General features: G+C 43.0%; 24 protein-coding genes and 1 non-coding gene across 75 annotated transcripts in view; 13 read left to right on the top strand and 12 right to left on the bottom strand.

Annotated features, from left to right (window-relative positions):
- Window positions 1-16,173: 16,173 nt before the first annotated feature.
- pfkpa (phosphofructokinase, platelet a) lies at window positions 16,174-37,092 on the bottom strand. Of its 11 annotated transcripts, none has more exons than XM_035619106.2 (24): window positions 36,995-37,092; window positions 36,281-36,403; window positions 33,407-33,480; window positions 32,345-32,422; window positions 31,951-32,140; window positions 31,462-31,627; window positions 30,843-30,887; window positions 30,620-30,728; window positions 29,764-29,859; window positions 28,904-28,996; window positions 28,115-28,240; window positions 27,256-27,320; window positions 26,869-26,938; window positions 25,924-26,070; window positions 24,731-24,801; window positions 24,504-24,591; window positions 22,175-22,327; window positions 20,861-21,025; window positions 20,591-20,652; window positions 20,043-20,154; window positions 19,024-19,123; window positions 18,639-18,644; window positions 17,747-17,852; window positions 16,174-17,005 (listed from the first exon to the last, which is right to left on the bottom strand). In XM_035619106.2, exons 2-24 carry the CDS (start codon window positions 36,372-36,374, stop codon window positions 16,849-16,851), a joined length of 2,373 nt encoding a protein of 790 aa, XP_035474999.1. In that variant the 5' UTR covers window positions 36,375-36,403; window positions 36,995-37,092; the 3' UTR covers window positions 16,174-16,848. The 11 variants fall into 11 exon arrangements, with proteins under 11 accessions (XP_035474999.1, XP_035475000.1, XP_035474994.1 ...); XM_035619107.2 differs by having other exon boundaries at window positions 36,925-37,037; XM_035619101.2 differs by lacking the exons at window positions 22,175-22,327; window positions 29,764-29,859; window positions 36,995-37,092 and adding exons at window positions 23,558-23,710; window positions 30,273-30,368; window positions 36,912-36,930.
- Window positions 37,093-72,842: 35,750 nt separating this feature from the next.
- Window positions 72,843-247,863, top strand: adarb2 (adenosine deaminase RNA specific B2 (inactive)). 4 transcript variants are annotated; one of them, XM_047329914.1, is made up of 10 exons: window positions 72,843-74,194; window positions 201,254-201,340; window positions 202,272-203,224; window positions 226,130-226,244; window positions 232,281-232,452; window positions 234,362-234,513; window positions 236,018-236,186; window positions 239,100-239,281; window positions 243,829-244,010; window positions 245,726-247,863. In XM_047329914.1, exons 2-10 carry the CDS (start codon window positions 201,265-201,267, stop codon window positions 245,900-245,902), a joined length of 2,178 nt encoding a protein of 725 aa, XP_047185870.1. In that variant the 5' UTR covers window positions 72,843-74,194; window positions 201,254-201,264; the 3' UTR covers window positions 245,903-247,863. The 4 variants fall into 4 exon arrangements, 3 of the variants coding, with proteins under 3 accessions (XP_047185870.1, XP_035475384.2, XP_047185869.1); XR_007030285.1 differs by lacking the exons at window positions 72,843-74,194; window positions 245,726-247,863 and adding exons at window positions 112,374-112,977; window positions 240,910-242,657 and having other exon boundaries at window positions 243,829-243,950; XM_035619491.2 differs by lacking the exon at window positions 72,843-74,194 and adding an exon at window positions 112,374-112,977 and having other exon boundaries at window positions 232,284-232,452.
- A 2,219-nt stretch (window positions 247,864-250,082) lies between these two features.
- LOC118291318 (WD repeat-containing protein 37) lies at window positions 250,083-265,939 on the bottom strand. 5 transcript variants are annotated; one of them, XM_035619504.2, is made up of 15 exons: window positions 265,870-265,939; window positions 264,341-264,608; window positions 262,466-262,562; window positions 262,234-262,329; window positions 261,519-261,583; window positions 261,249-261,326; window positions 258,381-258,519; window positions 257,652-257,723; window positions 257,458-257,502; window positions 257,252-257,328; window positions 256,869-257,103; window positions 256,535-256,676; window positions 252,860-252,994; window positions 252,465-252,579; window positions 250,083-252,242 (listed from the first exon to the last, which is right to left on the bottom strand). In XM_035619504.2, the coding sequence occupies exons 2-15, from the start codon at window positions 264,491-264,493 to the stop codon at window positions 252,111-252,113; spliced, it is 1,581 nt and encodes a 526-aa protein (XP_035475397.1). In that variant the 5' UTR covers window positions 264,494-264,608; window positions 265,870-265,939; the 3' UTR covers window positions 250,083-252,110. The 5 variants fall into 5 exon arrangements, with proteins under 5 accessions (XP_035475397.1, XP_035475395.1, XP_035475399.1 ...); XM_035619502.2 differs by lacking the exon at window positions 265,870-265,939 and adding an exon at window positions 265,256-265,562; XM_035619506.2 differs by lacking the exon at window positions 265,870-265,939 and adding an exon at window positions 265,256-265,562 and having other exon boundaries at window positions 264,341-264,604.
- Window positions 265,670-269,966, top strand: idi1 (isopentenyl-diphosphate delta isomerase 1). 4 transcript variants are annotated; one of them, XM_035619510.2, is made up of 7 exons: window positions 265,670-265,805; window positions 266,917-267,071; window positions 267,851-268,023; window positions 268,136-268,228; window positions 268,344-268,474; window positions 268,587-268,691; window positions 269,280-269,966. In XM_035619510.2, the coding sequence occupies exons 2-7, from the start codon at window positions 266,920-266,922 to the stop codon at window positions 269,490-269,492; spliced, it is 867 nt and encodes a 288-aa protein (XP_035475403.1). In that variant the 5' UTR covers window positions 265,670-265,805; window positions 266,917-266,919; the 3' UTR covers window positions 269,493-269,966. The 4 variants fall into 4 exon arrangements, with proteins under 4 accessions (XP_035475403.1, XP_035475405.1, XP_035475402.1 ...); XM_035619509.2 differs by having other exon boundaries at window positions 265,673-265,809; XM_035619512.2 differs by lacking the exon at window positions 266,917-267,071 and having other exon boundaries at window positions 265,671-265,805.
- Window positions 269,967-270,524: 558 nt separating this feature from the next.
- On the bottom strand, window positions 270,525-279,304 carry LOC118291317 (copine-3). Of its 3 annotated transcripts, XM_035619501.2 has the most exons (17): window positions 279,140-279,304; window positions 278,560-278,693; window positions 278,023-278,202; window positions 277,621-277,695; window positions 277,457-277,528; window positions 277,271-277,351; window positions 276,563-276,652; window positions 275,647-275,745; window positions 275,350-275,436; window positions 275,164-275,223; window positions 274,924-275,057; window positions 274,738-274,792; window positions 274,582-274,633; window positions 274,185-274,318; window positions 273,210-273,446; window positions 272,466-272,578; window positions 271,849-271,987 (listed from the first exon to the last, which is right to left on the bottom strand). In XM_035619501.2, exons 2-16 carry the CDS (start codon window positions 278,689-278,691, stop codon window positions 272,468-272,470), a joined length of 1,599 nt encoding a protein of 532 aa, XP_035475394.1. In that variant the 5' UTR covers window positions 278,692-278,693; window positions 279,140-279,304; the 3' UTR covers window positions 271,849-271,987; window positions 272,466-272,467. The 3 variants fall into 3 exon arrangements, with proteins under 3 accessions (XP_035475392.1, XP_035475393.1, XP_035475394.1); XM_035619499.2 differs by lacking the exon at window positions 272,466-272,578 and having other exon boundaries at window positions 270,525-271,987; window positions 279,140-279,301; XM_035619500.2 differs by lacking the exons at window positions 272,466-272,578; window positions 279,140-279,304 and adding an exon at window positions 278,869-279,094 and having other exon boundaries at window positions 270,525-271,987.
- A 747-nt stretch (window positions 279,305-280,051) lies between these two features.
- LOC118291314 (copine-3) lies at window positions 280,052-289,913 on the bottom strand. Of its 4 annotated transcripts, XM_035619493.2 has the most exons (17): window positions 289,758-289,913; window positions 288,156-288,351; window positions 287,812-287,991; window positions 287,608-287,682; window positions 287,415-287,486; window positions 287,168-287,248; window positions 286,760-286,849; window positions 285,050-285,148; window positions 284,800-284,886; window positions 284,511-284,570; window positions 284,179-284,312; window positions 283,907-283,961; window positions 283,689-283,740; window positions 283,259-283,392; window positions 282,839-283,075; window positions 282,638-282,752; window positions 281,133-281,271 (listed from the first exon to the last, which is right to left on the bottom strand). In XM_035619493.2, the coding sequence occupies exons 2-16, from the start codon at window positions 288,315-288,317 to the stop codon at window positions 282,642-282,644; spliced, it is 1,629 nt and encodes a 542-aa protein (XP_035475386.1). In that variant the 5' UTR covers window positions 288,318-288,351; window positions 289,758-289,913; the 3' UTR covers window positions 281,133-281,271; window positions 282,638-282,641. The 4 variants fall into 4 exon arrangements, 3 of the variants coding, with proteins under 3 accessions (XP_035475385.1, XP_035475387.1, XP_035475386.1); XM_035619492.2 differs by lacking the exon at window positions 282,638-282,752 and having other exon boundaries at window positions 280,052-281,271; XR_004786613.2 differs by lacking the exons at window positions 283,689-283,740; window positions 283,907-283,961.
- A 662-nt stretch (window positions 289,914-290,575) lies between these two features.
- On the bottom strand, window positions 290,576-296,555 carry LOC118291316 (copine-3). Of its 3 annotated transcripts, XM_035619495.2 has the most exons (16): window positions 296,416-296,555; window positions 295,928-296,100; window positions 295,481-295,660; window positions 295,322-295,396; window positions 295,047-295,118; window positions 294,886-294,963; window positions 294,710-294,799; window positions 294,104-294,202; window positions 293,912-293,995; window positions 293,748-293,807; window positions 293,505-293,638; window positions 292,737-292,791; window positions 292,358-292,409; window positions 292,131-292,264; window positions 291,405-291,638; window positions 290,576-291,045 (listed from the first exon to the last, which is right to left on the bottom strand). In XM_035619495.2, exons 2-16 carry the CDS (start codon window positions 296,084-296,086, stop codon window positions 290,926-290,928), a joined length of 1,626 nt encoding a protein of 541 aa, XP_035475388.1. In that variant the 5' UTR covers window positions 296,087-296,100; window positions 296,416-296,555; the 3' UTR covers window positions 290,576-290,925. The 3 variants fall into 3 exon arrangements, with proteins under 3 accessions (XP_035475388.1, XP_035475390.1, XP_035475389.1); XM_035619497.1 differs by lacking the exon at window positions 296,416-296,555 and having other exon boundaries at window positions 295,935-296,069; XM_035619496.1 differs by lacking the exon at window positions 296,416-296,555 and having other exon boundaries at window positions 295,481-295,752; window positions 295,928-296,066.
- Window positions 296,556-297,030: 475 nt separating this feature from the next.
- rmdn1 (regulator of microtubule dynamics 1) lies at window positions 297,031-299,943 on the top strand. The gene is made up of 10 exons (XM_035619508.2): window positions 297,031-297,167; window positions 297,303-297,408; window positions 297,531-297,615; window positions 297,819-297,978; window positions 298,099-298,188; window positions 298,274-298,329; window positions 299,026-299,113; window positions 299,227-299,257; window positions 299,444-299,577; window positions 299,698-299,943. Exons 1-10 carry the CDS (start codon window positions 297,036-297,038, stop codon window positions 299,737-299,739), a joined length of 924 nt encoding a protein of 307 aa, XP_035475401.1. The 5' UTR covers window positions 297,031-297,035; the 3' UTR covers window positions 299,740-299,943.
- Window positions 299,944-300,222: 279 nt separating this feature from the next.
- Window positions 300,223-323,468, bottom strand: LOC118291171 (NEDD4-like E3 ubiquitin-protein ligase WWP1). Of its 2 annotated transcripts, none has more exons than XM_035619183.2 (25): window positions 323,192-323,468; window positions 318,428-318,484; window positions 317,265-317,356; window positions 316,934-317,072; window positions 314,800-314,924; window positions 314,133-314,285; window positions 313,828-313,897; window positions 312,003-312,184; window positions 310,829-311,252; window positions 310,521-310,616; window positions 309,555-309,729; window positions 308,287-308,341; window positions 307,810-307,894; window positions 307,243-307,371; window positions 306,683-306,755; window positions 306,514-306,585; window positions 306,254-306,342; window positions 305,885-306,044; window positions 305,587-305,720; window positions 304,373-304,513; window positions 304,144-304,264; window positions 303,781-303,885; window positions 303,500-303,596; window positions 303,043-303,115; window positions 300,223-302,896 (listed from the first exon to the last, which is right to left on the bottom strand). In XM_035619183.2, exons 3-25 carry the CDS (start codon window positions 317,332-317,334, stop codon window positions 302,797-302,799), a joined length of 2,868 nt encoding a protein of 955 aa, XP_035475076.2. In that variant the 5' UTR covers window positions 317,335-317,356; window positions 318,428-318,484; window positions 323,192-323,468; the 3' UTR covers window positions 300,223-302,796. The 2 variants fall into 2 exon arrangements, with proteins under 2 accessions (XP_035475076.2, XP_035475075.2); XM_035619182.2 differs by having other exon boundaries at window positions 313,828-313,900; window positions 323,192-323,466.
- A 5,873-nt stretch (window positions 323,469-329,341) lies between these two features.
- Window positions 329,342-340,178, bottom strand: LOC118291541 (agouti-signaling protein-like). 2 transcript variants are annotated; one of them, XM_035619848.2, is made up of 3 exons: window positions 339,874-340,178; window positions 331,972-332,045; window positions 329,342-331,833 (listed from the first exon to the last, which is right to left on the bottom strand). In XM_035619848.2, exons 1-3 carry the CDS (start codon window positions 340,004-340,006, stop codon window positions 331,624-331,626), a joined length of 417 nt encoding a protein of 138 aa, XP_035475741.1. In that variant the 5' UTR covers window positions 340,007-340,178; the 3' UTR covers window positions 329,342-331,623. The 2 variants fall into 2 exon arrangements, with proteins under 2 accessions (XP_035475741.1, XP_035475742.1); XM_035619849.2 differs by having other exon boundaries at window positions 331,972-332,042.
- Window positions 340,179-349,950: 9,772 nt separating this feature from the next.
- Window positions 349,951-364,999, bottom strand: snx16 (sorting nexin 16). Of its 8 annotated transcripts, none has more exons than XM_047329829.1 (9): window positions 364,823-364,999; window positions 362,898-363,378; window positions 362,489-362,575; window positions 358,742-358,890; window positions 358,051-358,120; window positions 357,084-357,220; window positions 356,820-356,942; window positions 354,913-354,956; window positions 349,951-352,631 (listed from the first exon to the last, which is right to left on the bottom strand). In XM_047329829.1, the coding sequence occupies exons 1-8, from the start codon at window positions 364,876-364,878 to the stop codon at window positions 354,941-354,943; spliced, it is 1,119 nt and encodes a 372-aa protein (XP_047185785.1). In that variant the 5' UTR covers window positions 364,879-364,999; the 3' UTR covers window positions 349,951-352,631; window positions 354,913-354,940. The 8 variants fall into 8 exon arrangements, with proteins under 8 accessions (XP_047185785.1, XP_047185786.1, XP_047185783.1 ...); XM_047329830.1 differs by having other exon boundaries at window positions 354,918-354,956; XM_047329827.1 differs by having other exon boundaries at window positions 354,913-354,959; window positions 364,823-364,998.
- A 1,283-nt stretch (window positions 365,000-366,282) lies between these two features.
- Window positions 366,283-373,293, top strand: LOC118291382 (leukocyte elastase inhibitor). 3 transcript variants are annotated; one of them, XM_035619621.2, is made up of 10 exons: window positions 366,283-366,437; window positions 367,115-367,296; window positions 368,061-368,213; window positions 368,912-369,052; window positions 369,911-370,028; window positions 370,723-370,865; window positions 371,598-371,675; window positions 371,997-372,086; window positions 372,164-372,344; window positions 372,440-373,293. In XM_035619621.2, the coding sequence occupies exons 2-10, from the start codon at window positions 367,120-367,122 to the stop codon at window positions 372,664-372,666; spliced, it is 1,308 nt and encodes a 435-aa protein (XP_035475514.1). In that variant the 5' UTR covers window positions 366,283-366,437; window positions 367,115-367,119; the 3' UTR covers window positions 372,667-373,293. The 3 variants fall into 3 exon arrangements, with proteins under 3 accessions (XP_035475514.1, XP_035475511.1, XP_035475513.1); XM_035619618.2 differs by having other exon boundaries at window positions 368,891-369,052; XM_035619620.2 differs by having other exon boundaries at window positions 366,290-366,433; window positions 368,891-369,052.
- Window positions 373,294-374,557: 1,264 nt separating this feature from the next.
- LOC118291160 lies at window positions 374,558-387,716 on the top strand. The gene is made up of 22 exons (XM_047329980.1): window positions 374,558-374,588; window positions 374,909-375,090; window positions 375,660-375,974; window positions 376,511-376,606; window positions 376,833-376,976; window positions 377,097-377,214; window positions 377,761-377,903; window positions 378,315-378,392; window positions 378,683-378,772; window positions 378,861-379,041; window positions 379,174-379,399; window positions 379,973-379,982; window positions 381,008-381,071; window positions 381,701-381,882; window positions 383,237-383,350; window positions 384,507-384,647; window positions 384,915-385,032; window positions 385,420-385,562; window positions 386,060-386,137; window positions 386,287-386,376; window positions 386,466-386,646; window positions 386,825-387,716. Exons 1-22 carry the CDS (start codon window positions 374,573-374,575, stop codon window positions 387,052-387,054), a joined length of 2,940 nt encoding a protein of 979 aa, XP_047185936.1. The 5' UTR covers window positions 374,558-374,572; the 3' UTR covers window positions 387,055-387,716.
- A 402-nt stretch (window positions 387,717-388,118) lies between these two features.
- Window positions 388,119-391,824, top strand: pigm (phosphatidylinositol glycan anchor biosynthesis, class M). The gene is made up of 8 exons (XM_035619164.2): window positions 388,119-388,460; window positions 389,024-389,197; window positions 389,363-389,483; window positions 389,591-389,834; window positions 390,009-390,112; window positions 390,305-390,459; window positions 390,782-390,883; window positions 391,026-391,824. Exons 1-8 carry the CDS (start codon window positions 388,290-388,292, stop codon window positions 391,191-391,193), a joined length of 1,239 nt encoding a protein of 412 aa, XP_035475057.2. The 5' UTR covers window positions 388,119-388,289; the 3' UTR covers window positions 391,194-391,824.
- Window positions 391,825-398,605: 6,781 nt separating this feature from the next.
- ahrra (aryl-hydrocarbon receptor repressor a) lies at window positions 398,606-451,366 on the bottom strand. Of its 2 annotated transcripts, XM_047329780.1 has the most exons (10): window positions 451,057-451,366; window positions 450,589-450,681; window positions 448,587-448,768; window positions 410,359-410,477; window positions 406,074-406,163; window positions 403,211-403,352; window positions 402,717-402,850; window positions 401,509-401,717; window positions 399,570-399,898; window positions 398,606-399,467 (listed from the first exon to the last, which is right to left on the bottom strand). In XM_047329780.1, exons 2-10 carry the CDS (start codon window positions 450,654-450,656, stop codon window positions 398,752-398,754), a joined length of 1,989 nt encoding a protein of 662 aa, XP_047185736.1. In that variant the 5' UTR covers window positions 450,657-450,681; window positions 451,057-451,366; the 3' UTR covers window positions 398,606-398,751. The 2 variants fall into 2 exon arrangements, with proteins under 2 accessions (XP_047185736.1, XP_035474833.2); XM_035618940.2 differs by having other exon boundaries at window positions 398,606-399,898; window positions 451,057-451,365.
- Window positions 451,367-458,702: 7,336 nt separating this feature from the next.
- On the bottom strand, window positions 458,703-467,293 carry LOC118291054 (ankyrin repeat and SAM domain-containing protein 6). 2 transcript variants are annotated; one of them, XM_035618933.2, is made up of 17 exons: window positions 466,640-467,293; window positions 465,826-466,237; window positions 465,483-465,633; window positions 464,795-464,839; window positions 464,446-464,650; window positions 464,231-464,337; window positions 463,799-463,950; window positions 463,418-463,655; window positions 463,211-463,260; window positions 462,615-462,809; window positions 462,342-462,504; window positions 461,999-462,219; window positions 461,684-461,876; window positions 460,997-461,064; window positions 460,613-460,729; window positions 460,268-460,364; window positions 458,703-460,135 (listed from the first exon to the last, which is right to left on the bottom strand). In XM_035618933.2, exons 1-17 carry the CDS (start codon window positions 466,969-466,971, stop codon window positions 460,086-460,088), a joined length of 2,796 nt encoding a protein of 931 aa, XP_035474826.1. In that variant the 5' UTR covers window positions 466,972-467,293; the 3' UTR covers window positions 458,703-460,085. The 2 variants fall into 2 exon arrangements, with proteins under 2 accessions (XP_035474826.1, XP_035474827.1); XM_035618934.2 differs by having other exon boundaries at window positions 460,280-460,364.
- Window positions 467,294-467,624: 331 nt separating this feature from the next.
- rps20 (ribosomal protein S20) lies at window positions 467,625-469,455 on the top strand. The gene is made up of 4 exons (XM_035618941.2): window positions 467,625-467,781; window positions 468,645-468,744; window positions 468,932-469,005; window positions 469,239-469,455. Exons 1-4 carry the CDS (start codon window positions 467,779-467,781, stop codon window positions 469,419-469,421), a joined length of 360 nt encoding a protein of 119 aa, XP_035474834.1. The 5' UTR covers window positions 467,625-467,778; the 3' UTR covers window positions 469,422-469,455.
- LOC118291569 lies at window positions 468,792-468,858 on the top strand. The gene has a single exon (XR_004786711.1). It is a non-coding gene; the product is annotated as a small nucleolar RNA U54 (small nucleolar RNA).
- A 149-nt stretch (window positions 469,456-469,604) lies between the features above and the next one.
- zgc:56231 (uncharacterized protein LOC406257 homolog) lies at window positions 469,605-476,239 on the top strand. 3 transcript variants are annotated; one of them, XM_035618938.2, is made up of 18 exons: window positions 469,605-470,878; window positions 471,016-471,111; window positions 471,514-471,633; window positions 471,969-472,107; window positions 472,190-472,374; window positions 472,486-472,564; window positions 472,748-472,903; window positions 472,992-473,103; window positions 473,192-473,254; window positions 473,422-473,568; window positions 473,719-473,884; window positions 473,983-474,162; window positions 474,312-474,451; window positions 474,628-474,793; window positions 475,042-475,147; window positions 475,397-475,491; window positions 475,576-475,695; window positions 475,885-476,239. In XM_035618938.2, exons 1-18 carry the CDS (start codon window positions 470,774-470,776, stop codon window positions 476,101-476,103), a joined length of 2,394 nt encoding a protein of 797 aa, XP_035474831.1. In that variant the 5' UTR covers window positions 469,605-470,773; the 3' UTR covers window positions 476,104-476,239. The 3 variants fall into 3 exon arrangements, with proteins under 3 accessions (XP_035474831.1, XP_035474829.1, XP_035474828.1); XM_035618936.2 differs by having other exon boundaries at window positions 473,983-474,174; window positions 475,400-475,491; XM_035618935.2 differs by having other exon boundaries at window positions 473,983-474,174.
- Window positions 476,240-476,769: 530 nt separating this feature from the next.
- LOC118291243 (regulator of G protein signaling 9 binding protein) lies at window positions 476,770-480,254 on the top strand. The gene is made up of 3 exons (XM_035619343.2): window positions 476,770-477,265; window positions 478,515-478,821; window positions 479,316-480,254. Exons 1-3 carry the CDS (start codon window positions 477,170-477,172, stop codon window positions 479,690-479,692), a joined length of 780 nt encoding a protein of 259 aa, XP_035475236.2. The 5' UTR covers window positions 476,770-477,169; the 3' UTR covers window positions 479,693-480,254.
- Window positions 480,255-480,796: 542 nt separating this feature from the next.
- On the top strand, window positions 480,797-484,647 carry mcur1 (mitochondrial calcium uniporter regulator 1). Of its 2 annotated transcripts, none has more exons than XM_035619660.2 (9): window positions 480,797-481,157; window positions 482,077-482,193; window positions 482,284-482,387; window positions 482,673-482,774; window positions 483,097-483,138; window positions 483,267-483,338; window positions 483,442-483,495; window positions 483,676-483,790; window positions 483,868-484,647. In XM_035619660.2, the coding sequence occupies exons 1-9, from the start codon at window positions 480,899-480,901 to the stop codon at window positions 483,921-483,923; spliced, it is 921 nt and encodes a 306-aa protein (XP_035475553.2). In that variant the 5' UTR covers window positions 480,797-480,898; the 3' UTR covers window positions 483,924-484,647. The 2 variants fall into 2 exon arrangements, with proteins under 2 accessions (XP_035475553.2, XP_035475554.2); XM_035619661.2 differs by having other exon boundaries at window positions 480,799-481,148.
- Window positions 484,648-484,912: 265 nt separating this feature from the next.
- On the top strand, window positions 484,913-488,727 carry dph2 (diphthamide biosynthesis 2). 4 transcript variants are annotated; one of them, XM_035618586.2, is made up of 7 exons: window positions 484,913-485,158; window positions 485,823-486,003; window positions 486,218-486,330; window positions 486,470-486,690; window positions 486,794-487,483; window positions 488,110-488,292; window positions 488,471-488,727. In XM_035618586.2, the coding sequence occupies exons 2-7, from the start codon at window positions 485,851-485,853 to the stop codon at window positions 488,596-488,598; spliced, it is 1,488 nt and encodes a 495-aa protein (XP_035474479.1). In that variant the 5' UTR covers window positions 484,913-485,158; window positions 485,823-485,850; the 3' UTR covers window positions 488,599-488,727. The 4 variants fall into 4 exon arrangements, with proteins under 4 accessions (XP_035474479.1, XP_035474481.1, XP_035474483.1 ...); XM_035618588.2 differs by lacking the exon at window positions 484,913-485,158 and adding an exon at window positions 485,411-485,558; XM_035618590.2 differs by lacking the exon at window positions 484,913-485,158 and adding an exon at window positions 485,433-485,543.
- Window positions 488,027-493,431, bottom strand: ncf2 (neutrophil cytosolic factor 2). Of its 3 annotated transcripts, none has more exons than XM_035618584.2 (16): window positions 493,186-493,431; window positions 492,907-492,989; window positions 492,614-492,722; window positions 492,204-492,338; window positions 492,000-492,107; window positions 491,715-491,774; window positions 491,480-491,523; window positions 490,986-491,127; window positions 490,765-490,830; window positions 490,382-490,436; window positions 490,220-490,263; window positions 489,932-490,080; window positions 489,733-489,844; window positions 489,151-489,268; window positions 488,961-489,057; window positions 488,027-488,289 (listed from the first exon to the last, which is right to left on the bottom strand). In XM_035618584.2, exons 1-15 carry the CDS (start codon window positions 493,357-493,359, stop codon window positions 488,966-488,968), a joined length of 1,491 nt encoding a protein of 496 aa, XP_035474477.1. In that variant the 5' UTR covers window positions 493,360-493,431; the 3' UTR covers window positions 488,027-488,289; window positions 488,961-488,965. The 3 variants fall into 3 exon arrangements, with proteins under 3 accessions (XP_035474477.1, XP_035474478.1, XP_035474476.1); XM_035618585.1 differs by lacking the exon at window positions 488,027-488,289 and adding an exon at window positions 488,318-488,570; XM_035618583.1 differs by lacking the exon at window positions 488,027-488,289 and having other exon boundaries at window positions 488,318-489,057; window positions 493,186-493,430.
- Window positions 493,432-493,704: 273 nt separating this feature from the next.
- On the top strand, window positions 493,705-501,544 carry garem (GRB2 associated, regulator of MAPK1). The gene is made up of 6 exons (XM_035618582.2): window positions 493,705-494,359; window positions 495,658-495,798; window positions 496,123-496,253; window positions 496,370-497,563; window positions 497,665-497,819; window positions 498,012-501,544. Exons 1-6 carry the CDS (start codon window positions 494,239-494,241, stop codon window positions 498,853-498,855), a joined length of 2,586 nt encoding a protein of 861 aa, XP_035474475.1. The 5' UTR covers window positions 493,705-494,238; the 3' UTR covers window positions 498,856-501,544.
- Window positions 501,545-503,310: 1,766 nt separating this feature from the next.
- The window catches only part of prkdc (protein kinase, DNA-activated, catalytic subunit), a 32,448-nt gene continuing 5,758 nt past the window's right edge, over window positions 503,311-530,000 (bottom strand). Inside the window, exons 16-86 of one of the 3 annotated variants that reach the window (XM_035618577.2) lie at window positions 529,874-530,000; window positions 529,627-529,736; window positions 529,268-529,427; window positions 528,777-528,863; window positions 528,549-528,668; window positions 528,247-528,406; window positions 528,025-528,134; window positions 527,584-527,671; window positions 527,296-527,459; window positions 527,022-527,174; window positions 526,583-526,690; window positions 525,960-526,186; window positions 525,697-525,791; window positions 525,457-525,559; window positions 525,222-525,355; window positions 524,836-525,066; window positions 524,301-524,527; window positions 524,016-524,224; window positions 523,727-523,859; window positions 523,363-523,521; window positions 522,882-523,085; window positions 522,548-522,736; window positions 522,266-522,370; window positions 522,002-522,169; window positions 521,629-521,756; window positions 521,310-521,517; window positions 520,912-521,090; window positions 520,651-520,819; window positions 520,471-520,536; window positions 520,318-520,381; window positions 520,077-520,225; window positions 519,676-519,816; window positions 519,383-519,502; window positions 519,117-519,260; window positions 518,689-518,840; window positions 518,231-518,362; window positions 517,855-517,966; window positions 517,556-517,680; window positions 517,288-517,437; window positions 516,932-517,105; window positions 516,558-516,656; window positions 516,204-516,414; window positions 515,911-516,085; window positions 515,335-515,538; window positions 514,868-514,983; window positions 514,603-514,734; window positions 514,326-514,502; window positions 513,631-513,836; window positions 513,377-513,515; window positions 512,993-513,181; window positions 512,641-512,865; window positions 512,431-512,539; window positions 512,122-512,224; window positions 511,857-512,019; window positions 511,589-511,763; window positions 511,219-511,412; window positions 510,774-510,957; window positions 510,212-510,372; window positions 509,590-509,801; window positions 509,377-509,464; window positions 509,158-509,301; window positions 508,317-508,533; window positions 508,164-508,231; window positions 507,817-508,037; window positions 507,611-507,703; window positions 507,248-507,334; window positions 506,816-506,887; window positions 506,530-506,731; window positions 506,060-506,248; window positions 505,602-505,741; window positions 503,311-505,000 (exon numbers count right to left, since the gene is read on the bottom strand). The exon at window positions 529,874-530,000 is cut by the window's right edge and continues 23 nt beyond it. In XM_035618577.2, the coding sequence (XP_035474470.2) occupies window positions 504,796-505,000; window positions 505,602-505,741; window positions 506,060-506,248; window positions 506,530-506,731; window positions 506,816-506,887; window positions 507,248-507,334; window positions 507,611-507,703; window positions 507,817-508,037; window positions 508,164-508,231; window positions 508,317-508,533; window positions 509,158-509,301; window positions 509,377-509,464; window positions 509,590-509,801; window positions 510,212-510,372; window positions 510,774-510,957; window positions 511,219-511,412; window positions 511,589-511,763; window positions 511,857-512,019; window positions 512,122-512,224; window positions 512,431-512,539; window positions 512,641-512,865; window positions 512,993-513,181; window positions 513,377-513,515; window positions 513,631-513,836; window positions 514,326-514,502; window positions 514,603-514,734; window positions 514,868-514,983; window positions 515,335-515,538; window positions 515,911-516,085; window positions 516,204-516,414; window positions 516,558-516,656; window positions 516,932-517,105; window positions 517,288-517,437; window positions 517,556-517,680; window positions 517,855-517,966; window positions 518,231-518,362; window positions 518,689-518,840; window positions 519,117-519,260; window positions 519,383-519,502; window positions 519,676-519,816; window positions 520,077-520,225; window positions 520,318-520,381; window positions 520,471-520,536; window positions 520,651-520,819; window positions 520,912-521,090; window positions 521,310-521,517; window positions 521,629-521,756; window positions 522,002-522,169; window positions 522,266-522,370; window positions 522,548-522,736; window positions 522,882-523,085; window positions 523,363-523,521; window positions 523,727-523,859; window positions 524,016-524,224; window positions 524,301-524,527; window positions 524,836-525,066; window positions 525,222-525,355; window positions 525,457-525,559; window positions 525,697-525,791; window positions 525,960-526,186; window positions 526,583-526,690; window positions 527,022-527,174; window positions 527,296-527,459; window positions 527,584-527,671; window positions 528,025-528,134; window positions 528,247-528,406; window positions 528,549-528,668; window positions 528,777-528,863; window positions 529,268-529,427; window positions 529,627-529,736; window positions 529,874-530,000 (10,684 nt within the window). In that variant the 3' untranslated portion in view covers window positions 503,311-504,795. Of the gene's footprint in view, window positions 505,001-505,601; window positions 505,742-506,059; window positions 506,249-506,529; window positions 506,732-506,815; window positions 506,888-507,247; window positions 507,335-507,610; window positions 507,704-507,816; window positions 508,038-508,163; window positions 508,232-508,316; window positions 508,534-509,157; window positions 509,302-509,376; window positions 509,465-509,589; window positions 509,822-510,211; window positions 510,373-510,773; window positions 510,958-511,218; window positions 511,413-511,588; window positions 511,764-511,856; window positions 512,020-512,121; window positions 512,225-512,430; window positions 512,540-512,640; window positions 512,866-512,992; window positions 513,182-513,376; window positions 513,516-513,630; window positions 513,837-514,325; window positions 514,503-514,602; window positions 514,735-514,867; window positions 514,984-515,334; window positions 515,539-515,910; window positions 516,086-516,203; window positions 516,415-516,557; window positions 516,657-516,931; window positions 517,106-517,287; window positions 517,438-517,555; window positions 517,681-517,854; window positions 517,967-518,230; window positions 518,363-518,688; window positions 518,841-519,116; window positions 519,261-519,382; window positions 519,503-519,675; window positions 519,817-520,076; window positions 520,226-520,317; window positions 520,382-520,470; window positions 520,537-520,650; window positions 520,820-520,911; window positions 521,091-521,309; window positions 521,518-521,628; window positions 521,757-522,001; window positions 522,170-522,265; window positions 522,371-522,547; window positions 522,737-522,881; window positions 523,086-523,362; window positions 523,522-523,726; window positions 523,860-524,015; window positions 524,225-524,300; window positions 524,528-524,835; window positions 525,067-525,221; window positions 525,356-525,456; window positions 525,560-525,696; window positions 525,792-525,959; window positions 526,187-526,582; window positions 526,691-527,021; window positions 527,175-527,295; window positions 527,460-527,583; window positions 527,672-528,024; window positions 528,135-528,246; window positions 528,407-528,548; window positions 528,669-528,776; window positions 528,864-529,267; window positions 529,428-529,626; window positions 529,737-529,873 lie in introns of those variants that run through there. The other 2 variants (XM_035618578.2, XM_035618581.2) reach the window with 2 other exon arrangements.

Genomic DNA, 530,000 nt, shown 5'->3' with positions numbered 1-530,000 from the left:
CCACACCAGCGGGCTGGTGGACCGTCTAATCACCCGGCGCTGGCTCTCTTGACCGGACCGCTCTGTGCAAATGATGTGTTGCGTACAGCCAATTGTATCTAGAATGACTTTGATGAGCGATTTGGTGTTCAGAGCAGAGCCTTGTCTCACCCCGTCATATTTTACTGACAGTTTGTTAACTGACATCAATCAGATTCTACAGTGTATGTGCAAATGGCAACCCGAAGAACCAACAGAGCCCATCTGCGGTGGTTAGGCTGTGCCTTCACCTCATCCTCTTTGTTCTCCCTCCGTAGTATTCCACTTCCTAGTGTTTCGTGTGTGTGTGTGTGTGTGTGTGTGTGTTAGGGGGCGTGGTGATTTGGCCCTCCTCCTGTTCCCAATCACGCCGCACACCTGAAGCTCATGCAGTAAACAGCTCTGCAGTACAAAGGCCTCGGGCTCGTCGCTCCACTCTTGTTCCAGATTTGTTCCGTCCTCCTTGTTTCCTCGCGTTCGCCCCCGTGCAGCTGTCTGAACCTGTACTCTGCCTGACAGATCGATTTGCTTCTTGTTTGCCCGTGTTTCCACATCCAGTCCGCCTTTGCCTGTACTCGGGGTTGGCAGCACCGTGTCTGAACTGGAACCCTACCACACTACCAACTAACCTGCAACCCTCTTCAGTCCTAACCTCGTGTTCGGAAGTTTGCACTCATGCATCCAGTAAATTCTGTGAAAAATTCCTAGCGCCTCGTCCACACGTCCCGGTTCTGCCTCTTCCTGTGTGCCTGCCTGCCTGCCCTGCTCCATTGTACATTCTGGCTCAAACCCTAAATATTTCACCTTGTCGAGTTTGCAATAAATCTGCTTTTTTTACTTCTTTGTCATCACATCTCGGGTCATGCTTTGAGTCCAGATTTAATGTTACACCACTCACATAACGAATCCAGATTTAACGCCTGGGCGTGGATGCGGGTTTAGCTCACAGTTGACTCTTTGCTTTGCCCATTCTGCAACGGTCAAAGCACAGCATGATCTTGCCTTTGGCTGCCTGAGCTCTCGAGCACCCCACAGAATCCGCACCGAAGTCAGTCAAACAATTTAAGATTTGCTGGAAGAGAGGGTTTGTTTGGCAAGAAGGGAAATCAGCTTGTGTCTTAAGTGACTCATGACTTTCTTCTCTGTGCACGCTGCAAATCTGCTCAATATTGTGTCTTGGAAGAAAAAATGCGAGACTCTCCTTCCATGCGAATATGAAAAGGCAACCCCGTCCGTCTTGCGTGACTTGACTCATGCTACGTCTGTGTTGTGCCAGTTGCAATTTAGCAGGTCTTTGCGGGGACGGCTCGCACTGATACTGTCAGTCACCATGTTTTCCAATTACCATAGCCTGCACACCAGCGTGATTGCCTGATTGGCAGTGTTATTTCCGTGGCAATTATTACGATTCTGATTATGTCAATCATTTCACTCTCTGCTCCATGTGGCATCAAATAGCAGCAGCTCAAGCCGCTCACTTTTTTTTTTACCCCCCCCCCCTCATGTGTCTGATGGTTGTTTGAGGTATATTCTCTCCTTTTTACAGTAGGAAAAACTTTTAAAAAATTCATGCTCTGCCCGCCTCTAGCGCTATTACCTTTTGAGCTCGGTAGCTCATTCTAAATTACTAACGGCCTGTATATGGTCCCCATAATGATCATTTTCACTCTGTGTCAGTAATAATTGCGAGGTTAGTTCTATTTTAGTGCAAGCTCAGGGCTTCTGGTTTTATCTTGCTACTTCTTGTATTATTCATGTCATTCTCGTGTCTCTGACTTTTCCTACAGCACCCTCCATTTAAACCGCAATTACTCCTATTACCTCTCCTACACTCCTGCGGTGAAATAAAAAAGAAAAGAAAATAACCATTTCCTTCATTATCGTCATCATCGCCGCCGCCGCCACCATCATCATCTATTTACTACACGATTCAATTAGTGGGCCATCAGATAAAAGGTCACGGTTGTAATCACTCCTTTCTAGACTCTTTTTTTTCCCTCCTCTCCCTTTTTTTCTGCTTTGCACTTTCCCACTGTTGCTGGTTTACATCTAAGGGTGGCTAATGACCTTGCTTTCCCAATTTGTGACCTAGACAACTTATGCGCCTGCAACATTTGAACTAATACCAATATCCCCAGCAAACAACTTTGTTGGGCACAGAGGCCTTCAGACATCGTGCGGTTCATCTGGAATCAGCGGAAATGCAGAGACGAGGTTTCGTCTGCACGCGCTTCAGGTGATGCTTTATCAGAGGCATGTTTGCTGATTTCATTTTTGTCAAATGCCCTGGAGAGACTCCAGACTGCAGTCAATTTAGGTGCACATGCTAATCTGCTCAGTGAGGGCTGCTTTATCTTGTGCACCACATCTGCTGAATCGCACAGCAGTGACTGAAACACCGGCAATACCATCTGTAGCTGTGGACCGATTGGTTTTAATCCATAAGTAATCTAAACATGGGCCCTTGCTTCACTACAGTCAATTAGTCCAGTGCATCGGCTCCTGCACAGTTATTGCCATGATTTGCATTTCACATATTGATTTTGGTAAATCTGAGGCAAAAGAAACCTGCATCGACACTCGAAACTCAACGCTTATGTTGTTGACTTCGAGCAGTTCATGGTCCCCACAGGGTGAATTGTAATCCCATTTGGTGCTTGCATGGCTGCTGACTCTTGTTAGGGTGGGCACACGCTTTGCTCACATCAACCGCACGGTCCCTGTCAGTTCTGGGCTTTAAACAGGCATTTGATGGCATTATGAGCCTAGTTCTACAAACTTCAGTAAATGGATGGCAAACATAATTAGCTATTAATACAATGCATGAGACAGCAAGACTATTTCACACATCAGCTGGTAAAGACAGAACCTTTTTTTCTTTTTGTTATACTATGGGGCTGAGGATAATAAACATATTTGAAGTACAATGAAACCAACACACTCACTCACAATGACCTTCATGTGAATGAAAGCTGACAGACCGCGCCGTCTCACACTCGCACGGGTACACACACTTGTAATCACCTTAAACATCGACGTCTTATCTTCCCTGAACTCGCATACCATACGCCTGCCTGATCAAAGAGCAAAAAAGCAGACTTCAGTGTGTGTGCGTGCGTGCGTGTGTGTGCGTGCGTGCGTGTGTGTGTGTGTGTGTGTGTGCGTGTGCGTGTGTGTGTGTGTGTCCATCGCAGCAGTTGCTCCGTCAGCATACTCTCAGTCCAAGAGGGGGGTCCACACAGCATGGTTAAAGAACTCATCAACAACCCCAGGCGCTGTGCTTGGTGTGTGGGATGATGTGCTGCAGACTCAGCCTCTCAGCCCAGAATACCACTCACCCAAATATACACACACACACACACACACACACACACACACCATCATAAACCCGACTATACACACATTAACATGCTTACTGTCTGCAATCATCCAGCAAATTTGCTTGTTACCAACGAGGAATTTTTTGAGAGGGGGGTTAAGATTCAGGAGTGTGGGAGCTTGTTATGAGAAAGTAGAATTTGATTTGTTGTGAATGCAAAGTACACAGCTGAAAAAGCTCTCGGGGTATTTAGTCTCTGGCTATAGACTTAATGAGTCTATGTGTGCATATGTATGTGTGTGTGCACGCAGTCGGTGCTGCATTAATATATGTGATGCACGCGTGTGTGTGTGTGTGTGTGTGTGTCAGCATTTCGCGCCGAGTGCATGTGTGTTCGTATTGCACTTGTCAAAGAGCAGAGCTCCGAAGCCGTCAAAGTGTGATACACTCGTGTGATGGCTAGTGGCTGGAGGTGGTTGGTCTAATTCACTCTCCGCGGCTAATTCCATGCTAACAAGTCAGCGATGCCACATGCTTGTCCTTGCCCACGGCCCAGTGGGCCAGTCTCAAAGCAAACCAATTAGCCGGGCTGTCTCTGGGTATGTCAATCCCCCCCCCCCCCCCCCCCCCCCCCCCCCGAAAAGTAATTCCAAACTTTTTTCCCCTGCTCTTCCCCTGGAGGCTTTTGAATGAAGGAGGTCCGAGAGGAGTGTAAAGGGGCCGTGCGTTAATAAGCCTGTATCGCTGACATGAAAGGCGTCAGGCAAGAGACATCAAATACACAAGGCTAAGCTGCCTTCCCAATTAACTAAAATAGCTATTTAGTGACAAATCTTCCGACTCACAAATGAAACCGCATCTAATGTACAAGTGAGGAGATGAATGCAGTTACTAATGGACGCATTAGCACGCCGAGGGATTCTTTTGTGGAAAACTTTCTCGGCTCCGTCGCTGCGAGTTCGGAGAAAGCCGCGCAGACGTGAAGGTGTCAGGCCTCGCCAAGTGAACCGACTTGACACATGTGCAGTATTGCAGCAGTTCCACTGTGGGAGTAGCTAATTGGATGGTAATTAATGGAATGGAGGCCGATAAATACCTTTGTGAGCAGGCTTGTCAAGGACACAGAGGTGATGGGAGGGAGTCTGAAAAGCAGAGAGAGAGAGAGAGAGACGGATGAAGAGAACGCTGTGGACAGACACCTTTTCTTCAGCGTGACAGCTAATCCTCATCCCTTCATCCCCTTCCCTCAATTCCTAAATGAAACTCCCCCTCCTCCATCACGCCCCCCTCCCTTACACTCCTCTCTATTCCTCCCCTTATCAGGCCCCCTGCCTATTCTCCCCTGCCCCAACTTCACTTGTTTCCATGGTAACAGGATAAAAAGAGTCACTTCGAGATTAAATCAAAGATTTTTGAAGTGCAGAAAATATTACGAGCGCTTTTGAGTCGCGTTCCTCGAGGTTCGGGATGATACTCTATTTTTTCCGCTACCAGAGAGCACACGTGTGCCCCCTTTCTTCACATTAAGAAAAAAAAAGTCTATTCACTAACTGACGTGAACTGCTGGACCTGTCTGTCTCTATGGAACCATTAAAAAGCTCCTGAGTTGACAGTTGTTTTTTCCTTTCTCCCTGTTTTTCCCCTGTATTTCAAGGCTTTGTTGGTGTCCCACAAATCTGCTTAACCAGTCTGCCAGACGCCATTGAGGAGATTTTTCTTTTTTTCTTCTTCCCATGATTGAATATCCAGGGTTGAAAAACCGACAATAACCTGAAAAAGATTCCCGCGGTGCTGCTGCAGGATACTGTCGTCAACAGTGATAAGGTCTGTCTGCAAACATACGGCGGGTTGCTGGAGCAGAGTAAACTGTGCTGTCTCTTTGATCCCGATCACCACCTCGGCGCAAAAAGCAGTGCACAATGTGTAGCTGCGAGGGAAGCGGCTCACTTAGCCTGAATAAACAGGGGCTTTCCGCTTACAGAGCTGAGCTCACTCGCCGGCAGTCAAATGACAACAGCAAATGACTCCAGTCACTGCTCGTCACCAACCCCAGTGTCGGAGGAGGTGTTCGCTTGCGTGTCCGACAGACACCACGACAATCGCATAACGATCGTACACCGAATGCACAGGGGAAATATGTACCGTACTTGTGTGTGTTGCTGGTCATGTTTGTCCATCCGCAATGTTCAACATTTGTACTCCTCTCGAGGCCGGTTAGCCTGGCTTGCCCAGTTAGGGGTTGTGTCGCATCGTGACCAGATAAGGATGGGTGAAATTCGGGACAGGGGTTGAGGTTGGGGTTGGGGGTGGGCGTGGTCACATGGTCACAGTGGCAATGACAAGTAAAATACACACAGTCAAAACTTAAAGTTAACTTTTTTTTGAATTTTTTATTCATGCATTAATCTGTCTGCCATTAGGGAACAAAACAGATGACGGTGTTGTATGTAGGCCAGCGTATAAATTATTATCACAACCCCAACATAAAATACTAAAAAATATGGTGTCTTTGTATTGTCTGTCGTGAAAGCAAACAAACTAGCACAATGACTGTGCTTTAACCGTCTCAGTTTCTAAATCATTCATAACAATTCATATCCATAACATCCAACATAAAATCCTCAGCACTGTTACCTTGTGATTTGAATGGAGTAATGTATGGAGGAACGTTTGTCACATGCTCATCATCAAAGGCTAACAATGTCGTAACTGATAATACTGTTTGTTGTTATGTTTTTTTACTGTTTTTTTGCAATCTCAAGCATATATCTGACAATCTTAACTGTCAGTCTAAACCCCTGGAACACTTTTGTAATGTGATAAAATGTAATATTCGCAACTTTTGACCCAGCAACTGTCCATCACTGTCTTTACAATGATTCATCCATGTCGACCTGCTGTTCCCTTCAATCTTGAATCAGACCGGCTGCGTGGCTTTAACCTTAACACAAAAAGTTATGCTAAAATCAGCAGATACATAAGACATGGTGCTATTCAATGCAGAGGAGTATTTGCAGAGAACGTTGACGCCTTTCTTGAAGCAAAAGCAGAAATGGTGGTGTCTCAGTTTTTAATAGAGGGAATTGTTTGGAGTATTTCTGCAGTATGTTGAGCTGTGTGTGATGCTCAAAATGCACATAATTTATTTTAGATTAGTCCCAAAAAAAATCACCATTATTGATGCAAATCAATTTGTCCTTGCATTTCATTTTCTCTTTAATGTTTTTTAACGGGGCGGCTGGGCCCCACATTAGCCGCTATTATGCGGCGCTGACCTCCAATGTGTCTGCGCGAGCGTGCTGCAGGACGTCACCTCGAAACCTCTCCATGGAAACGACTGTCAGTTGTCCATTTCCCTCAGCGCAGAGTGAGTGACAAGAGATCCATAGTGACACCGGTGGCATGTAAAGCTTTTACCAGCGGCCGTCTGAGTGCGTCCCTCCTTCACACATGGCCGAGTCCTGAAGGAGACGAAAGTGCAAGCTACCTGACTGGGGGCAGGCATGTCCCTATGTACAAGGACACACGTGTGTGTCACACACACACACACACACACACACACATGGTCAGGAACGATGGCTTCGTCCCAGGAGAGAAGCTGGGAGTCTGGACATCAGTCTTTTACAACAAAAAGCACGCTCCATCAGACCACAAGGGGACCATTTGAGTAAAAGCAGTCTACCTTACTCTTCCTCAGACTTGTCACACTGCTCCGGAGGAATTTCTCTTCCCTGAACAATAAGATTAATGGACATTGAATTTTCTTCTTCAGACTGTATTCCCGTCCAAGTGAAGAAATCATAGCGGTGTGAAAAATCTTCAATAGGGGGGTGATTAAATGCGGCAGGACTTTTTTTTATGCATGTTAACAGGGTTGTATAACTTGCGTCCTCCTTCCTCGTGGCTCTATTGGTCTCTAACAGCGATAGCATGCTTCAGGGAGGAATGATTTTGCACATTGGGTTACATTATTCTGCCTTGGCCACCCCTGCCCTGTACAGTGGTGCAGTGCTACCACCCCGCACAGTATGATTTATGGGGTACACACTCAACAAATTACATCTAATGAATTGCATTGCTTCTCACCGAATTAAACACCCCCTTCGCTTTTACTGCCTTTGTTAAACATGGGTTAACTGCCACAGGAATAGCAATCAATGCTGAAATGGTTAATGAGTAAAGAGTGTGAGATAGAGAATATGAAAGATTGATTTGCTTTTGTCCTAAGTGGGATTTATAGTGTGTGTTCTCACGCCGGGCCCAAAGATTAACTCCATCCTCCACACTTTGCGGCGGTTCAGGTTCGCGTTACTGTATCCACATGTTGGGTCTTTGGCGCGGGAGAGGATGGTGTATTTAAACAGACCTCGCACATCTGTTTGCATGTCCACGTTCAGCCTTTGACGTCATCCTCATGTTAACCGGGGGGGGGGGGGGATAAATTTACATTTAGCACACACCTGCATCAAACTGCCGAATTTAGCCGAGCCAGAGGTCAGCGTTCCGCAAATATCCCCCTCACTCTTGTTAACCTGTCACGGCTCTTAAATGGGTTGACAAACAGCCCACCTGGGACTCGTGGGGGGGGGAAGAGAAAAGTAGGGGAGATAGAGGGGGAGTAAAAGGAGGGGGAGTAAAAAACGGTACGCATCACGTCGGCCCCAGTCTGCTCCCGTCATTATTTTTACAAGTCTTTACGACTCAATTTAGCGGGTGGGAAATAAAACAAGCAGGGTGTCTGAGCTCCGGGGGCTGAGATGAGTTAGTGGTGTTCCCTGAGCTGTCAGGGAGCTTGCCGGGGCGGCATGGGGGTTGGGGATCAGGGGGAGGAGAGGGATGAAGGGGTGGTGGGATGATGGGGTTTGGGGGGGTTGGGCAGAGCCGCCCTAATCAAGCAAGTTTTCTCAGATCAGCGTCAGTCTTTAGCTTTGCTTTCACATCGCAGCAACTGGAGGTCTGAGCGGTTAGGCCGAGGGAGAAACATAGGCCGCACACCACTTCAGTGTTGTCGAGCATGTGTTTGTACGTGCATTAGCACATATGGTGGATTTTTCATCAAATTCTGCGTGCTTTTAATTCTCCAGCAGAAAAAAAGAAAAGAGACTGACATCTTGTCCCTTTTCTCATTTCTTTCAGGTGTGGAATTGCTCCACATGCTGTTAATGCTGCGCTCTGATATTGGCTTTTTTTCCTGCGCGCTCTGATAGCGCTGCGTGCCGTCTGCCCCTCAGAGCGGCCTCCTCTTCTCTCATTGCATCTCTTCTTCTTCTTCTTCTTCTTCTTCTTCTTCTTCTTCTCCTTTTTTTCTTTCTTCCTTCCACTGTTATTTCAGACCAATTGGGAGCGCACACGCCGGGAAGGGAGGAGTGGGTCGGTAATTAAAATTCTGTTCAGCATGACAACGCTGTTTCATGCCTCATTTTTTCCCCCCCGCACGTGGAGTGAATGTGGGATTAAGCGCACAGACTTTGATAGGTAAACAGACGCCCGCTCCTGTGTGCTCACTGCTCTTTACCTTCGAGCGCACAGGTGGAAAAAACGGACGCAAAAAACATCGGCAAGCTTATCAGCAACACCGGCGCCAATGTTAGATTCACTAATGGCGAAAGCTTTAATGTTTAATGTGCACGTTAAAAAGAAAAAAAAGGGATGGAGCCTTGCATGCAGTCGGCTACTCACTCGACAACCCGAAAAACTTGTTTGTTTGCGAGAGCATGTCTTCAAGGATTCGTGCGTGTGCAGACGTGTGCACGTAGGAGACGAGCGTGCACACTGGCGCTACATGCTTGCATGTGCTGATTCTGTGATGTGTTTACTCATTGAAGGGGGGGGGCAACAAGGTTCCTCCTGGGATGCCATCCACAGGGCTTGTCAACTACTGTCACTCAGTCATCAGCCGCCCCCTCACCATCCCTGTATCCCACACTCCCTTGCTGCCCCCCCCCCCCCCCCCCCCCCCCCCCCCCCCCCCCCCCCCCCCCCCCCCCCCCCCCCCCCGCAAAACAAAGACAGCAGCAGCCACGGCAGCTGCATCCAAGGGGACCATCACTCCACCAGTATTTAACCTCTGCTACAGCTTCTTTCTGTCTCACTCACTTTCCTTTGCTTCCCTACGTCTCTCTCTTTCTCTTTCTCTTTCTCTCCCCTCTCCTCCTCCTCTTCCTCCTCCTCCTCCTCCTCTCCTCCATCAAAGCATTTCTGGCTGTTTTGTTTCGCAGCTCTACAGAGAGTTATTGCTCATGACAACGATCACGGTCGTTTATTTTCTCTCCGCAGACCCAGCCTCTGTATGCATGCCGGGCTTGTATTACCCTATGATATTCAAGCGCTCTCTATTAAATATGCATGAACCCTGGAGATGAAAATTAATTTTGGGAATGTTCTCTCTCCCTTTCTCCCCTCTCTCTCTGTCTCTCTCTCTCTCTCCCTCTCTCTTTGACTGTTCAAATATGCCGTCATCCGCCTTTGTGTCAAGCCGTGAATTCATTATTTCATATGCCGGTGATGGTGTAACATAACACTGTATGTAAGGGGGGGTTGGTACAGCGATGTCGCGATATAGATCTTGTTAAAGCAAAGGGCGATTAAAAACAACTCCAGCCAAGACACATGTAGCAGGAAGCAAGTTTTCACAGATGCACCAAGTTTTGAACAAGTTTGCCCTGAGCTCTTATCATTCATGAATATTTAGAGCCACAAAATGGGAAAATATTAAATTGAATTATGCATGTATGAAGCGATGGAAATCTGCAGCAAGACGCCGCAGTTTTTTCCCTCTGTCTGTTCCTGCAACATGATCTCCTCAGCAACCCGTTCCCTCTTTTCCTCTCCTGATCCGTGGCCCAACAGCCTCCAGACTGGAGCATCCGTGTGGGTGCCGACACACTGCAGTCCATTCGGCCACGCGGCAAATTACAGTATTCCTCGGCGAAGACTGTGGAAGAGCGGAAACATCAAAAGCAGCGCAGACACAAACCGCCTGGTGGAGTGGGTTGTGTAGGTGGTGTAGCCAGCACAAGTTGAGGGATAAAACAAGATCTGCTCTCAGAGATTGCACATGAAGGTGAAAAGATTTTCCTCGAGTTCCCATTCGAAGATGTTGTCGACGTACAGTTGCACTGCCATAACGATCTTGTACTATTTTATTTTTATCACAGTTAAAATTTTTGTTACATTTTTTGTTTACTTAAATTTGCTCAGAGCCTTTTACGCCCTAGGCAAAGAAAACTGTAAATACTTCAGTTTTGGTCAACAAAATCACATTTGAGTCTTATTTAGATAAAATAAAGTAGCTGACAAAAAGCAGTTTTGAGTAAAAAACAGATAAAAGAGTGTTTTAGTCAAACTCTACCAAAATGCCTCTGGGTTAGAATATGTCCATCCGATTTTAGACTAAACATTGCCAAACTGAAACGAGAAAGAAGACAGTTTGGTGACGTTGTGATGTAGTGTGGGATCGTGGATGTTCTTGTCTCCACCACCGTTGCAGCGTTAATTTTGATTTGTGTTACCAGGCTACCTGGTTAAATATGTTCACCATAATACTGTTTTTGGTCTCCACCAACTCTGCTTTCATCACAATAACTCTAAATAGAGATTCTCACAAATGCCACTGTATGAAAATGAAGCCATTTGTTCTGCTGACATCATTTGGAGAGCGCCGGTATCAAAGTCTCGCCGAGTTTTTATTCTAATCATCTCTAATCAGACAAATGAACACTTGAACATACATCAGTGTGACAAGAACTACCCAGAATTGTAGAAAAACATATTTGGGGGCAAATGTATTTGAGTGTAGTTGGTGACGTTTTGGCTTCTCTTTGGGAGCTATAATATCATCCATGATTATACACAGAAATTGGTTCGTCACTATATGAGCAACCCCTTCAGCATACAAATAATCGTGATCTATTGCTAATATGAAAAAGATCGATCTTGGCAGCTGTCAAGTTTTTATCCTCAAATTCATCCCCTCTTTGTCAAGGAAATCACCCGAATCAAGCGTTTGATCAGGTCAGTTTTGTGTCGTCAGGGTTTCGTCTTCCTAGTGGTGGGAAAAAAATGCAAATATGTTCCTTCCCAATTTTTGCTGATGAAACGAACACTACGCACTATTGTATTTCAGTGACTCAGTGTGACACCAGAAGGTTTCTGTCACCTGGAGGAGGTGGCCCCCTGTGGCCTGCATGCACTGACACAGTGCATCTGCATAACTGCATCTTTCATGAGGTTTGGTCAATGTCCAATCCATCCTCCACCGACGTGTGTGTGTGTGTGTGTGTGTGTGTGTGTGTGTGTGTGTGTGTGTGTGTGTGTGTGTGTGTGTGTGTGTGTGTGTGTGTGTGTGTGTGTGTGTGTGTGTGTGTGTGTGTGTGTGTGTGTGTGTGTGTGTGTGTGTGTGTGTGTGTGTGTGTGTGTGTTCTGTTCTGTTCTGGCACTTTTCAGAGTGTCCTGCATTAATGTGTTTGCGTCTATCCACGTCGGGCATGTTCTATATACAGTAAATTGTGTTCTTACCCGTTTAGTGTGCGACAGACTGCGCTCCAATCGTCCAGGTCAGCAGCTGAGTGGTCGCTCTTTTCGCTCCGCCAAGAATTAGAGCGCTCTGGCCCTTATCTCTTCATCACTTCCATGGTTCCTACTAGTGGCACCTTGTTCACGCCAGGTCAATACTAGCAAAGAGGGATGTGGGTGCCGTTAGTTGGTAGACAATCTCTGCAGTTCTTATCAGGTAAAGTGGTTTTTGATTAGTGTTAATGGCCGGGGACTAAATAGCCCTCAGCTTTTCCACTCGCTACACCTGTTGTGTGTGTGTGTGTGTGTGTGTGTGTGTGTGTGTGTGTGTGTGTGTGTGTGTGTGTGTGTGTGTGTGTGTGTGTGTGTGTGTGTGTGTGTGTGTGTGTGTGTGTGTGTGTGTGTGTGTGTGTGTGTGTGTGTGTGTGTGTGTGTGTGTGTGTGTGTGTGTGTGTGTGTGTGTGTGTGTGTGTGCGTGCGCGCGCGCGCGCCTTGCTCTGCTCAAAGGCATGTTAGCAATTCATCAAGTTGAAAAAGCCATATCCGCTGAGAAGGTTTTGTCTACGCCGGCTCCCCAAACCGCAACCTTCACACCGTCCGGTTGCCTCTAGCTATTCCGAGAATGCTGGTGGACGGCGGCTGTGGCTGCAGAGCAGACACCTTGAAGCCACAGCCGCCGCAGCCGACGAGTCTCAGTGTGTCAGCACCGCCGCAGACTGTAAGAATGAGGCTTTTCCTGTTGTGCACACTCGAGCCATCATCCGCTCGTGGCCCAGAAAGACAGGCTGCTGCTGCTGCAGCGCCCGCTCTCCATAACGCTCGGCATCTGGTAGGACAGACAGCCTCGCATGTTAATGCCGAGTTAATATTATTCTTATGAACTGAGTGACTTTGCATGTTAGTGAGCGCTCAGTCAAATTAATGTCAGTTCCATTAATGCTGCCGTCTATTTCCTGTCACAAGTACGCTCGCGCCACACTCTCGCTCGCTCTGAGGTACTTGGGCTAGATATATACACACACACACGCACACACACACGCACGCACACACACGCACACTCACACACATGCACACACACACCCGAAACCTCAGGCAAAGATTCACACCCCAGCATCTCAACAGCAGATACATATTTACACCTATACACACGCACGCACGCACGCACGCACACACGCACACACGCACACACACACACACACACACACACACACACACTTTCTCCACAGAACCTAGAGATGAGCGGAGGAAAATGAATGTCCTGACTCATTTATCACACAGCACCAAAAGTACAGATGAATCCAGTGATGAAAATCTGTCCTGAGAAATGTCGGGAAGATATTAACTCCAATACATCAAGAGTGGAGCTGCAGTCTCCGAGCCGACTGCCAGCACGGTTCCCCCTGTCTGCCGCTGGAGGAACAGGGGGCGCAGCGCGAGCGTCGATGAGATTTCAGTCAACTCTGACCGTTTGTCACACACAAACGAGTAAATAAAGACTTGAGTCACTTCCACGCAAGAGATTACCATCGGAAATGATGCGGAGCGAATTTCATTAGCGCGCAAATGCCATTCTTTAGATCTGTCTGATCCCAATGAAGTGTGTGTGTGTGTGTGTGTGTGTGAGAGAGAGAGAGAGAGGGCGAAGGGAAAGAGAAGAAAGAAGGGAAATTGCCTTTTTATGTGGATTTCACTAATCGCTTCCCTTAACAAAATACGGCAGACTTGTACTAATAAGTAAGTTAAGGCTCAGTGGATAGATAGAGGGAAACAGCACAGAGGATAATGGAATTGAGATCTTTTCCGCGCCTCCATGGGCGTCTTAATTGTCACAAGGAGATTCTCAGATGAGTATTTCAGCAGCCGCCTGCTGGATTGTGGGGGTCGCCTAAATTGGAGTGCGGCTCACTGGACTTGTTTTCAAACCAGAGCCTCTCTTGTGTGTGCGCGAGCTGGATCAAATCCCTTGTTTACTTGGCAACCAGCACCAGCAAAGGATACAATTTCAATGCAGACAACGGGGACCGCTGTAGACTTGTGTCTAAAATCTATAACTTCGGCTGTTCTTCGGCTTTTTCATCTCGCGCTCTCTCCCGGAATGTATTATGTGCTCATTTATTTTTTGCATGGATTTATTTGTTCATAAATATTAATTCGGAACGTCATGTGTGTGATTCATTTGAAAAACAGAAAAGGGGATATTGCTTTCTCAATCTCAGCCGGCGAGGGTGTTTTGGCTCTCATCGCCATTGTTATCACAACAACACCTTTTTTGTAGCCGTCTTGTTTTAGCATCGCTGCCTCTCCGTGACTTATTGCAGCACAAGGATCTGACCGCCGTCGCTCATTAGAAGTGAAATTGGACCGCGCGGGACTCGAGGAGAGCGATGGAGAGTGTGCTTTTAATCTGAAAAAAGGTCAAAGTGCGGGAGCCATTTTGGAGATTCACTGCGAGCTTGTAATCGGGGCTTTGGCGATGTAAAAGTAAATGGAGGCAAAGTTGCAGAGCGTGCGGCGTGGCCTTTGATGAGAATCAGGACTCTTCATTTGCAGCCTTCAGTTTAATCAGTCCAATGAGATCACATTCACATGTGATTCTAGAAGTGTGTGTGTGTGTGTGTGGGGGATGAAATGGTAATTAGTATTGATTACCTATGTGCATATGACCCTGCAGTCTGCCCCTGCATTCTTAAATCAACCCAAATTATTGGATTTACTAATTTCATGCTCAGAGAGAAGTAGCCAGCCAAACATGAAAATGCCTCCACAATGATCCACGTTCCCACCGGGGGTCCCGGGGGGGGGGGGGGGGGATTGCAGCGACGGGAAAACGAGGAGTTCTTTTTTGTGTGCAGATGTGTGGTTGTGCGGCTGAAATTAACCACACTGGTCAAGGACGATAATTATTCCAGGAGGGTCTGTGGGGAGCGAACGGTGATTCAGGTAGGTTCTTCCTTCAAATTACGTTTCACGTCACTGCTCTGTCGCTAAGCGATGGCCTCAGCCCGGCCATATATGCATGTAATTACTCGCGGTTAAGAAAGAAAAGAGGTCTATTTAGGCGGAGGAAAAAAACAGTCCAATTACATGTATACACAATTAATATGCCCACGGGAAATTGAAAATTTTCCTTCAAATGATAAGATTAATTCCTAATTATGGCTACACACACAGTCGTGTTCACATAAGGCCTCACACAGTTAATCTACTTTAGTCATAAACCCCGATACATAAAAATGTGTGAAAGGCAGACTTGGGCAGCGAGTGATGGAGGGAATCCGTGTCATGGTGGACCCAGTGAACCCGGACAGCTGAGATGTGACGGTGCTCTGCCGCCATCTGCTGGCTCTCGTGTAGAATATTAAAAGACACGCCAACAGATTCAGTGAGTCAACAGACAGTTATTGTTTCTCTATGAAGATGCTTTGATTCCTAGGATTGAATTGCGAAAAAAAATAACCAAAATGGAAATGATATCCCTTTCATTATTCCAGGCCTCTTTGGTCCAGGAGCTGATACTCTTAAAATATACCGATTTGAGGAAGTTAGTTTATCATTTGCACAGTTGCTACAGTAGACCACAATGAAGAAGGCGCGTCGTTCCTAAAACCTTCCTTACATGGACAGATTTCGAGACAATGGGCCCATGGGCAAAGACAAAATAAAACTGGTGCACCCGTTTCATGTCCCTTTGAGGCCTTTTGATCGACTTTTTAACACGATCACAGTTAATACAAACAAAGGCTCCGGCTCAGCGGCCTCCGGACCCCTCGGGCCCCTGGGCCCCGTGCTGCGCAGGCCAGTAATCGTTCAGTAATCCCTCCATGGCGTCTAACCAGCTGGGGGGGTCAATGGTTAACTATTTCTGTTCGCCCGACCTTCGGTAAAAGCCACAGAAGTGGATATTAAATTCTAGTGCAGATGCTGTTTTTGAGATGTGTATCAAATGATGCACAAGATACCTAAACTATGATATATATCCATTAGATGAAATGGTGGAGAAGAACATGTTTAATCCTGAGTTTGTATATTTGACTCTTCCATGAAGTGCTTGAATAATGAAGCAGTAATGTCAATGACATCATCACTAAAGCTGCTTTCATACATGCCCCTAAGTCCGGACATTTTGCACTCTACCAAGCGAATGTTCCGGAAACATTTCCTGCTGTTGTGAACGTGTGTCTGACTCGGACATTCTACTGCTGCGGCGGAGTCTGAAAACAGCTATATTGTGGAATAAGAGGAGTCGTACAACGTTACCGACACTTCAGTGGGATGATCCGCAGGTGAATAGATGAATAAATAAATCCAGGGACACTGATAAGCAGGGTACACTTCTCAAGTTTGGTTTTAATCTGTGGGAAACAATACAGTCTCTTACACATCTAACTTGTTGGTGCAGTTTGACAGACCGCTACTCAGTGCAGCAGTGCCGACAGTTAATATATCTATGTTTACAAGCAAAATAATAAATCATGTTAAAAAGATAAATATTAGTTTCCGTGTGAAGCACAGCATGCAGTTCTCTGGACTTGCGGCAGTAGAACTGTACCGCGTCAGTCCGACTTAAATATGCTGAACCTCACACTGGTTCTAGGCAGAAACACACACACACACTGTTTTTTACAGCAGATAGTGTATTTTCTGTCCTCCTGCGACTGGAGACAGGGAAAGTGCAATTTGAAAACAAGGGTGACACTAAACATCCGGGGCCACATGGGACACACGGGTGCATGGCAGGACGTGTGTGTGTGTGTGTGTACTGTGTGTGCAAGCGTACACGTGTGTGCCTGGTATTGGGAGCGCTGCAGAGGCTAGAGTTTACACTTCATGAGTCCGTCAAGACAAAAACAGAGAGCGGTGACAGAAAGGGTAAGGACACAGACGGGGGAATGAACACGGCTGGTTGACGTTGTTACAGAAGCTCTTTTGCAACACGCAAACTGACGCCGCACACACAACGTCCACTCTCAACACAAAGACGGCCCTTTGCAGGCCTCTCACATGGCTACCGAAGCGTCCGACTCTCTGGGTCGGTTGCGTACGACGTGCTCCAACTGTCCGGAGTCTGAGACATCGTAGCTCGTCTTGTACTTAGCCAGGATCTTCATGAGGGGACGCAGCTTCAGCCACCACTGCTCCTTGGGGATCCTGTGACTGCAGACAGACGAGGGGCAACATCAGCACTGTGGTTATGGCTATTTTAATGTTCATATCTGATGCAAAGATTTTCTACTGATCTCGGGGAGGGGGGGGGGGCAGTGGAGAGATCTATTCTGAACTGGACCATGTGGACACGAGACTGACTAAACTGACTTTGACTAATCAAACATACATTTGAATAACTGACACAAATTGGGTCCAGCAAATATTTCCATCACATAATCTGCTTATTATTTTCTCAATTGATTTGGTCTACTAAGTGTCAGGGCGTTGTATTTAATTATTTGTTGATTGACTTTTGTTAACTGATAAGACTAATCGCTTAAGCTGAAACATAAATAATTAATTTGCATCATTCATTTTTTCACGCAGTCGTTTTGGTTCCACAGCAAATAAAAAGGCCAAGATTTTTCTTTGCAGGATCATATAATCATATAATCTGCTGGTGTAAAAACCCAGTTTCGACACAAATATCATGATCAATTTCAAACAATCATGATGAAATGTGTGAGTTTGGCACAAACTGACTCTGCACTTCAGAGAGCCAGTGTTCAGCTGTTGGCTTTTGTTTCACTTAAGCTGTTTTCAGACAATTTGGTCTGGACATTTTGCCAGATTTTGTCGTTCACATATGAAGAAAAATGTCTGAAAGCAGCTTAAGACTTGTATCGCATGGTGGATGCTGGAAAACATGCGTTCCACAGTGACTTTAGGTTCAGTGAGTGTGAAACGTACACAAAGTCAGTGTCCCCCTTGAGTTGTACGACCGGCTGGAAGACCAGAGCCCTGCGACGCATCCCCAACAGACAGCACGTGTCCTCGGTGTTGGCGAACACTCGGCCTGCAGGGAGACACAGCAGCGCTCAGATGGGGGAGACACAGGAAACGGACTTTGGCTGCCCTCTTTTCTCCTTGCAAACACTTTACAGACACAGACTTGACATTTTGCAGTGTGTGTGAAGGGTTGTACAGCGTGACGATGACTTGTTCTTTTAGCTAGTGGCTACATTGAAGCCTGTACACGTAACTGTTTTCTATGGACCTAGAGGAGGACTACAATCGGGAGGTGCAAATGAAACAAACATAAGTTTAAGTCGAAAGGGTGATGACACCGGCCCTGTTCAGACCTTGTGTTAACATCTGTCCTGATTGATCCGATCACAAGGGCGCGGCGCTAAGCACAGGAGGGAACCCACCCAAGACGCACTGAGGACGAGTTTGAGATCTGATCACTCAGGACACAGGAGACACATTCAGATGAGAAACTGATGTACTCAGAGGTGTCCACTTTTGATCAGATCACCTGAGACCAGGTCGGAACAGGGCCACAAAAACTGTCACTACACAAAAGCAACTAAAGCTACATCAGTCGCCACAGACACATGAACAAATGTGGGGCAAAGCAGAAAAAAAAAGCTGTGCTTTAGTCATACAGCGCAAGTTTGTATATTTACAATCAAACTAGACAGTGTCTCATGGTGGCTGCTGATAAATTCTGCATCCTAGCTGCGGCGCACGTGTGTCCGGACATGTTGCAGGGAGGTGGTGGAAACGACAGACACGGACATGGAGCTAAATATATAGGATGCAGATGGTCATGGAGCCAGCATGAAAAAGCAAAAATTACCTTCATCTTATGTCATCCATGTGATTGGGAAATAGAAAAAAAAAACAAGCGGATTTTTAACTTTAATAATAATCCTTGTTACACATGCAGTGTGGTTTTAAGACAAACTGTTGATCTGAAGTATCACATCACTTAAATTGTTAGTATAATCCATCAAAAAAAAGGAAGTACAGATTTCTTGTTAAACTGTTACATTGATGGATGTAAATTATCAATAATAAATTTCCTCTATGAGAACAAAAATACATTAACTTAAGAGACAGAGTGACTCCATGACAGATCTGGGTAACGCTCACAATGGCCACGTCTCTGTAGGGAGGGGGGGTTGGGGGAGGGGGGTCAGCTACCAGCAGTCTTGTAACCTGAGCGGAAAAGTTAACTTTACCTTTTCTGAATGACTCAACCAGCTTCTTTGTAATCCACTGCATCGCCTTGGCAGAGATCTTAGTCCCAAAGTTGCGGTCGAATGGAGACGGCGCTCCTCCCTTTCAAAGAAATGAAGAGGTATCACTCTGATACACCAACAACTCATGATGTACTGTGTGGTGCAAAAAAAGTTTTGCATTCATTTCTGTCACATGCAGTAACTTGAGATGTGACTATTCATAGAAGAAAAAATGGAAAGAAGATGAAAATGCACAAAAATTACCAAAATCCTAGCTAATAGATATTTTACTGTTGTGCAGAAGAGATGATTGGCGCACACAGGGAGAGAATGGTCGGTGACATCATCGTCCACATGACTTGAGAACTGGACAGTGTCGCATGATGGCTGCAGATAAATTCTGCATCTTAGCTGCGCCACACGTGTCCGGCCATGTGGCAGGGAGGTGGGGGAAACGACCGATTGTCGAAAAGTTTGTTCTTATGGTAGGGGGGTGTTACGTCCACTGACTTGTGGCCTTTTACAAGAAAGCTCTCACACTCACTCCGTCTGCCACAGGTCTGCCACGCCCTATGGCCGCGCTCCTTCTAAGAGCCGGGATCAACAACTCCTGGCTGCTTTCAGCTCGTCAGTGGAGCAGTATATGAACCTCTCGCTGTGTGGAGCAGCTGTTTGGTCGAGTGGTGCTGTTGTTGAGCCTGATATTTCTTTGTTTGTTGGAAGGAAACCTGGTATAGGTTCTCTGCCATTTATGTTGCCGCCATTTTTCTGCTGTTTTGTGGTCAGACAGGGTTTTAAGTATTTGTTTCCTTTCAGTAGACTAGTTGAGATTTATTTTTAGTTTGTGGCCTTGGAGACACTGACGCTTCCATTTTAGCACATTTAGTTTGTATATATTTGCTAAACATTTTACTGTGAATAAATTGCCTTTGATTGTAAGATTTAAAGTGTCTGCATCCAGAGTGATGTACTATATGATTGACTCAGTATGAGATGGTGACTGGTGTGGCGAGGCCTACCTGCTGCATGTGTCCCAGCACGTTCTTCCTGCTGTCAAACACTCCCCTCCCTTCTTCAGAGTACAGCTGGTAGATGAAGTCTGTTGTGTAGTTTTCACTACAGTTCTCATTCCTACAAACGCACAATTTAACACAACAGCCTGAGTCTACATTCACCAGTGTTTCCCATTAATTATTTGGCCTGTGGCAGCCTGCTATATTCTAATTTCTACTGCTACACACATTTCATAATGAACCCCAAGAAAATGTACACTTCTCATAACGGAAGAGATCTCTGAGATAGCGTTTTGTTGCGTTGTGCTATTTGCCCTGTACTTGCTCCCGAGCTATCGTACATAAAGTATTTATCATCCACGCAGACAGTCAGACATTTCAGCTGCAGCTGTGAGCTGTTTACAACTGAATACGAGCTGCTCTTCTTTAAATCATGTGGGCTGGAAATATACTGTATCTTCTTCAATGATCTGCAGCAGCAGATCTTGACTGACAATTCTATTCACTTACTATTTCAACCATCCATCTATTTAATCAGTCAGTCATTTTCTTACCTGAGGACCAGTCCTCTTTGAATGCTCGTCTTCATTTTCTCTGTCAGATGTTCAACATTGGCCTGTGGGAAGAATAAAGTTTGTGTGTGCAATGCTGACCAGCAGATGGCACTGTGAGGGCAGTCTCAGGGCCTGAGTGCCCTCTAGTGGATGAAGCAAGACATGGCCTGTCAGGGCCTGACGCATCAAGTGATGCATGAACTCTCAAACTGCGTCAGTGTAAGCGCTCATTTGTGTGTGTATGTTTCAAAAGAGAAGAGTGCGTGTCACCTGCAGGTCTCTGATGTCGAATGGCTCCTCATAGATGTAAGCAGCATCCGCTCCAGCAGCCAGGCCCCCGACACTGGCCAGGTAGCCACAGTAGCCTCCCATGGTCTCGATGATGAACACGCGTCTCTTGGTCCCACTGGCCGACTGCTTGATGCGGTCACAAGTCTGACACATGCATATGAGCTCAAAATGTTAGTATATGATAAGTAATTACAGCAAATAAGCATTATTAAACTATGTAAGTGTCTTGAGCTTCCTCCAGTTAAGTGTTTGACCTAAAGTTTCCAAATCAAATCAAGCAGGCACGACTAGAGATCATACTCAGTTAACGTGACAAATTCCACATGTCAGAGCGACAGCAGGGCACTCGGTTCAAGGCCAACATGCTTATTTATCAGTCGGCACGAAAATCAACTCGCTACAGTTAAACGGTTTTCAGGCAGATTCAGGCTAAAATGCCGCTGTCACCAGTTAGACTGGAGTCCTGCATAAGGATGAGAGAGAACATCAAATGGTAAACTTGATGTCATTTACTGTTATAATGTAAAACACTTAAAATCACGTGCAGAAGGAAACGGGCGCAATGCTGATAATCAGTTTGATATCAAGTAACTGTGATGTCAGTTAAATGTCCACAGCTTCAGAATGCTACAGCAGTGTTGAATCAAAACTACTAGCTACTAAGTATTCTACTTCCATTAGGCCTGTCACTTTGAGTACGTTAGCGACTTGTCGTACGATACATGAACATGAACTTGATGATTTTGATTGACTTCGATAACAGCCATTGTGTTTACATGTGTTTGTTGGTTAGATTGTTCAATAGCTCTAAACTGCAAGCTCATATGATTCAGTGGCAAAAATGGTCTTTGATTAAATTAATATAATTAAATATAAACAAAATCATTTCTGGGACAATATATCTTCCAACAAAAAGTATTTATAGTGACAGGCCTAATTTTCCATGGAGGTTAGTCTTAAGCATGAGTCCAGCTCCAAAAGCACTGGATTCTTCATTTCCCAAAATGCAGCTTGATAGCAGCCTTTATTAGACTCTATTTGCCTTGTAAGTAGCCATATCTCTAAAAAAAAAAAAAAAACTCACCTCCAGTTCGTAGTGAGGGCTTTGGTTAAGGTTGTGAGAATTGTCACACTCTATTTCACTTCTGCTTTAATAACCTGACAGTCTGTTGATTGTAAGCACTGCACCTTTTTATCTCCACTGATACTTCACATCATTTTCATTCTCTTTGCACAAGCATCGTGAACAAAGCACTCAAAGCTGTGTGCCAGCGGCGGTTTGGGCTGCCTTACCTCCACGATGGCATTGAGGGCCGTGTCTGCCCCGATACTTAGATCTGTGCCCGGCACATTGTTACTTATGGTGGCAGGCAGCATACACATCGGGATGCAAAACTCCTCATAGGCAGCGCGAGCCTCACACAGCTGCAGCAGACTCTCAAACGCCTGAAGCGGCAGTATATGAAAACGTGTTAGAGCCACTCAGAAGGCCAGCTACTGAGAGAGAGGGAGAAACCTCTCTCTGTCTGCTAGAGCGTATCCTGCCATTCCGGCTCTTTCCGTGTGATAGCAGCTATGGCTTCCCTTTGGCAGAAAGGACAGAAATGCGAATACAGAGATGGAGAAGAAGAGAGGAAACATGGGACGAAAGAAAGACACAAGTGACGGAGGAGGATTAAAAAAGGAGCATAAGGAGCGTAATGGTGCAGAGACTAGAAGAGAGGGAGGAAGGATGGGAAAAGACAAAAAAGATGGAAGGAGATGAGACGGATGTGAGAAGTTGTTTGTGACACTGCAGAGGGGCAACCACGTGACGGCCATATCTGCTGTGTCAGTGTGTTGTATGTACGAGCACTGATCAAGTCTGCATACACAGGAGGAGGAGGATGGGATGAAGAAGATGGTGGCCAAGCCAAGTCTGAGGGTCAGAGGATTTTCTGTTTGTATTTAGGCTGGTCCCTTAGTTTTTGAATGATCATAACAATTTAAACAAAACAGCAAAAGCAATGATGCTTTTTTTTCTATATATATATTCTTGGGACAAAGAAATGTAGTTGATGTTAATTGATGAAATCAGTGTCAGAGCTTCATCATTAATTAAAGAAGCTACACACAGTGTGAATGCTAGTACATATTAACTGTACTGAAGGCTGTTAGTTTGTGTTAGGCAGCTGTGCAGCATGTGTGATGTAAGTAGACGACGTCACACCTGCATGCTGTTCACCGCTCATCTCGACCTTACCGATGTGGCGGGACGGGAGAAGGGCAGGCAGAGCAAACATGGCGGCCATGACACTTTTGCACCTCACAGCATGCCTCCATGTTGTCACTCACGTACTTACCTGACTGGGAAGGGAGAGACGCTACTCTGCAACTTGGCCTTCACCTTTACCAGTACAGACGTGAGTCCAAATTGTCTCTGTTCCGAATTTTTTTCTGTGGTTGACAAATGCCACATTTTACAAGAATTTCTTCGGAATAATCCGTTAACAGTGTGACTGGTAAATGACAGAGTGAGCGATTTCTCCCTTCTCAAAATGTGAATGGTTGGCTGGCTACGTGAGCGTGTTGTTGGATTTCGGGGTTCGTCTGCTTACGTGCATGTGTGTGTACGTGCGTGTGTTTTATATGCGTCCGTTGAGATCAACTATTCTTGTTGCCAGCCACATCACTTACAGTAGTGATGGCGTTCAGAGCCGTGTCAGCGCCAATGCTGAGGTCTGAGCCCGGCACATTGTTGGAGACAGTGGCTGGGACCATGACCATGGGCACACAGAACTCGTCATATTTCCCGCGCGCCGTTAACAATTCCAGCAGTGACAGGAAGGCCTGCAGGGCAGAGCCAAGGGCTTTAGTGTCTGCAGGGGGTGGAGCCTCAGCAGGTTGGGTTTGGTTTTGAGAAGTGCTACTGGCAAGCACAAGGAAGGAGGGGGAGACAAAAGTGGAGCGTGCCAAGGGGAGGAGCCAAGTCTATCACAACGGGCAGCAGCGAAACAGACAGGTACCACTCCACACACACACCCACATCTGTACATACACATGAAACTCATTTACTTGCATACATTACAGGAAAATTAAAGCTGGTGGGCATCTAAATGGGAGAGCGTGAAATGGCTGGAAAAAAGCAGGTAATCTGTTTCCAAATACAATCAATTACTATTATTAATAATAATAAAAATTTATAGTTCAGTTAAAGTGTGGGTTCACTTTTCATTTAAATAATACAAATGCCTCACATTAAGGATCCTGCTATCTCTCCACACATATTTATTTCAAGCACTGAAAACCAACAGTGAACCAACTTTATGATGCAGCTACTCTCATTAGCTCTACTGAAGCATGGTTATAAACAGGGCTATGCATGGAACCACATGTGCTGACACAACATGGAGAGGATCTACATTACACTGTTAACTTTAACATACATATACATAAATCAGACATCACTATTTGTAATACTTCAGCAGAGACTTTTTTTATGTATAAGCAAAAAACTAACTTTCATTGTTTCTAAATCGTTTATATAACATTTGCACCACTGACATGAATTCCATCAATGAAAATGTAACTTCCTGAAAAAAGTTAGAAAAAGTTGATCAGGGGTAACGTGGTTTAAACATACCTCAAATCCACCGATAATTAGCAGTGCATTTATGTTGTTCTCTCGCATCTGCTCAGCAATTTTGTCGACATACTTTGCAGGAAGAGTTCTGAAGATAGGAGACAGCAAGGGAGGCAACAAGATCATTATCATCATTCATTTAATCATTAGATTTGATTCGATTTTATTTGTGTATAGCACGTTCTTTAAAATCAATTCAATTCGAGATACAGGCTGGAAAACGTTACCTTTTGGTTCCCAGTAGAGATCCACCCTGTCCTGTCCATCCTCCAACATCAGCCCATTTAATCTCCTTAATCTTTGGGGAAAGACAACGGCAACGTGCAATCTTAGATTGTGTGAGTGGAGCACTCCCATACAATTTTAAATCTGTTAGGATTCACATTCATGAATCCTGCGGGTGGTTTGTATGTTGTGGGTCTGTTTAACACAAAACATTTGTTAAGCTACAGTTTTTTATTCTGACTCGTCATCCTGGGCTGTCAGTGCAGAGATCGTTGGGATGCGAGTTCATTTTCTGGACACACTCTCGTCCATGACACAGAGGAACTGGAGCAGTGATATCACAGACGTGTGCAGCAGAGAGTCCCAAAGCACTGAAGTTTAGAAATGCATTACTTCCGCTGGTCTAACCTTCGTATGGTCAGTTGGCTTTGTCTGATTTCAGCTGGCAGGGGTGCACACACACACACGGGATGTTAAACTAGCCGGTGACATATTTTGATGAAAATAAATGGTCCAATTGTTTATTAGGCGCTTTGAATGAGCACAATCAGGACTGGTGGGGTGTTTAATGTGACTCACTGTGAGAGGGTCACAAGAGGATAGGAGAGAGGACTGTTAAACCTGTTTTGCCAGTCACAGAGCGACGAAATGGTCAGGACTCAGATGACAGCCCACATTACAGCCTAAAACAGTAGTTACCTTAAAGATACACACACACACACACACTACCTTCTGTTTTTACCATTTGTTCAAAACTAATAACTCCATCCACATTTTAGTGTTGGATCAGGTGGAAATCATCCCACTTAGTTATTCCTCAAAGTGTGAGCTTCTGTCAAAACACTCTGCTGCCCTCTGTCTATTCATTGAGGTACTGAATTCACTTTGGCTGAGCAGGGCCGAGGAGGGAGTCAGTGCGGGAAATTGGCTTACATCAATCTGAAGAGATTATCCTCTGGGTTTCCCTCATTATTCTTCAGTTAGGGAGCTAACAGTGATTGTGTGGTGCCTCCCCCTCATCAAGCTAAGCCAATTCTCTTTGAGCTACTGATTAAAATATGACAGCAATGCACATAACAGTTTCATCAGGCTGCTATGTTGAAGATCGTATTAATGCCATGACTCCACTGGAAGATTCCAATGGCATGCAATAGTAAGAGTGCATGCGCCAGTGTATCAATGCTGGAGCACTCACCTGTCCCTTGTAGAATCCCTCAAACCCATCACTGACAGCGAACATCTTGTGCCCCTCAGAGATGCCCACCCTGACGGCTGAGCGGACGGCAGCGTTCATTCCCGCTGCAGGGGCGCCGACATTCAGCACTGCCACATTGAAGTTGCTCTGGGGGCGTAAAACAAGTGGAAATGTGACTCAAATAGTTTTATCATCACAATAAATAAGAATGTACTTCAGTTTGTTGTTGGACATGTGGTTCAAGCTCTGCAGAGAGGATCAATAAATGCCTCCTGCTCTGCACTCAGCTGCATGCTGGGCCTACAGTGGTCATTATCGCAGAGGCAGCGGGAGCCAATGCCTGAGGCGAGCTCCACAGCGTGGAGTCTGCCATGCTGCCCCCACACCTCACTGATCCTCAGTGTGAGCTGCCTCCTTTGGAGCCACAGCAGCCCGGCTGAAGCGGCTCCTGGCAGGGTTGAACAAGTCAACCCTCAGCGGGGGGGGCAGGTGTCATCTGATACTACTGAGCAACCTGCAGCTCACATGAAGAGATCAGTGACTACAGTTATAGTCTTCATGGCAAATACACACTGAATAACAGGTGAAAAAACTTCTTATTTTCAACTAATTAAAGGTCACTTTATTTTTCCACTGAGCAAAAGGAAACAACTGACGCAGTGTCTGATGGATGCTAGTATAACTAGCATGCTATAATCCACTTCCAGCAGTGGTTGATCGCGGCTGCTGTGACCGAGTCATTATTTATAGGCAGATCCTGAGGACAGCGTGATAAAAAATTAAACGTCTCATTGTCTCAGGGAGGATAATTTGACTCTCTGGAAACAACCTGCTATAGCTGCTACAGCTGCTCCTGGTGTGTGTGCGCGCGTGCGTGTGTGTTTGCGAGCGTGCGTGCACGAGCTGACAACTCGGTTTCTGTCTAACGTACTAAAGGTGACTTACAGTTGGCAGTTCGGATTCTGGTTTACGATGAGCCAGGAGTTTGTATGTCTTCAGGTTGTTTTCAAAACTCCTGCAATGAAACACAGGATTCTCCATTTGATCACACAAAATACACGGTTGGTTTTCCAATGTCAAGGGACATGAAAACAAAAAACAAACAGTACAAACAAAGCAATGCTTTTAGAATGATCTGCATTCCAATCGTTGATTTCCTGTGTATTTTTGACTGTGTCCAGAGTAAAAAAACAACTGGTCTGGTGATGTTCCAAAATAGCACCCGTCGACAGCTTAATGTCTACAGGGAGCAACATCAAACTGAGGTCTTGACCTCGAGTGAAGTGATGGCTTTGGGATATCGGATTGGTCCCAGCTGGACGTCAGTCATACCTGCCCCGAAGCTTAACAGCCTCCTCGAACCGCTTCTCATCCATGGCCTTCTGGACCTCCTGAGTCTGAGAGGAAACAAGAGAGTGTTTGAATTCAGTTTCAATTTATTGACTGTATATCCTGCATTGTTTCCTACTAATTATGTCGAGTTATAAAATTGTAGAGCTGGTGAAGTGCTCTTTGCAAACCTGCCGTGCCGTGTCATTGCATGCTTGCTCTCTCTCTCTTTCGTTAAGACGATGGCCCATTAAGACGTGTCAAGTTTTTTACCGTCTGGCAGATGGTAAAGGATCTGTGCCAGTAGCACAGAATCTAGACTGTGATTTTTGAAGTGTTTATCACAAGCGAAACGATCAGTGTGTGAAGGAAATGCCTTCATAGTGTGTTCAAGTGTTCCAGCCCAATAACTAATACGTGACCTTGTTTAGACCAGTGATGAAACTACCTGCTGTCCTTCAGTCTGAAAATATCAGAAAACAGTGGCAAGATTTTCCTCTGAGTTCTTTCTGTCACACTAATGTCGAGCGAGGACGACAACAGAGCTCCTTTGTGCATTTCTGTGGCGATGGCTATTACATCATCATCATTATGCTGGCAGTCATTGCCAACCCCGCCAAATGCTTTGGGATAATAATTAACCAGACACAACTGCCTCTTGAACAAGACAACTCTCTTGTGAACATCAGGGGCACTCCAGGCCCAATTGGCTGTGCTGTTTGTAATCATTACTTAAGCTCCTCCAACCCCCGCCCCCACTGACTCAGTCGTTTCTGAGTGTGTGTGTGTGTGTGTGTGTGTGTGTGTGTGTGTGTGTGTGTGTGTGTGTCTTGCCCCGTCTCCAGCCCAGTCCAGTACTTACCATCTGTACACACTCCATCAGAGGCAGGCGCACCGATTGGTTACCGCACAGAGAGACGACGCAGGCTGGCGTGTTGGCTGTGGTCTCTAGAAGGGCAAGAACAGCCTCCACACCCATACGACTGGCCTGTGTGAGCAAACACACACACGCAGACAGATGCAAAATGCATCATCCTCACTTTCTTACACATATGCCAAATGTACCCTAAGTTAGTTTTTTCTTCATCACTTTCTGTGCTTCAAATTTCAGCTGGTTTGTGGTTAACATGAAGAGATGTGCTCATTGTGCTGCTTCACTGTCGGGGATGCAGTGCTTCACATGCTGAGCCATAAATCTGTTAATGTGCTTAGCCTGAAACCTGGAGCCATTTCTCCTCCGACACACAGGATTAGGTGGCAAATGCTCTGGACAACTGGACTTTTCTTGCCAAACTCATACTCTGAATGCTACAGTGAGTACAAGATGGACATTGAAGGCAAAGAGAGACAGAAAAATCGATTTGATTTTCTTGATTAATCTATAAAATGGTGAAAAACATCCCACAGTCCAAGGTGATATAGTTAAATGAACCTTTCAGTTGAAAAGCAATCAAAAACATACATCGATATTCATTTTATTATCATATATGACAGATAAAAGCAAATCCTGTTATTTCAGAAGCTGCAGTCAGCATATTTGTTTTTTTTAGTCAATCGTTTGTTAATTTATCGAATATCTGTTGCAACTCTATTAATATCACTGATCTACAATTTGAACTGTTGTGTTATTCATATGCAGTGGTGCACGTACCAGGATGCGGTCAAAAGCAGACGGGGTCCCTCCTCTCTGCACATGGCCCAGAATCGTCACCCGCGTGTCGAAACCCAAACATTTGACAACAAGCTGGGAGGACGAGACGCACAGGTCTTAGCAGTGATTACGGAAACATACTTCATTATTCCTTTAAATGGGAAATACTACTGTAAATCTACAGTAACTACTTGAAACTTAATATGAAAAATTCATCTGAAGCATATTAGTAGAACTAAAGTACTAAATGTGCATGCAAAGATCCGTACGAACATAAACGGACACATCACACGCTGAAACACAGACATACAAAACAGAAATGCTGAAGACAGGGGGAAAGGGCAAAGCACAGGCAAGTCTTTCTAATTTTTCAGTCATGTTAATGGGGATGGGGTGGGGGTGGGGGGGCTCTCAGCTTGTGGTTCCGGGCTGGAAGTGTTTAATTTAACAGAAATATTCAGAAACTGGAAAAAGAAAACAAAATGCTTTACAAATAAAGAACTGTTAGTGGAGTGTCATAACAGATAACTGCTGTAAGCACATTTACAGTGGATATGTCCATACATATTTAATAAGCTGTGTGTGAAGCAGTCGTAAAGAAAAGGACATTTGAGTGAACAAATGTCCTGGGGGTGATGTCCAGTGAGGGTTTCTAATCGGGGGGGTCTTACAGCAGTAGCAGTAGTATCGTGAAAGCCGCCTTACCAACCTAGCAAGTGTGTCTGACAGAGCATTCCAGAAACAACAGCAACAGAGTGAAAGCCACACCAGGGCAGCAGTACAGTAGTAGAGTTCATACAGTACAGGAGGCAATCCGAGTTCGGACTGGCCACACTCTTCAAACAAAGCTCCGTACTTACATCCTTAACATAGTCAGTGGTAATGGGCTTGTTCTTATGATCAATCGCACCTTCGGCTACAATTATGATATTCAGCCTTTTCATCCCTGCTCGGTTCTACAAGGGGGAGGGAGGGGGGGAGAAACAACATGACAGAAAAACTGAGACTGTGGCTGTTACGTGGGCTTTCAGAAGCACGGGGGCCCCCCCGGACGATGCCAACAGCCGTGGGAGCTGCGATCAGATTCTCTCACGATATAAAAGCCTAGATGTCATCGCAGCTTGTGGTTGCACTTTGTTATCAGCAATAGCCTCAGGCCTTATTGCCTGTCATTACTGCATTATTATGGGCTTAGAACACAACATCTTATTTGAGGAAAGATTTGTCTTTTTTTTCTTACCATCCTGATTAAAACATAGATGACAAGAATACGGTATTTTTGGTTGTAATTGTGGCACACTGAGCCGTTTTTCCATCAGTCCGGTCTCCGTGCTTCTGGCTTCCCCTTTCTTTACACTCAGGTACTCACATCCTTGACAAAACTAGAGGTTATAGGCTTCCCGTGCCTGTCTAGGGCTCCTTCTGCAACTATGATTATGTTCAGCCTTGTGCCCCTGGAGCGGGTCTGAATCATGGAGCAGTAACATGGTTCCAAAGCAGAAAAAAATACAATTAAAACACAGTAAGACTAAGACACCAGACTACAAACTAAACACTTTCCATCACATCAGTCTTCTCTGATAGAAGAAAAAAAGTCTGGATTTACTCCTTTGACAAAGGCAGAAAAAGCAAACAAGTAACATTATCCAGCATGGAGGCTGAAAAAAAAAGTGGTTCATCGGGTTTAGTGCGGGAAGATCAATGAGATGATGTTACCGCAGACAGTTTTTGACACATCTTATCCTCCCATCCGTCCTCTGGGGGCATCTCTGGGATCAACACCCAGTCTGCCCCACAAGCCAGGGCGCTCACCAGGGCCAGGTAGCTGGGGGGGAGAAAAGAAACACAGACAGGGCAATGTGTATATAAACAGGACTGATAATCTCTGTTCTCAGTCTCTGGAATTATGTTTTTGGATCTCATGAGAACGCACTCTTACCCACAGTGTCTGCCCATGACCTCCAACACAAAGGTCCTCTGGTGACTGAAAGATGAGAACAGGAAAGCTGACTTTTTTATGCTCAGGAACTGGTATTTTGTATGACGAAGACAAATAGAGTACAAAAATCCATCTGAATGTTGAAATATGTTTGGTGTGGGATTTAAAGTGACTACATTCCACTGCAAAACTTGTCAGTACCATGATAGAAAATCAACATTTTCTATTTATTTATCTGAACGTAAAACTACATTGCTAGACAAGTGGAAAAAGTCAGAAGTAATTTCAAATACCTAGATCCTGATATAGCTGGAAGGAAACATGCCTGACATGCCAAGAATGGAGCTAATGTTTTATTTTCCTCTGGAGGCATTGACATTATATTCTCAGCAGTGCTTGGCCTTAAATTTGATCAACAGTGGTAAACGGCTAAACATTTTGCATGTTTATCTTCAGCCATTTTCATGCTATGACAATGAGAGGCTCTGTCACAGTCGTGGACTTTGCTGCAGATGAACTCACCAAATAGAATTTCCTGAATCTCCTGAATTTCCTTCGGGATAAATAAAGTATCTACTAAACTAGAAGAGTATAGCCGCTCTATCCCAACCACCTTCACCTCTGTGCGGTCGTCATGATCGCGTCCACCACCTCGATGATTCTGTGCAAAGCCGAGTCTGTGCCGATTGTCATGTCAGTCCCACAGAAGTCGTTATCAATGGAGCCAACCATCCCCACGATGTGCAGGGCCGAGTACTTCTGAACAGCATCGGCCTCGATCGAACCTGAAAGCATCGGCAGGTTACACAGGCCTCTTGGTTTCCGAATGTGTTTCTGAGACCATTTACACAGTTTGTTGACATAATATTGCAGGACATCACACTATTTGACTGGACGTTTTTTCTCGACTGTCTGGGCATCTAATAATCAGAAAGAGTGTGAAAGGAATAAAGGTCCTAGTTAAACATGGATGCAGGCTTTCATATAGAAAGCTGACAGACAGAAAACACGGGTCACGTATCAAACAGTGGCACCTACAAATTGAATTAGTATTAATGTGATTAATGCTGTCAGATTGTGTAGAGGTGGGTTCATCCTTTCTCCGTACCTTGCTCCACCAGCTCCGTCAGCAGTCCACTCCATTCCTCCCTGAAGAGGTTGGCTCCCGTCAGGCTGCCGTCTCCGCCGATCACGCAAAGGTTGGTGATGCCGTGCTGCACCAGGTTGTGAGCGGCCTTCAGACGTCCCTCGTGACTGCGAAACTCTTTGCAGCGGGCACTGCCGATAACCGTCCCGCCCTGATGGCAACAAGGAATGCAAAGTGGGTGAAACACTCAATTGTTTCCTTAGGACTCTCTAACCACAAAAACCGCCTTCTCATTGAGCTACGTGACTTGTAGCTCAATTCTAAAACAGAAATTGACAGCAGGGAGCAACTGCTTCAGGAGCCCCGATTGTAATTGCATTCGATGTGTGAAATGCTGCCCATGATAATTACTCACCACTTGTAGCATGCTGGAGACACTTTCCCATGTGGCTTCCTTTATGTTCTCCCCGCCGTCCACCATACCCTGATATCCCTGATTACAAGAAAGAAAGAAAAACATGATAAGCTTCTTGGTGAATAGATAAATACGAAAGATTTCCAAATCAACACCGGAGCCAGCGTGAGGAAAGCAGCTGGAGTCATGTGCGCTCCGAGCTGCATCAGTGGGGTCATTATCGAGAATTTCAACGTCATGCAAACTCAAATAATTTCATATGGTTGCCTTAAAATCTGCCCTCACACAGAAGCGTGCAGGAGAACACCCAGAGTACTGTGTTGCCCGAGTGGGAGGGGGGTTCCATACGAGGCCTCGAGTCGACTTATGTAACCACACAGCGAGTGAGCAGGACCACCACCACGTACACACAGATGTGCTGGGATCACAGGATGAGCAGGATATGCAGCCATCCCCAAAGCTCCTCGTACATCTGCTACATCCCCATATACATACATTTAGACACGTAGACTGTGAAAACTACTGGTTACAATATGCAAACAAAGGGACTGATGTACTTGTACATTGAAATGCAATCATTTAAGACACTTGTCACAATAACAATAGCAATCAATATGTAAATCGATGTATTGCATATGCATTGTGCAAGCATAGTGAGGAGGTATAACACATAATTGATCTACCTCAGATATATAAATTAGTAATTATTGGTAATTCTCTGCCCATAAAGACGAGTTTAAAACCACAACCTTCATCTGGGAGATTGAAATAAATCAGTCTTTAAAGGGGCAAAGTGACTTTGTAAAAGACTGCGTTGTTTTGAGTGCTCTGGTCGTGGCTCGAACCAGCAGCCTTCGGGTATGGGAGACAAACCCGCTAATAATAAACAACGATGACATTTTTTTATCTTGATGACATTTTGAGCCATATTGCTGAGCCCCTCTTGTCACTACTACACCTTTTACAGCTCTGCTAACATTTTTTTTTTTTTTAAATGGTCGAGTAGAGTGTACACAGATGTGCAGAGGTAAAGTGGAAGTAAATCATTTAATATGGGCTCACCTCATGAATGAAGTACACTTTTGCACCCACATATAACCCCATTCGAACCACGGCACGTACAGCAGCATTCATCCCTGTAAGAAAAAGAAGTTAAACAAAAATAAATCTTAATCATAAAACAAACAACAGTGCTGTGATGAGCAGGGTAAGTAGCTGAAGATGATTGTGTGGCCCTGATCTGTGAGGCTGTTCCACAGTTTACACTGCAAGGATTTTTATTTAGTCTAGTCACAAAGTCTTTTGCTGCAGTTGTAAAACTTTTTCTGCCTCTCTTTGAGTATTTAGGTCTTGAATGTTTGGGAAAGTGTGTGTGTGTGTGTGTGTGTGTGTGTGTGTGTGTGTGTGTGTGTGTGTGTGTGTGTGTGTGTGTGTGTGTGTGTGTGTGTGTGTGTGTGTGTGTGTGTGTGTGTGTGTGTGTGTGTGTGTGTGTGTGTGTGTGTGTGTGTGTGTGTGTGTGTGTGTGTGTGTGTGTGTGTGTAGAAGCACAGGCTGTGTGTGTTAATTTTATCTATCTGTGGCTTGGACCAACCCCCCCCTTCCCACCTCAGCACACAGCCATTTTTGGTCAAAAGGTTTCCTTGCTGCTCCTGCAGCCTCTCAGTTACTCTGTGGTTAGTCCAAGTGAACCCACTAAACCAGTGAGATGCTGGTCTGTGACTTGAATGTCAATGGCAGGTTAGCTTAAACACTGACATTTAGAATAATAGATAATGCTTCACCCACAACAGGCAGCCAGCAGGAACTTGGCTGAGTGAATAAGCAATGGGAGAAAGGTCTGAGTTTCCTTTCTCTTGAGTTGGGATGGCAGCCAAGTGGAGCTTTTACCAAGCAACAGGTTTTTCAAACCGACGAGGCAGTGGGAAAGAAGATATCTGAATAAGACAGGGAACATAAGTTCTCTGCATGGAAAGTTACAGAACCAGCAGAAAACTCACAACAACCGACTATTCACCAGACTGCCCGGTGCAACAGCCCGTGACCTACTGTCTCGTTCATAACTGTGTTCAACTGAGCAGCGCGGATTAACAGCATTCAGGAGAGAAAGAGGAAACTGGATCTGAACAAAAGTGAAACATCATTAAGGACGGCTAAAAATCCTTGTCAAAGCAGAAAAACACAACGCTTGGCCCTCTCATTCTGCATGACTGACACTTCTCCTGCACAGACAGTGGAGGGACTAAAGCCAAGGCCGCATAAAGCCAACGTGACACCGACGCTCAGCTCCTGTCATGCGTGCCCTGTCACAGCCTCACCGGCTTCCCATGAGGCCAGCTCCATGTGTCATTACTTTTTTATCTTCTGTGCGTGCATGTGTTAACGTGTGAATCCTCATCCTAAAACCGGCCACTAGAGATGGATTAATTTCTTCTGAGACATGCAAACCTATGACTCTGATGCCAATTCAGTGCAAATAGTAAAGAACATGAACTAAGAAAACAACATTTGCAGGTTTAATTCAATGGGCCTTTTTCCACGGAGGACATTTTGACATGCAAACGCATAATTTTACCGGTGTGAATACTGAAATCTGTTGTTTCCAAATTCAATTTGGCTGCATTGCTTTGGACTGTGCATGCTGACTCATTGTAACACTATAATGACTCACTGGGGCAGTTGAACAGGACAGAGGCAGTGGTAACGTTATCAGTTGCTCTTGTGCTTTTCCTGCTGGGACAAAGTCAAAATATCCACAGACATCTACACACTATAGGAGGTTGGTGCACATGTGGCTCTGCATCAATAATGGAAAAGCCATATTGGTTAGGGCTGTTTATAAAGCACACTTAAACATATGTCTGATTTATAGGCTAAATGAATGACTAAGTAGGTGTGTAGGTACTCATTATTTATGCTGATGTAATACCAAGTAATAACATGACAGACATAAAATACAGCCAGAAATTTGAGTACTAGTATAGGGGTAAGAATTAATAATAAGAACAAAGTAACTGAAATACAAAACTATTGAGAAATTTGTCTGAACTTGTGGTGTCTGATCAGGAGTCCTGTGAAAGAAGCCCTGACCCAGAACCATGACGAAGTTGTTAGAATATGAACTCCTCTGTGTTGCTGTCACGTGTCCAAATGGTTTGATTAACATCTCAGCATGATTAAGCATGACACATCAAAATCTCAAAGATGGGCCGAGAAACAAAACAACGCCGCACAGATTGTCCAGCTATAGAAACTGAGTCATCTGTAGTTGCTGTGCTTTTGTGTGAACGACACTTGTGGAAGTAGGCGTGGCCTTGCGTGTGTTCCTGTCGACACGTGACCAGGGTTCCTCCCCTGACGCACGGCCGTCTGGGGGAGATGCTGTATGCAGCTCATCACGTACACAGGATGCAGGCATCCCGCTGCGGTGACTGCCTCTCACCCCCCCGGCCTCGGGCCCCATCGTCGGCCCCCGTCACTGTCCTCATTCGCTGTACCTATCTGCTCGTCACTGACCCGCGCCGCAATGCAGCGGACCGCGAGTTCATTTCAACTCGTCCGCCGCCATGCAGTGATCCATACTGGCCCGCGAATTAGACAGCGCCGCGCGGCTCGGCTCGACCTTGGCAGCTCTGTTTAGATGCAGTCACGATGCGCAGCAACAATAAAAAAAAAAATTAAAAAAACACGTCCTCCGATCCGGTGACAGGGGCATGATGCTGTTCGCGGGCTAGCGCGACGCTAGCATGCTAACCGGCGGACTTCCGTTCCTGGGGCGACGCTTCGAGCCGGCGCCGTTGGCTCTGCATTTGGCTCGGTTCTCCGCGGACAGGCCCGGCAGCAGTCGTGTGTGTTCTGTCCGAGCGGACTAACTTAACTCGTCCCGTGTGGATGTGTGTGTGTGTGTGTGTGTTCGTGTGTGTGTGCAGTTTCTTTTACCTTGAGCATCTCCTCCGCTCGTCAGCACCGCGATGGCTTTCCCCGCTCCCGACAGGTTCTCGAAGAAGATCTTCTTGCTGTCCGGCTGCGCCATTTTCACGGTTTCCTGAGCCAGTCCTGTGTCTATAATAAAAAAGAAACACACAGCGGTACCACGAGAGTATAAACCTGCGTCTTAATGATGAAGGGCACCGGTCGTACGCCCCCTCTCTCTCTCTCTCTGTGTGCCGCTATGCTCTCTCTCCCCCTGTTCCGCGTCTACTCGTCTATTTGCAGAGTGACCGTGGAGAGAGTGAGTGGCGTCGCCGCGGACCAATCAGAGCTCGGTTAATGTGGCCCCTGGCTTAAATTTTAAACTAATGGGAAGAGTTTGGGGAAGATATGTGGGCGGGGCGTCAATGGCAGTATCCGAGATGTATTTGAAGGGTAAATCACAAACCAAAACAAAGTCTGTCTGAGTTAATGTGTGCAGCGGCTCTAATAGCTCGTTACTACGAGCTGAATGGTCCAGCTCCACACGGAAACAGCGAGACAGTGCTACAACGTTGGAATAACAGTGTTGCAATGCAGCAATAAAAACAGAGAAGAGGAGCAGTCCAGAGTGTGCAGACACTATGTCAACCAAATGCACCTGGGGCCTGTACCATGAAGCAGGATATGCAGATTTCGAGGATTTTAAAGAGATCAAAACCAGTCACCAATCCAACTACTGACCAATCAGATCACTGGAAAACCAGCGTCATTGTTCTACAGGATCCGAGTTATGCATTTTACTTGTCAGATTTAGGTGTTTATGAGCGTTCACTCCTGTTCTCTATAGTCGTTAAGTAGCAATTCCGTTGATGTAACCATCAAAGGATCACAGACGTTCACGCTCCTGTGATCTAGAACAGGCGTGTATAAATAGGCGGTGAACCCTCTTCAGACTCAGTTGGGACGTCAAGACTCCCTTCCTTCGGATTGTACCTGGAAATGTGATGACTTTGTATTTGGCATGCTGGACTGCATAGATAAATAGTCTGAACTCTACAACTGCTTCCGCCTCCACCTTTCGTCTGCACCCTCACCTGAACACAACTCTGGTGTCCTGACCCGACACCCTGGAGCGATTGTTGCTACACCTTAGGATCCACAACACACACTTTCACACAATGACAAATAATAAGCACAGCAGATATTGAGCTCAACAGTGACCCTGTTCACTTTTAGAACAGTTCCGGAGGCCTGTAATACGAAAGCCCGATTTGCGGTTATATATCAAGAGAAAAGGCAAAGGTACACGACCGTGTACATAATTATTTTAAGAGTGAAGGAGCAACTCATCCCCGAAAACCATTGCATATGCATTTCCAGTAGAATCCAATGTCACTTTCAAATGTCGCTTGAACGTAATTGACCTGCAGGGGTCAGCGTTTCTTTCATATCATAATAAAAACCATATTCATGGTTCTGGCGATGTCGCTTGTAATTAACGACTCTGCCTCTTCCACATGAAAAGTGAGGCCTAAAACACCTAAAACACACTTTCATTTTTCTTAAAAGCTGAGATACTCTGAGAACCCAGCGCTGCCTCTTGACCCTCAGGCCTTACTGTGGGCCTTCCTGACAAACATGGAACATGCAACTTGCAAAGATGTCAGCGTCAATTTAGATTTTGTCTCACTGTCTCCATCCAGTGGCAGCAAGAACAAATGAAAAGTACAAGGACACTAAAGACATTTGGCTGCGTTAACCAAAGGCAAAATGTGCTGTTGTCTAGAGCTATAATGAAATAGTACGTTCAAGAACTTTTTATTCACACATGATATGGGTAATTATAAGCAGATGTGGATACCTGATAAAAGCAGTAGAATCTCTCGCTAAATATAATATAATATAAATCCACTTTTTTTATTTAATTGGTACATGAAATACTTGTATGTATGTCACCAACAAAAAATGTGGGTGTTCTATATGTTGTTTAATTTAGTAAATATAGTTTTAATATATTAACTGCATTGTGTGTCCATTTGTGAAGACAAAAAAAACACAGTGAGTTTTCTCACTTCATGGAAATCCAGTAAGGCTACAGTCTCCTCATCGCTCCGCACAGATCTGTTGTTTCTTTTCTTTCTTCTTTCTTCTTTTCAGTGGAGCTGAAGCTTCAGTGGCGTTTCAGTCACATGTTTCATGCACGCCATGATATATTCTCAGATCTGTTTCCATGGCACTTACTCTGATTTTGCTATAACGTCCCCTTTTCCACCTGAGCCAAGTGTGCGTTATGATCATTGTAAAATCACCAATATATGGCCAATATATTTGTGTCATAGTAAAAATAATCACAAATGATAACTTTGCGATCATGCTATCACCAAATGCCGCTCCTCTCAACTCTTACTTGTGACTCTTTTTCATCTCCTTCTTCTGGGAAATTCTGAGGATTGCTTCCTCTACATCAGCGACTCTTCTTCCCCTCTGGCATTTTCAGCAATCGTATGGTTTCCCTCCACGGGGCTGCTCGGGAGACAGCTTTGCTGGAAACCGCAGAAACGAAGCCGCCAGCTGGATACTCGAGTAGAGTTCTGTATTTCATCTGCACTCATCAATTTTTGCCTTCAGCATTTTGTGTTTTTGCTTCCCGCAACATGAAAACTCTGTATTTGTCCAATTATGTCATCTCGGTACAGAAAGCAAGGGGCTGTATTCAAATGACAGAGGAAGTTTTGTTCATGTGACAAATGATCCTAAACACAAAGAGAATTATATACAATACAGGGATATAGTCTTGATTCAAGCAACAACAGCATATTGCACGTTTAAATCATAACATTAAGTGACAGATCGAATTTCCAAGCTTCCAATCAAAGTTACCACTCAGAACAGCACGACTAAGTATTATCTATCATGTACAGAGGTGTAAACAGCCCAGAGAGAGATCTGCTGGCAGGCAGGTTGTCATCAGTGTTGTTTAATCATGGTACCTGTACAGTAAATAGACTTGTGTGTTTAAAGAGCTGGTGCCCACAGGAAACAGCCTTTGATTCTACCTGTCACACTCTGTTTATGTCAGCAGCATACTGAATGTGAAGCGAACTGCTTTTGAAATAATATAAATCGGAAAGTTTGATGATTTAGAAACATTTAGAGACACACATTGTCATGTCGAGTGAAGAAGAAATATCAAAGACTGACCAACTTAAACACAAAAGATTTCAGATTTCCTTGAGTTGTTCCCCTTCCATTGAGGCAGGAGTTTCAGCTGGTGTTCACCTGTTTTAAAGAAGGTTTCCTGCAGATCACTGCTCACAAAGTGGCATTGTGACAGTGTGAGAAATATCACCAGAACTAAGGCAAAGTGTCAGAAGTCACATCGTTATTCCGAGCTTAGAGGATCTTTCTCAGCATCAGATCATGGCCAGACTTAAAGTTTCTAAGTGGACGGTGCAGGGACCCTTAAACCATGTTGCACAAACTGGATCAGTTGTATCAGAACGTGCACGCAAAAGACAAACTGTAACAAATACTAAACATAGTCTGTGATTCACGTACACTATTTTTTTCACTCAGATTGTTAAACTGAGATAATGAAAAATAAATCTGATACATATTTCAAAGCAAACGCAAACTAGGAGTGTCTTGACCAGTGAGTAATGAGATGAGATGGTGTAAGTGATATTTATGGAAAGCTTATATATGCACGATATACCAGCAACTGAAATACCAATGCACAATCTCCTAATACGTTTTGGGGTATAAATGAAACCTGCGAGGCGGACTGTAACCGCTCCCTCCCAACAGAGGTCACTCATGACTCCATTTCATATCCCAGCACCTCGCTCTCTGTCAAATTACATTTCCTGCTTGTAATTTTACACCACAAACCTTATCCGTTATTGCATTGCTCTGTTGCTACTCGCGTCCCAGGGGAAATCATCCCAGTTTGAGCTGGTTTGTGCAATAGGCTCACATTGATTGTTTGTTTATTGGCTGGAGGTTGTCATTCAGATTGCTGCTTTTTGTTGGGATAAGGTTTTAGCGGTCGGTCGTGTCCTTAAGGGACGGAGCTCAATCTTTATCCATCCCGGGAGTAAGAACTGCTGCCTCACAGAGGTTCTGCATCGAGCAAGTTAATGTCTGTGGAAAAAAACAAACAACTGACACGTTAATGGGTATAGATGAGAAATTATTGCAGTATATGGTTCCCTATATACAGTAGCCATATTGAGAACATTTTTGATTACAGCCTGCAACTTTCAGTGTATGTTTATATTGTCAATTTAACTACAATACAGTTTGTTTGCAAGTGAAGGGGATCGAGTTAAAAAAGTCGAATCATCTATATTGCTATATCATTCATCTTGATGTTGGATACATATATTATATATTTCAAATTTTTTTAATACTGATATTTATTCAAGTTTGGTTGCATTTATTTTTGCATTGTTCAAATTGGCTGATATTAATGGAATTGAAAATGGGTTTGTGAACATCATTACTCATCATTCATAAATCCTAAAACCCTTACGTCTCTCCACACCGCTTCACCTTTAATTTCAGATTTGTCCCAACAGATACCTAAGTAGTCCGTCGCTAATGACCCATATGTAGTAAATAAGTACATTTTATTGCCGCAATCTTAAATATAACCTTTAACAATTATAGTGATAATAAAGCATATTCATTCATCTTATTCAAAGCCCTAGAAGCAGATTTTGCCTTTGTGTTGCTGCATTTAAGACTGTAAAGTTTGCTGCCATCTTTAACATTAATGTGGGGTCATGTAAAGTAAAACAATGGAGATTTCAATCTAGAGTGAAAAGTGAGGAGATGCCAACAATATCCGCCGGATTATTATTGTGCTGGTCATGCATGTCTGCTGACACGCTGCTTAGTCTGGGCTGATGTATGAGACTCGATATAAGATTATACATGTGTCTAACAATGCTCATTGCTAATACACATTACTTATGTTTTAAATTGAGAGGTACCAGGTAAAAAAAACCTGCCTCGTTTAAAGGGTTAATAGAGGTCAGAGTTGGCATCAGGAACACATATCTTCAGCAAGAAAATCACAGACAAGAAAAGAAAACACGATGAGAAGAGTAACAAAACGAATACAAAGAAGTGGTTTATAATGTCAGGTAATGGCATGAAGGTTGTGAACTGATCTCTCCCTCCCTGATTGCCACACGGGAACAAATCAGCAAATCTGCTGAGCTGATTTCGGGGGTCTACAGGTGGCTGATTAATGAAATGTGGGAGGACAAAAAGACAACTGTGAGCGGTGCCACAGCCTACCCACAATCCCCCACTGCTTATTCTGATTGGGCTAATCACCCCATTGTCCCTTAGCACTTTGAGTCTGGGATTTCTTTTTTTTCTTTCTTTCTTTTTTACGGCGAGAAGAAAAGAGGAAACTGCATTTACTTCTTCCCCCCCCCCCCCATCCATGCCATTTCCCCCCTTTCTCGCATATCAAATCTTGCACCATTACCTCCAGTTTTTTCCCGTAACGCCTCATGTGTCATCCATCTAGCTCACTTTAATGGCAGCCTCATAATTATTTAGATGATTATGTGTTGCAACCCATTTGGCATGCTCAATGGCACATGTTTAATTTATTTGCCGCTGCAGCTTCTCGTAGAGGAGCAGAGAGGAGAGTCGGAGATGGTCGCCGGTGGTGCTGATGCTGCTGCTGCTGCTGCTGCTGCTGCTGCTGGTAGTGAAGCAAATCAAAGCCAAAATTGTGTGATAAATTGCAGCTGTTGATATGATATGCTATGCCACATCAAAGAGCTAATGTGATACAAATAAGGTATATGCTTTGTGTAGCACTGCGAGGCGACGTTTGCTCGGGCTAATGGCGCGTGTCTTTGGCTGACCGCTGAACCCACATAGCACACTGCGCCATTGAGCAGGCTATTAGGACACGATAATGGGCAGAGCCGCCTGACGCCGAAAGTATCCTAGCTTCCTTCAAGGCTTTGGCGGCGTCAGCTGGAGGAAAAACAGGGAAACGCAGAAATATCGTCGACGGATTCCAGATTGGATGTATGTGGAATTCTTAAGGCAAGAAAAATGCTATTTAGAGCTCAAATAATGTTTGAAAATCTGAATTTCTGGCAGCAGACAGTTGTAATTTTTCGGTGAATCTGCAGAGGAAAAATGTGACATACGAAAAAGGCGTAAAGGCTCTGAGTTCATTTCATACCTGCTCGTCTGTATCGCTGCAATGGTGTGAGGTAACCACTAGAGAGTAGTACAGCATCAGTGAAACCTAACAGACGGCACTGATTCCTCTTGATCCCACGAGGCTTCTTAGGTTTTAAATGTCTTACACGGACAAGAGAGCTTTTCTCTTCATTCTTTATTTTTTAATTCTAGTCAGGTTATTACCTTTTTTTGTTTTAGTGTAAAAGGGGGGGGGGGGGAGACCAAACATTGAAGATAAATGAGAATTAATAAGATAGAGTAAAACCCCAGTGTAATGTTTTGCTTTATGTTTTTTTTTTATCTCTACAAGTTAAAAAAAAAACAACAACAACATACAAACAAAATTATTTCATTCAAGATCTATGAAAATTAATTTTAGCAGTGGATTTAATTCATTTATTTTTAAATTAGGCCCCTATAGACGCAGAGCATTTGTATATGTCTTAAATCATTTCTGAGGGGGGATCTTTAAGTACAGGAGGTTCTCCCTGGGGGCCGCCGCTGGGCCGATCAGTACAGATCTGGGCCCCCGTGGTGCTGAACAGCACGGCTCGCAGGCACCACGTCGGGCGCAGTGTGCTGCAGCTGGGCCCTGACGTGCGGCGAAGCCTTGTCACGACGCTCCCACACCGCTCTGTCATCTCCAGCATCTGCCCCGACTTCTTGTTGGTGAAGCTTCTGGAACAATCACAGTTCCCTGGTTGTCAGCACCTGGTGTTCCTGTCTGCTCTCCCTGCAGCGTGTCACTCACACACACACACACACGCACACACACACGCACGCACACACACACACACACACGCACACACACACACACACACACACATACACACTCACACACGCACACACACACACACACACACACGCACACACGCACACACGCACACACACACACTTAACCACTTAGATCCCAGAAACTGGTCAGCATCTTCTCATCACCTCCATTTCTAATGATAATACCATGATAACACACATACGTCGTCCTACATACATGACTGAAATATAATATTAGGGTTTTTCAAAGCTGGTATGCGGACATTAATAAACACAACTGGGTTCACATTTCAAAGCTCTCAGCAGTTTCTGTTTGAATAAAGGCTACATATAATAAAGGATTCCATACCGTTGCCTAAAATGCAAACGCAACACAGAAAATATTAAAAACAGCAGAAACGGCCAACTGCTCCGCACGCTGACCTGAAAAATGCTGAGGACATTCATCAGTACCGCAGGGAGCCCGTTGTGTTTGTGTGGGTGATTGTGTAAAAAATGTATATATTTGTGAACTAAGCTGATTTTTCTTGCGCTTACACGGACTTTCATGCTGACGCTGCGAGTCCAGAGCTTCGGATCTAATGAAGAAAACGCTTAAATGTTTTCATTGTGTTTGTAATGTGGAGGATGCTGCATTTTTTTTTTTTCAAATGGCGCAAGAACCAACTCGATCACCGTACAATCTCATAGTCTGTTCTGTTGGTTTTCTGCTGCCCGACTGGTGAAACCATCTCATGATGACGTGTGTCCCTAGAAGAAACACATAGGCATGGAAGGCAGCCCTCTTAAATATTATTAATCATACCTGCACCCGCACCAGGCCTCCAGACCACCTCTTGATTGGAAATCAAACGTTTTGGTTAGTAATTATTGATGATTTTTCACTGTCCAGGAGGACACATTAACAGTGGGTTGTGTCACCTCCAAGAGACTTTCCCTTCGAAACCGCCCAGACCCGCTTTTGAAACCCTGATGGAGAAGAAAAGACGATAAATAAGAAACAGATCTGAGTTAAGAGGCGAGGAGGTGAACTCAGAGTTCGTTCTGTGCACGGCAGCTTCAGGCTCCCACGTCTTCCCTTCAGAGTGAATTTGCGCTGTTAAGCAAGTGCGTCCCCCTTGTTCTTATTTTTAGGGCCAAAAGAAGAAAGAGGCTGCATTATTCCACTCAACTTTCTTCTTCAGCTTCTCTGAATTACAGATTCTGAACTCCGTGGATATCTTAAGCCTCCTCACTATTCGCACTGTTTCACTTGTTTCGTTTTTTCCTCATCTAACGTGGGATACTGTAGAGTCGCATCTCTTCCTCATCAATCATTCATTAATGAATAAAAGATGATTGAAAGTCCCCTCAACTGACTGGTTATGGAGATGTATTTAGTGTTGATGAATGAAGTCTCTCAATCAGTTTCTAATCAACACCTGATTATAACTTCCAAACATACAGTGCCCCCCCCCCCCCCCCCCCCCCCAAAACCGAAAAATAATCTCTCCATTTATTTCAATTAATCTGTTAATGGTGTTGGGGTGAGTAAATGTGCTCCCTATCATATCCTCCTTTGGTTAAGACTCACATCTTTCGCTCTTCATCCTCAACCAACCGAGCGACACGCCATCAGCCAGCGAATTAAAGCAAGTTTGAGACCAATCATCTTGAGGGACACGTTTCCGCCCACATAAACTGACACCACAGCAAACACTCTGTCCCAATTATTCTCCGTTTCATTTGACACACATACAAGGTTTCCCCGTTGCTGTGAAAAGCAGCAAAAAGAGACATTTTTAACTCCTGAACAAAACGCATATGTGATACTACATCAGATTTTGGGGACATGCGAATGAGCGACGCCGGGTTCGTGTTTTCTGAAGAACTTGAGTGGTACTTGGGGGAAGTTGCCGAAAGTCAGTCAAACACTGAGCGCAAAGGGTGATTGAAAAGTCCTCAAACGAGCAGGAGGGGTGTACTGTAGGTACATGAAACAAATGTGACACCTTTTGTTCCTGGCTCTGTACACATTCAGGCATCGGTGTCTGTTCATATCGGAAACAAAGTTTGTGTCATATCTCGTACTGTTGTCTGAAGTTATTCGGGGGAAAAAACTACAGAACTGAGCTCAGTTTGATCCTGTCAAATAACACAGAGTAAAGGAATAGTTCAACATTTTAAGGAACTATGTTTGCATGATGAACATAAAGCTATAGAGTCAGGATTAGTCTAGTTCAGCATCAAGACTAAAATGAGAGGGAGACATCCAGCCTGGCGCTGTCCACCTACCAACGCCTCCTAACCCTCAAATTAACGTGGAATATCTCGGTGTGCTGAAACAATACACCGAAATGCTCATTAGTCAAATTTAGAGGTCCAGGCAGATTTTCTTGGGCTGGCTGTTCCACCACGCTTCCAGTCTTTGTGTTATACAAAGCTAATTGCCTGCATTCTCCAGGAAAAACAAACTGTAACTGGAGAATTAGAGTCATTTCTTTTTTATATAGTTAAACCAATTTTGTACTCTTCACATTCACTTAACATACACAGATACAATTATTAGGCGAACAGTTCATACCACAAGGCAAAGAAACACGATGCAAAAGACAAATAAGCTTCAGCTTAATGAAATAGTCGCACTTGCACATATTTGACTTCATAGTTTTTTAGTACCTGTATTGACAGCAAAATTAGACAGCGTCAGGGAAACAGCAGATCGGACTGAACAACATGAACATCGCCGCCCCTCTCTGTGCAGGCCTCTCACTGTGGACGGTGTCTGCTGGTCGAGGACGCTCATCCCACCTGGTGCAGCGTCAAGACCACATGCTTAATCTGACACCATGTTGAGTTGCATACAGGAAGAGTGATTTGTCACTGGTTGATATCTGTTAAATCAGCATCGAAAAAAAATTCCCCCAGGCTTTTCCTGGGTTTTTGCAAAAACCTGGCAGGCACTGCCAAATCCCTATCCAGGGATCGGTCGTCGCAATTTCATTCCTGGAAAAGGGATTATAGTGAGTTACTGATTACCTGACAGAGGAAACTGCGACTACGGCCAATGTTGGTGGGTCCTTTCCAAATCTGAATTGACAGGGCGGAGGTGGCTGGTTAAGTTCAATCCACTACTGCTGATGAGCAGGCTGATTTCTATTAACCTGCAGCTCGCAGATCAGACAGAGCGCGCCATGCCGCTGCTGAGAAAAGAGGGGGTGGGGGGAGAGGGAGCGAGCCGCTGCCACCAAACTTTTACGACACAGAAAGTCTGCTTAATGGGCTGGAAGATTCTTTCCATTTAGCCCTGCACGGAAATAAAAGGGAAGCCGGTCGGCGCTCAGGAGAAAATGGCTACTTCCAGTTAAGTCCCCCAGTGGATTGGAAATTAGGGAAATTATAAGCAGAGTCATAAATCATGGCGGTGCATGTGCTCCGACATGAAACGCCCCGGCATTCACTGAGATGGGAGAATGTGGAGTGATGTAAAAACTTCCTCTGCCCAATTACGGTGGGTGCATCGCTGCCTCTCCCATTAGCCCAAGCTCGCCTGGCAGAGCCCCATGTGCTCGACTCGGTCACCATGTCCGTGCTCAGACAGACACAATGGAGACTTGCATGAGCCGCCCTCGTGGTTATTTTTAAGCCCTGTAACACAATATGTCATATACCCAAACTAATGCCAGTGATATCTGTCACAGTTTGTCCCAAACGTCCCCCAAAAAAACAGCAACATTTGTGTCCAGCCAGACATGAAGCGCCACTGGCCGCGAACGATCGAACAAGCCAACACATCCGGTGTCAACACAAGATTGGCGTTTGTCTCCCAGCGTCCCCCTTCTTTTGACAGCCGGAGCCCCAACACATGAGCAGACAGAGCCGTGGGAGGGGGGTGGGGGGGGGGGGGGGGGGGGGGGGGGGGGCGCGGTGCGAGATCAGGAAGTGCCCGAAAGGAAAAGCAGAACTGGGGGCTGATGGAGGAACATGGCAGCCACAGTGCTCTGGGAGGGTTGGAGGGTAGAGTGTTGATGCAAAGCAATCATGACAAACAAGATGCAAATTGTCATCCTAAAGAATCAAAAGAGCTCTCAGGGCTGACAGTCTGAGGTGTTTGGTTTAAAGTAAAAGTGTGTCACAATTGTCATTTTATTTTAAAGCTGCGACGGGGAACATTAATAACAGCAACATGTGAGGAAGGGAGGTGGAAAGCAAATAGACAAAAGTGCAGTGAAGCTAAATCAAAGAGTGACAAAGATTACACAAGCTCTGCTATTTGGATTTTTTGTTTTGTTTGTGATGGCTGTAACGCATGCTGGAAAACAAGCAAGTCAGGCACATGGAATAATAATTGACAAGGTTAGACTGTACAAACATCTACGTATTCAGTGTTCTGTTGTGTCACGCATCGTCTTCTGAGCGGAGGTTTTGAAGCCTGGAGATGGCACTTGCGACTCTGTTGTTAGTGGAGCAGAGATGTGGCAGCAACTGTGCTGCGGTGTGACAGGCAGAAAAAAACAGCTGTCAAACAATCGCTCGCAACACATAACCCATCTTTAAGCCTCAATAACTTCTTGGCTGAACAGTAACTTCCGAAACATCAAGACGCACATATTAGAAGAAGGAGAAGAAATATTAGATCTGGGAAAATGTCTTAATGAAACAGGAATAACATCAGATGGGGAAGCTGCTGGGAAGTGAGGCAGGTCGCCTCCACACTGCGCCGAGTGGTGACGTGGGACATACATCGGGCCTCTGCTGAGACTCCGTGCTCTGCTTCTTCACCGCCCGCGCACACCGCTCCGCTAATGACGAGCAAGGCCGGGACACAGGTCCTGGCGGACATTTCCGCTCACATGGATTATTTCCGCCTTGCGGGCTCCGAAGTTTTCCCGTGACTCGTGCCGTTCTTCACGTGACAGGATCTGAAGCCTTTTGAGTAAATAATGGTCAGTTTTTCAACTGGCGCTGAAGAGCTTGAGCAGCTTGGGTCAGTGTCATCTCGCAGCCGCACCACCCTGTCTTCATGTTTGTGCAGTCGGGACCTGATAAATTGCGCCCCAGAAATAGCTCGTGAATTAATGTTTTGGTGCTTTTTGGTCGGAGAGAGAGTATTAATGTTGGGAAATGGGCCCTGTGATGAAAATAGGACCTGTGATGAAAGGTGTGGGCAGGAAAATCTTTTATATAAATTGTCTGTATGGGCTGGAGATGAGAGGTGAGGAAGACACAGAGGGAGTAATGGCCAGAGAGCTGAGGGATGGTCTTGGATGGCTACGGGATCAGAGAGAGAGGGAAAATGTGTGTGTGTGTGTGTGTGTGTGTGTGTGTGTTTGTGTGTGTGTGTGCGTGCGTGCGTGCGTGCGTGCGTGCGTAGCAGGGAGCTGCAGTGGCGGCTGTGCACTGATCATTCATGATGGCACCTTAGAGGCCATCCTGTAAGGAAGAAAAATGAAAACTATTAAAGGCTCACTGGGCTATGTTGGCTTTGGTGTGTCAGCAATTATTAGCCAGGGACAGCAGTCTTTAGGTCCTCAGATATAGAAGAGTGGGAGACTGTGGCAGAGGAGGGAAGGACACCATGATCCCATTATATATATACTCCTGTCGGGTCGACGCAACAGAACGTTGGGCTCCGTGTGGGCGCAGTGTGTGCGGAGAGATTTCAGTTGTGTCAATGGATTTTTCGAGTGAGAATGCAGAAGTGGAATCGTAGTAATCCGCAAAGTCTGTTGTGTGTTTCTCAATTTCTCTGGCTCCATCCTTGGAGCTAGGCGGCCGAAAACGTTGGGGCTGCATCCGCGCCAACACGCCAGGGATCACCTGGGTTTCCACCGGACAGTGTGATAGTGTGACAGTGTGTGGAGCGAGCAAGTTGTTATCTCGATCCGCGCTGCCCCATAGTTTTAGAGCCTCACATCACCTGGCAACTTTGACCCCGTCCAATGGTGGAGGAGAAGTTATTTCTCATTTCTCCGGAGTTGTGTTCTGTAAGTTTGTGGATATTAGGAACTGATATTGCGATGGCAGTGGTGTGTGTGTGTGCCGCGGTCATCTGTCCGGTCATTTACACATCCACAAAGTTGCAAAGTTGGCTAGAAAAACTGATTTATATGAAAATGCCTCCGATTGTTACTATAATATTAGATGTCCACCGTCAATAAGGCGAGGAAACGAGTATCGGGACATGCATTAAAAAAATTACATCAATGAAGGTCAGCGTGTCCGTTAGTGCGGAGCCTGCTGGTCTTACTCACGCGTTTTACTGTCGGCCTGCTGGTGAATTTGGTGTCCTTGCATTTGCAGCTGCCCCTGCTGGAAGACAGGCACTCAGCGGACCAACTCTCATTACTCATTACAGTGTTTGAAGACGCGGGGGACCACCTGCGACACTTATAAATGGCTTGCCTGCACAGTTTGCCTCGGGCAGAGCTGTTACCGGGTCTGACCAGATGGCCTGTGATCGACGCTCATGTGGTGCAGTACACATGCAGCGTGTCCATCGCCCCAAGGGGCCCAGTTTCCTTTTTTTCCAGGCTTTGTAAGAGGAATGCAGCATCAGGTGACTCGTTCTGGAACATGCGAAGATGTCATTCCAATTGTGAATCCAAAGCTGGAGACCTACAGGAACTTTTGGAGGAGGTTGTCTGTAAAATTTGTCCTCCTTAATTCACATTCTTTGGACGGCGCACTCTCTCTCAATCTCCCTCAACTTCAGAGGAGAAAAAAACACAGTGTTTTTGGGAATAGAAAAAATTGCAAAAGGAGCACAAACGGCCACGTTTGTAACAGTAATCCGATGCCGGCGTGGGAAGGTGATGCAAAGAGGTCACTGAATGTAAACGCTGCTGTTATGCGGATAGTGTTAATCCCTCCGGCATGGCGACTGAGCATGCATCAATCACAGCCGTGTGTGTCCAGAGGTGAGCCTACAGGCATTAACCTTGAACCAGAAGTCAAAGTCTGACTGCTAAACCCCCACGGCCGCAAGATAGACCGCCTTTGTGTCCACTCGCAGAAATACAAGCTGGAACTTTAGTCACAGTTAAGGTGAAGACCGGTGCTGGTAAAATCAGGGCTGTAAAGCAAAGGTGTCGAACAGTGAGTAGTAACAGATCATTGGTAAATTTAAGTTGGTAAATAATGTCCTTTTTGTTGCAACGTACTAATTATTCATTTCGATTTTTTTTTTTGTGGCCACCTAAGGAATAAAATTCCAATAGTCACTCTCCGCTGTTAGTCTCAACCAGCTTTGTGGCTCTGGAGCTGCTCAATGTTTCACAGAAGCCAACTCAGCATGGGGCTGGACAGGTGTAGTGTACACAGTGTTTGATAGACGCCTGTTTCAAAGATGCCAGCTAATGGGGGGAAAAAAATGGGCTGGTGAAAACAATGACAAATCAACCAAACCGTAAAATTTTGCGGCCTGGAAAGCGACAACAATGAGTTGAAAGCCGCGCAGGGAAACTGCCGAGTAAGGGCGATAATTCTCCGAGGGGTTCGTCGGCGCGAGCGACACGTTTCACAAACCACCTCTCTCGGTGTGTTTAATGTCACACTGCACACAGGTGGCAGGAATCAATAGCCACTGGATTTATAGACAATGAGATGCACTGGCACATTTAACAACAAGCTTAAGAGGAAAAAAAGATTAGGAGAATAAACTTTGAGTCCCTCAGTGAAAAAGCCTAAACGTTAAAGGAGCAGCGTGTAGGATTTAGGAGGCTATATCAGCAGAAATGTAATGTAATATTTCATAGTTTTTATGTTACTTGAGGGCCACCTTAGACGCTGGGAAGGGGAGTTTTTTTTTTAATGGCTGCCATCTGCAACTTCACCACTAGATGCCACTAAATAGCCTACTGCACTCTGATCCTTTAAGAGGTGGCAAGCAGTATTAGGGGAAAGGACGCCCTGTTAACATTTTTGCAATAAACCGTGAAAAGTAATTATAGGTGTCAAGGATTGTGTTGACGCCTACTTAAGATTTTGAACCCAATTTGAGCCAGTTAGATCGGAATACATTCTGATCACAATACTTTTGACAACTGGCATTAACATGTTGTTGTTTCTTCCTCAAACGGATGAGCCGTGCGGATATCATCGTTGTAGGAGTGTTCCAAGAAAGTAGTTAGCATGAACATGGACACTAACTGGGGATTTTTGAGGGCACTTTATGGTGGATACATTTCACTCATAATTCAGGCCTTTCAACAAAGTACATGAGGGTAAATATAGTGCACTTCCTAGTGAATATGCACTCTTAAATAACATGAGGAGAAACATAGTATAGGAAGAGTCAAAACTGTATTTGTCTGCAATAGAAAAAAAGGTTTCTGTAATTCTATTCTTATATTTCATTATATGACAGTGTATCGACTCTATAGTTTGTCTTTCTGATGTATTTTTATTTTTAACTGGTCCTTTTCATGTAACAAAAAGTCACATTGCTTGAAAAACACCACGGTATTTCAGAGATCACGGAACACGCAACAATGTAAAGATGATTGTTTGACCGTTTTGTCCTGCAGATTACATTTTTCCCGTGGTGAGAACTTTTTGCCTCGTGGCTATTTTAGAAAAGACTGAAGTGACTTTATAGCTCAGATCTAATCGTGCTTCCTCAGCAAGCGGCATCAGATAGGCTCCCACACCTTATCAGCGGAGAAAGGCAGAGGAATCACTCCGGCATCTACGGCCAGGAGGGAGGAAAAGGGAGTCATTCGTGGCTGTAATAACAGCGGTTCAACAATTAGAGGAAAAAGTCTAAGAAACAGGGCCAAAAAAACCCATAACAATAGTTTGCCTTGGAGGGTTTTGTGATTGGAAACCAGGAGGAGGAGAAAAATGAAGAAACAACCCCAGACTTTTATAAAAAATTTCAAGAGCAGATGTGGACGATAAGCCCGCGTTGCATTGTTTGATTCCCCGGGGTGTCGCTCGGCTTTTGATTCACTGCTAAGTTATATAAATGGCGCTCATAGGGAGAACATGAAAATTCAATAACTCCCCTTTAGATGAAGTTATTAGATTTTCATGTGAGTGGAGGTTCACTTCACTTTTATATGGCAACAAGAGCATTTTGGCCAGAGGTATGTCATTTGTTGGTGTTTTTTTAATAATATATTCTATCCTTGTCTTTATTGACGCTGTGGAGGCGAATACTGCGTCAGGACTTGGAGATGTTTAATAAGGTGCTGAGGATGATTTGCCACTTTGAAATGCTAAACGGGACGCAGGTACAAATTAGCCTGGAAAAGCCTGGTGCATGTAATTAAAGACCCCGATGAATTCCAATAATCAAATAGGCCATCTCCTGAGAAAACTATTACAGGAGGATTATTAGTTTAGCAGGTTTCACTAATCACTCACTGACAGACAGGCTCCCTGCCAGCAGTCCTGTCTCGCTGTAACACACACACACACACACACACACACACACACACACACACACACATATACAGTACACACAGTATATGTCATGTATATACAGACAAAACCACTTGCCTACTCGAGCCCTCGTGTGCAATCACAGTCACACACACCCTCAAACATGCATGTATGCATGTGGACAGACTGGTAGCACACACACACACACACACACACACACACGGGCAGACAGTCAGTCAGTCCTATTGATGTCAACCTTTTGCTCTCAGTTATCATCTGCACACAGGCAGGCTTCATATTGAATCAGAGGGACAGGGTTAAATAGAACTGGAAGGCTTTCACTTTCAATCTCATCCAGCCCCAAACTCACATGCCTCGACCGAGAGATTCGGGAGATAAAGGGGCTTTGGATGTCAGCACGCAGAGACAACATGTATGGGAATTTATTCTGTGCATCTGGAAGAAAAAAAAACGAGTCTGGAAAAACACTGAACCAGTACATTTGTCTCGTGCGCTGTCCGCGCGGCCTGAATTCTTATTACCCTACCATGTATTTCATTATGAGAAATAGGATCTAAACACTGGTAATGTGACGCCCATTCTGTTCCTTTACAGCAGTGAGGTATTTACTACATCAGATTCACCAGCGCAGGCGTGCACACACACTTTGTTAGCTGTCAGGCCTCCGCGGCTCCGAAGGACCCCCGGTAAAATTAATCAGTGACATTAAAGTGTAGACCAAAATGCGTCACGCTTTGATGCAACCCAATGTGTTTATTGATTAATAAACGGTCAGAGGATTCCATTTCCCAGATATACTGTCTCTGCCCGCCGCTGTTCTCTTTTGCTGCCGAAGAGGCTCTTTCCCCCCAGGACAAATGCGTTTCAGCTGAGCTGATCCAATCCCTTCTCCACTGTTTTTATGTACTTCTGTTTAGCGCTCCCCGAGCTCCACTGACTACCTGTCTGTTTAGAAGCCTATAAACATAAATCAGACTTGTTAGGGAGTTTTTCATAAATTCCTCACTGAAGAAGAAAGCCCGCTACAACAGATGGATGAAACGGCATCGGACGCTTTTTTTTTCTTCTTTTTTTTCCTGCTCCTCTTTCTCTGAAATGAATTTCGGCCCTGGCAGCGTTCGGAGCATTATTGGTGTCATTAAAGCCCTGATGAGAGTCTGTGGTAGTCAGCCAAGAGTCATAGCACCAGGCTGCTGTTTTACGTCCACGTCGCAATACAGTAGATTTAAATTACTGGATCCGATCGGGGCCGTAACTTTTCCAAACAGTTTATATTGACATTCTGGTGCGAGTCTCGTCCCTGAAAGACATTGATTCATAATTTATACAACAAAGCCCAGAGGGCCTCTATCCTCTTTCTTCTGCTTATAGCAAACAATACATAGCTGTTCTGTCATGCATTGAAAATCTTCATATGCAATGTTAACTCCTGTCACTGGAACTGTAAAGGCCACTCGGGGAGATAGAGCTCTAAAGTAAACCAAAAAGTCCTAAAATGTATTTGTTAGCCCTCGTCATTCTTTATTGTTTTCCCGCACTAGTGTTTTAGTTGGGAGGTTTGACCTTTGTAGTCCACCAGTAGAGAATCTATGTCACCTCTGGCGCTCCCATTTGTCCCCTCACTGCACTTGAGTGGGAAAGATAATTACACCTCAAATGAAGCTCCGTTCCTTGTGTCGGCCAATGTTCAGAGCTCACTCTCTCTCTCTCTCTCTCGCTCTGCCTCCCACTGTCTCTCTCAGAGCACAATGGTGAGGGTCAATGGATCCGCGCTCACCTCTCATTTACAAGATTCATGTTTACCTAATGCAAAATCAATAGCTCAGCACCGGGGAGAAGTTAGGGCCCGACTAACAACCGCTGAGAGCTACTTAGCGGCACACCTGCCAGAGCTCTGGTGGGCCATAAAGGAGAGGGATCGGAGCGGACTGGCCCCTCAACGCCGCCGCGAGTCACCTGTCCAGAAGAGGGTCAGCGGCACATTCACTCTGTCCATCTCCGTGTCCCTGAATATTTTATAGCTCCTAAATCGGCAATGATGTTCTGGCCACATGGGGGCAAGAGAAACACAACTCTGACCCGTCACTGCCTTCACATTCATTCGTTAGTTGTGTTTCTCAGTATTCAGTATTTACCCTCCATTTGATCCAGTTTGGTCGTCACCATCTCAGAGCTTCGCTGTGTTCAGCAGCTAGTTGCTAACTTTTTCTTTGCACCATTTGGTGGTGCAGCAGCAAAATAATGCTCACTGATGCTGAAATAACTATGAGAGCCGAGAGACTGAACCAGAACAGTAAAGTTTGGGCTTTTAAAACCAAAACACTGAGCTGAAAGATAATAAAAACCCTCTGGAAAAAAAACTCTACTGTATGACCAAGTAGGAAAAGTCACATGTACAATATAAATTTGAAATATTAAAAATAAAAATAAACAAATATTTAAAATAAATACAGTAAAAGATATTTATATATTATACTAATTTTGATGTCAAAATAAAAAAATATGCACAGTTTTGACTTTCTGAAGATTTGACCAAGAGCTTTATTCTGTACAAAAAATGTAAATGTAAAAGACTAATTGACTAACCATGATGATACTTAAATTATGTCTCTTCATCGTGCAAAACTCCCCCCTGACATAGCGGTATAATATCCCGCAGACCTACAGAGACACCTCCACCTTATTTCCTGGTTCCCTGCACTTTGAATAGATCAGCACTTAAAAATCTGCCTCAGTGGCTCTGCTCGGGGGCGTGTATCATTTGGCCCCAAAATTCACTTTTCCCCACCACTAAGCACTATGTGCCTCGCACCCCTGTGAACCCCGACAAAGACCTTGCCATCTGTCAGTGTCGTTTGCTGCAAAGTGGCTGCGATTAATTGAAAAACAATGGCCGGGCCTGGTGGGAGGGTCAAAGCAATGTGCATCGCAGCCTTCGCCGGGTCACCTCCTCATTTCCTCACTGTTGAAATGCCTTAGCCACTGATGTCGGAACACGTTGTGCCTGTGTGGTTTGTCGTCCTCCCTCTTTTGGCAGCGGGTATTATCGGGCGGGCAGATCCAGGAGAGTCCGTCTCTGTCCGTGTCAGTGTAACACAGTGCTTATCAATGCTGAGGGGGATAACGCCAGGTTGAAGTCGGAACAGGAGGTGTCTTGTGTGACAAAACTCTGCATGAGTTATGACCGCCCAGAAGACCCGCTGAGAGTGATGGACACCGAAGCGCAGCGGCGAGAATCAAAGACACACGGGAGGTTAACGGCGAATGTGAGCGCTCAGCATGACATGATACCTCAGTGCTGCAGCAGCTTGCAGTGTTATTTTTAATCCTGAATGCGTTTGGAGCGCCTCAATCTCGCAAGTTTCAACAATCCTGCCTCTCGACTGAATTCTTCCTGCATGTGATGGGTTTTCCTCCGCCGTGCAGCCTCAGCAGATCGAATCATCCTGCGCACATGCTTTCAGGGTTGACTGAACAGCTTCTCGCCCTCAGTAACCGGGCGAAGTGACCCTGTCTATATGCAGACTTACAGCTTGACACTGCCGTTTTACAGCCAACCAGTCCATTTTGCTGACACCTCGATGCGAGCCGACGCATCAAAGCGACGGAGCGTCTCGATCACTGCCAAGCCCTGGTTGGTCATCTTCCCGTCAGCCACCAGACTTTGGCATCCATTGTTCACTGATAGATGACTGATGCTGCTGGGCCAGGGCGAGGGAAACCGACTCAAATCTTGGCAAACGCAGAAAACGTGTGATCTTATAACATTTCAGAACATGTACTACTCTAAAGCTGCTCTGCTCAGTGTGCTACCCACTGTTTCTGACTACAGATACAACAGACAGGCTCTCCATTTTACTCGCCGGGTTCTGGATGTTCAAGCAAAAGGTCGCAGTTTTCCCCGTGCCTACAAAGTCCTGACTGAGGTATATCTGAATGTTGTTTTTGTGAGGCAGTGCCCAAAGTCCCAACATGCAACCATTTACTATGGGTTTGTGATGGTTGGATGGAAATGTCAGCGTGTACTAGTCACAGACTGGGGCTTTTCAGTATACTATATATAGATCATGATTTGTTAGATTCAAATGAGAGATGCCCACTCCGCGCAGCATTCGGCCTTCAGGTCTTAAAGCATCATTGCCAAGAGAGGTTACTTAAGATTAAGAGGGTTAGCATTTTGGAAATATAAGGCACATCAGGCTTAATTTAAAGCAACGTTTAATCCAACAGACATTCAACACTATACATGTGTTATGTATCACCTTGCTGGCGTTGCCGTGTTTCATCATATCCCCAAAATCAATCTTCCATTTCATTTTGAGAATTCAGCAGGTCACAGTGCTTGAAAATGAGATCATCAGCTGTTATGTGGACGTTCAGAGGAGATCACAGCAGGAAGATTAGCCAATCAATAACTTATATTCTGGAAATTAAGTGTAAATCATGTCCATGAAAAGACAATATCGCTCTCAGCATCCTTGCTGCCATTAGACGAGATTACATTTCTGCTCCTCAGGAAACAGTGAGAACTAAGTGACTCTATCTCTCTATCTCATCTATATATAATCTTTAAAAAGCTTTATCTTCCTCCTCATTTGACCTTTGTCTTGTATCATTTTACTGTGATACGTTTTGCTTTTAAGAAGCAGCACTGATGTACTGTACATTTTGTTCAATGATTTCAACAACAAAAAAAAGACAGCAAGGAACCGACAGGCTTTGCTTGTTTACACTGAAGCAACCAAAGTCGGCATATTGCCACGCCAGTGTGATGTTAGCTGCTCTTCCGACTCTACCTTTTATACAGATCTTGATCTGCCTTCATGATTACCAAGTGTTCGGTGTTCTATCAATGCCCACATTCACACCTACCGCCTTTCACCTAACCTGTGTGTCTCAGGACTGTGGGAGGAAACTGAAGGAGCTCCACGGAGAAAGTTTCCTTGGAAACTAACCAAACCCGATGAGCAGAAAGTTTAGTTCGAGAACACGTGTCTGTAACATGTATAAATATAACACATAACCCGCTCGCTCTCCCGTGTCCTCGCTTTTTAAAAATATCCCAGGGTGCCGCATTTAACACCATCTTCAACTTCTTTCATTGCCCGTCACGGAAAGGATTTTCCACTGTATCTCACCTTCTATATAATTAACATTAATATTATTCATCTGATACTCGTCAGGTTGCCGACAACCAGTGGTTATGTCAGCCGCGGTTCTAAAAGGGATGGCAGAGGGGCTCATTTACCTCCGACTGAACAAAACCACTGTCTCCGGTGCTCGACGCGCGGCCCAATGCCGCATGATTTGATTATTCCGCACAAGCAAACACCTGCAAATTGTACTCCAGTTTGAAGTTGTTCATTTCTAAGCGTGTTGATTGAATGTAAGAATATGTCAGAGATGTCCTGTCAGGTGTATTCATGAGGATTTCAAACTAGATGAAACTAAAGAAGGCTACCTGAGGTTAACCTTGGAGGGGTTTTTTCTTTACAAAGTGAAGGGGGATAAAACATGGGCCGACCTGGTTGTTCACTCTCCACCCGAGCCTCGGTTTTTCTCACAGTGTGGACGGCCATCTGTCAACTTTACCTAGACAGAGGCAATGATTTTCGCTCGCCTGAGTGAACAGCCAGCAAGGCAATATTTCACATGTTGGCGCCGCAAAAAAAAAAAAAGACCCGTCCCCGGGGATTTTTCTTACTGGAGTGATGTGGCGATGCACATCAGGAGCGAGAGCGGTGCCCTCGGAGATGGAGTCGCAGCGGGACTCGGGTTAACTAAGAACACAAAAACAAAACACAACCCCCCCCCCCCCCCCCCCCCCCCCCCCTCCTGAAGCTCCGTCTGTTCTCTGGATTGTGCGTTTCTTAAAGCCGCCGCCTCGCCTCAGCTGCACTTTGCGTTCAGAGTTCGTCAGGCGTCGTGCACACGTTAGCATGCCCGACGTCGCTTCACAGGCCGTTAGCTTGGCTGTAGCTCAGGTCACGTTGGAAAGGCGTATGAGAGGAGCAGACTTAGTGTCACGCAGGCTTTTTGGCTTTGCACAGAGTTGCGCTGCGGTGCTAATGGCGCCATCCGCGCTAGCGTGCTGCTAGCTAGCCGCGGTGCAGCAACACCAGCTCGTGAGATGAGATGCAAGGGGTCCATTTTGAGCAGTCTGCGCAGCAGCTCGCTCGTTGTTGTTGTTGTTGTTGTCGTCTTGTTGTTGTTTCACCTGAACACACTGTTACTTTGTTCGGTTGAGCTTCTGGTTGCTTTCACTGGGTTTTCACACAGACCGTATAGGTAACACCCTACTGAGAAGAGCAGTATCCTCAGTATTTGGCAACACAGTTCGAAGCATTCTGGAGAGCTTTAATCATAATTGTTCTCGTCAATTTAGTCTGTGCGGAAATCGGCTCCGAATCATTCTGTTCGACGTGGAGAATCGCTGCAAAAGTGAGAGGCGAGACGTCCCACCCTTTTCTGCCCGAAGTCTACATGAGCCTTGTCCCCTCCGTCGTCGGTTTCCGCTTCTCCCTTCATGACTCGCGAGGAGACTGATCCTGTCACGGTTCGGACGTTCAGAGGCGGAAATCGCAGGTGTAGCGTTGTTCCCCGTCGCCCACGGGGCTGGACTGGGATTCTGTGCCGCGGGTTTCCAGCTTCCTCAAAGTGACCAGTGCGCGGCAAACACCTACAAAAGACAACGAGTCACTGCGCCTCGGCCATTAGCCTTCGAGTCTGGGGCATCATTCGTCAGATTCTCGACGTCTTTTCAAGGTCGCGGTCTACAGTGGGGTCGTAATTCAACCGTCATCTAATTAAGGAGGCCAATGATCATTTGAAAGGAGTAATGAAGTATAGAAAATGCCGACGTCAGACCTTATTAGTGCCAAGCAGGACACTTCTAGAAGATATGAGCCATTAACCAACGGGATACAACCAAATGAACAACTAATTAGCATCTCAAAACTTAAATTGGTTCATAATTATCGTAATATCTCCAAAAATAAATATTGTCACATAGTTTGTCATGCACCAAACCAATTGGTGGAATCTGTAACATTTTGCTATGGCATTAATCAGGTTGATAATGAATCTCGCTCGTGCATGTAGATGCGCTACAATTAGGATGGATTTTGTAAATGTATGTTAATGAACCAAATTTTAATTGATTCATATTTTCGGCACCCAAAAGGAAAAACTTATGTTTATTGATGTACGGGCTTGGGCACAAGTAAACATGCTTCTGTAAAGTTGATGGAAATCCTAACTTTCGGTTGTTCAGGCTTGTCAAATTGCCTCCATTTAGCAACCATTCCTTCCACAGGCATGTAATTGTGTTGCTGTCATACAGTCCCTCTACCCCCAGTATGAAGCTTTGGATTCTGGGTCTTTATCTAATTTATGCATCTCGTGTAAGTAGAAGTCTGAATTTACTGGCGCTGGGCTAATGGCATTCATTAACCTTCGCAACATTGAAATGTTTGATTGGAATATGGTATTTCCTCCTTCAAAGGGAAGTTTCATTCCCTTTGCAATTCAAATACTTCAAATAAGTCATTAAATGCTATTTTACTTCAATCGTCCAGTTTATGTATGGTAATAACTATACCTCATCACACTTAACGCGCACGCGCACACCCCCACTGAGCCCGACGTGCGTTGTGCACACAGGCAGACAGGGCGAAATGTATTTAAAACTCAGGAAGTTACTTCATGATGACAGACAGTTTACATCCTACCCTCGCTGGGCTGTGTTTGAATATTAGGGCTTGATTAGAAACAATGCATCTGGAGAAATGATTGTGTCCTATCATTAGGCTGATCTCTCGCTAATTATAGCTTATAATTAACGAGCCGTGTTATGAGACTAATTATGAATTCCAAGTGAAAGTTTGCCCGATGTAAAAATATTAAGGAAATAAACCAAAGCCGTTGACGTCGGTGACTTTTCAAGTGATCTGTTTTCTGTCTGTCGCAGATAGATAGAAACACCAGCGTGACTCATTCTTCAGAGAGCCGATACAATGTGATGTTATCTAACTCCATGTTTTTGGCTCCCGTTTGACATTCTGGATTCTTCTTTTTAATATTTAAAATGAACCAATAATGGCATCAGCACAAGTTAGTGTGAGGCACAGTAGTAAATTGTAAAAAAGAAAAATACATAAATGAATGAGGAACATTGGGTTTACTGCATTTTGAATCAGTCGTGATCGTTTTGTGTTGTTCATGGTGATAAAAATACAAAGAATTAACACCCATGTCTCAGTTTCTCTCACCTCTGTGGAGTATTTTTTACCATCTTTCACCTCATTGTTTCGGTTTTGGGGTCTGCAGCTATGCACTGATCAGCCTGACCGCTCTCATCATTCAGGATTTTGCGAACAGCAGACAACAACGTTTCTAAAATATGTATGTTGCCCTCCCAGCACCCAAAAAAAGTTACCAGCTGGTGGACATAGACGAACATTTTGCAGCTAAATATCCATATATTTCCTAAAGGAGGTGGTGCAGAATATAACTACATTTGAAATAATAATCTTTCTCTTCGTTGACAGGATGTTTAAATGAAAAGGACTGATTGCTAGTTAGTCAGCCCTATTTGGTGGTAATATGTCAGTGTTGTTTGCGCTGCCCCCAAGTGGCTAAAAAATTCTCTGAAAAAAGCTTTGATTCCCCTTTATGTAGGATTTGAAAATGTCGTAAGGTTGCACACTTCATACCATAACTCACATGAATTTTCACTAGGATTGTCACAGATGCAAATCTGAATTATTGCGCTGAATGTTTCAGAATGTATCAGCAAAAAAAAAAAAAAAAGCTATGAACTACCTGCTTAAGTCTCACCATGTACTGTACACGCGCTACAGTCGACGGGCTTAAGGTGCAGTGTGTTTTACTGAAAGTCACAAGCTCTCCTAAGCCTGTTCTCCTAAGAATAGTCCACTCTCGATTAGGCTTCTGACCAGTGTGACAAGGAAGTGTTTCATTCAAGGGCGTTTTGGTCACGGAGTGATCCATGCAGCATCCCAAGCGTCCGATTGCCTCCAAAGTTATCCAAAAAATGTCCGCCTCCGTGTAATGATTTTTCCAGACAGCTGACTGGCCCCGGTTCACTCGTGTCACTCCACAGATTTCGCCCGATAATACGCTTAGACACAGTGGCTGATCACATTCACCTGACCTTGCTGCACCGGCCAACTCGGGAGAAGAGGGAGAGAAAACGTTTGCGCTTATCTGTTCCGTTTGCTGAAAGAGGGGAGATTCTCCACCACTCACTCCCAGCGTGGCTCCTATTGACTTTGAGCCTTTTGTTATGCTCGGGCCATGGATAGCATCTCAGGGGTCGCTGGAATCGCGCACGCAGACTCTCCAAATGCAATTAGCCTTTATGAATTGAATAAACATGAGAAATCTCTGAAGGGTGTGACGGATTTATCTGCCTTGTTTGGCACAATGTTGTCACATTTTTGTTGTTTTGTTGCACTAATTGCGTTTGTCATTGACGGCTGCCTGAATCAGGCAGTTGCAGCACTTAATGAGATGCTGATTAGAGATTCAGAAATTCACTCACCACTGATTTGGTGTTTTTTTTAGTAGAAAAATTTGGATAATTTTCTCTAATGCCACTTGTTAAGGTAATTACTCTATAATTGCCTTATCAAGGTGTCATAGAAGAGCCGATGCAAAAAATATCACTACCCCTCAGGGGCACTTTGTCACTCTCCATTTGGCTTTTATTCTGTTAAACACACTACTGTGACAGACTGAATGAGTAAAATAGGTTGTGTGGCATCTGTGAATATTACTTTGCCTGTATGTCCACGGGCAACACACATGGTGGCACAGAAACGAGACCTGCTGAATATAAATAGAAGAACAACTCTAAAAAAAAAAGAAAGAAAAGAAAAACAGTGATGGTTAAAAAGGATCACATTTTAGCGTCAGACACTTTCAACTGAACCGTTGGGAGACGTCTTACATGGAAACCCTGTGTGATTCAATTAAATGGGGACATATTATGCTCATAATTAGGTTCATCATTTTCTTTTTGGTTATTACTTGAAAAGGTTTACATGCTCTAATGTTCAGAAAACGCATCAGCATCATTTATCTGGCCCACTCTGTTGTGATTGGTCAACCGCCTCCAGCTCATGTAGGAAGTGTCGGCCTCCGCTCTCACTTTATCTGGCTTGGTTAGTTTTCTGTTGGGGAGAGGAGCTTTGGGCTTTTTAACTTTGCAGACCGTTTACATGCACAAAAAAAAACAACTATAGCACACTAGAGGAAAAACAAAAACCCCCCAGAATATATCATCAAAGTCAAGTTATAAAAAGTAAAAATTCAGGGAATGATCTGATAAGTGTGTCTCCTGAGGATGTTATATTGAACCACTGTTCTCACTGCGGAGCTAGCTATTGATTTATCTTGTACCATGTGACTTCCCCGAACTACTTTGAATCAGTTCGAATGCAGCCTCATCAGCGATCACTTCAGTTAACAGGTTTTAAACGCGGCCATGATGCAGAAATATTTCAGCAGGTGCAAAATAAAAGCAACGAAACCCGCAATGTCGTCATTCAAGATGACGGCTCAGACAATAACCTGCTGATTGTGGCCATATAACTGCTCACTCAGCGGTGTGAACAAGACATCTCGAGGAAGATTATTTGTGTCTGTAATGCTACATTGTGTATGACAGTATTTCAGCTGCATATTATTCCATGCACAGCTACAGGATTTTTTTTTTGGAATTGTTTCCATGATTGATAATAACTTTGCACTGTGCACAACAAGAACGCACAATCGCCCACTCCATAAATTGATAACTCTATATGTTTACAATTATCTAATGATGCTGCATTATTCAGCTGTCTCCGCTCCAGAAGAAGCTTTATTGTTGGTCTTGGCATGGCACAGGTCACATGTACTGGGTCCCAGTAAGTGCCTGATTGCTCTTTGTTCTCGTGTGGACTGATTGAATGAAGCAGTGGAAATGAAAGACGAAGAAGCACGGCCGTACGAGGGAATCTGTTCGTACACAGAGGAACCCCCTTCTGCACCAGGACATGTGGATCCAGCTTCATTCTCACCTCACGCAGAGTCAGTTTATGTGATGTAGACTTAATCAAACCATACCTGAGACCTGGCTTTGATCAAATTTTCATTCAGATCCGTCCAAAACTTTTTGGGTAATCCTGCTAACACAAGCTGTTCTCAGACATGAACTCTGGATATTGTCTGGGAAAAATTGGATCCAAACATTGCCTCTCTCGTATGAAGAAACGCAGCAGGAGATCGTCTGAGTCAGACGGACATCCTGTGACATCTGGTTATAGAGCATGGGGGAGCCAGGACATGACCATAACTCCGCTGCAGTCTCCCTTCTGTATTCCCACTCTGACATTTTCTGGAAATTTTTCTAGGTGGCTGGCAGGAAAAGTTCCGGAAAAACGACCGGAGCAGCATTTGTGGGCATTTGCTCGTATACAGGCCCTCCAGAAAATCGTGGGAAGATGTCCAGTATTCCGTGCATGTCTGAAAGCAGCTATACAAACAGACAAACCAAAGCAATACAATTACATAACCTCCTTGGCAGAGATAAAACTCCCACTCACAGGGGTTTTAATTTAATGTGGTAAACGGATTCTGTCCTCCGATGCCATGTGCCATGATCTGATTCAGTGACTGATGATCAGCAGGCGATGACAGTCTGCTCTTGAACGGCACGCCGCTGGAAGTTGAAGCGCCGACTGAAGAGAGCTCTGACCTGTTTGTGTCCGGATCCGTTCCCAAACTAAACTTTTCCTTCCATCTCTCTTTTGCTCGCGTTCGACAAAAGACAGCATCTTCTCCAACGTGTCGCGACGTCACAGGACTGTTTTGACCGACCCGTCCAACTGGCGTGGACACTAACAATAATCACAACAGAACTGCTTGTCACAGTTTCCGCCGGGGTTTGGACGTTGCCCTCGGACCTGTCCAGCCTGCTTTCGCCGGAGCTAAGTCCGTCTGTCATAATGTGTTACGGTGAATGATGCCTTTACTTTTTTTCACGCTGCAATATTGGAGGATTTTTTCCCCTCCAACTTAAAGGACTTCTTCATGTGACAGGACTAAACCAGGGGTGTGTTTGACTTGCAGTGTGCAATCCATGCCCATTTATGCAGCCTAACCTCTATCTCTCTCTCTCTCAACTATAAATAACCAAAAATGCTCCCTAATGGAGTAATTTACACACACCCTGCCAGGCCCATTGACAGGACTCTCTCCTATGGCAAATGTCTGGCATTTAGCAAATCGATGGCATGAGTTATGAGGAGGAGCCGGGGCCTCACTGCCTCTCCATTCTTCTCAATAACAAAAGAGGAAGTGCATTAAAAACTAGCATTGATGGGTTGTTGGGAGTTTCAGTCAATGAGCACTCAGAGTTTAAAATTAAAAGGCTCTTAGAGTGAAAATTGTTTTCTCGGGTCATCCGTCATGTTGTGAAGGGTCTTTTTCATGGTGATTAATTAGAAACTAAAAGGGTAAAAGGAGGAGGAGGGGGTTAGAAATCCAGTTGTTATATACAATCCTGGTGTACTTATCCTTCCCCAGTTGTGAGTTAATGACACCCGCTTTTGCCTTGACTAAGTGTTATTGCTGCAGTCCATAATTTCATCTCGAAAATGGGCAAGGGAGTGGATCTTCCTTATAGTAATTGAGTATTGATTTGAAAATAAACAGCAGCGAAACTCCCACCCGACTGACAGACCCATCTTTCGGATGGAACTGACAATAAATGGGCCCCCGGTTGGGAGGGGAAAGTTATGGATCAGGATGATACAGTCAAGCGTGCCTTTCCCCCTGCGATCTCTCTTCCAATATATATTGGATTTTAGATAACCCATTTACAAGCCCTGTCATCTAAAACCTATAGTTTTCAGCAGGAAGATGATAAGTTAGGGGCCGGGTCTCTGCCCGCACCTCTGCCGCTTACACTTCTGTGCAAATCCCAGCTGCATTTTCTAACGTGTGTATCAAACAGGAAACGGTATCAGGCACAAAACTCGGGGATGAAACCGCGACCTGACTGAAATGAAATGAGATTCCCCTGCAGTGTTCAGCAAATGTTTGATGTCTAACATAATGTATGCTCTCATAAATGCAAAGTACATCTGTCTCGCCGTGGGCAAATACCTTTATCTGAGTGTGAGGGGGAGAGAGTGGTAATGGTTCAACAGCTCAGTGAATCGACATAATACGAGGACTCTAACACTTATGTCAGGCCGGCCGTTAACCTCGGCGTAATCACTGTTGAACTATATGTTCACACGCCCCCAACACTTCCCCCCCGGGAGCCCGCGCTCGGCGCTAACGATATACAAATGTGCCATTCGTTTTCATTAGCCGCCACTTCACTTTTGATTCGGGGGAAGCGGCGGAGCTGCGTCCGGGGCGGGGGGGGGGGGGGGGGGGGGGGGGGGTTAGCCGAATGACCTCTAGGTTCCGATCGGGCTGACGAACAGGGAGATGCGGGGCTCAGTTCATTTCACCGGCTGCCCTCGGAGTGCGAGAGGTCATGTCAGAGCGCGGTTGCCACCACGCTATTGTATTGTTATTCACACCTGCCTAATGACTCCTGATTATCATTCACATGCTAATGCTCCATTCGTTATCGGCGTGACCCGCGTCGGGAGCATTATGAACCCCTTATCTATATTTATCTCGTCAATTATTGATTGCCTTTTTCCCGCCACACGTCATTATTAATTTGACTTGCTGTGTCAAGCTCACTGTTAATCATATTATTAAACAGATATGGGGGAGATAAAAATCAATTTTCCATTATCCTTGAGGTTTGTTTTTTTCCCCACATCCATCCGGCTCTGCGGAGGGGACTCAAGAGATCGGCTATGCATGACTGAGCAGATCCAGAGCCCTGCAGAGTAAATAATCATCTAATATGGGTTTAATGGGAAAGCAGTGAAAAGATGGAAGTGGTGTCTACAGTTCTTCTCGAGGTAAGATGATATAATATAATGTAATTTTCAGATGTTTCACCGAGCTGCTGTTATATTTACCCTGGTCTTACCACAGTATGAGAGCTGAGAGATTTCATCCCTAGCATCAACGCTCACTCTATCAGGCTTCATAATATGGAATATATAGCAAAGTATGACTCAGACGCAGGTCAGAAAGACAAGAAACCTGAAGAGCAGTTAGCCAGTGGAAGGTAATGGCGCGAGGTGCGAGAGGGTACAAATGGCCAAGGAAGGACACTTCACCCAGATGATGGGGTTGACGGATTCTGGCACAAGGCTCCTTTGATGCATTGACATTGGAGGGCCTGTAAAAGCCATAGTATAAAATACAGAGGCGATCCCAGGCTTTTTGAAGGCGGAAAAGTCGTAGCCGTGACGAGGGAGACACAGAAACACTAATTGGATTCATCTACCTGGGTTCAATAAATGAACACAAGGGGGATCCATCAGGGGGGACAGGGGTCACAGCGGGGTGGGTCACTTTCAACTTGAGAAAAGTACCTGCGCTGATATAACATTGATGCAACTTTTTTTGTTTTTTTAAAAGCACCCACTGAATCCATGTTACCTTTTTTGATTTATGGATTCCTTATGATGATTTCAATGGACACAACCCATCTATACCAGAGCCAAGCGTGCATTACTGACCAATCAAATGTCATCAAATACTTTTGTACTCTTACTTCTGGGCAGCGCAGCGAAGCTTTAATTAGCCATTTGATTAATTGCTCATATAGAAATATTGATTTGAGTTGCTTCAAGGACTTAAGTCAAGTCTCAAGACGTAACTTTTCTGATTTATGTCTCATTTGAGTCCATGGCTCTAGTCGCCAGACTCTAATTTCCAGAACTGATCACAACTTGGATCCTATTTGTCGAACTTAAAGGGATTGTGTAACAGCACCTGAACATGACATTTTTCGTAAGGAGCAATTCAAAAATTGAACTCGTAAAGGATATTTCCAAATCACTCAACTGCTTCTCACAACACAAATGCGAGAGCACTGAGAACTTAGGCGGCTGTCAGTGCAAAGTCCTGATGACAGACTGATGAACCCTAGTGCAGGTAAAAGCCCATCCCACGACTTCCCTATGCGTTTGGGGGGGAAAAAATGACACGTACGGTTGGTGATTCATTTCACGCACAGCGGGACTGAGGTTTGATTCTCATAGTCTGCATCCAGCCAGACACTATTTAGGGATGCTGTAAGAAAAGCTCTTTAGACGGGCTAATCTTTGGCCCGCTGACAGCTCTGTCCTCTTCCAAAATGAACACAAATTCCCCGAGACCAGCTTCTCCTCCGGCTCAGATCAATATGGCTCTGATAAGGAAGGACATCTTCCAGGAGCCGCGGGGCATGAGGAAGGGCTCTGACATATCATGATTTGGGCTTTAATTACGTGGCACATGCAGCTGACTCTCGGCGCATGTATAAACGTGGGTGTTGCTTGTGTTTGTACTTGCAAGGATGTGTGTGCCTGCGAGGCCCTTCTCAATGTGATTGATTACAGGACACACACACACACACACTTGGTGTTGTATAAGCAAGGCTGGCGCACTGAAGTATATGAGCAGCCATGGATTTATTTTTAATGAAAAAGTGCACATGATCTCTTGTGCAAACATTGACGCTATTGTGATTTAGGATTCCCGAAAATCCGTCTGGGTTCTGATTATTGTGCAATGCGGTCATCTGATATTTGAAACTGAATTAGTGCCGACCACACACGGAGCGTTCAAACACAAACTCTGCAAAAACACTGCTTATATTCTGTGTACTTTTTTACGGAAACAACAGGAAAATTGCCCGTGACGGGTACATTATTTTATATGACGTTATTTTATTGTGACTAAAACATATAGGCTCCAACAATGTTAAAGGTGAAGATACTCCAAGTAAGAGTAAGCAAACAAATGTTTATATGAGATAAAAAAAAACTACCAAATTACCAAATCCTGTCTGCATAATCATAGTGTATGTAAGTATGATTGCCTTTTCTAAAAGTTTGGTCTAATTAAACTTATCTTGCGTTAATAAAACACAGAAAATAAACATCAACCCATATATTGTATTGCCTGCTGGCGAATCCATACACTTACTATATGACATATTTTAGTTTGTTCGCATTTTTGATGTCAACCTGTGCTCAAATTGACACACATGGAAAACTACACACTGTTATGATGTTGATAGATTGCACATATATATGTGATCCTTTAGTTTAACTCCCCATCATGCTGCAGGACGCTGGCTCGCATGGTGAAATTTGAAATAAATGACAGAGGGGAGTGAGCCAGTCGCCCTCCCAGCCCACAGGGCCCTCACATTAATAGCTTTCTACGTGGGGATCAATATTGTTAAGTTGTGTTTAAATAGATTATAACATTCAAAATTAGCCTGCCCCAGGGTCCAGCACGTGCTCGTGGAATAACCAAAGCAGAGCCGCTCCGCTCTGTATGTCTTTTAAAGAAGAGGTCGCCGTGTGTTTGCAGATGTATGGATTTTATAAAGGCTGAATCATACGACTCTTGGCCAATATTGTGCAATAAAGTGGAGAGGAGGACCAGTCGATCCAAGGATCCCAATTCCTGGCTTAAACCAAGCATATCTCAAGAAACCAACAAGGTAGGTGTGGTAATTATTCTTTTTGTTTTTCTTGACATCAAGAGATGGGTTGGCTTACCCTATACCCAAACCTGTTCAAGTCTTATTTGCACTATCAAACCTCTTCTGTTGCCCCAGGTGATACAGGTAATGAAAACAGCTTAATTTGGATTGCACAATCCTGCTTTCTCCAGGTAAGGAATGCTTCCAGAGCTGATTTTAACTTTATTGCCAGTTTATAGAGCCATTCATGGACTTCCTCCATTTTAAATTAGAGACCTCTTGACCCCATGAGGAGTCATTGTGTCTGTCCAGTCAAGGCTCAACGACCTAGAAGGTCTATAGATAATTTTACTCTTTATAAAAACATGTTTAATCACATGATTTTTCATGATGATGATCTAATGCGGATGGTTCACTTGAAGGTGTGATTGCACAGGTGTTTGTTTCACACAAACAGACTTCACTTATCACATCACACAGGTTGTTTTCATTGGAGCCCTTAGTGCTTTGTTTTGCCAATAGACCCTGAGTAGAACATGGCTCATTCATTGTCTCAAACCTGAAACTAAATATGTTTTACAAGGCTAATCCATTTCTGACGGCTCTGCTTGTTCTTCCAGCATAATAGGACCCTGAGTCTCTTTTCTTTTCTAGCTGCGAGCGAGAATGTGTCTGTGTGTGTGTGTGTGTGTGTGTGTGTGTATGTGTGTGTGTGTGTGTGTGTGTGTGTGTGTGTGTGTGTGTGTGTGTGTGTGTGTGTGTGTGTGTGTGTGTGTGTGTGTGTGCGCGCGCGCGCGCGTGTGTGCGGGTGTGTGTGTGTGTGTGTGTGTGTGTGTGTGTGTGTGTGTGTGTTAGTGCGAGAGCTTCTATCCCGCAGCCTTCGCCAAATCCATTTGACTTCACACAGAAGTTCATTTATTACATCTTTAATAAGCCCTTTTATTATGTATGCTTATGAAGATCCTAACAGAGATGTAAGGTAATGTAATTCTGCTTTCTTAGAAAGCCAATGAATCTCCAGAACTTTTATATTTCAAAGAAAAACCTGTTCCAGCTGAGTCTGGTGTTTCATTATCATGAAACTGTTCATTTGGTTTAATAAACTAAATTGGATTCATCTTACTTACCCCATATACTCACCATGAAGATAGTTGAGCGTTGTCTGGCAATATTATGAATAAAAGCTATTAATGAGTCGCTGGAGGGTTTTTTTGTTTCCTCGTATGTCAAATAAAGCATTTTGATTATATAATGATGCTTTCTCCGGATGATACTTCCGCAATCAGATCAAACTTCCTCTCAGAGCCTGAAATGGGCCTAACATGGATTTCATGTGTGCTGGAGGTGGAGGCATAATGGGAAATTTTTGTAGTGGAGAGCTGGTGTGCTGATAAGTGGCAGATAGAGGTTTTACACTTGGCCGGAGCATATCGGTAATAGCTCCTGGAGCAGCAGCGTATTGACTCCAGTGGAGGAGATGTAGGAGTGGAACGAGGAAACGCGTGTGTGTGCGTTTGAGGAGGGCGACGCCCAGCTGTGGAAGAGTGCAGGTCTACGGGGAAGAGTATCTGCCACAGAACAGATGTCCCGGTCACAGAGGCTGAGGGTGCACTCACACTGCCCATTTTTCTTTCTTTTTTTTTTTTTATGGAGGGTAAGAGGATGGACTGGGTGGAGAATATATTCTGGTGCTTAACTAGATTTATTCAAGTTGACAGTGTGTAAGTTGCGCAGGCCACAGTTAATAGTAGTTAAAGGGATGTGCAGTGTTTATGTGTGTAATCGTTTTAGAAGGGCACAGTAGAGCCACAGGACAACAAGAAAGCATTTAAAGGGGCAGTACGTGATTTTGGAGAATGATTGTTTGCTGGTGACTCTTTGACCACACTGGTCGGGGCTCGAACCCGCGGCCTCGGCTATGGAAGTTCACGTCTGTAACAAATCAACCATTTGCTGAAAAAAAGGTAACAGACATTGACATGGTATACATTTTTTATGTGGTATATTATATGAATGCAACATCGAAAGCATTCGAAAATGGCAGAAATAGCCCAAGACTCCTACGGTTAACCGTGTGCTCATTAGTCTCCGTTTTTGAGCGCCTCAGTCTCCCTCTTGAGTGGACTGACCTTTTTCAAGTAGGTAGACAATACAGACACAATACAGTTAATGAGTTTTGTAACCATCTTGGTGGGAAACCGTGTCTTTGTGATGTCTTGTTTTTCACACTTGGCTACTTTCTTTTGACCCTTACATATTTTTTTATTTGTGCTTTTTATGTTGCTGAGAATTAATCAGTGGTTCTTCAGTGGGATCAGAACCCTGAACTCAGAAAGTCATGTTTGCAATTACTAAGACATTTTAACAGTAAAACTTTATATATTTTTTTAAATTTTAACTGTAGTTGTTGGTTTTTGGATCATGTCTTTATTCCTCGAGCTCTGCTCTGTAGTTTATTTGTACATGCTTTGGGTGCGGCCGTCATTGAATCAATATTACTATTGAAAGCTTCGCAGAGTTGATTATTCCCATTGATCCAGCATATTGAAAAAATTAATTTCTGTCCCTCGTAACTGGATCACAGTGTTGCACAGTCAAAGGTTGTGAAGGTTCCTGTAATCCCTCTTCAAGTTTCTTGAGGTTTGAAATGTCTAAATTAGTTCATTAAAACTTTTTTTTCACCCCTTCCGATGAAACTGCAAACACATTAGAGTCAGCACTTCATCCCGGGGCCCTTAAGCACACACTGTCCAGAAGTGCAGCCATTTGCACTTTTTATAAGCTTTATCCCCACCTAGTTATTCTAAGATCTGCCGCTAAATTTGTCTCTCATTCCCTCTCCCTAAGCTTAAGCCGTCAGCCCAGTAATACAGCTTCAAGAGCACATCTCCTGCCGACTTATTTATTTATATATGTGTCTGCCTTTTGGTTAGGGCCGCCATACTGCCAGGGCGCCGCACAGTGTGTGAGACGAGCAGGCAGAATGTTTTGCGTTACTTCACACTGCTTAAGTCGCTGTGGTATAGCTTATCTGTAAAGCACCCTGTTTGATGCCAGCCAAGGTCATTTTGATAAGTTGAAAATGCATCCACTGACGGGTTCACTGTATCTATCTGCACATGGTTAAGGACGGGCATATGTATATCTGTCTGAGAAGAGAAATACATCTTTATTTATGCAGAACAAAACCGGAAACACTGTGGCGTCGACAAGTGTGTCGTCTCTTTATGAACACACAATTCCATTCTACCTAGTGAAACTGTCTTTTTAAAAAATTATATTTCACTGTTTTCTCAGAGTAAAACATTCTGAATAGTTCACACAGAGTTGAAATGTCCAAACTGTGCTTCACTCACATCTGTCATGCTGTTAGTTATTTCTGATGAGTGAACGATGCAACTTGACACAGAAATCCATTTGTTCCTGCGAGAGCCAATCTGTGTGTGTGTGTGTGTGTGTGTGTGTGTGTGAGTGGGCACGCACGCGTATGACACCCTGTAACATTTTATTCTCACTTTCTGCACATTTCAAGGTTTATCTTCCTCTAACATGCAGAGGTGGAGTTCTTCCAGCCGGCAGACAATTGTGTTTCTGTGTTTCACATCTCATGCTGTTTCCAGCCCACTGTCATAAACCAGTAAGGTGATATTTGGGTAACTACAGGCTGTGAGGTGGAGCACCAGATTCCACCAGAGCGCCCGGAGTCAGCAAAGGGGAGGGACGTCATGATGTGTCAGCTGGCATCACATCATGTTTGGCTCGCAGCGAGGCAAGGGTCTCCGGCCAAATCAGTTCATATAATAGACAGGATGAAACACAGCAACCTCAGTCAGATGCAGTCGTCTCTACGCTTGGACACAATGGGGGCTGCATGTTGGCCTGATGTTTTCATGTTTGTCTGCGTGAGCACGCCAAAAATGTCCCCCAGATTGTACTAAAGTACGGGAAAAAAAACTAAATGCTCGCAGGATCAAGCTATGAAAATCAACTTGGAGTGATTTTTAGACGTTCTGCAGATATGTGATCTTTTGCTGTCCCGGCTCAGAAACAGAGTCCAGTCGGAGGTGAAACTTGTCCCTTGGGACCAACGGTCAACTGAAATGGGGTTTAACAGGAAGAGAAAAAGAGTGGCGACCAATGAAATGCAAAGGTGCATTGTTCCCCCCATGTGAGAGAATATAAGCACAACCTAGAGAGTCTTTTAGGGGCCGAAATAAGGGAAACACCGAAAAACAAAGTAAGGATTACACTTAAACTGTATTCCAGAAAAAAAATCGAATAAAACTTCACTGTAACCACATTTTATTTGCAGAATTATTTAGTATCCAACTATAGCCCAGCCTGTCGCTATGTGATGTGATAATAAAAGTTTAAAAGATACAATCCATAAAATAAATAAGTAGCCTGACTATTAAAACTGAACCTTGCTTTCACGTTCAGACTCAAATCGATATTGGTCACTCACTGCTAATGTAGCCCCACATATTCATCCATCTATCTATTCATCACGTCATCTACAGTCGAGCAAGCGATGTCAGTGCAGTGCGTGCGCATTCATTGACTCCGGCCAGCAGGGGGCGCTGTTTTCTGCCTGACCTGTTGAGGCTCGGTGGAGTGGTCTGGCAATTAATGTCCAAAACTCCAACAACCTGTTGGATGCGTCGATAGACAGCTGACAAGTTGAACACAACGTTGTTTTTTTCATCCCCTCATCACAGACGAGCTGGTGTTATGTGACCGCATTGTTGTTGTTTTTTTTTAAGCACGTTTCCGCTGCCAACAACCAACCAGCTACGGAATATGGCGGGGCACCCGGCGGCACCCGGGGGCACCCGGGGGCACGGACACGGACACGACACCGTGCGGCTGCGGACTGTTCCAGGATGTTTTTCGGCGCGGAGACGCACCGGAGGGCGGTGTCTCATGAGCAGGTAGGCTCTCGGACTCTGCTGCTGCTGTACCTGTGTGTAACCGTGTGGGTTTGATTGGTGTCGTGCGCAGAACATGGCTCCTGCTGCGCACTGGCCGTTACAACGACGTCACCGTGGTCGCTTAGCTCGGGCGGGGACTGATGCTGCTGGTTTGTTGAAGTGGTGACAATATTAGTATTCTGGCTTCAGTGGTTGTGTCGTGTGTTCCTCAGTGTTGTTGTGTTGTTGTCTTATTCACGCTGCAAACTTTTCATACTTGTCCAACATGATGGAGAACTTCCTGTCTCTCGACTTCCGGGTAGTGCATGGCGCGCTCGCGCGGCGTAACGGGTGCAAATGAATGGACTATATTTACACTTTAACAATTTGCACTTTTCTAGTCTTATTGACCACTCAATTTTTTTCTCCCAGTAACAGGTTTTAATAAAAAGAGGAACAATATATTTTTATTGCGTATTTTCTGAGTGAATAAAAGAACGACAGTGGACAAAATGTTTGGCACAGCTGAGATTCATGTAACACAACAGGCTAAACAAAAAACAATAATGAGCTGAACACTTTCAAACAAAAGTGACCTTTACACTAATTTGTTTGTAAATGTTACCTTTCATTTTATATTTAATTATTTATTTATTTATAATTAAACGGTTTATTCATCAGGCGCTTTTCTCCTCTTTTTGATCGCGCCGCACTGTGCTTTTGTTTTCCCATTTGTCCTCTGCACAAAAGCCACTAATTAAAGATCTTCCGATATGGTAATCATCAATAGAGAGTGGCCCATAAACAGAAACCAACACAAATGAATGATGATAGACCTCTTTGAGCATCTTGCTCTGACATGACATGAATCCGTCAGCAGATTAAAACGGGCTCGCAGGCCTCAACAACAACAACAACAGCAACAACAACGACAACGAGTCAGACTGAGCCGAACCGTGATTAGGATCCAAAAAATAGTGATGTGAAGCCCAAAGGAAAGTGAGCAAGCTTTTCTTCTGATGGAGTTTCCTGCCTCCAGGGCCCCGGAATCAGCCAGTTGTATCACTGATGATGTTAGATGAGCCACTCAGAGTGATAACTTTCAAGTGATTGGTGGGGGGGTCAGGGGGGCGGTGGGGGGCCAATGAGATGTTTGTTTATTGAGGAGCCAGGTGCAGATAACGGGGGCCATTAATGATTGGAAGTTGATTACAAGTCAGTTCTGCAGCGTGACGCTTCACAGTTTAATCAAGAACAAAAAAGTTAATGGGTGCAGTTTCACATTTGTTTCGGCATTAATATCTAGGTTAGCGTTTGTCATTGGCTTGTGCGGTACAATATCTTTTGTATGGATCACCTTCTCGTTTCTGTCGCGGATGGTGGCGCGTTTCGGACAAAGCAGGCAGACACGGATTGGGGGGGGAAAGGAGGAACAGGTTTTAATTGAGGTAGTGCTGAGCAGAGGCAGGCTGGGGAGTGATGGCGGTGAAGATGATTCTGACGGTGAGACGAAGGTAGTGTGGAGGGAGGCAGCACTGGAGGGGGAGCCAGCTGATGAGCGCTGCGTGGCCTGTGGAATGAGTCTGTTTCGGCGGGATCCGATCCCGGATCTCTGCAGGCAGGAGAGAAGGACGCCGAGTTAGTTCTTAGCTCAACGAGACACAGGAAGAAACTAAACCTGTAGTTTAGTGGCCGGTGATTCAACACCATAGTGTTACTGGTATGATAATCTGGCGATGCCGCGTCTCTGCGAGGTCCACGTCTTAATGCTGCCAGAGTCTGATGAGGATGAGTGGAACCTGTGGCTGCCTCCACAGGCGACGGCGATGAGCTGCTGATTACGAGGAAGAATACACAAACACCCACACACATCACAAAACAGATACACACAGAAACATGGAATCTCCCGGCGTCACAGCCCAGCCCTGGCAATTTCACTGCAGTGCCGAGGCAAAAAGGACCACAGAGATTTGAACTTCTATGGAACTGGATATCTTATCTATCTGGATATATAGTCATTTCTGATTTAGTTCATGGTTTATAGTTTATGGCTAATTTGTGTAAGTCTGCTATCTACGGTAGTACGTCCTTGATCACTATGAAGAACATCACATGTTATTTGTAAGGGTGATGTTTCAAATAGCCACGTTGAGCAAGTGAGCATCTGCTGAGGGAGGAGCCTATTTGGATGACACTGCTTCAGAAATTTTGTTAATAAAGTCAAATTTAGACACATTTACACTCCAGAAGCTCCAGCTTACGTTCCCAATGGTAATGTTCCTTTTATCAAAACTCATCAGCCAGTCCCCGTCTTCACAACCTTTACTCTTCTGGATGTCCAAGTTTGAATTGTGTCTGGATTTGACATTGGAATAGTAAAGTTAATGAACCCTTAAAATGTTAATACTGGAAATCAACCTTTAGAAATTGTTGTTTAAAAATGACAAAGAAGGAATTCAGACCACAAGAGATCAGATAGATGGTTTTTAAAGTGAAATGTTTCAGTGATATTTATATTTCATCATTGATTATTCAGGTGTGATTCAATATCACAATTAAGGGTCCAGTTCCCTTTAAAAATGCAAATCTGGTTGGTGTTTGTGCACCTCCACAGGCAGAATTCACACTATGCAGTGTGTCATGTTACCGAGTTTGGATGGTGTCTTTAATGAGCACTTTTCTTTTTGCTGAAACTGTCAAGCTCTGTGCTCTAAGGGTTGAATATAATCATTCTCCACCAATTTGAAATAATGAAATATGAATGCTAAATGTTAAACAAGTGGCCTCCTGGGAATCCCTACAAGATTGTACCTGACATATGTGATGTGTACACACACACACACACACACACACACACACACACACACACACACACACACATGCACACTGTGCAGATTAAACCCTATTAATGCAAACTCAAAAGCCCAAGTGACATCTCCAGCAGCGTAATGAGAAATTCAGAAGGAATCTGATTATCAACTGCAAATCTGTTGTAATGCCAGTAATCAGAGAAGGTGGTGCAGTGGAGAGAGAACAGAGAAGAGAAGCCAGCAGCGAGCCTGAGCACTAATTAAAATACCTGCAACATGTATCCTGCCATCTTTTTTACATGTTGACAAAGATGCCAAGGCCCCAAGGAGAATCCATTCCTCTGCCACAGAAAGAGATTCTGACTTAATGCTGCTTATTGTCGAGTCCACCTGCTTATTTGGCGTAAATGACTGATGAATAAACATTACATCCTTTTTGCTTTTTAAAAATTCCAGTGTTTTTAATTGTGGCAGCTTGAAATCTGTGACATCACTCACCTCAAATAAGTGTCCCAATGTCAGAGAGTGTGAGTGCAAACAAAAATGATAATCGCGCTCATGATAGTCTTGTCTACTCAGGTTTGCAGGGTTAGTCACACAATTAACTTATCTTCCTTGATGAAGTAATTAAGCAGTGCGGGACTGTTCACTATTCACATAATTGAGGGTGAATAATGAGGAAGAGGAACACAGTCTCTTGGGAAGGAGAAAGATGGAGGAAAGATCACAGATTGGTAATTACGACACAGGACACTTGATGGATCCTGTAGGAGAAATGTTGTTGTGCCACTTACGGCACAGTTCCATCTCGGTGATATAAGAGTGCGGCAGTAATGGGATGACCTGTACTCATACTCTATTCTTAATAAACTACCTATGTGTGACTAAACCAGGCCAGAGTAGATTTATTTAATACACAGAAATAGATCTGATGATACACAAGCCGCCCATTAGTCCTTGTGTATTTACATAAAGTTCCATAAGTTTCTGAGTAGGCGCCTGGCTAAAGGTCAGATGTCACCTGGTTGAGATCTCACAGTATTTTTCTTGTTGAAATAGAAAGTTATTTTTGCTGCATTACAATGAGAACGTTTGCATCCTTCACACTGTCTCCTCTAGACTAAATTAAAGAGAAAGAAAGTTGGAACTCTTGCAAGCTTAAGGAAATGAATAAGGGCAAACAGATGAAATGGCATGTGACCTCATTACACTGTCAGGAGATTTTGGAATAACTTCCCAGGTTGTTTTTTACTTCTTTTTTTTTATCCCAAAAGAAATAATACTGACAACAATCACATGATTGTTTTCCCACATTTATTTTTTCAATTTTGTTGATATTAACAGTTAGGGAGTAAAACATTTCTGATACCAATATATTAACATAAACATATGTGTGTGTGTGTGTGTATATATGTGTACAGGCTCATATTAACCAAAATTATTATTATCGACCAGCCAATATATCGATATTTAATTTAACCAGGAAGGATTTGGCTCTGGAGGACGTATTTTTTGTTGATAGTTTTCTCAAAGTGCATGAATCCCATTACAAACAACACAGAGAGACCGCGTACGGTCAAGTGCAATCAAAGTTATAATACTGATGCACATCTCGTGAATTTCTCATTATGATTTTAGTCCTCTGTTTACCTTTTATCCGAGTGTAACGATGGACTAATGAAGCAGCATTTACATAATGTCATGCGATGGTCTTAAGTTGAATTATTTAAATGAGGCAGATACAAGGCCTGGTTTTATGTCAATATGAGACCTTGAGAGCTCAGTGTGGATCTATAAATGTGTGCAGAACAGGAATTCGATGTCTGCTCCAGCCCTTCTGCGCTAATGTTGGTTTAATGTGCAGGACTGTGGCACCGTAGGTGTTATCAGGACCATTATGTCTCCCAAAAAGACTGCATCTATCTCCTCTACATTTTCTGCACGGTGAGCACATGAATGCAGCAAATCAATACAGAGAATGGCTATCATGAGAAGCCGCTCGAGCGATGGTGAAAAGTGCGACACGGCAAGCGGCGCTCGCTATTTAACGGAACATACACGGCCTGCTTATGCCTTGCTCAATTTATTGACTGCTGAGAGAAATCAACAGTGGCAAGCAGCTTAGCCGCTCTCTCATCCCATAATAGACTCCATTCATAGAGGCTTTTTATTCTGCGCGCGGTGCAAGGTGACAAATGGACATAATGTCTGCCAGCCTGCCTCTGAATTTATTTGATTTTTTCCCCTTCCTCTTTCCTCCTCCTTGTCTTCCCTTCACTTGTGATGCTCACTGATGTATCCTGTCTCTCTCAGCTACCCAGTGTAAATTCACCCTGCCTGTATTGCTGTTTGTAACCTTCACACTGCCAGGAATGGTCTGTGTATGCAAACCCCAAAGAGCTGTCTTTGAGTCATCCTTGAATAACTTGAACACAGAAAACGGGAAGGAAAGGTTTAAAATAAGGGTTGACATGTGATAAAACAATGAATAACACATTGTGCAAGTTGAGAGAGTAGAACGGAATAAAGTAATAGAGTAGAAGTTTGTGGGTAATAACATATAGTCCATGCACTGCATCATCGTTTTCAAAACCAAACATGTTAAGCGGAAAAGATAATAATGTTGATAATATACTGTACATCAGATTGTAATGTGTTTATAGCTACAACAGTAAAATCATCTGACACAATTTTATTATATATAAACAAATACTGTATATTAACTGCTTTTCAGAAGTTAAGCAAAACACCATCAAGCAACCAGTTCTTGTTTACTCATTAAATAAAAAAGTGGAATAAAGTCAGAATGATCATAATTCTATATGAAGATGCAGGGCATTAATGATAAGAGCATTTTACTACGGGTGTAAATAAATATTTCAGCATTAGCTGCTGCGTGTCGATAATCTATCACCAAAGATGGGATGCTCCCGGCGGGAAGATAATTCACCAGTTGTGGCTCCTGAGCAGCAGATGATCTATACAGTCCTGGAAAAGGTTATTTATCGCTTTCATAATTAAATTTGGTATCTTGGTGGAGAGGCTGTCGAGCCATGATTAATCAAAGTCCCACTGGCCAGAGCTGGAGAGGGCCAAGTAGCAGGTGCTGCTCACTCCAGACTGGAAACGCTGCTGCTCTCTGCGGCGGGTGCACGCAAGCATGTCGCTCAGGTTTCTGCCGGTTTGAACAAAGGACCAGCCTTAAAAAATACCGGATGTGCGCCCTGAGCTAGATGCATGAAACTCTTGTCTCCACAAATGAAAAGAAATATGCACCGGCATTAATTCTGTCACATTTAAAAAAAACTGTGTGCGCCGCGGCTAAAACCATTAAGTCGGTGAATCAATCAATTGTCAATCATCAGAAAATTAATCGTCAGCTATTTTAAAGTCAGTTAATCATTTGAGTCAGTTGTTGCAAAGCAAATTAATTGATGATGAAAATGATCATTAGTTGCAACACTGTTCTTTTTCCCTTGCTCTTATTAATTGTAATGTCCTCCCAGAGTTGGACAAAATGTAATTTAGTCATGCTCTTAATCAGCTGTTTGAATATCAGCGTCACTGTCGGATCCATCACTCCGAAAAAATAAAATAAATAACAGCAAAGAAGCAGCCATCATAAGCTCTCATACCACCATTAACTCAATGCACCTATAGGCCATCAAACAAATGTGGTCTAGTTGAAGGCACTTTTATTTAAACATACATTATTTATTTCATATATTGTGCCAGGCTGGCTCCATCAAATCCATACGTGACCCAAAGTTTCCAGTTCTCTGTGCATTGCCACCACCTGTCGATCACTGGGAAACAGTAATGTGTGTTGCCTCACCTACAACACGGGAAGTGCACTCATAAAAACTGCTTTGGAGCAGCAGATCCTTTAAACCTTTAAGTATTAGACTCCCTCTTAACAAAACAACAACGTTGTAAAACCTAAGCACTGTTTGAAAACAGGCTCCTAAAACCAGAGTTTTAGGATATATCTTGAAATGTTTGCAATGATATAAAATGTAGGGAAATCAGCACTTCCTGACATGAGGAAACTGGAACCACAGGATGTTTAATCTTAAAACAATTATTGATTTGATAATTACAATATCAATATATTTTTATTAGGTTATGAAATAAAATATAAAAGTTTAAAACGGAACAAAAAAAGACCGGAACCAGTAAATCAGTTGATTTATCGACTACTTGAGGAGTCGTTTCAGCGGCAGCAAATATGAGATTGTAAAACCATTATTATTGCGGCAGTCCCTCGTTCGAAGAGAACTGTATTGCCCTGTTGGACGAGCTCGTGTTTTTTTCACTTTAGATGGATGAGTGTGTGAATAATAAACATTTCCATTCATTGATTAAATGTTACCCGTCCAACAATACGAGACACAAAGCGAAGGATGGCGGTGTGCTTGTTATCATCAAGGAGCCTTTTAACCACAATAATGCATCTAATGAATATGAATGGGAGCGTCAGACTTTGAAAGGTGACGGAGATCCAGCGCTGGCTCGCCACCACATTAGTGTCACTGTAATGCGTAAAGCGGCGAGTCACCATGTCAACAGTGTGGAGAGGGGATGAACCGACTGTAGGACAACACAAAGTCAATATCCGTGTTAAGCACAAAATGAACAAGGTGTTTAATCCTATGTCCACAACAATAGTCTGCTCCATCACATTGCTTCACCCGAGCCGCTGTTCAATTTACCTCCTTCTGCCGCCAGCCCCGAGGCACAGGCAGAGGGTGTCTGGGTTTCATTAGACCCAGCTTTGTGTGTGAGAGAACATGTGATCCGAAGCTATATGGATTACTCTGCGCGAAAGCCGTTCCCGGACTTGTTTTGAAAGGGCTCAAATTGGCAGAGGTAGTGGGAAATGTGACAGCTCCAGTGACGAGTTGGTCTGATGATCATCGGCTCACTTCCCTGACAAATGCGATTAAAACGCAGCCGTTATGTAAAGTTGGGATTAGCGAGGTTTTCACAATCTCCGGTAAAAAATAGGACAAATTGAGTCCTGGAGCTATATCCTGAGTGTTTATGTTAATCTACAGTGGTACAGTACGGGACCTGAGCTAAGCAGGGTACCCGCGGGTCTTTCATCTTCACCTCGATGCTGCAGTCAGCATCTCGACTTGGATATTCAAAGTGAACAGGTACAGTGCAGATGAGGAATTTTTGTATGGTTCATCAGCATCGTGTACGATGGCTGACAGTCATCACGTCATCGTTGAGCCCCGAATCGTGATCCCGCTCCTCAGTGTCATCGTCCATCATGATGTTTCATGTCATCATATGCAAATTCAGTAGACATTGCCCAACCCCAATAGAGAACAACAGGTTGACATTTGCTGGAAACGCGGTTTCTGAGTAGTTGCTCGCTTTTACTTTGTTTGTAGATGGAATAAAATAAATATCTCACTTTGACAAGCAGCTGCAGTAGAAACCTCTTCAGCCACTAGTGGTGTAACAGGAAGTTGGTTGGTTCATTAAATTGTGTTTGGCTCCAAGCCCGAGCAGTTAAGGACATTTGATACGAAAAACTGTGGAAAATTGATGTTGTATGATTAGTTGTGTGGATGGAGGCCATCTGCCTGGTGGTATGGGAAGCTTTTGAAAGCCTGAGCAATTTACTGTATATGCGCTAACATTTTTCTCTTACATGAACTAATCTGTTTTCTTTAATTGTGCAGTTTTCCAATTCAATGAAACAAATGCATTTTTTTTGTTCTTGGAATATCCAAATTAAAAAGTAAAATTATGACAAGGTGATGATCAGTTATAAATTCCTGGTTTTCTTTCCATGGATTATTTGACTTTCAGCTCAATTTTTTACATGGCACTTTTATTTTTATATTTACAGTTATTACATGTTCCAAATAATTTCATGAAGTAATATATATGTCTGTATATTCTGGTGCTGAATTTCCTTATGGTTTTATTCATACTTTAGTTCCAAAACGACACTGGCAGCTGCCTGTACTGAACGTACAGTATATAACTTATATCGCTTCAACGTTTAATACATTGTTGCTGTAACAGCTCACTTTCCCCACAGGCCTCATTACAGTGTCATCCGATATTATCTCGTCAGATTCCTATAGAGTCTGTATTGTGGCTTGACGTCCGTTAGCTGCCTGCATGTTGGTACACCAGAGGGTTACCTTCCTCCCTGTGTTGTCCTGTGGTTTTATCCCTCTCACCTCCTCACCTGGCTGCTGGCCTGTGGGCTGCCAGCCTCAGATGGTTAATTATGTCTTGTCTGAGCCGTGATCACCTCCCCCGGGGCCCAGCAGCATCACGCCGTATCAGAGGCAGCCTATTGAACTTCCTCCCAGCCCACCGGGGTGTGCAACTGCCTGGCTAATAACGATTCATGCAGCTGCCAATCCAGCTGAGCTGCGCCATCAATATTCCTGTCTGCAGAATAACATCAATTAAGAGACAGGGATCTGAACATTAAGACGCAGGACAAATATCACCCGCTGGGGTTGATGTTTTAAATGGCCAGAGCAGACAACTGATTGTGGAGGTGATATTTTCAGTGAAAACTGAGAGGCTTGTGATCCCGCTCAGTCAGGTACCAACACAGAGGAGTTTAGGAATAGATCAACATTTTGGGAAATATTCTGCCTGGCTGAGAGTTAGATGAGTAGACTGATGCCGCTGTCATACACTGCATGTTCATTGCCATCTGTCCGAAAGCAAATAAATCTATTTCCAAGTATGTCAAACCTTAATGGTTGTCCACGAAGAAAGAGATGTGTTATTTGTACCAGAACAATGGATACTTTGAGAAAAAAAACTTACAGTATCGGGCGTTTACAGTTGGATATCCTATACTAGAGTGATTCCTACCTACTTTTGCCCCAGGTTGTTGGTTTACATGGAAAGATTGTAGAGTTGCTCAAATGATTTGACAAACACTACGTGTGAAAAGTAGGAAAGTTAGGAATAAACAGGTCAATTAAATGTATAAATGGTCAAAATAGAGAATATAATGTGTCAGATGACTGACTTTCCTTACCATGACTGCTTGGCTCAAGACGTCCTGGGGAATAAAGAAAATGTGTTCATGGCAAACAAATAAATCTTTGTCTCTGGGACAAAAAGAGGTTTTATATTTATTATTTTTTTAATTATCGTTTAGTAAATGACAAAGTTAATTGAGGAGTCTTCTAATGCTGCTACTAGCATTTCACAATTAACAATAAAATCTCTTTCACTTTCAATCACCCTTTTTATTTATTGACAACTATTTTCAAAAACATACCATGAATTTGGAGAATTGCTACACCCCAACACATTTTCCACTTTTTGTGAAGTGGTACTCTAGATCAGGACTGTGGGGATGCATGAAACAGAAAAAGAAAAAAAGGTTTAGGATCGTCTTAATACAAGCCATGATGAACCTTTACGGTTTCTGAAATAACTTCAAATATCATTTACATCTTTTGTTACTTTTGAAAAAAACAACAACACATTCATCTTGCAGACTGATGCTATTAAAATTCATGGCACAGATTCTTAATGTGCCACCCAGGGAGCCATGTTAAGAGTCAGAGGCTGCTTTAATCATGCTGAACAGTGGGGAATGCCTCCGAGCCCCCTCTCTGTTCGTGGCAACAGCAGTGCGATCAGGGGGATGTGAGGGGAGGGGCTGGCTGCAAACCCCAGGCCCTACAGTGCAGGCCGGGGTTATTATCTGCAATTACCCTGATTACTGAGCCCTTCATTTGAATGACTAAGGTGAAATTCATTTATCCCCGGTATTACCACCAAACTGAGCTGGAGATGTTCATTAAACAAGCCTCAATTTAATCTGTCTGATAAACACAGGACACTATGAATATGATCATAGACACTAAAGTGAATGTTTATTGGCCCATTCCTTTTACTGTATTTGATGGGTGAGCATTAAAGCCTTCGTGCTCTGTTTTTCCTTCAGTCTTCAGAACTATTTTACTTAAACACAGAGAAGCCTCGTTGCATTTAATAAAAGCGCTTTCATCACCCTAGTTATGCCGTCTGTGAAAGTCAAAATCCCAAATACATGGTTGTTGCTAATTCTCCCTGCGTCTTCAGACAAATATTGCTGCTAGGGAGCACCACATCTAGTCATCAATCATATCACCTCTTTGAACCTGCTTTGCAATTTATGAAGTGCTGAACAAATGGGCCGGAGCAGGCGAGAGGCTGTTCCCATGGCCGGGGAATGTAAATCTAAGCAGAGTAACAAATTAGTCGGACCTTGCTCCTTTTTTCCTGCTTGCATACTAAAATTGCTGGTGGCGATGCAAAGCAACCCCAGGTAGACATTAAACTTGCAAAAGGTTACAGGAGAAATTTGTATTTGTAGGCAGACATCCAGAAGTTGCCGCAATTAGGAAAACTGTACTCTGTATTAATTGCTCTCCAGTTTTAGCTGGATGATTGTTTTCATTTTCTCTTCTAATATAATTTTGTAATTTCTTGTTCGAGTGGTCAAAGGAGGCCAATTAGAAGCAGCACTAGTTCCGTGTGAAATTACAGCATGAAAATATTTTATTCTTACATTGCGCGATAGACAAGTCGAGCACCTTCTACCCACAAACACAGACTGACTTTCTTGTATATATATATAAGTGTATAACAAGTGGCTACAGCACATACATGTACCATTTACAACAGTGAAGACTCATATCCATATCCACTATATACACACACACACACACACACAATAAATATTCTCATAAAACCATGAAGGAACTTTGTGGTGATACTGGGCTGAAACAAACATACATTGCCGTTCTGGAATTTTTGTTCATGTACAGTTGAGTCAAAGTTAGTGGCTGACAGCCATTCAGGCTTTCAAGGAAGTCTGTTCACTCAAAATCTTTGAGTGAAAGTGATTTAGTCATGCAGTCACTTTCTTACATTTTCTTGGATTTTTTTTTGATTTAAAGGGACATTCATGTGTTGGACTTGATTAAAAAAAGTATCTCAAGATTGATCTTCAGCAACACTCCTTCCAAGATTGAAGTTGAATGGATCAGCAGTTGTCGAAAATATCTAAATACATGCAAATAGACAAACGGAGATTTCTCCATTTATTGTTTGATTAAAAATTAATGAACTGCAATATTCATGCCACAGTTCCAAATATCCACTCATTACTTTACCAGTTTGGGTTAAAGCAAATAATTTGAGTTGACTTTATCAATCCCGGCACACCAACACCAACACCAATTGCTGATATTATTTTCTTGGGCTCCAATTTGAGATATAATTCAGGAACAAAGACAGCAGCATAAATTGTGGGCAGCCTGAGTTGGCGTGTGTTGCAAATCGGGAAAGCGGGCGGCTCATCTGTATTTTTCCCCCCCGCAGTACTTGTCATGGATGGAAATGGCATCACAAGTCTCTTTCAACATGAATACCAGCCTCATACCGATGCTCCGACCTGGTCGTGAACTTCCCGGTATCTTTGGCAAACAGACGTCCCCCTGAAAATGGCAAAATGTTTGAAATACCTCCGCTAGATTTCCTCTGTGCCATATGAGAGGAGCAGATTTTTTTTTTCGTCCCCTCAGCGTTAACACTCCCCAAACCTCACCTTTTATCTGGCAATTTAAAATTCATAAAGAGTGACTCGATGATTACTTTTACACATACTGCCTTTGACCTCCTGTCGCCTCATTATCATGACGCTGTGCAGAGGAGAACGAGCCACCGCCTCCTCTTTTGTGCTTCCGTAATTGCATTCTTAATTTTGGGAGGTGAGGAAAACTGATACTGCAGCTCAGGGCTGATATCACAGGAGGTACATTGTTTTGTTGGGCGGGGGAGGGAGGGGCCTCTACTGAGAAACAAAGCAGAGCGCCAGTCCAGCAGTGAAAGTCAACCCCTAACCAGAGATGGCACACATCACTTAATAATTTGTCATGAGAAGGCAAAACTGCAGCCAAAGAAAATTGAATCTTTACAGCAGCAATGGAATATGCATGTTGGCATTGATGTCTCGGTACAAGCTGCTGCCATCGGGAAAGCTCATGGGGTCTGTGAACCGCTACGTTTCCTTGAAACCAACCAAAGAATGTGGCTGGACGGTGTTCAGGAGTTAGATTTTTTAATTTGTAATTTTCCTAAACTGAGTTTTCCATGAGCCATTCTGCTGTGATTTACCGGCGTCAATCCAAAAGACAAAAGCTGTCATAGTTGAAGTCATTTTGCGCTCACTTTTTTCCTCCCAGATTTCCCCAGCACCTCCTAGCCCTCAAACTGGTCCCTCTCAAACTGTGCATCAACCATCAGTAAATCCCACATAACCTTGTCAAGGTCGAGCTTTTGAAGATAACAAGATTCTGTTGCGATAGTCACAACATAGATAAGAAATATACATTTTATAATCAAATATTGATTTTTTTTTTCTCTATCTTGTTCTCAAGTGTGTGACATCAAATTGACTTTGCAGGAGACTCATATTTTTCCGAGACTGGGTTTAGTCGTAAATACTAAGATAAATGAACACAGGCCTATTTGATGGATAATAATGAATACCAATAATTTTCACTCATGTTCATCGAATTTGAACTTTGTCACCCAGCAGGCAGCGATTGTTTTGTTTACTCACTAAATCAATGTGTGGTTTAATCTGTGAAATGCATATTGATCAGCCAGGACATAATCTTAATGTCAAGATGTATTGGGTAAAGGTTTTCCGGGAGATATTAATGAATATATGCTGGTATTTCACTTTAAAGGGTGTACCACGATGACTGACTACTTACTTTACGGTCTTTATTTATCCAGTCAAATACATATTTTTGGTATTTTGGCACTTGGCTGCTGGATGTTGGGTCAATGAAGCTTTGGATTAGTATATTTACTGCTCAGCTGCTCTCACATAGGGGCAGCCATCTTTAACTATAGCTGCGTCCGCCCCTGTCTGTTAGCATATCCTACCTGACATTACTATTATCTCCAAAAACAATAACTGAAAAAAAATATTTGCCAGATTAGATGACCTGAAATCTTATACCTTTGTTTAAACATGTTATTAATGATGTTCCAGATACTGTACAAATCCATCTAGGCTCTCTCATCTGTCCAGCCTTAGAATCTGCAGGTTCAGCGTTTTGTTTTAAATCTACTTTACTCCACCACAAGAGGACACTGAGGTTCAGTCTCAGCAAAACCAGAAAAAAGTGGATTCACATGAGAAAAAGCCAACTGGCAGTTTCAAATCAAGTGTAAATGTGCAGATAAGCTGCAGCCTCACTCAAAAAGTGACTTTAAATTTCCGTTATCAGTCAAGTTTTTCTGCTTTCTTTTGTATTGAAAACAAAAGTAATAATGGTAACACGCGGTGCACATGGGCCAGTGAGCACGGTCACTGTATCTGTCCTCTGTGACTGGTCTGACGCTTATTCTAGCTTCTTTTTACAGAGAGGATTGGTGAAATTAGTAAATCATTGCTTAAGAAAACATGTAGCTGATGTATGCTAAATTCCCAGTATGAAAAAACAGCCAGTAAAGATGAACAGTGCTTTGCTGTAATAAGAATTTATGCAATGAAGACGGTCAGTCTACCGAAGTTGTAAATTTGGTTCTCCTAATAAAACAGCAGGTGAACTGATTGCAGACAACTAAATCACAGTTTACAGTTTGACAGTAACGGGTCATTCAGCAATATTTCAAGCAAAGTCTGAATAACAATGAGGGAAAACATGTCAGCTTAAACTTCCATCAAGTATGAAACAGGATTTCTATTTCAGTTTCAGTGTTGTGATCAGCTCCTACATTAATCGGATGAGAACGGTGATGAGGAGGAACGTGTGAAGATTGAATAGGTTCACATGTGATCATTACAGTACTTTACCTGTCAAAAGAGCGCAGGGAGTGGGGGGCGGGTGGTGGTAACTGCTGCTGCCAACGCTCCTAGCACTGACATAACTAGGCAGCACTGGGGAACTGGTAACGAGGCCTCCCTGGGTAGATGTGGTTTATGTAGAGACAAGACTGTAATCAAGCACAAGGACAGGGTCTAATTACTCATCTCCTCCCTGTCTCTCAGAGATCACATCACTGCTCATGAATTACAGGCTTCATGGTGACCTGTCTCAGTCAGGGGCAGTCCTCACCCTGACAGCACCTGGGCCACACACACACACACACACACACACACACACACACACACACACACACACACACACACACACACTTTTATATGAATACACACACACACACACACACACACACACACACACACAGTGCATAAAATAACACTCTTCAGTTGTATGAACTGTATTTGGATTGGCAAAGGCTAATTCCCTCCTCCTTTTCTAATATGTTTCCAATAGAACTGACATGGGATGGGCACATCTGGATGTGTTATGAGGGTTTAGCAGGTTAAGTTTCATCAATCGAGCAGGTATCTTCCAAAGTCTTTTAGTACAACATTCCTTCCGTTGTGTTGCAGTATTTCTGCTGGATAGAGAGAAATTTTGAATTTTATATTTTTATTGTGGATTATGGCCCCTAACACTTTCTCTGGAAGCTTGCGAGGAAGGGATCTCCAAATGGCAACCAGACTTCTGTATATCAGACTAGAATTATCTGTTCAATTATTGTGGATTGACTACTTGGTAAACCCCTCCCCTAAACAGCAGTTCTCACATCATTGCTCAAAAATCATGTTGCTTGGCAAGTTAGAAGGATGTCTTATTTCACTCTCACAAAACCAAAAACACAACTGTGAATAATTGGTAAAACACTGTCTCTATCTGCTGTAATGTGCGCTGCAAATAGCATTAGGCTCATGACAATATTAAGGTACACTATGGTATTTAGAAATCCCAAAGCTATGGTTTCATAACAGCAAAAAACACACACTCCTTTTCTATCAAACTGACACAGAGCCGCTGTTAACGTGATGTATTGTTGCACTACACGCTCCACCAGTTTCAAGGATGGGGATACAGGACTCCCCGTTTGCTATTATTGTGGGTTCTGATCTGATGATACAAGTGATGTAGCCAATAGGGAAGTAGCTATTTGCTTCAAGACAAAGTGAATATGCTTTTTGTCTTAACAAAATCCTGAATTGTTGCATCCATTACACCTGTAAGTACCAAATCATATAGACCTATTTGTATAGGCTAACTTTTAGATCCTGTTCAGCTCCCTACAATTGGATTTGGATTTGTTGTCTAGCACAGAAAAATAAATGTAACCTTTCCACAAGTTGCACAATATTTTTTTCAAAGCGTTGTTCGTTAGCTAGCTAAATAGCTAACATGACTAATTGATGCTGATACAGTTTCTATTCATTGAACGATCTGTTTAAGTCTTGAAGAACATTGTGATGTACATTTTACAGACATATGGTAATAATAATAAAACATTTCATTTATAGAGCACTTTTCATTGCTAAAAGCAATCTCAAAGTGCTACAGAGTAGAAACAAAATAAAAGGTTTAAAAAGAAAAACATCGGTGGAAGAAAAAGTACAAACATTTAGAGGAGCTTTTTTAAAAAGAAAGGTTTTCAGGCCTTTCTTAATGGTAGATACTCCTGGGTTGTGTATTAGTATCTACAGTACGCAAATGTAAAAATTTGTGCTGACACGTGTAGTACACTCACACACACACACACACACACACACACACACACACACACACATACACACACACTCACACAAACAGTAAGTCCTTCCCCTGCTTCCTTTGCTGAGATTGATTTACCTTTGTGTCCCAGGCCTGTCGTTATCATGGGCCTCTCAGACAGGCCTGCTATGATAGCTCAGGGAAAGTGGGACGGAGGTGGCAGCAGACGCATGATGGAGAAGAGCTTCTTATCACCGATGGAGAGATCAATCATTCTTACACTGAGAGAGGGAGTGGGAGGAAGAGAGTAGGGAGCTGCTTTGCTCTGTTTCTTTGGTAAACAGTTCTACTAATGTAAGATGTTTTATAGCTTCATGTGATTTAGCAAAAACTGACTTGTGTTTAAACTGGCGTGTTTAAATTGTCCTAGGGAGATCTGCTCAAATACTTATTATTATTATACTCTTCCCTAAGGACTGCAGCGCTCTTAAAATGTCCAAGTAATTTTGTAGGACTGTTCCTATGAAAGATCTATTTAATTTAATTACAATTTAATGTGGAACTCAACATGGGAAGTTATGAGAGTGGTCTGAGACTTTTGGACACAATTAGACGGCCTTTATTAACATTTGGTGAAGTTGGCAGATACTTTAATTAAAACATTTACCAAAAAGATTATGAATAGCACAACAATCTCTTGAAACTTATTTTATTGTTGCAAAATTAATAAACATGCATTTTTCAAAGACAGGGCTTGTGATATCTCTACAGATATATCACCAGCCAGAGAAATGAAGTGATACAACTTTCTGTAAAGTTTTGACAGACTTTCAACCTTTCATTTCATATTTATACACCATGTATATATTCATACAGGTACTGAAGTGTACGACACATGTATCCGTGCTGCTCCTCTGTAATCCATATTGTTTTGTTTATTCATTCACCATTCATGAACTTAATCTATTAAGTCTCTTAATACAACCAGCATTAGCCCCATGTAGTAAATATATTATTTTCTGTATGTTAGTCTATGATTAAGATGAGACTGTCATAGACGTGTTTGAAAAATTGCTGTCAGATAAAAGTGTAATAGTGATAGAGACTGGCCATTAGTTATATCACAAACCATTTCTTTCTGAAATAACTGTGATCTGAGAGCTCTTAGACCCTTTAATTTTGGTGTTGTGGTGACACAGTGACCATGTAATCTACAGTGTGTATGATATAATGCCACATGAAATCCAAGCTTTGTCGCAATTATTCAAGTCCAAAGCAAAAGTGTTATTGATCCTGTAATTTCTGGACATTGGATATTGTAGATGGCTCTGTATGTGATTATATTTAAGGCTGGGACAGGACCTCATCATTTTCATCTGCAATATATGGAAACAGTGCTCACCGAGATTGCCATTTGTTGCTTATAGCGGTAGTTGGTTTCCAACCGGAAAATACAATTGTCAGCCATTCCTGAAATCCTCCTTGAATGTTAAAAGTCCACAGTGCTTTGTTATTTGCTGCCAATACACTCTGTTGGTTTGCTGCAGTTGACTCACTTCCACCTACCTAGTGCTGGCAAAGTGTGAAAGCCCACTAGTGACACATTTTAGGTACATAATGAAGAGGCAGATGGCCTTTGCTGATGACCATGAAGTTTGTATGATGTCTCATCAGCAGCCTCCAAATATTATAATACTTGGATTCACCTATATTTTCCTAATAGCTGTTAAGACACGTAAGACACAACTTTGTCTTTGTTGACTTCTATGTGCTTTAGGTAAATCAAAATATTACAGTCAAATTAACAGTGGCGCAATTATCTTAAAACAGGTTTAATATAAATGTCCAGGTTTTTTTGACATCATCCATCAATAACAATGAGCACATTTAGCTCACCAGTGTTGTTTACTATTTAGATTTAACTTAATTTCTCTCACTGCCTCTTCAGTTTTTCACTCCGGCAGAACAAGACCAGCTCATTGTTCAACATTGTTTCTCACTTTCTGTGCTGCCCAGCTTTTTATGCAGTCTACAAACATTACCGTGCTCTGAGAGTTGGAGCCAAATGTGGAAGGACACAACGCCCAAGGGTGATTTGTTTAACTTTGAAAGGTTCTTTGGTTTGTGTTAGATTTGCTGGAAGCTACGCAGCAGCGGATCATCTAGCCCGTTCTCCCAAGTGGGTAGCAGCCAACAGAGCCTGGGCGATGCGCGTGGGTAGAGAGGAAAAAGATAGCCCCACCAGGGACTAAACGACAGAACTCATTTAGACAGCGCCAGGCAGGCCAGCCATTTAACGACACAGAAACAAAAAAAAAACCTCCATTCGATAATCTTTTTTTTTCCTTTTCTCCAAGTCACTTGCATCAAATCTCTGGGGAGTGTAATGTTGTTCTCTAACCAGCAGAGAGTGAGTTAGAAGTATCTCATGAATCATATGAAAGCGCCTTTAATCCTCTAAAGTGAGGGTCTCGGGAGGGTGAGGTTGCCGATGAGGAAGTATAAACTAAAGAGGTAGATGGCAGAGGAACCAGATGGGGGAGGGGGCACACTGAACCAGGTAGAAGACAAGATAAATCTGCAGTGTTGGGGTGCTGTGCTGCGAGCCGTCAATCTGCAAAGCTGGATGTCGCCTCTTCCCTACAGGGGTTATGGGCAAAGTAGAACATAGATAGGGCTGCTTCCTTCGTTTGCTCATCCATCCCTCCTAATCCAGCCTAAGCACTTAACCAAAGAGGTGCGGTGGAGATCACCTGGGCCTGTGGGGGATCAAAGCCGCTTCAGCAAAAATAAGAGAAGCCTTGAGGAGGGAAAAGCTGATGTAACAAGAAGAGGTGGATTAGCATTAAAAAGTTGACGAATGCAAAAAAAAAAAAAATCCTGGGCGTTGGCAGTAATCTGTACTTTGAATCAAAGCGTCTCTGGATTGCCGCTCATGACAGGCATACCTGCCTAAGTACACATTAAAGAAACAATAGTTTCACCAAATAAAATGCGTTGTTATTTAGTTTACCTCTCTGAAAAGCAAGATGCAGCAATGATGGATCTGGATGAAAATGTTTATTGTAACCCTAAAAGAAAGCATGCTAAATGGACTGTCACAATTTAAAATATAGCCTACTATCCATAATTTAGCAGACGGCTCCTGCCGATCCCTCCTCGCAACAGGCCTGAGGCCCCCCCCCCAATAGTCATATATCAAACTACACATAGCAATGTATTTTGACAAGTAAATTGGTTGCCTATTTCCTGATAGCTACTCACTTAAATAATGAATTCTTAGCAGTAGCAACAGAAATGATGCATACCACAGAGTGACATGGATGAAAGAGTTATTGCTGATAGAGGACATGCATTAGGGATCTTTCCTGAGACATCTCCCTCAAGTCAGTCGGTTTGGAAAGCATAATGGCTGTGGCCGTCGCAAGACTTGTCTGCAGCCACACTGGATGCTCGATGGAGTTAGATGAAAAATCGGGGATTACCAAAATGGCTACCTTTCATTCTAAATTGACACATATTTGTGAACCAAATTTTACGGCAATCAAAACAATAAAAGTCAAAATTCCTGCATCACATGCAAGGCTGTCATCGTTTTAATTATTCAAAAAAGTACATGTTATTTTATACGGCTCTGGCGAACCAGATACTTCAGTTAAATAAACCATTGACATTGACATCAATAACCAGTTTCAGCAGCAACATCTGCTGCTGCAGTTAATGCTTCCTGACAAGTCACAAGCCTGATTCCTGCAGACAGCTGGCTAGTTAGCATTAGCTACCTGGCAGATAGCCTGCTCTGTCAACTCGAATGGCTTTGCCTCTGGTGATCACAGTGCTTCATCCACAGACACAAACCGAGAGTGTGTGTCAGTCTGTACTTCAGTCTGTCCCTCTCACCACGACATAGCCAGAGCTAACTCGTCACCTGGAGTCACGACCCTCGTGTGAACTGTGGCAGGTGTGCATCACATGTGACTCAAGACAGCCGATGTAGCCAGCAGTTGTCTACATTACGATTTACATTCACGATAAAGACATTATACACATTGTTCAAACGACATAACCATTAGGACCCTGAATATGTAAGATTTCATAGCAAAATGTTGGTGGGATATTTCAGTCAACACCGAAGTGGACTAACTGACGGACCTAGCAACCGTCAATCATCAATTAAGTTGAAGAAGAAAAAGAAATTAGAAAAACACAAACTAGACAGTAAAGGACAGTTATTCACAAGTGTTTGGCACATCAAAGCAAGGTCAATTATCTTCCATTCAGTTGTGCACCATCATCAGCATCATTTGACTGGACACCCTCAAGTGTTGGCAGTTCTAATAGGGAAGGACATACTGATAGTGCAGCTGATTAGACTCTGATCATTATCTGCAGTTCAGTTTATGATGGTCAAAGTCAATGGCAGGAGAGAGAAGAGCTAGCCCTGTGAAAAGATTAAATGTCTCACTGTATGATAAAGTCTAACTCATCAGATGCTGGTTTTGGACTTTTGAGGGTTGCTTATGTGTACCATTCACAGAGTGCAGTACGAAACAAACTTTTCTTTTCTTTTTCTAAAAATCGAGCCCTGCGCGCCTTGTTTTTTTAGAGCTGACAAATGTACAACCTTGCATCAGCATACTGCTCCATCAATGTCCTCCCTATTTGGCAGGTTCATAACAGGCCTGCGGAGTATGGACGCAGCCAATTTGGTACAGGGATCCATATCCGTGAACACTTTGAAGAGGGAGACATTTGACAGAACATCAAAGACTTCCCTGTAAGAAAGAAAAAGTAAGAGACTGAGGAGGGAGGTGGCAAATTGCTGGATATTAGCCAACATGAAACAAGAGGGCAAGTCCTGCATCATCATCATCATCAGCTGCCCAAGAGCCTCCTGGACTCAGAATGAATGGGTTAATTATGATGATATGTGGATGATGGTGCTTTTTTGTTTCACCTCAAAACTTTTTAAGGAGGCACCCCAAACTTCAAGATTACACTTGAATACCTTTTCCTCCATTACTTTGATGTCCTTTTTGTTGTGGCATGTGGTGAAGCGCACGCATCCAGTAGCTCTGTACTTAATGTGGCTTCCAGGTCCTTTGATAGGAAATCTCTTTTGAGCCACAGATGCAACATTTGTGCATACCAAACCTGGCGTGGTTCATCCCTGTCGTGGTATAAACCCCGCCCATTATCAGATAATCGGTTGTGATTGGACCGGCAAGTATTCTGCCGGAGAAAATCACTTCCCAATGGAGGGGATGCAGACCGTATTATGGCAGAGCAAATTTAAATGAGCTCCCAGAATTCGTATGGGTCACAGACTAGTACATAACTACCTTTTAGAGCCAAATTTGTTGTATGACGTTGTTATTTTTAAGACGTGACCATGAAGGTGAAAGGGGAAGGTGAAATGCATTATGGAGAATGTATTTAGTTTGTTTGTTTTTGGTGGTCCCACAAAAAAGGTTTGAAGCTGCGGTACAGTCGATAGCTGACAACCAGAGCGAGGGGGGAGACACTGCGCAGTGTAGCAGCAGTTATTTAGATGAAAAGAACAATGAAAATGACTTGGAAAATTCACATGCAGACTACGGCGTCTCTGCTGAGCTGCTAGCCAAGGAACAAGGTGACAAACATGTTTGAGGACGAGGGGGAGCAGGGTAAGGAGGCAGGGGAGAATTAATGGGTTAATGAGGCCACTGTATTTTAAGGCTTTAAGATAATGAAATTTCTGCTCTACGGTATATGTAGTGTGTGTTAGTCCGCTTGTTCAATTTCTGTGTGTAAGCATCACAGAAGAGGCTAAAAGGCTGGAAAATTTGGAGCATGCTGACGCCGTATATTCTGTGAGTAAGATTCTTAGTGGGAGAGCGGAAATAGGAATAAACCAGGGCACAGTTGTTGGCGGGGCACATTTATCTCCTTAAACTGACAACACAAAACATTTACTATGAGGAGCTGTTGGGTAACATACATGCGGGGAAAAGCAAAACCTGAAGGATCCCTGAATAGCCAAACAAAATAGTGCATTCACTGCTAAAAATGTGTGCAACTGGATTTCTTGATATAAAACTTCTAGATATTTAATTAATATGAATTAATTTTGGATGCCTTGGGATTAGCTGTGGGCCTCCTGAATTAGTTCATAATTTGATTGTGCGCAGGTTCGGGGTATAGTAACACACTGGTGACGGCATACGATTGAAGTCAAATGATGACAGTTAAGGGAGAAGGAATATATGTTATATAGCTGACATGCCTCATTGTCACATTACTTGGAAAAAAAACCATTTAAAATATTCACTTATCTTCCCATTGTATATTTACTGTATAGCTTTTTACCCCATACACAGGCATTTATGACTATTCAATATCCTTACTAAAAGCTAAATCCTCTATGTGTAATGATTGTGTGTAACCAATCAGATATTGCTGTGGGCGGGACATTACTTGAGACCACAGAGCAGATCGAATTGGAAAATCAATTAAAATGTTCAGCCATTTTTTTTGTTATAATTTGCCATGTTCTTCTTCTTTTATACAAGAAAATATTTTATTCCTTAAACACCTGCTACGGGATGATTAAACACATAATCATGTTCACACCAAGGACCAACGAGGGTGTTGGTGGCAATGACCTGCAAAAAGGCTGTGCAGGTGAATCTATGAGTACATTCTGTACAATATTGAGAAAAATCCACTGAGAGTCTCTGCTGGACCCAGTTCCGGGAGAAAGTTGGAGCGAACCACAGCTGCTCCTGTTCATCCCACCAGACCGGACATCAGCCTCGGTCCCAGCGGACAGAGAGGCTTCAGGTGGTGCTGCCTGGTTTGTGGGAACAGAGGAGAGACTCATTAAACGTGATCCTCTTGTCCAGTGCAGCCTGATCACTTTCAGTCTCGCTATCCACCAGAGTTCCCTTTGGAAGAGGCCGTTCTAATCTCAGGCCTGTAACATGGTCATGGTCAACCTCGGTTACTCTGCTAATGAGTCGGAGGCCATGAGGAAGTTCAAGCGCAGCTGGTAGAGTGAAGCCAACACTGACTTCATTCATCACTGAATGTTGGATGTTCACTGAGTGAGACCAACTCTGCACTTATTGAAAACGTGGCAGTCGTAGAGAGTTGGAGCCAAAATGTGTTTTTTGTGGCCTCGGTCATTGAAAGTCACCAGAGCTGCTCGTCAATGTTCAAATTAAAAATCCTATATTGTGTAAGAATATAGGAGAGTGGTCTAACAGGTCTTTTGTTAACCTTGTTAGGCTTTTCAAAATTAAAGAAAGAAATTGCAGTCTGGTGATGAACTTTAGAATTAGCCATTTGAAACAACAAATCATTACACCAAAAAAAGCTCAATCAGTCAACTAAACACTTTAGTCGGCACTATTGGTTAAACTAATTATGCCGGCCATCACAGCTTCCAAATTTTGTGACAACATAGGGAGGCAAATGATCGAGTTTTTGCAAGTATTTTGTTTCTGTTGCTAATTATCAAATTAAGTTTCTTCAATGTGAAAGTCTTAACTTCAGTTTAGGACTTCAGAACTAGTTTTGAATCTTTCTAACACCACTTTTATTCAATTTCTTTTGTAGTGGACAGTAGAACTACTAACTCAAACATTTTGAACAAATCTTTCCACACCTATTCATTTTCACATCATGTTTATTTTATGTTATTCCTGTACCCGGGGCCAACACGCACACACGCACTCATGGCGTGCACTAATCCATATTTACCATTTCCTCTAGCTCTCCTGCTGTTTTTTTTTTTTTGTCTGTATCTGAGAGACAGCTTCAGGGCTTCCCTTTGTCTTTCCCCACTCCCTGAAGAACCAAGACAGGCACTTCCTTCTATCTTCAGTGTTACCTGCTCTCTGTGTACAAAGAGACGCTGTAGCACAAGTCACATCCCCATGAGGAAACTCTGGGTGGGGAGAGGCGGAGAGGAGGGGAGGGATTAAAGCACAGTGTAATGATGAGGGAGTAAGGAGGAGTGGAGTCTGATACGAAGTGAAAACACACGCGAGAACAGACATATGCATGAAAACACTGCGTTTCATCGTTTCGTAGAGAACAAGCCGGCACGCAGCCACTGCTATATGGAGATCAAACACATGCGCGGCGCTCCGGGACAACAAGGCAACGTCAAGAACACTTTATACAACCAACAACAATCCACGCAAAACATGAGCTTGGAAAAGTGAGGGTGGAGCTGATCAGATGAGAGCGTTCCTGCCTGCCCTCATTTCAAATTAAAAAGATGCTCAAAGGAGACAAACGGTAAAGGTGAACATTTTCAGAGAAAAAAATTGGAGTAGAGTGAGGGAAAATATATCTTACGGAGAGATGTTTCCTTTGCTGAAGCAAAAGTGTGCAAGCAATCACTCACGAGCCTGATTAACTTAAGTGTTACAGCGTTGCTTTAACCCGGCTCCTTGATCGCATAGATGTCTAACAAGGACAAACCTCGGCTGCACAGCTTTGCACTTTGATTAAAGCTAAGTGAGCGCTCGCTGTAATCCTTGAATCCTTTTTAGTCTCGGTGGGATTTAGGTGAGAATGATTTGCTCGCAGCAGTAAGATTTGTGGCTCGCTCGCTCTTTGTTTGGAACGACGTCTCAGTGTGTTTGCTCCGTCATTCCTCACACGCTTTTGTGGCTGGCATTCCGGGTGCATCAACGCGAAAAGCTGAAAATATGCCCAATCCCCCCCAGAACGTAAAGTGAAGTGAATCTCCATGGCATGATACAGTTGTCTTAACACATGTAGGGAAAGAGTTGTTTTGTCTGGCGTAACCCATGACTCAGTCTCCAGATATGAGTGTCGCCATGGTGATGCTCTAACACTTCATCTCCAGTGAAATGTGTATTAGTGGCTCTTTTGTTTTCACCTCGCGGAAACATGTTGTTAATTACTCTGTAGCTGTGACATGACAGGGAGGCTAACAGTGCCTGTGGAGGGTTCAGACATGGCCAAGCAGAGCGCTTTATTGGTGCAGAAGCATGATTTATGATGCCACGTTGGGAGGACTAAATCATCTGTGTGCGCGTGCACCTTTTTCTCCACGGGAGAGCAGCTGATGGGACAGTTGACTGAAGTCTTTAAGTGTTTGGCAGGAATAAATAAGCTCGACTCCTTGACATTATTGTAAACTCCTGCCGTTTAGCGGCGCGATGAGCGGCCCTTGATTAATTGGAACAAACAAGAGATTAATTTCCCAACAGATTTAACAGCGCGAGCGGATACACAGCGCTGTCATGTCTGCCCTCCCCCGACCCGAAACCCTGCAGTGTCCCACTGCGGTGCCTCGAAGGAACAGGTCAGCGATGAGAGATCTGCACCAGTGGAAACGTCAATCGTGGAGTGTGAGTTAGTTGGCTAAAAATAATCCCTCATGGTGTCTTTCTTTCTTCGCTTGAAATGAAAAGAAAAGTAAAAAAATGAGCCGTATGACCTGTGTGTTGCATAGTAGCGTGCATTCAGGCCTCTGTCATCCAGTAATAAGAAATGCAATGGAGGCAAGTGAATTGGTTTAATAGTAAATAACTGTTACATGCAAAACAACCCCCCCAAACATAAGCCACCAAATCACATTGAGCTGCCAGAGACGGTCTGCGACAGTCAGCTGCCAGTCCAGCGTCCACCTCTCCGCTCTCTTTTCTCTGCCACGACGTCGTTGCATGCTGGATCTTTTGTTTGCTGGAACAGCTTGCGAAACTTTGTATTTAAATTTTTTTTTAATCTAGTAAGTTGTTTTTTTTTATGTATCATCCCCAAAGTCTGTGATCAGCAGAGGGGATGCTTCCTGTTCAGTGACTGTAGCTTATTATGGAGATCTGAAAGAACAGTAAAACACAAAAGAGACGACATGTACTGTGTCCCTGTTATGTTTACAGATCTGATTTTTATTTCACAATTAACAATATAACACAGGTTCACCACAAAGTAGTTGAGCCAAGCTGTATATTTTGTAAATATGACCTATTCTATTGTCTGTTAAACCTGCATTTGTCACATGACTATATTGGTCCAATCATGATCCAGTGGTCACTACTTTAATACACTCATGTAGCCTCAGCTTCGAGAGGATTCTTTTTGAAAGTATGATAAAAAATACTTAAAGCGACTAATTGATTATCAAAATCGTTGGCGATTACTTTAGTAGTTGATTACTAATAGATTAATTATTGCAGCTCTAATGGGAAACCATAAATATTTTTGTTAAAAATGTCATACCACTCCATGAAGAGCTTTGTTTGTCATGTGTAAAACCCCCCTCCCCTCTTTTACGGCGGGGTTCAGGCAGAAGTTGCCTCTTTGAATCAATCCTTTTGGTTTTAATTCAACCAGTGAGATTATTTCTGCTTCAAACACCTGGGTTGGTCTTTGTGTGCATATGACTCACAGTAAGTACTTACACTGTGGCTTGCATATGTTAACCTTGTATTAACTTGTGTATTTTTGGATAATAAAGTAATCCTGCCAGAGGGCTGGGAGGAGCTGCTGCACAGATACTGAGGTGAGTTGGTAGACCTTTGCCAGGACACTAAAGGCAGCATCACAACAGGCCATTCTTCTTGGGGAAAATTATGGACTAATTCAGAGCTTGGGACAGTTGGTCAAGATTGGATGAGGTATGAATAATTTAAGGCCTGGTGATTAATCCAGTGGCAAAATGCCCTGCTGAAATACAGCCCATCTGAAGGTAACTTTAGCCCTCAAGAAAGACGGATGTGAAGGTTTGTCATGCGATTTTCTAAAGGAATAGAACATTTCATCATCAGAATTTCTTCTCGTGAATGACATAAATCTCACTGGCAGGGAAAAAGTTCATCAGGAATATGTCTCCATCACGTACAACTATGGCTCAACTGTCCATGCTCCCAAAAGAAGCAACATGTAAACCAAAGTGCACATCACTTCCTGAGGTTCAAATTGGTCCAATGAGTAATCCTGTTGTTGATACAGACTTCCAAGCTACTTTGACGATGAGCTTACTGGGTTTGCTGTGAGTTTTGCTGTCTGTTATACGTATAGCTTACTGAGAAACTTTCAAAACATTTTGAAGAGTTGTGGGATTACAGCATTAAACGGTCTAAATTCTGTGTGTGTCTGTGTGTGTGTGTGTGTGTGTGTGTGTGTGTGTGTGTGTGTGTGTGTGTGTGTGTGTGTGTGTGTGTGTGTGTGTGTGTGTGTGTGTGTGTGTGTGTGTGTGTGTGTGTGTGTGTGTGTGTGTGTGTGTGTGTGTGTGTGTGTGTGTGTGTGTGTGTGTGTGTATTCCTGTATATGTGTGTGGCTCAGGAATCAGAAAGAGCAAGACAGGCTGAGAGTGCAAGCTGCTTTTCTTCCACTGATAAATATACAGACGGGTGCCAAATTAAAGGAGAAACCTGAATAATGAGTGGAGAGAGATAACAAATGTAGATGCTTCCACACCGGTGCACTGAATGGCAAAGTTGAATGGGGCTTTGCTTATTTCCTGCTCTATACTATTCTGTTTATTCGAATGGCTGTACATTCAGCCACATTTCAAGGAAAGTTCTAACTTATCTCAAAGTTCAGCCTCTGACTGAAACAACCAATTTGACCTCAGGCTTCCTCAAAAAAAAATTTCTCCGGATTGCCCCGAACATCCAGAGGCCTTCCGAGGAACAACGCAGGTCCTCAAAGGAAACTGTAAAACTCCGTAACTAGTGACTCAAATTCATGTCATTGATTGTAAATGGAAACTTCTAAGATCCATTTTTGTTCATGTTGGAGCCTGAATCTGATCCAGAACACGAGAGTGGACAGAGTGGACATCCACAGCAACAATGATTGCAACAGAATGCCTCTGTTCGGTAAATGTTACACCCATGAACTGCTTTATAGTGTGACACATCCGCTGATTTAATCTTTCAATAACAAGCCGTATATAGAAACATCTCTATGTACGCTCCTGTAGTTGTATGAGGACTGAAGTGGAAAACATCTCCTGTCAGGAAATACAAAAGCAACGGTTTCCAGTAAAAATGTCATCCTGCACTGTCAGTTATTTAAATACTGGAGCACATGAAGTAACTATAATACAACTCAAGGTGACAGTTTTGGGTGAATGAGCTGTATGTGATTATAGTCGTTGGATTCAAGGCCGTCGACCAATAGCCTCAGTGAAACAGCAAAGCCAAAGGGTAAAGTAGCAGGAAGAGGACTTTTCCTTGATTCGTACGGGGGGTCATTGATTAGAATGATAAGGATTTTGGACTAGACATCAAATGAGGGAAAGGGTTAGAAGAATGATGTGTGTCCCTCCAGTCCTGTAGAATCAAAGCAAAGGTGCCATGAAGCTGTTCTGGTGGCGAGTGGTGGCCCAGCACCTTAGTAAGACACCTTATGTTGGGTTTTCCTTTAATTTGTCACCTGCCAGCAGATAAAAACGAGGGCAACAGTATATTGCTTTACACAGTGAAAAACACAACCTGAATCAATTTCACAATTAGCCAGTTCAGTGTTTTAATTAAAAAACAACAGTCGCCTTTGAAGAAATCAATTCCAACTAAAGAGGGAAAAAGAGAGAATTCCCCTGCCAGTTTGCCATCCCTCAGCACTGTCAATTCAAAGACATGCACAACGACGCTCTCGGGCCTTTCTTTTGTATACATACATTACAGCATTAAACAACATTAGGCAAAAATGGAGCGGTCTGAGCAGTGTTCGTGGGTAGCAGTTTTGATATTTTCTCTCTTGAGGCTTGAAAGGAAAGCCCAATTTAGATTTTTACACGACAAGTAGTCGGCCTGAGCAGTACTGATGTTGTTGAACTCTTATTTGTGTGTGTTTGCAAGTGAGTCTTATTCATTTAATAAGTGCCATCAGTGAAGTGTGTTGATGGAACAGTTCCTCTTCAGTCCAAGAACAACTAAGGGAACAATCAAAACATCCTTGATGCTAAAATTTTACATCATTTGTCTCCCTTTACAACGTTTTCTTGATGAAAGTAGCCATGTTGCTAAAATATTTTGGAGGAAACATAATGCTAGCCAGATTAGATTTTTTCTGTCAAATCAAGATATTGGATAAACGTTCATGTGAAATTGGTGTGCCAACATTTTTGTGATGTAAAATCTTTGAGACATTTGCTGACTGATATTTACTCGTTGACAAGGAGACGATGGCGAGGGCGATGGGAGACGACGTGGAACAAAAGCACCTGTCCAGACGCAAAGCGCTCATCCTCTTATCTCGTTGACGCGTAAACATCGTGCATTCATCCCATTTCTCTCAGCGTAGTTCCTCTTATGCTCTTAGCGTCTCAGAATTGCAAAAATCTGGTTCAATTCTCAGCCCTTCATCTCGTGTTGGTGGATCTGCCTTGTACCACCTCTTTGTCGTGGCCTTTTTACGAGCTGCCAACATATTTTTCATCAAAGATATGAATAGCTGAGGTTTATCATGGCCCAGAATTTTGTTTATAATACAGTTTCCAGGACGAAGCCAAAATTCATGAAACTTGCCTCCAACATAGACGTAAACAATCTAATGATATTTTTTACTACAGCATTTTTATTTCCAAGTAGAAACGCTGCTGATAGATTTCAGCACTAGATTAATTTTTTTTCAGTCCAGATTACATAGACAATCTGGTATTTGCTCTGTATTGTCTTTGACAGGGCTTTGGTTCCCACAGTTATTGATCTCCCGGCTTTAATTTCCATCGACGGTGCCTTTATCCCCCGCACTTGAGAAACCACATACACTCGCTCCATCGCTGTATGCCCGTGCATTTTGTCGGGTCTCTTTGCCCTGACAGAGAAACAAACTCCACCCACGTTCACGCATGTCTGGCATGTCAAGTGAATTCTCACCCTGTTCCCATCCTGCGCGTTCGTTCGTTCGTCCATTTTTGGAACGGGGGATCTAGCCTCGACTGCTCACCTCGATGTGTGGTTTAGTGAGGGGAGAATCTGGAAACTTCAAACACGGCCGGTCTCTGACGCAGTGATAAACCCTGCCTGATGAAAGACTAGAGCTTCAGAGGAGAGGGAGGAGGTGCTGAGCTTAACTTGGGGGGGATTTAGCAGCTCTGTCTCTGCCTTCCTGCGTTTTGTCAAACTCCATGTAGCCCCCCTGCCTGATTGTTATTCTGAGAAACGGGAAAAGTCAGGACGCTCGTCTTTAAATCCAAGGAAATGTTAACATTGGCGTGATTAAAGGTGTTCTAATAGACTGAAACAAAAAACTACACACGCTGTACCTGAAGTAGAATGTGGCATGTGGTTAAAGAGTTATGGTGTATTTCTCATAACCCTTTTTTAGATTCATTAATCATAACTTTAAAAAAATAACACTAAGGGGAAGGTCCATTCTGTAGTGTTTAAGAGAGGTGTTCTGTCTCGACAGTTTGCTGTCCCAGTCCCAGCTGCATGTAAAATGTTTACTACCACCATCTGCTGTTCACTGGGAGGAGTTTACTTTTCAAACCAGAAAACAGTTTATTCTTATGGCTCCATAAGATTTTGATTTCATGCAAAGAGTGGGATACACTCGAATAAGATCCAAGACAGATAGCTCCCACAAAGCATTGTTGTCATTTTTCTAAAGATGTAAATGCTGACACTGTTTGAAGAACTCGTAGACATATTTCTCCCAAGGATACACACCATCTCTGACTTCAGCGTTTGCACCATTAATAAAGAATCCCCTTCTTTCAAAGGAGGCAGATTACAATACTACTCTCAGCAAAGAACTCCTGGCTTTGTGCTGTGTGCCTGCACTGCCAGTCTCCGAGCTATCATCAGAGAATAAATGCCATTTTTTTGTTATGAGGGACCTCAGGTTTGCAGGTGCATTCATTCACAACAGTTGAAGGTCTCCTGTCATTTGAACAGCATATTGTCCAAGTAAATCATCACTCCATTGTAGACATTTTTTTCATGCAGAAGTTATTTACCTGTGCTATTTGTAGCATTTCTAACAGGAATAAATCACTTTTTTTGCAGCCTCTAAAGTTGCTGTATGTCTCATTGTGTACCTGCACTGAAGGTTAAATTTGTAAAGCTGCTGGGTTGCACAAAGGAAAGCAAACAGAACTTGCAGCATCTTTGCAGAAGAAGGAAACAGCGTTTGTGAGAAATGTTTTAATGTTGATTAGTAATGTCTCTCACATATCGACTCATTGGTTTATAAAATTTCTTTTATAAAAAGTTTGGGAAAAAGTTGTGCATTTAACACAGTGTCCAAGCCAATTGCAATTTTCATGAGCCAGTTTATGGCTAATGTTTCATGGAAAAAAACCCCAAAAAACTCACCTGTGAAGGGTGAATGAACCGGTCCCATTGACCTGACGCAGTGATGGACAGGAGGCAGTGTTCACTAAATTCATCTCAGTGAGTCACTGCTGTTCAGAGAGTGTCTCTGTCATAGCTTCTGGTCTCCTGGGAGCCCTTTAACTCTGGCCTCATCAGAGCCCCACAGAGACCTCTCTGTCAGTCACCCAGACACGGACCCCTGATTGGATCAAAGATTGATTACACCCCATTCACAATGGCGCCATCATTGGAGGACAGACACGCATGCACCGTCGGTCAATGGGGCCTTGTAATCAGTGCCAATGCAAGCGCTGACATGACACCGTGGTGTTAGGAAAATCACTGGGCTGATTTCTGCGCAGTCACGCAGCGAGCGGCATCATTTCAGTCCAAATCAAAAAATCTGCCATGTCCTCGGCACATACATAAGTTAATTGCTCAGCAAGGATTGAGTTTGTAAAAGCTTTGAGTGATTTCCACTCGGCCACGATTCGTCTCTGGCGAATGCAGTGGGAAACATCCTGTAACCCTAATCCTCATTAATCTTGGGTCATATATATTATGTTTCATGCGCAAAACCGCAAGCTTGACGCTCATTTAGTCAACAACTCAATAATAGCATTTGACTACTTTCCATGCTGTTAGAAAATTCAAATTGACAGTGTGGTTATTAATGTCACCCATGACAGGACTATGTCAACTTGATTTAAAAAAAAATAATAATATTGAAGAGATACAGCAGAAGGATATTTTAATAATAAAATCCCTGCAGCCATCTGTTGGTGTAATGAAATGGCCGGGCCCCGGCAGAAGATCTGGATGACCTATCGCTATCCACGGCAGCATATGCCGTGTTGCTGAGTCGAAGGCACAACCTTTTCCTGTGCCACCGACCATCAGCCACCTCATAATCATCAAAACCTCATCTGTTACATTCATAAACCCCTCGCTGGTCTGGATTCTTGAGGATTTGCAAAACGGAGCACGCCATATGCTGCCATTGTGCGTGCACATGGTCTCGTCAAACAAAGACAAGGAAATTAATTAAAAACTGGAGCTTGCTGGTTTGATTTTTAAATTTTTTTTTTAAGACCTGCAAATATCACAGCGAAGCAACAACAGCTCCCATTCTCATCTATTTTGTTCCGCGAGGTATTAGGAGTTGGAGATGAAGCAGAAATCCACAAGTGCTAAGACTCACCGTGCCCAAGCCACCAATTCCGCCTGCATTGTGGGATTAAGAAACTCAACTCTGGGACACGAGCGAAGCGTCATTGTTGCTTCCCTGCCACTCACACAACTGTGACTCTGCGATACTTCAAAAGCCTGCGAGACTTAAAGTAATTCTGGATGCCGGCTTTTAAGTGCTAATGGGCTGAATATTTGTGATGTAGTAAAGTGTGTGTTTGTGTGCGTGCGCGGTGGGGGGAAGGCCTGTTTGACTTTACGGGGGAGTATCATCAGTGTGTGTGTCTGTCTGTCTGTGTGAGGGAGAGAGGGAGGAGGCTGGCTGAGATACTGTTGCACCAAGCAGAGGCAGTTTCAAGGATTACTGTCGGGGTGGAAAAGAGGCAATTAATCTCCGTCTTCAAAATGGGATACAGCCGAGCTTCAAGGCCTTTTAGATTTTCTCAGGAAATGATAAGCTTCGATTTACTCATTTTGCCATTTAGTCATGATGACGGTCACGTGTGTGTGTGTGTGTGTGTGTGTGTGTGTGTGTGTGTGTGTGTGTGATGTATGGCGTATTCAAACCACGCAAGCGCGAGCATACAATTGTTCAGTTAGGGCAGTTTTGGTGACGAAACAAGGGAGAGACGTGTGAGAGCACCGGTGTTTGTTTGATTTGGTTTTGCTTATTTTCAATTACAGCCAGTTCCCGAGCGGCCGCGGTGTCCGTGGTGCTATCAGTTTGAACAGGGTGTTTGATCAGAACTAAGCTCTGCTGACATTTTTTTTTTAAAACTGGTGTCTTTTTTAAACTTGTATTTCTGTCTCTCTCTGTTGTCAGGTTTGAACCAGAACAGCTCATAATGTGTGCATGAGGTGCACAGCAAACATCGTGCCAGGAAACATGTGGTTTACTCACAACTGAGCTTTAGCGAAGCTATTTTTAACTTAACTAGAAATATATGAAAAGTGCCGTCAGGGAGGTCGGGGGAGTTTCCAGCACTGTACATGTCTGACACCAATGAGCAAAACAAAACCCAAACGTAGCTGAACTTCAGCTGTTGCTGTCCCCCTCCTCCCCCGGCTGCAGTATTCAGCCTGATCAGACCTGGCATAACAAGCATCTTCACCTTCAGGAGCTCCACAATGGTTTTCTCCGTCTGTCTGTGCAGATATAACTCTCCCTCCGCCTGAAAACACAAACTACACGCGGATCAAACTGAAAAATGAAAAGCTTGAGCTCTGGTCGAACTTGGTATTTTGGGTTGATGTATTGTTTAATCCGTGTACAGTTGAGGTAATTCATGGGTCATGCTGAAATTTGAATTATTCTTAAGTTTTTGTGTGACAAACTGATTGACCGTTGGCAGCACCAGGAGAAATCCCATCGATGGCCAATTCAAAGTTTCAGAGAGAGCGAGACAGCGACAGAGTGAGAGTGAGGCAAAGAGCGCTGCACACAGTTCTCCTATGAAGCAATGGCACAGAACACAAAGTTAGAGATCGTACATGTTATTATTAAGGTTTGGATTGTGAAACTGAGGCAGGACAAATTAGATTATGGCGTGCCACCATATTTAAGTAATCAATGGGAAACGCTGAATGGTTTGTTAACTGTTAACTGATTCCAGCAGTTGTTGGTGATGTCATGTTGTTACCCGATGCTGCGAATTGTGACGCAGAGTATTTACCGTGTGAAGTGACCTCTTGTAGGAGGCACTTTCCTGCAGATCCTTTTGTAAGTGAAGTAGAAGTACACAAGTCAAAAGCAAACGCCATGATGCATGTTCACTTATTCCTTGGCAGAAATGAAAAGTGATTTAAGCTGAACAAGGTGTCTGAATCCACATTGTGAAGAATTAACTATTTTGAGAAATTTCTCCTTTGCTTAACAGATTGATTGTTTTTATTCTATTCATTTTCTCCTTTCCTTTCTCCTTTCCTGTCTTTTACTGATAAGCCCCCCTTCACCACACAACACAATGGCTCCATTGTACTAAACCACACAGCTGATAATGTTACGTGACATTAAGGCCAATGATGTTAGTTCCTATTCAGGGAGACATTTTGATTGGAAATGTAGACTCACAAAGAGCGCCATAATATTCAATGCTTTCAGACATCAAGGAATCCAATATTAAACACAATCAACATTGATCTGCACAATTATGTGCTCTCAGGAGTATTTTATTAGTCTGTATGTCAGGAGATATTTGTGTCCAGATATGGAAAAGTGAAGACTAACTAATACAGCCATGATATTATGCAGATGGACTTTAATGAGGGTCTTATTCACGCACACATTTGCATTAGCACATATCAAGTCAAAACGCCTTTAGTTACCAGTAATATATCTACAGCCGCAGAAACAGGAAGAATTCCCAATGTCATTCAAGTCCTCTCAAGTAAGAACTCAATTGTTTTTCTCCTCTTTTTATGTATAATAATATTCATATCCGCCTGAACGCTGACCTGTGAAAAAAGGGGCTCTTTCAGAGCTGTCAGTGCAATGTCTTTATCTCCACTCTCCAAATGTTGGGGTCAGCCAAGACCTGACGCTCAGCAGACAATTCTCCCCAAGACCTAATGTGATTAATGGGTGTCACTTAAGCGGGGCGGGGTGAGGTCGAAAAAAAAAGCCACCCAAAGAAGATTGTTGCTGAAGAAAAGGTACAATGGCAGTTCATCAGCTAGAATTTAGCCCCCATGGCTGTTGCTACGTGCCGTAAAATGAAATGTTCAATGTCACTTTCAAAGTTTAAATACTCCTGAGGAATGCAACCTTGGAACGAGGCGTGGGTCAAGAGTTTACAGTGAGCAATTAGTGCGCTTTGTGTTGGTAATGTTTGCAAGGTGCATTAAGGCATAGTTGGCTGTAATTCATGACATTGCTCAAAAAAACAAAAAAACAACCAAAAACATTTCCTGGCTTAATTCCAACTTTGCAATATTGCCTCAATTTGCTGGTCTCTTTGCCACAGTTGGGAAGTTTCCGTTTCCTGTACAGATGTTGTCCTTCTTTGCATTTACAAGGCAGTAAGCGATTTTGGAGAAAGCTTGTCTCTTTCTTTGTTGTTGTTGTTGATGATCTTACTGCATTGTCCCGGGCCGCGCATTAGGTATGGGAGACCGACACGCTAACAACTAGGCCAACGTGTAGGGGAGTGATGTTTACCAACGGAACACATCACAAAAGCCCACTGTACACCTTTGTACGACACAGCAGGATTTTTTGGGTTTTTTGATCTGGCGACAGCGACACATCGTCGTATTAATTCCAATAATGGAAACTGTGAGATCAACGTTGGCAACTGTTAAAAAGCATTTTGAGAGGCGTGTAATGTGAGTAACACATAAACATAATATCAAAAATCAGAAGTGCAGAAAATGAATGTGTCTCAGCAGTGGGCTGATTGGCCTCCTTATCTGTAGATTGCAGGTGTCTGATTTGATGATGGAAGAAAGACTTGTTGCCATGTCTTTGCCGTAATCTCAATTCAAATCTGACTCTTTAATCCAGAGACATGACATCAAAAATAACGCTGGGTTTGGCTAAATAGTAAACAGAGTAACGGAGAACACCGTCCGTAGTCTGTTGTGCATTTTGTTTCATAGGATTTGTTGTTTGCAATTGTTTTTTTGTTTTTTCCGTGCCCTTATTTTGCTATGGCATTAAATTTACAATCTTTGAGACACAGGAAGTATTTCCTGAGCATTGTAGAAAAAAAATAAAAAGCTTGAAGATGCATCAGTTTGTAATGTTGATTTTGACTAATTTTCAGCCCTGTCATTGATTTTGGTGACTAATAGCGGCAGCTAGAGATACATGTAACAGAGATATAGTATATTAGTGGCGATAGTAGAAATATTCCATGCTAGTTTGAAGCATTTTTCATCCGTCCAACCACCACTGACCTTGCTGTGTGTCCGTCTGTACCTATAAACCTGTACCCCCGCCCCAACCCAGACTGTTTGCTGTTATCTATGTGCGCCCTGGCCCCCAGAACAACCAGCACACCTTCATTACTGCCCCAGATAGGGGCATTGGCAACTTGTCACTTGTATTGATTTCTCTTAAACTGCAATTTACATGGATATTTGTGGGCGTCCTGGGGGCAGGCTGCAGCCTGGCGGACGGCCCCGGCCTCCTCGCTCTCCTCGCTCTCCTTCGCTCTCTCACTGCCCCTCAGGCCGCGGGAGGAAATGTTTCCGCCCAACAACAGAGCCTCAAAGTGACTTTTCAGTCTGACATCAGCAAACATGTTGTGCTGCTTTTTCTGCAAAGAGACTGTTTTTGTTATTTTCCAAAACCAGAATGGGTGGGAGCTGCTGATGGCATAGGAGTTATTTTTAGGGGAAACTAACAGCTTTTAAAGACAATAGAAAACACATTTTTTTTCTTTTATTTTGACAGATTTTTCATTCATCATTTCATTGAGTAACTTCACATCCAGAAACGCAAACTAACACGATAACCCTAGCCAGAGTAAGCCACCTTGAGCTTGTTCAATCCTCAATAAATCTGCATGCTTTCCCCCCCTCCTCTGCGCTGACTGCCGCTGTGTCCGGCAGTCCCATAGCGCCTCCTCCCAACACACACCTGAACTTCCGCTGCAGAGGCCGGGGAATAAAACAATAACCCGCAGCTAGGAAAGCCACAAATGCTTTGTGAAAGCTTTTCACACAAAAATGCCAAAATGTCACAATGCTCTAACGTATATATAGCAACGGCAACAAACTGCCATGTGAAGTTTGTGCCTCCTGTGCTGAAGGTCACCTGCAACCTCCAAACAGTAGTTTCCAAATAAAAGTAGCCACATTTGGTCCCTTTAAAATAAGGAAAATGAGACTAGAGTAGATAAATAAACAGATCATCAAATCATATATCAAAGATGCGTTTGATGTTGTTAATTGTAAGTCGTAGCATCTTAGTAATCTTCCTTAGAACAGAGAAGCGGGGGATGAGGGGAGAATTTACTTCTCGTCCATAATCGTGCAAGAAAATGAATAATCCCAAATCTCATTTGACCCAAAAGTAGTGCTCAAGGAGAGGAAGGAGATGATTCTTCTAACGCACACTTTTCTTTTCTCTTGTCTGTTTTTCCTCCACAGTGTCTAAAATAACACAACATCCTCCTGCTCTGAGCCTGAAGTTGGTGTCGGCTTTACAGAAGGACCACGCTGTTAAATAGCAGACCTGCTGAAGTGCCCTTGAGCAAGCATCCTTATACCAGGCTGACCTCTGACCCCTGAAGAGAACAGACTTCCCCTGCAGTGCATGGGGGCGGGTGAGGAATAAGTGGAGAAATGGGGTGGGTGGGGGGGGGTCGCTGGTGATGTCACACCTCCCAGACAAGCCGGGATTGGACCCTAATTAGAAAGGCTCGGCAGCTAATAGATAGGAGCCGCGCTTGATTGAATTCAAAGTGGCTGATGCCCAAAAAATTCTGCAGAGGCGCGGGAAAACTGTCGGGAGAGAAGAGAAGAGAGGAGGAGAAGAGGAGAGAGGAGGAGAGAGGAGGAGAGGAGGAGAGAGCCGGTGTCAGTGTGCTGAGAGCTGCCACGCTGCGCTGCAAACAGTCTCTCCGCGAGCTGGAGTTACAGAGGGGACACACGAACAGCAAGACGCGCACACCCACACTCACACACACACACACACACACCCCTCCACCCGGGTCTGGAGGGGGAGAGCCGAACATATAGTCCCGAGTCTACGTCAGACCCGAGGACGCTGCTGCGCTATCACAGCAGCGGAGGCTGGAGCGACACAAGTGCGGAGCAGAGTCGAGCCGCCGAGTCCAAGTTGTCCGCGCGCTCCGCTCCAGAGGCTGCGCTGATGGCGTCCGTACTTGGGAACAGCGGCAGCCGCGCGTCCGGGGCTCAGGGCGGCCAGGCGAAATGCAAGCTGAAGAGGAGGCGGAGGCGACGATCCAAGAAAAAAGGTACAACTTTTACAACACTTTGTTTTTACCCCCCTCCTCCTCCTCCTCTTCTCCCCTTCCCCGTGTCTGCCCCCCACCTCCAGTGTGAGCAGAGGTCGTGCGCACCTTGGCGGGGCATCGGAGCGCGCGGCGCGCTCGAGCTCCGCGGCGGCTCTGACTCATACGCCGCAATATACTGGAAACTATGTGGACATGAAGGAATGTCACCCGCCGTGTGAGTCGACCACGACAACGCGCCACATCGCCGTTAATGACGCATTGTCTTCCCCCCGCGACGTGGCCGAAGTTGCCGCTGCGTCTACTGTCCTTAAAAAGCCTCCGTCGTTCAACTATGACACAAATAAAACTACTATATATTTGCTTTACTAGTTTGACTAATAATCGTGAGCATGTGAAAAAAGCGCCTCATTTTCTTTTTACCATTTGATTTTGATGCAACGGGAAAGGAAGAATCCTCTAACTTCCTCGTAAATAAGAAGCAGTTTTCTCTCATAATTTCTAGTAAAGCCTTCAAAGGATTAAACTTGTGTGTTAACAAGTTTAACGTTCACTGTCCCACAACTGCCTGATTTTAAAGAAAAGACTCACATTTACTCGTCACATCACTGATACCTAAAGACCCTGACACATGCTGATATTCCTCATTATTTCTCAGAGCCTATTTCTTTTTTCTTTGCCTTTATATGAAATGATTTGCTTCTCATTCGAGACGTCGGGCCTCAGTTGCCGTGCTGCTCTTAATTCATCTGCACTCAAAGTCTGAAGATTGAGAAGCAGTTCTGGACCTGAAACAGAGAGAGGAGGGAAGAGGAAGATGAAAAATGTCATCAGTTTGCCTGACAATTAAGAAAAAAATACTTAAATTACAGCCACAATTTTTTTTCCTTTGTGTATGTTTTTTTTTTTTAAAATGATAATCTGAAGTGTAAAGAGGAGATTTGCTCCTAATGAAAAGGTGAGGATCAAGTCAGTGTGTCAACACTCTGAGTCACGCTGGAAAACGCTCAATTATATACGTGTAATTAAAAAAAGGAAGAGCTGCTGATTTTCACAGTATGAAAAATAATAACGGTGACAGTTTTTGCTATTGAGCGTTTCTCTGTGGCCGAGCTGAAATAGATGCTGACCGGTGTTCATGGGGAACAAATCCCCATGTGTGGTTTTTAATATCTCTGTAAACTACAGCATCTCTGCCAACGTCGTCCATATATTTGTGTCACTTATGCCACAAATTCACAGAGGGAAGAAAAAAAAGCAACAACCAAGAAGCTTATGATCACACATTTCCATCTCACCACCTCTCACTTTCTGAGATTCTCCAGTTTGGAATGGCCACAATTTACCACCGAGTTCTGTTCGCTGTTAAAATTCATCCGCAGTTGCCGAGTAATTTGTCGTCCTGCGGTCCAAAGTGAAAAATGAGGGGTGGGAAATGACATTTTGGAAAGATTAAGAATAACTTATTTTAGATATGCCAGGGAAAACCCCTTTCATTCTTAAAAGCTAAGCTGCCTCTGAAGAGATGCTCCCTGATTTAGTCTTCTTTATTATTTCCTGAGGTATTTTTCTTGAGTAATTAACAATATGTTCCCAAAACTGAAGCATCAAACACTTTTTTCTTTTTTTTGCTCTGGAAAAGACACAAACACTCCCAGAAATACTATCTCACATTTTCTGGCACCTCTGTGAGAAGAGGTGGTGGGACTAAATAAAATAGCGATGACACATTTATTTTTATATATTTAATAGATGACACAGCGAATGTTTGTGTTGTTTATGCTTGAAGATACCGACGTGCCACCTTATTCCATTACATTGTGGAATATGGATGAACGCTCGGAGCGTGTTGACGTGTCCGACCGCAATTGAATGCATAACGAGCTTTCACAAACACTTTGCACTTGTCACCAAACTACAAACAGACAACTGCGCCTCATTTCCATAACCTCTTGATTTTTAATAGCCCAAGTAATTGAGACAAGGCAGACAATACATAAAATATAGTGCTGAGGCAAATGTATTTACATAATGGAAACGACAGAATTGGTTCCACAACATTAAGCATTGCATATGAGTATCACACAAACGCGCGCACATTAGCTGACGGGCCTTCCCTGCGTGATTTCCGAACGGCTAATTTATCAGCGCTGCTGATTCATTCTGATAACATGGGACATTAGGGGCCAGTTCAGGGGACCGGTTGTAAATGAACTGTGTCTTCAGGAAGTGCTGATGGTGGCTGACTCCCCCGGGGCTGCAGGAGGTGGACTGACTGTGTGTGTCAGATGTGTCCTTCCTGTGCTGTGTCCGATTGTTTTTCCCTCTGTGCAGAATCCCTAAACGTTTCTCATACTGTCTTTTTTTTATTCCTACTCCTCTGCAAATTACACAAAGCTGAACTGATCTTTTTTTATTTATTCATCATTACATTCCTTCATCTTGAGATTTCACACAATTCTTTTTTATAGACTTTAAGGCCAAAAAATCACAGAGGGATTACTGCTTGGTATTTGGTGCTTAATCCCCAGAGAAGGCTGCAGATTATTTGTAGATGGACTCTCTAAAACCTGTGTTCAAAAAGGTTGTAAGCAGATTCCTTTCGCAACTTCAATTTCATCCCCTTCGCTCCAAACTCTTATTTGCAGTTGTTCATTTTTGGGATGGACAATACAAATAATTACAGGATGCAGATTATAGGCCGGAGACTTGTTTGTTCACATCTTTTGGCATCTGGACCCTTTTCTGCACAGACTTCCTAGAAATCCAAACACTTTACTAAATCCACTGGCTGAGTGTTTCGCTCCGTCTGCTGCCGTTTGCCAACCGCTGCTTCCTCTCCTTATTGTTCAGGTGACAATACTCCTGTCAGCGCGGCACAGTGCAGATGTGCACCTCGCTCTCTTGTGTGTTTGCTCTCCCTCAAGCTCAGTGTTTGACCAGTGTCACCGCTCCCTAGAAGGATTCATGGACATACTGTGCGTTTGCCTCTTAATTAATCACAACCTTGTGATTTAGTATGTCTGTTATGTCCCCAAAGGGACAAATAAAATCCTTTTGGACGGGTGTGCGAATCCAGGAGTGTGTGTGTGTGTGTGTGTGTGTGTGTGTGTGTGTGTGTGTGTGTGTGTGTGTGTGTGTGTGTGTGTGTGTGTGTGTGTGTGTGTGTGTGTGTGTGTGTGTGTGTGTGTGTGTGTGTGTGTGTGTGTGTGTGTGTGTGTGTGTGTGTGTGTGTGTGTGTGTGTGAGATCGTACCTGTCAATCAGCAGCACAACCTTTTTTTCCCTCCCATCTGCCTTAAACTGTGACATATGTACAACATATTCCTTGTCTTTTATCCACTGAGTTTTTTTTTTTCAATACAAAAATAAGCACTGCAGAGATTTATAGACCAACATTATTTTTTTTTTTACAACCGTGCTTATCACCCTGGTCTCTCAGCGCACTGTACAGTATATCAACGAACCATCGAGAGCGCCAAGGGGCAAATGTGAAAAACACAGTGGAACATAATTTATGTGGCAATTACTGTTTACGCTGGTGTGCGAGGGTGGCGGCAGAGGGGTCGAGTGTGGGCTGCTGGGGCCGGGGAGTAAGTTGAGGCACAATGGAGGGGGGGTAGGTTGGGGGGTAGGTTGCATGGCAGGGCAGAGGGGTAAGGGTCATCACCCTCTCGCTCCCCTGGCTCCTATTTTAGAGAAGGCAAAGAGCCACCAGCGGAGACTTCGAGCGTGGTGGACACGACGGTCGGCGTCAGGCCCACCGATGCTTCTCTCCGGGGGTTTTCTCCGTCTGACACGCAGCCGAGCGTCGGGGGGAAGCGTGAGAGGACTGATGACAGTAATAAAGGAAGTATTGAGTATTGAGCTGAGGGCAGAGGTCAGGCCGAGGAACACAGGACCTCCATTTGGATTTGACTGTTTTTAATCCTTTTCCTGCATTGGTTTATCTGCCAGGTTCGTATTTTTCAACCTTTTTTTTTAAACGTCAGTGTCTGATATGAAGAAAAGTTTTCAGCTTGGAACAGAGCTTGAAATCAAAAGTTATGTTTCACTGTTTTATTGGAAAACTAACTCACAGAAAATACCATCATATCTCCGTTAAGTTAGTTTCACCTCGTCACCGCTGGCTGTCGGATGGCAGTTAGTAAGTTAGTTAGTTAGTTAGTTGTGTTTTGCAGATGTCTTTCTTTTCATGACATTGAACATTCTTCATAGTTTGAAAATATATAAGATGTGTAAAAAAAAGTATAAATATTCAATGAGCCATTTTGAATTTATTACACTGTGGGACAAGAGAGGGAGGTTAATGACGTGACAACGGTTCCCAGCTGGAATATAATAGGGGACATTGTGGTTACATGGTGTCTGTCATAGATTACTGCTCCACACGATGGCCAAAAAAAAATGATGTGATTGTTTTGACCAATAATTTGGTATTTCACCGGTTCTTTTGTTGGGATGTACTGATTTAAGACCCTTAATATTCCACAAAAACTGGTAATTGGCGTTCAACCTTATGAGATACGCCTTAGTAACTGGGTTAGTAATTATGATATAGTTGTCACCACCCTCAAAAAAAAACATCTTAAAAAAAGCAGCTTTTTGATTTTTTAAAGCAACAGCAGAATTGCAAAAGAAAATAAAGAAAAACAAAAACGGTCTCAGGTCAATTTCTTGCCTGGCAGACTGCATCAGTAAAAAGCTGGTCAGGGTTCAGTTAAAATATCGATTATTGTTGCACCAAGAATTCATGATATAGTCATGAAATCTTAAGAAAGTATGAATTTAATAATTTGCCTTTATTGTATTAAATCATTATTATTATTTGTAGTAGAAGCATTAAATTGAAATTCAATTTAATTTGCCCAACTACAGATGGCATCTCACACACACGCATACACACACACACACACGCATACAGACAGACAGACACACACACACACACACACACACACACAGACACACACACACACACACACCACTCTGACTGTGCTGTTTGTGTTTCTGATACAGAAACAGATGACAAACAGAACATGTGAGTTTCTGTCACGGGGTGGAAACAATAATTATAACCAATAACTACAGTAACACCTACTAGATGTTAGTTACTGCATCATGATGGAAAGAGGCACTGGTTTATTTACACGGTATTATCATACATGTATTATTATTAACACGGTATCGATAATACATTTTTAATTTTAAATAATACGATTATCTTCAGTGACATCGCGACACCCCCTATCAGTGACAGATAACACTGCGAGGAGATCTTATTAAATAAATGCTTTCTCCCAAGTCACACTGTCATAAACCAAATCTCAGGGGCAGTACAGATGAAATGAGTAGGAGGTGGTTCAGTGTCCTTCTGTCATTTCATTTTCCCCCTAAAGATAATTTTTTAATCCAACCTGCTTAGTATCGTCAGTGTGCCCGTTGCTTTCCGCTTCATGGTGCAGAACCATCAAAACAGTCCATATGCACAGTTATGGTACAGCACGTTTTCTGCAGTGGCCTGAGTTCACATTCAGAATTATTCATAAATAAAATCATAGCGCAGCCGGAGCCACACAGACAGACTTGAATGAACACAAATCACGCTGATTGTTGCAAATGATCCATTCCACCAGTTTCCCTGAGTAGGTTTGTTTACAGCGAGGGGACGTCGGGGTCTCTGGTTACTGGGACACAGAAGTGACTGGTGCTGGTTTCCATGTCGGGACAAGCTCAATGTCACACAGCCCACCGTGTGCTGTGGGAGAGAAGACGTGATGTTATTCCACAGATGTAAAGCTCCAGTCTCAGCCCCCCGGAAAACACTTCCGTCACGTTTGTTTGTGTTTGTGCTGATAACCATATTAAGAGCTGCGACAGAAACACCGCTGGCATTTATGAGGTTAATGAAGGTCAGCGCCGGTGGAAAGCGGCGCGGCGCTCCTCCCTGTGCACACGCATGGCTCTGTGAATTTTACAGGCACTTCCTGATTAAGGGCACGGCGGCGAAGGAGTCTGCGGTTTAGGACGCGGCGTCCTCTAACCGACTTGCGACGTTTAGCTGAGGGAAGGAAGGTTATTACGACTGACTGTGGTCTCTCGAGGAAAGCCGATAAAATGACCAGGGAACAGGAAATGCACAACTTTAGCACATTAGCATAATTAGTAATTATCTCGTAATAGTCCCTCTTGGCTTTTCGGAGCTCGGCACTGAGAAATTGTATTTAAAGTTCAGGCGCTGAAAACAAAATGTATGCCAAAATGTCTAAATAACACACACACACACACACACACACACACACACACACACAGACAGTCCTCAGTCCTCAGTCAGGTTGTGGCACAGAATCAGATTAAAAAAACAAAACAATTCATAGGTGACACCTTTAGTTAGTCTGTTGTTTGATGACTCCCACAGTTGGACAGATAAGAATTTTACTCACATCGCAAGGAACGTGTTGCACTTGTTGCTATGACAACAAAAAACAACAACACAGAAGTTTAATTGAGTTATTCATGTGTTACGCTCCGTCAATCTGCTCATAGCCGCTTTCCAAACAATAACTACTTTAAGGGAGACGTTTGAGAACTGTTACTCTACAATATAGTCAAACGGCGCTAATGTATGTGTGGCCGCGGTGGAGATTACGCATCTGTGTGTTCAATTGTTCGCACGCACGCACGCACGCACGTGTGAGTGTGTATAGATTTGCCTCTGTGTGTGTGTGTGTGTGTGTGTGTGTGTGTGTGTGTGTGTGTGTGTGTGTGTGTGTGTGTGTGTGTGTGTGTGTGTGTGTGTGTGTGTGTGTGTGTGTGTGTGTGTGTGTGTGTGTGTGTGTGTGTGTGTGTGTGTGTGGTACGTGGTGGTGTGCCGGCGAGCTGTCAGTCCCCATGAACAGAGATGTAGCAAAGCAAGTCAGCAGCATTATTGCTTCCTGTCAGTGTTTGTGCGTCTGCAGTCCACCAGGCAACACAACAGGAAGAGAGTTCATGTTTGGGGAAGAAGGCGAGAGAGGGAAGCTGCCTCGTAGCCACTGTCAGGAGATTTTTCATTTTTTCCCATTTTTTGAGCTGGCGTGGTACTTGAGGAACAAATTTGAGTCAAGGTTTTGCCCTTTCGGTGCTCTTTGAGTGTTGAAATGTGAAAATGTCTCCAAACGGAGAGGATATAATCTTCGCATTTCATGACGGTGCGTTTGTTTAATCCGTGCGGATGTGATTCAGTTGTTGTACAATTCTAGAGCTGAACCAATTAATTGATTAAACAGTTCGTCAAAAATGCCAAATACGCTCCGGTCGCAGTTACTCAGATTTGAGGTTTTGCCGCTTCGTGAACTGAACATCTTTGAGGTTTGGATTAAACAAATAGCACATGGGCAACAACTTGGACATTTTTGTTGCTGTTATCTAACATTTGATTTACCACGAATGATAATTAATAAATCAGAGCTTCAAATTGTTGTGCAGTGTGGGCTTTATCTACACACCTCACTTATTCAAGTCTATTAAGTCCATGCAAGACGTGATTCGGTCAAATCAGTGTGTCGATTTTTTCATTATTATCATTATTATTATCATTATTGTTGTTGATTTTGTAATTTTTTTAGCACTCTCCAGACACACATTGAATGTGAAGTCCTGCCAACGGGGTGGAAGCAGCCGACACATCGAAGTGGCAAAACATTTCTCCGGTTTATGATCCTAATTAGCTCTAACTGTGCCACCATCCCTGAGTCATCACGCCTGGAGAGAGGCCAGATCATTTGACGGTCTGCGGTTTCACACTTTCTCCGTCGCTCTCCTCTCTACGTCTTTTGTTGCATTTTCTGTCTCCTCCTCTCTCTCTCTTCCTGTTTTCAGCTCACACAGAGTTATTGTCATCCTCTGGTTTGCTCGTGCAGCGCGGTAGCTGCCACTGTGACGTAATTCGTATCCAGAATGTAGCAATAGAAGGTGTTGGACTTTGTGCACAAAAAGTCAGCCATGAAATGTGCTTGGCTACCCTTTGAAAATTAAAAATCACAAACGCAGGAATGCTCTGACAGTATCTGATCAGCCGGCAGGCCGCTTGACTCTGGGTGACTTAAACCTCTGCACTGATGTGGTGCTTCAGCACAACTACCCCCGTCTGCTGTGCTGACACAGCAAAGTCACCACTGATACCCCGCCTCGTACGGAATAAATGAAATTGGATGAAGCGGCTTAACCCATGCCTCTTCTCGCCATCAGACTGGGTGCCTATTTGAGATAACGCTAATGAAGGGGACTTTAGTCGAGAATAGATGCGTCTTATTGCTGGCGGGTGTGGGAGCTAACTGCGTTTATATTTCCATTAATAAGGTGGAGCGTTTTACAGGAGGGCCTGTCCTGGGTTGGGGGGGTCGGGGACAGTCCTACATCTCACCAACCCTCCAGTTCATTTCACGTCTCTTCTCCAAACCGGTCTTAACCTTGACGTGGCTCCACACGACTTGGGCCGAGGTGGACACTCAATCACCGTAATCGCTGCTGTCCATCCTTGATAGGTCTGTTTTAGGTCATTAATATGAATCTGAGCAGCTTGAGAAGACTGTACTATTTTTCTGTCAACACTGTAGTATATGTTTTCTCTTCCATGCTGGATAGCACTGTGTTAGTGAGTCCTTTACTGCCATCGCTTTTGATTTTCCAGCTGAAATTGGTGGATGGAATTAGGTGCAGCTAGCTGGCTCCCGAAGCTAACACAGGCTCCATGAGTTGGCTATAAACAGTGTATCTGTTGGACTTTTGACTGTTGACTTGTATTTAAATCAGACAATGTTGTGCTGAAGTTCAGCTTTGCACAGAGGCTAAAGTTAACAGGTTGAAAGGTAAAGACGATTCTCTCACTGCAGCTCCGTGCATTCTTAAAAATACTAAGCCCGACAGGTCGACCGCTTCTTCTCACGGTTGCTCTGATTGGCCGATCACTTTTGGAGGGAGTGAGATCAGTTGTGCCTTTCTCTACTTTGTAGAAGGAGTAAGGCAGTAAATGATTTCACAGTTAATTTTTTAAAGTTGATGTTTTAACTGCACTGAATGGGGGTCGAACCCGCAGCCTCGGGTATGCGAGACCAACGTGCTAACCACGAGGCCAAAACCCCTGAGTCTCTTAAGGTGTCTGGGAGTGATGTTCAAAAACCGCACACGCAGTGTTGGGTGGTTGCGGCACACAACACCTGCAGCGTTATGACATTTTCTCCTCCATCCTCTACCACTTCTTCCTTTGTGTGCGTATGTTGGCGGTTGTTTCCCAGGATTTAATGCACATTTTGTCCGATGCACATCAGATTCATGTGGCTGTTGGAATTGCTTAATGGCAGATTAGCGCATTGATCATGATGAGCGCACACACGTGGGCTTCCTGCCTGCTTCATTATTCCATTCACATGCAAGCCTTAAATAACAGTTTTTCCCCCCTCTTCGCCTTACAGTAAATCCTCTCTCATCCATCGATTCTAGCATCCTTTAGGGGCTACTTCTAGGAGAGACCGACAGGCTTATCTTGCAAATCCTTTAAAAGGTATTTAGAAAAACTCTTTGCCTGCATTAACTCTGCCTGATGTCGTGCGCATCATGGCAGAGTCGGCCAGCGACGAGAGTTTTATATACCTCTGGGCCGATCCGCCGCGATAATGCGAGGTCCTGTTTTCCGGAGTTTCTTAACAGTCACACGGCGTGGTGTTTATTTTTCCTCCTTGCTGCGCTGATTTTGATTTGTACAGCTTGAAGCGGCGGAGCGTAATAGATGTGTTTGCATTTGCCGAAAAACTGAGAGTCCCAATCACTCATCCATTGCCTTCGATAGCTCAGAGTGTATTTGGCTTCGTCCAGATAAGGCCTGAGTATACACTGAGTCGGATTCAGTTGAGTTGTTTGTACACACATGGTGCTTTGGCATTGGTCTGCGTGGATGGGCTTTGGCATGATGGCGGATTTCATCCCCATCCCGCCCCCTCCCTCTCTTCTACCTCCACCTCCCTGACGATCCCACAGTGGTGCTCAGGGGCTGGAGCTGTCGATGAAGGGTGAAGGGTGTGTGGGACCCGGGGCAGTGAATGTTGCCTTGCGTAAAGGACAAAAGAGAGAGAGTACGTCTCTGGGCTTAAAGAGCCCCTGCACATGCTGGCACAGATGAACCTGCAAACCCACGCTTCCACATTTAGATACAAGGTGTATTGTTTCCCCATAAGAGGCACAACTCCGGTATAGCTAATGCCATCTCTCTAAATCGTGTCAGAAGATATAACAACGCAACTTTGTTTTTGAACAGCTGCAGAGCATACACTGTATGTCTGTCAGTGAGTTAAACGTACAATTAAGTTCAAATTAGAGTCAGTGTTTTCCAAAATACTAATTATTACCTAAAATATTCATAAACAATAACTGAAATCAAACAAATCCTCATTGGAACTGCTCGTTGCTCACCAGGGCTCTGCCACTAAAGCCACGTTCAAACATGTGCTGCAGTAAAGTCACTGTGGCCCGTTGGTTTGCCGAGGAGGGGTAGAGTGGCAACTGGGTTTAATGATAATAGCCCTGACGATAGCAGCGATAATCCTCCTCCTATTCCTGCTGACTGCAGAGAGCCTGCGCTTTGTTCTCCGCTCCCCCTATTAGTGTGATGGAGGTTCATTTTCATTTGAATGGACCATCAGTTGGATAAGGAGAGAAATTCTCACTCGCAGACGTGTGCAGACTTGTGGAGAAGAGAAATCGAGCACGGGGGAGGAATATGTGCACACGAGAGGATGCAGGCACGTGACTGTACACACACACACTGACACACACAGTCTGTGCTCTCAGGCAAAGACATGACAATAGACAGGTCACCGCAGGTCAATGTGCTGACCTTTTTGGGCTGCAGGTGCTATTATTACGAAAGTGTCAGCAGCAGCTGAGTCTTCAATCACAGAGATGGCAGCCAAAGAAGAATTAATATAACACAAACACACAGGGATTTATAATTTTAAATTAATACCTTGGTGTTGATGGTGGATTGTGATCCTACCTGAAAAGACTCTGGGATGATGTTTTCGTCGAGATCGCCCATGCCTACTGTGTTGCTGCTAAGATTCTTCACTCTTGTTTTGTTTTGTTTTGTGGTGATCATGCGTTAATCATGGTGGCTTCATTCAGCGTGCATGCTCACAGCCGCTGTAGGAATACTGACTGTACAGTATACACTGTATGCGTCAGTCTGTGCAGCCTGTTCTGAGTTGACCCCGGAGTTTGCACTTGCTCCCTGTGGCACCGTTAAAGTTTGCACAGTCCTAGCGTGGTGCTGAATGGGCAAACAGCATAAACAAGGCTCAGGCCCGGCTCTCTGTGTGGGTAGTTTGTCATGGCTGTGACTTCAGGGCTATCTAAATAGCAGCAAGTGGACGCGTTCATCATCACATTCATCCTTACCAGGGTGAGAGATGGATGCCCTTCCAGTCCACCAGGTCATGATTTATCATCCACCAGGGCCTGCTAGTTCATACAAAGGTCAATGGACTATTTGTCTTCAGGCAAGTATGCCTTTCAGTTTGAGCCCTTTACTGCTTGCACACACACACACACACACACACACACACACACACACACACACACACACACACACACACACACACACACACACACACACACACACACACACACACACACTCCCACTCATAGCCACAGTCGCATACCTGAGGACCTTGCACCGTGCCTGAATGTATTATTTTACTATAATTTTCATTCTGCCATGTTTTATTTTCTCTGTCCTCTCAAGCCAAGTTTAACCACCCTGTGGTTGTTTGATCATTTCTCAGCAGTGCTATACCCGACAACCTCCATGTTTGGTGACATTTTAACTATGTTATCATAGTCCAAAACTTTTTGTCTTTTTCCCCCTCTGTGATGGTGACAGTCATAGCAGGAATGGATTATTTTCAAAATCATTATTTTTCAATAGTCCTTGTTGCTGAGAGTTAGATGACAAGATCAATACCACTCTAATATATAAAGCTACAGCCAGCCGGCGGTTGCATTAGCTTAGCATTAAAACTAGAAACACTTTATATTATAGTGTGTTTGACTCCAATCATTAATTGTTTGTGGACTACTCACAAAGTTAAAATGTCAAATTGATTAGTATGTGTTATTTATGAGACTACTTTCACATTGAAGGCTTCACCTGTAGCACACATACCTACAAGGAGAAGATGGGAAGGACACATCGTAGTGTGCACCTCTCTCCATCTAGGTGCTGTGGAGTCGTCACTGTGACAGCTCTGCTGCACACACATTGTTGCCTTGGGAATGGCACACTCGTGAGAGGTGGAAGAGGTGGAGAGTTGTGACAGTTAGTCAGTCCGAGCATACACAACAATCAACAGTTAAATTACAGGTTTGCCTTATAATTAAAAAAGGCTTTTCAATTAACGTTAGTCTATATAGTATAATTGAAATATCACTGTTGCACTAACGCCACTCATTCACAGAGAGCATAATTGTGGAAACGTCATAGCACATAGTTTTATTATTTCAACGTGATTTTTTTTTAAAATGCAGTCACAGTGACTTACACTAGTGCTATAATGACAAAGAATAAAAAATGAGCATAATGCGAACACACAAACAGATTCGCTTTTACCATTACCCACAGACCCGCTGTCTGGGAGCTGTGTCATGTAATGAGTCGGGAGGCATATGGATTAGCTCTTTGTTCGAACTTGAGGACACATTATCATTAGTCTGGTTACAGTGAAGAGCCAGGCAACCTTGAATGCTGAATAGATCCACTGTCTTTCATTTCCTCTCATTAGGCTCCGATAATGACGACTGGTCTGCTCCTAGCAAGAATTTACCCTTTTAAACTGGAGACACTTTACTGAGCCCGCAAACATCACCTGCCTGGATAAGATAAAACAACATGGACCTTTAATGGCCTCTGTGCGGACATGTCTTGCAGTTGCCTTTGGTGATAATGGATACAGTTAAAAAAAAATTGGATTATCATGAATATACAGTAGCAGAGTGAGGAATATTAAATTTGTAGAGATCCAACAATCTCAATCATAAACGTGAGTAAATTTACAAATCACAAATTAATGTGTTGCCATGGGTAGCAAAAAAAGACAGAAAAAAAACGGAATACAAACTAGACGACAAGTGAATAATTCACAAAAACATTCAGTAACACCCTAACCTTGTTTACCAAAATTTTTACGCTGAGGTCTGCCTGCTACTATTTACAATTCTATGCATGTTGAATGAACTTCCTGAGAAAAAGTGATATCTACTGAGTTTATGCTCAATTTTGCTCGCCTGCTGAGGACAATAAAAACTGCTGCTCATCAACCAGCCCGAAGTCTTCCGCACACCTGCCCGTCATAGACCGTATCTCTTGCCAAATTGGTAATCTGATCCTTATTGGCTGCGCACTTGGCCAAACTGCAGCTATGCCTATTATCGTGCACTAAGCAGGTGCTGAGACGCATCGCTCCTTGACCACAATGCAGATTTACGTCGTGCGGACATCAGGCAATCCATTCTTCAATTTGGTCTCTTGCCTGAGATAAATTAACAGATGTCGATTGATTTTCCTTCCCGTGCAACTGTGAGCCTTGTTTACACTTGACAGCCAGGGTTGTTATACCTGAGTGGCTGTATGAGACAAACACACATTATAATTAGCGTGTTTTTAATTAGACTGACAATTGGCAGGAGACATAGTCAGAAGTTACTTTGACATGCTTTACTTTTCTTACCTGTTTGTTCAGCTTATCAACTTGTGAACAACAAAGTGTTGCAGCGAGATAAAAGTCAGACACACACACACACACTGCCATATGACATCACTCTTCCATGTGTTTTTTCTTCCATCATATGCCTTAATCACACTAACAGTCACACAGCAAAGACTTCGTTGTCACTTCTCATCCCCTGGAGTCTCAGTCTCAACCTGACATGATCGCGGGGCCCCCCAGCGCTTTCACAGCCATCTCTGTTCACCAGCTGGTTATTATTGCTAAAAATACGCTTATAAAACTGGTGTAGCCTGGCACCATCACACCCTAATGACGGAAGTCAAGTGGCGCGCAGCAGATATGCCCTCACATGCGCGCTGTCACAAGCCATTTAATTGAACTTGAGAAACTGGGAGTCAGTGTTGTTTTTACTGTGAGCCCGCCACCACGTCACCACACACACACACACACACACACACACACACACACAACTTTTCTCCCACGAGGCGTTATGCCCTAATATGTCATCTTTATTATCATCCTCTCAGGGATCGTGATGGTTTTCCCATAGTCATGATCTGATATCATCTCCATGATGTTCCCTCTTCATTCTTGTCGAGCCCATATCACTGTTATGAACGAAGGAAAACACCAGTCTATAACGGTCTCCTAGAATATTTAACAAACACTTCCATGCACGGACCAAAGTTAGCCTTCGGTCAAAAACACCATCTTCTATTAAGAATGTATCACTCAAAAATCCCTAACTATCACTAATTACAATATGTGTCAGTCGATTTTGGGTACCTTGATAGACTTTAGATAGTGTTTATCCACCAGTGGCATTACTCCGGCAACATTGTGCAACTATTTTACCGTAAACCGACTCAAAATTATGGTGCACCGACTAATATTGGAGAATACTTCAAAATTGCTCTTGCCTTACTTAAGACTATTTGAAGGCAGAGAAATTCTGAGGTCTTGTCAAAGCTGCACCCGCTGGGCCAGACTGCAACCTCTTCTTTCCTCAACCTCAACTCTTCCTTTTCCTCTCCACCTAAGGGAGGTCAGAGGTCAGCGCCAGCTACAGAACAACAGCTCCAGACCTTGTAAGGATTCTGTATCTTGTTCAAAGACGCTTGCCAACACAGCGGTGTGGTCCTGGATCTCTCTGCTCTCAATCAGTCTGGTCACAAAGCCAGCAAATGCCCCATAAAACCAAGTCATTGTCTTGAGAGTCCCTCCTGCCGATCACGTGGTTAGCCATCCATGTCTTTAAGCATGTACCTTGCACCACCTCTTGGTACCTGGGTGTGCTGCCTCCATTTTGAGGAATACTGCAAAGAGAGCACGAAAAGAGTCCAAAGAGGGTCTACTGGGAGGCAGCCAGAAAGTGGAGCAGTTTTGGGTCGCACATAGCGATGTCTTGTTGGGGAGTGGGACTGGATGATAGATGGAAAATGAGGGTGAGTCCCAGAGAACTGTGTGGGTCTGTTCATGTGTCGAAGACAGGGAGACAGAGTAGATAAAATGAGCACACACCCATTTGTGTGTCTATGAGTGTCTGAGTGTTGGGACAGCTGCCAGGGCATGTGTGCCCGGCTCAGAGATTAGCAGCAGGTATCACACCTGAGCAACCTGGGGGTAAATGAAGCAGATACATGCAAATGATCCAGGGCAGGCAAGTAATGGAAGACATGGTGGAATGCGGTTGGAGGATGGATGAGCAGAGGAAGAGAACAGGGTTTTAGCACCATGATGACGAGCTCCCCTAGTTTAGAGGACAGCAGTTTGATGGATGAAGAAGAAGGCAGGAGGAGAGGAACTGAAGAAAAGGAGTCTCATAACTTTGCACTAAACAAAGTACACAAGAGTCTGTAAGACCAACAAACTGTTTTATTTTGTTCTTTCGGCGTAGGTGTGGTTTGCATTCGTGTCACTTACCTTTTCAGCATCCAAGAAAACAGCAGTCATAAGAGAGGAAGACCGGCTGCAGCCTGTGTACTTCTCAAGGTCCATTGAGTGCAATTACACAGAACAATAGAGACAGCATGGTGCTTGCTGACTGTGCTAAATACTGCTCCTCTCTGACACAAGAGGAGGCCTAGTGACTGAACCGGATCGTGATGCGAAGACTCTATCAGCTCCTTTGTTCTTCCCTCGTTCAAGTTGGCGCTGTGGCCAGGAAACAAGGAGGATGGCGGGATTATGTTTGGCTGATTTGAGGCCAATTGCTGGTTTTGCCGGTGTGTCAGATGAGAGAGGAGGAGGGAATGTCAAGGAGATGTGAGTGTCTGTGATTATTAGTGGGTTGAGAGGGCGATGGAGGGAGAAGTCTACATCGTCTCCTTGCTGGGTCTCAGCTTGAACATGACAGACACAATCTTCCCGACACGCGCTCTGCCTGGCTGGTGGTAGGGCTTCAGAGTGGGTGTTCTGGGTCTTTAATGATGCCTGCGGTCCCATTGTGCGAGTCTGCTGTGGCTGCTGTTGTTGTGACAGCATGTCACAATTAACACTCAGCCAGAACTCTATCTGCAGAACCTGTAGGAAACACAAAACACTGAACTCTGTGACGTTTGCTGGTGTCTTACCTCTGCTATCCATGTTATTTATGGGTGACCCAGCTTGTCGGGGTGTCCAAAGTTCAGGGTATGCTGATCTTATTCTTGCAGAAGAGCAAAATCAAGATTGCTAGTGTTTTTAAGTGTTTGTTGCCAAGCATCCTTCCTACCTGACCAAACTTGAAGTACTTCCAAATTTGAGCCCTGAGTCTGAGCAGAGTCTGGTGGGTCTTCTTCAAATACTAGGTTATATGCTTGCCGTGGTAACATTTGTCACAAATAAGAATTGACTCCATGTTTAAGCCTGACCAATAAAAGTTTGCAATATTTTACCATCTGCGTGAAATGCAAAGGACTTCCTCAATAAGGGGTGTGAGTGACCATGGCTTCTACAGGCTTACAGAGGATGTTGCTGACATTTTCAAATCAGGTAAGAGAAGCTGTCTGGGTGTCAAGCAGCATTCCAGCCACAGAACTGGTTGTCTTCTCTTATGGCATACGGAACTGGATAAAAGGCCAAATTCTCTGGACGTTAGTAATTGTTTGTTATTGTACGGCTATTGTGTAGCTATCTGTGTATCGTGTTGACTACTTAATCCCTGCTCAAAGGATGTTGTTCTGTGGTTGATGCCAACCTCTAACCTCCCTGGTGCAATTTCCCTTCAGGCTTCACAACGGAATCACTGTGGTCATTATAATTTGAAGCAGAATACTGTCATGCCCCCCATGTACATGCTTGACACTGCCTTGCCCTTCTGCAGTTATCTAAGTAAGCTGTTATATCAGTAAACAGCTTGCCGTCCATGCCAGGTGTGTGCTCCTCTTCCTAAAGAGAGGCTATGTCTGCTCATTGTATCATCGCAGAGTGCTGTCTGCAGCATATGCTGTATTTTTAATTCAACAAGGGTGTTTTGGAAGTCTTGTAGCATGTCACACAGTAGCTCGCAGTGGCATTCCCCTGACGCTCACAGAGAACTCAAACGTAAAATGGAGCACCAGAGCGAGTGAGCAGCGATATAGAACAGATGTTCGCAGAAATGTTGACTTTTTGTTTGGCCCTTATCTTTGTCGCTGCCATCTTCCGATACAGTGAGTGATGGAAGGGGAAAGGATAAAGGGTGAGGGAGGAGAAGATGAGTGGAAGGAAAAAGGGGGAGAAAAAGGAAAAGCAGTGCTGTTGGTAGAAGTGAGTGGAGGATGTGTTGGCAGGCGGGGTGTTCGATGCCAGAAAAGTGGGACAGCCACACAGCTGTGTTTTGGCGTCGAGGGACCCTCAAGATTGGTGTCACTGTCTTTCATTGTCAGGAAGAAGAAAGGGACAACACTAGAGACATTGTGATGTACTGAGAGAGACAGAAAAGATTTGGGGTGAGGCGGAAAAAAATGAAAGTAAAAAGAGATACAGACCCTGGAGCAGATGCTCTTATATTACCTGCTGATGTGGAATAGAGAAAGGGGGGAGGGGGAGACCTCGCAATCGAATGCTGTTTAACAGACGTGGCTCACTATTCACACCGACGTCTGGTTCAGACCGTCTGGCATGGTGACCTGGCAAGTGCGCCCGGTCATTCTAACTGGGAGAGAGGAAAACATCATTCCCTGCGAATCAGCTGCTACTGCGTAAAAGGCAGTGCTGGCATCTTAAAGATCAGCTTGACACCTGTAAGAGTGGTCTGTGATCTGTAAGAATTTACACTCAGCCATTATTTCTTCCTTACTGTGTGATAAATAGGGTGATAAATTCCTGTGGCTGAAGTCGCTGTGGGGTCGGGCCCTTTTCATGTTGGCTATTTCATGTTTATTTTGCACAGCGTTATCTGTCAAGGTGAAGTGTTTGAGTAATGCACCATCTGAAGTGACTTCAGGCAAGGAAATGAAGGGAGAGTGCAACGACTCATGTCACCAGTTCAACAGAACAGATTCTCCTTGCAGACACTGCAAAAAAATCTCACCTCTGCCGTCCTTGTCGAGTCATCTTCTCCAGGTGTAAAGAAAACTGGTGTCTTATCACGGGTTGAGGGAGTAAATGCGGAGCCTTAGTGGCCGTGATTGCTTACCCCACAGCACTTGTGTCGCTAGTCGCATGCAGCTCCATAAGACTCACGGAGTGAGTGATGGCTGGCCTGATTCACACCACCAGTCTCTCTGCGCAGATATATGGGACAGCTGAGGTGAGGACAGATAAACTAGACCGAAGAGAGAGAGAGAGTGCGAGGGCCTCTTCACATCTCATCCCTTGATGTTTCATCTTAAATTATCGCCCTCGTTCAGGACCCGACTGTGGGATCACCTGCAAGACGCCGTTAGAGCTGAGGCCAAGTTTTTTTTATTCGATGGCGAATATCCATAGAATAAAAACGAAAAGTGGGCGACAAAGAAAAAATAACAACAGATGAATGTGGAAAAACAGCCCACCCTTTCTTTTTTTCCCGTTTGCTTCCGAGCACACTGCTGCTAAACAGCGCGTGAACAAGCGTTCTGCAATTTTGAACGCAGCTTTATTTTCCACCATTTATTTAAGCCCAAAATGGGTCCTGATGGAGTCATCAGCCCCCACTCGCCAGCTAATGGTTTAATTATGTCCATCTGGAGGAGGCTGGGAAGGGGAGCTCGTCTTACTCTCCAGTCATTCCTCTGGTAATTTGTCTTCCCCCGCGCCCACTGACTGGCGTGCTGATGGTGCCGAGAAGCGGCGAAGCATTCTGGTGGTGGATCAGCCTCCTGCCTCCTCCAGTGGCAGGATGCTAACACTTCTGCTTCCTCTGCCGCTCACAGTGAGATGACACAAGCTGTGTCATGCTATGTGATCCCTGACCTTATTAATACCAAGCCGGGTTTTCCTAGAAGCAAGTTAGCGCTATGATCATCTCTAATGTGAATGGAGATAAGAATCCTCTATGGCTGAGCCATGGAGAGTCCACATAAGGCTTGAATGTGATCATTGCTGTTAATCGCCAACATTCCCACATAATAGCTGTGACCAGCTATTACAACACAAGAGTGATCCGTCCTTTTGTAGTTAGGGAAGATTTGCCGTCAGTGGCACAATATTAGGTTGGGACTCAAAAAAACAACAACCCCAAACTGGTTTCCAGTAGCTGTAGCTGAGATAGGTTAAACCTACCTCATCTCAGCTATTCAGGTAAGCAAGATGGAAAAGTTCAGCATTTTCGAAAAATATGCATCAAATATGTGTTACTTACAAAGATATCTAAGCATTAAGATGTTATTTTTTATTTGTTCAAACTATGCAAAAACCAAACATACAAAAACCAATGGGCGACAGCCCTTTCAAGCCATCAGTGTGTGAATGGCATATGTGAGTGATAGAGAAGTGCTATATAATTTGAATGGTGTGGCAGCACTATAGACGCCTTAGTGAATGAGTGAAATGTGACTCGAAGTGTAAAGCGCTAATAGCGGTCTCAAAGGCTAGAAAAGCGGTCCATTCACCGTTTACTACAGCCCGGTTGTGAATCAGAAGTGGGCAGGTAGTAGTAACAGCAAACAATAGCCACCATGTCTGAGTTGGAGAAAATGTATTTATTTCATTTACACCTTAAATTAGCGAAAAAAAACAAAGACCGCACAAATAAAGCATCATTACAGCTCACCTCTCAAACATGTTGTAAAATGTTGAATCTCTTCCATCAATATGGCTTCTCCTTCTCACTGTGAGCTTCACCACCGACCCTGACCTCGCATCCTCGTATCTCTGGCTGATTGGTACATAATGGTGTTGTCTTATCTAAGAAGTTTGTTAAGCCTGAATGGCTTTGTTGGTGTGCGGGGCGAACATCATTACTTAGTCTGGGCATTGTCATGAGCAGACTAAGCTGTATTCCCCTGCCAGGAAGATGACATTGAGTTACTTGTTGAGGAATTGGGTCAATAATGAACGTCAGACGCAACTGTGTGCGCATGTGTGTATGTGTTGTGAGTCTGTCTGGATGTCCATTGGTACCAACTTATTCGATTTACATGACAGTGTGTGTGTGAGTCTTTGCATGCAGCTTATATGTTATATAAAAGCAGAAATTCAGTGGTGCCGTCATGCAATGCGGCAGTGGTTCTGGTCTTGTCTGTCTTTTTTGATGCCTCATCTCGGAAGCGCATTCTGGGTCAGATGGTTCATTAAACTGCCAGGTATTATCCCTGCCATTGTTTCAGCAATTCACGCAGAAGTGGCTCATTCTTTTTGCAAGGTGATTTAACATATGAATTGGGGTCTGTTCTGCACCGGTGGCCTAGTTACCTTTTCACTCCTGAGAGCACACAGGTTTGAATGTGAAGGTCGCAATGACGCATGGCCATGATATGCTGTGAGGGCATAAAGTAGAATGCTATGCTATTGGCTCATGTGTTTTATCATCTCCTCTTTGAATGAAAGAAAGGGGAATGCTTTTATTTTAACAGTCCTTATCTGTTCTGCATGAAAAACTATTTTACCTCAGAGCTTCTTCTCTGTTTGTTAACTCCACGGAGGTCGCTTGGTGCCAAAGCCCGAAGCAGTTTCCCTCTCGTCTCGCCTGTGTGCATAAATGCGGGGGATTTATCGTTCGCCGATTGGTTTTCGTTAATAGACGAGAGCAAGGACGTTGTTCCAGCTCGTCAGCTGTTCTCATCTTCACTGGCACCTCAAAGAGCGAGTCTTCTGCCTGACATCCGCCGCCGATCAAAGGAGGGAAAACACTGTCAACCCGCAGTCTGAGCCTTTGAAAGTTCAAATCACTTCCTTCCTGAAGGTGACTGATTTCTGGTAACGGGGGGACAAGCATTTTTGCAATGCCTTGACAAAAAAGTCTCATGACTTTGATAACACTGGCAAACGTATGTACTGTACTGGGTGTGTAAAAATAATCTGTCATCATGTCTTTAGTTGAACAGGTTTCAGGGAAGAGGTCTTTTGTATCTTGTGGTAGTGTCTGAATGCAAGTGATTTAAGTCAAACAGTAATAATAGTAAACGTGGTGTTGACCTTCAAAACCTTCCATGCTCAATAAATGAGTGAGTAGGCTGTAGGTCAAAAAAAGTGACTACAATGTGTCCCCTGCACACAAGTGCTTTGTCCTAGCCCGACCCAGGGAGAGGGGGTTTGAGTGAGTGATAAGGCACACAGAGGACAACACGGGGAGGGGAGGAGGGAAAGGGGGAGGCGGTTGGAGGGTAGAGGCACTGTAAGTTGGCAGCCATGGGGGAATGGTATCGGCCTCAATTATGACGGGCAGTGGAGCGCTGCTCAGGAGCAGATGAGCTGAGAGCCGGCCCCGGCGGAAAAGTCAGCAGTTGATAGCTGATAATCCCCGGGAAGAACCGGGACAAACCGGTCACAGATGGAGCCGTCCTGTGGTCAGGTGTGGCGCTGATTGCTGGCAGTGCTGCACAGTAACGTGGCGCATGGAAATGTGGCAAATGGAGGAGGAGATATCTGTGGGATAAAGTCGAAGGTGGGTGGAAGTAGGCAATATGAGGTGAGTTTGTCTCTGGAGCTTCTAATATTATGCCCAAGTGACATCGGAATGTAAACCAAATAAATGTTTTGGGCAGCCATTGTTGAGGACTGCGAAACCTATTTAATTTAATTGACCCCAGTGTTTTCAGCGTCTGCTGTGGTCACCGGTGTTGTACTGTATCACCACCTTCCGTCAGTCAAGATGGAGGATATCTAGGTCATTGCTGCCCCAAGGGGCTGCATAAAGAATCTGGTGGACTGGCCTTGTTTGGGCACCTTTGTTGCCATGTGCACAAGAGAGCCTGTCCTCCCACTCATACGACGAACCATGTAGACTTGTTGGCAAAAGAACAGTAGACTCCACGTTTCCATTTCTGCAGAAGCAGACTTCATTTTGAATCTTGTCATTGCCATTGAACAGAGCACGGGTCCCAGCATTGTTGCCCCACGTACGCATGTGATAAATCAGCTGTGAAAACCTGATGTTTCCTGAGCAAAAGAAGCAACAGAACAAATCCTGTGTCATGTGCCTGCAGCAACAAAATGAAAGATGCTTTCATTTATGCTTTTTTTTAAAAATATTATGAATCACAAAGCTGTACTCAAGAGAAAAGTCAAGTTCCAAGCCTCAATAGAAATTGTCATATGGGAGAGGTACTTGTGGTAAAAAAAAAAAAGGTTTCAACACCACTTCAAACAGTTTTAACCCCACTGAAGTGGAAAAAAAAGTCTTGTTTGAGTTGCTCGTGAATGTCCTTAACTCTGATCTGATGTTTGGAGGTCAGAGTATTTAAATGATCCCTACATCTGTGTACTCATTTTTTTGACTTATGTAAATCCAGTTGTTGCAGGACCAGTGTCCTTTTTTTCAGGGTCTGTTCCTCGTTCACTTCTTCAACAACGGTTTATTTACTAGCACTTTGTTCAAAAACAGAAAAACTTGTGAATGAAATCTATCTTTAATTATGGCTACCATAATTTTGGGGGTGAGCAATTTCATTCACTGTATAATGCATGAAATTAGGATGGAAGGTATAGTGCGTTATTCCAAATGAAGGGAAGGGTCCAGATTGAAAATTCTTTGCTCTAAGTAGAGTCTAGCTTGAATTTGGTGCAGCCCTGATAATTTCCTTAGTTTGACACATTAATAGAAGCCATGGAAATATTTGCGAGCTGAAAAAAAGGACTGTTCAGCAAATAGACCGACACAAATCATATTTCCGCAACCTACACTATTGTTTACTTTTTCAATTCAATTCAATTCAATTTTATTTGTATAGCGCCATATCACAACATACATTGTCTCAAGGCACTTTACATAGTGAGGTCAATATTACAATATTACAGGGAAAACCCAACAAATCCCACAATGAGCAAAGCACTTGGCGACGGTGGAGAGAAAAAACTCCCTTTTAACAGGAAGAAATCTCTGACAGAACCAGACTCAGTTGTGGGCGGTCATCTGTCTCGACCGGTTGGGGTGAGGAGAGAAATGAGGAAGAGAGGAGAGGTGGGCAGAAAGAGGGTGGGAGGAGAGACAGTAGGAGAGAAGAGAGAGAGAGGACAGTTGTACAACCGCCGCTGTAATCTCTACCAGACTGATACTTATAATTAAAAAATACAATTATGTTGTTGTCATTATTAGTGATGATATTAATATTAATATTAATAATAGCAATAATAATAATGACGGGTTTGGGTCCTGCAGCTCTGGGGTCAGAGATACACTAGGAGAGATAGAAAACACAAACAGGGTTAGTGACATGTACTGTAAACATATCGGGGGATGGGGGGGTAGTATAACAGTTGCTCTAATTTCTACCAGACTGATACTTATAATTAGTGAAAACTGATACTTATAAATACAATGATGTTATTAATAATAATGATAGTAATAATAATAATGACGGGTTTGGATCCTGCAGATCTGGGGTCAGATCTACTAGGGGAGAGAGAAAACAGAGTTAGTGACATGTAATGTAGATACATGGGGGCAGAGAGAGAGAGAGAGAGAGAGATTGAAAAGGTGGGAGAAGGAGAGAGATATAAAGGGAGAGAAAGAGGGAGAAGGAGAGAACGGGAGAGGGAGAAAGATGCTCATGATATAAGTTCCCCCAGCAGTCTAGGCCTATAACAGCATAATAAAGAAATGGTTAATTAAACACCTGAGCAGTTCTAACTATAAGCTTTATCAAAAAGGAAGGTTTTAAGTTTAACTTTAAATGTAGACAGGGTATCTGCATCCCTGACACAAACTGGGAGCTGGTTCCAGAGGAGAGGAGCCTGGTGGCTGAAGGCTCTGCCTCCCATTCTACTTTTACAGACTCTGGGAACCACAAGTAATCCTGCATTTACAGAGCGAAGTGATCTATTGGATAATATGAAACTATGAGCTCTGTAAGATATGATGGAGCTTGATTATTAAGGGCTTTGTAGGTTAGGAGCAGTATTTTGAATTCTATTCTGAATTTTACAGGAAGCCAATGCAGAGATTCTAACACTGGAGAAATATGATCTCTTTTTCTAGTTCCTGTCAGAACTCGAGCTGCGGCATTTTGGATTAGCTGGAGGCTTTTCACAGACTTATTGGGGCATCCTAGCAGTAATGAATTACAGTAGTCCAGTCTAGAAGTAACAAAAGCATGGACTAGTTTTTCAGCATCCTTTTGAGAGAGGATGTTTCTAATGTTCTTGATATTGCGCAGGTGAAAGAAGGCTGTCCTAGAGACTTGTTTTATGTGTGAGTCAAAGGACATGTCCTGGTCAAAGGTAACTCCAAGGTTTCTCACAGTAGAGCTGGAGGCCAAGGTAATGCCATCCAAAGTAACTATATGATCAGATAATGTTTCTCTGAGGTGTTTAGGGCCGAGTATAATGACCTCAGTTTTTTTATCATAACACTGTTTTCAGACAGTTTAAGTAAGACAAGGAGACACGAGATATACTGTTGCTGCTCATAGTCAGTCTTCACCCTGTCACCTGTAAACTATCTACTGTATCCTTTTTGTACACCCTGAATATCACAGGCCTCCTGCCAGCACGCAGTCCTCAGATCCAGCTGTGACTGTCCATTAAAGGACGTGGAGAATCTAAAACCTGCATGACGACAACGTCAATCAGTTGCCTGGGTCACTTAAAACACAGCAGCAATGCAAACATTGGGTTTCTGGGGACTTCCTCTGTCCATGTCATGTGTATATTTATGTACGTGTGTGTGTGTGTGTGTGTGTGTGTGTGTGTGTGTGAGTGTGAGTGAGTGTGTGTGTGTGTGTGTGTGTTATCATCATAGAGAGCTGAGGCGCCGCATCAGAACACAGATGCGCCCTGATTAAGGGCGAGCGCAGCAATGACAGAACTGCATTAGTGTGATGTATGTGTTGTTAGCCAGCAAGCAGCTAATTCCAAATTTAACACCTGATTCGCACAATGCAGTCACACCTGAGTGCAAAGCCAAGATTTACTACCCTTGTCAGGCCACTGATGGCTTTTATAAGTAATTTTCGAGTCCCCGATTCATTCTTTCATGGCGTCGCTGATAATGAATTATGATTCTGGGTCAGGAATCAGCTTAAAAGCAAAATGACAGTCATTTGGAAACTGGGTTGGCGTCAGAGAGTCACTTTGCTGGAGGGATTGCCCCGTCCCCACCCCCGCCTGCGAGGGTTCTTGAAAGGCAGAAACCACTGTGTTAAAAGACTCGGCAAGTGTAGAATGAAGTGGGCCTGGTTTTTGCACATGTTTTTGTACACGGTGCAGCAGTTCTACTTTTGGTCAGTTTTTCTCACATAATCAGTGCAGACAGAACATCTGATGTTGTGCCAGCAGGCGTCACGGAGACCTCCCTGTTCAACCCTCATTTCCAGTGATTCATAATGACAGTGTGAGGTCCTCATGATGGAAAACAGGGTCAGCATGTCAGGCATCGCAGGCTTTTGTCTGCCGACAGGTTGTGTTATCTTGAACAGACGTAGGTGCTGCCTTGTTCCATCTGGCCTTTGGTATATTTTCCAACCTGTTATTTCTCCCGTTTAAATCTCTCGCAGTGAAACAGCCATGTGTTGTGTGTGTGTGTGTGTGTGTTTGAGACTGTGGCTGTGTCTCTTGCAGTTAGCGGTGCTGTTCCAGGTCAAGCTGGCCCTGTATAATCATGGTTGTGTCAGCAGCCCGCCCTCGCATCATTGCACAGGGATAGCAGCCTCTGACATTGACCCCGGTCCTCTACTGCCTTCTCAACACACACACGTACACAAGCACTTAACGCAGCCAGGATTATTATACTGTGTGTGTGTGTGTGTGTGTGTGTGTGTGTGTGTGTGTGCGTGTGTGTACTTTTACGGACCTGGAATTAAAGCAGTGGCCTTATTACCACAAATGTCTCTTGGGTGAACAAAGGTGACCTGGTTCAAGGTTCACGGAGGCTCGTGCGGCCTCAGAGAAGCATCGCTCTTGTGATTGCTCTTCTGTTTGCTGAACTTGGCAGATTCTGTCTCCTCGCATGTTCTGGGCTTCACACAGAAGAATTGATTTGTGTGGGTCAGTGTCCGACCCGCGGCCACATTAGTTGGGTTTTTCTCACAGAATAACATGAGGATTCCGCATAGTGCACATCGGTGATTCAGCTGTGATGAGGCACGGCTCCTTGCAGGGTCTATGAAAAAAGGTCATGGATAAAATCAACTAAGTTAAAGAAATTAAGATTTTTTTTCAGGTGGAAAAAAAAAGATCATACATCCAGCTCAGATTACAGATCAATGAACAAAATGCAGCACTTTCTTTAAGTTAATGACACAATAATCAATAATAGATAGACTGACGGCATGGTCAGTGAGTATTACATGTAATGAAAATGCATGAACACTAGTTTTGTTTGTGTGTGATTATGGTAATTTAATGGGACACAGACACGGGCAGGATTTCTCCCGGTGCTGGTATTTGTGTAAGAGAGAGAGAGTGAGAGTAACAGCGAGGCAAAGAGCGCTGCACACAGCTGTGAAGCGGCAACGCAAAACACTAAGTTAGAAACTTTTTACATTGTATAAAATGTTTTTCTTGTAATTATGAAACATATATACTGTATATACGGTATAGTAGCCTAAAAACTGCACATGGTAGGAGCAGGGAATTCATAGCCCCTCCAATGCTTTTCATTTTGTCCCTGTTTTTGTGAGCGATTTTGCTTTTGTGTGGGTGCGTTTGTGTAAAGTGAAAGTGTGTGTGTGTGTGTGGGAGAGGATTTGCCTGAGGACAGCAGTCATGCTCCATTAATTAGCACTGCAACCTGCTGACTTTCAAGTGGCAGTGGCAAAATTAACCCTGCATCCCTGAAAGCCCCTTGAAAACGCTCTGTTATTCCAGCCTTGATTACTACTGTTATTGCCATCGCTGGTCAACGTGGGAACACGTCTACATGCATAGTACTGTACGCGTGTGTGGGAACATGTTTGTCCGTGGATGCGTGCATCTGAGTGTGCGCTGTGCTATCACATACCATCTCTCAGCTGGAGCTCCCCTGATGAGTGCTCGAGGATATGGGGGGGGGGGGACACCAAAAAAATCCCAGTCCCTTTGTTAAGAATCCCATCAGATTGAAAAATGCAATCATAACAAAGTGGCAGCTAAATTGTTTTCTTTTTTTTTCTTGTGAGGAGTGTCGGGGGTGGGACTGGTTGAGCATTGCATATGGAGCAAACAGATTTTTGTTGCATGCAGACACATGAGACTGTTAGGTGCTTGCAACATTAGCATATTTGCTCATATTCAGTGGAATATGAAATGTTAAATGTTAATGTGCCTGGGATATGAGATTGGGTGTAATGCCTACTGTTTGCTACATTATCTCACGGATCCTCCTGATGATTGAAGTGGAAACATAAGCGTCAGTTCTGGGGTCACTGGTTTTTACATCTGTCAATGGTTTTTTGAAGTGAAGCTCTCTGCTGGCCTCTTTCCCCCCCTGCCGGCATCCAACTGCCTAAAAGTCTTGCGGGATGTCACCCTGCATTATGGCGCCCTCCCACACCTCCCTCTGGTACAATTACTGACTGTCAGGATGTGTATTGACCTCACAGTACAGAGCTGGACCCATACCACGCACGCACGCACGCACGCACACACACAAGCACACACACAAACAAACTCACTCATAGACAGATACAGTGCTGCATGGGGGAGACTAATGCTCCCCCCTCTCTCCCGCCTCCAGTGAAGGAGGAAGGGAAGCCGAATGCCAGCAAAGGTAGAAATGCAAAGAGAATATGAAATAGCTTCTGTCAGAAGGCTGTGACTGGTTTTATTGTTTGTCCTCCAAGGGTGAGAGCCGCGCTGTGGGTGAACCGAGTGGATTAATGCTGATTTTTAGCTCGGTAACCAGAGACGATCTTTTTGTTGTTGTTGCTGTCTTCTTTTTAAAGCCGCACTGTTTCATTTTTTAAATTGTTCCTCTTCCAAGTGAAACATTGATTTGAAAAGAAAAATTGAAATGAAACTCATCCTTGTTTAGTTCACTGCACTCTGTGGTTGGTCTTTTTGGTACAGCCACACTTGGTCTGGTAGCTACTTGCAGCTGAAGATAAAGTGAGCGAACCTGCTTTACACGGACCTGACTTACACTAGTCACTTTGCTGACTGTATGACTCCTCTGTATTTGAGCTACTGTCACTTTGCTTTAGCATTTGCCATTGGCCCATAACGTCAGCTGTGTGCACTGCTCAGCAAAAGTAACATCAGCTTGTGTTAAGTTTTTATTCTGTAGGAAATAATGCCAGAGCCACATATTTTTTGGTTTTTCGTACTATTTCATTATTTAACTGCCCATTGAATTATATTGAATTATTTTGACTGTTGTTATGAATTATATTTTCTATAGATAAAAACAAAATGGTGACAAACCCATTACAATTTCTAATAGCTCACCGTGTCATCTCGGGGGCTTTCGGCAACCTAACCAGGTAGTGTTGTCGCTTGAACTTAACCAAACCGCAAGTGAAGAAATAGAAAATATTTAGTTAACAAATTCAAGAAATATAATCAAATTTCAACTTCACTCTCCTCTTTTATGGCCCATGTTTGACCCAGTTATCCAGACTTAAAAAGCCTCTGTGGCAGGAATCTTTCTATAGCACGTGACCTCCATTCCTCTTATGTTCTTGGGCACCGTGTTCTTGGCGGCAGACGTACCTTGTCTTTTTCTAAACGAGGCACATTTCTGCTGCAGGGACTGTTAAACGCATCACTGCCTGTCTGTCAGAGGACGTTTCTCAGGATGGTGCTACCTGGGCAACAGCAGACTGAGGAGCTGTAAGACTCTTGCCTGCGCTCGAAACACTGTGCTGCATTACGGCAACCAGGAAGTCGGGCAGTTTGTCTTTATAAATAACCGATTATCTCTTAAAGTGTTCCGATGGGAGGCTGTAAATATAAAATAAAATAAATAAGAGCGTGTGTATGTGTGTGTCTTTAGTGTTCCTATGAGAGGTGGTGTTTGGCCGCTGTCTGTTGTCATCAGTGTGGCTCTTCAGTGAGTGGTGCTGACAGTTGAACTGGCCTGTATGCTGTCACATGTCCTTGTCAGTCCTCTCAGAGTTGGGGGACGCACCTCGCTATTGTCAGCTTCTATTACCTCTTCACACACACACAGACATGCATGCACGCGCACACACACACACACACACACACACACACACACACACACACACACACACACACCTCTCTACACACCACGTACAACACAGTATTTGCTTCGGTATGCCAACAAACACAGAGTTTCCTAACTCTCTCCTCTGGCCACGTGCCGGTGGTGCTAGCGCTTTGCAGCTTTTGTACAAACACACACACACACACACACACACACACACACTTCCAGGGGGACCTTGTGACCTTCCCTGTCTGCCCCATCCTGCCCCCGTCCATGTTAAGTGTCAGCTTTCCCATGCCATCCCGCCTTCAGCTGCCGCTCCCTCAGGGCCAGATCAGAACCGCCGCACCGGGCCAGCAGGAAAACCCCCTGCCAGCGCTCCCAGCACCACGGTCGCACATTTACCACCTTCCTTCAGCAAGCAGCAGCAGGAGCCGTCACGTAAATCGCCTTTATTTTCAAACACGGATGAAGAAGAGGCCCTGGGAGAGAGGAGACTGTGCCTGGAACGGTGATTGAAACAACGAGGGGTGTGCTCGCTTGTCGCCTGAGCTCATATCAGGACATTTTTCCATCCAGCGTTAGCACAGATCAGACTCGCCTCTGGTGTAATGTAAAATGTTGCGTTGTCTCGTGCTGACAGTGGCGTTGTCACACGCAGACTCAGGAGAAGTCAATAAGGCTGTCGAGTGTTTCACGGGTCCTGCCAGTCATACGATTCGAGCACTGAGATTTTGCAGCTTTGAAATCAAATAAAAAAAGGACGATTTTTTTGTCTCAGTTAGAGTTCATTTTTTTCTCATTCTGAACTGTCACAACCTGTGAGCGCATGTGTTTGTGACATGTGGATGGAGTGTGCGTTATCGCCGTAGAGGGATCTGCAAAGCCTGGCATCCAATTTCCACACACTTATACCTAACACACACACACACACACACACGCACATTTCTGTCTGTGTTTTCCCTTTGCCGGTTCAGTAGCTGTTCTGGTGTGTCTGCTTATCTGAGCACTGATCCATGACTTTTGTATGAATGACATTACACTCTCAGTGCTCAGTGAAACAAATGTGGATTTCTATGATCTGATTTACTGATTGTTAATCAATCAGCTGTATGTTTTCATAAGACATGCTGAAATGAAAAGTGATTTTAGTCTTGTCGTTTAGTTAAAGTGACTCTCTGCACATTCATTTTGAGTATGGTGGATTATTATAATTTTTTAAAATTCTTAAAGTAAATTGCAAGAACGAGAAGAAAAGTGTTCGTAGTTCTGGTCTACTGAAAGCTGCAGACGTAAGCATGAACCCATATCGGTGTTACTTCAGTGCAGTAACATTTTATACCTATATTTTGTGAGGTAAAAAATCAAATTTAAGAAAACAGGTAACGTTTGCACATCAACAGTACAGTATTTCCTGTCTGTGTGAAAGCTGCTAGATGCTACTCTATTAGTGCGTTGACTAAAGTTGGCAGCTCTTCCTGTGCTGTTTATTGGATCAGGGGTGGCGGAAACCACGTTACCAAACATATTGTTTAATTATGTTTCATAAAAATTACAAATACTAAAAATCAATATCATTGGAAAGTGAATGTGTGCTGTACGAGGAGTCTTAGCTTTGCTTAATTTATCATAACATAGCGCTACACGCTTAGGGTTAGGGTTTCCTTAAAGTATTTTAATAGGGAAAATAACAAATATATTTCAAATTGCCTCAGGTAGGTGGAGGAAAATGTATTTGTAATGCATAAATAAAGGTTTTGCAATGTTTGTCTGTAAAGCATCTCTCCATCACAGCTTCATGGAGACGTCCTTCAAGCCGTTGCTGCAGGTGTAATCGACCTGTCACGGTTCTGTTGCCATTAGTTGTGGCGACACATTTCTGTGCATCACTCCGGCATGACGACCAAAAAATAGGAACATTAGCTGCCGCAGTAGATGCAATAACCTCTGTGATTAGCTCTCAGCAGGTTATTTAACACAAATGTCTAAGAAAGAACAATTATATTTGCCGCTCACATAGAGAGAGATCAGTGCGAAGAAAAATATGTTTGAGGGACACATCTTAACAAAGATTTATGATTAATATGTTCATCTGGTTGTATCTAGTCAGTCATCAGCCGCCGTTTCACTTAATCATCAGTGATTCGGCCGATAAAAGGGAGTTTGGATGATTTGATAACAATTGATATCAGATGCAGGCAGAGAGAGACGCTCGTGTCAAAGAGAGATGTTAGGGAAAAAAAGAGTACCCCTCAGAGCGACACCACAATAATTAGCATAGCGGGAGAGAGAGGCACAGCCCGGGAGAGATAATCATAGCGCCTTAATGTCTGCTGAATGCTATTAATCAGCAGCATTACCCATAGTGCCCTGGCTTTTCTTCACAGTTATCTCACAGTGCGGGGTGATGATGAGCCTCCCCTCTTGATCCAGAGCCGTGTCAGCACGGTGTGTGTGTGTGAGGGTGCTATGTGTGTAGTTATTATATGTTATTATATTTAACAATTTTCATTTTTCTTTCTCCATTTCATCCTCTTTATCTGCTTTCACTTTTTGTCTGTCATACAAACAACCGCATACATCTGTTCCCACGTCTGTTCTCCCGCAATGCGCGTCTCCGGATGGGTTCGATGGTTCGGTGGTCGCCTGGATGTCTGAGTCGCACGGGAGGTTTGGGGCCGGAAGGGGATCTGAACCCTAAACAATTTCAAATCGGGACATATTGTTTTCCTATTTGTGTATTCCTACATTTCCCAGAGTGCTTTTCAGCAACATCAGAGGACTTGTTTGAATGACGATTTTGCGAAAGTACAGAGATGTCTAGTTTCTTTTGAAACTGACACATATCCCCCCCCCGAAAAAAAAATCAAAATCCTTGTCAGCCTTCTTAGTCAAATCACAACCTGTCACCTAGCTGCAATGAATTCTGGTCTATCGAGGCCCATGTCGCTGGAAAACTTGACATCCTCTTCTATAATAGATTTCTCCCACTGTCATTGTCTGTCAGCGCTAAACTTCAGAGTAGAAACGAGCATGTGTTCTTTGATTTCAAGTGACTGACACCAAAACTTGGAATTCCCCGCCTAACTGACTAAAATACCTTTTTCATGGCAAATACTGTTGTGGCTGAGTGGCTGAACTATCTCCACATGATTTCCTGTCCAAATATCCACAAAGAAACGTGCCCTTAAATGAAAAATAAAAAAACAGAACAGCTGCTACTGTTGAATGTAGTACTTTAGTGAGGTGTGAATCCACCTTGGCCTAAGTCTGGTCTGTAATGGCAGAGGAGAGTGAAATACGACAAAAGTGAAAAAGGTTTCTGTGATTGTGGTACACTGCTGTTTGGACACTCCCTAATCCCTATGTCGTGGATATTGTGATGTACCTGTACTGTGCATTTTCACATATGAACATCTGAGTGGAATTGTCAGTCAAAGGAAGGACAAAAAAGACAAAATATCACAAAAAGCTTTTTACAGCTGGAGTGGAAAAGTTGGCTATCAGTGAAGAGAGGATGGGACAGAGGCTGATGGAAACAGATTTTTCTGAATGCGCGGTTACATCGCTGTGTCTGCTTCTGACTCTCCTACTCTAGATAAAGCTTTCACTTCATCCCCCCACTCACACCCGAAAAACCAAAAGTTCCATCTTTGGTTTGAAGCAGTATATTAAAAGATTACAACATAGCAGAGTTAATGCAAGCCACCATCAAGTTTTGTCAAAATCCCCTTTAATATATTCGTATAAATTCATAGAAGGTGGAAACAGGTTTGCGCCGTTGACATGGTATAGAGATGTCGGTGTTAGGCCATGAGCTGAGATGATCGGTTGTGCAGACATTCACGGTCTCCAGAGGATGGATCCTAATGAGTTTGGTGATTGACTCCTGACTTTTCCTCTATCGACACCATGAGGTCGCCTTCTTCTTTTGTTGCTGTTTTGGTCTGACTGAAATATCTTGACAACTATTAGATGGACTGTATAGCTATAGATATTCTAAGTCCTTCGAGGTTAATTTCAAACGTATAAGTGTATGCAAATTTGGTGCGGATCCAAAGTAAAAATCCGGATTCAGCAGATGTAAATGTGGTTACATATTTTTATTTTTTTTTCAGATGTTGAACGGCAACAAATAGGCCTAGAAACCTGTAACTTCCACCAATGTGTAGCTGAGATAATGAAGATTCTGTCAGGGAACAACAGTTTATATTTATCTTCAGTGTGAACAATTGTGAAAGATTTGGTTTGGGTCCAGAACCGTCAGACAGGGCATTGTTTTTCATTGATAAATAATGGATCTTTCTGAAAAATATATTTAGTAAATATTAAATATCTTAATATTTAGCTTGTTTTTTTTTCCTGCAAAGGATAAAAATATTTCTTGATCTGCATTGTTTTGTTTCCTTAGCTATGAACTGTAAGGGTTGATTGAATTTAAAGGGGCTATTAGGCCTTGGCAAAAGAATGCAGTTCTAGTTTTGAATGGAACATAAGCATCGCTCCTCCGTACCAAGAATCTTTTTTCTTTTACATTACATTTTACCTCTCTTTCTCCCTCTCTCTCTCACACACACACACACACACACACACACACACACACACACACACACACACACACACACACACACACACACAATCCTTCTTTTCTGCAGTAGGGAATTCCTTCGGTGCATCTTGGCCGACCCACCTTTACACATCATTTATCACTATAAACATTTCTCATTGCTCCCAGCGCAAATATGTTGATTGTTGTCATTCACTCATAGGCCATTTATTTAATGTGTTTCCCCGCTCCCCCCCTCACTCTCTACATCTCTGTTCATTGTGAGGACTGAGTGCATTGTGAGGAAATCAAACGTGTATTTAATGATAATGGACTGATGTGCGGGTGAATGGTGGGGAATTGGAACAGAACAGTGCTTGGAAAAAAAAAATCGAATCCCAACATCTCCAAGGTACAAACATAATAGGAAGTCAAAAAGAATGCCTTCGCGCCTCAGCTGTTGTGAATTCTTCCTTTGTCAGTCAGGGCACGACCAACTCTGCCATTGTTCCGCTTTTTAGAGAAGGAATTGGATTTTCTTTCTTTCTTGGTGGGTTTTCTCCCCGTGTCAGCGGCCGACTTCCCTCACTCACCAGTGGGCATACTTAATTTCTGAGTGATTTATTCACAAAAGGACGCTGGCTGTACCTCTGACCAATTCATTTTGAATAGAGGGGGACAATGGCTTCCAGAGATTGCTAATGGCATGCCGGGGACAAATAAGCAATCAAGCTGCTGGGTAGTGATTTATCAAAATAAGTTCAGGCTTTAGATGAACAACCTGTTGGTTTTCCATTATGCTTTGATCACTCTAATGAAGCTGAGAGTTTGTGGAAAACTAAAATTACTGGGCTGGTAGTGAGGACCAAGAAAAGGTTGTTGTGATTTCCATGTGTTTTCCTTTTCTACTGTAAGGATCATGTAATAACACAATGTGCACATCAGCTGTTGCGTTAGACTTTGTCATTGTACCTGAGCGTAGTAAAACACATCAAGGCCGATTGCTGCAGATTAATTGTAAGTGCGATTTGCCTTGGACAGATAACTACTCATGGCTGTTTGAATTTTTGATCCATAGCAAGAAACCGCACTCTGCTGCAACACTGGACACCCACTGCAGGACGGGGGGGGGTCCACTGACGGACGACCTCAGGTGCTCGTGCAACTGAGTGCGGGCATGTGCATACATTTGTTCTCTAAAATGACATATTGCCCTTTACCTCGCCATACTGCAAATACTGACTCATAATAAACAAGTTAATGCAAGATGTGATGGCATTTCGCCGGCACACAAACACACGCTGCTATTCTTATCAGGACATTGCATTGACTTCAGTCTAACCTGAACCAGGACCTCAGAAATTACTTTTTACCTTATTAGGACCAGGCTTAGGTCCCCATGAGGACTGGAAAAGGTACCAATGAGGTAACAAAAAAGTCTATACACACACATACACAAACTCCCACTCCCGCTCACACGCAGCTATCCTCGCACAAGGGAAAAGGTCAGCATTTTAATGGCTTTGCTCCCTGTGGTAATCGCCTTTTTGGTTAGCCGTGCAAACTAAATGAAAAGATGTCGGCCCACGTGTGGGGTTAACCTATGCTGCTCCATTTCAATAAGTGACGTGCCATTAGCCTCGCCCTCCACTGTGAGCCCTGTGAAATCGGGTAATCCACTGACTCACTTTGCTGCCCATCATCGAGCGCTGGGGGAGGGGTTTTCCCTATTAAACTCTCATTTCATCACCATTGTCACAACACGACTCTTTTTTCCGCCATATGGCTGAAGAGCTCGGAATATTTGGGGAGGTTTGAGTTTAGACCTAAACCTATAGGGATTTTTTTTGGGGGGGGGGGCATATGCAGATACCAATATTGGGAAGTAAAAACATGTTTTTGTCAATATATTGGCCGATATATGTATATATATTAGGAAAAAAAACATCATGACAAATAAATGTAATTAATGCTTGATATTTTACAGTTGTATACATATAACGTGTGTGTGGGAAAAGGGGTTAATGTCAAGTCACTGTGTAAATCATTGTTGTTAAACTGTTGTCAAGCGGCTAATCTGTGCTTCCGCTTGGGGAAGGAACAAAAACAAACAACAGTGTTTATTTAGTATTAAACATTTAAGTTCCCGTTTCAAATTGCATCAAATAATCACGTCTTGGGGGTATCGGGGTTTGAAAACAAACTGATCCATAATCCAAAGGAATACTGGCTCTGATCAGAAGCAAGTCCATCCACCTGATCACTTCACTCAGTCAAATGTTTGACCGGATGAGGTCACGATATCAGCAGCTCTGTCCAGTGTCTATTATCATAGAAGATCTCTCTTCGACTGAGCTCCCAACTCATCCGTGCAGTCTTCTAAATAAAGACTAGTGACATTTCATGCTGCCGATAAATGGAAAAGTATAATTGCAGTTTGGATTCATTCCTTCATTGGAGAGTCTGGGTGTTGCCAGACAAACAAGGCACGATTAATTCCTCAAATCTGCATTCAAGTCTCTAGGCATGGGAGAGAAAAAAAAAAGCCTAACTAATAGGAGTAAATAGAGTACGACGAGTCCTCTGAATGTAGTAGAGTGCAGCGCTGCTCCCCTCCCGCTGCCGCTCAAACCCTCCTGATTGGTTTAAGAATGCACGCTTGTACTGATAATCAGCATAAATCCATGCGGAGAATTTCTCAGTCCACAAGTGTGCCCTTCAGTGAGGGGAGGGGGAATGACAGAGGGCTCCGTAGTCAATGTTGTTTCCACACTAGCCGCTGCGCGTCACATCCTAATCCTTCCCCCTGGAACCCATGGCGGCGTTAAACTAACTGGAATGAGTGCCGTGCGGGGAGTAAATGGAGGGAGACGGCCGTCCACAATGGCCCGGGAAAGTGACTTCTCTTGTAAACGGGAGGATTAGAGGGAAAGAAATCGTCCTCTCCTTGTGCAGGCATACCCACAGAGACAAAGCCCTGTGTTTACACTCTCTCTGTACCTGCGGTCCTGCAGCCCCGGGAGAAATGTGAGTTAGGGGCTGAGAGATAAACTGCTCGCACCATCTCATTGTGGATGGAATGTACTGTAGCCTTGATGTTTTTTGCCTGGTTATCAGTGCGGCCCTGTTGTTCTGTCGGTCCACCACTGAAATATCTCAACTGTTGTTGGATAAACCATAGTGACTAGTCACATTCACCAATAAATGTACTTTTTTTGTGAAATCGCTATAGGATGACGTGCCATGGAACCTTGGTACGGATAGCCCTGGTCCCCAGAGGATCAATCATAACGACTTTGGAGAAACCTGTCCAATGAAATATCTCTACAAGTATTTAATGTACCAACTACTCATTTTGAGGATGGATCCTCAGGACTTTGGGGATCCTGTGATCTTTTTTCCTATATCACCACCATGAGGTTTGCATTTTGGCAAAATATTTGGTGGATTATCTTGAAATTTGGCTTCTTCTATCCTTTGTTTCAAAGGAAAAACTAAATCACATATTTTTATTTCTATTAATTCATTAATTTATTGGTAAATAAATCATTCAAAACCGTTGCTAGCGTCTTATATTTCACTCTCTCGCTCCTCCTTCTCACTGGCCAACACAAATCGAGCCACGTTTGTGGCTAATCGCGCGGCCGTCGTCTTTCATTTTCACATTCGTGCTTTTAAGTGAGCTCATTACGGCGTGGCCCCCGAGGTCTCTCACATGTTCCTGGTGGTACATGGCAGGAAGTGGCGAACGGGCGCCATTTGCATTCCACACCTGACCTCCTGACAAATGGGATACAGGCTTTCCAGGGAACACGGACAGGCATGACTGGAGAAAAGGTAGCAGTCCACCACCTCCACTACCCACAGTCCACTTTATTTACTGACGCTCCGCTCCGCTCCTTTTTCTGCTCTCTGCCCTGCTGCACTTTGCTCCTTATCACCTCCTTTGCTGCCCTCTCTTCCCCACTCCCATCCCTCCTTTTCCTGTCACTCTCATTCTCGTCAGGAGCTTTTTATGTGTCCTGCACCTGCTCTCTTCTGTGGCTCTCCAATATACGCAAATGCCAATCATACACAACAATCCCATGCATGCTTATTGTACATGCACGCTGCGAATAGTCATTCTTTTTTTCAAATCTGTGGCATTTAAGTGAGCTAAGGAAAGAAGGCTTGAGTGCGCCATTGTTGTGTGTCTGTCACATGACTGTTTATAAAATTGGATGTGGAGTCACCGGGTCGGGAAGACTAAAACCTGTATTCCTAGACTGATCAGCAGAGGGCGACTTCACTGGTTGAGACAATAAGTCTGTTTCTATTGAGGTCTATGAGAAGACGACTCTACTTCTCACTTGATTTTTGATGTCAGTAAACAATTTCCTGAGGAGTTTATGGTCCCAATCTCCTTCAATTCAACATGGTGTTCAATCTATAAATTGTGGTCTTATTTAGAGTAAAAATAGAAAACAAAGCATGGTATGAAGTGATGCGTGGGTATCGTGTGATTGGCAGCTAGTACTGTCCAATGGGTGCTGGTCACAGGTGTAGGTGGAAGTGCTGTGGACAAACTCAGGCCCACCATCTGCTCCTCCAAATATGGTAACTTCTGTTAACTTCTCAAAGCTTCAAAAGAGCAGTTGGTCTGTTCCTATATTAGGCACCTGGTCATCTATTTATGGATCCATTCAGCTTATGAGCAATTCATTTTAAGGCCCTGCAGCATCCGATGAAACAAGAATAACAGTGCATTTCATTATGCTAATATTTGGCAGACAGGGGGCTGTGTGTGTGTGTGTGTGTGTGTGTGTGTGTGTGTGTGTGTGTGTGTGTGTGTGTGTGTGTGTGTGTGTGTGTGTGTGTGTGTGTGTGTGTGTGTGTGTGTGTGTGTGTGTGTGTGTGTGTGTGTGTGTGTGTGTGTGTGTGTGTGCGTGTGCGCGCGTGTGCGCGCGCGCGCGTTGGGGGTCAGACAGCAGACTGCGTTCGGTTGATGGAGCCATTCAGTCTCGGAGACATGGCCCCCAGAAATGTCTGTGCTCTTCCGAGGTGTCTGTGGTGGGATGCCAGACGCCCTCTTTTCTCCGTCCTCTTCTTTTTCCATTTCCTGGCACATTAAACAGCCATGAAGTCTCATTCTCAAATTGAAGACTATACACAAGCTGAAAACAGTTTTTCCAATCACAACAGACCTTGTTTTTTTGTTTTTTTTCCTCGATGTGGCGTCTAATCAGTGATGCTCCTCGACATTGTGAAAGATTGCCTTCCGAATGTTCCAAGAGTTAAAAAGTATGCTGGAGCGAAACGTCAAACACATGTTCATTGATAACAAGTCTTTGGTTTAAATATGGAAGCTAATCAGACAAACCTCGCCTTATGAGGTAATCAGGATATATGTGTGTGTGTGTGTGTGTATGGGTGCGTCTGTGTGATCGCGCTCCCAGGTAATTATAGCAGACAGCTGCCATGGCATCCTGGATCAGTCCCATGTCAACAAGCCGCAAACACACACACACACACACACACACACACACAGACACACACACACAGGTCCCACGTCAACATAGCATCATTATTAGCGGGCTGATGCCCAGATCATTTTGCGCAGCGTCTCACATAAGACCGAGCAAATTGTGTCTGCGATGCATCCAGAGTGGCTCGTACGACGATGCGATGCACCTGCCACGGAGCAAAGCCGAGGGAGCTGTCGATATAGCGGGGAGACAATGATTTCAAAGCCCTCCGTAAAGGTGTGCACGATGCTGTTATACAAGACAATGGCTGCCTCGAGTACAATAACAGGTACGGCCTCACCCGGCCAGCAGAAGCTAAAAAAAACGTGATGTGGGGGTCTCCAGTTTTAGCCCCTCTTCTTCACAAACCTTCCCCTTGATGCAGCCTGATCTGTCCAAACACTCCCCTGTCCTCCCTCCCCCTTCCTCTGCACTGTCTGTCTGTCTCTCTCGTCTGTGCCGTGTTCTCCAGGATTGGTGTGGTATCATGGCTGCATGCATCATGGACCCGCTAACAAATTACATAGAGTAGCCACTCCGCTTCCCCTCTCACTCAGCTGTCAAGTGGAGCCACTGAAGCATTCTCCTTCCTCTCCTCTCCACTTCCATCCATCCATCCATCTATCTCACCACCCAGCCTTCCTTGTCCTGGCACACTCACCCGCTCATGCTTGTGATCCCCCCCCCCCCCCCCCCCGCACCTCCATTTCCTATACCTTTGCACCCATCAGGGCTGCAGAAATATTCTCCCTTCTCTTCGCCATTCCCCTTCATCTATCTATCCATCCCTCTCTCATTAATCCATCTTCTCCTCCCCTTGTCAGCACTCTATCCTTCCACAGAGACGTATTGAAGACCAGCGAGAAACCATTTCTACACTCACTCAGCAGGACGCCATCTGTTATTGTGTTTGTTAAAGACACTTTGCTGTTTGCTGAATAAATTTCTGGTTATCATCATCATCGGTTTACGAATCCTCAGCGTGTTTACAGCAGCGTCTTCCCAAAGGCTGCTTAACAGATACCGCTTCTGACGAGGGCTGGAAGTCGAAGACACAGTCTCTGTGATTTCACTTTGTTTTGCCCACGCTATATAGGCAGATATTAGCCTGGCCTAGCCAGACTGATACTCAAATGCGTATTAGTCTAGGACCTCTCAGTTAATTTTGTATTTCCAAGAGGCGTTACCAACGGACGAGCTACAGAAATAAGTTCAAGCCTTGCTTTCGCCTCCTCGCAGGCCAATCACAGACTGAAACGGTTGTGAACGTCAGACTCCTGGTTTTGGAAAGTTACAAAGCCAAACCCCATCTGAATCCTGAAGACACACGGCATGTGAATGGGATACAGCACAAATGTATCTCTCCAACAATAAAATCCAGAATTTTCGCTCGCCTATTGGATTTCTGCCTCCGGTTTGACACAAATTTTCGGCTAAACGTAACCTACTCAGCGGCTCAATTTGAGCTTGTTTTGATTAGCTGTGAGGGAGCGGACATGTGGACAGTGAGCCTGAGTGCCGGGTGTCTAATCTGACACTCAGGCATCAGTGCTAAACACAGTGAGCTCAGCCAGTCTGTCTTCATGGCAGCAGAGCAGCGAGACATCACTGCCGTGATTAATAGGCTGGCGGTGGAGCCCTGACCTCTGAAGGTCGCCAGGTTGTTTCCTGTTTGACGAGCCACATGAGCACACACACACACACACACACACACACACACACACACACACACACACACACACACACGTACTGCACACGTACTGCTCATAACCATATACAAGAGCGCGCGCACACACAAGCAGTCAAACGCACCAGTGGCTCCAGACAATATTCAGTGTATTTACTGGCCACTGAAGAGCTTTGAATGTCTGTGAGTCTCTGGTTTAGGGCTGTGATAAGACGCCTCGGCTTTCATTAGCATGTCACAGCGTCAAAACACTTCCCCTGCCAAATGACACGTGACCGAGTCAAGATCATAACTAGCCCCCGTGGTGCACTTGTACTACTGTATTTAAGGCCAGTCCAGACGAGCCATCTGCTCTGAGTCATCATACCCGATGCCCTCCTCAACCTCCCCGACCTTGGTGGCAGTCAAATGGAGGCCATCCTTGCCCCCATCCACCTTTTGGTATTGAAGGTGAACCTCACTCCTTCCACCTCCTTACTAGAGCTGCCACATTGATATGCATTGCTCTCGACCAGAGAGCACAGTGTTCATCTTTTGGTGCATGGTCGGTGGAGTGGTGTGGGGTCATGATCCCCTGAAACCAGGGACAGAATTGGAAAGCAGCCAATGGTTCCTCCCTCAGAGATGTGATTTTTGTTCATGGTCTTGGTAATGTCCTGGTGTGAAGCTGATGTTTTCCAGTGGTGCGAATATCTTGATTTTTGGACAATTTAAGTTTATTCTACCAAGGGCAAATGTTGCCTTTTAGTTGATGGTTAGTTCAGTTGATGCTCAGTTGACTCACTGTGATTTTTCTGGAGATTTTCCTGCTGTATTCTCACATGGGCGTACATTTTTCAACGAGGCTGGCAGGAAAAGTTCCAGAGAATGTAGTTGCTATTGGAATTTTTGTCGTAATGCATATTTCATACATTTAAAAAAAAAACAAAAAAAACTGCAGCATTCAAACAATATTTGGGACGTTGATTACCACAGAGAGAATCGAAGCTTCAAAGAGTTCGGCTCAGTGTCGGTGCTACCAGTCCTTTTGGAAGCATCTTAGAAGCATCTTAGTGTCAAGTGCACAACAGTAGTGATCAAAACGTTGCACACAGCACTGCAACAGGAAGCTGGTGGAGGTGTGAACGTGACAACTGACTGCGATGGCTCGCGGGGAACTCGGCAGACTCCCAGAGGACCTGATTCCTCCAGCCACACGCTCCTACTGCGTGAACTATGTACGGCGCTGACAGACGAATCTCTCAAATTGCCCAGTGTTCCCTATTGTCCCAAGATGGCCGAGGCCTTCTCCGTGCTGAGCTGCAGCTGCAGGTAGTAATTACTGATTAGACCGGGGAAAGTGGGGACAAATGCACTGTATAATCAGAGAGCCCGTCGACAGTGGGAGCCTTCCACAATGGCTTGTAATTAACAAGATAATTGGTGAGAGATGGCGAAGATTTCTGGAGTTCTTCCTTATTTGCATGTCATTTTGCGCCGAGCACTTTATGACTTATTTTCTCATCTGTGAAGGTTGAGTCGCTAATGATACCGTGTCCCACGGTGCGACCTGCTCGTGATGAGGATTCAAACTGAGAGCAACGCAGCCGACCCGAGGAGCAGAGCGGAGCCGCGAGTGTGGCGCGCACCTGTAAACTCGCAAGATTCAATATTTGTTTTTGCGGAACAATCCTCCAAGTCATTTTCTGCAGAAGTGCTATTAACGCCGCTGCTCATCACATTTGTATGCGACGCGGGAAGGCGCAGCGAGGCCTTTTTAAGCACGACTTTATCCGGCGAGTAAGCCCTCGATGGCTGTTTCCACATCAGAGTTCCTTCTTTTAGCCCCCGAGGACGTCTTTCTCTATGTATTCATTAGTGTTATTCTTACAATAGCTCCAGTAATGAGTGCTCAGGCGGCTTCCTTTCGAATACCGTTCAGTACATCACACGCTCAGATAGTAAGATATTTATCGCCCCTTTTCCAATTATATTTCTCCAGATTAAGGTGTCGCTGTGGCACTTGTTTCCTTGACAACGCCATCGTTACTTCACCCACCTCCCAAGTACCCTTAATCTGAGCGGATATGAAAACTCTTCATGTGTACGTCTTCTTTAGACACACTCGCGCTGTCTGTCCAACCTCTTAAGCCCCCATCACGGGGTTCTCTATTGAGTGACTTAAATGGGAACCGTGGTTGATGCTTGATTCTCCTTTTGCTCACTCCTCCTCGTCTCGTTCTGATTCTCTCCCTCCACCCACCCATTGTGTGTTTGAAGGGGGCTCCCTGCGGAATTTCATATGTGGCATCAGCTCTTAATATGTGGGATTAAAAAGAGCATAGGTGCCAAGAACAAACACTGTGTTTATTAGATTTTGTTTCATAGAAACCGAGAGTAAGAAGTATAAAAAAAAGACGAAGAAAAAAAGGATCTACCTCGGTAAACTGATGAAGCATGAACGGTGTTAATAATGTATAAGGTTTTCAAAATTCAATCTAAAAAATGTGCGCCAGTGGAAGGGGGGAAAAAACGACATAAAACAGAGTGTATATTTGACAGGTGACATGATTCTTTTTTGTGTAATTGATTTGCTTTGCCATTTGTTTCCCCATTTTTTTCCCACCTTTTGTGGAGCACAGGAGGCAGCTAGTGTGAAAGATGAACCGGTGGAGTTCATTTTTTCCCCCTCCACACTGCCGGATGGCCCCTGGTGCAATGAACAGTGGTGCTTTTCCCGTGCAGGTTATGGCACAATAGTAATGTTTCTCACTTACTAAGCATGTGTCTCCCACTACATGTGGATTTCCAGTTTGCGTTATACTTGGATGTTTTTTTTTCCTCCTAAAGAGGAAGGAAACCAGGGTGTATAGGAAAAATAGAACATCCTTTTTTTATTTTTAGATGCTTTAAATGCTCTTTTGCAATGGTTCATCAATGATATGATGTATTATTACTTGATGTTTATTTCTAGTTATGCCGGAAATACTAATTACTTCCCTTTTCTCTTCCTTTTTTTCATGTTGTTCTCGATGTTGTCTCGATCAGGTAAGAATCCTCTTCCCATAAATTTGTTTTGGTGTGTGTGTGTGTGTGTGTGTGTGTGTGTGTGTGTATGTGTGTGCGCGTGTGATTGTGCGCTGTACACATTTCAGTTCATGGGTTTCATCATGTGTGACACCCTGTCACTGACCAGGCCACGGGACCAGTGTGCACATAAACCTCCTTGCAGCGAGGAACCACAGGTCAGCCGCGTGCCGTCATACATCATAAGCATACTGATGTGTTAAGTCAGCTGCTGAGCATTATACACACGTAACGTATACAGTAGTATACAGTGTGAGAGGGATGTGTCACCGTCTGCAAGAGGTGTATAGCTTAAAGTTATAGCTCGTGCTTTCTGGTGCTTGTTATTTCCGAGTTGTGTTATAATCACATCACTTGCTGAGCAAAAGTTTGTGCCGACTGCTGCCACAGCTGCGGCGCACACCCGGAGCGCTGCACAGATCCAGGGCTTCGACAATTAAGGCTGAAATAGCACAATGGCAATTGTTCACGCCCATTGTAATTCTGTTTTGTGGAAACGCGCGCCCGTGGGTGATAGCCTTGCTGTCTTTGATTTCTCTCTTTCACTCAATGTTTTTTTTTTCTTCCCTCTCTTCCTTTCGTGCGCCTTTCTTTTTTTTCTTTTTTCTCCAGAATACTCATTCAATTTTTTACTGCGGTATGAGACTGTGAACAGCTTGCGGGGCGGGAGTGCAGTAATTACCAGGTTATGTCAGGCGGAGCTGAGGAACGTAGCCTGGGGAGGAAAAAGGCCACTGTGTGGTGATGCCCCCACCACCCACCTCCCCCCCAAAAATTTATGGAGAATTGGAAATGAATCAATAGCTAATGAAAATGTGTGTTCACTCTATTACTGCTTTTATGACGGCTGTAGCCTCGGGCAGGGCACCTCGTCACCCCGCTACACAGAGAGTGGTGGCGCCCGTCTATGTCTCTCCCGCTCGCTCTCATCACGTTCGTGTCATTTTTATCCGTTTCTCTGTGATGCTTCCATTTGCCGCCTCCTGCTCTTGGTCGGTTTCTCTTTGGTCACAAATTAATTGAGGCAATGAAAAAAAAGGCTTCATTTCATATTCAGAGGGAGCAAATGATTGTGTGCTGGATGTTAAATGTTAAAGATATCTGGCATCGTATTGAGAGAGGCCATGCCTCTGTCTCCACAGAATTCTTTTTTTTGTGCAGTAACTGTAATCGACTGCTCACTAAGCCTTGCCTCCCATCACTGTTTTTACGCCTGTCAGTGGTAATGGTGTCAAATTTACTGCTTTCCTGAAATTCTTAGACATTTTTGTTCCAGGCAAGATGTCGACATTTGTTGATGATCCATGCAGAAGGCGTGATGATAAAGTAGCAGCATCGTCATTATTTTGTACTTCAGGGTGAATTAGCTGTAGTATTTACTAGGGTTGGGCGATAAAATGATATGTATCGCGATAGACACGTAATCAATATCAATAGAAAATGCGTTCGATAGAACTCGTTGGAAGAAACCGGAGCAAGAGTCTAGCTACGCCGGCCGCTAGCTACGTCGGCACTCGTCCTCTGGTACCTAGCAACGCGCCTAATAGCCAATCATGTAACAGTATCACGTTTGGTTGCGCCATCTCGTCGGCTCGTGTTTGTGTTTCTTGGTCATAAAAATGATCAATAATTATCGATATCGACCGATATGAAACACTTATATGGTGATACAGTTTTCAGCCAGTTTTCTGTCATATCGCCCAGCCCAGGTTTGACAGGCCTGCCGTGACGCTCACTACCTAAGCCGCTCTAAGCCATGCACTGAAACTGACTGTTCCTGAAATTTTGGGGCCGTTTATGAGAATGTAAATATTCGCAAATGTTGAATCAAACATTTTCCAGAATTTTCCCACTAGCACTCTAGTAAACATTTCCAGAAAATGTCGTTGAGCCCCCATGTGAGATTTAGTGAAAAGTAATTTATCTAAATATTTTTCAGAAAGTGTGAGGGTTTTAAATCCTCATCAGCTTTTTTTTTTTTTAATGCAGCTGTCATTTTAGCATGCCAACCATTTGATCATCTGAAACAAATTAAAAAGAAATAACATGACATCTCTGACTTCATTTGACAATGTCCTGGAAGGAAGAAAAAAAAAATTGATTCGTGAAAAGAGGAGGGAACCTTCAGCGTCACTCATCCAGGTTGTGCAGGGAAACAGAACTCGGTGCACATTAGTCGACTACTCCCCCAGGATTCACAGATCATTTCTGCTCCCTGACATTGTACATGCAGCAGTGGCCTGGGGTGCCTGACAGTGCGTGACATCGCCTCTGTCTGTGTGTGTGTGTGTGTGTGTGTGTGTGTTTTCCCGAATGTGAACCCGTCAGCACCTCCTGCAGACTGCGAACCCTCAGGGGACCCTGCCATTTAAGTTTGCTGCCTCTCTTTGTTAACACGCTGTGTGATGCTGTGGATAAACACAAACTACATCTTCACAAGTTCACTCTGGACACCGTCGAGTGCATCACCGCCATGAACTCTGCCTCAGGAGTCACTTTATTTTATCTTTGCAGGCTGCGGCTGTATAGCTTGTAAGTCAGTGTTTTTTCTGTTCACCCGGATAATTAAATGTGTTTTATTGTTTTGGGGGAGGTTTGAGTTCTTTGAAACGCACTGGTAATTCATCACAGTGGAAGTCAGCTAACTTGTCTGGCATTCATTTAAATTCATTTAAACGTGTTCAATCTATTGACAAATAGCTGGGAATCAATTTCTCTCTTTCCGGCAGTTCTAGTCTCTCCATTGCTGCCGCCGCCTGCTGAAAAATCTCTCTTTTAGAAAAAAAAATACACTAACTGTCAGCCACGCAATGGTGTTCCATTATGTGCTTTGAGTGAGTTTCTTTATTGGGCTTACAGTCTGACCCCGATGTGTAATAAATAGCTGCTTTGCTCTGCTCTATCTCTGACTGATATGAAACAACAGTGATTCATGAAAGCCTTAGTGTGGGATGTTCACTAACAGCTTGTGGCTTGTTTTATGTTTTATGAAGGGAAAACAAGCCGATGCACAGAAAATAATCCAGTTTCATTTTCAGTTTTTTTTTTGGTAATAATAGAAGTGCCACCTACACAGGACTCCCAGACCATAATTCTTATAAAATGATGTTTAATTGAATCACCACAAACTTTGAATTATTCTAGTATGGATGCACTGGTTACACTGGTATCTGAATGTGGAATCAGCACCTATACAGCTGTATACTCAATTTAACTTAGTAGTAATAGTAAGGTCAAGACCTTACATGATAATAGAAAAAACTAAAAACAGCAGTACATCTACAAATCTCTCAAACTTCTTCAACTGAAATGTCAAGAATGTCAAGTGAAATTTTTTTTTGTTGGAATAAAATAGATGTCTTCGCTTGTCACAAGCTCAAAGTGCATGACCTGATAAAACCAATGAAAAGTATCTGAGGGGCGATGCGGGTTCATGACCTGCTCTACTCCCAGGTTACACTAACATCTATAGTAAAAACTGTATCTTCTGGTCACGTCTGCCATAGAATACTTTGTTATACAGTATATGGTGTGGAATTGAATATTTATAGTCCAGTATATAGTTTAGAGAAGAGATAAATGCCACATGAGTGAGCCTCTAACACGCAGTGACAAACGGGAGCAGGTCAGAGCAGAGGAAGTCCACAAACTCGTCCACAACAGTACTGATGCTGCAACTAGCACCGTGTTCCTCATGAATGCAGCCTCTTCGTTTTGACTGGTGGTGACATCTAAACACAAATTATCCTTACTCTATTGTCCAGGATTCCACTTAGGTACGTATCCAGGGTAACCTATGGATTCTCGGTACATGGTGTAATATAATAAAATGTTTACGCTGTACGGACAGAGGAGTCACTGCTGACACATCTGTTCCATTAGCATGCTGGTCGGCCTGCTAGACCAGAGGTGTCAAGGCACCTCAGGGGTCAAGATTCCCTCGTGTGATGAAATCAACCATTCACTGATGTTCCTGGAGAGAGAGAGACAGGGAGAGGGGGGCTAGCTGCCTTATCATGCCACAGAAACCTGCAATCATCCTTGGAGGCAGATTAGTGAACGGACCGGTGAGCCTGTGAATACCCTTCACTGCCTGAGCAGGTGGCCTCCCATACCAAGTACAGCACATTAATCCAGTCTGTTAACAAATAAGCAGCCTGGCTAATAGAGCACTGCCATAGCCTTTTGTTTCCCCATTACGGGGGGACTCGTTTAATTTGTCTCCACTTTGGACACAGAGACAGGTGACGGGGAAAATAAGGAAGTTGGAAGAGAAGAGGGATCAAATGAGGTCGGGCGGCAGGGATTGAGGGGTGAAAGGAGGGTGGAGGAGGAGGAGGAGGGGGCGAGTGCAGGAGAGCTGAAAGGACAAAAGTAGCTGGAAAAAGTGCCCAGCTCGGAGAGCGAGAGCGGGACTTAAATGGCGGGTTTGAGTCGTCAGCAGTATCACGCACAGCCTGCTGTTCCCTTTGCACGTTCTTCGGGCTCGTTGTCAGTCAAAAGTGATGTTAAGTGAACTGCACATAATGTGTTTGGAAAGAGCCCGAGAGACATGTCAGCATTAACTTTCAACTTGTGCTCTGAATGTTACAAATGGTCCCGTGGCGTTCGTATTTGGGAAGAAAGATGATCACTTTTTTATCTTGTTCTTTGAGTTTGCTTTTAGCAATGAAAAGTGCTCTATAAATGTATTATTGTTATTATTATTATGAAGAAACTAGGGACTGTATGAAAATTAGTGGTGTGGGGAGGAGATTGAAATGTGACTTTGAGGGTTCATCATAAGCCTCCTTCTTTACTCCCTCATCCTCCCTCTTCTGATTGTCCTACGGTCCCTTAGTGAACTGGACTGTATCTGGTCTGCGTCATGTAAGTGGTCAATGTGCTGCATTGTTGCCCCCGTGAGGATTAGTGACAACTGTAGTCCACGAGCAGCCGTGCTCCTTAATGGACCCGCTGACATGCGTTCAGTGGTAATGATCACCTCCAGGGGTTTCCCCCCCTCTGCCTGTCTCCATGACGGAAGCCCGCAAGGACAAATCGATAACCGGCCCACCGCCGCCCACCCGCGGTGACCATTTTCATCTCAAATTTCCCCTTTTGATTTGGATGAACAATTCCAACCCGCCGCCTGGGGCCACTCAACCTCTCGTCTGGATCCTCTCTCCTGCTCCTGCCTTTCCCCCCCGACGCGGTCGGAACAAACCGCAGTTTGCTCAAAGTTGGTTTTCCACCTGCTGCATTTGAAGTACAGTGAATCTGGAAAGTGTTCAGACCCCTTAACTTTGTTCACATGGTTATGTTGCAGCCTCAAACAGTTGAAATCAACTGTGACCATCAGTCAATCAACTCTCAACACCCCACAATGACGAAGCAAAAAATTCAGAACTTTTGTCGAAAAAACTGAAAACTGAAGTAATCATTTCACACGATCGTGTTTGAGGTGTTCCTGCACCTCGACTGGAGTCCACCTCTGGACTCTCCTTTGTTAGCAAGAGGCTGCAACAACAAAGTGGAGGAGTCTGAATTCACCGTATGAAAGGAAGCTGGCGACTGTCTGAATGAGCAGCTCAGTGTTGGACTGAATAGATCCAAACATACTGCAGAAAACGTGCATATTACCATTCATGCCCTGAGGTTGTTTTGGTTCATGAGGGTGCAATATTCCTCCCTTAATCATTTAAGCTCACTGGTAATATTGTTTTAATTCCTCTTACAGTTTCCAAAGGCAGTTCAAACTCAAATTTGCTTGAACTTCTGTTGTATTCTATTACAGTAAAGACTGAAGCTGAAAATTTATAAAAAAAAAACCTGAATGCATTATTTGACTACAAGAATAGTTCAACATAAGCATGGCATTGTTAGAAACGATTCTAGGCACTGCGTTGTGGCAAGTCGATTTTTTTCCCTCAGTGGAACGGAGCACAGTGACAGCAGTATTCCCCTAATCTTTCCGGAGAATGTCTGCCCAGGCTATTTTAGCAATTAGTTGTGGACTGGTCGCTGATTAGCTATTTCTTTCAGGGCCAAAGCAGGACGGTAAGCGTGCCTCTCGTAAATCCCCTCGTCTTCATCAAGCCTTATTTCCTGCTAATGAGGTTTATTAGATTACAACTTTACCTCACACGTTTAACAAAAGATGAAATTGGCGGTGGTCTGCGGGGAATATGTTTTTTGTAATACACTCGTAATGAGTGAAAGTTAGGGAAATGTGTAGTGCTAAGCGGGAATAAGTCATTGGACATGCTGATCTAGGCCGGGAGGGTCTCCGCGCTCAAAGAGGCACGTAATGCTGTCGGATGGGTCCTAAATGAAAGTGACGTGACAGCACTAATGAGACGGCTTCACATTACGTGTGACTCCTGCCTGAGGGACACATTATAGCTGACTTAATGAGAGGAGATATTGTACACAGGCACTTTTTGTAGCTGAGCGATGGGACCGCCGGCCCTGCTGCCGGGGTACAAGCCTCCACAACAGGCAAGCGGTTTGTTAAAGTGTCTGTCAGGCTGAGCAACAGGGAGTGCGAGGGCTAAATGCTCATCGCTGTGACTGAGGTGTCGGGGTGAGATTCTCACATAGTACGGACGGACACGAATAATGAAAACATTGGGTTTAAAAATAGAAAAGCTAGTATGTCTGTCAGGAGAGGAATCTAGGTTGTTAAGTTTGTGACGTCAGTGGTTCACAGGACATAATGGCTGCTGTCTTTACGCTCTTAAATAATTCATGTGCTTGTAAAGGTCATGTATTATGTTTTGGGAATAATTACGTGGAATTGATACAGAGCATGTGCATAATATATCACAAAATCCATTGTGGCTCTGAATTAGTTTTGCATGAATTAGTGTAGTTGAATTAGACAATAGGCTTGAATGTACAGTGAACAGCTAACGTTGTTCATGCATCATACAACAGCATACTGTGTTTACATTAAAAATGAGCAATATTTGCCGCAACACAAAAGAAAAAAACGCCTCACCGCACTTAATTAGGACTCTATGGACAAAAGTGTAAACTACTAAAAAACTTTAGATTTGCCCTGTTAGGCGACTGTTAGGAACAAAGTGTGCTTTAGGAGGATGGCGTGGACGGATGGGTCAACAAAAAACAGGAATCTGCTCCTGAAAAGCCTCGTCAGTTAACTAGCATTCTTTTCTACCATCGTGATGTTATGTGACACAAGAATGGCAAGGATGTGTGGCAACTAGGCACGCCCCCAAAACAGCCGGGTACAGACAGTTCAAACTAAATATTTCCGCCTGGTTATGATTTATTGTAGAGAATCCAATTTCCAGCTAAAATAAAGCGTTCAATTGAATTAGAACTAACCCCCCCCCCCCCCCCCCCCCCCCCCCCCCCTGTGAAATTACAAAATTACAAATAAATTAACTGTCAACACAAATGAACCATGATATAGACAATTTTAGCATTTATTACTGTCTTACTTTATCTTCATTGTTTGTTGCTGTTGCATTTGTATGAATTCATCCATGGTTAGAAGTCTAATTAGAGGTAAGAGGTATGATGGGAGTAACACCACTGCACAAATTCAGTGAGCGGCATGTGCCCAGAAGTAAACTTGAAACCAGAAAAAAAAAAATTGCATATCAGCCAGGTGAGCAATTCACATGGGGCTGAATAGGCACACTTTTTTCAGTTCAGTATCCTGGACTTATGTTAGCATCGATTGAGGAGAAACGGGAGGGGTGTGTGTCTGTGTGTGTGTGTGTGTGTGTGTGTGTGTGTGTGTGTGTGTGTGTGTGTGTGTGTGTGTGTGTGTGTGTGTGTGTGTGTGTGTGTGTGTGTGTGTGTGTGTGTGTGTGTGTGTGTGTGTGTTAGGGGTGGGGCGGTATGATCATCTGTCCAACTCTCCACAAGACACAAGTCACACCTCATTAGTAGGTTGTGAAAGATACAGCGGTTATGTCTGCTGTGGAAGCACCCACACACACACACACTTCTACCTCAATTACCCCATCCTGTCCCTTGAGCTGCCGGTCTGAGTTATGCTGACAGGCACCCCTCTAGAAAGTAGGGTGAGAAAGTCAAAAGCGAGGGGACGTGGAGAAAAGTGATGGAAGGATGAGAGCTGGGGGAGTTCAGACAGGGGAGGTGAACAGAGGAGGGAGAATAGACCCCGAGATGGGAAAAAGGGGAACAACATCACGCGGCACGAGGCAGAATGAAACATGTCTCCTTGTCACCTGCCACACACTGTAAATGGATGCCCCCGTCCCCACACCCCCATCTCGCCATCAGCGACTTATCCCCGCAGACCGGACGTGAAGGAAAAGGGCGAGCAGAAAGGAGAGAACGGAGCGGGAAAATGGCAGAAAAGAGTTGCTCTTGGCTGCAAACTCTAAAACTGTAATTTGTTACCATTTCTGGAGACAAATATGACAGGATGGAATTACTCCGCCGCTACGGAGACAGTCATTTGCAAATGCCGTAAAGTGCAGATATTTCTCCCATTCCAGGTCCACTTAATCTCAGGCATCTGGGATCTTTGGTGTCAAACAGTGAATACCTTGCCACTTCTCTGTAAAAAGGTATTCTACAGTATAATGATGGATGTGGCTGATGCATGGCGACTGATGCTCTCTGTTGATACCAATAAAGGCAGAAGGTTTTGGAAGATGAATTTGACAGATGTCCTGCAATCACAGGGATTATACGTCGTCAGCTAATACAAGGAACAAGCTTTTATTCATGACAAAATGTCAAATCTCAGTGATTTCCCAGAAGATATACGAGAAAATTACTGGAAGAACATATTTTATTGGACTTGACACTTGACTGCTCTTGAGGCTGCGTCAGCTCAAAACAAAAGAATGCATGCAACAGACCACGTCTGAAGTGTTTACAACTGTTCCAAACAGCCAAACTGGAAGTTGGGGCGAAAGCCTGCAAGCCAACAGAAAAAAACAGACATATTAATTGTTCAAATTGACAGTTTCTCCTGGAAGGCATTCCCGGTGTTCCACTTGTTTGTGAAACACACACCAAAGGCAACGTATAAGTTGTGTGATGAAGGAAAACATAGAGCTGAAGAGAGGACATCTGAATGAATAACTTTTGCTACATTCACATCTGGAGTTTTCGAGCCCCTAAAATGGAGTCTTCTGGGAATGCTGCTGGACCGGTTTTAGAATGAAAACTCCAGTGGTGAGAGTTAGTCTTGTCTGGAAGGAGATGAGTTAGTTTTATAAAGCATTTTTTTTAAATTAAAACATATCAGTGTGGACAAAGCTTGTGTCACCACAACCGTGGCCAGTCAGTAAGAATGAGACGAAGATGGGATTTAATGCACAATACTGACATCTTACATCTTTGAGCACATGAGGTTCAAATTCCATCCGTGGCCTTGGAAACCGTTTGTCATCAACAGTTTGTGAGGCAATTTCCCCTTATGATCCATTTTGAAGCTGTTACAGAGCTGTTCGTAATGTCACATGATTGTCATCAGCAGTCAAGCATAAGCTCAGTGTCATGCAAGGAGAGACGTTGAAACTCAAATGGACATGGACTTATCATCGATGTTTGCTGAAAACGTGAGTTTTAAAGTTCATTCTTGACCTTACAAAGCAGCTGACGAATCGCTATCTCCTCGAGGCCCATAGGTGTCCTGGAGCTTTTGATCATTTTCTTTCAATGTCAATTGCTTCCCACTAGGACAGCAGTAAACTTTGAGGCAGAACGTTTAATGTCGTAGTTAACATTTCCGGCGCGCTGCTGCAAGACAAAACACAACAGTTGCACGTGTTTGCTTGCATTAGCAGCAGTGATGAGATGACCACACAGTAGTATCAGCGCATCAGGCAGTGATGGACGAGTACAGTCACTGCCTTAATTTATGCATTGCTACTTCGTCTTGTCACCTCGGGACGGAGAGAGAGTGAGGGAGCTGGGGAGGAGAAAAATAACAGTGGAAATGTGACTGTAATGCAGCTCGCGAGTGCAAGCGTGGATTTTCTACTTCCTCTCCGACCAAATCCCACCATTTCAGGAGATTAACCTCGGCATGCGATAAATGTTCGACTTCTTCTTCCCCTCCAATTTCCTTGGAGCAAGAAACTCCAGAAGCCAGCGCGGCATGTAAGATAAAAAATGATCACCTAATTCACTCAAGCAAAAAATACAATTCTGGAGAGAGAGGAGGAAAAGTGGGCAGAAGGACAGGAAAGGAGAGAGGGAGCGTGTCACCAGTGCACCAACTCACGTCCACTGTTCAAAAATTCTCCTCGATCAATTATTATTAAATGAAGGACTTATTCAAACGGACCTGTGCATGGCAAATAGGTTGTGGCACTGTGATTGTGAAGTTTCTTCTTTTTCTCCTATGCTGCGGGATTAATCGCATTGTTCAGCTCTCCCCGCTACCCATAGTGCACCTCACATGGCAGCTGTGCTCAAAAGCTGTTGATTGCTGAAGGTGCCCTCTGCAGATTGCTGCTGTCACTAAGCCATTTAAATGGAGTTGTTAATAAAAATGTAGTGATGATTGCCTTCCGCTTTCTCCTCATCTCTGGTTTTGCAGATGGTTGTTTCAAGAATTTTGTAGGATTTTCGGGGGGAACTGTCAAAGTAGACGTCAAACATTGAAGTTGAACTGAATCGAAATTCTCCCTAAGAAGTTGGTCTATATATACCCTGGTTCTACTGATACTAATGTTGATGTAATTGATGTGATCACTGTGTGGAATGGATTACTGATTACCTAGTTTTTGGACCAACTTCAGCACCTGAGAGTTCTGCTTCAGTTGCCTGAAGGGGATGCAAAATGACAACAAAGAAACAAAAAAAAAACTGACAAAGGACTACTAAGGTATTCAAAAGAACCACAAAGCAACACGAAAATGGCTACAAATACGTACAAAACGAGGACCATGAGTAACAAAAACACTGCAAAGAGATGCAAAATAACTGTAAAGAGACACAACTACAACAAAGGGATGCACAAGAAATACTACTACTACAACTACTACTATAAAACTAAACTACAATTACATATAGAACAACTACAAAAAGAAACAAAACAACTACAAAGAGATACAAAACGACTCCACGTAGGAGTACGTTACTCCTAAATAGCTGCTTCCTATTTCTAATGTTGGAATCAGTGCCACATGCCTATTCATGTATTTTGAACTGGACTTTATAATTTTTTTCTTGCTCGAATATGCCAGCGTTCTATTACTGCTGGCAGTCTGCCTCGGAGCATCATGTAAAACCCCTCTGGGCTGGTTTATCACGTCGAGATGTCATCCAACACATCTCTTCATCAGCCAAAAGTTCCCTCTAATGATCTATTAAAGCACGGATGTGTTTCTTCACCAGCCCTCGACTTTTTTAGTCTCTATTGTGTTGATCATCTTCTGACTCATCTTGGCAAAGCAAGTGTTATTTACCTCAATGATGCCACAATTAAAAGAAACCAAACGGGCTGCTAATACAGTAACTGCAGGGAGAATCGCACAAAAGAAAGTCGAATCACTTCATACGGAGGCGGCGGGAGAAGCAATCACATTTTTTTCTTTTTGGCTTTCCTCGGCCAAAATACCTCCTACACAACTGAATAATGCATATGGAGGAGAGTTGGACTAATTAACAGCTACCAGCCTACCTCCGCCATAAGATAAGCTTCCCGTGACACAACAGGTTTATGAGCCCGTTGGTGACGCAGCCGCCAGTGGTCTGTTATGGAGGTGGCGAGTGATACTGAGTGGGTGGATTATAATGGTGATTAGAACCAGTGGATCAGGAGGGCCCCATACATTGTCATCAATACCCAAGAGATAGGATATCATGCTAAAGCAGTGCTACCATAGGCACACACACACACACACACACACACACACACACACACACACAGTGCCAGTGGGCAGAGGTATTTGAGTATTAGCAGAGCGGTGGGGAATACATAAACACTCCATCTTGTTGGCAAAGCGTGTTTGTCTGTCCCGGCAGACTGTTGAACGTATGCCATGGTTGTGTCGGCCTGCATCCTCGTGATAAAAGGAGGGAGAAATGACGCGGGGCTCTCCTTGGCCAGGCACTAACATATTCATTAGTGAGGAATGACTGACTGGGCTGGTTGAAATGTCACCGGGCCAAACCGCCTCGCTGGACTAATGACCTTCATGTGTGCGTTGTGGGAGTCATCGTAATGTTGTTAATGTTTGCTTTTTACATACCGGATGACCAGTGAAATATGAGGTGCAGGCAGTCGACTGACAATATCAACCCTCACACGAGTGTGGTTGGTTGTGTAAGTGTTAATGAAACATTCATATTCCACTGTACTAGTTGTATTCATCGATTAATTGATCGGTGTTTTCGCAGAAAATACTTTATTCAGGAAGCTACAGCCAGAGAAATAAAATATGCTGATTTTCAGGAGGTGTTATCTTCTCACTATGTGAACGTTCCTGTTTAACAGGTGAAGGGGTCGGTCCATTTGCTCTGGTCCGAGAAATTGGTCAGACAGTCGCTGGCGTTGCATTCATGAGGAGAAAAGATTTCTGGGATTCGGCCATTATCTTCCTTGGCAGGAGGGACCGACTACCTGTTAAAGGCGGAGCTGGATGACTGCTCGAAATGATTTAATGTTTTCTGAACATTTACTCTGAAAACGAATTTCCATAATGTTGAACGCAGGTAAATTTACCAAACATCAGTTTTCATATCACAGCTCAACAACCAATATAGTACCTCGATAGGATGCTCCGTCAACTTTGAGTGTGAACAACAATTGGCAACAATTCAGCATATTTCATATGCTGAACATATCAGTTTGTTTTTGACTTATATGCCTATTTGAATAATGGAAAAACTCTCATGAGATCAATTGCTGACGAAAATCAATCATCAGCAGCAGTGTTACTGCCTCGAAATGATTTAATAAAATTTGGATATATTTTACACACACGTCCCACTTTTGATGACAACACGGTTGACCCGAACAGTAGCAGCTGGTCTTTATATTAAATAACAAAGACATCATTTGCTGCCCGCTAAGTGTACAAAACGGACATTTTATGAATTGGCGATGATATGAATATGAGTTAAATGTTGCAATGCAAAGTTGCATCTTTTGAGAGAAGTGTGGAGAACTGCTGTCTTAGGTGGTTCTCCTTGAATCCGGCATGGAAACAGCTTTGGAGCCATGATGAATTACTCGAGCGATAAGTGTGTGTGTGTGTGTGTGTGTGGGTGTGTGTGTGTTCTGGGTCAAAGCAGTTAAAAGCAGTCAATGTAGAACTGAATGCAACATGGCGACAACTTGTCCTTGTCGACACCAGTGCAGCGAGTTAAAAACCGCACAGGGCCTGCGTGTTAATACACCTGACAAAACGCTCCGGCGCTGATGGAACGCTAAAAGCCCTTCTGAGCGAAGCCGGTGGGGCCTTTTCCACCCGCACAGGTGGCTGTCGACTCCAATCACGTTCCTCTCTGTTCCACGCTGTTCCTCAAAGTCTCCGACCGAGCAAGGCTTTTCTCCCGCCCCGTTGTTTTATTCATGGGGCTCGGGGCTCATTTGCCGAGTCGTCTGTTGTAGATTTAAGAAGACAAACAGCACCGCAAATCCACCTGAACAGAACTAAATGACGTTTTGCTCTGCCGCCTGGCTAATCGTGGAGAAAACGGCGGCGGATCAGCGCTTAAACCTCGTGTCTTCAGGCACGTATCATGCGCAGTATCGCGGAGGGATCCTTTGAAGTGTTTGTTGTCTTCCAGAGGGGCCCCGGAGGAAATTCTTCCCTCGTACAGACACACACACACACACACACACACACACACACACACACACACACACACACACACACACACACACACACACAGACGCTGACACAATTCCTGAGAGTTAGTTAGTGGTGGGGAAGGCATTAAACAGAGCGCTCCAGTTTGTATTACCGGTCACAAATATGGTGGCACTGATGGTGATGATCCCTCCGATGCTTTACCACTACGAGGCTTATGTCTCAGCAGCAGGATTACCTGAGAGAGCCAGTGAAAGCACATTAGGCAAATGCTCACACACACAAACACACACACACTGTTTTGCACGTGCAGGCGCACACCATTGCACTATTTTTGACAGCTTAATGCTCATAGTATGCACATATAAAAAAAAAAAGCATGTGGTGTTCGGACAGAAGGAAACACACACGCAGACGCACATACTTGTTGTGTAGCTTGAGTCGAGAGGCTATAAAACCATGATGGAAAGGAAGACGGTTGTCAAGAAGAACGCTAACAATAGTGGGGGGAAGAGAGAACTGTGGGATCGCCCGCTTATCTTTGGGCGAGAGTCAACTCTGGCGATTTGGAGCGAGGTGTCGCTCCAAGAAGCATTATTTAAAATTGTTTTTTAGTCATGGTCGGCCAATTACTTGTTACTTCTTGAGTCACATCTGAATGGCTGCCATGCGCCTACACTTGGTTGCATATTTAGCCTTAAAGACAGATTGTGCACAAAAGAAAGAGAAGTCTAAAAAAAATTCAGTGAAAGCCCACCTGTTCCAACATTGTGCGACTGCTGGCGGACTCTGGCAGCCACACTCGACGCTGTCATACTCTAATAAACCGAGTAGGAGCTCAGCAGTATGCACTAAGTCAGTATGCTCTATTACTTTCTCAAAAATCGAATGAAATCCAAGTTCAGAAGTGTTCTTTAGAAGGACGGGTTGTTGTTTAGGTTTTGTCAGTGGCCGTCTCAGCCCTGTCTCTGTCTCTGCCTGCCTCCGACTCACTGACAGGAACAACTTTCCTCCCCCTGCTGTTTGTCTGCGGGTGCTCCAAAACTTAGCGGCATCACAACGGTCATGCATGAGGCGTCCAATGAAGAGGTACAACGGCGGGCGGGTTGACACGTCTGTCAGTGCCCAGCTGTTTGCCGGTTTGTCTCAGGGTTGATTTGACGGAAACATTTAACGCTTGCCTGTCTCCAAACTCTTTGTGTCCATCCATCCACCCAAGAACTCCTCCATCCATCCATCCATCCGTCCATGCATCTATTTCCCCACTGTTCTTTAATGAGATGGCATCGCACATCAAGGTTCATCAGCTGTGTGCAGACAACCACAATTGAATTAGTCATGTCACTAAAACGCACGCCCTCACTTCACAAAATAATGACACATTTACATTTAACCATGCAACCTATTTCTAATTAGTCACTTGTTTTTTATTATGGCAGAAAGTTCAGCAACATGACAGAGATGTATTGCCAATAATCATGCATCATGAACTGCTCATTATTTCTTCATTTGTTTTCACCGTCATCTACAAAGTTTTTTTGGGGTTCATTTTGTTGGGGGGGGGGGGGGGGGGGGGGGGGGTGCGCTCTCTAATTTGTACAATTTGTGAGCTCATGGACCAGAGCTGAGAGTCGGAGCTGGCAGGACCTGAATGCTCCTCCTTGTGTTTTCGACTGCCTCTGCAGTTGCACCTCCAGCCAGTTGAAATCAATGGGGGCGACGGGCAACAGTGGCTCTGTGTGGAGCAGATGGCGGAAGAATGGCCCTTCCTCCTACTGTGGCACACTCGGCCACATACAAATGGGTCAGCGCTCACTGGCCTCACAGTATTGTGCAGCCAGGGCGCTGGTGTAGTGCGGTTGTGCAACAAAGGCAGATGACTTCTCCTCAAACATATCTTGAGTTTGATGACGGTAAATACTTGAATTACGAACAGTGGCAGCTGGTGTCCAGTCCATGTCCTGTGTCAGGGGCCAAACATGACCAGCAAAAAAAGATAATTGATATTTTGATAATCAGATGTCCCACAGAGTCTGTTTTATTTAAACCAGCACAACGACAACGTCACTTGATTTACCTTGTAGCAGCAGTAGTCGAGCGGCAGTAGTCGAGCAGCAGTAGTCGAGCAGCAGTAGTCGAGCAGCAGTAGTCGAGCTCAGGCATTTAGCTCGGTGAGCCTGAAAACTAACTGTAGCCAATATCCAAAAGAAGCCTGTTACCTGGAAAGGCTGAGTTCAGTGGTGGGTCACTGGTATTATTCAGCAGACACACATATATTCTGGTTAGCTCGCCCAGCTAACAGTCAAAGCTTTCCAAACAAAAAAGGTCTATCTGAAACAGACTGATCATTATCAGAGCCCGTAGTAGATGGAAGCTGAAATTATTGTTTATGCCATAACATATTTTACATTAGGGCTGTGTAGCTTCAGACGTGTTTGATTTTAGATTTTTCCACCCGAGATGTGGTCTGCAGTGTAAAACCACATCAATATTTACAAATACATAATGAAGTGGAGGAGGGTTTCATACGTCTGCCGATGATTTACGGCTCTTCCATCGCAGCTGCTACTTAATTGTTTGACACGCGTGTTAGTGTCTGCCTCACTGTGGCGGATGGATGAGCGCACAACTCTGTCACACGTTCGCCCTCGTGTGTGTTTGCTCTCATGTATAGTATTCCTTCACCCGTCCTCGTCTTCCTCCTCGTCCTCCTGCAGTCTCACTCCCAGTGCCTCTGCCTTAAATCATCCCACTGTCTGTGCATCTGTCTGTGCCTTCTCAGAGTTTCTCTTTAGTCCCTCTCGTCGCTTTCTTCCTCTCGTCTGTGCAGTCGCTCGTCTTCAGGAGCAACACGTGGCAGGTGCTGAGAAGGAAAAAAAAGCAACAGTGAGGAGGGGAGAAAAAAAAGCACACTGACAAAAAAGCTCCTTCCCCCGGAGCTTGCATGTAGTTTCTTATTGAAAAAAGAAAGAAAAAACATCAATAACCACCGTGATACACAACTCCGAGGATGTTGCCTCCGTTGAGATGAACTGCGCCGCTCGGCTCAATGTCGATTTCTGTGTCCGCTGGTGTTTGTTTTGCGCATACGGCCTTCAGTAATTATAGCCCCCTGCCGCTGTCTGGCTTGTCCTGCCAATCAAATCACGAGTGATGCATCACAATGCCGTAATGTTTCAGTGTGTCTGATTCTCAGAGCAGACTCCAGCAGCTCCAGTTTCACCAGAGGTGAGCTGACAGCTACGCCAGTGGAACGAGGACAGCGGCGCTGTTAGGGGCAACAACTCGCTACTGATATGAACCCTGCACCTGAACTCATCCTGTGTAGACACAGACGGAGGTCATTGTTTCTGATGACCAGCGTGGATACTGGTAGAACTGTTGGTAGAAGTGTCCCTGGGTTCCAATCACAAGATTGCGGGAGACCCAGAAATCAATTCATAATTGTTGTGACTCATGGTAAAGAATGAGGAAGAACAGGTAGAGAGAGGCACAGTTGCGAAATTACCTACATTTTCAGCCCAAGGTTGAAATTGAAAATATGTCCCGACAAGATAAACCTCATATTTCAAAGTGGACTGCATTGTTTGTCGGAGACACGGAGGCCTGCCTTTAGCCAGAGAACGACATTTTGCTGTTCTCAAACGTTATCAATGTGCTAAAAGTCGATAAGGGAAACATGCATTAGGATGCCGACACACAAGGTAATGATAACCTATGCCAATCCTAATAGACTGTCAGAAATCTTGATTGAAATCTCTCAGTTTTGCCTGCTCTGAAAAGCCAATCAGCATGCCTCGGTTCTCCCAACGTCTGCCCTGGCTCTTCCCCTGTTCCTAATGTTTGCTTTTTCAGGGGTACAAATATTTGTTTTTCAGTGTGTGTGTGTGTGTGTGTGTGTGTGTGTGCGTGTGCGTGTGTGCGTGTGTGCGTGCGTGCGTGCATGCGTGTGTTGCGTTGTGTTTTTTACCATAATGGCTGAAGGGAGAGATGGAGCGCTCGCTAGGTCGCGTGTCCTGAGCGAGAAACTGTGATCAGTTGTTATGACGATTGCGCCAGCGCCAAGCTTTAGGCATGTTTTTTTGGGAGAGAAAAGATGAATATGTTAAGGCTACATATGCCACGGTGTATACACCTCAATGTAATTTTTCCTCATGGTGATATTTGTTTATCCTTGTCATGGACTTCTAACCCGTTCATATGTTCATAATCTATGACAATACTGTCTCTTTTTTCATGCTGCCCTTCATATCCACTTTTTTGTTTCCCTCCTCTGTTTCGCTGTCTTTGCTGTTGCTGACTCGGTGAAGCAGGTAAGACTGTTATTAGCTCCCTCCTTTCAGCTTTTTTTTTACTGTGTGTGTGTGTGTGTGTGTGTGTGTGTGTGTGTGTGTGTGTGTGTGTGTGTGTGTGTGTGTGTGTGTGTGTGTGTGTGTGTGTGTGTGTGTGTGTGTGTGTGTGTGTGTGTGTGTGTGTGTGTGTGTGTGTGTGTGTGTGTGTGTGTGTGTGTGTGTGTGTGTGTGTTTAGCCGAGATGAGTAAAGCTGGGTCACAGGCTGTCTCTGGTGCTGCTGATATTGCTCTGGCTGTGGGGGGTGGGTCTTACAGGAGGGCACTGCTTAAAGTGGAAGAATTATGACACACACACACACACACACACACACACACATGCACAGAGACACAAACCCAATAACAAAATAACAGACTGGCCAGCATACCACACCCGCTATAGAGTGTAACGGCCTCCTTATTGTTACTGTTCCAGGGTTGAGCCCCATTGACTTCTTTTAAAACATGCAAAATGTCTTGTCCCTTCCTCAAAGGCAGAGGTTTTACTTTACGCTACCTCATCGGTGAGTGTGCAAGGAAGAATATGATTAAAAGTGACTGAGACCTTATGAAGAGATCTACATAAAAAGGTGCATTTGTGCTTAAAACTGTACAAATCACAAGAGGTAATACGTGTAAAATGTTCATTGTCTCAAGAAGTAAAACCTGCCCCTTCAGCCCCGAGAGCAGGATTCGCTGTCGGCTCCAGTGAACTGCTCAGAGCTCTGGATTTTATGAAGCTCTGGGTGGTTTCACACTGAAAATGCAGGAATAAACTCCAGTTATAAGGTCAGACGGTTCACACTGTTACTGCGCGGTTAAGGCCATTTATGTAACATTGCCTAGGCAGAGTGTCACTTAGGGAACTGGTAACAGCAATCGCTCAGTTATGCCTTCAAGTAGCATAAAACACTTAATGCACTTTTGTTCTTTTAAAAAGACAACACCTTGAACAGTGAACATAGAAGATGAACACCGGGCCCAGACACAACACCTGCTCTGTTATGTAGCAGATACTGTATGTGTTCATGTGTCGGCTGGTTGGATGAGTCAGGTGAAGAGAAAACAGCTTTGGATTGCAACCGTAGTCCTTTCACGTTAAAAGCAGAGAAAGAGGAAAAAATGAGTGATAGATTCTGCTGGTGAATATGTAACACAGTGTTCCCGTTCCGTTCATTCTCACATTACTGCGTGGTAGAGATGTCAAATTTCAATTTATAAACATTATAACAGTATTTCCCACCATAATAGAAAAGTCAACCTGAGGTAACAATCAAATTCCAAATGCAGCAAAGGTTTGAGGAGTTTTCTGTTTATTGTGGCTGTTATTTTCTAATGGTAAAGAATAATAAGAAAAAAAGTTTCTTTTTCAATTATTTTCCCCCCTTTGTTTCTGCAACGTCGTCTGAAGGTTGCACATTGGGAAGGACCTTAATTAAGATTTTTGTGCCTGGGGCTCTGTTTGCGAGCTGTATTACATCAGGAACGAGCGAGAGGCAGATACAGATCATTGGCTACCTGGGTCAAGTCATGTGATCAGGAAAAAATATTAACATTTTCCCTACAGCGACCCTCAGCAATCAAATGTGTTGGGTCTTTTTTTGTTTCCACGACAGATGGAGGCGTGAAAACTCATTCACCACCTGCCATGGTGTCACCGGTGTTTTAAGTAAAAGTGACCTTTAATTTGAAAAATGTGAGGAGTGTTTTCGGTGACGTGAATGTTGCTTTTCTCTAAAAGGTCGGGGCTTGCGAGTGCAGAGCGAGGGTGTCGAGCATTGCTGGCCGATCTATGGATCCGAACAACGTATCGTTGAAATATTTGTTCTTGCTCTGATCAGATCTCGATCACAGATTTTTGCGTCACTTCCGTGCCGTAATGCAGTCGCACTGGATGCTGATGTGTCCAGGACATATACACTGAAAAAAAACATTCACACACCCACCAAACTGCAAGTTAATATAGCTGATGATTGACAGCTGGATCACAGTATTGATTGAATCCAGAGCCTTTGTTTTGCAGGGCCTCTCTCTCTCTCTCTCTCTCTCTCTCTCTCTCTCTCTCTCTCTCTCCCCCTCTCTCTCCCTCTCTCTCTCTCTCTCTCTCTCTCTCTCTCTCTCTCCCTCCACTGCCTCCCCCACCTCCCTCACACCCCTTCCTGTTTGTTTGGTTTTGAAATTCAGGTTGGTTATTACACGGAGAAGAGAGAAGGTTATTGCCTGGCTGCGAGGGGGGCATGGACTTATAGTGGCCACCTTCTGAGCAGCTCATCTGTCTCTCTCAGCTTCTCGCATCCCCTCCATCGTCTGTTCGCAGCCTGGCCTCCCTGCACGTGCGTGGCGGTGGGCTTGTTTAATGCGGGACCCCGACTGTGGAGAACGCCCGGGCTGATCAACCCCTTCTCGCGGAGAAGACTGAGCGCCTTCATGCGTTTGACGGCTCGAATCTAGCTAGTGGATCTTTCAAAATGAGCAGCTTTTTCATTATAAAACCCTTTTTTAAGTCATTCTTTGTCAATGCTTTGACAAACAGTCAATACAATGAGAAATATCCACTGTAGATGTTAACAATGCTGTTAGATTCAATTAGCGAGGGCCAAGTGGGAGAATTAGACATCACCACGTGGCCTTCTTGGGTGTGAATGTAATTTACTCCTGTGTAATTTTTGCTTTATTGTCTAAAGCTTTTACAAATACAGGCATAATGGGATGTGAGGTTGGAGAAAAAGTAGTGAGTGAGTACACGGGGGTGGGGGTAGCTAGAGCCTGGAAGAGACCGCTATTAGCTGTTAATTCTGAAACAAATTATGCAATTAGGTCTGGCATCAGGATGTAGGCCATGAGAGAGGACAGCGTAACCTTCATTTGATCTGTTCTGTGCCGAGCCAGAGAGAGAGAGAGAGAGAGAGAGAGAGAGAGTCCTTTAATAAGAGAATGTCTTTTACCCGAGCAAAATGCTAACAGTATCCATAAGTGCCACTTTAGCTTCCCTTTGAGTGCTTTCTTTTTCCAATTTATGGAGGGATTTTCATAATGTGTGTTTTTTTTCTTCTTTTTGAGAAATACTCATGTCCTTAAAACAAAGAGGTAATTTGTCTGTGCATATGAGATAATATTGTCTGGGGAGCCGTGCGATTTGCTGCCCCTGCTTGACTGTGAAACAGAGGGAAGGTGTTGATTTCAAGGTGTGTGTGTGTGTGTGTGTGTGTACGTATGCATGCATGTGTGTGTGCACCCTTATGTGAGTGCTTCTCTTTGTGTGTGTGTGTGTGTGTGTGTGTGTGTGTGTGTGTGTGTGTGTGTGTGATGGTGTGTGTGTGTGTGTGTGTGTGTGTGTGTGTGTGTGTGTGTGTGTGCGCGCACCACCAATAAAGGTCTTAAGCAGCGTCAGAACCAAGCGTAGCTCGACTTAAATGTTGACCTGGTGCTCACCGGCTACTGTAGCCCAACACAGTCCGATTGGTTCACATTGAGGAAGTTATTATTTCTTAGTTCATTTAATGTTTGATTGGAAGCAGCGCGGCCGGAGTCCCTCTGCGTCATCGACGTGGGCAACTCCAATGAAGCTTCACCATGACAAAAACCCTCAGTTTTTTGATCGCCTCGGTTGCCGTGGTGACTTGTAGTATCTTCGCTCCATTGATGGTGGCTTTTTATAGTCGGCGGCGACGCGACTCGATTGAGTTACTCACTCAGGTCATTTGACTAACACCGAACAGCTGTTCTGGAACTGAAAACTCAGAGTTCAGGTTTAGGTTCAGAGTTTGTTAAACCTGCTTTTCTGGAATACACCCCAGGTGTAGAAATCTCTGAAAACACTTAATGTACAATCACGTGTCTGGGCAGCTTAGATGCCAAAACAATTCAGGGCAGTCAAATTAAACATCGGCTGACGCATCCTAAACACATACCCACATTGAGAACACAACATATATATATATATATATGTGTGTGTGTGTGTGGAAATGCTTCAGTGGTATTTTGGTGTAAAATCTTCAAGTGACCAACATTTTTTTCCAAAAATGCTCCATCAACCTAAAAAAAACGTTGTCTTTATCAAATCCTGATGTGATGCAGAGGCTTAATTTGTTTCCCCTAACGACCAACCAGAGAGATACAAATGACTGACTGCTGTACGTACCAGGTTATCGTGGCTGTGTCCGTGTGACTCAGGTTTTGGGTAATGATTGGGGATGTTATCAGTGCAGAGCAGGGAAGTAAACAGGAGCACTTATCTCCAAAAGGGTTAGCCATATGTTAAATCAGTGGCAGGGGATAGGAAGGAGACAACTGACAGCTCACACACACACACACACACACACACGCAAACTCGGAGCTCAATGCTGCCAGAATCATATTGATCATCCTGCATGCGTAGGAAATCAAACAACACCCTGGAAAAAGTTCTACATGTTCAGATGAACTTTGCAGCTCTTGCAGACTGACAGTCGCAGTAGATTCATCTGGAACGTGAAGTGCGGCGGAGGCTCGTCTGGTGACCGCCGTCTCCGCATTCAAATATGGCAGACTCACATGTGGGCGAGACATCTGGAAGGCGGAGCAGACCAGTGATCAAAATCAAGCCAATGTGTAAACAAAACAAGGCGTCTATGCATTATTATCCGGCCAGCTGTCAGTATGGAACTTGTGTAAATTAGTCTCTTTCTTACTGTTTCCAATTTTTTGGGGTTTGTTTGTTCATTGTAATGCAGGCAAAGACATGTTAGCAATACAGCAAACAGAAGGCAGATTGAATGTCCGTCTTTAGATTTTCTGTTTGTGTCGGGACGCGCTGCGAGGGGAGGGTGTTTTTATGCAATAACAATATGGTAACCAAACATATATGAAAAAATGAAGGACATGCACATTTATTGTAATGCTGCATTTGTGTATACTCATACCGTTTTCATGAAATGTGTCTCATGTCAGACATTTTCACAGATGATAATCTAATTGGCATACAATTTCACACAGCGGAAAGCCCAAAGACTCCCATTATGCACCACTGCTTAATTAAAGTCGCTTTTCGCGCTCATGGAATCCTGTCACAAAAAACCCGTTTCACAATTCCTACATGAAGTCCTCTCACGCATAATTGTATTATGGACGGCGTCGCATTGTTCCCGCTTTAATTCACAGCCCGCGGCTTACAAATCGTGAAACAAAGACTCCAGCATATGTGAGATTCACTGGTTTGTGGCAGCTCACAGTCGGCGATTATTCCCTCGATAGGCTGGAACACACCAGATCACCTTGTGTAACCAAAGTCAGGAGACTTTAAACCATAAAATCTGAAGGTCGTGTCGGAGTATTCAGCCTCTTCAGAGGACAAAGGCATTTTTACAAAATTCAAAGTGTGCTGTAGATGAGAATACATTTAAAATCTATTTACATCTTAAGGAAATTGAAAGACAATATTTCTATTCATAGTGGTAAAAATCAGAAGTCCTTAAAGTGTACTGGAGACATACAGTAACATTTATTGAAACGGCAGTATGAGTCTGCATTTAACACCACTCTTGATGTATCTCTTGTAACATTTAGGCAGTTTTTGGATGTAGACAAAAGAGGAACAAAAAAAAAAGTCCCTCCAGGAAACAGACTTCACCTGTTTGCCAATTACCAGATCCTGTCTCCGGCACTCCAGCGAGCAGCAGATAATGTAACAGCTTTGCCTGTGCACGGCTGCTCCATCACTGCCGCCGACACCGTCCACTGCAAAACGCACATCTGGCACCTCCACACTCACCACTTAGCTAAATTACATTACTTCTAGCCTAGCGCCTCTAACAAGGTGCTCTGTGTATTCCGATAGTTGGGGGAAAATAGAGGGAGAACATGGCAAGAGAGACAAAGAAGTGGAGTAGCTAACATGGTGTTAACAATTGCTCAGTGAGTTCCTCTGCTTCCCATTACACACACTTTGCACCTTTTAACCTTGTTAGCGGGCCAAGGCAGCGCGCAGCCCCAGAATGCTTGTTCCATAATTAAGGACGGCTCAGGTGCTCGATTTATGGAGATTTGCGGGCCTGTGATTAAAATTGAAATTTAATTCTGGTAATCTGGAGGAGGTGAGGGTGGTGGAATATTGAATGTGAAAAACGGGGAGGGAAGCGAAGGACGGTTTGGGTGGTTGGCTCGCCACGTATCAGGGGGAGATACTTCACACAGGCTGTTCAAACATGGACTTAAAACAGGCTTATCTCCCAAAAGGTTAATGAGGAGCGGCTGGCTGCGCCTGTTACAAACGCACAACAGAGGTCTCATCTTCTACTGCACAGTGGCGTGTCAGTCACAGAAACACACACACACACACACACACAAGCGCACACACACACACACACGGGCTGGATAAGCTGCAGGCATCACAAGCCCACAGCCTCACTGATAGAATTCTCGTTTCCAATAACATCCTCAGACGACTTAATTACTTTTCCTTTTGATGCGTCTCACAAGAATAAGCGGACTCGAGATGGAATCTGTCCGCGCGCCGTCTGTGTCTCTCCCTTCCTCGGTGATGGCCGATAATTCAGCTGTGGCATTTCAAATGCGCAGGGCGCGACTCCGAAGTCCTTTTGCCTGAACTGCCGTGCAGCTTACCGAGTGCACAGTTCACAGTGCAGAGAACAAATGACGCGCGGACGGCTTTGTTGCCCCGTGTGTGCGCGCCGGTGGCCTGTTGTCGACGTGGGGCTAAATGAAGTTAGAGGAAAGCGCTTTTGTGTGCGGAGGCATACGCACTTTCATTCCTCTGGCTCGACTCCTTCGCCTTTTGTTCTGTTTTATTTGTGTTTCTACAACTCCAGACCAACGTAAAAGTGTGCCACTGTGAGACGGAGAAATGTTCCGCCCCATTTACCATTTTGAACTCACCCTATATCCCCCCCTGTGCATATGCGTTTCATTCTATTGTTGCCCCTGAAATGAATGGAGGCCCTGACATCCATTAAATCACGCGTATCCTGGACGAGCACATACTGCAGATTTATGTTGATGTCACCGAGGTGTATTGTAAACGTGCAGCACGCTGTGTGAGGCTCACTGTGTGCACGTCCTCCTTGTTTTTCACCTGCAGTGTAGTCAGAAGCCGCTCTGTGTTATCAGCACACGGTGGTGTTTTGTTCCATTCAGACGCACGTGTGTGTGTTTTTGACAAAAGCACGATGTGGTGTATATTTTCCTGCACTTATACAGTACATATGTCCAATTTTTTTTATTTATTAAATTTTTCCCCCCCTTCAGGCCTTAAAGCAATAGTTCCACATTTTGGAAAATGTGCTTTTTTTCACTGTTCGGTGGATAGAGTGAGATTAGAAGACCGATATCACTCAGCCGGATCGCTTAGTTTAGCATAAAGACTGGAAGCTAAAAGAAAAAGCTACCCTAGCTCTGTCCAAAGCTACCCAATATATATCATCAGTTGAATCTATTAAATGAATAAATAAACTGTTTACAGTTTAGTGGAATTGTAGTTGGTACACTGGAAACAGGATATAACGAGTGTGTTTTGGAATAACACAACATGAAATAACAATTTCATGTGAAAATTTGTGACTTGAGAATCAGAAAATGGAAAAAAAAAAGTATTCTATATTTCGTTAATAATTTGTGAATTATACACAAAAAACAAAAACTAAATTAATGAAGAAAAACACCATGAACTGAATTTGATTTAGCTGCTGTCTGATTTGTGTAACCTGGAACTCACTGACTTTTTTTATGTTTTGCATTTGATAAACTTTGCGGCAAATACACTTGGGCGACCTGATGTAATGTAATGAGTGTGAGCTTGAACATCAAAATACTGAAGGTGTTACCAACAAAGTTCGCTCTTCATTTCCCAATATTCGAGTACAAAAAAAAGCTCATATTTTTTGTTTTGGTGTTGGAGTAATAAATAATGAAACATCAAATTTTCTTTTTTTAACTTTCTCAATCTGACTTCCTTAATAAATACGACAAGAATGATGAGACACAGACTGGGCAAATATGCAGATTATTTTATGTTAGCTTTCAGTCGCATTTTACTCAGTAGCAAATAATCAAACTTCTAATATAAAAATGTTGAAAACTATACGGAGCAGTGCAACATTTGACCCCACTGGGAGGAAAAAAAAGGGTGTAAGATATCATCTCAATTTAATGTTAACCGTGATAACTCTGCACCCAGGTGACAATGCACATTTCCTCACTCACCTGTGACCGAGTGTGTTCGCACGTGAGTGTTTCGTCGAGGACTTTGTTTTGTGCGGTGGTCGCGCTGGCAGCGAGGCGTCTCTCTGGCCGGGGCCTGTGTCAGCTACAGAGATGAATAGCCTTCTGCTCTCGGCCCACTAAGTATTCCAGCCAATGATGAATCGCTGCTCTCACTGACACCCAAATTGGGTCTGGGAGCGCAAACTGAAAAAAAAAAGAAGAAAAAACACAAAAAACTGAGGGCCTCTGGCGGTGGCGTCTCGTCATCTGTTACTGTGTCGCAGCCCAAGGCCGCACATGGTCCCCCCCTACCCCCTACCCCCACCCCCTGTGTGCTCAAGGCCTCCGATAAATAGAAAAGACAAAGGGCCTCTCAGAAATGTGACACATTCGTATCATTTCCCTTAAAAATGGGGCTGCCATGATCTGTTCCCCCTCGGATTTGGAGTTTTTGTTGTTATTATTTTATATGTAATTTAATTTTCCTTATCATCCGAGAGTCTCTAACTAATTTTTCCAACGCTGAGTTGCTTCCCGTGCTGGATTTCATTCACTGAAAGCCGCTGCAGTTAGCCCACATTCTCCTCCGCAGTCTGTTGGCGGCGCATGTAAAACAAATCCCCCAACACAAGGAATGACTTAATGAACTTAATGAGGTTTTCTAATTACAGAGGGAAGTTAGCCCATGTCAAATGGGCCTTTTTCTGCCTTCCTTGACACGGATTAACAGCCAGGCTATTAAATCCAGCCCCACATTACAAGAGAGGACAGAGTGAAACACAATCAGTCATATCTGCTGTAATTCTGGCCTACATTCACAGGCACGTCGCCTCATTTGAAGTGAATGAAGCTTGTGTTTTTTTTTTTGGTTTTTTTAGAGTAGACGGAGCGACCCCAAGGCAGAATGTGAACCTCCACTTGAAACCTGCTCAGGGATGGTGAGCAGGGAATAAGAACAGGAAAAGAAATGTCTTAGTGTCTGAACCATGAAGGCCATAACCTTCATATTAATGGACGTGTTATAAAATAGACATTATTTCACGAGTTTGCACTGTTACTTTCTACCATTCATCCTCTTTCTCTTCTCCTTAGTCTTTTACTCATTCATGATTACTGCTCCTTTTCCTCTTTTCTCTTCCCCTTCCTGTCTCTTCCCTTGTCTTTCTAGCTCCTCCGTGGCGGGGAGGATCATTTGCTCTGTCGTCATTAACACATCAAAAGAGTGAAAGTGTGTATTTCAAGTCATCTGATAACTGATACTCTTTAATGGTGCACTGGAACAGTGATTAATTTCAAAACCACCCCATTTATTTGTTCTGGAAGTAAATGCTCCCGCCAAAGCGGCATAAATCCTGTCTGTTGCTGCAGCTCAAATTAATTTACGTGTTGCGTCTCCTCGCATCCTTTGAGAATTTAATTATCTCAGCAAACAGGCTCTGGGTGTGTTGAATATGCGTTCTATCAGCACAGTGGAGCCGAAATAGTGCGGAGACACGTTGCGTTCTCCTGCCTCCTTCCTTGTCAATCCAGGCTGCAGCTTATCATGAACACAAGGACACAACTTTTTAAAGCGAAAGCAGCAAATGACCGAGGGATAAAGCCACTGGGTTCATCTGTACCTTGGCTCGAGTCCTCTCTTCACCTCCCAGTCAGCACACTTGATCTGAGTCAATCCAGAAGCCTTAGCGCTCGGGATTTCCGAGAGTAGCTTCTGATGAATGGGGGCAGACCCCCTGAAACGACGGACACCCTGTGATAATCAGAGGTGGATACACAGCAGGTACAGACCCAGGATACTTCCCCTCGACCCAAATATGATCTATCTCGCAGTTTGATTCGAGTCAGTTTTATTCATAGAGCCTAAAATCTCATCCCGAATTTACCTCAAAATGCTTCGCAAATCCAAGCAGCAAAAATTATTCTCCGTCCTCAGCCCCTTGGTGCAGATAAAGAAAACTCCCCCCCCCAAAAAAACTTTAATGGGAAAAAGCTCTGTAGTGCTCAGGTCTGACGTTCCTATCTACAGAAACCTGCTGAAGTTCAACAGCCTTGTACGCAAGAGAGACAACAACAAAAAATAACAAAGGTACTGGAGCAGAGTGCTGTCGAGGACGATGCAAGCACAAATCAAAAGACTTAATGATAAGGATATGATAACATTTCTACATTGTCATGTAAGCTTGGCTAGCTACTTTCTTTTTTATCACAAAAAGCTTCAGTCAATCCTCGAACAGTGTAAAACATGGATGATGATGATGGTGATGAAAATTTGGCCTTTATCTTTGTTTCATGTTTTCCTTTAGGAAAGGTGATGGGCTGGTTTTGGGATCTAATGTTTTGGTCTTTGATTATGGTATCAAGGTAAAGTGAAAGCTTCAGTTGACATTGAAGCATTTAATTTTATCCATACAATGATATTACACTATAGCGGATAGTATTGTTGTGGTAAATATCAGACCATCTAATTAATAGAGGTCAGGGTGGTGTCATTATTACTGTTTGTGTGTTTAAAGTTAGTTGCCTTTGAAAGGTTTTTAATTTGTAGGAAATGAGAAAAGAACCATCTCAAAGTGGAAGATACACCCTACCACACACTGAGAAACAAAGAGACAAAGTCATCAACTTTTAAGTCGACTTAGCAAAACACTGTGCTTTCACTCATTTAGTTTTCATTGCCAATAGATTTCACCCGTGCGGTGGGTGGAAGAGACTCGGATTTGTTACTGCGAATAAGAGAAAAAAAATGTTTCTGTTATGTCGTTTATAAAAGGGCAATTCAAATATTAAATCAGGTCTGAGTGATGTAGAGGAATTGAAATATGGCAATAAAAGAGTTACAGCGGCCTGTCATCTTTGTTTTGACAGACGATCCTGTGCGCAGTGCATACACACACAGACACACACACGCACATGCAAACGGCCAGACAAACAGATACACACTTGTACACACAAAGTCAGCATGAGTCGTTGGGGATTTTCTCACAAATCGCACCCCTAAAGGGAAAGGGGCTGGCATAAATCAGCTGGTGTCAGGGCTACAGACACCCACGGCTCCTTATCACCACACGCAGGCGGACACACTCACAGATTGATAGGTAGATAGTGGGTCTGACAGGCAGGGCGACAGGCAGCCAGGTACAGAGGCTTACAAAAGCGTGTGCACAGGGCGGAGGCAGGCGGAGGGGGCCACTGATGGACAGGAAGAGGCAATAACACCGGCCAGAGGCAGCCATTACAAGGACACTGTTCATGACTGTCACGCTTGATACCAGCGTAGTGGTCGTCATTATTAAAACTCTAATCCACAGAGACCCGAAGTCATGACGTCTGGCTTTTATAACCCAATATGACCTCTCCTTCAGCGCTTCTATTATCAATCAATTTGGGGGGGAAAAAATGAAGCGTTTTCCTGGAGTTTGCTTTGCCTTTCCTAAGACCAGTCACCATCCACCACAGAAGCTGACATAATGAATTAAAACTTACAGCTCACACAAAGAAACTACGATCGATTATTTCACTGTAACTTGGTTTCATCCATAAACATAAATCTTGTTCCCATCAAGGGCCATTTTTTTTGGTGATGTTTTTCAGGAACTTGTACCATATCAATAATCAACTGCTCTTTTGGACAAACGGATTCTTTGGAACAATGTCCCTTCACAAATTCTCCCTCTGAACAAGGTTTCAGGGTCCTGGGCCATTACCTTATTCAAATTACGGATTTCATAGGTGTGAAAATGACTGCGATCATTTGGGATCATGTTAGAACAACTCAACAACGAATGTGATGAGTCAACTGTTAAACAGGGAAACATATGCAGTTTAGTCTTACTGCAGTTGTATTTGTGCTTTACGTCCAAAGCTCGTCAGGCCTGCGGTGCCTAGTTATAGCTGGGCGACGAGTTAGCCCCGATTGGACAATTGCTGTTCAGTGGAAATCTGTGACGCCAAATAAGGGCTAATACCTGGGATGTAGATGAGATTTGAACAGCAGCATTGTATGCATTTAAAAAAAAGAGGAAAAAAACAAGAAACAACATTCATAGCATTGTCTGCGGCTCCAACCCCCACCACTGTATGGATGTAAACAGAAAAGGCCTGTGTTTCTGTCATACAGCATTTAGGACACACTGTATCATACACAGCTATGCCAAACTCCATTTGTTTCCACCCATCAGAGTCTACTAGAGCAATACTAAGCTGGTGTTCCATTTCATGGGCTTGTCTGTTTGGGTCATGCACCAGAAGCAAGAATTCTTTGCCTTCACAGTCAGAGGATAGTAACTCGCATCCCATTATTTACTCTATGGAAGAGGCACACAGAGGATGTTTTTTTTTCTATCTCCCTTTTCTTTTGGGAAGTTTCCCTTTTTCGAGAATCCGTTTTTACCTGGTTACACTAGGGAAGGTACCACGCCACTCTCTTTCTTGTAGTTCACAAACAAGCGCAACCTTAGAATGTGACTAAATGTGTGTTATCACCCTAGCAATAGCAGCCATCCAACCGAGATCAAGGAAAATGAAACCGTAGAGTGTATCAGAGTAGAAATACACACAGCGCTGCGGAGTGAGTTTTTTTTTGTCTCCTCACAAACAAAAAACATCGCTGTCGGAAATTATATTAATAATATATATATATATTTTTTTTTAAGTATTTTTATAGACTTGGGAGGTGCGTCACAAGTCTCCTAGCAACCAATACTTGGTATCACCGACAATTCCACTGTGCGCAAATAATGAGAAATAACCGGATAAGAAAAAGAAAGTGTCATGGAGGACGTGGGCGTAGGTCAACTGAGAATACACTGGGAATTGAAGCTAAACCTCTAAAATAAACTTTAGCTGTAGTCTCTACTCAAAATATTCAAAGGTGTAGCTCACTTTATAAAGTAGACCCATTAAGAGAAGCAGTGGCTATTAACAAGTACTGAAATACCACCACTAGCTACTACTGACGGCATTATCCATTCAAATTATGATTCTTCAACCCTGAATTGAATGAATCACAATGATGTTGTCTTCCAGCATGGTCAGAACTTCAACCTCACATTTCACAAGCTTGAGTATATGTACATTTGTATATGAAGTTGCACTGTACTTACGACATGTAGGTAGGTAATACTGGTTATCATCAAACATTTAAACAATAAAAAAGAAATCTTGAAATGTTACAGCTACTTGAAATATTAAAAGATACTCTTCTCTTTCGCATCGAACCAATACACTCCCCAACACACATGTAGTGCATACAGACTGCACACAAAACACAATTCTTGCAAAAGATCTGCGCGCGCACACACACACACACACACACACACACACACACACACACACACACACACACACACTCTACTGCAGATTCCCACACTGCTCCAATCATTTCAGAAAAGAGTTGCTGAGGCCCTTCTCAAAATAAATCAGCCTGCTTTGGCTTCAAAAAGTCGAAAGCGGAAATGAACAGGAGCACCAGCCTCCCCCCGCCACGAGTCAGGTGTGCCGCACACTTCAAAGTGAAAAGGAGCGGTGAATGTGGCGCAGATGAAGCCTCCGGCGTGCCAATTCAAACCTCCACGTGTCGATAATGACCTCACTCTCCCGCACGATTACTCATCGTTCATTCAGCGCTCGCTGAGGTGGGAAGATACAGTCCTGGCTCGTGGATCTGAGGCCCCGCTGAAGGCGCTGGGGGGGGCAGGAGGATTCAGCGAATGAAAGGGTTGTGGAGTGGTTTTGGAGACTTCGCGATGCCCTCTCAGAAGAATAGTCAAACTTATTTTCATGTGACGTTTGGCTTCATTAGCTCTTCTTTATCTGTAGTTTAAATATGCTGTGATTGCTGCTCAGCACTCTTCTGCCTGTGGCTTATACTTCAGTTACAGATTCTCAGTACCTGTGCTTTATTTCAGCCTGAAATGGTGATAAACTCGGTTTATGCAGCTGAATGTCGATCTGTTCAACCTTCACTTCCTTGCTGCGAGATATTGATTCATCAGGTTTTCATATTAGGGCTCTGACTTTTGATTAGTGTTGGCTTGACACGCGCAGAAGGTGAAGCCAAAGATCTTGACCTTTTGTTCCAGGTCAAAAGAGATGATTGCTAATGTGTAAGAGAGAGCTCAATCTTTTAAACATGGTGATAGTGACTTCACTGGGCTTTAGTTCGTGGGGGGACCGGCACCATTAGAAACTGTGTTTCATGATAACACACAACACAGACCGTCATCTCCGTGACACCAAATCAAAGAAATACAGCAAAAACCTTTTACCGTGCCTGGATGCCCACATTCCGCTGCTCCATTATTCAGCGACTGGTGACAGTCTGAGGACTATTCCTTCGCTCCTCCTCTGTGGACTGCACACTCCTTTCATTCGAAGGCGACTTGAATGCAACACGCAAGTTATTTGGTGTGAAGAGGCCACAGGTTTCTCTGTAGGTATAACAAGTATTCAGTGGATCTAAAACAGTGGCTGCTGTGCTCCATGAGAGAGTTCTATATTTTCCTTTTACTTTTTACATTTAGATTTTTCAACTTCTGAGTCCAGTAAACGTCCTTCCTGTACAGAGCATACTGTCTCTCCTGTGCCGCTTTGAAAAAAAGAAAAGAAAAAAGAAAATCCATTTCAGACTTCACTCTATTGATTTACAGGAAATTACATTTCCCATCTCTGCCCACTCATGTAGTTTTCAACTTTTGCCGCATAGATTCAGGCAAATTGGAAAATATCTTTAAGTTGCTTAGAATAAGACTGTGCGAACACAAGCCTTAAGCTCGACGCAGAAGCTTTTGCCCCCTTTTTTTGCCATTTAAATAAATGTAAAAACTGATATTTCTAAGATATTGAGTGCTCTGGAATTTCCCAGGTCCCTTTTCAGCCAGTATTACCACAGCGTCATCCTCCCCTGCAACATTAATGTCATTTTTAAGTAGCCAAGGAAAGTGCTTGTCGTCAGATAAAAGTGTTTCCTTTTCTCCCTCTGAAAAATAGATTTCTGCGCGAGCACCGAGCCATTTACATTTCACTCAAAAAGCCCCACTCTTCCAGACCTATTTCCCCCGTTATTTTTTTTTTTATTGTATTTTGGATAAAAAATGAATACACCAGAAGTGTGCACGTCATGCGGTGCAACAGGGATGTGTGACCTATAGGAGTCTACCGGTGTAAATAGGGACATGAAGACCAATTAAGTGCCGACCAGACTGAGGCTTAATTTCCAAGTCTGGATGCATCAACATCAAACAGTTCTTTAATTGACTCAGAATCACACCAAATGTAGAGCATAGAATGGGAAAGGGGATATTATGAGCTGTCAGATTGCATTCATCACGTTCTTCTTTCATTCCCCCCCCCCCCCCCACACTCTGTGGTTGTATGGAAATCTGAGGCCCGGAAAGAAACAGACTGAGAAACCTGTGAGGAATCTGAAGTATGGGCGTGATTAACACTGGGGGGGCATGAAATATAACCTATGGCCCCCTTGAGATGTAACTCTCAAGGCAGTGTCATGTCACCATTCACGCTTGTCGTTTCCGGTTCACAACCACTTCTTTACTTTTCTTTTTTCTTTTTTTTACTTTGTACACAATTGTATGACGAGTTTGATTATGCATTAATGATAATCATCCAATACTACATGCATCAACTCTAGCAGTGAATTCTACAATTTGATTTTAGAGCTACTTGTCTTTTAGCAGTTTATCTTTTATTTTTTTACTAAATTGTACTTTTTCTCTTAATCTGTCCTACAATACGGGGTCAAGTGTACTGATATGTTGTTAACATGTTGCCGGCGGGCAAAACCATTTTGGACTTCCACCCTTTTCACACAAACGACACACAACTTTTCAACGTTAGCAGTTCTGCAACCGACCAACAAGTAACCTCCTTGGCATGTCGAGGATATTACAATTTTTGTATGCATGCAAGCAGATGTTGTTTCAAGCTGATTTGAAGTGAAAACAGATCGTCTCTCCACGTCGTCCGAGAAGCTTTAAAGTGAATTTCACAGACTCCCTGCACCCTTTCGGTTTTGCCTCTCCTCTCCTGCCCCCCCCCCCGCCCCATCTCCTCCCTCCCTTTTCCCCCACCAACAGTCAGATGGCTCGTGCGAGCGAGTCCCAAGTTGGCCAGCCAGCCAGGCCGCCTGAAACTTATGACTAGCCATGTTCTTCAAACATCATGCCGCAACCAAAGCATGGCAGGATGACAGATAGTCCCTTCAATATATAGTGACAAACAAATTAGTGCAAAGATGCTTCTCGCTGCATACCAGATGTGTTGGGCTCTGTGGTACGGAACAGCCGATGAAAAACTGTCCACGTCCCATCTGTGCTTTGCCGCGACCATCGGTGCAGCAATTTGTGTTGAACAAAGTAGTGCAAACAGCCAGGCTGATTATGTGCGTCATAATGTGAGGCATAAAACACTGCCGGAGAAGATCGCACAGAAGCTCGCAGGTTTATTTGACGAGAGAAGAGAGAGAGGCCATTTAGCATCAAATGACTGGGGTCTAGGTGAAGTAATGAGTGGGGGAAGGGAGAGGTGAATAAACAGGATATGGGAGGAATAGGTGAGTCGGCTTATTAAAATTAAAAGAGTGAAAAATTGGAGGGGGTAAAAATGTGAAACACAAATTTCTTTCAGGCCTTTAAAACACAAACTGTTTCATATTAGCTCGAGCAGAAACAATCTGCACACTCCTCTCAGCCTTTTTGTCTCCCTCACACCTTCCCTCTGCTCAGAGTGTTGCTTCTCCGTCAGAGCCGCCGTCCGGGCCTGAGCTGGTGACTGTAGGACTGTGACAAACACGTACCAATTTGTCTCTAATGTCACACCTCCCCATTGACTCCCACACAATCGGAGATTGGAGACCGCACCCCGGGTCACCGTCGCCGGCCGAGCGCCACGTCAGTGTGCTTTTGCACTTACTCCTGAGGTAGGCAGTGTCGCAGCACAATGTGTCCTCCGTTCAGAGCGCACCGGCACGACAGGATTTCAGCTCCAAAGCGCACAAATGCAATGGAAGTGGAGAGAGAGAGAGAGAGAGCGGTAAAAAGGGCTTCACGAGTCAAACTGGAGAATGGTACCTTTTCATGCCTCGGCGCAGATGACGGTGGCGTGCTGCGTCAGGCAGCGCAACGATGCGCAGCTCGCTGTCAGAAAGGGGGAGAACTGTGGGAGGGAGATGAGCAACAACACAGTGAGACGCAGAGAGACATCCCTGACCCGCTCAGTGTCATTACACCGCGCACTTATCTCGCTCGCTCTGCCTTGTAAATACACTCAAGTGCTTGTTATCAAATGAGCGAGGCGACAAACCTCATCCAGGTTTGAGTCCTCGGCTTCCTCTGCATGCTTGTAAATGAGTCATTCTCATGGATGACAGCCTGCATTAATATTCTGCTAAGGAGGGAAGAGGGTGCGCATTAAATCCGCCACTTATCAGGTAGCGATCGTGATCTGTGTAGAACTTTGGAGGGGTGGTGGGAAGGGGGGCGGGGGGGGGGGGGGGGGGGGGGGGGGGGTGGGGGGGTGGTCATGCCTGTTTGCTTTTAATTGCCAAAAGGTATTCGGGTGAAGGATGGAATTAACGCACGGGATTCATTCTGCGTATTTCTATTCCTTCTCCATCTCCAGGCTGCACCGACACTTCGACTGGGGCTACGTTCATTTTTAGGCTCATGTGTTTCTCCTCATGAAGGCCTTTTCAGCACTCTGATGCACTATTGTTCAGAAACTGCAATTTTGGCGCTAAAAGCTTTCACAGTCAATCCCAAAGACTGCGGTGAAAAAATGTGTCAAATATATATATATATATATATATATATATATATATATATATATTTATTTTTTTTTAAATGAAAAGAACATACTTTTATACAGTTCAGGCATGAGATGTGACTTTAAAAAGCTTTTATCATGACACTATTCTGTGAAAGCAAGTGTGTCTCTGAAGAGGCGAGTGCTCGAGGAGATGTGAGCGTCGTACGGCGGCGGCGTGGACGACAGAGCAGAGCTGCGGAGTGATCATGAGGGCCGCTGTGCCGCCTCACTGTCTGCCGGGCCTCCTTGACAATCCGCAGCCGTTACACACTCTGAGCAAGTTCCTCAGTGACACTCAACCATGGCGAGTCGGCCTCTCAGCAGCAGGAGGGTGTACTCACCGACAAAGATGGAAAAGCAAGAGTAGAAAGAGAGAGGGAGGGATGAAAAAAAAGTGGCATCCTAAATATGATTAAGCAATTCACTGTCCGCCGAGGTTCCTCTGCTTACACTCCACCGTGGAATACATTGTTGTATCTGTGGCCACTTCATTTTCAGTGATTGAAGTTGCCCTCGCTGCCGATGAATTCAGAGAGGCTCTGCTGAATCTTATCTTTCATTGTGTTACATGGTGTTCGAGACGGTGTGTAGTGGAAACGGAGAGATGGAATTTGTGCAAATTGACAGTAGTTTTAACGCCTTTGGCCGTTCGTCCTCCATCAGCTCTTGTGATGCTGTCGTAACCCAGGTTTCTTTTGCCTTGATCAAGCAAACTACAAAAACTGACGACAAAACCTGGTCATGTCTCTGTCTAGATTTGTATAATTATGTAATTATAAAGGACCAGCTTCACATAAGCTACTGATTACAACCAGGCTTCGTGCATCTTCTGTGCTGCCGGGTTTTAAATCTGTGAAGGATCAGAGTTTTTAGAATGTGTCGCCACTTTTGCAGCTACATCCATATTTAAAATGCGTTGTCTACTCTCATGGCCACAACTTTGTGTTCCATCAGAATCGACATTTTACACATGCAAGGAATTTGACTCTTTTTTTTTGTCTTTGAATTAATTTGCACATTGAGACAGGAGACACACAGCAGACAATTTTTATTTGTAAACTCTGTAAAACTGCAATTTGAATTGTTGATGGAGACGTACAACCACAAACCGACCAGTGAAAATAAGATATTTACCGACAAACGGAGAAAACCAGTGTTTGAATTTCGTAGAAGTTTAATCTCCTTCTCTCTCACTCACACACACACACGCACACACACAAACAGAGAGCTTTTAACACGATTAAACAAAAAGCAATACCTGCCAACACGATTCCCCAAAAGAGAGCGATAAATTAGAGTGAATAAGCAGAAAGTGAGACATTTGCCTGAAGGCGTCAACATGAATAACACGTCAATGATGTAATGATGTGCATTTGCAGTCCAAGCTGCATTTTATTGCATTTTCATAAACCTGAAAAAACCAAGCAATGGCCACATCTCTATGAAAAGAAATGTATGTGTGTGACAGAGCCTCATATCACACTAAACAGCAAAACATCTGCTCCAAAAGACATCGACTGTACATACACACAACGTGCGTAGGGTCAGTGTCCACAGTCAGTGACTCTCCGTCCTTGGCGTTCATGGCCAGGAGTGCAAATGCAAAGCAGATGGCCTGGCCACTTTGTCCTCTCTGCCGCTAATCAGGTGCTGAATATCCATCAGTCTGTGCAAATGCGTCCAAACTCTCTTTTACTCCCTCTGTCCTCTATTAAAGGGTAATTCTAGTTGTTTTGTAACGTACACACTGTAGCCTCAGTGTGTCTGTAACGGCACACGCAACTTTAAGTCTCAGCCAAAGAGTGATTAAAACGTAAAAAAATAAGAATAAAAAAAATTTGAAAAAAAAAATTGACAGAGCCTGGGGAAGAAGAAAAAAAATATATCGTGTTGGTCATCATCACTTCTGAAGGTGGTCAAGGTGAACAGCTGTCCCCACGCTTTTACACAGCAGTCAGTATTTATCGAGCCCGGCATCTGAGAATCGGAGAGATCGACACTTCAGCTTAATGTGTGACACATCTAATTACATTATAGATATAAAATCCGCTGTGGGTGGTTAGTGTTCGAGCTTTGCAGTCAAAAGCTCCGCAGTGACGTAGGAGATGGAATTTAAAAGCAAAATACTTTTTTTTCCCCCCTTTCTTTTACAGTGCAGTTACAGTCCTGCACAGCTAAGTGGCTTGAAATTGGGTGCTTCTCAATTCCTTTTATTACCAGCCGCGACAGCGGGGCTGGTATTGTTTTCACATTGTGTGTGTGGGTCTAATGGGAACCACACACAGGGTTGGTGTCCGTCTGTCCGACTTTCAGTATCAACTTGTCACAACTCTGCAAGATAGTCACATAAACTTACAGGTGTAAAGTTGAGGTCAGAATTTGGATTAGCGTGGGCCGTCCGCTTATGTGCGCTACTGCATCCTGCGCACGCCTATCAGTAATTTGTGAGGACGTGCACAACAGCTCCTCCAAACGGACTCGAGGTACACGAGGCATCCATCGTGGACACACGGACGTGTGGCTAAAAGCATGTTTGTCTCCAGCCGTAGATTTTCTGCAGTCACATGTAAACAGACGACAGGTGGATGGGGCTGTTTAACATGGGGTCTATTTCCATGTGACACTTTGCTCAGAGATTACTCAAGAGGAGTGACGGGAATCAGGTTTTAAGTGCTGTAGAGAAACAATGCAGCCTTTCATTTTGTGGCTCAGTGGTTTTCGATCTGAGGCTTGCAGGAAGACACTGACAGAAAGATGAAGACAGAAGAGAGAGAGAGAGAGAGAGAGAGAGAGAGGCAGGTGGTGAGCAGAGAACGAGAGTGCGAGTCAATGATTTCCCCCAGCGCTGGTTTCAATAGTGTCTCCAGTCTCTCATCTGACCCATTCGTTAGGCTGAACCACGCAGAAATCTGATTGGGCTCATTACTCTCTCCTCAGAACTGATACAGGAAGCACGGAGAAGAGGGCGAGCGAGCCCCCCTCTCCAGCTCATTGTGAGTGGACCACCATCAGCAGCCTTGTCACTATCAGGAGTGCATGGCCATCTGACCAAGGCCTCTCCCTATCTGACCTGCCTCTCCTCTACCGAGCCTTTGTGTGGTGGAAACCGATGAGCGGCGTCTCGTCTCTCCGTGTCCCGGTGCAGTATAGGGGACGGGTGTAGTGAGCTGAGGCTATTGGCAGTTATTGTCTCATTCATCCCATCCGCTGGTGAATGAGAGGGGATGGACTGGCAGGTACCGTGAAGGGCATGTAAGGTAACGGTGTCCACACCAGTGGTGGTGCATCGGATGAACAAGTGGAGGATTGTTGAAGTGAGGATTGTAGATTCTCGGTTTTCTGCCCAAATGAAACGCTGATGTCATGTAAAGTCACTTGGGGGAGATGACTGGGGCACAGGAGGCAGCAAACATGGCAAAAACACGCCACATGACTTCTGTGTAAAAGAGCTTTCAGGTGGTATAACAGTCTGGTCGCCATATGGCACACACACAGAACCGACAGCTAGTGGAGGAAATTGTCACTGAATCTTACAAAAACGTGTATTGGATTAAAATCCTTTACTGTCCCTTTAACATTGTAAGGTTGGGACAGGAGGGCAATTCGATGGAGCTTGGTCTTTAAGGGCTATGTGCGTAAAGAGAGGGAATTTCAATTATGTTGGATTTTACAGAGGGACATGGCAGCAGAGATAATATGGGATGAATATCTCTTTTTCTTGTTCTTGTCAGATGGAGTTTTTTTCCGAGACTTAATGGGACGTCCCGATTAAAAAGAATTACGGCAGACCAGTCTAAAACTAAACGATGCACACACTTGTTTACTGCATCCTTCCTGAGACAGGATGTTTCTAATCTACATAATACTGCACAGCACTCGGGGCCAAGCACAATAACATCCTTTTTTTTCTGTATTGATAGTTGAAGAAAATCTAGGTCATCCAGGCCTTCGTGTCTTTCAGACATTCCTGACATTTGACTTCCTGATTTACCTGTCGGCTTCGTATTAGCCGTTGTGTGAGCTGTGGCACTTGTGGCTGAGTCATTCGCACCCTGAGTTTGTCCTTGGGGCAGATTTGACAGGGTACGAGTGTCGCCTGTGGAGGCGCCGCCCCAAAGATTTATGGGGAAAAAGTCTGTTTGCAGTAAATGCCACAGATTACATGAAAGACTGACGGTTGATGTTGACACAGAGAAAGCAAGCTGTTGTCTTGAGTTTTCCTCGCACATCCACCACTGATGGCTGTTGACTGCAACAATTCCCTCCATTGCTTCGTGTTTTTATTTGACACATAAATATGCGGACGAAGAACAATTTGACATCTGTGTTACAGTGTTGGTAGGTAAGAAAATACATTTTAATATTCGATTGATGTTGGAGGGTACAGTACGTTAAAGTTAAAGTTTCTCGAACACATCTGACAACAAGAATAATCCAACTCCACATAATGTCACAGCCCCATATTTTTTGAACGTTGTCTGCAGGGTTAACTGCGACATCATCATCTTAATCTTGAAATACTATCAACTCTCCTTAATTCTTGATTCCAGTAGTGTATTTTGCATTTTACAAAATGTACATCAAGATTAGATTTAGGCAACATTCTGTAATTCTTAACAATTAACTATCTTTTTCCAAGTCCGATTAGTTTCTTTCAGTCTGAACACATTGAAAGTGTGTATTAGATGTCTTAAGCTTCATGTTCAGTAAATCTGCGCAGGAAATATACATATAACTGTTTCTATCCTTTCAGTCTTTCATGTTAGATGAACTTAGTAGCAAGGATCGTTCCACAAAGCTGTATACTGTTGTTACAATAAAGCATTTATTATGAAATAAATCAGGCTGAGGGTATTTTAATTTACAAGGCTAAAAATATGCAGTATCTCTTTGGGAAAATCAATCACACTACACATGGCAAAACAGACAAAAACTGCCTCTGATGTTACACACAGCGCCCTCATCAATCAGAGCCAAGTGTGTGCTTGTGCGGGCGCTTCATAAACCTGTCAAAGAACGATCAAGGGTGGCATTTGGAGGATGACCTCTAAACTGCACCGCTTACCACTGCACAGTTGATTCGGCATCAGTGTTATTGAAAACATGATATTTCCTGCTCAATGATTACTTCCTGAGACATTCAACATGAACCGTGGTCCTTTGAAAGTGAGAAGAATCGTTTTGGAATGATACAGAACTGGAGATCTCTATAGTCAGCTGTCCGTCGGTCAGTTAGGCGGCCTTTTCGTGCTTCCCAGGGGAATGGCTGGTGACTTTTCATCCACCCTCACTGTTAGGGAAAGAATCTACACAATTTAGTATTTCTGTCTTGTTTTCATCGTGGAAAACAGTTTGTCAGCAAATATTTCTCATCATATTTTTCACTAACGCAATTAATTCTCTGAACATCATAAACATTATAGACTACCTGCCTAAATCAGCATGTTAGGATTGTCATTGTGAGCATGTTAGCATGCTATGACTAGTATTTCATTCATATAACTCATAGTGGCACTGTACAGGATGTACAGCATTAGAGAGCTGTATGTGTATGAGAATGGCGTCGGTCAAAATGTGAAACCTCGAGGCATCAAAGCGGCGGCAGTTCAGAAACCACCGGGTGACGTCACGGTGGGTTGCCACTTGATGTAGATACAGGTTACTTGACAAAATCATTTGAAAGTGGTTGCTTAGTCTTAGTCTTAACCTCCCGCAAGTCTTTTGAGAGAATTATCATTTTTCTCTGGCAGCTGTAGCATTAGGAACACATAAAACACATTTTTAACAAATTACCAAACCACCTGAGGGCTATTGTAAATGTGGCCATAATCTGGATGTCTATAATATATTCATAAAAAGAACAACTTTAGGAGATCAATTAGATCCACCAGCCTGCTGGCTTCTGCTTCTTTGTTACAACGTGTAGATCTGAGTGTTTACAGCTTCGGTTTATTCTCAAAGGATAATATATTAGTTTTTGCTCTCGCAGCTAGTTTTAAAACTCATGACATGTCCACATGAACGCACTGTATGCATCTGTTTACACCAAGCCCTGATATCTCTTGGCCCCGTGGGCCTTTTGACTTGGCAGAAGCCGGCGAGTGGGTGGTTTACACCCCTTTGGAAAAACGGGATTATCAAATATACATTACAGGCATTACATCCCGGGCCCCAGTGTGAAAGCTTAGGCTCCTGTGTGTTAATTACTGACCTCACTGTTATTTCATCCCTGATGTGTGCCTTTGTCTTTCACTCGACAAAGGAACTGGATGCATTTTGTGTACAAATGCAAGAGCGACCTCATATATGCTCTACCAACCAACGGACATTTAACAGCTCCTAATTTTGCCACTTTTGTAAACACACCATACAGCACCATGTTTTTACTATAAATAGGCTTTAAAAAAACAATACAGGCTGATTTGAAAATGGCCTGGATAATGACCCTGTTGGCCGAGGGAGTCATGTTGGGCCAAATTGCTGCTGGTGATGGGCTTTTAGCCCCTAATTAGGTCAGAATGCAAATGCTTGAATTGTGATGTTGGCCCACGAGGACTAGCATGGCTCCAGCCTCAGTGTTAAGAGTGTATCCATGTGTGTCAGAGTGACTCATTGAGCCCCCCGACTGAGCTGGGCCGAGCGTGGAGTGAGAGAGCACCGGGGACCGAGCTCATACACAACCCTGCGCCATTATCAAAAAGTGTTTATCGCACTGTAATGTGGCACCACGTTCAAGCAGGCCTGGGATACTGCTGCTGGTGCTGATGGAGCTGCTGCCGCAGGCCGGTGGAGACACGGAGGTCGGAGGGAGTCTTGACCTCAGGCTCACCTTCTTACCTTCCACACTCCTACATAAACTCATTCTACCTCTATTTTCTCCTCTTGCCTTTCCCCCACTCCATCACCTCCCCTCACTTCTGTCCACCTCTGTTTCTTCCCCCTTACCCTTCTCCTTTATTGATCATCAGCTGATGTTGGGGAAACGAGATGGGGCTGTAATTAAGGAGGCCGACCGGTCTGTCAATTCTGCTCGGCGCCGCATGGAGAGCACCAGATCAAGCGATGGCCCTAATAGGGCTTTACACTGTAAACAACACGCACACCTGGACAGCAGCAGGCCCCAGGGAGAGACGGGAGAGAGCTGCTGTCGACAAGTTAGCGCTGATGAAGAGAGGAAGTTTCCCACCACAGATGTAGTGGTGTGTGCATGGAAGATTCAAAAAGGCTGAATAAAGAGGAACCAGACAAACGAATACAGTGACATACAGGATATATTGTCTGTTCAAGTCACAGTGTTATAATTAAATGGAAAATATATAGTTTAATATCTGCTGTTTGACCTTTTGTATTTCATTGAATCAGTTGTGTTTCATTGTTGACGAGGATAATGTCACATTAAAATGATACAGAAATTAACTATATTTATATTTTTAACAAATTTACGGCACATTTTCGTCGGTGGTAGAAAGATGCTTTCCCTGCTCCTGCTGCCTCAGAGTCTTTATGCAGGTCTCTGTCCATTATCATCATCTGTCATAACACCTGACGGTGTAGCATCACCAGCTGGAGTCTGTAATATACTCCAGTCTCGCATCGCCTCACATGTATTCATCACAAACCACTTTACGGTAGTTGTATTTCACATTTTATTTAGTTTTTCATATTTTGGTATTTTAAATTGTCCAAAAGTCTGAGACCGCTTTCCCATTCACTTGAACAACAAAGTAATGTCAGACTTTTGGAGCCCACTGTATGTCTTTGTGCGGGTGTGTGTTTGCTTCCTTGTGTGGCCATGTGTGATTAGTTGTCGGTGTACCGGTGACAGAGAAGCCGGCTTGTGTGCATACTTCTGCTCGCTTAAGCTCCGTCTCCGTCTCTGACGTGTTGGGCCGACTGTGATCCACGGCTTTAATCGATGAAACTATCAGAACATCTCCACCGCTGCCCTCTTGTTGACTCTCCGTGTGTCTCTTGTCTCCCCTCCAGAGAAAGTCAGTATGCTGTCAGCATTGATCGCTCCCTTCAAGTACATAAGCCCCGGGACCAGCAGCACAGAGGACGAGGACAGTTTAAGTAAGTGGCTGCCTCTCTTTTCTTTCTCTCTGTCAGCATGCTGCGCTAACTCTCTCTCTGTCAGTGGCAGGCCTAATATGCAAATGATCTTTCTGTCACCCACATAATTTATTATTTGGGAAATGGGCTATTTGATTGGGCACGGGTGCCAGCTTGCGTGCTAAAATCTGTATTATCTTATAAAAGAGAGCCATTAAATATTAATCTTGAGTGTTTGTGATAAATTAGAAATAGATACGTTTTTGCACGCCTGCATACACATCATCTAGAGCTACCATCTACTTCAGCCCACCAGTGGATGCCACAACTTGATCCCAGCCTCCCTTTTCCCTTTCCACTATTAACAGTCTGGTGATCTGAACAACCCATTTCATCCCATCTGAAATGCAACACGCCACCACCTCCTTGTAACTAGGTTTGAAGAGCGTATCACAGCTGTTGAGACTTTGCCCCCGCGAAGGATAGGAGTGTGAAATAAAGCGAGCCCCAGACATTTCTCCCATCCTTTCTCAGTTTGGCTGCCACGCGATCCCCACCCCCCATTGCAAATAGGATTGACGCTCTGCTGTTGGCCACGGGGACCAATGTTTCCCACTTACGGAACAGATTCAGAACCAATTTGGAGGCAGATTACAGAATAATTTGGCGGATAACATCGCCATTTTTAGGGGATTTGATTTGGATTTTAAAACACTTATATGTGACACAGCCCCGGGATATGAAGTGGGCTCGAATCAGGATTGTAGATTTGTTCATTACCATTTCATTGTGTCAAGTGGCTCAATCTGCCCCGAGAGATTTTCTTTGATTCATTTGATTCAGCCAGGATAAATGTCGTGTGACATAGTAATGAATGTTTCTTTTCCTCATTGTGTTTTGAGTTTTTTTTTTTTTAAATGAATTTTGTTTTGTTTTGCTGTTTTCGTTGCAGGTACCAGCAGTGCAGAGGTAAAGGAAAACCGCAACATTGGTAACTTAGAGGATCGCACCATCGGATCTGCGGAGTGCCAGTCGCTCTTCTGTTCCGACTCTGCAAGAGGCGGAAACTCTGGTCTAAAGAGGAAACGACCGCTGGAGGAAGACAACAACGGGCACTTGTGTCACCTCCGCCTGATCTATAAGAAACTGTCCTGGTCTGAGGCTCCAAAAAATGCGTTGGTGCAGCTGAACGAGCTCCGGCCGGGCCTCCAATACAGCATGGTGTCCCAGACGGGCCCGGTGCACGCTCCCGTCTTCTCCATCGCTGTGGAGGTGAACGGGCTGACGTTCGAGGGCACAGGGCCCACAAAGAAGAAAGCTAAGATGAGAGCTGCTGAGTTGGCTCTCAAGTCCTTTGTCCAGTTCCCCAACGCTCCTCAGGCCCATCTAGCCATGGGAAACATCTCCAACCCTTCGGCCGATTTCACCTCAGACCAGGCGGACTTTCCTGACACGCTCTTCAAGGAATTCGAGTCTTCGTCGTGCGCTAACGGCCTCTCACTCTGCAACTCAGCAGCTGAGAGCGAGCTACTATCGAGCGAGCTGCTGAGACATGGACGTTTGCTTTGCCACACCTTGGACCTGATGGTGCAGGCACAGCAGAGACTGGGTGGTATTGTTCCAGAGGCCGAGGCCCCCAAGAGCCCCGTGGCGTTGTTAAATGAGCTCCGGCCGGGCCTTCGATACGCCTGCCTTTCGGAGCGAGCTGAGGGCCGACGGCTGCATAGCTTTGTGATGGCGGTGCGCGTGGACGGGCGCGTGTTTGAGGGCTGCGGTCGCAGCAAGAAGCTGGCCAAGACCCAGGCGGCCCAGTGTGCTCTTCAGGCCCTCTTCAACATCAGGACGGCCCCTGAGGGGAGCACAGGACTCAAAGCCAGCAGGAAGAGTTGTGCTCATTTACCCCAGGTGAGTACAGACACTTCACCAGCGCCTGTCCTTTGCAAAGCTTCTTTGGCAGCCACTTCACTTCCTACAGGGGCCTGTAATGACCAAAACAGCAGGCGTGTCGGGAGAAGCCAAACACCTTCCAACAAGTAATTAAGGAGGAAAGGAGATAATAGATAAACAGAGTGGGGATGGAAGGAGAGATGGTGGCGGTGCTGATAAAGAGATGTGAAAGCCAGCTGACAGTCACCCTGTCAAAAAAAGTGAAAATACAAATCACAGATTAGTGTGTGGTTGCAGTTGTGTTCTGTGCTCTGCAAATCCTGCATGTTGGGTGAACAATATCTGTCTGTTGATCTATTTTAATTGAAAAGCATGTAAATGGAGCTAATTATTGTCCTTGTTGTTTCTAACATGAGGGAAATTTGCCTCACCACCCAGATGAGTTGCTTTTTTCCCAGTCTTATGTGTTTGCAGAGCTATAATTGGCAGAGTTTTGTAGTTTTGCAAAAGCTCTTGTTTCCTCATGTGTGGCACCACAGTGTCTACCAACATTAATTCAATCTGTTGCCCAAAGGAGATAGGAAAGCAAAGAGCGTATTGGCAAACAAACTGCCCAATCCCATGCTCATTTACCCAAATATGTAAATGAAAATCAGAGCGAGGAAACTCATTTTTTTGAGGAATCTTGAGGAAATTGGAGAGCCTAAAGACACAGTGGCTGGATTGGCTGGCACTTGTTGACAGCCATTTAAATTTTCATTTCAGCTGCAGAAGTTCATCTAATGCAAAAACTGTCCTGAGTAGATAGTCACGCTGATTTTAGTTGTTTACTAAAGTTTGCGTTTAGACAGTCCTAATATTCCAGCTGTCCACGTCACGTGACATAACGGGCAGCTGAAAGTGACACTAAAACATTTTCCCTCTTCTGTCCTAACAGAACATGAAATAATGTGTAAAGCACTGCACTCTTGAAGTCTTAACTCTGAAAAATTAAGCCGTTCACATCCTTTCCCAAAAGTCTTTCCTTGAAGCCCCCCGTCACCATCTTGTGCCTCTGTGCATCCTGTAGGGTTTTGTGTCATATTAATATTCTTTTCCAGCCTTGACAGTGTCCTTCCCCAGAGCACGGCATCAACCCAACAAACCTGCACATGTTTGCCTGGGAGAAACTTTTTTTTTTCTCTTTTTCTCTTTTTCTCCCTGCTGCCACGGTGTCTAAGAGGATTTTAAGAGGATTTGCGCACCCGTTTAGTTCCAGAGAGCACTTGCTTGTGGAATTTCTTGAAAGTCAGCCGCGCTGTCTGCCAGGGCTCGAGAGGCATTTCATTTTCATTGGTAAAGGACAAAAGCTCGTACACAATATGTATACCTGCGTGAGCAAAAGAACCACGTACCTGGCGTGCGTTTTGCGGGTGTGATGTGATACATGTCTCAGCTGCTGCGTCGTGTCAATGAGAAACCCTCCAGCTCACATATGCTCGCTCCATGTTCAGTCTTCTTGCCATGGACTAATTGCTTGGGCAGTGGTTGACGCTGCAGATGTGACACGTAAACATCGTGGACGTGAGCCAACGCACTGTGCGTGTGGCAGCCTCGATTTCTCTTTTCCTAGAATTCAAATTTTCGCTGGCTCTATACCTGTGGCAGGATTAAGGTTCATTGAGGAGATGTAAGTGGGACCATGCAGCATTTAGCAAAAACCCTTTCCTGAACTTAACAGTATTCACATGACATTATACCTTGACCAGTTTTTATAGGTTTATTTTGAATTGGAGTGATATGATTTGAAAAAACAGAAAAGGAAATGAAAAGGGTTCTATTTATAAGAGGTTCTTCAACTTGGTTCTACAAATCCAATATCAATGGTATTGTTAATTAAGAATTACTGTTGTTATTCGTAACTCAAAGTAACTGTGATGACCTCAGATGTGACAGAACATAAGGCCAGAATTAAGAAATTCCCAGCCTCTGGATTCTGTAGCTGAATGTTCTACTGATCTGATTTTGCGCTCTGACTCAGTGGGTTCATCGTTGCTGTTCTCTGACAACAGGAGAATCACAACCCATGAAGGAGTAGTAGTGTCGGTGTGTGACCCCTCAGTGAGCGAGTGATCCTCCCAGCAGAACTTCTCTGAAAATTTAATTTGAATAAGATGCAAGACAAGTTAGAGAAAAATCAATTTAAAAAGAAAAAATTCAAACTGCATGTGCGTTGAAAACTTTTTTTCTGAAATAACTGTAGAACTCTCATGCGCAACTCAGTGATTGATAGGTTTACTTTGATAGAGACCCACAAAGGAAAACAACGACTGATGTGTAACTCGGGGTCAGAGGTAAAGCACAGGGTTAAGACAAAGTGAATGCAATGCTAATTGATATTTTTTAGTATCTGAAAAGAAAATCCACACATTTCCTCATTTTATTCCCCCCAACACTCACGGGGCGCTGTCTTACAAATAGCGCAAGGCGCCGCCAAGCACGATGCAAGTGGCAGAGTTTTCATTTCCCTGCGCACCTACTAGTGCACAGGAACCTCTATTTTCACCGTTAAACTAACAAAGTGGATTTCGACCGGACCTAAATTCACTTCACACCATGAGCTTAGATTGTTAAAGTACAGCCCTTAGTCTCTGTTATTAATCAGTCAGTAGGACGCCGTTGTTAAAATCCAATCCACAGCTCTCTAGTCACCTGAAAACATCCTTGCCCTATTAAAGCCTGCACAGTGATGTGAGAAAGTGCTGGAGTAATCCTGACACCCATTTTACCAAGTGGAATGATTACCCCACGGCTCAGGCCTTGATTGGCCACTTAATCTCCTGTTGCCAACACAACACACTGCGATGTTGCCAAGTCAACTGAGCCTGAGACTTGTGCGCAGCAGTGTGCGGGCGTCAGCAGGTCCGCGAGGAAGGACAGTGCAGGGGTCAGTGGTGAGGACGCCGCGCTCTGCCACCTCGGATTAAGCTCCATTTGAATAGGGAAATGTGATTGATGGCAGAGCTGAATGAAAATGTGGATTCATTGGAGGAGGGAACTTTTGAAAACTGAAGCGCATTTGCCTTTTTGCTCACATAAAAGCACGACAGAATATTTTAGTTTTTCCGTCAAGTCAGCTGACATCACACGTCGCGTTGTAGTCGTCTGTGGCTCAGTGTGAATTGAGTTATCTCTAAAAATGAAGCATCGCAGATAGAGACGGATACAGACTGGTCAAGTGGAGTAATTTTCCCATGCCTCCGCCACTGCAAATTGAATATGATTTCAGACACGTGAAGGTGACCCCTGTCAGCCGCCGCGCCGCGCGCAGATTGTTTTCTTTGTCTAATCTCCCCCACTTCTAATCTGTCTCCCTATAAACAGCTGTGACAGGCTGATCATTAATTAATAATGCCACAACAAATTAGCGACAACCGTCGCCCGGCCGAGCACCCGGTCTAAGATAGAAATCCACAAGTCAGCGAGAGAGGCAGAGAGAGAGCGAGAGAGGGAGGGTGTGAACAGCACATTAGAGAGGAGTTGATTAACAGCTCCAGAGACCTCGACGATCGTGTTACAGCGTCAGCATGTCGACAGTGATGGCGACAGATTCACACACAGTGGCAGCTACTGCAGCAGGATCAACTGTGACTATCATCATACAGCTGGAGGTGGCGTGTAAACTGCCTGATAAAACATCTGCATTTGTCACTTTCTAAACCTGTTGAGTCTTTATCCAGGCAGGATGAAATATATGTAGCTGTATAGATATTTTAAAAAAAAGAAAAGGAACTGGCTTGTTAGCAGCCTGTCTGCTAATGTGTTTTCACCCCGTCAAGTAATCTGGAAATTCATCAACAGACAATTTATTATCAAACGCATCATCATTTAAGTCATTTCTCGTGGAAATAGAAGAAAAAAAAACAGGCCCCAGTTTAGGATTAGAGGACATATTTTACAAAAGCTCTATCTGTTGATGGTAAAAAGTTCAGAGATCTATAAACCTATAACAAGCACTAGGGGTGGGCGATATAGCCTCAAAAATGATATCACGGTATTTCAAGGAATTTGTGATAACAATACAAACGATCAGTATCTGTTGTTACCTTACTAATCAATATATTGTGCAATTCCCAGTAAAAGAGGACCATAAAGAGACGAAACATCCAGTTTCAACAGCAAGTGGTAAAATGCCATGTCTCAGCACAGGCGCACAGAGAGCCTTGTTGATGAATGCTATACGGCATTATTCTCAGTACCTTATTTTATCATCCTGAGTGGAGGCAGTTTTGGTTTGGTCCACAACATCCTCAGCCCACTGCTCTTCACTCTGAGCACACGCAGATTTTCTGAGCGGACAAATGTTCGACTTTTCCTTATCAACAAACCCAGAGCTGTAGAACGATGTGCACACGTCTTCTGACCAAGAGCCAGCAACATCATTTATTTATTAAGTAAATATCTGTCTTTGTCAGATGCGTATCACGTACACAGAACTCAGACAAGCATGGAATAAGGTGTTTGAAATGAACATCCTCCAGGTTTTGTTTTGACTTTTTAGCTGCTGAATCAGCAAGAGCCTGAAAGTCATCTCATGAAATTCATATATTTCTTCAACATAGATACATAGATATTTACATCAGTCTGCACGTTTCAGCTTACTTGATCCAATGTTAACCTTGTAAGTACTATGGGTAGAAGAAGAGTCCCTGACAACTTTAACATATAGAATATACAGTAAAAACCCAAAGCAACAGATGGGCTGATGTCTCTTAATCATCAGATGGATATGAGACGAAAAATATGTCCTCATAAAAACACTTAGTATTATCAATTCAATTAAGTAGATGAATGTACAATAATATTATGTCACCATGTTCTTAAGTTACTTTGGTGAGAACAATAATATTGTAGCCAAAATAATGAACAAAACTAATCAAATAAGACCCAAGCTGTAATAATTAGTTATAATGTTTTTTGAAACATCTCTGTGTCTTGTTGTGCTTTAAAACGCTCCTGATCTCTGACCTCTGGAATTCCGAGTGTGCATCCGTTAAGAATCTCGTTACAATTTGTCTCTCAGTATGAGTCAGAAGCCACTGCTTGCGTGCAGATTGTCTGACTGCCCTTTTTAGCAGCCACTTATATCACCGCGTGGTATTTAAAGACACGGCGTCGCGGAGAAGTGGAGATTTGTGTGTGAAATTACCGAACAATAATGTTGCCCCATCTGAAATGGGAGCATCCTGTACAAGGAAAGGTTAGAATCCTCCTCGACTGTCTAATATGTATGCAAAATGTGACCTATGAGGCTGCAGTCTGTTGAATCTAATGTACCGCGTCAGCACGCAGCTTTGAGGGAAAATCCCTTAACAGGGGAGGAAGTGAAATGGGGTCGGTCGGGTCAAGTCACCTCGCATATACAGTAAAAACGCCGCTGTAATCTATTCCGAAGAAGCGTGGCGCTCCCTGCTCGCCCTGTACAGTATCCCGACTCGCTGCCGCTAAGTCCTCATTGTTCGTGATAGTCCTCCATTCCTTCTTCCTCCCTCCACCCCCCCCCTCCACAGCCCTTAGCTGTGAGCCGGAGCATGGCTGTAATCATTTCTGAAGAACCTCTCACACTTCATTAAAAGCATAATCAAGTTCATAACAATTTCATAGGCGTTCAGGTACCAAATGGCTTCCGATAAATCATGACTATTGGTCCTGTGTGGCTGGCATGTGTAGGTTTATCTCTGGTTCTCAGGCAGGGGAGCGGGGGGGAGGAGAGGGGAGGAGAGGTCTGGATGTCTGGCCTTTAAATGACCTTCCCGCTGCTGAGCCGTGGACCGGTCTGTCATACACACCGAATGGAGACGTAAGCACATCAACAGATGCAGCTGATTAAAACGCACACATGCAGTGGCCATCATAACGACGCATTTAGTTATTTGCAGCTATATTCAATGTATTATCTTTAGAATATTTTAGATAAATTATATTTTATACTAATACGTTAAACACTACTTAGAGCAAACTGAACTTTCTGTACTTGTTAGTACAATACTGTGCAGTTTTATTTTACTGTACTATAAATATGAACTTTTATCAACCGACAGATCATTGGCCTGACACCAAGAAACAACTGGTTCAATTTGAAGTGATCAGAAATACTTTGTTTAGGTGAGAGGACTTTCTGTGTTATGGTGAAAGTTGTGTAAGCAATCACATGTTGCCAGAACAATCGGAATTATGAGTTCCCAACTGAGAAAATTCACGTAAACTACAGCGTCCTGTAGTGTTTCGTGGTTCTGTTGTTCATGGTCCTGGCTAGTAGTGATGCGGTTTGATAACATCTGAATCATATCTGAATGTATTAATCTACTTATCAGATCTGATCTGGCCTGGTAGCTGAGCAAAATGTTATTATTTTCATGTAAGGTCACAAATCATTCTATAATTGTATTCACAACTGTTTCTTGATATTTGGCAGTTTGTCTTTTTAATCCTGAATTAGTTCTAGCTATCGCAATTAGTTTACAAATGTGGTGTTAATGTTTCAACGCTTCCTAAATTCATTGCAGATGCCTGAGCTGCCGAGTGTTGATTTGGGTTTTTCACTGAATAATAATCGATCACGAGACCATATTATATCCTCAAAACAAATGGTCTGCTACACAAACACACAAACACGCTTCCCCTGGCACTGATTGTCCCCCTCCACCTCCACTCGCATGCCTGGCTGATCACATGGGCCCACTGGGCCCCCCCCCCCCAAACCTCAGTAGATGTTTCCCTGAGAGGCTTTGCCCCATCAGTTAGAGCCGAGGCGACACGTCTCATGTTGTTGATATCCTCTGGAATATGACGAGGGGTGTTTTTCCACGCCTGATATGTTGAAATGCTCACGTGTCTCGCCATAGTCTAACCACATACATTGCATTGTATCTTCTGTGGACGCAGATTTTGTGATGATAAAAATGATTAGAATGTTTTTCATATCAAACTTTGTATCGGTGTTTTCACTGTTGAGCTCCATCTGGAAGGAGCAGTTCATGTCTGTATAGTAAATACGCAGCTACTGCCTGGAGACCGTTATCATAGTCAGGTGAGATGTTTCCCCCCTGTTCCCAGTCTGTATGCTACGCTAAGCAAACCAGCTGCTGGTCGCAGCCTCATATTTAGTGTACACAGACACAAGATTGGTATTAATCTTCTTATCCGTCTCCTCGCAAGGGAGCGAATAAGTGCACTACCCCCAATGTTGAATTGCTCATGATGCAGACGTGAGCCCTTCGGGGTCACTCGTGAAAAGATACACATTAGTCTGCTGCTAAATGTCATTTTGCTCCTTATCACTGTCTCCACATTGCTGCACATCTGCATAAATAAAACCCCACGGAAGTTTCTCACATGAGCATAATTAGGAGAATACTGGGAAAAGATGTAACAACAGTCATTCATTTTTCTCTTGAGTAAATTACCCCACAAATAAAAAAAAAAGAAAGAAAAAAAAGGAAGCCAAAACATCTGTTAGCTCTGTCCTGCTCCCTGGGACTGCACCTCGCCTCCCTTGGGGGAGACAAAATGGGAGTGTGTGTGTGTGTGTGTGTGTGTGTGTGTGTGTGTGTGTGTGTGTGTGTGTGTGTGTGTGTGTGTGTGTGTGTGTGTGTGTGTGTGTGTGTGTGTGTGTGTGTGTGTGTGTGTGTGTGTGTGTGTGTGTGTGTGTGTGTGTGTGAGCCGTTAGGGGGAAAGGATGAGAGGCAGGCTGTGGGGGGAGCGAGGGAGGTGAGGATGGATGGAGTGCAGTGGCGGGAAAGAGAGGAAAACCTCAGCGGAACAAAAGACCTTCAGGATTAATTAGGCGTCAGATTGGTTGCAGGGCACAGTGGGGAGAGAGTGAGAGAGAGATATGGGGAAGGGGTGAGTTTAGCATTCTGGGAAGACCTCATGTCCTTAGCCCTCATATTTCAGCCTGCCTGCCCATGAGTATACAACAGCCAGCTAGTTAAGGCCGGTGCTGTGCCTGGAACCACTGTCCACTGGGTTATGGATGGAGCTCCTTCTCCATCTTCATGTATTTTTATATGTTACCCCACTGGGCCACGAGCTGAAACGCTGAGGTCATATACAGTATGTACCACACAATGTTTACATGATGGTCTCCGCATGCCTCGTAAGGGGTTCTCCGCACATTTTGTAAAATGTGATCAGGCGTCCATGCGTATGTGTGTGTGTGCACATGTAAATGGGAAATAGGTGAAATATTTCATGGTAGGTTTCATAGTATGGCAGCATTTCTCCGAGCCTCCTCCTCCTTCCTGTAGCTCAGCTCAGCTCAGAAATAAATGCAGCTACACCGCTCCTGAACTTTCTTCACTTTCTCTGCTTTTATCAGCCGATTTTTTTGTTGTTGTTATGATTCCTTCCAGAACAGCTGAATTGCTGATTCAGGTCACAGGCGTCATTTCGAAAATTTGAGAGGCAGACCCAAAGCTGCCTGTTAATACCGTCCCCATTGTCATTGTCACAGAGGGATGTTTCTGGGGCGACCTTTGATGGCACTCCCCCCCCTCCTCCGACACAGGAAATGCTGAACTCTGCATACAGATGACAGGCATGGTTGCCATGAGTCATAATATCTTCGCCCCGACGCCGTCTCCCCGCAAACCACTTAGCAGTTCAAATGAGAGCCATTCTGGAGGCTGGAGCAAATCGTGCCCTCGGAACATTTGTACGAATCATTCACACTATCACAGAGGTGGCTCATACGTGCAGCTTTAAGATATCTCAGCAGTGTGAACTTTAGAACAAAGTCTTCTGGGTAGATGGACTGATTAGCCATTCGATCGGCTACACAGAGCAGTGATAAAGCTTTGACAGATTGTGTTATATGGAGGAGGCGAAAAAAAATCACAGCTCACAGCATGAATAGTTATCATATGCTTTAGTCAGAGGCTGAATGGAAAAGTTTTCACACCGTGTGACATTTAAGCTTTTAAACTAAGAAAAGTTTGACCCATCTCGTTGCACTTATCCAACACCTTGGAAAAGGTAAAAAGATGATGAATTACTAATAGCGGTCACAGAGTTTTCCTCACAGTGGCATATAAATTTAGCCACCAGTGCAGAATCCACACACTGTGACTTTAATACATTTTTATGCATTTGTTGCTTGAGCACCTGGTTGTACGTCAGTAGGTACATAACAAATCCATTCCCACTGTTTCCTGCCCCTGCGTCCCGGCTGAGAGTCGGGGCCTGCGTTGCCTCTTCTGTGCCGGGTGATGGACTAGCAGCGTTCCTGCTGATGGAGAAATGAAACACCGCGGTCGCAGACAGATGCGCGAAGGTTGACAAGAGGCTGTTTTCTCCTCCCGACGCAAAAACAAAAAGTGGCTTAAAACATGGCCAGTGGTGCGTGATATAGCACATCCTTCTGCGTGAGGATGTTGTTATTTTTCACTACCGCAGGACAGGCTCACATGCGTTATAATAATTATAAAATATACACAACAAAGGATGTGACAATGAAGGTAAAAACTCTTATGCAAAATAAACAGAACACCCCCCACCCCCCGCCGACAGCTCACCGTGTCTTGTTTTATACCTTTCTGCAATATTTAAAACACATTTACAGTCAGAAAATCATCATATTTGGTAGATGGCAGTTCAATGTTATTAATGTAAAATAGCAGCAGTGGGAAATGTTGGGTTTTGCATTACTGTAGCAGCAGCCAGGGATTAAAGTTCTCCGTCGCTATGGCAGATTTCCGTCAAGGAGAAAGGCCATGTATAAGATAAATGAAAGATTAATTTGAAAGCACAAAACCTCAAACGGGCTGCCTGGTGCATATTCTATCTCTTCATTAATACGTCACTCCGGTTGTTCGTGTCACGTCGTTGTTATGCATTTGCAAGCCGTTCCGAAAACTGTCATCTAAGTCAGTTTGGCTATACATGGTTTCTTTAAAAAGAGAGCTGCATATGTGCTACATAATATATAATCTACCTGGGAAACATGCTCTTATTACTTAATGAAGCCGCTTTTCTTCCTTACAGCGCATGAATAATGAAACACATGTACGGTTGTTTGTGAAGCATCATTTCACTTCTGTTTTTCTAATGGCAGCGTGAAATGTCCGTGTTGAGCATTGCAACATCGTGTGCCGAGTACTAGCCTCATGTCAGAGAGTCTCCTCAAACTCTGATCGGGTGTAGAATACACAGTCATCCACAGACAGATTATGCTCCACCTGTTGTCCTCTCTCTCCTCTTTGTTAGTTTGTTAGATTGGAGCAGGCACAATCTCACGTTCAGTGCTTTCTCTCAGTGCTGATCTGAGAGTGGCTGAGGCAGATGCCTCCACAGTTTGTGGAGGTGGAGAGGCGATGTCTTGAGGTGAACCTCTCATTTGTCCCTGTCTTTTTCTTCTTCTTCTCTGATTGTTCCTCGACTCGGCTCTCAAACACAGGCTCACATCACCAGCCGCAGGGGAGGACAACATTACATGAAAGAGGAATAAAGAAAATAGCTAGTTAAATCTCCTGTTTGGCGCTTAGTCGCTGACACGCATTCATTAGAGGAACTGTCTGACACATCAGACGGCAGCCAGCAGCGGTGTGTAATTTTCAAAAGGAGGCGTAGACTTAAAAGTGAAAACATGCACTCACATACACACACAATAGGTTTAGACCTTCAGTGTTCCTTTCTCCTCACTGCGATATTGACTCTCCTTTCAGTCTATTGTCATGGCTCTCCCTGCTGCAGGAGCCTATGAAGTGTGTGTGTGTGTGTGTGTGTGTGTGTGTGTGTGTGTGTGTGTGTGTGTGTGTGTGTGTGTGTGTGTGTGTGTGTGTGTGTGTGTGTGTGTGTGTGTGTGTGTGTGTGTGCGCGTGTGCGCGTGCACTTCAAAGGTCTGGTGTACAGGAAAGAAAAGGTGACAAAAGAGAGCATGTGCATTTGTTACAGTCTGCCTGGCTTTCTGCTTACTCTGCAAACGCCACGTGATGGATATTTAGCAAATGTTAAAAGAGCAGGGGGCCACAGACTGATTTTTTCTGGCACACTCAAAAGGCGTTCTCATGCGGTTATTTGCATTAATTTCATCTGCGGGCTGTGAAGTGCATATCATGTGCGTGTGTGAGCAGTTGCCGGTGAGAGGGATCATGCACTGTTTAAGCCTCTTCTGTCAGGGGATGTTTGTTAGACGACACATTCATCAGTGTAGAAAAGAGCAGTGCTATTTTCTCCAAAGGGCAGGTGTGACCTTAATAGCAACCGTCTGCACGATAAACATATCACTGTTGGCGAGTAAACACCTCGCATCTCCAAAAATGTCGCGTGAACAGCAGTGTTTGGAGTTTGAAATGCATTTGTACAGGTTTCATCAGATCAGACTGAACAGTGCAGGACAACGCTCAAACTGATGTTCGACAGACATTTTCTTTGTTGTTGTCTCGATTTGGTAGTGAAGCCCAGGAGCTTGCACGACTCGATCATCTGACCGAGAGGAAATGTTTTACTGCCCACTGCGGTCGGAGGTTTCGAGCCTTCTCCATCTGCGACCTCTGACCTCTCCGTGCAGTGATGTCCCAGAGTCCCGGATCCACCTGGAGCTTTTACTACGAGGTTCAACTTAACACGGGATAACACGTGATGACTACCATCTTCTTATATTCTTCTTCTTCCTCTGTCTTTCTTCCTCTTTGTTTCCTGGACCTGCGCAAACAAGACGTGGATGTGACATGAGCCGGACAGAGTGAACAGATCTGAGTCCGATCTCAGTGTGCACACTGGAGACACAGTAATACCTGATGGACATGTAATCAGTTCAAAAATCATATCAATATACAATCTGAAAACAACGACTCGTAAGTCCAACTCGGGTAAAAACAATTGTCGGGAGTGAAGTTTTTACAAATATTAGCACTGGATTCAATCTAGAATCTGCAGAATTGTCTAAGTCTGCAAAAAAATATTTTATATTTTTTAATATTTTATCCTAATTATTTATGGCTCAAATCCAAAGTAATATTTGCCTTAAACCAAAACTTAGGAAAAGAAGAAATATATCCACGTCGGCCTCCACAAACACAGTCGAACACCGAAGGCCCATTAGCTCAAGACAAAGTTAGCTACGCGTCCCGGCCGCCTCCATTATTTTCACCAATCTCCCTCGTGTCAGCGAGGCACCCCGTACCAACACAACATTGACATTTCCTCGTTGACTGTTAGGAATTCAAAAAGAGCACCCCGAGCTACGACTCAAATGTCAGCCATGGTGCTGTGGTGGAACCACAGTATCAGTATCGGATGATGTATGGCTGGCTGCAGGGCTTTTTGGCCTCAGCAACACCCACAGACATGACACAGAGTCTGGTCCACATTTAGTCACCAGCAGAGGGAAGGCCGCTGGATAAATGACTCCTTCAGAAGCCAATGGACTCGCCACACACACAAAAAAAGAAAAAATGCCTCAGAAAAAGTCAGTCTTATTCTATACTCAGTCATAAAAACTTATTTTTCGTAAAACAGAAAGTCAACCAGAAGAAGTAGAGTCGAAGCTGTGATTCATATTATTTCCAGTGTGTTGGTGTACATTATGAATACCCTATAGTATGACAATACTGGCATCTGTGTGTGTGTGTAATTTCATGATGTACAGATGTACATACAGACTGAACATTATATTACATAGATAGCTGGATGGGGAGACATCTGAAAGCACAATCTGCGTCTCTAATCGTGGCGCTGCTCGGCAATAGACGTTCAGGGGCGGCGTTCAAAAGGTTGGCGCCAGAGTTTGAAGTCTCGCTGATTGCCGGGGGTCGAGCCCGGCAAAAGAGCCACAGCGGTATCTTCAAGAGCAGCAGAGATGGAGGTGGTGTCTGGGCGGAGGGCGACACAATCGGCCACCTCATTGGAGGGAGCCATGACAACACCTCAGAGGAGACATGAAAGACGAAGCTCGATCCTGCCGATCATCCCTACAGATGTTTTTTTAAAGGCGTCGCCGCAACCTCACCACGTATCACAACAGCACTTTGCTCACCTCGCTTGGGATTTATCACCATCAATGAAATTTGAATTTAACCACAGAACTGCAGCTGATTAATTAAACAAAGGATTTTTTTCTTTCTAGTTCATAAGTTTATGTTTCTAATAGAAAATAAATTGCTTTCAAAATACAGTATCATACACTGCCAATCATCTGCTAAAAAATAAAATAAGGACAATACGCAGACAGCTGTGATTGGGCCTCATCCTGAAATCAGCCGCTCCGTGACAGATGATAGATTTCACTGTGTGAACAGCATCAGTGTGACGGCTCACTGGACTAATGTCTAGAAAAACACTGAACATTAATTACCTTCCTGATTGATCCTGTCGAGATTCAGATAATAAAGACGGTCACTTCTGCTGCCTGTAAGGTGCCCACGGTCCTGCTGTTGTGTGGTGCCTGCAGGTGTTTAATGAACAAACATGAGGACCGTACTGACATTTCCTCCTGGATCACATTCAGTAATGCTTGTATCGGTAAGACTCTCACCTGTCACAGATTTAGTTGTAATCATATTAAAAGCTTATTTACATTTCAAGCTGTTGCAGTAGTAGTTGTGAAATTGTAGAAAAGTCATTTTGTGATTTTATAGACTGCACGTGAAAGTGCCTCCATCACCACATAAACATCATACAGTTGAAAGCATTAAGCACAAACTGCATCAGCTGTATATGCAGTGTGACATCTGGTGTGAGACATGAGCCAGGAAGTGTGTCTCAGGTTGTTTTCACCACACCGCCTGTCTGTAGGCTGCCAGCTGTGGATGTACGGCTGTGAAAGGATACGACAACACCCAGGTGATGGCATTACTGATATCTGGAGAAGGCGTCTACGTTTCAGTCTTGAGCGTGAACAAAAAGGCACACGCAGGTTCCTGCAGGCAATTTTTGTCCCAGAAAACTGGAGCAGCATGTTGGACAAGAAATACTAAGAGCTTCTATAGAAATCTTCAGCGTTGACATGTGTCATCAGTGGCGGCACTGAATCACGCCAGGGATCAGTCTCCAAATCCTCCAGCATCCATCGGTGGTGACCGTTTAGTGCCGATCGCGAGGGCTCGCCCGGTGAGTTCAAAGTGGCTCATGAACGTCATAGGCAGCTGCGCGATCGCGCGACTGTCTGGAATTATTTCCCACCACCGTGTGTGATATCAGTATAAATATTTCCCCCCTGGATGACACCACACACTGGATGATTTCTACGTCGGTTGTTTGAACAGCCTTCAGGGGCTTTTGGAGTGCCCCCCCCCCCCCCCCCCCCCCCCGTCTTGCTCTCTTAGTCAGCTACGTACTGTAGATGATAGACTCTCTTTAAATCCTCATTGCTGACCCTCTCATTTTGTCCTCTGCCTCTTTCCTCGTGGCCTCTTCTCATCTCTGAGTGCCTGCCCCCCCCTTCCTCGTCTTCCCCTCTCTCTCAATGGTAGGTCAAATTATCTTTTCGCAGGAGTCCCTCTTCTGGCCTTTGGTGCATAATGTATAAAGCCGCCGGTGTGTGTTTTACACTGAGCCTGACATTATGAAGTCGTTTCAGGCATATCGCTGCTTTTATCTCCGCCATGGAGGTTAATCAGAGGGGATTTATACTGAAACGACTTAGACGCACTCCAGCCGCTGTTACCCTGAACCTTTTCCCCCCCCCTCCACTGTAACTCTGTCATCTCCTCTGCCCGGTGCATATTTTAAAGACAGATTCGGAAGAAGGCTGTTAGTCTAGTTACTATACTGTATGTCACAGAATAGTCTTGCAAATGAATGAACTCCACAAATGAAAAAAAAAAAAAAAATGCTGCCCTGTGAATCATCGTCATTCAAATCTAAAAAAAAACAACTTAAAAAACAACAACAAGAAAAAAAACACGACACTGCATGTAAAATGTTTTCTAATTACAGAAACGATTGGGTGGTTTAATCCAATCAGAGCATTAATGAGCGATAATGTCTTTGTTAAGCAAAAACTGAAGAGAAAACAGCTTCATGCTAAATACAATTCTTAGGACCAGACTCATTGCGGATTTCTCACCTGTTTTTTTCCGGTGCAGATGAGACGCATTCTGCCCCCAAACCACTTGTGCTGTGTTTCATCAGACACACTCACTTTGTGTCTCAGCTCGCACGCCCCTTGTGAAAGTGTTGCATTGTGGGCCTCTCGCCACACTGCATATCCACTAGTAGGAGGAAACGTGTTTGCAGAGGGTGATTATGTATTCCCCTGGGTTTCCTGAGGTGAGTTTTTGCAGGTGAAAATTGTCCGACTCTGAAAACCAGGGGTGAACAGTGGAGACGGGATTCACAATGGCAGCAGAAGCATGCAGTAAATAATGACTAATGAATTTGCAACAAAACTTTCTAGTGCAATTATCTTCAAATTCCAATGATCTTTCATTAAGTCAGTCCCGTCAATTCATTGGATATACGATGGTTGATATTTAAACTAAGCCTAATCGTACGATCTGTTAACTGTGAAAACAAAATCAGTAAATGGAGGGAGCTGGGCTGCAGATGGCCTTTAGATAAGTTATTTGCTCCTTTTAGCTTGTAGTATCTGAGGTATTACGGTATTCTTATATATTATAATTTTCCATACTATAATTTGAACTTCATCATAATAATTGTGTGCAGTTTTGTTCACACATCATTGCTCCACTGCTTATTTTTAGCCAACGCAGTTCACCACTAAACCCTTGCAGGCCGCCAGACACTGCAATCTTTTACAATAAACGTAGAACCCATATTCACGTTCAACTGCTATGTTAAATGTGAAGAAACATTTTGTGTATTCTCCGCGGAAGTGATGTAGGCAGTTGAAGCAAAGTGCCAATTAACACCTGGAAACCATTTGCTCTTCTACATGTTGACACTTTCATCCCAGATCTCACCTGTGGGTTTGTCTCATATCTGACGCTGCAGATTGAAATTTGCCCCCCGTGGCTAATGTCTGCTTTTAAAACCTGCAGCTCAATCAGCGGCAGCTCAGTGGAATAAACACTGTAAAGATGCTGTTGCCTCTTGAGGCAGAGAAAAGCCATTCAGGGGGAGGCTATTTGGGGACCTGGCAGGCGAGGTTTCTAGGTTACAACCACACCAAACGTGCCGCCACAGATGGACCAGGCCACGATAGCATCGACGATGTCGAAACTGGCTGAGCTTGTTTGATCAGATGAAGAGAATTTAGACCGATAATGAGTTTTAGAGTCAGCCACGCTTAGCATCTGTGGTTGGTGGTTATGATTCAGTGGCTTCAGCTCGTTTTGGCTTGAATGTTGGAGTTTCATTTCCCAAATGATTGTTTGGATTTAGGCTTAAGCGCATTAGTGGCTTTGAGCAGATGTAACCAATCAGGAGGCATATGAAGTTAGCTGTGACCAAAGTTTGGGTGTTACAGATTCATTTGAGTTTTGTGTTATCCATGAATTACCGGCCATTGTAAAAAAACATATGTTCTCTGCACATATAAAACATCCGTCGTTCACAGTGTTATTTTTCTTTTGTTCCGAAAAGTGTGACAGTGACAAGCCGACGTCGCGATACAGGATTCCAGATTAAGTCTAACATGGTAATATTCAGAATGTTCACACCCATCGAACAAGACTATGATTCCAACATCAGCATCGCATTTTAGCACGCCAACGATTGCTAATTTGCACATAATAGTCAAAGTCAGTTGGATTCTTCCATGGGGGACCGTGAATGTCTGTACGGAATATTGTGTGGATCAACCAAAACAGCTATGTGTCAAGCACTGCTACAAATCTAATAGCTGTATATCCTAAAATGGTTCCTTACAGAAGAAGTGGGCCATAGGGATTGATCGTGGCCTCAAGTGGAGAACGAGGAAGAAATAATGATCCACCGCTATTTGTAGCGTCATCTCCAGGAAGTGGTATCCTTGGTTTTGGGTCGAGGCTGTCATCCATTGTGGTGGCTCATCCTTGATTCTGATCCTTACCAGGTGCACCAGGCTTATCATCTTGGTTTCCACCTTTTCAAGCCTAATAAGGAATCTCTGCTTGAGCTCTGCTTTGCTGTCGGGAACCTGTGGCGTGGCGTCCCATCTCCTTCCTCTCTCACCTGCGACGGGGGGAAGGAGGTGGTGCGAGCTGTGGCGGCAACAGATCAATTGCACAATCTCTGCCCTCTCTGGTGCTCCCTTATGTACCTTTGTTCTCAGTCGCCAACATCAAGCATGTAGTTTGAAAGGGAAAAAACCCTCTTCTTATGATGACGACGGCTGCGTGGTGCAGCCCAGCCACCTGAACTGACTCGCAAAGCCCCGCTGTTCAGGCAAAAGAATTTTACACACACACACACACACACACACACACACACACACACACACACACACACACACACACACACACACACACACACACACACACACACTCACCGAGAGGAATCTGTTCCACAGGCTGCAGGGCCATCTGGCCATCACACAAGCAAAGGTTGAATGTAGTTGGAGGCGAGGTGCTGGAGTGTTTCACAGCACTTCTACAAATTTGTACAACTGGGTGGCACATTGTTGTCGTCACATGACACGACAAGCATCTTTAGCTGTCAATAAAAAGGCGAGGCAACAGATCAACTGCTGAACGAACAGTAACAGCACTTACATATGTGCGTTTGTTTGTTTCCCCCTCTCGTGATACACATCTAGAGGACAGCGAGAGGAGGAGCAAAAAGATTGAGGAGTGTGAGTGATGCCTTGTGTCACATGGAGAACAAACAAGAGGGGAATCTGCCTCGCTGTGAGGAGTCTAGCTTTTTGAGAATCTGAAAAGCTCCCAGAGGCAACGCTTCTACCATATGAATAGATATCCATTTTCAAAAGCCTCACGCTTGGCGGCGGGCGAGGGGATGGGGAGAAGGATGGGTGGGCTAGTGATGGTGGCGGTGGTGGTGGAGGGGGAAGATATCTAGGCAGAGGGCAGACACTATTAAAACTCAGGAGAATGAATTGTTAAAATACCTCTATAAAGAAATATAAGACATGGCCCCGTTTTTATGCTGCCTGGGCTGCTCTGCAGGCAGGTGATAAGGTGGTGGGTTGAAGCGTGTGTGTGTGTGTGTTTTTCCTGAGGGTGGGGTAAAATCCAGCCCTCATACGCCCCCCGCTACACCGACCATGAGCAGTGATGTTCGTGGAGGAGTGAACGCACACAATCAACGCAGCTGCCTGTGTTTTACACCCCGTGTTTGGCTGCGGTAGAAGGCGTGTGGAAGCACATGCAGAACGTTGCAGAGGGTCTTAAAATACAAAAAACATCCCATGATGAATCTGGAGTCATCATTTCCTTTCGGGGGCCTAGGGGGCTGAATAATAAATTATACAATTGAGCATTTTTCTTTTCACTCGCAACACACTCGCACCGTCACCACTGCCAGCGTAGCGCACACACTTCGAGGTCAGGCGGCGGCGGAGGAAATTTCCCTGATGACATTTCGTGTTTCTTGCACAATATTGACGTTAGAGCGAAGGCAGCAGGAGGATTGTTGGTGACATTCCACATTACCTGGGAGGAAAATGCCGAACTGTATACGTACACAAACTGCTATGGAAGGAAAGAAGATGTAGGGAGGGAGGGGAGCATGGATGAATGGGCTGATAGGCATGCAATGTATTGAAGATTCTTATCACCTTTTTCTCCACTCGCTGTTTCTCAAAAAATATTTTTTGTACAACTCTTAACACTAATCATGTGTTTTTGTCTTTTAACTTAAAAGACAATAAATATTAACAGAAAATCTGTATTTTTTTTAGTAACAATGGTTTGACCCTCAGCTTTGCAAATTTTTAAAGAATCTTTTTGCTTCTTTTTTTGTTTTTTCTGCCTGCAACTTAAATGTTTTGGTTCAGTCTCAAAAAAACCAAAAACCTTTTGATTTACCACAGGGTTTTCCACAAGGGTAGGAAGTATCCACTCCAGCCAGGGTGTTCCAGGGAATTTGAAATAAACTCCTTCTTTTTAGTACAAGCCTGCCTCAAATAAACCCCTGTTACCTTCAGCAGTTGAGGTATATAAAGGTCGCTGTAACTTTCGGAGCAAAATGAAATTAAATATTTGAAATAGTAGTCGGCTGTTTGGCGGGCTGCCAGTAGAAAGCTCTGTCTTTTTGGCACTAAATGACAAACTGATTATGTGTCTGTGTGTCGCGTGGTGTGTTAGGAGGGCAATACAGAAAGGTGCGTGGTTTTTTTTGTTTTTTTGTTTTCACTGCGAGCACCTGAGATTTTTACTACGGTTTACACCAGTTGCCTGAAACAGGAATTTGAGAACCAAATTCCCAAATGTAGCCGTACTGGAGCGCCGTTAAGCTTGATGCTCATCCAGGAAGAAGCCAGCCAGCCTCACGCCGGCACCTTGCTCTCGCTGTGCGGCACTGATGTTCTGTCTGACTGCGGAGGGAGATCCTTGGCCCCGTTTTTCTGCCACATTAGGCCCACACTGAGGAGAGAGGGTGTGTGTGTGTGTGTGTGTGTGTGTGTGTGTGTGTGTGTGTGTGTGTGTGTGTGTGTGTGTGTGTGTGTGTGTGTGTGTGTGTGTGTGTGTGTGTGTGTGTGTGTGTGTGTGTGTGTGTGTGTGTGTGTGTGTGTGTGCGTGCGTGCGTGCGTGCGTGCGTGCGTGCGTGCGTGCGTGCGTGCGTGCGTGCGTGCGTGCGTGCGTTTGCGCACTTGCCTGTGCTGTATATTAAGGAACAATGATGAGGAAAGCAGTGAGAATTGTAGATTCAAAATCACAGCTTCGTTTTCCCTTGGTGTCAGGTGATGCAGATTTTGTCATTTCCTCACTCCATGTGACAGGAGCAAGAAATCACAGGTTCTGACTCGCTGGTGGCTTCTTCGCCCTGGCACATCACTGCTCCCTGTCACAAACCAGCGAGAGAAAGAAATGTGATGAGAGGAGGAGGAGGAGGAGGAAAGATGAGGAGGCACTGGAAGGGGAAAGAATGAAAGGCAGCATGGGTCTAGCAAGTCTGACTTAAAAAGATAATAAGAGAAAATGAGGAAACGTGAACTGACAGAGGGGTGAGGGGGAGAGAGAACAAAAGCAGGGGAGGAAGCAGGGGGGAGGGACTTAAAGCCGGGCCGTTTGCCAGGGTCTATTCCACCTTTGCTCTCCAGGCCTTTCTGAGCTGTCACCTTCTCTCACCTCGGTAATGTCATCAATGAAAAGGCCTTTAGGAGGGATGGAGGACTTGACTCTGGGTTGAGACTGTGACCGACACCGGCTGACGCTGCCAAACCCAGCAGGATCCTGTTGGAATTAATTGGATGTCACTTTCAGGTACAAAGGACGAGGCGGGTGTTTTTTCTTTCCTTTGACACATTTTTGCTACTCATGCTCCGGCTGAGGGTCACACCGAGTGATCTCAAAATGAGGCTGGTTTTCATTTCTCTCACGGGTTTTACTCCACAGGCACTAAACGTGTTTTGTTGGTTGTTTTGTTTTTCATTTTTCATTCATCCAGTGATTACTGTTTGGACAAATCAAATGATAGTTTAATTTATCAAAAAAAGAATAAAATGCCTGCGAGCCCATGGTGGCTTGTTCAGACGCCAGAGATAGTGAATATAAGATATGAAATAGACAAGAGCAAAAGAAATCGTCACATTTCCAAAGCTGAAATGAGCAAATTTATAAATGACAAATGAAATAATCCATAATTAAAATACCAGATATAGACATGTTTTTTTATGTAGAATGCCCTTATCCGTATTTTTTCAAAATTCTCCCTTAGTTGAAAGCTGGAGAGGCTCGGTAAAGATGACAGGTTCCCAATTTTTCAAATCTGTCTTAAAACAATAATTGTTGTGAAAAAAGTCAATAATCAGGCAGCCGGAGACCAAGGATGTCTTATGCAGAAGACCCTTTTTCATCCAAAAGGTCAGAGGCCAGCTTCACATGATGACATAATGTTCTGCACAAACACTTCTCTTGCCATTATCCAACACCATAACTCAGGAACAGAACGGGAGATTGTGACCATATTTCCTTCATCTTGACAGGTTGATGAGGCCGTAATAATTTGCCAAGTGGTGTTGACGTTTTTTGCACATAAGATTTATTAACGTATGTCAAACTGTTTTAGAGTTGACCCATCTGTGCTGGACTTCCCATCGCCTAACTCAACAGTCCTGCAACTGAAGAGGGGCTTGACGGAGTGGTGTTGTGCCTCTGCTAAGAGGTTCGGTTAATATCTGGAAGAGAAAGTTTTCATTTCAGCTGATTCATTTTTTTGACTCACTGCTCACATGACAAATAATTCCATACTATATAGCTTATCCTATAATATTCTAAAGTGTAACTTTCTTTTATGCTCACATTCATTTTTTCAGCTATGTTCACTCTCCAAATGAAAAAAAAAAGCTTCAGGCTGACGCCAGTGTCACAGCGACAATATGTCCAAGTGCGTACATACACAGGGACAGACACCACCACCCATCACACAAGCTGTGAGCACCTCCGCCGCCAGAACCGAACTGTGAGAGCGTTCAGCGGACTGACGAGGGCTATAATGTGCAATATGCTCAGTAATTTAGTGGCTCTCTCCCTCCCTGTGTCTTGTTTCACCCTTAATCTGTCTCCCTCTCTTTCACTCCATGCGACTGTCACCGTGGCATCTGTTGATGTCCTTTTAGCTACTGGGGGCTCAATCTGTCCAAAAAGGCCCACCCGGCTGCCACTCTGGTGCCATCTCCCGGCGATTCCACTTATGTTCCACGGCTGGAGTGATCGCCGCTCGGAGACTTAAGCCCTTAATTACCACTAGAGAAAAGAGCATTAAATGTTTGGAGTGGCGTGGATATGATCCGTCAGCATCTGGTGTGTGGAACTAGTGGATATCTGGTGAGAGGTGTTGGCATGTTAACGCTTGTGGTTTGACCATGTAATTTTTTTTATTTATTTTATCTTGTGAAAGACGTGGTCCAATTGGGGGTCAAGGTTTTTGTATGCCTTGTGGCACAAAGGAATTGTTTACAGCACAAAAGAGGAACAAGAAGAGAAAATTCAAAAACGAACTCATTTAAGAGTAAAGTCCAACATGTTTGTCCACGGCTGCACGGTGGTGTAGTGGTCAGCGCTGTCGCCTCACAGCTTGAAGGTTCTCGGTTGGAACCGACCAGGGCATTTCCACGAGGGTGTTGAATCAGGAGAAAGATAAAGATCAGGCAAATGAAGGAACCTCCAACCAATTGCAATTCATTGCAGCATTCTCAAAAAAATGGCCCTTCATGTTTTTATGAATGTTGTTAAAAGCAAATGGTTTTGTCATCCTCATGTTGTTGATGTCAAGATAAGAATCCAAGGGCAGCATTTCCTGTTTTTTTTGTTTGTTGCTTGCTTTTTTTTTTTTTTAAGGTTGAGTCTTGTTCTAAACACAAGACAAACGGTGACTCTCAGTTGACTTAGGTAAAAAGTCCCTTCAAGACTTCACTTTTAAACTGACGAGATTTTAACACCAGATGTCCCCCAAACATACTTCAGCTAAAACTATGTTGAGTGATAGTTGGATACTATCACTCCACACAGTCGGTACAAAGTGTTTCCCTTCGGCAGACGGTGCAGAAATAAATGAATAATAATACCTCATTCAATATATAATGGTAGTCGACGGCAGATAATCATTTTGACAACTAGTCATGATTAAAACCTTCGTAAGTTCTTTTCTTTGGTCAAGCTACTCAATAAACTGTATGCTTGAAAGATTTACTGTACTGATGTAGTGATTAACGACTGGGTGATTTGTCTTTGTGCTCTTGGCTAAACAGGTAAGTTGACCACAGTGTAACCTGAACATATTAGAGGAAGAGGAATATTTCACAGCGAAAATAAAGCCTGTGAACTCGGCCTCCACACATTGTGTCTAGTGGAAAATTAAGGGCGCGATTGTGTTTTGCAGGACTTTGCCGATTCAATATTCCACTTGGTGAGGGAGAAGTACCGGTCGCTGGTGGGCGGCTGCAGTCCTGCGCACGCTCGACACAAATCCCTGGCAGGCATCGTAATGACCCAAGGTATGGCAAATTTCATTGACTTTTATATATCACATTGAATTATTGAGGTGGTGCAATATAGAGGGAGTGAGGGTGGGAGGTAAGAAAAAGAGAGAGATAGAGGGAGGACGAAAAATGGGGAGAATTCTAGATTGAGAGAGAAACGATAAACTGAAGAGAAAGAGAGTTTCCACTCCATGCTGCGTCTCGGGGCTCCTGCAGCAGAGTATATCTTGCTGATGAATTATTGACTATTGAGTGTCTCTGAGGAGAATGAGACATGGTAGTGAGTGTCACTCATCCCCACTGCATGCTGGACTTGCTGTGCTCAGGCGGCTTTGACAGTGGTTCCGGATGCCACAGAGGGAATCTTAACTAGATCAGCTTAAAACTTAATCTGAAGCCCGTCTGAGTGACACACTGGGGGAACAGTGAGGAGGTGGAAGCGTTATTACCACATGTTCATCCGTCAAACATTATTTATCTTTCATGCGCGCTGTTTGTTGCACCTTACGTCCGGGGCCTCCCGCCCTTGTGTGTGTGAATACCAGGACATGGAACCAATATTTAAATAAACAGCAGAGCCGTTACTTTCTAGGTTGGAAATAATACAAAAATGACCATACAACACAAGTGTAGTGTTGACACACACACACACACACACACACACACACACACACACACACACACACAGGAGTGTTATCTCCCTGTGTGGCTGCAGGGGTCAGTGAGGAGGGATTGGTATCTGTGCAGCCTTTGGAGGGCTGCAGCTCATCAGTTGAGACTTCAGTGGGACCGGCGCTCATCCTGACCTAATCCAATCCCTCTCCTCTCCCCTGCCTCCCAGTAATTGCTTCTGTTTGTTTATTAATAGCACACGTTATCTTCAAAGATCCAGACGTGGCGCTGCCAAGTATTCGCAGCGAGGCGGCGGCTGCAGCCGCAGCAGCAGCAGTGTGGTGGTGTCCAGGGTCGGTGCAATCAGACACCAAACTTGACAGGAACACTGGGGAGTCCTGTTCTGCTCCCCCCCGCACCTACCCACTCCTCCACTCCTTCGCTTTCTTTCTCTGTGTGTCTCATGCCTCAGTTCTTGCCTCGAGAATATTAATCAGGGTCCGTCTTTCAACCATAGACAGACAGCGAAACCCCACCCCCCGCCCTCCACCACCCAATCCAGCCACCCACCCGCCCTCCACACTTGCTCTTGCTGGAGTCCCACAGTTGAGCCCCAGCCTGAGTGGGATTAGCCTCGCCACCAGGCTGAGAGATTGTGAGACGAACGCCAAAGTAAACCGTCGGCACACATTGTCAAATATTGTGGAAAATCTCATTTGAATCCATCTGAGATAGAACAGGGTGTCTGCAGATGGTAAACATTGTTCAGAGACATGAAAAATCAGGACTGTCCACATGAAACATCACCCCCCCCCCCCCTCTTTTTCCTCTTTTTTTAAAAAAAACTTGTTTGTTGGGTGGGACCGGAGATCCTCCTTCTGAGGCTTTTTAATTGAGACTCCGAGTGGGAGGAAATACCACAGGGACTCAAAGAAAGGGATAAGAGCAAAAGGGTTTCAAACAAGTTGATTACAAATGGCGGTTAAGCTTCGGTTCTAAGTCTGCATATCCATTTTCAAAAAGGGATTCTTCGCTACTCTTTATCTGTTCTTCCGGCTGCTGCAAAATTTTATGTTCAATAATCACATCCGGCAACAAAACAGCTTGCTAAGAGGCAGAGAAAAAAAATAGCAGAGATGTGCCCAGAGTGTGTTGCAGCGGAGAGAGAGATTTTCAGAGCTTCAGTAGCATTTCACAAAGAAACCCTTATATGTTCAGAGCAGTTGCCTGTTAAAGCTAATAAAGATTCAACAGGGTGAATTCTCTGTTCTTGCCAAGATGTTGTTTTTTTCCCCCTATCTCTCTCTCTCTCTCTCTCTGTCTCTTGCCCGCTCTTTGCAAGTGCTGAGCATTTTCCGAGATTTGCTGTGATTCAAATGACACATGCTGGATGACATTCAGTGTAATCGTCCAACATCTTGTGATGAAAAACCACATGAAAGATGGAGATTTACAGAGCTCAACCTAAATGGCATATGAATGAGTCTACTGAAAGTTGACCTTCAGAGCACATTCTGCTTCAGAAGAAAAACGTTTTAATGTCTGCTTCATGGTGCTCAGAGATAATGGGCGGCTTATTAAAAAAACATTTCCCCCTGTTGTATAACCAGTGAGAATAAAGGGATTCAGATAATATGTCTGAAACGTCTTTTCGTTGCAGTTTCCCTGTGTGACAGTGGACCAAGGGAAAGTCCACGGTCATGTCATTTCTAAGGTTTTTTTTCGTTTGACACTCCTGGTGGTTCCTCGTGGTGATTTCCAGTGAACTAGTCTTAGCATAGCTCTCACTTTTCACTGTAAGTTGCTCTTTTTTGTTGTGGATCAATCCTTCATATCCTGTAGATGGCCGAATCGGTTCTCCGCGGTCTGGAGTAGTTCACGGCAGGTCACTGGTCCGCTCTGACCAAGCCGACCAGCACCGGCTGGAGCCTTTTCATGCCTCCACACACCGGCGACGAGACCAGCCCCTCGACTATGTTGCCTGGCCTCTTATGAATGTAGGTTTGGTCTTTTCAAGACAGAACATAAATAGTATCTTCTTTTTTGTCTTCTTTTTTTTCTCAGAGCAAAGAACAACCTAAGGTCATGACGTCCTACTAAGAAGCCCTTTAATTATGCACAGTGCAGGTGTTGCAGGGCATAGTGATGTCGCACAGTCGGAAGCAGGGGGACATTAGACGGAACACATTCAAGTCACACGTGCTGACATTATAAGATCACCTCCGTTTATTTTTTAAGACGGCCACAGCACTTTGGACTGGAGCTGCACACAAAAGAATCCCCATGGCTTTAATTGTAATAATGAGTTGAACTGGCCATTTTAGCAGCAAAAAGGCTGGTAATGTGTTAATCATAGGGCTTTTTATTCAATAGTGTCAATCTAATGGATATTTGTGCAATTTTATCAACGTATGGGGGGCAATGCCGTCATCACAAATCCCAGTTAATTATTGACAGGCAAAGTACAATGCTGTGTCAGGGGTGTTCCATAAATGAAATACCTGACAAGAAAAAAAAAGTCTCATTTACATGTGTGGTTATGTGTTTTATCTCCTAAATGGGAAAATGTGACTGTATGGACTTTATATTCCAACTTAACATAAGTCTTTTGAAGTTTCTCCCAAGCAACTATCAGGGGTTCAGTGTCTTGTCCGAGGAAACCGGCCATCGAACCACCGACTCTTCGACCTCCTGAGCCACAGCTCGTAGTGAGGCGGCGTGTACTTTGTCCTCCAGTTAAAGAGGGCTGACACATTGTTCACAGTATGTCATTGCCATAGTGAGCAGTTGCATGTGTCACTCTGTGATGTACCTTCTTTTTTCCTTTTTTTGACACGGCTGTTGTCCCAGTGTGTGACACCTATTACTCACCAGTGATCAACAGATGTATTTGTGTGTGTGTGTGTGTGCGTGCGTGCATGCGAGTGCGTGCGTGCGTGCGTGCGTGCGTGCGTGCGTGCGTGCGTGCGTGCGTGCGTGCGTGCGTGTGTGTGCAGAGAGCTCCGGGCCTTTGACTGTGCTCTACCTTGTTCCTTTTGACCCTCTCTTTTCCTGTGTTTCTGTGATGCAGCTGATTATTCCTGGTTTAAAAACAGCACAGTGCCTCTGGGTCTCACCAGCTCGCTTTCATTCATCTCTTGCCCCCCCCCCCCCCCCCCCCCCCCCCCCCCCGTGCAAACTGAAGGCAACCTCGGTGCCAATTTCATGGCAGGGTAGCGAGCAGCGCGGCAGAAATTATCCTCTGCAGAATTGATCTAAACAATCGCAAAGTGGAACGGCACGGAAAAGCAGGAGAATGAAATTGGGAGAGTCTGTTACCTTTTTGAACTTGCCTTATCGTGGAGGAGGAGTTGGGGTGCACTGCTTACAGGGAATGCCAATTGTTGAACTCATGATATAGAGATTTTCATGGCACTACACAGTCATACATATTGAGTGTTTTTTGTGCAGCGGTACAGTACGTTCTGCCTGGGTTTCTTTCTAGACTTTCAGTTGGCAAACCCTCCCTCGTTCATAGTTACAACACAAATAACAGAAAGATGATTTTATAGTTTGATGCAAGCTCATATTAAGGGTTGACAGGAATAATCATCTACCTGCTAATATTTCATAAATCACTGCACACAGCAGATTAAACATTATGAAGTTATTGCTGTGTATACAATGTATATATAATTCTGTGATGCAAGTAAAACATGAGTGAATACAGTTATATATTAACTCAATGTAGGAGCACAGAGTAGGAACTATAATAATTCTATCTCTTGTGCTTAAAACATTAACATATTTTCTTCTTTTTTTTAAGTCACCATCCTCAATTGTTTCTTCGAGGCTTGTTTTAACTTTTAGAAAAAGCTTGTTTGGTGTAAAAGTGGTAAGAGGACCGATTCAAAATAGATCCATAGAAAAACCTCCCAAAACAAGACATAGATGAGCTCATCTTTTAAATGGTCTGTGTACACTATTTTAGTAAATACGTTTTGATCGTCCAACTGGATGCTTTGTCTTAAGACAAAAAGATTTTATGTGCAGTTTTCCGCTGTCGTTTCCAAAGAAATAGTTGAACTTGTTCCACCCTCCTTCGACCTTTTCTTAGTTCCTATATATGCTCTTTTTTCCCCCCACACACACATTCCACCCTCCATCAGCTTTTTTCCTCCCCTGCCCTCCTTCCCTTGTCAGGACTCTACCGCCACTGTGCCATCTGGGCCGAGGCAGATAAAAGCTCATGTGCCGGGCCGGCGGCGCCTGCGGGTCTGCCAGGAGCCAGCGAAGCCTGACTTTCAGAGGCGATGGGAGAGATTTGTGGCAGCCTAGGAAGGAATGGCATGCCGTTAACGTGCGGATCCAGACAGCCCCAACCCCTGTCTATCTGTCAGTCAGCGGGGCTCTCACATGGCCCGGCACTGGCCTGAATCCTCTCCGTGTATAGAGACAGACGACCTCAAAAGCAGGGGCGACTCGTGGTCTGCCATCTCTCCCCTTGTTTCATGACTCACAATGGGAATGCCTCCTATCATACTCACCCAGTCAGTTAACTGGAACGTTGAAGGTTCAGATTGTAGGGGAAGGCAGAGGCCCCCTAATTTAGCTGAAACCAAACCATCATATCATATTATAGTAAGCGCGTGAGCTTAACAGTGCATTTATTCAGGCGTATTTGTTGAGGTAATTGTACTTTACTTGAATATTTCCGTTTTTATTCCACTCCAATACATTTCAGAGGGAAATCGTGCAATTTGTCGTGCACTGCATTAATTTGGCAGCTGTTCAGATGAGAATTTTGCATCAAACAAACTAAACATGAAATATAATGCATAATGTTTCTTTTCTACGCCCTTATTATGATTGTAATTTTAATGTCATCGGTCCCAGTAAACCTTCCACAGACGACGTTTCAGGTTTGCTCCATAGTGGATAAATCATCAGCGTCCTCTTTTCGGACTATCGCTGCGTTAGAGACGTGAACAACCTCAGTCTGAGGCGGGCCTGTCTTTCTGAATTTTGTCCCTTCTGAGAGAAAGATACTTGACATGGCATGATAGACCAGTGTTTTTTTTTTCCTGGAAAAGATCTTGTGATGACAGAAGCTCTATCTTATGAAATGTTAAAGACGTGACACTTCTGCCCTATTTACATTTGTCAAAACATGATGCAAGACAAAAACCGGAGAGATGAATCACACAGTATGTAGAACGGCTTCGAGTGAGTACTTCCTTGTGAGTTATGAAGCTGCGCTTAAAGTCAGACGTGTGATGTATTCTTGTCTCAAGATGAGTCTTTGCTGATTACTCACAAAAACATACATTACAGACGGAGAGACCTTTAAAGTCTGAGCATCCTGACGTTTCACCTATGGCCACTTTGTGAATCAATGTGGTCAACTGACCATAGGACAAGAGCATTAAGGCGAACATTTGTCTTTGTGTATTTGTTCAGCAGGGCTGGACCTGAGGCACGCCCAGGTGGTGGCCTTATCCACGGGCACCAAGTGTATCAACGGGGAGTATCTGAGCGACCAAGGGCAGGTGGTCAACGACTGTCACGCCGAAGTCACGGCCCGCAGAGCCCTGCTGCGCTTCCTCTACTCACAACTCGAACTCTTCTTAAGGTAAACGATTTATCATCTTCTGTATATTTAACACACACACCATACGTGCACTTTTTGAAGCTTTGACATCACTGTGGTGTTTACTGTCTTAATGCCCGGCAGAAGCAGTCAATCGGCAGTCTGGAGATCTGGCTTCTTGTTGACCAATCAATTGTCTCCATCTTTTGCTTCTTTGCTGATCATATGCGCTGAACTGACCGAGGAAAAAAAAAGGAAATTCGACTAGACAGAAAACAAAAAAGGTTGATTATTTAGATTAGTTTGAACTTGGCAAACTCATTGACCTTCGTTATCATCAGCTTAAGGACTACTGTTTCTGACAAGTGTAACACTGGTGGAATAAGTGCTGTCAATAAGCAAAACAACAGAGTAAAAATAGCAAAATCTTGCAGTATTATATAACTTTTTAAAGACAACTCATCAAATCCTCTTACACCGCTTCAACACTCAGGGGGGTTTGCTGCTGTAGCCTCACTACGTCTGCTGTGACCAGTAACTTGTGGTGGCTAACGTTAACATATACTGTATATATATTTATATATATATATATGTATATATGGAGAAGAAAATGGGAGTAAAGTGCAAGTACCTCAATTAATACTTGAGTAAACTAGTCACCTTCCACCAATGACTGGTTGCCATGGCTGCATAGGCTTCACATGGTTTCAGCTTGCATTACATTACATTTTGCACTACTGTATGCTTAATAACATTACATATCCCGTTTGTCGTGACCTCCTGCTGCAGTGCCAAAGAATGTTCCCCTCCTCTGGAAACAGCCCTGCTTTTGTCCACCGGAGACTTTTCAATAATCAACGAGCCATATGTGTGCAGTTCTCTCCAGCTAACCGAGCGTGCTATCACGCGCACTCAACTGGTTTTGGCTCGGGGTCTCAGTGGCCTATTTGTTTTTAGCACATTTTCAAGTGCATCTACTTTGTGTGCCTTTGCGACCTGCACAACACGCTCTGGTGAACGGAGACCGGCCCAAAGATTTTTTTTTACCAGTATCAGGAGGCATTCTTGATGAGTTTTGTCTTTTAGCGGCCCTCCGGTGCACAAGCTCCCCCCGAGGAATTCGAGAGAGAGGCTGATTCATCAGATTAGTGGCCAGAAGTCTCGATCGGTGAATGTCATATTTGCATACACAGCACTGACTTTTTGTCTTAGCACAATGCCGGATGGCAGGTACGGAGACTTTGCGGCTGAGTAAAATGGCTAACGGGGTAGATAAGTCATAATGAAATGACCAAACAAAATGCCAGAACTGCCATATTTACACACAGCGAAAGGACATCGGAGACAGAGGAGAGGTTATGTAAAGAGTGCGGCCGTGCTTTTCATTGTGATGCATACTTAAAAAATATATGGTGTATGAACTGTGTGAGTGATGAAAGCCGTATTACTGCACACAGCACAAACAGTGACCCAGTTTTGTTTATTTTGTACAACCTTATTGTCTCCTTTTCTTTTTGTCAACGCTAATTTTGAGGGATTTTATTTTTAAATTCCGTTTTTTGTCCCTTTTTTTGTTAACTATATAGCTCGGATGTTTAGTCTCAGTTTTTGTTTGATGATCTCTGTTTTGTCCGGTCTTTTTTTTTAATATTTAGTATTTTAGCTCTGCCAGATCTTTAGTTGACCCCTATGGTGACACTTCCATGACCAAAATGCAAAGCATGTATAGTCCAGCAGGTCAAACACCCTCCCCCTGTTGACCTGAGACACGTGGACAGCCTGAGTAATGACGAGGAGTCCGTCTGACGGCAGGAGAACGGGATGTGGTCGGAGACGGCCAGTCTCCAGCTCTCTCTCGTCGCTGAACAGTGGAAATCTATTTCCTACGCTGTGATGAATGGTGCTACCTTTCTTATTCGTCTCTCTCGTCCTTCTTGTCTTTTTCTCAAAGTAAAAGGCCGGAGGACTGGGAGGAGTCGATATTCGTGCGGCACAAGGAGTGTGGCTACAGGTTGAGAGACGACGTCCATTTCCACATGTACATCAGCACCTCACCGTGTGGCGACGGGCGACTCAACTCACCCTACGAAATTACCTCTGACCGTAAGATACCTGGCCTTTCCTTCTTCCTTTGTTTTTCACTGGGTCGATTACACTGGGAATATAAAAATAAGGTTATGCCACTACATGCAAACACACATTTGTCTATGTGTCATCGTCTCTCAGGTTTATAGAAAGATCATTTCCTCTGAAGAAGCTCTCATCTTTTTCATGTCACACTCCTTCTTGGCCTCGTTCAACCATGCTGCGCTGACTCAATGACATTGTATCACATATACCCTATGAAAAGAAATTGTGAATTAATTTAGACAGATATGCCAGAAGTGGCCTATAAGTTCAGAAATGCAATCTGAATGCAGTTTCCATGCATAGAATGCATATATTTCTCCGTCTTTCATCAGCCATCGAAGCACAGAGACTATGCGGCGCAGTACATGCTGTGATTTTCCTGAAACTGGTCGGGACGGAGGGAGAGAGAGCGAGGAAAGGCAATGGCGTCAGATCAGAGAAGCCTTTGAACTTGACGTTTTTTGGTCATTAAACCTTTTAAATGTTCTGCAGTGTGCTCTCGGAGATTAGAAAATGACTTAGTACCTTTTCTGGAATATGTCTGAGCTGGAAGTCGGGGGGCTTAATTTTTTTTAGCCGCTGTCATCAGCTGAAGAAACAGCCACAGAGGAAGGAGAGTTTCTCCCCAAAAAAAGGGGTTTATTGACTTTTTCATTTATATGTTTCCTTCTTGACCATGCAGATTACGTACTAAGACTGTATCCTTTAATCAATCACCAGTCTGTAGAGGTCACGCTGCCCTGTACACCCACCTGAATCCACAGGAAATTGGCGTAAATGGATCAAGGGCTTGTGCTCTTGCTAACATTGTTAACGACGTGTGGGATAATGTGTTGTTGGTTATACGACTTTATCGTACCTCGCCCACTGTACACCGTCCAAAATGCTCAATCCATGGGAAAGGCCCGTCAGTCCTCCCCGACCGCAGACTGTTCCAGCAACAATCCAGTCAAAAGCTTGCTTTATTCACAACTAGGCGGTCAACTGTCCCAAAATACATTTAATTCCCTAAAGAAGCTATTAACCTCATTTAAACTTTTGCTCTGAGAGACAGTGCAGTAGTTGTTGTCTACTGGAGATTAATGGATTGGTGAAAGCCGCTTGAAGCTGTCTGAATGAATTCTCTCTTTCACCAGACAAATAATAAACCAGCAAAGTGTTGTCACTTTATTAAAATATATAATAACTTTTAAACTTTTTTTGCATCTAGTTACACCAATAATGAGTAGCTGAGAACATCTGTCATTGTGCAAAGATGAGACGGCAACACTTCATATGAATGTAAAATGTAAAACTGGAGTAATCTTAATTTTGTCCACTCTCGATTTCTTGACTGCTGATGGACATGATCAGATCTGAAATAGCTGTGCATTATTTAGAAATGACATATTTCACCTTTGGCTAATTAAATTGGGTATCCAGCAAAGGTGTATGGAATAAAGAATGAAGTAAAAACGTGTGCTGTGTGTCTTGACAGTACACAGCAGCAGACACCTCATGAGGAAGCACCGCAACCACCTGCGGACCAAAATCGAGTCAGGCGAGGGGACGGTGCCGGTGCGATGTCGGGGGCCGGTCCAGACATGGGACGGCGTCCTACAGGGCGAGCAGCTAATCACGATGTCCTGCACCGACAAGATCACCAGGTCGGTTCTCTCACTCATATTCTTCATCGTCTTCTTTTGTAGTCCTGCTGATGAAATTGATTTCCCATATGTGACTTGAATGGCTAATTCCCTTTTAATGAATATGTGTATTAATAGCATCATATAATAATCTCCAGCTCTGTAAGTCTGACTCTCTTCAGACATACAACCATCTACCCACTGTAGATATTTATTTATTTAGACACATGTACATGTGGTGTCTATACTAGTGGATTATAAACAACTCGATTCAAGAACAAACAAAAAAAGTCACATTATCTCAGCCCCAGTGGCAGATTGTAATATCAACCAATAACGTGTTGTTTGCATGTTGGCAAGCGAGTCGCAGGACAGACGGCAACGCTAAATCAGGAAGAGCTTTACTCCTCCACCTCCGTCTTCACATTGTCTTTAAGTGTTTGGAGTAAAAGCATCTGTAAACTGTAAATGTGGGAGTATCGCAACAGGCTGTGGGAGACATATAAACACGCACATGCCTCTGCAGGTTATCTATGGAAAAGCAAAAATGTACATTTCTTGCTCAGGTTCAAAGTTCAGGTTAAAAATTCTTGATTTATTTTTTTGATTGACATACTAGAGCTTTGTAGTGATGAAGACTCCGGCCGATGCTAGCGGATACACACCCAAAATTACACTATAAAGGTACTCAACAATATGTTTTCTTACTACCATTTAAAAAAAATATTTAAAATCAATTTTTAATATAGTCTGTTATTTTACCATGACTGAATCCATGAATTTGGCTTAATAAGCACCACACTGGGCCAACTGAGCCATACAGAACCACAGCTGAGCTCCTGTGTGTGTGTGTGTGTGTGTGTGTGTGTGTGTGTGCGTGTGTGCATGCATGTGTGCCTCTGTGTGTGTGTGTGAGTGTGAGTGTGTGCGAGAGGTGAACCCTTTCCTGTGGAGCCACTGTTAATTTGACCAATTTGATTCAGTTGGCCAGGGCTGGAGATGGTGTGATTAAATCTACCCAGGTCACCAACAAGGGTGAAAGCAATTACTTTACAAAAAAATAGAGTGACGGGGGGAAGGAGAAGGGGACACCCTGCTTTTCTTCCCTGCCAACATCCTCTCCCCTGAATCTCGCTCTCCCTTCGCTGCGCAGCCTCCTCCTCTCACATCGTTTTCTTTTTTTTTTATCGCTGTAAATGATCGGTGGCCGTCGTTAAAGTGAGTGGGTCACCAACGGCCAGTTTATCAAGGTCAGGGTGGAGGGTGGAACTGAGACACACACACACTCAGCTGCAATCTTTAAGAGATCCCCTTGATTCTATTCTTGTCGTCTGTCACACTCATTTTGCACTAATTCCCCCACTTACCTCAGTTTATTACGGCGGATTCAGCTCTGACCACCGGGATCTTCGGGATCTCTGCCGTCATCATAACCATTTCCAATAATGGTCGGTGTCTCGTCCCATCGTCACTTCACCTGATGATCATTGTTTTGTTTTCTTAAGCTGGAGCCACGCAGAGCTCCTTCGCTAATATTTGATTTGACGTCGACAGCTGGATTTAATAGAGGGGCCTAAATGGCTTTCATATAACGATGATGTTCTCCATTCCACTGCCAGTTTTATGCAGATGAGCACATTACTTTAATGGTCGACGTTTACCAGGGGAAGGAAGAAGGATAGACATGGAGAGACAGATATAGACAGAGAGAGAGACAGAGAGACAGAGAGAGAGAGAGAGAGAGAGAGAGAGAGGCCTCTCCCCTCTTTAAATTCTCACACCAGAGCCAGATGGCTCTTTTCTTGCATGAGATTAGAAGATGTTTGTGATTCACGGTGTCGCTTTCTGGGAAAATTAATATTTCAGGCTAAACTGTTTCTGTTTTGGCGTGTGTGTGTGTGTGTACCTCTCTGTATTTTGAGAGGACAGGACAGATCTCTCGACAGGTTGCAGGTGAAGCGCAGGTGGGCGGACGCTGCTCACTGATCCCGTTCAGTGATTCCCGGAAAGCCATGGATGTTAACTTACTGCTCCGGAGGTGAAAGAACCCGTAATGAGGGATTAATAAGAAGAAGAATAAAAAGAAAAAATGAAAAAACAAGTAGATGAAGACACCTTGATTAACATGTGTAGCATGTTGTGGAGCCTCTGATTGGGCCTCACATAAGTTCATTGGACCATCCTAGTGGAGAGTGCACAGCTCAGGTCCACAGCAGCCTCTCTCTCTCTCTCTCTCTCTCTCTCTCTCTCTCTCTCTCTCTCTCTCTCTCTCTCTCTCTCTGTGCGTGCGTGCGTGCGTGCCTGCGTGTGTGCGTGGGGCACAGCAATGATAATAAACAAGGTAATTATCATTTTCCATCCATAAATTAGCATCTGCTGCTTAAATAGAGGGGATTTCAACAGTAGGTGGCACATGACCAGCTGGCTGTGGTATCAGGTGTGTTGCTGTGTGGCTGGCACGATTAGCCCCACAGTGATTTTGTGTCACCAGTGGATCTCCCCAAAACAAACCCTGCGGCGGGGGCGGCTGAAGCTGTCCCCACCCCGCGGCCCCTGTGCAGTGCATTAACCACGAGGCACCGGTGAATGCACACATGGTAATGTTGTGTTGCCCCTTGCGACGAATGCCGATTTGCTGACCTTTGGCAGCGATGTTGTCGGTGATGATGGTCTGTTTCGCTGAAGCCAGGGAAGTGGGAGAAGTGGACGTGTGTGTGTGTGTGTTAGAAAGCGTATCTTGGGGGGTTGTTGGTGGGGGGGTCATCACGTCCCACATCAAGATAATGATCAAATTGTTTCTACCTGTGACTGAAGCTCTTTACCCATCTCTCCCTTTCCTCCCCGATTCTGCCTCGTCCTCCTGTCTTTTCCTCCTCACCCACATTTTCATAAACCTTCTGTCTTCTTCCATCTTCCCCTCCCCCCCACCCTCAGATGGAACATCCTGGGCCTGCAGGGGGCGTTGCTGAGTCACTTTGTGGAGCCAGTGTACCTGCGCAGCGTGACCGTCGGCAGCCTGCGGCACACGGGCCATCTGGGCCGGGTTCTGAACCAGCGGCAGGAGCGCCTCGGCCCCCTGCCCGCCACATACAGACGCAGCCAGCCCTTGCTCAGCGGTACGACTATGACACACACAGTCAGACACGTCTCACTGTGATGTAGGTGGAGACACATTAGGTCTTCTCAGCAGAAAGTGGTACAATGAAATGAAGTCACGGGTCCTTGATGACATAGATGCCACTTGAAGGTTTTTTTTGCTTTAGACAAATCTCCATTTCCTCGAAGGTCAGAACTGTTAACCTGGTTAAACACTCTAAGTCAAAGTTCACAAAAATGAAAAAATGTGCAAAATGACTGCGTAAATTCCCAGGACTCCGGGGGTGACTCCAGTCAAATGACCTGATTTTGTCACAGAGATAATCAGCGTGTCCCTGCTTACAACTGCTACAACAGATCAATGACTTCGGGTAACATTCATAATAAGTTAACACTTTGTTTGACGTAGAAACTTCACCTGACAATCTTTGATGTTTTTAAAAACACAGTAGTAATAAGTAAGAGATCAAATTTAACCACAAACAACATCAGTAATTTCCCATTTCAGAGAAGGTTAAAGTGGCTCACAGCTGAAAGATGGATGGATGTATATAAATTAAAAATAGTCTTTAAACTCCCTGCATTCAATATTACACGGTTCTAGGGAAAGTTTTTTTCCTACTTTTTTTTTCATTTCAGCCAACTAAACGACACATTGTGCTTCCTGCTCTCACCCTGCCTGTGAACACACGTTTCGATGTGCTCTGTGTTTTCAGATGGGGCCGTCCCATGTAGAGGCTGTGCTTCATGAATACAGCGTCTATTTTCAGAGACATTTCTCTTCAGAAAAAAATCTCAGTTCCAGACGGAGTGAATCACAAGCCGCCACACGTGTAACACCCGCCCACGCGCGCTTAGCATACCCATGTACCCCTGCTTCCTCTGCAGTGACATTGTGCGAGCCAGACACGCAACAGCTAAGAAGTTGTCTGCTCGCGGAGCTCCACAGAGACCCGCGGCTTTTGTTTGTAGTGAAGATGAATGCTGGGAGCGGATCTGAATGACACCCAACTTGTAGAAACTGCGTCACTTCAGATCTAGGCCAGTCAAGAGAAGCTGAGCGGCGGCGACGCGGCGGCGATGTAGGGCACATTCTGTTGCTGGGGATCACTGATAGGAACAAAGAGTGTGACAATCACATACAAGAAAACACATTATATCCTGTCAAATACACACAACGGGATACATTTTAAATCCAACACCATGTATTCTTTTGTCAGCTTTCAGGAATACTTCTTGAAGGGCACAGGAACTCTTTGCGTTGCAGGGCTCTGCTCCGGGTAATTGGCTGCCATGAGGATGAATATTTTGTGAGGCCTGGCCTCATCAAGATTGATAATTGTGCCGAATTGTCCTCTGGTGATGAAAGCCGTGATGAATTTATCACCGAATCCCTCGACCACGGCCTCAGTGAACATCTCTCATGATTTGCTCAATGGCTTTTTGAATGGAGTCATTTGACTTGTCTGGAGCGGAGGTTTTAGATTTTACAAGCTGCGGTTAAATATCTGGAGAATTGTGGTCTTTTGCAATGCATTTGTTCATCATTCATACTTAGTTATGATATTAAAATATTAACTCTAACTATGGTAAACCTCAGAGTAAGTATACATGTTGTTCAATGCTTTGTTTCTCTACCTACTCACAGAAGAAGGATGCTGCAGGATGTCCTGAATGCTTCCTGTCCTGGTGTCGAGGGTCACCTGTGTTGATGACTGTTACAGACGTGCCCCCTCCCACTTTCACACGTCCCCTTTACTGAAAGCGGGCGTAGCCTCCTCTGTCTCTGCCCCCTCTCCCGCGTGTCCCAAACTGTCAGATCGCTGCACCTGCACTGCCTTGAGTAGCAACAGTCTATTGAAGGGTAGAAGGGTGAAGGGAGGGGAGGACGGGGGAGGAAGACGGACAGAGAGTGGAGATGGCCCTACACCAAATCAATGTAATCACAGCCCTTATCAGACAGCCATTCAATCTGAAGGTGAGAGAAAGAGGGACTGACGGGAGGAGAGGGAGGCAGCAAGGTAGGACGGGAATAAAGAAAAAGAGGAAGCTTCGCTTGCATTCAGACGTCTGTGTGCAGATCTGCCCCCACCCCTCTCTCATCTCCTCCTCCGTCCTTTCATCGGCTCTGATGAGCTTCCCGGCTATTGTGTGTCCAGGGTTATTTAAAAGCAACACCCCTGGAGGAAATTCCCGGGAAGCGCGCGCAGTGGGGTGAGGGAGGAGATGGGGGGAAGGCACTCTTATCGCGCCCAGCCAAAGCAGCTCCACCTGAAGCCCCTGTGGGCCAAAACACATCGACGGACCGACGTCCTTCACGCTCGTTCCGATGTTCACTTTCTTAAAGAAACCGTGGCGAGGCTTTGTCCTTTTCTTGGCAGGGAGAAGAGGAATGAGAACAACAGTAGATAAAATGGACATTATTGACCTTCAATCGCCACTGTCGCCGTTTTCGTGTTGGAGTACAAATCCACATATTCACAATTCAGATAGGTATATATGTTTTAAGTGTTCACCAACATGGGGGTGTGTTGATGACAGTAAACAAAAACACTGCTTTCCACCGTGGAATCGCGATCATGTCCTGCCTCCTGCATGCTCTGCCCAGACGCCACAGAATGTTCCAAAAATGTCCCCGTTGTTGTGAACCAATCGTCTGACCCGGACAATCTCTTGCTGCGTTCGTCACATGTGAACGGAACAAACTCCGGGAAATGCGCAGACCCATTTCCAAAGTTCATGTAGAGAGCTGACCCTCCTGCTTTGGAACTTCCAAGAATTTGAACCAGCAACCTAAATACAACACAAAAAGGTCACTGCCCTTGATGAAGTTATGTTTTGACATACCTGTTGCCTCAGTCCTCCTCCCTGTGCTGCCCCCTCCTCGTGAGGAATGCTTTAAAACCCCTGCAGTGGTACAGTAGTGCAGGATAGATGCAACAGTGTGTACTCGTCTACACACAGGCTTTGCTGTGTTGTTGCATCACTGCAGCCTCACATGTTAAGCCGCGGGTATGTGAACTGTACAGCTACGAATCCCTAATTCGCGTCCGCCTGCCAAACACTTCCCACAAGAGAAATTGATCAAGTCTTCAATGAGGGAAAAATCAAATTGGCTATTACAGAAACAGAGGAGTCAAGTCCATTGAATGGATGAAATGAGCCATGAATGGAGCAGGAGAAAGGAGAAAAAGGCAGGATGGATCGGAGGCCCTTTTGTTCAGAGGTGCACAAGAGAGGAGAGATGGGTAATAAGAGACTTGGAGGATTGTTACGGTGGCAGGCGATTCATTCCGGCTCTGTGAGACGCGACAGAAAGGAAGGGCTGAGGAGTGAGGACGGGAAAATGAGTGTGGCACGATGGGAGATGATCTGCAGGCGCTGTACTGTGGTATTGTACGTCAGGTATTGTACTATAACAAGCTGTCTGTCAGGCGGAAGGATCAGAGGCAGCCGTTGTTCACCCGTCGCAGAGAATCTGTCTGCTGATTCTCTGTGAAGCCGCCTGCTGTAACAAATAACCGGGTTGGAAGTCAAGGTGAAATCCCGAAGACGGTTTTACAGAGTCAGAGTGGATTTAATGTTCCAGCAGCATTTAGCCGTCACCTTTTGTTAGCATATATATTGTCCACAAAGTCAAAGTCTTCCTTTTAATTTGTTGCATTGTTTTATGCTAAATTATATTTAGCAAAAAACGTTTACAACCTTTTACGGCGAATCAAACACCTGGACCAGCTGAATGAAGCCTTATGATTAACACTGGCACTAACATTCATATTTCCCAATTTATTCTGAATTAATTGCAGTGTTTGCGTCTTTACCGACTTTTCCTAACATCTGCCAACACCCGTGTTCTGGACACAGTGAAGACGACTCCATGTCGTTTTGAAACGTATCACGCTCACTTAGTTTACGTCTTCCACACTACTTCAGAGAGTTCGAGCGCCTTAGACGGAGAAGTTTTGAAACGTCGCTGGCCCCTTTTTTGTTTGACAGCTCCGGGGCTGCGTTGTCATACGGACGGGGCGAGAACTGAGAAATCAGTGCGTTAACAACTGACTGCAGACACACTGCTTCCTGTTTTACACAACTAGCACATGAATGGTCTTGATCTTTGTGACTGAAGATAATATTTACAGCCAAGAATCAAACACTGTTTAACTGCAGGGACCGAGGAGCACACGAGTACTCACACAGCGGCAGGAACACATCGCTTATGTGCTCGATCGCCCTCCTGTTCCCAGCTCCCTCCCTCTCTGAGGGTGTATCAAAGCGTCATATAAACAGCCCTGCAGTTTCAGGACCAGGTTGACTTGGCTGGTTTGCAGCGCAGCAAAACTTTATGTCTGCCATTAGCCTCAGGGAGAAACCGAGGGAAGGGTGAAGGAAGGTTAAACGAAACAGCAAAGCGGAGGCTCGAAAGGAAAAAGAGCACATAGTTCCACACTTTCACTCAGATACTCACAAATGAATCACGTGTTTTTGAAACACTTTGGAGGAAAGTTGTTTGGACAGTCAAACAACCCGCATGAAGCCGCTCTCTCTGCCCGGTTTGTCGTCCCTGCAGGCCTGAGCAGTGCCGAGTACCAACAGCCGGGGAAGGCCTCGTGTGTGAGCGTCAACTGGACGCTCGGCGACGCACAGCTGGAGGTGGTCAGCACCGGCACGGGGCGGAGGCGGGACTCGGGGACTCCCTCGCGGCTCTGCAAGCACGCCCTGTTCACCCGCTGGAGCAGACTTCACCGCAAGGTAATTTTGCCAGGATATTTGAAAGCAGCACTTCTGGTCAGTGGCTGAGTTGAATTTTTAAGGCAGTCGTGAAATACAAAGACGGCCTTAGTTCGCTGGCAGTCTCTCGTGTAATCAACCAAAACTTCAGAGGGGCGTTTGGCTTTGTACAGACCTGATGAAACCAGAAACAAAGCTGAATTACAACCGATGGCCAATAACATAGACTAATGATCACAACTGTGTCAAATTGTCCAGGTGACTCTTACGTTCTTATGTTGAGGAGTATTGTTATTAAAATGTCACAGCTTTTGACCTCCGCACAGAGGAAACATACGTAGGTGTGTATAGCTCGTATACCAGGGCAAAACAAAATGGAAAACAGCCATTGTTAATATTATTAATTACACTTGTGTGTGTTTTGCTTGTTATGACATATATATATATTCTTTGGGGAAAATCCCATTCATTTTAATGTTAATTAATAATAATAATTAACATTTTATTTGTCGGCGCCTTTCAAGACACCCAAGGACACCTTACAAAACATAAACAAGACATTAATAAAATCACAGCAAATATATCAGTTGTCAAATCAGGCGAGTTAAAAACATATAAATCAATAAAATTAAGGTAGACATTGTGGAAGTTATGTTGGGTAAGCTAATCTAAACAGATGTGTTTTGAGTTGTGCTTTGAATTGGTGAAGAGAGTCCAGGTGACGGATGTGTAGTTTTTTTCTATGCTGAAAAAAAATATAATGACGACAATTGAATTGATATGGGCCTAAATTATTATTACATTTTTCTTTATGAATAAACGCCTGTTTCATCACTCTGCTCGCTCCCCTGCTGGAAAGCCCGAGATATTACTCAGCTGTTCTCAAAAACAATATGCAAACTACTGGCACCAGTAATCACGTGCGCGCACACACACGCACACAACACAACACACAGCATAATGCAGAAACATTAACGATAGTGATCCGTGCCAACATCCACACAGTCGGAGAGCAGGGACACAGAGCGGCGGCGTGGCTGCAGGTGAACGCTCTGCAGACGACGTGTGGAATCTCCTTTTTTCTGCCGTAGATAAATTTGTCGCCCCGGCAACATCTGCTGCCCACGCGGCTTATCAAGACCTGGCAGCTCGGATCTTTTTAACGGCGGCACGCGGACCCGCCACACTCTCATTTCCATCCTGAAACTTTTATGTAACAGACACTGCCTGTGTCGCCAAATGGCGGCCGTTAAAGCATAATGACTGTGAAACTATAATTATTTGGAGAAGTACTCGAGGAGGCCCCCGCCCTAAGTGCTCCCCGTGCGCTGTATAGAAGGGCCACGCAAGAGCAGTCGCACTAATCTCCAAAAGAAACTTTTGCTCTCTCTCTCCTCTCTCTCTCTCCTCTCTCTCTCTCCTCACTTATCTCTCCGCCGAACTTCATTGTTTCCCCTCGCGACAATAGCGACGCACAAAAAGCACGGAGAATGTTCAATTGCTTGTGAAATTTAAATGGGGAGATTACACAGCTGTTGAAGCCCCCCCACCACCACCTTCGCCACCCACCCAAATGCATTTGTGCCGGCTCATTCGTTTTGTTTTGCCCCCCTCCCCCCTTCCATGAAACCTTTAGCCTCTTTGCCCCGCCCTCACTCCTCTTTGTTTTCCCTCCCTAACTTTGATCTGACTCCCACTTTCTCTCTTTCTGTCTCCTGCTCGTCCGCCCTCGTCAGTTGGGGATCCACATGTCCGTCTCGGCGGACGGCCAGCTCCTGTACTGCGAGGCCAAGATGGCGGCGCGTCCCTACCAGACAGTGAAGCAGCAGTGGTTCAGATCCCTGCAGGAAACGGGCCTCGGCACCTGGGTGAAGAAACCGCCCGAGCAGGAACAGTTCCTGCTGTCGGTCTGAGGAAGAGCGTGTGTGTGAGTGAGTGAGTGAGTGTGTATGTGAGAGTTTATGAGAGGAAGTGTTTGTTTAACCTATATCTTTTTTAGAGTAAGATGAATGTGCGTTCTTCACCAACATCCTCTTTCACATTTTCATACCTGGAAGTTTCCCAGCACCGCCTCTGAACTCGAGGCTCGTCCCCTCCGTCACTAAACAGGGATGTGTTTAAACCCACAAACACACACGTTTAGGCAAACACACCCCTAAACTCCTCCCTTTGGTTGTCAGCGAAGGCTGGGGTAACCTTGAGCAGAATGAAAGACAGCCGCTATCTTGTCATCAGCTATTTCCGGGCCCCAAGGCTCCTGCTGAGGAGCGGAGCCACGGGGGAGAGAGGGGGAGAGAGGGGGGGGGGAGAGAGAGAGAGAGAGGTCCACGTCCAATTACCGGCCCTGTCAGGGTGACGGCTGATAGAGGAAGAGAGAGAGAGAGAGAATAAGAGGAGAACAGACCTTTTTGCTTCAGACCTGCCCCCATCACCTTCCCCTCTCTTATTGCTATCTTTCTCCCCCCTTTAACTCCCAGCTTCCCCCTCCTTTCGTCTCCTTCTCTCCCTCCTTTGCCCTCGTTTCCGTTTTCTTCCTCCGTCTATTTTTCCTCGCCTCCTCTTTGTCACTCTCTCCTCTTTGCTTGCCCCCGCTCCCCTCCCCCCGACGTTCAAGCGGCGGATTTCAAACATGACACGACGACAGGTTAATAAACCCTCTTTTTTTCTCCCCTTCCCACTCTCACCCCACTGGGTAGTGAGGAGGAAAGAGAAACGTGGCCAGGTACAAAAGCTCAGCCATCGCCGCTTGCCTGAGTACGAGTGGAGGAGGTGGGGGTAGTCTCTGTTTATTTCTATCCCCTCTGTCTTTTGACCTCTCTTCTGACTTCTCCGAGCACCTGAATCACCAATAAGAGCAAGTTTGAGCTGTGACTCATTGGCGAGGTCTCGTTGACCTCATCGACTCCGGCCCCCCTTTTCTGTGTCATGACCATCCGAACAGATAAAGAGTCAAGATGGCGAACGATTTTATGCTCGACTCCCTGTCGGCACCGAGGTCTACGTGAGGGAGTTTTATTTTTAGACCTGGATTTCAACATGTAGGAGATTTTACAATTAACGCTCGCGACGCGACTATGACCCTTGACCACCTCCATGTAAATTTGTACCACGCACTATTTTTGTCTTCACATATTTCATGATGTAAACGTGCACATGTACCTGTGTGCGTTTGAGTGTTTGAATGCAACTACATGTTCATATTCATTATGATCACACCAGTGTTGTTCTGTCAATGTCACAATTGAATCTGAATAGAATCTGCCACCAGCACCAGTTAGTCTAAACAGTGAGAGTGACATCTAGTGGTGCTCTGCTGCTGTGGTTTTCCATTCCGGCTCCGCCTCTGGGAAGTTTCATGAGCTCCTACACTACATGGAAGATGTTTTACTTTTTGTGTCTTGAAAATGTGAAATGATAAAGACACTTACCCAGTATCCTGTGTGATGGGAACCACTGACCTGCTGCTTTCCCACAGTGGCAACGATCAGATCCGTGTGTAAATCACAACCGCGTTTGTCTCTCATCATCCTGCAAATCCATAACTTCAGACATTACAATGTTCGTCAACATGCAGTTACACCGTGTCTCCTAAAGGCTGATGTAGCCATGACAACATATTTACAGATTTATTTTGAGAGACATAGAATATAAGGCATGTCTGAATGGCAATATTGTATCTATGAGTGTACATATGTAAAATGTATAAAAAGATGTCGACAAAGAAGTGAAAGAGATCATGAAATGTCTAATTATGATGTAAATTAAAGTATATGAAGAATTGCTGCTAAGGTCTGTAAATTGCACTTCAGTAACACATAAATTGTGAATGTTTGTACTGTATATGTGAATAAAACCACAAAATCTTGTAATTTTATCTCGTCTTGACTTTTTTTTTACGTGATTTGGATGTCTGTTGACGTGTAATATTTTCCTCAAATGATATTGGGTCATTTCAACTTAACGATCGCCTTCCTACACCCAGCACCGGCCCTCCGGAGCAACCAGACAAATATCAAAGAGGCCTCCCTCTTCCTGGGTCTCCCGGGGGAAATCCACGGGGGAAGTGGTTCTCTCCGTTAGGCTCGGTGGCAGGTGTCACACAGACCTGCCAGCAAATTATCCTGGAGGAAGAATGCAAGTGAGGAAGAAGAAGAGAGGGGGGAATCGAGGTATGCACTTCCCCCTGAGGCCACTGAGTCGGCTGTGTGCTCTACAGAAAACCTCATCATTGACAATTTGCCCCGGTGGCCGATCACGGGCAGCTCGCTGTTGGACAAAGACAGAGATGTAAACTTCCATCGGAAACCCCCACAAAACATGACGTACTATAATTTAACAATTTCATTTTTTTATGACTAAACATTCTGTGACATTTTTTATGACTAAACATACCATGACATTTTTATCACCAAGTAAATGATGTGCTAGTATTTAATGATCCTTATGACTTAATATATTACATTTTTGTGACTTACTTTACTAGACTACATTATGGTGTGGGGCATATTCATGATCTACTACATTGACATTTTAACTTTTTTTTTTTTTTCAGTCAGTAGACTGACGGAATCGTGTAGCTGTAGCTGCTACAGTTCTCGTTACCAGCTGCTCTGTCTGCTGCTGAGGGGGATCAGTAGTTGACAGTGGCTGTTTACAGATGTTCCTCTGAAAACTGCTGCTACTGCGTCAGAATATGATGCTGACGGAGCATTAAGAGTGAACCAGAACAGTACATTTGTTGTCTGGACTGATGAAGAAAAGAAAACTATAATAATGATTTGATTCATGATTATGATAAATATATGAGATTAATGCCCCTTTTCACATCTGTGAAAGGCTTTTAAACACATTGAATTATTGATTAGTTCTCAAAAACAGCACGACTGGAGTAAATGAATACAGATTTGTGTTGCCGAACTGTGCTCTTCCTCCTTCCTGCTTCATCAATCATCTCATTACCTCACAGATTTATCTCGTGACCTTTTGGAGGAGGGGCTGGGAGACACCCTGCACCTCGACCAGCTAATACAAGCTACTTAAACATCCATGCATCAGTATTAAGACTGTCAGAACAGTATATCTGTCACGGGGCCATTTATCTTCAGTGAATACTTAAATTCTAAATAGTTATAAAATGCTTATTACATTTTGCTGATATTTGTTAATGAGTATTTTTTACACTGTTGTTTCTAATTTTATTAACTCGCTCTGAATACTTCTTTCGTCGCTGTAATGTTGGTTTTAAACATCAAACTTCACCAGACCTCAGGTCAGATACTGAACATCAACTGAGCACAGTGAACAAGAACATTTATATTTATATTTAGCTGCTTTTGTTCATCACCTCTATGTTTTCACCGTCTGTCTGTTTGTATGATTGTCAGCAGGATTATGCAAAAATTACAGACCAGATTTCCACAGGACTGGGACAGGATGGGACATCACGTCACACAAGAACCAATCCGGTTTTGCCACAGATCCATACAAAAGGGGTAGATGCAGGAAGTTTCCCCCCAGGGAATAATGCCTGGATCTTGATGGGGAAAAAAAGAGGTATATTTAGGAGACTGACATCGGAGTGTGCAATTCTGTGAGGCTTGACTGAATTTAAGTGTGGTGGTTTGATACTTGCTGTGAAAAAGGTCCATAGAAACTTAGTTCACACATTCAAACTTAACTGAAATAATAATAAATAAACAAATATAATCCGAAGAGGAAATTGTCACCAAATGCTGGGAAGGCATATGTTTGAGAACCAAGTGTTCCCATGTCGACCACGTGTGCGCAGCAGCACCTATGCGACTTCCTTAATGCCGCAGAAGGTTTTAGCGAAGAAACTTCACACAAACTAAAAATGTCAGGTGTCTAATCACCTTCGGTGAAAAACAAAATTCCCTGTTTTCTCTCCGTACGAATATTCATACACCTTGTGCGTCTGCTCTCGTTAACACCGGAGCATTATACCACGGTACAGTTCATTTACATCCAGCTGAATTGAGTGTGAGTTTTCAAAATGATACGGATCATTTTGAAGGGAATAGGGGGTGAGAGAGGTTGGTGTTGATTAAGACGAAAGAGACACGAGAGACTGCAAAAAGGAAATCACACATTTTTATTGGAAAGTGTCAGAGAGCACGTACCCGTCACAATAAAGTATGCAAAGTAGACCACATAATGAAGTTTGAGGTGAATATGATTCACTACAATGAAGTGAAGCCTATTCTTCCTCTTCTATCCGGCACGCAGTAATTTAATGTATCAATCCAAAATCATATTTCCTCCGAGTTAGAATTCATATGTGGGGCACAAATTATACATGCTTTTCTACCTGCAGATTAAAATGACACTGATACCAGTCGGGCGCTGGACTGAGTTCCCTGCATGAAGGAGAAGTAAAAATCCATCTGCACTGTGCAGCGGAACACAATTAGTTATTTAATAAGCATTTGGAAAACTGCATTGATGCTCAGTTGGATACAGCTAATGCACCACTTTTAAGGCTTTTCTATAAGATTATTACATTTTTAAGGTTAATGCTTCTTTAAAAAAGAAAAAGAAACACCCCAGCTCTATTGTTGGTAGAAACTAGTGAATAGTCGTCTGAAGCCGGAGCACATCTACGTACGCCGAGCGACATCTACACCAGTCACACAAGTACAATGAGTCCTCTCATGGGATTTACAGCACTGACGCAAGTTAAACACCTGACTTCATGTTTGGGATATTGCTCATGTGTAACAAGTAAGTTTACTGTGTAACCTTCAAACGGAGATTCAGCGTGAGCGTTGGGTCATATTCACCGACGTCTGAGAAAAGACACATCGGAAACATCGAGGGGCCGGGTTATTGCTTGTGCTTTGGGATAAATGGGGACTTCTCACGCACCAAAATGCTTCGTCTACAGAGCGAGGGGCCAGAGGTCGCACACTAGGCTCAGGGGTCAAATGTAAAGTGTCAACACAGTAATTCGATATCAACAGGCTGTTCGCTGAAGCACAGACATGAGCAGTGACCGACAAACTCACTCTGGGGATCACAGAGTCTGTGTGGGAAGAGGATGGACACCTACACCCTCTGGTTAATATTTCATATAACACGATCATGTTGAACACTTCTTGTCCACGGAGGATTTGTGAGCAACAGAGGTGCAGTTTTTTCCAATTATTGCTACGCTCTTGACACTTTGCATCCTGACAGAAAAGGCAGAAAAGAGCAAAACTTAAATTGTTTCAAATCCTACTGTAAACATGGAACAAGGCAGAATTACAGTATCATACGTTTGAAATATTAAATGTATATATATATATAGATATAGGCTGGCCGTGAACTGAAAGCATCAAAGGTAACAGGAGGCAATGACTGGAATCTGAACTGGTGAGAGCAGGTCCTGTCAGAAACATTTTAAGACGACGCGCAGGCATGAATATGATACGTTTGGCTCGGTGATAAGAAAAAACTTTTTATACTAAGAGGATAAAAACATGACACAGACCCCCGGGTCGTCTTCACCAAGCTCCACCCTCAGACAGGTGGAGCACTGTGAAAAAACTGCAACACGGGACCACAACGATATATATAAATAATGTCTTTAAATCGTGTTCTACAAACCGTCCTGGCCGCAAACTTTGTTTTAGTTTATCTACATGCAAGAGCTTTTGTTCAGCAGTGACGTGAACAGCAGCCTGTGGAGTCAGATGTGTCGTTAAACGGAGATGAACGGGTCACAACAACAATCCATGCTAAATAAGTGAAGGGCTCAAATACAGAGGAGCAGCTCTGTGACCTCGTACACACTCTGAGCCAGGAGACGCTCTGCACATGTCCACAGTGAGAGGCAGAATAAATTAATCTGGGGAATAAGATGGTCTTATCGTTTGATGTTAACAGCAACTTCCTAAAAAACATCAACAACACTGTGATAATGAACAAAGTATTTCACACATTCCTGACGAACGTGTTTCACAGGGTAAACGCTTCCGTCATACGAGCGTGTACGAGGTCCGCAGGTTACAGTGTTTATTTGTACCATATTATATATATACACAGATTCTGATCAGTCTCCGACTCCACCGCGCGTGTGTGTGTGCGTGCGCATGCGTGCGTGTGCGTGTCTCAGTGGCATCACTTCTCCTGCAGCAGCGCGGGGATGTTGATGTTCCAGCCGATGGCCTGTCGGTCGAAGCCGCAGGTGAACAGGTTGCACGACTGGTTCTCCTCGTTCCACGCGGTGCAACACACCATACGCCTGTGACCCTGCACACACACACACACACACACACACACACACACACACACACACACACACACACACACACACACACACACACACACACACACACACACACACACACACACACACACACACACACACACACACACACACACACACACACACACACACACACACACACTTAAAATGTTTATTCAATTCATGCTAATTGACCTATAAAAACCAAGAACCCTCCCGTTCCTTACCATTCTGTTGCTGCGTGGAAGTCTGGCCAGCCTCACCCCACTCATGTCAAACAGTCGGACTTGTCGATTGTCGTGTGGCAGAGCGATGATCCTCTGGTTGGCAGAGACACTTATCCTGCAACAATCAGATCAATCAAGGCAGATTTAAATCGAATACTTGACCCACTCTCCTGAGTTAACTCTCACAACATCTCCTCTACCACTGCAGCTGGACCGGCGAATGTTGCACAGTTCTGCACTGGGTTGACAGAAAACATCGGGAGCACATTTCCCTTTCCAGTTTGCACACAGCTCTGTCTGACATTAGCTGCCTCCGGAGTCGGTGCTCCACGCTGGCACGGGACAGATTATTAACAACATGGACAAAGTGCATGTGTAATTTGTACTTCACCTACCTGTTCACAGCCGAGTCAGTGCGGATGGTCGCTATGGGCGACCTCATGTTCTTCAGATCCCACACCTTGACGGTGCGGTCGTCGCTGCCTGAAACCACGTTGTCGCCCACCGTGAACACAGCCGACGTCACCGTGCTGCAAAAAGACGGACACGCGGAATCAGGAGGACAGTTGTTAAGGAATCTATCACTCATTTTGTGACTCAGGAAAGTGAATAAAGTTTGGGAGGAAATAGTGACCGTTTATGTCCGGACCCAAATTTTACAGAGAGTTCATGTCTGGAATAAAAAAACTTTTAGAGTCATTTGCTGCTCATGAGGGTCTCTCTTCTTCCCTCCCTTTTTCTTTTTGCTCATTCATGAAGGGAAGTTATGGGGAAAATTGCACTTAAACCTAAAATTCATTCTTAACCCTGTTACCCCTGATTTCCACTAGATGCGGAACGGCGGCGAAGCGGCGACGGAGCCGATAGGTGTCAATTAAAGTCAATGTGTGTATTTCCACTGACGCCGCACGGCTCCGCCACAGCTCGACGCTCCGCAGTAAAATACACCGTGCTCACGGCGCATCATATTACCCTGCACTACACCTTGAAAACGTCATAATGGGCGGAGACAGCCCTGAAGTCAACAGGTCAGAGGTTTTCAGCGACCAGTTCACCCGGTTGACACCATGGATGAGGAGATGCTGATCATTCAAGTCCAAAATCACCAAATCATTTATGACCCGTCGCATCCTTTTTATAAGGACAACATAAAAAAGGATATGGCATGGAGAACAGTAGCAGGAGTAATGGGTGTGGATGGTAAATCACTCATTTTGTCCAATTAATAATAATAATTATATCTATTGTACTTAGCCATGGTAAAATCACAATAATCTCCACAAAAAAGAGAGAGATCAGCACCGAGTTGTTTCCCTTCTACTCGTCTGGATGGAAATAACTTGTTGTTGGTTTGTGGTTCTCCGCCGCCGTTCCGCATCCAGTGAAAATCAGGGGTTAGGACCCGCCAAATTTCACGCACCCACACACCATTTTGTAGTTTTTCTTGCTTCCCCCTTAATTCAAAGTGACATGAAATTAAGGGCTAATTACAGGACTAAGCTTGTTCCTATTAGAGAAGACTGGTGCTCAAGAAAACTGCTTTATTGTTGCAGGCACCTTCTAACACTGCAGGGTAACCGCCCACCTGGGAACACAGGAGCCAGTTTGTGTGCGTGTGTGTGTGTGTGCGTGCGTGCGTGCGTGCGTGCGCAATCAGACGAGGTAATTGATTAAAAGGTTGATTAAGGTTAAAGGGTTTTTTAAATGGCTGGGGAGGGGAGGGGTGTTTCTTAATGGCCCCTCTGCAGTGTCTCTGACAGCCAAGGTCAAGACCAGAGACTTTAGGGACGTGAAAAGGAAGGGGGGGAACACACACACACAGAGGGAATCTTGGGATGCCTCTGCAGCTGTGCAAGTTAAGGTGAGCTGAAACTCTCATTTAACTCTACAATGTCTTTCTTTCTTTTTTTCCTACAAGAACACCGGAGAGACGAGGCGCGACGGGAAGACACCACCTTCCTCTGTCTGTGCTGCTGCTCCTGTTTTCTTCTTCAAACTTTCTGAACTAACTGCGAACACTGCATTATATTGGGATGTAGGTGTTACAGTACGTCACTCACACATGAGCTTTCCACCGCTACAGTAATGGGGACTTTTCTTTCTTTCTTTACAGAGAGAAAAACTCTTGCAGTGTGATACTTGTCTGCTTTATCAATATTTTTTAAAACACCACGTTTAATTCTCACATCTACGGCTCATTGTTTCACAACAGTAAACAGCACTGTGGCGTGGCCTTTATTCCTCATTAGGAATGTGTTAAATGACCGATGTATGCAATTGTGAAAATCTCACAATGTCGTCTTTGTAAATCACTTTGGAGCGTAAGACAAATGCCTGAAATGCAAATTAAAACAATTTAGGGGCAAATTATCGAGGAACGTTTTTCCATCAAATGTCTCAAATGGCTGTCGATGGCTGGAGAAACAAACGTAACAAGCCATCTCGTCTGTAGAGCAAGTCCGCCGTCCCTTCTCGTTTGCTCTGGGCCGTATTGTTAGCTCAAGTGCAGTTGTCATTACTCTGCAATTATGGCGGGGGGTTGGGGGGCAGGACGGGCTCTGGGACGGAGGGTGTATGCTGCACATTTAGCAGCCGCGTTCGCTGTCAGGGAGCGTTAGCGATAATTGCCGGTAAAGACAGTTGAAACGTGAAGAGTGTCTCCCCCTCCAGCTCTCAACATCTTCTGCCTTTTAAACCGTTCCCACTCTCCTTGCCGCTACTGTCTCCATTTATGCAACATCATTATGCCAAATTGGAGATTCTGGAAAATTAGCAAAAAGAGATTTCGTAGGTTCTCAAACAAAAAGTGGGAAAAAGAGTGTGGGTTAGTGAACTGTGCATGTGTCTTTGTGGATGTAGACCGTTATCTGCAGAGAGAGTTTTGTTTCCACATGTTCCACAAATTTAGATTTTTAATCAGCGAAAACAAGACACATGAGGACGTCACTGTTTTCTGTTTTATACCAAACGATTCAGAAACCCTGACTGTCTGAATCCAGATTACTGAGACTGTCATTGGTTCACCGCAGTTCCGAGCTGGAAAGTACTCAGATATGAGTATTTGACTGAATATTTCACCCATGATGTGTCTTGTATCATATAAAAAACACTATGTGGACACGTTAAAGAGCTGAAACACTGGGATTTCATCTTTACAGTACACCAGCGGCCATTTGGGAGGGAAATAAGGATGGAGGGAAGGGAAGGGAGGGAAATGAGGAGGGCTGTCGTTAACTGTGAAACACTGGTGCTTAATCTCATTACGGCAATTGTCTATGGGAGAGAATTAAAGTGGGATCTGCAGGAATTATACATGTTGGGGTCGTACATAATGAGCTCTATGTAATCCCCATATTGCAATCAAAGGCTGCCAGCCAGCCAGCACACACATGTAGACATGCGTACACACACACACACACACACACACACACACACACACACACACACACACACACACACACACACACACACACACACACACACACACACACACACACACACACACACACACACACACACACACACACACACACACACACACACACACACACACACACACACACACACACACACACACACACACACCCACACCCACACCCTTAAAAGAGCGCTGCCATTGAAACTCACAGACAAGCCTGAGAGTCAACGTTTTTGAAATGAGCTGCTGCAATTGAGTGTTAACAGCAAGCAGAGAGTGCCAAATTACACAGAGTGGGGGATTAACGCAGAAATGGACAGATAAACGAACAGGAGAGCGAGGCAGAGAGAGAGACAGACACGAGGTACGCGGAGAAAGAGAGGGGAGAAGTAAAGGAAGCCGTCAAAGTAAGAAGTGCTCAGTGATGAATGAGCGACAAGTGGAGGATTTGGCTTAGAGCAGCGGGGTCTGCATATTAACGTGGCACTGTAGAAAGACAAAAAAATAGTGCTGAAGCATTCACAGACCAGAAAGATGCTACTGCACCACCCGGTGGACAAAATGAAGACTGCAGCAAGGAGCCAAGTATCATCCAGGAATGAGCAGTGTGTGTGTGTGTGTGTGTGTGTCTGTGTAAGAGAGACAAACTCACTCGGTGTGTCCCTGGAAGACATTGACAGAGTGGATGGACGGGTCTCTGAAGTCCCACAGTCTGAAGGTGGTGTCTCTGGATGAGGTAACCACCAGCCGCTGGGTGGGGTGGGTACAGCAGTGGGTCAGCTCCTGGTCGTGGCCTGCAAACACACATGCACCCGCCTAGTAACCATATTAAATTTTTTTTGGGTGGGTGGCTACCATTAAAGGGCTGCTAAAAGAAAGTTGCAAGAAGAAAAACTAGTTCCGTCATTGACTCATGTAGACGCATTCTAATGTCAGGTGTTAGGTCTGAAACAGGCCTATGATGTAGTATCAGCTTGTTTTCCTACCAGTGAGCGTGTGAACCAGTTCACACGTCTCCACCTCATACAGGTTGGCAGCACGATCCCAGGAAGCTGTCACCACTTGTCGACCCCCAACCAACCAATCAGCTGCGATCGCTACACCCTGGTGGCTCTTCAGGGTCGCCGTAGGGACCCGGATGGTGGGCACCTCGCAGGGGCCATCTCCGTCCACCTCTCCTTCCTCTCTGTCCGACGAGTCCTGGTCGTCATCACACAGAGCCTATGGCGCAAACATAGCCCGGGCCTATTAGTGAATGTATTAAACATTCACATTCCCCCATTGACAGAAAATGACAAAATTCCATGAGGTTCCAGGATATTCCAGTAGAAACCCTGGGATGTGAGAAGAAGTGTGAGAAGCTACTCACACTGACATCTGGTGGCGGCTGCGGGGCGGGGAGCTGCACCATGTAGCGCCAGATGTGTGCTGTCTGGTCCCCAGAGGCTGTGCAAACATAAGTGCATGTCAACAAACTACGCAGCACATTCACGTATCCACACAGAAACGACTGCTGGAGACCAAAACGACGGTCAAACAGTCACGAAGAGCGTCGTCAAAGACGCACGTACTAACCTGTGAGGGCCATCTGCTCCGTGGGGTGGAACTTGATGGAGTTGACTATGGGCAAACAATGACACATGTCATCCAACAACTCATGTGAGCAAATGTTGACAGACACTGTCATATCTAACAATGATCTACAGCGTATGTTTGAGACACACCACAGTACTTGCTACATATATGGCATCCATGAATTTTCTAATTACCTGATCCAGCATGACCAGCATACCTCAGCAGACATTTCCCAGTCTCTATGCTCCACAGCAGAGCCGAGTGGTCTGTGAGGAGAGAAGGGGGGACAACATGAAGCAGTAACCAGCTAATGATTCAATGTTGTAATGTACAGTTTTAACATAGTGACCCATCTGGTTTCATTTGGTGAAGAAATTTCTGTGACCACTTTAAGGGGAGATTGTGCACAACACTGAAGAAGAAACACTAACTGAGCAACTTATTTCCAGCAACAGATGCAATCAATCATCTCATCTATGCTCTCATCTTTTGGTGTCACAATTAATTTGACAGTGATATAATGATGTAAACACGGCACCTTTAACTGTGGGCCTGCACTGTAGTGTGGAAGAGACTTTTTGAGATGATGATATCCCTCATTCACCTCCTGATTGATGTAAAACGTTTCCTCAGTCCAAGAAAATAAATCCCTGCTCTTACTTTTCACCATTGCAGTTTCTTCTTATCAGTATTTTCTGTAACTAAGCAACCCACTGCATATTCGACAGTCTGCTTCCTGTTTTCACTGGCACCCACGGGCCCAATGAACATGAATGGTCACATGATATTCGTTTTCAGGTGTGTTAGTATTGACAGAGATTAGAGGAGCTGAAACACTCTTCTGGACGGGGATCGTTTTAGTTTAAAAAAAGACGTTTTAAAACAAAACATAGTAGTATGGATTTAGCCTTGGTGTACAGTACCTGCGGAGGCCGTGCCCAGAACTACCGGTGGAGATCGGGTGATGCTGAGGTCCCAGATCCCGTCCCGGTGGCCCACGTACTCCTTGAGCAACTGGCACAAAGCCCGGGATCCTGCAGTGGCTTTGAAACTGGACACAATCTGAACAGGGGAGAGAAGAGACAGACGGGGAGGTGTGACAGAGAGAAAAGAAACAACAAATGTATGAGCATTAATAATCCTGGTTACAGTTACAGAAACAGGTGTAGAAGTTGGCTTTGTTAATTGAGATGTGGCTAAATGACCATACTGCAGACTACAGGAAATGATTTATTGCTGCTCTGACAAACAAGTGAACAGATAAGACACAGTGTGGTACGTTAGATCTAGGGCCTGTGTAACAGAGATAGACATTAGTGGGTTAGCTGCCTTCTTTGGGCTAAACGCAGGTTTTCTGATATCACGAAGCCAATTCGCCTTTAACTGCTCGGCTAACTGGCAGCAGAGCAGCTTATCTCCGGAGAATCAGATCAAAAACCTTTCGACTGCCTGACAGCTGTCTGGACAAATTGAGTTTTCATTCCTACAGGATCCTGGCAGGGACAAAATGTTCTAAATAAAGTCAGAGGTAATAAAAGGCAACAGGTTGTTTTCATTAATCAGTTTATAATATTTTTGTGGCTCATTGTTGTGTCAGAAATAGAATTAATCATGTGTCCACTATGGGGTTGGAACAAACGGAGAGACACTTCACCAGAGATGCATTAATTGTTATTGCAGCTGCATAATAACTGTACACAACATTTAATTTCATTATAAATGAGACATTTTGTTATTATCAGCTCCTCATCTCTTTTCCTCGGCCACAGACGGTCTGAGCCTTTTTTCAGTGAGAGTCTTTCTTTGAATCACCTTTCACCACCTCTTCATTATAGTTTGTTCATCATGAGACAAAGAAACACACGTTAGAGTAACTAATGGAAACTTAAAAATGTTGAGCAAACTTAATAATCCCAACACTTATTTATAGCTGTAGGACTGCATGGAATTTCACAGTTAGGAATTGTAATGTAGAAGTAATATAATCTTGTAAACAAGTACTGTTTATACATGAGCGCATGACTCTGTAACTGCCACAAGGTATATGGTTTCAAATTGCACCACACTGTGTCACCACAGTATTAATATCAGCACCACTCATTCGCCAATTCAAATACCAGCCGTTGGATCAGTGCTGTGTACTTAAACAAGTCGTTCACCTGTGAAATAAGATGATCTGGTGATCTAGTCTGTTAACACAGGGCTTTCGGTCGCTGCAGGCTTCAAGATGAACAAACCCAAGGTGGAAATGTAGTTTCACGTGTCACAACCTGCACCGTACATGCAGCTGCAAGCAGACTGGGAGTCATTCGATGCAGCGGCGAAGCATCTGGTTCACATGTGTCAGACTGCGTTAATGTACGCTCTCATTCTGTCCGCTGTGTTTGCATTCGCATTACGCTCCAGCACAATCTTATTTGAGGATCTGTCATTAGAGGACATTAAAGAGCAGTGAGCAGCAAGAAGAACAGCTCATTCCAGTTGCGGTCATCCCAGCAGTAAACTGAGCACATAGTTAGTGCAGATCATTAGTTTCAAATCCCCTCAGTCGTAACAAAAATTAGTTTGGGGTCACGTTTCTCAGCAAGCTGATGGGTTAGCTCTGTATTATGTAGCAACTAGTTCTGTCAGGAGGTTAATCTGAGAAGTCCTCACTTGATCCAATGTTTCCTCTGTTTCTGTCTTTTAAGTCAGAAGAGGAGTGTGTCCCACTCTTCATCTAGCTCACACTCCAGGCTGCATTCAGATTGTTTAACTGCTTTAAGAAGGGCATTTAGAGAAAGGAGAATAAGAGACTGAGGAAGAGAAAGGTCAAAAACTTATTTGAAAGCGAAAGTAAAGCTTTTTTTAACAGTGGTACTTAATATACCATCACAGGACTCTACGCTTACATTTAAAACATAAATGAATCGAAGACGCAGAAGCAAACTGACGTAACTTCAGAGAATTTTTAAACATCGAACGTGGAACTCATTCGAACAGCCGCATCCAAATTATTTTTCACAAGCAAAATGCTTGTTTAAAGAAATAACTCAGTCGCTTTCTTGCAAAGAATTAGATGAGAATATGGACACCAGCCTCATAACTGTACAGTTAATATGAAGCTAATACGAGCAGAAACATTACTGAATTCACAATATTATATACGCAGTATCATAAATGAGGCACTGTGGTGCTACAAAGACACTCCTACGAATAACCTTCTGCAGACGTAAGGGAACAACAAGCTTTTTTGTAGAGACCACATTAAAAATCAAATCATCATAATTTTTATTTTTATTTTTTTCTCACTGAAATTGCAAAAAATAATTCCCACTAAAATCATGACTCATAGCAATATCTTTCATAAATAATCGCAACATGTTTTCATTTTGCACTCTACATATAGTGTTAATCATTGCGCTTTAGAGGTTTTTTTTTTCCCCCTTTACCAGAACCAGGGTAGATGTTCCCCTTTATCTAGTCTTTGTGCTAACCTACGGGACCAGTCTCACTAAACCTCATTCCGACATTTGGTAATTCATTAAGATTCGACTCTACTAGAAGGACACTTGTTGTGACGAATAAGTTAAGAAATTAAACACTTTTGTCGTCCTTTAAGGAACAGTTCAAATATGTTTTCTAGATTTGACAAATGCAGCCGTTCACCTGAACGACCTCTGGCAGGGTGCGGTGCAGAGCAGAGAAGATATGAGGAGTCAAGGTTAGACTTTAGTTCAAAAGAAACTTAGCCCAAAGCTGCTCCCCCCACAATGCTTAGTGAAAAGCAAACAGAGCATTCAGGAAGTTACCCATGAATCTCCGCCCCACAACTCCCATGAGGCCACACTGAAATTGCGAGGTCCACCTAATTTGCCATGGAGAGGGTGCTACATAGGAGTTTGAAAAAGAAGGAGTGAAGGATGACAGAGATTTAAAAACCACTATAAATCCAATCATCTGCATATTAATCAATCATCAAATCAAAAACAACAGAGTTAAACAACAACAGCATTTGGTTTACCCTCAAAAACACTTCCTTCCCCTCCCTGATTAGTGTAACAGTTATTGGGGACAGGTACCTTGCTGGTAGAGGCTTTGTAGGTCGTCTTCAGCTTCTGTGACAGTTGACTGGTGCTGTGGCTGGCTGTGTGATGGAGAGACAAAGAGCAGAGGCTGACTGGTTGGTTTCTCTGCTGCAGTACGTACTGTCTGCATGGCTGTTAGTGTTAACCACTTCTGAAAACCTGTGGCAGCCAATCTGCCACCGTGTGGGACGTCATTTACTTCCATGGGCGGGGTGTGATAAATAAATAGTTACCAGTTTAGCCGGTCCTACTTCACCCAATAAGGCTTATTTTCACAGAATTTCAGTTTAATCAAGGGGGATTTAAATAAGGTAAACACGGAAACGTATCCCTGCAAACTAGCAGTTCAACCAGTCTTACAATCATCTTGTCAGACTGAAACACTGGAACATGGTTATTGTTTTTTTCCCTCTTTACTGCTGCACTTTGTGGTACAGGTCAAATTCATTACATGGTTGCTTCTTCCGGCGCACTTAAAAAAAAACTCTCATAATAACTATCAACACTCATAAAGATAATTAATAAATAAATAAATAATATATGGGTTAAAATCCTTACTGGTTTTCTACGTCAGTCTTCCAGGCAGAATATTCCAGCCACCATGGCATTAGGATATTTAAACATGTATAAAGATACATATGTTTATTTGAACGTAATTTTTGTTAAATGTTTTTAGGAGTACGAAGCGTGTGCAGAAAAAATACTGGACCTTTTGTTTTCAGGGCTCCCTTGGTGGGGTCTCCTCCCTCAATGATCTGTCCGTCTCCGGTCAGACGCTCATTCAGGGAGTCGATTTCCCGGCGCACTGTAATGTTAGCACAGTGTCAAAGCATCAATGAACAAACACTGCCTGTGCTCTGGAACCTTCGGGTTAGTCAATCAACACCTGACAATCAATATGGTAAGGTAAAAAAAAAAAAATCCTCCTATCAGTTACTCACATTCAAGGTTTTCGATGTATAGATTTTCAAACTCGCGCTCAATTTGGCCGAAAAGGTCAAGAAGATTGTTCCGTAAGGAGAGGGGCAGCTTGGAGTCCTGCGAAGACAGGCAAAAAAAGAAGAAGAAAACTTTCACACATAGACAGACAGACACAATGTGCTTAAAAATCCGAACCAATAATTTCACAAACTGGAAATGCTGTCATGCTGACATGAACAAATACACTTTTACACTGACAAACAGTGTCTCAATATCAAAACCAGTATATGTAATATCTTGTATAATCGCTATTCAAAGAGGAGTTTGGATGACTAATAAAATACACAACATTAACACAAACAGACAGAAACCCACATAAACCTCTCATCAAACACTGCCCTGTATATAACCGACTTCAATTGCCACCAGCTGCACTTGGGTGAATGTTCTACCAGGTGCCCACCAATCTACAGCAGATTAGCACGCAGAGGGACGTAAAAGGCTGCCATGAACACAAAAGGACTGAAAAGCCTGCGTTTGACAGCTCACCTCGAGAACCACGTCTAATTTCGACAGCCATGTGAAAGACGAGGAAACCGCATTCTGTCATTCTTTCTTCTGGCGCAAATTCATCTACAGTTTGTCAGAGCGACATTAACCGCCTGACCATTCTGTCAGTGCTACATGTCAACAAATAGGTCAATTAGCAAACAAGAGGCAGTCCTTAGGAACTCAAAGCTGCTTAGTTATGGCTCTAAAGCCTTTAGTGTACTACGGTTAATAATGACAGCATTGAAAGTGGGGAAGAAAGTGTATTCTGTGGGCAGCATGTGGATTTGTTAAGCTGTCTGCCTGTATGTGGAACGTAATATGGGGTAGTAAAAAACAGAGCCAGCATGCCTCGGCACAAGAGAAGAAAAGGCCTGGTGAAAAGACTAATCAGACCAGGACAAGCAGCCCATATTAAAACTTGATGAGACAACCGGCCAGTGCAAGCTGAGCTCTGCATTTAGATGCTGATAATTCAAGGACATGGTCGAGCAGAGAAAGTCAAATCTAAATGGCTTCCATGGTCGGCTGAATACTGACAAAAATCAAGCAGCACATTATTTTTGGACTGAATACCTCTGCAGGTTTTAAAAACCATCAGTTCCAAGAAAGGACAGAAAAAAACAGCCCAAAAAACATGACGATAGAATCTTAAACACTTGAGACTCACTCACAAACCCTTTATGCATCTTATCTGACTCTTAATGACCACTAATCATTCTTCAGCCAACTCCCAAAAGTTAACGACCGCGAAGATCTTGATCAAATAGAAACAGTTTTTATTATCTCGGCAGAGACCTGCAATTGGCTGCGACTGCTTTGCATCAGGAAATGCCTGCGCATCAAAAAGCATACAGTCTTCTATTTCTGGGATAAATAAATCAATTGCAGCTCCAATTTGAATGCTTGAAGATGGGTAATCACTAACTTGATGACGCCAGTTGGCTTAAAAATTCCACAGTTGATTCTTTTGTTTCAGCAGAAAAGGCCAACATGCACATCCACACTGAACAGTTTATGGAAGTTTGGATGTACAATGAAAATGACATTGATCAAACCAAGCTTAGACTGTTAGCTAACTAAAAACCTTTTCCATTGGGGGAAAAAAAAAAATCTAATAAACACACTGTAGCATGGAAGCTGTGGATGTAGTAACACCAGGTAAAATTATAAAAGCAATGCTGCTCAACCGGCTGGTACTGTACTCTCTCGACCAACAAGACAGACAGAATGACAAAAGAGAATGACAGTCGTGGGTGCCTATGTGTGAGAGAGAGAGAGAGAGAGAGAGAGAGAGAGAGAGAGAGAGAGAGAGAAAGAGGCTTGGATATGTATCCATCTCTCACCTGTCCCTCCAGCATGTCTCCTCTTTGGACACCTGGGGACCTGTCCTCTGTGCTGTTGGTGCGCCGGATGGACAAACTGTGAGCCTTGCGTTTCTGCTTGGGGTGGCGGGCAGCTGAGGCAGACCCACTGCTGCTTCCGCCCTCCACAGGCATCCCTCCTACCTGCCGGGTGGCCCCGCCCCCTTGCTCACGTCCTATCTGAGAAGCAGGTGAACAGAGGCCAAGCTCACTGGGCGGTGGGTTGGGTCGGTCTGTTGTCACCACCTACCTGCAGGTAGAGAAGAAGTCAAGTTTGTGCAGACGTCTGAACTAAAAACGATAAATATTCAGATGTAGGGTGTTTGTTGGAGCAGTCTTGGCCCCATATCTGATAAAACATCATCTTTCCAAACTCCATCCAAAAATTCAGCATTTTAAAAATGCCACAGTGGAATAAGACTTGATTTACATTTGTAATGGTTCAATGAAACCTCTTTTCGCCTCTCGTCTTCACAGGTTTAACTATTGAGAAAGTAAACATTGTCAAAAATGAAGGGGCGTTTCTTGGTAAATTTTATCCCGAATTCACTACCAGTAGCCGGGGAAGCCTGGCAGACGTAAAGTGCTCACCTGTAATGTTTCTTCCTTTGCCAACAGCCGTTAAGACTTTGAATTCACAGTATTTCAAATTAAGTCCGGCGCACGATTCTATTACATGCTAAGAGGACGACGCGTGTTTAGGGCTATGCAGTTATCGTTATGCAAACGTAGCATCATCGTTGACGTAACAAGCAGCTGGACTTTAACAACGTAGCTGCTGTAACAGTCACTCACAAAACACTGAGGGCGGAAATGTGACACGCGCCAGGACATACAGGACATTTCTGTACAATTGTGCCCAACAACTGACAAAATCACTGTTCGCCGCTTGCTTACCCGACTCGGGACCCAGCAGCTTTCGCACACAGATCGGCGCCGACAATCACGGCTGTCACCCCCTGTCTAACTTCACCCCTCGTCCAAAACACGGAGGTTTAGAAAACGGTGCTAGCTCCACGCTAACGCTGCTAGCCGCCACATAGCACCGTCAAATACGGCGTCAACACACAGCAACGTTAGCAGAGCAGCTAGTGGCTGGACCGACTTCCTAACTCGATGTGAAACATGTCTACTTGTGCTGGTCAACGCGCTGCCGACGCGTGACTTCAGTTAAGTCATCTATGACAATTTTATTTTACAAAAAATTTCCCCAGACACATCAACGTATTTTTATTTTGTGTCACGTGGTTTGTGTTTGCTCATTTTTAAGCCAATGGGATGTCACGCCGCGAAAGGATTCAATGAGAAAAGAGTGACGTCACGAACAGGAAGTGAAAGCTAGGTCGTCCGACTACAGTGCTGCGCTGCAGAGAAATGTCGCCGTAAACACGCGCAGCACACGTTAAAAGACGACGGTTTATCCAGCGGACACAGGAGAGAGATTCGTGTGAGTAAGTGAGCGAGTTGTCGGTTTCTCTGTAGGCAGTGTGTGTGTGGCACGAGGTGCATACTTATGTCCAGCTGTCAGAGGCCTGGGCGGTGCGGGCTATGCTCGGGTCTGATGACGTGTGCAGTCTAAAACCCGGAACAGCTCCTACTGGACTGGACTGGGACTACAAGAGCCCAGCTGCTGCAGGCTGTAGTGACAATATCATCCAGTGGGGGGAGTAAATACATTCAACATGTACTATTACTCTGCAATTAAGAGGGACACATACTTTGTACTTGTCTTTTTTATAGGTGTTCGAATGTGAAACTGTTGTTCACCAGGAATATCTGAAAGAGGATGTCTTGTATCTCAGTGGGACCTTCCCAGGCTAAATAAAAACATATTGTGCTTGTAGAATATGGCATATAGTTATTAATTTTCCCAGCAGTGTATATGCATTTGTTACTATTTGTTCCCACGGTGAGAAGCAGATTTCAGGTGAATGCATGCATGCATACATATAACCATCACAGGGTCCATTTTACTGCATGTTGGACTTTGACTTATGGTTCTTGAAGTACACTTCTACTACACTGATAACTCATTCATACTTGTGTTGAGTAATATTTTAATTTAATCAACATTTCATGGATTTAAGATGTTAGTCAAACAACTAATTAGTCAAGGGATCCAACTACTGGAACAATAATTTGTTTTGTCAATGACACTCAATTGACAGATTCTAAAATGAATGGCTTGTCACTAATCAAGATAACACTCCATTTACATGACATGTTTGGGTGTTGTCCTCTGAAAGGCGAGAACTTGCTGTTTTACATGAATGTAAATTCAATTCTTTTGAGATATTTAGTGTTCCTGAAATTTTTAGATGTTGAAGTGCTGTGATTTTTGTTGTTGCAGTTCTATCTCAACAAATAATCTTAAATATACCAATAATTAATACAATTAACTGTAGTCTGCTGAGTGAGACTTTATGGGTTGAAATCACACAGTCTTTTAATAAAACTTTTAGCGGTGGATCTTCCGATCCTGACTGCACAACATCCGCTCCAGTTATTACCGACACCCGCAGCCTCGGCGTGTGTTGATTGGTTTTCCGTATCGTCAGGTGATGGTGTGGCCTGTGTGGGCGGTGCTCCGCAGAGTGGCATGTCAGGGAGCCCCCGCCTCGAGGTTAAACTTACCTATCGCCGTGAGAAGCACGCATCGCAGCAGCGTACCTGGACGCGCTGTTGGCACGACCCGCCGCGGACCGTTAACGAGGTAAGCTCGGCCTCCCTCGCTTCCGAACGGGACCCGGTTCGTTAGAAAGGAGCGCCACAGATTAATCCTGCGGACCCTGAGCTGAGTGACTGCGCTATTGATAGAAGAGCTTACTGCAGCGTGTGTGCGCGTCTCTGCGACGTGCCGTTGTCCCATCTGGAAAACAAACTCCTGCCAATTTCTACTTAAAAATATCTTCAACTTGATAAAGAACACACTTTCATAACATCAGCTCAGACCCTGAACATGTTCGCTTTAATGCGGCGCACACCAAATAAAGAAAGCTGCACTTATAACAATGTAATTATACATTTTTTTCGTTTAGGTTGTAACACGAAAGCCACAGCTGGAAAATATCCCTGGAAAACTGACCTTTCATAGTCATTGGGTTATGAACATTCATAGGTTACTTTTTTTTTTACATCAATATCTTATGGTGTTATGTCAACACCAGCAATTTTCAGTGTCTGCAGGCACTGGGAACATGTTCTCTTCCAACTGTATCGTGAGAACAGTGGACATTATTCAGTCATTTAGGTATTATCAGAAAATTAAAAAAAATAGGTAAGAAATGAGGTCAAGGAAGGTGTAACTCGGCATAAAATGTAGTTTGGATTAGAGATGAGCATGAATCCTTGTTGTACTATAAGGACGGGGGCGAGAGGTCACACATGACCTTCCGTGTTCAAAAGGTCATTTAAACAGTGCACTGCTCCTGATCCGATATGATCTGTTAACGCTGCCGTCTGCCTGCTCGTCATGCTGCTGTGCCGCCGCAGTGAGGTGAGACACCTGCAGTCTGCAGTCAGAATGCCGGAGATCACCACAGACCACCTGGACGAGAAGCAGGTGCAGCTCCTGGCTGAAAAGTGCATCCTTATCGACGACAACGACCGCAAGACCGGAGCCGACACCAAGAAGAACTGCCACCTCAACTCCAACATCGACAAAGGTATGTCCACCATGATGAAATGCACAGTTGCACGCCAACCTGTTGTACGCTCCTCTTTTTCTCCCCCGTGTCATATGTGCAGTTATGGTAAATTGTTTCTCTGTTGTACCAGGTTTATTACACAGAGCGTTCAGCGTCTTCATCTTCAACAGTGAAGAGAAGCTGCTCTTACAACAGCGGTCTGATGCCAAAATCACTTTTCCAGGTCAGGAGCACAACATTAAACCTCCCAGGTTGACCCACATACGCAGTCCCAGCATTGGTAGGCAATGTGATTAACCATTTCCTGTGTGGGTGTGTGTGTGTGTGTGTGTGTGCAGGCTGTTTCACAAACACATGCTGCAGTCACCCGTTACACACAGACAGTGAGATGGAGGAGAAGGATGCTATAGGAGTGAGGAGAGCTGCTCAGAGAAGACTCAAAGCTGAACTGGGTATCCCCATGGATCAGGTAATACACGGTGTGCGTGCGTGTGTTGAAGTCCCGGCCTCTGCATTGATTGGAAGAAGATTATCAAGAGCTGTGGTGAATCTTTGCTTTCGTCTGATCTCCTCTGTCTCAGGTGACACCAGAAGAAATGACGTATCTGACAAGAATCCACTACAAGGCCCAGTCCGACGGTGTTTGGGGAGAACACGAGATCGACTACATCCTCTTCATGCAGAAGGTAGCACAGTGACGTCTGCTGCTCTTGAGTTACATTAGGACATGTGACATGGATCAAGCACCGGCTGGCGCTTCTTGTCCTCCAACATCTGGATGAAAAAAACACACTTTGACAGGTTTCCTGTTCTCGTGGTCCAGAAATGTAAAATCTGCAAACTCGATTTGAACGAAACAGTAAAACTACAAATATGTTTGTATCAAAATGGAAAGTGATGGAGGGTCACATCACCGGATATATGGATAGTGACAGAAACCGACACCAGTCTAGGGCAGTCAGTTACAGACAGACTGTTGTACTTAACCTCTTGGTACTCAGTTTTCTCAGATGTGACATGGTCTATATGAAAACTTTGGATACAACGTGATCCAATCAAACGGATGTCTGTCCTGTTCTCGGTGAAAGTTAGGTAGTAGCTGAAACGGTACCTTTTATATGTTGATGAACATATTTGCGCGAATTTAGAATTTTTGTGTGCATGCATTACAGTTTGGGATCAATAAAGTATATATATTTATCTATCTATCTTTTTCCTGAATCCGTTCATATAATGGACAGTAACAGTGTCTGTTTATAAATGTTTCCCTGAAGGACGTGGAGTTGAGTCCAGACCCCAATGAGATCAAAAGCCACTGTTACGTGAGCAAGGAGGAGCTGAAGGAGATGTTGAACAAGGCCAAGCGCAAGGAGCTGGAGATCACGCCCTGGTTCAGCCTCATCGCAGAGACCTTCCTCTTCAATTGGTGGGAAAACCTGCAGAACCTCAAACAGTTCATGGATCACGACAACATCCACCGGATGTAGCCACAGTTCGGGTCAGGTGTCCACCCTTCCAGTCTTTCCAAACCTTTTGGATGTTACAGCACTCACCTTGACACCCGAGCTTAGCCGGCCGAGCCAGGTGTAGGCCCCCGACATTCGGAGGTCGGGGAATAATATCACTTGGTCCTTTTCATCGAGGTAGTAGAGTGTTTTAGCCTTGTTAACTATAAGAGGGGACGTGGTTTATAGTAGGTTTGTAACTCTGAGGTGCATTCATCAGCACGAGTGGTGATGTTAGTAGGGCAGGACTCTGAGTCTGTAGTAAAGAAAGGTTTCAGTTAATCAATTCTGTTGAGGATTTACAGACTGAACATCTTGTATAAAGTGCCTGAGTACGGGTCTGTAGGCTGAGGTGACTAGTCACAACAACCAACACTGTATTTTGTTGATATCAGTGAACACGCTGTATCTTCTACTGTTTTACACAATAAAAGTACTTGATTGCGTCATTGGCAAGAGATGCCTGTTACTCTGGATCACACAGCTGGGACATTTTCACCATACTCACAAAGTCAAAAAATAACAAAAAGGCCACTTTAGGGAATCTATAGTGATTTCCAACGTGTTGTCGAGCAAAAAGACAGTATTTTCTTTATGCCTCATAAATTCTTACAGATCCTTTTATTTCTGACCCAACATGTAGCAGACTTCAACTTTGACTACAATAAAATTAGGATAAAATAATGCAATGTTCTGAGGAAGTGTGTTCTTGCAAGAAGACTTTTACATTAAATTGTTTGAGGTCATAAAGAAACAGTTTGTAAGGGTAAAGTAAAGTCATGAGTTTTAAAATAAGTTTACCTTTTAGACTAGAAGAAAATAAAACAATATAGTCTCTCTACTAACAGCCATATTCTTCTAGTAGAATAAGGGAATGCTACCCTGGTCCCAGACACAGTAGAGAAGTGACTTCAGCCTTTCTCCTGTAAGTACACACTGTTAGGGACTAACCATGAAAAGACAAAAGAACACTGGTTTGTTGCTTTAAAGTTGTTAAATAAGTGTCAAGGTCACTTTGTGCTGAATAAGAGGTACTTTATTTGCACTTTTTGGATGTTAACACTAAGGCACATGATGTATTTCTGTTCAGCACTAAGCAGCCCATACACAGCATGATACATCAAATACATGTTTTAAAGATTTCATGGTATAAATCATTAAAAAAAATTAACATCACAATGGAAATAGAGTTATTATCCCAACAAGTTGTAGTTTCTACAGGGAGAGCATGTGTAATACTGACAAACACTCCGCTTGTCAGTTTGTTAGGAACACCCCGCTAAAACAAACAGTCCGATCAAACAGGTCACAAATCCTCCTTCATGACGGTCTCCATGTTCAGTTTGTGTTGACACTGTTACAACTCAGGCAGCTTCCTCCAAAAACGTCACACAGGTGAAGAAACACCTTGTAAACAAGTTTTAGCTTTGTGTTCCTGATAAACTGATCGAACTGAGATTAAACCTTGACTAGATTATAATTAAACAGGCCTGTCTGACTGGAACAGTGGCAGAACAGTCAACAAACGAACATAACAAACAAACATATCACTGAGTAGAATAACCAAATACTAGACCTTTGTAGTATATTATGTTATTATGGCATACTGTAGGCAAGCACATTCAACAGACATTTAAGCTAATACATTGGATGTACTCTAGTCAGCTGCAAATACAAACCTCTTTGTATATATGTAAAAAATATATGCTACTAGTAGAACTGCAGCCTTTTCTTCCAGGATGAAAACATGCATGGGAGGGGGGGTGACTTACCTATCTACTTTTGTCTCAATTTGTCTTGCATTTATTTACGATTATAAAGATCATCTTTGTTATCTTAGTGTGTAAAAGCCTTTTACAGAACTAATCTAACTGGATGCTGCAGCCAAACAGGTATAAAAAATAAATGGCACACTTCAAATGCTTTAAAAAAGCAGGGTAGTTTACAACCCGGTGTGGATTGTTTGCAATAGTTTTCATAAAAAGTGTCTCGTTTAAGTAAATGCAAGAGACACCGAAGACGGTTTATCTTTCATACAAGTTTTAAGCGTGCGATTCCCTCCTTATCGGTTTGAAACGATGGAATGATTTAATGATAATAATTCATTTATTTTCTTTTTTTTAATGAACATACATGGATGTTAACATCAAACAACAGCTAGATCTATTCTGAGACTGGTCAGCAGTGAGGAGTGTTTATGAAGCATCTATACTGCGTTTTAAAAAGGTGGTGAACTTTGAAAGGTGAGTTTGGAATAGGGATCTGATTGCGTAATGAGATGAAGCTGGGATCTGATTTATTTATACTGGTGATGACACCAGTCTGTTTCTGGTTTCCGCCCCGTATTGTCAGTTGGTCACCGAAGGGTTTGGTGCGGGTTTGGACATGGCGGGATTCTGCTTCATGATCCTGAAAAACTCCACCAGCTGACCTGGAACTTCAGCCAACACACTCTTTGCCAGAGCTTCCCTGGGAGCCTGAAGTGAGAAAAGGAGGAGTTTAAAAAGTACAAAACATTCATTGTGTGATCATCATCACTACAGATTTAATCAGATGAAGGGAGCGTGAATGAGAAGCACGAACTCATGCAGATATAAGCAGTTTAAAAGAAAATTCCACCCTCTTAATTTTCACTTCAGAAGTGACTGACTACGTACACTCAACCACGTTTTAGTTTTAAAACATCACTTTGATCGATTTATGCCTGGTGTCCACACTACCCTGGCATTTTCAAACCACTGAAATGGAAAACGTGGAAATGCTGCTAAGGAGAGAGGAGTTTTCCCTTTAATATGAACAAATCCTGCTGATGAATCTCGAGGGTTGGAAAAGTTTGAAGGGGAAAAAAACAAGGAGAGCTACAACATGCGTTATGGGGTGAGGCAGTTCATTTATAGGGGCAAAGCAAAGACTAAAGTGGTGGTTTGGTTGAGGTGACTGAAATATTCGGGGTACCCCTATGAAGGATTGGGATCGCGGGGAGGCTTCAGTTTGAAAATACTGAAGAAGGAGGCCACTTGCTGAGGTAACTCGGCCAATACGCTTTGGGCAAGAGCCTGGCTGGGCGCCTGAAAAGACATGAATACACAAGGAAGACAAATAAGCTAAGTGAGATCTAAATTGAGCTTCTGGGAATTAGGGTGTCGACTGGTATTGGGGGGTTTGACTCCTGGACTCGTCGTTTCGATTATTTTTCGTTGTTACGATTATTTACCCCATTTATATCAATGAAGAAACACGAGTTAAAGTTCAGTAGCAACAGTAGCGAGCGTGCTGACATCGTTTTATTTCCTGTTTCCAGTGTTTCTGTGTCACTGGTGTGTCACATATTTGTTTTGCGGCTCTATTACAGCTTTTTACTAACACTAGTTCTGCTCGATCACTCATAGCTCTCACCTTATGTTAGCGAACTTTCTCTCTAATCTTACCGTTGTTTTAATGGTTTAATAACGGACCTGATAATTGGTCGACCCCTGCAGGGAATCTCTGACATGTACGCTGGCGCTGGATGAGGATACTACCAGGTTTGATTTGAGTCAGTTTCATTTTAAGTCAGTTAAACTGAAGATGTTGCAGTGAAATGCTTAGAAAAAAAATGTGTGCATGCAGTTTTTATAGCAGTGAGTTGGCTTATTGAGAAAAATTGCAACCAACACCATATTCGTGTTTCCATGTTTCATGTTAAGAAGTGTGACTTACATTTTGGAACTGCCTGAATGGCACAAACTGTACGATGTCTCGCATGGCGGTCTCGCCAGTCTGAGAGCGCAGGCGTCCATCGTCTCCATCCAGGAACTCCATGGCACTGAAGTCCGCCCCCCCTACTCCAATAATGATGATTGACATGGGCAGACGGGAGGCATTGACGATGGCGTTGCGGGTGTCATCCATGTCTGTGATCACTCCGTCAGTGATGATGAGCAGGACATAGTATTGCTTTAGGAGGACGAAAAAAACACAGGAAGACAAACTAAAGTTTAACAGTTGTCTGAACTGTTAACATTATGACATCTTTCAATTTTCCTCCACAACTTCATTTAAATCTGGCTGTTGTCAAAAGACTTTTTTAAATTTTATTTCTGCACCTCACAACAGCAGTCTGAATTTTCTCCTTCATTTACTTAATTTTTAAGAGAATTACACCTAAAATCCCAAAAGGTTCACAGATGCATCCAGCTTACAATTTAAGTTAGTCCCTCTCAAGGGAAGAAAAATCCAATAACTATGAGCCTGGCATCTGAAAATAGCTTGCAAAGGTAATCACTGTGATATCATCCTAGAACTGATGCTGTGGATCAAGACATTATCAAATCATCCTGCACCCCGGGGAAAATCCCATTATATTATACAAACAGAATCAGGAAATGAATACTAACACGTGAGATTTAGCGAAGACCAATACAGCTACTGTGAAGCTCAAGCTCTGTGGTCGTAAGACCTTCAATAGCTAATGAAATTTATTATGTGGATTTCCCAGTTTGATCAGTAAAGTAATGTGTCTTTCAGCCAGAAGACTAATACCGGTGATTTGGAAGGAGTGAAAACTGTCGCCCTTAGTAATATCTTATGGCTGGAGGAACTACTTGATGTGTTAAATTACAGGGAGCATATGTTGACACAGGTTACAAGATCTTATACAGTCATATTTTTGGCAATGGCTCAAAAGACACTCACTGCTGCAGTGCTCTGCTGCAGGGCCTGCTTAGCGAAGCAGGCCACGTGGTTGATGATGGGGGAGAAGTTGGTGGGGCCGTACAGTTTGACCTGGGGCAGACATACCCTGTAGGCATCCACCACCCCTTCAACGCCTGGACACACACACACACACACACACACACACACACACACACACACACACACACACACACACACACACACACACACACACACACACACACACACACACACACACACACACACACACACACACACACACACACACACACACACACACTAGAAGTCAGGCTTGTTTCAACACACTACAAACTGAACTACTACATGTAAAGATGTTCATGAATAGTAAAAATATAATCTGAAAATTAACCCACAATAAGATGATTTGTAAACACACCTCTGCAAAGCGGATTTGCCGGATTGAAATTGAGAGGAAACTCATGGGAAACCTGTAACGCAACATTTGATATTATTTCCTGTGCAAAAACCATCACGTGACTTCTCCAGAGTTCAAGCTGTATGTAAACAGCTGCTTTACTTTTGAACGCTTTACCTGCCATGTCGGAGGAATCTGGGCTCCGAAGCCAAAGGCGGGAAACATCTTGTCACTACATATAAAAGACAACAAAGAAGTGCCTAATTAAAACATGTATTTTATAGTTTGTCTTGTATAATTATTTCTCAGAAAGTTTGAAAAAAGAAATCCTCTTGAAATTGTGAATGTACATGACGTAGGTACCTGTCATAGTCCTGGATGACGTTGCCAACAGACCAGATAGCAGAGAGGTACTCATTTACACCCTGAGGACTGATGTAGTGCAGAGACTGGGGAGACTTGGGATCCCCGTTGGAGCCTGTGAAGTCGATAGCCACCTGCCAGCAGATGAGCAATTAAAGCATGGAAATAGAAAATGCATATGTAGTCCCTCGAGATCACAAGTGAACAAAAGCTGGCATTAATAGCAGCGCCATGACTCACGGTGAAGTTTATTTGACAGCCTCCCATGATATAATCCAGGAATGTATACTCCTTCACCACCTACAAAACATAAAACAGATATTTCATGCTTGAGTACTGGAGAGAGAACATGTGATCTCAAAGAGAACATGCAAAGTCTAATCACACCTTTAACATAAGACAACAATGTTGTACACAGTGCTATACCTTGCAAAGCTTCACGCTCACGACCCCAGAGTTCTTGTAGCCTTTCTTCTTCTGTTTCTTCTTACTGTTGACACAATCAAACTCTGCCTGAGGAGGAAACAGCACAGGTGTCTGTGTCAATGCCCGATTACTGAGAAGAGTTATACTTTAACTAGTTAAGAGTCGTTTCATCCGCCACCGCCGAGATTACAACAACAACAGCAATGACAAGCTGATCTAAACTGCGGTTCAGATGCTTGTTCGTTTTTGGTTGCTGGGGCAAAAAAAATGTAAACACAACCCCACACATATTCATACCGGCGAAGACGATGATGCTTCTTGGAGGCGTGTCATTGTTGTCTCAAAGGTTCCAATGAGATCATGAGAGCCATCGTCATCATAATCATAACACTCAACCTGGGAACAGGTAAAAACACTTGGTGATAGGATTGACCAGGCAAACAAGGAATTCAAACGTTTTATCATTCACACAAAGAAAAGGTCACTCTTAAAGAGTCAGTTCACGCAAAATTACAAAAAAGAAACCAGACCACAACAGTTTTCTTTCAAACAGCAAAAATCATTCAGAGTTACACCTGGACAACTCAAGGTAAGAGAGACAAGTTTGGTAATTTGAATGAACTGACATAGAAGAGGTAGAAAACAGGAGACACAAAAAACATGCAAAAGTGAGATCGAGAACATAACTCAGTAAAACAGCTACACTAGACAGACGCTGGCAGTCACATGATTTAAAGTAGAGATGTTGCAGTTTCAGACAAATGTGTTCTACGTTTCAGATGAAAGAAACTCAGAGGGCTGGGACACGCTGCTGAGGTGGTGTCTTATTCCCCCATGTGCTGCATTCACACACTTCACCCGTTAAGTGATGGCGAGATGAAAAAAGACAAACACTGTGACTCACAGTGGGGTAACTCACGTCCTGTACGGGTGGAAACAGCTTCCTTCCTGACATGTATGCTTCAGAGGTTAAAAACAATGTAAATGATCAAGCTAGTAGTATCAAGCTGTGGCTTCATACATTTCGTTGTGTCTGAGAGGGTGATCCAACACGAGAGAACAAAAACTATTGGCGTGATTAATAAAACCTCAAATGATTGTATCCTGTCATAAATATGAAAATAAACAGGGCCACTGATTTCAGACAAGTTGATGGTTGTAGTGGCAGTTCCAGCTGCGCAAGTTGTTCACGTCAAAGAGGTGTTAGATGTACCTTTATCGGTTTGTCCATTTCTCCTCCACAGAGAGACTGCAGGGGGATTCGAAACGGTTTCCATGTTGGATTCAAGTTGTTATTCACCACCTGAGGAGGAAATATAATTTATATCAGGAACTAAATTATAAGAATCAATGGAAAACGACATGTTGTACATCCAGTTTTTTTCAGTAGCTCTGCCCAAGAAAAGTCTTATTCAGGTCAGACTGACTGCTTAAGTAAGAAGGGCCTGAAAACCTTTCTTTTTAAACAAGCATTACCCGAAATTTTTGTACTTTTTCTTCCACCGATGTTTTTTCTTTTTAAACCTATTTTTTATATTTCTTTTATCTTGTTTCTACTCTGTAGCACTTTGAGATTGCTTTTAGCAATGAAAAGTGAAATGTATTATTATTATTATTAGATGTGAATATCTTTATCTATGTGGTATTCTATGTCATATTTTATTATGTGACTTTGTATGGTGCCATCTTGGTCACAGTCAACTTGACTTAAAACTAGAGCATAATCTAGGCCGGGACAGATGAAACAATGGCATGCCACATACATTACATTTACATTTTTTAAAATATATTATTTGTCGTACTATTTAACGTGCTTAGTGAAATATGTGATTACTTAGATAAATCACTAAGCGTTTCATTAATGAATATTTAAGATAAGACACATCCATTGGCAGCACTGTCATTGCAAGTGTGTGTTCACCTCTGTCCTATGAGCCAGCTGCCATCCAGTTGGTGTCTGCTTGTAGAACTCCAGGTAAGGGTCGGACTTCCCAAAGAAATCCTGGAGATGAACAAAGTGAGTGAAACCAACCTGTAAGTAAGCTGCACATAACTGTCTCAAAAAAATTTATGACAGCAGGTAAGAGTTGAAAATAATGAATCATACCTTGTTATCTAGTTTCCTTGCTTGCACCTCGAAATTCACCACCCTGTTGTCTTTTATTTCTTCTGCACTGATCTACAGCAGAGTAGAAGAGGAATAATAACAGAGCAACAATAAATACAACTAAACAACACCACAAAATGTCTCTCTCGCTCTCTGCCACTCACTGTGATGGTCCCTTTTCCTGCAGGAGACTTGTTTTTCAAGATGAGCGGTCGGGTCAGTTTTTTACTGGACACAACCTGAAAACAGGAAGGGGCAGAAAAAAAAGAATGCAAGAAAATCTGTTTAATAAAGCAGAAGTCAGAATCAAGAATCAATAAGCTCAGCCTGGAGATGAGTACAACAGAGCAACCTGCAGGTCACGAGGCAAACTACATAAACAATCGGGCAGAACGAACATACACTGAGAGAGGCTACACAGCAAGTGTTTTTCAGGGATGTTAATGCTCCATGTCTGACATGGTGAAACATTGGTATCTCATTACACCACAGAAGGTGTTCTACCACTGCTGTGGGGGTTGGGGGAGGAGTCATGACCATCCAGAAGAAGAGAGGAGACACTCTACCTGGCCCAAGGTGCACTCCAGTTCCCCCAGGAAGTCGTCGTCACTCAGGTCGACAGTCTTGTTGTCGATGTCATAAACCCCAAACTTCAGTTTCTGTACTATTTCAAAGTAGTAGTCGATGACAAACTTCTTGGCAAACTTTGGGCTGAGGCAGTTCTGGACCTTCTCCGTGCGTCCCAGCTGTTGGGAAACATTGGATTGCTTTGTGAGCGAGGGTAGGGAATAACATCTTCTTGTTAAGGAGTAGAAAGTCGTTTGTGTTGGCACACGTGAGCTGACGGAACAGGAAATGGACAAAGTCTAACCGCTGCTGTACACAGGGACTTCTACATCTGGGGGTTAAAGGGTTGCACAGCCCCGCGAGTGATGCAACTACCACACCTTGGAAAATGCACGATTTCAAAAAGTGAGCCCACCGACTTGCAGAGTGTCGACATTCAGACAAACTGAACCAGGACGACCAGGGGCTGGACGCCTTTTCACCGGCTCACTAACATTTAACTCTGGTAATAAAAGACAAGTGTCATCCGCACTGACCTCGAACCACTTGGAGTCCGAGCTGCTCATGAGCAGGACGCACAGGGGGTCCGACTTGGAGCCGATGTCTTTGTCCAGGAGACTCTCGCAGGACACAGTCAGCTCCACCTTGGTGACACACTGGGCTGCCATGTCTGACAGTCGGGGGGACGGTTAGCCACACAGCTTGCAATACATGTCATCCTCTCTGTTAGCATTCATGTGTATAAGCTAGCACCGGAAGTGGCCCTAAAAAGGAGCATTGTAACAGTTCTCAGCACACCCACATTCCGCAGCCTGACGTGTTACGGTGAACAAACAGACCCGCACCAACACTTGCCGCAACTCCAACAGGGAGCTCGTGTAGCCAATGTCGCGCTCAGCTGTTGGGGTGAGCTTCCCCGGGTGTCGCTGCCCAGAACAGCGGCGCTTCGCTCGCTGGCGAACCAGTGACAGACTCCGTGACGTCACGACCGCAGTCCAGTGGGTGCGGCGCTTTAAGAGCGACGCTAGCGGAGCTAGCAGAGCTAGCAGAGCAGAGCAGGCTTTCACACATTCGACATGTTAGCATGGCGTGGCGCTACGTCGCGTTCAAACTCACCGTTGGGAGTTGAGAGAGTTTGTGAGAAGAGAATGTGTCGTGTCAGAGGGCAATGTTTGCCGGAGGGCGGCGAGCGAGCGAGCGAGCGAGCGATCGATCCCCAGTCTGATCTGTGAAGTCCGCCCACAGGAACGTCGGCTACAGGCTACAGGCTACAGGCTACACGTGACCCGCCCCACCACAACACTGCAGTCAGAGTGAATGTGGACGGACTCAGAGGGGAAGTGGAGAGGATGTCCCAGACACGTGAGAGGTGGTTTGATGTCAATAAATTCATAACTGATTGAGCCAATCAAAATACAAACCTTGAAATATGCATATTAAAGAAAAAATGCTCACATATGTGTTCTAAGGGATTTGCTGAGGCCTTTTCCACAAACTAACAGCTGTGAAAGTTGCGAGAGGATGTTCCAGACACGACAGAGGTGGTTTGATGTCAATAAAATCATAAATAAGCGAGCTAGTGAATATGCAAAGTTGTAATTTGAAGAAAAATTCCAGGTATGAAATACTAAAGGGCTGTCATTGTGTATGACAGTGGTTTGATATTCCTATGTATAAAAACAAAAAAGTAATCGAAGATTAAAATGGAGGACCTGCAGGCTCCTAGCTCTTTGGTGCTGTGATGACATTGGTCTGTCCCTTCAATATTTACATGGAGGCACAGTATGTGGAAAAGCAAAGCCCCCTGGTATAAATCTCTGGAGAATATCAGACCCCATGTGAAAATACAGTATGAGCCCGACACCACAGGACGCTCAAGAGGTTTATCCTCCTGTAATGAATGCAACTGACTCAGTCAATCTCCTGCTGCGTTCATCATACTGTATGTGATGAGATCTGGCAGGTTAAGAAAATAGATCTCTATTTCTACACTTTGGTCATGATACACATTACAGGAAAGCACTGAAAACGCATTAAGTATGTTTTTAATGTTTAAGGAGGTGGCATAAACTAATAGTCTCAGAATTATACATTAATGTGTTAAAGTAGAAAATTGCTATTTTGCTCGTCAAATTAGATTTTTTCTTCTTCAATTACATATCACATTTACATAAAATATTGATAAAATCAACATCAATGACAAAGAAAGTTATATTAGATAAGGCATTGGCACAGTGATCAGTGCAAACAACTTAACATACACTAAAAATACAAATGTAAAATACTTAATGAAATGTACGTGGTCATTTTCATAACTGTCAGTTAAGTTTGATGACAGATTGAACTTTAAATGTGAATCAATGTAAACGTATATTTTACCAAATGAAGCTCTCCACTGGTGCAATGAAGGGCTCCCTGAGATAACGTTCGTTTAAGCACCAAGTATTACATCAAACCAAAACAGAAATAGACAAGACGTGCAAAACAGCAGCAGGGACACAATGCAGCGACTTTTGTAAGGTAAAATTACAAGAGATATTCAAACTATTCATCTGTTAAGCCCTCATTTGTAAACATTGTTGAAGTTTTCCTGGTGTTTGGCAAAGCCATTACTTTGACCAAGGTCCCTGATCTCAATTGAAACGGAGACATGAGCAGAAAGTACTCTTGCCCTTTCATGCAGAGTTTCTGACTGACCACGCAGATGGATATTGCCTCAGTTTTTCAACGAAAACCAAAAACCTTGAGTCAAAACACACGTGTTTCACCTGATTCATGAACCAAATGATAAAATAAGAAATGATAAAATCTTAACAATTCTGGCACTTGAGTCACTAAAAGACAAGACAAGGGTCACATTAAATATTAATGTTACGTGCAAGACAACAAATGTTAGATGGTTAGAAGTACTATGGCTATATACCTTCTGTATTTTTTTTCTCGCATTCCCATTTTATGAATAATATACTTAGAAGAAAAGGACCAGCAAATGACAAATTCAGTCCACTTGATTCAGAGTTCAAGTGGACTTGCCAACAATAGGAATAATATATGAGTGGACATTTGAAGGTGTTATACTGAGGAGAAAAGCTGATCCTCAGGATCCCTCACTGGGGGGGTGCTGATGCTGAGAGGTCAGGGGGAGGGGTGTTGCCTTGGGGTGGCATCAAACCCATTGTGTTGAAGAAACTTGCCATCTGACCAGGGACTTCTGCCAAGACACTCTGAGCGAGCATTTCTTGAGGACCCTAAAAAGATGGGGCAGAGGCAGAAGGAAAGTGTAGTAACCAACCATTTTACATCTTTGTTATTGAATCCCTCCTGAGATCTGTTTGCATTTAAATAGCAAGTGACCACATTATGCTTAACTTTCACATTTTTGTGCTACCATTTTTTGTTTCAGTGGCTATACCTACCTACCGTACTAACAATACATTGTTCAAAACTACTTTTTACTGGCTTATCTAAATCTTTTCAGGGCTCTGAGATTGAGTGTATGTATCTCATTACAACTCTCTAGGAATTGTAATTTATGCATCTCTCTCTTTAATGTCTCTCAAGTTGAATTTGGCTTCATATTTTACAGTGAAGTCCTTCCTTCAAGGCCAATAGGAGACACATACACAATCAGCAGAGACTCCTAGAGAAAAAATTCACACGCACACTCTGCGTAAACAGCAAAGTTGAGTTAGTGTTTTTAGCAGAGCATGTCAACACATTGACAGACTATTTCACATGCAGACCTACAGACAAGGGATGTAAATAATTGAACAGTTTAACCATTAACCGACAAGGTTTTTGATTAACACTATCAATTACAGATCTTTCATATTGTTATGAGAAATGTCAAACCAAAAATCTGATCATTAACAAATGAGACTATGACAGGCCGCCACAGAAATTAACCCATTGATGTATAAAAAAAAATATAATTGGTATTTTTTTGTGTCATCCAATCTTAATAGAACATTTAAAATTGTCAGTGAACAGTTAATGGACAGTTAACAAATGTTATCAGTGAGATAAAAAAATTTAAAGTACATCTCTATGGCAGGAAATGATTACACGATTCTGGACTCCGGACTATCGTTTTTCTTAGAAAAAATGCAATTAAAACTATAAAGACCGGATCTATTTCTCTGCGTGTTTCAGGCAAACCGAAACAGCCAAGATGTTCGACGCACTCGCAATATATCTCTATGGGCTTTTCTAAACTTCAGACGTGCACAACGCCAGTTTATGATTTGTTTTTGTAACAACTGAGTATGTACATATGTATTTTATACAGAGGGCTAGTAGGTGATCCTTTAATGTGGCCAAAGACGTTAGCTGTAAACAGCTGTACTTAGAGATGTCCACTTGGGACTGGATCACCGAAGACGCACGAGACCTGCTAAATGTCAGGTGCACTGGTGGGAAAAAAATGTAAATGTTAAATTGCATTTGACAGACTTTTGGTCGCACTTGGAGCACTGGACTGTCCCTCACACTGTAAACCATGAAGACAGGATATACAATCTCATTATGCCTCTATTTAAATTCATGCAGCTGTGGATCAAATGTGGGAAAGAGGGAGGAGAACGGGGATGGGTGAGTTGGTCGGGTAACTCCTACATTTCTAGGAAGGACTGGGTTCGCTGGGGGGCTTCAGGTCAAATAAATTGAAGAAGGAGGCCACTTGGTCAGGCAACTCTGCCAGTACACTCTGGGCAAGGGCTGCAGTGCCTGCCTGAAATTAGACGTGAGGACATCATTTAAGGATTTCTAAGAAGCTCAGGTGTTGCATGCCGACAAAGACTTCATAATTCAGCTTACATTCTGGAACTGCCTGAATGGGACAAACTGCACAATGTCCCTCATGGCGGCCTCGCCTGTAGCAGAGCGTAAAATTCCATCGTCCCCATCTAGGACCTCCATGGCACTGAAGTCCGCCCCCCCTACCCCAACTATGATGATTGACATGGGCAGACGAGAGGCGTTGACGATGGCGTTGAGGGTCTGATCCATGTCTGTGATCACTCCGTCGGTGATGATGAGCAGAACAAAGTATTGCTGGGGATCAACACAGAAAAAAAAGAACTAAGTTGATGATATTTTCATCTCCAGTGATTGTTATTGGGTGGAGAGAAGAACTGGTTTAGATTATGTTCTACACAATAACTTCAATAACAGACATTTGCACACAACAAATACAGTTACAATATTCTAAACGAATTAAGACTTCCTGTGACTCACCGAGGCCGTTTTCTGCTGCAGAGCCTGCCTGCCAAAGTGGGCCGCATGGTTGATGATTGGAGAAAAGTTCGTGGGGCCATAAAGTTTCACCTGAGGTAGACACTGCTGGTAGGCGCCCACCACACCTTCTATACCTACAAAACAAAAAAAAGTTGGACGCAAAACACCAACATGAACAGACATGTTGATTTAGCATAAGTGTAAATGGTGTGCACACCACAACACGATGATCAATTCATGGGACAAGCGCAACCTGCACAGAAATTTAAATTCCTTGTGAGATGCGGATCAAACATGTCAGCCATGATTGACCTTCTTACCCTGAAGTTCTTTATTCTATCCACAGCTATGTAAAAGATGCAGCATGCTTGGTTAACTATAGCCTCTAAATTTTACTGAATGGTTTAGTACAAATGTTGTCTTTTATTACCTGCACAAAATGGATTTGATGGATTGAAGTTGATGGGAAACTCATGGCTGACCTGCAAACACAAACAAATATGAATCTGGATCAGATGCCAACTAGTCTGGGATGAGAAGAGCTTCATCAATGCAAAACAAGACTTTTTTATGTTTTAGAGAGTTTAATTATGAAGGAAAATGTCTGTACAAATATCAAAGGATGTTTCAACTGAAATAAACAATCACCTGCCACGTAGGAGGGATCTGGGCTCCAAAACCAAAAGCAGGGAACATCTTGTCACTGTGCAAACAGAGCAAAACAAACTAGATGCTACAGAGGGAGAAAGTTTATACAAAAAGAGCAATAGACTCCAGCGCTATTCAGATAGAATATGTATAATATTACATTATTCTTCCAACCTCAAACTGTGATATTTTGAATGGACCGATTTTCTAAAAACAATCCAATGCTTTGGATTATCATAATGCCTCATAGAAAAACAATTTTGTGCATTCACCTGTCATAGTCCTGGATGACATTACCTACAGCCCAGATAGCTGCCAGGTATTCATTGTAGCCCTGAGGGTTGATGTAGTGGAGGGACAACGGGGACTTGGGATCCCCGTTGGAACCTGTGAAGTCTATAGCGATCTGGTGAGCAGAGGACGGAAAAAATACACAAATTAAAAATAAATAAAAGCCTGACAACATCATAACAAAAGTTTCCTTCACATTCCCACAGTGTACATATGAAGAAACCATGACATATAAGCATGAGGCAAATTTTTTTGATTCTTCCTTAACAAACATATTCAAAAAGATTTATAGAAAAATGTGTTGATCACTCACAGTGAAGTTAATCTGGCAGCCACCCATTATGTAATCCAGAAACGTGTACTCCTTTACCACCTGCAAATAAATATTGACGGTAAAAATTAAAAAGACCTTTCAAAAATAATAAATTTCATTCAATAATGAAATGACAAAAACAAATTGACCTAAAAGATAAAACATTCTGCCAGATAAAAATCATTGACTATTTTTGTAAGATATACAGGTTTCTTTTACAGAACATACTCAAGCCCCCCCCCCCCCCCCCCCCCCCCCCCCCAAAAAAAGTATATTGAATCGACATTACCTTGCACTGTTTTATCACAATAACACCAGAGTTTTTGTATCCTTTCTTCTTCTGTTTCTTCTTACTATTGATGCATTCAAACTCGGCCTGAGAGGATGACAAACACACTGCAGGCGTTAGGAAAAAATACCATAAAAATGTGCTTGTGAAAAGAAAAAAAGCAGGACGGGAACTTTACATTCCGTTCGTGACATGTTCAGTTTGGCTCACGCTCAAAATGTCAGAACTGACCAACAAACACAGAGCTCACCGCGTAGGTCTGTGAACCCTGCTGTATTTGGCAGAGTGTGGCCTGAAAGGATCCAATAATTTCGTGTGATCCGCTGTTGTTGTAGTCGTAACAATCTACCTGAGAAACACAGACATTTAGGAGAAAACAAGACAAAAAATCAGTCCATTCTCTTTGATGTTAAATGAGCAAACTAGACTAACTGACAGATTATCATCAGTGTAGGGCAGATGAGACAAAAAGCATGCTATGGGTGTGAAAGCTTCAAATGTAAGGCCTGCTACGGAAACATCAAACAGGAACACACACAAGCCTTCCAACTTTTAAACAGAAAGAGAACGGCCCCTAACTAACTCCATTAGACCTGAAACAGAACCTGCACACTGCAGCTTCTGTCCACCTTCAGAGTCCAGAGAACAGTCAGCAGACAGACAGGTCTAGACAAAGCATGGAGCAGCCAGTAAAGACGTGACAAACTGTGATGCTACAGTAGGCCTAAATTACAAGATGAACAACTATGGAAGCTCATGGACTAACTGACAGTGATCCCAAAGGAAAACCTCGACCCGACCCATTGGTCAACTTACCTGTTGACAGTGGCAGAAAGTAACGAAGTACAATAACTAAAGAATTGTCCAAAAGGAGTAACCCTCTGTGTTTCGCCTGTAACCACATCCAACAGTGATGTGGGGAGCAGCAGTTCACCTATACTATATACTGTACATACATTAGCTTTGAAAGAGCAACAACCAATAGGTCAGTGACTGGTCAGCACTGGTTACATTTGTATTATATTGTGTGCGCATTTTTCCCTGACAGAGAACTACAGTATCTAACTGCTTATACGGACAAAAACCTTTAGTTAATTTTAACACATACTTTGAGTTTATGTTTTCTGCCTTTTGCCCATGTCCCACTGTCTCAAACTGCCGACATGGAGCACTGAAGTCAAAGAACAACCAGGGACACACACTCAATATCTGGTAAGTTCACCAATAGGCCAAACTCTACATACTGTAGCTGTACATAATCCTTTCAAGATCGATATAAAGGTGCGTCGAGGAGTTTGACCTGTCCTGTCACAGACACTGTACATCCCTTACATGAAGAGCACTCAAGGTGTTGACAGTAAACTCACTTGCACTGTTGACTGGAAAGCATCTCTTCCAGATAAGTGTGCTTTAACAGGGTTAGAGGACAGAAACAAAACAATAAAAACAACACATAAACTAATGTGCTTACACATGTGCTTACACACATAATTCCTTATTTGTACCAAGATATTCGAACCCTTAGATATGGACAAGAACAACATTTTCAAAAAGGCAGGTTTCTCTTTTTTCATTTCCATCACAGCTGGACTGAAAACATCATACAACACATATCATAATTGACAAATGAAAGAATCTGTAAAAAAACAAAAAAAACACAATTGGTTTACATTTTTAAATTATCTGCTGACATTTGTCATTATACCTCATGAGAGATTCTGTTCTGTTGACGGAGCTAACATTTAATCCATTAATTAAATATAAGAAAATCCATTTGCATATTTTTTTCAGATTTAATAAGTTGCTTAAGGCATCTTTAAGCAAAAAATGCCAATAATTAATTGGTTCATGCTTCTCAAAATGTAAAATTTGCTGAATGTTTGGGAATATTTTAAAGGGCTGTTCAGCTTGGATTTAGGGAAACGTGTGTGTGTGTGTGTGTGTGTGTGAGAGTGTTTACCTTTATAGATTTCTCTACATCACCTCCACAGAGTGACTGCAGCGGGACACGGAATCGTCTCCATGTTGGGTTTAGGTTGTTTTTCACCACCTGAACAATGCAACAGATTCACAGGGGGCGCGACAGAATCTAATGAGATCATCTACTCAATATGGGGTACAGTTTTCTGATTTAGCTTATTAATTAGTAACAAAGTAACAGAGTCAGAGTCACAGTGCCTGTGTAAACAGGAAGCAGATTCTTTAATCTGCATTTGGTTGCCTAGTTACAGAAAATGGTGCGAACGAGAAACAGCAACGGTTTAAAGTGAAACCAGGGATTTATTTTCTTGGACCAACAATGAGGCGGAACTGTGACTGACAGTAACTGACAGAGCGATGGCAGGGAACAAAACTCTTATATCTGTACCTCTGTTCTGTGAGCAAGCTGCCATCCACTTTCTGTCTGCTTGTAGAATTCCAGGAAAGGGTCGGACTTCCCGAAGAAATCCTGGAAATGAACATGATTGTAATATACAGCTGAACCAAACAAAATACTTATGAATATCTAGTTAATAGGCGACACATTAGCATATACACAATATAAATATAAAGTAGTTAACAGACATCATAGATACTTAATTCATCACACCACTGCAACATCACAGGATCAATACCTTTTTATCCAGTTTTCTGGCCGCAATTTCAAATTCCACGGCCCTGTTGTCTGTTCTTTCTTCAGCGCATATCTAAATAACAAGAAACAATACTGTGTTAAGGATAAAAAAATATGTGTCAATAAACCAGGGAATACTTTTACACTTTGAACTAAATACCATCAAAGCTCCAATCTGAATGAAAGCAACTCACGGTGATGGTTCCTTTTCCTGCCGGCCTCTTGTCCTTCATGACAAGTGGTTTTGTTAGTTTCCTTGAAGACACAACCTGAACAGAAGAATAAATCACATTGAGACATGTTTAGCTATCACAAGATATTCCACTTACAATGGTAAACAAACAAACAAAAGCGAAGCATGATGACTACACATGATAAAGGACCTGTCTAGCTTTTACCTGCCCCAGGGTACATTCCATTTCTCCCAGGAAGTCGGCATCTTGCAGACTGCAGTTGGAACTGTCAATGTCGTACACTTCAAATTTCAGCTTCTGCACCATCTCAAAGTAGTAGTCAATGACAAAAGTCTTGGAGAAGCTGGGATTAAGGCAGTTCTCTATTTTTTCGGTCCGGCCAATCTAACACAGATACACAAGTGAAAAACACGAATCAAGGATACACATTCTCTGTCAGACACTCTGGACTCACAGTAGGGAATGACACACAACGCAGGTTCTTCATCAGTGTGTGTGTGTGTGTGCATGAGTGTGTGTTTAGAAGAACGACCCATTATCCCACTTACCTCACACCAGTGTGGCCCAGAGCTGTTCATGAAAAGCACGCACAGTGGGTCGGACTTTGAGAATGAGTCCATGTCGAGCAGATTGTCACAGGAGACGCTCAGCGACACCTTGGTCACGCAGTCCGCGACCCTCGGACCTGGGGTTCCACCTGCTGCTGCCATCTCAGTCTGGAGGACACACACTCGCACACAGCAACTGACAAACACAAGTGCACAATTCTTGTCAAACACTGGCTCCGCATCATCTTCTCCGTACTTGGCAGACAAAGAAAAAAGGCAGACACATGTAGCCTAAACTTTGCAGACTCTTTTCACACACAGGCTCTTTGTTTACACACTCCTCATCTTTACGTGTCTTTTGACGACTCTTCGTGGGAACATTTCTTTGCACGTCTGTTGCCTGTATTTAGGTCTTATGTATTCTGTCGGTGATATTTTGCGATGATTGCTTGTAGGTTTTGCAGATTGAGAGTTACATTGCATTGTGTCTCGAACATATGACAATTAAGTTTGAACTGGATGTGAGAGAAGCAGCCAGACTGTTTAAAAATATAACTATGACTGGTTTGTGGGTGGAGTTCGTCTTGTGTAAGAGATGTCATGCTTCTTTGAGGACTTAAGGTAAATTCGGCTATTACTTTATCTACTTAACGTAAGTCATGTATTTTTCCGTTAGGGTGGTGCTGGCTAAAGATATAAAGCATGAGGACGTGACCCCAGCCGCCCAGAGCCCGGACTGTTTGTCCCCCTGCCATCACGCAGAAGATGGATTATGTTTATTTTCTTGATTTTTCAACTACATTGCCAATTAAAGTCTCTTTTGTGCTGGACTTTAAGCAACGTGCCAAACAGTAAAAAAAAAAATTTAAACAAAGTAAGTATTACAGCATCTGTTCAATATGAAAACATCTCACACTGTTAGTAACATAACGACAATTAACGGGAAACAAAATATACCCAACGACGCCGAAGTTAGCTTCCCATTCGCGAGTTATGGTGAAGGTGAAAGATAAGGGGAATTAAGAGGCCGATTCACCGTTTTTTGCACATTATACTGCTGTAGACATCCTGCTTGAAGCCATCATCACCGTCTGAAACCACATTTCAGGTGAAATGTCACCGTTTCATTTACTTACAGAGGCTTTGCGAGGAAAATCTCAACATATTTCCATAAGTAAAAAAGCTGCAGAAACACAGAACCGGCCGCTAAGACGTTAATTTTCCCCTTAACATTCCCCTCAACTACCGAAGCGTAAGCCGACTTCAGTGACGCAACTGGCCAACATGCAGCTAAAAGAAAAAACACGTTACTGGATAGAGAACGTTACGGAGTCCGTCGCCTGTGCTCACGTTTATTACTATTCACAAAGATCATGTTTAAAAAAACATGTTTAACGGATATTAACTCCAACTTAGTCGCCGTTGACGCGAATGAGTTAACGCGTATCTTCGTTCACAGCTAACGGCGACACGTTGCGAAGTAAAGTCGAGCAGAGGCACCACGTCGGTTAGCAGCAGCTAATAAACGCTTAATGTCTACGTTTACTTTGACAGCTAAAACGACACAATGTCCAAAGCAGCCTTTCTCTTTTCCTGTCCTACCTGGTTAGCCAGCTAGCAGCTAGCTGTCTATTTTCACGCTAGCAGCGGTGGGAGGCACGGGAGCCAGCTTTGGTGGTGGGCGGTGCCCGGTGCGCTCGTTTCCGTGTACAGGGACACCCGCCAGGCGGCCGCGATCCGAGCGATCCGAGAGATCACAGACATCACAGACATCAGAGCACTGCTCATGTTGGAGCTGGGCTGGTTCATCATTTATGTGAGATTAATGGTCACATAACGCAGCTACACAAAAGTGGCAATTTGACTAAATGTTACACAAGTGGAGAGGCTTTCTGAGAAAGTCATGCCATGAACCAAAAGGCCGATTTTACAGTCTTAAATCAATTAAACTCTTGGATTAAAACACCACCATATGGCGATAGTCAGACCAAAACGGAGAATCAGCAGAACCAATGCGACCTGTGGTCCTATGGCCACAATATCCGGGTAGAAGAAGCATCTTTGTGGTCATAGTTCAGTCTTATATTTCGTTCCAAAAATGTCCCAATACTGGGACATTTCTTTGGTATGCAAATTATAAGGTGCTTCAATATACAGGAGCAACCAGGAAAAGGTTGTCCCAACTTCCCCCCGCGGATCAATACCTAATTTCCTCACGAGGATCAATAAAGTATTTCTGGTCCTGATTCTGCAGGTCTGAAATAGGAACAGTCATCTAGATGGTGACGGTGCTGCTGCCTGGACACAGAATTTATACACTGTGCGACCACAGTGGTTTCGCCACACGATTTGAAGACCAAGGCATTGGCGCATAGAGAGATTGTGCAAAGTAACGGAAGAGAACAGTTCACACAGAGCGATGACTTGAAAGCACTTGCACAATAATTTATTCATCAAAGCCTTACCAGCATGTCAAGTGATACATTTTTAGTGCGCGGAGAACAGTGTGATTGCTTTTATTGTGATTGCTTCAGTGATTTCATGCATTACGAGTCAATGTGTCACAGGAACCATAATAAATAAACCATAATAAATCCAAACACAGATTTGGGGCGAAATGTTTCCCCTTACATGTGAAAACACAAGCTGTAAAGATCCATTCTTGGCATTACTTTGCATCGCTCCGTACAGGGAACACACAAGTTAAGAAGGTGCACGAGATGCAGGCAAGTAATGAATATGAGGTATTTGGGTCAATTATCCAACCTTTCTAGGACGGCTCAGAAACACCAGATATAGTAGGGGGTTTCAACTTGTAGCAATTGAAGAAGGAGGCCAATTGATCAGGCAGCTCTGCCAGGACGCTCTGGGCGAGGGCCACACTGTTTCCCTGCAATGACAATGTCACATGAAAAGGCACAAGTGTTATGGTTCATCACACTTGCAGTATTTGTGCCTGCAATGGAATTTGCGTACTTGAATGGGTTATAAGTAGTTCACTGGGTCACTCTTGTTAAAATAAAGGCATCTTGTGCACAATCAGGTGTTGGAACAGGCCCTCTGTCATGTTAAGGGCCATGCTCGCTCAGATTTAAGCATGCACATACAGTATCTGTGCTATTTACAACTCATCAATATTGCATGGATGTAAGGAGCAAAAGAAGCTGGTGTATAAATTCTGAGAAAAATCCCTCACACATGCGCAAACACATGTTACATTAGTGAAAATAGGTAAGTGCTGCTTCATACCTGGAAATTTCTGAAGGGCACAAACTGGACGATGTCTCTTGCGGCGACGTCACCGTTCGGCGAGCGCAGCAATTGGTCGTCACTGTCAAGGAACTCCATTGCGCCGAAGTCTGCCTTGCCCACACCCACTATGATGATGGACATGGGCATACGAGAGGCCTCAACAATCGCGGTGCGTGTCTGGTCCATGTCTGTGATCACGCCGTCGGTGATGATGAGCAGCACATAGTATTGCTGCAGATGGACGGGAAAGAAACTGATCAGACAATGTCAGATATAAAGAAAACAAAGAGCCAAACTTTTCCCAATTAGTTTCAATATGATCCTTGAATATCATCTTATTCCTACTTTTTTAGATAATACACTACGCATTTAATTCCACTTTGTTTGGCATTCCACTTGAATTCTAGTCAACACTAGTGACTGACCTATATTGATACAGCTAGTACATTATTACATAGTTACTAAAAGTGTTTTAATAAACAACTGAATAAATAGCAGGATTTTTTAGCGGGAGATTTAAGTAAATAACAATGCATGCTTGTTTATCTTTTCTTTGATTAGTAGGGGTATAATGGTTCTGAAACTGAGACCGCAAATGCAATACAAAGGAACAGTGATACACCCCATCCCCCAAAACAGAACTAACAACTATTTGATTTCACAGTGCCCTTAGATTTTACATTGACCACAGTGTATTTCAACACTTGCCCTTTGGCTACTTACTGAGGCCGTGTTCTGCCGGAGAGCTTGTCGGGCGAAGCAGGCGGCATGGTTGATGATGGGAGAAAAGTTGGTGGGACCCCAGAGCTTCAGCTGGGGCAGACACTGCTGGTATGCCTGCACCACGCCATCTATGCCTGCAAAAACGCACAGGAGTGAGGTCGCAAAATGCAGCATTACTGGACAACTTTTTTTCAGGCAAACAGTCTTGCGCCAAATTTTGAACCGACCTGCACAGAATGGATTTGCTGGGTTGAAATTGATGGGAAACTCATGCGAAACCTGTGCATAGATATAAAAGAGAAGAAAACACTCTCAACTTAGTCACATTAATCCTGTCTCCCTGACTTTTTATCTCGTGAGAAAGCTTAGCTTTGGATGACAGCTCAAATCACATCGAAAACAATAATTAAGAAGTTTTAAAAGAACAGCATACCACCAGCCAGGAAAATGACAAAATATATAATCATCTCTTAGGCTGGGAACATAGACTATTTTAAAACATCACAGTAAAACCAGGCATCTTTGATTTACATGAACACATCAAACTGGTTCATCGTAGACCTCAGTATAAGCTCATGAAGTCACTACATTTAAGGGTTTTCATACCTGCCAGGTGGGAGGGATCTTGGCTCCAAAACCAAAGACAGGGAACATTTTGTTACTACACAGGAAGACAGAAAATATAAAAGGTACAGTATAGGTAAACCATAAACACATATTACACAAAGCACACAGTCCCTAGACAGTATACGTTTTAAATCTACATCCTGTAGAGAGATCATTGCAAGAAATTGCGTTTGACTAGCTTAATACCTGGATTGTTTAGTAAGCAAAAAAAATCACGGCTTAGTATTTTTAATACGATAAATTAAGTCAGACGATTGTAAAGCCAGGGTCCCCATTACACTGAAAAACCAACAGCTCTACACACAATTTACAAATGTCCAATGACTTAATTATTTATGTTTTGGTTCCGTTTGTCTAAGCTGTTCTCTTCCTCATGGCTATAAATGGTGAAAATTACCTGTAAGACCTGATTTTTAACTAGTACACGAATACTGACATGTTATTTATCATCCATTAAGAAAAACAAGGAACACACTGCCAACAGAGATTTCATAACAGCAACAACTTCTTTAGTAGAAAGCAGTTCCAGGAAAAACTGTAAATAAGGTTTATGAAGTAAGAAAATCTTTTGCTTTATGAATTTGTTTTCAGTGGTCTGTAGTTTTTCTCAAGAACTCACACTTGGCTTTTCATTGAACATTATTTGTTTCAGTCTCTGGATCAGGCGCCTTCCTCTTGTATCATTAACCACAGATTATCCAAGATTTAAAGTGGTAAATGTGTGACGAAGCAAAGTGCGGGGTTAACCTGTCATAGTCCTGGATGACATTACCCACGGCCCAGATGGCTGCCAGGTATTCGTTGTAGCCATCAGGGTTGATGTAGTGGAGGGAATCAGGAGAGTTTGGATCCCCGTTAGAACCAGTGAAGTCGATGGCGATCTGGGACAGATTCAAGAGAGGACACATTTGAAGATGTAGGGAGATCCCCAGCTATCAAATATAAATGAGAGATCTGTAACATCTTGTTGTTCGATGTTTACAAACTCACAGTGAAGTTGATCTGACAACCGCCCATGACATAATCCAGGAAGGTGTACTCCTTCAGCACCTGAAAGAGCAAACATGTAGTTAACTGTGTATTGGGATAAAATGAAGACCAGTGAGAGCGGCTTGAGTTATTTCTGGTTGGCTCTAAAGTGCAGGGTTCATTACCTGGCAGCGCTTGACGCAGATGACCCCAGAGTTTTTGTAGTTTTTCTTCTTCAACTTTTTGGGGTTAATGCACTCGAATTCAACCTTCAAGTGAGAACACAAGGCCTATTTATGCCAAGCGAGAACAAATAACAATAACAAGTGTTGGCGGAGTTGGAATCAACACGAGCATACCACAGAGGAAATTCTCACCGGGGAAATGTGCGTTCCCACTTGCAACTCTGCTAGTGTGGTTTTAAAGCTCCCGATGAGGTCGTGAGAGCCGTTGACACGATGGTCGTAGCAGTCAACCTGAGGACGACCATAACAATGTCTTGCAGCAAGTGACGCAATTCTTTCTACAGCCATTGTAAACGCTGCTGCTGATATTCATCTTAACATATTTCCAATACATTAAATATAAATTAGTATTAGTAGATGCTAAGAAATGCTGAAAAACGTCACACCTCAGATGCACAAACTAAATGCAGTAACTAAACGTAAAGAGTAAAAAATTAATTTTTTTAAATATAGCAAAAAAATGCACACCTTTATGTGATGTCATTAATCTTGCATGCACACACACATCGCTTATCCAGCCGGACTGCAAGCACTCCTTTGAGATGGAAAGGAGAAAAAAAATGCAAGTATAACACAAATGATTAGTTTGTTAGAGAAGTATGGTCAATTAAACCAACAAAAGAAAAATCTGGAGTGTTCTTCAGGGGGTAGTTGAAGAAAACAAATCACGTTAGTAGGCTGCATTTTACAGGGCAAATTAAATTAGATTAAAGAAAATAAAATAAAAAACAAATTTACCTTTATAGGCTTCTCCACATCTCCTCCACAGAGCGATCGCAGTGACAAGCGGAAGGGTCTCCATATTGGGTTAAGGTTGTTGTACACAACCTACACAAACACGTTACGGTGAATCACGAGTCCACAATGGTTCAATGCAGGCAAACGAAAGAAGAGCTGCTGGCGTATAAGTGTACCTCTGTCCTGTGAGCCAGCTGCCACCCAGTCTCCGTCTGCTTGTAGAATTCCAGGAAAGGGTCGGACCACCACAAATACTGAACAACCGTATACGATTAATAGGCGAGCAGTGTTTACAGGTGTAGAACCACAATATCAGACCTAAAATGACCTTCGGTACCTTTTTGTCCATCCTGCGGCCCGCCACCTCAAACTCTGCTACTCTGTTGTCTGTTATTTCTTCAGCGCAGATCTGTTTAAAAAGAAAAAGACATCTAAAACTAGTTCTATGACATACAACTAACAAGAGAGAAGCAACCCATCAAAAGTCAACAGTGAGATGCCTGATCTCATTACATGTGCTCCATTCTGTCTAGTGTTTATGTCACTCACAGTCAGGGCACAGCTGATCACCTCCATACACATTTTTTTAAAAAGAGGAAAGCGTCCACTCACTGTGATGGTACCACGACCTGCTGGCCTCTTGTCTTTCAGCAACAAAGATCGAGTGATCTGCTTGCTGGAAACAATCTGGACACAAAGCACTGTCTGTGTCACTCGGCGAAGAGAAGGTGCAGAAAGTTGTCTATGAAAACTCTACAAGGTGACACTCACTTGGCCCAGCGTACACTCAAGCTCCCCCAGAAAATCATCGTCGCCCAGGTCGTAGGTGTTATTGTCGATGTCATACACGCAGAACTTCATCTTCTGCACCATCTCGAAATAGTAGTCGATGACAAACTTCTTGGCAAACTTGGGGTTCAGGCAGTTCAAGATCATCTCGGTGCGCCCATACTGATTCACAAAGAGACGACACACATCTAACGTAGGCTCACGTCAGACGGCTCAGGCCAAATCAGAAACCAAATGCAGGAGGGGAACCTTTTCTTAAAACAGAATAAAACATTCACCGGTCCATTTGGGGTGTATTCCAGAACTCAAAACTCTGAGTTTCCCATCTCAGCAACACGACTCAGAGTTCAGGGTTAGGTTCAGAGTTAGTTAAACCTGCTTTCTGGAATACACACCCCTGAACACATTGTGCCGAGACCTAATACAGACCTCGTACCACTGGGAGCCCGAGGTGTTGATGTACAAGGCGCACAGTGGGTCAGACTTGGAGAAGACGTCCATGTCCAAGAGGTTCTCGCAGGAGATGGTCAGCTCCACCTTTGCGGCCAAATGGGTGACCCCGGGCGCTGTGGCTCCACCTGAGGCCATGGCAGCTCGCAGCACTGATATGATCACATAGAGGCACATTGTCAGACATATCAAGTGGATGCACTCATGTACCAATGTCTATTTTAGGTTCATATTTGACACATGATGTTGAACTAGTATTCGTTAATGCTGAAGTAGTTTATTAATTATAATAACAGAATTACACAGTCGGCGTCTGGACTAAGACAGATGTAACTACACATGGTGGCAGTCTGGTGGGTGTGGCGGCCCTTTGCAGCAAAACTACAACACTACCGACCACAACATTCTCCCCCGGTAAAAATGCCAATTACTTCATAACAGCTGACAGTTCACTCAGGCGTATTTACCTGTGTCGTTGTTGTGTAATGTTCAACCGCCCGCCTGCATTCGCTCACATGAAACGTTTGTCTGACAAGAACAGCTGCGCTGAGCATCCGGTGCGGAGCCTCCAACCCTCCTCCTCCAACCCTCCTCCTCCTCCTCCTCCTCCGGCGGCCTCGGTCTCGGTCTCGGAGCTTCCCCCGAGGTTACACCGCCTGTTCACGTGTCTCTGCTGCCTTCGAACTCAAATCAAACGAAGAACACTTTTTACAGTGACACTAAACTGCGCAACAGCCCGTTGGTGATTTCTTACGGCGGGACTTTCGCGAGTGTTTTCTTTGTTTCTCGTCGACTTTATTTGCGGGGGCACAGACTTCCCTGGGCTGCATTCAAGAGCCGCTGACGAAACTGCTCCTGTTTGTTTTTTTAATAAGACTTCACACGCAAGTGATATGTGGATGTGATATACATGTGGGGCTATGTTCAAAACTACGAGGATTACAATAACGATTAAATAAAGAGGATACAATAAGACTAGTCACGTTTTAAAGGCATTACAAGTATGTCCCTTTTGCAACGTTTTCTAGTTGTGCTCTTTAATCCTACTTTTTGACCTGTCGTCCGAGTGTTCTGGAACTTGGACTCGATGGCTGCGAGAGTGTTGATGCGGTTCGTGAGCAGCAGGACTTTAACGCAGTCCCGTGCGAGAGGCGCCGGTGTCAGGGGAACACACCGCTTCTATTGGACCACTTCCAGAAGCGCTGCTGCTGCTCTCACTGTAAATACCATTGAGCTTAATCATTCTGGCGTCCGTGCTGTTTTCTCGCCTGCAGCCTCATTGTCGTCAATAATAACACCCAGGAAGTACTTTAACTCTGCGCCTGTTCCTTCCTGCCTCCTTTCCTCCACACAGAGTGGACGAGCTGCGTTGCTCCTGGGGCTCCCTGCTCTCTCCTGCCTGGGGTATGAAGCTTATCGCCGGGTGCAGGGGTCAGCCGTGCTGCACGCCGTCGGAAAAGGTGGTTGGCAAAGTGTTGCACGACAGATTGTTCAAATTCAAGATTTTTTTGCAGAGGATTTTTTCTTTAACAAAAACAAGTCTGACTGCATTCGCTGTGGCGTTCTGTGCTTCTTTGTGCAGAGGAGGTTCTGGAGCAGGCCGACTACCTGTACAGCTGCGCGGAGACGGAGAAACTCTACCAGCTGCTGCTGCAGCACAAGGACAGGTGAGGGCGCAGCTCAGTCATAGGCTCCGCCACCAGGGGGCACCAAAGTGCAACATTTCAGACACTGCACGTCTGTGACATCAGAGGTCGACAACAGACAGTGACTAATTGCTCGGTGTCAAACACACACACACACACACACACACACACACACACACACACACACACACAGAGCCCATCTGAATCCACTTGTGTCCATGCAGTGATGATGCAGAGTTCCTGTGGAGGCTGGCCCGGGCGTCCCGTGACCTGACCCTCCTGCCCGGCATGGAGGGCAAGCGGAAGAAGCAGCTGACATTCGAGGCCTTTGAATATGCCAAGAGGGCACTAGAGAAAGATGAAAAATGTTTCGCTGCACACAAAGTAAGACAGTGGTTTCAGTGGAGGGTTGTTGCCCCCCCCGCCCTTAACATTTTTTCTCTCCAACAGTTAAATTAGTTTCCCTCTGTCAAACTATCAGCTTTGTTCCTTTCCCCGACGCAGTGGTACGCCGTATGCCTCAGTGACGTCGGGGACTACGAGGGAATCAAAGTGAAAATTGGGAACTCGTACATCATCAGGGAACACCTAGAGGTGAGAGGACACGTGGGTCAGCAATGGTATTATACTGTATCGCAATAACTGATATCCTAAAGTGAAACGTGTCTTTTTCCTCCAGAGGGCCATCGAGCTCAATGCCAAAGATGCCACTTCCTTACACATCTTGGGTTACTGGTGAGACTTTAATTATTTTCTCTTTTAAAAAAATTAATCTAAAATTCAAGTCTGATTGAGATTTGACACCTCGGGTAGTTTCTTCTCAGACTGTGGACGTTTAAGGAACTCACACTGGCAACAGCGAAGCTCTCTCACACAATAATTGTAAAAACAAAATGAGGCACGTTACAACATTTGAGTCCTAAAGATTTGAAAGAATCGGAACAAAAAAACTAATAATCTTTACCATTTGTTCTTTTCGAAGGGAAAATGATACTGTTGCTGTTTAAAAACAAAACCCCCAAAAAACATCTCTTGCCAGAGTTGTGTTTCCCCTCGTTTGCCAGAAGAAGTTTACAGAGATTGACTCCAGTCAGTCATGTGTTGTGTTCACTACCACACATCGAGCGGCTACACAACTGTTGTCAGTTATAATGAACATGGATGATTATAAACCATTTCCCTGTTTTGGGACAAACAAAGGAACATCTTATCTTATCTGATCTTATTTGATCTCATGTTATCTATTTCCTTGTCTTTGTATTGCATGTTAACTAATTTATTCCTTTTTTTTATTGATGTTTATATTTTTCTTTTCCCCTTTTGCTGCTGTAACAAGGCAAATTTCCCCGTTGTAGGACTAATGAAAGATTATATTATCTTATTTTACTGAACTGAAGCATGTTTTGAAGAAAACTCTCTTTTCTGTCTTAGGTGCTTTGCTTTTGCCGAGCTGCCGTGGTATCAGCGCAAGGTGGCGGCTGCTCTTTTTTCATCCCCGCCTGTGGCCACTTACGAGGAGGTGAGGCGTCCTCTTGTCTTCAGCGCTCATCGCATCTCAGTGACTGTTGGAGTTAGAGCAGTTTGAGGCCCTTTTTTTGGGCAATTTTACCAACACTTTTATGTCTCTTTCAGGCTTTGGAATTCTTCCTGAAAGCTGAAGAAGGTAAAATGCTGCACCCCATAAACTCACTGAGGCGTGTTGTGGGAAAAAAACAAAAAACCTGCCGCTCTCTTGTTGGCTGGGGCTCAAAGTTTTGGAAACATCTAAACTCACGCTCTGCACTTGTAAGTGATGTCCTCCGAGGTTTAATATGCACATAAATCTCAAATGGGTTTTTATTCTTCTCAGTTGATCCCGACTTCTACAGTAAAAACCTGCTGATGCTGGGGAAGACCTACATGGCCATGAAAGACAAGCAGAGAGCAGAGCTCTGGTTGACCAAAGCGAAAGATTACCCTGCTCATACGCTGGAAGACAAAGAGGTGCGTGCAGTGATGTGACTTATTAATTACCCTGTTACCTCGAGGGAGATGTTTAAATACCTCTGGGGGTGTTATGTGGTGTTGTTAACATACTCCGCTGGTGTATTTGTTCCACTGCAGGTCCATAAAGAAGCCGTCGATCTCCTGAAGAAACTAGGATGAAGCTCCGTTCACCTCCCGGTGCAACATGATGCCTTCCATAGCGTTTAGACTGTTAATTATTGCTCACACAATTAGCCAGTGTCCATACGTCCATTTAAAACCACAATATACACTTACAAATAGTGAACTCTATCTGAACATTTGCTTCTACTGTGACTGTAGTTTGTGTAGTGTTTTATAAATAAATTACATTTTTAAATCAAACAGGTTGTGTCATGTCCGTCTCTTAACACTTTCCCCAGGAGTCAAGGTGATTTAATCTCTCTTTTAAATATAAAAACAAAGCTGCAAGCAGCAATGTTCAGGTTGTAACTCGTGCTCAACATAAAGTAGCAGAGCAATCGTCCACATGATGCTGGTATGATAGACATGTTGTTTTGTTTTTTCCGGGGGGGGGGGGTTCGCTTTCAGACTCTTGGCATTGATCTTGCGCACACTGCTAAAACAAAAACTGATTGTGCTCAAATGAATTCAAAGCAGCTGTTAAGATGGTCAGAAACATTTATTACATATGGTTCTTTCCAAAAGCAAAATCCAATCGAAACAATAAAATTATAAACCCAGAGCACATTGTACATTTTCCTCTCAGCACAGAGCGTTTCTGGTTGTGAATCCTGAGCAGAAGGCCTCTCATCCCATTGCACACAAAAAAAGAAAAAGAAAGCAAGCGTGCTCGTGGAGGGGAGTTTATTCACTTATTTATTTTGTATCTCATAAATCCATCTCTTCATTTAAAATGGCTGAAAGCAGATTAAAAATGAATCTTCTATACACATCGTCTCCTGTAAAGGGGCATTCTGTACAGTGTAGGTGGTGTTTACAGTGTATCTACACGCGATATGTTACAGTCTGGATGCGTTTCAGGCGGCCTGCGCCGCGGTCGACACAGATCACGTGATCACACACTGGACTGATGTGCAGCGTCATGTGTCATCTACTGACCGGCTGCAACGAAGGCCGCCTGAAACGTCCCATCTATTTCTGATAAGAACAAAAAGGCATCACAGATTTCCAACAATGGAGCGGCAGCTCTGTGTAATTTAATTATAATATTTAAGTACTTTTATTTACTTTCATTATTCTTTATACAATGAATATTCACATACAGTTGATTTTTTTCTTTGATTGCAGGTTTCTGTTCAAAAGGAAGCACAAAGATATGCGGTCCTGAATTCTCTCAAAAAGTCTGGCTCCTTTTTGCTACAGTAGATGTTTGTCTTCACACGGTCGTCCCTCCTCATACACGACTGATATGTTGACTAATCACTTCTAGAGATGGTGTGAAGCAGCTCGCTGCTGTTCGCAGTGGTCTGAAGAAACAACGCTGCAGAAGACAAGGAGGATGGCCTGCCACTGCCAAGGCTGTTTAATTCTTTTTTTTTTTTTATCGTCCTGCGTTCAGACTACCGACTGAAAGAATAAGCACCAGAGTTGTCATTTAGAAACAACGAAGGTAGACGTGACATTTTGAAAAAAACAAAGGGCACGTCCCCTGAAGCATTAGAGGAAACATAATCGGGGGGGGGGGCAAAAACTAAAAAAAAAAAAAACGACGTACAGCAATTCAGCGCATCATCGGCCTCGTTGCCTTGCTGCTGTTGTCAGGCTCTGGACAGACCTGAGGTCTGCCGAAGAGTCTACACACCGTCTGGTCTGTGGCACTTTCGCTTCACTTCCATGATCAAACAAACACCGACATTCAAGGACATTTGCTGCCATAAAGATTTTTTTTTTTTTTTTTACAATTACGCGAGTGATTGGTTCATATCTAAGGAAGCGGCTCCTTTCAGTGCACGTATAGATGTAGTGAAAGGAGTACATTCATCTGAATGTATGGATGAGAGGTCTTTTTGAACTTTTATTACAACATGATCATACGCCGTCTTTGATATTAATGGTTAAAATCTCTGGCAGGGCATTCGTTTAGCGTGATAACTACAGCGGAGGAGTTGAAGTAAATGGGATTTGCAGGTTGTCAGGTGCTCTGTAAACCACAGTGGCTTCGCAGACACACGGAGACACTTGGAGGTAAAAGAGAATCAGTCAAGCCCTGAATCAACAACTGAGACACTGAACTGTTTTTGTCTTTTTTGTTGTTGTTGTTGTAATGATTTTACAAACATCTGAATGTTTCAAATGAAAGCTGTGCCTCCATCTTTGTTGTGTGTTATCATTTTCAAAACTGAGGTGGCAGGCTGCAGTCTAGGTGGCCAGGATTATGAACAGCATCTCTAGCTTAAGCATCTGAACCACAGGCTCCACTTTCTCTCTCTCTCTCACTCACACAGACACACTTCAATTTAAAATATTTTCCTATTCATTTTAGATATAGTAGCCTTGGTCCAGGAGTTTCACACCACAGTCTTTTTTCCCCCCCAAACCATGTCTTTACACCAACAGGACGATGTGACGATGCCTCTGATGTCCACGACCACTAAGGGTTTTTCTCCACTTACTCTGCCTCAGATCAGTCCATCCTGAAAATGTTGCCTTTTAGGTGATGAAGCTCATTTACAGACGTAGCGATCCATGCTAAAATGTCTGTGTGGTGGTAAGACAGTCTTCTCATCTTCCGAGGCAGCCATGCAAGCACGCAAAAAAAAACAAATAAACCTGCAACAATTACTATGGGTCCAAACAGGGGAAAAGGAAATTCAGGCACCAGACCGCGATACTACGCTTACCTTTTAAAAGCTCTATAGAACTAGAGCTTTAAAAGTAGAATATGCTTCTACAATAAGATCCTCTCGAAAACGCTTCCAGTCCATTTTAAAAAGCCAGTCAGCAGTGGGGAGGAAATAATTTAAAAAAATATCCATGATTTCTGTTTTTAAACAGATGCTGAAATTCTTGCATATTTCATGATGGGTTCCCATATATATAAGGGCTGGGGAACAGGACTGCAGCAAAAACTATGCTACAAATTAAGATTTGGTTTAAAATGAGAAAATAGCTTATATACATTGGTGGGTTCCTTGTGCAATTATTTTTTTAGTTTGTTTTACTTGAATGAATAAACAGCGACGGGGTTGGGGGGATACAAGAGGACTCCACCCTCTATTCTTGGCCGAATCCTTCTGTTTCCTCGATGGCAAAGAGCAGCTTCTCTTTCAGCTGTTCAAAACTTTTGTAGGGAGGCAAGTCCAGACGGTTGAAACTGAAAAGACCAAGAGGAAGGACCAAAGATCAGTATAGAGAAGCACAATAAAACGTTTACTGGTTGTGAACCGTATTCCCATGCCCTGAAAACTCCGGGTGATAGGAATGAATCCCATGAATCAAGAGGCAGAGGGCTCCACTCACCACGTATGGCTCCGGGGAAGCCATGTGTCCTTCCCCACCTTCTCAATGCAGAACTTCTGGGGCCCGTTACTTCCTGCAGTGCAAACAACAACGATAGGTGAGAAGGATGCAAAAAATGTTCATGGCCCAGACCGAAAGTATTTGTACAGGCTCAGCTTTAATCTGCACTTCACATCAATACAGAGAGAACTGTTGGGGAGATGCAGCCTTTCAAACACATAGTGCCCGAAGTTTGAGGGTTCAAAAGTAAGTGGACACCTGGCTACTTAACGTTTCCTGGGGCAGAGCAACAGAATAGGCAAATCAGGCAATTGCCTGCGGCCCCGAGCTGAGCTTAACGTAGTCTCCATTAATTTATTCAAAAGTGAATGTGCTGAAGCCCAGAGCCTAAAAATGTATGTATATGTAGATCTCGGTGTCTTGGTGGACACGTTACTTGTGTGCGTCCGTCACTGACCCATGAGCTCAGCGAAGCCGCCCAGAGGAAGTCTGCAGGTCCCAGTGACAAACTGCATGAGCCGCAGTCGTACTTCGTTGTCCACTTCTTTCACCAGCTGCAGTGGAGGAGGTGACAAAAAAAACACACTTAACAGAGAGACGCCCCCACACACTACTGAGCTGACCGACCCAGATAAATCCAACTGCCACTGGCATATTTTTTTCCTCTCTTTCATAAACACATAAAGAGGGTGAGAAATATAGACACAAAAGTGTGTGTTTGTGTTGATGTGACCGTACCTGCCAGAACCAGATGATCTGTTTGCTGTTCCTGGTGTAGTGACGATACACCGTATTCCTCTGCCAGTCCTGAAGGTCAACCTCCTGCATGCCACACAGCATCACCTGAAAAAAAAAAAAAAAAAAAACACACACACACACACACACACACACACACACACACACACACACACACACACACACACACACACACACACACACACACACACACACACACACACACACACACACACACACACACACACACACACACACACACACACACACACACACACACACACACTACTAAGAGGATATGCAGTGCAAACAAACACAACGGCCGAGTTCACTCACTTCTCAACACAAATAAAGGGTACTACTCACCTCCAGCTCCTTTTCATCAAAGTACTGGAGCCATTGGAGTGGAACCACCTCGTTGAAACCATCCAGGAAAGCTTTGGTCTGACCTTCCACCCCACGCGAGAACCTCCACTCCGCCATCAGACTGCGGAAATGTAATTTGTAAGTCTCAAAATCAACTTCTTACTAAGAGAGGTATTCAGAATCCAGATGCTAAAACGCTGTTACTATAAAAACTGTGGTTATATCGGACCTGATGTACTCCTCCTTGTTCTCCTCGGTGACCAGGACGTTGGCGCCGTCGGGCTTGAGGTCATGCGAGGTGATCTTTCCCAAGATCTCCATGTCCACCGAGAAGTACATCTCCAGACCGCACTCTTCTATGTTGTTGTCCCTGGGGAGACATGAGGTCACGATGGGTCACAGATTGATGAGAGACTGAACTGCTCATTTGGTGCAAAACGTGTCATTTGTGTGAGTAATGAGTGTGCGGTTTCTAATGGTTGTTGCACTTGTCTGCAGTTAGTCAACCCCTCCTCACATCTCCCGTCTCTTATCTCTCTGTGTGACTGGCACTGTGTAGTCTGTTCTCTTTGCAGATCTCTGGGGTGGAGGTTTTTGTGGTTGGGGTCCAAACGTTTTTTCTCGACCCCCATATTTTTAAACGTATTACTCTAAATGTTTACTTAGTATTGGATGTTGTAAACTTTATCCTGTCATTCCATTTCTCCAAGGTTTTGCTGTATTACTGACAGTATATTTCTTTATCTTCTATTCTTTATATGGAGGGATCCCTCTTCGAGTCTGGGTTTTTCTAGGTTTTTCCTTTTTCCCCCCTGTTGAAGGTGTTCTATTGTGCAGGTTTTTCCTTATTCAAAACAGATGTCAAATAACAGTGGGTGTAATGTACAGCTAATAAAACCCCCCGAGATTTTGGGCTATACTCCATTACTCTATAGACACACGTGGCTCGTCTTGTTTAGAGGTTTGTTCCCAGCGGCAGATTGGTTACTGTGATCCAGTCCAAAGAAAGTAATAACAGATTGTTTGACTTTTGGTTCTCGTCCATTTCAGGTTCACACAGACTAAATATGAATGAGGCAAAGGTTGACAGCATTAACTTGTACTCGTTTCATCTCAATATACATTTGCTTTAAATGAATCAGACCAAAAACATTTCACACAAAGAGTTTGTTTGAAGTGCATCAACAGGTTAGGTGTGACAGCAGCCAACGACAATGGTTCTTGCAAGAAAAGAAGAAGAGAGGAACTCTCTTGATAATCTAATTAAGCCTGGACACGTTCGCTCTTTAATCAAAGGCTCCACTCAGAGTCAAGTGCTGTGATATTTAAAAGGGTCATATCAACAAGAATAAAATGGCTTTTTGACTGTACATGCTCACAGACTTCAAAAGACGTTAATTTCCCAGCCAAGCCTCTGCTGTCAAGTGATTACAAACAAATTACCTGATCCATATAAGTGAGTTGTAGAACTCTGGGTCGATGGACTCGAGATCTTTGAGGATGAGCTTCTTGTTCAGCATGCGCTTGTAGAAAGGTAGAGAGAAGCCTGTGTCGATGAACTTGCCGTGGAAAAGTGCCTGAAGAAAAAATACAAGAGAAAAAGTGTTTTACTGTGATGGTCTGATCTGGAAACAATAAAATACAGATGTGAACAATCTCAAAGAATTTGTGTTTGTAACAACATAAACTGTAACAAATGTTTTTACTTATTCTGTGGTGTGTGCGTAGGACGTGAACTTGCCATTGCAATGAAGCGGCCTATAAAGCAGAAGTAGGAGAGGTGGTCCGGGTTGATGGCCGACGCTGGGTTGATCTGCAGACAGTAGTTGCTCTTACCGGCGTACTCAAACAGGCAGTACATGGGGTTCAGCACTTCGTGGGACAGCAAGAAGAACCACTCTCTGAGAAGTGAGATGTGTGACAAACAAGAGACAAGTGGGCAAAGATAACACAGAGTAGGATGGGGATTCAAAGAGAAATAGAGAAGGAAATGATGAGAGAAAGGAGGGGACCGAAAGGTGCACATAATCAGTTACGGCCTTCATTTTCCAAAATGCTACACCTAAAACAGTTAACATTCTCATTTGACTATTCGTATTGTCTAAATTACCGGGCTAAGCCGCCATAGTCGAGACCCTCCTCGCCTCTGAAGATGACGTAAAGTCTCCTCCTCAGGTCGTAGGGCTTGAGCGCCATAATCTACATGACAAAGGAAACATACACAACATCAGCTAAAACACAACACGATCATGTGACATAGGCACAATGGTGGAATGAATGTTTAGAATACTTTAGAATACAAAATGTAATTTGTGTTCCTGTATAAGTTGCCTAAAGTGAGACTGGAAAGCAGTCAAAGGATCCTCTTACTTGCTGGAAAGAGTCTTCGAACAACGTCTGTCTGGAGACAGTGATCTTCACATGGCTTGGTAGAGCATTGGACTGAACAGTGACAGGAGAAAAACATTAATGCATGCTCCTTAGATGTGATACCGAGAGTAAGAACAGGCTGATGGAGAAGGAGAAAGAAATCGCCCACCTGGCACAAGTAGCGAAAGTGGGCAAGCTTCCATCGGAAGCTGCGCTCGTAAGCGATCTGAGGGCCTTTGGTGCTGAGATGAACAGAAAGATTTCAAGGTCAAAATGTAAAAGTGGGTGCACGATGACATATGCAAAGGAAATATTTGTTTTTTTCTATCTATAAGCATGAATAGCTAATCTCTAATCTCATCTTGTCTCCACCATATAACGAAAACAATGTGGTGCACGTCTGATGTCCTGTGGTTTCCAAGAAATACACGTGGCCAACTTTCCTCACTTTCTGAGAAAAAGCATTTCCCTGAATGCCTCAGTGTGACATACAACCCTTAAATTACAAACCAGTGAACATATATGTTTCTCTACTGCACTTGAACAACATGTTCATTTGGCTAAATTAAAGCATCTGATCCTAGTAAACCTGTCTTATGCACTGGCTCATGTGGCCGCGGCTTGTGATCAAACACAATCTCTGTCGTGGCTCCAAGTAGCATGTAAGTAACATGTAAAATAATATAGAACACATGGACAAGCAAATTCATTTTTGAAATGTTTTCTTACACAGAGGACTTTCCAGTGCGAGGGTCGCTGAAAGTGGTGGTTCGGGTGTTGTGATCCACAAAGTAGCGCACCCCTTCCCTTGTGTACCGGATCTCCCAACCTTCAGGAAGAGGATCCTCATTCTGTAGCCTACACACACACACACACGACACACATATGAGAACACTTGTTTCACTATCCCCTATGTGGAAACACATTAACGTAATGCATCCCCTAAACCCTCATCTTTTCTTTAACCATCACAACTAAATGTCTAACCTAAACGTAAATGTAAGTTGACACTTAAACCAAGTCTTAACCCTCAGAAAGCCGACTGTTCCACGTGTGATAGTGTGTTCAAGCTGAAGTACGTAAAAACATGCCCAGACCCACACAGACCTACATCATGTATGGGCTGATACATGTTTGACGTGGAAACTATGTCCAAGGACAAACCCACAATACTTAAACAACATTTTATTGCATTTTTTTTACTTGGTATGATAAATCTATGATAAATTTACCACAGTGAGAACATGTGTTAAAATACTTTTTCAATTTTTCCTATTACGGTTCCTTTGAGCTCACCCTTGGGTTCGGGGGTCTTCCCACTGTGTTGTCTTGGTGTTATGGTTAACAAAGTACACTCGGTCATTAGAGTCCACGCGTCTCTCTGGAGTTGATAAATAGACAGAGGAATCTGCAGCTTAATAGACAGAATGGACAACGGCCCCACGTTGTGGCATGCTAACGTGTGCTACTATTGCTAACTCGTGCAATGATCATGGTTATTCGACAAGATGTCATCTGTGCTCCCAGCGAGCAGTGACAGCAAAGAGAAGGATTTACAGCAGAGGAAATTGAGATGAAACTGTAAGTAACAAAACTATTTCAGAATAACATTGATATGAGCTAAACAAAATCACAAAGGGTTTGTACTTTCGTATTAAAACACAGGTACAATCTACTTTATACCGACACATTTCTTACTCACTTCAGGTAAAGTCGAAACTGACACAAAGTGAAAATGCGAAAAGGTGTTTAGAAGAAAGAATGTGAACTCACCCCAGCCAGGAGGTAGTGGACCAAGAGGATCGTTCTCAGCAGACATCATGGATGCCTGGAAACACGGGATGCACACACAGATATCCATTCAGAAAACACCAGGAAAACACACTTCTTGTCAAAATAAAAATAAAAAATAAAAACATAAAGAAATTAAGCAAAAGATATATTCCTCAACAGGAAAATTCCATATCGTTTCAAAAAAGAATCACAAACTGTTGTGACGTGTTGGCAAAAGGGCCGCTGTGCTGTTAATGCTAAATACTTCAGCTGCCTGTCTGTCAGTTTGTTTTGTAAGCTAATCATCGTCAGTGAAGATGACATCACTGCCCAGATCAAAGATGTGGGAAAGGGGACCCTCACAGAGATAACCAGATAAAGGCAGAGGCTGAACTGTGAATATTTCAAGTCTTGGCAGGACAAAGTTCTAACTTTTGGCTGTAATTAGTTGAACTGGATGCCAACAGTGAATTGAGTGAGTGAGGCTGTGAAACAGAGCAAGAAATGAGCTTCAGCACGAGAAGGACCAGACAGACGTGTGCCTGTGTCAGGCTACATAATCTGTAAGCACCATCAGAATCATGATAAGTTGACAACAACATGTCCTCTGACTCTGTATCAAAAATGTGTGTCAAGTTTTGTTTCAAATATTTGTCATTAGGTGTTATGTGGGCTGGATATGCAAAAAAGTGGGTTTAAATTCTTTAAAGTATTAAAAGGAGACATTTTAGAGCTCGAGATAAGGGCAGCAGTGTCATGGACTTTAATAATACTCCCAGACCCTTAACCAATACAAAGAGATGGAAAAATGATCACAGATCAACAGAAACTAAATCATTTTTTGAGAAGCGGTTTCAGTCTGAAGCTGTTTTCTGTAGCGCCATTTTAAGTATTGTTGAATGGTTTGAGCTACATGCACACTTCAACAGTTGAGGGGCTGATAACAGCAAACCAACTGTTTAAAGATCCAGTGCCTTGGTAATGCACGAGGTACTGAGAAAGAATAAAGGATGGCCAGAATTTTTTTCATCAGCAAAACTGGACTTGTGTTGAGGGTACAGGACCATGTAAAAATATCAGACTAATCCAAAATTGTTCCAATGCTTTAACAGAAGTAAGTGGAATTTTAGTATGTACAGTATCATGCAGGTAGAATTAAATAAGGTGGGGGGAAAAACAGCCATGTTGTATCCATTTTACAGGTGTACATAAAAAAAACTATATGGTGATGGGGGACAACAGAATGGGTGTGGTGAGGACCATCTTACAGAGTAGAGGTATCTCTGGTTAAACTGGTGCATAGCTCCCTGCAGTTGGCTGCGTTGGCTCTGCCACTGCTCAAAGTTGCGGACTGATTCCATCGTGGGGCGCTGCCACGTGGTGGTGCGGGTGTTGTGGTCGACATAATAGATCCTGCCCCGGTCGTCCACTCTGCGCTCCCAACTGGCACAGTGAAGGAAGATGGACAGCCCAATTAACACAGACAAACAAATGCAGGCTTTGTGAGCGGGTGGCTAATCTGACCAGGAGCGTCAAATGGATGCCATTTATTCAGGAAACCAAATCCCCATACTGAAATTTAGCGCAAACTAGGGGTGTCAATCAGATTTTCACTCAAACGAATTCATGATAACTGTATCATCATGGTATCTATAGAAAGTTTGAAAACACTGACTTTTAATTCATTGTGTGTCTTTTTCATTTATGGTGAATTAATTACACTCAAAATACAAAAATATATTGATACCTATCAAGGGTTCTACAGATAGACGATAATCTCATCGACGATCAGTGATCACAGATAGACTAATTTTCCAGTTAATGTGTTATTATTATTATTATTTGTAGCAGTAGCAGTATTACATTAAAATTTAAGTAAAATTTGCCCTGCTATAGTTTAACATCTGCATCTCACACATTTTTTAAAACATCTTCATTGCATATTGTATCTTCATCATATACTTCATTGGACTCTACCTCTGGCACTTTAATTACATTCATATATCAGGACACTTCATTATGTAGTATCAGCTGCTTAAATATGTCTTAATCTATCAAGACCAAAAAAATGGAACCATCTAACAATACAATCTAAAAACACTTTTTATTAAGCTACAGATATGGGTGAAAGTCATGTTGTGTAAAGATACTATTAAGGTGACCTTAGTAACTTGGTAAAGTTAGTGAGCCCAGTCTGAAAGGGGCTTAAGAGCAAGTGGAAGTCCGGCGCTCACCCTGGTGGTAGTGGCTGTGGTCTCTCCCATGTAGTAGTCCTGGTGTTGTGGTCTACATAGTACGTTCTGCCATGTGGGTCTTTCCTCTGCTCCCATCTGAAAGACACAATAATAAACAACAATTTGAACAAAAGGCAGAGTGCCCAGCTTTATAACGCCGTGCAATGTTTCTATTATTCCTGTGGAATATGAGTCTTTGTGAGGTTTGTTTGATTCTAAAAAAGGCAGATCTTGGCAGGGATGACACTTTACTACATAATGTAGTAATAGGTTTGGAAATAAAATGAGCAGCTGGTGGTGGTTTTTACCCTGGTGGCAGAGGATCTGCAGCTCCAGCATTGGGGGCCTGCTGTCTAGGCTTGGCCCCATCTGGAGTTTCAGTTGCACTGCTGCTAATACTACCACCACCGGCTCCTGAAACAGCTGCCTCTCCCAGGGCTGGGGGAGAAGAGGACGATGATGAGGTGCTTGTGATGGTGGTGGTCCCCTGGGCGGAGGAGGTGCATGTGGAGGAAGCAGCAGCAGCAGTGCCATCGGGAGGTGTAGCAGCAGAAGAGGAGGCTGGAGCCGGCGTGGAGGGTGGCGGGGGCTGAAATGTGCTATTTGGTGCTGTGGCAGAGTCGGACGGGACGGCATCTTGACTGCAGTCCTCGTGGTCATCTGCAGGGGGCAGCACATCACCAGATGTGGCAGATGATGGACCGAGAGCAACGTCACAGGACTCCCCGTTGACTGCAGGCAAGTCAGAGAAAGACAATGCTACAGTTTAAAAGCAAAGACTAAACTCCTTCTACATTCTTGACTTGATGTCAAAAATGTCTCTGCTTCCTAAACTTTGTGAATGCTGGGTAGGATTGTCACTTTTTTATTTGAAATTCAAACTGTACATTAAAACATGAAGCTAAACCATCTGATGTCTAATGTGTCGAAATATATTGGACGCAGCACGATAAACTTTGAAAACCTGACAACCCATCTTAGGCATATAATATTCTTTAGCCAACCACGGCTCAGTGTTGTCAGTGTGCTCTTGGTGCTCGGCCTGCTATCCTCGGCACACTGCTTTCTTTTTCCTTCTTACTCTCTATCCCTCCAGGGAGTTTTCCACAAGAGGTGATGACAGCAGCAGGGATTACAGGCCCCACTTAATGAAAATGAATCTACTGTTCCACTCTACTGTGTGTTGAATAAGAGAACCATTAAGGACCCTGCCCAGGCAACACAATAACTAGTGGCTGAAAACATGCACACGTATACACATGAGAGGCTCAGATAATGATTATAAGTAGCTTATTATATACAATAAGTAACATTTTGTCCAGTTCTCAGGTGAATCATATTCAGCGATATTATCACTCAAAGGCGATTATGGCTGTAAATGAGTAAAATCACAACAAAAGCATGGAAAATGTCACAAGCATACCATTCAAATGCGAGAACCCAGATGTATTATTCTATTGAATTCACACTTCACAAACTCACCAGTCCTACTCTCTGTGTCACTATCTGATGGTTGGTGGCTCGGGGTGGAGTTGGGTGTGGCGTCTCCATTGACAACATGACCGAGGGCAGGGCCGCTGGAGCTTGAAGGCACCAGGCCATCCACACCATTGGAGGCCGAACAGGAATCTGACCTGGGGTCCAAGTCTGTACCATTCACTGTGCTTTAGGGGGGGAAAAAACGAATAAACTCTTTACCTATATCTTAGATGATATAATATATATGCATACAGCCATACTTAAGATGTACATTCTAAGAACAAAAACAGCCTCTCACAACCAAGCTTTGTGACAGTGAGCTGAATGCTGCTTCAGTTAAAACATTCCAACTTGTGACATTCAGACTGTTATTTTGTTGGGTCAGGACAGGACATTAGAGGATGGCATGGTGATGTAATGGGCGCGGTTAAAAGGGGCCCTTTTGTGTCAGCAGAGTTCAGTCGGTGCCACAGATGCGCCCACAACACTGACTGTATACAAGATGGAAGATGTGTTTTCCGCTTCCTCCCACTGTATGAAAATTAAGCCATAATATCGTGGACACGGGCTCTGCCATAATGAGCTGGCGATGTCATTTGGAGCCAGAGGGGGGCCACGGTACTGAGGTCCCTGTGTCAATCTGAGCTGTCAATCAATACATCCCAGTCCGTCTTTAACAAATCGATTAACTTATTGAAACCAGGTGAACATGCATCAGGGTGATAGTAAAATAAACTGCACAACAGTTTTATCTCTTGCCAGTTAGATTGAACTCTAGTGACTCGTTATCACGCCTTCAATCATTTTCCTCTGCCTCCAGTTTGGCAGCAGAACCAGCACAATTATGAGCTTGTGTTTTCACCGGACAACAGTGTAGGCTGCTGGATGATGTCACACTGTTGTGAAACAAAATAAGAGCCAAGTTTAACTACTTTTGCAAGACTTACATTTTTATTTGCTTAAGCTTCCATCACTGTAAGTCAAATCTAACCGAACCACACCAACACAGTCCAGATGGAGCAGATAAGCTGGGTTTCATTGTGAGAAAAACTCTTGGAACAATATCTAAAATTTATACTTTTGCCCATTCGATTATGAATGTTTGATGTTGAAGAGAAAAAAATAGTTGTAAACAGATGTTCATGGACTTAAATGTAGCAGCAAATTTAGTTTGAACACTAATGCAGGGATAAAAGCATTGTAGAGTAATTCAACTTTTAAATGCCAACAATATATATACAGTACATAGTTGAGTTAACTGATGGATGGATTGTTTATCAGTTATGTATCAAAACCTTGGTCCATGTGAGCTGTCATTGTTTTCTTTTAGCCTTTTCTCATTATACCAACTGTGAAAAAAACTGTTTAATATAAAGGTTAATAAAATGAATTAGTGTATGGTTAATTATAACGTAATTCATTTGAACAGGAAACAATGCTAAGAAAAACCACACCACAAATATTCTTCACCTGACTACCTTTCCATTTTGGCTGAGTACTCAAACATTTGGGGGACTCCAAGCGAGGGGAGACACTTTTCAGCTTTAAATATCACACTGCTTGTGTCTTGCAGTACTCTCAGCAACTGCATTGCAGAGGAACCAGGCAGCCACAAACCTCTTAATCCCCCCGCAACCTCCCGTCTGGTGGGACAAGCAAGACGTGCTTCCTTTGTGGCTCTCCAATAAAAAAATCCTGTTAGCCTCATTGAATGGCACTTTTACAGTGTGACTGCTAATAAAGACTGGCACCAGTGAGGCAGCCGATAGAACTTAAAGCAGGACCATGGAACAAACAGGATTGGGGAAGAGATGGTTTGTTTGTTTACCTGTTGGCAGCCCTTGAGGAAGAAGACAATGAGTCTCCGTTCTCATGGATGGCATCACCATTCTGCTGGACTTCTGGAAAGAATGGGAGAAAACAATGTTAGCTTACCGATATAATGAACATTTTGCTACATTAATTCAAAATGTATGTTTGGGTGATAGTTCAACAGATCAGGTTTTTTTGTGGCATTTTTCTCTCCCTGTGCTTCCCTGTTGATTGTCATTTACTAGTTGTCCATAAAACTGACAACCCAGCTGCCCCAAAACTGCCCAGGCCAAGTCGGCAACATATAAATAGTGAGCTCACTGGTGCCATTCGAAGCATTGCCGTTGGTAAGCTGTGCTGGTTCCTCCTGGTCAGTGACAGTCAGCCCATCAAGGTAGACAGTCAGCTCCCCCGTGGGCACCTGAGCTCCCTTCTGCTCAACGCTCAGTTTCAGCACTTCCTTCACATTCTCTACTGTGGAGCCAAAGTAGGGAGGTTATGAGAGGAGGGAATACAAGGCAGTGACTTCAAAGAAAAACACAAAGCAATCCATTATAATTTTTGTAATTATAATGTTCACATAAGAATGAAAGACACATTGATCTGCAGGGTTTGGTACCTGGCAACCATAACAACAAACTGGCTGCCAGGGTGATTCTGATTAACACAAACTGTAATGCTCCTATGACAAATCAACTGGAGGCCAAACTAAATTTTTGTATCATCTTTATGACATAATCTAACATTAAAACATATTCAGTTTGTTTATACTATACTATAACATCATTGGAATAGATGATAACAATGTGTATGTAGCAGAAAGACAGAAAAAGTTCAGAATACTTAGCTCACTTATTAATACTTCAAGGGCAGGTATAATCCTAGGGAACAATATCTTAATGAACTTGCTTTCGTGTTGTACTGTAGTAACACATGACCACCTTCTATTAAACTACTGGTCAGTATGTTTGATGTTGTTTAATCATACATTTTCTGTCATGCTGCTCCAGTGCTCGCATCAGGTCCAGTGTGGCTTTGCCCAGCAGAGCGTCTGCTTTCAGGGTGTAGTGACTCCATACTTTGAAATCCACTTGAGTGTGCGGTGTTACACTCCTAGATAGTCAGAAACACATAAACAAACACACAGCAGACATTTTCAATACTTTTATCCCGTGTGGATTTACTAAGCACAAAGACTCCTTTCTTGATTTTCAATATAATATGCAAGTACGATGTATGTATGTATTGAGTGCATGAAGTGCATAGCATCTATCAGAATTCTACAGATGTCTGAAGTAGCACAACAACTGTCTAAGTTAGAGTAAAACATATTGCATGTAACAAATAAAAAACATCATTCACCAGCTCATCATTTCAGCATCTGCTCCCCCTCAACAAAGAAAAAAGCAACAAAGAATACAAGTATTTCAATGAAATTTGAGAATCAACAGTTTCTTTTCTTTCCATATGGACATGAAGTTGGCATCTTGGTCAAAGCTCAGTAACTAGGTGACTGCAGTTTGTCTGTCCTGTCAGCCTGCTGCTGACTGTGCTGTCACCTGGTGTTAACTTGCATTAACACCAGTAGTTTCTGCTGTGCACATTCCTGCAACAGGCAAACCACCTGACAACCTGTGATGAGTATGTCAGCAGCCAACAGAAACCAGGCACACTCCTTCAGGACGTAATAGTAACCATTCTGTCCAAACCGTTTAGGGAAAGCAACGGACAATGGGAAAAATACAACACTTGGTTGGCGGACCAATGGTCTGTGTCTGTGCTTTACTAGTGAAGACCAATAATGATTCAAAACCATTGTTTGGAGGACATTTTGACCAGCCCTCAAAACTTCAAAAGGGCCAACCGGGCCCCCAAAAAAAGCACCAAAGAAAATAACTATTTAGATACTTTGCATCCATCTAGTTTCTCCATTTCACAACATCTGCTCCACCTCAACAAATCTCACAAGAGTAACCCATCCATGCTGCAGGCTGAGCGACTCCGCTCACATAATGCTGCTTTCTTATGTTTTCTGTCCTCACAAAATGAAAAACACTACACAGTCGAAGTCATTGTACTCGTGGTTAAGCACATCAGCCTAAAAGGAAATATCTAGGATTACAGCCTGAGCGCCATGTGAAGGACCCCAGCTTAAAAAAATATTCAGGGTGCAAATTTATACCATGAACGAACACAGCAACACTCATCAGCGATAATTACCCAATCAAGACAATAAGCATTTACAACGAAATGTCTCTGTATTTGGCAGAGCCGTTCGGAAGTCAGAGAGCTGTGAACGTCAGCCATGTTCAGGCTGAAGGCTCTACTAGTGTCGCAAAAGATACAAAGAGCTCTGTGTTGTCGTACAGCATTTTCCCTTGTTCTAATAATTATCAGATGAGCCACCCAGGGGCTTTTGGGGCATTATATCTAGAATAAGAGAGATTTTTTCTTTTACTTTCTTTCACAAGCCTTGTGTTTGTTACACAAAATATACAGTTAATTATCTGACTAAAAGTCCCAAGGGAAAAGAGGCAAGAACTGCTCAAATTTCTCTCTCAACACTTTTCACATGAGACAAGGCCTTTTGGGATTCAGCACTTTTTCTAGGAAAATTATATTTAGGGGGAGTATGAGAAAACAGATGATTTTTGGTTCTCTTGACTTAAATTGTGTCTCTGATTTTATCATTTATAAATAATTAAATGACTGGGGATTCATGGGCTATTCTCCCTCAGTCAGCTGTGGAGCGTGAACGTGATTACGGAGAAATATAAAAACAAAGAAATGTGGCATTAACACACAAAATCTGTTTTACATATGTACTGTTCACACACACACAAAACAGGAAACTGTCCCTTTGATCTTTCCTCCTTGAGATATTCCGATATGTTTAGGAGAGGGGTGTTGCCTGGATAGAGTGCAGGACGCAACAAGACAGAATCATCTTCATAACACCCACTTGCTCACAAATTCTCACATTCACACAATCAGACTTTGCACAGACTTTGTACTCTGGAGCAGGCCAGGTAAAGTCCGGTTCAGCTGATTTGGATATTCGCGTTCACACACATAAACAAAGAAGGTTAAATGCACAGAGTGGGAAATTTGCTGGCTCTTACAGAGTGAGCCTCTCATCCCATTTAGGACTGGAGGAGCTGTGAGACTTCGCTGTACGGCGCGACTCCCCCTCGGCTGTCACCTCCACATAAATGGCCGTCCCAAACAGGCTCTTCTTCCTCTTGATCTTGGCACAGGAAACTGGCAGTACATGAAGGAGGCAAAGAGACAAGTGGGAATCTTTACTTTCATCATTTTGTATTGTTACTATCTAGCTAGCAGTCTTTTCACATTAAATGATATATTATTGATCCAATATCGGAAAAAAAAACCCTTTCACATAAGAGTTCCTGCTTTTCTCGACACATTACAGCTGGTTATGTTTGGACTCACCAATGGCATGAAGCTGTGACGTTCCTCTGTGGTTATGGCTAGACTCGGCTCTGGATGAGGCCGTGGCCATGTCATACACCACAGTGGGAAACCTTCAAAAAACACACAGACACAGTCAGACAAAGCAAGCCAAATCAGTTCAAGTCAAATTTATTAATAAAGCAAACTCAAAAGTAACTGTTGACCAAAGTTTTGTACAGTCAAAATTGCAAACACATTTACAACACAAAATACAATTTAAAGAGACAAAGAAAAAGTAAAATAATGAAAGCAATACGACCATATACAATAAAAAAACAAATCTCACACGAGTTGCTATTAAGGTGGGATTTGAAAACTGGCAGTGTAAAGGAGGACCTGGCTTACAGGAACATAAAGGGTACTATGAGTATTCAAGTCAGGATGATGGAAGTGCCTCAGCTGGACAAAGTGAGATATGATCAGTGAATTTATCCATTTAAAATCCCTCTCCATTATCACACCTAGGTTTATGTTATACTCTTATTGGAAAAATTGAGGCCAACCAAGCTTTGATGGGTTTTTTTTCGTTTCAAAGGCAGGTAAATTGGTCATCTGCCAAACAGGGGAACAAGCTCTTGGGGAGCTTTGAAAGAGAAACATTATATTGGCCCGAAAATAGCACCCAGAGACACAATGAGGTCCTGAGGAGGATACAGAGTCAGACAAGTAAGACCTGAATCACTCCAGAGTAGCACCTCTAATGCCAACACTCCAGGCGAGAGATGAGGATAATATGGTCTACTGTGTTAGTGCAGCTGTGAGATATAAAAGCGTAAGAAATGGTGGAATCCCCCAGAGATATTAGCTAATAAAAGATCCCCCCCAAAAAATTGAACAGTGCAGAAGGGCCTATATATATATAGAGAGAGAGAGAGAGAGAGAGAGAGAGATTTGATTTTTAAAAAACAATGTTTATTAAGATTTACCAGAGAGAGAGGAAGAGTTAACCTTTGTTATTTATATAGGTATATAAGTATAATCTGGTCGGTTAACGAAGGCCAGCTATCAGTGAGATGGAAAAAAATCCATTACACTGTCTAAAACCCTTTGATTTATCAAACTTAACATTTGCCAGTATCAAAGGTAACATTGCTTTATTTACTTTCTGGATATTTTCATTCTACATACACATAAATACTCACAACTGGTGTGTGCTGCTAGACCCTCCGGTTCAGCCCACTCTGTGTCCCATGGTTCCTCTGAAAAAAGAAGAGAGCTCACTTTTAGGACAAGGTTCAGTACAGCTGAGATGGAATTTTGCTGCTTCCTGGTTTTTCTTTTACACCATTATTTTGCAAGTTAAAACACAAAAAACAGTTCTGGATGTTTCAGAATTTCACTGTTCAGCAAGTGATGATGATAATGACAAAAGACAGATAATTAAGTTTAACCGAGCCTGTTTAGAAACTGATCACTCAAATGATGACAACACATTCTGTTGTGATCATGATCATCGCCAATGCCATATTTCTTTTTTCTCACAGACTTTAAGACCTAAAACCCCCCTGCTTTAACCATGTTAAAACACATCTTAGTAAAAAACATTTGATAACGGAGTTGCTCTGCTTGATGAAATGCAGACTGCACACCACAGCTTTTTCTTAACAAACTCTTTAAGTGCCTTACAGCGATTTGTTTATATATTTCATTTTGTAAATACTGATCTGGTAGATCAGCTCTGTGCCATAAGCATGAATGTGCACAAAATAACTAACGGAAAATTATGAGGCATAATTTAAATGATTAGCTTCAGGCTTTACAAAAAACATGGACAGAAAAAAGAAAAACTCAAAAACTTGGCCCAGGATTATGAAAGTCATAAAAAAAAACTGAATCAGCAAGTAATGATTCAATGCAATCTACAAAATATTTATTAGAGTACAATTATTATAATTACCCGCACAGTAGAAGAAACCTACAGAACTAAGTACTGAAGTATTTCTGGACATTTCACCGCTATCACCACGAGTCATCCATCACTACGTATAAAAGATGGTATTCACTAAGCAAAATAATGCAGAAAATATGTTTAATTGCACTAACTCGTACAACTTCAGTCCATTGGGGACATGTTGCAACTTACAGCAACATGATCATCACAAGTGGTCTGAAGAGAGGAATGTTTCCAAGACTTTGACTCCAGTTTGACTTAAGAGGACTGACAGCTTAAACTGACATAAGTTGGACCTGGGTGAAAGACAAATCTAACAGATAGGTGGATCCTTCCAAATCAGCAACATCATGACTGAGTCAGAGCGGCAATAATTAGTCACTAAATATACTAGACAATCAACAGAAAATTAATTAATAAGGAGAAAATATTTGGGGGGGGGGGGGCAAAATTAACTGATTTCTTATTGTTCTTTTGTTTAACCATAGTGCAGCATTGAATATATTAGTTTTTGACAATTGGAATTGCTCGATTACAAAAGGCCTTTCGGACATTTTTCTAATGTTTTATTGATCAAATGATACATTTTTTCAAGTAATTGGCAGTAAGATCTAAAGGGAAAAAATCTTTAGTTGCAGAGCTGATCTGAAAAACAGGCCCTTGGATTTCTATTAATATACATGGAGGAGTTAATAGAGTCCACCCACAAGAACCAAAGGAAATATATTTTTACTTATGTTGCTTACCTAATTTATGTATGTGTGAATACTGGAAGACATATTTTTGTTATTCTACCACAAAAATAATACAATTTTTTTTTTTTCATTCAAACATCAAAACATTCAGCTCATGGAACCTGACCTTAGTGTCTGCTATAACTCAAATGGGATTTTGAGGATTCACTACAATGTGATTAGATCAGAAGAGTGCGTGCCTTTGATCCTTGGATCATTGCATCAACGGGGATGACGTCCCATTTGAATCCTAATGCAATGTTTTGACTAGATTTTTGTTTTTTTATTTCACAACTGCACTAAATTCTATTTACACACAGACACACATCATCTTTGTCAGCATATCAATCTTAGTTTTTAACAATAGGGAAGAACACAAGGAGAATTAACAGACAGTCTCTGAGTGTGTGTGTGTGTGTGTGTGTGTGTGTGTGTGTGTGTGTGTGTGTGTGTGTGTGTGTGTGTGTGTGTGTGTGTGTGTGTGTGCGCGACATGTCCAGTGAAAAACAACTTAAGAACGATAATGTTGTGGCACAATAACAGAGCATCAACAAACAAGACAGAGCAGCAAAGCATCTCTCCCTCTCTTCTCATGCCGTTACTATGGTTACGTGGATGCTCTGTGGCTCCATCGCTCTGAAACCTTCTCATGATTACCAATAAGAGGTTCTTATGTTATTTAGATCATCATTGTAATTTTATCTCAATGCTGAAATCTATTTATATACCATTAATTATCAATTTGTGGTTAATATTTCACAGGGATTTCAACACACTCTCACACTTCATGCAGCGTCAACTTATTTGTGTGTGCTTGCATGCACACCATCCCTAATGCACAACTGGCAGCTAGCATGACACATATTCCAATGTGAAACAGCAGCTAGTAAGAATGATTATGCTACATGAGTCTGTTAAGACAAGCTATCACTGCAGGCATAGAGACATGACCTGAGTGTCAAAAAATATCAACTGACAGCACGGGTTCAATTTAAAAGCAAGATATCATTAAAAAGAGAGAGCACTTCTGCACCGATTGTGGTTGTAACATTAGACCGCTAACGTTAGCATGTATGAAAATGCTGCTTTTTGCTTTTAAAGTCTTCTGTCTGCTTCTTGATCATCTGTAACTGATTCCAAACCTGAAACTCAAAACACGTCACACAGAATATTCACTAATCAGCCTTGCACACACAGTAACAGTGGAGGCCACCTTACCTTAAACTTTTGCAGTTTGTCCCTGCAGTTTTTAGTGTAAAACCTTCCACACACTTCTTAAATCCAGAGCTCTGGCCCAATTGTTTGAGCTAACAGTTAATTCTGCTCTGTGTTTGCTTAACACTTTCAACTAAATATTTTTGTGATTCATGCGGTTGCAGAAAGGAAACAACTTCATGTTGATCTCATAAACTCTTGGGATGCTCTTGCCGACAATCCACAGTAACATTGCCAAAGTATGGGGTAATTTATCTTACAAAGCCAACAGTAAGGGCGAGCTCAGGAACACCACAAAGTTTGTAAAATGTGTTTGAAACCTACGCAGACCAAAGAGCCAACACGACCTGGCAAAGCATCTCGCCAACAGAGTCAGGTTAGTGAATGTGATAAATAACATCGAATTGATGGCAAAAGAGTCATTTCTTTTGTGACCAGTGAACTTTTATCACCACAATGAGGCAATTAAGGGCAATAATTGCTGTTTAACTTGGCTTGATCTCTTTAGCAATCTATGAAATCTGGTTAGAAATATAAAGTTATCTATCAAACACACATCACATGAATTGCTCATAGGGAACATCAGATTACTGCATTCCTTGGAAAAGCTTTAATAACACTATGAACTTTATCTAATTACTTGCAATAACGCAATTATTGTATTTGGATATGTGCTAATTCATTGTCACAATTTGTAGTATTCCATCTTCATTTACTCTGACCCATATATCTGATCATATAGATATGTAATATGTATTGGTCAGTTAACCGAGGGATTAATCGACTAAACCAAAAATAATCGTTAGATTAATCTACAATTGGCAAAAATAATCAATGGATTAATCGATAAAAAAATGATTGTTAGCTGCAACCTTAGTGAGTTATTTAAGAGCCATGCAGCAAGTTAATTGTGAGGTGACAGCTTCCTGTATCCAGCTCAAACTACAGTATGACACCCAGGATGCCAATATCCAGGAACGTACAGAAGAAGTCCTGTTTGATTATTTTTCTCTTTCCACAAAAGGGAATGGAAGACAACTGGGCCTAACCTTTTCATTCAAAGGTGTTAGGTGACTCCCTGTTAACCCTGTGGGTATTTGTATTTGCCAGTCAGGGGGCTTTACAGTGCAAGTGTTATATTGTTCCTGACCAGTATTTATAGTAATGGACCAACTGATATGTTGTTGTACTGCTGTATTCAATAGCAGCGTGCCTGCCTCAGTCATGACAGGCCAATGTGTCTTGTCTCAGGTACTGTGCACGACCAAAGACACACCACGAACTAACTGTAAACACTTCTCAAAGTTAAAAAAGATGGCCAGTGTTGTTCTCTTGTTCGGGTGTCAAAAATCAGACCATGGATTTTTGGGGGGGATAATAACTTAGTAGAGTGCTCACACTTTCAAACTCTCCGTAGGCCACAGACTCAAAACAGCCTGTTGTTTTGGACGTAAACACTGACCACAAACACAAACTCTGACGAGGTTAGCACACACCGGCTAACTTTGGACAATCCATTGACATTGCTAAAGTTAGCTCACAAACTGAGAGCGATCTGACGGGTAGGCGCTGCCCTTCTGGTGGCGAAGGTCTCAATTCTTACCTAGTGTTTTGGTAAACTGGTGTTTTGCTGGCGTGCAGCGTCTGTCAGCTGAGGCTAACGACGTGTCGCTAGTCGGCTAGCTGAGCCATCGACAAACTAGCTCGTTAGCTACAGAGCAACATCCCCGTGTCAGTGCTGTTTGTCGGGAGTAACTGGCTGACTGCCCCCGACTCACGTTGCGACATCAATCATGTCTGCACACATATGGAACAAATCGCTGTGTTGGTTTTCCTCTTTAGCGACACGAGAGACGCGGCTAGTTTGCACCAGCCCACGATACAAAACTTAGCTCTCATCCAACTGCTGGCAGCTAGCAGCTAGCAGCTAGCCGGCGATGCTAACTAACCTAGCTACTTAGCCGCCGTGCTAATAGTCCGCCATCACGGAGCTGGTCCGTGTTGCTCGTGTGAAGACTTGTTCACAGTTAGTTTGCTGTTGTGTCGCACGAGCAGCCGTGTTTTACCTTGCCCGTCGTCGTGCCGCCGCTTCTCGCCTGCTCAGTGCGCCTCAGACGGGCTCTCCGACGCCGCGGTGGTCGGTGTGATACCCAACCAAACAGGCCCCACGATCCGCTACGGTTCTCTTGCCATCTCTCTGTGTGCAGGCGCCTCCGACCAGCGAGCAGTCGGGCGACAGGCGCGCCACCGCGAATACTGCTGTGTAACAACACGCGACGCGACGAGCCAACACTCGACCGTGTGTGTGATGTGGTTTGGGCAAAACGTCGCTGTGATGTCAGTTCACCGGAGTAAACCTGTGCTCATCGTCTACAAATGTAAAGTCTGTCAGTGTTAGATTGAAATTATTAAAAAATATTTATTTTTTTTTGAACAGTGCAAAACCATGACTTGTGTCAGGGAGCTCTCCATATTTCTGAAATTTCTCTTCATTTCCAATATTTTATTTTTTTTTCCTCTTCAGTAAGGAGAGGTTCAAGGGACTCTGGGGGGCCCAGGCAAAGGGCCCCTGGCCGGGGGGGGGGGTGGGGGTACATTAAAATACCCCCTTATTTTGGTATCAACATTATAAAGAAAGTGCATACAATACCATGCATGCAAATTAATTATAGTAAAGTAGAAAAAAAGTGCAGGCCCCACCACACAGGAAAACAATGAAGTAGCTTGCAACTAGTAGGTATGGGGCACTCAGTGACATGGGATCCATCCACGTCGTTCTCTCAAATGATGAACTCAGAATGCAACAGCGGAACCTCCAGTTGATGTTGATCAGAGAGGGTGTGTCTAGCCTGAGCCCTTGCTGCTCAGTCCGTCCTCAAAGCTCTCTTACTGACTGAGGTCCCTTGTTACAGTGGCTGGCATGGTTTCAGGTCACTCTCCCTGGCTCTTCCCGCTGATGCTGTGGACAGGAGGATCCAGAACACGCCCTTGATTGATTGATTTTATTTGACAGTTTCATTCAAACACAGCACTGGCAGTGCCAAGGCATTTAGTGCATTTCTAAAAAGATAACATGGGGAAACACAATAAAGCCTCAGAGGCTTGTTTTCATTGTGGTCCCTTGGGGATGGGGGGGGTGTCAGCGGATTTGATCTGATTATGAATGACACATAAATAAACAACAATATAATACACTGAGCAAAGTATATACCAGTCGGGGATGTCCTCAATGCAGGGCTGTATTGTGTTGTACCAGTGTAGGTGTGGACTGTTAAGCAGCCTTTAGGTCAGTTATGGCTTTTTCCGTGTCGTCAGTCCAGGGACCTCATTTATAAAACAGTGCAAAGGATCCATTTACAGGTACATGTGCACCAAGGTAGAAAGTGCTGTGAACCAAAAAAATCTGATTTATGAAACCCTCCAGGAAATGTTTCCTCCATAAATCACAGTCCACCTGGAAATCTGTGCACACGGATCAGGCTCATATCCCGCCCCTTACCCACATTCATCCATAAATGGACAATACAAAACACCTCATGAATGTTGCTGCATAAGAAAGGAACCTGCTGATCATTGGTTATTTATGGTTGATCAAGGCAACAACCAAATTTCTTTTTTTTTCTGACGCAGAAATCAATCTTTCAGGTTGTGCAATAACTATCACAAAATTACAAAACTCACATTGAACAATAATTTCTGCTGATAGTGGAGTTTTTTCTCACCACTGTCGCCAAGAGTTTTGTCATTGTGGAAACGGCTGGGTTTCTCTCTATGATAATGTAGGGTCTCGACCTTAAAGTGTAAACATTTATGCTGTGATTTGGTGCTAAACAAATAAAAGTGAAGTGAAATTTAGAACAAGTGTCAAACCTTTAGTTGTGTCAGTTATTGGTGTACTTAAACATTTGGTCTTTGCCCACAGTGTAGCTGGGACTTCTGAGAGCTCTGGTGATGAAACAGTTAGTTGTGCGTCAGTATGCAGTTGAAGGTGGACACTTTGGCTGTCAAACTCACTGTCCTGTACTGCTCTTGGCTAGAGAGACTTGTGGATATGGACAAAACATTTAGAAAATATTTGCTCAGTTGCTGATTGTGGTGGCACACATCATTTTTCCAGTAAGATAAGTTCATCTTATAGTGAACTTATCTGATACAAAGCCTTCTCTGAGCCAATTCTTTCTCATAGCCTGTGTCAGCATCATGTGAGATGTGTGTGGTGCAGTGGAAGTCAGCTTCAGCTATGTACTGCACTTTCTGTCCCTGCTTGCAGCTGTGAGCTTGTTCAATCAGCAGTTCTGTCCCCAAACATTCAGGTGCTGCATAAACTGGTTGCCTCTATTTGACCATTTATGTTGTATGCTCTGCGTGTTCAGAGTCTTATTCATATCTTCTATTGACCTAAATTTCCCTGCTCGGTGAACGCTAAGACAATGCCGGAACTAAACATAAAATATCTTCCCTTTAAATTCATGGGGCAGCAGGGGGAAAATAAGAGGGATAGTTTGATCCTTTCAACAATTTCATCTTTTACTGTAAGGGGAACAATACGCTATTATGTTACAGTACCACCACTGGCCCCTGTGGTGAATGCTGACAACACTCCTGACTCCGGACAAGATAAGTTGGCTGCGGTATGTGTGAGTGAGTTTTTTACCACATTCATTTGGTGTCTCCAGATGTTTCTTTTGGAGCTGTTCAGACAAGGGTCAAGCTCAACAATAATCTAGAGCTTATATTGATCAGAAAAAAAATATTTCAAGTCAATATATGATATGGTCGTATTAAGCATTTAATGTTGCAACCAACAAGATTAGAGACACTTTCTACAGTTTATTTAGATTAACCGATCATTCCTAATCATATGGTATAAATTACATCATTATAGTGTCATAAAGAGACTATAATTATAACAAAATTAAATTTAGTAATGCCTGATTTGGGTATATACAGTGCACAGGGTACGATAAACACAGAAGAGCAGATGGGGAAATGGTCACATCTTCCCTCAGAACTTTAGCCCCTTTGGCTTTTCGAGGATTTTTACCGCATTCCTTCCCCTTCTTGGAATTATCCAAAATTAAAATGCCTCTCGCCTGTTGGCATAACAGTGTTGGCTGCCATTTCGAGTGGTCAATAAGACTAGAACAGTGCATATAAATAAAGTCCATTTACCATTTTATGTTAAGAACAACTAACATATTGTCTGTCTGTTTGGCTCTGTTAGGGGTGCCACCCACAATACTTAAACCAGTGGCAATACTTGACACTGAGTTCACACAGACTAAATACACTAAGGAAGGATGGATAATGATAGACAAGTGAAACTAATCCCACAGTCAGGAAATGTACAAGGCCAAGTAAAGTATCTTGTGAAGATATCTGAACTGAGAGGAGAGTTCAAAGAGATAAGTCGAGATAAGATAGGAACTTTATTGATCCCAAGCTGACTGAATGACAATGAACAAAAAACATTACTCCGTCACTCCGTGACCAGCAGAGGACGCCAAAGAACACTTTCCTAAACATGTACCTGCAATATTTTATAAGTGTAGTAGTCCACCTTGTATATTGTTAAATCTTTGTGATGTGTCTGTATTATTGTGTCATATTAATTTGATTAATAATTTAGGCAAGGCAAGTGCATTGTTTAACCACCATTAAGACACAAGGTAATTCAAATTGCATTTAAAAGACAGTAAAAAAAAAAAGCTAAAGTTACAGGCTTTATATGTTTCTGTTGCTAAGTTGCAGCAAACAGTGTTGGTTTTAAGGCCTGATTTAAATGATGTGACTGTTCAATCAGAATGGAAATATTTTTCCAATTATGCGACTGGTGAAAGTCAGGTCAGACTTCATAACTATACCAAGATTCCTTGCTTGATTTGTAGTTTTCAGTTGATCTGTTAAATGCACTCATTTATTTTTTTACGTACTAATTCAGCAGAGGTAAGGGACTGCAGACACCTGGTGACACTGTTATGTAGGGTTGCATGTCATCCGCATAATTGTGGTAAAGTATTTTATAATATTACATTATCTGAGCAAGTTGGAGCATTGAGGTGTTGAATAGAAGAGATCCAAGAACAGACCCTTCAGGAACTCCAAGTATGATTTTTGCCTAGATTCATAATGATCAAATGACAGCTGTCCCTATCTTCCATATCTTGTAAATATGATTCGATCCTAAATATGATTTGACAATGTAATGTCTGGCTCACTAAGACATGATTTAATTGTGAATTTCTGTGATGCTGTGGTAAAACGGATACCACGGCAGTAGTAATATGCCTTACACTGAACTGGAAACCTAGAGAGAGTTAGAGTTTGTAGATTGAAATCAGCAGTGTGGTGTTTCAAGTGAAGAAAATGCTCTGTCAACATTCCCCAACTCTTACATGTGGACTGCGTTCATCATCACAATTCAATACCACTCAGTATAAAGCACATGCAAAAATAGTTGTTCTGTGAACAGGATATCCCAAAAGCCAAATCATTGGCTTGATCTGCTCATTGCTTGATTCATCAAGTGTTGCTTGTCAAAACTTTGCCCACTTTTGTGTAACTTTTCTTTATCTTTCCAGAACACACGATTATGAGGATCTGGAGAAATAATTAGACCATGTTACATGGTAGTACATGCAGGTTGGATGACATTACACCTCTGAAGCTTCATTTTTGTAGCAATAGCTCACAGTGGGTGTGAAGTGAGGTGTCATACATTGGCTTGGAGTGGTCACCTCTGCTAAGGCTATGGCACGGTTCCTATCTGTTATAGGTCATCACTGAAAATTTCTAGGATAATTCTTAGAAAAATATTGCTAAAAAAGTGTGGGAACCCGACTCTTCACAAAGTCAGAAAGAACATGCATGCCTGGTCCTAGTTTGAAGCAGGGTTTATCAAACTGATCAAAATTGAAAGGACCTCAAATGATTTTCTGATCGTCTCTAACCAGCTTATACACATATTCCAATTTTAATACATGTATCACACAGAAAAGGGCAGTTATTTTATCTTACAGTCACTGCAAACTGCATAAAATGGAACTGGGGTGACAGTGATTGTCCAAAAAATAAGTGGAATAGACAGAACAAAGAACAATAGCTGGCAGTGAACTCCATCTTATTCTCACGTGGCACAAGGTTTTGTAATCTTTGGCTCAGGTGCATATACTGAAATATTTGTGTTTTACCAAGATAAGACAAACTTGACACACCAGAGGTCTTTGAGAGCTCCTAAACAAATGATTTATTTAGAGAGAGCCTCTGAAGACATATCTAATATTAGGAAAAGATGGGACTCAAAACTGGGGTGAAAAAGATTCTGTGAATGAGTTTTTCACAAAATCACCCTGTGAAAGTGAATCCCCCCGGCAGTGATGCCCCCCATCTCACCCACAGTAATTACCAAAATCATCCATTAGCTTAACTTGTTAAGGTAATTTGTAAAATCCCTGGGCCTAAAGGGAAGTTACCTGCAGTGAGAGTTTATTAGTCGCCTAGTGTTCAAATCCGTGTGAGCAGATCCTCAGCAAGGGAGAGTCGTGTGGTGTTAATGTTATTATAGGTTATAAACAAATGCAAGACGTCACGATTCAGCAGGAAAATACCGTGTAAATTTGTAGGCCTGGCTCCAGTGCACCTACAGAGTCGAGACCATAAGTTATTGGTTTGAAGTGGTTTGTGGGAGACACTTGTGGAAGAGGGCAAACATTTGATGCCCTTATTGTGGGGTGGAAACCAGGGAAATTAAGGCGGATGTTAGCCTTCTCCCCTTGATTTACAACAAGTTGGAACTGAACTGAACTGTTTCTGGCAGCCAACTTTCAGGATCTTCTTTGTGCTGGTATGCCGACAACCTCTTTGCTGATCACACTCCTGAAGGGGAAATTACTTCATAAAAATCAATCGCATCCATCCAGAACTTTCCTGCTGATACATTTATGTCTGTTCCAGCTGAGCAGCCACCTGCAATTTTTGGATTGGTGCCTCGTTTCTCCATTTCACTTTCTCCAGCAGACACGCACAAAAATACAGAAGAAACTCCTTGATGTGTTAAAGAGAGATAAAGGTGGAGAAAGCGCCTACCCTCCAAACGATGGTTATAATTCTGTTGGAATGCTGTTGCACCGTGATCAATTAAAATAAAAGGTTGTTAATCTATGCAACACTTTTCCAGCCATTACAGACACAGGGAACTGAGGAGAGGACAGAAAAGCTTTCATCATTAATGTTTTATTTCATCTTATTATTGTAACAATTCAAGAGAAATTATTGATTCGGATGTGAGTTCATACCTTTTCAGTTTATGAGATCCTCCTGACACGTTTCAAAATTTATGGAAATCCTCACGTGATTGTCTGAGCTCCAAATCCAGTAATATAGATCAGGGGTATTCAACAAAAAATTGAAAAGGTCCAGTTAGAGAAAATCTCCTCAAGCAAAGGTCCGGAACATCATAATGTCTAACTTGCGTTATGATTGTGATATATACAGAAGTAGCCTAGTAGTTCTATCAATGTCTGTAATCAACAATGGAATGTCAAATCAAGGAACATACAAGTTAAAAACATTTTAACAAAATTTATTGTTAACATTGAAACATATATAATACGTTACTTTAGATATAGCCTATGAACAATCTTCTTCTATTATGAAGTTAAAGAAGGACTGCATTTTACAAATGATATTTAAATTGTGCATCTTAAAACAAAGTGCTTGATTTCAGAAAAAATACAAAATAAAGTGTAGCAGCAGCTTGAGTTTCCCCTTTTCTGTAACTTTCACATCTCGACTTAACAGTCTCAACCAATTTTAATAACGGATAGATCTCAAAAGATCTTAACAATTTTAGTTTTACAGTTTCTCACAACTTTCCCAGTTATAGCCTATTCCACTTCCCCACTTCCTGTTGTTCAGTGAGAGAATTGAGCTCTAGCTTGTCCTGCCAGGGTTTAAAATTTGGGCTGGAATGGTGTCAGGGCCATTCTCGTACACATGTGCAGGTGCTCATTGGTGAGCCTGAAACGATATTTAGTTTTAATTATGTTCATTGTGGAGAAAGCTGCCTCGCAGCAGTATGTGGAGCCAAACATGGTCAAGATGTACAGGGCTACTTTCCTCAGACCTGGTAAAGCTGTCTCAGAGACCATTTGGAGCCAGACGGTGGCAGGGTCAGTTCTTCCAAACTGCTCTTTCAGGGCCACATCTGCTTGGAGATCAATCAGTTGCATCGGGAGAAGCCCAGATGCAACTTGTTGAAGAACCTTGCATAAACTAACAACTGAGCATTGTCAGACACCTCAGTGGACTCATCTACAGTCAAGCCTACACATGGTGTCTTATGAATGGGTTCATCCTGCTGACAAAGGTATTTGCTTTATTTTGTCACAAAGCTCTTCTTTTTGTTTACCCTCAAGTAATGTTTCTGCTACTGCACTCATGCACTCCTTGACAACACCTCCGTCTGTAAAGGGCTTTTTGTGTTGACCTCAGATCCAAGCAACTCCGAGGGAACATTCATGAGCATGTTGTTGGGCAGTGAAAGAATGGATTAAAATCCTGGTGGATGATCGTATTGGGCTCTGAGACTGCTAATCTTCCTGGACCTCAGTTCAGACTTGATTGTTCAAAAGCTTCTTGCTTCGTCTCATAGTGGCGTTTCACATCATCCTAAATATCCTCTCAGTTTCAAATGAATGAATGAATGCACATGGTTACGCAAACCTTTACAGGTTCAGTGTGCAGGATTTAGTCATATCTAGTGGTGAAGTTGCAGAATGCAACTAACCGAATTCCCTTCTCCTCACCTTTTCCCTCCAAGCATGTAGTAGACGGTAACTTTAAAATGTCCCTCTCTAGACCCGGTGTTTGATTTGTCCTTTCTGGGCTACTATAGCAACATGGCGGACTCTGTGTAAGAGGACCCGCTCCTGATGTTATAAAGTAATGAAAACACAATTCTTAATTTCAGGTGACATATACACTAACTAAAACATAATTATGAATATTATAATAATATTTCTGCCAATAGATTACCCCAGAATTGTACACACTGGATCTAAAAAAAAATACACTTCATTTAAAACCAACCATGTCTTAAAAAAAAAAACATCGGGACCATACCAAAACCTTGAAAATGGAATAAATTCATGAATAAATAGAGATACATGTACATGCATAGCATTTCATTTGTTAAATATTTAAAAAACAGACTGGATTTCAAATGAACACATGATTGAGTACAGACATAACATACGTTTAAGAAACACCTACTCCATACTTCACTTTGTACATCAAATTTTACACAAAGTTTTAATTAAGTGTCTAAACTGTGTCAAAAACTGGAATAACACACTTTCATATTTTTGGATCATGCATATATGCAACTAACACTGATTTTGCCAGTAACTCAGCAATAAGCAGTTTGCATTCCAGTCCTTACTTTACCAAGCATCCAAAGGCTCCCAATCTTCGTGGACCCCATGCATGCGGCTCTATTTTATGTTTTCTTCTCGTATTGTGAGTTTTTTCTCCGGCAGAAGCAGATAGCGTTGAAGAAGCGGCAGTGACACATGTTGTGTGGTCCACAGCAGCCAGACTGGGGTAAACAGGTTTGTGCAGGCTGAGAGCACGTGGGCATCACAGGTTTGGGTGCCACTTTACGGGGACGAGGCAGGACATTTGGAGAAACATGAACCACTCCGGGCTTCTAGAAGGTGAGGAGAACAGAGGAGAGAGATCAGCAAAAGCTTTTTTTCGAATCTGTTATGGTTCCAAAAAGGCGTAAACTGTTGTTTTCATTTGTGCACATGAATAATGGAAGATAAACTGCAGATCTTCCTCTTACCGGCACACTCTGCCGTTCATACTGTCCTCTCCTTGCGAACAGCGGCCTCTGTCTTCCATGGTTTGAAGTCCCTGCTGAAACGACATCAAGACTATATGGTCAGATAATTGGGCTGCAGGACATCTCTGCCAGACATTCCTTTGTGTTTAACCTTCAGTCACCATTAGTGTTTGCAATGCTCAGAAATGATCATTATACATTAAATCACAGTCAGGGAGCAGCGGGGCCAGCCCTGACATCATGAATGTCCCTGACTGATGTTGTTGTGTTTGACCAGACATGATCCAGAAGCAAGCTTGGTTTGGGCCTGGTCTTGTTTAACAACACTTATTGCTGTGCAGTGTATATTTTCACAATCCTCTGAGATGCCTCTTACTATCTGGATTAAAAAGAACAACAATGCACAAGATTTTTTTTAGCCCATGCTCAGAGTTGTGATGTATTATTTTCAGCTGTCCGGCCACTGTCTTTGTATAAATTGGGAAACAATGACAGCCTTCACAACAGCCTTTTTTAAAAACGACGAAAGGTGCTCTTTCCCTTTGTCACTTGAATGCAGTAAAAGTAGTTATGCCTTAGTGGGACAAAGAAATACTCATATTAGTACATAAGTAAAAGTGCCCAAGTATTATGGTCAGAAAATGTGGGTTGTGTACAGAGTAGAAGTAGCATAAAGTGGAAATACTGCAGTAAAGTACAAGAACCTCAAAATTGTCATACATACATGTATCCTAATACCTACAATTAATAATAACTATAATATAAATCTCGTGGTGTGACAATCATATGATTCTGTTATCACAATCACAATATATTTCCCTTCCTTCTCTGTCTCTTCTAGAGGGCCTCAGTGTGTGTGTGTGTGTGTGTGTGTGTGTGTGTGTGAGAGAGAGAGAGAGAGAGAGAGAGAGAGAGAGCGAGCGAGCGAGAAGACACAGTGATACTGACAAGATAATGACCTTGCAGACAGTTCTAAAGCAGAGACGGAGTATCCTGGGGGCCTTGCTGCTCGTTGTCAGGCTTCATTACTCCTAATTTACTGCATAGTCAAAATATCAGATGTATTACTTCAAACAAGGTGTTTAAGTACCACAATAAATAATTCAAATGGTTCAGTTAGCAGTTTTGTTCTTTAGGTATTATTGAAAAGCAGTTTTAGTCAAACACATTTGAAGTATTCCAGTGACATACCAACACTGATTTGACAGTGTAATCCAACCTGTGGTCATTTAGTCTGTCAAACAGATTACACTATACAGGACAAGAATCCTGTAGAGGCCCAATTCTGCAGAATTAGGTCTTTATCCACTCCCCCTGGTTATTAATATAAATAAAAACATTTCAGTTTTGGCAACATCTCATATTAAACCCCACTGAGAATTCAGGCAATCCAAACCCAGGAGCTGGTGCTGAGACTCACCAGTCAAATATCACGCAGCACTGTTCGACCTCAGACCAGCACTGCTTTCCAACCACTAATCAGAGGACACCACATTATTAAATTAACAAAAGATGCCTATCTGGAGCACTGGATTAATCAAACCCAAACTCAAAACAAACATGGTTGAGGTCCGTCTGCCCCCTAAACCATGAATATAAATTGATGTCTCTTTACTTTCAGAGATACAGAGCAGAGACAAAAATCCAGAACAGATAGCGACTCCGTGACCGCAGTCTCACCACAGAGAGAGGACGACACAACAAGTCCTGGCAAGCAACAGAAAGAGTCTGTGGTCACTGCACGACAGCTGAGGTAGAGACGTCTGTGGTGAATATAATAATGTCAACGTGGAGAAACTTTCTGACATGTGATTTGTTAATCCTGATTTTCACAGAGCTGGATGACAGTGGAGAGCAACAGACACTATTGAGGAAACGTGACGAACAGAGCTTCCCGATCTAAACAGTGTGACTGGTAATTACCTTGACAGAGCCTATTACACACACACACACACACACACACACACACACACACACACACTTACGTTTACTGTTTTTTTTTCTTTTCTTCATTTCTTGAGCAGAGGACGCCCCTCTCCCAGGTCATGTAAGGTCAATCAAACATGGGAGCTGCTTTACATTGTAAGCGTTTCTCATTCAACTTTTTAATGCTATTCTTTTTCCTTTTCTTTTCTTTTTGAGGGTGCTGGGATTTTGCTGTGATTACTCCTCCTGTAAACCTAGCAAACACATTGGCGTCCAAAAGTCTAAGACCATTCTCCTATAAACATGTACATCTGCAGCTCACTGTATGTGACAGAGTTATCACCTTGCTAACATTATGCAGCAATACATCTGGATATAATAAAACTGTCTTATTAAAAGTTACAGTATAACTTAACTGTGAACAACTGTATGACTGAGAGCATGTGATAAATAAGAGAGCGGGGCCCCCATGCTATGTCGTGATTATTCCACTTAAGCCTATGCCATTTTCTTTCCAAACTCACAGTATATGATTTTTAAACGTTTTGTATAGGTGAGTTGATTCGTACCAATCAAGCCCTGTAGAATTTAAGTGCGATGAAACGACCAACGTTTAAACACCTATTTCCCTGGATGACCAATGCAACATGAGAGCCAATGTGTTACCTACAATGTACGTTGCACGTATGTACATTTTAAACTCAATAAAGTGAAGTAATACAAGTTGTTTAACGAATGACCATTTTTTGTTACCCTGCATGTAGTGTGAAGCACGGTATTTTGCTCGCCGTCAAAGCGCATGAACGGATTTTCACCAAACTTAGTGTTTATGTTTTTATTATTATAAGGTCAACAAAAACATTATGTGATTATTCAAGATTTTGCCACAAATAATTGAGAGAATCTTATATTGATCAGTAAATTACTCTCCATCAAGAGTAATAGTTCAGTGAGATTATGAAGAAGTCATTAAAAAATGTCATGCATAGTTCAAAATAGTTCACAGGTAACTCTGCACCTTATAGGACTATAGACACGACCGTAATCTTATATAGATCCAAAAATAATCTATGATCGTAGGGCTGGAATGACGACCAAATCCCATTTCATGTCCTTATCCGAACTAATAATGCCAAGTTTTCTGTACACTTTACACTGAATCCACAAACAACTCATTTGTACAATAATATGACATTTATTTGAACAAGAACAAATGTTACACAAAATTAAACATTGGTTTTTGGTACATACAAAAAAGATGGTCCCCACCTAATGCTGATAATGGAGAGGAGGAGGTTGAAGGGAGGAGAGCGGTTAAACTGTGTCCTGGTTTCTCCAGTGTATCGCTGAACTGGGAGATGGAGTGAGAGAGGTATAGAAAGAGTGAGAGTTGTTAGAGTCTATGGACTTTGATAATCCCTGTGCCGTCTGCACTCTAGTTTCCAATCTTCACCACATCGTTCAGGGTGGTGTGGTGACGTCAACTGGGCAAGTTTTTTGGTAGCCACTTTCGGTATTTCTCATGTTTCTCAGGTTCATCTACCTGCTGTAGTCTTTAGCCACAACCAGCCTCATCTTGTCTGCCAGTCCAGACCAGAACCACATCCAAACAAGCCCCTGCCAGACCCGATCTCCTCCACAAATCCAGTGAAAATCTAAGAGACTCATTTCAGCCTCGATTCCCTGCTTCGGTGGAAAACACCTGAGCCAGTTTTGATCGGGGTCTTCCCTGCTTCTGTGGATTCGGATTGGATCGCAGTTGAACCAGTTTTTACATTCTTTGTTATTGTTCTGTGTTCTGCCTTGAGAGTCCAGACCAAAACCTTTTCAAAGAAATCTTAACTCCTTACCAGCATTCAAAATTGTTCCAGGATGAGACTATATTGTTTGTCATCTCTGACTTACTCCCCCCCACATTATGTTCTCACGGGAATAAATGTTCAAAACTGCAGAATAACAGTCAAGGCTTGACTTGGGTAGATATTTGTACTAAGTCGACTTCAAGGTTTTTCCATCTCTCTGTGATACCCATTGAGCTTGTTTGTCACAGGGTTCAAGAACTTTGCAAGTTAAAGGTTGTAATGGCTGTGTTTGTTCGACTGTCACACACCCAGAAATATATATAAAAAATAATTCAATCATAATTCATTTCATTATTAAGCAGTTTGATCTGATAGTGACAACATGGAGTCCTGCTCTAATGGAAAACACCTAGAAGAAGAAGCCAAGTGCCACAAGACAGCCAACACTAACAGAAACGTTTGGCTGAACTTAGGGTACAAGGAGCTGGTGACACTGAGAAGTGGATGTTCTGACTTGACAGTTGATACCAGTTTGTTTGTATAGCCACAGGTACGTCTTGGGGAAACGCAGCTTTCTTCAGAAACAGTGTTCAACTTGCATCCGGATGGCAAATGGAGTCGCTCACCGATGATCATCAACACAGAGAAAACAAGGGAGTGTACAGCCAACACACACGGGAAGACCTATCAAGCCTGGACAGAAGTGGTGTTCCCTGTGTGTGAACTCACTGAATTCACTGTTGGAACAGAAACTGGCGACGATACACTGGTGACTGACTACGAAGAGCCAAAACCAACATCTGCAGCAATCCATTTTGCTCTAGTCCGCCCAAACCTGTTTCAAGTGGCATTAGCCCAGACTTGCTTTATTGTTTACTAATCCGGCTGGTTGATGACGTCAAGAAATTAGCTCAGGAAAGCGTGCATCAAACCAAACCATTACAAGAGGGGCGATTCCAGGATATTCACTTAGAAAACACGGGACGTGTACCAACCAGGAACAGAGACGTGGTCTGTGGTCAAGTTGTGTCTCTCCTCCTATCTGAAAAACGTGGTGCAGTGATTACGCATCGCAAAACAAACAGCTCTGGTCCATTGGTGTTGAACACTATTAGACCGAGAATAGTCTTGTCCAGTGGCATTGAGGGGACACCAGGGGGGTGAGGGCAATTATATTTTGGGGGGTGAGTGTTGGGCAGCTTTGCCCCCTGCTGCCAACCCCTTTAGACATACCCCTGCATTACAAGCTATAACTTGCAAATTCCCTTGACCCGATGAAAAACAGGCTCAGTAGGTATCACGCAGAGATAGAAAATATCTAAATATCTACCAATTAATAAAACCACTAGAACTAATATTACAGCCAGTCAAAAGCAAAAAAGATCTTTTAAAAAATTGTATTATTTATTATAATATAACCTTTTTTAAATATTTAAATATCTGCAATTAGTATTAGTACCTGCCCATATCAAAGTTTGGAAAATATACAGTCAAATGATCTTATAAAGTGAGTTTTTCAGCTACATCGCCATATTTAGGAACATCTGTGGCACAAACTTTCTTGTGCAGGACCAAATTAGTTTTGTTGTGCATGATAGAACTATATTAATACTACACAGAATCAAATTTTGGTTTCAAGACAGCGAAAACCAATGGATATGTATATATATTTCCGAATACATTGTTTGAAAATTTGATGATTGAGAAATATTCTGCAGCAACTACTTATATGAAAACATTATTGCAAATCTCCCTTCACACGACTTGGATGTCCAGAAAAATACCAACCAATGCTTATAACTACCTTATAACATTAATGTAATTTAGTCATTACTACATTATGGCATAACTACTCAATAATTATCACTACATTATCACATGAGTACTCAGTAGTCACTACTACATCATCACATGTAGATACGATAAGATAAGATGCACCTTCATTGGTGGGGAATGTTCAATTAGACACAGCAGCACGACAAAGTAGCAGTGCAAGGTTGTGGTCAGATTATTACACGAGTACTTAGTAGACATTAGTACAGTATAGACTATTTTCACAGCAGACATTTTTACATGTTACAGTAGGAAAAGCACATGGGTTGATAATGAAATGAATTACTGGGGCTGTGTCCAAAATCACCCACTCATTCGCTATACCCCCTACTCACTATCTAGGGAATTCTATGTAGTGCACTATATAGTGAACTCATTGGCAGATTAAAAAAAACACTTTCTGACACTACTTGGGTCACGCCGATATTATGACGTACAGCAACAAAACTGCTGGACTTGTGGACAATCCCATAATATATTCTAAATATGTTTCTTTTTTACAATTTGTATTAACATGTTTTAACCTGTCATCACCAATCACCAGAGAGGGAAGGCTGAGATGTGCTGCTCTTGCTAAACTACAATTTGACATCTTCAGCTTGTAAGTGAAAATATGAAGATGCATTCATAATCAAAATATACATAGATGATCTGAATTCTCTGTGAGACTGTTATGGTCAGACCACACTTTCTCCTGGGGAAACTTGGAGAAGGCACAATTTAGTTTTCAGCGCCATGAGGGTATATATTGCTCGGTTAGTGACCGTGGGTTGTGCTTAATGTACTTAATGATGCATTGACGGATACAATGAGTAAACTATATAGGGTATAAGAAATTTCACTAATCATTCGGACAGCACTACACAATGGCAGACTCACTATATAGTGCACTATATAGTGAGTAGGGGGTGACTTCGGACAAAGCCATGGTTAATGTTATCAGGGACACATGGGGCCTTTCCGCCTGTGACATGTTAAAATGTCTGCTGTGAGAAAGGTCAGGACTTTTACATGAGTGCCTGAGTATTCATTGGTCTGACCACACCAATTTTAAAACGTGGCCTTCCTTTTGATCTCAACTACACACCTGTAGATTTTTGTGACTATCTTTGCAGAGCTATTTCAGTGCCAAACTTTGTCCACAGAGAGACCAACGGATATATATACACCTGCCAAAGTAATGAAAACCTTCACTGTGATAGTTCCCACTTCACTAAGTGTCTCCACGACCACATTGTGCCATGATGGGACACACGCGTGCTCCCTCTCTCTCTCTCTGCAACACACACGAGGTGAAAGTAACCAGCCCCTCCGTCATGACTGGTAATAAGCAGTTGGTGAGGCTCAGGGTACACACACTCACACACACACACGCACACACACACACACACACACACACACACACATACACACACAAACGCACACACACACACACACACACACACGCGCGCACGCACACAAAGAATTACAAAAATGATGAAATTTAACTCCGAGGGCCAAACTTCAGCAGTTCATAACAAAAAAGGTATTTGCAGTAGAGCTGTAGGATATTGAAAGATCTCATGAATTTCATAGTTTTCACAGGAATCGTTTCAAGTAAAATCCATGACATGAACCTTGGCGGTTCAAAGGTGAGTTGTTATGGAATGACCCATACATTCATGGGGCGATCATATTTTACGATGTGTGGCTCCAGTAGACGATTTTTAGACTTGTCAGACATGAATAACAGATCACATATGAGTTGCTGCTGCCTGGCTTTGAGATAGATTTGGATGAGACAAACTGTACATTTAAAAAATAAGTGAGCCCCACCACTGCCTCGTAACCCCACCCCAAGTCCAACCTCAGGCATGTGCGACGTATTGTACATATTGTACAGGAGATCTCTACAGAGAAGCAGGCTCGCTGTATATTCATATATCGATCCTGCTCACATTTCAGGATCTCTTTGAAATACTTTGAATTTAAAGCACATGTTAATCTATCATATATTAGATTTCATATTCAGACTGCATCCATCCCTGGGGTCACGTGTTAATCTTGGAGGAAGAAACTTGGAGAAAGACAAAGCACAGGACATACACAACAGGTAGCCTGGTCTAGGTGAGAGACGTTTTAAATATGATGTCTTGCTCCAGTAAATGGCAGTTTGCATGATTTTTCACTGTCATATAGCAAGTTATAGTTCTGTGCAGTGGTTTCATAATAAAACCAAGTTTTTGAGTAGGTTTTATTAATGATTGCGTGGAAAGCTGTTTTCATGATCATCTCATGTGACCAAAGCGACAGTGACGGGGACCCCTGGACGACAGGAGCCCTGGAGGCCACTGGAACCCACCTGCGCTCTGGGTGGCTCGCTCCCTGTTGGCGGACAGATTCCTGTTGGTCGCTTGAGGTTCGTTGCGGGCGAAGATTCCGGCGTCTGCGAAGGTCACATGCAGGACGCACAAACACAAGACTGCAAGCTTCATCCTGTCTGCCGCCCGGCTCCCGGTCCCTGTGCGTCTCTGTCTCTGTCTCTGTCTCCTCCGATGCGTCAAACGAGCCCAACGTGCAGGACGCGCGCGTCGCGGTGGCGGCTCCTGCGGCTGCGGCGCGTAAAATCCAACTTGATATTTTGATGTCTTGTTCTCTGTGTCTGCCTCTCACTCCACTCCGACTTCACTTTATTTGAGAGGCAGGCTTACACATGCACAGCACACGCCCCTCTTTGTCTTCACGCCTCTCAGCATCATAAACACCCTTGACCTACATGGTTTTGGCTCATTCAGATTACCCATAGGTATAAAACTGCACATGCACACTTCATATTTCAACTGCTCTATTATAAAATAGGGTTGTTGTTGGCTTTAAAATAGTACGTCTTCTCTTATAGTATTTGCTTCATGCTAAATTCCTGGGCCTGATAAACTAATGTCATGACTTGACTGAAAAAGGTGTACCTTAGAGTGATCTTATAGATTATATATCAAATTAAACAGCCTTATCCAAAGTCTAAGTATATTATTATTACAGTAAATTATACGCATGGAGGGTCACAATACAGGTGCACTGATATTCATTCATTAAGTCCTAGCTAACGCACATATCACCGTGAATTGATGTGACTCATGAAGAACCAGACCATGAATTGATGCTTTTAATTGATGTTCATTTATATCAATTATCCCATTAAAAGTATGAGTCATGTATGAATTGTTATTAACCGATTAATTCCCTATCAAGTGGGTGGAAGGCATGTTCACTTTTGCCTTCTGTACTCAGGATGTCATAGCAGATCAGGATGCGTGTCTGTTAATTGCCTAATGCCTTGTTGTTGAGGGGATAAGAATTCTCCTGGCCGAGGGTTGCGGTCCAGGTTTGAAAGGCAGGACACGGACAGAACGTGCGGTCAGGTATTTCTATTTCAGTGGCAGCAGCTGTAAAGTGCTCAGATTCAGATATTTGCGCGCCGCCACCCAACGTCCCCCTCCTTCAACCACATTCTCTGACATTGTTTTCACGGTGCAGCAATCCCAGACTTCACACATTAGTATGGATGAATAGGGCCTGCCAGGGAGTTTAGAAACCAATAACCATGGCCACATGTGTAGACAAATTAAAGTCATAACATCGAGGGATGACCACAAATCATCAGCTAATGACTTGTTAAAAGAGGTGCTGGTCATGATTTCACTTTTGGACAGTCCTTGCCGAAATCAGTAAAGCCAATTACTCACAACAGAAGAAGTAGAAGCCCGGATTCCTGAATTGGGTATATATTCAAAAATATATCTTTATCATCTATATCATAGGAGTTTGTTTCCAAACAGTTTCCAAACTCATGCCCTGACCAATGGAAAAAACAAAACAAAAACAGAGGTCAAACAGTTATATCCAAAGGGGAAAAGGAAAATACATTTTTAGGGAACAAAAGGTGTTTTTCAACATCCCTTTATTTAGCTGTTTTGGACTGCATAATACAAAATTAGCATATCATACACAAAATGGAAAGCCGCCCGCCCTCTTCCCTACCCTCTCATCCTCTCAATCCATCCAACCACCCAGTCCTTCCCTCCAGCCAACCCCAACAGAGTACGACGGCCCACATTTGACTTTGATAGTAAGTGTTTGCAATGCTTTTTTGCATTCACCACAGGTAGTCGAGTCGTGAATGTGGGATCCACAGTTTTCAAAGTAAAAAGGGGTCAGCAGCGTTTCCAAAAGTCTCCATTTTAGGGGCTTGAAAACTCTGGAGAGATGTGTGAGACGCCAGGTTTAAATGGGATGTTTCATGTTCGGTTTTTCGTGTGGACGCAGCCACAACATTAAAACGCTATCACTGCCTTTAAGGCAGGATGTGATGGTTCCCTTGGTCTGTATGGACTTCGAACATCTCATACAGACTAGCTTTGTGTAGTCCATGGAATCATCCTGACTGACCGTCTTGCGTTTGCTTTGACAACAAGCTGTGGACGGCCAGCAGGAGAACTTAATAAAGGAGCCGTGCCTTTCATCCTGTTGTCACCATGAAATCAAAAACAGTTGGCACTTCCACTGTGCCTGCAGGGAGCGGATGCAGTGAGCTGCACACACACACACACACACACACACTCACACACACAGACTGCCCGGCCGTCGCACACTTGCCCAACTCATATGAGGAAGTAGGGTTCTTCTTAAAATACTGTTATTCTTAAGGTACCAATACTACAAATGGGGCAGGGTGTTCACTGTTTTTAATGGCAGGGTATATTCTTTTGTGGTGTCCGTTTACTGCACCTGTTTACTTTCTTTTCCAATTCCTCTAAGTCTCCAGCAGTGTCTGTGATTAAGTCTGAAGTATGTGTAGCCCACGACAGCTGATGCACCTCTCCAAGCTCCATTCATCACTGATAATGGTCGCACCTCGACGCACACGCCGACCCTGTTGGTACAATATTCTCACATCCGCTTTAAAAAGATATTGCTGCTCATCTTTCACTTCCCCTATGCCAAAGATCCACGTTCAATTTTTCTTAAAGGTGTGGCTGGCCTTCACCCTCTGTACTGTAATAAGAGTTACAGTGTTGCTGATCTTCAAAGATTTCTGACAAAAAATAAACCCAGTGGCAAAAGGTAAGGAAATAGCTGTCAAATTCACATTCGCGAATTCTCCCCATAGTATGCCGGCAGTGGATCATAGATATATATCTATTACAAATAGAGGCAACGGGTCGAGCTTGGCACAGACTCATCCGCCCTACAGCAGCATGAGTTTGTCTAATTGCCAAGTATTGCTCACGTCATTTGCTTGAAGTTGTAAATATTTATTTTAAAGATGACAGCAACCGAAACTTTGTTCACAATGAACCAGGTAAATTATCTTCAACAACATGTTTTCCTTTTAAACGGGAGATTGTAATGACTGATTGTAAAAAAAAAAATGTCTACTGCGTATTAGAGTGATTAACACAAATATATATTTTTGATATCACATGTGATGTGAATATTCCAAGGTGTTGACATGATTAAACACGATTAAAAGGCAGGGAATAAAAGTGGGTACTTACAATTAAAGATGCAAGGATATGGGTTTTGCGTCCTGTTTTGTGGACGTTGTTGATAACCGGGCAGCATGATATTGAACTAGTTGTACATGTGAGACAGGAGCCTGGGAGATGCAAAGAGTGAAAATGTGCGGGTCAACGTGAAATATTATTTGTCTGCAGTGGTGAGTGATTGAGTTGAGACAGTGGTGTTAGAAATATACAGGTTCACTGAGCTCCAAGAGTACTAACCATTAGCAAATCAGTGTAGAAAACATCGAGCTGCGACTTCAACCAGTTCTGAGCATCACTGTCATCACCTAAAGCAACAAACGTCAGTGGATTATCATATTAGCCGGCTGCTGTCAGTTTGTGTGATCTCTGCACACCGTTGTCAGGACTTGCCTCAGACAAGTGTGTGTGTGCGAGAGAAAAACCATCCCTCTGTGACAACACTGTATAACAGCAAGTGAGCTGTGTTTCTTCGGTTCCAACAAAGTGAGACTGTTTTTCTTCTTCTAGTGGATCACCTCACAGCACTGGCGGGGGTGGCATTTTCCCAGGGGAACTTGCATCCATAACATATCAGCAATTTATAAGTAATTTATGTTCATGTACATTCTATGTTTGAAGCATGACCTTCAGTATTTGGATCAAGAGGCTCACGTCAGACACACAGGCCAGCCGTCCTTCATCCCTGCCTTCTCACCTTGAAACCTCTCACTGGCCCACATTAGTCTCCAGTCTCCCCTGGTGAGGAACTCATGCAGCGAGGCCATGACCGCCTGTTTCCTTCTGAAAAAATGAATGTGGGTGAGTCCATTAACCGTGGCCCGACCGGCCATCTTCTTGCCATGTCTTGGCCAAAAGTGGAGGGTCACCAGTAACAGGGAAACCTACACCTCTGGCCTCCAAATTCAATTATTTGAAACTCTCTGTTGGAGCAATCAGTCTCTGTCCTTATTTGCCCTAATAATTGGCAGTTTTACTGTGAAAGTACATTAAGACCGAGCTGGTCCTCAGGAAGGAGACTGCGGACACACCTCCTAAATTTCTGAATGTACATACACAACCGATGTGATGCCTCCCGGCAGTGTCTTGTTTATCGGTAAACCCTTATCTCATCCTTCCGAGAATTATTGGTGTCCCTATTTCTCAGTTCCGGATGTCTCATGTTAATAGATAACTACCACCTTCCTTAATTTCTCCCTATTCACCTCGATAACATACACTATTATATTCTGAAACACATCTAAAGTATAATAATAAGATAAGTGAATTTGATCATTTATTTAAATAAAAGACAAGGTTAAAAAGTCCATTCTCTAACATATATTTGTTTTCTCTTTGTTCCAATCACTACGGTCACTACACTACTACACTAGAGGTGAAAAAGGCTTGGCAGACTATCAGGGTGTGGTTATTTCAGTGAAGGCTGGGTATTTTAAATGTGCGACAAAAATTCATGATGATCTGTGCTTCAGTTAAGCATTAATTAATGCACTGACAAGCTCTTTTTTGCTTGTGAAGGTTCCTAACTGAGTGAAATAACCCAGAAGTATCCAAGTGGCGGCCATGATGAAAGCTGATTTAAATGATCTTAATGCAAAGGAAAGAGCCTATATATCATTTAGACCCGTCTCACTCAGCCCCCCTGCGACCCTCAAAGGATAAGCGGTATAGATAATAGATATATATCATTTCCTCTGGCTCCTCGCCTAATTCCCTGTTTTCATTCAATTGTTATTTTAATGTCTCAACCTTCCGTACTCTCAATATTCTTTATATTTTATGTTATTTTATCATTTCAATATTTAAATCCTGTTTATCTGTTTTTTATTTTCAACAATATCTATTTTGTTATTACTTGCTATGGGTATGTGATGGTTACAGGTTCCCTCTGTATAAACTGAAGACACCCTTTACAGAAGGTGTGACTGTTGTGGACAGGAAACCTTGCGGAAATTGTAGCTATGTAGTATGTGTAGTTTTTCACTGTGCACATCTTTCATGTGTTAGAAAAAAAAGAAGCATGGTCTAAAAAAGCTTAGCTTAAATGCAGTTGGATTTTCTCTGCACTGCGGTTCTCTTTTCTTAGCTCCTTAGGAATTCTCATTCGCATCTTTTTCAAATGTCTTTATCACCATAGGTTCTCAGGCTGGTATGAGGGATGACGAGCAGACCCGCATCAGAGCACCGTAGGTTACGGAATGGGGTACAGGGGTGGAGGAGGTCAGACAGAGAGCTACTGGTGGTCCAGGGCATGGAGGGATTTATATCACCTATAAATCCCTCCATGCCCTGGACCAGGAGGAGGATTTTGTACGCAATGCAGGGCGTGACCCGAAGCCAGTGAAGATGGATGAGGGTGATGAAGGTGTGCTGCCAGGTCCTTTAGCTGTGACAACCCTAAATTAATGGCCTTTTCCCCCTTCTTGGACTCAGACTGCAGGTTCTGTTTAGGGAATCTACACTATAGTATAGTTATAACATTCTGCTCAGGAACACCTCCGAGTAGTATTGTAACTTAGATCAATGTTTAAACGTTCAAATGGATTAAGTAGCTGTAATCCAAAAAGTATTGAAGAATCGACTCACACAGTCTGAATCAATTGATGAGATGGACTTTTAGTGGCGCTCTAATGGAGTTCTAGCTCTCTCTCCTCCTAGAAACACAGATAATAGTTTGTTAGATTCATTTATTTTCCTTTTAACATTGATTATTGGGTCTCCCTTATTCTGTCTCGCTTGAAGAACTGGTTCATGACATGTGAATATGATGAAATGTCTTTGTTTCCCTGTGGCATTTTTCATTCTCTCTAATCCAGTTTGGACCTGTGCTGGACAAATACTGGACCCATGTGATTATCATTATTCTATAAAAATGTCCAATCAAACTTTTGTTATTGAATTCAAGGGGGGGTAATTGGGGTAATTTGGTGGTGGGGTGGGTGATAGGGCACCAGAACAGTTGAAACCAGCCCTGTTACTGATCAACAGTGAACAGAGGTTATTGACAGATGGTGTGGGTTTGTGTATATGGTTTCAATTTTCTGAGACCACATGTTTTAGGGACTACAACTTTGGTCTCATGTTTGATTTGGGATGCAGCAAGAGATGCTAGAACGGCATCTGGTTGCCATGTGTTTGATAAAACAAAATCTCTGACTTGTTGACTCTGCATTTTAATATGGCACTGCTGGTCCACAGGACGTTTGGTTTCTTTGTTGTAGTATATCAGCCTTGACCTAGATAGCCAGGAATTTCAGGAAACTCAGAATTACCTTTATTTTAATTTTAAAAAAATAAATAAAAACCAGGACAAAAATACAAGGTTTGTTCTATTAAAAATGATTAATGCTGAATGATTAATGCTTTTCCATTCAGCTGTGGAAATACAATACACCTACAATACAAGGGGCCTTGATATCAGAACACCTGAACCTCACAGACATTTACTTATTGTCAGTTACACCTGTGTTTGAAAAGTCAAATATTTATATATATATATATATATATACTGTATATAGTCAAAGTTTGCTTTAAACTACAGAACAGAGGCTCCTGAGTAGGCTTTGACCCCTGACATAGGAACAGGTGGGAGGCAGATGGGGAGGGTTGACTTGGGTCGACTGTTTTGTGATTATGGTAATGGGCAGCTGGATATCTGTGGGGCTGGGCAACTTTGGAGATTGATGTCAAAATCCATATTTCCTTTTAGGGGTTTTGACCCCTAGATACCCCGTGGCAAAAGCAAGGCAGATCCCCAAAAAGATATAGCTGACATGGGTGTGAACCGGAGGCTAATAGACTAACAAGCAGGCTGCGGGGAAAACAAACTTACCCAAGCCTTACTGTCTGAGAAGCAGGTTAACCTGTGGAGTTTTCTCTGGGTATACTCTGGCTTCATGTGAGCGTGGATGGTTGTGAGTTGGGGAAGCAGAGACTGGAATCACAGCAGGTCTGGTTGCAAGGAAGATATCGAAAAGGATGAATGAAGGGAAACAAACGACAGGTGGAGATCTCGATGGATCTAATCTAACTGTGGAACATTCAAAAGCCTCTCAGATGTTTGGAGTGAATTGTGCTGCCCTTAGTTTGCTGGGAGCAATGTTGTGTCTGCTGGAATCAATCACCAACTGGTGAGAGGAGGATGTCAGCCAAGCTTACATCACTAATGGACAATCCCCCTGTCTGCTTAAGGCCCCCCAGTCTCACACAGGAGGTATGCTGCTGTAACAAGTTCATTTCCCCGGCGTGGGATGAACAAAATCCTATCTTATCTTCACTCGGAAGGTGGTCGTGGAGGACAACAGCAAGGATCATTTTATAGTAATATTTTGACTGACCTGACCAAACTCATATAGCAACTTTCTGTTTCCACAGTAGATTTAGTCAAGCTGTAATGTGTTCATTAGTGGAGTATTCTACCAGAATACAGACACGCTGCAGATCAATAAATCTCTTGCAAAATGACATTGCCTGCCGCATCATCCAAATGGCTCTTTTCTGGCTGCAACACACGTCCACCATCTACTGGAATTTTTTAGGACAAACAATCAAAACAAACCACACAAAAGCCACACGGGGAAGAAAATTAAAGCAACAGATAATGCTTCATTAAGAAAATTATGCTGACCAAGCTATTTCCGGGCCACTCCAAACCAAAATACATATAACGTTTTGGATCCAATAATGAGCAAATCAAACATATGACTTATATATGTGTAGTCCACCAGCTATGCATACATTTGGACATGTCTGAGGAACTGTCATTTACAATTAGAAAACAAAAAGGAACTAGGATATTCAGTAAACCCAGACTGGGCAATCCATCATTATGAGTTCTTAGACTTTGCATGCCTGTGTCATGCCTCTGTCAAACCTCCTCAGGGCTCAAAGAAACACAGTAAAGTGAAACAAGAGCAATGAAACAGCTGCAAGCGGCAGTTTTCAGGTTGTAACTTTTTTTTTGCCCCCAACCGAAGGGAGCAACTCAATAACTCAAAATTAAAGGCGCCAGCAACAACAAGTCGGTTTGATAAAGCTAAAACAAGTCACAGAATTTGTCAATTTAGCACATAATATTGCTACAAAAGTCTATAGACACCTGCTACTGTCCACTTGGATTAATCAATTATTAATCATAATTTGTGTTCTCTTTCTACCCCTGGCTGCATTCCATATTTGGCGTTGTTGAGAGTTTACACAAAACATACAAACAAGCAAAATAAATAAATAAATAAATCACAGTTTGTCACGTTATGCAACTTTTATGGTATAAGAGGCTTGTGCTTCTTGGTGGAGCTCACTAAACTGGACTTGTCATACTTGCCTTAAATACAGAGCCATCATTGGCCGATTGGGTTCATGTGCCTTGGGAAGTCATTCCACATCGTTTTCAGTCTGTAGCTCATTGCAGCTCGCAGCAATTGAGCTGCAGCATAAGACAAACAACAATAACAACAACAACAATCTGGCACGAACTCAGAAGGCCCATATAGGTTCTACCACTTTTTCTTACACTTTCCTGTCCATTCTAAAAGCTGTAGACTAACAAATACCATGTGACTTGTAATTAGTATCTGTACATAGTGAACCATACACTGTTCTAAAGTATACAATACCAGTACAGAATGCCTTGAAACTAAATTGTGAATCAGCTGGGGTTTTTTCATCACATTCGGCAAATCTGCTTAAACAGTGGCAATTTTTAAAAAATTTGTTATATAAAATTAAACTTGCACAATGACCTTTAATAAACACCTCACTGAATTTCCAATCTTATTAGATAATCAGCACTTTTTCAATATTTGCCAATGTTCTGCTTTGTTGCTGTCGAAGCCCATTTTACGTCTGCTGACACCTTTTCCATCATCCGACGTCAAACACAATGTTTTAGTTAGGTGCTCTCGCTCAGCGTAACAGTCAGCTATCGGACTTTACACATGCAGGACTTATTTTTTAATATAAATGTGTGGTGGGCATAGCTGTCTGGGATAATACTAATAAACCTGTACATACACAGAAGACTGCCTGCACTAACAGACTAGCTGAGCACACAAGCAACACAGGATTGTGAAATTGTGCACCCTGTTTCAGTATTCCTTTACAACTATGTTAGGGTGTCAGAATTGACAGGGTGCAGTCAACTTTCTAAAGGGTGTGAAGTTATGCCACCCTAAATCTTTTTGCCAATCCTCTGGCAAGAAAATGGACAACGGTGTTTCTGCCATGAAAGCAATATTGGATTATTCATTTTCATGTTTTAGCAAATGGTTGTGTCACGTGGCAGAGAAAGTAAATGAGCAGCAGTTCTGCACTTTAGTTTTCCTCCTCAAAGCTGAGAGCATGAAGTATTAATAAACCCAAGTTTCCTCTTAACCATTTGTCAGCATACCCGTAAACTGTCCGTATTGCGGCGTGAATGTGGCTGACATACTGACCCCCCACAACCCACCCTCCCATTGTTGCATTGTGCAAACATAGCGGACATGCCATTTGTGTCATATTTCTGAGGTAACTGCAGCTATAAGAGTACCTGTAAAATGAATACCATCCGTGTTAAACAAGCAGCAATATCTCCCGTCTCCTTGAACGAGCATGAAGGACTCCGTTGGCACGGACTTCTGCTCCATCACCACAAACACCATGAAACATAAACCTGTGTTGAAAAGAAATGCGTGCAATGCAGCAGTATTTGCTGCTCACACAGCGTGCAAATGCTTGTTGTATTTTCTGAGCTGTGTCTGTAAAAATACTTGTTAGACTACATCCCAAAGTAAGAATTTATTGCATTTTGAAAGCATGACTCTAAAGTGAGCCACTCTGCACCTGTTGACCCGAGCACAAACTACCGATGCCAGCTGAATGCACGAAAGCAGAGACTTTCAATGTGAGGCAACGAGCAACATACATGTTTTTAATACATCATTCCAGTTATAATTGCGTGTGAATATTTATTTCTGATAAAGCATATTACAGTATTTACAGTATTCATTTCAGACCAAATCTTTCAGTGAATTAATCCTGTTAAATCTAGGACATTTATAGTGATACCAAATGATATTTGTAGAAATCTTTTTTTAGTGCAACCATGGGTGTATATGAGAACTAAAACTTCGACGGAATAAATTTACGATCACAAAACATGTCCATGTCCTTTTTCAGCAATGACTTATACATACGCGTGTCACTTAAAACATTTCCATCACAAACGTGTCCTACACGAACCTATAAAGCTATCCCCACACATCAAACGACAGGTCAAGTGAAACATATTCAAGGCACTTTGAATTAGAGTGAGTGAAGGGAATTTATAGAGAGAAACATGAACAAAACTTCATATACATATCACATTCACAAATTTGCTTCAGTTGGGAATGGAGACAGATTCAATGAATGCGAAGGCACATTTCTGTCTCAAACAAAGGAAGTAATAAAAACCATATCCTGACAAACATGCATCACCATTCATCCATAAAGTGCATCACACGACCAGGCGTAGTTCTAGATGATTCAATATCAGCTGTGATTATAATACACTTCATTACCCATCAGCAAAGCCAGAGAGAGAGAAAAAGAAAACAAGCACATATTAACACACGTGAAACCCTTTTGTCCCTTAATTGTTATTAAGTTCTGAGAATATGGCTTCTGGGGATGATGTGTGGGTGTGGTAACAGTCTTCATTGCTGATACAGTGCCAACAAGGTTCAATAGTGTTCATCAGTCACATGCGTCACAGTTTGTTTTGTAAAATACCAGTTCTAATGCCTGGATTTCTTAAAGCCAAGGCTGTGTTGTTAAAATGAACCGACAGGCCCGTTTTTGTTGAAGCTGAAACTTAAAATAAATATCCGATCAACTGAATCCATGTCTTTGTGTGTAAATTTCACACAAATTAACAAAAGACTAACTCACGTACTCCTCAGAGGGGCGTCTTGTCTTGACACAGTTCTGGTTTTACAACCTGTGCTGAGATTTTCAGACATCTGGCTCTGAAACTCATGCTGCCACACAGACGGCTACTCAGGAAAACTCGTCAACAGCAACTCCAGTGAGATCTATCAAAAATGAGGTCTGTGGATTGCCCTTATTAACGAGAAAGAAGTTGCTGCAGAGTTGTTGCTTTTTTTTTTGTTTAAAATACTTGAGCACCATGAGCAGAATGCCACTAACATAAGCTGGATCAAGATAGAGGCAGAAATCTTAGAGGTGGATATCTTAAAATCTTAAGCTGATAAAACTTGGAAACAAGTAGGGGTAAGTATATAAATGTATTTGCTAATTGTGTGAAATGATCCTTTAAATGTACCCATGTCACAATAGACCCAGAGGAACCTGACACAAGTCCTGGCCCACTCCTCACTGTTGACAGATAAGGCGCCAGAAGAGGTTTAGTGTTGTTAATATTCAAGCACTGAAATGCCGTTAGGGAAATGTGCAAATGCATAGAGGAGTATAAGCATTGCAGCAGTGGTGCAGAGTGGGAAATGACATCATTAATGTATACATTGGCCATTACATTCCTTCCAAAAAGAGACAATAGGCCACATTTCCTTGGATCTCTCTTGGTACAGCATGTTTCGAGTTTCTTGCGGGACAAATGACACTGAAGGGACGAGAGAATGTCGGCTTTTGGATACTAACCGAGTTTGACTGAAACGTAGAACACAAGAAAGGAGGTCCGTCTGTATCAATGACAGCCGCTGGCAGTACAACGCCGTGGCATGGAAGTGTCAGCGAACAGAAAGTGATCAGTCCTCTGTGATACCCACCTGGTTACCAACAACTCTCCCGAGACATTTCATTTATCCAGACTGTTTCTTACTCCTGTGGCCAAAATGGGCTTGTTTCATTGTTTCTCCGATTTGAGACACGTGCCTCTCGTCTCAAGTGAAGAGCCATAAGGCGAAGCCCTCTGCAGAAATGGATGAAATGAGTGTTCCGGTTTTCCGTAGATTGTCACATTTGTATAAGTCATCACGCCATCCAGTGGTGTGATTGTGAATCTTTAGTTCTCCAATTCTTTTGGTCAAGAAGCCAAACTTTGGCCACGGTGGGAGGTTCAACAGTGATCGAGGAGTACAGAGAAATCCTCACACAGTTTAAGACATTATAAACTTTTAAGAAGTAGAGCTGAGTAATTCCATATATTATTCTTATAGGAAGTTGCACAAGGTGTTCAGACTGAACACTTCTGTAGGTGCCAGATAAAATATATAATGGGAGCTGTATCCGTATGAAACCTTTCCCTTTTTATCCTATACACGGATGTGGATGGAAAGGTTGGCTCAGATCCAGCTGAAATGTGAAACTGCAGTTACTATCTGAAAGGTGGAAAGGGAAGTTTAACACTGGGTTGAAGAAAGGCCAGCCAAAACAAATGAGGAGAACTTAATAGCACTCATAAGGGAAGGGCAGATAGAAGACGAGGGGGGCAGCATTGAACCAGCGTTAGCATCAGCCTCAGTGTTCCACCTGCTGCTGGTAAAGCTGGGTGACCTGGATGACCGGAGGCGAGGAGCTGAGCGGCGGCCCGCACCAACAGGCAGATGATCGCACCAGTTGGACCTCACATCTGCCACTGGAGAGAGGGATAAACACATTCAGCGTCCGACTCAAACTCATTGGAATGTGAGAACTGTACACCTCAGACAACAGACAGACGGACAGAGAGAATCCAAGAAGACGTTTGCAGCACAGAAGAAATGCCAACAGCCCGACTCGTGAGCCATCCACATAGAAAGAGGCAGATATGACATGTTATTAAGACCAAGTTACAGGTACAAGTCCACCAGAAAACACAGCATGAAGACAGGTTTCCTCTCCAAGTCTCTCCCATCTCAAGTGGTATGACAGACAATGAATAATCATATCAAGGCCTTTTACCTTACTATAAAACACAGATAATCACAAAATGTGTGGATTCAGTATATGAGATCCAGGTTGTTTTCACTATAAACTACAGGACAAGCGTCAAACATCCTTCTAGTTTTCAGACGGATTATGCGGTGACTGTCGAAGAGAATGGATGGGAAGAGGAAAGAGGGAAATCTGTCATTCAACAACCTACAATGCCCACGTACACTCACCAAGCACTTTATTAGGAACACCTTTACACCTGCTTATTCGTGAAACTACCCAGTCAGCCAATCATGTGGCAGCAGTCCAATGCATGAAATCCTGCAGATATTGGTGGGTGAACAGGTGTGAGAACCAGAGCAAAGCCCATAACATGTTGCTAGCAACGGGTATGAGTGAGCGTGGTATGATCACTGGTGCCAGATGGACTCGTTTGAGTATTTCTGAAACTGCTGATCTCTCTGATATTTACTCAAAAAGGAGCAAAAGACGGTTAGGGAACAATTGCTGTGAGCAGGAAAGAATCCCAGAATGAACATTGAGGTGGATGGTCTTCAACAGTAGACAACCACGTTAGGTTCCACTCCTGTCCTTCAAGAGCAGAAATGTGAGGCTGCAGTGGACACACACTCACCACCACTGAACATCTGAATTTGGATTTCAGTTTAGGCAGGTGGTGCGTTCAGAATTTGACATCAACAGCATTAATCTGTGGAGCCAACCAGCCTTGTGTCAACACTCCAGGCTGCAGGCGGTGGTGTGATGGTGTGGGGCATGTTTTCTTGACACACTGGGGTCCTTTGACACCAACCAGTCATGGTTTAAATGACGCAGTTTGATTATTGTTGCTGATCACAGTCTTCTCTTTATGGCCACAGTTATTCTAATGGATAGAGTTATTCTCCATGTCACATACCAAACAATAACAGGTTTCATGAACACGACAGTACAGGGGCCTCCCCAGTGTGGTGGTTGAAGGGATCTGTTAGACTCCATTAACAGGTTTATAACAAAGAGTTTATTAACAAGCCAACGAAGCTGAGTTGGTCTGCAGAGCAACTAGAGATTCATCAGTTTCTACCAGATCTGAATCAAGTAGAACACCATTGGGTTGTGGTAGAACACCAGATTGCCAGCATGAAAGTGCGTGTATGATTAATTTCTCAATTTCAAAAGAAGGTTTCCAACATCTTTTGGCTCAGTGAAGGACTGAAGCTGTTTGAGCAAATGACCCAGTATTAGTATGGTGTTCCTGATAAAGTGCTTGCTGAGCGTAGTGGAAACACATCATTAACATGTGAAGGAGAGGCACTAACACCATGTGTTAGTCACATATGATGCAGGTGGAGCAGTGTGGCACAGACACAAAAAAGGTACAGAGAGCACAGAACATTGCTGTACAATGAAAACACTCCATAGTTGGGGGAAAATCATTTTCAGGTCAGTCAATACAGGAAGTGGAAACAATGCTTCACTTCACTCGAGTGTCTAGTGTTTGACCAGCCGATGTGACACCTAGCTATCAAAATAAATGTCTCTACTTGCAGGTCTGTTCTCATAAATTAACAAAAACTCCTTTCCACACCTTTTCAAAATTTGTCTCCACAAGGGCCACTGTAGTTTAAGGACCTTGTGCAAGAGAAGATAACATCTTAGCAATTTCCCTGAATTAGGAGCACTGAAAGTGACCTTACCCCGACATTGATAAACATCCTGACTTTTTTCAAATAAATCTTAATTACCATACCCACATGTCATTTGTACAGCCAGTGCGGACACGAGGACTGATACAGAAATAATCCACTGCACATATGACATGTAAGTAGCGTATCAAGACCGATTTGAAAATAATATGAACCTACTCTTTGGCACACATAGTGAAAAAACACTACACCTCCATTAGAGTGGAGCAGTTAACAGTGGGATGCATGTTACTGCACAGAAGGAAGTCATGAAAAGACAGCATGCCATACGGCTCGCCCGCTGAGCTGGTATGTAAGTACCTCACATGTTATGGGGCTCTGTTTTTTTTCAGATTGGAGCAGCGCTGCTGTGAAATATGAAGTCAAGAAACACAAGAGGGAAGGGGGAATTATTTTAAAAATCAAACTAACAGATATGACTACCATGAAAATAATAATTAAAAAAATTACCTCAACACTCAAATCCAAAACATACAAATCAATTAAGCAGTCTTAGAGGGACAGAGACAAAGACTGATGTGTTCATGAAGACATGCACAGTCCAAAAGTAGGGCTCTAATTTGGGCCCGAAATAAAAAATAAAATAAAAAAAACATCATATGGATAAAGAGATGCTGTGCCATTAAATATGGTGTCATTGGAGAACAACGACAACTATGAGGTCTGCCTGCGAGGACTGTGAAAACCTCATGAAGGCCCAGAGGCAATGAACAGAGGGAGGGAGAGAGGGAGGGAGGGAGAAGGACAGAGAGGGAGTGCGAGCGTGACTGAGTGAGTGCACAGTTCTTTAAAACGTTTCCTTGAATAAACGTTACATCCCATCAGTTTAATGTTTTCAACTGAGGAGAGGCAGTAAAATTGTCAGGTGTGACAAGTGGAAGGGGCCAGAGATGGAGAGGGTCAGTCAGAGAGCGAGGCAGGACAAGCACCCCGTGATGGCATTCAGATGCCAAGTCATTAGGAGTGTTTTAACACACAGCCGATGTTGATGTGATTTAAATAATAATTCATAACACAATATTTTAATAAAAAAATTAAGGGTGCCCTGTTCAACATTCACTTTTGGCCATGAAATATAAAAACTAATGTGTCAATTTAGAGTTAACAAACAGCAAAGCTGTTTAAAATCAAATATAACATGAGCTATTGTTTTCATTTACAGTCCACTGGGACCCTGTTGCAGGGCTGATGAACATAAATATAAGAATTAAATATAATGTATTTCACAACCTGCCCCTGTAACAGAGGAGCTGAACACTGCACTGATTTCATTCAAACAGTTCACAACCTGGGGCGGAACATTTCAGCCTCTTAGTTTTTCCTTTTGTATAACTACGTTTCCTTCAATCATCCTGTAAAAAGTGTTTGCGTTAGTCAGTTGAAGGTACCGTACACATGCATGGTTTACACATGATCAAGAAGCTGCAACCTCGTTTTGCGCCAGGATCAACCCGGAGATGACAGTAATGTACCCTGTAACGATTTGACCACGCGAGTGTTATCTGAGAGCTGGCAATTTGTTATCATAATTACAGTTATTACAAAAATACTTCAGGTTGCGTTGATGTGCGTTAAACACGCGTGAAACATGAGCCACTATGGGGCCGTTGAGAAGACAGACAGCTAAGAGAAAAGCCCTGAAACACCTGTGAAGACAGATCTGAGATGGAACTGACAGGAGAAAGCATAGGTCCCAGTGCATGAATACTCAGGATGATTTACGTGCCGCATGACACGTTCACATATTAATCTCACCCTCAACCCCCCGAGTGACTTCCTTAGAGCATTAAATACATTAGACAGTGGGGTGGTTTGTGGGTAGGGAGTGATTGATTTTTATCTGGTTTGTGCTTGTAAAATATTCTGTGTCCTTCAATTGTCAGTCAATGGGCAATCGCAAGCGCTCTATAGTGAAAAGGGTCTACTTAGTAGAAAGAACAGGTACAGTATTGGAGGGGTAGAGTGAGGGGAGGTTGTCCGCATAAAAAAGAAAAAAATGCTAGAGTTCTATTTCTGTGGTGGCTAAAACACCAAATATGGAAATAGGTGAAATGAGATTAACCTGAGAAAGTTATATCCTTAAAAGTTTCTCATTTGATTAAACGTGAAACTGTGTGAGTTTCGCTTGGTCACAGCACGGGTGTTGGCGTTGTGTGCTGGTGGATGTCCTCCATGTGTGGCTGTTGTGTGTGTGTGGTTTTCTTTACCCAGGGTCGTCAGGCATGTCCTGATCAGCCTCTGCAGCGGACGACTCCACATCCACATCTGCACTGCTCTCACTGCCCTGAGCTGAGAGTCTACACGGTGACTCTGGGCTCACACATTCACCACTGGGACAAAGACACACACATACAAAAACACAAAGTGGTGGTTCATATTAATTAATACATTCAATGTTATTTTAGCACTGAGGTCTTGTGCGTGGACTGTGGCTTTTGATGCAGCACGTGTGTTTGTGCGTGTCTACTGACTTGATGTGTTTCTCCAGCAGCAGGATGGCTTGATCCCTCTCCTCCAGCCTGATCTTCAGGGAGGCTATTTCCCTCTGCTTCTCTAGCAGCTCCCTTTGGAGACGATAGTTGCTCTCCTCCAGTGTCTCACAGAACGCCTGGAGAGAGAGAGAGAGAGAGAGAGAGAGAGAAATACAGGAAAAAAAGAACAGAAGACATTTGTGGATAGTGGAAACAAAAGAAGGGGGGCAAACTAGACAGGCTATAGAGGAAAGCAAGAGTAGACAGCAATACATATTGAGGATTGTGGGTCATTAAGTAAGCTCTAAGACCAGTCTGCACATTCATTTAATTCCCAGGTTGAATCAAGTTGGTGGTTTCAAAAGGGCAGCTACAGGGGACAAGTGAAATATATTCATCTGGCACGATGAGAGCAGGCCCCAGACAGGATCATGTTGTTAACTGAAATTAAAAATGAAAAACTACAATGAATAATTACAAGAACAAAAGAGCAGCATCTTGGGCTGAATTTTCTAATAGCCTACATTTTCTAGCTCTGAAATACATTTTACGGTTCACACAGAGAAATGGTTGCACGGTGGAGCCCTGTGGTGGAGTCAGACTTTTGAACCCCGTTCTCTGCACATGGGTCAGACTATCTGCACAGAGAAGAAGTGCCCCCATGGTCTATGCAGACAGACAGATATTTTAGCAGAGTTATAGTTCAGCCTGGTACACCTTTAACTCACAAGTCTGAACCGGTTTTCTGAGGAATTGCATATGCAGACAATCCTGTGGTCCATCAAAAGTCTGGCCTAAGCCAGCGATGATAATAAAAATGGATGATTCTGTGCAGATAACAAACAAGAAGTAAGGGAGGAAAATTCACATACCAGGTTGATGTTATTTTTCCCCAGTATAGAATACATATGGTATTACATGAGTAATATGAAATATGACATTTCCAATGCAACATGCACACACTCACCCTGCTCTCCTCCAAACTATCAAAGGGTCCCGGTGGGTCATCCAGACACAGAAACTCTCTCACTGCCAGGCTGTGAGGGAGAAAGAACGGTATTACCTTGTTTACCATTAATTACCGCGACTGTAGGGGCCAGTTTCATAAAGTTCTTATAAACTTGTTATGAAACTTCTCATGACAACATACTTTATATGCTTGCCAACTTAGTGTCTGCGGTGCTGCCTTCCTCCCCCAATCGGAAGCACCGGGAGAGTCTCACCGTGTTGGTGGGTTGTAAAAACATCCATAAAGTTTTTGCAAGCAGACAGACACAGGCATAGCTTCCGCTGTAGGTGATGGTGTTCGCGTTCCCCCAAGGGGCATGCGGTTCTCAGCAGGCAGGTAAACGTGGGTTTGTACCTGTCGCTCGAGCTCTGTTGCACATGAAAGTGTGTAGTGCTCTCATTGAGCTTGTCCGGCAACAGTTTCCCAAAGAACCAAATCATTTTTCTTTACACTTACCATATTGACCTGATATTGATCTAGTTAATATGCCGGTTCCACATACAACTGACATGGTTAAATTGTTGCTGTTAGTGGCAGCATTCCTATTCATACTTCATATTTAAAAACAAGACTTATCAGTCACCAAGTGACAACGCTGCAAGCTCACATTTGACACACAAATGCTCCAACACTGCATCATGTCACATACCTGTTGGAAATGTCTTTATGTGCAACCAGGTTTTGCAAGAAGGCCTGTAGTCCCAACTGTCTGTCCTCCAGGAAGTCGCTGTCGTAGTTGTCTTTAAACCACCGCTTAGGAGGCAGCGAGAGCCGGAAGCCTGGAAACATCTCCTTCAGCTACACGCACGCGCACGCGCGCACACACACACACACACACACACACACACACACACACACACACACACACACACACACACACACACACACACACACACACACACACACACACACACACACACACACACACACACACACACACACACACACACACACACACACACACACACACACACACAGTATCACATGTTGTACATACAGTTACAGCAGTTGTAGTACAAGAGTACGATTCAGCGACATTAGGAGGTTGCTGACATTTCACAAGAGTTGAAAGTTAGTGAAAGTCCATGGGAAACTGCTGCTCCCTGAAGCACACACACACACTTCTACATTACAAGCTCTAATAATCTTTCACTTTCATGTTTACCCACCTTTCTCAAACCCCATGCCAGTCCACATTGTCCCAGTCTCAGTCTAGTCACAACCACTGTGCCCCCCCCCCCCACCCTCTGTTTACAATATTTTAGGAGGCAAAGTAGTGATGCCCCTTCTTTTCTTTTTTCAATTCTTTCTGCTACATGGCTGTCATGATACCCTTGATAATGGATTTGTGCATGCATGTCCCCATGAGTGCCCAGCTCCACCACCAGGTCTGACCACGCTCCGAGTTCACATCCTCACAACTGAAGTTGAATCTGAACCTGAATATACGTACGACTGCTTGCTTCTGCTTCACCATCACTGCAATGCCCCTATTACGGCCACTATTTCTGCTTTTACAACCAAACCCCCCTCAGGGAGTTGATAGAGTTTTATCATTTCCAAAGCTAGAGTGTTAAACGTAAATCCTGATTTCCCAGTTTTAGGGTCTGTGGCCACACCAGTATAAATCTGGGGAAAACGTGCAAGTTGTTAGCCTTTCCTTTACTATCTCACCATGAGCCCTACTTCTTTGTGTTTCTCTCATTTCCAGCCTCCAGTAAAGCTGGAGCTGGGGTGGTACTGAAGACCCCACAACATATTCTCAGTGAGAGCCAATTTAGCTGCCATTTCCAAAGCATAAAAATCTGTAGTCTTATCTTGATCTTGGTATTATGTCATAATCCTGAAGTATGTCATTAACTGTGTGCCCTGGCCAGAACCTAATGTACTTCCTGAGAGGGACCACATTACATTTATTATCTTTTCACATGTAGTTACAGCTGCCTATATCTTTTTTTTCCATGTTAGCCTGTCATCATAATGCACCTCAGGAATTTCACTTCTTCCCTCTCAATTGCATGTCCATACATAAGCAAACCCTGACATTCAGTTCTCTTACTGCCAAGGATGACATACTTTGTTTTTTATACCAACATTAAATCCCCTCTTACATACTTCCTCAATGAGCTCTATATGCCGGGCTTCCTACATTTATGTAGAAAGCCTGCCTTTATATAGAGATTAATGGTTCCATGTTGGTTTCCTTTTTAGCTTTGTTACACTGTGTTTAATGCAATTTCCCCTCAACATTTACAAAATTTACTCTATGATCTACTAAAATGTAAGACCGATCAAAATTGTGTATTACACATTTTAAGGCCTAAAATTCAGATTATGGGATTTTAGACTGAACGCTGTTTCAGTGAATTACACAGAAAAAAAGACCAATTACTAGTCTAATTACTTAGATGTATACAGCATATCAAAATACATAAACATGAAATGATTTCAACAAGAAGCAATGCCTCACGAAAAAAATCCTGGAGTAAACTGTACAAACTGTTCCCACATTTATGGGAGGGGAGTAATAAGCACATACTGCTCTGCTGATAACCCTTTTACCACCTCGAGCATCATTCTGAGATGAGTTTGACAAGAGGAACATTCGTCTCCCCACAGATGCTCGAGGGTAGGGGTGGGTGTGGGTGGGGTCTGACATAAATAGCTGCATGAGGTTCATGGTTTCACAGACGTTTGGCCATATTTAGTTGAAACTGGGAATGTTTGGAATGATCCAACACAGGTGGATGACAGAAAAGTGAATTATGTTGTTGCAGTGGTCTGAGAAGTTTCTAGAGATGCTGTCACACTTTTTGTTTCTGACATGAAAACTTATTCACTATACCATTACAGTTTTTTTAAGTCAACATGGTCTGACTGTTACACATGATTAAACATTTTTTTTGTATTTATGTCTGTCAAGTTACTCTTTTTATGTAAGTAGTCGCTATTAGTTACTCACTGTTTTGTGCAATTCAAGAGGTATTTTGGCAAATGCCTTTTACATAAACCTATAGAGCCGCTGTTTACTCCTCTTTAGACAGAGGTCGGTTGATTCTCTTGCACCGACTGCTTCTCCTAGAGACTTCAAAGAAAATCATACCTGCCCACCTCTGCCTTACACCATTGGGATGCAAATCATCAAGAAATGCTGCAGATTAAGAAAATGTATTTTTCAACCTGCCTAGATGTCTGTTTATTCAACAGCCAGTGGGTTGATGTATGCTTCTGTACACACCACCTCTTAGGGGAGTAATTTTGGGTGAGTTCCAGACTTCTATAACAACATATGGTGCCAGCTACAAATTGTGGAGGCGGTGCTGTGTACTGATAATGTTATAAACCATGGTATGAACCTATGTCATAATTTATCTCACCTGCATGTGCGTGTTTGGCTCGACTATAAAATAACATGCAGCATAAATTTTATTGCTAATTTGTAATACTTCTGAGTAATTGAACATGGGAATAGCATGCAGATGTTTGTTCTCATGTGCTTCAGCGGAGAAAAATGCACCTTAGGTTAAAAAAATTCCAAAGTAGACAAAGCATGAGCATTGATGCTTTTATAGTTACAAGAAAAGAGTGAAATTCAGGACAGTGTGAACATTCCGGCCTCTGTGGAAAAGCCACAGGAATGGAGTATAGGATGTCCACACCCCCACTGTGCCCTACATCTCCTTTCTGAATTTAGGGTGTTACCAAGTTCCCATTCTTCTTGCCTTGAATTACTGTGAATTACTACTATGAGTGTCCCACCTGAATTGACCAAATCATGCATGAAAAAGGGAACCAGATTTTATAAAGATTTCTATTTAAAAAAATATTGTGATAAAACCAATGTCTGAGGCATTTCGTGGATGCTCCCATGCATTTACCATCTTGCATTGAGGATGTCAACAATCAAAATCATTTTTTGGAAATACTGTTACAATATTGTAATGAATCCACTGATTAACTCACACAACATAGGGTTAAATGAACTGTCCATAAATGTGGACACCATCTACATGTAGGTTAAAATTGTGCATTTGCATTAATAGATTTAATAATAAAGAATACAATCCTCTCTTTTGCTGTGAGTTTCTTTTCTCCCTCAAACAGTGTCATCACAGGCTTAAATTTTTTCCCTTTTGTAATCTGTGACCGAACTGTCCTTCCCGAAACCACGAGAGACCTGTCCCCCTACTTGGCCTGGGCCTGTTGGGTGTTTGGAAACAGTAGGCTTCATTGTGTGTCTCTAATCACTTCCACAGTGTGCTCAAAAACAGAAGAAAGCATGCTGAAAACAAAGAGCTGACTGTCAAAAACAGTGTGCAAAATGTGGACAGATAATCACAAAACTGAGATTATGACAGTCTTGAAATCAGGGACTTACTAAACTCTCGGGACATACCTTGTCATTGAGCCGGGAGAAGTCTGTGTACCTTCTAAACACAACCCAGCTCTCATCTGGAGTCTTCCTGACCAGGATCTTGTATACCTACAGCAGGGAAAAGACAACACAAACACACACAATCACACAAACAGCTCCTCCCCTTTTCTCATTATAACCCACAATTATACCCGATTATATGCATCGTGTGTGCATGTCAATCCCATTTGCAAAAGTGTCCTCCTGTTACTCTAGCTCCAGGTGGACAGATAGAAGTGTTCACACTCTGCCAACCTACAAGTAATTATACACTTAACTGCAGTGTTTAATCTTTAATCAAAGATGTCACATAATGTTACTTGACGAGGTCCAAAAGTTATGAGTTAAAGCCAGTTATGATGTCACATGAGCTGTTTTTCTGGTTTCATACCGTGAACTTGGCCCTCTCCTCCATGACTTCATACCCCAGCAGAGTTGGGGTGATAGGCCTCTCCTCGCCTTGCTGGCTCCCACAAGGATCTGACACAGAGCGGGGGCAGCTGGAGTACTCTATAGAGGGCTCCAGAGTCCCATTAATTCTGGCCTGTGTCACTGGGATCTGGAGGGGTGGCGGCGTCCGGCTGCGGCTGCCTCTGTCCGTGCAGCGGGACTGGCGCCGGGATCCTCCACATTCTCTTCTGTGGTCCTCCGAGCTACTGGAGACACTGCCTAGTGAGGAAGCTCGCTGTGGCCTTCTCAGCTTGTTGCTACCACCTGAAAAGGCCCTGCCCATGGGCACAGGGACAGGCACAAAGGGCGATGCCATCTTCCTGAGTTTTACACTTTTCCACTCAGACACTGACCTTGCTTTGCCACAGCAATGCTGTGTGATGTTGGAGTGAAGCAATATAGCTCTCCCCGAGGGGTTGACTCTAAACAGCAAGCAAAAACACAGTTATTAGATGTCTACTGCCATTGACCTCATTCATAAATTCAGCAAACAGTATCCTCAAATAAGATAAGATAAGATCCTTAATTAATCCTAATATGGGGCAACCTGCTGTGTTACAGCAGCAAAGGGGACAGTAGACATAGAAACATCTGTAAAAAAAGTAATGAATAAGTAAATAAATATATAAACAAAAATCAAAAAATAGTGCTACTACATACAAAGAAAACAAAGAATATATACATTGTGAACAGCATCACATTTCACAGAGAGAGAATGAGTATTGCACAGTTGAGTGAAGTTACACATGAGTGGATATGTAGTGCAAAAATAAGGGTACCAGACTGTGAGGGCAGATGAATTATTGACACGAGCCACATGCCGTTCATAATTCATGGAAGAAATCCTGTTAAAATCGGTATACAATTAGTGTTTCAAATCTTGAATCCGATCAGCGTTTTCAATCCACCTGCTCCAGTCAAAGTTTCATCCCATCCCGGTGAATGCCGGAGGCGCGAGTCATGATGCTTGTATTTGAAGTTAACGAAGGTGAACCTGCATGTTGGCTTCTAATGGAGGAACTTGAGGCTTGAAACCAATTTCTGCTTTCAGACGGAGAAGCCCGGAAGAGAGCCCAGCCCCGTGTCTCTGTATGTGGTAGAAATGAAAACCAGAATAACATGCGGATGGTGTACGCTGACTACCGGGACTAGATGGTGTGATAACAGGGGAGGGGGACAAAAGAAAAGAGAACACTTCAGGACAGGGTTAACACATGGTGATGACATAAAGGGCTAATCTGCAGCTCACTCACTTCTCACTGACATGATAAGCTATTTCTGTTTCTCCTGAGACACATGACTTCCGACCGGGGACCAGAGCCAAGACACAAATCGCTGGCTGCCTCAATGCCCCCCTCAGGTGACGAGACCAGGGGAGTTAGCAAGCGAGCCGACTGCTCATTCGTGACGTGCTTTTTTACGGAACACTATTACAGAAGTTGGTTATTGCAGTTGGTTAGTGTAACGGCTCAGACCGAAGTGGTGTCGACAACCACGGGGAGTTGACCAGCTTCAGTGTAAACGAACAGGCACAGCTGACACAAGACAAACAACAACAACCCGGTTACTGTTGTTTATTCGTCACAGCAGTCCAAACAAAGTAGGCTAACTGAGGTGTCGTTAAAGTAACGGCTGCTTATCATATCGAAAGTATGCCGAATCGAGACGCGATTCATAACCGTTCGTCAAAGCTCTTCTGCTGTTTCCTTCCTGGTGTTTTGCCGACAGTAAACACGGCGACGCGTATCCCACATCTTCCTGAACGGACCACGAGCACCTAGCTATCACCATAGCGTTTCACGTTAGCCGGCAAGCTAGCAGCCCACCGAGCTAAGACGACGCGCGGCGACACGGACGTTCGCTTACCGTAGGAAAGCCAATATCCTTCCCCCGTCACAAAACGTGTTTGTTAGTTTACACATAAAGCCCAGCGCGGGACTGGGTCGTCGCTGTGTGTGCGCTGCACTCTCTCCTCCCCGGTCCTGCTCATGTTAGCTCGCTTGGATTCACACCACGGCGGCGGCGATGCCTGAAAACGTCCACGTGGGGGCGCTGCAACACACACGATGCAAACCTTGAACTATACATATTAAGGGAAATGTTCACTGATTAGGATGATAAGGGATTTGCTGAGGCCTTTACACCAACTTCCCGGTGTAAAAGCTGTAAGAGAGTGTCCCAGACACATGAGAGGTGGTTTGATGTCAATAAATTCATAAATGAGTGAACTATTGAAGAAGTAAACCTTGAAATATGCATACTAAAGCAAAAATGCTCACTGATAAGGATGCTAAGGGATTTGCTAAGGCCTTTTTCACCAAATTACCACTGTGAAAGTTGTGTCAGGATGTCCCAGACACATGAGAGGTGGTTTAATGTCAATAAATCCATAAACGAGTGAGCTATTGAAAATGCAAACCTTTGATTTATAATTTTTTTTTTTAACTCTCAGGTGTGAATTACTAAATGGCTGTCATTCTGTATAATGGCAGTGGTTTGACTTTGACTTGATCTAGTGCTACGCCCGTTGATCTATATATATAGTAGGTCTATGGGTGTTTCAATCAACGACAATAGAGCTCATCAGTAAGGCTCTGGAAGTGAAAATCACATTCATATTCTCCATTAACATTTTGTGTATTAGCCACGATGTCGTAAACACCCAAGGTAGACTTATCACGAGCAACGAGATTGTGAAACAATGGTATATGCACATGTAGAAGCCACAAGTCCGTATGCTATCAACCTTGTTTTAAGAAAAACATGTTTTATTCGGGGTGTCATTGAGAAGTAAAAAACTAAAGTGTAAGGTCGATGTCTCTGATTGGTAAAGCTCATGCACTGTTACCATGGAAAAGTTTACTAGTGATGCTGCATTCCTTAATCCCTCAGAACTCAGAGCTCGGGCGTCGGGGTTGTCGTTCCATTATACCCCAGAACTCGAAATTACATGACAAGCCAACTATAAACTTCTAGAAATCCAGTTTGACCCAACATACAATCTGCTGAAACTTGATGCTCTCCACACACTACAGAGCCACTGATGCTAAGGGATGTGAGCTTAAACCGATTTATATTCTTGTTTCATAATGCCCTCATAACATTTCTAATCATTTTTTAGACTTATGTTTCTGAAAATTGATGCTTAATCCACTGTTAATTGCACTTTGCTTTCATCTCAGTCTCCACCCATCCATCCATCTGTCCATCCAAACATTGGAAATGAGTCTTTTTTGTGTCACTTTGTTTGTTCAGGATCATGTGAGACATCTCCTCACCAAACCCGTTGACACACACCATGATATGAGTGGGTGTGCCGTTCAGCGATGGGTGTGATTTCTCGACATGTTCTCAAGCTGCAGCTACTTTAGTTTGGGTGTGTCGGCTTGTAAAATGACAAAAAGTTGACTCAAGCAGAACAGTTTTTCCTGTATCTGAAAGCATACGGATCACTTGGTGACTTGAAGAACAGTGTCTGTGAGTAAGTACTGGATGTTGTTTGATCAGTCAGGCTTGATGCAAATAGATTATACCCTTTTCCCCTGGTTTGCAACAGCAGTTGAATAGTGAAAGTGTGTGTGATTATATACTGGTTTTGGTGAGCATTCATTTGTACCACTTTCACTGGTATAAGAATGGCAATCATTTTTGATTTGATTTGTAAAAAAAAATAGGGGAAGAAAGGGATTTGTAATTGCACGTCTGAGGAGGAGTTGTTAAAAAACCACCACTGAAGAAGACTGTTCTCAATGCTGCTTACATTTTAAAACTTAAACTGTTTGATAGCTTCAAATGAAACCAAGAGGCCAAACACTTGGATTTCATGGCAACAACGAGAATTGAATAGCTTCTCTGAAACAGTTGGTTACCCTCAATTAAATGCACAAGAGGAAAAATTCTCACTTTTATACTTTCAGCTGCATTTGTGACCAAGAAAAGCGACTTATTCATGAAAGACTGAGTTAACTACCACCAGTGAACTATGTGCTGCCTTGGCATGCACTCAAATTGTTCGCACCGTCTGACTGGCAGTGCAAGAGCAGACAAGTTTGTGCCTCCAGATTCAGGGAGAAGGAGAGTGCAGCCCAACAGGTAAAGTCCATTAGTCCAGTTTTAATTCAGTGGTTGATGTTCTGCTGTCTTTTCTCTGTTTTTCAGACACTATGGCATCATCAGTCCCTCTGTCCAAGGCCAACACAAGCTTCTCTCTTGATCTGCTCAAACAGCTGAGTGATAAAGACAAGGCGGGAAATGTCTTCTTCTCTCCTTTTAGCATCTCCTCTGCCCTGGCTATGGTGATGCTCGGCGCTAGAGGCAACACGGCCACACAGATGTCAGAGGTACGCACGCACGCACGCACGCACGCACGCACACTGAAACATGCTGTGAAATCAACTGCATATAAGTTGCTGGTGTCATGTTAACATATGCATTGGCACCGAATAGGTTATATTTTTGTCCTTTTATTTATTGGATAACGCTGCACACATGGAGAGCTGATCTGATTTGGATCGATCATGTGTATCGATCACAAAGGGTTAATTGTTCCCAGCTGGGAGACACAGTTGCCTTTGAGCCAGATAAGAGATTGTTGGATGCAGCTGAACTGTGGAGAGCTTCACACTTTCAACAGGAGTGGTGGTGACATGGGTGTGGACAGTCTCTGATTAACCTTCTATGGAATTTGACTTGTAAGTTATTCTGACTGCGTAGGTGTAATTTTTGAAAAAAATATATCTGTGTGGATTCATGCATTGGCTTGTATGTGTGATTCATTCTAACACGAGATTGCCGAGAGATTATCTTATTCTGGGCGTGTTTAAAGAGACTCCGGTTGCAATGCTTTAGTTTTCACTATTCATTTGCCCTGCCACACACACGCACGCAGACAGACACACAAACAAACACACACACACACACACACACACACACACACACACACACACACACACACACACACACACACACACACACACACACACACACACACACACACACACAGTTTGACATGGATGAATTTTATAATCTGACATTTTTTTAGTGTCTTTGCAGCATGTCAGTGTTGAATACTGATGTTAACATAAACTACCTTTTGCACCTCTAGGTCCTCCACTTCATTGAGACACAGAAACCGCAGCAGGCAGAATCACAACGGGGGACTCAAACACGGTCGGCGATGGAGTCACAGATACAGACGCGGCTTCAGATGCAGTCACAGATACAGCAGACCTCCAGACTGCCACAATATCTGCTCAAGGTGATAACAAAGCCAACAATTAAGGGGTGATTAATGATCGGGGTGGAGTTGGGTTTAATCTGGTAAAGAAACCTGAGACTTGCATAGTATTAAACATTTCATTTCCCACTGCGTTTGCCCGCTAATTCTAATTGGAAGTGAAAACCTTAATGTGTAGCTGAAACCAGCAGCAGAATTATGAAACTGATGGGAAATTCAGTTTCCTCCCAGTCCAACAAAGGGCACGGCATCACAAATTCTATTTTGTCCACACTGAAGAGGGCAGTGTAGAGCAACATCATGGTGGGTAAACGGTGGGTATTGTGTGTGCAAATGCTTTTTAAAAAGGTATTTTTCTAATTAATGCTAATGCTGTTAATGCTTTTGGTCTGTTTCCTTTTCCATATTCTCTCCTAAAGGTGTTGGGGGGCCTCATAAAGAGGACTTAAACAAATGAAAACTTCAGGATCTCCGGGGGTCAGAGGTTACAGTGAATGATGAGAACACTGACACCAAAATCATCCTGTTTCGGTCACATTTGATATCATTCCAAACTTACTAGAAATCGGATTCTGGCAATGGATTAATGGATTAATTGAGTCTGTTCTCATCATTTAACAGGAGAGCAATGATCCACATTCACTTAACACTGTTGTCATTCACCTGTCCCCGGTTCAGTGTGTCTATGTAACACGCAGGTCTTCTCTGGCTGTTTGCAGTGCCTGAAACCTCAGAACTGTCAGGACGACGTCCACGCTGGCTTCGCCCAGCTGCTGAGCGAGCTCAACAAGCCAGGTGCTCCGTATGCCCTGAGTGTTGCCAACAGACTGTACGGGGAACAGTCCTATCAGTTTGTTGAGGTGCGTCTCAGTGAATTATTAGGCGAGGGAGAAATTTGGTGTGTTGATATTGCAACATGACTTTAAGCTTGAACCTGTAACTGTGGAGGATAACTCCCAGATAATCAGCTTCATTCAGCTTCTTTCTCAAAGTTCAACACATTCTTTCATTGACAGCATCCACAAAGTAAAGCTGTTATAGTTTTTAGATGGGAACATGTACACTACTGGTGTAAATCTTACAGGTGTCTTTTTCAATGTCAATTGAAAACCCCACAAAAGCAAGATGTGAGATATTATGTGAATAAGGTCATAAAAAGAGTCAGATATATTACTGTATATAAAAAACCTTACAATTGACTAAAAATGTAATTATGTGGATGCAAGCGATACATTAAATAAATGAAACTTAAGTCAGTTTGATTAAGAAAGGGTTCAGTATGTACACAGACAGACTTGACTGTGTTTACTGGAAGTAGTACATAAAACTAATTGTCTGCCTCTGGTAGTTTAAGTGATTACAGAATTTCAAACACTATACTGTATGTAACAGCCAAAGAAAACATTATAAAACATCATACAATTGTTTTCGCAGCCAGAGTAGGACCACACACGGTGAATAAACTGAACTGGATTGCCTTTTTATATAAAACCCTTCTGTGCAGCTGCATTAGATAGTGCTACCTGTAGCAGTATACCAGCTAATTGCATAGTGTATAACTGCATTTCAACAACTGTCCGCACATGCTGCCACTATTTCAAAATAAGAGGACGATGTTATTCAGGATTAACATATCCTGTGTTCAAACAGCTGAAAACTGTCCTCTGACTGTAAATTGGACCATGTTTGAGAATTCAAATGTGCCGTTTATATTCCAGGCCTTCTTATCAGAAACCAAGATGCACTACAAAGCTGAGCTGGAGTCTGTGGACTTCAAATCCAGCGCGCAGGAGGCCAGGGTCAACATCAACAGCTGGGTGGAGAAGCAGACACAAAGTAGGTCATACACTTCAGTGTGGCCTTGGTGCAGCAGATCATTCGGTTTCAATGTTAATGACCATCCTAAAGATCCAGTTATTTTGTCTAGCAGATTTATTTTGCAGGTACACAACTAAACATAAATTATTCCTGAATTTAACAAACAAAAATCTGTTGACCCCAATCTTATGCCCATGATGATTTTTTATTATGCTCTTTTTACAAGTTTCCATGGGGGTGTATAATCCACAGGCACGACTTGTCTATTCAATCTATTTTCTTTTTACAATTTAAGTTTAATTTCTCTTCAAATCAGGCAACGCTCATGGTTTGCCTCCATGAGCTGAGGAATTGCATATCTCAGAAGTCCATTTGGTGCAACAGTCCAGACTTTTTAAAATTCAAATGGGAGAGTGTGATTTGTTTTTACGGCTTGTATGGAGTTAGCTTAACATACAGCATGAGATCTACCGTTTAGGCCTTTTCTGTGGTCCAGAATCAAAACCACAAGGCAAAGACCAAAACGCTGACTGGCACAACCTGCTGGAGGAAACTTTTATAGTTTTTCTACGGTATAAATTTTAAATTTTTTTATTTTTTAAAATTTCATGTAAAATTTAAATTTCTCTTTGCCTTGTTCCTGTGGAGTAACTTAAGTGCCTCAAAAGTGATGATGATGCTGATGATGGTTTGGGTCGTTACTGTTCACCAGGTAAAATCATTGACCTGCTGTCCCCGGAAATGTTGGACAGCTCGACCATGCTGGTGCTGGTCAATGCCATCTACTTCAAAGGCAACTGGAACAAGCAGTTCGAGGTGGACAGTACTGTTGATGCTCAGTTCAAATTGAACAAGGTAACACTAGTTGGAGACACACTGAGGAGCAAATATGATGTTGTGTGGTAGTATACAGTTGAACGGTGGAATGTGGCCGGCTTGTGCAAAGTGTACTCTGATAGTAGAGCACAACAAAGCTAATGGAATCTACACTGCAGCTTTAAGCTTGGAGCGGATACTTATCATAAAAGCACAGGCAGAGCCATTGGAGTGGCCAAGAACAAAACCAAAAGTCCTTCAAAAGCTTGTAAAGTGGGCAGAATCATGACTTAAACATCAGCAGAGGGATTTACAGCAGCATTTTCCTTTTCTTTACTTTGCTCGAGAGAGTCCCCTGGTCCCCATTAGTATATGAACTAATTAATATTAGCTTCACCTTAACCGACTAAAACATGACAGTGACATACAAGCACTGCATGAATAATTATAATCTAATAATATGATACAGACCATTATTCTATATCTATATTCTAAATTTGGGGCATTCTTCATTATGAATACATTTTACTTTAGGTATTTTAAGTATATTTTGATATGTTTTCCTGGAAAACATCATGTTTATTCTATATCATGCTGAAGGTTGAAACTTTGATGTAGAATAAAACAACACACTAGGACTAATTGTGCATTGAAGTCAGAATTATCCAAAAAGCAAAGCGTGAATTTGTATTGACGAGTGCGATCTTTGAGAAGTCGACTGCCATGACTGGAAAAGTTTCTGCTTTGTTTTATATTTCCTGTTCTCTGTAGAATGACACTAAGCCTGTGAAGATGATGCGCCAGAAGAGTAAATTCCCTATCGCCACCATTCCTGAGATCAACTGCCAGGTGATGTCCATAGTTTGCAGTGTGGGCTTTTGACCATAGCTGTTTGGCTGCCATGTAATATGGTGCTGATTTATCGTGATCAAAAGAACAAATGGTTTCATCTTGCTTTTAGCCTCTTTGTTGGGGCTAAAAGAAGTGAAACGTCTTCAAGAAAAAGTCCAGTTGCTCCTGATTCAACACCGCTGTGGATTTTTGACTTGTGGTTTTTCCATAGCTGTTATTACAAATAGAGGTCCAGACTTTATTCCAAACAGCAACTTGTTTTTCAGGATGAAGAGAAATAATTTGAAATAAAATTCCAACTACTGTTGTTTGGGGCAGATTCTAGAGATGCCCTACGAGGGGAAGGACCTCAGCATGCTCATCTTCCTGCCTAATGAGATGGAGGACGATACAACAGGCTTGGAGAAGGTAGGACATGAATATACACTAACACTAAAACACATTTTAAACAGGCTCTGCACTAATTGATGTCTTGTCCACCACAGCTGGAGAAGGAGCTGACCTATGACAAATTTGTGGAGTGGACTAGTCCAGATTTGATCGGTCAAACTGAGGTTGAGGTGGGGCTGCCTCGATTCAAGCTGGAGGACACATATGACCTGAATGATGTCCTGAAGAGCATGGGCATGGTGGACGCCTTTGAAGGCACAAAGAGTGACTTCTCTGGTAAGACATGCATTACAGTACATTACATAAATAATCCATATTATCAAGTAAAGTGATGTATTTGTTAAAAACGTCCTCCCTTCCTCCACTGACAGGCATGTCTCCAGCAAACGACCTGGTGCTGTCAAAAGTCGTCCACAAGGCTTTTGTGGAGGTAAATGAAGAGGGAACCGAGGCTGCTGCCGCCACTGGCGCCATCATGAACGAGCGCTCTGTAATGGTTCCCACCACGTTCATCGCAGACCACCCCTTCCTCTTCTTCATCCGACATAAGACCACCAGGAGCATCTTCTTTGCAGGTCGATACTGCACCCCTGAGTGAGCCCTGTGTCTCTTAGAGCAGTTTGGATCCCTCGATGGAGGGTTACATCTAACGTAGCTACACTCAGATTTTCAGGGGTTCACTGCTCTGAAGAGAGACCACAGCCCCTCTGCATTGCTCTAGCTATACATCACATTTCCCACTTGTGTTCCATTCAAATTTCTATTATGTAGTCACACAAGCACAAATCCATATCTGTAAAGTGGAAAATGTGACCCTGCACATTGAACCCTCACATTAACCGGAAATTCACAGCTTGGGATAAATAAAGTAGATATCTATCTAACATCAAGAACTACAAAATGTTGCAGTTGCTGCCTGTAGTTTGTCGCTTGCAGATTGGCTTGTGCTCAATCCCAAACTTTTTTTTGGATTTTCATTTGTTTTGTTTTTTTAAATATTACTTTCTTGTAGGTCATTAGGAAAATGATTGCGTCCTCTTGTCGTCTCAGACAAGCTGCTGAGTTGTTGCACTAACACATCATTCCAGTAAAAGTCTTTGAAATGAAAATTTATCATACCAATATGGCGTGACCATGGAGTTTAATGAAAGACGATTTAATGAATACAAACTGTGGCTTCAGTACGTGTCTTTTTGCTTGCATAAATAAAAAACATTGTGTGCCATGTTTTTTCTGTTTTTTTATAATACTCCTTTGGGTTATAATAAGGTTTGCATTCAAGTTGTAGCCACCAACATTTTCTCAGGTTGGAACAGGAAGACCAGGTGGCCAGTAGAGAGAGCTGCTGCCTGTGTTACTGTCACGTGACTAAATCATCTGCTCTGCAAGTTGCAACAAGCCTCAACTAGTAGTCATACATTATGTGTGTGTCTGTGATTCTCACTCCAGTCGTCTCGATAAAGCTCGCAGATCTTAACTGCCTCAGTGTCCACTCTTTTGTCAGTGTCCCATTGTGGACGAAGATGCAGTTTCACACCGATATTACAGCTTGTTGTCTTACTCTAATAGTATGTTGTATAATTTTGTAGGGATGCGTTCAAGAACCCAGATAAGTGCTTGTGTTGAGAAGAAAAGAGGTGGCAGCAGTAACCTCAGTTTTCTCCTTGTTCACCTCCACGGAAAAAAACTTCTGGGGGACTACCAGGTCTTTGGTACTTTCTATACCTGGTCCCTCTTCATCCTAAAATACACACACGTCGTGATAGGTTGATACAAATATGCCAGAAAAGAGTGCACCTTGCATGCTAGATAATAATATATGATATGAAATATTAAGAAAAAAAATCATTACTGTTTTAGTGTTTTACTTCAGAGACTTGTTTTATCCCTGAAACCTGAAACACTTTGTCGAACACTGTCAGGTTGACTGGTATAGTGCTTTAACTCTGCTGTGACATTCACCAGTCAGTATACATCTGATTATTCTGCAGAGGAAAATATGACACAACACAACACAACACAACACAACACAACACAACAATTGCCTATGAACACAGAAAAATATCCTCAGGCTTAGGTGTGCCAGTCTGCTCAAACTTGCCCCAAAACTGTATCGCATATCAAAAGTTCCTCAGAATAAAGGTGGAAACACAATCCAAGTAGTCTCAAACTGATGTTAAATAATAACCAAGGTGAAATTTGTCAAACAGTTTTGCGCCCAGGTTAACTTAAAAAATGAAAAAGTGAGTGAAAGCTGATTTAATCTTTTCCACTTCCTGATACACTGACTTGCCAAAAGCCGGAGGCAGTTTGTATTTTGGGGGTGTGTCAGCTGCATCTGTAAATAATAATCTTGCCGCTTCAGAGAAAGTCAGTGTGATAAGACTCCTGAACTCCTGCTGCACTGGAAGGAACATTCTGTCCGTAAGTAGAGGCTGCGACCACAGGACTGAATAGTTTGTAGACACCTGATTTCTGTTTGAATCAAATTTACTGCAGGTTAAATGCTTCATGTTCCAGGTATGAACCTGGTCCATTATCCTGTCTGAGAATTATTATTATTGATAATAATGCTAATGATAATAAATACAATTTAAGATCAACCCTGCTTTGTTTAATGTTTACTGAACCTAAAACTGAGTCTTAACAGTTTAAATTCATTCATAATATATTCTCCAATGGTATTTATATTCATAGACAATTAATGTAATTCTAAATTGACAAACTTTTCAATGGAGTTTGCCTCAGTGACAGATTGAGATACTAATGGGATAAAGAGAAAAAAGCATCATTAAAATATGTAATGTAATAATTATTGCTCTGCTCTGCTTTCTTGATAGACACAATGGCATCATCAGTCCCTCTGTCCAAGGCCAACACCACCTTCTCTCTGGATCTGCTCAAACAGCTGAGTGATAAAGACAAGGCAGGAAATCTCTTCTTCTCTCCTTTCAGCATCTCCTCTGCCCTGGCTATGGTGATGCTGGGGGCCAGAGGCAACACGGCCACACAGATGTCAGAGGTACAGCGCGCACACACACACACAGATGTCAGAGGTACAGCGCGCACACACACACACACACACACACACGTTGGTGGACTTATATTTTGGACATTTTTGAAAAGGGTTTTTGTTGCTCGTCTATTGGACGAAATGCACCAACATAAACTGCAGCTGCAGATGTTACCATGATTCTAACTCAACACCTCATTGAAACAGTTCTTAGCTACACTGAACAGTGACTCAGTGAAAGGCAGTGTGTCCGATGTCTGTTCCCATTATGTGCACACGTCCCACACATCTGGCTGGCTACTTGGGAGTCATTCTCAAAGTTTAGTCACTGAATGGATCACACCCGTTGCTGTCGAATGCCTTCATTTTTTTAGCAATGTGGAGAAGCTCAGGAAAGATTCATTCAGGTCAGATTTGGGACATGAAAATAAATTTTTTGTTTGATTTAAAAAACAACCAAAAAACATCAACCTGACAGTCTGTTTGCCATTGCCTTGTGATCACCAGTACAATGAGACATTCAGTAGATGTAATTGATATGTTCATACAGTTGGCACAACCTTAGTAGACACACCCAGATACGGCTGGTGAAAGCAGTGCCAACAGTAACATGTTTGGGCTGCTGTGAGGATGTTTTAGCAGGCAATTACCAGAAAGTCCAGTTGTGTGAACTGTTCTTTTTTTTAGGGCCTTGTTCGTTAGCCAGCTGGCAAACATCTACTCTACAATCACTGCAGTCAGTTGATGGTAATAAAAAATGTTGGGACTCAAAAGTGTGGTCACCTGAGTTTGCACGAACTTGTCACTCTCCTGATAGTTGCACAAGAGCATATCTCTGGCTGTGGCCTTGGTCGGTGGAGACAGAGGCAGGGGTAATTGGATTTCTAAATAAGGTAAGGGAGTTGAGTTTGATCTGAGCTGTTTTTCAGGCCATGAAGGGATTTCTTTTTCATGAGAAAACATCTGATGATTTGGTGTTCGATATGTGCAGAAACAAAAACCTAACGTGAATAATTGTGTACTATGTAAATCTGATAAGCCGATGATGTCACTATCAAGAATTTGAGTAATGCCTATTTTGAAAAACTGCTAGTTTGTATAGCAACTACATGGATTTTCTTCTCACTTCTTGCTCAGTACCATTTTAAAGACTCCCAACTGAAAAGCTTCTCTTCGACGGACGTCCAGAGGTTGGCGTTCTTGCCTTGCTGCACTTACTTAAAAGCACTCAGGCTGTGGTCAGTGCACCCTGACTACATTGTTGGGTGACGTCACTCTTAAGCACCTAATCATCATCACACAGGGAGACTCTAACCCCTGCCGCATGTGACTCGACCCACACATCTCTGCTACATTGATATTATAACTTCCTGTATGCAACCAGAGAGGTGATGTCTAACTTTACAGTGAACACCAATTGTACCACCAGGTCCTTGGCTTCACTGAGCGAGAAAAGCAAAAGCCTGCAGGACAAGAGAAGAAGCACGAGCAGCAGCAGCAGGTGCAGCAGGTGCAGCAGGTGCAGTCCCCGTTGCCACTGCATAAACTAACTGAGGGGCTTTTCTTTCCTACTGTCGTTGGTCACTTTTTTTTCTACCAATCTCCAATTTGCTGCTGTCTTGAAATAAATAAACCTCCACAGGGAGTAGCCTTGCAGAAGTCTTAGTGTGTCTGTGTGTGTCTTCAGATCCACACCTCATAGTTTGAGGTGTGGACTGTTCTACCAAACACTAATTTGTCTACATTGTCCACAGTGTCTGAAAACCAAGAAGTGTCAGGGTGATGTCCATGCTGACTTTGGTAAACTGCTGAGCGTTCTCAACAAGGCAGATGCTCCATATGCCCTCAGTGTTGCCAACAGACTGTACGGGGAGCAGTCCTACCTGTTTGTTGAGGTGTGTGTGATTTAATGGTAACAAGAGTCAAGTAACAAGTCAACCTCGTTGCCATGGAAATACATAAAAGTGAAAAGTTTGGGTGATTTGAATCAGTAAATGTGTTACCGATGCTGCCAGGATTTCTTGAAACAAACCAGGAAGCACTACAGCGCAGAGCTGGAGTCTGTGGACTTCCAGACCAGCCATGAGGTGGCAAGACTCAACATCAACGGATGGGTTGAGACACAGACACAAGGTGGGTCTCACACATTAACCGTCATCAGTATGTTAATTGACCTGCATGTAACCACAATGTAAACTGAAAGAAACATTTTGTTGGACTCCCATGGGTAAATAACCAAATAAATGTTGCTTAATAACAGTCTTGTGTCAGTAACAGAAATTCCAGACTTGCACAATGCCATGAAAACAAGTTAGACGGGCAGAGTGTTACTTCAATCCAGTTGTATTGGTACTAATGCAGACATATGCTATATCAATGTAGAAAATAATGTGATGTGTTAAAGAGACAACAAACAACTTGCTCAGAGCTCCTGAGGATGTTGTCAACACCACGTTGGAGATAACGAAGGAGAAGAAAGAAGTGTGTACGCTGAAGCTCCGACTTCATTTTCTGGCTCCTCACGGCAATGTCAGCATCATGGCCAAATCAATGCCAGCAGCCTGACTACTGTCCAAAGCATTCATGGTGCTTTCTAATGAATATGATTAAATACATGTCTACATTGGGGAACATGGTGACTGAACTTCATCATTTCAAATTTGTGCTTCCATTTCTTAGGTAAGATTAAGGACTTGCTGACCAAGGGTGTGGTCAACAACATGACCAGCCTGGTGCTGGTCAATGCCATCTACTTCAAAGGCGACTGGAAAGATCCGTTTGAGGAGAGTGCCACAAGAGATGCTCCGTTTAGAATCAACAAGGTAACTTGCACAGAGAAAACGTTCAGGGGACAAACAGTCAGTCAGTGTGGTTCTCTGAAGCTATATTGCAGGGCAGCAGATTGGAGTCTGAAGACACACCCATATAGCGATATCACCAATAACCCACCAGAATGCGAACCGTGATGATTGTTTTATTTCAGAGATGAGCAGGACCAGCTATTTTGTTATATAAAGGAAGCCACTTTGTTTAAAGTTAACCTCCAAAGTGCAGCTTTAAATACACTGAAGTTTATGTCATTATCACCAAGCTGAAACGCTGTGTTTTGCTCACCGTGTGCATTCTCCCCGGTCAACAATGATGTCACAGCGTACTTGCCACACTTTGCCTAAATCACAGCAACAAGGTGATGTGAACAACTCTTAGCTGGTGTTTCTGTGTGATGTTTTCAGAAGGACACCAGTACAGTGAAGATGATGCACAAGTACGACAAGTTCCCTTTGAACATCATCCCTGAAATCAACTGCCAGGTAATCAATACATTCATTTAATGAGTAAGCTAATATAGTATATTTGTCAGTCTGTTAACTGACCAGACAACATCAAAACTGATCATTTATTACTTTTGTTGATGAGGTTTCATGAAATATAAATGAGGTGGACCATGATTTAAAGAAAAATTGATGAGATTTTGGTCATGATCCAGATTTTTCTTTACTATAACTATGTAACAAAGAACAGATTTCCTTTTTTTTGCATGTAAACTCATGAACTATCCAGTATATATTTGCTGTGACCTTGGAATCCCGGTGTTCTGCAGGTTCTGGAGATGCCTTACAAAGGGAGCGAGCTCAGCATGCTCATCTTTCTACCCACAGATATAGAGGACAGTTCAACTGGTCTGGAGAAGGTAGGACTTGCACAGCCATGCACTTCCACACACACGGAAACACAAAAGACAAAGACAAACTAATAATTGTTTTTGTGTTCACCCCCAGCTGGAGAAGCAGCTGACCTATGAGAACTTTGTGGAGTGGACTCGTCCAGACAAGTTCTCTAAATTTGATGTTGATGTGGGCCTACCTCGGTTCAAGTTGGAGGAGAAGTATGACATGAAAGATCTCCTGGTCAGCTTGGGGATGGTGGATGCCTTCGATGTGTCAATGTGTGATTTCTCAGGTACTTGGACTACATCAGAAGTTCATTATAATTTAAAGATCAGGAAACAAATGTAGAGTAAAAAATATACTGAGGTTCTCCCAAAACAAACAATTTCTTTAAAATATTCTCTGTCCCCCTCTTCTGTTACAGGCATGTCTCCAGACAACAATTTGGTGCTGTCTAAAGTCGTACACAAAGCATTTGTGGAGGTCAACGAGGAGGGAACTGAGGCTGCAGCTGCAACTGGTGCCATCATGATGGTGACAAGTGTTCGACCGCGCCCAGCCTCCTTCATTGCAGACCATCCCTTCCTCTTCTTCATCCGACATAACTCTAACATGAGCATTCTGTTTGCCGGCCGCTACTGTTCCCCAGAGTGAGCAGGACATTGATGAGAGCAGTTATTCTTAACCAGAGGGGGTGGGTGGGTGGTGGTTAAAATACATCTACTATTTGATACGAAATGTCATTTCATTCTGTAGAACTAGAAACATTTTGAAAATCTTTACTTTTCATTATAATCATGCCCTGAGTTGCCGTCCTATATTTTAAGCACTAGGATGTTGAGTAGAAACTAATTTAGTATTTTCTGAACTGTGGCTTCTGTATGCATCACTTCGTGATTTGTGTTTATCCTGAACATTTGGTCCCTGCCCTGTTTGTACTTTGCACCTAATCTGGTCTTCAGGATGTGGTCCACTTAATGTCTACAGGAAACACTTGACCATATTTGCTACAGCATCTATACCATTAGCCTAATTTGTTATCTTGTACACTTACAACATTTGCAGGAATTTGCCTTCATCACATTGTGCACAATGTCCTTGGTGATCATGTAAATTGCATGTAATTTCACCTCTCTGCACATAATGAAAATAGACTCTGACGATCCTCCACCTGGACCCTAGGTGTCTTCGTTGTCTTTTGTGTGCTGTGTTTTATGTTACAGGTGCTGCAGAGTGTGATAAGGGGCATGAGCCCAGTGTGCTGTGCTCATGGTTAAATGCTTCCTTAGCAGTTCGCTCTCAGGGAGATCATCTCTCTACCCATCTGATCAGCTAAAAGTGTTTTCCCTTAGTTGCTCTTTGTGTTATGTTAAACCTTACTTATATAGGACTAAAAACTTTACATGAAGTCAGTTTTATGTATCCTCATGCTTTTACACATGGAAATAAGGTGTCTGATTCCCAAATATTTTATGTTCCATTTGAAAAATTTACATTTTATTAACATTTTCTCCAATTCTATGGTTCAGCCAAGTGGGATAAGAAGAATATTGTGAAGTTAGATCAGTCGCCGCAAAAGTGTTAACATTATAGAGAAAGCACAATGCTAATTTTTTTTGTTTTTTTTCAAGAAATCAATACTGATTGAAACTCCAAGAGTGGGATAATTGATCTAATTTATGTTCAGGGAGAACCCAGGGCAAAATCTCTAACCAAACAACTGTGACTATAGAAACAAGTCCACAATACTGAAACCTTTGGCAAAAAGAAAAAGTAACAATGCTGAACCCAACTCCCTGTCAACATACCATAACAGGGGAAAGAATAGATTAACAAATGGCAGCTCTTGGAAAGTAATTTAATGATTGGAATTTGATAATAAGTCACCAAATATGTGAAAAATAAACGAATTGTAGAAAGGAAGAGTTTTGCAGAGAAGCATAGAATTAGATTTTTCACACATTTCAGGTATATCAGCATATAAGCATCAAGCTGACCTGCACCTGTGTGTTTGTGTGTGTGTGTGTGTGTGTGTGAGTGCGCTGTACCTATGACATCTATGTGGCCCCCAGCATCACCAGAGCTGAAGAGATACTAAAGGAAGAAAAGGTGCAAGCGTGCGTCGCCATTAAAAAAAAGCGAATAAAAGCTGTTTTCGTCCTTTCGGCTTCCATACAACGACATGTGAGAACGCGGAAGTTCATCTGTTTTTTCAGGGTGTGTCTGCGCATGTAAATAATGAACCTCCCTCTTCGTAGGGAAGTCAGTGCGATACCGAGAGACTCCTGATCTCCTGCTGCACTGGAAGGAAAGTGTCTGTCCGTAAGTAGAGGCTGCGACCACATGACTGAACGCTTTAGTTTGTAGACACCTGGTTTCTGTTCTGATCCATTTTACAGAGCAGGTTCAACGCTTCATGTTCCAGGTGTGAACCGGTGGTTACTCCTCTCCGGTTTGGCGTTATGTGTAGAATAAAGTCTATGCGAATGGGATTATATGTAATTGCAAGTAAGATGTAATTTACTGAAATTTTAATACACATTACCAAAGAGGCAGTTAATTTCAATACAAACTCTAGTATTGTATCTAGTAAAGTTATGGCAACAGCCACTTCTTCACTTATTTCATATTAATAGTAATGACGTGATTTATACCCCTGTATTACAAAGTGCTTTACACGGGTTTCCAACATCATGAACTAGGAATTAGACATTTAAAATAAAATATAAGATTAATATTACTTTTGATATTTACTGGACAAACTGGAGTCTTAACAGTTTAGAAATTGTCCATCAAGTATTTATATTCATAGACAATGTAGTTCCAAAGTGACTAACTTTTTAATGGAGTTTGGCTCAGCGACAGAGTGAGACACTAATGGGACAAAGAAATAAAAGCATTATTTAAAATAATAATGTAATAATTATTGCTCTGCTCTGCTTTCTTGATAGACACAATGGCATCATCAGTCCCTCTGTCCAAGGCCAACACCACCTTCTCTCTGGATCTGCTCAAACAGCTGAGCGATAACGACAAGGCGGGAAATGTCTTCTTCTCTCCTTTCAGCATCTCCTCTGCCCTGGCTATGGTGATGCTGGGGGCCAGAGGCAACACGGCCACACAGATGTCAGAGGTACAGCGTGCACACACACACACACACACACACACACACACACACATACACACACAGGTGCAGTTCGGTGCACCGGGTTCAAGTTTGACATTGACATTGATTGACATAATCTGACATTTTTGAAAAGTTTCTCTTTGTCTCACAAACTGGAGGTTCAGATATTACCATGTTTTTATCTCAACATTTTTTGTAGAACACTGGAGGTGTGTCAGCCCACATTCAGCATGAATGACCAGTTCTGTCTTTCATTGTCACTCAAAAATGACAAAGATCTGCTCTGTTCAGACTTTGACCAGGTTTTATAGGGGGAGGCTTTGTGTTATGTTACCATAGCAACATGACACATAATATGGAGATGTAAGGATAATAGAGATCGAAGTACACTTATGCAATATGTACATTGTGTGCATACATCCCACACGTATGCCGGTCTGGCTACCTGGGAGTCATTTTCAAAGTTTAGTCACTGAATGCATCACAGCTTTCACAGTCAGATTAATTCCCATGTTATTAATCAGTAGGGAGATCTCGGTGTTGTTAAAGCTTAATTTATGTCTATTCAGTAGTTTTGGGACATGTAAATATTTGTGCATATACAGTCATATACTCTGTTTGACTGATTCATGGATAACAAAAAAAACCCTGACAGAAGTTGACACAGTGGCATTTTACAAATAATTGCAAAAGCAAAGACACACCAAGATATGGTTGGTTGGAGTGAGAGGGCGATTCCCTCACCCTCAATCCATCATGTGTCTGGGGTTAGGAAATGACTCAGTCAATTAAAAGGTTGATGCTTTGATGGATAGTGGATTTGTGAAGAGCAGGGTTACAAGGTTCTTAACAGCATGTGCAAGTTGATTTTTACTGTCACACATAATGCATCACATTATCAGATTACAACAGTGTTTTCTGTATTTTGTCCCTTCCATGCCCTCCTGTCATCTGACACAGTAGCAGTAGGGTTAAAACCTTGGCCGTTAAAATCCAGCGTCATGCAGTGACTTCTGTGAAAGTGTTCCCTTTACAAAGCAAGAAGCCACCTAACTTAAATTAATTTTGTAAAAAGACTGGGCTGCAGTTGGGTACAGTATCTGTCACCAGGTTTTTCCCCAAAACGAAATGTGGTATTTTTCTGGGAAGTTCGTAGCAGCATGTATGTATATATGTTTATATATATGCATGAATTTCATCTGAGCTGTTTTAAGGCCATTATTAAGTGCAGAGCAAGGGGTAAAACACAGCACATATGACTCAACCGACACAGCACTGTTACAATGATATTGTAACTTCCTGAACACAACCAGAGACATGTGATGTCTAACTTGACAGTTAACACAAATTATACCACCAGGTCCTCAGCTTCACTGAGTCAGAGAAGATGCGGTCTGGTAGAGGAGAGCAAATGCAGATGCAGATGCAGATGCAGCAGCAGGTCCACTCCAAGGTGCCACTGCATCTGCTGAAGGTGGTAACAAAGCTGAAAGCAAAGGAATGATAAACTAACTGGGCGGCGTTTTACTAACAGCTTGGTGGTGTCGTGTGGTGAAGGAATTCCTGTTTTTTCTACTAAATCTCCAATATGCTGCTGTCTTGAGCAATGAATTTAGAAAAACAGGACAATGCAGGGAGTAGCCCAAATAAAGGTTGTCTGTCTTGACTGTGAGATCCAAACCTCACAGTGTTGCATAATTGACAGTAATGTAGTCCGGCTGTTAAATCCTTATCAGCAGCTGCAGGAAACCAGTGTGATAATGGTCACACTCAAACAATGACAAGTCATCAAATGAAAATTGCGTACTCGCAAAATATGCTGTTTCCTCAATACTCTGATAACGCTCTTGGAGTAAGTGGGTCAATCCAAATGTGGCAAGTATCACTATGAGAGCCGGTGGAAGATGATATACCATCCTAAGTTCTTATGAAAAATATATAACAACAGGGCAACTAACACAATGGTGGAGGGATGATGTATGTTTTTATGTGGATCTTTCTGGAAAGTCTCATCAAAGCTTGGGCTGGCATATTTCTTGGTTCTTTAAAGACGGTGTTAAAGGTGTTAAAAATATAATCTCTATTTTTTTTCCCCCTTGTCATTTTCATGTTTTATTTTTGTATTTGACATTCTTTTCAGGTAGTTTTGAGATTTTGTGCATCAACATTCACATGTAAAAGGTTCAGATGTTTGCACATACAATTACTGTAAGCCATCAACTTAAAACCACTAAACAAAGCATGTATTTCCTTTGTCACCTAGTCCAATCTATACACTATGCTCTGTTAAACCAGGTTCTATTATTTTGTTTTTATTACCAATTGATTCATTAAAGATTTACAACCATATACATCAGTTAAAAATAATATATATAATATATATTTTAGGTGGGTGACTGCATACTCATTCACCATACAGTAGTATAGGTATATATATACAGTATATTCTACTTATTTTGAAGCACCAAATACACCAATCGCCCTAGAAAAGGTTGATCATTTTCTCAGTATTTTTATCACTCAACGGGTGAGTTGACAAACAGACAAGTTTAATAGACTTAGTGTATTAGACTGGCCTATCAGTGGCTCAGTGTGTCTCCCTAACACTTCTTTGTCTACTTTGTCTACAGAGCCTGAAAACCAAGGACTGTCAGGATGATGTCCACGCTGACTTTGGTAAACTGCTGAGCGCCCTCAACAAGGCCGATGCTCCATATGCCCTCAGTGTTGCCAACAGACTGTACGGGGAGCAGTCCTACCTGTTTGTTGAGGTGTGTGTCTGTGTTTCTGCGTGTGTGCTCATGACGGGGTGTGTTTTTGTGTACAGAATGTTAGGCTGGAGTGAATGAGAGGCTCAGGTAGGAATCTTTCAGCTTTAGGCAAAAAGGAATGATGAATGAGGGAGTGGACAGGAGGACAGCAAACAAGCAGAGAAGTGATTTCGAAAAAATTTCTGGACCTTTAACTCTACCCAGTCAAGTGAAGAGATCTTTTTTTGGGGTGATCTGAATCAGTGAATTTGTTGCTGATGGTTGCAGGATTTCTTGAAACAAACCAGGAAGCACTACAGCGCAGAGCTGGAGGCTGTGGACTTCCAAACCAGCCATGAGGCGGCAAGACTCAACATCAACAGCTGGGTAGAGACGCAGACACAAGGTGTGTCTCGCACATTAACCCTCATCTGTGTGTTAATTGACCTGCATGTAATAAAAATTAAGAACTGAAAAAGGTTGAACTCCAATGGGTCAAAAACCACATTGTTGTTGCCTAATCACAGTCAAATTCCAGACTTGCACAAGGCCATGAGTTTATGTATGGTGGCCCGTAATGGACCAGTGGTTAGAAAGGCACAGTGCTGCTTCAATCCAGTTTTATTACTACTAATGCAGAAATAGTCTATATTAATATAGAAATAATGTATTGTAGTGAACTATCCTGCAAATGCAAGACTCTTTCAGATTATCTGTGCTTTCTACATTGGCGAACATGATGCATGAACTTGTCATTTCCTCATCATTTCAAATTTGTGCTTCCATTTCCTAGGTAAGATTAAGGATGTGCTGGCCCAGGGTGTGGTCAACAACATGACCAGGCTTGTCCTGGTCAATGCCATCTACTTCAAAGGCAACTGGAACAAGCAGTTTGAGGAGAGTGCCACAAGAGATGCTCAGTTTAGACTCAACAAGGTCAGTAGGTGTTGGTTTTTGAAACTATATTGCAGGGCATCATGTAATACAGCTGTTACACAGATATATAATAACAAGAATATGAAGTCTGATTACTTCACAAAAGATCATTTGTCTCACTTTTTTGTATTGCATATCAGATAGTTTGTGTATTGACAAATGATTCACGAAAGTAAAAAAGACATCAGACTTTTGTTGTACTTCTTATTTTAGAGATCCACCATTTCTCCTCAAGCAGATTGGCCTCTATGTGAGATTTTTGTGTGTCACCCCCCAGAGTGCAGACTGTGATGATTGATTTTTGTGAGATCAGAAGGACCTGCTATTCTATTATATCAGGGAAGTCCCTTTGTTAAAAAGTTAACATTCAAAGTTCAGCTTTTAATGCAATTTAATGTGGTGAAGTTTCTCATACTGCCTATGTCACTGCAGCAAGGTGATGTGAACAAGCTTTCAGCTGGTGTTGAGTTTTATACGTTTCTGTTTTCTGTTTTCAGAATAAAACTAAGCCAGTGAAGATGATGCACCAGAAATCCAAGTTCCCTTTGACCTTCATCCCTGAAATCAACTGCAATGTAATCAAGACATTCATTTAATGAGTCCGTTGATACAGCATGTCCGTCAGTCCGTCGATCATCTGTTAACTGACCAGAGAACAACTAAACTGATCATTTATTACTTTTGTATATATTTGCTGTGATCTTTGAATCCTACTGTTGCACAGCTTCTGGAGATGCCTTACAAAGGGGAGGAGCTCAGCATGCTCATCTTTCTACCTATGGATATAGAAGACAGTTCAACTGGTCTGGAGAAGGTAGAACATATGCACACATGTACTTCCAAACACACAGAAACAAACAGGACAAAGACAAAACTAATAATTCTTTTTGTGTACACCCCCAGCTGGAGAAAGAGCTGACCTATGAGAACTTTGTGGATTGGACAAATCCAGACATGATGGACAAAGTTGAGGTTCAGGTGGGCCTACCTCGGTTCAAGATGGAGGAGAAGTATGACATGAAGGATGTCCTGGTCAGCATGGGCATGGTGGATGCCTTTGATATGGCAATGTCTGATTTCTCAGGTAGGACATGTAACTGGACTACATCAGGAATGCTCATTATCTTTTAAAGATCAGGAACCAAAAAAAAGATATATACTGAGGTTCTCCCAAAACAGCATGCCCTGCATTCCTGTCACATGGAGTGAGATCAGGCTTTCAATTTCTTTAAAATATTCTCTGTCCCTCTCTTCTGTTACAGGCATGTCTCCAGGCAACGACTTGGTGCTGTCTAAAGTCGTACACAAAGCGTTTGTGGAGGTCAACGAGGAGGGAACCGAGGCTGCAGCTGCCACTGCTGCCGTCATGATGATGCGCTGTCTTCCAATTCGTCCAGTCTCCTTCATCGCAGACCATCCCTTCCTCTTCTTCATCCGACAGAACTCCACCATGAGCATTCTGTTTGCCGGCCGCTACTGCTCCCCAGAGTGAGCAGGACATTGTTGAGAGCAGTTATTCTTAACCAGGGGGGGTGGCTGGGTTACAATACAGTACATCTAAAAAGGCATTAGTATATCATCTTATTCAGTAGTACTAAATATTGTTTAGAATCATTTCACAAAAGTTTAATCATGAGCTGAGTTGCCGTCCTATATTTTCAGCAGCAGGAGGATTCAGGATTTTCTGAACTGTGGCCTCTTGTCTAAATCACTCCTAACATTAGTGATTCTCTGTTTATCCTGAACATAAGATACCTGCTCTGCCCCTAATATGGTCTTTAGAATATGGCCCTCTATATGTTTATAATACACATGGCCCTGTTTGCTGAAGCATTTATACCATTAGTCTTAATTTCTTATCTTGTACACTCTTACTCTCTTTGGAAGAATTTGCCTATCACAATGTCTTCTATGCCTTTTGCAGCCGGCAACACAGACGTCAGCTGTAACTTAAGTTTACATCAAGAGAACATACAGTATGATGGTTCTAAGTATGTCTGCACTTTATCTTCAGAACATGCAATCAAATTGTTTTTTAATCTATTCAGTGAACCAAAGAGAAAATTGTGATGAACAGATAGATGTGTATATGTAATTTCACCACTATGCATATAGTGAATACAGACTAAAAATAAAAACAACGCTTTGAATAAACGTGTTTCCCAAATATTGTATGTCACCTTTTTAAAAACATGAATAATGAATCATTTGATTGACAGATGTGATTCAGCCAAGATAGAAAGAATATCATGAAGTGTGATCAGTCGTTGTAAAAGTGCGGTTGTCCGTGACACCTTTTGACATCATGTTACTGTTTACATTTTACACAAATTAGGCGTTGACCAATTGAGGAAGAATAAATATATAAACAGTTACTACTGCTAGTGTTGTGTTTCTACCTTGAAAGCACCAGACTAATAAAGGTTTTTATAAAAGATGTTGAAATACAAGCTGAAAAGTTACAAAGTGCTGCAGGTATGAGTCCTCAAATACCGACTCAAGATGACCTGCCGCTTGTCTCTTAAAGGGGCGGGGCAGTGGCCCAAAACACGTGACACAGATACCGGAAGTGTTGTGGCAGTCTGGTGTCATTCGAAATTGCAGGTGAAACGCGCCCATCGTATAATTCCGACGTGTCTGCCCGGTTGTCGGACCACGGAGGGGAGCGGACAGGTCGGTTGACGTCCGCCGGTTCGGACCCCCCCCCCCTTCCCCGGGACGTAGGCGATGGAGCCGCTGATTTCCTGGCTCACGGGGAAACGTGTCCTGTTCTCGGCTTCGTTCGCCGTGAGACTGGCTTTGGTTTTCTACGGAGAGCACCAGGACAGGACCATGTCGGTGAAGTACACTGACGTCGACTACCACGTGTTCACGGATGCTGCCGGGCTCGTCGCCGAGGTAAAACAGCAGCGGTTTCACAGATCTGAACCGGTCTTCTCTTCACACTCTCCAGTCCAGATAAATGAACTAAAGTGACCTTTCAGATCAATGCCAAAACACCGGATTTGTGTATATAAAATATGATGCATGTTATGGTTAAAACTCCAATAAAATCCTCTCCGTCACGACCGACTACAACATTATTAATTTTAAATAATAAAATCATTATCTGATGATGAGAAAAGACAGGTGCCATTTTGGAGGATGAGTACTCTTACTTACACTTTACTACTAAATACATGTGCACTTGAACTTGCAGGGCTTTTGTTACATGTGATGAAGTGGACATCTGAAGACTGATGTGTGAAGCAGTTGTGAACAGGCTTTCTGTTACTGTAACAGCTCTGCAGGCTGTTTCCACCTGTTATTGCCAGTTATACACTTCTGGACAAATACGGCACCATTTTTTTCCCAACATATCAGGAATTGGAATCCATATTCCACGACTCAGCGAAATTCAAACATAGGAGGTACTGAACATGTCTTCATTTTCTCCGGATACCTTCTTCTTACCTGCACAGGGCGGGTCCCCGTACAACAGATCGACCTACCGCTACACTCCTCTGCTCGCTTGGCTTCTCACCCCCAACATCTATCTCTGCACGGCGTTTGGCAAGATCCTGTTCGTTGTCTGCGACGTGCTGTCAGGACTGCTCATATATAGAATCCTCCGCCTGCGAGGGCTGACCTCTGAGGTTTGTCAGTTGCATCTCTTCTAACTCCAAATCTTTTGATTAGAATGGTTCCTGACTGAAGGTCAGAAACACCTTTTTTTTTTTTTAAATGTAGGTGTAAGAACAACACGTGGGGGAACTTTGAAGCTTGTTAAAGTTGTGTGTATGTTTTTGTTTTTGGGACAGACGGCACGTCGTGTTTCTTCCCTGTGGCTCCTCAACCCACTGCCCATGGGAGTATCCAGCCGAGGTAACGCGGAGTCCATCCTGGCAGCCCTGGTGCTGGGGACACTGCTCTGTATGCAAGGTAAGGTGGAAGGGGAGGGGGCTGTGTGCGTGAATCTCTGTAAAACAACGTCATTATTGCTATATGAGCAGCTCCTTTGCTGATACTTTCCCCCTTTTGTCTTCTAGGTCAACGTCTCATGTGGGCAGCCCTCCTGTACGGCCTGTCGGTCCATATGAAGATCTACCCCGTCACCTACGCTCTGCCCATCGCTCTGACCCTGCGCTCACCGGAGACCAGGCCAGAGGAGGGCAAACCACGGTGGAGGAGGTTCATCGGGTTCACAGGAAGCTTCGTCAATGCAGAGCTCCTCCTCTTCGCGAGTGTGGCCGGAGGAGTTTTCTTTGTGCTCACTGCACTCTTCTACTACATGTGAGGGGAACGAAGAGATTGCACACAAACACACAGTAATCGTGTTCCATCGCTCTGCACATACAATTATTATTAACGACTTTTTCGTCTTTCCTTATTTGTAGAAGCACAGTAACTTTTCATAACTTTGAATGGAATCGCTCAAACCATGTGACTGCTCTCCTGTCTTGTCAGGTATGGCTGGGAGTTCCTTCATGAGACCTACTTGTACCATCTGACCAGGAGGGACATAAAACACAACTTCTCTCCATACTTCTACATGCTCTACCTCACTGCAGGTATTCATCCGTCTGACCATTCATAGCTTCCTAAAGCGACACTGTGCAGCATACAAGAACTACACCAGCATGAAGCTGTAGCTCATGCAGATGTATATTGCTTTTTGTCAACAGCAATAAGGTGTGTGTTTAGATGTATGTTTGAGGTGTTTTCCATGCATGGTCCGTTTCTTTTGCCTTATGTTGGCGCAGACAGCAGGTGGAGCCAGTGGCTTGGCCTGGCTGCGTTTCTCCCTCAACTCGTCCTGCTGTTGGCAGCATCGTGGGCCTTTCGCTCTGACCTGGCCTTTTCCTGTTTCCTCCACACGGCCATCTTTGTCTCCTTCAACAAAGTCTGCACTTCACAGGTACATAATCAACAAAGAAGAGTCCAGGTAGAGATCAGACAGTTCCTAGGATTACTTTCAGGATTGAAATGAGCTATTAAAAGAAAAGTCTTCCTTGTTTCCATGCCTCCACCTTGGCGACAGACACAGCCCCAAGGCATTGTATTTTCACCCTGATAAACGTCACATCTCAGGAACACAGCAGATTTCAGATATCGAAATCTATACAAAGGTTCACTTGGACTCAAAGATGAACTGACTAGAATTTGGTGGTCAAAGGTCAAGGTGCAAAACATGTTTTTGTCGACATAGCTTCACATAGACTTAACTTGTCCTTTTGCAGTACTTCCTGTGGTACCTGTGCCTACTTCCTCTGGTCATCCCTCACCTGAGTCTGTCTCTAGAACAGGGAGTGGGGCTGCTGCTCCTCTGGTTCGCTGGGCAGGTAATTCAGTTTAGCAAATTGATGCTTTCCAGATATTTTTGCCTGGCCACTATTGAAATCTTTTCTGTAAAAGTTTTGAATCAAATCACTAACATTTACTTTGGTGTGAAGAAATTCTGTTTTCTCTCCACTCCTGTGCCAGGGCATTTGGTTGGGCCCGGCCTACTTCCTGGAGTTTGAAGGCTACAACACCTTCCTGTTGATCTGGCTCGCTGGATTGCTCTTCTTGATCGTCAATTGTTTCATCTTGATTCAGATCATTGCCCATTACAAACCAACACAAACCCCACAAAGACTTAAGGTTGAGTAAATGTGGGAGGATTTCTCACTTCGCTCACTAATTCAATATGAAGATTCAAAGGATGTTCCACCTTTCTGTGCTTTTTCCTGGAGATCATGGACTAAAGTTTGTAGTTTGTTGAATCACAGTCTCTCCAGTGCTTTACTGCTAATTATTTTTCATGTGACCTTTATAAACATAGCATTGAGCAGTCATATACTGTTGTACCACTTTCTGAGCCTCAAAGCCATACCGGTAAAGCCACTACTGATTAAATTCTTGCCACTGCAGGTTAAACCCCTCCTCAGTGAATCCACTGGGCCGAAAACTTTCGGGTCTGTACCACCTGTGGCCATACCTCACGACAAAGCAGATGTTTTCCATTTGCTGGAAGGGCCAAAGATCAGAGAACACAAAGTTCCCCGACAGTCTTAACAACCATGAACTGAGTATGTTTTCTTGGTTTGGAGAAAAATACTTTTTAAGTATCGCTGCACATTTCTCTACCATATGTAAATTTTATGTGATTCCAGCCACTGACACTCAAGACAAAATATTTCACTATATATATAATGGGAAATGTGAATGTAATACAATATACCAATGTCTAATGTAAATATCGAAGATACTGTAGAGTTTGGATTAAACTATGTTCTTTTTATACTTTTGTAGCTCATCACTCTGGTCCAGTAATGAACGTAGTGATTTGAAAGCAACTCTATTCAACAAATTGAATTTGGATGTAGTGTGATCAGGGCATGAGTTACAGTCCACACACCAAAAAACAATCGGGTTCCTTTTTTTCCCCTACAGATTTTATTTCCACTGATCAGAAACTAATTTATCTGCTGAGCTACGAGCTGTTCTTAAAACACACGCCCAGGTGTCCTGTAGATCTTTTCCCCCAGAATACATTTTGCATATTTGGAGTGATGGATTAAGGGGAAATGGTCTGTTGTGTGAAAGCCGATGTACATTTTAGCCATTGGTTTGAATGTAAAGAGAAAGTTTAAGGCGCTCGTTCAGCTGCAGTGTGCAGTTATGACCAGTAGGTGGAAGCCTTTCCCAACAGAAGAGAGACGGCATCAGCATCTATCCTTATGTAACCTTCACAGATTAATCTGTCAACTAGAGCATGAACACAACCCAAAACAAACACTGCTGGCACTGGCTCCATAATCTCACCATACACTCTCCCCTTAATCTCACATGGAAATTATTGGAGCATTCATGTTTGCTGGCCCTGCCCCGTGGGACTGGAAGTGTGTAGCAATAAAAATTAATATAGTGAGTGTGAATGTTCAAGAAAACTTGAGATGCTATACAGTAGTTGGGGTTGAATTAGTGGCTCTCTGGGGACATTTATGTAGAGCACTCGGAGTATCTGAGGGAGTGGAGTGCATATGTGCGTGCAAGAGCATGACTCACTGGTCAGCTGCTGCCTGCATGTCTACTTTGTGAATCACCAGGTTGCACTCTGTAACCTTTCAATTTGCTAGTCACCCCTGGGCACACACTGTACATAAACATTTCATTTTCACACAGAACACAGTCTCATTCAGCTGATTATTTTTCAAATCCTTAGGCCTCGGATATAGTTATGGATGTTTCTTCATCGCAGAGGTTGTCAAACAAAGCTCGGACAAAGGCACCACCCCTCCCTCCTGACTTCATTTGCTCAGTTTCACAGAATTTCTGGATGCCTGTGTGATGTCATTTGATCACAGACACTAAACCATATGTAGCCTAATAATGCTATTTGACAACTCCACACTGCACTAATTATATGAAAAATGTCTGTCCTAAGGCATTTATTTGTGTCTGACTCTAGCAAAGTAGGAAAACTTTAAAATTGCCCCCGAACTATTGTATCTGAAATATCATTTTTAACCAAATCACTCACATCCAGGCTGCTGCACGTGATCTACATGTGATAACTAATGTAATGTTACATTTTCTTAGCGTCCCTCTGAAATTTTAGGAGCCCCAGGTGGTTTTTTAAAAAAAAACTGTTTTAGAGCACTGATTTCCAACCGGGTATACTTGTACCCCAGTAGCTACCTTTAAACTTATTTGAAAGTATATATTAAAATTTCATCTAAACATCTAATGTACAAACACTTTTGTAATCATGTTAAAGTCGGTTGTAACGAGGAGTGCTTGAGAAGTAGGGACACAACAGTCCCAACAGTAAAAGTAATGAATAAATGTTTGTAAGTGGTAGTGACCAAACTTGACTGTTCAGTAGTTTGAATGAACAGTTCTAAAAGTCAACGTTTATATTATTAATGGTGTCAAATGACTGATCCACAAAAAATCACTGTTAAATGAACATATTTGGAAGATGACAGGTGGTTTCAGGTTCACCTGACATGGCTGCTGGAGCTTCAGACAAATGGAAACTACTGATAAAGAAAAGTATTAAGGTAAGGTGGCCTGTTTATTGTTTATCAGTGCATTGTAGTCAAGAAGTGGCAGCGTTGTGGGGGTTATGGGCGGGGCGGAGGGGGGGATTGCGTGACTCTCCCATATGCTTAGTGGGGTATGTGTATATGTGCATGATAATGTGCATGCAAATGTATATGTGTATGCGTGATTGTGACATACCCTCAAGGATTCTCCCCATTGTCACTGTGGATATATGGGGGAGAGGAGATTTGGACATTGTTTTGTCTATATATGCACTGGTGCATCTGCCTGACTATGAGTGTGTATGAGCGTGTGTGAGAACGACACCGAGAGTCGGCATGACCAATTAGGGCAAATGGTGTGTGGAGCAGCAAAGAGTGGGGTATGAACGGTCACGCAACCTTGCATGGTATAGGATTATAGGTCTTGGTTTGCACACACACACACACACACACACACACACACACACACACACACACACACACACACACACACACACACACACACACACAGATACAGCTGTCAACAAGCATCAAACACTTTGCTTACACTACAGTTGCCCTAAGCAGTCACTGCTCTCTCTTGATTGGTTGCGCTCTTTTCATTGTTTTCACCCTTTTTCTCATCTAACTTCTCTTTTCTCACCTCAAGGTTTTATTACTCCGTCTTTCTCTTCCTCCTTCTCCCTCTTTCTTTGTCATAACCCGCCCTTCCCCTCCCTGTGCAGAACAAGTGTCATACAGATGGCATGATGGTGGTTGCGTGCATGCTGACGAATATTAAAAATTTAAAGTTCATTGTCATTTCATCAGTCATGAGACTACAGCGAGACAAAGGCAAAGTACTCCTTTGGGGATTAAGAGAGGAAAAACACTACACATTGTTTCACACGAGTGAGTTGTTACTCGCTTATTAAGAAAACTGTGTGTGAAAGCGAGAGACACAAATGCGTTTGTAATTCATGTTAAAGAGCTGGATCCAATTAGAGTCACAGGAAAATGCAATGCTCCTCGTTAGTCCTGAGGCTGGATGACTACACCGTTAGTGGTGTGTATCTGGCATTCACCTTTTTTGATAGTTGAGTCTAGTTGGGCTTCCCTGTTCTACCCTTTCATGAGTGAAACCGAATAATACAGTTTTCAGGAATTCTTGCTTTTGTCTTATGAAATTTGGTCCTGTAACTTGCATAGTGGATATTATTTATGTAATATGACCAAAGATGTGAAGATCCCATTAGGTTTTACTGTAGTTTTCAAAATCTTCATTTGTAGTCTGTTTACAAACAGACATTAGATGTCGGTATCTGGTATTTACTCCATATACAAGCACACACTCACCGCACACATGCACTTACAAACTCACAATCATCCAAATCAGGAAAATCCTTCCACTAACTGATCCTGGTGTATCCTGTAATACCCTGTAAGCTGTACTGTGATGATATGTGGGGAATCTCAGGTCAGGGCAGAGCAAACCAGTGAGGGAGCCGCTGCAGGTGAATTTACACAAACTGAATTCTGTGTCTGCTCGACAAAGTTTTGTGTCATCAACGGGATACTGCCGGTGAAACAAGAAGTGCTGAACCGTCCTTAGGCAAGGCTTAGAGTCACTGCCGTCACTACTACTGAGCTCTGGAGCCAGACTGAACTAATGATAAATGACTGTGTTGAACAAGAGACGAGGAACATGAACATGGAGGCCTCTCTACTCCAGTGAAGCCTACATAAGCAGCACGTGCTGAAAAAGTTCCTCTCACTTCCTGCTTTGTTTACCTGCCCGGTCGAGCCAGAGAAAGAATCTGAATATTACTCTTGGTGGATATGAACAATCATCTGGGCCTATAATGATTCAAATAAAAGAGAAATTCCTCAATATGTGTGGCACTCGTAATTTCATCATAATCTGTATAACAAGAGTTTCATTAAGAGATTCTAATCTCTCTGTCACAAAGCAACTTTTATACTATACCCAAACCTGTTCAAAGAGAGGAACAATGGATAATTAAGACTGTTAAGGGGCTATTTTTGACAAGCGATAGTAATCCAGCTCTCCTGGGAATCTTGACGACAAGGGTTTGACCTCAGCTTTTAGGGTTACATCTCTTTCTCTTTCTGCCCCCTGCCTCTTCGTCTCTGTGGACGCGGACGTTCCCCTGGCTCGAGCCCTCGTCCCAGACGGTGGTGAGGGACGAAGTGTTAAGTTTCCCTGATCGTGTGAAGAGGCTGTCATGCCAGCTTTACAGCACATTAATCATACAGGCAATGTGGCCAGAGATACTCTGTATCCTGTTCTGCTGAGTATTAATTATTAATAGAGACACAAATCTGAAGGATGAGACCACGGTTGCTAGATGTGAAATATTCAAAAACTACTAAAGAGACAAGGATGTTGATTGAGCAATATAATATCATATCATCTAATGTGAAAAAGCTTCAACCCATCAAATTCCCCACAGTGGATTCGCCCCCTCATAGTTAGTGAATGGTGTTGTTGACAGGGATTTGGAGGCCGTCCGTTGATTCTCAAGGCTCTGACTGTTCGATAGACATGTCAATCATTCAGATGTTCTTAGACACAGATGAGCACCAGTCTTTGTTTAAAAAGTTGTATTCAATCTAATACACACTGACAGACACATATGTGAAATTAAATGAGTTTTGCAGTGAGAAACCTCACATGCAACTGCTGTGCTAATTTGGTTATGGAGAGTCCGTCTGACCATGCTCTGCTTCACATCATCAGCATGATATTTGGCACAGATAATGTTCAGATAATGCTCTGTGGATTTGGAGTGGGCTTAATCTGAATTATTACATAGGGGATATTCACTCACAATATATTTTTTCTTCATTTACTCACATCTGTACTGAAGTTTACCCCTATGTTGAAATTTCACAAGTGTTACCTTGATTCATATTCATATAGACCTTGTAGTTGCAGATATATACTTTTTTCATTTTTGGCATGTCATTTTTGAACAGGGACCTGCGGGAAAGGGCCTCAGTCCAGAGTGCCATCACATGTTCACTTGTTACTCACCTTGTATATTATCTGAAAAATGACAAAAGAACAACACTTCGCCCAGTTTTTTCCATATAAAGAAAGGTCTTTTAATAGATAAGTCCAATTTGCAAAAACACATAAAAACACTGGAAGACACTGCATATGTACACTGTGATCGCTACCTTGCAGCTACCTCCTCCATGAGACAAGTAAAACAAGTCTTTTTTAAACAATTATCAAAAAGAGGGCGAGAAAAAAAGCCATATTCATTTACCTTACTGAAACAGAAAAGCCTTCAAAACGGTGGTTTTTAAATTATACACATCTGCCTCTTACAATAAATACGAATCATCAAACATTTATTGAAATGAACACACACAAAGAGAGAAAGACAAATTCAAATCGGTGACACCATGTACAGCTGTGCGTGTTGACTCAAAAACCTGACCTTCAACTGAACTACTCCCAGTAGTGCAATTCAGAGACCACTACAGTCGCGTCACAGAGCAGAGACTCTGACACTGAATCAATTTGGTGCTTTTCATTAATTTGTGCAAAAACACTGATTGTGAAGACGACGTCTGTGTAAATTCATCTCAAAGGAAACGTGTCATATCTGCCGTGAGACAGGTTGTACGGAGATGAAATGCTGCTCGACACACTGTACAACATCAGCACTGACATAAATTAATATTATTTGTACATTCAACCAAAGATTGAAAATGATGTAGAAATTAAGTATTGTGCGCATTGAATGAAATGAAAGAGAAAATTGAACCTTTTATCCACAGACTCTTTTCCTTCAATTCAGTCGAACACTTGTGCAAAGCTTCAACTGATAATTAATAAAGTCTTTAAACTGGTGCTTGGTCCAAGTTCAGTTTTGAGGTCAATTCCTGCGTGATTTAAATTGAGTTTTCTCTCTTTTGATGTCAGTTTAATGCTGTAAATGTAAAATTCAACTGACTTTTTAAACAGTTTTTCCATCAACATTCTTATAATTTTTTATTGAGCACTCTGAATTTCACTTTTCCAATTATTCCTTCCACAATGAGCTCAGAGTCCAGGAAGCAAGTACAGAGCGGTCTACCTCAACAGTGCTTCAGCGGGACACTTACTGCGCCCCCTGGTGCCAAAGCTTTGGCCGTTCCAGTAGTTTAACAGGTTTTGGTCCACTAGCTACAAATTGCATTTGCATTACTGTCAAGCTTGACAAAAGATTCTGCAGCAAGTAAAAATATTCTTAATGGTGTATTCAAGGATGCTTTGACACAGTGTGATTAATTTGTAATGTAAATTTGTTGTTGTCATACATTAAAAACCTTCTTTTTAGCAGAATACTTTGAATTCATGGATGGTGGAAGCGAACCCTTGTTGCAAATATATTATCTGACCAAATCAGTTTTACTGCAGTAGATTTTCAAGTAATATCAAGTGTTTGCAAGTTGACAGGAAAGGTTAGTAAAATGCATAGAGGCTAGCTGTTTCTGCTCATCACTGGAGGCTGTAATGAAGAAAGTGGGGGATTTATAGTTAAAGCACTAAAACATGCAAAACCACCAATAAGTTCTTTTGAATCTTCAAGGCAGATCATGCTGTAAATTGCTGTAACTGACTCCTAAGTGAGTTTTCATAATCAGCCTTTTTCCTTGCATAAGTCCAGTAGCAGGTGTTAAATCCTCTCCTGTGTACAAAGTGAAAAAAAGAAAAGTATTTTTACAGCAAAATATGTGTTCCTCCAACAAAAGCCAGGTGTGCACGACACATAAAACAAAATCAAATGGTGTTTCTAGACGTAATCTGTCTCATTGTCACTAAATCCAAAAGTGCTTGGAACCAACTACAAAATGTACTCTTTAAAAACAAAAGCATTTATCCATAAACTGGATCAAAAATGTTACTTCTGATTGTCACAACACTAACACTAGAAACCTGAGCCTTGTTTGTGACCTCTTCATCAAACTGAAGAAGTGCTTGACATCCTGGGAATCCTCATCATCAAAGACTGTAATGCTGGTGCATGTGTATGAAGACAACAATAATACAAAGTACTATAACGCACACTGATTGTGTGTGTGTGTGTGTGTGTGTGTGTGTGTGTGTGTGTGTTTGTGTGTGTGTGTGTTTGTTTGTGCGTGCAGCTTGGGTGTATGTGTGGGTAATGCTCCCTTCATTCTTAGGGCATATAAATGTAAGGACTGGACTTGTGGTGCCCCGCGCTCATCACACATGGCATAACGTTCCTTGGACCAACCATCATAGACTGGTTCATGTCATGACCGCTCTCAGACCACGTTGGGGAGTCCATGGGCTCCCGCTTGATTGAGTGGATCAGGCCATGACCTTTGAACTCATAGGAGCCATGCTTGTTGTAGTCCGGGTGCATGTAGGCTTTGTGAGGGTCCTGTGGGTAGAGGTGCGAGTCCATGAGGTTGACAGATTGGTTGCTGCATAGAGCGTCTGAATGAGAGAGTCTCTGAGGACTAAACTGGTTGTTGTCATTGTTGTTTCCCAAGTCTTTGTCACACTTGAGCAGACGTGCGGCATTATTTCCGCCGTTGTTGACTGCATAGCCGTGATAGTTGCCGTTGTTGTACGGTGGGCTGATGCCTGCCTTCCCCCTCTGACAGGGCGAGTACTGTGGATCGTAATAATCTGCCTCTGATTTGAGATGCATGTTGGAGCTCTGGTCGTACATCCCGTTACCGTAGCGACGGTCAACGGATTCTGGGTCGCGACAAACCCAGGGCCGCCCGAAGGCATCGCAGCCATTTTCAGAGTCGGAGTCATGCTCTACCTTGATGGGGGCCATGTCAGGCATCAGGTGGCCATCATAGCATTCCCCATAGCCGTTCTCGCTCTTCACCAGGTCCACGCAGTAGGCATCTGGGTCTGTGGGAATCTGGATGTTACCATAGAGCTTAGACACAAACACTTCACCACCCCTGTTGCTGTGGCAACTGGGGGAAAGGCGGTATGGTTTCCCGTACTGACCAGCTTTGTTCAAGCGGTTAGAGGGGACATAGCCAACTCCCTGGCCCGCTCGGACGGGACCTGGGTTTGGCCGCAGGGGCCAGCCGGCACCCAGGCCTGGGCTAAGACCTTTATGGGAAGCCATGGAGGACTTGCAGTAGTTGAGGGGCTCCTCCTGGTTGTAGTAATCATCAGGGCGGTACTTGAGGTTGTCTTTGGCGACCGGGGTCCAGGGAGTGTGGTGACCTCGCTGGGTACTGCCGGGAGTGGGACACGAGAGGAGGAGAGGGTCTGCGATGTCACCCATTCCTCCACTGAAGGAGTGCCTCCGGAGGTGTTCGCCTCGCTCACTGTGACAGAGAGGGGTGGCATGAAAAAAGTGGCGGAGCGGAGAGAGGGATCAGAAAAACAAGAGAATGAAACAATCTGTGTAATGTTTCTATGTTCTTTGATGGCATTTCAGAAGAGGCGGCCTCTTAAAATATCATTGGTCCGCCCAGACATCCACACAGGAATGTCCACAAACAAAATGTTTTTCTGCTCATTGACGCATGACTCAAAACATAAATATCTACATTTGGCTCACTTTAGTTCAGGAGAGAATTATTCCAAAAGTGACTCAACTTTTCCCTGATCTGTTTCATCTTAAAACTGACTGGGAGTCAGCATCACAATCCAAAGATCCATGATGGCCAGAACATCATATTCATGGGCAGAACAATATCTTAATGTTGTTTTTTTTAAACACTGCAGCAACAAACATGTTATGCCTTTGTGACCATCTTTTTTAACAGTATTTTCCTCAACTCCTGCTATTGAAGTTGTTGCAGTGTGAACATCATGTCAACACTTCACTGACTCAGTGATTTATTGATCTAATGATACATTAAATTTCCAGTGGAGCACATTAAATGATGTGGCAGCTAAGACTAACACCAACATGGCACAAGATGATTAAAGAAGGAACTACATTGTATATTAGACACTCAAAACACAAATTTTGACTTATGTCACTTAGGTCATTTGTGTCTTTTTTAACAACATCACAAATGAAAATATTGAACAAGAGAAGATGGACATTTAAAAGATGCTCTTTATATTAGAAGATACCATCTTCACCATTCTTAGCCTCACCTAATAGCATCCCATCTAACCAGCCAACCTGTTGTTCACATAATAGTAATTGGTATTTTGCTAAAACATAATAATAATATAAACATTATCTATGTTGCCATGAATGTTGAAGAAAAGAATGAACAGCAGAGGGGGTGGTAGGCCTCTGCTCACCGACTACAGCTCAACTCTTGGCCTCTCAGCCTCATCAAGTTTTTAATGATCCATCAAGTGCAGACATGTATTTGCTCCTAAGTTGCCACAGGTAAGAAGTCCAGCACTTGTTTTGGTTTGGTGTCAGAGCCTGGTAGATGCCTGTGTGTTCATGGAGCTGTTGTTGTGTATAGATATATATAACTCAAAAATGAATGAATGAATACATGAATAACTAACGATAATGAGGACTGATGCACATGATTTTTGTTTTCAGTCTTACACAGTTTTGAATGCATGTCTTTTAGCTTTGTCTCGTTGATGTTGGTCAAGCCACTCAGTAGGCATGAATTTGCATGTACATTAATACACATGACTTGAACATGTAGCAGCTGTGGCCTTTCAAGGTTGAAGACTTTGACCTTTACTTCTAGCTCCACCCATGGGACCAATAAATGACACTTTCTAGAGGCCATAACATGGTGCCAAAATGCATCAAGCCTCAACTTTGGATCAGCTCGACCGGAGACATTGAGTTTTTGTTAAAAAGCTTGACCTTTAATTACAGTATAGCACCCCCATCAAAACAATCAGTGGTTTTACACTGGGGCAAAGTGTGAATATACATCGTGCCTCCAGTTTTAGTCAAAGTTGGAGGGATGTTGCTCATGTGTGAGGCCTCTGTCGCTCTTACCCGTGTTCCAGTGCAGAGATCATCCCTCCACCTCCTCCCTTGTTCTTTCCCCGCATCAACATGTTCTTCATTTTCATCTCGGTGATGGAGGGCATTAGGAGGGGTACACCTATGCAGAACAGGGCCAGCTGGGGAGGCATCAGAGCACCAGAGGCAGACTTCATTTTCTGCCCATTGAGGAACTTCAGTCGACCCTGGAACTGCATAGTCTGGGGCAGAAGAGAAGAATATTTACTGGTTTGAACGCATCCAATGGTCCACACATCCAGACTTTTCTTCATTCATTCTTCTTTTTTAATTCAAACTGGTCGCCAAGGGGATTCCAGGAAACATGAATTTTTTGAATCTTTCTTTGGTGATTCTGTAGATCCTCTGTCTTAATGTACTGTGGAAGATATATAACCACAGGGACCATATCACACACATTAACAAGATTAAGTGTCTTGACCTGTCATCTTGCTAACATTTGCTAGTTAGGTCCGAACACAAAGTTTTTTTATTTGAATTTTATTTAGAATTTTATTAGCCTTTGAGATATTTGACTTTGGCATGCACAAAGCTGCACTGCAACTCTGTTTAAAGCATTAAATCAGAGTTTTTTCACAGGGAATAAACACCCTTTGGCCTTTTAACTTGCTTGCAGAATGTGTATTGTGCATTACACAACAATATGTTGTCTTTATAGCAATTATGTTGACTGATGAGGAAAACATCTCACCAATATTTGGCCACCTCTTGGCAACGAGTGCTTCCAATTTAAGTACGACAGGAAATCGCCATCTAGAATTTCTGTCGTACGGCCAGCATCAATGAAACCAGAGGGAAGTTGGAGACAGTGAACTCTGCTGACCCCGACAGAATGGTCCAAAACCATAATATCGTTGCTCTGTCATCAGGGCCTCTAGCTTTTCCACTGTTGGTTTCCAAACCGCTGTAGTAACAGCACCGAGAGACGAACCGTGCTCCTATTCTACTGCTGTGTCGGGGCACCCGATTATCTTATAAGGTCTTGCAATATAACGATGAATAACCCTGCACACTCCTATTTAAAATAGTACCAAAGGGTATAATACTACTATAGGCCTAGGTCTTCTCCCAGAGAGTGGGCCACTTATTCCTCTATGCTCAGTTTTAATGCATAGTAACTAATGTTTGAAGTTCACTTCAACGTGTTGAACTTGGTTTCCGGTTTGGTTCAGACCGCTCACCAAGAATCCAGAGGTGCTGTCCAGGAGGCATCGGACTCTGGCTATGAAGCATCTGTTGAGAAAGCAGGTGAGCTCTGGGGGGATTCCCCCAGCCTCCAGAGAGTGAAATTGGCTGTTGACTACAAAGTCTTCACCTAGAGAAGGATGGAGGAGGAGAAGAATAACTTAATTTATACAGCACTTTGAAAGGCTTCACAGAAAGGGCTAACAGTAATAACCTTATAATAACCTAATTATATTGGAGGATAACCCAATGATATCAATTAGTAAATGATGATACCAATCATTTTATTATACCAATGTTTAGTGAAGTCATCTGCCAGTACATCCTGATTTCAGAGGTCATGGAAACATGAACTAAATGTAATTAAACACTTTTCCAGGAATGCACAGGAATAACCAGCAGAAAACATCACAAAAAAAGGAGAAGATTACAGATGAAAGATGCGCCACATCCACCGTTTGCCCCCTCCCCTTCCCAGTGACCCACTCACCACTGCCTGCAGCTAGGTTATCCGGGTGTGCTGACGTCCCCTGGTGCTGTGGAGGACACATGGCCCAGTGGAGCTGGCGTCTGAACTCCTGACGGTCGTCTATGTGGATGTAGTCAAACACATTCTGGTGCATCACATCAGTCTGTGAGGAAGACAGAGTCAAAAATATTACATTTAAACATCTGCACATTCACGGACATCTCCACTATGAGACTGAGATAATGTAATGTGTAATTTCCTCAAAAGCTTAATAAACATGAGATTGCGTGTTCGTGGCACCATTGACTCTGTGACTTTGCACCAGTGTGCTTCCTGCTCATGTGCCATCAGTGCAGCTGGTAGCTGCTGTTTGTAGAGGGTGTGTTCTTGTCAGTGCTGCTCAAATACACTCAGTCGGCCGCAGGATTCCCCATTACACACATACACACAAGGACTGTACAGCACACAGTCACTGGAAGTCACGGAAACATACATGCGCACTTTACTGTACATGTGTTCATATGCCTGTACATACGCACAGGCAGGAACATCTACCCAGTACAGTAAGAGTCTACGGACAGCTGCAGGCCAGTGAGGGCAGCTGTGTTTGCCAAACATCGCGTGACACCGGCTCCCGAACAGCAGTCCGGCCCAGCTTACCCTCCCCATCCACACACACACAGTGAGTCGGGTTCCAGCCCACTCTCATCATGCCTCTCTCTCTTTTCCAGCACTAGCTGTGCTTTCTGTCATTCCATGACAGATTCCTCACTAAAATGTTTAACCTTCTCCTCTTCCCCCTCTCCCCCCCTCCCTGCTCTCTCTCCATAATTTCCACACTGGTGGCACGCGAGGGTTTTTGATCGCCTGCCTCCGAAAACACAATCTGTTCCCACCGTCTTCGGCGAGCGCTTCGTCCTGTGGTTTGGTTCCCTACCGGCAGTCAGGCAGACAGACGGATCGAGTGACTATTGTTTATGTTTCTTGTAAAAAACTCAGAGAGGAAAAGAAGAGGAGAAAATGGAGAATAAGTGATATTTTCGCTGACCTTCAAAGGCTAACTGCCCCAGTAACAAATGGGATCAAAGGCCAGTGGAGGTTTTTTGCCGCTTCTCCGGGGCTTTCTTGTGGTGCTACTTAGTGAAGCGCCCTCTTCTCTTTTCTTTTCCTGTGGTATATTAGGGATAAGTGTCCTTCTGACCACAATTGTGGGTTTCAAATTCTGTGACATGTTGTCAAGGCCTTAGTGGCAAACTATGTGACTTGAAAACAACCAATAGCTCCTTCGCGAGAACTGAACATGTGGGAAAGTCTCTGATTGTTTTGATGACTCTGATGAGTACAACATGATGATCTGTGAGTATTTAAAAACAATTTTTTCTACTGTAAACAATCCACCACACATATAGGTTTCACATATAGAACGATACAAATTGTCCAGTTAGAATAAAGACACTAGATGATTTGCACCTAATCTTACCTTTTTAGATTTCACTTTGAGCATGTACTGTAGGTGCAGTTGTGCCTAAACGAAGATCCTCACAGAGGTGTTGGTGTCGCCATAGATTTAGTTGTGTTCACATTTATTTAGCGACCGAAAATTTTAATTTCAAGGTTTACACAAGCAAAGGTAAATTAATCAGCTACGTCAATATTTCCAACATTTTCGTAGTTCGCCTCCTTTAAACAGAAACATAGGGAGATGTCAGACATCCCATATTAGAAATGGTTGATTGAGCCACAAGTACAACACATGTATACACATATATCTGACAGTGCACACCTTACAGTGTTCATTTCCTTTGTCTGTCTGTACTGGCTCCCATGCCAACCTTCACACACACGCACACACACACCGTGGCAGGATCTTTCAGACCACTTTGGTTTTCATGTCAGTGCCACGGCGCTGGGTTACGGGCTCTGTCTGCTTGTAAGCCAAGTGGGAGCACTGTAGCAGAAGAAATCCACCTCAAGGTGTTGGTCTGCTGTGTGTGTGTTGGTGTGAGTGTGTTTGTGTGTTTGTGTGTGAGCCAACATGGAGAAAATGAGGGATTTTAACACTGAAAGGCACTTTATTCATGGTTGTGAAGGAGAGGGACGATTTCAGCATTGCAGGACAGGCGAGCCCGTGTTGATATCATCCATAATTAATGACTGGCTGAGTCTAGCCGCCGGAGTGGAAGGAAGCTAAACCATTGGTGACTTATCAGTGGCCACACACACGCACGCACACATACATATAGAACTAAACAGTGTACCGTATCACAGGGTGAAATTGAGGGCTTCACCTTTCCGTGGCCTCACTATGGCCTCTAGACAGAGTTATCAGGCGGCAAGGAGACAGACTGAAAGAGACTTTTGACTCTGGCTCATTAGCCATAGGATGCATAGGAGAAGAATGTAGAAAGGGGCGGATGGAGGAGAGCAGAGGGGATCAGCCGAGGACGATAAAAGGATGATGGTGAACTTGCTGAATCACGGCAGAGCTCAGATCTCTGACACTTGTTGAGTCGATATGTGAGAGGCTGCTTGGGCAGATTTATAAGTTATTATTCACCTCCAAGTTTTTGTTTGTGAATACTTTGGGAAATCAGCTAATTTGATATTTGTGAAGAGTTTGATTAGAAGATTGAGATTATGCTCATGTTGTATGCACAGATACTAGGAAACAGTGAGCCCAGAGTAGCTGTAGCAGTTTCCAGTATTTATGCAGCTGTACTGTGTATTGAGGTACCAATGTTATCGTCTAAAATAATTTGTAATAAGTTGGGCTGGTAATGTGACTGGTTTAGTAATGGACATGTTATGTTCATTATACATTCATTATACAGTATCTCAACTTACAGCATTGTACATCAAAAAATTGTGATTGAGTTCAACTCACCTGATGAAATCCCAGATAATCCACAATGGTTGAGGAGGCATAAAAGACCATCCCATCACTGCTCACCACCAAGGCAAACCCTGTCAGAGACTACACACACACACACACAGAGTGACAGACATAAGGTGTGACTCAGGGCAGCACATGCAGAAAATAAACTCAAGAGAAACAAATACATAATTGACAAACACAAACAACTGAATTGTATCTGTGCCATCTTTGCAGAGCTAACTTTAGATTGCATGATTCAAATGTAACCCAGCAGTGACACGGGGCAAAAGTCAGCTTGTATTTGTGACCTAACAACAAATATTTTTTAAGTCCCTGACAAAATGCAGCCAGAGCTTAACTTCTTTGTAGCACAAAGTTCGATTTATATCATTCTTTCCATGATACTCAGAACAGCAAATAACAATAAAAAAATGAAAGAAAAGATGGAATAATACAACACTGGAGAATGGATGAAAGACAGATGGTCATGGAACTGAGTGGACCAAATAAAACTTTCTGAATTGTAATCCAAAATATTGCTTTTGAAAGACTTTTAAAAAGAGTGTTTTCTGGAAAAATTTACATTCGTGGTATTTTCAAAGCGATTAACTTGAAGATGACATGTGCACCAATTTGCTCCGCTTTAAACGAATATATTTCATGAGTTAGATTCTTTGATAATTAAGTCTGTTTGACTGGTAACGCGCTTTGATTTGTGACACTAAACACACTGATTAAAAGCAGAGAAACTCCAGACACACACACACACACACACACACACACACACATATACACATATACACACACACAGCACACAAGGGGGAATAATGTGTTTAGCCAGCACAGCTTACGCAGACAAATGTTGATTAAAAATAAAATTTTAAATAAACACATGACTGGCTTCGGTCAAATGAGGAGGAATGGATAGATGGAGAGGGAAGGAAGAGTGTGAGAGAAAAAAAGGAAGCGGAGAGAGGAGATGTGGAAGAGGTCTTCCAGTGTGTGTGTGTGTGTGTGTGTGTGTGTGTGCTTGTGTGTGTGTGTGCACGCGCACAGCTGCAATAGCGTGACAACAGCAAGGCTACTTGACTTGCGTGACTGCGGCTGCCAGAGTCTGTCACCTCTATTTTACAGCGAGACTATGCAGGTCTTCCCTGGTGAGCGTGTTTTACGTGTATACCCCTGCGGCCTCTAAATTCACACTCATATTCTTTTTCTTCTGCGTCTCCCTCTTTTAGTCTCTCCCAACAGTGATCTGATTGCCGTTGCAAACAGTGTGGTGCTCTGCTCACACACTGAAACATGACTCCACAGATCTTAGTATGTACTAAACATGTCGGTCACTCATGTCCAACCTCGGTGTAGCTTTTTGCTGTGCAATGCAGTCCAAAGTTGTGACATTGAATGTCTAACAAAATTTTTATCTTTTTCATTCAGTCCAGTTACAGAGCATGTGTTCACACTCCATGGGAATATCCAAGCTCAAAGGACTCAGTGATTGTGGGTTTGGGTCCAAACCCTGGGCATAAAAATGTCCTGAATACACTGTACCGTGACATTGCCTTTATGAGGTCCTACAAGGCCATAAAAAGGCCACAATTTACATGGTGGGTTCATCTAGGTTTATTTAGCCACTTCACCTTTCTCTTTTCTTCTTCCAAGTAAGAGAAATGCTACAAAAAAAATGCAACACTTTATCTTTTTTAAGGACTTTGACATTTTTATTCTCCTGGAACAAACAGGCTCTGGACCTCTGACCTAAAAGAATATATGTGCAAGGAAAACATTTGCTTTCAAAAAAAAAACAACAACTGCATTACAGATGGATCCAGATGCCCAACAACATCATGGGAACACTCATCATTTCTGCATAGGACAATTTATTCCACAGATACAGAGCTGGAAAGAGCAACTGAAAAAAAATTACTATTCAGCTATTATACTGATTATTATATTTTTATCATAAAAATAACCAGGCACATGGGAACAGCCCTTGTTCTTTTAAAGTAAGGGACAAGTTCCAGAAAGAAAAAAAGAGTGAGAACAAATTGATACTGGCTGCACTGTGCCGCATGCTGTTTTTGTATGTTTTCTCCATTCACATTTCCCTCAGTTCCTCACATACTGAAGTCTTTAGGTAATGGAAACAGGCACCTGCTGCTGGCCTGCTCCACCACATATCTGCAAGTACAACGCCCCCGGCTCCCATAACCACCCCTGGGAGACTAAAAGCTCTGACTTACAAATCTTAAGAGGCGCTTTGCACGCAGAGCCCAAAATAAAATATATGTTCACTGGATTTGGAAGCAGGGGAGGGGCGAGGGGGTGCGGAGGAGTGACGGTGGTGCGAGGAGCAGCCTTGTCTCGTGTTTCGACAGGGTTTCTTTGGTCTTCCTGCCGTCTAGCTGTCAGAGTGAGATGAAAGCAGCGTTGATGAGGTCATGACAAACACGGGCGACCTTCTCCCACCGGCGACACACCCACATCCGAGACACACTAAGGTTAGAGCAACTTGGGATTCTGATACATAGGGTGATGTTTTTGAAAAATGTGTGTTTCAGCTTCCAGTCCAATGAAAGCACAGTATCACATGCGAATCACTTTACATAAATAAACAATTCTTTCAATTTTCAGTTAAGTTCTAAGCCATGGCTCTGGCAGCACCAAAGTCAGTGTTTCAGCCTGAAATATCACAAACCCATTGGATGCACTCCCATGGAATTTTGATGTGCATGTTCATGATGCTCAGAATATGAATCCTAATGGTATCGTTAAATTAAGTACTAATTAACAAATGTTATCTTGCTGAACCAAGATGGCAGTGTGGAAAACAACAATGTCAACAAAACTGCCTAGCATTGTCATGTTCTCTTTACCCAAGTTTCTAGACAATTGGCAAGAGAACATGCAATTGAACGTGTTGAATGAAATTAAGTCTCTGTTTCAGTCCTTATCTGTAATTTTTTGTCTTTTGAGTGATCTTTTTTAATAAAAAAATGTTGTGATATTTTATCAAAATGATTGCGTTATCATATATTTTTGTATTTTCTGTTATTGAGCCTGTGGGTGTCTGTCAATCACGGACTGACAGGAAACCAAAGCGCAGATACGAAGACATGCAATGTCACCAAACACATGCACACACAAATATCAGTCTCTTCCCTCTCTTAGGATCTCACCACCATAACAACTATAATGCACAGTTGGCTATGAGGCCCCTGCGTAGGTTGAGTCACGCAATGGGGGGCATCACATAACTATGGTCAATCTAGCCTTTTGTTTACCGGCCCATTGAGACAACCTGACACGTTAAGAGAAGCATCAGTGGATCAGCTCTGCTCTGCTCTGCTCTCTCTCTCTCTCTATCTCTCTCTGTGTGTTTGTGTGCGTGCACTCGCAGTTGTTAGCCAACGATCTGAGTCATATTTTGTTGTTTGACAGATAGCCATTAAGGATATTGAGTGTGTTACAATGATCTGATGCTCGAGTGATTCGCATGTATCCTGTTTATGACAACCTGTCTGTTCCAATGCCGTCAGTAGGAAAACTGGCTTCTCGAAGAATCTGACAAACCTCTTCAAAAGTTAGAGGTAAAATATGTTCGAAACCTCTCTCGTGTGCGTGTGTGTACTTGTGCATCAACATAAAGGGAACGCATATGCATGTATAATTAATCTGCAATTATAATCTGGTTAAAGGTCCTGGGTCAACTGACAAAACACAGATCTTATATTTGCACTGATTACTGTTGACAGGCTTGGTGTGTTCTTCTCACTCTCCTCTGTTCATTTTCACACGACCGCATGCATTCAGACAGCGATGCAGACACACACACACACTCACACACACACACACACACACACACACACACACACACACACTTGACTGGCTGCGAGTCCCCACCTCCCTCATCAGCTCTGACACTCTTGTCTCACCCGAATGTCACGCAACACCACGGCTCCACAAAAGGGGGTCAGAATAGAGGGCGAAGGGCACACACACACACACACACACACACACACGCACCACACACACACACGCACCACACACACACACACACACACACACACACACACACACACACACACACACACACACACACACACACACACACACCACACTCACACTAGTGGTCTCCTGACTGGCATGTTTGCAAGCAAGCAAGTGTTTCGTTGTTTGACGAAACACATTTGGGACATTGTTTACATACAAATGATACTGTCATCTCAAAAGAAACAAACACACAGACACACAGAAATATTCCATACACACATAAGGACATGTGGTTTCTTACTTCCAGGAGGAGGCCGCTTTCATTGACGGTGGTGCCCAGGGGTAGACTCTCTTTCCTGGGTTCAGGGTTAGAGGATGCTGAGCTGATGATGTGCTTCCTGGAGGTCTTGTCTTGGTTTGCTATAAAAAAGAAGAGGAAGAAAAAGTAAACTGATGTTCACAAGGGACTCACTTACATGTATGTTAAAACAATAAACTAATAGCAACCAGTGGGTTAACTGATGTAAATATGATAGCTCACACAGGTCAACTCAACATATTGTACTGCTGCATACAGAATACAGAGCACTCATCAGCGTCAACACAAGGAAAAGTTGAGATAACGATAACAATAATGATTCTGTTTTCTAAAGTGTGGTTGCCAGTTCTCCCACATCCTCAGTGAAACAGCAGTGAGAGAGCTGGGCCGGCATTCAGACATGTGGCGGACACATTAACTGCATCAGTCTCCCTTTGCACAGCACTAATTCCAGGTATTAGTCTGTGTGGTGGGCCTGTCTAACAAGACCAAACAGTGGGGGATTACAGGATTGCTCTCACACGATAGAGCAACACGGAGAGCGAGCAGGTTCACAGTGAGGTAGAGGAGAGCATCTGGTGCCTTTGGGATGTCTGGGTGATCAGCGAGAATTGGTTGAACTGTTAATAGCCATCTAAAAACCTCATAAATCTAACAAGATCTGCTAATGAAATAGATGTAACTGTGGTGAAAATTATACAAAATGAGATGTCATACACACAAAGCTGATGAAACAGCAGATGGATCCCTCTTCCTCGATGGAGGGACATCTACTGGACAGTGTATGTCAAGAGCAGACCGGTATAATACAAATAAAATTAAAATCTTGGTTTGTCACTAAACTCACACAACCCTAACCCTAAGTGAAAACTGAAAACGTCACCTATGAATCTCAAAGGAAGGTCTTGACGGTTCCTGAAAATTTAACCAGAAAGTCTTACACGTATCACACGTAAGTCAGTCTCCGTCAACCATTACCCATATGCAGAGGAGAGCCCGCCTACTACCACGCGTGCAATTAGCCTATACAACTGTGGCGTGCAGAAATGTCACATGTGCATTGGCAATGTCTGTGTTGCGTGTTGGAGGCATGTTTGCGTGTTTCTCTTATGGGTGTGCTGTCAGGGGGCATGTGGCTCACTCCAAGAGATCAGCCCTTCGCTCCGTCACTCATTGTAGCAGGCACAGATTAGTCACGCAACACACACACACACACACACACACACACACACACACACACACACACACACACACACACCATAGCCTCATGATGAAAAACTATCTAAGTATGTATGTATGTATGAATCTTACTTCGTATAGACCCCACCCCCACCAAATAACCCCATTACGGCTTCCATTCCTCCCCCTTTAACCTTCTACCATGTCCTGTCCTCTGTCCCTCCCTCCCCCCAACCACCCTTCTTCTTCCCTCCTCCTCCTCATCTCGCCACCCTTTCTTTGTTCAGCTCGGCATCGCAGGCGATCGACAACCGATTTCGTGACGCCGGAAGAGTTTCCTCTACTCTTAACTCCACCCTGAAGCACGCAAAGCTAATGCCCCTGCTTATTTTATTTTTTTTACATACATTTTGGCTGGATTATATATTTCTTTCATATTTAATCATTTATTCCTCGTGCAATAGCGACAACGGGTTTATTCATGCTATAAGTGGACATAAAAACTGGAATAATAAAGCAGCTCAGAGGCTGATGAAAACACTTACAGGCAGTTTCATGAACTCATAAATGCCAGTAATAATGGTAAGTATTTTGTCATCACCTCCACTAGGTGCAAACACATACAAACCAACAGACTCAGACAGCCACACATACATAACCATTCTCTTCAATCACCGCAGTATCATCAAACCAGTGGAAACCATTGCAGAGGGAAATTAATCTAATAAGCTTCTTTATTTTCCTCCTTCAACGCCTCATGTATTTTTGTTTTCTCTCTTACGGCAGATTTTGGAGAGGATGCGGCGTCAGGAAAGACAAACACACGGGATGATTAATTATCGGCACCGGCACTTCCTCTGCCAACAATGTAGGCTTTATTCATCGCCACTCGTGTCTTGGGGTTTGTTTTTCTTTGCCTCTATTTTCTCCCTCTCTGGTCTAAAAAGGAAAACAGAGTAGGTAATGGTGAGGCGTTTATGTGCTGTGTGTGAGGACAGGGTGTTAAGTGAAAAAAGTGAAAAGGAGAGGGATGCAGATGCTGCCAAAGGGTGAGGTGGAGAGAGTCTAGCTCCTTTTAGTCGGCCAGGTCTGTCTTTCCACTTCCACTGAGTACACAAAATATTCGGGACCACCCAGCAAATGTTAAACTACAGTTTGCCTCAATTTGCACAGTTTCAGTCACGAGTGTCTCTGGGCTTCTTTTTGCTCAGAGAACACATTGGATGAGAGACGACATGAGTATGATTCATTTGTGTGGTGGAAAGAGATGAGGAGAAGTGAGGGCTGGGGCCTGAACTACGAACCAAGTTCAGCATACCCAGGATAACTTTTCTTTATCTGGCTTCACTGAACCTTACGTTGCCCAGCCTGATAACCTGCACTAATAAAGCTGGATATCAACTGTCTCAGTCAACCCTGCGGTTTACTATCTATCATTTAGCACAGTCATGTGGAAGACAAGACATGATGTCTGGATATGAAATATGATGAGACTCGTGAGTGATTGCTTTAGACTGGCTGCGTGCCAGAAAAACTTATCGCTAGTGGTCCTGTTCAGGGGAAAAACCAGGTTAAGGTGTTGCTGTTCGACAAAACTTTCACCGTTGCTTGTTGCCAGGTACGCGTGTGTGAGTGTGTGTGTGTCTGTATGACACTCCTTATTAATCAGGCATTCATTTCTGCAGCCTCTAGGGGGTGAGGTGAGTTTGTCCATGAAGCACAAGGATGTTTACAGCAGAGTCTGGGTGTGTTTTGTCTGTTTTCAACACCCTCTCTTGCAGCCACTTCCTCCCACACTATCAATAAAAGCCGAAAAGAGAGACAACATATGAAGAGAAAACAGAAAAAACCTCCATGTAAAGAGAGAGAGAGTGGTGAAAGAGGAGGTGGCCGCTGGGGATTTGGTGTCCGCAAGCGTTCATAGTGTCACTGACATGCTTTTATTCTGGGGATAATGGGCATAAAACACAAAGGGATGTCTCACAAAATGATGGATGATGCAGAGATGAATATTTCAATGTAACCCTGTACATTAGAGCATTAGATCGCATGATGGCATTGCATGACACTATGTTGAAGAGAGCTCCTGAGGAGTGTCACACGACTCTAACCGCTTTAAAAACGGTGAGTACAAGAGCATGTGGCATGCACTCTCGGTTGAGGGGTAAATAATACCCCATTCTTCCATTCCTGAGCTCTTGCAACTTGTCCAGAGCGATGTGCATTGGGGAGCAGGTTGAGTGTTCATACATGGCAGCTGCTCACAAGACGCAGCAGGAAGCTGCTGCGCGCGGCTTCAACCTGGGAGCCACAGGCCTGCACACAAACAAGTGGTCACTGCAGCCACAATCTTTACACTCTGAAATTATTACAAATCCATCCAAGGTCATTTTGATGAAATATACTGTGAGCATAAACCATAAAACTTACAGGGACCATTGTTCTACATTTTGCTTCTGAAGTCTTAATTAAATGACATTAACTTGTAATGGAGTATTTCAAAGTATTGAAATAGCAGTATTGCTTCTTTTATTGAAGTACTGAACACTTCCATTCATCACTATTAACAATGGTGCTCAGTAATTTTGCCCAGACTGCCCAGAAGAAATCCACCTCCATACTATCTGAGCCACAGCTGATCCACTGTTGTGTGTTTGCTTTTTTAAAGAAGAGCTGCAGACCTGACCACGGGAGCGCTGTGCAGCACAGCAGTCCCCCCCTCCCCTCCCCGCCTCTCCCATAAGGCTTGCGTGAGTAGAGAAAACCGTGTGTGTGTGCATATGTGTGTGTGTGTTTGAGGTTGGGTTGGCTTACGGCCACCTCCTTTGCCTATTCCCGCCCCCTTTCCTCAGCGCGCTTCTTCTTTCTCTCTCTCTCTCTCTCTCTCTCTCTCTCTCTCTCTCTCTCTCTCTCCGCAGGCACAGGAAATCCACAGTGAAGAGAGCTACACCAACACACACACATAGAGAGAGAGAGAGAGAGAAAGAGAGAGAGAGAGAAGCTGGCTGATCAAGGGCTGGTTGTCACGCGAGCGAGCCGTCTGTCAATCCTCCCCCCCTTCCTCCTGACAGGCTGCTGGCGGACGGCCAAGGCCTTGCGTGCAAGCCGGCGAGCCACATTAGCCCATAAAGAATTTCATAATAGCAACAGCTGTTAAATATTGATGACTGCTGGCAAGAGCTCAATGGTGCTCCGCAAAAAGGTTAAGCCTGCACTGTAATGGAAGCTAATACTTCATTATGCCACAGATCAAAAATGTCCGGATCTCGGCCCGTCCAAATCCACGCCTAACTATTTTTTACTTTTTTGTAGATTTTGAAAATGTGGCAAACAAGAACATAACAGAATCACTGAGAGAAAGTTTTTGGAGTTTTTCCCGCTAAACTTACTTGATCTTTCATCCTCCTTGATCACATTATTAACGTTTGAGGTTTATAATCTTTCTGATATTGTTTTGGATAAGAATGTTTTGTTTCCACTGTGACATATAAGATTGCATTTGAAGGGATAGACCGCCTGGACTAAGAGCAATTCCCTTTGTCTGTTAACAAAACATCATGTACAAAAAAATACTTTTCTTGGACTCACTAATATTCATCTTTCCGAGAAGATTATAACGTGAATTAGTTATTTATGAGCATGTGGAGCTGCGAGGGGAAGCAGGAAAATAACACTGATGCCTGAATAGAACATAAACAAAGGCCTCCCTTATGCATCTCCATACTGAAGAGAAGAGGAAGTGATATTATGACAAAGCAAGTGGGATCACACAGACTGGGGGTCAGGATGTAAACTCAATTGTTGCCACTTCTCTGTTTTGGTTGGCCAGCAGACACACTCGTCACCATGTTGTACAGGAGTAATATGTCTCCACACATGAGCCCCTTGGCAAAACAGACTTGTATGGCAACTTCTCCACAGTGTGTACACTGCTACTGTATGTGGCTTGACTATTCGGTGCATCATAAAACTGGCGCCATGCACTCTCCACATGGGCTATTATAGCAATCATAATATGAAAGTCATTTAATTGCATCTATAAATAGACAACGTGACTGATTGTGGAGCACATGTTTTATGCGATTATGATGTTTGTCTTCTGGGAAAAAATGTTTTTCTGATGAACCCAGCGAAGGAGCGATGCACAAGCGGGGCGAGCTAAAGAGCTGTCTAAACACTCCTAAATTCGGAATATCAAGCCTTTGGAAAATTAACCACAACATAAGGCCAATGTGGTTCAACATTTACACAGACAATTACAATAACTAACAGAATGCAAGTGGATGGAGGCCCAGGCAGAATGCACTCTCCATGTGCACACACATACAAACACTCACACACATGCTGCATTCGGGCTTGTGTTGCGTGACATGAGCCAGTCAGAAGGAAAGCTTTTTTTCTTTCACTGTACCCAAATGAATGCAATAGTGAATTTTCTAATTGAATTCACTGCAGTTTTCCTGCCGTTGCCGGGCATCCGTAATGTTTCGCCAACCAAACATCGACCATGGTCCTCGGTCTCCTTGGCAGGGGGGTACTCAGAGAACAAACTCCGTCATGACTCACATATATCCCCAACAATAAACCTGCCTGGAGGTGACAGTGACATAATCCGCGTGGGGAATCTTTGTGTGCGTATGCAAAGATTTTGGTGAAAAGTTGAAAAAATAGTCAGTCTAATGTAAAATCAATAGTAAGACCTGATCGATATCTAACACACAGAAAAAAGATAAAATATTCAGACTTTATAAATTGTTTGCAGAGGAGTATGTTTAATATTGTGTGTGTGTGTGTGTGTGTGTGTGTGTGTGCGCGCGCTCGTTTTGATCTCTGTGTATGCGTGGTAACCCCATAAATAACTTTTCCTTGAATTCTTGTTTTGATGAGGATGGCTGTGGCTTGTTGCTCTCTGGAGGAGCTGGTGGTTAATAAAAGTTGCATTCAGGAACCCCACCTGGCCACAATAAAGCACAAGCCTTCTATTTCTGTACTCACACGATCTCCTTTTTCACAAGCAGTCTGAGATTCAAACGCTTGAACTTAAGTAGTCAACTTTATTTGCATGGTTGCCAGTTGCGGTAAAAGCTCATCACAATTATTTTTGGTTTAATTAGAGATAAATTTGAAATTCACCCGCTCGTGCATAATAAACAAACAAGAGGTTTGTGCACATGGCAGTGGCATGAGGGGTGAATGTGATGTTTTAGATTAATTCAATCTGACTGGAATTTCATGGGGGGAAAAGAAAGGGATGAAAAGGACGATTCATTTTTTGGTTTGCAAAGGTGGAAATATTTAGATCCACGCCTATAATAAATTCACTTCATTTAAATCTAGACATCAACAAATGTACCGCAAAGCATTGGACCCTCACAATCTATAGAATAAAGTATTTATCAAACAACTCAGAAACAATGTTTTTCAGCCTCCTACTGCAAAAAAAAAAAGAAACAAGTCAAACAACTCCGGGAGTAATTATTAGTTTTCTCCCCTTTAGTCTTGCGGCAGTCCTGCATGAGCAGGGAGGAGGACCAGAGAAAGACGGAGAGGAGAACAGAGGTAACAGCCTACAGTAACACATGCTGGCCAGTGTCACTCACATTATTCAAAATAACAGGGAGAGAGAAGTACAACAAGCCTCAGATTATCCCTCTCACATCCTCCTCTCTGTCGGCCTGTCACAAGCAACCGTCGCTTTGTGGACACTGTAAACAGAACACTAAATAGGTTCTGGAAAAGAGCCACACCTTTCATGAAAAAGTTGATCCCCCCCCCAACCCCCCCCCCCATACATACAACCTCTCCATAACAAGTAGGTAATCTGTTAAAAAGATTACGGTGCCGTTTCGGCCCATTGAGGCAAATAATAATGGGCAGATGGACCCTCAGGCTGAATCCATATGGGAGGGAAACTACACTAATGCTGCTGTAGCACGCAATGCTAAACAAATGCTAACCACTGTGGCGGCATGGAAAGCGTTCTTTACAACTCCAACAAGTTGGGTAGATTTTTTGGTGGAGGAAGAGAACTAAATGCTATAATGAGTGAAGTTGTACTGGGTAAAATGAAGCCACAGCATGCAAAGCTGTGCATGAAACAAGGGCGGAGAGAACACAGAAGTACTTTTACAATACTCTGCTGTGAAGTCCTGTGAAAACCGCGTATATCCAAAATGTTTACACCCTTGCTTTCAGCTTTGTGACAGTATATTTAGTCTACGGACATTTAAATGTTTTATTTAACCTGAAAAGTAGGAGAATTTTCCCAACCATGAAACAACACTTTGTCCTTTTTTTGTATTATATACTGTTTACTGTTTCGTCTCTGCAGAATGCACACACACACACACACACAAGCAAAATTGATACATAACACCTCTGACAGTGTGTACTGACTGACAAGTTAATGGCTTTCATCCATAAAGCATGAGCAGCATCATGGCTTGATCACTTGATCCTGCTCGACCCGGGACACATTAACCACCTCACACCCATTTAATTACACATTGTCGGGCCTTTCTGCCCGCGTGTGTATGTTTGTGTGTGTGTTCAGGTAACTTAGAGCAATATAACAATGCAGTATTTTGAATTTTGGTGTCATTCTCCTGCAACCCTTCAGAACAAAAGCATATTTTTTGTCACATCAAAAGGTTGAATCTTTCATTTCATAATAATTCATTGTATCGCGGAAAGAATTGTAATGTAATTTCTCCTCATTCTTTACAGATCTATTGTAAAGTGAGATCTCGGTACTGTGGACATCCCTGAACTACACTTCTTGCAGCCAAACAGCCTCGACCTGATTTGATTTTGCTTAGCATCACCTGTCAGCTTCACTTTAGCACAAGGGACTTGTCTCCCACGTTTCTCACCAACAATATGACACAACAATTTGGCCTCTGACAGAGCTAATTCATTAAGCGACACGCTAACCCAACAGTAATCTGATTATCTTTCTCCTCACACCACCGCCCTTTGCTGCAGGGTATTAGGCCACGGGGCAGCAGGCAAACACTGGATGTTCACAGAAACATCCCACTGGCATCTCATCTGCTTTGACATCACGACTTCACAATTGTTGGAAACAAATTAACGACCATGCATGGTAAAAAATTGTCCACCTTAAGAAGTGTTTGGTTTAATATCCTTTGTGTCCTCTGTTACTACAGCTTTTGATACTGTAGATATTTCTTAAACCCTCATTCAAATCAAATTCCAATCCAAATTCCAACTTTTTGCATTGTTAAAGCTTTCCCTCCCTGACAACATCGACATCAGTAAAACACATAATCAACATAATGTAGTGGAAATGGTCAACAACTGGCAGCGTCCATCCGGCAACAACAGCATCAGCTCTTGGAAAATCCTGGCACTGGCTCTGGGGGTCCAGGTGAGTCCGGCCGGATATCCTTTGTGAGATCTGGACGTATTGTGACTGCCCACATTCTCCCATCTGTGCCCATTGCATGTCATCAGGACTCTCTAATCCAAGCCTGTTTATACTAACAGTATTTGCTCCGATCACTTCATTTGGCACAGGGAGGAAGGACATGTACCCCCTCTGTTATCGCCCGGCAGGCGATATGTGTGCTTGTGTGTGTGTTTGTGTGTGTGTGTGTGTGTGTGTGTGTGTGAGTGAGTGAAGGATATACTGTAGGCGGGCGGAGGGCTTGACGGGGAGTGATGGTGGGATCACGCAACCTTGCTAAAAGAGGCAAAGTCAGGAGAGAGTCACGCATGGTAGGGCTTTGCTGTAGATGCCACTCAGTCGCCCCTTGACTTCCTGGCATCTGGTGTTAGCGTGATGCTACGAGTGTATATATGTAAATGTGTGTGTGTGTGTGTGTGTGTGTGTGTTTAATTCCCAACCAACTGAAGCGATTTTCAGAGTGTAAACAAACACCGACTTTTCGGCCCCCTCCAAACAGGCTGTCGCTCTGAACAGGAAGACTGTTTTTCTCACTGAACATGTGAAGCTGCCAACTGTGGGACACTCTACCGAGATCCCTCTTGAGGAAATACTGAATATCCCGCATGGAGGGAAGTTGTGTGTGTGTGTTTATGGTATATCTGGATCAGAGTAGAAGAGGGGTTGTTTAGGACAGTAAGGCTGACTCCAGTGGGACACAGCAGGGTCAGCAGACACAACTGAGTGTCTACATCCACTGACCCAAAAGTCTCTGTTTCCCTGAAATGCACACAGACAGAAAACCCTGAGCTGTATGTTGCAGTGCCTTGAGCTTCTATATGGCCCCCAGTCCATAGTGGACAACCGATGCAAATGAACTACTGACCAATTCCACATCAAACATGTAATTAAGCGAAATGAGTAACAAACAATGTGTAGTTTTCTCTACAGTAAAGATGTATTCATGTCCATAAAGGAACTGCAGAGCTACAATATTTATCCGCTTAACTGTTCTGTCAATGATGTAGACATCTGCAGATGGTGAAGAGAAGCCCTGTAATGCTGAGGCAGAGGACAAATGTGGAAAAAGTTTCAGAGAAAATATTGCAGGCTAATTTGATTCCTGTAAATAGTAGGTAACATCCAGTCATTATATAATTAGATTTGTGGAGATTTATGTTACTTATAAAGGCCGAGGCTGGATGCAATGCAAGATGAGATTATGAGCATCTGATATTTGTTTTCAAGATGGAGTTAGAAATGTAATCAAACAGAAATGGATGCACGTATCTGTCAGTCTTCAAAACCACCAGTGGTTAGGCAATCGAGTCCTGACATGACTTCTGGAAGCGAGCTTGAAAATATTCATTTGAACAGAGTAAGACAGATCCAAAGGTTCAGATTGAGAAGGTCTGAAGGCGTGAGCGCAAATTCTCACGTATACTGCATGTGGAACCTCAGGACCTAATGTGCGACACACTTCTCAAACAACCCTTGCAATTATCGCCTCCACACTAATGAACTTCACATCTCTCCATGTGTCAGTTAACCACCATTCGGCCTCAGCGGCTTTTAAACCGCTTCCAACTCTTTGGTGTCACCCTCCAGCTGAGACCTGTGGGCAACGCTGCTGGACCAGAGCCCATATCCACTTATCTGTAGCTCCAGTTGGGACTTTTTTTTTAATGCCGGTTATTGTACATGCCTCTCTGTGGCTCTGTGGGTTTGAGGAATTCCCTTTATCCTCCTGGGCCGTAAAACTCTTGAGTGCCCTGAGATGAAACTAAAACCAGGCTTGTTTATGTCTGCTCCAGAGAAGGTAGAACTTTTTAAGTATATATGGTGTTTTCTCTGAAAAAGGTTACTCCTTTTCTATCATGACTAGTTGCACAACTTGTGAAGCTACTCACATTGGATCCGCTTAAAAATTCTCGTTCTCTCTACTTTTGTTATCTCTTCTGTTCTGCCAATGTGACCCAATGTCATCACATCATCTAATCAATTGTGATTGTGCAACTGATTGAGCTGTGAGGCGGGAGCATTGGTGAGACAAAATGCTCTTGAAACGTTCTTGAGTCTTGTGTTTTTAAACCAAGAAACTGAAGAAGCTGCTCCGTCCACCAACAGCTCCAAAGTCAACCTTGGTATAATGGCTTGGTTTGATCTAACCACGAATGTTCAGCTTAAATCTTCATAGATCATATATCATAACACTTCATCTTTGCTGAGCGAAACCACTGACTAAACCAAAGATTTGAAATGAAATAAGGATCGATAATATTATCTTTGCTTCACAAACATGCGATTTCCCGTACGTGAAAGCACAGTGCAACACCTCAAACCACACACAGGCGAGGTAGAAGAGAAGACCATGTGTTTCCACAACAGTGTATCTGGGGCTGCACTGCAGTGTACCGTGTACCGTCCCACACACTGCAGGCCAGTCCTCCAGTGTTTCGCCCCTACAGCTGAAGTCTGATTTATGAGTGGGACCACAGAAATTCCTCTGCAATAGCTTCAGGATGTCTCTGGAGCAAGAGCGATAGCTCTGATTTGGGAAAGTATGAGCAGCTCAAAACACTGCGGTGTCACTGCGAGCAACTCACGCAAAGCAGTGCAGTGCCACTTTTCCTCTCTGCTGCATGAAGTCATCATGAAATGTGGTTTGTGCTCTTTTACTCATTGACAACATCTGATAAGACGACTTTCAGCTGACTAGGCTCGACGGGATTCCATTGATATATTATTTTATTATACAGATTTGCTGATTCTAATATGTCAAGAAGTAATGTTGTTTTTGTGACTTAATTTACTCAGGGACATTCAGAAAATGGTAAATGCTAAAGGTAGTGGAGTTAATAGTAATGCATAAATGTCTGAAATGCTGTGGCCAGCTCAAGTGAATGGATGTAAAAAGTGGTAGTTCTACCATTGAAGGCTGTGGAGGAACCAATGTTTAAATGTTTTAACAAACTGATGAGACGATTGAACAGCCGTTTCCTGAAAAGGCGGATTCATGATTTCAGGCCGTATTGACTGCTCTCACACACAGGAAGCACAGATGAGACAGAAACAAGAAAGAGAAAGTTAAAGCACTGTCACAGTTCACAGATAATGTCACACATCTTTCCAGATTCTGGAATGAAAGCATTAGTGCATGGACATTTTAAGGATGTGGTGTCTTGCTCTAGGATTCTTCAACAGGACACACAGCAGCTGCAGGGTTTGAACCATCCAGTTGGGGGCCAGTCACACACACACACACACACACACACACAATATAAACACGGCGAATACCCACATCCTCCTCGCCCAATAACAGTACTGCAACTGTTCCTCATGTGACACAAGAAGGGTGAGCAGTTGAGCTGAGGGAGTGACGGGGAATAGCGTGCGAAGACTTAATGCAATGTTTCAGCCCCAGATGGGTCACATCAGTGGCCCGCAATCAACAAATTTGGCCCTGCCAAGTTTTCACGCTGTACATGTCAAAAGGGAAAAGAGAGAAACCTGTTTCTTCTCTTTTTTTAACCCCATCCCTCTTTTATCGCCTGCCACAGCTTGTAAGAGAAGAGAGAAGAAGAGAAGTGAATAGAAGAAAAGAAAAGAGAAGAGAAGAGAAGAGAAGGTTAAAGACTACAAAGAGGGTAAAATTAGAGTTCAATGGGATGAGTGCACTAAATAACAGAGTGCTGGTTCTTGACATAAAAGCATTTCATGGAAAATTAGTAGGAATAGATTAAATGCAACAGTTGCTCTGGGTCAGACTTTGTCAACCCTCCATCCCAGCCATTCCACATTTTGGTTAGCCAATCTCCAGCTGATTTCCCCACTGACACCAGTGATTATTACCAGCACCGCAAAGCCATTTAGGGCTGGCAAAACACCTTTGTGTCTGTCCAGAGTGGTTAGGACGAGACTAGAAGACACCTGGTGCGTAACTGGAGATGAAGGGCTGCCTAATGTGTTCACAGCGGGGATGTTTGAACAAGGCCAGTGATATACTTGTCTTTGGAGACATAGAGGTCATGATAACAAAATAATTCAACATGTGACACCGAATTATTGGTGACAAATCACATACATGCATGCTCACATTTTTTACAAATACAAACAGGACAAGACATACCATTGAATAAGAGGTCACTGTCGCTCTCACATAACACTCAACCATTCTCTTCCCAGAGCAGTGTGTGGTCTTGTCATTCAAGCTTTGTCTCCACTGTGGTCTCTCATCTTTAAATAGCCTGCTATAATCTGTGCATTCAAGAGCAGACATCCAGTTTATGACCAAACTCTCGAACGCCCTGCGCAAGTTTGAAATCCACTGTTCCAAGCATACCGGAAGATCTGATCCCAGATCTGCTTGAAGAGCCGTGCACATGATAACTATTACGTCAGTGGGAACGGAGCACACTCCTGGAAAAGTTAGATTTTTCACTGTAAGAAAGCAATTCATGTGTTCAAGCGAGGTCAAATTATACTTCCCTGAAAAATCAATCACAGTTTACTCAATGATCCCGTCTATGGTGTCAGAATGATGAAGGAAAACTGCAGGGTGGCTTACAGCTTCAAGCACAAAACAAACTGCTTTTCATTGACGTTGTTCTGTGATAATGATTAGACAAACTGCTTGGGTGTGGGGCTAATAATCATCACAAACGTGTTTATGGAAGAACAAGTGAGATTGAATTAAAAGGGTGGATCAATATGATGTTGCGATTCAAGCATCCATTCCCATGCTACTGACTAAAACCCACAAGAGGTTGGAATGGGGGAAAAAAAGAATGGAAAGAGGAAAAGATAAAGAGAATCTAGGGCGGGAACTGTCATAAAACGAACACAGAATAAGATTCAAAGTCTTTTCCCCACCAGACAATAAAATGTTAAAAAAGTATGTGTTGGAGGGAAGGAGAAGTCCTTCGTGGCTCCACTGCGCTGCGAAGGCGAGCTCCAGATGTGTCTCAAACATGCTTCGAGTTTCATTGAGATACTTAGTGGGTCTTACTGAGGCAGACTCAGGGTTTGTGTTAAACCCAATCCAGTCTGGCCCATGTTCACACAGAACCAGATGGTGAGCATGTGAGAGATAGAGAGCAACCTTCTTCTTTTTTTTACCCTAATCTACAGTTATCTTTTTAAAGGTAATTGGACATACCACCAACCAAACGACTTTTTGATTCATTACGCAGCTTCCAACAAGATGATGAACCCATTTATTATACTGCCCCGCCATCACTGTCTAGACTGATCTGAAATGCTTTGGGCAAATTTAGAGGCTTAAGTGCAAATTTAGAAGTACAAATTACATGTACACTGTTCTTTTAGAGTGAGCTTTATTTTTGCACTACTCATTTTTGTGCTGGAAGATGTATCCACTTGTCAGATGACCTGTGCTTTTCAGGAAAGAAAAAACAGCTCCCTCTCTCATTTCAACACGTCTCTGATGTCAAAGTCTGCACCTGACATCTCCTCCTCTTTCCTTGTCTCTCTGTCCACTTCACTCTGCTTCTACCTGTAAAAACATTTAGTCCCATTGCATATAGTGAAATTTATCATCAATCACCAGTGCTGAACCACTGAGGCAGGTTAGAGTCTTGAAAGAAAGGGGATTGGAGTAAAGCAAGAATGCCAAGATGTGATTTGAATCATCTAAATAATCATGCTGAGTCTAATTCCAGTACATTTTTTCCCCTCCATCACTCTGGAGAATGCATAACCCGCATGAAAGCAGTAAGTACAATTGTTGATTTAAATGAAAAACATTTTTGATTTAAAGGAAAAACATGAGAGTCCTGTCACGTAATATGCATATCTCAGTTTTTTTTCCCATCCTTGAGCCAGAGACAGACCCTAATATTTAGAAGAGGAAAAATAACTCTCCTAGTAAGATGTCATAGGTGCCTTTTTTTCTTGCCTCCAAGCCAAACAGGCTGGTTGACATGCTGTCAACTGGAACATACACTGCTATGCCTCTGACGCCTTAATTTTTTTTATTTTTTTTTTACTCTTTCTTAAATCCCATTTGACCCAAGAGCAAATGTTTTATCTAGCACATTATCGCACTGCATCATCAATTTCAGTGTAGAGAAGAGAAGAAGAAATGTGAAGGAAGAAGAACCTCTGATTGGCTGTTCCAGGGGCAAGAGGTGTGTGTGTGTGTGTGTGTGTGTGTGTAATCGCTGTGTCTTTATGTGTGATCTCATCTTATCAGTGTCAGGTATGATAGCCAAAGGCGCTTGCAAGTGCAGAAAGTGTGACTGCACCACATCAGGGTCTTGTATCCAAGTGGTGTGTTTGTGTACGAGTGCCATCTTTGTGTGATTCTTCCTGATCAGTTTGTCAGCTCTATATCCTAAAGGTGCGTGTGTGTGTGTGTGTGTGGTCATGTGGGAGGGGGGAAGCTGGGATTCCCTAAAGCGTGATCAGTAAATCCTCAACCGGCACGGATTCACGGGCATCGCGTGCAGCAGGGTGGGAATCTCAAGCTAGGCCACACCTCCACAAACACGCACACAAACACAAAAACACGCACACATACACACACACACACATATATATATATATATATATATATATATATATAGTAGACAGCAGATTGTAACAGAGGCCAGTGTAATGGCAAGGTGCAAGGCTTCAACTGGTGTCGTGGGAGGGTTAATGGATTCCAACCATTTATTCACCTGTCATCCCCATTAAATCCATAGCTGTTCCTTCCGTGACCAAACGCGACCTCTTATCTCCATAACAGCCCTCGTCTGGTTAACCTCAACCCTGCTGTCTCTCTGCACTGTGTGTCAGTGGAAATGCATATCCCCTGTAAGCTTGCGGCAACATTCGGTGAAACATAGAATGACACTTACCTGTATCGCATGTTAATGGAAAAAGCAGTGATCCAATGAACCTGCCTGTACAAAGAAATGCTTTTGGATTCATACTCAGTCTGTTTGTATTTTTGCCATGGCTGAGACACCTTAAGCCAAATGTGGTTCAGAAGTTAAGGAGCAGGTTTAGCTGATGAATCTCATATGCTGCGGAGGGTTTGGTTGCAGTGTGGGTGGTCAGTCCACAATAGATCAGAGCACCAACAAGGAAAACCAGTCCAATTATTTATGTGTGTGTGAGCACAAGTGTGTCGTGGTGGAGGATGTCTGTTTGAGGGTGAGAGTCCAGCCTATTATGGTCGACTATGCCAAAACATGCCATTGAAATGGTTGGTTCTCCAAGCTATTTTCAGTTAAAAGCTTTTCTTTTTTAACTGCATACTTTAAAAGAGCAGATAAAGAAACACTGTCTTGTGATTGGAATTTTTTTTTCTTTCTATCGGTGAGCCTGGGTTTTCAAATTGAATGTTTGAAATCTGAGTCCCAGTTAAGTGTCAGTTTTTGGAAGATGAGGATGCCGCTTCATGGCAAGTGGTTTATGGCAATAGTTTCCACATAAGGGTCAATTTCGGCCTTTGGGTTGTCCAAATTTAATACAAGGCAGCTTTACTACCACTTAGAATTATTCAATGCCAGTGTCACTGAGAAAATTTCATATATATATATATTTGAAGAAGATCTGACAGTGCTTTCATTAGCTCACACATCTAGATGAACCAGTGACACATGAGACAAATGCTGTCACTGGTCTTTGCTTCAGGTTGTAAATGACAGCTGTTGCAGAGATAGTCTTTAAATATATATATATATCCCATATATAATATATGTCAAGTCTGTCATTGAGCATTTTATTTTGGGATGGGTCAGTTGGACAAGTCAATTCCAGATCTCTGGTTTTAAAATACATTAACAAAGCGTTTTTTTTATTGATGCTGGCTCAGTCCTCATGTCATTAGGTGTTAACGTTAGATGTACATACAAGACTGAATCAGCTTGTTAGTTAATAAAACAATAATAAAAGCCCTGTTTAGGGGTAGGTGTGTTAGAGACCAGAGAGCTACACATGTTGTATCCTGGCATTTTGTACTCTCAGTAACCGAACAGCTCCACAATCTGTTGAAAAACCACAATGGACGCACCCTGTTACCTTTTACTCAGTAACAGTCTGTGGAGATAAGGAGGACACATTCACTGCCCCTTGTAGGTACTTGTTTCGCTCTGCAGTGGAACACCTGGAAATTAACTTAATTGAGGAAAAATAAATGATGCCACCGAAAGAATGCAGCCTGCCTCATTTCAGTGCGCATGAAAGTATACAGTTCATGAGCGCTAATGCGTGTCCATGTGCGCAGCCTTGATGTGTAAATCTGACACCACTGCAACATGTGATGCACACCACCTGTGCAAACAGCACTACAAAGACGCCCCTGTTTTCAATGGACGGGCCCTTTAATTAGCCTTTAATTGAGCCATGGCGCCCACCGTTAGGACAGTGAGACACAACCAGAGAGCTGCACAGAAGCAGAGAAGGGAGATTAACTGTATGAATGCCTGGTAAATTACATCAACCAGTCAGCAAACAAGTCTTTTTTTAAATGGTGTGATCAGCATTTATGAGAATTATCTGCAAAGGATGTTTTTAAATAAAAAGGTATATTTGCATGAACATAAATTAGCTAAAGCCCTTAGGTAAGGTGGGGGTCTCGCACACACACACACACACACACACACACACACACACACACACACACACACACACACACACACACACACACACACACACACACACACCTCTATAGCCCCAAACACTTCATGATTTACAAACCACATCTGAGAAGTTATGCAATGTTCAAACATGTGGCCGGTATTGAAAACAATCCGTGGCACGCAACGGCAGAGAGGTCATTTCAAACTGCTCTGCTCTCTTCACTCTCTCCCTCTTCTCTGACTCCACCTTCCCTCTCTCCCTCTCATTCCCCAGAGGAGCACTTGAGCAGCTCACAGGGAAAGTGGTCAGACATTATTAGGTCAGCAACATGCCACCGAGTTTTTTCCCGACACAAGTCGACGCCTTAAATAGACTTAACACTACAGCAGGGACACGCAATGTTTGCTACTTTTAGTAGTAGTCATTGATGAAAATAGGAGCAAATCAATTCCGCAAGCGGAACGGACTGGGATAAAGATAGTGACAATACAACGGACCTAAATGGCACCAGTCCGGGTGATGATCTGAAACCATGGGAGACACCTGAGCTAAATGAAAGCACGTACTTGAAGGTTGATAAGAAACATGTGATGTCCTCTTTGAGGTACTGTATGCTGTGTAGCTTTCATGGAATCCACACTGGAGTGGCAGGAAGCCAGACACAGGGTTGTCTTGCAGATTTATAACCAATTTACTACACCTCACTTTCAATGGGATCGCACATGGATACAACAATTTATAAAAAATCTAAATATCATATTTAAACATGCCCAAACATCCCAAAATGGGTAAACTGTGGCATAACTAGGCAACATTTTCCAAACATCAGCTCATTTAGGCAACAGTCAGTTTGTAAGAGGGTGACATGTGACCCGAAGAACTGTTTTTCATTATTTGATTATAATAATCTTAGGAGTAAGCATTATTATACAATTAGGATTCTATAGGTACAACGTCTTAAATTTGGCAACACTGATCATACTAAAATACCCAAAAGATGGTAACCGGAAGAAATTGCATGTGATACTTGGACCTAATTAGGAAGTGAAGGGATAACATAGCTAAAGGGTTTACATTATGTTTAGCCACCTTCCTGTACTGACGTTAATCTTTATTGAGTAAAATATAAGAATTGCCGAATGAAGGCCAAGCGAAAACGCTCTAAAATGTCTATTAACTGCAGGGTGACCAATAATTGTTGCAAATAGGAAAATATTCAACAGATGATGGAAGAGAGAGGTGTGAAAAAGCAGTAAAAATCTGAGATTCCTCCATTTCTTTTCCATATCCTCTTCTGTCTTTTATGGATCATTTGATGGGAAACCTGAGAACTGATTCGGCAGGTGATCTGAATCTATGAACTATGAATGTGAGTTTTTATTAGAGAAGAGTGAGAAGCAGAAGATTAAATGAAAGCAACATGTGTGGACCCATTGTGCTGTGTGTGAGCGTGTGTGTGTGTGTGTGTGTGTGTGTGTTTGTGCAGGAAGCGTCTTGTGGAGGAGCACACGGAAACCATATCATTGTGTGTGTGTGTGTGTGTGTGTGTGTCTGTGTGTGTGTATAGACATATGCAGTATCCTTCCTACCACTTGCCTCACCAAGACTTCCAACAGAAGTAAAACAATAGAAAGTGTGTTCTTTTAATCAATGATCTATGATTTGTAATAGAGCTAAAGTCCGTGTTACTGTAAAGCGAAAATAGCTTTGGGGACACAAAAATAACCTGATTCCTGTAAGCAAATATTCAGCAGGATTATTATACGTAGGACAAACAAGTCAATATTTAAATGAAAATGGTTTCAACAGATACAGAAGCTTAAGGTAATGAGTGAGCAATTCAGATAAATGAAAGACTAGATGAAAATATAGTGAATCTATGTGTATGTTCGCAAAAGCAATAATAATGAAAAATGCATGTAATATAAAAATGGTTGAAACACTCGGGAACTAAACTACTGAATAAATGCTGTAGTTCAGTGTAAAACTACAGCTACACTTTTACAACAGTGCAGGGATCCAAAGCCAGGTGTTTCTAATGTTGAATCATGAATATTTGACTTTGGACCCAAATTTGGCTCAAGTGTGTATTTTTATGTAATGTCCACAAGGAGAAAATCTACAAAAGGTGCCACTTTATCACGTCTGGTCACCAGATCCAACCCGCATATCGTGCAAGACACAGAACACAGGAATCCTCATTGGCAAAGCATGAGTGGGGTATCAAACATCCTATAGTTTCCCCCGGGACAAGAGAGAAATGCCTCTATGACACACCATTAAATTCACATTTACCCACATTCCTACAGGATTCAGCAGCTGTGTGAAGAATGAATTACTACATGTAGTACTAGCACGAGACGGAGGGGAGGATACACATATGGAAGGAGGGATGGATTGGCACGAGTTGCCAGTAATGTATTGCTTCCACAGGATGCCCTGCATGCTAAAAACAAGCCATAATTGGCCTTGATCACGCTCAGCCATTAAGACATACAGTAAATGTGACAAGCGGTGGTGAGAGAGGGAGCGAGGGGGGGAGGGAGAGACAGTAAAGCAGTGTGACAGAGTGATTTTGCAGAAGAGGATGAACTGTAAACATTGACCTTGCAGAGGAGGGCAAAACAGTCATGCTGCACCAGTGGGGAAATGATATCACACACAATCACGCCCGCATGCAAACACACACACACTCTGTTGAGGTTCTTAATTCATACGTGGTTGTAGCTATGTATCTTATTGAGACGAGATAAACATGATGCTGAATCGTTTGAAGAATGAATGCTGCATAAATGAAGTTATTAGTGACAAGACAGAGGCCCGAATACGTACTCATGCTTGGATCTCTACCAGGAATCTCCAGACACGCCAATATTTTACTGCTATTTATTTTTAAAATTCTTCAGCTGACACATTAATGTCCACTATTTACAGAAAAGCAGAAGCTCGCACCCACAACTCCCAGACTCCTCAAGCTCAAATCAGATGACTCCTTGACCCTTTGCACCCCACGAATAATCCTCACACTCTGGCAGATCGGGGCCTTCGGCTCAGCTCATCCCCCCAGCTCTGGAATGCACTTCCCCACCATCTACGATCATCACACACTTTTGAGTCCTTTAAAACGCACATCAGTATCTTATAGTTCTGGAGGGGAAATCACTTGTGTTGCTTTGCAAATCTCCATGCTGCTGCTTCTTTGTCGTTTTGGACCTTTTCATGTGTTTTTAATGGCTGCTGTCTATTTTGCCTTGTGAATAAAAGTGTGTTAAAAAAATGAAATAAAACCAGGACTATTAGGATCATTATTACCTTAGCTGTAACAACTACTTTTTTTTTTAGCAGTGAGCTATTATCGGTTATCACTTTTTTATTTTGCCAAGACATGCACAGCTGCCCAGGATTTATTAAGTGCTAAGCTTCTTTTCACCTGCCCCCACCTCATCAATGAACACTTTCTACAGTAACAGTGTTTGCTGAGACAGTCAACTGTGAGCCTCTGGGCATATCTGTGTTTTTTTTATGCATATTTATATTTAAATATATGTCAGTTAAGTCATTTCTTGCCGCTTGTCATTCACACTCAACAAAATGCTCCAGTTGTAACTGTAACAAAGTGACCTGCGAGATACCCAATATAAAATATATGTTTTTTCATAATAAAGTCCCAGCTTTGTTATTTGTGATTACTCTCTCCTTTCTGCGAGACACGGACCATGAGAGTGTGGGACTGAGCATTAAAGCGTGAGCGTTGCCAAAACCCTGTTCATAACAAAGATCACAATTGTCATGACACAGACTCATTCCCCCGTCTTCTCTCTCCTCTCCCTCTTCCTCCATCTCTCTCAGCCCCTTGTCCTGGTATGCCCTCCCTCTCTCCGCCATGCCACTGTCCCTGTGGAGCGACTCATGCATGGATACAATGTGCTCCACTGTGCTCTCTGAAATCTAGCATTACTGTTCACACGCGATCTGCACCGAGTACCGTTATGCCCCCCCCCTTCTCATTTTTTCCTTTCCTCCATCTTTCATTCCTTTTTGATTCTTTTTTACCCCTTTATCAAGACAGAGCTGCTTTACATTCAGTAATATTCACACTTCTTCGTTTTTTATACCAAGGTTCACAGCCTGCCAGTCACTTTCTACTGTAGAAGCTAACCTGATGTTCTTCTACTGTAAGTGCAGCAGAAACAACTTACATGGCTTTGATTGTCCCTAGATAGCACTATGTAATTTTAGCAGTATAGTGTTCTTCCTGTCCTCTATCTGTCTCCAATTGTTTCCATGTGGTCAGCCTCAGGAATCTCTCCTGGATATTCAAAGCATGCCACTGCCACAGAAGGAATATGATACCTGACTTTCTTCTTCCATCTCCCTCCTGTTTTTTTTCCTTTGAGTCTCTGTGATGAAAATATTCCCTTCCTCTTTTTCTATTCTTCTTTTTTTTATCTCTGACTTTCTGCATCGCTCCTGTCAAAGCACGCGATCTGCTCCCCTGTGTGAATGTAGTGGCCTTCACTGTCGGTCACTCGCGGCTCTGTTAAAATGCTTTCAGAACAGCACAAGGAAAGAACTGCTTCTACAGTATGTTTATGTGTGACAGTTAGTGTATGTCTATATGCATTGAATACCTTAAGGAATACATGTATGCGTGTGTGTGCCAGATCTCCAGTGTCAGTGTAGCGTACTGTAAGTTGTAAATGAACTAATTTCTTCAGGGCTTTTTCTCTCTCTCTCTGCCTCTCTCTCTCTCTGTTGCTTGCTCCATCGTTTCGTTTTCATCCACTCACTCTCTCACTCACTGTCATTCCGCTCGCTTCGACAGATCGTTTTCATAACCACTTTTCTGAGGTCACAGCCTTGTCTGCAGTAGTCACGCAACCCCTTGCCTGCTCAGTCAGCTTTATATACACACACACACACACACACACACACACACACACACACACACACACACACACACACACACACACACACACACACACACACACACACACACACACACACACAGCAATACTACACCACACAAAAACCCTGTCTTAAAGAGACAGTACGCGGCTCTTTCCCAGCAGCCACAACATGCTACAGACTCTGCTTTTAAAGGGTCAGCATGTCTATTTTTGGCTCTCTGTGCTCAAAGCATCCCCACGCTGCTGGCAGCACACGTGCAACCTGTGGCCGCAGAGTGGGAAAGCAACACCAGCTAAAGCTGATTCTCAGATTAAACCTGTAACTGTAATCACTTTTAACAATTAAATACCTTCTTTGAGTTTTACTTGAGCAAAAATGCATACAGTATACGCCTGTTCTGGGAACATTCTGCATTAGTGGATTTATATATATTATATATTCTTTTAAGAGCTCTCTAAATGTGGTGAGTGCATACTTAGGAAGCAATAGCTCTGCCTTTACCCGATAAACCACATTGGAGTTAATGATGCCAGTTGCTGGAGCAGGAGAGTCAGTTTGACAGCAATGCATCCAAAGATCATAACAGGGATCACAAAAAGCGTGTGTGTGTGTGTGTGTGTGCGTGTGTGTGTGGGTAACACGGTGATGGCAATGTGGAGCAGCTAAATTCTTCCAGTGTCCAGGACACAGAGCGTCACATTGTCCTCTCCTGACCGGGCCTATCCCCCCCATCCCCCTCCTCTCTGTCATCCTCTTGTTCCTGCCTTGTTGTCTGTCCCAACACCTCTCTATCCTCTCATCACCTTTCTACCACCGGGATAGCCTGAGGAGGAAAATGCAGTAACTGAAGATGACAGGGAGCCAAGAGGAAGAGGTAGCGGGCAGAGAGAAAGTGGGATGCCAGTGGTCTGAACGGGTTTAGGAAGGCAGAGACACAAAGGGACCATTCTCATTGCTGGTCTTGTAAAATACTTTTTCTAATTCCTACAAAGGTCTGGCTTCTTGGACATCTCTTATGTACTGTATGACCTGACAGATCTGATACCAGTATGAAATGACTAATGTTGAAAAGATGCAAAAAAAATACCCCCAAAAACATTACATCCTATGTTGTAGCTGCAGATTTAACTGAAATATGCAGTATACCTTTTGAAATAACAGATTTCCAGAGGAAGGCTTTTAGAGAGACTACTGAGGTAATGTTACCTCAAATGACATGCATGGCTAAATTAGCTGGAGTTTAAGCCCCCGCTGATCCAATAAAAGCAAGCCTGAGCTAACATTAGCCTTAGGAAATCCTGCACAGGGATGTGCTATGTGTAAGCAGAGCTTCTTATTATAGTCCATAGCCCTAAATAATGCAGTATGAAATGTCCCCGGTCTTCGAGGTAACGGCTGTGGACAGTAAGCCAGTTAGCAGGACATTATATCTGAGCAGACAAACACACATTTCCCTTAAATTTCTGCTTTTGCAACTCCTTAACATTTGGAGAAATCCAACACTTGCTACTGTGCTCATTTGTTATGTCTGGACAATCACTTGTCCCTTTTTTAAAAGTTCAACAATGGTCACTATTGTTCACAAAGTACAAAAGTGTGGGTGTACTATGTGCATGGAGACAACAAACCTTGTTGATTTAAATTATTATCTGTACTCTAATAAAAGTAGACATTTTGCTCTACACAGAGAAGACAATAATTCTTTACAAGCAGGACTGAGATTTTCCAGCTCATCAAAACTCAGTTTGTGTTTTTTGTCATCATGACATCACCAACAGGGGAGGGGGGAGGCCACAAAACAGCCTCAATATGGCCTGGAAATTGACTGGGAAATTGGCCGGGAGAGGTTGCATGAGAAGGAGAAGGACTTGAAGTAGCAGGGAGGAGCAGCTTGCCAAGAGAAAAGGCTCTGGCCTGAAGGCTTTTGGCAGGTGTTTTGTCGCTGCTATCCATCCAGCTGCTGACTAGAAACATGGGATGTGTTACAAGGGAATCTATCAGCTGTACAGACCGAATGTAATATTCTGCCTTTACTAATTTCAACAGAATGACAGGAAATGTCTTTTTTAACCAGTAAGACAGACAAGAGCTTGTGTCACTATATTAAAGGTAGTAGAGATTTTAAGATCCTAGATTGAATCCCAATTTCATGTTTGCTCAGTCCAAGTCCTGGAAGGCTTGATGAACAGTTTGAACAATTGAAGTTTGAGCAGCAATATAACCACATAGAGTTAAGAATGCTGGTAATGTTGGGAAACAGTTGACTGACGAGTGAATAAAAAAGATAAAGACTCAAACAACATTTCAACAGAATTACTTAAACTAAAACAGATTTTCTGGAAAATGTGAATCATAGCTGATTGTCTGCCACAGCAGCTCCAGTCTCATCAGTGATCACGTGGTTCTGCCAATTAGGTCAAGCCTCTGAGTTTTCTACATGAATTGCCCCATCTGACATTTTAATAAAGATGCTGGTCCAATGATGGATGAATGCAGAATTGGCATTGTGATGGCCAAATGAATTATGCAATAGGGTTTCTCCCTCTTGCTCTCTCCTTCTAGAGATTATTTCTGCCTTGCAGGCCCTAACCACCTCTATAGTAAACAGCGCTGGGTTAAAAAATCATGCAGGGCAGGAAAACAAGAAATAGCCAGGTGAGTAAAGTAAAGCAAGAAAAACAATGAAACAAAAAAAGGAAAGTGAGTGAGAGAGAGCGTGGGAGGCAGGCTAAAGCCACGTCAGAACACAGTCAGGTTGAGGTTGTCCAGGCCTCAAGGCCAAGGAGTGGTGGCACCACCAGAGAGGAAGGATTAAATCGAAGATTAACAGGCTCAGGGACGGCAAAACAAAGTAAAAAAAGAAAACACACTGCATACAATGAAAAAGAAGGTGATAAAGAATGAAAGACATGGGTGAATGAAAAAGGAGAACATGAATAATGCAAAGGAATTTTAAAAACCATGAGGGAAAAGGTGGCCTCTATGTAAGTGGAAAAAAAGGGGGAATCAGCATCATGATGACATCTGCTCCTACAAATTCAAGAGCTGGGAATAAATGAACTACTCGTACAGTCACAGCATCCACGTTTCCCACTGATTCACTTGGGTCCACAAGTGAAAATGATGTAATTTATATTCATACAACTGCACCCGCTCCTTCACAGAGATAAGTAAAGAAAATATTAAGGACGCAAGAAGACACAGTTTAGAAATGCAGGGTCAGGAGACCCCAGGAGATGAGTGAGTCAAGACCACATGGGATGCTTGTGCCCACATTCTTTCAGTGGTGTGAACACAAATGCATCCTGGGCAACACTGAAGGACCGTCTCCTCAGCTGACCTCCTCTGACCCGCTACAGTTAATGAACCAAAAGTATTTCAAAACTTGTAACTGATTCCCATACATCGATTTATTTGTCGCCACTGCCGCAATATAAACAGTGACTGTCACATGTTGATTTTATTTTCTATAATCTTGTTTCATCACAGGTAGCATTGATTTGATGAGATCTTCCTGATTACACTGTCCTGATTCACTACAACAATCTTTATTATCAGTTTAAACTCCACAAGGGAGACTGCCCTGTTGCATTTGTTAGTTCTAGCTAATTCCCTATAGTTGTTTTCCACCAGAAGCTACAAATAACTCTTTGGTTTAAGCCGACATGAAAGACAAAGGACTCCAATATGAACAGATGGTATGGATGAGCTGTTAGCCTTTAAAGGGATCCAACAGCAGCACTAGCTCAAGCGAGAAACGTTGACAGATGCAGGAAAACAATCAGTATTTGCTGCTTCTGTGTGTGCATGAGAGTGGGTATTTATAAAACTATCACCGCATTATCATGCCTGAGACATGTGAGCGGGTGTGGCATCTTCATCCTTAACTTGTTTAGGACATATTGAGGTCATTTTCCACGGGTTTACACAACATTGCGTGAGAAGGGAAGGGTATCCGGTGGATCCAATTGCCCTCTGAGAGGGCGGCAGCGCCTCCATGAATGTGGCCTTTGAGTGGCGAGAGGCCAGTAGACATGCAGACAGCCTGTACTTACTGTATCTGGGAAATAGGCCTGATGCGACTTCAAACAGCCACAATGATGTTATTATGGTCCCCCCTCCTCCTCCCCCAAGCCTCTTTCTCTCTCGCTCACTCCTTTCTGAGAACCCGTTGCTCATGAGTCACAAGGAAGGAGTCTCCAGTGATTTGTTGTTTACCCTCATCTTTTAGTCATGGCCGAGCTTTGACCAATCATTGCTTCAATTTCATTTTAAATAGCCTAAGATGTTTTTTGTTATCATCCCCTCTGAGACAGATTGCTGATTGTATTTTATTCAGCAAAAAAAGGATAAAAACAAATGGGCATCACATCATAACTGTGTGGTTTTCTTGGGAGGGACAAGGAAGTATATACTGTTTATGTTTTTAGTAGATGTTTTTTTTAAGGTGTAAGAAGATCATTTTGTCGGGTGTAATGGGATTGTGCAAGACCAAACCTGGAAATGATTGCTCCCATGGAGCAATAAGCAATGGACTAATATAACTGATCACTGAAGTGATAACCCTACATTGACTCAGCTCTTAACCCTGGGAAAAAAAGCATTTCACACTCCTTCATGTTGAACTGGGTTATCCATATCTTTAAGCCAAGATTAAGCAGGTTCTTTTCCCCAGAAAATCCAATAAGGCATCCCAGCAAACATTTGACAGGCAATAATGTGCAGGAGGTAGCAAAGTTCAACATCACCCCCAGCAAAAACAAAGTTTTTACAATGTGATGCTATGGCACAGGGAAAATATATGTGAAAACTGCTTCTTTTTTTTAATACTTATATCAAACAGATAAAATGACGGAGGTGGCATGCAGCTCTGGACGACGAGTGGATGGATGTGGCTCAGCTTTGATTTTGGAGCTATATTTATACAGGCTTTCAACGTTGGTGCAGACTGTCATATCAACATCTCAACAGTGTGAGAAAACTGCTGGGCTCGGCTCACTTTTCACACGGAGAAACTGGGTCGGATTTCAGGATGACAATTTCATCACGTTTGATTTAAATTGTCCAAACAATTATCCAAAAGTCTCAACAGCAATTTGGTTTCCTACTATACTACGCTGTGTAAACTGTGATTCTGGTGAAGGACGTCAATGTATGATTTACGGTTTAAGGGCTTAAGATTTAAAAGTTAAGTATTCAAGGCTGCACAGTCACCACACACACATGCCAGCGCTCCACTCAGTTTCCCCTTTAATCACCCTGTAATCGAGCTAATTGTTATCCACCACTGTAAAAAATCCCATGCACGTCTTAATCTGGAAACGCAGCCAGGGAAAGAAGTGCGATCCATCATAGGTCAAGATATGCCGCATTAGAAAGCAAATATGACTGAAAAATTATGGGAGTGGTATATGAAAAATAAACATGGGTGGAAGTGACAGATGACACTGTATGAAAACAAGGATTAGACTGTCATCGCTCTGACTGGATGAATGTGGCTACATGTGTGTGTGAGTGTGTGTGATGTATATTTAAAACATTTGCAATTTGATGATGAAAACAAACCCTGGCACATTAGCATGGAGAATTTCCCAGCTCCGCACGCAAACTTAGAGCAGGGGAGGGCCACAGTGTGTGTCTGTGTGTGTTTGTGTATGTGTGTGTGTGTGTTGCTGTGGGTGAAGCCGGCAGCTGTTTAAATTCGGTCTAACAGTGCTCTCTGCAACATGCCAATTTAAACACGATCCTCGGGGACAGAAACAGAGTCTGACACTTCTCTTCACCACCTCTTTCTGTCCTTTTCTCTCCTTGTCCTTGTTTTCCCTCTTCCTTATTATCTCCCCCATTCTTACTCTTTTTCCTATTTGTCAGGGGAATAACTCATGTGATTTCTCCAAATGACATTACAGGTAAATTTGACCCCACAATTAAAAAGTCTTAGGCATCTGTGGTGATAAAGAAAGGTCCCATTTAACTAGAAAAGGTTGTTACATTTGCAATTGAAAAAATATTTGCTATACTGAGGCATTTAAATTAATAGATTGTGGAAGTTGTGGAAATGCAAATACTTTAGTTAGTTAAAAAAGAAATGGATGAAACACTGAAGAAACCTTATAATCAAAGATCCAATCACACTGCCGTGAAGACCCTTCACTACGGCACTTGTCCTTGTTTACACTGAACACAATGATGCCACACTGTGTCATTTAATGCCAGTGTAAGGTGTAATACAAGAGCGTCGCAGCTTTTATACAGATCAATCCAGCTGTGACTAGCTCTACTGACAAGGAGGTTGACACATGACGTTGTCACATGATGGATACAAGACGAAATCCCTCCACATGCGCTTCCTTTTTATTTATTTTTTACAGTGCACACACACTGTTGAACAGTTAAGATATACCTTCCTTTCTCCTGGCTAACAACTAACGCCTGGGGGGCTGAAGAGTGAGCCAAGCACAAGTCACGCAACTGCCTCTCTCCCTCTCTATGCCTCACTGTTTCTCAGCCCCACTCCCCTCCACACACACACACACACACACACACACACACTCTCTCTCCGTCCTGACTGCCGAGATACCTGGCTGCCTGGGTGAGACATTTTGCCCCTGCAGAGCTGTCCCTCTTTAACAATGTGCCTGGACGCCGTCATGTCAGAGACGATCCTGCTGCTGTTTACTGATGTTCACCTTCACTTTGTGTCTCCTTGCGGCGCCCAAGTAAATGTGTGTTTCGTGATGTGTGATGAGAAAACAATTGTCTTTACCCTCTCTCCCTCTCGCTGTACCCTCTGCTTGCGTCTCTCCCCGCCCTAAAAATATTTTGTCAGGCTCACTCATTCGATGATAATTCGGCAAAGAGCAGGAGTTCACTCAGAGTTCAGAGTGCTCTGGATGAACCAAGCGCAGCAAAGGCCTGCCAGCCAATTTATTTTAAACACGCAAACCCTTTTAAACACCCCCTTGAATCACATGTTCTAGTCCTCTTTAATTAGCTCTTGATATTAATTGGCCCTTTCTGACTCAAACACATGCTGTTTTATACAGCAGCATTAAATGGATATAATATCATAGATTTGTGTATGGTGAAATTACCTGGCACTGTGTCGGCCCAACCTCATCTGAGATTGAAAAAAGGAACCCCCCCAAAGCTTATCCAAATGACTCTAACTTTATATGACATGATCTGAGGAACTATTTTTACTTGGGCTGGGTTACGTGCTCCTGTTTTCCCATATCAAATGCTGATGAAACGGGACCTCATCTGGCCGACGGTAGTCGGTGTATCGAGCTGTATCGGGTCAGATGCCACCTTTGGTTAGTGATCTTTCCAACCGCATGGAAACATATCGATTTACATTAGCGAACAACAGCAGGGACTGGGCCTGTTCACTGCTGTACACTGAAGCATGCTTCAATTAAGATAAATGGAGGCGACAGACAAAACAAACGGTCTGATGTACAGCATGCCCAGGCGAACAGCAGACGGCTACAACCTACTGACATGTTGTACACGTGGTAGTCATGCCATGCGATCTACTGGGGAAAACAACACAGTCCTGATTATTACCAGCAATATCGCCATTCGTTCCATCAAACTGCTCAGTGCTGGCATTTCAGCATTCACTCAGTGTATAACCTGAATTCATAATGTATTGAAATCAGCTATTTGTTCATTTTGAGCATCTTTCTGTTGCAAAATTAACAGTGTAGGAGTACAGGATTATAAGGCATTCAGGTGAGGTTAGAGGCTTGTGTTTCATGAATGGAAATTGTTTTGTCAGACAACCAGTGGTGAGACAAACGTGACAGTTAGATTTAGTTGCCTTTATCCCTTCACACCCACTTTGCTGGTTAGTGGTATGTCTTGGTAGGATGTTTCCCCATATCGTGCCAGAACAGTGTCACAAAGTTCATTCATCAGCCGCTATGAATAGCGGCTCCATTCGGTCGGCTTAGCCATCAACAGATCGCATTACTGACACCGCTGAGCTTTTTATGCTGGTGGCCATGTTAAATTGGTTGTGCTGTAGCTAATAGGCCTTGGGTGTTCACCGGGAGGAAACCAGTGGCCATTTGAGCCAAGATGACGGCCAGTGTTCGGTTCTTTGGAGTGAATCTATGTCGTGCTATCAGTCAGTTGATTGCGGCCTGTGTCTAATCCGTGCAAACAGGACAATTGAGGTAAACAGACAAGCTTGCCAATAAGAAAATTGGATTCTTAGATTCGGCTATTGATCATGTTATTTCTATTAATGTTGTCTTAAAATGTTAGTACAATTGTAAGAATTTCTTTGCAATTTCCTGCATTGTTGCCAAATGAATGCAATTTTCTGCAATTCAGCGATCCCACAAGAATCTTTTTAAACAAAACTCAGGAAGCAGCTTCTGCGCAGAACTGCCTGCAGCACGCCAAAACAAATGAAAAAAATAACTTTTCCGAGTCTTAATGAGTTATCAAATGGCTTTTCAACATGTTGCTTTGGGCAGGAATAAAACTGTAGCTATACTGCATGTTTGCACGGAGATAAACAAAGTCTATTTGTTTGTTGTGTGGGGGGATGAATATAAATTGGCATCGTGAAATTATTTAATCTCAGCCAAAAGGGGTGTAGTTGGGGTTCGGCATGGTTAGAGTGGCGTGCTTGTAAAAATAGCACACTGCAAACCAAAAGCAGAACAAATGTTTGTAATAAGAATTATGTCTGCCAAGAACATTATCATCCAATAACTGTAGGTTAAAACAGGCCTGACGTTAGAGCAGGATATAAGATTTGTAATTGAATGCCATGATATCACAAAATATGTAAAACAACAGCTGTGATTTGTCAGCAAGTTTGTAGCATCACTGTGAGCTTTAACTGCTTCCATAATATAATCATCATCTTAATCTCCAGGGGATTCAGAGCGCTTGTTGCTTCCCTCCGTGTCCTACTGTGCTTCTCTTGCTCCGGCAGAGCAGCGTGCTAGGCGGTAGCCGTGACAATAATTACACAAGACAGCTTCCAACAATAGTGTTGGGCCAACAAAGGCTTCTGCTCCCTCTGCATGAGTCCTGGCTGTCTATTCACACTCACTCAAACTCCAACACACACTCTGCCCGTCTGTTCGTGCACACACACTTGCACACAAACACACCTCCCATTGCCGCGCAGCCGCCACTAGCTGTTACAGTTAGCGTCTGAGGGGGCCCCCCTCGGCACTGATTTGAGTGATTCACTTATGGCCTTTTGTGATCCCAGGGGTCTCCGCTGGCCCCCAGGCACACCGAGTCCAACTCCACTCAAGCGAGTTCAGTGTCTGTGGCACGAGAGGCCAGGCAGGGACAAAGCCAGTGTCATGCCTTTGATTCAAGCAACTAATGAGTTAGCTGTGAGGATCCTAAATGCATACGGCGGCTTCTCCATTCACGGTCCTCGACACATACAAGGGATTAGCAAAGCTGGCCCGTCGCGCTAGTTAACAGCTATTGTGTTGCCGATTATTGCAGAGGGGGCAAACACACACGGACAGGGTGGGAGAGTGGGCCGACATGCAACTAATGCACAATTTAGCATGGAATCATTGGGCGGGTAATAGCAACAATAGAGAATATAATAACATTTAAATAGAAAATATGCATGGAGCTAGTACCAGCATAACAACCATTCAATAAAAACAGGGTCATCGCACCTTGATGAGCACATTTTCTTTAACCAAAAAGGATCTAAATCGTGTCCATGAAGTGTTTAAATGATGTTTAAAGAGGATTTCGGCAACTTAAATGAACAAACTATCATCACAAGTATCCATATAACTGCATCTTACCCTATTCACAACAAATGTGAACAGGTAAGACCCTGACCACTGGCATAAGGTTTCCCATGAGAGTCATTACTATTTACACTGGAAATGTAATAATCGCCCACACATCTATCTTTATGTGAAGAGGTCGTAGCACAGAATTACAGACATTGCATGTAGAGGAAAAGAGGAAGGAGAAAAGCCTTAGCACTGTCATTTATCCTGGTCACGCACTCTCCACACACGTCAACGAGAGGTGATTTTCTTTTAAAGAGGTCAGTGAAACAAACAGGAGGGCAGGACCCCGTAGAACAGGAAGAAGGGAAATAGGAGAAGAGAAAGAGAAACGTGTCATGGTCAAACTGTGTATAATGAAATTCTATAAGTGTTTTGGGGATTTGTGTTTCTGCCACTATGACTATCACTGAAACTGATGAGATGCTACAACTAACGATCTATTGAACTGTCAAAAGAAATAGTGAGAACGTCAGCTGCTGGCTGTGATATGAAAACGCATTCATAGCATCACGGAAAAAAGTCTGGTATATTGTAAGAGCTCAGGAGGAACTGGGGATACACCAGTACAGCGCTGGCCAGTCAGCTTTTTTTCTGTCTTCAGGCTTGTTGTGACATATGACATTCAACTGATATGATGGGCTGTTGGGTGGAATTCCTTGTATCCTTCAGGCTGGCGCGCACTGCGTACTGGAGGACTCAAATGTGCAATCGTCAGGCGCGAATGAAGCATCAAGAGATCAGCGTGTAAGCATTGATTCACAGCTCGTCGAGTTGATACTAATTGCCCATGAAGTTTAACTGATTCCCAGTGATTCCTGGTCCCCTTTGAGACTGTGACTGTGTCAGACAACAGGGGCAAATGAAAAGGTCTAAGGGGCCTGACCTTCACAGGGTTTGAGTGTTCACTTCAACAAAGGTTTAGACAGATGTAACAAATGGGTTAATGAGCTGTGCAGCCAAGTACCTATTGATATTAGTGTCACAGGTAAGCCTGAGTAGGTTCCTTCAAACACCCCAAATTGTCCTGATTCTCATTAAATGGTCTAAAGCCGCATTGAGTCTGTATCTGGGCACAGTGGCGCTTTGAGCTAAATGCTAATGTCAGCATGCTCACATGGAGCAAACAAAGGATGAGTTATGAGTTTAGGGTGAAGACACGAACACATGCACAGGAATGGGCTTCAATGGGTCAGAGACAAAGCTAACAAATACTATCTCCTTTTACATGGTTTACGAATGTGAAGAATGTGTGGGTGGAAGTATATGGTGCGGCAGAAATTTCAATAGCTCTGACTGAATTCAAAACAACAGTAAAGTGACCACATCTTGACCTTTCTGTTGCAAAATCCTTGTCACTTCATCTAAAGTCTGTGCAGCTTGCTGATTTGTCTTGGCCTCTGCTCTGGCGTCTTGTCTGCGTTTGGGCTGCAGAGTTTAGGGAAGGAAAACGTCCAGGGGTCACTGAGAGTTTAGTAAATACAAAGTCCATCTATAATCTGACCTGAACACATTTTCACCCCTGAGCAAAGACTCCATTCATGAGCAGCTATCACGCTGCAGCACTTCCCTCTTTGGGAAATTAAATGGTCTGCACTTGTGTTGACTCGATTGGATACAGATTTGACATGAAAAAGATTAACCCAAATAGCGGTGAAAAGGGAGCTTACACCCAAGAAATGATCTTAAATTTGTATATGAGAGAATTAGGACCTAGACTGATTGTTTTGTCTTGTTCTCTCCTTCCTCTATTGCATGATGGCGACTTGGTTACAAAATCGCCTCCTGTCTGCCGGCTGACGTCACAAGTGGCGTATGCGTGGTGTGAGTCTGTGGGGCCTGTGGTCTTTCTCTTCCTCTTTTGCTATAGCTCACACAGCATTTAGAGACAGACAACGAAACATCATGAAACATGGCTCGCATACATACGCAGACTAGTAGGTGCAGGCCCTAAACACTGATTGCTGCTGTATTGTATGGACTTTGTGTAGCAGCGGGACTATCAGCATTGCAATCATCACAATTGATCAAACTTTACATAGATGGGTACACTTGCACTTGAATCTTTCAGTGTGTGTGTAGTCAACACCCTGACTGGTCCGACAGCTATGAGGGAAGGTGGGGCATTAATTGAGGTCACACACACACGCACGCACGCACGCACGCACGCACGCACGCACGCACGCACGCACGCACGCACGCACGCACGCACGCACGCACGCACGCACGCACGCACGCACGCACGCACGCACGCACACACACACACACACACACACACACACACACACACACACACACACACACACACACACACACACACACACACACACACACACACACACACACACACACAGATTTCAATCCGACTAAAACTTTTCTAACCCTTTTGTGGATTTGGACCAATGGTGGTCACAAGTTCACATGTTTTACCAATAACTTTTCTCAAAGAATTCTTTGTTTCAAAAAATGTCTGCGTTATCAGAGTGACAAAGAATGAAGGAGCCAGAGAAGCAACATGCAATATCAACAGCAAGCTGTTCCTCTGCTTGCAATCATATGACCACATTACACACAAACAAAGCCCACAAAAAAAGAAATCCAACTTAGCTGTAGCTTTTTTGAAATATAAATCATGCCAGCAGCTAATTTAAATGCATTATTACAAATAACATCAACTGATATCAAGCCCATAGCAGAGCAATACAACAGCCTTATTTATAGGATGACAGGCAGCACATTAGGGAGGACGGTCTGTCCCTTATTATGTGGTCGCCAGGATCTCGGTCTTAAAACTCCCATCTGATTTTCGTTACAAGCTCTGCTGACATTTAGTCTTGTTAGAGCCAATTTCAATTCATATTAGTCCAACAGGCATCAGCGCAACAAGCGGATAAGGGAAAAAGGAGGAGGACAGAAGGAAAGGAAATTAAGTAAGGATTAACGGTAGTAGGACACCAAAAAATGATGTTGCATTTAGTCTAGTTCAGGTGTTTTATTATACAACAACAGAATCAACACCCTGTCAGCAACGAGGCAAATTCATTAAAATGGAATTAAGATGTGTTTTTAATAACCTCATCCTTTCTAAAAATATGGTTGAAACCTAATTAAATGTTCAAAACAATAGCAAAATTCAAGTTTCAAATAATGAGATAGAAAGCAGGGAAACACAATCACGCAAAACAGACTTTAAAAACACATACATCACCGGAGGAAAAATAAAGGCAATCCGGGCAGAAAGACAAAGGAGTAATAGTTAATCCTTAGGGTAAATATTTAACAAGCTCAGCAATTACAGTGAGGACAGAGACCTAGCATGGAGGGGAAGGGAAAAACAGCCTGCTGACTGTCATCACACACACACACACACACACACACACATGTATGTCCTCATAGAAGTACTTGCTCTAGAAGTACTTGCTTTAAGTCTATACACGTGTGTATTAAAGTTCATGTATTTGAAAGATTTTCTCTAGTTGGTCTGTATTTTTTCTATTTTTCTGCCTGGGAGACATGTGGAATAGCGTAGGGAATCATATCTCCTTGTGCCTGCAAAACATACCATGGAATATGATGACTTCAGTGAAACTCAAGTGAATCTCTTTATGTTGCTTTATTATTTACACATGCACAAAAAAGGCAGATGGGTATATTTGCTGCATAGGTAAACAACGTTTACTATGCTCCACCCATGAGCAGTCACGCGACAGCAACGGGGCAGAATCTCAGGTGCTTACAAAACCACCTGCTTCTCTTTTTCTGAAGCTTCTCCCACACTGTACACGAGATACCTATAAGTCAATAAAGCTAAGTCTTAAAGGAACAACACAAGTGATACAACCCAACCTGAAGCCAAATCCCGTACTCACTTAATCACAACTAACTGAACGGGACATCTGTCAGGAATGGGTAGTAACTTCACAGAGTCCCCCAAGTGGACAAAAAGGGGAACTGCAACATAATTGGTGGAAAAAATATATATATACATTCTTCCTCTATGGTAATAAAGGCAAAAGACACAAATTGTAGTTTGCAAGGTCTCATGTCATGCTTCCAGGGAATGAGTCACTGAAAAGAAAAAAAAAGAAAAAAAGAAAAGATGATTAATGACTGTTGTTCCAAAACCACAGGAAGGACGTGGACATGTACGTGTTGCTCATCTTAGATCTATGTGGAAATGCTCTGGCTAGACTTCATGTTTAAATATCAGTGTAAAAACTGCAATTGAAATATTCAAGTGAGGGAACCAAAGGGAGATGCACACGGAACCAAATCTCCCCCTGTTCCACTCTAATTAATCCCATTAGTGTAGCATCAAAAGACAGCTAAGCTGGTCACTTCTGCCACTGATAAGAAGGGATCCAGCAGAGGGAGAGCAATAAAATTCAGGCTCTGGCAGTAATGCATGTTCACGGGGTTTTAGAATAGAAGATATTGAATATTTACAGATAAATGCCACCTGTTCATTTCAATGCCAAAAAAAAAATGACTGTAACTTTGAGATGAGCTGAAAGCTTTGAGGTGAGCTATTAGCGCTGCCGAACAATGCACAAGCGATATCGCCTCTCAGCTTTCAACAACTTCTAAACACCTTTCAACGCTTTTATCAGTTTCACACACATGCCTGAACCACCTTCATTTTACAGCTCTTCACTTTGCTGCACTGACACCCATCATCGCTCTTCACAGAGGCGGTGGTTGCGGTCTTTCTCTCTCTATCTCTCTGCGTGAGCCGTTATCCAGGAAAGGCAGCCTTAATAAGTCCCATTAGCACCTGTACAGCATCTTTGCGTGATGGCTAAGCTAAAAGAGCATTCAGAGTGTATCTGTGTTGCATGACTCCAGCCAACAGGATGCCAGTTGTTGGGTTCCATGCCAAACCAAAGGCAGCGGATGATGCGGATTAAGCATACTGTAAGGATCAGAGGACGAGAAGGTGAGGGAAGAGTGCCACAGAAATGGTTGCAAAACTCTCCACTGGTCGGACAACTTCACCAAGAAAAGAGCTTTGGATGAGGACTTTCTTCCAGCCCCCCCAAGACTAGGAAGGCAGTGAGGTTCCTTTCCCCCCTCACCCTCTTTTGTCTTTATCATGCACATTTTTCCAGCAAGAAAGAGACAGTGGGATGATGCTAATTTCTAAAGAAAAAGAAAAAAGCACCTCTTGTCTCTAGTGCTGCCACATAAAGCTGTGCCAGTGGCTTCTGTGTTGATAAAGCAGCCACAAACAAAATATGTTCACAAGATGCCCATGAATATTTGAAGCTGAATGTGGAGAATAAGAACGGAGGCATTCAATGGATGGTGGGAGGGTGGGAAAACAAGTGTGGGCCTCAGTGTACGTCTTAATTACATGTGACTGAAAGACAAATAATACCTCATAGCAACAGAGGTGCTGTCACAAACCGTTTTCAAATCATCATAGATCATCTTCACCGATTTAATAAAACGTCAATTATAAATCACGTCAAAGAATAAAGGAAGTAACACGAGGGACTGAGAAAACACAAAAATACGATATCAGTTCCACCATAAAACAGGGGAGAGATTTAAACAAAAGAAAAGTTTTGTCTAGATAATGTTTCCAGATGAAGCAGTAGAGTGAACTTCCAATAATGCAACCTGCGCTGTTTATCCTTGAGTTATCACTGTTGGTTCGAATTAGACTCAGTTCAAGACCTAAAGCTCAGAGGACTTTTACTCATGACGCAGAAAGAAAAAGTTCCGAGGTTATTCCAAGATTCCAAGAGATGACCAGAACTTAACAGGCTGCTATTATCAGTATTTCTCCTGTTATCAGAAGTTGCACTTAACATGGATTTAAAGCACACACGATATTGAAAAGCACAGCTGACCATCAAACAGACACCAGCCTCATGAAAACAAGGGTGTGACTAATGGTTGTAAGATTTAACACCTTTAAAGCAACTATTTCCATGCCAATATATTCCAAAATGTCAGGATAAAACTACCTATAGGGCTGTAACTACTACAACTACTGATCATGTTAATAACTTAATAACCATGTAACATCTTATCAGTGTCTCCTCGCATCGATTTACATAAGTTAATGGGTTTTCATGTGGCCAGGCAAAATATTAAAATTCACTGCATCATATCTAATAGATGAAAGGTGAAAAATTGTACTCTATGCCTATTTAAAGAAAATGATATCCCATTATTAACACCATAAATCAGTCTAACCTCAGCGACTCCCTATCAGCTTAAAGCCCCCCCCCCGCCCACACACACACACACACACACACACACACACACACACCGAGCGCATTCCCCTACAAAAGACAAATTTTGACTTCCTCTACCTTGGAAGAAACTTTTGACGCGGAGGTAGGAGACTGCAAGCCGCAGCACGGACAGTTTGTCCAGCTTGGAGATGACATCCGGGGGGAACGGCAGCAGGCTGGCCAGCCGGTCCAGCTCAGCATTCAGCCTGTCCCGGTGCCGCTTGGACGGGTTGGTTTTCTCATTGGCAGAGGACGGCTTCCTGAAGTCGACACGGACAGAGGGGAGAGAGAATGAGGGGGTTGAGAGGGCAAACAGGGAATGTGTGCGTTGATCAGTAGTCATGCAATAAAATAAGTTGCCCAAATAATAACCGGTTTAGCTTAACGTTGCCAACTTGATTACACAAAGAACCACCTCAACAAGAAGCATGAGACACAGAAAAGGTTTAACTTAGTTTGACTTCACTTGTTGGAGCCATGCTTCTGTTAACGGCAACATTAGTACATGACACAGACCTTTTCATTAAGCGTACACAGTCACCTTGTCATCATCAGTGATATACAGTACATATTCTAACTTCTACGCTGTGGCTATAAGAGCCTGCATTTACCAGAAAAACCACAAAACACAAATAATATGAAATGAAAAATAGTGCATAATATTAAAGGGAGACTTTTAATTGCTGCTCCTCATTGTTAGGATACAAACTACAGGAATGGTTAAGCATGGTGAATACCACACCTTGTCTACCCAATTACAGACACATGACCATTTAAACCACACAAGTGCTTCTTTCTTTAAACTGCATTTTCTTCTGACTCTGCCTTCCCTAATACACTAATAAACCATGCACCACACTGATTTGTGTTTCCTCCAGTGATATTATTTTTGTTTTCTTTACAAGACAAAACTACTGATCTAAGAGTTTTGTCATATTCATTTTCAGTCCTTACAAAATATCTTTTCAAGCTGATGTGAATGTTGAAGTTTTATTTAAAAGTAAATTACCTATATTACTGATATGCACCGTGGCCGTTTCAATCTTCTCAGTGATCGCACATATTAAAGGCATTGGGCATACTGCACTATCCTTCTCAGTGCCGCAGAAACTTAAAATGGTCCTTGGGCACAGAGTTGTTTGTGTATTTTAATATGGTGTACACAGCTTTACCAGCTAAGCTTAACATGATCCACATATGTAACGGTCTGCTCCAATTTCCACAGATTACACTTTCTGTTGATCTCCACAGAGACGGAAAACTTTTACGCGAATGCCTCGACTTTGTTTCGTTGCGACGACACACATTTTGCAATTGAAATATAAGCAAATGAATACAAGTGAACGACAAGGCTTGATCAGATTGTTCAGCCAAAGTTTACTTGAATGACTATAAAGGCACCGATTTCTGATTCAAACCCCTAGAACGTCAAGTGACATGAAGTAGATTTGAAATGTATATTTCAGTCCACATAAAATGATGTGATTTGATGCGGAAAACATTTCCTTTTAGATCAGCAGCAAAGGCAGCGCACAACATGAAAACTTTATAAATGCCACAGGCCTTGTTAAATTACCACTTCCCTCTTCAAAATCTTATATAACCTACATTCACTATTCATGGGGTCAGCTGACAAGTTTGTCCAAAAAAAAGGAGACCTCATTTTACCCATGAGTCACCCCTATTTCTACCAATATGGCTTTAAATCTTTAAAATTAATCTATGAGAATGGTCAAATGTGTGTAATGAAATAGCTTAATAATATGTGTGATATTAGTTTGCAACGTAAAAATGCTATGATCACTATTATTAGATCTATAACATGGTATTCTGTGTCACATTTGTAGTCAATACTAACTTGAGATCATGCCTGTGATTCAAGGGTATATATCATATTATCTACATTTTTAATAACCGAAATCATAAGGTGGACACTTGTGTTTTTTCCCTGCATATATAGCTAGAAATATATATATATATATATATTTTTTTTTTTTTTTTTTTTTTTTAAATCAACAACAAAATGCGCAGCCATTTGCCAAACAAGACTGTTACAACACATTACGCATCGCTCCTTAACTGTTTTTGGATGGGCTTCCTCCTCTTTCTGCCCGCATACATGCAGTCTCCCGGAGGGATCATGGTCATGTGCTCCGTGGAGGAAACAGGTGCGCTGCGGAGGAAGACAGAGGCACGTTAACTTCACATGGAAAACCATGGGCGATAAAACAAGACCGGACTCGTTCCTGCACATTAAAAGTAATTCCTTACGTTAAACATGCAGTCAATTACCGCAGCCCCCCGCCCCCAAAAAAATGAAGTTCAATAAAACCCAAATCAAGCATTAGTTAAAATGTAAACAAAAATATCACGTGTGAATTAGCAAAGAGTTTAGATCTAATGTATAAATAACCTACACACGATTACGCTGCAAAGAACACAATTATGCAACGTATCCCATTAAGATGACACGCTGGGTCCTTGAAAACAAGCGATTGCAATTAAATAATAAAATCCCAACAAAAACCGTCAAAAAATAGCCACTAACCCAATATCAGTGGGGGTGTCAGTTAAGTCCAGTATAGTGATGCTGGCTGCTAAGCCACATTCACTTTAAGTACAGAAAAGAGATGCGTCTCCCAGGGTGCACCGACTCGGCAGTGCCAAACGATAGATCCAAGGGAAATCAAATAAACCGGAGAAGGTCCTGTGTGAGCTCCGAGCTGATGTTTTCATCAGCTGCGCTCTGCTCGGGGCAGATGTTGGCTGATGCTTTATACCCAATTGAGTCGCCTTCACTTCCTCGCGTTTCAGGTGGCGGATTCCTCTGAATGACATGTCGAGCTCTTCGCACGCAACTCTCTGCCTCACAAACAGAGCGCGACACACACACACACACACACACACACACACACACACACACACACACACACACACACACACGGCTTATGCTGCGTTCAATTGTTGCCTGGGAATTACGCCATTTCGACTTAACATTGTTTTTATAGGCAACAGCCTTCTATTCTTACAATACAATGCAATGCAATGCAATGCAACTTTATTAATCCAGAGAGCAATTTGGTTGCCTTCTTTTACTCCAGAACACAATAAATAACAAAAAGAGGATACATACATGCACTGACAAACATAAACAACAACAATAAAACAATGCAATACAATGAAAGAGATGTTCGGTTGCAAAAAAAAAAATTGCAATTGATTTTGCAAACTAAAATACTAGGTTGTAATCTATTTAAAAATGTATTCATAAATTATTAAAATAGTACACATGGAAGATAGTCATATAATAGTTTGTTTTTGTATTTTCCTGTGCCAAGCTCCAGGTGGATCATTTAAATTGCTTTCAAATTAAACTTATATTGATAAAAACTACACAACCACGTTGGTCCTCACCAAGTTTATCATCTATTTTCTTTTTGACACGCAGGTAGCCTACTGTAATACTAAAAAAAAGTTACCTGTCTACGAGTATTTCCTCTTAAATCTGTCACCACATTGATTAACCTCACTAAAGAAGAGGGAGAAAAAAACTTCATATTAATCTACGACTTCTGTTAAATTACGTGCGTTTTCGTACCCACCTCGCTCCCACCGGGTGAACAGTTCGCATTTGTACGGAGGGTCCGTGAACGCGCCGGGAGCCCTACAGGACCCCGTAGCGCACAGTCCGCGCGCAGCGGACACACATCTGATGAGCAGCGCGAGGGGAGGGATCACACGCGAGGGGCAGCGCGCGGAGGAAACCGCCTCTCGGATTCACACGGAGGTTGTCCGCGGTCGAAACCACTCGCGAACCGGAGGGCTCGAGCTGTGCAGGCGGAGAAACGTATCACACACAGCGGCTCGCGGTGCACGGGACCGGGCGACACAGGCGGGCTCTATGCGGGACGTGTTTTATAGGCGACCCCCTAAACTAAAGCGCCAATGTGCCGCGGATCTAATACGAGGTGTCGAGTCTCTGGGACAAACTGAGACAGGACGAGTCAAGTATCTAACCGTTATCGTAGTAATACATTGTTTGTAAGTTGTGTGTTTTGATGGGTTCACTAATGACTGCCTCCAGCAATTGGACTCATCAGAAATAATTAAGAAATTGCTCTGATCATGTGGTTCACTTGACTCAGTTTCGTTTTAAGATTTTAGTACGATGATTTAGTGAGCGGCAAGTAACACCAGAGACGGTTTTCATAGTATTTGTAAATTGCAGGAAAGAAAACATGTAATCCCTTTACAATAGGGTTTCAGTAAAAAAATAACATGAAAATGAGAATATTAAATGATAAGTAAATTACAGGCCTAGAGCTCAGTTAAAAGGTCAAAAACAAAGCTTCAGTGCGACATACTTAATCTCGAGGCACATTATTTGTTATGTACTACATAAACTGTTTCAGAACTGCCTCATTGATATTATTCAGCATCGTTGCTAAGAGAAAATGACACGTGTCTTCAGAAATGAATGGTCAAGACAGAAACGCAGGCTGTTTAGCAGAGCTCTGATATCATGCTCATATGATTCTACAACATGAAGTTGTAAATAAAGGATGCACATAAAAAACAGTTTGGTCTGGTTCCAATTCAAATAACCAATGCTTTCTGTGTGCTTTAACTTTAAGAAATAAACTGTATATAAAGTGTTGTTCTTAAAGTTAGTTGTAACACTAATAAAACATGACATACAGTATATTGCGATCTGTTTGTGGTTGTCATGGATATAAACAGTATGTTGACAGTCCACTGTGCTGCACCCTAGTGTGCAAACCCATGCATTACAGACACAACCCTGTGAACTCGCACAGCTTATTGTGTATTTATGTGTTTTTTAAATCATGCAAGACGACGGCAGAGATACACTTTTCTTCTTTAAATAAAGATGACATAGTAGAGGAGAATCCCCTTGGTGATAATGGTGCCACATGTGATTACACACACACACACACACACACACACACACACACACACACAAAGGCTGCTGCTTTAAATGACAAAGAACAGAACAAAGAGAAAACAGAAACCTTTGGAAACAATAGAGTTACTGATACTTACAATGATACTCCTGACAACAATGTCCATTAGACAATGGTAAATTACCATAATCATGTCAACGGTGATCATTCACTTCCATGCAATTCAGTATCGCAACTGCAATTTTTCCTATATCAACAACAAATCATCAATTATCAACAAATAAAATAATTTGATCACTGATTCTGTAGGTTCCTGTCATGTCTGCACTTTAAGACAGCAGGACAGTCCACAGTCCCATGGACCCATATGTGGCTCCACCTACTAAGATTATTTTTGGAGAGCTTTGAGAAATGTTGGTCTGACTAAAACTTTAATCTGTAAAACAAGGAAACCTCCGGAGACCCACGTGGTCAGAGGGATCCGGGATGAATCAAAGTTTAATCACCACTGGTCCTCAATAACTTCAGAACTAATGCATTCAGTTTATGAGTGAAGCAGGGCTGTATCCTCATCCCTGAGGTTCATGTCACAATGAAACCGGACACATTTGACGATTAAGGCCCCCCCCCCCCTTACTCTGTTTTAGGGTTAATACTTCTTATTACGCAACACTACAGTTGGACTGCACCTTTGACAGAGCAGATGGCTGCCTGTCACGCTGTTGTGTGATCAGGGCCAATGTTTCAGTTGCTGTGACAGGTGGGCTCGGGGATCTGCGGAGGTCCTAAGGTTGTGTTAACACTGTCAATGGCTGCCACTAAAGTTACAGGGAGCTTTGGTATCAATGTAAATCCACTGGCAACACTATTCAAGCTGCCTTTAAGATTAGCCCAGGCTTAAAGCTCAGCTAACGCTGCTGGGACAGACCTTTGCACGCAAACCACATGTGTGTGCGTCAGTGCATGCCTGTGTCCACTATGCGCAAACAGTATGTGTGTGCATGTGGCTAAATACACATTTCAGAATAATGACCGCGGAGCAAAACAGCACTCAGTGAAGGCCATCTGCCAGGTGCAATAGTGCGGCTCTCATTGATTAAGATGCGTATGAAAATCACCATGGATTTCTGGAGATATGCAGGGGCATGACATGACAAGTCTGATTCTAATGGATATTCATAATTAATGGAATGGTCAATACTGGAAAGCTCCAAACATTCACCAATTTCATGTCTGTCACTGTCATTTAGGGCAGGTCCTTTGTGTCATTAAGCGATACATGATCGCTCAGAGAGAATTTGTTCTTTGCAAAAACCAGATAGAAAACTGAGAATAAGGCTTCTTCCGCTGTCCACTAAGCGCATGTACATCAGTACCCTTGTCTAGGTGGGGTCATTAGAGGGGATGACCTCACTCACAGATGACCCTGGACTAAGAAAGATGGAGGAAGGGTTCATAGGCCAGTGCAGTTGTGCTGTTGCAAGGCACAAATTGCATCGCTAGGATTTGTGGAGCCAAAGTATAATCCACGGCCGCGCTGCGTTGTTAATGGACAAGATCAGCTCAAGTGGTCTTGTGAGGTCAGGACCCCCGGGATTTGCAGGAACTACTATGCAGACGTCAGCACATTGTGTGCCTTCATGTGTACAAAAACAATAGTGCTGTTTCAACTGTTAAAGTTTGCACACGGGCAGAAATACTACGACACTAATACCACACCTGAATAGACTTATCTTTTTCAGGGTACAATGAATTCAGTTTTGACTTCATAAGAGTACAACCCTCAAGTCCAGGACAAATATAAACAGTGAACTTCATAAGGGACAAAGTAAATAGCCTGCGATGCTCAAAATCACTGGCAAAATACAAATACTACAAAACTTCTCGAGACTGATCCTCTTTCCATGATCTGTAAAACTCTAAGATTCAGTGTTAAATACAAGTCCACGATGAAGGCTTAATAAAACTTTGAAAAACAGTGAGCGAGTGATATGGTTTCAAAAATGTGCACTTCTCTTTAGAGAAATAATGTCACCATCATGTAGCACCAAACCTATAGCTCTGTGCATGCAAATAACACTCGCAACATTATGTTGTAGTCATTTGTAAATTTTTCTAATTTTTAATTAGCGCCCTTCATCCCATACTTTCTTAGTACCAGGTTGTGCTACACCTTACACCTCACACTGATGCTTTGCTGTCACGGTTCTGTTAAATCCCTGTATCAAGAGTCGTGTCAGTCGGTTTGAGAGGGAAAAGTGTATGTTGGGCCTCTGGGGGGATTATCTTCTGTTGACATTTGGATTTTTTTTTTTTTTTTTTTCAGTGGATGTTTCATGGTCAGTGCAAGGGTCAAATGGAGGTTGCCTTCCTCCTCTGCCTCCCTAAATCTGTCTCCATTCCACGTGTATTGTCATGTTTCTATACAGTATGTGTGAAGTCCACAGAAAAAGAGAGGCAGAGAGAGAGAGAGATGTAAAAAGAGCTTCATTGTTGTGTAACACCAAGGGCACTGGGAAACCCTGCAGGCAAATGAGTCACAAGTGAATGTTGACAGTGGGAGACAAATGTGAAATCAGGAGGCAACTGTTTGTTTGGACACAGTTTGCACAAACAAGTCCGAAGCTATGATAGTTCAGAGCATGCTGACAATTGGATGTGCTTGTCATCAACAACTGTTTGATTTATTTTTACAGTTTGATGGATGTTTGACAAAGATGTCAGGTCCTCAGCCAGAGAGAAGCTAAAGCAGAAGGAAAGGTATAAAATATGAGGTTTAGCCAAAGCTCCAGAGGGCTCAGCTCACTTTCCCATTAAATCACAGAGGTGACAAGACCAAGCCTTGGTTTGGCGAATTCACACTCATTATGCCAAACATCAACTTTCAAAGTCGGAACACACACAAATGCACCCACTCACACGCACACACACGAACCATAGAATATTCTAGCACTTTGAGATTGGTTTTAGCAATGAAAAGTGCCCTATAAATTAAATGTATTATTATTATTATTATAGCCGTAGGTGATTTACCCCGAAAACCGCACTGGCTTGTACAGCCAGAGGCTGATGGCCACAAAGTGAATGTCATGGTTACGGCACCCAATCCCTTGGAGAAGAATGAAAGACTATGACAGAGTAGTTAGTAGTAGTTATAGTTAGGATGTCAGAGTGAAGTTGACCTTTCGACCAACAATATCTATTCAGTTCATCACTGAGTTCAAGAGAATGTTTGTGTAAAATTTTGAGAAATGCCCTCAAGGCGTTCCTGAGGCATTGCATTGACGGGAATAGGAAGGACTGTCAACCTGAAAACTTGCATTAGCCGGAACAGAGCCATAGCGATGATTCTGTATCTAGCCACCAAGGTCAAATGTGGCACCACTGGGAGAAAATTGTTTTTCCACTTTGTCTCAACCCACCATCAGAATTCATATAAGTTTAAAATCGTGTATTTTTTTCAGCAGGTGAAACAAAACGGGGGAGAGTTTACGTGTTTCCCAGGAAAATCAATGTTGAGAGTCAACTTCTTGACAGTAGCAGAGTGATTTACCATATTCTAACTTGGATAATGTTAATGTCACTTGCTCCTGGACTTTTTCAAAATGACATTTTCAAATGCTTATTAAGTCAAAACGAACTAATCCTATTGAGACTTATCATATGCTCCATGAACCACCTGGATTTAGTTTTGTGATAGTCTGTCCATGGTGCTACAGGAAATCCCAGGACATGGACATTGGAAAACTGGCATTTTAGTGGAACTTTATTACTATTAGGGGTTCCAACATGAGTTTTGACTCAGACAGACTCCATTTCCTTTAGTCAGCCGGTCCAGAGACAGTACAGGAAAATGACCAGTTTCAACTTATGTCAAAACCTTACCAGTAGCTGAGCTGGGTTTAGTAATACATTTGAACTCCTCAACAAAGGAAAAACAAACAGTTTCTATTTTGTCATTCCATAATGAAGCAGTTGTGTTCTGTCTGGGTCATAATCAACATCACGGAGTTTGTGACCACCATGCGTCCGCGATCCGTCCACGGTCCCTCACTACAGCACGACTACTGTTTTGACGGCAGTTAGACAATGCAATTAAATGTTATCCAATCCAATCGGAACCTTATGTGAGTGAAAACAATAGGAGAGGAAATTGAATGAGTCACTCCATTTGCTGCCCACATGCCGCAGTGATGTTAATATTTTCCAAATGTATTTCCCTCTCCTCCAGTTGCTTACAGCTCACACATGGTCCTGTACATCTGAGCACTCAATCTGCCACAGTCCTGGAGAAGAAAGCTTTCCTACGCTGAGCGATGCTTTTTATTATACTATACAGGAACCCTGTCGCCTGCCTGTCGGACCAGTCTATATCCAGGTCATCAATAACAATTTCGGCGACGGCAGTGTGTGTACTATTTGCTCATGTTTGGGGTCAGTCTGCTTCTCTAAATTGTTGTCAAAGTGGTTTGAGGCATTCGTCATTGCAAACAGACACCTTTTTCAGCTGCTCTTGCTCATACAGTGACAATAGCATCAACAAACAAAAACACAAATATTTGGCTCTTCACCTGCTACCGAGAATCCCTCAAACCTTGATCCGTCCGTACCAACAGGATTGTGTGACATTGCAGCCAGTTTCGTTTGTGACCTAAAAACCTCAACCTGAGACTTTTTACTTAAGTAAAAATATTTGCATATTGATGGATTCTGGATTTTGTTTTTAAAGAGGGAGAAGAGGTGCATAGACTTTTAAGAACTATTAAAAACATGTTTTGGTGGGAAAATTTTATCATACACAAATTATCATTTAAAGGAAGGTATTTTTCATATGTCTTTAAACTTGTCAGCGGGGATCTTTGAGTTGTTACACGAGAAGATAATATTTCATGAGCTCCTAAACGATCTGGCTACTAATTGACTCCACAGCAACAATCCCAGGGGTGTAAGAGTGAGCCTATTGACACTGCGTCTACAAGTGGCAATTCCAGCATGAAGGAAATGCTAAAACCAAGTGTTACTGAGTCAACAAGTCAGCAAAGTTTCTCTGGGATCCATGTTAAGATTACAAACATAAATTACTAGTCATTCCAAGCAGAGTAAGGCTTTAGCAACAAACCCCTTAAGTGTGTTGACATGAGTAAGACTGGGTTTTAATGCAAATTAATGGAACTTAACATTTGACACCATAGTAGTTCTTATTTCAAAAGTTGCATTCTCTTGCTTTGATGTTCCTTCCATAGGTGAATAAGAGTGAACAAATGCAGAGCAGGGTCTCAAGGGCCAGCACGACATTACCACTCCCATCATTTATTGCATCAACAGAGGGTCACTGCCATCTTGTGGCATACAGATGGTTTTGTTTTTTTACATACAGTCTCTACACAAGCAAAGCTGGAACTGAAACAAGCTTCCCAAGTATTCATGCCGAGCACCAAATCAATAAATACCGTTTGTATTCAGTTTGTTTCATTTTGCAGCATTTTACTTTGGACACAGGTTTTATTTCTGGTTTGTGATTTAGTTCATCATCCAGAGTGCTTTTAAAAAGTGCACAGTGTGTTTATTCATGTTTCCCCGACTCACAACATGACTAAACAGGATATGATGTAATCTGAAATTCAACCGATCAGTCCTGAACTCAACCACAGCACATAATTTGGATTTAAAACATGGATCATAAGTACCTGATATTTAGGGATGATACAGTGCTCCATCTGTCTGCATGTGGAGCCAGATGCATAAACACAGAGCAGGCTCAGTGGAAACTATTGCTCAAACCTCTTCCAAACTAAATTTACACTGCTCATAAAATGCTCCCCAAGAAAAGTTTTGCCAATATTTTCCTCATCTCAAGTCCAACAGGATCTTAACAGTAAAAAAACATTTACTTATTGCGTCATCATGACAGCGACAGTCTTGACTAAAATCATCTGTTTGTGCAGTGGTCCGTTAATTCAAGACATAGAAAAAGACTGGATGACTAAAACAAATAGCTCGGCTATGGCTAATGTCCCTTTCTCTTTCTCCATTTGCTTTCCTCATTGCGCATCGTTTCAGTCATTTAAATTGCTCTACAGTCACATTATTACTGGGTAATTTATTATATTTTAATGCAAAACTCATAATCTCTCTCTTTCCTCTGACTTTACTCACCAATTTAACAGCACATAGGCTGGGATCTCTCACATTTGTTCAGATAGAATAGGCTCACATTCGCTCTCCCTCCGCTTTGTATCTGATCTTCCCGTCACTCCCTGATCTCTGACATCTCTGTGAAACCCGTGTGCTGCATTAGCACTAGACGTGACAAACGACTCACTGTGGTGAAATAAACAATTTGCCACACACAAACACACATCTTGCTTTGTCATTTGGCAGCAGGCTGCTGGACTCAGCCAGCCCTGTGTCACAGTGCTCCTGCTTTAAGATCCCTAAGAGGAAAACTTTTAGGCAGTTTAGTTTCTGCAAGGTCCCAAAAGGAAGATTATCAGGGCCTGCTTGGTCGTTTTGTTGTAGCGTCCTCTACAGGTCTGGGACACTGGTGTCCATGAAACTCCATTTTATTGGTTCCTTGGCTATGGGCCACCAGCACTTCACTCTTATCTTAAGTACCTTTGGTGTACTCCCTGACGGGTATCAGGGCTATTGGCTACCTCTTGCTGGAGGAACGAACCTGGTGCCTCATCCAACCTGATGGAGCTGATGAAGAAAATTGGAAAGAGAGAAACAGACAAAGCTGTTGAGAGAGAGACTTTGCTGTTGTCTTTGTATGTACTTGCTTCAGTGTCTCCATCACAAGTCTGTAGTTCAGTTTTAACATTCGACACTCACAGCGTGGTTCACCTGGTTGTCTTGTGTTACTGGCGCTGCTACCAAACGATGACTGAAAGTTATGGATGGTCTCTTGAAGAATCTGCCTTTCTCGACCCTGGTGACGGCCAACAAATGTAGTTATAGACCAGCAACATTTTTCAGGAAAATATGATGCTCTTGCTGTTGTTTTCAAACACTGTTTCATCCACGTTAGTTTTTCTCTTTCTACCATCCTTGCTAGCTTAAAGTAACTTTAAACGGAAAAGGAAAGACTATAAATCAAGACCAGAGAGCACTGGAAACACACCACTGACAGTAAGTATGTAATACATAGCTATATACTCCATGTTGAACAAAATTGACCTTTCCAGCATTAAGCTCTGATATGGCAGCCAAGATCTGTTGTCTGGGTCCGTCTGTTTTAATGCCCAGCTCCTTCAGGTCTCCATCTGTTAGAGTTAAGAATGCCTCCATGTCCACCTAAAAACGGGGGAAAGAAAAAAAACACTGATCAAAAGATTATATGAAATGTGCTATAAATTTAACAATTTTCAGTGGTTAATATTAATATTAAGTATAAAATGGTTTAGTCCAATTGGTACTATCAGGCACTGCTGTTCAATGATGCAGCCCTGGGAAAGCAGTTTGCTTCGAACTGACGACTAATAACTCAAAATCTGTTATAAAAAGGGGGAAAACAAACTTTATAGTTGAAGGAAAATATTTTGGACACAAAATAAAGAATACCTCCTGTTCCTCAAATATGGGCTGGTATTTCTCCAGGGACAGTTTCTTCAAGATACCCGACAGCTCATCTGTTTATTAAAAAAAAATAAATAAAAAAAAAATAATCTTATGATATGAGGCAAGTGCTAAAACTTGGCACATGAGGCTGGTTGATTTTTGTTTGTGTAGATTTCATGTGTGTTGGTTTATTTATGTCCAGGAACCACAGTGTGTGTGGTTGAACTGGGCCATATGGCCTAAAAAATGCATCTCAGTATTTTCTCTTTAAAATATAGCTAAAGTGTAGATATAAAAAGCGATATGACTAAGGCTTTCTTTGAATTAGAAAATATCTACGCAGTGTTTCAAGTTTCCTTAAAAGTCAACGTCAAAGTCAAGTTGGACTATATTTTACACTGGTTTAAGTTATAAATGACCAACATAGGTTATCAATAACGATTGTCATAAATATTGTTTCCTCTGAAACATTTTTGGTTTTCCATGGAGGACAATGTTGATCACCAATATCTGCTTGTCTCCCTAGTAGTATCGAGAACCGAAACTGCCAAAATTAAGAATCTAAATAAGCAATAAATAAAAGACTCAATAATATAAATATTGTATATATAAATTGTATTTATACATATTATTTATTTACAAATTATTAACAATAATTTCAGAGTAACCCCGACTTCCCCGTGACATTACCTTCATCAGTGATGGTCCCACTGCTGGAGCCTCCACTGCTCTTGGAGCGAGGATGGGAAGAGGCTGAGGACAGAGAGTCTCCAGGCCCAGTTGGAGCCTTGGGTGTCGGGGAAGGAGATGGGGTCAGTGTTGGAGACGTGCTCTTGGAGGTGGAGGAATTTCCTGACTGAGGTCTCTTCTTCAACTCCATCTTCTGCAACATAATGAAGGCAGACAGTCACACCACTTCAATTACATGATGGGCGACACTTTAAACATCTTTAGATGCACTACACAGTTTTCATAGTGATGTCAGAAAGGAAACACAACACAGACCCTTCTTGAGTGGATGTCGGAGGCGACCAAGCTCGTGTGTGTGTGGATGTCAGGTTGGCTGATATCAGGCAGCGGCAGGCCGGGTGCTGGGGCTGCAGGTGGGGGTTGGCTCTGTGTCGGGCTGTGCTGTTTCTCTGGAGCTTGAACCTTCACATCCATCAGGCCAGCTGCTCTCTTCCTTTGAGCTGCTATCTGGGAGAGAACACTGTCTGCACTGCCCCCTGGTGGAATAAGGGAGTAAGAGAAAGCATTATATTGTGGATAATATTCAATAGTTTCTTTTTGTGCTCGCTGACAATGGTGAAGTTGTGTGGTTTGACAATGGATTTGTTTTTGTGTGAACCTGAGCGGTTGTGAGAGTCCCTGTTGAGCCCTGCCACTCCATTTGAACCACCGGAGGAGTGGGGGGAGTGGTAGTGACCAGAGTTTGAAGGAGAGGAGGAGGAAGGCCCCTTTGGGATGCTGGGAAACTTAATGGACCTGCTAACCACACGACTGATAGATGTCTGATAAATAAAGAAAAAAGGTGGAGAAGATAGCAAAGGCATTTGAATGATGACAAAAATTCAGCAAGGGGTTTCATCAACTCCGGTCCTTCAAGCTAACAAACACTCACAATATCTGAGTTTCCACTGCTGTTTAGTTTCCTTTGGGGTGGCATGGGTAGGCGGGGCGCTTCACTCTTTCCCTCCCTGAGGAGACGCGACCGGTCTGAGTTCCACGGCTCAAAGTTGGACGGAGGCAGGAAGGGAGGGATCACTGCTTTCAGCTTGTCATTGGGCAGCCGAGTCAAGGGTGCACCACTTCTCAACTACAGGACATGAAAAACAGTGTAAGAACAATACTATTACTTAAAACCACAATCCTTTTTCATACAACTGTATGTAAAAAAAGTTCAATCCCTACACTTATTAACCCAGCAACATTCTTCTGGTACATCCAGTCAAACTTTAACCAGTGACCAGGCCAGAAGCAGCAAGGTCAAAGGTCAGAATTGAGGAAAGGATGAATTTCTTAAGGAGCAATCTTGCAATTTTATCAATTTCCCCCAAAAATTTAAGGGCCTTTCTGTTAGAAAGACAGTTACACAACAACAATAGAAATTGATTAAAACAAGTGGATTCAGACAAACTTTCTAACTTTCTATAAGTAATCTATTCTGGTCAGAAAACATTCAGAGTTTGAAACATACTATAACCCAAATATTCCTACCAGTGTGGTTATGAGGAAGTCCTCCTTCTCTGAGGATGACCTGCAAAGACCTGGAAAAAGGAACATACAGCACATTTTTATATTCGCTCTTCCTCTTCCAATCACATATATGTACAACATGTTATTATGCAAGACAACATTCACACTAAACATCTGGTATCATCGATGTTTTACACACTGCAGTTTGAGGTTACCACTGCGGCTCACCGGTGTCTTTGCTCTTGACAGCCCAGGCGGTGCTCACATCATTCCCTCCCATACCAGGAGTTGGTGCTGTCGCCCCATTAGACACGGCACCTGGTTTTCTATCCGCCTTCATTGTGGCATCCAGTGGAGTTTCCGCATCATCAGGGAATGGAGCCAGGCGATTGGACGAGAGGCCGTGCCTCAAGGTGTGAGTCAACTTAAGCCGCCGGAACCGATTTGACATCCTACTCCACCAGGACTGGAAGAGGGTGCATTCAAACATGTAAGCAGCATAGTGAATACAGTATTTACGCCGTTTAGATTTTTATTTATACATCCTCTACAGCTTTAACAAATATACCGTCAATCAGAATATTTGCGTGACAGAATTTGTCTTTTTACCTTCAGGCCACCCTTTTCATCAGGTGGTAAAGGGACATTGTTGAGAGACTGCCGGCTTTTGGAGCGAGTCATTAAAGCTCTGCCTCTGTTTTTCGACTTGTCCTTATCTACCTGCATACACACGGATGCTAACAAACGCACCAGCTCAGTGTCTGAGAAAATCCAGAATCAACACAGAGGAAAAAAAATTAATAAATGAGTTTGAGAGAAATTGAATGATCGAAAGGATTAACAAACACCATTGAAACTACACAGCAGAGACTGAGTCAAGTGCTTCTTTCCACTTGTAACATTAAAGGCTATTGTAGATTTACTAATATTCAAGAAGACATTATTATTCCTAAATGGTGGACATCTCATTTTCTCAATAATGCTGTATATTACAATATATTGGGTAGAATTAGTTTGTTCAGTTGAAGCACATTTCTGTACCTGGGTCATTTAGCAGCATAACCAAATCAAAGGCTGTGTATCCATTCTTAGCTCGAAGGTTGACATCAGCCCCTTGACTCAGCAGGTACTTGACAATGTCTTTATTACTGAAGAAAGGAGGGAGAGGGAAATAAATAAATAAATCCACAAAATCATAAATTTACCATATTCGTTTGACTATGGAGACAACAGATCATCATTATCCCTCATTTTACCCGTGATAGGTGGCCTGCATTAGTGCAGTCCACCCATGGACACCATCTTGTTTGTCTATGTCGGCTTTCTTCTCAACCATCAGCTGGACCACTTCTAACTGGCCGCTCACCGCGGCCATCATCAGTGGTGATGCTCCCTCCTGGCTGGAGGAATTCACCTGAGTGGGATCCTCCTCCAGGATCTCTTTAACTAGCTGGGAATTCCCTGAGTAGACATAGAAGATATGTATGGATATATGTAATTATGCAAATATATATGGACTTGACCGTGTATTTTGTCATTATTGATCACCTGGTAGTCCTCGGCGAAAATGCTGTTTACTTGTGATTTTGCTTTTAGTTTACTTACCCAACTTGAGGGCACTGAACACATCTGGTCGTCTTCTCTCATCGTCTGTGAAAAAATGAGCAAGTCTGAGAACAGAATGGAGCTCTGACTTTTTAAAACAGTCCTACTGGGCCAGACTCCACATAGCTAAGCACCATCAATGAATGTGTACAGTAATACTAATCACTGCTTTAATTAGAGAAGGAAGGAAGAATGTGAGAAAAGTACAGACCAAAAAGACACATCAAAGCATATTTAAAGAGCACTGCACATGATCCTGCAGGTAAACTGTCCTAAATCCTGAACCTCTGGAGAAAAGAGCTATTAAACATCAAAGAGGCTGAGAGAGCCCCCTTTCATTCTGTTGGTTTCACTATCACTTCAGTGTTAACTGCAATGAAAGATGTCCAGTGGTGGCAACAAACACAATAAGAGGTCAAAACAGATCAACAGCATTTGTTAAACTTGTTTTTAAACACCAAGAATTCAACACAAACCAACAGAAAATGTAAACGTGACATTCTTTCTATTGTTAATTCTATGATTGTATAGTGCACCTAATAATTCAGCTGTGGTCATTTGCGAACAGTATTCTGCCTCCTTCTTACATCCTGAGTAATTATACTTGCTCTGTACAGCAACCTTTTACAGAAGCATGCTTTGTCAAAACTACATTTCATCATGGTGATGCTGGAGAGGGAACCCCTACCTGTCTGCGGTCGGACAGTGGTGATGGAGTCCAGATAGCCTTTGATATCTCTCTGTTTCAGCTGCATGGCCAGTTCAAACGACGTCTTGGACAGTACGTTGAGTCGGTCTGGGTCAGCTCCGCGTTCCACCAGCTGCTGAGCCACAACCACCTTCAAAAACACACAATTTTATTTTGTTTACCTTCCAGTTCACATGCCATGCTGTGATGTTACTGTGCTGTGAATGAAGTCACGTGTGTCAAGATGTACAGCAGACACATTCAAACAGGCACATGCCATCCTCAAATGACACAAACAAATGGAATGACCATCCATCTTTTTTTCTCTCTCCAACCAACCAACCTTCCCACTGAGGGTGGCCACCATCAGCGGTCCCCAGCCAGTGGTCTTCTGGGAGAAGTTGACATCGGAGCCCCACTCTAGCAGCAGGCACACGCTGGCCTCGTGGCCATGCTGACACGCCACCATCAGCGCTGTGATGTCCATGAATTCTCTGCCACCTCCCCCTTCAGGACAAACCTCGACACCGCCGAAACCAGAGCTGTTGTTATTGTTGCCGTTGGAGGCTGCGTCTGAGGCGACGGCCAGATGATCATAGTCGTCGACGTAGGCCCCGCTCTCCAGGAGCAGTTTAACCACGTGAGTGTGTCCCCCGCGGGCCGCCATGGTCAGGACGCTCGCACCCAGCCTGTTCCGTCCAGTGATCTCAGCCCCATTCTCCAGCAGGATGTGGGCAACGGTCAAGTGACCAAACCTGAGTGGACAGATGAGACGCAGGGAATGAGACCAGAATATCAAATGAAGATCAAACATTACATACCTTTACAGAATCGGTCTGTTGCTTGAAAAGAAAATGTTATGTTCATATTGAAAAGCCAAATGGAATTCGTCTGAGGAACTTGTCAGATACAGCCTCCGTGGAATAGGACCTGCTCCTGATGTAGAGACACGGGCTCATTCTAGACTGAAAGAAACAAAACAATTCTTCCTCACTAAATGTGTTTTCTATTACAACTCCCACACTGCGTTGCGAAGTAATTCATCACTGACTGCATGGGGCGACTAAAGAATTTGGCAGATTCTGGAATGGACTTTGGTTTGACCCTTGACCCCTCCGCTTCACCCACGGACCGGAAGCTCCAGCCCGCAGCCCCACCTGGCAGCCTGCATCAGCGGCGTCCAGCCGTAGTTGTTGCGGCTGTCCACCGACGCTCCCTTCCGTAGCAGAAAGCGGACCAGGTTCTCGTGGCCGCTGGCCGAGGCGAACTGCAGGGCGGTGTTGCCCTCTTCGTCGGTGCAGTCCACCGGTACGAGGGACAACGCGTCCGCGGCGCCGCAACACTCCGACCCCACCTCTGACCGCAGCCGGCTCTGCCGCCCGGACTCCCTCGCGGCTCCGGGCTCCAGGATGCCGCGGGCCGTCTCGTAGTCGCCCTCATCGCAGGCACGGAACAGAAGCAACGAATCGGTGGGAACGCCGAAGTTCATTGTCGTGGTTCGGAGCGCTATTCGGTCTCCGTTAAAGTCCCGTTCGGTTCAGCGACGGCGACGGTCCAGAAGTTTCCCCTGTCCGTCGGCGGCGGCCTGTGTTTGCAAATCATGACGCACGGTGAAATAAAGTTTAGTCGAACCTGTGACCTTGTCCTTCTCCTTCTCCGTGTTAATATGACTTTAAATATGAATTTGTTTTCCCTCTCTTGGTCTCAGACACACTTTTGCAATCGCACAGGACAAGCGTCAGTCCGACAAAACAAACTTTCTGTTGACTTGCCGCACCGGCACAGCCCCGGTACCGTTACTTGTTTCAGAAATCACATCTACAACACGGGACTTCCACTTCCCTCTTTCATAATAAAAGCATCAATTTAAAAAAAAAAAAAGTCAAATCATATACCAAAATCATAAAGTCGAATACACGAATAATGAAACTATGACAACCGTTCAAAAATACAGGTAATTTCAGTTTTCACTTTTCTTACATTTCTTCTTATTTTGAAAGTAAAACCGGATATACCAATATACGAAAATTCTCTTGACACGTCTGTTCCCTGCCCCCTAGTGGCAAAGTCAGAAACTACAAAGCAGCGTGGCCACCAGTAGGTGCCGCTGTGGATCACGGTTCCATCTAAAACACCAAAGAAGAAGTCCCAGGAGCCCGGATGTTCAGTACATAGGGAGGGTCTGGCCTCTTGTTCAGCCTTTTCCTGAGGAGCTAACCACGTTGGTTGCACCCGTTCCTGGCTCACCGCTGTTCGCTTTGAATTCTCTCGAATAAGTCGGTCAGGAATAATCACAATGGTACGTGCTGTTTGAACATAACTGTGGTTGTGTACCTATGAAGCTTTTTCTGCTAATGATTTGATAACTGTATGCCCGAATTTTCTGATAAGAATTCTACGGTGTCGCGTAGCTAACGTTAGCACCGACGGCTACTGTCGCTGGAAGTAGTCGTCCCGCCACAATACGTCAATAAAAGGGGACCTATGCATTTATTGAAAATCAGTGTTGCGGTTATGAGTAAAGTCCATACTTTTGACAGGGTCTCAGTCGGGCTTTTAGGACAAACTTAACTTTCAAAGCACTAAAAGCAATGTCTTGACCATTTACCCCCGATGAAGTATTTTGACTTCTCGATTGTGTCTCAGTATGTGAAGCATTTGTGAAAATGAAGGCAGAAACGACGTCTTTCCATTAAAGACTTACGTGAAGTATAGTATTTTTTTGACTGAGTGGATTTGTCGAGGAGTTCAGCCAAGTCATCACATTCATCAACAATAACGAATGATTATCGGGGCAATCTGTGAAATCTTAACCAACCGAAACTGACGTGGGAATCTACGTACACTTAAATCTAGACAACGTTGTCTGCGAAGCAAAAATGCTTTGTCTTTTTGTTGCCGCACGTGCTCGTTAGCAGGTGCTGCGTTTAGGTGCTCTACGTAAAACTCCAATGTGTTAAAAGTCTTGATCCATCTGGAGTAATCAGTTCAGCTTGCAAACGCTCAGCAGTAACTAAACACATCTATGGTTTGTCAGTGTTGGTGACTACACTAACATTTGTGAATTGGGCACTTAGTTATGAAATTAATTACTTTCTTATTCCTATTAGCGACCGCTCAAGTCTTTTGATAACCCTTTAACTGTTGTTTCGGTGCTTGCAGGCTTTTAAGGACACTGGTAAAGCACCTGTGGAAGCTGAGGTTGCCATTCACCGCATCCGCATCACCCTCACCAGCCGCAACGTCAAGTCTCTGGAGAAGGGTAATTAAGCATTAATAAATGTATTGTTCTGAATGAAACCCAGACCTGAGCAATGAGGATAAAAATTCCATCGTGATGCACCCTGACGACGTTATACGCTATTCTGAGCTGCAATTAAAAAAATAAAAACCTGACCTGATGTTTTCTTTAATTGTTTTAAAGTTTGAATTTGTTTTGTCGCCCCCAGTCTGCGCAGACTTGATCCGTGGCGCCAAGGAGAAGAGCCTGAAGGTGAAGGGACCTGTCCGCATGCCAACCAAGGTAAAATAAATGGAATTTATCATTCAAGCTGATACTTAAGGTGTTGAGTCTATAATGTACGCAGTATAAGACTCATTGTACAAAACTCGCATGCAGGCATGCACCAAGATATGTTTGCTGGTAAACGCTGAGTAGACATGAAATTAATCATCCAATGTCTTTGCCATATTCTTTCATTTCCTTCCTGTTTTCATATTTGATTAACTAAATTCTGTTTTTCTGCCCCGTCTCAGACTCTGCGCATCACCACCAGAAAGACTCCCTGCGGTGAGGGATCCAAAACTTGGGATCGCTTCCAGATGAGGATCCACAAGCGTCTGATCGATCTGCACAGTCCATCTGAAATCGTCAAGCAGATCACTTCCATCAGCATCGAACCTGGTGTAGAGGTTGAAGTAACCATCGCAGACGCATAAACAACGCAGATGATTCATTAAAGAAATTAATAAGGCAACTGATGTGGTGTTTTGTCCTCTGATAATTTTTGAAAGTAGAAAGGTGTGTGGTGCTTGTGTTAAACTATTAACCAGTAATCTCAGTCAGTCTTTTCAAAATTGTAATGGAAGCAACATAAATCACAGCAGATGAGCTTATTTCACTGAGTGATCACTGGGTTAGTGTAATTTTATTATTGAGGCTTTCTTTTCATTTCAATTAATAATGAAAAAACTGGTAAAGAAATGGGGAACTAATTATTTAAACCAGCCTCTACTACTTAATAGAATAGATAACACGAGGCTGTCCAGTTCATCCACCTTTTGAAAATGTACATTTTTTTAAATCCAAACTGCTGCTACCAGGCATTCAAATGGGAGAAGACTGAACATTTTTACAGCTTACAATATGCAGAAAAACTCCAGCTACAATGAATGGTGAAATAATTGAATCTTAGATGTGTTAACTTGCATTCATCCTCTGCACATACTGGCTCTCCTTTGAGTCTTAACACGTTCCCCACATTGTAAAAAATTTCACAACTCCATCTCTTCATTCTGAGGAAAAATTACATGCAGGAATGTCCAGGACTCCTGCTTCTTTCATGTAGCTGCTACAGACTGCAATCACCTGTCTAAAGATAAAACTTACCTGCCTTGAACTAAAATATTGACAATAAGTCATAAGTCACTAGATTTGTATGAGTGTGTTTCTGAATTCCCCTGTCACATTTCTGATATAATTTCTCTCTTTGGCTTTAGTATCATCTCTACTCTAAAAAATAATTCCCACTGAGGACATAGTGAGTCGGTGTGGTGGTTAGTATTGTCACCTCACAGCAAGGAGGTTCTTAATTAATATCTAAAATCCAGGCCATTTCTGTGTAGTTTGCGAACCTCCACCTATAGCAGGGATTGGCTCTGGCCCCCGTAACCACTTCGAGGATAAAGTGGTATAGATAATGGATGGACGGACAAGTCTGTTCATGTCCTTGTGTGATTGAGCAGAAATCTTCATACCTTTCGTCAGCGGTGACCCTCCGTCTGTGATATACTTCCCCTCTGAACTGAACCCAGCAGAGCTCTCTGGTCACCCCTGTTGATTTGCTTCACTTCTCACCTGCCTTCATTTAAAATTGATTACATGCTGCTTGTGATTTTCAGTGGGAGAACATGAGCAGACCGGCCTGTAGCGTCCATCACGCTTGAATAAGTCATATTAAGGCTAAAACATACCTTCAGAGACAGGGGCCCTCACAGCTTTTGTTTGTGCAGAGTTGGTTACCACAGAAGTCAGCGAGTTAACTGACTTTTTGGAGCCGTATTGTTCAAAGATGAGTACAATCAGTGATCTGACTGCTGAAGAAAACACTCAACAGCCTGATGACATGGATCTGACTTGTTGCGATGTTCCTACTGTCAGCACCTCACCCCACCAGGTAATGTTATCATCAAACAGTAATACAGTACAGTACAGATTCCCCAGTCATTTTGCATCAAACCGGATTTACTGTATGACGTGATGCCAACCTCAGCTGAGTTTGGTTCCCAGTGTGACTGTTGTCTTTGTTCCTAGACCGACATGCCAGGCGATGCAGAGCCGCAGACCATGAGAGTTTACCTCCGAGTCAGGCCCTTCTCCAGAGAGGAGCTGGTTGACAACGAAGACCAGGTATAGTCTGTCTGTTATGATACACAAAACAGTGGAGGTGGGAGCTGCTGTTGATTAGTGACACACTTGTACTTGTCTGGCGGTTCCGAAGATATATAAAAGATTTGAGAAAGGATAATGAAGGAAAATGTAGTTAACACTGCCGAACGGATGCTGTTCACTCACTAATGGAGTAAAAGGTTTCAGGGCTGTTGGTAAAATGCACCTTGTGAGCTATGGCTCACACAACAAGCCATCAATTTGATGAAACTATTATTTTTACCCTACATAAATCTGAAATATAGTAACAATCAATGAAAAGGGAGCTTTTGGACTAGACCCTCCCCTGTGTGCCTTATACAAAAATTCCTGTAGACAAAGCTACACAATACTTTCGATGGTCCTCTTTTGTTTTCCTCTCAGGATTGTGTGGTGATCGAAAACAGCCAGACGGTGTCACTGAATGCACCGAAGGGTTCTGCCACCATGAAGAGCAGCGAGAAGGGCATCGGCATGTCAATCCACAAATTCTCCTTCTCACAGGTCAGCAGCACCTGAAAAATGCAATTTGAGATGGGGACATAGATAAATTTCCAACCACAAGTGTCACACTACAATGAATATGGAAGTTTATTTTAATTCAAGTTCCATGTAAGTTAATGAATAAACGATAAAATATCAACTATCCATTACATTTCCTTGTCATAAGAGTTTGTTGACGACATCTTAGGGATCATTGCCAAATTTTGTTTTAATATGTATATATTGGCTGATATATCAATACATTTTTGACTCTTGAATATTTCTATTGGCATCAGCCTCCAAAAATCCATATCGATCGGCTCTACTAGAAACTTTATCACGTTATTGGCTCTTAGATTTTTGGATCGGAGACGACACAGGCTGAGCTCTATGAGAACACAGTCAAAAGCCAAATGTCTGATTTCTTGGATGGAAAGAATGCGCTGATATTCAGCTATGGAGTAACCAACGCTGGGAAAACATTCACAATCCAAGGTAAATACACCACCGTTATGAAAAACAATTAAAAGAATCCTGTGAAGTTCTTTGGTCAGTGTAAGTGTGTTTAATGTTTCAGGGACCCCAAAAGATCCGGGAATACTCCCCCGAGTGCTGGACGCCACCTTTCACCACATTGGAAGTGACCAGTATGAGGGGATGGACGTGAAACCCTACCTCAGAAATGAAGCACAGTACCTGGGTCCTGACCAAGTCAAGCAGGAGAGAGGTGCTAAAGCTGCCATTTTTGCCACAGTCAAAGAGGTGAGCACTTCATAGGAAAGATGTTTCCTCAGCTCTGCTTGGAATCAAAAGTAAGCTGGAATGAGCCACAACAACATTCATAACGTGTTTACGTCTTTGCCCACATCTTAGGAGTGTGATCCTCTCAGGGCCAGTAGTGGATCGGAGCCCTTACCCTGTGCTTCCAGTGCTCTGTCAAACAATCAAACAGGTAGCTCTCATTTACTCAACTCACTAAACATGTGATATATCTTGTGATAAACATAGTTTAAATGTCAGTTGTCCCTTCAGGGTTTCAGGCAGGAATAATGATCTTCCTCTGACATTAGTTTCTTTTGATTTGGTTTCCCTCTGTGCTCTCTACTCCTCCTCCTCCCTTAATGTTGGACAACAGAAGCAGGCAGCAGTCAGTTTGCTTTATGGGTGGCATTCTTTGAAATCTACAACGAGTGTGTATATGATCTGCTTCAACCGTCGCTGTGCTCCAAGTCCAAGAAACGTGCCGCTCTTCGAGTGTGTGACAATGGTGCCGGGAATGCTTATGTTAAAGGTTTGAGAATGCCTTTATCTTCAGTTCTGAAGTACCAGTAAGATATTTTTTTAGAATGTTGCTCAAAAATTGCCTTAATTTATTTCAGACCTCCAGTGGATTAACATCCACAACCTGGGTGAAGCCTACAAACTACTGCACTTTGGAAACAAAAACAGAAGTGCTGCAGCCACTAAGATGAACCAGTCCTCAAGCAGAAGGCAATCGTTGTTGTTTTTTTCCCACTGCATATTTTCCATAATTGGTGTCATCCTCTGTTTGCGAAATTCATGCCAGCTTTCATTACAGCCACAGCATATTTACCATGAAGTTACTCAAGATTGATGGTGGTGAAGTTAAAAGGATCTCAGAGTAAGTAGCTTGTAGAGTTGCCATTAATATTTGAACGTTGACGTAATAGTTTCTGTCCAAGCACCATAATCACTGAAAAATTTCACATATGTACATTTTTTGTACATTATGATCAGAGTTTTAATACAGGAAATAAGTATAAAACAGATTTTTTTTCTCTCTCTCAGGTTTTCTCTGTGTGACCTGGCTGGCTCAGAACGGTGCAACAAAACCAAGACATTTGGAGAGCGGCTGAAGGAGGCGGGAAACATAAACAACTCCCTGCTCATCCTGGGGAAGTGCATCACTGCGCTTCGAAACAATCAGACAGAGCGGTACAGTTGGTTATAAACGTGTCAGATGTTTAAACTGTAAATGACTTATAGCAAACTTCTGTTCATGCTCATTGTGGTATTATGCATGACCTGGGAATTGTTTGGTAGGTTTGTATTAACGTGCTCTTTCCCTCCCGTGGTGTTCATCAGAATGAAGAGCAGCTACATTCCTTTCCGAGAGAGCAAACTCACCAAGCTCTTCCAGGCTGTTTTCTGCGGCAAAGGAAGAGGGTCGATGATCGTCAACATCAACCAGTGTGCTTCCACCTATGACGAGACTCTCCACGTTATGAAATTTTCTGCCGTGGCCAAACAGGTTAGCCTGACGACACGATGAGGAATCAGATCATGAAGAATCTCTTTGTACTGTAGGCACATCCGGTGCACCGCTAATGTCACCTGTTTGGACTGCAGGTGTTGCAGGTAATCCCTGACAAGCCTCTGGGATTTCTGGCTCCTTGTCTGGTCGGTCGTGATGGCAAACCTCTGGTGAAGAATGGGATGATAGACGACCAGGCCCTGGAGAGCTACCTGTCTGAAGACGAGCTGCTTGATGAAGAGGACGAGGCCAACATGTCTTTGCTGCCACAGAATGTACAACTACTGGTCCTTATCACATTCAAACAGTTTCTTCGAAAAATATCAAGTCATCAAGTAGTGTTATACTGGGGATTGTATAACGACAAGGTCACCACCATATTGTAATTACCTCCGGTAAATGTTTTACTTTTAAACTCTCTTAGGAGCTTGTGAATATGATTGAGAGCCTCCGAACAAAACTCCTGGCTGAGAGAAGAAGAAACCTAGTACAGGAAATGGATATCCGTAAGGAAATGGGAGATGCAATGATACAACAGCTCATGGAGAGCGAAGAACTCCGCACGTATGTTAATTCATTTATTCTTGCATATGTGGCCTTGTATTATTGTCAAATTTATGTTTGGTGCAGAATGTAAAACATTTCGTATTTTCATTTATTATAATTTGAGCATCAGTCTTCCAAAGTAAACAGTTTTTTTCAGTCACAGACTTGGTGAATAAAATTGCTTTAATGTGTAGTCGTCAGATAGAACAGCTGAAGGAGAGCTACCAAGAAAAGCTGGAGAACACATTTGAGATGTACAAGGATGCAATCAAAAAGCATGCCTACCAGAGTGCCATGAACAATCTGGAAGACGACTACGTGCCTCTGGATGAATTCATAGCGGAAGAGGAGAAAGTAGAGGTATGTTGTATTTTTTGTTGTTTTGTTTTCCTGGCCATTAACAGGTCGGCCTTAACCTCAGATACGCACTGTTCAAATCCCCAGGGTTTTAGTTCAAAGTCAAAATGCCAGAGTTTTTTTTTTTTATCAAATTGCAAGTAGTCAGTTATGCTGTACAGCAGCCTGGTAATGTACCATGTTATGTAGTGAAACCGAATTTTTGGGAGTTATCGTTAAAGCATAAAATTTGACTCTTACCGTGTGTGAAGGCCCTCAGACGTAAAGTGGCGGAGTTGGAGACCAAAGGAGTGTCAGCAGTTCCATCATTGGACCAGTCGTCCCAGACGCAAACATGTAAAGCGGCAGAAGCAGCAGGTGAGCAAGACGCTGTTTTAGGGAAATACCCTCTACAGACAACTCTGTTTAAAAACTGAGTTTTGTAAATGTATGTAAAATTGTTTTTCAAAAAATAATGTCTGACTTGCATATTTTCCCTTCAATTTTTCATCAAACTTGTGATACACAAGTATAGTTTTAATATAAGTTAACGGGTGGGGAAGTTACATGGTGATATATATTTGTTAACATTTCCCGACATTCACCAGTATTTTCTCTCTGTAATAGCAGAGTTGACTTTTTCTACCCAACGGGACGATCGATGCAAACGCCTATACAAAGAAAAATGTGCCATCGAGAGGATGTGTGAGGATAAACAACAGGTAACAATGACAGAATCTGTGTAACTGATTGTATATCCTTGTCAAAATTGGACTCATGTAATTATTTTAATATTTTGTCTTCAGTTGATTTTGTCCCTGGAGAAAAGACTGATGGATCTAAGTGAAACACTTCAGAAGATCAGAGATGGCTTCCTGGAGAAATCAGCTGATCTGGAGGCTCTGCAGATGAAGTCTGATGACCAGGTGAAGTGGGATCATATAAAGTGGGGCAGGGGTTTGAGGGCAGCAAGTAAATGATGAAAGCTCAAAATGATAAAGATTTAATTGTACTTATAATGACCTTTAAGAATAATAGAATTTGAATTATTTGACATGTTCCCAGGATGGAAATCATTGTATGTAGTTTCAATGTTTGTTTTTTTTCCAATTAAGAAAAAATATTTGGAGGACGCCCTCCGGCAGAATGTTGAGAAGGACCAGGAGATTGCCTCACTAAAGGCAGAAGTTGCCAAGCTCTCCCAGAAGTCCCCCGTGCAGCCCAAGGTGAAGCGAGGCCTGCTCGCCAACATCAGGGAAGCGGTCACTTCTCCACGAAAGGGTGCGTCTGGCCGAATACTAAGGAAAACTGTTCGAACCACTGCAAACCACTGAAAAGGTTTTTAAAAAAAGGTTTTTAGGGTATACCTGGGAAAGAAACCCAAACAACTATTTATTTTAACATCTTTTATTCAGGTGAAATGTTTTTCTTGTGATGTATTTTTTTTAAATAAAAATGAAATTAATCAGACTTGCAGGGATGAAGTTGTTTTTTTTATCTCAATTGATTTAATCATATTCTTCAGTAAGCACCAGTGCATTGATGTCATGTCACAGCTTACACATGCATGCTTTTTGCAGATAAAAAGCTTGTTATACATGCACATATACTCTGCAATAGAAACATCACGCAAAGGAATTCTTGTACACGCAGAACTTTTCATCCGCCTGGTCAAATGAGGCCATCCATTATCTGAAGAGCCTGAGGGGAAAGTGACCCACAAAAGACCCTGACAGGACAAAGATGCCATATACAACTTTAACTTATTAATCTCTTTACAGTCAGTCAGTGAAATATTTCCATCCTTAGCCATTACGATATAGAAAATCTGAGTATAATATTCCCATCATGCTTATGAAATATGTTATGTAGCATATTGACTTGTACAGTTGAGTGAATGAGGTGTATCAAGTGATGTGCATGAGGTAACGGAGCACAGCCTCCCATCAGTCAGTGAAAGGACCATTGTGGTCGACAGCCAGCTGCTCTTGTATCTCTCTGGTCCCAGTGCTCCTTAATGAGATTAGCTGTTCGTCTTAGCCTGCTTCAGTGCAAAGGGGTCAGTCACAGGATTAGCACCTTGCTTAAGTGTTGCATCACTTTTATTACAATTTTTTTTTTTAATCATTACTTTGACTTTCCCACTTCTTGCTCTTTGTGGGTCATTTTGCTTCCCAGCCTCCTAAATATGTTTAACACCTGTAATTGCGATAAAGTGTGACAGGAGTGGAAATATTGCGATTCATCATGCGGGATTTGAGTCTTCCTCGACCCTCTGCCACCGAATGAAGCATCTTTCAGGGGAAGCACCGGAGCGGGGGCAGCCAGAGAAGTGAGGGGCCGCTGGGCCAACATCTTGCCTGCTGCGGCAGAGTCTGAGACTCCGGACCAGTCATCCTCATGCCACTTGTAAATAACAAAGTGGGAGATGATTGCACAGTTGGCACAGACAAGGCTTTGGCTGATGGAGAAGCTCTGCTGCAGTCTTTGATAAAGGTAAAAACCCTTGATATTTTAACTTTTTTATGCTGTTTCTCCTCAGTTACATTTATTACTGTATTTTGTCTGCAGGTTCCCATCAAATATACATTTCTGAAAATGCAATGTCAGAAACAATCAGTGAGGTTGATGGTGTTATATAGTTACTGAGATGTCGTCTGCTGTATTTTAATGCAAATATTTGACTAATAAAGGGGCAGTCCAGTATTGCTTAATAGTGGGGGAAGATTTATTTAAAGTTAAATATGTTGAGCATCAGCATTTACACAATCTTCACTACTTTCTTTTGAATTACTATATTTGTATTCCACAAGCTAAACAAGACATTGAAGCATGTTTTTCCCCTCTGGCTAAAAAAGCTCTCTCAGTGAAAAGAATTTCTTGGTCCACTGCATCTTTGTGTTCGTTCGAGGCGAGCGTCTGAGTTAAATAATGTCTATAGACTGCAGTTTGTTGTAAAACCCACTAAGAGTTATTTGAGTTGCACCTTGTAATAATCATGTATTTCTATTTTTAATGAACTTAATTGCTTGATTACAAGTTGAATGATCCAAAGTGAATCTTTTTATGTGATTGGTATCCAAGGTTCAAATCTTGTAAAAATACAACTTTTAGGAAACCAGAAATGATCAAATACCATAAAAATAATGTAGTTATCATTGTTTTGTTCCCCCGTCTCCTCTGTCCATGTCTTGAAAATGAGCCACCATTACTCTGAGCGTGCAAGGTTGTTTTGGCTTAGCTAGAAATAGATCAATGATAAGTAGATTATTCATAATATTTTATTATTGAAACCAGACCTGCTAATCCCGCAGGGTTAATATAATGCCTCAAGGTAATAAAACACTGTTGCCACATGACTGGGAACATGGAACTGTTACTGTTCCCTTTCCCACATTTTCCAGTTACTGTTTCATGCAGCTTAAGACTGAGGTGGATGTGTATGTTTTTTTCTAGACTTTAAAATCAATTCATAGTGTTTATTTCTGCCATGATGCACTCATGTATGTGAGTGAGCTTGTCTTCATTGGTGGGTGTCTCCTGAGAAGGCTGATGGATGTACAATACTTGATTTAGAAGTGATTAGGGAATCTACTGTATAGTTGAACAGGTGATGTGGACAAGGAAGGGCATGTCCATAACAAACTAGACATTCCCTTTGAGTTACAAAAGAATAGTACAGATCCTTGCCTCATCACCCGTTTCCCTCAAGACCTTACATTTTTGTTTCCTCTTCCTCACACAGGTTGTAGCATGTTACCGGCACTTGGCCTCATGTGTTGGTGGATGCACAGACAGCCTGCAGCTGCGGGACGAGCTGCGACAAACGAGAGAAAAGGCCCAAAAGTTGGCTGCGTCCATTTGCCATCACTTGACCTCTCACCTGCGGGACAAGAGCCTGCCTGAGGAGCAGCGTAAGGAGATGGAGCTCCTCTGGGTGGCCTTCTCCTCCAGCCTAGAGCTCCTCCATGTTGACATGTGCAAGGTTTTCAGCATGGGTGACATTTTCTCTCTTGCCAACACTGCTACCCTGGTGCAAACAGGACTTCAAGGTGAATATGATTCTTCCCATGTCACATTTAAACCATAAACGGCAGCTAAACTATTGACTGACTGCAAGTCAATTGCTTTTCTGTCATCACCATTAAATTAAGTGGTGTCTCTGGTCAGAGCTGCTCGGACACCAGCGGTGGGGATTTGTATTGTGGAGATGCTGCCACTTTCCTACATTTCCTGCTCTTAAGCATTGTATGAATGACACAGTTTTACCTAAGGGGCATCACAACAGTTCCTCTTTTACACCAGGATGGTGCAGAGCCATTAATTTGTTTGCAAACCGCAAGAAAGAATAGAAGAACGTTGCAAAGTGGAAAATAATTTCCATTGGAAAGAAATCATACCTGACACAGCTACAAAAAAAACACCATAGTGCAATTGCTTTGCACTATGGTGTTTTTGCAACTGCTTATGAATCGATTTTAGACTACATTAAAAACTGTTCAGCATTGTACAGACTAAAGCACCAAGTTTGATGTTGGCATTGCAGGAGGAGGCAGTGAGGTAGCAGCTCGGGCGCTCAGTCTGCCAGACCTGAACCAAGCTCTGACTCCGACCCCAGCAGCTGGCCTGGAGAGCCAGGAGCGCAGCACCATGGAGCAGGAGATCAGCCAAATTGACCACATGATTGACGACATGGAGATGAAGGTCAACGTACTGCGCTGGATGGTGGAGCCCCACGGGCCGCAGTACGCGGACCCGCTCAGCAGTGCAGACAGCGCCTCCTTGGCTCTGCTCTCCGTCGATGAGGAGCAGCCTGCACAGCAGCCTCTCTGTCAGCGCAAACAAATCTTTGCGTTCTTACTGCTGTTTACTGTTGTTTTGTTGGCATCCACTCTTTCTGTCTGTATTGTCCTCTTCTCATGAGCAAAATATTAATTTACTCAACTTTCCCCCCCTGTAAAACCCAAGTAAGATGCACAACAACACTGCACATATCTGGCAAGCATTGCATTTTGTAATAGCAACTAAATTATCTACTGGAGTGAAAGATATTTATCTAAAAATACACTGACATAAGTCTGGATGCAAACCAGTTCATTTATTGCAGTGAATCCAATGCTGGTTTATATTTTAAACTCTCTTTGTTGAACACGGTGACAATAAAAAACATGGCTGCCAGTTGGAAGTAATTTACTGAAGTAAAATAATCATGAGATAAAAGGACACTGGTTGATTTTACCCAATCAACTGTAAAACAATGGAGCTTAGAATTTTCCCTTTGTTCCCATACGATAAGATTTCCCTGTGATACCTGAAAGGAACAATTTCTGAAATGTCACTTGTCACATTTTATTCCTTGTTGCCATCAGGAAGATATAGGTGCTCATGCTTTTGTAGTTGATATACTGCAATAAGCATAAGAGTTTTCTCTTCCAATGACAAACGTTTTCGATTTGGTGTTATTGTGTATATATTCTGTGCTGTAGAGACCCGACATCATGTAGTTGTGCTTTATAAAAGTATTATCTTTGATAAGACACTGTGTTGCTTTCCATTTATGTCTATGTGGGTGAGGTGACATAAAAACATGAAAGACCCTCTCTAGAGCCGGTATTTGGTTTATCTGTTCTGGGCTACTGTGGAAACATAGTGGACTCTGAGAAGAGGATCAGTTCACAATGTAGATGTAATGGGCTCATTCTGAGGTCATGAAAATTCAGGTGATTATTGAAAAAATTATGAATATATGACACTTAAGCTAAAAGATCTTCCAAGGTCCTTCACAGGGGAGCTTTAATGTAACTGTGACTGTAAAATTCTTTAAACCTCAGTGATATCTTTTAGATTATAAGACTAAAGTTTTTTTCCTCATCCTTATTTATGTTACAAGGATTGAATGTCAATTTTTGCTTTCAATTTGGAAAGGCTTATGTAAAGATTCTGTTCTTATTTGGCTGGAGTTAAAACATAAGTTTTATTGTGAAAGGCCTGGCCGGATGTTAGGGATTTGTGATCCTCTGACTGGTCACTTCAAGGTGGAACAAGAAAGTTTGACAGCGGCTGTGTGGAACTCCTCCTCAGACGGAAGTGTTGTCTTCAGCTCGCTGCCGGCGGCCGCAGGTCGTGACCATGGTGCTGAAACAGTGTCATCCGCGACTCAAGCTTTTTGTTTTTAACCACCCGGAGAAGAAGTGCTGTGATCCGTCTGCTTTTAACCGGGACAGAGTGGGCAGTTCTCTCGCGACCGCGTCGACTCTGGCGGCCGTGAACACATCACCGAGTTCCCCGCGTTTCGTCTGCGAGGAGCCGCGCGGAGAGAAACGAGCTGCGGGGCGGAAGATGTTACATCTGTCTGCCGGGACGCAAGTGTCTGTGAGAGGTAACCGAGGTGTGATCGATAATAAAGAATAAATAAAGAACCACGACAAACGACATATAACCCAGGTCTGAATGTCGAATCATTGTCAAATTAAAAGTCCTCCTCGGGTCAGAGAGGTTAATAAAATAATATATAATATCTACAGTTACAGCTCTTTTGTCCAAGTCAGTTTTGTAGAGTTGTGAAGCCAGACCCTGATGCTGCATGTTTCCAATAGAAACCTTTGCCCACATACACAGTGCTGTATTTACACAATATGCACCTTTACCACTGTTAAGGTGACACGTTTGGAGGAAAAGAGAGGGACGTGTGTTTCAATATTACTGTTAGGGAACTGTTATATATATAAAGTTAAATACCTATAAACTCGTGAATTTAGTTCAACTGCTCCTGATCGTTTTTGTTAGTGCACCTACATGTTTTCTATATTATGACAATATAATGTGATGAGTTCCACACATCGTGTTTCACCTTTACATTATTTTGACACAACGGGAAATTGTGTTGATCACATCAAGGTTCTGGATTGTTGCAGGAGCAGAACCAGTGACGGGATATATTGAAGAAACCACAGCAGCTGAGGGCTTACACACAGCCGACAATTCTTATGTTCTGATATGAAAATACCAAACAAAACTTATGGGCTTTCTGTTATAAAAAAACATCACCCCCCCCCCCCCACCCCCCCCCAAAAAAATCCTAGTTTGAGTTAATATGTAAGCGACAATATCTACATATTGAAAAACTATGTCCAGTTTGTCCAGCACTGACAATGTGTAAAAAAAGAGAAAAGAATACACATACTTAACACCTAAATTTGAGTGTAATGCAAAATTTTACAAAGAAAGCAAGAAAGTGAAAAAGTACAAATGCTGAAAGTTTTGTCTCAACTCTTCCATCTTAACACCATTGTCTCTGTGTGTTTCAGAGCTGAGTACCTCCACCAGAGCCTTCCAGTACGACCTGAAACCAGACATACCAAACTCGGAGGGCCGCAAGCTGTTTTTCGACACGCATGCGGTGGTTCGACTCTTTGAAGAAAATGGTTTGCCCTCTTCTCTTCGCTTCATTTAACTTTTATGCTCTGCATCGACAACCTCCTTTTTCTTATCAATATTATTTTTTTGTTCAACAGGTTTCACAACTCAGCAAGCTGAGGTGATGGTGAAAGTATTGGTGAGGATGACAAACTCCAACATGGATGTCATCTATAATGACATGGTTACCAAAACGCAGCAGGTTTGTATATTGTACATTTTGGTTTTTCTTCCTCACTCAAAAGCTGTGACTCGACTCTCATAAAGGTCACTGATGTGGCTGTTTCACTGTCACTGGATAGAAATGAAATATGAATTGTGCAACCAGAACGTGGCTCTGATTTTAGGTAATATTGTTGAATATGAATGTGCAATGTATGTCAATAACGAAATAACGTTTTGCTTTCTGTTTTGCGCCCAGTGACTCAGTGGGAGATGAATGCTTTGCTTTGCTGTACTTAGTGGTTCTTCTGAACTGGTTTGGCAGGAGATAATGCTGCAGCGTGTGATGTCTCAGATAGCAGCTGTAAAGAAGGACATGATAATCCTGGAGAAGAGCGAGTTCTCCGCTTTACTGGCTGAGAGTGAGGTATGTGTTCTCCCAAGCAGGGAGCTCGTTTTTTGGTGTTGCTGTGCTGATGGCTTCTTTGGTCACTGAATTCACATCCATGTGGACAAAGGTACGTGTACTTGCATCATCTGCTTGCAAGTTAAAGCAGGAACATATATAAGCTAATGTTTAATTGAAGGCTTTGCAAAACATTGTTTAACATGTCTTTAGACCAAAAAATAAAACTGCACAAATTTAGAGGAATACAAATTGTCACATAAGATGATACAGATGCAGAAGACTGTTATCATTTTGCTGCTTTTTGTTTGTCACATTTTCAACATTTCAAAATTCCTCCCAGAAACTCAAGATCCAGTTACTACTACTCAAGGTCCAACTGGCTGTAAGTGGTTCGCCTGATATGCTCAGCATGTGTTTTGTGGTACAAGCATTTCTTTAGAAGCACCTCAAGATGTTATTATTTACCAGCTATTTTGTTAAGCGTTTCCTTTGTGTGTCTTCACCTTGCAGGATGTCATGAATAAAGTGCGCTCAGACACTATTTTGGACATGAATTTGGAGAAAAGCCGCGTAAAGGAACTGGTGAGTGTTTGAGGAAATTCAGTAATGGATCATGTCATGGTCGTGTCCTACATCCCGCTCCCTGTGCTCTTCTTCTAAGCAAACCAATATTTATGATTTTCAGAAAGCACAGCATGAAAGGAAGCTGCTGGAAACACGAACTGAAATCATGGAAATGGTCTGTTAATGCACCTACATGTTTTCTATCTTATGACAACTCCTTTTAAGTTGATGGTAATGTACAGTATGTGCATTGTGCAGCCATTGAAAGAAGCTGGCTCTTGTGTGTTATTGACGTCTAGTTAATCTTTTGTGGGGCATATCTTTGATGCCTGTGTCTAACTGCTCTTTTTTACAGACTTCAGAGCAAGATCGTCATTTGACTCAGACAAACATGAAAATTGACACTGAAGTGGCTGGTTTGAAAACCATGTTAGAGTCTCATAAACTGGATACTATAAAATACCTTGCAGGTAGGACATGGCACTTGTGCATTGTTGAATGTTAAATATATATTTAACAGAATGATTGACTTATGCTTCTCTTTTAGGTTCAGTGTTCACTTGTCTCACTGTGGTCCTGGGGTTCTATCGCATTTGGATGTGAACTGGTACCAGTAAACAGAATGCCCCTCTGACAACCCCAGTATTCATGTCAGCTGATGTTTTGACCAGGGCCATCAGAGAAGAGCACACGGTCCTCGAGCCCACCTGCTGTACCAAGGACAAGGGCTGTGCTTATGACTTTCACATGACCTCTGGTAGTACTTGAACTTTCAGTGTCTCATCTGGATCGGAGAACAAGTCTCTTTCACTTTGGACCTCATTTCATTGATCAGAATTTTTGTTTGTGCTGCATTCTTATTCTTTGACATAATTCTTTGATAAAATGATTATCTGAGAAGTAGTCGTAAAGGAAGGAAGACTATTTCAACGTTTTAAAAAAAATCTCTCACACAAACGGACACAATAAATGAGCTAAAACAGAGTTATTTTTGGCCCTCGTAACATTGTTAATTAATGTTCCTTCATGAATGTTTTCGTACAGCGGACAGTGATTAAGAAGCTTCAATCTACCTGCAGGAATCAGATAATGCTGATTGTCAAATATGTGACGTAAAGTTATTTAATCGTGTGTAAATATTTTATTTTATCTATGTATGTAATAAGATGTAACTAGGCACTAGGAACTCCGAAGGGATTTATGTAACCACTATGTTACTTTTTAGATATTTTACCTGTATGTATGTTTCTAGCTTGTGGTTTCAGAAATGTTTTAACTGATGTAATTGAATGAAATTCACTGTCAATAAATATACACTGCTAACAAATGAAGTGTCTGTTCCTGGTGATGATTTTGACGAAACTTGTCATGTTGTAGAAGTTTAGATTTGATTTACTGAATCTCATGTGGGATTCAAAGTAGTCAAAAATAAACCCGAAGTAACAGACAACGTGATTTGCTGTATGTGTGTTTAATACAGTGACCTGGAAATGTGTTAGTTGTGATAACTGTTGTAGGTGAGTGGTTGTTGCCGTCAGGGATAAGTAAAGAGGCGTAAAAGCTGCCCTGGCTTTTATTTTGAAAAACCATATGTGACCCGGAAGTGTTTGTTCTCCGCTGTGGGAACTAGCGCTAACACGTGTGTAGTTGTCAACAACGGTGTTTAGCGGCCGACAAATACCTACACACAGTAAACTGTGATAACATATGTGTGTGTGTGCTGACGCAGGTACAAAACATCATGAGTTTGGATACTAGTTTGTGTTGACACGTATGTTGTACGGAGAGTCGTGGAGTCAAGGCGACTAGCAGCTAAGCTAGCAGACCGAGCCGAGGAGGTAAGTGTCTTTACCTTGATAGAAATGGTACAACATCCAACTGACAACTGAAGGAGATAAGATCAAAACTGAACGCTTTCTCCTTCAAGACCACATCGTCAGACCAGTTTAGACAACTTGTCAACTCTGGACTAGATTAACAGCAAACAAAAACAAGTTTCAGATTTGTGAAACAATTGTTACATTAACATTTAAAAAAAGAAGAAGAAGAAGTTGTTTCCCCTCCTTTGATCCTGTCTAGACCTCCTGAGACCATGTCTAGATCAAACATCTCTATACTCGTCATGTCCGGACTAGATCTTCCCAGACACACAAGATACCGTGTGAAAAAAAGACGAGGTCCAGAAGGTTTCACAAATCTGACACAGTTCTAAACTGTCCCCCGGTCAGTCCTGTCCAGGTCTGATGAGGGTGAATGTATTTGGTGGGGGTGTTGAGATAGACCTGGTCTGTTGGAGTAGTGGAAACACAGTTGATGTCTTGAATCAAACAAAGGTTTCACAAATGTTAATTAGATTTTCATACAGTGTCTGTTGAGGCTTTAACTGGGATGTCTAACACACATCTTACAAGAATAAGTCAGACAGCTCGTCGCGCAGGAGAACTTTCAGCTCTACTTCCATTTGCTTGATTGCTCTGTTGTATTTTTAATTTTTTTTTACAGACTCAGTTAAGTGTATCCCGATGCAATAATGGCTGATGCGTTCAGCAGCAGCTCGGAAACGGTGATTCAGCGGGCGGTAGACGTCACAGTGACAAAGACGAATGCTCCTCCAGAGAAACTGGAAGAGTTGTATCAGATTGAGAAGACCTGCGACTTTATCAACGAGCACCAGTGTCAAAAGGTGAGGACATCTCTTTCACATTTTGTATTTACCTATGTCAATATTTCAGTCCGTTGTTTCCAAATGACAAAGACATTCCAAAAATAACGATCAAACAATGAAATCACACAAAGAGGACGTGACGTGACATTGGTATTTGAGCTGTGAAATGAAAACCGCGATTTGGAAAGTTTAAACTTGACTCAGTTTTGTCAATTTGCCTGCATGTCCACAGGTTGCTCTGCAGTTTCCTGATGAGCTGCTGGTGGATTCAGTCGCAGTGGCGGCGGAGATCGAGAGACGCTGCAATGCCAAGCCGTTCATTTTAGGAGATACATCCTATGGCAGGTATTAACACGCCACGCTCGGCTTCATGACGAAATCATGCCACATTATCACCGTTGGGTTACTAGTGGAAAGGTGCATGTGGTTTTGGCTGTTTGTTTGATAAAGGTGTCGCTCAACTTCCTTGAACTGTCTCGAGCAGCTGCTGTGTGGATGAGGTGGCTGCAGAGCACGTGGGAGCTGACTGCATCGTGCACTACGGCAGAGCCTGCCTCAGCCCCTCCAAACGGCTGCCTCTCATGTACGTGTTTGAGAGAAGACCGGTGGATGTGGAGCAGTGCGCCTCCGCTTTCAGGGAACTCTATCCCAACACACAGAGTCAAATCATAATCCTCTATGATGTGAACTATGTTCATGCAATCAGTAAGAAAACCCCACAAAGATCCTTCCTCTTACCAGCAGCTTCAGCCCACTTCTTAATTTCCCTCTCAGGAACTTAAATCAACATATATTTCCTTTTTTTCAGGCGATCTCCTCACACTTCTGTCTCCAGAGTATCCAAACCTTCTCGCCTCAGACCTTGTTGTCGAAGGGGAGCAGTGTTACTGTCACGGCCAGATTAAAAGAAGACCAAATGACACTTGTCTGTCGGAACAAGACAGCAGCCAGGTCATTTGTCAGTTTGGGAGGCAGTTCTCCTTGAAGAGAGGTTCGAGCATAACGGATTACAGTATGTTCTACATTGGCCAGGAAGGCGCAACCCTGCGAAACTTCATGATGACATGGAATCGTTGCTCGTTTTGTTCTTTTGACCCCGTGACGATGACGGGGAGGACTGAGTCGGTCAGCATCAACCGCGCACTGATGAAGCGGTATTACGCCATAGAAAGGGCCAAGGATGCCAGTGTGGTTGGCATCCTGGTTGGCACACTGGGGGTGGCCGACTACCTCGCCATCATCCAGCAGCTGAAGGAGACCGTCCGCACGGCTGGCAAGAAGAGCTACATGTTCGCCATGGGGAAACTGAACGTGCCCAAACTTGCAAACTTTCTGGAAATTGACATTTTTGTGTTGATCTCATGCCCCGAGAACTCGCTGTTGGATTCAAGTGAGTTCTATAAACCTGTAGTGACGCCGTTTGAGATGGAGGTGGCCTGTAACAAGAACAGGGAGTGGTCCGAGGAATATGTCACAGACTTTCGACATCTCCTACCAGGTGTGTTTGGGATTTATCCAGATCAGAAAACCCTGAATCATCTCTTTAACTTTATTTTAAGGGACTGTATGGGAAATATTTATTAGGAGGGGAGGGTAAAGAGGGACAAGGTTATGTATGGTTGGTTTTTGTTTGCTGAAGTAGAGTATGAATTTGTTGTTTTTTTTTTGGTAGAGCTGTGACATGTCTTGTTCTCACCCCGATTCAAATGCAACTTTTCAGAGTCTTGTTCATATACAGGGGGCCGAAATGATTAAAATGCAGCTTTTGTTTACGGTGACTGGAATATTAATAATAGTTTATTTGCCGTACATTTCAAAATTAATCTAGATTGCACTGATTGCTACTGTGATTATTATTGAGTTAATATATGAGTTTCAAAGTGTACTACGTTATTTATACTGTTGTATCAGTTATCAGTTGTACTAACTATCATATTTCAAGACATTAGGGGAGAGTCAAAAAATGTTAATCATGCTGGATGCTTTGTTTTCACAGTTCCTAATATGGATACAGTTCTACAAAAAAATTCCATTAGCCGAACATATTGGAGTTTTTTATTTTATCAGTAGCATAATGAATGGTAAGTCCAACCATTTCATTATTTTTTTCTTTTTTCTCTCTAGGTGGACGGAGTCATGTGCCTTTGACCGATCAGCAGGAGGAGGGTGATGCAACTGACATGTCTCTGATCACCGGAGCTCTGCGAAGCCGCTGCGTGTTGAGCAGTGAGCCTGCGGAGTCCTCACACGGTTCCTCTGTAGTCCTCAGGAACCAGAGCATGACTGTGGCCAACACAGTCTCAGCTGGTATGAGACAGTCAGAGAGTTCACATATTTCATACACTGCACGTTTATTGCAGAAATGTTCACAGACACAATAACGGTTACACCTTGCAGCTGGAGGCATTATGCATAAATACACAGAGGTAGACATTTTGAAATGTCTTGCATTACAATTACACATGTTTGCTTTCTCTCTTTTCAGCGTCCTTACTGGCAGAACGAAGCTGGCGTGGCTTAGAGCAGAAGTTGGGAGAGACCTCTGTGATGAAGGCAGTAGAGGGAAGGAGAGGCATAGCTATTGCCTATGAAGAGGAGGGAACGTATTCATGATAATTGACCACTAATCCCCAATGTCTTCAACAGATAATTGAATCATCACTCCCTACAGCTGCACGTGTGCAGTTTATCACTTGTAATTACGAGAAGCTGTAAGTAATTAATAAAACAATACTAGAGATCCCCTGTTGTTATCGTCACATTACTAAATCGGATTCGTTACAACCTATTACCGTTACTTGATAACGATTTCATGACCATTGCGAAAGAGGGAATATTTTAAAGAAAAGCTAAAAATTTAGGCCCTGATTAGTTGAAAATGTTGTTGTTTGTCAGATATTTGTGGTACCGGACCAGTTTTCAGCTGTGGCCACCGAACTGTATAATCGTCCCTCGTCACTTTTGTTTATCTTTATCTCAGTCACTGGCCATTTACGGGAACTTCTCCCACAAAGGATGCAGGGAATATACCGGTGTTCCCATTACATTGTCCTTCCAACCAATCCTGGTTAACTAAAGAAAAAGAAGAAGATTTTAATTAAGAATCATCTGTCAAATCGCAGGATTTCTCAATATCTGGGATATAAAAAAAGAGTTGAGTCTCACCTCTAGAGAGCACTGTGATTGTATCTCCTTCATGAAAAGTGAGGTCCTCTGGATTTGATGACTCGTACGAATGGAGTGCCACCAAGTGAATGTCGTTTTGTGGCTTTACATCAGTTTGCTGAAAACGCAATACACACACAGTCATTTCTGCTCACTTTCATAACTCAAGCAAGTTTGGAACAAGGGATGGTTTGCACTCGCTTCGTGGTTTTTCCAGTATGGTCAGAGTGCTCAAAACCCTGTTTTTCTGCCCTTTGTGGGTTCAGCGCAGAATTATTTAAATTTTGATCTTTTTGTGATTTCACAATTACAAAAGAGTGATGAAACCAAAGTTGTACTGCAATGCAGGACCCTGACATGGGATCAAACGTGTTTATAATGCTGCTCAGATGTCAGTGCAGAATACAGAGTTCAATCAGTATAAGTGCTGTTTCTCCACCCTGACAAAAAGGAAATTCTCAGGTAGAGCTTATTTATCAGTCAATAAATTTCATCTTAATAGTAGTAAGTAGAAAGCTTCCTTATCAACCACAATAACTGTTTTGTGAGGACACTGCACTGCAGTAAACTACCACTTCTTACCTCCTTGGTGTTACACCACAAGGTGATGCGCCTGCCGTTGGCATGACTCCACACACTTTCCATGTCTGTGTTGGCATCGATTACACTTTGTTCGTCGGCCTCTGGGGTTAAACTAAATCAAACAAAAGGATTGAATCTTGTACTCAACTCTAAAACAATATATCTGTTAAACTAGAAGATGTTTTTATGTGCAATGTACCTCAAGGTGACTGCAGTAGAAGGGAGATTCAGTTTCTTACTGATTCTCTCAATCAGTATGGCAGAGGTTGACCCATGTGGCACTGAGATGCTAAAGTTGAATGTAAAACAGACTTTGACAATATATGAATTGTCAGTAGACTGATCATCCTGGAAGAGATCAATGGACAAATTATCATATTGTCACAGTAATAAAAAGGAAAATCCATCTTCCATCGCTGCAACTCTTAAACATTTTTTTTGGGCTCATGGATAGGACCGGACAACACATGCATTTGACTCAGCGTACCTTAGGTTTGAGGTCTCCACTGCTGTTTTCACTAGGAGTAAGACCTTAAATACAGAAAAAAGCCCTGTGTCACTTATGTGACTATGATAATGACTTATACAAACAAATTAGAACATAACAGGTATATGGTTGGTCAAATCCAATCGTATCATATTTGTTTACCTGGTTTCCTTTCAGGTCTGGTTGGTGGTTCACGATTTGGAGGTCTACGTATTCCCTGGCCATGGTTATTCCCATCCAAACAGTGCCATTCAAAATACAAATGAATAGATAAAGATGCTATGTTTATGCAGGAAGTATCAAATATCACATTTCATCAGATGCCATTTTAGAAATCAGCAGATTATGTTTAGATATTAAGAAAAAAATACCACAGACAGATTATTTAACAAACATTAAGTCCCTGAGCTAAATTTTGGAAGATTACACTGGTTATAAAACTAATAATAAGATATCTTAAGATCAAAAGATGATCCATTCATACTCCTGTAATGTAAGTTTTAACGTCATTTCAGCAGTCAACTACACACAAGTTAATTCCTTACCTCATTCTGTTTAGAAGCTAATGAGATCTCCAAACGTTCCAGGTAGTTGTACGGAACAAGTCCCCTCTAGAATTGACATTGAGATTGAGGCGTGTTGAAATTGCTTTATGAATAATGGGTCCAATGCATAGTTCAGAAGAAGAAAAAACGTCAATGCCAAATGAAAGTTCAGGATAGCAGGGAGGCTGCAGATGTACAGATTATGTGTGTGATGATCTTACTCTTTCATTGAAGACAACAGATGCCCAGTTGTCAGCACCCTTCTGCAGTACAAACACAATGTTGCCCGGCACTACAGCCAACTCATCGCTGGTCTCAGGAACAAACTCAAACAGGACAGTGTGGGGTTCCCCTTCCAAAGCCCTGTGAAGATAGGAGATGCCACATGCACCACCAAACATCATAACATTTACACAGTGATTCAGCACTTTCCTCTTGGGGAAGCATATGATTCATAGATTTTCTTGACCTTGATTTTGAAATGTTTTTCTCCCCATTTTTAGCTGATTTTATTCTATTTGGCACATCCAGTGCTAAAAGGAATTTAAATTCTTTACACTGCTATATCATCTATCATAAAATCTTGCCACGTGTCAAGGTCATTTGCAGTCAATTGTACCTGCTTACAACAAAGCTACTAACTACTGAAATTATGATACATATTTAGTGAGCATATAGTCTGTATGGTGATTACAGGGAGATGGGACTGTTTTACCTGAGAAACTCGGGTTCCTTTGGACAAGTTGGACGATCTTCAACCTGTCAGATTTAAACACAAAGACAAAACATTCAATCAATATTGCTGGTTTGCAGTTTGAAATGTATTTGTTGCCAACATGATGATTTACTAATTCCATGTAATATATTTTCTGATATATTTGACATAACATACTGCTGGGCAAAGCAGATTTATCATCAGATGATATTGTTTTTTACTAGACCCTTGTCACCTGAAGCTGTAAGGGAGCAAACCCAGAGAAATCATCCTGAGGAACAACAGAGGCAACCACCTGATGATAAAGTAAAAAACAAAACAAAAAAATGACATATCATTCTGAAATATTATTAGAATTTTTCGCAATAAATATCTCAAATGTATTATTTAATTAAAAAGACCAAGTATTGTGTAAAGATGAGATTAGTGACTGACTGACTGACTTTTTACAGGATTGGCTGACAGTTTAATGGCGTTCATATAACAACATCTGTGTCATGCATGTCGGTCAAGTATTTACCTTCGCTTTGCCCAGATAGTCCTTCTTCTCCAGCTCAGCAACATAGTGCTTATTTGGTTTGAACAGACATTTTAATGGGAACTCGACCAGTTTGAAAACTTTCTGTTTCTGTTGGTAAAATTGCATCACAAAGTCAAATTCTCATTCAGCTGCTGAATATAGCGAAGACGGCATCTTAATTACAGTGACTACACCGTGACTGACCAGTGTTGACTGCAGAGCTCTGTCAATGTTATTGAGCTTGGCCTCTGTCTTGAAGTCCAGAGCCTTCACAAGGTTTTCCTGGGCCTTTTCCCAGTTGCCCAGCTGAGCTTCAGCCAGGGCAACATTGTTGAGAACCTGTGACAGGAAACATTGACATTGAGCAAGGAGCTTGTCACTATTTTTGACTTACAATAGCAGAGAAAAATAAAAACACCCAAACAGTTTAATTGTGATTCATTATGGCAGATTAAAAAAGGGAGTTAAGGATTAATGTACTCTACTCGATCTCTGAACCGTTTGACAGCTGAGAATAGAGGAAGAATTGTCTCTAGCAGCAATCATTTGTAAGTTACATTATAAAGAGACTTCACAAGAACATGTTAAACGGTTGGCGGCTTTCGAATACTTACGTCACAAGCATATAATTTGTATCTGAGACCAAGTGCTTTGTAATCTATCAGCTGGTTTCCTCTTAGTGCTCTGAAAGCCTGCAGGAAATCACCCAAACTCTCCTCGTACCTTTGAGCAGGAAGATACCAGCAAGAAGTTCATTACATTTGCATGCGATGAATCACAAAATAGTAGAAAAGTAATAGTAAAATAACATTTTATTATACACAATCATATTGTGTCAATTAAAAAAAATATTATTAATCTCTTTCAAATATGAAATTTGAATGTGGAAATGAGTGGTGTCTCCTGCCTCTGCTTTCTGTAAAAGGTAATTCCTCTTTGAAAGAAGGCAACAGCCAAATGCTCGTCCCTGCGAATGCTGCAATCGAACGCCTGAAAAAAAAAGATGAAACATTGTGACTTCCTCCTGCAGAACAGAGAAACTGTAAATTCCACTTCTGCTTTCTCAGTGACTTGCACTTTTCAGACAGTAAAATAAATTCCTGTTCTTTTCAGCTACATAGAGTAGAATAAAAAGAAAGAAATGTCATGTTGTAGCCTGCAGTGTACCAGTGAGGGTCAGACATACCTTTTCAGCAGCATCCAAGTCTTGGCTCAGAAGATGGAGACAGCCAATGTCGAAACAAATTTTGGAGTTAGGGTCTTGGATTGACAGGAAAATCCTGAATGCTCCTGATATATCCTCTCTGTCCACACAGGTGACAGCCTCATCCCACTGGCGCAGAGTGTCAACAAAAGACATGGTCGCTGGTGCGGCGTCCACTGAACTACAGACCAGATTGAGGAAGATCCCCTGACTTGTACCGGCGAGTTTAGGAAGTGCAATGACGACTGTGTCGCTGTTGCCATATTCACATCCACCCCTCCTCCAAATTTGATCCTGTGAAATCTGTGTAGCAATTCAGTGTGTGTGTGTGTATACCTCTTTTTCATAAGTTTCTACTGCATAAATGGAGTTCTTTACATGAATCATGTCCTCACAGGGAAATGAATGATCAGTCTTCTTAAATCACTGCTGTTGAGAGCGACTACAGAGCAAAGATATATAAAGTGTCATAAAGACTGAGGTACACAGAGATAAGGATGAAGTTTTGTTGAGATGATTTAGATCCCTTCAAACTGCTCAGAGCAGGTGGAGTTTTATTTTGGAGGAGGTGTCTGCTTTCTTGTCTATTTTGACAGTTTTCAGCATCGGTGCTCAACTTAACAAGACAGCAGACATCTCCAGTTAACAAAAACAATATACACACACACCGGGAAGTATATGTTTTTTTTAGTTTTTTTTTACGCGTTGTTAGCTTATCTCTTGTTGCACAAAGTCAGAAACTTTTATTTTGAAAGAAAAAATTACGCGTTTCCGTTGTTCGTGTGGCTACCTTGCCTCGGTGCAACCGTCGCTAGCTAAACAAACATGGCTGTGCTACATTATCAGACAACACAGCTCAACGATACGTAGGCAGACGCGACCTGCGACGGTCGATAAGAAACATGCCACACGAAGAAACTGTAGCTGGAGAGTCGGCGCGTTGCGTTGCTGGTTAGCTCAGTGTAGCATTCCCGTGACCGTGTTTACACACTCAGCTAGGTTAGCTACCAAGCGGGCTAATGCAAGCTAGCAAAAATGGACCTTGGAACAATGTTGTACAACAATTTAAAAGAGGTTACGTGGAGCACGACGTCGTTGCCACTGGATCAACTTGTCAGTGCATACAGGCTGCCTCAGATTGTCAAGCTGGATAACGGTTGGTAACTTTCTGACACTGCAAAGTTTCTACTGCTTCAGCCTGGCGGAAGCTAGTTGCTAGTTAGCAGCATGGGCAAACTTGTTTTTTATAGGTTTCCCCAGCTTGTCTTCACTAGTGTCCAACCACATGGACCAATTTACGTGAAATAGATTTGATGTCAGTGTTATTTTTTTTTTTTTAGCTGTCATGTACCTCTCTATTGTCACTCTTCTATAGCCTTGTAATTGCATCTGACACGTTAGTAGAAAAGCTCTTAAGGTACTAAATGTGGAGGACTGCAATTGAAGGCACCAGATCACTGTTGAATTGCACAGTGTTATTAAAGTGCATGTGCATAGTATAACATTTTCGATGAAACTCTGGGCTGAGCTGTAGCAGGTTGAGTTGCAGCACCTATCAGATCACCAGATATAGTCAACCGTGTCCCTCAATCAAAGTTGAGACGTCATATTGTGGGAACAAAGACAGATGTGTGTAACGTGATTATGAACTGTACCAAGAGCCCAGGGCTTGGTTGAGTATAGTAATGCAGCTGTGTGATATCAGGAGGAATTGTGTGGTCCTGTCCTCTGTGGCACGCTGCGAAGCCTCCTACATGATGTGATCGTGGTGATGTGCTTTTAAATTGAAGTGCTGGTGTGTCAGAGAGGTATGGATTAGGGCATTAGTCAGCGTCTGGAATGTAGTGCTGTGTAATCAAATGCCTTGGCTTGAGTGCTGCTTTAAATGACATGTAAAAGGAAGCAATCGCTATGTTTTGTAATGTCCTTTTTAGATTATGTGTAATTGTTTTGGGCTAATCGCCATAGTCATCATAGTTCATTTGAGTTCTGTCATTTCCACTACCCAATCCAATCTTGATACAACCGTTGTTGTCACGGGACACGTCAAATGTTAAGCTGACAGTCATTAATATTTCATGACATCAAACTTTGGTAAAGTTTAAAGGGGGCATTTTAATTTTTTTTCTGGGTTTTTCCTTGCACTATTACAGTCTATTGTTTTGTAAGATATAATTTGCAGCAATGGCTGTCCGCACACCATAGTTCCCTTCAATGCAGTTTTAATGAGACACCCACCAGGGATGTTCTTCTGTCAGTTTGAAGTCACTGGTGGTTTTCTCTTTAATACTACATTTAGGTGAGCTACAGTACAGTGTGCGTATCTCTATTTTTCTTTCTGCTAATGTGCTTCATTGGTTCAGCACCTATTTACCATACCTTTTGTGAGATATAATCGAGAATCAATCAGTATTCTGGTTTGTAAATGATTTTTAGATGTTTCCATTCCTGCAGGTCAGCTGACAGAAGGGCTCAGAGACAATGACTACCTCTTGGTTCATTCCTGCCGTCAGTGGACAACTATCACTGCTCACAGTCTCGAGGAGGGACACTACGTCATTGGGCCAAAAATAGAGATCCCAGTACACTATGAAGGTGAGACACATCTATATAGATGCTTCTTAGGTTTGCCTGTTATTGTCTTTTGATGATGTTTATCTGTTTATTTTCCAAGTAGGTAAAAATGTCCCTTTGAAAACTTGAAAAAACCTGTTAAACTCAGAGCACATTCATTTCAGGGCATCTGAAAAAAAACTATATGAACCTTTCTGTAATGAGGAATCATTTCAAGATGTTAATGCACAGCAAACCCGGAAAAACTCTCAAATTCTGACAATGCAGTGGAGGATGTCCAGTTAGTGACGCTTCAATGCCTGCTGGACACTGTCAGTTGCAATGATATGCGTTTTCCCTCTTAAGGCCAGTTTAAACTACTGGAGCAGGACAGAGATGTCAAGGAGCCTGTGCAGTACTTCAACAGCGTGGAGGAGGTGGCCAAAGCATTCCCTGAAAGAGTATACGTCATGGAGGAAATCACTTTCAATGTTAAGGTACATTTTATCTGTTAAAGGGTTTCATTATGATTACTGTTTGAGAATTGTTCCTGTTACATATGTCAATGTACCAGCCTCAGGGCTTATACTTTTTCCATGTCATCTTTGCACAGATGGCTTCCGGGGAATGCAACGAAGACACTGAAGTTTACAACATTACACTAAGCACTGGTGATGAACTGACATTAATGGGGCAAGCTGAGATCCTCTACGCCAAGACGTCTAAAGAAAAATCCAGATTCAACACCATCTTTAAGAAGATTGGAAAGCTGAACTCCATCAGCAAGATCGGCCGAGGCAAGATGCCTTGCTTGATCTGTATGAACCATCGCACAAACGAGAGCATTAGCCTGCCTTTCCAGTGCAAAGGCAGGTTCAGCACTTGTAGTCCCCTGGAGCTTCAGATGCAGGACGGCGAGCACACCATCAGGAACATTGTGGAGAAAACGCGTCTCCCAGTCAATGTCACGGTACCCAGCAGTCCACCCCGCAACCAGTATGACCTCCACCTCATCCGCGAGGGTCATCGCTACAAATTGGTCAACATCCAGACAAAAACTGTTGTTGTGTGCTGCATTCTGCGAAGTAACAAAATAATCCCCATCCACTTTCCCTTTCACATGGCCATGCCTAGATTTATTATTCCAGAGGAGCTCCTGCAAGGAGAGTTGTGGCTAGACACAATGGTGCATCGCTGGTTTTCCTACAGCCAGGAACAGTTCGACATAGACGACTACTCTCGCGCCGTCCGAGATGTGCGGACAGACTGGAATGATGAATGTAAGAGCCCTAAGAAAGGCAGCGGGAACGGAAGTTGCAGTGGAAGCAGCGGCAGCTCCAATGGGTGTCCCAGCCAAATGCAGATTCCCAGCTCTTTAACTTACGCCCGGGATGAACTCACCCAGTCCTTCCACCGACTCTCTGTGTGTGTGTACGGCAGCAACCTGCACGGAAACAGTGAGGTCAACCTGCAGGGCTGTATGACACTATGTGGGGATTGGGCTCTTCTGCCCTCCGATTGCATTCCTACAGACTCAGTAGAAAATGAGCATTTCTTCCCTGAGTTGCTGGAAAGCACAAGCCAACAACTGTCCTTCAACAAGTCAGATGTTCCATATGAGGAGCTGTGGTTGGATCACCTGAGAGGTCAGATCCCCAAATCCTCCTTAAGCGAGGGAATCCAAAGCATCAGCAACGGCTGTGGGACAACAGCAGCCATGTCATTCCCGGTCACTTGTCCTCTTGGAGCGACACCCAGTTCGGATGTCTCTCTTACTCCACCACCGGTCCCACCCAAGTCTGAAGCTGTGAGTATTATTCCTAAATGCATCCCAGCTCCTTACTCTTGCAGAAAAAAATTTAACATGTTAGGTCTTGCTATCTCACAGTCAGGTAATTTCCTTCCTAGGTGAAGGAAGAGTGTCGTCTTCTGAATGCCCCACCGATCCCTCCGCGAAGTCTGAAGCAGATGCCGTCGGTGCCCATCCTGTCGAAGCCACGGCAGCAAGAGACCCGGTCTCCGAGTCCAACCCTCTCCTATTATTCATCTGGTCTCCACAACATGTAAGAACGTTCATAGCACACCTTTGACGACCATTACACCTAATTACAACATCAAAAAAGAGAAACAGAATTATTTCCTCCTTAAGTTTCTTCTGAGCCAATTTTTTTCTCCCGACTGTAAATGTGTCCCGTGTCCCATGATGAGATCTACAGCTCTTCTAAACTAAATATTGATACGTTTTTTTCCATCAGAAGTGGAGCAAGTGAACAAGAAGCAGCCGACCCACAAGAGCAAAGCCACGTGTGCTACCCCTGCCACTGGGGTAAATCCAACAGCACTGACCAAGACGACACTTTGCCTGGTGGTAGCCTGCCTCTGGATGGGATGTCCTCCAGGCTGTCTTGGCCAAATAACTTCAGTGGAGCAGAATCGCACAGTCTGGAGGAATTTCTACCGTCCAGCTGTCGGAGTTACTATAGTTACCCCAGAAAGAGCACCACAAAGACCTGTACATCAAGCCTTGTTGACTTCGACGGCCGAGAGCACGCTCACATCACGAAGGACTTCAGGTTGCAAAAGGCTTCTCTGAATCAGGTCTGCACAAAATCCTCAAGTTACAATTCAGAAGTGTACAGAGACAAGCCTATAGAAGAATCTAATACAAAGCAGAGCCTCTCTTGTCCCATCTTACCCCCGAGAACGCCAAAATCAAACGCCTTGATCAATTTACTGTCAGTGGCAGTCTGTGACATTGAGCCGGAAACTTCAGATTGTTCACCTGTCCAACACGAGTCGAGCACCAAAGAGATTAATTCCGTCTATAACTCGGTAACTCCCAACTGTCCGTCCTCGTCTCCCACTGCACAGTGGCAGCCTCCATCCAGCCTGGCTGGACTCTCCATCGAAGAGGTGTCCAAATCGCTGAGATTCATCGGCCTGCCAGATGACATTGCTTCTCTTTTTGTGTCGGAGAAGATCGACGGGAATTTACTCCTGCAGCTCACTGAGGAGATTCTGTCTGAGGACTTCAAACTCAGCAAACTGCAGGTGAAAAAACTCATGCAGTTTATAAACGGATGGAGACCCAAGATATAACTCGCAGTAAGTGACACTAAAGCCTGCTGCAAAGCAGAGAAAGTCATGCCTTCAGTATATATGCTATGCACACCAAGCCACAAAGAATTTCTTTTGTATAATTTGAATTTATTTTTTGGTTACTAGATCGCGGGAAAGATTGTTGGGTTCTTGCCAGCCCACTTAAAAGTCTGTGACTGCTATTTACTAACTGTAGTTAGTAGTTTCATGAAGTCATGTGGCACTTTCATGAACAGCCTACTAGTATTCATAACATTACGTAAAAAAACACTGATGAGAGAAGGACAGGAAAACATAACTAAGAACCTGCTTGAGGAGGAGATGTATGATTCTATTCTTAAAGGGGAATGTCACCGAATTCCTGCCATTTTAAGGATTTTTAAAAGAACACAAACCAGAGAATGGGCTGTTGTGTAAAATTATGTAATGGTATTTACTTTCAAAAAATTGTACTGATAGCAAGTACATGTCAAGAAAGTAATTATATAGCAACAGATAGGAGCATTTGATGTATGCAGTGGTTTTAGTTTTATTGTATGGGATTCATACCCACATGGTTTTCACAACGTGAAAGAGACATTTCTACACAAGTCTATCAACCACAAGCATACATTAAAATATACTTGTGTTCTTTTAAAAAATCTGCCCCTTTAAGCCGGACTCACACAAAGTTTCATCTGCATCAGGAAACCTTTTGTTTTACTTTTTCAACGGTTGAGCCCATGGTATCTTACTGATGTACACTTCCTTTGATAATGAACTGGAAAATGAAATGGGATGGGGAATGGAGCTTTAGTAATCAAGGGTTTATTTTCCTCTCTTAAGTGTTAATTTCTGTAGATAAAACAACAAAAACAGCTTCTAATTGTAAACAGAGCCGTAGCTGTCTGTACATCAGTCTGATATCATTTAACAGAGTGTTGCTTCACTGCCCCTCTTTTAGAAAATGAGTTGGGGCTTTGTGATAAGAAATTGCATCTGTCTTCTTCTTCACCACAGAACCATCAGTGAGCCAAATGAAATTATCGTCATGGTCAATCTCAAGAGATATGGGTTTTTTTTCAGGTCTTCTGATGCAAGGTCTTATTTCTATTTGATGGCTTTTTAAAAATATTAACTTAAATTCAACTACATTACTACTTGCTTTATCCTAAAAAGAAGCTCCACTAGAGGTAACCTGAGGTTATGTTTTAACTGAAAATGAATTATTGTCCTTACTCTTAAACTAACATGGACATTCTACATCGAATACAAACTATGCATCATGCACTTTGGTAGATTTCAGTCGAATTATTTGCAGTTAAGGTCATTAGATATAAACCTATAGAATAAGAATGTCTATGTAGACAGTGAAAGCACTACATACTTTTTCATAACTAAAATGGTACTTCTCCTTTGTTTTCATTGTATGTATTACAAGTGTCCTCTAATGTAACAAGTAAAAGCTTTTCTGCGCCTTAACCCCGAGACCTTATAATATATGTAATATTTAACTTTGGCCTAACATTCTGTCCCTCGTGCTGAGAATATGCTCTAACATCTCAACGAGAACTGAGGGAGTGTTGATTGCATTATAACTCTCGGAGGCATGTTAGCAAATTTAACAAAAAAAAAAAAAAGGTTTATATTTGGTACTTTTTTTTTCTTCTATAGCCTTGATTCAGAGTCAATTTATTTATGCATTTATTTAATATAACAAAATATGCAGAAAAAGTTATTCGTTTTATCAGTTTTGCAACCATTTGTATGGTTGATGTATGAAGGTGCCTGGGCAACAGTGGCATCTATATTACCCACCTGATCTATTGGCCAACAGCTGTTTTTCTTTCCCCTTTCATATTTTGTTGTGGGGTGTTACATATTTTACTTGATATTTTAATTATGTATGTAAATGCAAATTTATTGTATTTTTTTTAAAAGTGATTACTAATGTCGAAAAATATTTTTATTGAGGAACTTGCTTATGTTCAAATAGCAGTTGTTTTGTTTTTTTAACTCTGAAAAAGTTGGGTTTATAAATCCATGCATTAAAATAAATCGGTCATGAAGAAAAAAAAAAACTGCCAGCCTCAATCACACTACACAGACAGTGACCAAAAGATTATGTTGAAAAGCCATGTGTCCAGGTTATTTTCCAGCTTTCTTTCACAGTATCCATATATTTTTTCATGGGGAATGGCATGTGCCTCTTGACACTATAATTTTACAGTGGTTAATGTCCTGTATGCAAGAGCCGTGGCAATCGAAAGAGACCATGGGGCTGAACAACGAGGACATGTCCTGTTAGAGTGACACAACGAGGCGGCGGAGTATTTTTGTGTGTTGAAATCGCCACAGTGTTAATTTCAGTAGAAAATCATGCACGACAAAGCAAATTTTCAGTAATTTTACTTGAATAATTCTGAGATATGAACTGTGAACACACTACGATCAGCAGTCGAGTCACATTAACAGACACCACGATCTTACAGTCGATGCTGAAAGGTTAGTCCATGTTGGTAATAATGCCCGTCAGCTCTGGACTGAGGCTTAGATGAATTATTACCAAATGTTGTGACTGTGACCCTGGAGTTTGATCGCATTTGGAAGAGTCTTTGTCACAAATCTTGAGTCATGAACAGTTTTCTTTCAACTTAACTCTTGTTTCCCTATGTTTGATTGTATAATCTATTAAAAATGGATTAACTGATGTCTGTGTTTCCTTTAATCAAGCAACAGTTTAGGGCTGTTCAGAATGGGTAGTTGCGCCAGATAAACGATGAAAGGGATCTGTCCTATAGAAAAACATAATGCGTGATGGAAATTATTAATTGATCAGAATGCTTGTTCATGCTTGTTTTGTTTACAGAATATTTGTTATATATATGATATAAATCAAACACTACAAATTAATGAGAGGATCAGTTTGGTTTTGGCAAGTTCAGACGTGGTGTGCATGAAGTTCTTGGCATAAGAGCTGCAACAATTAAGATGATTAATTGGTCAGTCAGTCATCAGATAATCTGCTGCACAAAGCGAGACTGATGCATTTTTTGGGGGGCTCTAGAATATCGTGATAGACATTCATCATCATTTTCTTATGTTTATTGAATAAATGTTACATTTTGATAATTTAGAATAATTGATGATGGAAATAATTGACAAATGAAGCACTTGTTGCAGCCCTGCTCAGTTTTGTGAGGAGGTGGAATTTAATCATCCATTTATATTCTAATTTGATACCGTCACGCTCAATATGGCCCTAAAGATATTACACTCGCTGCGCTTGGAGCAACAGATTGCTGACCAGAGCGGAGCCATGGAGGAACCAGTTAGTGCTTCGTCACTTCTGCTTTCGTGAGGACATGCAGCCACGGCTTCCTGCCTTACATAAAGTGGTTTTGCGTCTCACAGCTCAAAGGTAACAGCAGTTCCTTCAAGTGGTTTACATTAGAAAACTTAAGTATGACAAGAAAAAAACAGCCTCAGTAATTATCTTTGATTACATATTACATTAAACAAATACTTTTGTTATTTCTTATATCAAAGTTTGAAATTTGGGGCATACTCTGAAATATACTTATACGACTTCTGAAAAACCAAATTGTCAATAATGGCTACATTCCTCTTAAGAGTCCCAGTGACATGGCCTCAGTGTTGTGTATGTTGGCTCTTTGGCAGAGCTTAGCGTCATAGCTAAATGGAACACAGCCATCGATAATGTCATTAGCCGTGTTTCCGCTGCTGTGACGAATCAAAATATCCGCAGAGAACAGTCGGTTGTGTCTGTGAATTGAGACTAATTGACTGTATTGGTAAAAAAGTGCCCTCACATTTGAACTTATTAAAAAACACACACCGCACTGTATATCTCCCTGTCTCCCACACACACAAGTGATTCTTTTACGAACACAATGCACAGGACGTTACTGTTTGGAGAGCATCGGATATCTGCTGGCTCCAACTGTAAGTGTAATGTCACTGACCTCGTGCACTACTGCAGAAGTTCAAGAAAGATTCTCAAGTCACGTGGTCAGCAGCTACAGAAATACAAAACAAGTGCTTATTAACAGAAGTTAAAATATAACTGAACATCAATTTAAATAATACTAGGGTGTTCATTGATAGTTTCTGGGGAAAAAACCCCCAACTGTAATGAACATATTTACGATGTAGTGTAGTGAGAAAATCCCAGCCGTTTGATTTTATTGATATTGGAAATGTTTTTGCTAGAACAAGCCCAGAAATCATATGGACCAAAGTAAACTTGGAATTTAAGTAATAACCATGAATAGGTTACTTTTTGATGATACTATTACCACAATCTAATGTTGACAGTACCTAGTCTAGAGGCAAGCAAAGTCCAAACCCAATTTTATTTTCGGCCAACGTCAACAGCTGAAACTATCACTAATTAATTTATCTGCTAAACTGAACCATAAGGTCTCTTTCATGACAAACAGTGAACACATCCTGTTGACTTGCTGCATTTATTACCAATCCATTCATCCTTGTACAAGGTAAGTATGAAGTAGGTTGAGCGTACGTCATATTTCCATACGGTTGTTATAACCCTCTTTTACTACCAAATAATCCCTCCTTTATTCTGATGCACGGGGTAAAACACCCCTCTCCAACTTTGTTAGTCTAAAATGACAATTGCCTGATTGATTTGCCTGAGTCGGTGCTGAGCAGAGTTGAACCTATGGATCTGTAATTTTCTTCAACCAGCTCAGATTAACCAACCATATCCAAACCACTAGATTTGAACTTTGCACCAACCAATCAGCCATTTCTGCGGTGGTCCTGAGATTGACACAAATGCAACTTAAGGAAGCGCAAGGAAGAAAACGTCTTTACCAATTAAACAAACATATTCAGCATTTTACCAAAGAAATGCACCACAATGAGGAAGCGCAACCAAAAATACATAAAAGAAGCTGCAAATAACGAGAAAACAGCCAAATACACAAAAATAAAATTTGATAAGATCAGAATTTCTTTTGACTAGACAAAAATCAGCACATTCTGAGATTATAAAGTGGTTAGTTTGGGAAATTAAATAAATCAGAAAATCTCAAGATTAAAGTCACACATTCACAAAAATGAATGTCAAGTGAAAGGTTGGATCTAACTAATCATCCCCCTCTCCCCCCACGCACAACTCCCCTGTACAGTGGAAGATTGGAGATGGAAAGATGGAAAATTCAATTAGGGATTTTGCAATTAAATAGAGCAAAAAGGAATTTGTGATTTTGGCAGAGAATAACTATTTCATCATATCTCCTTAACCTTAATCTGGGCCTTTACTCTTTTTTCCCCGTCCATTTTTCTGTTTTTTCCCTTAAGAAATGCAGTGCATGTGTTGCCAGACTGGAGGTGAAGTTGTTTTTCATTTGCTTACATCTTTCCTGTATTTTACATACATTGCTGTATGTTGAGCTCTTAGGGCCACCGTACCTTTTTTCCATGGTACCTGCTGTCGGTGTCCTCCTTCCATTCTGCTGGTCTTAAGTAACCCGCCAGGTACTTCTCTTGAATTGTATGACAATCAACACAAGGGCATGTTCAAAAAGCTTGGCAGCTGGTTAAATAATTTTTTTTGTGATATTGCAGAGGTATTTATTGTTTATTGTGTGGTATTAACTTCAAATAGAGTTGAAATGTAAGAAATTGCCAAAATACCCACAATGTCTCAGAATTATTTAAAAAAAAAAAAAGTATTACAAATAACATCCTTCTTCAAATATCTTGGTTGTTCAGTATGAGATAACATTCAGATCCTGCCTTACAAACTCTGCCATGACTCAAGACATGAAAACTTTTTTTTCCACAGGCGAGAGGAAACATTTGAGACTATAAGGATCTTCAAAGACCACTACACAATACAAACCGATTGCCTTTCCTACACATTTCCACAACCCATGAATATTTAGAAATTAACTTTGACTGATCAAAGAATCAGAACCATGGCTCCCAGCCCACCCAAACCCTGCCAAGCACATTTGGGTCCATGGCCTGGTCAAGCAGACAGTCCACCTGCTTCTCCACCGACAAGCCTTCAGCTGGAAGTTTAGCACGAATGTTGTGCTCCTCACTTCCCAAGGCCACGGACTGCATCCCCGCAAAGGCAGCGTCCTTCTCAAAGCCCAGTTTCAGCTCCTCACTGACAAAATAAACCAACACACAAGTTAAATGTCTTCTCGAAGGACAGTTGTGGCACTTGAGATTGAAACCACTGGTAAGGCTCAAACAAGCACCTTAGATCAGAGATGTGACAGAGTTGAAACAAAAAAATGTATGTAGTTTTTATTGTAGGCCCTTCATATTGGAATGCATTATGTAACACAGACGTTACTTGAAACTTAAATCTACAACTAGAATTTTCAATGTTTGTAGGAAATATGGTCACAATCTCTCCATTTATATGCAAGATTTGAAGAAATTCCCTCACGGCGTTCCTGAAATATCACGTTTACAAGAATCTGACGGACAACGCAGAACTATAATTCCTCTGGCCTTGATTGTCACAGACATGGATGTATATAAAAAGTGTTATTAGTTATGTATTAGGGCTTTCCAAAGACTGCAAAATGTTGCGCATTTGTTAAATTGCTTTAAAAAGCTGAGTCGATATTTCCACCATAATGGATGTCCAAAGTGTGCTTTATAGTACCTCATCTTTAACAAAAAAACCCAACAACATACCATTATTGAATTCCTTTTGATTGCTTTGCTCTGCCATGTCATGGATTGATGATATATACCTGGTTACTGCAGCTGGATTTGCTCCTTCGAGTTTTCTTCTGGCAAAGTTTACTTTCTGTAAGGGATACCAGTTGATTTCTTTGGTGTTTACGTTCTCTGACCACGTGCCTCCTTTCTTCAGCTGTTTCAGCTCAAAGTTCTGTGCAACAGAAAAGTTAAAGACAGGAATGTACAGTTAAAATGAATTCAACCTTCCTGGCAAAATACAAAATTAGAAACTTAGAAAATTAGCAAGTTCCAGAAATTAACTAAATATATACAAAATAAATCAAACATAAAACAGTAACAGATTATTTATAATCAGTGCCTCAACAGCACATGATATCTGACTGGAATAACACTTAAATCTGCTGTAAGTGTACATATTAACACACTACACTTCTATATCTTTCCTACTCGCTTGTAAAACACTCAATGTCTAATGGGATTTTCAAAGCAGGAATGATGGTTACTGTACCTTCCAGTCCAGCGAAGGCTCCTTGACGAACACATCCATGGTGTTAAGCAAAAGGTCCGGCTGAGCCCTGAAGGCTCGCAGGGAGTGAACCATGACACCCTGGATCAAACCCGACTCCTTCAAGGGTTGCATCAGATTCACAAACTGTTTTGTCAGCCGGAAAGGCATAAGCTCCGGCACGGGGAGGAACTGTGAGGACACAGGATTTATTCAAACAGATTCTCTCCACATTTAAACAGCCGGACACATTCACTTTTAAGAAGCACAGGTTTCGACTATTGGGATGTATGTGACATTGATCTGTGTCTACACTTAGTGTTTACACATTTGAGACCACTCCTGTTTGAGAGTAACACAAGTCATATTGGGGTCATATTCCTTTGATTTTCCTTCAGGAGTTTCTCTGAATCCCTAGAAGTTGTTTTGAATAGCCGCTCCCATTTAAAACCCTGTGTTTTCACTTGACCAACCTGTGTGGCTGAACCAAATGCATGACCGAAGTCGATGCCGATCATGCCTCCTGTTTCCATGCTGATCATGAAGTTGGAGAGATGCCGGTCTCCGATACCAAGAATCCAGTGGCTCACACAGAGCAAAGCATGAGAGCTGATGAAGTGAGATCGCAGGGAAAGAAAGGCCTCGGGACTGTTGCTCATCTTCAGGAAAGCTCTCCTAGAAATGAAAAAAATTAAATAAAAAAAAAATCAACCTTCATGAGCACTAAAAAAAACCAGCAACCTGAGAGTCTTTACTTACTTCAGCAGATCACTGGGCACATGCTGCAACACTTTCAAGAAGTTGCTGACCACATCAGCACGTTTTGCTTTCCTGGGAAAGAATAAATATGTTCATCCTCATGATCGTCTGATATTTTACACTTGATTAAACAAGAACCAATGTTAAACAAGTTGTTTCAGATTGTAAGGGCTGTGCAATGGTAAGTTATAAATCAACAAAACTTAAATGAATCAGTTACAATTACTGTTTGCAACCAGTGCTTTTTGAACAAAGATCATCAATAATGAATGGGTGGGTGGCGACGGGAAGGAGGGAAGGAGGGAGGGGCTGATCTGGCATCTATGTGATATACTTTAGTACACTGTTGCATTATTCAGCTCAAACGCTGTAATGTTACAAAACCAATAAATGTAATGTTGAAAAAAAATGTACGACCAATAATAGACTTACTTGTAAGCCAAACCATATAGTGCGATACTAATGTCATTTTTATTTGTAGCAAAGGTTGAGAGCCATCTATTGTAGACTTCAACAGACCTTAAAAAGAAGAAAACATTGTGGAGATTATTTATTTTTCAGTTGATTCTTGTTGATACATTGACAATGATATAAAAACTTAAGTAAATGAATTTCAAATTTTTCATTGAAGCTTCAGGACCTTTATCTTGGGTGGAAAAAAATAAAAGTAATAAAATCAAATAAAACATCAAATTACTCATTAAATAATTTGTCTTTCATTGTATAACGAATGAACACTCAAGGGGTGAAAAGTGTTTAATAGTTAGTGATTACAGTGTACTGTATATACTGTACCCCGGTGCTCTTAGCTGTTCCTCCTTAGTCATCGTGTTATACAGGAATTCTTTCAGAGTACAGGTATTCTCCATCCATTCAATCAGACCAATTCTGTAAACACATAAAATGACTGTAGTATTTTGTATAATAACAAGGAGTGTCACTGTCAGGTAGTTGTGCCAATGATTGGCCACAATCACAAATAAATAATTAAAGCTCACTACCTTGTGGATATGGGGATGACTTGATAGGTCCGAAGCTGCAAGCCTCTGTGTGTGCAGACGGAGTCGTGACTCAACAAAATGTTCATGACGGCGAAAAGCTGCTCGATGCGTTGGTCCTGGCGGAGGTCCTCCCCACCCTTCACCAGAAAGGGGTGATCCCGCTCATCATCCCCACGGATGATGAGACGTTTGGGACGACGAATGGAGGACATCACCTTTACCTGCAAGACAGAATTTCACACTTACTGGTCAGTTTGCAAATCAATATCACTTTCAAACAGGATGCGATTGGACTATTAGAACAGTTAAAGGGTCCTATTCTAAAGTGAACAACAATGAAAACATACCCTTTCATCGAAGCCTGTTATTTTCGCGTGATACTCTGGCAAAGGTTTAGATCGGCCATCATACTGTCCTAAAAAAAGGGGGGGGAACAATTTCGCATTAGGATTAATGAGATTATCCTGATTTCAGTGGTGTTCGTTTGGAAAGCAACTGACCTGGGATCTCCAGCTCATTGCTGAATGGGTCTGCTTTAAATCCACTGAGCCAGGGCGAGTATTCCTTCAGGTTCCCAGGTTCCGTGTGAGATCCACGCATGGATTTCATGGACAAAGCCAGCTCATCCACCTGCCGCACAAAGCCTTTGTCTTTCCTCTTCTCAAACAGCTTGCTGCCCTTAGCTCCCAGCAGTTTCTCCACATCTTTAGCAAATTTCTGTAAAAGCAAAGAAAAAATGGCCGCAATGACGACCACAGCAACATATATAGTATGACATAAAGTTTTGTTGCTTAGGAGCTGGGTCTGTACAGTTAAAGCTTTTGAGTATTAGTTGTGTGTTTTTCGAAATGTAGTCTTTAATCTACTGCTTTGGAGAACTGAGACTGACTGATATAGTACAATGTTATCAGATCATTAATTCAAAAATATTTCTGAACTCAAAGATTAATAGCATTGGTAGTTAAATAATCAAAATAGAGTATAAAAGGCTTTGTTTTTTACTTTAAGGTTTGTATTTTTCCAGATAAATTGAAACTCACTTTATTTTACTAATTTTAATTTTGAACTCCTTCATTTACCTATGTCATTGGTTGTTAGCTACCATAACTGAAAAGAAGGTGGCTAAACACACGGAGCACCAGCATTTGCAGCAAGATGCTGTACCTCGCTGAAGTTTACTTTCATAATAAAACTACATTAACCTGCTCACATGATGTTGATCATTCATACATTGTTCTGCAGAACATGCACAGCATTAGAACTTAATATCCCGGTGAGTTAAGAAAAAGAGAAATACATGCTTTCTAATGTAAGTTGAACAATCAAACCAAAACCACAAACCTGGATAAATTTCTTGCGAAACATTCCGTGACCATCTGCGGCTCGGTCCCCGAGTGAAGAGTGCATCTCGTCATACATGTCACCCATCCGCTCCCTGTTAAAGCTGGGTTTTTCCAATTCGTTTTTCACATCATCCCACCAATCCTGTTTAAACCAGACAAAAACAGTTGAATATATGACGGGCCCAAAACAGGCTGAATTCATGGCTGAACTCTTTACCTTGAAAATCATATCAGGATTTGTAAGCTGCTGCAGTGCATCCACAAACTTCTTCACAGCTCCTCCCTTATCCAGCATGTTCCTGAGCCTGTTGATGCACAAACAATATTCCTAAAAATAAACAGAGCGTCTGAAAATACTATAAATTTTACTGTAAAACACACCACACTGTTATTTTTCTATGTTCCCCAGACAAAACTTTAGACAGTTCACCTGTTGACAAATTCCCGCTGCTGATGTCCCGTGGCCGAGTCCTCAAACTGGAAACTCTCACTGCTGATCATGAGAGCGTAAACCAGGGCTTGCGGGTAGCGCTCTGCTATCTGCCCAATGCAGTGTTGCACTGCCACAGCTTGCGGCTTGTCCAACAGGGCAACCATTTGACTGATCCAACTAATCAGCATCCAGCAGGGAAATGACGTCATCTAAATACAGACGGGCATCACTGTCAATTGGAACCCACACACAAACACACATTATAGGATACTATCAAATCCAAATAAGGGCGTCTGATGACAGCAACGGTGTAGAATTTTAAAGGCTTGAATATGTTGATCAATATTTTTTGTTGTTGGATAACAGATAAAAAAAAAATCATGGTTACAACTGCAGATGTGATATTTGTCTTTTACAGAGTGTTTCAGATTCTCTTTCCATTACAAATATCCTTCCTACTAATAAAGCTCATCACGTAACAAACCCACCCCAAACAATACAGAAACTATAATAAATCAAAGAAAATATTTAGGTTTAATGTATGCATATTCAAAGAAACTGAATTGTAGAGGTGTGGGCCGTTTGTCATCCACTACAACCATGGTCTTAACACACTAACCTCTTTTGTCATGAGGTCCAGTGTCTCAGAGGGGTACAACTCAATGAGCTGCAGCAGACGTGGGAACTTGAGGCGAGCCTCCTCCGAATTCATCTTCAGCGCTTTCAACATGCTCTGCACTACGTGAACAGGAAGCATCAACAGGTCTGGAAACTGACCATCTGTAACAAAACATGAGGAATGAGCCACTGATGGAGCAAATACAGTTTTTAATTTCTTTGCGAAAAGCTACATAAGAACACTTTAGAAAATGCAGTCTCTTTAATATCTCTGTGTGATTGCGGCCATTGTGGTCAATATATATTATCTTATCTGTAAACACTTACAGGATAACTGCTTTATCAGAATACGTACCTAAGATTTTATCCATGTTGACCATCCTTTGTATATCTTAGATTATTAGATTGTTTTAATGCGTTTTTGCCTTAATTTGATAATTGGCAAAGGGAAATACTACTGTAACAGAGCAGCAGCCAAAGAGAGCACTTGTCTTCTATAGGCAGTGTACCGTTATTTCATGTCAGAATGCACACAATTAGTTATCAGTATAATTATTTCTCACCGGCATCACTCTGCTCCTCCTCTCGTAGTCGTTTGTCACAGAAGTTCGCCAAAGCCATGTATGTCTCAGTGATGCTGCTGCTTTCCACACAGTCCTGACTGTAAGATTGAAGCTCTTCATCCGCCTTTCTGGTGCCATCACAAAGCAGCTTCAGTGCCTGTAACTGCAGCCCCACCTCCACTTCCTGCAGGACAAACACTCTTTAGCGACCACAATGCCTCATCTTGTTCCTTTGGCTCCTGGTGTAGGTACATTTCCTTAAAACTACAAAGCAGCGTTAGCGGTACGTAATCGTCTGTGATCGTCACAGTTTAGCTCCTGCAATTCACAGCACAATATTCCCAAGTATGACATTCTCATAAGCAATGAAAGGTAGAAATACCACTGGCTCTAGTCAGACAGATTAGTCAGAAAATAACATTGTAGAAATATATGAGTTGAGTACCTTTGGGTTTTCAATGGGCCAAGCAGCTCCAGACAGCCTTACAACTCTCTCTGCTTTGTCACGGTCAATAGTTCCCAGGACCGAGGGGCTTCTGCCTACAGCTGTGGCCAGGATGTTGAAGGACGTACCCTGGAGCACCTTCTGATATCTGAATACTTTAGCTGTGGCACTCTCACAGTCAGGCTCCAGATCCTCTACAGGAAGAGCAGAGCTGACATTAAACATATCAACAGGCATAAAGCACTACAAAAAAAACGTGAAAGAAGTTGGTCGACTGAGGAGCAGAAGTCTAAAAGATGAGAAGAAAATAATTTGTGTGATGATCATTCACTTTTGTTATAAAGTTCAGGGGTTCTTCTTTCCTTCTTACCCAGGAGTGGGATAGTCTTCAGCATGGCACTGATTTGCTCCACAGGACCCTGGGCCCGGCTGCGTCTCTGGCTGTAGTGGCTAAAACTGTGGACCCACGGCATCAACAAGCCTCTCTTTGTTTTGGCTTCTCTGTGAAGATTCTTCAGCAGCTTGGTAGCAACGGCAAAGTTATTCTGAAACACCATAAGTGATCCAAGTAAAGTTGGTTGGTAGAATAGTAACTTCCATAGTTTAGAAGAAAAAAAGATAACAAGCCATTTCTTCACCTGCTCCCATGCACTATTAGCCATGTGCAGCTTCATGTTGAACTTGCAGTCGTTTACTAATGTGTCGACGTCGTCTGCTGGGTCTTCTGAACCATCCACCTCCATACTGTCACTGGGTGCGTGGCCTCTCAGCTTTTCCCTGATCTTGTCCAAGAAGAAGCATCTGAATCGTGGACATTCAATTTGAGACTGTGTCACATTTCGTTATTTGACAATAAAAAAAGTTAAGTAAGCAAAAAGTAAAAAAAAAAACAGTTCCTCTTACCGGGACGTTATGATGTCATCCCATACGTTCACTGGATCTACTTTAGCGTCAGGATACCGCTCCGTCCATAATCTGATGAGCCACTTGAGGCCGCTCATAGACACTTTTATATTAAAATATATAGAAAATATTTAGAGTGGGACAAAACATTTTTATTCAAAGTATTAATAAAAGATAGTTGCAGAGAAATTATTCAGCATTCTAGTTAAAACAGAGACAAATCTTCAGGGAAGGCAGGAAAATTTTAACTGTTTAATTTAGATTTGATAGATATAGATACTATAAGTTTTAAAGAACGCATTTACGCACCCTCTCCTCTGATGAACTGCAGGAAGTCCTGGATCTCAGTTAAGGCCTGCACTGACTGCAGCACCGTCAGTCGACTTTGAGTGAGCAGTGTGTCCACACTGGAGTAACTCTGTATGAGGCAAAGAGAGTGAGTGTGAGTGTGTGAGAATACTGTATGTAATGATCTTAGCTGGTGATAGACAAAAAAAAAAAAGATGTGTAACGGCAGACCTCGATAAAGAGCTGCATGGCGTAGTTGGTGTAGTATTTGGCACGGTCGTAGTCCTCCTGCAGGATGTAGAGCAAGCTGAGCTCTTGGCTGTAATGACTTTCCAGGAGCTTCTTGCGCTCCTCCACCCTCATGGCCTTGTCGACGAAGCTGAGAAGAGTTTGGTCCATCTCACCCAGCTGCAGCTGCTTCAGCATGCTGCGAATCATGTGCTGCAGGTACATTTCCTGGCACAAAACGCAAAAAGACTGACGTTAGCAGAGCATCACAACTCAGGTCTGGTTGGAATATAAACCTGTAGGATGCCGGCCACACCCTTGTACGTTACAGAGAATTTTGTGTCACTTTTGTTACCTGGTGGAGAGGCTCTGACCACATCCTTTCAAGGTTGGGTGGGGAGTTTTCATCTATGTTCACAGTGGAACAGTATTGAAGAGACTTCCACTCAGTCAAATGACTGTAGGCATCCATAGCTGCAATTTCCCAGAAGTCCTTCTCTGAGTCAGTGGGCTCACCATCGCTCCAATCCTCAGTGTTGAGGGCCTGTCGGTAAGGAAGACAGACACTCTTCTCAGTCATTTGTCCAGCTTGTTTGATTGATATGACACACTATATGTAGCTTTAAACACAGCTACCAATCTGAGGAAAAAAAAACAATTCGTGCGTGTATGCTACCTAATCGGATGTAAACCAGGATTCATCCACCATCATCTACTGTCACCAGACCCATTGATATACCTCATTGTAAAGCTTTACAGCTTCTGCAAAGTCAGTGCTGGCTTCAGCTTGAAGCGCAGCACAGGTGATCGACTTGGTCCCGACTTTACCACTAAAGATGCTGCGCACAACGTCATAATCCTCCAAAGACCTGTAAAGCCTAGAGAACCGAGGAAACAAAGAGCGTACCAAGAATCACATTTACCACAAGCAATTACAAGTATCCACAACATTCATCTGCAAGCCTAGGGTAGAACTAGCACTGACTGCAATACCTTGCAAGGTGGATCCATTTATTGGTGTCTGGGGGGATTTCTCTGCGTCCTTGTGACCTTTTTGCGGGAGGTTCGTGGACAACAGCTTGCAGCAAGTTCTCCTCCAGCAGCAGGATGCCTGACGGCTGCTGGAGGCTCACCAGGCACGTGGAGCTGATGGCTGCTGGATCGAGCTTTTGCAGCTCCTTATGCTGGTAGCACATTTCCTAACAAAGCAACGGGCGGGATATCAACTCAACATGGTGGCTTTCAGCCTTACAATTCGTTTATGTTTTTTATTTCGACTTTAATAAGCCAGACTTCATTATAGTTGGACTAAATACTTGTTTTTCACTATGTCTTGCGTTTGCAAGTACTGTAAATGTGAAAACTGTAAAGAGTAGTAATGTAATAACATTAATAGGGAGAATAGGGTTCTGTGGTGGAGGCAGCGTCACCTGTGAAAAAGCCTGCACTCCAGAAGAAAGTGAAAGTGAAAATTAAACTAAAGATCCTTAAACATGGGTGAACATCTTATTAAAAATAAATGTAACTTCCATTACTAGCTATAACTACATTCATGTAAAAGTAAATATAGTCAGTTTGTAGTAATTAATACACAGGCTACTTTCATTTTGACACAATCAATGAATGCCTTGGTAATTCTTTAGATTCAAGACTTTTCTAGCAGAATCAAAAGATACCGAGCCTCATACCTGCACACATGCGATGAACGGAGGGAAGCAGAGGGTGCTCTTGCTCAGGAATGTGTTCATGTTGCACCGCAGCTCTTCTTTAATCCTCCCACTCTCCCCTGGTTTGTGTTTTTCCATTTCTTGGAGGATACCGGCAAACAGGGAGCTGAACAGCTGTTTGGCTAAAATTGGGTCTCTCTAAGGGGAACATGCATGGAAAAAATATTAAAAAAATTATAATAGCATATGTACAACCTGGGCCCTATTTTGGAAGGACAGAAATCAGAGACGGTCTTACCTGGGCGAGGGCTTGCAGGGGGGCGATGAGGCTACTGAATGGGATCTGGATGTCTGGAAAGTCTCCCACTCTGTAGTTACGGTAGAGAGTCACCTGGGCCTCTTTTCGCAGTCTTTGATCAGCTTTTTGTTCCTGTGGGACACACAATAGAAACACAGATGGTTAATGACACTGCCAGTTTGTTACTGACAGTGACCACTGGATTAATAATAAATCTTTTTTCTGCTGCCATACAACATTCCAGGGTATATAGTCTGTTTGATACCTTTTTCTGCCTCTGTTGTTGGATCTCTTTTTGCGCAAAATTCAAGCTGACTTTCTCCTGATCCTTGAGAAATCTGCGTCTCAATCTCAGGATGTTATTTCGTTGCTCATTTTCTGCTGTTGACATATAAAGACATATTCAGCTATTCACATTAACAAAGTTAGGTGGTGGTTAACAGATCATCTAACAGGTATGGATGACAGAGTCTTCAACACAAATTCAAATCACTACTGTAAGAGAATTTTAACATAGGTTCTAGCTTATTGGATGTGATGCTAATATGTTTTGTCTGGGAGTTTTACCAGTTTAAATAAGGATCATAAGTTACAGTTTAAAGTTAAAACAAACGGCCTAATTATAACTGTTAAAAGCTACAGCAGAATAGCTGGGAAATATTCAAGAGTGTGAGGTGAACTATTTTAATGCTGCATATTAAAATATGTGTGCATTGTTTCACAGAGACCAACCTCTAGTGCGACTGTCCACATCATCGGTCGGGGCAGCGAGGCGCCTCAGGCCGAATCCTTCCCCGACCGGTCTTCTTGCTGGAGTTTGCCTCTCTGTTTTCTTATCAAACACCAACAGTGAGGACAGAGCTTCTGAGCCCAGCGTGTACTCTGCTAGTGTATCCACGCTGCTGCCTGTCAGCCAGTTATATGCGGTGCGTCGACCTGGGGGAAAAAAACACAACAGCAAAGTTTAAATGTCACGTCACCAAATAGTACACTCTCAAGTGGAGTTGGTTTGTTGTGCATGTAAAAACGAGTGTATGATATATGAAAAAACTAAAAAAGAATTTATCCTGCTTCCTAAAATGTACAGAAATGCCCCCTGGAGTAACTAATTCAAGACATTTTAGTCTTATGCTGCTGATATAATATGGGGACATTCAATATTCTGCTTACATGTATTATTCCTGTTTTTTACCTTTCCATGTTTATATTGCATGTTGCACTTATTTATTACCTTTTTTACTGATGTTTCTTCTATTTTTAATACTTCGTTAGCTGCTGCAACACGTCAAAGTTCCCCGTTCGTCTTACCTGCTGTTTGGGTTTGGGTGAACTCAAGGGACGTCTGAGTGGCTCTGAGCTTCCCCTTTATGGATCCAGCCTGGGATGCTGCTGCACTCTCCGGAACTTGAGAGCTTTGGGTTTCAGCAAACATAGGAGTCATCACTGTACTCCTGAAGCGCCAGTTGGAATCAATCACATAGTCCTAAAGAAAAAAAGGGGAAACAATCAGGCTCATTAGTAGCATACCAAAATAAATAAATGATCAAACTAGGTCATTTGATGCTGACCCAGAGAGGACGAGAGAAATAAATGCTGTTTACCTGGAAGGTACACTCTGACAGAGGATACTCAAACATGTTTCGCTGGAAGTCAGGACTCTGGCTGGTCATTTCCAGAAGCAGATTGGTCACCAGGCTTAAGAAACACCTTTCTATTTGACATGAGTACAGGGAACGGAGCACTGACAACATTCGGTCAAGGGTGGCAGTGGGAAGGCGCTTCTCCTGACTCCAGAAGTTACTAACATAAAGCCTGGAAACATAAAGGACAGGGATGGTCTTTTCAATTGAAACACAAAATATTCTATTGTGAGTATAAGACGATATAAAATAAAGACAGCTTACGGGAAAAAAATAAAATAAAACAAGGTGAACTGAGAAATAGTGGGTACTTACTGTAGGCCTTGGTTTTCTTCAGATAGTCCCTGAAGTAGTGTTTCTTTAGATGCATTCAAAACCTCTACTGAGGTGTTGTCTTCCATGCTCTCTGCATCACTGGAAGAAAAGTTCAGTGACAGTAAAAATTGGCAATCACTTAATTATGCAACTATGCAAGTTCAGAGTAATTGTGAATCAATTTTGCACCATTTTCTAGCCTTTTATATGGAACTTATTTTGCCCCACACTGGGTCAAGTAGTCACATCTTTGGTCAAATCAGAAAACCTAATTTAAGGCTAGTTTACACTTTATTATCACAGAAATTATATGAAATGGAAGCAGCAAGTGGGATGATGGTGATCTGATTGATACAGAGGCACAAAAGCCTGACCTGTAGTTGTCCTGGATCCACATGAGGATATCATACATCCTCTCTCTGCACACTGGTGACGGATGGGACACAAAAGCAGTCACAGCTCCCAGGAGCTCCTGAAGCTGAACTGGAGTCAGCAGGACAATGATCTTGTGGATGATATCAAGACACACTCTCTGCCTTGCTTCATCCCTGAGTGAACAACAGCAACATGCGGAAACATAGTTCAGCACAAATGAACATTCAGTTGTATCCGTCATTTAAAATTACATTACATCTTAATTTTCTGTATTTGCAGATTTGGACATTACCAAACACCCTTTTCAACATCTATGATCCTGCCGATCGTGGAGAAGAGTGTGTTCAGGACCTACCTATGGCCCATCATCTGAATGAAGCCTGTGGTCTTAAGCTGCAGAAAGATGTCCGGGATCACGTCGGCTCGGCTCAGCACACACTCCAAGCAAAGTGTCTTTAAGATACCGTGCAACTTTGGCAGGAGGAAGAACACATGATTGACAAACCTGAAAAGAAATTGATTTTTATTTAAGCCTCTTGCAGGGTCAAAATAAATGTACATAGAATGAAAAACATTATCTATATAACAGGTAAAAACACAATACAGTAGAAATTTAAACTCACCGATCCATAAATGGAGGAAAGTGCTTTGACACTTTGTTCAAGCAAATAATGAACTTGTCGTCCATGTCTGTTCTCTTCAGGTTTGTTATCTTACTTGCAGCAAGACTGAGAAGTTGTTGATGTTGCTGACAGGAATTAAAATATAAGAACTGTTACAGGTAAGAAAATGTAAGTGTAGATTTTTCATGTAAATAATCTTTTACAAATGAAATTGTTCGTAGTAAAGCTTATGAGTGCTCATCAGCCATAAAGATAAATTGAGTCAAACTAATTCAGCAGCACTGAGGTGAGGCTCATACATTGTCCATCTCAGTCATATTCTTCAGGATGAGGCCGACAATTTCAGCAGCAGCTGAGTAGACTTCCTTATACCTTACAAAGGACAAGTTGTTGGTGAGGGACTGGCTGTACCTGAAGAAAAATAAAGACCAAACAGAAATTATTTACTCTACAAGATGGCAGTATATAAGCTACAACACACAAATAAAACCTCTGCTCTCTACTTCTCTGGTTGGATTTAGCTTTACTTCACCTGAACCCGCAGCTTGCAACTTAAAAAGTGTAATTAGGGTGTAGGTGTCTGTGAAATTTTGATAAAAAAATAAATTAAAAAAATTGCTGTAAGCTGACAGAGTGTACAGCATGCTGTCATTTCAGCTGTCCTGTACATTTTACCTCTCATAGTCAATTCCACATGATGCATCGTGAGCAGGGAGGTTGTTGGCCAGGATGATTCCCAGCAGCTGAAGTCCAACCGAGTTGTCTTTGCTGTTTGGGTTGGTGCAACAAAATCGCTCGAAAATCAGACTATGAAGGCAAGAAGAGAGATAGTGCCAAAGACCGGTTATTTCAATTTTTGTAAGAAGAAGAAGAAAAAAACAGCATAAATTATACTTGCTTCTTTTACTGAAAATAGTTGGGGCCATGAAGCAGCCGGGAAATAGTGTGTGTTGTGTGAACCTGTAACCTGTCTATTTTCTCAAGACCAGAATTTCACATAAATACACAACAACAACACATTGCTAACATATACACTATATGCACTGCCCAGAAGATACGAAAGCGAACCATGACCACACACTCGCCTCCTCTGTTCTGTACACTGTGTGTCAACAAGAGTGTGCAGGTACTACCTGTAAGGCACATGCAGACAGTCCTTCCAGCACTCTACTAGAGTGCGAATGATCTCCAGGTTGTGTCGGAAAACAGCCCTCTTGGAGTGGAAGCTGTGCTTCATCAGGAACTCCAACAGACGATTGGCGAGAACCTCGTCTCTGGGGTTACCCTGAGACATAAAATACCCTTAATGAAAGTCCACTGGTGATTGATAGTAATTTTATACGTTAATACAACACAAACATGAAAAATAAATTTTGGTTATACTGTTAAACATAATGCCACAACTCTTGGTTTTTTCAAAATGAATTGAATGGCAGCCAATTTGTTGCCATAAGTTGGAATTTTCACCATAAAGTTAAGACAAATGTTAATGTGAGCACAGGTCATGACAAAAGGTTTTAGTGATTTACATTTGCTGCCTTTTAATTGGAAGTCTTACAACCTTGGGACTGGCCAGGCTTGTCCAAGAGAGCACTGTGACCACGATATCCACCACCATGAAATGGATCCCCTCTCCTCCATTTTTTCCAGAGACAACAAGCTGCAGCAGCGGCCCCAGCCAGTGCTTGGCATATGGTCGAAACACCTGGAAAGACGCAAAGATTAAACCCATGAGGGTGAACGTAGAGGAAGACGCGGCGTTGTTATTTTGAAATGCAATTATTGTATGAATTCGTAGAGATGGAAAAGGCATGTGGAATCATTCACCTCCTCTGTGTTGATGATCAGCTTTGAGATGAAGAGTCTTATATTCAGAGGTGTTGCTGGATTTGCTAGTTTTCCATGGAGAAATTTCATCCATGGAGGGAGTTCACTCGGCACGTTTCCCTGTTTCATGAACAAAGAACAGAGCACACTGAATGAAACTTTCGCCTTCTGAACACAGGGCAGTCGACAGTCATATTTATAGATGATCATTTTGATGAAAGGAAGAAAAACACCCCTGTGTCAAAGAGGTGAAAAGGCTCAATAAAAAGAAAGCCAAAACCTGCTTCACTGACCTGTTCAATTTTGGGGGTTATGTTGTTCCTTTGCATGTGTCCAATAAGACCAGTCATGGTTGCCATGCATTCATGCTGATTTAGCTCATCCATTTCTAGATCCACCATTGCATCCTGGGAGGGATTTGTCTCCTCTGTCTCCTAGATTTTTTTAGAATAGATCAAATTAAACTGTATTGCAATCGCACAAAGAGCAAGTACTGAGACACTGAAATGCAGTTCAGCATCTAACTTATCTAGCGATACATAAATGACAGTGAACATATATGAATAGGCTCAGATATCTACAATATGAACAATATCCACAGTGTTAACAGAGTGAAATTAATTCACTAAGATACAAACAGAGTAACCAATTGAAGGTATAAGTGTAAACATGCAGTGGAAATCACACAACTGACTCTTTTTGCAACGGTGCGTCTTTGTCCTTCTGGGTTTTGAGAGCTGAAGGAAAAGCTTTGGACCCCGGTGGAGAAATCAAACTGACTCATCTCCTCACTCAGGCTGCTGTCGGCCATGTAAGACTGGGAGGACAAGTAAACTGGCGCTTCTATGGAAACAACAACATGCATCACATGAGCACACATCTTTAACTTTTATGGCAAAACAAAAGTTTAAAACACCTTGGGAAGCAGTTAATACCTCCATTCTCCTCGCTCACTTCTTTTCGAATCATGATGTATTTCTTTTTTCTCTCAAGTGGGACCTAGATTGATTGAAAAAAAAAAAAAGGGAATAAACCCCGACTGAAACTCAAAGTATTGTGGAAAACACGCAAACAAAATAAAGGCATACCTCAATTTCAACTGGAAAGTTGTAGGTTCTTTCAACATCAATGATGTTTTCCAGAATGAACTGATTCTGTATAAGAAAAAAAAAGTAATTGGTGACGTCCTTTTAAGTTCGCCACACAAAAATCATTCTAAATGTGGAGGACGAGATTTATTGCACATGAGCGAAGAAGCCTGCCAGTACCTTTTCTGGTTTCTCACTGAAGAGGAAGCCATGGTAGAACCTGGCCTCGCTGAAGCTGCAGCTGATGACAGCGATGGCACAGTTGTATGCAGCACAGTGATGGGTTCTCCTGAGTTCAAGGAGCTGAGTCTCACCAGCCATGTTCTCAGTGAAAACTTCAAAACACGACCTATTTGGAAATTGGTACAATACAAGATCCATTATTCATTTTTATATACATGTCACGTCACTTCTTGAATTTTAAGCATTGGGGAGTCCTACCTGATCAACGTCTTGGACAACTCATTCCCCTCCGTTTTGTCTGTGCGACAGTAGGCTTGATTAATGCGGGATTCCTTGGAGTACACCTCTTCTTTGGGAAGTCGAGAATACAGCAGATCCATCAGCTTGTAACAGCCATTCTTCTTCAGCAACTGGGTCTCAAAGGACGTTTCACTTGACTGAAATTGATGAATAAATTAGCCTTTTATTGAATTCCAGTGTCTAAACAATGCAAACTTTGGGATGTGAGGACTTCTGCCAAAAATACTGGATCAATGGCACAAACAAGCTGTTGTCCGTAATTTAATAGTTACCATAATAAAAGTAAAGGATTCATATCAATCATTTATTTATTTATTAAAACAAATACTTGATTGTAACACTGTGAGTGAGCAAACCTTGGTGAAGCGACTGAGCAGCAAAGTCATTATGTCAGGGACATTTGCCACAAAGAAGTCGGTCAGGGCCTTGGTGCTACAGTGAGAGGCCAGAGGCAGCAGAACTCTCTCCATCATGGCCTGCAGCATGGAGCTCACCGGCACATCACCTTGCTGGATCACCCCATACACTGCACAGAGCAGCTGTAGCTGCCGCTCACTGCTTGACCTAGTCACACATTGAAAGACACAGGGAGTGGATGATGTTGTTGTCAAAAAAGGCTATACCTTCACTTCACAAAGAAAGAAACCCCACATGTAGCTTTATTATCCCACTAACCGCTTTGCAAGTCGCTGGAAACAGGTTTGGAATTGCTCCTCCATGATGTGTTTTCTGTCTCGACACAGAATCCCTGACAACAGTTTGAGCAGTAGTGGGCTCTGAGAAAGCTGCAGGGCATCCAGCAACTAAAAGGCAGAGATGCCCAGGTTGTTGTCAAGGTGCAAATATACAACCTGCCAAGCACCAATTCCTATTGAAACATGTTGAATCAAAAGGTGTTTGGTCTTCACCTGCCTTTACACATAATTTCTGATTGCAAAGTAAACCAAAATCAAAGCAAAATGGTGTCTCTACATCTCTGTGTTATGCTGCTTATTTACAACTCAGACTGTGTCCCATGTATCACACACACACACACACACTACTTCACCTTTCGAATACAATCCATGTAGTTGTTGCGGTGAAGTGAGCCTTTAGCAAACTCATCGGACTGCATGGGGAAGTGGGAAACTACCAGCGTGTCAAGGGCGCTTTGCAGCTCGTCGAGCGGCTCCTCCGGGAGGGTTGTGAGGAAGGGCAACAATAACAGCGCCTGACTCTGGACAAATGAAGAAATCCAAACAAACTTACAAAGTTTCATTTACTTTAATAAGTGTATCTGAAGTAATCCATTATACTGTACCCTCTCCATTACCTTGAGATTCAGTGGCAGATTCATGTCAACCAGCAGCACAGTGAAAGTGGAAAACACCAGTCTGAACGCTTCATGGTTGATATTGGAGCAGACAGAGGAGTCAATCTTATGAAAGAAAAATAAATTACCATTACAAGAACTTATGACAAACACTGGGTGGGCTTGTATTGTTTTTTGAACACAGAAATTATGATGATTATTCTGATTATGACTCAAAAAGTTGTAAGTGCATTCCTTATGTTACTTGGGGACATGGAAGTAGTAACATCAGCTTCATTATACCTGCAGGAGCTTGGAGAGCAGTAAGAGAGTTGCAGTTTTGCTTTCCGGGGTGGAAGAGTGTCCTTCCCACCACGGCTGTAGACTACTCCACCTTCTTAGCACCTCTTCAACCAGCTGTTTTCCCTGAGTCTTCCTCACAGAGCGCTCTTTAAAGCTGTGGTCCAGCATGCCATTCAGCAACACACTCACCTGATGAAAAACAATCAACGAAAAGCCCACCACAACACAACACATACAAAAAAAAAGGTGTCAAGTTCCTTTACACGTGTACTTCGTTTTAGGTTTTGTACAAACGTGATAACACAAAAAGTGAGAAAAGATGAGGAACAGCTACCATGCCAGGATTTTGGGAGGAGGCTTTCATGAGGGCTGGAACTGTGGCATCAAGACATCTCAGCAGCTCGCCGTTGATGGTCGTCTGGAAGAGGCTGTAGAAGTACTCGCCGTGCGAGAAGCTCAGGAAGTTTCGGCTATGACTTCCAGATATTGGCACAGAGAGCATGATGGTGTTCAACAGCAGGTCCACCAGCTCCTCACTCTGCATGAGATGAATAACGTAGGACAGGAGGCAGCAAACACGAAAACTTGTTGATGGTTGTTTGTATTTATGTTGTGGTTTAATATATTTTTGTGTTTTTACAAACTATGCATTGCTAACCTGGTTGTATAGTTGTACAGTGTTCAAACTGTGAGTTTAATAATGCAGAATTTCAACCACTATCCATTTGCTACATTTCTTATTTGTATCGTACTGTAGCTTTTCTGCTCTAGTCAGCAGATTTTATCAAACCTACGCAAAGAGTGGAAGCACTGACCTGCTGACTGAGACAAAAGGCAAGCTGAAGCAGGCCATCTGCCACCCTCCTCGTATTTATGTCCAAGGATGGAAGGGCCTTCCTGTCCTCACCGGGCGCTATGCCTTTATACACTGTCATTAGAAGTCGGGACCCCAGGGAATCGGCATAGGCTGAGTCCTTCAAGAATAACAAACAAAAGATTAAAATGTGTGGCTCTTAGTTAATTGGAGAACATGCAACAAGCACGAAATTATGTCAACAGAACATTAATGTGAAAGCAACAGCTAGGCCAATTTTTTCTTTGTGTGCTTGATGATAACAAGAAAACAGAATTGCACAATGCTGAAAATGTAATCATTTTAACGTTTTGAATGACAAATACCTGGCTGTTCAGGATGTGGCTAAGGAAGCCAGCCTTGTGCATCTGCTTACAGGAAGACAGAAGCATTTCCATCTGGTCATGGCGGCTTAAAGTACCTGAATGGTAGAAGTCTACGGCACACAACTCCTCTACACTGTGGAGGCCATGAAAGAAAGTTAAAGAAATGAAAAACTGATTAGTTCTGTTAATAATGGCACTAGTATCCACAATCAAACAGATTTTTTTTAATAAATGTCTTTTTCTCTAATAGTGAAATCAAAATGAGAGCACTCAAAGACTATTAACAGACCTTGTACGTGAGATCTTTGTCTGCAAGCTGCTTTCGAGACGAGTGCGGAACGTCGAGTTCAGCAGGGCCCTCAGTAGAGGAACACACACTTCTGGTAGGTTCTTCATTACCTCCACATCGGCCATGTTAAAACCAACAGTGGATGGCTGACACACCACCAGCGCAGTCAACTCGAAGAAAACTGAGCAAAAAAGATCTTGTTCCAGAAGCTGTGAATGAAAAAAGTAAATCAGTCAGCAAATAAACAGTTTCTTCATGTCCGGGTTTCTTAAATTTAATAATAACCTTCCAAGACTCTTGGTCTCCTTTGACAAGAATCATCGTGGCAAATTCCAGCAGGCGAACAATGATGGTGCACTTGCTGTAGTTGTACTGGTCAACCTCTCTTGGGCTGAAGTGAGAGCTCCTCACGCCGAGAGGGAAACAGCTCTCCGCTGCGACCAGTTCGTGAGTTGCCAGCTCAGTCAAAAAGAAATGTGTAGCTTTCAGAAAACTTGACTTGTCTTTTGAGCCTCGGAAATAAGGAGGAAAAAAACATTTACTAAGATCACTGCACGGCCAACACAGTGTCGGAAGAACTTTCATGTTAGTGAGACCATTCAGACATGAGGCAATTCAAAGTGCTTTTACTGAGTCATGGAAATACATTAAAACAACACAATTAAGACATTAAAACTTAGTAAAACTTTAAAATAACATTAAAAGGACAATAAAAAGAAAAGGTAATAAAAAGAGAAAACTGCACTGTTGTAAATAATAGTTTGGCTAGAAATTCCGTAGGATGAATTGTCACCTCTTGCACAAATGCAGTAGGACTTACTCGGCATGTGTTGAGGCTTGATGATGTGTAAGCTGATGAAGGTGTTGTAGCAGTCCAGGGCAGCCAGCAGCAGGTCCATCCACTGCAGCGTGGCTCGGACACTGAAAGGGCCCGTCAGGTCCCTGAGAGTGGGCTGGGACAGGAGCCCTCCTCCCTCAAACCGTGAGATCAGGAAGTTTACGCCGTGATCCTTTAGCATGCCATCCAGCCACTGGGGTGGAGACTGTTTTTCTGAGTTCAGTCACAGAAACATCAACAAATCAATTCACGTGTAAATTCAGTGAGAATGGCAGCATCTGTAACAGTTATTGCTGTTGAAATTAAGCCTTCACATTTTCGCATCAAGACCAACTGTGGCAGTTGGAGGAGTGGGTGGTACTGCTCACCTGGGAGGAGAGGAATAAACTCATAGAAGAGCTTCATGCACTTGTGTCGACACTCTGTCTGAGGGCGGCCACATTGTTCCAAAAGCCATAAAACCAAATCTGACAGGCAAAGCTTTTCATCAGGAGGGAAGCCCCTGAAAGACAAGAAGATGGAACAAATTATGGAAAAATGTAGATCCATTCGTCTTATCATAGACATTACAGTAATTACAGCAATAGCCCTTCTTGCACCAACCTTGGGACACGTCTCTTAGCATTGTGCTGATTGAGACTGGGGGCTTTGTGTTTGATGATTCTTTTCAGATGGTCAATGGCACTTCTACACTGCTGCAGTGTACCTGCGGATGGAGGAGAGGCAGATTCGTACTAGAAATCATTCATACGTTGCACATAAATCCATTCATTTAAGTAACACTGGTGATGATACAAAAATTTGAGTTCCCCGTCTATAAAGCCGAAGTGGAAAAACAGTTACCCATTGATCGCTCATCTGAGTGTGCGAGAGCCAGGCTTTCTACAAATATGACGAGAACTTCAAAGGTAAATTGCTCCACCAGGGAATTCTCCTCCCTGCAGGGACAAATAGACAACAGCACTGGATGAATATGGATCCAATTTCTTTGACGATAATGAGCCAAGTCAGTCAACCCCTTACTATCAGATGAAATTTTATAAATGGCCATAAGTCTTTGCGGATCTGCAAAGATAACTCTAAGACAGACAAAAACAGAATCATACCTGAAATGTCTGTAGATACTGTTGAATGCTAAGGCAGCACCCAGTCTTTTGAAGCCATTGGGATGGAGTGCAAAGCTGTAGATCCGCTTAAACAGGGACTTCATATTAGTCGGGCTCCTCTCCTGCTGCTTGGGGGTGGTTTGTTTGATCGACCACTTGACAAACTCTTCAAGGCAGCGGCCACAGAAGTCTCGCAGGGTACTGTCCATGGGATCAACCACACCGTCCTTCACGAAAGCAAGTGATAAAACAAAGTGAGGCAGAAAAACTACAAAACTGCATAACACATGGAAAGTGTCTCCTTGAATCCACTTGACAAATGGTTTGATGTATTGATTCAAAAGCATTGTAAAAGACAGAGTTTCCTGGTGTCGTGAAGTAGACTGCGATCATGGGTTGTTACTGTCATTGCAATCAGATGAAATGAAACGGACAATAACTTTATTGAAATTACAGGTTTGTAAATGTTTGAAAATGACTGGACACATTTGGGGATAAGGTAAGAACGCAACTCGACAACACACAGGTCTACTTATATTGAGACATTTGATGAGAAAATATTACAGATTATACCTTTAATTCATGTTTGAAGGTGTATCCTACATGATTAGAGCTGGCCTTACCAGTATGGCCTCCAGAACAGCTACTGTATCTTGGCTTTCAAACTTCTTGTTGTTGGTGAACCAGTGAATCAGCTGCATGACCAGTGGTTCAAATAGCTGCCTGGTCACCTGAAAGAAATTCAAGGTGAAGCTAATTTCAACTATGTTATTACAGTGCTTCGTATTTTCCTTGCCAATCATACAGAATGTTTTAATCTCAGGATTAACTAATTATAGCAAAAACTGAACTGTAGTGACAGAAACATATAAAGTAACATAAAGTGGAAATACAAAAGTTGTACTTGTATAGAATGACACTGATGTTTCTAAACACAAATGCAGTGTGACCATGGGCTGCAAGAATTTTCTCTCTAGAAGCCACATGCTCAGAATATTAACCACATTGAAGGACATGTTATGACCAGTGGGAACTGAAGTGATTATCTGTGAATAGACAGACCTGATCGACATCACACCCCAGACGCAGTAGCACAGGAAACAGCTTCTTATGTAGCTTGTACATTGGTGGCAAACTATTCTTCCCTTCCACCATCTGAGCACTCTTCCCAACCATGTAGACCACCAGGCTGTGCAGCAGCTCACAGGCTGCCACCTGAGTCAAAGACAAGACCGGCTAGATTAGAATATTCAAGTTTCTATCTAAGTGACGTATCAAGTCTATACCAGATGTTTGGTGAACTGACCAAGACAGTGGAACCTGTCCGATGACTTACTTTGGTTTGTCGGTCACTTGTGGACAGAGCCAGTTCGCTGATGTGGGGCAGAAATGGGTCGAGGTAGATGACCGGCTTCATATCGCTGAATGGCACCGCAAAACTCAGCCTTCTCTCCGAGTCCCAGGCAACAAATTTCTTCATCATTTCCTCGGATGTTTTCACTGAATCCCAAAGCAGAGGATTAGGGTCAACAAAGATTTTTTTTTTTTTGTGGAACATTATGGACCAAACATGCAAAATGTCACAGTAAAATATAATGAGAAGGTCGGCTGTGCGAGTCCTTACCAGTTACAAGGTTCCTGTTCAGCTTTCCTCCCAGGTGGCCGAGCAATTTCACCACACGGAGCCTCACCGCGACAAGAGGAGCATCTTCCTGCAGTCAGACACGAGTAATAACTAAAATGAATTAGTGTTCTCACAAACATAAAGCCACTGCGCTCACATCAAGTTCTGTACTGTACAATGACTGGTAGTCCTGAAGGCTTAAAAAGGGATAAAAATAGAAATGAAATGACTCCTGCAGGAACCTCGCAGTCATTTTCTCTAACTTATAAAGGCAGAGCAGTCGCAGTATGTGGTTTTAACTTTGGCCACTATGCTTTTAGAAAGATGCATCTTCCACACAGTTCTTTCTATAAAGATTTAAACCTTTCAACAAGTAAAAGTGAGCAAAGACATAATTCCCAAAATACAGAAACATGTTTTCCCATTTTCCTCCTCCATTACCATAGAAAACTGCTTGGATTGCTTCAGAAGCCTCGTCATCACTCTGCTGTATCCTCTGTCACTTCTTGAGGATAAAGAAGACATCACCTCCCAGCTGCTGTCGTCTTTGTCTGAAGTCGGTCGACAATACACAGATTAGACTTTAGACTAATTTGGCTGCTTTCTCCAGTTAGTGTTTGGAAACTAAAACCAAACCGAAGCTCTTGACCTTCGGACACTTACTAATGCTGGAGGTGGTTTTCAGGTATCCGTCCAGAAGAGGGATGATGTTGGTGTAGCAGGGCTGCAGAGTCTCCAGGGGAATGTGGGAGGACCAGTCCTCAAGGGCATCCAGGGCTGCGTTGGCCAAAGGAACATGGCTCAGACCAAGTTTCAGAGCCGCCTAGACGCCACGTTTACATACACACAGACACACACATTTATGTTATATTGTATACTGTATTTATGTTTTCGTTTTAATCTGCAATCAACCATCTTAATTTTTCTGGTAAATATACAGGATGAAACAACCAGCAGAGTCACACCTCAAGAGCAGGACAGTAGGCCTTGATGTCCTGAGCCACGATGTTGTGGTGCAGCGAGAGGACGAATGTCAAGCAGGATGACAGCAGCTCGTCTTTGTACTGCTTCATTCTCACACACACCTAGTGGGAAACATGGTGTGTGTGTGAGTAAACACATTGGGTTCGAGGGTACGTCTCTGTTTTAGTCTCTACAATTTCCATGAAATAAGGGAGAGAGAAGCTTCCTACCTCTTTTCCAAACTTGGCAAAGAGCGCAAAACATGCACCTTTCACTGGGTCACTCTTGGGGGAGGTGGAGTTCCTCAGGCCAACTCCCTGTTCAAAAGTAGATTTGGATGATAATTTTTTTGGACAATGCTGTATATTCAATTTGAGGAGTGCACTGCATGACATTGCTACTTTAGTTCAACTCGGTATCCTGCTTCCCCTTACATGTCTGGGGGTTTGCAGGACTTTCATTCTTGTGTTTCCACCCGGTCACAAATTCACACAATATTGCTTTTCTATGATTCTCACTCACACATTAAATTCTCTATATATGCTACAAAACAAGCTTAAGAACAAAATCTAATGCACTGAATTTAAGGAAGAGCATTTGGAATAGACCATTTAATATTGCTATAAAGTTTAAGCAAGTTGTAACCTGCAATACCCAGTGTGACATCCAAAACAACAAAGTGGACTACAGAGAAAAAGCTTTGCACTAGTAGCAGTATTACCTGGTAGTACTTGATTCTCTTGGCAATCTTCATTGTGACAGATAGCAGCTTGTAGAAGCCACTGACGAGTGGATTTCGTATGGAGTGGAGGATGAGTTCGTGGCTTAACGGATACATCCAGGACTGAAAATACTCTGCATGTCTGGTCAGCAACAACTCGCTGCAGAGGCAGGGAAAGAGACGCTGTTACTGATTAACATGAGCTCAACATGTTCAAGGATACAGTGAGGATGCAAATCCGTCCGACACTTTTTAAGACGCTCATTCTGTACGGTGTGGTAGACCAAACTCCTGGGTGTGCACTGATGACAGAAAGTGAAAACTAAGGTGAAAATGAAATCCAGTGTAGTGGTGTTCACCTGCAGAACTCAACCATGTTGATAAAGGCTGTGAAGTCCTTGATCTTGTTGGGCAACAGATGAGCCATGGGGTCAGAAGAGGGCAGGACGTGGGCTGCGTCGTCCGGAGCCTGACAGACAAGGAAGACAAAAAAGTATGCAAAACCATTTTCATTTCCATGCCATTCCAAATAATGTTAGTACTCAGGAGAAATAAATGATTACAGTATGTCGGATGTCGATGAACTACATGAAAGTGGGACCTCACCTCCTCGCCTGTCGTCACTTTCTGCACTGACAGGTCCAACTTCTCCACAATTCTGAGAATGGATTTCACCAACTCATCATAAAGGAGGCGGCTGAGCGGCACGAGAGCGGTGTTCTGACTTTCAAAG

This window comes from Scophthalmus maximus, chromosome 21 (genome assembly GCF_022379125.1).
Source record: "Scophthalmus maximus strain ysfricsl-2021 chromosome 21, ASM2237912v1, whole genome shotgun sequence".
NCBI classification, from domain to species: Eukaryota; Metazoa; Chordata; class Actinopteri; order Pleuronectiformes; family Scophthalmidae; genus Scophthalmus; species Scophthalmus maximus.
Note: the sequence above shows the minus strand (reverse complement) of the source record. Positions and strands in the feature narration are given on the sequence as shown.

What these genes read in the sequence shown, in the direction of transcription:
- LOC118291171 (XM_035619182.2), bottom strand. Translation starts at nt 317,334, where the DNA reads ATGGCCACGGCCTCATCCAGAGCCGAGTCTAGCCATAACCACAGAGGA. An exon ending in TCCTCAAGGGCTGCCAACAG is followed by an intron (nt 312,185 to 313,827) that starts GTAAACAAACAA and finishes CCCCCCCTAAAG; the next exon opens with CACAGTGAATGGTACAGACT. An exon ending in TCGAAGACTCTTTCCAGCAA is followed by an intron (nt 306,343 to 306,513) that starts GTAAGAGGATCC and finishes TTTGTCATGTAG; the next exon opens with ATTATGGCGCTCAAGCCCTA.
- LOC118291243 (XM_035619343.2), top strand. Translation starts at nt 477,170, where the DNA reads ATGCCACTTGTAAATAACAAAGTGGGAGATGATTGCACAGTTGGCACA. An exon ending in TGCTGCAGTCTTTGATAAAG is followed by an intron (nt 477,266 to 478,514) that starts GTAAAAACCCTT and finishes TTCCTCACACAG; the next exon opens with GTTGTAGCATGTTACCGGCA. An exon ending in GGTGCAAACAGGACTTCAAG is followed by an intron (nt 478,822 to 479,315) that starts GTGAATATGATT and finishes TTGGCATTGCAG; the next exon opens with GAGGAGGCAGTGAGGTAGCA.
- ncf2 (XM_035618584.2), bottom strand. Translation starts at nt 493,359, where the DNA reads ATGTCTTTTGTTGACACTCTGCGCCAGTGGGATGAGGCTGTCACCTGT. An exon ending in TTGCTCCCTTACAGCTTCAG is followed by an intron (nt 491,524 to 491,714) that starts GTGACAAGGGTC and finishes TAAATCTGACAG; the next exon opens with GTTGAAGATCGTCCAACTTG. An exon ending in TGTGGTGTAACACCAAGGAG is followed by an intron (nt 489,269 to 489,732) that starts GTAAGAAGTGGT and finishes TTGCGTTTTCAG; the next exon opens with CAAACTGATGTAAAGCCACA.
- ahrra (XM_035618940.2), bottom strand. Translation starts at nt 450,656, where the DNA reads ATGACCATGATCCCTCCGGGAGACTGCATGTATGCGGGCAGAAAGAGG. An exon ending in TAACCTAGCTGCAGGCAGTG is followed by an intron (nt 402,851 to 403,210) that starts GTGAGTGGGTCA and finishes ATCCTTCTCTAG; the next exon opens with GTGAAGACTTTGTAGTCAAC. An exon ending in ACAGCACCTCTGGATTCTTG is followed by an intron (nt 401,718 to 402,716) that starts GTGAGCGGTCTG and finishes CTTCTGCCCCAG; the next exon opens with ACTATGCAGTTCCAGGGTCG.
- adarb2 (XM_047329913.1), top strand. Translation starts at nt 112,872, where the DNA reads ATGGCGTCCGTACTTGGGAACAGCGGCAGCCGCGCGTCCGGGGCTCAG. An exon ending in GTTGTGCTCATTTACCCCAG is followed by an intron (nt 203,225 to 226,129) that starts GTGAGTACAGAC and finishes TGTGTTTTGCAG; the next exon opens with GACTTTGCCGATTCAATATT. An exon ending in CAACTCGAACTCTTCTTAAG is followed by an intron (nt 232,453 to 234,361) that starts GTAAACGATTTA and finishes TTTTTCTCAAAG; the next exon opens with TAAAAGGCCGGAGGACTGGG.
- LOC118291318 (XM_035619504.2), bottom strand. Translation starts at nt 264,493, where the DNA reads ATGCCTGTGGAGGGCGGAAGCAGCAGTGGGTCTGCCTCAGCTGCCCGC. An exon ending in TCTGGGCACGGCCTCCGCAG is followed by an intron (nt 257,724 to 258,380) that starts GTACTGTACACC and finishes CTCTCCTCACAG; the next exon opens with ACCACTCGGCTCTGCTGTGG. An exon ending in TTCCACGCAGCAACAGAATG is followed by an intron (nt 252,243 to 252,464) that starts GTAAGGAACGGG and finishes GTGTGTGTGCAG; the next exon opens with GGTCACAGGCGTATGGTGTG.
- LOC118291382 (XM_035619618.2), top strand. Translation starts at nt 367,120, where the DNA reads ATGGCATCATCAGTCCCTCTGTCCAAGGCCAACACAAGCTTCTCTCTT. An exon ending in AGTCCTATCAGTTTGTTGAG is followed by an intron (nt 369,053 to 369,910) that starts GTGCGTCTCAGT and finishes TTTATATTCCAG; the next exon opens with GCCTTCTTATCAGAAACCAA. An exon ending in GGTGGAGAAGCAGACACAAA is followed by an intron (nt 370,029 to 370,722) that starts GTAGGTCATACA and finishes ACTGTTCACCAG; the next exon opens with GTAAAATCATTGACCTGCTG.
- LOC118291317 (XM_035619499.2), bottom strand. Translation starts at nt 278,691, where the DNA reads ATGGCAGCCCAGTGTGTCACCAAGGTGGAGCTGACTGTGTCCTGCGAG. An exon ending in AAATGGACAAACCGATAAAG is followed by an intron (nt 275,746 to 276,562) that starts GTACATCTAACA and finishes ACCTGTTCCCAG; the next exon opens with GTTGAGTGTTATGATTATGA. An exon ending in GGCAAATCCGCTTTGCAGAG is followed by an intron (nt 274,319 to 274,581) that starts GTGTGTTTACAA and finishes GTGTGTGTCCAG; the next exon opens with GCGTTGAAGGGGTGGTGGAT.
- rps20 (XM_035618941.2), top strand. An exon ending in CGTCAAGTCTCTGGAGAAGG is followed by an intron (nt 468,745 to 468,931) that starts GTAATTAAGCAT and finishes TGTCGCCCCCAG; the next exon opens with TCTGCGCAGACTTGATCCGT. An exon ending in CTGTCCGCATGCCAACCAAG is followed by an intron (nt 469,006 to 469,238) that starts GTAAAATAAATG and finishes GCCCCGTCTCAG; the next exon opens with ACTCTGCGCATCACCACCAG.
- rmdn1 (XM_035619508.2), top strand. Translation starts at nt 297,036, where the DNA reads ATGGCTGCGAGAGTGTTGATGCGGTTCGTGAGCAGCAGGACTTTAACG. An exon ending in CTGCTGCAGCACAAGGACAG is followed by an intron (nt 297,616 to 297,818) that starts GTGAGGGCGCAG and finishes GTGTCCATGCAG; the next exon opens with TGATGATGCAGAGTTCCTGT. An exon ending in ATACGCTGGAAGACAAAGAG is followed by an intron (nt 299,578 to 299,697) that starts GTGCGTGCAGTG and finishes GTTCCACTGCAG; the next exon opens with GTCCATAAAGAAGCCGTCGA.
- snx16 (XM_035619232.2), bottom strand. Translation starts at nt 364,878, where the DNA reads ATGTGTAAACTAACAAACACGTTTTGTGACGGGGGAAGGATATTGGCT. An exon ending in AGGAGAGGGCCAAGTTCACG is followed by an intron (nt 362,576 to 362,897) that starts GTATGAAACCAG and finishes TCCCTGCTGTAG; the next exon opens with GTATACAAGATCCTGGTCAG. An exon ending in TCTCCCGGCTCAATGACAAG is followed by an intron (nt 358,891 to 362,488) that starts GTATGTCCCGAG and finishes GCGTGCGTGTAG; the next exon opens with CTGAAGGAGATGTTTCCAGG.
- zgc:56231 (XM_035618935.2), top strand. Translation starts at nt 470,774, where the DNA reads ATGAGTACAATCAGTGATCTGACTGCTGAAGAAAACACTCAACAGCCT. An exon ending in GAAGTTAAAAGGATCTCAGA is followed by an intron (nt 473,255 to 473,421) that starts GTAAGTAGCTTG and finishes TCTCTCTCTCAG; the next exon opens with GTTTTCTCTGTGTGACCTGG. An exon ending in TTTCTGCCGTGGCCAAACAG is followed by an intron (nt 473,885 to 473,982) that starts GTTAGCCTGACG and finishes TTTGGACTGCAG; the next exon opens with GTGTTGCAGGTAATCCCTGA.
- LOC118291314 (XM_035619492.2), bottom strand. Translation starts at nt 288,317, where the DNA reads ATGGCAGCAGCAGGTGGAACCCCAGGTCCGAGGGTCGCGGACTGCGTG. An exon ending in AGCTTGCTCACAGAACAGAG is followed by an intron (nt 286,850 to 287,167) that starts GTACAGATATAA and finishes TGCATTGTTCAG; the next exon opens with GTGGTGAAAAACAACCTAAA. An exon ending in ATGTAGAGAAATCTATAAAG is followed by an intron (nt 285,149 to 286,759) that starts GTAAACACTCTC and finishes TGTGTTTCTCAG; the next exon opens with GTAGATTGTTACGACTACAA.
- garem (XM_035618582.2), top strand. Translation starts at nt 494,239, where the DNA reads ATGGACCTTGGAACAATGTTGTACAACAATTTAAAAGAGGTTACGTGG. An exon ending in GATTGTCAAGCTGGATAACG is followed by an intron (nt 494,360 to 495,657) that starts GTTGGTAACTTT and finishes CCATTCCTGCAG; the next exon opens with GTCAGCTGACAGAAGGGCTC. An exon ending in TCATCTGGTCTCCACAACAT is followed by an intron (nt 497,820 to 498,011) that starts GTAAGAACGTTC and finishes TTTTTCCATCAG; the next exon opens with AAGTGGAGCAAGTGAACAAG.
- LOC118291054 (XM_035618933.2), bottom strand. Translation starts at nt 466,971, where the DNA reads ATGAACTTCGGCGTTCCCACCGATTCGTTGCTTCTGTTCCGTGCCTGC. An exon ending in CCGACATCCACTCAAGAAGG is followed by an intron (nt 461,877 to 461,998) that starts GTCTGTGTTGTG and finishes ATTATGTTGCAG; the next exon opens with AAGATGGAGTTGAAGAAGAG. An exon ending in ACAACCAGGTGAACCACGCT is followed by an intron (nt 460,136 to 460,267) that starts GTGAGTGTCGAA and finishes TTTCTTCATCAG; the next exon opens with CTCCATCAGGTTGGATGAGG.
- pigm (XM_035619164.2), top strand. Translation starts at nt 388,290, where the DNA reads ATGGAGCCGCTGATTTCCTGGCTCACGGGGAAACGTGTCCTGTTCTCG. An exon ending in CTGCCGGGCTCGTCGCCGAG is followed by an intron (nt 388,461 to 389,023) that starts GTAAAACAGCAG and finishes TTACCTGCACAG; the next exon opens with GGCGGGTCCCCGTACAACAG. An exon ending in TGCGAGGGCTGACCTCTGAG is followed by an intron (nt 389,198 to 389,362) that starts GTTTGTCAGTTG and finishes TTTTTGGGACAG; the next exon opens with ACGGCACGTCGTGTTTCTTC.
- LOC118291541 (XM_035619848.2), bottom strand. Translation starts at nt 340,006, where the DNA reads ATGAAGCTTGCAGTCTTGTGTTTGTGCGTCCTGCATGTGACCTTCGCA. An exon ending in GCGAGCCACCCAGAGCGCAG is followed by an intron (nt 332,046 to 339,873) that starts GTGGGTTCCAGT and finishes ATGTCGTTTCAG; the next exon opens with CAGGGACTTCAAACCATGGA. An exon ending in ATGAACGGCAGAGTGTGCCG is followed by an intron (nt 331,834 to 331,971) that starts GTAAGAGGAAGA and finishes CTCACCTTCTAG; the next exon opens with AAGCCCGGAGTGGTTCATGT.
- dph2 (XM_035618586.2), top strand. Translation starts at nt 485,851, where the DNA reads ATGGCTGATGCGTTCAGCAGCAGCTCGGAAACGGTGATTCAGCGGGCG. An exon ending in ACGAGCACCAGTGTCAAAAG is followed by an intron (nt 486,004 to 486,217) that starts GTGAGGACATCT and finishes GCATGTCCACAG; the next exon opens with GTTGCTCTGCAGTTTCCTGA. An exon ending in GAACTATGTTCATGCAATCA is followed by an intron (nt 486,691 to 486,793) that starts GTAAGAAAACCC and finishes CCTTTTTTTCAG; the next exon opens with GCGATCTCCTCACACTTCTG.
- mcur1 (XM_035619660.2), top strand. Translation starts at nt 480,899, where the DNA reads ATGGTGCTGAAACAGTGTCATCCGCGACTCAAGCTTTTTGTTTTTAAC. An exon ending in GTCTGTGAGAGGTAACCGAG is followed by an intron (nt 481,158 to 482,076) that starts GTGTGATCGATA and finishes TGTGTGTTTCAG; the next exon opens with AGCTGAGTACCTCCACCAGA. An exon ending in GAACTGAAATCATGGAAATG is followed by an intron (nt 483,496 to 483,675) that starts GTCTGTTAATGC and finishes TCTTTTTTACAG; the next exon opens with ACTTCAGAGCAAGATCGTCA.
- idi1 (XM_035619510.2), top strand. Translation starts at nt 266,920, where the DNA reads ATGGTGTGGCCTGTGTGGGCGGTGCTCCGCAGAGTGGCATGTCAGGGA. An exon ending in CGCCGCGGACCGTTAACGAG is followed by an intron (nt 267,072 to 267,850) that starts GTAAGCTCGGCC and finishes GTGCCGCCGCAG; the next exon opens with TGAGGTGAGACACCTGCAGT. An exon ending in CAACTCCAACATCGACAAAG is followed by an intron (nt 268,024 to 268,135) that starts GTATGTCCACCA and finishes CTGTTGTACCAG; the next exon opens with GTTTATTACACAGAGCGTTC.
- pfkpa (XM_035619101.2), bottom strand. An exon ending in AAGTGTACTTCATTCATGAG is followed by an intron (nt 32,423 to 33,406) that starts GTGAGCCCATAT and finishes TCTTGTAATCAG; the next exon opens with GGATATCAGGGTATGGTGGA. An exon ending in TCTCTACTGGGAACCAAAAG is followed by an intron (nt 24,592 to 24,730) that starts GTAACGTTTTCC and finishes TCCTATCTTCAG; the next exon opens with AACTCTTCCTGCAAAGTATG.
- LOC118291316 (XM_035619495.2), bottom strand. Translation starts at nt 296,086, where the DNA reads ATGGCCTCAGGTGGAGCCACAGCGCCCGGGGTCACCCATTTGGCCGCA. An exon ending in CAGGTCGTGGTACCATCACA is followed by an intron (nt 295,119 to 295,321) that starts GTGAGTGGACGC and finishes CTTTTTAAACAG; the next exon opens with ATCTGCGCTGAAGAAATAAC. An exon ending in AGCAAATCCATTCTGTGCAG is followed by an intron (nt 292,265 to 292,357) that starts GTCGGTTCAAAA and finishes GCGTTTTTGCAG; the next exon opens with GCATAGATGGCGTGGTGCAG.
- LOC118291160 (XM_047329980.1), top strand. An exon ending in GGTTGAGACACAGACACAAG is followed by an intron (nt 377,215 to 377,760) that starts GTGGGTCTCACA and finishes TCCATTTCTTAG; the next exon opens with GTAAGATTAAGGACTTGCTG. An exon ending in GTCAATGTGTGATTTCTCAG is followed by an intron (nt 379,042 to 379,173) that starts GTACTTGGACTA and finishes CTTCTGTTACAG; the next exon opens with GCATGTCTCCAGACAACAAT.